Source organism: Athene noctua, chromosome 14 (genome assembly GCF_965140245.1).
Source record: "Athene noctua chromosome 14, bAthNoc1.hap1.1, whole genome shotgun sequence".
Classification (NCBI taxonomy): Eukaryota; Metazoa; Chordata; class Aves; order Strigiformes; family Strigidae; genus Athene; species Athene noctua.
This window is the reverse complement of record NC_134050.1, coordinates 2,557,548-3,134,263: the sequence shown is the minus strand read 5'-3', so window position 1 is coordinate 3,134,263 and position 576,716 is coordinate 2,557,548. Positions and strand designations below refer to the sequence as shown.

Below are 576,716 nucleotides of genomic sequence, written 5' to 3'. Positions count from 1 at the left end.
ATGTCTGCTGTCCACGTTCCTGCCACCGGTGCCTTGGCATCACAGGGGTGCCATGATGCTGTCTAACTCGAGGCCGATGACTTGGGAACATGGAGTTTGGCAATTTCTAGCTTGAAATAGATGCCTGTCAAAGCTTACAAAATTAAGCTAACTGAAAAAAAAAAAAAAATTGAAAATCCATTCTATAATATGGTTTTGATAGCTCACAAAATGCTGTTAACAAAGAAATTACAACTCTGTGTTATTGGACATTCCTCATTGTGTTCTTTGAGGTTTAGAGATCCGATTTCCAAAGTGCTAAGCGTTCCTAGTAGCAACGGAAACTGTGCATCGAACGTTCGATGTGGTGTTTTATAAAATGAGAGTTACTCTGAAAAATCCAATGGGAAGGATTTAAATTGGATCCACAAATTAAAAGGCACTTTTGATCATAACTTCTGCAGGTGTCAGCTCCCCATTTGCAAAATGACTTTACTACCCTCTTACCTCTTAGTAGCTGTGAAACTACATTAGTGTTTGTGAAAAGTATCTTCTAAAATCCCATGAGGAAATGAATAATTTTATCATCGAAGTTTGAATAGTGTTTAGTAAGTAGATTACGGAGCTGTTTAGTAATAAAAAAATACTGAAAATACTTAACGGCTTCTTGCTTAATGAGAACAATCCATCTGTATGTGGAGTTAGCCAATGATTCAGTGGGAAAATGTGATCATAATATTGCAGTACATAAACACAAACAGGTTTTATGCTGGGGCTTGCTAGCTTTTATGTGATTGACGTTTGCCACATTAATATCCTTCTATCATTTTTTTTTTTTTTGAGTGATGATTTGATAACTATCAAAGCAGGACTCTTGACTTTGTATGAGGGCTTGTTCTTGCATATTTATGGAGACACGCTTGCGTATTTGTAAATTTTAATTATTCACTTGAGAAGACTTATGTATATAAATGGTTTGAAAGGCATTGTCCACTAGCAATTTGTTCAAAAGTAATCTACTCTCCTTTCTTAGGAGCTCTGCAAGGAATAATTTTAGGCACGAATATTATTTGTAGTTCAAGAAATTGATGGTTAAAGCCTCTTAACTTTCTGAACTTGTGTTTTCACTCAGAATTTTTAGATGTTGCTAATGATTCCTGACTTCAGTTCTTGATCTTACTGTCACCAGAGCCCTAAACATGTTCCAAAGAATGAAAATGTTTTTTGGAAGCCTTCTCAGTTTCTGCCTTAGCAAACGTAACGGACAGATGATGACAGCCTGTAAATACATTTTGAGCTCCCTTGGTGGCCCAAAGCAGATCTGTCCTGCTGACAGTGTCCTCTGCATACTGATTCCTCTATTGGTAAAAAACAAATTTAAGCAGCTTATTATCCTCTTAGCCACTTTTATGGAGGCCATACATATGTATTATTTCCAGAGAAGGGGATGTGGCAACAGTATTGCAGCACTCTTGGGACCCCCATCTGCTAGAATGCCCCCGATCTCCCCTCCATAAAAATATCACTGCTGTTCAAGTCAGGCACCTCTGTGTGTTTATTACCTTACCAGAATCTTGGAAATTTCTTTAGCTTCTAGTAGAAAAATCACAGTAGGAAAGATAATAGGAGAAGTTATAAATAGAAAAGCAATTCTGAGATAAATTTGAGATTAAAATCATTAATGAAACAGAAAAGTTATTTTCCAAGAGTTTTGATTTCTTCCCTCAGAGGAACTCAGTTTTAATTTTCTCCTATTTTTTTCTGTATTTTGTTTTTCTAAGACGACAATAAACTGAGTGTCTAGGGGAGTTTCTCTTTTCCTTCTTTTCCATTTTAACTTTTCTGAATAGCAACGGTTCAGAAATGTTAGTGATTAAATGTGGAAGATTGATGCTTTTAGACTCCCACTTCTCCTTGGTTTAGAAGGTTTTGAAAAATAAGAGTGAAAAATGAAATTAAGGTGAAAAACAGTGAATGATCTCAAGCAGATATCGCATTTGGTGGCTAAAGAGTAAGAAAGCAGGGACAAATAATTTGAAGTGCTCCTTTTAAAGAGTATCTCTGGGCCTTGAACAAATGGAAGTATTTATACTGAAACAAAGCAAATAGTAGACAAAGACTAAAAAATAATGAGAGCTACTTAAAAACTTTTCCCTGGGTATTTTTAATGAGATCCGGTTGAGGTTTTTTTGAACTAAAAAATACTAAACCATACAGGATAAAAGCTGTGCATGCTTTTTAGCATTTCTAGAACCTAAAGTACAACCTCCGCGTTAGTACAGATGTATTAGAATTTCTGTAAACCCAGATATTTTGGGGTAGGTGCTAAGTGATGCAAATAAAAATGTTTTGGCCGGTAAATTTTATAATCTACTAATTTTTCCTTTGCGGGCGTATTTCAAGGGAAGTGTGGTCATGATGACATTCATCCTTCTTATGCTGCTAGAATTAAACCTGTCCATAAAATAGATGGGAGAGCACACTGAACCATTTCAAAGGATGACAAAGTTCCTGTGATAAATTAATACCCAAGTCAAACCGCCTGCCTTTAAGGACTCTACACTCCGTGACTCCTGTTCACTACCCATTAAATATATATGATGTCTTTAAATGCCCCGATACAGCTATAAACACATTCAGCCGAAATTTATTCTCTTTAATATTTATCTACATCTAGATATTTGTACTGTTATATCCTTCTTTTGTATGAAAGTTTTATATTGTAGATGTGAGGGAATGCCCACTATCATCACACTTATATCAATCCCTTCCAGCTACAATTTATTATTTCTTACCATCTCTGTCACATGGAGCAGTTTCTCATAATTGCAACCTAAATGTTTAATGTGACAGAAGTAGGGATGAATGGGAAAAGATCTAAGTGTGGAGTGTAAATTACCTTGAAAAAAGACGACAATGGTTCTTGCTATGGTCTTTGTATTGCGTAGTCTTGATCTTACAGATAAAATTCTGGGAATACAACAAATTAGGTTTTGTTCTGTTTCCACTTTCCTGTAGGATGTTGGTTTTGTTTTTTTTTTGTTGGTTGGTTTGTTGTTTGGCTGGTTTTTAAGATTAAATGCTATCCATGTAGAATTCAGAAAAATGGACAACTTGTTAATGGTTCTAAGTTATTTAAATAAGCTGGTACAGTTTTTATTTAATTATTTTAAGAAAACCTTTTCTTGCAGGTCAGTAATTACTTCCAAGATGCTCATTTATATTTTCATACAACCCAATTCAGTAATTTTCTGTATAATAAGGTATGATTGTAAGCAAATTGAAACGTTGCTTTTGGGTTTGTTTGTGATGCCACTTGTCATAACCCCCTGATGTATTATGAATGCTGCATTCATAATGAAAACAGCTTTATTACAGTGAGGGTACCACAGTTTCTTTATAATCAACAGTTTCATTTTTTTTCAATTTAAAAATGCAGGTTTCAGACTCCGTTTAAGAAGATGGATACTGCAATGCAGTTCAGTTATGGATTTTGCCTTTATTGGTGAGTGAAAACGACGTTCCTTCTGTGTGTAAGACGGCCTGCTTATAAATTCTCACGCTGGTAACTAAGATACAGTGCTATAATGTGTACATTCCTGTGAAATCACCCATCTATTACAACTGCTTAGGTGTCCATGTAAACATGCAAATGAGAACAATTTGGGAGACTTTTTTATCTAGCTTCTCATCTGTTATTTTGTATTTCTTTTTGCCTTTATTCTGCCAGTATCTCGTGACTGTGTTATTCCTCCGATTTTGGTGGAAACCCTTCTGTTATTATCCTGAGCTAGGGCTCAGGAATACCATATGACCCTAATTTTCTGGCTCTTTGCCGCAGGCCATTACAAGTATTTGTTCAATATACTAGAATAACTGAAGTTCTGGTTTGGGAATGAATGGAAATACTTCCTAAATAGTTGTAGCGGTGTTTTGTTTGTTTGTTTTTTAAACTATTATCCTGCATTTCCTCACTTGTGCCACTTCTGGTTTTCCTTACCTTATAAATAAGGGTGTCTTGCAATTAAATGTTTTCTAAGAAAAATATTTCATGTCATTCTAAACTATCTCACAGTGAAACCATACTAAGTTGTATCAACAGAGTGACTAGATCTGCTTTATTAAAAGAACAGAAGTTGAAAACTCTCTGTATATGAAAATTATTTCCAATATTTTGGAAAATATAGTATAGTTTTATAAAGGCATCTGAAACATCATGAAGATTAAATTTAATGAAACTATTTTTAAAAATTACTTGCTCCTCTCTTGTAATAATAATAACCTTGGAGAGCATGTACTGGTAAAGCTGGGACCTGTAATGATGACCCAAACCAAGACTACTCATATGGGTGTACACAGTGAAGAAACTTCCATTGACAGCAATTGAATACATTAATAGTAGTGACTACTTTGAAATGTTTACCTTTTTTTTTTTTTTCTTCTACTTGTTTTTGATAGCCAAGGTTTCTGACCATGTAGCATCTTCTACAGAAAATAAATAGGTTAAATCAGGGAATGTCTCCTGGTACTGTGCAGTTCTTTACTGTTTTTTCCTTTGTGATCCGACAGAGCAATGTGCTTTATACCATTAAATTACTTCAGATCCAAATAGAAGTTGAAGGTGATCAATATTCTCCTAACTTCTGCACGTGTGACTTTGTTGTTATTAACCCAGCATCATGCTGAAGGTGGTGTCTACATCTAACTACTAATTAAAAGCAAGTCTGCTTCACCTTCACTGTGATAAGTCTATGTTTGACTTGTGTGAGCTCTGCGGTGATTTGTGAATGACACACAAAATGAAAAATCCTTTTCCCAGAGAAAGGGCAGTCAGCACCTCCAGATATTTGCTCAGTTTGTTAGATTTACTTAAATGTGAAATAGCCAGGAAGAATAGCAACTGAGAAATCCTACCTGTTAAAAGAGACTTCAGAAAACATTGAAATAAACGTGCATTTAAAGGCTCTGACTTAGCGCTTGGGGACATGCCCACTCATGATATAGAGATATAAATCTCCTTTCCTGCCCTACAACATCGGTAAAGAATTGCGTAGCAGGTCTGGGGAATTACCTGTATTCATTTAAGTTTCTCCAGGTTTTGCAGTCATGCCAGATTAAATTTCTGTACAAACATGTTCTTATACTAAACAGATCTGGTGTGTGTCTCTTCCAGACACAGTTTGAGATTCACTGAAGTAGTAAATTGGCTTGATGAGCACGTGTGAACAATCCTTTTTTACGTCGTACGCGATACGATGACAAATACCTCAAAAAGAGGTTTGTTACAGTGAATTCATTGCCCAAGGTATTTAGCCAGCCTCTATTTTTTCACCCTACCACTATTTTAAGTGCACAAGCAGCCAGTAAATCCTATCGGAGATCCCCTCTTACGCTGGAAGGAATCATATCCAAGTGATGACTGATATCATCACTGAACTGTTCCACACAAACAAATTTTAGCCAGTCAGCGCCTCATCTGCTGTGCAAGTAGGTCAATATGAAGGTGATTCACCTGCATGGGAAATTCCTTCCTTATCGTGGAGACATTCATGGAAAATCATATCACCATCTGTTCTGTTTGGAGATGACTCAAGAACTTTTTCTCTGTGCTTGAGAAAATGAGGATCTTTTGCTCCAGAGTCAGTCTGTTTCTGGGACCTCTTTCAGGTGTGCTCCTGATTCCATGTCTTTTCTCATCATCTCACTGGGTGCTATAGAAGGTAACAAAGGAAGCATCCGGATTAATTTCATTTGCCCAAGCATCAGTGAAAAATTTCTAACTCGATTAATTGTCGTGGTTAGCTCTTTATCAGGACACCCAGTCTCTTGTTCCTCTTGAGATTTTTGGTAGCCTCCCCCACCCGATTTCTGTGATTTCTTGCACCGTATGTTGTTGTATCCATTGCTTCAAAGAATTTGTGTCTATGCAAGGAAAAAGGTTATCTGAAACTGCGTGGGATGAAGTGCTTTGTATTTTTAATTCATTCATGGACAGATCCATTTTAAAATCTCTCTTAAATCTGAGGAATGCAGATGCCATTTGCAGCCCTATTTGTGTTTGTCTTCCACCTGTAGAAGATGTTTCAGTATTGCCTTGTCCTTCTGGAGTGTTTTTGGGGGCTTCAGTCTTTCCTGCTTGTTCCATCCCCTCAGTGGGATCTTAGTTAAACAGAGGCCACCTCTCCCTGTTATCTTGCTGAGCCTGCAGCCTCGTGTTCTATTTTCCATCTATGGAAATGGCTTTTTGGTGACCCCTGCTTTACCTAAAAGGGTTGGACACTCACTGCTGATCCCTTTTAAACTAGCATTCTCTGAGAAAAGGCTGGACTTCAGATACGTTCTCTACCCAGTTTACTTTTCATTTGTCTGAGAGTGTTGCTCCCAGCCTTTTTCCCCTAACTAATCCAGACCCCAGCAAAGGCACTGCTAAAGGCTCTTGATTTTTTTTTTGTTTGTTTAAATAGAATTTTCCCATTTGAAATCCTCTTGTGTTTTTCTTGTCACAGGAAAAAGTGTTTTGGGGAAATTCTACCTATTTAACACAGTAATGTCTGAGCACTGTCATACCCGGTCATCGAAGAAGCGTGTCATAATTCCAGGTGCAAAGATGTTTAGCTGGGCCAGAAGGATGGGGAAGGTTGAAGTGTTTCCTGTGTAGCATTTTTGAGGACCATTTCTCTTGCAAAATCTTGCCAGTTACCTGTGCCAGGTTCTGTTTGTGCATTCACCAGGAACTGTGCTGTAGCAGAATTGTCGATGACAAACAATATTGTGCAGCCTGTACCAAGAGTTAGGACTTTGGTAAGAGTTGGTTATTACAAGTTTGGAAAGTAAAAAAAACAAACCAAACAAACTTTGCTGGAAACAAACATCAAAATTAGAGTCCTTCCCAGGTGATTTGAGAGTCCTGGCACCTTCCAAGATACTTTAGGAAAAAAAAAAAAAAAAAAAGTTTTTCTTCTTATTTTACAGAGAATTACTCAGAACATTTAGAACCTTTTTTAGGGAGGTATCAAAAGCTGAAATTTAAAATTTAGAAATCAATTAGTTTCGGTTGCAAGTTAAGTCCAGCAGGTCTGTCATTTATAGGAGTAGTAGAGACTTCAGGTGCTGAGGGAGGCTCAGTTGTGGTTGACCAGCTGTGAAGGAGCTTGCATGCTAAAACAATATACGCCATCAGATAATGGCCTGCAAGGCCCTTTTTAGATCAAAATTGGAGGATTTTGATATTTATAAAATGGCTGCTGCTTTCTCCTAACTGCTTATTTACTGGTTATTGCTCAGTAAAGGAATGGCAGATCTGGGTATATAAAAGATGTTACCAGGCTGGAATACCTTTGTCTTCACAAAGCCTCTTTGATTTTCCTGTTTTCATTACAGTGGATAGCGTTGCAAAATGATATTTTTTTTTTTTTTTTAAACAAAATTTAGCTCTTGAACTGAACTTCATCTGATTTTTTTTTTTTTTTTTCAGAGAAATTTCTAGCTTTGCCATTGCACAAAATAGCTTGGAAATTAGAACTTTAAAAGAAAGACGTTGAATATTTTCAAAATTTATTCCACTGTTTTTCTTATTGTGTGACTGATGATTGCTGGAGGTGGCAAGACTTTAAAGCAAAGATATGAATGCAAAGCTCTCAGTTCTCAATGGTGTGTTCGTTGTCATCTGTGGCTTAGCACATTTCTAGCTGACCGACTGAACCTTCCTCTGCAGTATTCTTACAGTTTCATCAGCAGAAGACGTGGATATACCCAGTTCCTCCTTTTATTTCCAGGAGCTCTGACAAAAAGGGGTAAGAGAAAGGAAATGTCGGGAGATAAAGCCTTGGGGGCAGAGGTTTTAAAAGGTGTTTCTGGGAGTTAGTACTCGGTTCTCACAGTTCTATTAGCAAAAATAATTCATTAGCAAATTCTATTAGTCTCTTTTGAAGTTTTGAAGCCAGAGAGATCAAGTGGTTTGACCTAAGGTGACAGCAGAAGTTCAACAGTTGAATCTGAATCTTCTTTACTGTCATCTAGAAGTTGTCATGGAGGAGACAGTATTTATTGTTCAAGCAGATTTAAGGGAAATGTAGAAATTGCAGTTTAAAAACGTAATTCCGAAATGACTGCTTTAAATTATTCTTCCCCTCCATGTAGACTTATATGTTCGGTATTTCATCTTGTATTATCCATATGCTTAATGCAGCTTGTTATTTTTTGCCATAAGAACACTAAACAGGGCTTTTCCCATCAATGTTTTTTTATACCCATTTTATTTTGTGGTACTGTCCTCCTACTGCAGAGTTTAATTTTGGCAATAACTTACTAAAAAAAAAAAAAAAAAGTTGTATTTTATTCCAAAGCGGTTTCATATGAATGTAATCTGAATCCACATTTCAGAGTAATTTCTTCAAATATAATACTTTCCTAGCAATGTGTCAATTAACTTGAAGTTGTCCTTGGAGTTTAATATCCTGCAATATTCTATACTAAAACTGACACGAAGGTTATTTTATTTAGTTTATGTTAAAACTTTGTAGATATTTCTCTTGAGATAATACATGTGGCAAACAATGGCTGACTGGGAATCACATTGATCCCCAGTTGATTCTCAAATGCCATTCAGTTTCTCATTTTGAGTTATAGTTGGGAAAAGAGAGGCTACAAATATATGACCAAGGCATCGTCAAAATAACGCAGCAAATTAGAACAATATAGTGGCAGATCCATATCCTATTGAAAAAAACCCAGCAAAACCAACAACCAAATCCCACTCCTAGGTGTATGAAACGTCTCCGTGTTGTGGGAATATTTCTTTTTCATGAAGCCAGTGAGAACAAAGCCCCCATTTAAGTGAATACTTCAGGTCAAAGCTAGCTTTTGGGTTTTAGAAAGTTAATATTTTTATCATATCAGTATGTTTCCATTACGAACTACTGCATTTTGGCAACTTCCAAGGAGTAAGAGGTGAAGAAATCACCGATCAAATAGCTATTCTGTGTTCAATATCCATTAGTTCAGTATATCATTTCAGATGTTCGTTAGGCTCATGAAGCAGAGACCTTATCTCAGCAGGTTTTATAATTGAAGCTGTCTGTTGGGAGTGAAGGAGAGGGAGACTGCGGAATGTTATATTAGATGGAGAATTGTGGAACGTATCTTAAAGGACTAAGGGTATACTGAGAAGTCCTGTGGTTCTTTTAATTTTGTCTGTATCCCTTTTGAATATAAGGGAACCTCTGTGTGCAATTCACTGTGATCTTACAGATACTCTCTTAAAAAAGTGATTCACAAAGGGAAGAAGAAATGTCTCTTTCTCTTTCTGCTCCTTTTTGATTTATTAATTTTGAGTTGTACTTTTTGTTCCTTCCTGGTATACAAAAGGTCTGAAAAAGCTGAAGATTTTACTGTCTAGAATATAAGGTGCTTGATGTTAGCCTTTTTTTTTTGGAAGCCTTGGTGTCAAAAGACATAATGTGATGAAATTATCAGTGAAACCTTGTCACTGAAACCCAGTTGAGTCAAGAATATCGTTAGTCATAATTTCAAGTAATTATTGTTTGGTTTTGGCTGGTAATTTACTCAGATGAAAAGCAGAAGTCTTTGTCAAAGGTTCCAGACGCCTACTCTTCCACAAATGACTTGGGGCATAGATCTGATTACTTCAGTAACTTTTATTGTGGAAGGAATGAACAAATGACGGTCTTCAGAAATATCTGTATTTTTAAGAAGTACCATCTAAAAAAAAGATTAAATAACTCCCAACACTGTTGCCTTCCATATGTATCAGAATAAACAAGAGAGAGAAAATGCATTTCTTCCATTTTCCTACTAGCAAGTATAAAAGCAATATCCCCCAAGTCTTGCCATCACAAATTCTGATCATGTAGAAAGGCATTTTAGGGTCAAATAGCTGTTCTTGAAAACACTAGTATAGTCTATTGTGTGCCAAAATGTCAAGTTCAGGCAGTATCTTTAGCTTTAAGTGTAGAGGCCCAAATTCTCTTTTGTACTGGATCACACACCCTATTCTGTAAAGTTAGAAACACGAGCATGCTATATAAGCTGTCTCGTGTGCATATCGTGAAGATTCAGACTGATAGAGACTCAGAGCTAAATGTTTTATCACAAATAAGAGAGCAAGAAATGAATAGGAACTCTATCAGGAGTCTATTAAAGCAGTCCCTGTTGCTGCAAGCCAAGCCTGCTCGCCAGTTCATTTGATATAATGATCAATGCAGGATGCAAATATATTTCTCAGACTAGACTGAATTATGAAAGTAAAAAAAAAAAAATAATCTGGTTATATACACTTTCCTCCATATCCACACAAAAATACCCCTGAAACCTCCCAACGTTAACTGTTACGGTAATATTTCTAGATTCTACACCGGTCCCAGGTGATGCTTTTCTTTTAGATAGTCTTGCAGTGACAGCAAACCTTTAACTGAAACACATCTTTTACTGAAGCCTTCCTCATAAAAGGCTGAAAGAAATAACACAGAAAGAAGATGGGCTGTCAGGAAAATTGATGGTGGGAAGGAATCTCTGCTTTTCTATTTCACCAAGAGCAGACGAAGTGCCTGGTCAGTTACTTAAACACTTTCCACCGTTCCAGTGCTCAAAAGTGGTCTGTGCAAAGTAAATCAAATTAATTACATACAACACTTTCCACAGTGAAACGGTAAGACCACTCAAAAAGAACTCAGTGCACAGTGGTGCTGTAGTTGCAGTGTTGTGAGAGGGTGTTCTAAAGTTTGGTTGTGTACAATTGCAAGAAATGTTTGTTGTGGTTTTTTTGTTTTTGTTTTTTTTTCTTCCCATTCACAGGCACAGTGAAGCCAATTATTCAGGATTTCAGCCCAATGAAAATGGCTCATATATAGCTGATGGTTTTAAGGATAGCAGTAGAAGTGACATTGTATGGCACAAGCAAACTGCTGATTTTTGGGAGTGGGGAGGGAGGTGAGAGAAAGAATACAGTGTGATTTTTTTTTTTTTTTTTTTTGGTGTATTTTGTTGTATAGCCTGGATTCTGTGCTGTGTTTTTTGCTTACATATATTTAATTACATATTTAGATTTAGTGCCACTTTTGTGTGACTGACACTGTCCCCTTGTCACTCTCTTCTGAATAGGACTTGAACCCCAGCTGCCCCATGCTGTTGTTAATATTAATGACCACATCCCTCTGTGTGAGCAAAATCAGAATAGCCAAAGTTAACAGGCAGAACGCGTACCAACTGGTCTGAAAAGGCTCCAAATAAAGCTCCCTGCCTCCATTTGTATGTATGTGCATGTGAGTACTCCCTGTTTATTAAAAGCTGCTACTGTTGGAAAGAAAGAAAAATTGAGTCACCCGGGGAAATAATACTGAGAGAAATTTACTTATTTCAGTCATGAGTTCCTGCTTGTTTCGAAGTAAGGTCTCACTTTTCTGATGTACTCTCATACTTTAGAGTTGCCTGTAACAGTTGCCCATGAAACCTTGAGTTCAGTGAGTACTTTCAGGTCAAAGATCAGTGAAGTTGATGGAGAATGTGAATCTGTGCTCTGTCACTGTGCTTTTCAATGCTCCTCGTTTTTCTGTGTGTTTATTGGTCTTCATTGTTCTTCTTGGGCCTTATTTCCTCTCTCATAGCCTCTTGCTAAATTTTCCTCCTTCCGATTTGTGGATTGAGTTTTTTTGAAAATACCTCTCAATAGTCAGAATGTGGGTTTTGATGGTTGTTTCCTTTGGAACAGATTTCAGAGAAAACCTCATCTGCTGTGACTAGGAGATCCAATTCTCACCTTTTCCCCTTCTTAAAGGCTTAGAGTAGTGTCTATAGACCAACCTTGGTAGGAACAATGTTCATCATGAGGAGAGGAGGGCAAGCCCTGTAGAGTTTTGTTTTCTTGTAGTGGATCTCAGCTTCAGCGCTCAGCAAGCTTGAATTGAATAAAATCCCCGTTGGTCAGGTTCTGTGCCACAAATCTTGTAGAAGCCAGGCTGCAGCAGTCACAGCGGGATGGAAAGATTATCCTGATTCCCGTTCCTCTTCCCGCTCCTACTGTCCTACTCAGAACACAGGGAAATTGATTTCCCAGCTTAGTCTCCAAGGAAAGAAACTTCTCTGCACTGATGTCTCCCAAGATAGAACAAATTCAATTGATGAACAGGAACAATCCGCTAGTAAAAGTAGAGCAGATCTAGAACAGATAGCTACAGGCTGGGTGAAAGATATGAAGTTTCTCTTTTCGGGCTCAAACTTCGGAAGCAGGAATATGAGCAGAGTGTGTGTGTAGGCGGAGGAGGTACAGATGGGGCTGCCTGGATGTCATTCAAGCCAAGTGTTTTGTCTCCTGCCTTCTCTGCCTTCCTCTCCCTATTGGGTTTATCTAGTCAGCCCTACCAACTTCAATACGCTGTTTATTTCTAGAAAATATCGCCAGTGTTTTCCTATAAATTTTTTTTTTTTTTTCCTAGTCCAGGCTGTCAGAGGTTTTTCTAGATGACAGCTAGAAGTTTGACATAACTGGAATAACATTTTTTTTATTCTTTACATGAGGAGTAGCTTCCTATTTACTTACTATATATAATTCCTAATCTGGATAGATAAACTGCTAAATTGGGATCTTTTTCAAGAATGGTAACTCATACATTTACAAGTTGTTGTCTTGAGCGTGTATGAGCAGTTTACAGGTGCTTGGGTGAGTAGATTCTCCAGTCAATGTGGAGAGGTTTCTCCAAAGGGCAGAAGATGAATTTTGACACTTGCAGTTTATCTCTGTAGTCTTTCACTCTCCCCTTCGACTAAAAGACAGGCCTAAGGCTAGTAGCCACATACTAAAAAAAGCCTTTTTGAATACAGCTCATCTTTTATATTTTACTGGATGCAGATACATAATTGTTAAAAATTCATATTATCAGTATTTTATCAATTCCTCACCTGAATAGCCAGCGTTCTCACCATTGTGTTTCTATTGGTACAAAAACCTGGTACAATTTTTCGTGCATTTTCTAAGTATTGTTTATTGATTATTCACCACTCACCCTAAACCAAAATCCGCCTTCAGTATACCTAGGGAGAAGCTTAGCTCTGTAGCGCTAAATATATATATGTAAAATACAACTTTATATATATATATTTATATATATCCCACAGGCATGATATGACCTTAAGAAAGAAAATACTGCTTTCCTGCAATATGCTAAATCAAATTTTTCTAGTCTCAGGGGACTGACATCAACAAAAAAATTTATCTGTTATCATTGGATTATATTCAGTTAAGGATTTGAATGTTGAATATTAAATTGTTCTACTTTTTCATAGAATAAATAATACTTGATAAAATATCTTGATATTTAGATCCAATAGTTAAAAGGTAGCAGCCTTTCCTGCCAAAATGATATTATCTTTTTTGTTTGCTTGTCCTTTTGTATGAGGGAAAAGGGGAGTAACCAGACAGCAAATATTGTTCCTTCCCCACTGTATATAAGCTTATCTAAAGATGAAGTCATTCTGTCTAGTTGGAAAAAAAGTGAGTAAAACACAGTTAGAGGATATATTTACAATTTTTTCCATAAAAAATGGATTGTTCCTCTAGATGTTAATTTTGAAAGATTTCTATATGTTTTCCTGTTAGCAGTAGAACAATTTCTGAACCCATATTAAAATCTTAAAGTTTCAGTTTTTTAAGAATAAAAATATCTTTGGTCTTCTTCTAGTCGATACTATCAAAGACTGAAGACATGAGTGTTTTGCTAATCCCAGCTTTCTAAATTATTCTTACCTGCAGCCTGTTGCTAGTGCAATACCTTGCTTTCACTGTGCAAGAGAAAACCTAGTAAGCCAGAATTCTTGTAGTTGCTGTCAGCTTTCTTTAGATATGCTCAGGCTCTGCTTTCCTTGATTGAAGCACACTATTTTAATTGTAGATAAAGAAATTAATGGAGAATTTTGTGGGAAAGATTTCTGTTTAACTCAAATTCTCAAACACCGTTGTCATTTTCGACTCTGTCTCTGTGAAGAACACTTCCTACTTAGTTACTGTGAATATTAATTTTTCTTTTCATTGTGAGGTATGTTCTGTTTCAACAAGCTTTGGTTTATAGTTTAGTATTTCAGAAAGAGAACACTGCTGTCCAAAATGTAGCTTCTCAAATGTACTTGAACTGATTCAATCCAAGTAATAAACCTCAGCCCAACCACTGACCATTGACAGGTTTAACTTGGCTAGTGCAGTGACTTCTGTAGTTACTCACAGTTCCTTTAGCTTAGTTCTGTCTCATGTTTTCATAGTTTACGGAAAATAAGTGATTTATAAACAGAAGATGTGATCTATCTCACAGGTCTACATCCTGTCTCTGCGCTAGGGTTATGCACCTAATGCAAAAGGCACTGACACCCCCTTGCCCTGCCCAGGATGCAATGGGCTGCCCTCTGTAGCAACATGACTTTTACAAGCAAGGGATACATCTTCCTCTACTCTTGTATTTTTTTTGGAAATATTCTCTGAAGTGTGAATATACACAAGTCTTACAGTGTCTTGAATTCAACTTGTAACTCCTTCAACCTTCCCATTTCCTTGCGGGAACTGAGCACAAATGTTCTGAGGTGCAGCTTTTGCTGCTAGACCTACAGCCACTAGAAGTGATTTTCATATTCCTGTGTGGTTGATTTGTATGTAGACATTGTTACTATGCAGCACTGATTTTAGGGAGTGAGGCTTTGTACGTAAGGGCATCAAGGGCAGGAATGAGCGCATTGTACGTAAGCACAGCCCAGCAACTTTAAAATTAGAGCCATGCCTTCTGAACGTAACAGTATTTAGACAATGGCTGATCTGTAAGACCAGGAAGAGAGGTTGTTTTCTTCTATGTCAGAATAGAGAACATCTTTTAACTGGTCAGAACATCTCATAGTGAAATACTGTAGCAAATTCAGCTGTGCATAGCAGTTACACAAGTAGAATGGTGTGGCGGTAATCTGCAGAAATTCAGAATAAGACAGGACAAACATTTTATGCCTAATTATCCTGCTAAATTTACCTATGCAAGAAGACAGAGAAATGAAGTCCTCTTCAGCGCCAAAGAAGACAGAAGTGGTTTCAAAGCCAATAACATTAATGATCTAAAAATACTCATCAGATGGAAATGTCTATAAAGCTGCTTTTTGTGAGTGTTCACAATTATCCAACGCTGCATAAAACAAGAGAAGCTCATTATGTATTATTTTAGCAAGCTATGTTTACAGAACAATTTATCACAATGGTAATTGCCTATTTTAAGATTAACTCATTGCCATATGCTGTTTCACAATTAAAAATTAAACACAACAAATAGAAGGCAACTAGTTGTCTCCGAAACACTGTTAGCGATGTCATCATCTGCAGATAATTTTAAAGAGGATCAGGTATGACTTGTTCTGAACGCTAATTATTCATGTTTGGTCTCCCAAGTTGTTGTTAAAGGGTTGCAGCAAGAATGAGTGCCATCTGAGGAAGGCTAGAAGCATTTTTAACAAGGTAGCTACAGAGGCAATTTTTTCCCTGATTTAACTATTCTTCAGCTGAAGTGATTCCTATTTCTTTCTCCACTGATGAGAAAAAAAACATGTTTTTTTTGATTAAATTTATAAAAGGCAGCAGGAGGATGTGTGAACTGTAATCTCAGCTACAGCAGCATGTAGCCCTTTGAGCCAATTGTTGTGTCCTGAACACGAATGGCTTGCTCTAGCCTTTTATTTTTAGCAACATATTTCACGCGTCTGAAATATTCTGAGGTGGAAGAAACAAAACTGTTCATGCTTTTAGTAGCAGGTAAAAGTTTAATATCTTCTTTTAGTCCCGATTTCCATTTCTAGCTCTCCAGTACTACCTCCTGTGACAGATAATATTAGTGCTCTGTCTTTAGCCTTCTCCAGAGCAGGGCCATGATGCCCGGGCCATTCCCTGTTGCTCGGAACTTCTGCATTTGAGACGGTGAACTCCTGCCTTTCGGTAGGATATTTTTTATGTGGTACAACTGACTATATTATAAAAAAATTCTAAATCAGGATCTCGAGGCCCTGGTTCCGGTGCATAATGCGGAGGTGACAGCCCATGATGTCCCCTCGGGAGCTGGCGGGAGCCCCCGCGGGGCTGCCCCGTGCCAGACATGGCCGTCTCCAGCCTTCCCGCCACAGGGCCTGGGCCGGCCCCTCAGCCCCTGCCTCAGGTGGTGGCACCTCAGGGAAAGCTTGTAAGAAAAGGCAAAACACCGCGTGGCACTGAGGAGTGAGGGAAAAAAAGTGTGAGAAACCGCCCCGCGACACGAAGGCCGGAGGAGACGAAGGGGAGAAGGTGCTCCAGGCGCCTGAGCAGGGGCCAGGCCGCAGCGGGTGTTTCCTGGAGAAGGCAGTGTCCCGAGGGGAGGCCATGCTGCAGAGGGGTCTTCTGGCAGGAGCCGTGGCCTGTGGAGGAGCTGCACTGAGGCAGGTTTATCCTGAAGGACCGCAGCCTGGGTGAAGGGTCACTCTGGAGCACGGGACGACTTTGGATTGACTGCAACCCCCATTCCTCTGCGCTGCCTGGGGAGAGAAGGTAGAGCTGGGAATGAATGGGTGAAACTGAACCCGGGAAAATGGTCAGGGTGGGAGGAAGGGGTCTCGTGTTAGTTTTGTCTTTTGTTCATTTCTTTAATCGGCAATACATTAAATTTCCCTCAAGTCAAGTCTGGTTTGTCCGTGACAGTAATTGGTAAGTGATCTCCCCATCCTTACCGTGACCCACAAGCTTTCACATCTTATTTCCCCCCCTTGTCCAGGGAGACAGGGAGAGTGAGGGAGCAGCTGGGTGGGTGTCTGGCAGCAGGACAATGCCAACCCACCACACGTGTCCAGGTTGAAAATCCTTTTATATGACTAGTCATCCTTTGCTTTGACCTGAGATTGCCCTAGTATTTTTTGACCATTTTAATATTTAACAATACTTCAGGTAAAGCCATCTCACTGCAAATGACTAAACTTTAAAATTTTCCGCGTTAATTGTACTCGATCCTGGGTGCTGAGTGCCTGAACTTAACTGATACCCGCAAAATCTGGCTGAGTGGTGGATGTGGAAGGATGGTCTAAGGGTTTTAGAGTCAGACATTTTCAGGAAATAAAACACAGACAAGTATAAGAACAGCACTAGTTAGTTAAAAAGAGCTTTGAAATTACACAGCAGAGAGAGGGAATAATGGATAAGAATCAAGAAACATATGGTTGGAAAGTGAGAAACTTACACTATGAGGAGCCAATGTGAAAAGTTTCCAGATATCCCTAAATCTTGCTATTGCTGTCATACTTGATGTGTGAGTTTCCAGAACTTCACTGAGAGAATAAATGCTGCAGACAATTGGAAAGCGCTTGTGCCCTGGTTCTTCAATTTTGTATCTTTTTGGACATGACAGATCATATCCGTATGAGTCAGTGAGATAAAGATGTTCCAGCACATCTCCTATAGGCGAACTAGAGAAATAAAACCAACACATCGTTCCAAATAAATTGTCATAGATGATTACTTAGGGGGTGAGAAGAAACAAGTTCATGCTATTTATTAGAGAAATAACAGTGTAAAGGAAAAACACTGAGGGATCATTAGGTTGTGGCATACTGTGAAGGAAAACTAGCAACTGAGTTGTCTTCATATGTTCAGCGTTTGGCAGATAATCGTTCAGTAATTCTGTGGTTCTTAAGACAGCAGAAAAGTCACTGTATCTTGATTCCTTTTCCCTTTTATTTGTATGGATCTCTGCTAAGGAAAACCCTTTAAATCATATTCGTTCAGGAAGCACTTAAGTCCATCGGTCATACAGAGATGGATTTAAACCTCTAATGCAATGTTTTCCCAAACTCAGAACACAGTTTCAAACCACTCTCAAAATGTGGAGTGACAATGTCTGGCAGCAATGCGGTTTTCTTATCCACGTCCTGGATCAGAGTCTGTAACCTGAATTTTCTGGCATTATTTTAAAATCTTAGTCTATTTCCATCATAACTTTAAATATTTTTTCCCCTGCTCAATCCAGATGGCATGAAAAAAATTTTGAACTTTATTATATAAACACAATAATTGCATGGCATGTCATTTGTAAATATTGTCTTCTATGTATACTTCTGCATCTATGTCAGAAAGGTATTTAAAAATAAACACGAATTGTTTATCCCTATTTTTGCAGATGGCATCAAGCATTTATAGAATGAATGTTGCTCATCATTGCTTGCTGATTATGTGGCAGAGCTGGAAGGAGGAAGAACTGAGATACGATTCCTAACCCTGAGCCTGTTCCTAGACCTGTTCTTCTGTAAGTCCAAATCTGCTCTATTTTATACGGTTTATTTTACTTGCAGCAGAGTGGAATTCTTGTTTAAAATATTTTCTCATTATGGATGTTGAGAGGGTGTACAGATGTGCAGGAGAAGAGCATTTGAATGTAAAAATAGTTTTTGCAAACTGGAGTAGTAATTTTAAAATGAGTATGAGGTTTGAGACTAGTATGTGCAAGATGCTGTGAATGGTAGTACTACAGCACAAACAAGGATGGAAAAATAAATTGATTAGTAACAGTTCTTCAGGAAAAGGATATTGGTGTTACAGTGGTTTGTAAATTGAATGTGACTTTACAGTTTTAAATCATGGCAAGAAGGACAGGCTCCATGCTGGGTTGTATTTGCAAGTGACTATAGCTTAGATGATGCGTAAAACAACATCTCTGCTTTGCACAGCATTAGTGAGGCCGCAGTTATGTCAGTTGAGTCTATTTGAAGCAAAATGTGAGCCACCTGAATAAAGAGCAAGCAACAAAAGGTTACAAATCTAGACAAGACATCTTAGACCTTAATGACCTGCGATTATTTAGCAGAAGGACGTAATTTGTTCTCCCCCTGTATGACTGACGGAACAAGTATTATTAAGATTAAATTGCACTGAGACAGATGGAGGTAAATATTAACAACTTTCTAATGGTAAGACAGCAAAGTAGATTTTTGAATTTTAATTCTCAGAGGTTTTAAAGTCAGGTTAGATAAATACCGGTTAGGAAGGACTTGGATATGACCCATATTTGCCTTGAAATGAGGCTGAAGTCGTAAATGACTTCTCAGAAGCTGTTCCAGGCGTATTTTCTATGACTGTAGAATTCAGTGGGAGCTCCACTGAAATGTAGCAGCTAAGCCAGCAACCCCTGAAATGAAAAAGATCCACTGCGTTCTGTTATTTTCACTACCATTGTTACCATACATATGAAACTCCCCAGTCATCTTTTCTTTCCTTCCAGTTTACTGGATGACAGAGAAATAGTTAACTGATAGCCAATAATACTTCAGAGTGACGTAAACCAGCAACAATATTGTGTCTTCTATTGCTAAGATGACTAGACAGCTTGCTTTTCTTCTCAGACAAAACCAAATAGATTTAAGAGATGGCAAACAAGTGTCAAATAAATGTCTCTTATCATTAAACAAAGATTCAAAGAGAACGATATCAATATCAAAACAAAAATTACATTTCATATCCAACTTCTTGCTCTTGAGAGCGTGCTTAATATAGAGTTAACTTAAACTAATTGAAAATAATACAGTATTTGCATAATTGTATTCTGGAGATTATTGTTGCTCGTTCTGTTGAAATCTCCTGGAACACATGAATACAATGCTTTGTGAACCTGCTATTCCCAATTTTACCAATTTCATCTACAGTAAATCTCATTAATACTACGAGTAAGTACTAGAAATATTGTCTGGTTTACTTTCAGATTAATTATGCTTGTGGCAATCTTTTCTTTATAAGAGGAGGTAATTCATTCAAACAATAGCAATTCTTTCTGAATTCACTTCAAATGTCATTCTAATAGAATAGAATTTTGGGAATAATGCAAATGTAAGGTTCAGTAGCTGGAAGCTATTTTTTTTTAATGAGGTATGCTCTAACATATTCTGCAATTTCTACTACTGGCATGGTAAAGTAATACAGAGACAATGAATATGATTAAATTTAGCAGTGGTGTAATTCATCTGAAGCTAAGGCTAAATTTAGGTAGTTGCTGCATTTTATTTGTGCAGATGACGCAAAAATAGATTATTTCTGCCAAATTGTGCCTTATTAAGTTCAGTATCTAGATTTACTTTTGTTCTGTGTATGATCTCTGTACTTATTGTAAATAGGGAGAGCTTTCTGTATTTCAGGAAGGAGAAAGCACAGTTCAATGACACATGTGATCTAAGGCAAAACCTATCTGTCTGCCAGGAGGCTGAAAAAGGAGGAACTGGTAGCCCTACGGATAGCTATAATTTTCTGAAGCATCTTGCCTGTATGCTGGAGTTTTCCCTGTTATGCCCTACTATGGAAGACTAGCACACCCTTCCTCCACACGTAGCGCAATCTTGTTTTTCCTGCTGACTAGGGGATTTATGTGACTATATAAACAGAAGCAAGTTACCTTCATTGTGAATGTGTATTTCACTGGTTTTCAACTGGTAAATCATTCCCAGAGATGCTGTGAGTTGTGGTATTCTAAGCAGGATTCATCTGGGATGGACAGAACTATGTCACGGGTATAGTATGTTGAGTTCTTCTCTGGCATGGCTGTGTCTCTGCTGGGAGGTAGAGGTGTCAGTGGCCTGTTAAGGAGACTACTGGAGAGAAATAATATTGTTGGAGGTTGGGAGGTGGTGGTAGTAAGGCCAGAGACTCATTCAACCTGCTAATGAGGAGTCTGAAGGAAGCGATGAGTTGAGTAGTGCGGAGTTTGTAGTGCAGTCCTGTCATTCAAGTGATGGGGGGGGGGGGAAGAAGAGGAAAAGATACCAAACCAGTAAGAAATAGGTTTAAAAAAAGGACGAATATTTATCAATAACAAATGTCTATAAGAAGAGTAGTTTTCTTTGGCCCCTACAGAGCAATGCTCTGCAATTGAATAGATGCTTGTTCTTACAGGCTCTCTTTTCCACACAGTGTCAGCTTTACAGATAAAACAAGGAAATCAGAAAGACAAGTGTACTTTTTCTCCGAATGGTCTGTTCAATGGAAAATATCAAGACAAGAAGCCATTAAAGTCAAGATATTCCATATTAAGATTCCCAGAGACATCTTCAATGTATAGAATAAAAGCTGTAGAAAAACAGTTGTCATTGAAAAATATTCCTCATCTGAACTTTTCTAAGCACGTTAAAACAAGCAGGACAGGCAAAGAAATACTACTGGAAAAAATCTAGGCCAAATACTTAACCATTGTGAATCTCTGTTTGCTTTTCCTCTCTGTCATCCTGGGATTAGATTTTCACTATGTCCCTTTGGAGAATTCTTTAATGCTTGTCACAAGTTACTCTGGATAAAGTGCTCTGATCTCCTGATACACCTGAAAGACCAACAGGGAGGAGAGGGTACAGAAGGTGATATGTAGCCAGAGTTCATACCACAATCATAAAGGCCGGCTTTAAGGCGCTTTTTTTTTCTTTTTTTTTTTTTTTTTTGCTACATAGTGCTGTGTGATAATTGAGAAATCATCACTAACTACCTGTCTTATATTTTAGAAATGTCTTGACTTTTGCGTGTTTAAACATGTGCCTTCATCTATTACTGTTGATTTATAATTTGTAGTTTATGTTGAGATTTTTATTGATACTGTCTATCAATATAGTAACCACCGAGGCTCAGATTATTAAGTAGATATATCTGTTGACAATCTGAGTTATTTCTTTTGTATCTGAATCTTACTGACATTCAGATAGAACCATGTTGTGACTATGGGTCTTGTGAAAATGTAAATGTTCTATAAGTAGGCACAGTCCAAGAATTTTGTTTTCTGGCAGTATGCTTTATGAAAGAAAAGCCATCTTGTGTTCAAGGAGAAAAAGGTTTCTGAGCTGTAGAGAAACTGGAGAGTTTTCCAGTTGTATGTCTTGGTTTCATAGGGACTACAAACAAGATGCAGAATATGTGTTTTAAGCATCCAGCCAAATAGTGGATTTGTGCTCATTTCCTCTTCTGAAACCTGCCCAAATCCCCTGGAAAAGGATAACTATGTGAGGAATGATGACTGTATCATATAGTTGAAATATATGCTATATATTTAAATTGCTTGTTAACAGACACCGCGGGACCATTTACATCTGGAATACTTTTTAATCTTAGCACTGTTTATCAGAGACCCTGATCTCCAGTCCTGTGTGAACATCGCTCTTAATTTCTCATCTGTGTAGCTGAGCTGGAAGGTAATCCTGTAGGAACAGCTCTTTTAATTTCTGGGTTTGGGGCCCTGGTGTATGACTTCTCTTGTCTGACTCAAGTTCCTCTGAAGTTGAGAGAGAAGGCAGGATAAAGCCAACATAACTGTGATTATTCTGTCCTGAGCAGCTCTGGTTCAACAGCCCCTGGCTATTAGTGCTGCTGCCTGGAAGTTGCCTCTTGCACCTCCTCTGCTTTGGTGGGCATCTGCCAAAATCTGTTTGCCTGGATCCTGCTCTCTCTCTGGGAATAGGGTATGCCTACTCCTCTCTAGTAAAACTACTACCTACTTCCTTGGTAACAGCAGGAAGGAATCTGTCGGAGCCGACAGTGTTCCCTCTCATCCCATCAGACTCTAATTAAATAGCGTACTGTGTCAGATCTGCAGTGGATGTGAAGTGGATTCTCTAACTTGTATTACTGGTGTTTCTCCGACAGCTGAGGCAAATTCTGAAACATCTGGTTTTCATCTCTAAGGTATTTTATATCTTCACCAAAACCAATGAGATTGTTAACCAAGTTTTCTTACCGAGACTGTAACTTGTTTACCAGCATTTAAAAACATCTTTTCTGCATCTGGACCAGGTATGATTAGAGTTAATAAATGACTTCACAATTTACTTGCAACAGATAACTGGTTTGGGCCTCTTAATACACACTGTGTATGTAGTCTTTCTAATTTCTTCTTACTAAACACCTGCATCATCTTTAGTCCAGGTTCAGGATCAAGAGGAAGGGATCCATGTGACTCTTAAACAGCTCACAAAATGTAGCTGCATTATCATGCTGGCTTTTGGGAGCAGCAAATATCAGTTGTTAGGCATGTATTTCATTCAGTCTTCACAGAAATTATCAACAGGATACTGCTATTATGAAATAAATAATGTGGAAATAACAAGCTTGCTCCAGAAGCAGACTCCTCTGAGCGCAGCTGGTGATGGGATGAAGGAAAAAGATGCTATTTATGATTAGCTATTATAAAGTAGCTGTTGTGCTGCTCTAACACCATCAGGTTCCTAGATTTGGTAGAATAAAGTGAAACACTACAATTTGAGGAAGATTCTTTAGTGTAGGTTTGGATCTTTTCTGACTTTAGACTGCAAGAAAAGTTTTACTTCATAATAGGCTGTAAAGCCTATGGGGAGCCATCATTTTGAACATTTATTCAGAACACATTTTTAACCCAGTGCAGTTATCAGCTTCAGGTTTGACTAGAAGAAGTATAAAATGATTGATGCTGCAAGAAAATATGAGGACTTTCTTTCCAGAAGATGCGTTGTTGCACATGTTGGTATGCGTCCTGACACTGAGTGATGAGTTGAAAGCACTGTTGGGCATAAAGACGCAAGGCAAGGGAAAGAGGAAGGAAACTTTTGCATTTGAATAATGTTGAACTACAACAGCTTAACACTAAGGAGGCCTGACTTTTCTGACCGGAAAAAAAAAAAAAAAAAAGTAATGAAAAGACTAAACAGAAGTTTAAGTATTATCAAACTTTCTTCTAAATCCACAGATTTCTTTTGTTTCTTTTAATTCTCAATTTTAAGCGATCTTACTTAGGTTTGGATCCAAAGTGACTGTTAAAAATGAATACCAAAATAGGAAGCACACTTTAAATCTTGGGTTCTGTGGGTGCACTATATCTTCCTCACTGTGTCTCTAATGTCAAGCACTGCATCAGTGAAATCTGGCACCATTTGGAAGTCAATCCTGCTTCCACTGGAACTAAAGACAAATCTCTTCCTTAATGGAAATGAAACTTGATCTTTTCACAGAGTATTTAATTTTCATTCTCAACTTGTAGCTTTTTCTGTTCATTCTTCATTAGCTATCAGTTTCAGCCTGCACTCAGAAACTGCATGAGCTGAAGGAAGCATATGTTTGAGATTATATTTGAGGAAAACTTTTCTGATTTGTCAAATTTCCTTTGAACTAGGTTTCTGGCATGTTCCTCTGTAAATATTTGAACTGGGCTATTTGTGTGCCAAAGAACTGAAGGATTTCAGTTTGCTGTGGAATATGTGAAATGTCTTTTAAATAATTTATGATAAATCAAGATAATTAGAGGTTTATTAAGCTTTGATTTGTCGCTTTAAAATTAAACAACAGGAATGGTGTGGTAAAATGGTTTTAAATCCACATATAGTGGAGGGTATATCAGCTAGCCTATGTAACCTTACCTTGGACCAGGTCAAGTACTGACAGCGGTTTAGTTCTGTAAGCTTGTAGGTCTGCCTATCTTCCTGGTTTTTTTTTTTGTTTTGTTTTTTTTTTTTCCTCTGTACTTCTCTATAATTTCAATTTCAGCTTGAAAATCTCTGTCAGGCATTACCTTGTCGAGTACACATATAATGAAGATCCTGGTAGGGAGTATTCATACCTGTAAGAAGGATTTTCTACAGTAAGCTGGAAGTATCTGAAGCATTTATGGGGGGATATTTTCTTTAAATAAGGCAGAGGCACAGAAGAACTTTTTTGTAGTCCATCATCCTAAACAGGTATCTTCACCCCTCGAAGAAATGTTGCATTTCCAAGAAGCAAACCCATCTATCCAACATGTACAGTTGGCTGTACAGAACCGATGTGATCGGGAAAAATGCGATTCAAATTGCAAATGCAGTCAGACCTGTAGGAACTCCCTGTGTCCATCTAGGATGTGGTGTGGGAACTATCCCTGTCACCTGAGAGGTGTCACACACAAACAGCATGAGATTTTAACTTAGAGTGCTTCGTAACCAGAACAGTGATTTAAATATAAAGATTCATACTCCAAAAACGTTGATGTATGGTCAGAAATGTCTCCACCAATTTGAGATGTCTTAGGTTGTGACAGCAGTCCAGGCAGCAGGTCTCCAGCTTCACGAGGCATAAAATTTCATTGGAAAGTACTTAAGGTGTTGCCTGTTGTCTTGCCCTCCTCCATGTTTCATCAAATTCTCGTTTCTTATGTTTACAACCGCATAGACTGTGTTCTTCCTCAAAAATGTTCCCAGAGGCAACTGGGAAAGCTGGGAAATCAATAGTCAGCAAAATATTTTGAGAGAGCGAGCTCGAAAGCTGCTGGAAGGATTTAGGAGCATAATTCATTTGCACGGGACTTGCTCAGAAATGTAATTTTGTGGATATGTTCTTGAGGACAGTGCTTTCCTGCAGTCACATAGTTACCTTAGACAAAATAAAAAATATTATTCCAAATCTGTGCAAAACCAACTTTATAGAGTAAGAATTGACATTTTTTTTTCCACAGAAGAACAAAATAACATGCTATATATTATAATAGTCCACTCAATTTTTGAATTGGATGGTTGCCGTACTTTCAAAGCCCGGATTTGCCATAACCATTTGTCTGCCTTGCCCTCACACAGATTATCTATATTGTGTCCTGTTTCTAAATGTTTTTCTGTAGCTTCAATATCTCTCTGGTCCAGTGATTCTTTTATGGGTTGTTTTGCTTAGACAGCTGTAGGCTGAACTCAGGTTATAAGGGAGGACACAAAATTGTGAAAATACATGTTTTCAAAATATGGAGGAATAAACACGTTGTCTACCAAAGCAAATAAGCATGTTTTGCACACTTACTATTTCAGGAAAGGATACGGTTATAGAGAAATTAATTACCAATTTATTTCCTATAACAGGGGGGAAAAAAGACTCACAAAAATAATGATTATTAATGCCAGCAGTAAGAGATACCTGATTTCAAAACCAATCTACAACCATGCTACCAGTTGTTTTTGTGAAAGCTAAGAACAAATGGTTCAAACTCAGGTAGCTCGGGCAGTTGGAACAATCCTCTGAATTTTTAAATGCATAGATAATCTTCACTAAATTCCCAGAGCCTTTGAGATTTTCCCATTAGTGGAAAAAAGCCACAGTTCCAAATTACAGCTTCTAAGAAAATGGTATGCTGCCAGAACTTCACACAGGAAAATAACTAGTCCTGGAATTGAAACAGATCTTTTTTTAAACAAGCCTAAAAATCTGAACAAACTGTGCTCATCCACTTTGTGAAGATCCACCCTTGTGACCTAAGCAGGCTCTGCTAGCCATATGCTGATAGATATTATGCAAGTGCTGTATGTGCTCTCATTTGATGACTTGAATGCTTTCAGCTGTGTTTAAGATTTATCTGAAGCTCAAAATAGAGAGCAAATTTGTCTTCTGCTGGCAGAAGTGCTGCACTTGCTTTTGAAACAACATTAATTCTGAGGAGAGACTACCCAACTGAGAACATTTATGAAACTCTCTTTCAAAGGCATGCCTTTAGTTATGCGAGAGGTTGAAGACTGAGACCTGCTGAATCTTTGGTATGCAAAACCTTGAGATGAGAGCAGGTGGGATGACATGCAAGAGTTTGAATGTTAAAAGAGAAAGACCTAAACCTTGATAGAGTCAAGATATCTAGACAGAATTGAAAACAGATTAGCTGTCAAACTGGAAATATGAAGTCTGGTTGTTTCATTCACTGTGTATGCTTCCCACATATTAAGCACTCAGAATTCTGCATTTCAAGGTTGGAATATGAATTGTGCTGATCTACTGTCCTACAGCTTTTCTAAACACTGTCGCTGTTATACGCAATGAACAGAAGGGACAGGAGGTGCTCAGTCCGAGAGGGTACAAGACATACCTCACGCTCCAAGCGCTATCCTCGCCAAAGGCCAAATGAGGTGCTTTTGGGCAGGAAAGTTTAACTTGAGCTCCGAGCTGTATAATTACTTTAGAAATGGTATCCAGATTAAGCAGTTTAAAATGAGTTTGCACATCTCATTATACTTTTGTCCCTCACATTGTATGCAGTATAGACATATTTGTGGTAGCTGGCTGAGGTCATTCATTAAGAAATGCTGATTTTCTTCAGTATTTAAAGTACTTTTTTTTGTTTACAGTTTTCCAGCTCTTGTATTTTAGCAACTCTCAAAGTTACCTTTTATACCTTTAGGCCATGAGATATTTTTTCACCATCTTGATCTGGAATCAGTCATTTTAAATTATCATTTGACTGGAAAGACAAGAACGAAAACACAAATTAAACTTTCCTTTACAGATGATTCAAGGATGAAACACACTTTAACAGAACATCTAAGAGAAAATGAAATTGGATTTGAAGAATATTGACACTTTTTTTCCAAAAGTTTGCGGGCACAGGGTACAAGTGAGATTTGAAGAGAGGCCTAATATTCAGAGACAGGGAGATGCTCAGAAGATTAAGAGAATAACCTCCCTGTATGCAGTATGAAAGTCATGAGCAATATTGAAATTTCTTAGTCTAACTCAGTAAAATAAAATTTTGCACAGACTTCTTTGCCTGATTTTCCCCCAAGCATTTCATATTCTTTGTCTGTTTAGACAAGTTCACGTTTGTCTGATTAGACAAAATCACCTTTCATCCTAGGTGATGCTCCCTTCTAATCTTGCCCACAAAGAAAATTATACATCTATCAGCTATGGTATGAATTTGGAGTTGTATAACTGTGTACTGTTATTCTTCATGCAGACACTGTTAAGAATAACCGTCATTTACGGTTTAAATTTGGTTATCTCATATACAAAGTCAGCTGAACTGGAGAACTACTTTTACTGCAGGAAGTTATACCAAAGTAAATGATAAAGCTTCCCGTTTAGAAACAAGCTTGTATAGAAGGGGCTTGATGGTTTAATGAAGTTTGCAAAGCGTATAAACTACTAATAACCAACAAATTATTAACAACATTCTGCACTTTATGTGCAAACTGAGAGACATTCTCTTTAAAACTGTTGTGGCAGCTTCAAATTTCACTGGAGTAATTATAGAAAAATCAGATAGTAACTTAATACTATCTGGCTATGCATGGAAACTATCTCCTGCAATTTAAATACGTTTGTATTTGAGAATATTGGTGTTGTTAATGCAGCTTTCAGTTCTGATTTTGTACTCTTTAAAAGTTTTTGGTTATTTTCAGTTAGTCTGCTTTGAAATTACAGTTGACAAGAAAGATGGAACAAAGCTCAGCTAAGGAGGAGAAGGTGATTTTTGTGTCTTTGTACACTTGGGGCAAGTCAAAGAAAGTGGAGCAGACGCAGTTTATTTAGAAGCAAAAAGAATAAGTTTATTAAGGAAAGTTTATTCCTTCCAACTCTGTGTAACCCTGAGGAGATTCAGCTGTATGTTGGCCTCGGCATACATATCATCCAACCTTCCGTAGCGTAATGTTGATTAAGAAGTGAAATGTTTTATGAAACTTTTTTTTTTAAAATAAATTGCAGTAGGCAGCTAAAGTAGCTATGAACTCCCCACATTGTCACGAGATAGTTCTCCACAGTGCAACAGCATATATCTGTCTGAAATACGCTGCTCCCCATGCTTTCCATTGGCATATTGACTCCTACGTGTTTGTTTAAAAATAACATATATTAGAATAGCTTCACAGAAATTGTGACTAGCACTACTAGTCAATAACCTCAGAAAAGAAGGGTAAAAGTATGCAAAGTTGACGCTTTTTTTTTACAGTGTACTATAAACACTGGAAATAGTAATTTGCTGCTAAAGTTCTACAGTCTTGGAGAAAACCAATTTAAAAGATATCAGAATGCAGTCATGAGTTGTAAAAAAAACCCAATCTGAAATGAAAAAGAATCCTGTTCTGATCTCTGCTTACCACAGTGACGGTGCAGAACGCCACCAATGAATCGTGAATTGTGACCTGTCAGTGCTATTGCTACTACTGAAGTTGTCAGACTTGCCTGGAAGTGAAGATCTCCAAAATCAGGTAGGAGATAACAACGAAACATGATGTCTCCACTGCTGCCTCCCCTTCATAACAAGTTAACTTCATAAGCAGCAGAACTAGGAAGCTGTATGTCTGGTTGGGGCATAAGTTCTCTTTCCTGGAAATACTCTGTATTTTAAGAAAGCATATGTATACTCCAAAGCCTTTTCTCCCAGTGGGGTATGTAATGTGATTACGTAAAGATCTCTCTCCTCTTCCCATCTGCTTAGTGTCACAAAACCTGTGGGAACATAATATCTCTGAGGCCATATCCCTCTGTCAGATTGTGTTAAAATTGAGGAATGTGTTCCAAAGCTATTGGAGGAGATAAACAGCGTGAAGTTATAACCCACATTTCCTTGGAATTGAGGCAAAAAAAAAAAAAAAAAAAATCAGTGTTCCACATCTCTGTGACAGAAAAACACTTCAACATCATTACAAAATTTCACTGCTAGGTTTGTAGCATCTGTGAATTACGTTACTGCTGGTTTTGTGTAACTGGACTTTTCTGTAGATGGAACATGTAGTATTTGCTACTTGGGCTTCACGGGATACGTGTTTGAGACACTGTGAGTAAAGTACTGTACAGCTCGTCATATTGTTGGAATGAGGAGAAAAAAAAAAGAAAACTTTAGAAACCAAACATTGATTAATACTGAACACTAGTTTGACTTTTCTTTTCTAGTCTCTGATGATTAAACTGGAGATGCCACCGTAAGCATTTATGGGGGAAAAAGTATCACTTATTTGTTTTCTCTTTTCCAGGTACAATATTACATCTGACAATGCAGTCAGTGAGGGGAATCACTCAGTCACAACAGATGCAAAATGTGATGTCTCTCTATTAATTGCTTTTGTGTCTCTCTTTAGTAATTATAGATTTTGATTTCAAACCTAAATTTTTAAAAAATCTTGACCATTAGGAAATTTTCATACCATGAGAATGGGCTAGCTACTGGGAAAAATGAATAAATGGAGATAGTTTAAAAAATGCCATCAATATTCCACTGAACACAATTTCCAGCTTTCGCAATTTTTGCTTAATTCGGTGTAGTTTTGTGGTGCCGTGTCTCAGTTTTACTAAATTTGTGGCAATAGTATCTGTTCTCCGTCAGATGACTGCGTTTTGTTTCTTATGATCTCTCTGCAGTTCAGCCTTTGAGTTACTTTCCTTTCCTGTCCTTGTTTAATCTACCAGGAAGTCCTTCACAAAACTGGATTAGGCAGCTGATGGACTCACAGATTATTTTACTCATTAAATTACACAGAGGACAGGTTTCCTTCTGACCATGAACTCCAACTGCTGATGCATAGCTGCTTTGCCTATGCTAATGAAATACCTAACTTCATTTTATATTGGTGGAAAGGATCCATTGCCGTGTTGTGAGGGTGGAAATGTTTTACCGGATACAATTTTCCTTTTCATACTAAAAAACCAACGATTGCAGTTTAACAATGCAAATGAAGAGCATTAGCATAATGACAGTTCTCTCAATATTTGACAAATTACATATGTTTGACTTTTTAAAATTATAATGAAAGCATTAGTAGAGCTTAATAACACTAAACAACTATTCTTTCTATATTTTCATCCAAAAAACCCACTCAAGTATTTTATAGATTTTTTTTTCTTCTGGATCCTAAATTTCCTAAAGACAATAATTTAAAAGACTGTAGAATCGCAGGCATAAAATTCTTTTTCCCTCTTTCATTGTGTGAGTTCTATGAAAGATGACTAAATAATCTTGGCAGTTGCTTTTGAAACTTAAATTTTGTGAACTATTGTGGCTTAGTGTCAGTCATCCTATAAAGGTTCAGTTTTAGAAAATACTTCAGTGTAAGGTGGTTTTCCTTACATTGGAGGTATATAATGTGTTTTAAATTGATTGCTGTGTGTTCACAGGATCTCTGGACTGAGGACTGATGATGAGTACATTTTGGTTTATCATATTTCTTATACTTAAGGGACAAATCATTTCCAATAGCTAAGCTCTCCTTGCTGTAATTAAAGAACGAATACTTGAAGAACATTAAAGAACAAATCCCCAAAACCACACTCTGAAGTCAAAGCTGACTGTGCATTTAAGGAAATAGTGGTGCATCAGCCACTAATACAAATGTACCGATATATTTATTTAAAAATAAGCTGTGCTAGTCCTTTCCTTGGGGACTAAATGTGGTTTGTATTTTCTTACATTAACTGCTTATATTTGCATAGTAGTGTTCTCAGCAGCACAAAAATGCTTTTGTATCATAAACCATTTTCTCCTTCAAGGAACTGCAATGTTTCTTTTAGCCATTTTATTTTGGGAAGGTGCAAGCGTAAGTCTTTTGTAATGGTTAATTCCAGTTGTTGTTCCAGCTCTTTATTTTGAGATTTGTGGTGGGTTGACTGTGGCTGGATGCTGGTGGACCAGGTGCCCACCAAAACCACTCTGTCACTCCTCCTCCTCAGCTGGACGGGGGAGAGAAAATATAACAAACGGCTTGTGGGTTGCCATAAGGACAGGGAGAGATCACTCACCGATTACTGCCATGGGCAAAACAGACTTGATTTGGGGAAATTAATTTATTTCCAATCAAATCAGAGTAGGATAATGACAAATAAAACCAAATCTTAAAATATATTCCCTCCACCCCTTCTTTCTTCCTGAACTTAACTTCACTCATGATTTTCTCTACCTTCTCCCCACAGTGGCACAGGGAGACGAGGAAAGGACGTTGCGGTCAGTTCATCGCCCGTTGTTTCTGCCGCTCCTTCCTCCTCAGGGAGGACTCCTCACACTCTCGCCCTGCTCCAGCGGGGGTCCCTCCCACGGGAGACAGTCCTCCATGAGCTGCTCCAGCGGGGGTCCCTCCCGGGGGTGCAGCTCTTCCCGCACTGCTCCAGCGGGGGTCCCTCCCGGGGGTGCAGCTCTTCCCGCACTGCTCCAGCGGGGGTCCCTCCCGGGGGTGCAGCTCTTCCCGCACTGCTCCAGCGGGGGTCCCTCCCGGGGGTGCAGCCCTTCAGGCAGAGGCTGCTCCAGCGGGGTCCCCCGCGGGGTCACGGGTGCTGCCGAGAACCTGCTCCAGCCCGGGCTCCTCTCTCCACGGGCCACAGCTCCTGGCAGGAGCCCGCTCAGCGCGGGCTTCCCGCAGGGTCACAGCCTCCTCGGGGCATCCCCCTGCTCCGGCGCGGGGTCCCCCCGGGCTGCAGGTGGGTCTCTGCTCCCCCGTGGGCTCCCTGGGTGCAGGGCACAGCTGCCTCCCCAGGGGCTGCCCCAGGGGCTGCGGGGGAACCTCTGCTCCCGCTCCGGCACCTCCTGCCTCGCCGACCTCGGTGCCTGCGGAGCTGCTGCTCTCCCGTGTTCTCGCTCCTCTCTCCCAGCGGCAGTTGCTGTTGCACAGCGGGTTTTTCCCCCTTTCTTCAGTCCGTGATCCCAGAGGCGCTCCCCCCATCGCTGACGGGCTCGGCCTTGGCCGGCGCTGGGTCCATCCTGGAGCCGGCTGGCGTTGGCTCTGTTGGACATGAGAGAAGCTTCTGGCAGCTTCTCACAGCAGCCACCCCTGTAGCCCCCCTGCTACCAAACCTTGCCACACAAACCCAATACATATTTCCAGAACAGAATTTCCAACTTTTAGGAGCTCTGGCTCAAAAAACTTTCAGTCTTTGCTAGAAAAAAAATATTTAAAATTCTAAGATGTCACATGTTTTGGGTTAGATTCACTTTTTTGGCACTTGGCTGTTCTTTGGAATACACTCTCAAACTCTTTCTTACTTTTTTCACTTCTCTGCCCTATCGAAATCTCACAATCACCTTGAGGATTTGTCACATTTTTAACCCAATAACAAGTGGCCTTTCCCCCATACTGTTAAATTGTATTGGCTCCAGTGAGTTTACCTCATTATAGTATTTGCATACTCTCTAGTAAGTATACTTTTCCTCTGCACATCCGTTCTCTTCCTTATTTATCATCTGCAGTCTGTGACTCCTGTAATCAGGTTTAGCACAGCTTTGGTAATGTGTGAACTTTTACACAACTGATAAAGCTGCAACAGCACTGAGTTGCCGCAGTCAGTGATTTATCTGTGCAGGTGGTGCCAATTTCTCTTGTTTGTACTTGCAAATGATTGGAAATCAATTGCATTTCTTGAACCTTTCGGCGGATAATACTGGTTGTCTTGTCTAATGTTTGCTCCATGTGCTGCTTTTTGTTTGACTCTGCCTTGGAAATATATGGGCCATTCTGTCTCAAATGTTTGGGGTTTTTATTGAGGCATTTTCAATCCTGTTTTCCAGTGCCTGAGGATCCTTTTCCAGAAGTGTAATATCATTACTTTTACTCATTACCTTTTCATCATACTTAACAGAGTACCCAAAAAAGCTAATCTAAAACATCTCTTCTTCTACTCTTTGGTAGGGAAATAATTCGTGCAAAGATTGTAAAACTGACTGTTTAATCTGAGATTAGCCACAAAGTTCTCTTGAATTTCAACTTTGCTTTATGTTTTATCTCATATTTTTTATCAAGGCCAATAGTCCTCAGATTGTTTTCAGTGCAGTCCTAGTTAATTCATCCATTGGAAAATAGCAAAGAAAATGCTTCAGTGTAACAGCTGCTTCTGAATCAGCCCTTGTGAGAAAATGGGTACCAACAGAAAGGTAACCTCTGCAGCTCTACAGAGAAACCATCCTGAAATCTCCTGCAGTTGTTTTCCATACACATGCTTAGTTTTCTCTCTGCTGACACTTTGGATGTGTCCGTTCTTCACCTCAGAGTTTTCTTACTTTTTAAAATAATAAAAAAAAAAAATCAAACGTGGCATTATGGACTACTCCAAAGTAATTTACAGAAATTTGACTGTTCTGTCTCTGGTTCCATTGGGCTGTTCATAGCAGAAAGTTTCACAGCTTTATTCATTCTGCATGAAAATCAGACAAAAGGTGTAAAAAGCAGTGTAAGAGTATGTCTGTGTGTGAGTGAATGTAAGTCTGTGGTGGAGGGTGGGAAGGAAAACGAGTTCTAAATTAAAAAGGCGTTTGCAATTTCAATGCTTATTTCAGATAAGTAGGGTTAACAAAGCTTTGTATGATCCAGCTTTGCGAAGTAACTTTTCATAATATTGAAACGTCCTGGATGTTGATGGATTGATCTGAAGGTGCTGTTTCGCAAAGTGCAGAGCAGAGGGTCCATAGTGTGTGTTCAACTGCAAAAGCTGACAAATTGTTTCTAGTTTGTTTGCTGCTAAGACACGAGACTTTTGCTGCTCGCTTTAAATGGAAAAGCAAACAAGTGGACAGGTTCTCTATTGTACACAGTCAGCATTTAGGGAAGGATGTAGCTCTGGAATTGTATTGGTGGCTATGATTGCGTCCTAGAAAGAAAGATGGAATGTGTTTTAGCTTGCTGTTTAACAGGAACATGAAACCTTGTCTGGGTGAAAAATGTTGATGGCTTTATCGATAGGGCTCAGTAAACTGTAAAGTAGATGCTGCCATCCATTATATATCCTATCAATTCATGCGTTACCTTAATTAGTTTAAAGCTGTGGCACACTCACTTAATTTCATTTTCCCAATCTTGTTTCAGCTAGTTTTAGTTTTTCAGCTAGTCGCTTCCCTCAGATGTTTGTGGCAGTTGAGAGAATTTAAAAATCATTCATGATTTTCGTTTTTGTGACTAGGTTAAGTATTAAAAACCAGCCAGAATCACTGAAGGAATATTATACAAAGATACACTTTCAAAGCAATTTATCTTACATACAGTTTGTGTTGAGAGAGCATGGTCAATGAAACAAAAAGATGCCAGCAAAATCCCAGGCAGTGAATTCAATTGCAATGTAATTGTTGTCTTTGCAACATGACACTGTCGAGATCAAAAGTATCAATGGGTTCAAGAAGGGAATAAGTAAATTAATTAAGGATGGGATTCCTAAACTGTGTCCTGAACTCTGGGAAATAGATTTTGTTTCCATTTCTGACCGTGAATGGTTCTGCGGCTAGAGAAACTCTACACAACCTCTTGGATGTTGTTGAAAATGTGGTAAAATTGGTTTGGACCTGCAAAAATGTAGATAACTGAAGCTGTCAGCAACTGCAGACTCATTTTACTGAAATGGTTTTGTGTCTGACACACCTGACCTTTATTTGTCAGAATATTGACTTGGGTAGAAAAGTTTTTCGAGCTCTGATCAAAAGCTCGATGGGATTTTATTTGATTTTAGAAAAACACAGTGCCTTACCTTGCTTAACTTACATCATCATGTAAGAAAAAATAAACTCATTTTGTCAATAAAAAAATATTTGTCAAAATTTTGTCAAAGAAAAAAATAAACTCATTTTGTCAATAAAGACTTATGATTTTAATTAGAAAGATATTAAATAAACAATATTTAAAATGAGGAAAAGCTAAGCCATCTATTTTAAAGTATTAAAGGTTACTGTAATAGTAAAAGGAAGGAGTAGATAAATAGGTAAAATGAAAACTTTAATAACTTTTTTTAGGTTTTTTTATAGCTTCAAACAGCTTACATATAGAAATTCAGATTTACAGTATAAAAAGGCTTATCACAGTTTGTATAAGAGGGAAATAATAGAACATTATGGACATTTAAACCTAAATCTTTAATCAGCATTGTAATTGTTACCGTTATTAGAATAGTGTTTTATTAAACCTTGTTTCAGGGTTAGATTTACCATGCTTCCTCACTGAAGAAAATTCCTTCAACTGCTGGATTTGGCTGAATAGGTCTAGTGCTTTTTCTAGAATAATTTACCTCAAATTGTCTCTGGAACGTGCTGTAACCCATTTGGCAGGAGATCTCTCTCCCTCTCTTATTGCAGCTGTTCGATTTTGTATAAATAATTAAACATTCATTTGAAAAGGTATTGACACTCAGGTGTTGCCCTGCCAACTGAGTGCCCTAACCCCAAAGCTATAGACTCATTTTCAATGCTCTCTATTTGTTCCAATGAATATTTCAGTGTTTCATGTAAAATTGAACAGCTTGGAGAGGACTAGGACTTAGAGAGATGCAGCATGGTGGTAAAAGCATTCTTCCCGTCATGTAAAAGTGGCGGGATGAAGTTCATCATGGAGACATTAGATATGAGGTGCATTTTAAAAAGAGTCATCTCACACCCTAGACAAGTCATAATTGCTGTAAACTCAGGTGTAAGGGAAAGGACCATTGGTTTCATGCTGCTTTTTTTTTTTTTTTGCAAAGTCCCCTTGAGATTTTTTTTTTTTTTCCCCCAGAAATAGCAAAATGAAATACTTCTTGATTTGTTGCAAACTTGAAAACATTTTAGTACTTATGCAAAAAGGAAGATTTCTTGTTTTGTTTGGAGACTATAGTTCTTACATTATGGATTGATGTGCAGTTGCCTTCTAACCGGCTGTTGAAAAGTGTCCCCAGCCAAGCATCAAGAGCAGGAGAGATGGGAGCTTAACTGTTCACCTCTCCAGTGTAGGAATTCAAAACTTAGGGGGGCTATTCAAGTGCCAAATAATATCTTCCGCGTGTGAAATTAAAAAGGGAAATTAAGTACAAGAAAATATTGTTGAAAGTTTTAAGTGTAATCACAGAAAGATAGAATAAAACATTCAGGTGTTTGTTTTTCAGTAACTTTTTACTTTCCGAGTCTGCCAAAGCTGTCCATAGTGTTTTGTTCCTGTCCTGTGGTACAAGACATTAACAGCTGGAAAAATAAATCAGGTTAGCTGAGTATCAAAAAAAAAACCCAAAACATTTAGGCAAATTGGGCAGATGTTGTTATTCAAATTCTGAATTTTAAAACCTAATCAAATCTTTATGTCATCTAGTTTAACATTAGCTATTTGTGTGTGTGTACCTATAGACAGATATATATACACTGATATCAATAACTCTCTGCATATTTCTTCCTGTTAGTGTCTTGCATTTTGAAAAATCAGTAGTTTTCAGTTTTCAAAGCTTTTTATCTGCTTTTACTTTCAAGTTAGCTGAGTGCATTCTTCTAAGAATAAAGGCAAATTAAAAAAAAAAAAAAAAAATTCTTATTCATAGGAACCAAGAATACCAAGATTATACTTGAAAGTGTATTTTGGATGGGGACTTCATTTCAACAGGATTATTTGCTTCACGAGTGTCTGTTCCCTCTCTTGGCATACGCTAGCACATTTTTTTTGTCTCCTTGTGAGCATTTTCTTAAAGAAGAAATGTCAGAAGATTAAGTACTCTGGTTTTTAGTTTAAAATGTCTCCTGATGCCTCTTTTATGGACTTCTGGGATTGGGAAGACAGGCTCTCTGATACCTTAGAACTTTGCAAAGTGTGAATAAAATAACATGGCTACTTCCAAAGAGTCTGTTTTGATCTGATACCATTTTTCAAAGATGTAAATGATAAAAGATTCAAGGTAATGGAAAATCAGACTCAATATTTGAAACTACTTACATCTTCCCTAGTTTGCCTTTTCTCAGGCGTTTTTAGCTGACCTCATCAAATCTATTGGATGCTTAGCCTTGATGGTAATTTCTTCAGACCAGTAGGGTTGATGCAGCCCCAGTATGGGTGGGAGTGGTACACGAAACTGGGCAGCCCTAATGAGGAGTCACAGTTGTCATCTCTCCTAGCAGACATGTATTGGTCAGCTGCATGTTCCAGACCCAAATGCTGTAGTTTTTCCCTTAAAGCAGAAGACCAGCAAGTACAGTTTCCAGGATCTGTTCTATATTTTACCATATATCCTTGGTGGGCTTCAGTTTATATATTTGCTAATAATTTATACTTATAATGCTGTAAAAGATTTGATGAAGCTTAAACTCAGCACACTGAAGTTAGCAGAGGCAAAGATGTAAATTAGAGTATTGCATTAGTATTGCGAGCTGGAATTATCTTGATTTTAAAATTATCAACGTGTATCTGTCTCCAGATCCTATCTGCAGTCCAGTATGAAAGCTTGCTGACTGCGGTCCCCCAGGCAAGTGAAAACTCCTTGGTTTTTTCTACAGTGAACTCATAAATTCTTGTCTGGCTAAATTTATCTCACTACTTTACCATCTTCCCTGGAGTAATCTGAGGAAGAAAAGTCTATCTTTTTCTCTCTGAAATGCTCCTCCCAACCCTGGTTAACTGGAGGTGAGAAAGTCTGACATCTGAAGTGTTGAGCCTGGTGAAGTTACCATAAACCAGTTTACTTTTACTGAGATATACTGTGTTTAAAATGGACTTCCCAGCTCTTTATGTTCACAAGTCTGCACATACAAAACTCAAAGATGGATTTGTTTCCATTCCTTTGGTCTCCTTGCAGTCCTTTCTGCCTGGTCAGATGGGTATGAAAACCAATGATGACACTTTATGCTTTTTAAAGCAATCACTTCAAACACCATTTGGTGTAATTTTGTGTCTTGAATGTGGAGGCACAATGACAAATTTCTAAGGTGCACATCAGTAAGGTTTAGTTAATTGCTTGATAATGGCTTCTTCAAAGCAATTAGGCCACAGTTTTCTTTAAATATTGCACTGACCTGCCTATGCAAGCTTAAGGTCCATAAATGTATTGGGTAATTATTTTTTTACTAATCAAGGAAAAAGTATTATTATAAAGATTCCAATTTAGAAATATTCATAAATAATTCAGATCTAAGCCAATCAGACTAAATTTCCTTGGGGTATTTTTATGGTTTGTTGCTGTGGTGTTTAATTGAACATAGTCATAGGAGGCTAAACTCCAGACTTCTTTACCTCCCATATAACAAATCTTTGCCTTGCCTTTTAAAAACTGTTACTAAAAAAAGTACAGTCTAAGAATACTAAAGAGGAGGGATAATGGGAATACGAAAAAGTATGTTTGCTTTTTTAAAAATTGAAATGTTTGTGAATGTTAAGGGAGTAAAATTGTCTTTTTACTCTGATGCTCTAATGTTGCTCCTTAGTGTTGGTATCTGTTGAGCACTATCCAATCATCTCTATTTTAGACAAGTTAGTTATCGGAGGACTTGTCCACTTGCATTTACAAACTGCAGGCATGTTAACTCTTTAAGCTAGAAATGCTTTGATCTTGTTGGAAACACATTTTCAGAGGAATGGGAACCCTGTTCAGCAGAGCTGGCTGCAGCGGCTCCTACTTCAAAGTCTAAAAAACCATGAGGTGAAATGTTTTCTGTTCAACAGATTTTTCTGCCTATTAAAAGCCAATTTAGTTGAATCTGCTGTGTGCTACTCGATTGCTAGCTATCAGAACAGCTATCAAAACCTCTTCTTTTAAAGTCTGTTTTCATCTCCTGTGAATGTTTCTCCCATGGGCTTAGGTCTGGAACTTAGTGAGCCCAGCTTTCCCTCAATGTAGTCTTAGATGGTTTCTTTTTAAAGGTGACAACTACACCTATAGAATTACTATTTCATATCCCTTAAAACCTATCCTAATTCAGTTCTGATACACTGGTGCAAGCTACCGTACATCTCATTCTCAAGTGATTGAAAACAGAATTTTGTTCTGTCTGCTATCAGATGGGATATATGCAGTGGTGACAGCTGCAAAATAAATGTCTGCTGTTTCAAAATGATTCAGTTAACTATACTTAGATATTTTCAAATAATCAATAAATCTAATAGTTTACCGTGGTAAAAGTCAACATTTGAACGATTGAATGCTACAGAATTTTGGAAAAGCCCATGTGTAACATAAACCTCCTACAGGTGAGGAGCAGGATGATGTGTAATATCAAATTATTGGTGACTTTCCACATTTCTGCAAGATTTTGCCTACGCAACTGCTTTAAAACTACTCAGTGATATGGCATGCCTCAAGATGCCTGGGTTATTCCTGGATTTAGCCACATCTTCACATGATAGATACTGTGTGGGTTTATGCTAGCATTGACCTCTTACAGGGAATACACACTGAAGTAAACGTCCATCTACTTACCACTTACTAAAATGATAAAATACCCACATTGCGTTCTTGCTATGTGTATTCCAAAGAGGGGACCCGAGTTTGGTAGACCCTAGACTAAGTAACTTTTTTTCCCTTCTATATTTATATACTATGCTAAACCATGTAAATTTTAACTAGATTCATTACCAAGAGTTCAACATTCAAGAGCTGTCAAAATAGCAAAAATACCATGTGCAAAAGAAAAATGAGGAGATGAATTAAGAACATAAATACTGTACGCTAAGATGTGAAACAAAAGAATTGCTTTTCTCTTACTTTATATGCAAGAAATGTAAAGAACAGTCACACTGGTCCTGTTAATTGGCATATTGCATCTTTCTCCGTGTGTGTCTGTAGACAGATGCTATGATTCCTGGTTAGTTGTATCAGGCTCTGAATCGTACAGCACTGTCAATATTACTCTTGCAAATTATAGGAGTAAATAGAAACTTTTCTAGATGCAGCAAAGTTGGGAAACAAAATGACTGTGGCCTGGATATCCACTTCACCTTTCTGCAAAGAGAAAGACAGGGAGAAAATTCTCTCACAATCAAAAATCGCCACTTTGCCTCCCCTCTCATTGACCAAGGCACTCCACCTACCTCTGATTTTTGTCTTTTCTGGGATAAGCAGTGTGATTATACTTTGTTTTCTCCCTGGTTCTTATTTTTGAGCTGGCAAAATTCAGGTTTGCTTGCATTACTGAGAGCCCTTGAACTGGCTCTGAAAATAACATTACTTGATTCCTGTAAAGTCTCAATTGGAGTAAAAACATGATAACGTTTTTCTGTTAAGTATTTATGTATACTAATTTTAAGAATATTATTGCCATCGGTTTGAGGCTTAATACTTATATGAATGTCTTTTTTCCTTCTTTTTGCAAGGTACGTAAAGACTGTCATGATGTATCTATATGCAAAAAAAAAAAAAAAAAAGATACTCTTCTGGTTTTTATTCTGAATTTCACATTTTAAGAGGTTAAACTGTGTTAAGCCTCTGTTCTCTATGTGTCAATATAGGTAATAGTCTAATCAACAGGTATATCTAGAGATTCTTGTTAGGGTCAGTTACGTATTAAGTTAAGAACAAAAAATCTGGCTCAAAAAACCTTGTAGTTATTTAAACAATGCCAGGTGATTAATGCCAGTTCTTTTTCCCTCAATGTTCAGTTTTTCAAGGGTTATTTATGGGATTAATGAAATGAACAATGTACTATTTGCCACGTCTCTCCTATGAAAATAAACTCCTTAAAAATCTCCAGAGATCTCAGAAAGAGCACTGAACGCCTATGGAGAAACCTCAGTCTGAACATACAGATCTTATTTTTGAGTGACCTTTCTGATCTTTTAAAAAGCAACATTACAGCAAGTTCTGTCTTAGTTTCTGTGGTTTGAAAATGAATCAACACATAGTTCAGGGTGTCAGATGAGTCTAAATTAAATCAAGTTGTTCAAACGTTTTCACTGAGAGGAAAATTTAGATTCAAATTAAAGTATATCAACTAACTGGACTCTTCATTTTTCCTGAACGGTACTTCAGATATGTTCAAGCTCTTTTCTTGATAGCATGCTGCAGTGCACTCAATTGAAATGAAAAGCGTTTGTAATTAGTACGGTTACTTTCTTATGCAAAATGTTCCTGACTACCGGAGAAGCTTTAATATTAATATTTTTAGCTTTGTACTTCACATGTTTTAATCTGATAGCAACACATCAACGGAAAGATTTAAGGCTTTGTTAGAGAATCAGGTGTGTCTTCTTTATGAACTGTACGATAAACCTGTGCATACACTGGGGTTTTTTTAAGGCATTCCATAAACAAAGACATCTTTGGTGTATATAAAATCACTCTGAATTTTCATTTCCAAGACCTTCTTTTAAAAAAACGCATTAAGACTATACGCTTTTTATGAGTATCAATTGACAGTGGCATTCTGGCCTGTAAAAGAGGACAGAAACCTGTCACAATCCTGTCATGTGTTGAGATCATGCTTTTATTCTAAAATGGCTTAAATTCTTATACAGAATTATGAGCCTTACTATCAGGATGAATTTATTTTCTCACATCCATTAAGGAGCTAAGGCTCTTGGAAGGTCTTAACAGAATAGCTTGAGCTACTTATCGCTTGAGATACTGATTGTCCAAGCCTTTAGTTCTTCCTTCTTTCATCTTCATGTGATGAGACTCACCATTATTCCTACAGTTTTACCAGACTTTTGGGGACTTAAACTGTATTTGTTCTGTTAGCTTTCTATGATGTAGCTGGGAAAAGGCTTTGTGTGTTGAGCAGAGTAATAAATACATTATATGAAAAGAATAAAGCAGAAGAGCAAAGAATATAATAGATAAGTAGAACAGTGCATGAAATTGTCAGTTGTTAATTCCCCTCATGTGGAGACTGAATGGTACTGAAGGTAAAAATCAGTTAAATGCTTAGTCTGATAAAATGCCCATTAGCAGAATCTCAAAACTCTGCATTGACACGGGTACCAGGCCTTGAAGATAGGGAAAAATGAAGAGAAAGGAAAGGGAAATTCCTTTGGGAAGAGAGCAGCTCCTTGGACTACCCTGATTATTGGTCTGTACTGATGTATTTCTATTTCTTCCTCTTCCTATTGATCCCTGTAAAATCACAGAGGACTCTCATGGGAATTTCTGATGAGGAAAAATTTCTATTTTACTCCATTCTCCAATTTAGGTAGTTTCCTTCCACAAGAAAGCACTTTTATCGGAAACTTGTTTTTGTTTTTACTTCAGCAGTCGTACATGAAGTAAAAGCTGTTTGACAAGAACCATGTTCTTTATATTGTCCCACAGGTGACTGGTAACAGACAAAGAATGACTTTTAGGGGCTCCGACACTTGAAAAAAAGCATTGGTTTTGCTCCTCTGCATCTCACTACTGCTTGGTGTTTCTGCCAGAAACTGGTTTTCTGCTTTTGCCTCTGTAGGATGATAGCCTTCCCAAAATGCTGCTTATCAGAAAATGGCTTTGGGGCTGTCTCAAAGTGTGCTGTCACCCTAACTAACCGTTACAGGGAGTTACCAGTTCCGAGGAGCTCCTGCTGATGGGGCTGAGAGGAGAGAGAGGGGGTGAAATTGGTGGGCAGAACTATTAGCTAACTGCACCTTCCTCCATATATTCAAGAAAGAAAAATTAATTAATCTGAGAAAGAGCTATTGGCGCCAGTGGCTTTTGTATGGAAACTGAGCCACAGGGACATGTAAAATAAAACCAAGAACATGACACAAGCTTCAGAAGATAGTCTTAAGTCCAGAACAAAGCTCCGATCAGCTATTAACACTTTATGTAACTATTCTAAATTCCATGCTTCCAATGTGGGAAAGAAAAGTCTTTTTACTGTCAAAGCCAATGAAATAATGTGTTTAATATGCAAATATGTCTGTTTCCTGTTTCTGTGACTTTCTATTTTTTCAAAAATGTGCATGTGCAAGCAGTGTAAGTCATAGTTTAAGTGGAAGTAAAAATTGCTCTTCTTCCTATAACATTCATTATTACAAAGGTAGATTAATAAAACTATAATAATAAAGTAATCTCTCTTTTAACAGGAAAAATTATTAAACCAATATTTTTCTTCCCTCTGCGTCTTCCCTCGAGTAACATAGCAGATGTCAGAATATGTTGCATTATATAAATTTTTCTTTCATATTTCAGAGCGATTCTCAGGATATATATTTTAAGAAGCATTCATTCTTGATTAATCTGGGAGAAATATGATATTTAAAAATCTTTACCAGCACCTGACCTTAAAAGGAAGGCAGCTGAATCCAGGTTGTGCCATCCCTGGACGGAAGCTGTGGTGGTTTGCCAGATGGAAAAGCTGTCAATAATTTTGGGTGGTTGTTTTTTTTTGGAGGGGGTGGGTAGGGTGTGGGGTTTTTTTTTTTTTGTTCTTCCCCTCCCACCCCAGTGTGCTATTACCTGTCTTTTTCTTTCTCTCTCTCAAAATATACCTCTGAACTCTCAGTTATTCCCTTGCTACAGATGGGTTTGCTCCCAGCAATCCTTTGGTCAGGAGCTGTACAAGTGGGTGGAACACCTTGAGCCAAAAAAGTACAGATTATAACGTTACTATAAAGATATTCTGGCAGGATTAAAGACTTCAGTGGAATTGCTGTAAATTTCCACCAATATAAGTGAGATCAAAATCTTGATCTGAAACTGCTGAGAGGTTCTTTTCCCTAATGTGATGAAAACTGTCAAGTGCAAAGGAAATTCTGTCAATCCAAGGTGTGACTTCAGTGCTGGCTATAGAGTATCAAAACTTGTTTTCCTCAGTTATCAAAATGTTTTCTCATTTTTTGATCTTCAGACAGTAAAATAAATCTTGTCTTCTTCAATAACAAGAAAGAAAACAAGATCTGTCACAAATACTGGTAATGCTTTCATAGTTTGTTCTTCAGCATTTGTGCCAAATAAAAGATTTAAAAGCATGAGAGAAGAAATTAGCAATTGTGTGGCTCAAAACTCTTAGACATTTGGAACTTCCAAAGTTAACAGCATTAAAAATGCCGGTTTATTACTGCCTAGAGCTCGTTTTGTTTTCTAAATAAAGAAGAAGCGGTCATTAGCAGAGTTTATTTCAAGTAGTAACAATTTTCTGTAATCCTTTTTTTCCTGTCACATTACGTAGTAATTAATGGGGTTTGGTTTCTATGTTTTATGTATTCCAGGCTCCTTAACATTTCAAACAATAGAAATTAGATGGATAGACGAAAAGTTAGTGTCACCTGAGACATTTCATCTACTAAATATGTTGGTGAACAAAACTAAAACTCCCTAAAATACCAAATTTCGAAAGAAGAATGAAATATGAAGTAGAAAATATATTCTATGAGTTAGATATTATTTACTTAAAAATTATCCTCCTTCAATCACTAGTTGAAAGCAAAACATTAACTGTTCTGTACAAGCAGTTCAGTGATGTCACAGAAAGAGAAATTATTTTTACGTGATATATATGAATTCCTTTTTTGTTCCGTGATGCAGCTTTATGAAGTATATATTTTTAAAAATGGTGCTGATGGGCAAGTTTGTTAGCCAAAGAGTTATGGACCGAATTAATTTTTTTTGCTCTCAAAATACACTTTTGCGTAGGGGCCTGAAGCACACCTTAGCGATAGCGCAGCGTGGTGTAGCTTGTCTGTTCTGTCAGTACTGGTGATGTATATCAAGAGTTTCAGAGGTGTGTTCCCTGCTGTTCTTCACACACAAAGTGAATTTTCCCGTGCTTGACTGCTGTTTTCTAGCATAATACATTTTCATAGCAGTGAGCAATCTTTCATATGTATTTCTCACTTTTTACAACATTGTATGTGAGAACTTTTTCCATCTGATTTGTGTACGAGGTAAAAGCTTAGAAGACCTTTTCACTTGTAATTTCTGCTGATCATTAACTCATTTTAAAGAGTTATTTTCTAGTAAAGATTTAGCGTTTCCTTCCCTCTTAACATATTTTCATTATTGCATTGTTCCCTACTTTAAGTTCCATACTGTGTCTTCCACAGTTTGCTGAAGTTGTGTGGGCGCTATTTGTTTGTTTGTTTCTCCAAATAAGTAGCTTTTGCCTGGCATTTTTCTAATAAATATTTATTTAAAGGTTTAGCACAGTCTCTTACCAATAGGCTGATCGTGAAGGTAGGTTTCAGTTTATGAAGAGGTAATCTCTTTATTGTCATTCAAGAAACAAAATGACTCATTGTTGTCTCTTAATTATATTAGTTGTCATTTTTCTTCTTCCCATTTTAATGTAAGAGAAGCAGCATTTTCTGGGAAATAAAAGCCCTGTCGGTCAAAGAGAACCCATTGTAGCTGAGCTTCTAGTTCACAAATTTCTTACTAACTATCTACTAATCAGTATTTTTAACTTGCTATTGTTAATTAACAAATTATTCTAACTGACATTTATCTTTCCAGTCCTTGAACGTTTTCAACACCAAAATTCAGAATGATATACCACGCCTTGTGTTGGTTATAGAAACAGATTTTCTTTTTTGTTTCATAATTCACTGATACAGCAGCATGCGTTTATTTTTCTTATAAGGTGTAGGCAACTGTTTTGACTATATTTTCAGTAATTACCTTTTTTTTTTTTTTTTTTTTTTTTTAATTTATTTATTTATTTCCAGAGGCTCCACCTGGGCTTTATCTGCTTTGAGTGAGTGCCAGAATGGTTTAAAGAGCTTCAGGTGGGCTGGGTGAGTTATAGCCTCAACCACTGTGGCAAGAATTCAACTACCCTGGGCTGAGGGCAAAGCAGCTCCTTTCTTTCTGGCAGTGGGTGTATCTTCACTACAAATTCGAAGAAGATAAGTGTGTCTTGAAGAAAGCTAAAAATAAAGGTCAGTCCTAAAGTTGTGTTTTAAAAGTTTGGATAAAACTGTGTGCACTACTGATGTCATGGATTTTTATTGGAGTGCAGGTGCTAAATATCTAAGAATTTGTCTGTACCTGAAGCTTTTTAAATATCCTCTTTCTGTTCATCATATATTTCATATTTGTACTTTTTTTAATGGTCAATGTTTAGAAGTACTTATTATGCTTTCCTTATTACTATTCAAACTGCATAGGAGGGGAATGACAGCAAAGTAGGAAGAGAAGTTTTTGTTTGTCCTGGGGTTATATGTTGAGGTGAACTGAAAAATGTTCTAGTTTCTTTAAACTTGTGTTCCTCCAACTAAGCAGGGTGACTCTTCCATATAAATGGTGCATATATGATTTATTTCTTCAGAGATTATATATTCTGAGGATATTTTTGAGGTATTTGTTACAAATTATATTAGGAGATAATAAAAAAAAATAGTTGTCTTTTGTATGTCTAAGGTTTTTGTGAAGTAGGATAAGTAGGAGCACTGAGAAAACATGATTTCATAAGCTTTTGTGACTTGTAGGGGGGGAGGAGTGCTTGCTTCTTGTCCAGTATCACTCCTGCTTTCTTGCAGCTGATCAATGCAATACAGACATTGTTATATTCAAAACACGGTTGTTATCTATATAAAATTAGCTGAGAATTACTTTGTTTTATTCTGTTGCCAGTGAGAAATGGCAATATCCCTTCTTAGCCTCACCTTTGAATTCCAGTGAAGCCTCGTCTATTAATTTAGTGATGGTGAATCGTATTACTTCATGTGGGCTGATAAAATGCTTTGTCCTGGTAGAATGCCAACACTGACACAGTGTTTTTGCAGTACAGGTGGTGCAGCTTATTCCCGATAAAGCTCTTAAAATGAGACAGGTCAGTTCTGGGAAGTAACCGGGCATCTGGACTTCATTTTGGGTGCAGGCAAAGAACAGGTGGACTATGTTTTTCGTGAATTCAATACAGGCAATATCTGGGTGTTGTGCCTCACTATAAATCATGGAGCCAGGTTTATCGTGAAATAAAGGCACTTCCCTGTCACTTGCAGTTGTTCTGTGCATTTAATATCTGTATTCTAAATATCAGGATGGGAAGCATTGTATGTATTGGGGAAACCAGAGTGGAGGATTTATTGGATGTTGTATCATGTGGGTAGGCGACAGGTACTCTTATTCACATGGTTAAGTAGAGCAGATTTAAATTGCTCTAACGTGCAGAAATACGGTTGAAAATAGGGAGTCAGAGTTGTTTTGCTGCTGCCTTCTTAGAAGAGAAAGCTGAGACACAAATGCTCATGTTGTGCAGTAAAATAAAGCATGTCGAAAGCAATCCATGGTTATGTGGAGAGGGGCATGTTTGATTATTTTGTTGTTGCTTCGTTGGTTTGGGATTGTTTCTTCTTAGTCAGGAAACTGTGAAGTTGCTTGGTGCTGGCTTATTTCTCCCTGCGTGTATTTTTTGGTAATTCTAGGTCTTTTAAGAGTTTTCCATTGAATCTCTTGCAGATGAAATTTATAGCAAGGGATATTCTGGCTATCTATCTGCTTTATGCCTCGTACTGAATTTCTCCGAGCTATGTTTGAGCGACCTTGTGGAAGTGGTGGAGGTTTTTTTTGTTGTTGTTCTTTTATTTTGTTCTTTGCTTTATTGTAGCAAGCAGGATATTATCGGAAGGATTAGCTTTCTTAGACTTTTCTCACCTCTTCAGAGCTTTTTGTATAAATCTAGATTACCTTATGAAATTTCTATTTGAGGGCTTATCTCTCCCTATGAAGAATTATGATTTAAGTGTATTTAAATCATTCTCTCATGTGAAGAGATTGCACTAATATAATTTTTTTACATTTTAAGCTAAAAACATTTTCTTATTATATACAGAACTACAGAAATAACTCTCAGGTTATCAATTACAATAGACAAACAGTAACTCTGCTATTCAGATCATATGTTCAGGTAGGATGTTGAGAGAATTTAACCTAGACCTCCTTGTTCACTGAACAGCCCACCTGCCCTTGATTTTTCTGCTGTCTGTCTGAGGAACAGCACTTTTGAAAGAGTATAGTTCATGCATGTGACAATACAATATGTAGGAGGTCTTCTAGGGCAACGTTACTACAATGAGAATGTGATCATCAGTTTGTCTTATGTACAGTTGCTTTGCTCCACACCAAAGCCTGAACTGATGGAGGAAAAAAAAATAGAGTTTAATTGCTTACAGTTTCCTCATGGTGGGTTTAGGAGCTTATCACCCTCTAATGGGCAAGGCATTAGCAATGGACATTGTGCCACAGGATCGTTACTACAGAGGTTGGGTTCCCCCACTGTCACAGTGTTGGAAGTATGAACTCGAAATAAACGGGCACTGTGAACTGAGAGATATGCGAAGGTGTAAAAGATGTGCTGAGTTATTTAATGAGAAAATAAGAAGCGGGTAATGATGTTGTGCCAATGCTTGTATCCAGATCTGCTCTGTGAGAGCTGTGAGCACGTAAACAGTGCCGTTCCACGGCTAGGGCTTTCAACTAAGCGCCGCAAATTATCAATTTCATATCTGAATTTCTGTGTACCCCCAAATTTTATCTGTTTCTAAACAAATCGCTATATATACTGTGCCATCTTCTGACATTAAACGAGATGATGTGTGGCCTGATGCTAAGTGGTATTCTAGAACTGTTATACCTTGTTACTTTTCTGTAGAAATACTTGCATTCTGGAAGAGCGCTAAACAAGAATAGTGGGGGTGGGGGGGTGGGGTTTCACTTCATTCACACCCAAAAATGACTTAAACTCTCTGCGTAACTAAACTCTCAAATGAAATACAATGAATGGTTTAGGAAAGCATCCAGGAAAGTGCCAGCAACTCGACCGTTATTCACGTTGCGGACTACTAAATGAGTTGTCTGGATCAACTTCTGCCTGTTCTGATCTGCTTTGTGAATACTGAGTTCCTGCCATTGTGTGGTAAATGAAAACCACCACCAACAAGTACCTACCGTTTCCTTTCAAGCAGGTGACCTTCTTCTCTGTTTGAGGGTTTTATATTTTTTTTTTCTTTAAATAATAAGTATTCCTGTTGCATTTCCTGAGAAAATCAAGCTATTTAGTAGTTACTAAGTACAGATCAGCTTCTGTCACTCAAGGTTAATTCACATGCTGATGTCCTCTCTGGATAAGGTTGTTTTTGCTGCATTAGCAAGCTGAATCTGTATATTATCAACAGCTGAATAAATGAGACCTAGAAGTGAATGCTGAATATGTTCAAATCAAACCAATGCACGAAATCACAAGTGAAACACGGTATCTTAAAATTTGTCATTTTCTCTTTGTAATAAATATGGTTTAACTCTATCTTTCGATTTCTTGTGCCAGTGTTTGAAAGGCTGCATTATTGCTTCTAAAATTGCCATACACTGCTTTTGTAATCTTCATATATTATAAATGGGTCATGAAATTCAGTAAGAGAAAACAAAAAAAAGAGGCAATCAGGCTGTGTATGGCAGTGATGGTTATAGATGTATCCGTGAAGAAAAGATAACTCCCCGTCGTTGTAAAATCAGATAATTTTTGTCCTTTCGGTCCCTGACAGTTCCAACAATCTTTCCACTGAATTTAAAGGGATATGGGCAGGGTCCTTCAGATTCTGCTCATTGATCTCTACAAGGGAAGGTGTTAAACCTGAATATGTAGTGTAGGTAACGCTGAGAAATAATCTTTGTAAAAGCCTCAACGGGATTACTTTTTTCACTGTTACATTTAGCAAATATGAAATAAAAACTCCGCTCGTGGCCATAAACTTACAGCTTTGGGCACAGCTATCTTTGTATACCTTACTAAATATTTTCATATTTTCTGTCTTTCATGACAAGAATGTCTTTGCTTTCCTGCTACTCATGGAAAGAAAGGCTTTGGGAGGGGGAATTAGGATTATCCTCTCTTTAATTTATAATTTGATATCACTTTTTGATTAAAGTATTCCTCTATGAGTCAGGTGGTTGAAACTAAACAACTTACAAATAATTTAGACTGATTTGTCTAATTTATTAGCATGAGTAAAGCCTATATGACTCTTAAAGTAACATTTTTAGTTAAAGGAGTAAAGGTGGTTTACACTCTGGTTCTTATAGAAGTAATGCCTAACAGACTGTGCTGGGTGTGTTCTGCTGAACTTTTATTTTAATCTTATATGAAGACTGGAGAAAAAAGCCATGTATGCCTGTTAAGGGTTTCATGTGGGGATTACTACTAGTGGCAATTAGCCAGTAACAGAACATGTTGCGTGCGATGATGACAGAGGGAGATGTAAGAAGAGGGAGAAACAAGCACTCCTTTAATTTTTATTTTGGTGTGGAAATTTGTGTGGTTGTTGTAGAACAGCAAAATATATAGTGAAACAAACCAGCAGGATTGGAAGAGACAGCTTATTTTCCCTTGAGGCCTAGGAGTAGCATTTGTCATAAAATGTAATGTTGATAATGACAAAAAATCCCGCAAAAATCTCAGGGCATTCATTCCTCAAAAGTCTGGGAAAACAGACTTATTTTCAGTGTATGAAGGAGACTGGGGAAAAAAAAAAAAATCTGCATTTCACTGGAGCATGTGTGAATGCCATGCTGACAGCTATCTCTTGTACTGCAGAGTTTCCGGTTCAGATGTTTCCACTCATCTAATTGAGTAGTCTGTTTTGGAAAGAGCAAAGATTAGTCTGATCCTAGGCTAGAGAGGAAAAATTCCCTCTGTCTTTGCCAGGCAGCTCAGCTCTTAAAGTGCTGCCGTCCTGTCTTGCCTAAATGAGGCTTACCTTACTGATCAGGCAGACGCTTTGGAATGGCATCAGTGTGAAGACTTGCGTAGACTCTAATCACAATTGAAAGGGTGACTCGCACTGCTTTGTGTAGGTGAGGGTTACTCAGCAATGACTTGTAAACTCTACTTTAATTTCACTTGAAAATAAAATGGTAATTAAAATATTTTAAAAAATATTTCTAAAAAACCAAAACCAAACAAACCCAAAACCCCTTTATCTTTTGCTTCATTATTTTTTCCTAAGGTACGTGTCAGATTCTGTCTATAGGTGATGCTCTTAGTTTTGTGTGCAGTGTATTTATTTCAGTCCCCGTTCTGTATGCTTATTGACTCATTAGAACAATGTTATCCTCCAGGGAAAAATATTTTACTGATGATTTGCGCCAAAGTGTGTCATTGATACTTTTTGGGGTTTTTTAAGTAACAAAAAAAAAAGGGGGGCAAAGATCCACTTCTGGCTCTTATTACTTAAAGTAGCATACACTTATGGTAAACACTACAGGTTCTGCAGGTGTTTTCAAAACCTAGAAAACGTGTGAAATTACGTGTACATACACAGCTAAATCCTCAATAGTGACTTTTTATTAAATTTTTGAAGACCATTTTGTATGTGTGAGGCTTTCCTTTCAGGGAAGAAAACTTGCTAAGTAGTACGAAATTTATTTCTATGTGTGTTTTAATTTGATTTTGAGATTTCTGTGTTGAGCAGCCTCAGAAAGGTGGACATCAGGCTTTAAAGAACGTTTCAGACTTGTGCAATCAGTAAGTTTGTTTCTTCACTCTCCGTAAGAGGTTCCTTTTAAAGTACTATGACTCTTTTTTTGCCTCTGGTATGTTGAAGAACATTTGTATTAAGTGTAGCTGCTTCATAACATATTTCTTACCCATTTATATGTCCAACAGAAAAGTATGTGCATATACAAACATAGTTTTACTATAAACCCACAGAAACCTCGAGCAAGCAAACTCCAAGACAGAAATCTGTGGGGAAATAACTGTAAGAAGTGTTTTTGTTCTTTGTTATTTCTTATTCAAGTAATATATCTTATAGGTCATATTCATCTCCTAGTAAGTGCAGCAGCAAAACGCACAAGAGTTCGTACCACATGATCTTTTAGGCAAGAAATAATGATTTGCCTTTTTTCCTCCATATGGTGAATGCAGAAAAGCAGGAATAAATTGATTTCAAGACAAACTGGTTAAATAAGCACAAATATGTCTGAAGTAGTGCTTCAAAGCTGGTTTATTTGTTTCTAAAAGTAATGAAAAAGTTCATAGAGTCATAGAATAGTTTGGGCTGGAAGGAACCTTCAAAGAGCATCTAGTCCCACGCCCCCTGCCCCGGGCAGGGCCACCTTCCACCAGCCCAGGTTGCCCAAAGCCCCGTCCAGCTTGGCCTTGAACCCTTCCAGGGAGGGGGCAGCCACAGCTGCTCTGGGCAGCCTGTGCCAGGGCCTCACCCCCCTCACAGGGGAGAATTTCTTACTGTTAAAAAGTGCTCAAAAAAGTTGTGACATTATGGAATGGCAGCATATAACAAACAATTTTTTTTTTCAAATTATTTAGTGAGGTATTTCTTAATCTATGAAAATATTTTGTATTATCAAAGCAGAAAATATGTATTATTATTAATATATTGTTTGAAATATTTGCATCCTCTAGAAATAAAAATGCATACTAAGCACACCTGGCCCTTGATTTGATGAGCACTTAGCTTATGAAAAAATTACAATGGTTTGAGTAATTCTGAAATATTAAGTTCTTCTGGCAGTTAATTGCCAGGATTAAAACATAATCTCTTTTGTGAGGACGGTCTGTTGATTCTTCTCCCCCCAGGAGAACTTAAATCTTCTTCCTGTTCTTCCAAAGCACTTCAGAAAACAGAGACAAATCAGCTTCTCACTATTTCAGATGAGCTGAACGTGAAAGTAATTTTTTTTTTTTTTTAAAAAAAAAAAAGGATGAGTGTTTTATTTGTCTGACCACTTGGGTCTCTTTCTGGGAGAAAGAAAGGAAACTTATGAATTCCTACGTTGTTCCGATGTGTTTTCTGACCAGAAAAGATGATGTGTTTTAAGGGCTTAAAGTACGAGAACAAATAAATGGAATCAAAGGATAAAACAAAGGATACAAAATACGCAGGGCGTATGACATGTATCTATTTTAAACAACAAATATGTGAAACCCAAGTTACTCATATTTATAGGATATGAAAGACCAGGATTTGTTGGATTTTCTCATTAGCTTTTACTGCCTAGATGATATTTTTCAAGGTTACTAAACCAAAACAACAACAGTTTTCAAATAATTTCTAGTATTTCAAATAATGAGCTTATATTTGAACTTTGTCCTAGTGATTCTTATAGTGTAACATTATATGGGGGAGATACTAAAAATGTTACTATCCGGTGCTCAGAAAGTTGCAGTCAAATTGCAACAGGGAAAGTTGTCATCTCATGCGAGGCTGTGGCTTTTTCACTACTTGCTTTATGCCCCATTTTCAGATTACTTTCAGGTGCATTTTCTATCACTTGAATCTGCATAGTCTTAAAAAATAAAATGAAAACTACTGTTGCCCAGGGAATGCAAAGCATGTCTTCTCTGCGATAGAGAGAAATAACAGAGAGAAGCATTGGCACTGAGAAATTAATGGAGATATATTTTCAGTCATTACCAAAAAATTCACCCAGAGGGACTGGCTTATTTCCAGCTAGAAGCCAAATGCGTGTTAAATTGATCATTTATTTATGGAAATTTCCAGTTAACTTTTTTTCATAAGTCATTAAATTTATCGGAAACTATTTCTCTTTTTCCAGACAGAATCCATACACAATAACAATTGTTATGGGTTTTATATGTCTCTTTCTGTCAAAAGATTATTTGTCCACTACACGATGGCAGAGGCAGCTAAAATAATTTACTGTATCATGTTATGCAGTAACTAAACTAATTCAAAATGGAAAAGCTGAGGTGCGCTCTCTAGCTGTTTGTACTCGCCTAATAAAGGCTTTTAATTTTAATTTCATAGAATCATTTAGGTTGAAAAAGACCTTTAAGATCATCAAGTCCAAACGTAAACCAAACATTACCAAGTCCCACTAAACTATGTGTCTAAGTGCCACATCTACACGTCTTTTAAATACCTCCAGGGATGGTGACTCAACCACTTCCCTGGGCAGCCTCTTCCAGTGCTTGACAACTTTTTTGATAAGAAATTTCTCCTAATATCCAGTCTAATTTGTTGTCATTCCAGCCTTTGCAGATTCCATCTATCTGTGTCAAAGGTGGAGGATGAACTTTAAAGTTGAGAATATTTTCTACAGAACAGGTAGTTAATACTTTCCTACTTTTTAATAAAAAGTTATTCCAGTTTAAGAACTTATATTGTACTCCATGTTAATAGCGTGATACAGAATACACGAAGTCCTTGAAACTGTCTCGTTCAAGCCAAAATTACTGAAAATAAATTAAAACCGGTCTATTGCTGATCTGAAGTGTTATTTGGTGGTTAGTTCTTGGCTCCAGAAGGGGGGAAAAAAAAGAAAAGCGGAAGAGGAAAAATAACACCCAAACATATGAGCACTTGCTTTAGGTACATGAACACTTGACACATGATTAATGTTTTATTGAACTAAGCTCTTTTTTCAAGGGCATAAATGAACTATCTTTGTGATCAGATATTGCACAGCTGCTATGTAGCACCATGTCTCATTTGGTAGTAGTTGAGGTGTCCGGGTGTTGTTAAAATTTAATTCCATGTTGAGTGCATTGTTCTGGTTGTCTTTTAAGCCAGAGAGGTAATGACTTTGTAAAACAAAATCCGTCTCTAAGCATCTGCAGTCTTCAAAATGGGTCGAATTTACAGTTTGACATCTAAATTTCTGACTTTTCTCTGAACTTCACTGATTTTGGTGTTGCCTCCGGATATGTTGTTGTTAGTACGGTGCACACGTGATCTTTAGAATGCATCATTTGAAAATATGCACGGTTCTTTAATTTCACTCTAATTATGGCTCCGCTTATTGTGTCATGTTGTAAGCTAATATGTTTTGGTAACTCTGTTTACAACATATCACTCTTTCCGGGACATGGAATAACTTCCGTCTGAGGACATATGATTGTCATCTGTTACATCTTCTTGTTTCTAAAGCATTGCTTTTTCAGTTAAAGAATATTCAGACATGTGTTGTGTAGACATGAATATAATTATTTCATCATCAGATAACATATGTTCGCTAGAACGTATAGTATTGCCTCGTGTGACTCATTGTTAGACATATGCCACAGACTTCTTTTTTTGGCCCTAGTTTGTCAGATATTTTAAAAGACGTATTTGTTTTAATATCTCCACATGCTTAACGTTTAATTTCCTGAAGTTAATACTAAATGAAATGAGGAACCAGAAGTAGCTGGTTTCTGTGCTTTTCTTTTGGATGAACAGTGCAATTGTGGCATCGACATGCTCAGTAGAAAATACTGACTATATCCTCAAGGAATGAATAGGCTGCAGAGATGTGAACTGACATGTGATAGTTACCCAGGAGTTTATGACCAAATATAAAGTAGATTTCCTTATATATTTTGTAGTTTCTTTAGGTATATGATTTTCTTTTTGGTAATGATGTGCTTTGATTACATTACGTGAAGCAACTTAAAAGAATGTCTTTTGAAATAAAAAGTTGGGGTGAGAAAATGCAAAGTAAGAAAATCTTTGTTTAAACATGGAGAGCTTTTTGGCCTCCTCTTAATGAGAAATTATTATCTTTATCAGATTGGTTAGTATCTATGTTATGTAAGGGGTCAGACTACATATTCATAATGACACCTCCCCAGCTTCAAAAATTAAGACTGTGACATGTAGCCATGTTTCTGTTCATCCCTATAATTCTGGTTTCCATTTGGTGATATGGTAACAAGAGTATGTTCATTTTGAGAGCTTCTTTAATTAAAGGGGACATTTTCCTTCTGACCACTGTGAAAATTCAGTGTAGGGTGGGAAGGGGAAAGTAAGGGAGAAGGGAATACTGGAATTTAATGAAGATGTACTTGAAAGGCCATAGAAATTTCGAGGTACTAGTTCCATCATGCGTCTGTGTACAAAGTGTGTGAGAGTATTTAGACATATGAACACGTGGAAACCTCCACAAAATCCTAAGAACCAGAGAACTGTTTCCATGATTCTGTTAGACCAAACCAAATGTAACCTGACCTGTGTAGAGTTTAAAGGGAATACATGATAAAGGGTTTCTCCCAAAGTCTTATTTAAAATAATTTCAAAACATATATGAACCCTATTCCTGATCTAAATTATAATAAAGGGTCTTGTTAATGCTATTTATATTGAAATATTTTCAAATTATACTTTATTAGTTGGCATGCCGGTGTGCTTACTGGCACTGCAAGGCAACACAGTTCTTTCTGCACTGCTATCAGTTATGCTGAGACACTTCCACAAATTAAATACACAAGCAAAGAAACTAATAGCTTTACCAGTGCTTGAAATTGCATGCGCTGTGTTAAGCAAACATTGTAAATTATAAACTAATTATTTCTTCCGAAAAAGGAGACTTTTATTCAAAAACGGATAATGTTTGTAATACTTGAACACCATGAATTCATCAGTGCCAAAGGTATATGCACAGTTAGTGTACTGAAAAAAACACTTGCTATTACATTCAAGGGAACAGGCATTCTGATTGGAACGAGGCATTAATATTTGTTAACGCCACACTCTGGGGAATGTTGTTAAATGTCACCTTTTTCAAAACCAGAGATGTGTTAAGAAGTTAAAAAAAAAAACAAGCTATAAAAATACGCTGTTCTAACTCATATAACGCTCTCGCAAGAAAATCAGCAGCTCCTGTTACTTCATAAAATATAATCACCAATCTTGATGCAGAAGAAAATTAATTTTATATATACACATCTATATATTAGTTGGATATTGAAGAAGTTATGTTAGGTGGGTATGAACTGGAGGAGGATAAGTGTGTTCAGCAGTTTTGAGATCTGAAAGCAAGGAGTTCTGATTAGATTAAGATCTAGTAAGAGGCTATGTACTTCACTTTTTTTTTAGAGAACTTTGCAGCAGGCATACAATATATATATACAAAAGTTTTATGGAAATTATGATTTTTCTTCAGAAGTGTCCCTTAAAATATAATTAAGAGAACTGCATGTGTTACAACCATATTTTTAATCTGTTATTTCCCAATTTCTCAAAACTTTCTCTGAGACCCAGTGAAACTGGGATATGTCTGATGGTCTAATTATCCAGCAGTATAAAGTTTTCTGTAAACTCTTCCTACTGTGGAAATGACAAAGGGGTATTGAAGTTGAGGGGAAGAAAAATAAAATAATCTCATCTTTAAGATGCAATAACAATTTACTAACTTTACCAAAAGCATAAATCTTTTGTGTTGTGCTCAAAAGGCATCAAGCTCTGAAAACTTGTTCTTCTTGTTTTAAAGCTAATGGACGGTGCTTTGTAGTAATTCAACCGTCCATTCTAGTCACAATGCATTTATTTTATAATGGAGAATACTGTGGAATGTAAAGTAGTAGCTTTAATAAAACTGAAATAAAAACTAGCTGATTTTATAAAAAAAGCCAAAATAGAGTTAAAAATAGATTTTTACTGCTTTAGAAAGCATCCTTTGATTTTGGAGACCTATTAGAGTTTGAGAATGCTGCACGTGGTCTGTTTATGGCAAGGTGTAACTAGCATTATTTGCAAATGAGTGGTCACTTGCTGGGATAACCTAGCCAAGCACGAGGGAATTGGAGCAGGAAATAATGAGGAGTATGATGAATCAATGTGAGAAGGCAGCTCGCAGTGTAATCCACGAGAAAACTCGTAGACTTTAAAGCTGTGTTCGCCACAGGGATACTTTAATTGGCTTTGCTTGACAGGTATAAAAATGTATTAGAAGTTTCTCTATTTACTTTAAAATTATTTCACAACTAGTCTCTCATTCTTTTTTTTTTTTTTTTTGCATTTGAGTTTTGCAGAATAGAAATAACATGGACAGTGCTGAAATCATAACTGGAGTTCAGTCTGACAGAAGAAAACACGTACTTTGAAAGCGTTATGTCAAACATGGACAGGGTTAGATCAGTTTCTGTGCTTCTGTGCCAGGTCATTTGCCCAACAACTTTGAGTTTGGTGTGGTTTTTTGGTTTGTTTGGTGTGGGTTTGTTTTTTTTTTAAAAATTAAATAGCTAGTCTAATTTGGGACTTGGGAAGATGGAAATAAAGCCCGAACTAGCTGTGCATATATTACTATCGTGCAACTGTTACCATACCTTCAGTGGGATACATACTACATGCTTTTATACCCACACAAATTTTAATATAATGATACCAAATTATAACTGTGTGGCGTATGGTCTTTGAATTGCTATTTGTCCTTCAGATATTCTGTGAAAGGCACGTAGGCATCAGGTAAACCTTGACGTGCAGTGCGAATGTCATAAACCCGATTCTCTCTGACGTATTTACACTTCAAGTAATTTCAAATCTTGCAGCAGATTTAATTCAGTCATTGAAGGTAGATTTGAACATAATTTTTAAGTTAATTGTTTGTTAAGCTGGTAAGTATAAGTGCAATGGATACATGGCTCTGGCGTTACTGATAGAGGGATGATTACAGTGGTACAGTATGATGCACTGTTGGTATTGTAACACTACCAATCACCATAGATGATACTATTTTTAAGGTAATTTAAGCAACGGCACATTCCAAATGTGAATGCTTATCCTGATGGTTCTAAATATTTGGCTATTAAGCAATCATAAGCAATAAGTCTTCACGAGAGCTACATGGCCAGTGAAAAGAATCATTTTATTTAGAAGAGCAGCTGTGAATAGAGGTTGAATCTGCTTCTTGTGGAGTCTTTTCTGCTAACAAAAAGGTGTTTATTTGAAAAAGCTAACCTCGTTATATGAGATTAAAATAAATAAATGAAGCTGTTTAGAAAGCTTGAATCTTCCTCCTGGCATCTTGAACATCATTCTCTTTGTTTTGGGGAAGACCTGCTGCTCTGGTTTTGATACAGAAGGGAACATTTTATGTTCTTCTATATGACCAGACACTGTGTGAAAAGGTAGAAGTGAGATTACATTCTATTCACTTTTTTAAAAGTGAAGCAAACCAAAACAAAGTATGCTAAGGACCAATATTCTGCTTTAATGCTCTTTCAGGGGGAAAAAAAAAAAAAATAGGGAAGTAGGGGACAATGCAGTCTTGAAAAAGCATGTCTACACATAGACTTGTGGCTAAGGAATTGCCTGAAGAATTGAAAGAAAAAAATTTTTGAAGGACAGCTTTACCTATAACGCCGACCATAATAAATGCTGATTCAGTATGTTCGTAAGCTATTAGCAAGATGGTTGCTGCCTTTTTTGTAACTATTAGAAAGTTAATATTCTGGAATGAATATCTCCTTTGAAGACAAGTAAATAACACTGATGTTTTGTTCTGAAGACATTCACAGGACAGTAGATCGAATGAATGGTAGAAAGAAGAGTACTCAACTAGTGGAAGGAATACTCATCCAAGGTAGTCTTGATTTATTTTTATTTATATATTCTAGAAATGCCAGGCTCAGTTTTTAAAAAGGTTGAAAATCGGTCTGCATGGTGCTCTTGAAAATCAGGAAGCTGAAGCATAAATTTATATTAATCTAACCGCTTTGAATTTGCGTGGCTGCAGCCCTGCCACTATTTCTTTGTTCTGAGCTTGAAAAAATACTTTACTATTTCTCCTAAGGTGGCAGTGCCATAAGGACCTGTGTGGGAGGATGGGAGGAATTTGGGGCCAAGTGTTATGCCCTGTGGTGGCAGGGGTCAGTCCAAAGCAGCAGAAATTTGGACAATTTTCCGATTTTTGTCCGAAGTGCTATGCATCACGCGTTGGTGCCCAGGTCTGGCAGTGTGGGTGTTGCACCGTGTGCCATTTAGCAAACGGATTGCGTTGCTTTGAATCTGGTGTGCTCTATGAGGGTATACAAAGAGGTTAATGTGAGGAAGTCACTGTTGGGTAAATTAATTTCCTACCTCATTACACAATAATTTTTCTGCATAAATGACCGCTGAATTATAGTGGGCTCAACGTATTTCATAATTTTTTTGACCACAGGATTAATAATAGCATTTGACTCACATTATAACCACAGGCCCTATCTATCTCCAATACTTTTGCCACATACCACACATAACTGAAAAAAAATCTGTCATGCCTCTTTCTTAGCAATATACTAATCTTCAGATTTTCCTATTGATGTATATACCCTGCACCTGAATAAATAGGCATCTTGAATTTTTTTTTTCCCATTTTAACCGACTGCTTTTCCTCAACATGAGTGTTAATGGCGATGTCTGAATTTCTATGTAATTCCTAATACCGCTGTGTACATTTAAGATTCATCTCTTAGTTTCAAACCAGAGTCTCAGCTCTTTTTGTCTGTAAAAATCCCTATGAAGCAACAGCAGTGCTTCAAGCAGCATCTTGTTTAGGGCCCTAAAAGCTGTAATTACTGACACATCTTTTTCACTGTTTCAGCAAGAGAAATGTCACAATTTTGCTTTTCACTGACGCTAGATGGTTATCAAAGTTCAGTCAGTCGGCTGTTGGATAAAAATTAAATAGACGTGTTGGTAACAAGTCATGAATGCAATGTGTTCATCACCTTGAATGAGGACAATGAGATTGTCAATGAACTTTTTGATTTGACAAAGGACTCCAATATAACACAGCAGCCTTGTTGAAGAAAACATTCAAATACATAGTTGTTTGATTTGCGTTAAACCATCAGCGTTGCTGAAGCACACTGAGCTAATGTGCTTTCCCGAAAGAGGTGATTTTTTTTAATATTTGCAGAAGAGCAAAATACTGGCAAAAGAAAATGAGGAAAACTTAATTATTTCACACTCATTTACTTATCTTTACAAATTAATGAATTTGGGATCTTTAAGTTACCTATTTCATATATTTACAAGCATGACTATATGAACCAAGAGATTCTTGAACTGCACTAGAAAAAAACTAGTAAGAATGTTCATTATCTTAAGTATCCATCCAAATTATTCTGGACAAGCAAAATCTTGCATACTGCCCAATAAATTATGATAATACTGGTTGCTGCAGCCTTTGAATGTGGGTGGTTTTAATACTATAAAACAAAGCCAAAGCTGTTTTTACTGTAATACAACTAAATTCTTCATACCTTTGAACAAACAGTTAGTGGAAAAGTTCATGATTTTATCTAGGACTGTGTATCTCTCCATTTCCTTCTCCCTCCACAGAGTAACTGTGTGTATTAAAAAAGAGAAACAAAGAGAATAAACTGAATAATATACTTCTGATCCACATGTTCTGTCATAGCTAACATTACTATTCCATTTCCACTACTGAAAAACTACTGCTATCCATTTACAAAGCACCATTTTAGAGGCAGGACAGCAAGTGAGAAATTCAGATATTCACAGTAACGTTCGCGTTTGGTCAGTCTAGCATCTTCTAGTAACGTGTGTACAACCAAGCAGTGAATTCAATCCACTTGTGTCAGTCTCTGGAAATGAATGCCAAGGTGATAATTCCTTTTCCAAAGACCTGGGGATTTCAGTGCCCAGTAGCACCCAAGGAAGTATGTATATGGGACAGGCAAAATGCTGAAATATATTTCCTGTACTAATTTCTCAAAGATCACTGAGCGTTTCTGTTTAAGAGCTTCCTTGCTAGGAAATGGGTGATTTCGCTCATGTTTTTCTTCTCATATATTGTATCCCCTTTATAAGATTGATCTGTGTTTAACATCGGTCCCTTCTAGAGAGGATAAGTGAAGGCTGATGCAGGATAAACGTTCATCACCTCATTAATATATTCCTAATGCACGTTCAGGTGTACTACCATGAGGAGGAGAGCATTAACAACGGATTTTCACAACAGATTAAATCTCCCCCTTTAAATAACAAAAACCTTTTCAAGTCAGCCAAAATCTAAACTCCACTAGAAACAAGAAATCTGGAAGCAAAGCCATTCAAAGATTTGAAATGCAGATTCCTTTTTGATTTACGGCTGCCCTGTCCAAAATAAGATTTGTTAAAACAAATTATTTTGCAAGTATTTTCAACTTTACAGTTTGCGATTTAGCAAGATCAGTCTTAAAAAATACCTCTGTAGATAAGCAGAGGTCATTTGATGAGTGAGAAGATACTTTTTTTCTTTTTTTTTAACAAGATAGAAAACATTCTACCCTCGCTGTGGAATGCATAGATTGGTGAAAGGCAATTCTTTGACTCAGCTTCCAAAATGTTCTAGCTTTTATGTGATTTGTGAGGTACGGCATGAGTAAGTTAGAGGCTTTTCAAACCAATTGCCTTTTCTAAATTATTTTGGAGATTTTAGTTTTGTTTTGCATTTTTTCTGCGTGTAATGTGCTCTGTAATAACTTTGCTTTGCTCGTTCTTGTTTGCATAGCATTAGCATCAAGTAATAAATCCTTCTTTGCTATGTAAGAAACAATAGAAATATTTTCTTCTAATAGTTCTCTCAGGAAGACAAACCCATCTGAACTGATCAGGCCTAAGAAGTGGCCTGTGTGAGAAATGAGTTTTCCCTTATTAAAAACACTATATCTTATTAATAATATTTTAATTGCGACAAATACATTAATGCTTAATGTTCCTTATGTATTTAATAGTCTTGACAGTCCTGGATGGCATGTATCTTCCTCTGACTTCCCATCAAATACCATAATATCACAGAGTAATTGTGTTGGAAAATAATGTAGGTTAGCTTGTGACTAGCATCACTAAAGATCCTCTCCACAGGATTGTCAATAAATTATCTCACCCATCTCAGTACGCTTTCTACTTTGCATCTTTCATACAATTTGTTTCTAAAAACAGCATCCAAAGCTCTTACTTATTTACAAGACCATCTGGATTGTAGATATGTAAAAGAATTTTTAAATTTGTAACCATAAATTAAAGAATAAGTTCTCCTTTATATGATACATAAGGTTTCTTGGTTTTCCTTAAATGAGGCTTTACAACAACCATAGATAATACAGTTAATTTCATAGGTAAATGTGGTTTTTTTTAAAAAAAAACCTTTAAATTATGGTAAATAGGTAACAAAACCTAAATATTCATGAGAAAAAATATTTGAGAATGCTGATCCCTTGTGTGCTTCCATGACCCATCCTATGCTGTTGCTGTCTCATTTTCACATTAGAGGCAATTTTGTGCATTATAGAAGCAAAATTCTTATAATTGATGGTAATTCTAAAAATTTTGATAGTCTGGGAGAAGCAGAGGGAGTAGAAAACAGGAATAAGTAAGGGATGTATATATGGTAGTTGATTTGACTAGGAGGGTATTTAAGAATAGGACTGGTAATGAGCAGGTAATTTTAAGTACTGAATGTCCTGGGGAGATCACTTTACCAGTGCTTGGATAAGGAGAGTGGAACTAAAATGAAAAGAATGAGAGACGGAGAATAAGAAAATGAGATTAGGAAAAAGAACCAAAGAAGAGAGGGAAGTGTATGAAGTACATGTTGGCCGTGAAGACAGAGAAATGGTTGCGCTGGTGTGAAAAACTGTACGTAATAAAGAAAATTTGTTTGAGATCTGGAATAAACCTGAGATTCCTGTATCCTGACTTTCCACTCTTGTCGGGAAATACCTGTGACACTCTCCAGCTAGAATATGCCATTCTTGGCAGGGTAATTCCGGGAGAGAGATGACAACCTACTGCTTTTATTGCATGAGATAAAAATACATCTTTAATGTAACTAGCGGAGTGCTGTCTGGAGCAGCCTTGTTGATGATCTACGTGCATATAGATATGACATGATATAATTAAACTCCTGTTATTCATAGTCTTTAAAACACAGAAAATTATTCACAGGCTTCTCCTTCCCTGTTGTTTGTTCAATGTCAAATTAGTTCCCTTGTCCATATACATATGCATTATGATACTCTCTGTAATTAAAGAAGCATGTACCGTGGTTCCCGTCGAATTCTTGTCTACCGTGGTGCTTTGCAGATCAATCAGGGCTGGGAACATGCCTTGGATTTAAATCAAGAATGGTGAAGCAAAATGTCATTTGTGGAACAATAAAGTTAATGAAGAAGTTGGAAGTATAGTAAATGAAGTAAAGACTTGTGAGATTCACTGTGGCCTGGTGGTAAAATGTGGTGAGATGGATTTTGCCCAGTGATTAAGGCTGGCTTGGGACAGGATGCCAAGCTTAGCCTTTTAATGTTAAGCTTAGATACTAAGACTTTCAAAGACAGGCTGCATAACAAATTGGATTCCGGGCAAAAATTCTAAATTTCCTCAGATTTATTCTTTACCACTATATGGTACCAAACCCACGGTTTTCAGTGAGCCAATAATTGTGTGGTCTTTTCTGCAAACTTATTTGTGACTCTCCAGATCCTTTCTGGACTCACAGCTGTAGCTGCAATAAAATAAATTGCTTCAAACACACAATTCTGTCTCAGTAAGATTGTGTCTTATTGTAATGGGATTAGATATTTCAAGTTATTGATCGTTTTTATTTTAATCTTTCTGTGCATCTGTGAAATACAGGAAGATAAAAATATATTAAAATGTGTAACAGTAATGCTGGAGCAAGGATATCAGTTAAAAACCCGTAAGGAAATCAATTATTCTTTCCAAAATGCGTAAGGTCAAAACGGTGTGAGGTCACAAATGAGGCTAAAACCAAAAAATACAAAACTCGGAATCATGATTCGTTTCATAGGGCGATAGGACAATTCATGTTGGAAGGATCCACTGCTTTAATGGTAAAGTGCTGAAGTGTTTCCTTTTAGCCAGTCTGAGCCCCTTTTGTTTCAACTTGTGCCTGTTATCTGTCCTCATCCCACCATATGCTGATGTGCAGAGGCTGGGCTAGTGTTTGTTGTGGTTTTTTTCCTCTGTCATTGTCTACTGAGCTTCATTTAAGAGGTAGAAGAGTAGGCCCATTTTCTAGGCACGGAACCATGTAAAGAAAATTTTTCTAGGGCTCTGACACTCTAAGAGGCATGGGGACACCCTGGAGGAGAATCTTACACCCTGGAGGAGAATCTTACACCCTGGAGGAGAATCTTACACCCTGGAGGAGAATCTTACACCCTGGAGGAGAATCTTACACCCTGGAGGAGAATCTTACACCCTGGAGGAGAATCTTACACCCTGGAGGAGAATCTTACACCCTGGAGGAGAATCTTACACCCTGGAGGAGAATCTTACACCCTGGAGGAGAATCTTACACCCTGGAGGAGAATCTTACACCCTGGAGGAGAATCTTACACCCTGGAGGAGAATCTTACACCCTGGAGGAGAATCTTACACCCTGGAGGAGAATCTTACACCCTGGAGGAGAATCTTACACCCTGGAGGAGAATCTTACACCCTGGAGGAGAATCTTACACCCTGGAGGAGAATCTTACACCCTGGAGGAGAATCTTACACCCTGGAGGAGAATCTTACACCCTGGAGGAGAATCTTACACCCTGGAGGAGAATCTTACACCCTGGAGGAGAATCTTACACCCTGGAGGAGAATCTTACACCCTGGAGGAGAATCTTACACCCTGGAGGAGAATCTTACACCCTGGAGGAGAATCTTACACCCTGGAGGAGAATCTTACACCCTGGAGGAGAATCTTACACCCTGGAGGAGAATCTTACACCCTGGAGGAGAATCTTACACCCTGGAGGAGAATCTTACACCCTGGAGGAGAATCTTACACCCTGGAGGAGAATCTTACACCCTGGAGGAGAATCTTACACCCTGGAGGAGAATCTTACACCCTGGAGGAGAATCTTACACCCTGGAGGAGAATCTTACACCCTGGAGGAGAATCTTACACCCTGGAGGAGAATCTTACACCCTGGAGGAGAATCTTACACCCTGGAGGAGAATCTTACACCCTGGAGGAGAATCTTACACCCTGGAGGAGAATCTTACACCCTGGAGGAGAATCTTACACCCTGGAGGAGAATCTTACACCCTGGAGGAGAATCTTACACCCTGGAGGAGAATCTTACACCCTGGAGGAGAATCTTACACCCTGGAGGAGAATCTTACACCCTGGAGGAGAATCTTACACCCTGGAGGAGAATCTTACACCCTGGAGGAGAATCTTACACCCTGGAGGAGAATCTTACACCCTGGAGGAGAATCTTACACCCTGGAGGAGAATCTTACACCCTGGAGGAGAATCTTACACCCTGGAGGAGAATCTTACACCCTGGAGGAGAATCTTACACCCTGGAGGAGAATCTTACACCCTGGAGGAGAATCTTACACCCTGGAGGAGAATCTTACACCCTGGAGGAGAATCTTACACCCTGGAGGAGAATCTTACACCCTGGAGGAGAATCTTACACCCTGGAGGAGAATCTTACACCCTGGAGGAGAATCTTACACCCTGGAGGAGAATCTTACACCCTGGAGGAGAATCTTACACCCTGGAGGAGAATCTTACACCCTGGAGGAGAATCTTACACCCTGGAGGAGAATCTTACACCCTGGAGGAGAATCTTACAACCTTTCTAATTGTACTCATAGTAGTCTCAACTACTTACTTTCTGCAAAGAGGAAAACCTGCATTTTACATTAATGTATTCTAAAGGGATGAAAAAGAACCTTAGCTCCTGAGTAGAGGGAATCCTAAATCTTAAATAAGAGCAACAGATGTTCTGTTCTTATGATCTTGTGACCTGCCTCCCCACTCATTCCCATGAGTGCTGCCCTAGTTCTTGTATTGTTAGTTTTAGTGCTTAGACAGTAGCCAGCCCAGCTGCATTATGCAGAAGAACAGGGTTGGTTGTTTTTTTTTTTTTTGTATTTGCAGGAGAATAATCCTAAGAGCTTGAACAACCTGCTTCTTTATTTTTTTTTTTGTTGAAAAACATTTTCTGCAAAGGTCTTTTTTGCCCAGAATGTTATTGACTAAATTTCTGAAACAGCCAAAGTTGATGAAATGCAGCAATTATTGGAATGCTGCATGAAACGGTGAAGACTAATAGCTGTTTCTCTTGAAAAAAAGTTAATGGGAATGTCTGTTCACGGTATAGATTCAGCAGCTTTGAAATCTTACGCTGTGAGTGTTTGTAATGAAAAGTCATTTTTAGTAAAACAATAAAGTTGTTTGCTCATTTGAGGAGGGGGGGAAACTCACCCCTCTTGCCTCAGCCTAGAATTTTACCTTTTCAGTCGGATCAATTTGTTACAACATAGATTTTCAATAATGCACAAGTGCTTTTGCAGAATTAGTGTCGTCTGCAGAGATTTTTCTCATTGTGCCTTGCATGTCGTCTGTGGGTTTTTTTTTCTTGTTTATTCTTTTTTGTTTATTTTCATATCTGGGGGGAACAAGACTTTTTTCCCTTTTCTTCTTCTGCTTTCTTTGCTTCTCTACAATTTCCTGTTGTTGCTTGAGGTTTTCTGAGGACAGAGGATCTCATTCGGAGCCCTCTGAGGTCAGGAGAAGAGCCTTTTCATTTGAAGATGTATTGCATTTGGCCTCAAAATCTTACTTTAAGATGACATGTAAAAAAAAACAAACTGGAATGTTAAGAGTCAGTTACTGGCTTGAAGACTTTTTAATGCAAATTGCCAACAAAAAATAAAGGGGAAGAAAGTATTATACTGTCTACATTTGTAGATTGAAGCCTTGGAGCAAAGTAATCTCTTTAAAATATAATAAACTACGTCCAGCCTAGTTTCAGAAACTTTGACTGAATTTGTGCTTAAGTTGGCCTCATCAAGTGACATAAGCCTGCTGCGTCCGTGTTGGTCTTATGCTGTCTCTCACTCAGAAGAGAAGCGTCTGTGTGTTAGTTCAACAGGAGTAAAGCTGGGTTTGTAGGCCCTACTATCTTTGACAATCGGTTCCTATACCATTTATGGCACCCTTTCCCCCGCGTTCAGCTGTGAAATGTTACGGCATAGTTTTGTGCACCTGGGGAAATCGCCTCTCTGAGCCCCTCGACGTCCACCTTGCACTTCAGTGTGTGTGTGCTTCTCAAAGGAGTTTGCCAAGTCAGGGTCAGAGATACATGAGGAAGTTCTAGTTTTCTCTATATCTGTGTTGATTTTGAATAGGTCTACTTTTTTTTTTTTTAAAGCATCATTTTATCCTTAGTGTCTCCAGGGTACTGGACTGCCACTTAGCTTTTCGTCTTTTTATTCTGTCCTATATTATCCAGGTAGTTAATCTTCTTAGTGTGTACTGATGTGTGAACTGGGGGAGTATGACTTGGACATAAACCCAGGACTAAGCTAATGTTAATCCAGACACAGTCATGGGGAATAGGTTGTTGGGTTTCTGCTGCATGTCTGCCTTTCAAGCTAATCCTACAAATGATTACATGTACCTGCTGAAGCAAGAGAAACGAGTCATGCTTGGGTCTGCATCGCATAGTAGCCTCTAGTTGTCTTTGATTACCTCATGTCTCCGAGAAGCTCTCTCCCAGGTCTTACACCAAGATCACTTAAGTCATCTGGGTGAAACATGGCTCTTCCAATATAAGGCTAGCATATTAAACAAATAATGCAGAATAATTTCTAGGATGCTCTTGAAACAAAGACAAAAGATAAACAGGATAACTCAGTGTTCAAACGATCAATACTCAGTTATGTCCTGAACTATATCAGGAAACAAAGTGTTTTGTTTTCTGTTTGGTAACTTTATTTTTCCCTTAAATTTTAAACCATTGCAGTTGGGATGGCTGGAATTTTCTTTCCATTTCTTCCTTTGCTCTAATAACCATCCAAAACCTGACTGGAGAAGTGGAAATGTTTCTGCCCACCACTAAAGACAGCAAAAGATACGGGAAAGGAAGCTCGCTAAACTTTTTTTCTGGGGGGAAAAAAAAAAAAAAAAGTAGCTGAAGGTTTTTATGGAAGTGGAATAAATTAGAGGTTTCTCTGTGACTACTAATTAATGCTGGAATCGAGCAACAGAGGATCAAGTGGCCGAAATTTGATTTCTGTTCTAACCAGAATTTAGACACAAATAAAAATGTAGCTCTAGGCTTAATTCTCACAAACATCAACAACCCACAAAGGCCTGTTCTGGAAGAAATTTGTTTTCCTTTGTTTTCAATATTTCAACTGCTTTTGAGTTAAGTGATTTATTCCATGTACTTGCATTCTCTCCTTGTCACATATCTTAAGAACTGAGCTTCATCTCAAAATGTGTGTTAATACAATGGGTTGGACAAGCTTGTCTTATTAAACTCTCCGGTGGAACTAAATAATTTATTGGTGCTTGGACTTTCTGTATAGATGTCTATTTAAAAACAAATACTCATGTGGAACCAAGCAAGCTGGTACTAAAGGAACGGAAGCATACAGGATTTGCTTTTTCTATCTTTAAATTGGCCAATGGTGTTAACACTGAAAGTAATAAGGGTCCATATTAAAGCACAAATACTTTTAAAGATAGTATAATAATAAATAGGGAGGAATTGTACTTTTGTGATTATCTTTAGGAGGCAGGAATTTGCCCTGAGTGGAAAATGTGTTGGTGTAAAAACTGGAATAGAGAAACTAGCTTGTTTTCTCTCAGCTCTGTTGGCTCCATGTTGGGAAGAATAAACTACCCGTGTTGTAAATTTGTACAGGATGAAAAATAGTTCATGTACAAAGCTGTGGTTTTTGGAGCATAACTGTCTGTAAATAGCGTTTTGCATTCTGAAGGAGGAGGTAGCATGGACTTCTGGTTCTGAAAGTAGATTGCACTAGGAGATCGTTAGAAAATGATTGCAGCAGACCAAGAAATGACCCTTGATTGGAGGAACCTGAAGATCCTAGATGCCTGATGTGATAGTCCTCATGCCTAACCGTGAAGGGCCTTGGTGTAATAATATCAAAGGAGTGAAAGGCATGATGTTTGAAGTAACTTCTCATGGATTCATTTAGTCATTTAGCACTATTTTAAGAGTAAGGACTCATGCTCTAGTACCCAGTCTAAATTTAGGCATTCTTAAAATTGTTAGCCAGTACTAAGATTATCAGATGTTCTATATAACAAAATTCCCATATTACGCAGTCAAATCCAAGGTCCAGCATGAAAAGCAAATAGAATGTGGTTTTACCTATACTTTTTCCTAACTAGCTCCTTTTCCCACCCATCTTGTTGGAAAACTGCTCTTAAAACACATGCAGATAAATGGCGTTTGTTCAGGGGATCCACTGCACTTCGCCACATGGTTGAGCTGCACGTGCTTGAGTGATGCCCTCCCTCCATTTGTCATGTTGGGGGGCCCTCTGCAAGCGTGGTTTACCTTTCTGGACTTATAGGGGCTCCAAAAAGCGTTGTATCAGGTTTTCTTAAGTCCTGAAGGCAGCCCCTTAAGCAGAGAGTCTGAGTTGTCACTTGTGTCCCAATCTTTTCTGTCATTGTGCCGAGCCCACTTAGCTCAGCGTGGCGGGGTTTGTTTCAAAGAAGCAAGTGAAACTCTCAGCTGATTTGAAATTGCTAGTGTGGGAAAGCACATGGTAACGCTGCGTTTTTAAAGATTAGATATGGAATGATCCATGATGAGAAACCTTAGGTGAAAAGTATAGATCGCCATGAGAAAATATACAATACGCTGTCCAGTATGGGTTTTCTCCACATTTCATCACTGATGGACTTTTCTCTCCTTTTAAAAATTTATTTTATTTTAAAACTGTAGGTGTTGATTTTATTGGAACACAAAAATTCAACCAATCTCATGACAATCTGCACTGTGAACAAAACATTGGCTCATTTGGCTCAATTTTAATTTTTTTTTTTAAAGGAAAATATTTCCATGGGTCTCTATTTTATTCCAGAGACATTTTAAACTGGAAACATTTTTACAGTTCTTTCTGCTACTAGCCACTCCTTAATGCTAATGCATTCCTGTTTCAGAATTATTTGATGTTCCGTGAAAATCCTGTAAGAATCGAGAGTATTCATATAATGTTAGATATTGTCCTTGGTCTTACATCCATGCCATGGTGGATGGAGTTTTTATAAACAGCTAGAAAACATTTAAAAAAACTATTCAAGGCCTGAGACCAGAAACTGTCCAGCTAGAGCTGTGAGTCCTGTAGCTTGGTCAGCTGTCTGTGGGATTTTGATTCTTGTAGCACAGTCTCAGAAGGAGCTTCCTGAAAAATATAGCGATGAATCTCACAGTTAGACAATCTAGCAATGCTGTTAAAAATCAGGAAGCGAAGGTGATCATTTTCTGTTAGTGATTCACTCAAATTGGCCTACACCAATCTTCTTTGGAAACCAAAGATATTTGATGGTTAATGCTGACATTGATGCTTTTTTTTTTTTGCTTTTTTTTTTTTTTTCCCCCTGCCTTTCCTCTTTTGGGGTAGGTAGATGTCTCACACAGTTGGAAGAAAAAGATTGGTTCACAATTCCATATGAAAATTTATCAGGTGTTCCTATACTGGTTTGCTTTAATGTGATGCAGCAGTCAGGAAAAAAAGAGAGGACAATAATTTTAAGTTTACACTTGGAGGCAATTTCCCATATCCATACTCAAACATTTTTAGCTTGTAGTGTTCTGAATAACAGTATTAGATCCACTTTAAAATTATATGACATGAAAAGGAGGCGAGTATTGTTATGATACTACGTAATATAACTGCGACTGCTCTGTGCTCATTTTGGAGTGTGGGGTAGAGATCGTAAGAGAATGGTCTCGTCTACAAGACAAATGTTGAAGTTTGAAGATTTTTCTTTAATATGAACGCTCAAAGCAGATGGGTTGTTGCTTTGAGGTGCCTTTGTATAGAGTGCTGCAGGGAGATATTAACAGCAAATGGAATTTTTTTAAAAAAATATTTTTTCCCAAGAATTAGAAAAATTTCTACGATTACTCCTGTTGCCTTCTAGGTGAGGTTAAGAAGTACAATATTTTCTACAAGCTGAAGTATGACTCCATTTTTGGTCAGGAACATTCTCTGCATGAATTTCCCTAGAGGGTCAAGCACATTGCACACTTGCCACCTATTAGTGTAATTCCGGCACAGTATTTTTTCATATGCTACAGAAGATCAAACATCTAACAACTGGATTGATAAGTAGTTTGTTGCACAAAGATGATTTTCAGAAAATTGTTATAAAAATCACAAGTCAACTAGGCAGCATATAATTTTGAGAAAGCCGTGTTAACCTTGTGTTTTATTGACAAAATGTTAGCTAAGCAGATAAATTATTTTTATTTTTCTGCAGAAAGCTATAATAGCCTATTATAATCAGATTTTATTTTTTTCTGAGAAGATGCTTTCCAAACATGCTGTTCTTTAATTGATTCTCGTCCAACTGAAGACCAGTTTATATGGTAGATGCACTACTGGAACTAGGCACATACTCTGCAGTTGTGTATGTAACTTTTACCATTGTGAAACAAAAAACACCCGTGCAGAGCATGGTCACTGTTCTGACTTTCTTCTGGCATGACTGAACCAATGGTAAGAAGTTTTTCCTTCTCTCTGCTGTTTATTGATGAAGAACAAGATGTAATTTATTTCTGATATGGCTTGCGGTGAGCTAAACAGCGTGACACAGAAAGCATAAATTTCTTCTGGAAAACAGACAATGAGCGTTCTGTATTATATAGATAGAATGTTATCACTTAGATTTCTGGGGTTTGTTTGGTTCTTCATGTTTTTTTGTTTGTTTTTTTTTCTTTGTCTTCTATTTCTTTATTTGACCCCCTTGTCAGTGTTCTCCACCCCTTCTCTCTTTATCTCTGCTATCTCAGAAGCAGCTTGTTGAATTTTGTATAAAACCAGAATTACTGATTTAATAAAAATTGTCAGTGACATCTACACCAAGACACTCTTAAAAAGGTTTAAACACTGTGTTCGCATAATTTTTTTTATGAAGACTTATTTTTAATTAAAATGTGGGAACGTGTCTCTCAATACACCACGTTAAAATACAAGGGAAATAAATCATCTATTCCTGTGAAACTAGAACCAGCTTTGAGAAGCTGACAAGGGAATAAGGTGCTGGAATTGGAAGATTTCTCAGTCTCTTGTGGAAAAATTGCACCTAAGATGTCTCATTCCACTATTTATGTGAAGTTCTTCCATAATTAACTCTGTCCATCTGTTTCTTTTATTACACTACAGCTTGTGGCAGAAATTACTGAATTAAAAAATAGCAAAAGCATTAACTCTCAATATTTTGATGAATGTGCAATTGCCCTTTCCTGTCCCATCTCTGTCAGACTGGGGCTATGTTATATTTTGGGAGAAAGAACACATTCCTGGGTGGACCTGGCTCACTCTAGTAGGCTATATTCAGTCTCTTAAACTGAAGATGACTCTACTTTTTCAGTGCAGTGCAGTTATGTCATGTATGTTGCAGGCTCAGATTTTACTTTTCCTTTCAAAGAATGCTTCTTGACTGGAACTGCTGGCAAAAATAAGCTCTTTACCAGCCATTTAAAAGCAGAAAGGACTCTAAAGGTGATAAAATGTAGCCTGTTTCTTTCCAATTCTTCCTCCTCTATGTTTGACAGGAATGAGTCTCACGCCACCTAACTGGATAGTTGCGATGTCAGACAGCGCGAGTTAGAGGTCACCTCTTATCATTCTAAGTCATCCATTGAAAGCTCAAAAAGGGATGCTGGCAGCATCTTTTTCTTTCTTCTTTATTGCTGAAAATACCTGAAATGGATCATCACAAAGCCACCTAGTATATTAAGGGAAGGTAGGTTGCAAACAGTGTCAGCAAGTGCTGATTCTGGAGTTCCGTAGCTTTTCTTAGGATAGTGATCCTCGTTCATTTATTGTTGAAAGGAGGTGGAGGGATAAATTGCTGTAAATATCTGTAATTTACTACTGTAGTTTGTGGAAAAACAACTTTTTAAAAATTTTTTGTATTTTTTTTTTTACCTGATACCTCAGTCGTATGCAACCCCCAGTGCCAAGTGGGGTACTTAGTGATAGGATGTGGGTTCAAAATGTTGAATAAAAGAACTTTTTTCAGATGCTTCTGTTTGAAGTATGCTTTTCTTAAACCTGAGTTTACAGCAGCCATACCTTAGTCCACGTGTACATTTCATTCATCAAGGTGTGAAGCGAGCAGTAGTTTTGCTTTGGGGCGTTCTTCTGCTAGGAGGTGTAATTCAGAAGCAGAGCGCTTGGCTTCTTTTGAGCACTGACAAAGTACAGATTGTCATCTTAGTAAAGTAAAGGTTTCCTTGAGTTTCATACATAATCTGAGACTGGCTTTATCAGGCATTTATGTTGTGTCAGCACAGTCCTGAGAACCTTAAAACATGAAGCATCTGAAGGACTCTTATCCTGTGGCTGGTGCTAGGATATGTTAGCTTGGGAAATTCTGAGCAGAGGCCAGTGAAACAAGAGCACCTCTCTGCTTATTCGTTCTGCTTTGTAGACAAGCCAGGAGCAGAACTGTTCTGGTTCTTTATCTGTTTTTATACATGAGGCATTTGTTGGAGCCAAATGCTATTAGAAAGCTAAATTGCTTTGGCTAAAGTTAACTTCCACATCTTTGTGCAAAACAGCCGATTGAGGAAGAACGTTTATCCACTTCTCTTTTGGTCGTAAGTGCCCAAAGCCCATACCTGTTTTTTAGGAAAATCAGTACGTTTTATCTTGCAGCCTTAATAAACAAATATTTGGTTTTTTAGAAAACTGTTTTCCTTTGTGTTTTGAGGAGAAAGGAATGAATGGTGTGTACAAAGAGTAGAGCTCTTGTTTGGAAAGAGTCCAAAGCCCTCTAACTCTGGTGTTTCTGTTCAGAAAACTTTACCTCAGCGTTTCCATGGAAGTGATAGTATTCATCTAAGACTTTCAGACAAACAATATCAATCTTATTGAAACTGTAGATGGGGATACTCTCGGAAACTCTTCCTCTCGCTGAGCACAACCTTGCCAGATGCTCAGCAACACGTGAAAGAATCTGGGCTGCTACCGACCTAAGGCAGAGTTGGAGATGCAGGGCGTGTTACAGCACAGGATCTGCAGTCACCCAAGCTGTGAATTCAGCCCGTGTTGCTATCCTAAAATGCATATCAATGAAGCTTCAACAAAGGGGGGGGTGTGAATTGCTCTTCTGAAAGGACTTAGCTGTGTTTTTCTTAGGAAACTTGTCTGTCTGCTTTGATAGATAATTATTGCCAGTATGGAAATAAATCTTTAGGATACCTTTTCTATCAAGAATCACTGCTGTTTAAAAATATGTGGCTTTTAACTGAGAATAAAGGACCTGTATACAGGTAAAGGTTCACAATATACTCTGATTGTCAGCCATGGCAGCTTTACAGATCATCTAAACTGAGAAGAATGTTTAACTGAATTCAGATTTCTGATCAAGTCAAGTCGTTAGGAAAAAGAAATAATGCTTGCTTTTTTTTTTTTTTTTTTTTTTTTTTTTTCTTAAAAGACCAGTCTGCAGGCACAGCCTGCCTGCTGCCTTGACACAGGAACTGAAAACTGGGAAGCCTGAGTTCAGATCCCACTCTTATGGTGATTCCAGCTCTGGCCTTGGCAAGTCACTTCAGTTTGTGTTTGTAAAATACCTCTGTTTACCCAACTTGCATTATTTTTGTGTGGCTTTTTTTTTTTTTTTTCCAAAAAAATAGTAGAAAAATATTAGACTCCTCTTTCTGTTTTGAAAAAAAAAAAAAAATCTTCCTTGAAACTCCTAGAACATTTTGAACCTGAAGAGAGTGCTGTAATTGCTAATTACTGTTGTATGTTAGCAGTGCTAATGAACATGCTTCTTAAGCCTATTACTGCTACTCAAAAGAGCTCCAAGCCAGTAATAATATAACTAAGAATTTAAGTAGACTACTTATGTGTTTATACAACAAAGGTACTTTTGAAATACAAGGCACTATCGTTTCACATCATACACAGCAGCGTAGGAAATTTAATCAAAACAGCAAAATGTCAACAGAACAGCTTACAAGTTTTAAGGTATTCATGCACTTCAAGCATGAAGAGTTTTCAACAGCAGTAGTATCTCACACAAAGATTTATTCCCTCCGAAGACTTTTCCATGGCTCATAAAGAGTGATGGATGAACTTAATTTTTAGTTCAATCTCTTTCTTTTCAGTTCAGTAATTTCTTTGATACTAGCAAAAAATTAGTGAGAATATGGAACCGCTCACCAGTCATTAGCGATTGTGTATGTTACAGGCTATGTGTAGAACACAACAGGTTGCCTGACTCTTTGGTGAGTGGGAAGAAAGTCTTTCAAAAATTTTTAAAGAAGCATTTTAATATTTATTGCGTACAATGTCCGACTACAATTTTCCATTCTTCTAAATAAACCAATTTCAAAGATCTTAATCTTACTCCCAGCTATTATAATCACTTTACTGATCCAGTACCTTGTGCTAATATACAAAAGATTTATTCTCTGACTTTGCGGAGAGTTTGTGTGTACAGGTTGCTGTTGCCTTGAGTGACACCCGATTCCCTGTTCCATAGGCTGAATGCTATCAAGGTTAACTGTAAAGGCTCCATGCTATTGTCTGTGATTAAAATACGCTGAGAAAATAATTGCCTGTTTCTACATATAAAGAATTTTTTTAAAGTAACAAAGAAATGAAACATATCAGAAAGAGAATTGAATAATGTGTGTGAAGGCTTTTGCTGTTTGTTTTTTTGTTTGGTTTTTTTTTTCTAAAAACTGTATTATTCCATCTTTGCTTAGTACATTGCTCTTTCATTATGTTACCATACGTAAGTTTTGGGAATGTCAGTAAATGCTGCCTTCTCACTCAAGTCATATTTCTATATAGCCCAGTGGACACTATTGTGTAGGACCAGGGCCATGGTAGATATTCTAGTCAGCATTTTCCATCCTTCATCTATGGCTGCTTTATATTGGCTCAAGAACTAAAATCAACCATCCTGCTCCTTTAATACATTTGAAAAATGTTCTTGACATCAAGGCTTGCAATCAGTGACATCCAGTGTATTTAGAACTTTAGAACTTTGGTTCTTCCTTTTGAAGGAATCAGCCATTTTAATTAGTTTTCTTATCACAGGAGAGAAAAACAATGTAGAGAAAGAGAGAAGAGATAAATGTGTATGGGATAATTTTGATTCTTTTGAAGAACCACATTGAAAAATTCCCCCTCAAAAAGGCAACAAATAAAACAAAGCAGGAAATTACTTTTAGGCAAAGAGAGTGAAATGGCAGAGTCAACTTCTGATTGTAGAACGAGTACACTGCTTGCTTCAAACCCTGCTTAAGGAGACCGTGGTGAAACCACCCGCTGGACCTTGCCAAAAATTGAGTAGATCTTTCCTACAGTCCATGAACTCATGTGTCATTACCATTGACACCTCTCTCCAGCTTATGTCCCTAAACACTTTAGGATAGTTGTTTCGACAAGGGAGAAAAATGTATAATATTTTTGGGGAAAAAAAACCCGCATGTAAACACTGGGATTGTCTCATTCAGTCTGGGAGATGAGTTATCCTATGATTTCCCTCAGCAGGGATATCCATTTGTTGAACAAGACTGCTGCTATATAAAAGTTAAGAGGAATATCAAAATGTTTCCCAAAGATGATGATGGTGTAGTTACTGGGTTATGCTTGCACGTTGTAAAGGGAACCATAAGAACAGTTCTTTATTTCCTCTAACTTTGTGTTATGCTTAAGGAAAGATACAGGAAACTTCTAATATTTAATCCAAGAAGAGCACTGAGCTGGAGATATGCAAATAAAATCCCTTTGTAACAGCAGAAATATGCAGGGCCTCTAAATTCTTACCAAACAGATATGATACAGCTGTTACAACACCTGTGGTGTAGCATCATGAATTTACTTTTTAACATATGAAATTCTTTTCTCCAGACTTAGTGCCATTCTGTTCACTTTTTCTAAATATGGCTAGAAGTATCAATTTAAAAATAGATCTTAAAGAGTACTTTTTCTTTCTTACCTTTCTGTTTTGTTGTTGTTTGGTTGTTTTTATTTTTTTCCTCTCCCAACACAGTGAAAATCTGCTCTGGGGTAAAATCACCGTCCAGGGTCCTGCAAGAAAAGCAAATAGAATGTGATTTTTATTTTTTTTTAACCTGTATTTTTTCCTAACTAGCTCCTTTTCCCACCCATCTTGTTGGAAAACTGCTCTTAAAACACATGCAGATAAATGGCGTTTGTTCAGGGGATCCACTGCACTTCGCCACATGGTTGAGCTGCACGTGCTTGAGTGATGCCCTCCCTCCATTTGTCATGTTGGGGTGCCCTCTGCAAGCGTGGTTTACCTTTCTGGACTTACAGGGGCTCCAAAAAGCGTTGTATCAGGTTTTCTTAAGTCCTGAAGGCAGCCCCTTAAGCAGAGAGTCTGAGCTGTCACTTGTGTCCCAATCTCTTCTGTCGCTGTGCCGAGCCCACTTAGCTCAGCGTGGTGGGGTTTGTTTCAAAGAAGCAAGTGAAACTCTCAGCTGATTTGAAATTGCTAGTGTGGGGAAGCACATGGTAACACTGCGTTGTAGTGTAGTCCCTGTGTGGATAGATACCTGTTTGATGAGAAGTCTGAATCTGAGGTTTTGAAATGCCGGGGTTTCAACCCCCAGCCCACATGAAGGTTGACATGTGTTTGATTCCCCCAGCCCTTCCCAAAGGGGGGTGAGTTTCCCTTCAGGCTTCCCCCCAGGGTGGGGCGGCCTGGCAGACAGAGCCATTGGGTAAAGGAGCCCCAGGGGTCCCACACGGAGTAACCCAAGGTCAGGTGTCCCCCGTAGGGAGAGCAGCTGGGACCCCTTGCGGGAGCAGCGGAGTGTCTGTGTGTGAGGGGGACGCCCTGGGCAGAGTTCCCTGTTGGGGAAGGACCTCCCGCCCCCCTGGGACTGGGCTCCAGGCAGCTCTGGCTTTGGTAAACGCGGGCTCTGTAGGGATTCAGGATGGGGCTTCCTTGGTCTGATGTGTTGGGCTGTTGCCCTGGTTGTCTCCCGTCCCCTCTCTGGGAGACTCTATTTCACTGTTCATTGCACCGTTGCTGGCCGTGCGGTGTCGTTGTTGGGGTCGTTGGGATTGATGTCCATTAGGCATAACCTGAGTGACTGGTTTGTACCCCAGCGCTCACCCATGGACCGACCCTTTTGTGTCAAGTACAGTCTGGTTACTGGTTCATCTTTAGGCTGGCTGTGTCCTTTATGCTAGCCCTGAAAATTGGCAAAATCGGTTTGCAGACTGGAGCCCATATACAAACTGCTTGAGCAGGCTTTTTTTCTTCTTTTTGTGCCCAGAAGACAGTGCTTTCTGAAAAGGTGCAAGTAATAAATGAGTGATAAGATTACAAGCTGTTGATAATTCAGAAATCAGAGAAGTGTTTTGGAATCTCCATACTCATTTCATTCATGCCCCAACTCTGGCAAGGAGTTAATATATAATACGTGAAGTATGCTAAATTATTAACCAGTTCAAAATATTGAAAAAGCCTGTGTCTTACATAGTTACAACTGATGTCAAATGCTCTATATATTGCTGCATGATTTTTAGTCTTATAGAAAAGTTAAATCACGCTCATATCAACGGGTGTTTTTTCTGTGTGTTTCAGAACAGAACCAGAATTTTTAGTCCAGCTTTAAAGGCTTAAAAGGAGTCCACTAGTAAAGATGAACTTTTGATAATAAACCAGGTTTCAGGGTCCATGTCTGAATTAGAGTCTTTTCTTATTTACTCTTTTCCAAGTTAAAGATACTTTTATGCTGTGATTTTATGTAGAAGAGAAAGGTACGATTTCATACCCTCTGTGTAGGGGAGGAGAGCACAGACAGCACTTGCCAATCATTGCTGTGCCAAATTATAATGTTTAACACAGAGATAACCAGAAGAGCCCATGCAGCCATTAGGTTTAACGCAGAAAAATAAAAATAGTTTCAAGTACTTCACAAGCAAAATAATTTTTTATTTTCCTCCCTCTCTGCTTTTGCTGTCCTATTTCTGACTTGTCTCACCTTGCTCTAAACAGCAGAGGCAAGAGAGAGGCAGTTTGGACAAATGTGTAGAATTTTCTCTAATCTGTCATCAGTGAAAATGTTGGATGACCTTTGTCTCCTTGTGTGATAGAATTTGTTTTGCTGAATCTGGAGGGTTAAACTGTGCTGTTCCTGACTGTCAGAATGTCCCCTGACTCTAGCAGGATCCTGATTTGCCTCAGAGTGTCCTTAAGAGGTCCCTCAAACTACGTATCATTCAGGAATTGGCTATCTTGCCTGTTTGAAGCTCTTATTTAGCTGATTAAGCTATCACATTATCACAATATCACATTAAGAGCTTCAAATAATGTGCATTCCTAGATATGACTATGCACAGCTGCAGGTACTGAGAATAAAAGTTACTAATAAAAATTATTCTTACTGAATTATTGACTTTTTCTTCTTTGAATTACTCCAAATACTGATTCTAATTACTGAATTATTCAAACTGTTCTAACTTTTCTAGTTATTCCAATAAAATCATATACATGAAATCAGAGCTCTGTCTTAGGTTTAATACAATGTTATTTTTACTAATGTCTTAGATTTTAGCTCAAAATGAACATAATAAATAGAAATGGCTTGAAATGAAGTTGAAATTCTGAAAAGACTGCTGCAAAATGCTGCACGTAAGAAACCAAATAGTGATAACTGGCTAGACACCAATTTAGAGATTACGCTAGATCACAGTCAGAATAGATTACCCTAGTTTACTGGCCGAAGTATGAGCTGAGCATACGCTGTAATTGCAAAGAAAGGTAGGTAGTGTTCTGTTCTGTGGTTACAGAAGTTCCAGGAGGAAAGTAAGTTTTCCTTTTAGGCTGTATGCCAGCGAGACCTTATCTGTGCAGGGGCATTCACTTCTAAACGCCTTACTCTAAGAAAGGTGTAAACATCTGAAAAGATTGTTAGGGGAGTGTGCTGGTTTGGGCTGGAGTAGAGTTAACTTTCCTCGTAGTCGGTAGTACAGGGCTACGTTTTGGATTTGTGCTGAAATCAGAGTTGGTAACCCCGGGATGTTTTAGTTAAAGCCGAGCAGCACTTACACAGAGCCAAGGCCTCTCCTGCCTCTCAGCCCACCCCACCAGTGAGGAGCTGGGAGGGACCCAGCTGAGCCCAGGGGTACCCCCAGGGCAGTGGCCTCGTGCTCAGCACATACAGCTGGGGGGGAAGGCAGAAGGGGGGACGTTGGGGGTGATGGAGCCCGGCTGGCCTGGAGATGGCTGAGCACCCGCCTGCCCGCGGGGATGGGGAATGATCCCCTTGGTTTGCTTGTGCACACGACTTTTGCTTCACCAAGTGATTAAACTGCCTTATCTCAGCAAGGGGAGGAGTTTATTGCGATGTTAAACCCTATAACCTGCACCCGGATCTTTTCTATCTGGCAGTACTCTGTCAGGGAAGATGGTTGTACATGCCCTCTTCTACCATCTTTGCATTTTTTAAATTGCCCTGGCAAACTAGTCCTTTGTCGAAGCAGTTAGGAGGAACTTTTGCCCCATCACTTAATATTTCTATGAATGCATGTATATGGGTTACGCATATCAATAAAAAAAGCCTCTTCATAACCGACAATGAAAATAATCACCTGATATAATGAACTGACTTTCAGATCTGAATATCCTTGAAACATCGCCACTGAATCCTTAACTCATTTTCCCATCTTCTCATAGGGTTTATTAAAAAAAATCAGGAGACTGTCTAATGCTTATTGATGCCAGCCTTTTAAGATGTTATTTTTATCCACAAGAACATTTAATTTTTTAAATCTTCTATACTTATATATCTTATATACGATATACTGTAGAAAGGGATAACGATTCTTTGACTGTAGCATTTAAGGACAACAAGGAAAGGTTCAGGTTGCATTTCCCAGAGTAGATAAACTGTTGAAGCAGAGATGTTCTATCATTTGCAAAAAATTTACTTTCATTTAAGAGATATGCTGTTGATTTTGTCAGATGTGTGGATCAAAGAGAGCTAGCACAAGGTTTTTGGATTTGTGTTGATCAGAGAGCTTTGTTATCATCAGGGGTTCACTCAGCATGCACACTGAGGGAGTATTTATCACAGAGCCTTCTGCTAGAGGATTCTGGCTTGGCCCAGCACTGTGAGCTAGAAATGCTTTTCCTTTGTCTGTCTGTCTGTTTTCCCCTTCTCTTTTCCCGTTTCCTCTTATTCTCGACTGAACTTTGAGTTAGGTAATGAGCTGGAACTAACTTTTGATCCTTCCCTCTCACAACACAACAGTAGTCTGGAGAGAAAATTCATTTCTCATCATGGTGAACACTGTAATTAACAAAGTCTCTGCAATTTGAGAAGGCAAGAAAAGGTCTCATCCAGCAAATGGATTATTGTCCATGAGGAAAGGAAACAAAACGGAGAATTAAAACTAAACTCGGTAGTATCCTAGGAAGTAGGGCATTTTTCAAGGCTTTACCATTTGATAATTACACTGATGTTATGATTTTTCCATTCTAAGGAGTCTCTAAGAAAGCTGATGTAAGAGAACTAATAGAGGGTAAAGAAGCAGAAATCCTTTAGCAGTTGCTTTATATGGATTTATGTAACTAATCTCATTTCAGATTAAGTAATTGTTTCTCAGCTCACAGTTTTCAACTACAGCAGCAGATAAGGATTTTTCTTCCGGCTTCATTAAAACCATATGTCTGCCAAATTAACAATTACAATGCTATTCAGCTGACAATATCTTGCATTTAGAATGACATTCCTTTTACGAGGTCTCGTATATGAGATATGTATTTTGTAATAGAACTGGCTACCACTGGTGATTGTCCCTTTTCATCTGTCTCGGTTCATCCTTCGTACTTGCCGCCAAAGTAGGTAGCCTGGAGAAATAAAAGTAAAATATATTTGCTTATATAGCCTAGGTTAACTCTAAGCTGAATAAAAAAGGCCATTTGCTCTTATTGATGTGGCATATAGAAACAGCTCCATAGGTTGATAATATTGATGGTCCTGCACTTAACTGCTGTCACCTCTTTGACACTCTCCCTACAGATCCCACACTGGAAATGGGACTTCTTCCTAATATAGTGAAAGAACAAATCCCCCAATATGCTGTTAAAGAAAGCACGTAACAATTAGATCATTTTAAATGAAGTGGGCTAAGTTAGCGCTCACAAAATACCTTGCGTTGGCAGAACTTTCTACCTGGTAACTATTACCTGATGGGTGAAAGCGTTTGGGGATGTTATCCCAAACGTTCTTCATTTCATCTTGAGCTTGCGTGTTGGAAAGATCTGCTAGGTGATCTGAAAAATGAACACCTAATTTAGTATCACTGCAAGAACGGTCTTTGTTCAGTGGTATGAGAATAATAAATTACTGTGTGTTTTAATTGGACATTATTTGGTATATCAAGTATAAACGGCAAAAAGTATTCAAGAGTAAGTCGTAAATTCTTTGTGTAAAACGCAACAACTTTTAGATGCATTCACACTTTGAATCTTTTTTTTTTTTTCAAGTTTATTTGTCTAGCTGGTATTACTGTGTTTGGTGGGGGTGTGTGTATGAAATCACTGACAACTGTAGTGAAGAAGAGAATATTTCTGTTTACAGGCACTGAAACTTGTTTGTTTTCTCCCTCCTTTTTTTTATTGTGCTGGTTTCTGATCTGCATGTGATCAGAACAGCACTGTCTTATAAAAATGTACGACACAAAAGATGTGCCTGATGATAGATAGGGTCTAACTATAGGAGGTATTAAAGATATATATCTTTAGGTTTTTTTGGCTAAGCAGTCTTTGTTTCCCCACCCCCAATAATAGGTTTACACATGTCAGTTTGACTGGAGTAGGAAGTTAGACATAGGCAGACTTTGAGTAAATGCAGAGTAAAATGACAAGCTAAAAATTCATTATGTAGTTTTGGGTTATTAGATTCAAGCTCAGTAGCTTTTATAGATTTATGGATGTCGCTGTAGACTTACAGCCTGGAAAAGATGATAACAGGGTCCAGAAATCTGATGTTCTGCTGAGGCTTCAATATCTTAAAGGGATTAGCTGTGAGTTCTGGTTTGAACTAATGGAATAAGTTAGATACAAAATTTCTGTTTTATCATTCTGGGTTATTTTATGAAGTGCTACTTGTACAAAAGATATCTGAACTCAATAAAATACATTGCACACCTCATGTATCCAGTGTAGACATATATATATATTTTTAAAATGCATAGTATTTCTACAGAATCTGAGACAGAACATGACCCAAACTGGCTGCCCTGATAATAGTAATCATAAAGCCTACTATGTTATTACTGTCTTTTCCTTTGAGAGGATCCTTAATTTTGAGAGATGTTTGTATAGGAAGTGTGGTTTGGTTTGGTTTTTTTTTTTTATTTAAGGAGGGTGGAGCACAGTCCAGTCACATTGCTTCCACGTGTTCCCACAGAGCTAAGCATCTTTATTGTTTTTAATGAACTTAGGAAAGAAGGTTGTGTAATAGCACTAGATCCCATGATAGCAGATGCTATCGTTTATTAGTTAATGATTTCCTATTGATTTCCAAGGATGACAGGTTTTTTTAAAAGGCTGTTCCTAATCTCATTTCTGTCTGTCATCCTTTGTGACTTGTGTTGACAGTTCCTTTTACAGAATAAAACAGATTCTTTTTGAAATCTGTTCTTTTATACTGAATTCCTCTGCCAGAGGCCTGTCACTCTCTCACTGAGGTAGTTGTTGACATTTACCAAAGCACAACAATGTTTAATTTAATATTTTTGTGCTTTAATGTCACATTCCCAAGACAACGGTTTGTCATTTCTCTCTCCTGATATAGCTAATGACAACTAACTTCAGAAACTCCTTTCATTCTTTAGCATTTGGGCTTAATTGGTGTTATGTTATTTTAGTGCCTGATTTCTAGACCTTTATTTGTGAAGCATTATACTGTGAGCATGCCTTTTGAAATTAGTAGGACTAGGTACACAGTAAGAGATGGTACTTGACAGACGAGGGAGACCTGCAGAGCTGGGCATTTAGGTTACAAGAATAAAAAGATGTATAAGATCACTGTGTGTTTATTAGTGCTGTAACAGCAAGCACATCTATGCATATGTGTACACACGCACGTGTAGATGCTTGGATATACATATGTTTATATACGTTTGTACGTGTGTGTATGCAAACACACATTTTGAGACTTAAAGCAAGCTTGTCCACTTGCTTTTTTAGTATATATAGCTCCAGAAGTTATAAAAAACCCAATAAGGTAGCACAAGTCTCAATAAGTAAAATTGTTTTTCTAAGGTTTCCCCCATTTTGAACTTAGCTTTAATGAGAAGTTAGTTGAACTGAGAGGCCAACATTAGCTTCTAAGACCTGCAGCTGTGCAACAGTCTCCCCTTGAGAAAGCAAAGACACAATATACATGGCCTCATGGTGGTGGTTCAAAACCAGATGGGTCTGTGTTACAGCATCCCTTTGGCCAGCCACGTTTTTGGTAAATGCCATCCTGTGTGTGTTAAAACCCTGCAGAAAAGCGAGTAGCTCTTTTCTGAAAAAAAAAAAAAAAAAAAAAGTGTGGGACAAGGTCTGAGCAGTGTTGGAGAACGATGATAATGAGGGGTGAGCATGGAAATGGCAGGATTTGATCATTCAGGTCTGTAACTCTCTCTGCTGCAAAGGGATCAGGATTACACATAACTTTCAGTCCTTTCTGTGGATGTGAACCCGGCTCTGGAGTGTGGAGTTTGGAAGTAGAGAAGGATGTTCTTGGGCAGGGAGTTTAGTTGAGGATGGATTACAAAGCGCTTGCAAGGTTTTGTTTACAGACTTTAAATGGAAAGTGGATGGAGGCTGGATGGGAGAAGAGTGAAAAGTGGAAAAATTTATTTGTTTATTTATTAAAGGTCCCCTTTAACTTGCAGGAAAGTAGATGGAGACACCCAGAGAGGCTTCTGTTACTTATTTCTGGCTTTCATTCTCCTTTGTTCGTCCTGTAGGGAACATAAAGAAAACCTTAGGCATTAATGTATACATCAGCTGAATAAGTTAGTATCAGCTGGTAGCAAAAAGCTGGGATTTGAACAACTAAAAGAAATGCAGAAATGTACTGACAAAAGAATAAGTTTAAAAATAACAGATCACATGCATCTACTAGATGAAACAAAGGAGGAGCTGGCATTAAGCTCTTCAAAACTCAAATGCCTGGAAAAGAGAGCGAAGACAACCAGAGTGAATGAAGAGAAGAAACTTTGTAGGACACAAAGAAAAGTGGGGAAGTGGGAAGGACTGTTATGCAAGATAAACTAATGAATATCGATGGTTTGGAGAGACAGTCACTATGATGGTGGTTTCCATGGTGTTATCAAGAAAAAAATATAAAGAGAGAAAAAGCCAAGCATGCTAGTATGCACTGAAAGATGTAATGGGAATGTCTTTAAGTGTTTTGTTCTTCCTCCACGCCCCATCCCTCCCCCCACCATGGTTAATGATGCTAGTAATAAAATAAGTAAAGTACTAATACCTTTTTGGAAGTAATAAAGATCTCGAGAAACTGCTGGAAATATAAACTCCTACTGAAAGAAGACAATAAAAACTGAAAATCCTGAGAGCGCTCCCAGTTGGTAGGGAACGTTGTTTCTTTGTGATGATGCTTCAAGGATCCTGACTGTAACAGCTTCTAATGTAAGTCGGATAGAAACGTGCTCTAATTTCACATTCCCAAGACAACAGTTAGTTGTTTCTTTCTCCTGATACAGCGAAGCTTTAGAATAACTTAATGATGTACCCAGTTCCCTATTTTTACACTTAGAATACTTGGGCCTAGAGTTTTGTGATATTAGAGACCTCTGTAAAGTGAGTGAATTAATGGCACTGCTGAGCAATTTACTTATTTCCATCTCTGTGCCTTAAACTGCATAAACATGCCCTGATTACATGGTACCACTATCTCCTGAAATCTGTCCAGATGTTGCAAATGTTCCTTCATTGCCCTTTTTCTGGTGAATATACTTCTTCCAGTATATATGTGTGTGGTGTATATATATATAACATATATTTATTTAATGAATTAGTGATAGTTATCGGTACGAAAAAGAGAAAAAAAAAAAAAGGGGGGGAGGGAATAAAATGATCAGGCAACCACTATTTAGATGCTATTTAGCAATTAAAACTGGAGCCAATAGTAAAGAAAACAGCAATAAAGTTAGGACCAGGTAGAAAGTGGTTTCTTAGCATAAACCTGTGGGACTATTTTGTAAGAAATAGATGTGTCTGATTATATTAAAAAAGAAAAAAAAAAACCCAACAACCCACAAACCCAAACTGTTTAGCAGTGTATAACTGGGCTCTTTAATTAGATTTTACAATTAAAAATGCAATGTATCAAGATCCTCCACCGTAGGAAACTTTTTAAGCTTTTTACTTTGGATTAAAGGAAATAACTTTGTTACCTTGAGAGATCAAATTATTCTGTGTGCTTCTGGGAGGGAGAGATGATTTAAGATTTTTAGAGACAGCGCAGTAGGGAACCACATTCTGACTCAATGAGCCACCACAAGTTAATCAGTACTTTTCACTCTGCATTGTTTTCTCTTGCCTCTGCAAATCTCATGCTGTTCTTAAAATGCTAGGGAATTGAAAGAACCGATTGGCTGTCAGTACTTGGAAAAAAAGATGGTATTTCACAGTGAGAGAAATGTATATATCCTTCTCTTAAAACTTTTTATATTCTTCTTTTAAAACTTTTTTTTTTTTTTTTAATTTAGCTGTTGGGACCCCCAGGAAAGAAAAATGCTCCTTGTGGAAACAAATGTCTTCCTGTCCCCTGCAGAGAAAACTACTAAGAACAAATTTACTCATAAAGTAATAAAACAAATAATAATAATAAAAAAAAATGCCATGAGCAAAAAGTGTTATTAATTTGGACTAACTTCCGGCACAAAGCTGAAATAAAGCATTCTTAATGCTTATGAAAGGCTTAAGACCTGAGATTTTACTCCTACTTTCAAAGGCTCAGAAAATACAGTAAGAACAGTTACAGCTGTGGATATGTATTCTGGATACATCCAGCTGTTTGGAGGTGCTTACTATTAGGAGTTTTGGCTCATTCTTTTCTCCATTCCTCCTAGCTTTCCACACTACCCTTTCCTCCCCAGCCCCCTGCCCCATTCATGCTGACATAAAAAAAGGAGACTGTTCTCAACAGGACTTTTACACATACTTAAAATAATTTAAAAAAAAAAAAAAAAAAAGGTGGGGAAATTCAGAGAATTTTATTTCTTGCAGCCTCTAGTCATATTTTGTAAATTTGGTAAGAGCTGGGAAGTACCTGAACCCATATTCATACCCCAATCTGTAATCATGTAAATCATTATCTGAAGGATTTAAGTGTTTTAATTAAGTTGAAGGAAGGGGGAGAAGAATTCATTTCAGATATATCCATGTGTGGCTATACAATAAAAATGGTTAGGGATGTGAGTTTTTCTTATTTGTATGTCAGTAGGAGTGTGTGCAATGGCACAACAGCAAGACTGGAACTATGGTATTGTTTTCAGGAGACTGGCTGAACAAATATAAAATAGCTTTCAGACAGTTCAAGTTTATGTACAGTCTTTAATTATGTGGTTGGTTTGTTGGTTTTTTTTTTTCACCTGACCCTTACTGCATAACGTAGACTTTGGGATGCACTAAAGAGATCGAACAAGGTGAGTCACGTTAATCCCCGCAGGGTAGGAATACAAGGAGCTCAATTTCTGAAACCTGAGGAAAGAGTACACAAATCAAAACAATCAAACAAAACGTTTGATTCCAGATAATGTGCCCAGTGCCAACTATCTACTGGCGGTAGAAGGTCTTGTGGTTTATATAAAGGAAATCAGGTATGCCTGAGTCTTGACTAATCAAAGAATATAAGAATAAAAATCACTATGTGAAATTCAGGAGGTAGTGATGGCTAAGGCATGTATTTAGCATCAAGCAAAATTTTGAGGGACTTGACATAAAATTGTCTAGCCTGTCATTAAGATGATGGGGTGTAGTAAGCTTTCATTAAAATTTGCACCTAAATATGTCATAAAGGTTCTTCAGTCATTTCCTAGGTCAGTAACTGCTTCAGCAGTTGGTAAACTTAAATTCCTAAGGAAGAAAGAACTTGCAAAACCAAAACCAAACACGCACACACAAGAAATTCTGTGAGATTTCTGGCATCATAATTTTATTTTTGTGTGATTTGATACCGTCACTTTTGATTTGGAAATTCCTCTGGTAATGCGCTCATAGGACTTTTTCTGATTCTTCTGTAATTGTTGCCGATTGTTCAACGTTTGTTTAATGTTTCTGTTTGTGAAAAGAATGTTAATGCGCAATATATGGAAGAATTAGGAAATCTGGGGCCTCAACTCTGATCTCAGTAGGATCTCTTTAAGGCTTACAAATCCCGGGTTCCAGACTGGATTCAGGACTTGAGATTTCTTGGTGGTGGTGCGTGTGAGTGTTGGTTTTGTGGGTTTGGTTTGTATTCTCAGTGCAGAGGGAGAGTTTTGCCATAAATATGCAACCTGGAACAACCACTGATAGGAGGGATATGACTGATTTCCCCACCTGCTTTGCTGCAGATGCGCTCCCACTGATCTGAAAGCAGCTGCATAACCAATTAGAGGGGACCTCAGTGCCACAACCAGGCAACAGCTTGGGGCCAGCACTCCAGTTCACGTTTTTAATGACTCATCTGTCACTACCTCCTCGGAGCTGCATTCATACTACTGATGTGGTAGAAAGGATGTTAAGATTTGTGATGGCTGTTGCTGAATAGAATGAAAATAAGCAGTTTTGTGAGGAGGTAGAAACTATATATGTGTGTGTGTGTATATATATATTTTTTTATATATAACACAGTGCTAGGTCTGTTTTTCTCCTTCAGAAAATCTGCACTGCTTTCACTGATGTCACTCTTCTTTCTGTAGTTTCCCAGAGATAACAATTCGAACCTCCAAAGGCTTGTTTTTCATTTAGTACCATACTGTCTGTTGACAGGAATTTAATCAGGAAAAGAACTTTCTGAAATATAGGGATTTTAATCTGGTCCTACCTCTTCTGAAATGCAAAAGACAGTTATTCATTTATGTAGTACATGCCAAGGTATACAGACCACATAAAGAGGTGTTCTCTCCCTAAAGAGCTTGAAGTCCAAAGAATTTGTTATGCTGATGAAAACCAGGGACATACAGTTTTAGCTGCTATTCAGCAAATAAACAGGATATCATTTAAAAAAAGACGACTTCAGAACTTAAAACGTGGGTATCTCAGCTGCATTCAAGACATGCTGCAGGGTTGTTTGTTTTGTTTTATTTTTCCTGTCATTAGAAAGCCCAAAATGTCAGAAATCTTTTGTCTGGCTACATATCTGCTTGTTACCATCAAAGTGTGTATTAATCTTCCTGTTGGTAAAAATAAACATACTTCTTGTTGTGGTCGTCTCCTGCAAGACAGGTTATTACAGGACTTCTGGCTGTGCCACTGAGGGCAAAGCGCAAATGCTGTGACTTCTCCTCGTGCTTTGTTTTTGCAAAAGAGGAGGAGAGCTTCGATCACTTAAGAAAAAAAAAAAAAAAAGTCATTATATTCAATTCTCTTTAACAGAAAATGTAGTTAACTGTTTACTAGAAACAAAGAAGCGTATCTAGTGACATGCCTGTCTTACTGAGCAGTCAAAACTTCTTTTTCCTTAGGAAAGCAGGTTCAGTTTGTGTTTATTCAGCTCTGCGCAGCTGAGATTCCCAGTGTGTCCGTATTTGAAGTACAGTCACGGTGTAGATATTGACAATTGCTAACCCTAGATGAATATTGTAGACTCCATGATGTATCTGTGCTATAGGTGCCAGAACATCTCTGAGTGTGGAGGCATTTGCATATTTTGTTTCTCCTGTGAATCTACCCAAGATGTTGGAATTTCCAGGCTCCACTTCACTCCTTTGTTCCCGACTCTTCTGCTTCCTCCTCCCCCAACCCCAAGCAATGCTCATGGGATGGGGAATGGAGGTTGCAGTCCATTTATAACACTTCGTCTCTGCTTTTCCTTTCTCACACTTTTCCCCTCCTCCAGTGTTGGCCCTTCCCATGGGCTGCAGTTGTTTAGGAACTGCTTCAGTGTGGATCCTTTTTCACTGGGTACAGTCCTTCAGGAGCTGCTCCTGCGTGGGTCCCCCACAGATCCTGCCAGAAAACCTGCTCCAGCCCGGGCTCCTCTCTCCACGGGCCACAGCTCCTGGCAGGAGCCCGCTCAGCGCGGGCTTCCCGCAGGGTCACAGCCTCCTCGGGGCATCCCCCTGCTCCGGCGCGGGGTCCCCCCGGGCTGCAGGTGGGTCTCTGCTCCCCCGTGGGCTCCCTGGGTGCAGGGCACAGCTGCCTCCCCAGGGGCTGCCCCAGGGGCTGCGGGGGAACCTCTGCTCTGGTGCCTTGAGCACCTCCTCCCCATCCTCCTTCGCTGACTTTGTGTCAGCAGAGTTTTTTCTCTCACGTTTCACATTCCTCTCTCACACCTCTTGCACAGCATTTTTTTACCCTTTCTTAAAGCTGTTATCACAGAGATGCTACCAGTGTCAGTGATGGGCTCAGCTTTGGCCGGTTGAACTGGCTCTGTCCAAGACAGGGACAGCTCCTGGTGTCTTCTCACAGAAGCCACCCCTGCAGCCTCCACTACCCGAGCCTTGTCACATAAACTCAACACACCAAGTCTCTTCAAAATAGTGCAGTTATATTTCTGTAGAAAAAAATTGTCCCTTCCCATCAGCATCAAACTGTTATGCTTTGTCGTTACTATGACAAGACAGGATGGGTTTAGGTCTCTGCGGAGTTGTAAGAAGATGGGTTGTTGCCAGAAACAGTTTCTTCCTTTGAGTAGGACAAAATTTAAAATCGAGCATAAAAAGCAAAGGAATAGCAAGTGGATGACAAAGTGGATAGATGGATTTTAAGGCAGCAGTTTTCCTAGTCTTTTCTGGACTGGGATAAAGACCTTTCTATCGAAAAGAAAGTGCTTGTGGAATGGAAGACCGCAAAACCTAATGCTGTGGTTGTGTGTTGCCTTCCCTTTTATTTGTTTTCTTGGATTTTCTTGTTTCTTATTGGCAAGACATTTTTTGTGCCATTGAATTGTTGATAAGGAAGAATGAGATTGCTTATGCGAGTGGCCAAGGCTTTTTTTTTTTGCACTGCTTTGAGGAGGTTTTGCAGGTAGGAATGACATGTAATTACTTAGACACAGTGGCTGTGTTCAGTGGGATGCTCACTGAGTGCTTTCTTCCTGCTGTAGTTCTTCCTGAAAGAGGTCCACGTTCTGCTGAAAAAATAAATTATCCGTTCTCCTGAGCCTGCAAAAACCCAGTGAAATGAACTGGTTTTACTCCACTGGGCTTACATCCTTTAACTAACATTTATTTTCAAACTGTCATTCATACTAGAAGAAAATGTATTGAATAAAATTTTTCTCACGAGAAAGCTTAGATTTTCATTTCTAGAGTTTAAATAAATGATGCTACAGCTTTTTAGGCCTGTACAAGTCTGCAAGCTATAATGTCAGACTCGCAAATGCCAGAGTTGATTTTGATGCTCTTTCTCCGTGACCTTTTAAATCACAGTACTGCTTAAATACAGTCCTTGAAGTTTTAGTTTGATTGAACCCAAACTGATTCCTAAGACAACTTGATTTGTGGTCCACTTGAGAACAAAATGTAAAAAGATCACATTTAGGCAGAGGATTTTAGTTCAGTTGTAGGAGACAAGGATTTTATTGATAGTTGTGTAGCCGCAGTAAACATAATAGCGCAATCTTTGGGAATAAAACCATTGTAAGTAATGGTTTTGATCTAAAAAGTCACACTTTTTTTATAAGCTGAAATGCCCTTTCATTTCAGTATGATGGGGCAGGATTGTATTGTTTTGGTTTTAATAGGAGCCTTCTCTAGAAGGTTTCTTCTTGCCTGTGATAGCTTGCTGGACCTTTTTAGAAACTGATCTGGCAGAAATCAACTTTGCACTGTACTAATCAACCGCTATTAAATGCGATTCAGAAAAAACACTGTGAGTGATATTGTACAAATCATAGCTGAGTAACAAGAATAACACAAACCCTTGAGAACTTCATAGCAAAGTATGTTCACTAGTTGTCACTATCAGCTGTTGAAAAAGCCTGAGAATAAGCAGAGGGATAAGAGCTGGAAAAAGAAAGATGAAGGAACAGATAGTCCTTTTTCTACAAGTTGATGGCAGATGTGTCAACATTTTTCAGTTTGTATATTCTGAATAGCCACTATTCATGAGAAACATAAATTGATTCCATGCCTCTTTCCAAAGTTAAAAAAAAAAAATGGTGGAATTGTTCACACAGATCGTTGAGCTGAATGAAGAAATAAAGTGCATCTGTGTATCTGGTTTCATCGGTGACATACTCAGGAATGAGCTTAAAATTTATTTCTGTAATAGAAAATGGCAGGGGTTTCATACCTAATCTGGTATGCATATGTATGCACTTATATATAGTAGGTAATATGGAGAAATATTATGGTATTTAACCAAGCAAATAAGTATGAGCAAAAAAAATTTGCCAGTAAAACACTTTTAGTGGCCAAATGGAGGTTACATGAGCAGAAATAGGAACTGGGAAGGGAGTGGAGGATGAAGCAAACATAGGGACAGTTGCATAACTCCCTTCTGTAAACCCTATGACATTTTATATTAGCTGAGGATCTCGAAGCACTTTTATAATCCCAAACTTTTATTTTTTGCCTTTCTATTCAAGTGCATGTGATTTAAATTTCTGTGAAATTCCTTCCAAAGAGTTCTGTTCTTTACAGTTTTTCACTTTTCTGTTTGTCCTCTTTGCAGCATATCCTAGTTTCATCTTCCCTCTGTATTTTGCTGATCTGAGACACATAGCACCTGAATTAAACTGTGCAGCTAGCCCAAAACTCCACATGCTAACTGCTGAGCTCAGAGTAACATACTTCTTCAAGGTTTTGAGTCCAACTTGCTCAAACCAGAGACCTTTATTTACAGCTGTGTATCCACATCAAAGAGGGAGGGCAGGGAATCAAGCCAGGGGAATAGTAACTGGCATTTTTTTTAATCTTAAAATGTGACACCAGTTTCTCCTTGATTTACCTTGTCTGTGTGGCAGGGGTGTTGGCAGTGGAGGAGGGGGCTACAGGGCTACTGTGAGAAACTTCTCGAAAGCTTCCCTGGCTCGAAGTTGGACCCACCTCTGGCCAAGGCTGAGACAATTAGCGATGGCGGCCACGCCTCTGTGATAACGTATTTAAGAAGGAGAACCAGAGTGGAGGAGGAGGTGTGAGGGCGATACCTCTGCAAACACTGAGGTCAGTTGAAGATAGGAGGGGAGTGGGGGGAGAGATGCACTGGAGCAGAGACCCCCCTGCAGCCCGTGGGGAGAGGGCAGGCTGTGCCCTGCACCCACAGAGGTCCCTGGTGGAGCAGATTCCAGCCTGCAGCCTGTGGAGAACCCCACACCAGAGCAGGGGGCTGTGCCCAGAGAAGGCCGGGACTCCGAGGGAAGCCCACGCTGCTCTAGTTCGTCACTGGTAGGACTATGAGACCCATGCTGGAGTGGTTTGTGAAGAGCTGCAGCCCGTGTGAAGGACCCACATGGGAGAAGTTTGTGGAGAACTGCCTGCTGTGGGAGACACCCCACGCTGGAGCAGGGGAAGAGTGTGAGGAGGAAGGAGCTGCAGAAACAACGGGTGATGAACTGACTGTAATCCCCATTCCCTGCCCCACTGTCCTGCTGGCAGGGAGGAGATAGAGAAATTGGGAGCAAAGCTGAGTCTGGGAAGAAGAGAGGGATGGGCAGAAGGTATTTTTAAGATGTATTCTCACTGTCCTGCTCTGTAAATTAGTGGTGGTGGTGGCATTCAAATTAAATTGGTGGGGTTTTTTTCCAAATCGAATCTGTCTTTTTACCTGTGACCATAACTGGTGAGTCATCCTTCTCTGTCCTTATCTTGATCCCAAGCCTTTTGTTATATTTTCTCCTCCTCATCCCACCGGGGAGGAAGGAGTGAGTGAGAAGCTGCGTGGTGCTCAGTTACCCTCTGGGCTTAAACCACGACACCTTGCTAAAGAAATTATGAAACCACAAAAGACCGTAAGTTTCTAACTCAGGAGTTAATATTGAGTAGGATCAAAGTAGAAGTCTTCTTTGAAGGTCCTACGTCTGACCTGACGAGTGCCAGTGGTCTAAACAAGGTGGGTGGAAGATGTGGAAGAGCCAGAGTGCTGGTACATTATGCCCACTGGAAGCCAGGATACAAGCACCACCTCACTAGTTCATCAGTTCTACACTTGGTGTTTCTGCGTGTGTGCATTTTAATGTGGATTCCTGGCTCAAGGCTAATCAGAGCAACAAGTGTTAAAATCCCACCGAGGATAATGCAGACGGCAAGAGAAGGCAGCAGCTGACCCTTGGTCACCTTGCTTGCAAGAGCTGTTCTTCTGAGGGACTCAAGTTGGAGCTCTTTGCTCTTCTGGGCAGATTGAGGGAATCCAGTGCTTTCTGTGGTTTTCTTCTAAACGCATTTGTTATGGCGTTTGTCATCAATTTGAAAAGATTAATATCTCTTATATATTGGATGGCTCTTTGTGATGTAAATCCTTTGCTGTGGGTGCAGCACAACCTACCCTACCCTGCCCTGTTACTCCTCTCGGGTGTCGGCCCCAGGGAAGAGCTGCCACCATCCCTATTTCTTTAGGTCTCCAGGTGTAGTGGATCATGATTGTCTGATACCAAGGGCTCTGTACCCCAGGCAGTCCCCCCTTGTGAGGTTATCATGGATGCTTTCTGTGTCCTCGGTCTCCCTTTCTCTTTTAACTGGGATAGAGGATAAGTAGGCTGATAAAAATTCACTGAATAACGTTTTTATGTTGACCCTGTATTAAACTCAAAGTTCTGTGTAGCTTTTGGCAGAAAGTTATGTGGAGTTTGACATTTTTATTAGCCAAGTTTTCACTGAATTCTTTGGGAACATTTCAGACCTGAAACTCAGAGGTTTAAACTACAGCAATCAGAAGTTTGAGAAGTGTCGAATCTCTGCATGGTCCATAAAATGCAGCTCCGGGTTTCAGCAGTTGGATTCAGTTTTGTATATCACCAAAAAAAAGCGTTTGCCAAATTTACAGCAAATGCAAACCAGTATAGTTCTGTAGACAAGAAGCTTATACTGATTTATTCTAACTTAATAACAGCACCCAGTGTTGTTTATGGGGTATCAGTGGACATAAAACACTTTATGAAGACATTGTTCAAGCTATTAAAATATTCGTTTCGTTCAGACACGGGTATAAACAGAGAGTTTCTGCTGAGGTCTTTTGCATGATATTCTACAGAAATTGGTATATGAGAATGGGGGGGGAAAGTAAATCTAGAAATATGAGGAAAAAAAAATACAGTAAGAATGGAGTCTGTTGCCTACAATAGAATTTATCCCAGTGCAGACAGCTCAATGCTCAAGTAGTATTTAAACTCCAATTTGAGGTCTCACAAGGAAACTAGAAGTGCCTGTAGCTGAATCTCTGCCTTGCTGTTAATTCCTTCCATCAGAGATGAGAAGTGTTGTAGGTTATCATTTTAATCACATTAATCATATTAAGAAATTTAAAAGCAATAATTCAAAATTGGTTTTAAAAATAATCTAATAAAACCTCATTTATAAAAGGACGATAAACTGAGAACTGAATTTTTTTTAAAGAATAGGTTATTATGCTTTGTGGTTTGGTCTTGAAGTAATAAATTAGAATTCTGTTATTAACAGTGTAGTAGGTGCATGAAGGATTTCCTTGAAGCAAAATCTATATGGGAGACCTTAATTAGTAGATGCTTGAAATGACGTAAATGGCTTATTTGTAAAACAGGGCATGGTCATGCAGTTAGAAGTGCAGGCTGCAGTATTGTCCTTCGTATCCATGTGGACTGGTGATTTGTGAAATTAACGTTTGTCTTCCATCTCTGCGGTGAGTGGGAGAAGATAGAACATATACCACTGCTCTGTTCTACTGTGCTTTTTCCTTTCCATTTAAATGTCTGTTGTTTTCAGCTTGAGTAAAATCTTACAGCTTTCCAGTTTACTTTTATGTATCTATCAAAAGGATTTGGAGCAGATCTGATATGAACCAGAAATATTGGAGGCAGACAGGATATCTTCCTCCTTAAAAACCTTGTAACTTAGAAAACAAACCCTATGTTTACATGCAGGCACCTGGAAAGAAGGATTTGGACTATTTTCTGCTGCATATGCCCAATCCACCAATCAAATTGAGACGTTTGTTAACAATCTTTTATTTGAGTATATTTTTCTGAAGACATAGTGAATATTTTTTGAATGGATGAACACACATGTTCATTGGTCTTAAATTTTATAATAAGAGAAAAAAAAATGCTCACATTCTTCCGTTCTTAAAACTTCAATAGCAATTTAGCTAGTCTTTTGCAATTATTTAAAAAACAAAAAAAAAACCCCAAAATATCCTAAAACCAGAATTTAGAAGCAACTCTATCAAAAATGGGCATGAATCCTTTACTTCACCTGTTGAAGGTGGTGTCATTTGTAGAGTCTGAGCACTCAGAGTGCAATGCGAGTTTTGTTTTTCAGTAAATATGAATGAAAACATACAACTTCACGTGGACTTTCTTTCTGCGTGCTTTGCTTGAATTCGCAATTAAAATTCAAGCAATAAAGTATAAATGGTAAAGGTAGAAGATTAATTCTGGTAATTAATTTGATTCAAATTAGAGTCTTGATAAATTTTTATGCTAGGTTTTAATTTGTGTGGTAGTGAAGTGTGATTTTCAGTAGATTTGCAAATGGGCAAATATTATAGATATGAAGACTCAAGTAACCTCTCTTTTATGGGTGGCTTATATAATTCAGTTTCACCGAGGGCAGTAGTTCAGATAACCACAGATCCCTGGGACCAAAGAATAAAACTACCTTAACACCATCTTCACTAGCAGACCAGATGCGTAAATCCACTGACCCACCAGCTACTAGAGAACCGCCTACAGAGGGCAGCTCAGCGGCGCTCTCGTCATCTGTTCGCCTTTTTGCCGAGTTGCTTTGCATCCCTGCAAATGGACCGTATGAGAATTGATGTTTTTATGCCAAATGCGAATTCTTCTAATCTTGCGAGGGGTGTATAAACTTGCTTTAAGCTGATTTACGCTGGCAATATGCTCAAAACAGATGGAGTACATCAGTGCCTTGATATAAAGTCTCTTAATGAACACTGCCAAGCAAAGAACTCCCTGACACAAAACGCTGCAGATACGGGAGTTACACAGAACAGAACACTGAGTGGAGCACATCTGTATAGTGAGCCAGACTTTTTTATCTCCATTATTCTCTTTCCAACTGTTGCAAAACCTGGACATAAGGTTCGCTTTTCCCATGTGTTTTATTGCAGAAACTGTGCTGCTTCAAGGGTATCATCCTTAGTTGACCTGACTCAGAGGGATCCCAGAAAGACTGTCGCTTTGGGGTTGTTCTAGATTAGGCAGACTGGCCTGTCTCTAGGAAGCGCGGGGTAAGATCAGTTGCAGAGCTGTCATTTTCTGATTTATTTTTCTTAATATTGTTACTGCAGTGCATACATATAACCTATCGGGTAATCTAAATAGACATGCATTCCCTCATATATACAGGCAACTAATCATTTGAGACACTTACATTTGATGTTTAATTTCAGAAGTAAACTGCTTTATTTCCTATGACAAGACAACAGGGAGATATTGGTTAATACGATTTTTTTAAAGTAGTTTTCTTATCAAGATGCAGGTAAAAAATATTAAAAATGATAGATTAATAATCCAACATGATTAGTTATCCTGACATTAGGATAGCGTTAGGTGTCCTCTGAAAAGAGAAGAGTCAATTTACCGTTTAAACATGCTTCAGCAGATGTATTACACTTGGAATACCATTTTCATTCTTGTGCTATTTTGCGTTAAGCTATTCGGTGTGCAGGCTTTGAGCTTCCAAAACAATATTGCAAATGAAATTATCCTTTGTGATGTTGATCATTAGCTACAAATTATTAAATTTAAAATGTGGGAGGGGAAGAAATTAGAGGACAATATTGGTTTTTAAATGGTTTTTCCACGCTATTCTTGCACAGGCTATTCCATTGCCTGGCTCCGTTCCTAGTTATTCTTGTTTCACCTTGACAATTTTTAGATGATTATATGCATATATTAGTAAATTTGTATATTACAAGGACACGTGCTTTTACAGTCTCCAGGAATCTAGAAGCTAAAACTTGTTACAGTGCATTTATTTTTTAAAAAAAAAATAAAACAATTACAGCATTGGGGGATTTTTTTTTTTTCTGGTGTTCCTTCCCCCACAAGGAGGATTAGTGTAAGACCTTGAGGACATAGCTTTTTTTTTTTGTAACACAATAGCCTGTTGTTCACATGTAGAAGCGATGCCTGTTAATGACAAGTGGTATATTTGTTTTCCCACCAAGGCTGACACACAGTTTCAAAGGTCAAGCACTGTCTGATACTGCATTTACTGGCTTAAACTTTTCTTTTCCCACACTGGATGAATTGGTATGAGAACTGACCCAGCTGCTTTTCCATTTGCTGGAATGTCTCTCTAGCAGTTCTCCAGCTTCTTTGCTTCTCTCGTTGCTGAACACATCAAAAGTTAGAAGCTAATTAGTCTGTTCTGATAAATAAAGCAGTGCTTTATGGGAGAGTGAGGCAGCCCCGGGTAAGCATAAGCAAACGCCTTGGGTTACAAGTTGATTTTTCAAAGGGCTCAGTGGAGTGTTTTGATCCTCACTTTGATTAACAGGTGAAAACGCAAAATAAGAGCAAGCTGGGGAGTTGCGTGTGATCATTGGTTTTTTTTTCCCCATCTTACATTATGTGAAATATTTCCGTAATCCACAAACGTTTCCAATACACGCTTCAGTTCAAGAACTTCGAGGAAAAGAACTTCACATGAGAGTGGCTGGGGGAGGCTTCCTTATACCAGGAACCAAACTCTGTGCTGTCTTTTGGACTCGTTGCCTCCACAGCATGCATGGGTTGCTGAAAGGAGATTTCTGTTCCTTTTCCCGTTCCCCTCATTAAGCAGCAGGCACCGGTTCTGGCTAAGCACTTTGTACGTCAGTCACATAGGGCCTTTTCCCTTAGCTGTGGCAGGCAGTAAGATAATGTCCTCTTGTATTCAGGCAAGACCAAACTCGGTGAGGCATAAAATCAGTTATTTCCAACCAGCTTACTTTTGATTGAAGGAACAGCTTCCAGCCTCACAGCAAGAGGACTAACTTGTCACTCACTGAAGCAATTTACCTGTTCCAAAAGGAACAGCAATTGTTTCAAAGAATGAAGGCAGCCACTGTTAAAAACAGAAGCTACCAAAATTGTATAGTATTACTTTAAATTAACATTGCTTAGGAACAGATCACCCCTACTATTTGTTTTGAAGCTGGCATTGGTTAGAGTCTTTGTTAAGAAAGCATTTAATCAACAACATAGAGGGGAAAATGAGTTGTGGTTTGGTTTTTCGGTTGGGTTTGGTTTTGTTTTTTTTTTGTAATTTTAAAAAAATATGCTTGTTGATTTGTTATATCTGTATTCCAGAAGTACTTCAGGCAGCTGATGTCATGTCAGTGTGTTCCTTTTTGCTTTTGAACAGTTCTTCAGCCAGGGAGGTGAAATTATTATGCTTTTAAGAAAATTAATTATTTTGAGGTTTGTTTTTTTTTTTTTTTTACTGCACATCTTTTCTCCAGTGAAATGGTGTGTCACTGACCCCCTTTTATAATATCGTTTCTGGTGTTAGCTCAAGTGCAATAATTGCTTTTTCTTGCAGGCTGAGTGAGGCATCGACCTGTGAAGTATGAGTTAAAGTTCAAATTACGCAGCCTTTGTTCTTTGCTTTAGACTACCTGCTCTGAATATATAACACAACCAGTAAGGCATCAAATAAGATGTCTTGAAAACGTATTTTTCAGTTCTGAGGGTAGACCAGTATCTGGTCAGGAGACGAGTGCAGTATGTTTTTCTTGAACACAAGAACTTTACAACGACTGTTAGTACTGTACCCTGCTTTATAGCCCATTACTTCCCATCTCCGTTTAACAGATTAACCTCAGTACTAAACTGTAGTATGTGCAGTTAGAGGTTTGTGTTATAAAAAATATTGTAGCAAAACCCCCTTTAAAGTATCAGTTGATTTATCTGTATACAGGGTGTGAAAGTTCTTTATAGTCAATGGGTATTACATGATATCAAGTAAGACTGTCACAGGTATAAGAATTAACTATCAGATGAAAAGGTCAGCACCGTGTCTAGTATTTTTGCTACTCTTCCATCTTTATGAGTTATATGCTTGTCATTATAGTCAGGCAACAGAGGTTAAACAAATGTATAGCTGAGATCGGAAGTTAGAAAAGGATTAGGAAGAGGGAAAAGACTATTTGTATGTTGGCAATTCATTGCAGCTCTCGTGAACGGTTTGTTAACGTAGGTAGCCTGTCATGTCTGTCTTTCTCCCATTTCCAGTAGATCAGCCTGGCTATTTATTGGAACATTGGAAGAGTGGAGTTCTATTTAAAACACCATAAAATAATCAGATTAAATATTCAGTAACATCTTGATTTCCCTAGACAGCAAAACATTGCCATCTATGGCATATTGATACAACCCACATGTAATCAGATTTGTAGAGTAACATCCTATTCCTCAGAGGCCAAAACTGGCTGCTCTGAAGGCGAGACGGCTGCAACCACTTATGCTCTTGTTAATATGCAAATCCTGTCTACATGGAGTTGGTATTCTGGTCCATTCTTAGCTTCAAGCTTTCCCTGTGCTACTGAGTGAAGATACTATTGCTATACTGTCCAAAGCCTGTCTGCTGGTGAATTCTTCTGTGTCTAGGTAGAAATCTTCACTGCTGTTGAAGATCCTGGGAAATAGAAGGCAAGGCTAAAACCCTTTAATGAAAATTAAGTGACCAAGCAGTGCAATACAGCCCTGTCTCTGTGAGATTGCCAACTTGTGCCAGCTTTGGTCAACATTATTCTTTGCTCAGGTTCTGCAATTAGATCAGATTTTCTAAAACACTTCAGTCTTGTGCATATATAAGAAAGAAAGGAGAGAAAACATTTTTAGATGGTGCTAGTGTGTTGTTATAGTAACTTCAAAAGTCTAGGAATCTGAGGCAAAACACTTTAAACAGTTGGCCTCTTGCAATTTCCCAATAACCAAATGTTCCCATTGTGTTATTTCTACACCACTATCTCCTGTGTCAGTGATTTAGTGATCTCTGCTAGCAAATTCTCTATGCTCTTATGCATACATACTGAATGTAAATTATAAATGGCTGTACTGGTCGGGCCAAAGATCCGTCTCTCCCAGTGTCTTTTATCCAGCAACATCCAAAAGGGGGGGGCTAGGGAAGAATGTAAATGCTGATACTTCACCTAAGTCATTTCCTTGTCTCCCAACCACTTGTGTCTCAGAACCTTCCTTATCCAGAAATGGTTTCTGTGTATTAAGTCATCTGCATTGGATTCTGTTCCAGGAACTTGGTCATTGCTCTCTGAGCCCGTTAACTTTTAATATCTAATATTAGATGACTAAGAGTCAAATCGGCGTAGAGGTTAGAACTGGGGATACTGGATGAAGTAATGTAGTTCTGATCTTGTTTCAACCATTATCTCACTATGAGACTTGGGGAAATCATGTAATCTCTCTAAAGATTTAAAAGCCTTACTTGTAAAATGTGAATAGTACTTACAAATCTTGAAAGCTTTTTCTCACTCTGTACCGTGAGCAAATAAAATATTATCATTTATCATCCTTATCAGTGTCCCCTATATCAAAGACGCTCTGTGTGAGAAGCATAACCATAAAGGGAGAACATTTATTCCATTAGAGAAATTGCTGAAAAACTTGATGCATGAAAAAGTCCTGTGATATGGTAGCCTTTCTCTTGAACTCCGTGTTCGAGTACCTACATAATGCTTCTACCCATACATTTACATCAGGTGTAGCATAAGGCAAAATTATCATTTCTGGATGCTTGTCACAAAGAATCTATAAATTGGTGAAGCTGATCCTTCTTGCTAAGCCTGGAAAAATTTACTTCATCTTGGACCATAGATTCTGAACTATGAACAAAAGTTATTTAAAGCCTGTTTTATGCTAATGGCAATATTTCATAGAATAACTCAAAAAACGCAGAAGCCTTTTGAGAAGGCTGAAATCAGCCCTAGAGTGCCTACTCTGCAAAATCTCTGGAGCAATCATGGCTATGAAGTGAGGCCTCGATAGGAAGCAGCCTGGGTACAACCCACGGTCACTGACACAGAAGGCAGGCAGATATTGAAAATACTGCTCAGCGTGATCCAAAGGCAGCAGAATTTTTTACATCCAGCTTCTTAAGCGTGTGAAGAGCTGTCTCTGTAAGCAGTCCCTTCAACTGATGTGGCTGAACAGCCTCATTCTTGAGTCATGCTTCTGCCCTGTCCAGGCTCTGAAAACTCAGCATTTTTTGTTTATCTATCCTGAATGCCTTTATTTATTAGTTTTATCATGAGCTTTTAAACTAGTGTTTATTTATCATGCAGTGGTAGTTTTCACTTTCTCTTACGAGTTCTCACTGAAGTGGTGACAGCTTTCTGCTGTCTCTCCCTTCTCTCTGAGTGCTGGCATTGGACATCAGGATCTCACTTTTTCACAACGAATATAGTAATGCAAAGAAATGGGTTGTGCAGGGAGGAGGTTGCACGGTCTCCATCCCTGGAGCTTTGCAGGTTCCAACTGGATAAAGCCCGGAGCAGCCTGATGTGATTTCCTAGCTGACCTTATTTTGTGAGGCCTCCTGAGGTTCTTTCTAACCTGACTTATCCTGTGATCCTATTCCACTTGGACAATAGAGACGGCTGGATGCATATCTTCCACATCTTGAATAGTTCCCTACTCTTCGAGCTATTGCATTTAAAACAGAGTCTACAGATTCTCCTCTGGCAATGTTTTTATTAAAAGAGTGACCCTTCTCTCACTTGATGAAAAGAAGGTCTAAGGTGACCAGATGTAGGAGAGATTTCTAGGATGCAATCCCAGAGTGACAGACAGGCCTCTACCATCACTAAGTAAAGTGTCTGAAGAGAGTCAGGATTTCAGAAATACCCTTTTCCTGTGTGTTTTCACAGTAAGACTACATACCTCCTTGCTCAGCATGCTGCCATTAGGAAAATTTCCATTCAGCCTGCTAGTTTTTCTGGATCCTTTTCTGAAAATTTGGAGAAATTTTTCTGGAGTACAGCTGGAACAATTTTTCTTTTCTGCTACTGAGCTGGATGCTGCTCTCTGAGCAGCCAAATTACTGTTAACAGATGGCTTGAATGTTTCTAACCTGTTTGGATTCAAAGACAAAGCAGATGAGCGTGTCATACCTTAAGTGGCAATTTAAAATAACCTGGCTGTCTTCAATGTAATCTCTTGTGGCGGTTTTAACTGCTGGGAGGTTGGTGGGGTCTAACATCTTGATTTGCTGGGGCTATCTCCAAAATAGCTGTCCAGGGGCTCTAGGATTCAGGCTTCTGCCTTAGAGGTTAAATATTGTGCTGCGGTCCTCCCAGCTGCCTCAGCCGAGTTCCTTTTCCTTTTACAAAGTTCCTAGCTACCTTCCTCCTTCTGTTCCTCAGTGAAAATGTGGCTGTTTCTGTCTCTGTTCATTACCAGGTATTTGTGGAGGAGCTCATAACCAGGAGTGCCCCAGCCATCACTGTAGTTTTCTCTCTTAATTTCTGTACTGGTATTTAGAGAGCATTGGCACTGAAATAGCAAGAAATATTGATTTAGACTTGCAGTTCGATGTATCTGTAGAAACTCTCATGAGGGTTCGGAAATAATAGCTGAGCATATTTGCAAAGATGAAAACAAGCTAATTTACATGCCTGCAGCTAGTTGCTTTATTACCTGCAAAGATGTAGCCCTCTTTTTCCTAATATGCATTGAAAAAACCCCATGACGTTGTTTCTGTGTATTCATCCTTAAATATATTACAAAGAGGTAAAAAATAGCAAATATGGTTTATAGGCATAAAAGGCAAGATGCTCTACAAAGAGCTACAAAGCATCTTCCGAAGAGGCAGTGGGGGATGACTTTCAGATTGCACCTTTCTCCATGAGGGAGTTCTTTGTGCAGGGCATATATTTAAGGAACACCCATTAGCATGTGTCTGCAGGGAAAACACATCCCATCAGACAGCACGCTAACGAACCAGTTGCTGAATGTGAATTAGCATTTATTGTAACAGGGAAACAAGTCAGGTTTAAAAGCCTTTGAGATGGTTTTGTGTGTTTTAGTGTAACACACTGCAAATGTGGTTTTAAAATCATAATTGACTTTCCCTGACACAAGAACGTTAATTTAGGGTTAATATGTTTTCTAATACAGTATGTTTTCCTGGAGGCAGAACTTGCTAACCCAAAATCTCTTCGTTTTTGCACTGGTTTTAGCAGAGAACTATTCCAATAAAATATTGCTGACTAAAAGGAGGAGAAACCAGGATGTTCTGTCTTCTGGAATAACCCTGGAATAAATATTCTGAAATATTAGTTGTTAAATGTAGAATTAATACATCTGAATAAGTAAAACTTTTGTTCTCATGATATTTGCTATCTCTGAAAAAATCTATGGGGGAAAAATGTCTGAAATCAGATGTTATAGGAAAGTTTGAAGAGCTAAAATCAGTATTTAACAAATCCTTGATTTTTTGGGAGGGTGTTATATTGTTTGGGGGTTTTTTACCAGTTGAAATTTGAATTTTCAAAACACTTGTCTACAAGAAGAGTTTCTGCTTTGTTTAAATAAACATCTATAGCTGTAAACACTTGATTCTTCAGCTCTTGCTTGCAGGTGATTTACAGGAAAAAAAAAACAGTTCTTTCATGACTTCTTGGAGGGGTTGTTTTTGTTTTGTGTTTTCAAGGAATTTGCTTCAATGTCACTATTTTCTGAATACCTGTTTATGTTCAGAAGTCCTTCTAGGCTGTGAAAAAACTTCATGAGTTGATATTAGAGGCAATTGTACTCTTAAGATACAGAGTTCCCAATGTGGAACAAAAAAAATCAAAACTTCTTAGAAAACATCTTGCTGCTTTTGAACTTTAAATAGTGCTCATGTTCTGATTGCTTTGACAATACCAAGAAAGAGAGTTTGATAACTAAATTAGAAACTGTTAGGTGCGTAAGGGAATAACAGCGATATTAGAATCTCAAAAACTTTTAGTTCAAAAGCACTACTATATGGTTTTGCGACGTTTACTTTTTTTCACGAAACACCCTCACAGCACTGGCTGTTAGTGATTCTGAACCGAAGTTGGCATTTACTTCATATAGAGGCAAGTTACCGCCTCTGCTCTTGTTTTATTTGAATAGGTCACAATGTCCTACTTCTAAAATGTTAAAAAAACCCACAAAAAACCAAAAACAACCCCAAAAAACCCCGGTGTGGGGTTTATTTTTTTTTCCTCCTTGATATCCTACAGAGAATGACTTGTAGTTCAGTGATGTCAAAGAGCATTTGTATACATTTATCTACTTCTTGTCACGTTTTCATCTAGAGGATCCCAGGCAAGGAGGAAAGTTCTCTTGCAGTAGGAACTCTACTTACAATGAAGAGAGTCTGTTTCCCAGGGCACTTTCACACGCAGTATCTGTCTCTGAATGTCTGTCCTTCTCCTTTGTGTTCTTTCCTTTCACAGATGCATATTAGCAAAGAGAATTTGACTGCAGATTAATTGCTTTGCCTTTTCGTACTGTTTTACCCCCTTCGAATAACTTGCCATGTAAAGCGGCCTACGCAGTTAGTGTTAGTTTTGCGTATCTCCAGTGGAATAGATCCCAAGCTCTTTAATCAAAACATCTTCGCTGCCGTTGTGATCACCCTTTAAAAATTACATTTCTCACATAATGCGAGTTATTGATTAAAGGAAAAAAAAGGGAGGGCGGAAGCTGTATTATTTTGCAAATTAGAAAAATATAAAATGAGACGTTTTCCTTCAAAAATGCTTCGTCATTTCCCTGGAATCTTCATAGTAACAGTATTGTTTCAAGTTTTTTAGCATTCTTAAAGTTTGCTACATGACAAATTTAGCTATTATATTCGTGTAACAACACTTTAGAGCTAACATTTAAAAACTAAAAGTTAAAATGCAACTTTGTAGGCAGAAAGTTTGGATTTTTGAACATCGGCGCAAAAGACTTTTCTTTTTTCCAAGCAAGCCTAGTTAGAATAGTGACTTGTCAACAGATCAAGTACATAGCTGAAATAAGCCTTGTTTTAAAACATCTGATCTGAATTAATTATCCATTAAAACACCAAATCAAATGCAAAAGCTCCTGTTATTTTGCCAGAGTCTGTGAAGAATGTAGCACGATTCTTGCCCGGGAAGAGCATAACCTCAGGCTGAAATATGTAAGCCAAAGAACTGACAATGTGCTTTATTTCTTCAATTTGCATTTTATAGCTAAGAAATAAACTCCTGAGGACCATGTTACCACTAAGAGAAATAGTCCAAGCTTTGAGTGTGACTCAGAAGCTTGAAGTTTCCATTGCTGTGTGATACCTTCCTGATCAAGAATTGCATGAGAAGAATGCTTTGTATTTCGTGCATACTGTCATCCCACAGAGCTATATGGAAAATACACTAAGGTACCTAGAAAGTAAGGAGGTGATTGGTGGCAGCCAACATGGCTTCACTAAGGGCAAATCGTGCCTGACAAATTTAGTGGCCTTCTACGACGGGGTTGCAGCATTGGTGGATAAAGGAAGAACAACTGACGTCATCTACCTGGACCTGTGCGAAGCTTTTGTTACTGTCCCGCGGTATGATGATCTTTAAGGTTCCTTCCAACCCAAACCATTCCGTGATTCTATGATGTAGTCAATTAATTAACTAAAATTACATTTGGTTCAGTCATGCAAGCATCACTTCAAGAGAGTTTACTCTGTAATGTGGTTGACATATCCATCGTTTTGCATTGTTTAAAAACAAAAGTAAAACCAAAAAGGACCCTCAACACTGCAGTTATAATGAATGAAAGTGTATGTACTTCTAGTCAGACACCCAGTAAATGAGAATAAAGCCTTATGGTTACTCCATCAGACAGTAGCTTAACAGACACTTTTAGTAGTGGGAAGTAAAGGTTACATGGGCAACTGAATTCCAATTTACATTTTTAGTAAAGGGCTCTGCTTATAAAGGCAGCTGGATTATTTTTTTTCCTCAGAGAATTGGCTTTTTGTCTGAATTATACATAGTGAGGAACGAAGGAAAAATGTTTGTCTCTTCTGGTGACCATCCAAACCTTCAAAGGCTTGTGCATGTGTGTATTGTGTTTGCGTGGCAAGGTTTGGTAGCAGGGGGGCTACAGGGGTGGCTGCTGTGAGAAGCTGCCAGAAGCTTCCCCCACATGTGACAGAGCCAACGCCAGCCGGCTCCAGGATGGACCCAGCGCCGGCCAAGGCCGAGCCCGTCAGCGATGGGGGGAGCGCCTCTGGGATCACGGACTGAAGAAAGGGGGAAAAACCCGCTGTGCAACAGCAACTGCCGCTGGGAGAGAGGAGCGAGAACACGGGAGAGCAGCAGCTCCGCAGGCACCGAGGTCGGCGAGGCAGGAGGTGCCGGAGCGGGAGCAGAGGTTCCCCCGCAGCCCCTGGGGCAGCCCCTGGGGAGGCAGCTGTGCCCTGCACCCAGGGAGCCCACGGGGGAGCAGAGACCCACCTGCAGCCCGGGGGGACCCCGCGCCGGAGCAGGGGGATGCCCCGAGGAGGCTGTGACCCTGCGGGAAGCCCGCGCTGAGCGGGCTCCTGCCAGGAGCTGTGGCCCGTGGAGAGAGGAGCCCGGGCTGGAGCAGGTTCTCGGCAGCACCCGTGACCCCGCGGGGGACCCCGCTGGAGCAGCCTCTGCCTGAAGGGCTGCACCCCCGGGAGGGACCCCCGCTGGAGCAGTGCGGGAAGAGCTGCACCCCCGGGAGGGACCCCCGCTGGAGCAGTGCGGGAAGAGCTGCACCCCCGGGAGGGACCCCCGCTGGAGCAGCTCATGGAGGACTGTCTCCCGTGGGAGGGACCCCCGCTGGAGCAGGGCGAGAGTGTGAGGAGTCCTCCCTGAGGAGGAAGGAGCGGCAGAAACAACGGGCGATGAACTGACCGCAACCTCCATTCCCATCCCTCTTGATTGCTGGAGAGAAAAAGGTAGAGAAAATCAGGAGTGAAATTAAGCCTGCGAAGAAGGGAGTGGTGAGGGGAAGGTGTTTTTTAAGATTTGTTTTTTTCTCATGATCCTACTCTGGCAATCAATTTATTTTTTCCACAAGCCAAGTCTGTTTTGCCCATGAGAGTAATTGCAGAGTGAGCTCTCCCTGTCCTTATCTCAACCAATGAGGTTTTCATTATATTTTCTCTCCCCTGCCCAGCTGAGGAGGGGCAGTGATAGAGCAGCTTTTGGTGGGCACCTGGCATCCAACCAGGGTCAACCCACCACAGCGTGCCTAGCTTTTAGGTACAATTTAATGTTAATGACATTACCTTAAAATGCAATTGCTGGCAATAAAATTAATCATCAGCCTAACTTTCAGGATCGGTGACTCTCGCTTCACGTTGTTGTTAATGGGTTTTGGTGTTAAAATTGTCCCCAGACTGGCAGCTCTTGAGAGTGCCCCCCTCTCTCTGAGCTCGGAGTTAATACAGCTGGGTGCGGCATTCCTACCTCTGCGCCAACTGGGTGCTGCGTTTAGGAGGTGAGAGACAGAGAGACACTGAAATAAAACAGGGCTGTCAGAGTTATCCATTGATCCTTTAGAGCTTTTGGGTTTTGTTTGTTTATTTTAATTGCTGTACACTGTGATAAAAATTATCTTCTGGGTGGGTAAGAATAGATGTTTTGAACTTCAGCCAGCCCTGTCCTAGCTCTGCCTGATATTGATATCAGCGGGAGTTTTAGTATTAAATTCTAAACCAAGACAAATGTAAAGTGCTTTGAAATTCCTTTTAAAGAGTAGTTATGTACGTGTCAACTATAATCTTATATAAAATATTGCTTAAACAGCCTTAGGGAAGCAAACTGACCAAAAGGAGATACTGGCTTCATTTAGTTCTGACATAAAAAGGTTACCAAGTTAAAAAAAGAAAACAGAATCAATAAAACGTAAAATGCTGCTTTTAACTAGAGCTCCCACAGATTCAGAGCGCATTATTCTGAGTGTTGATTAAATTTCCATTTTTAAAAGACATGGTATACGCGTTAAAATTAAGTTGATTCAATAAGGGAGGTTTCATACTTTCTTTTTTCCTTGATGATGCGGTTTTATAGCCTTCCTGTCAAATGTGAACATACTCTTTTGTAAAAGGAACAAGGCTTTTTTTGAAGCACCGCTCCAATAGTACTGCTGGAGTAACAGCAGCAACGTTTTCAAACGATACACGGGACGGACAGCTGAATTAGTCACGCCTCAGGGTAGTGGGCTGATAAGATTATTTTAGGTCACGCATCTGTGCAGGTAGAAAGCTCTCTCACTGTTGCTGTTAGCATTTAAGCTCTCTTCTGCTAACTTTTTTGCTTTTTTTGGATCTGAAGTTCTTTTTTTTTTTTTCTTTTATTCTGAATCAACAAGAGCAATCTGTGGTGGCTGGGCCTTGGCTGGCTGCCAGGCACCCACCCAGCTGCTCTCTCTCACCCTCCTCCTCAACAGAACGGGAGAAGAAAATAAGATGAAGAAGCTTGTGGGTCAAAACAAGGACAGGGAGATAATTTACCAATTACTGTCATGGGCGAAACAGACTTGACTTGTGGAAATTAAATTATTTCCAATTAAAATAGATTTGTGTGGTGAGAAACAAAGACAGATTGAAACAACAACTTCCCCCCCGAGCAGTGAAGAGGAATGGGGCATAGGGTCAGCCCATGGTGGTCCATCTCCACTGCTCCTTCTTCCTCAGCCCTGCTGCAGCGTGGTCTCCTCCCCAGGCACAGGGGGATCCCTGCTCAGGCTCCTGGAGCCCCTCCTCCCCTCTGTCTCCTCTGACCTCGGTGTCACAGGGCGCTTTCTCACGCTTTTCCTCTCAGTGCTGGTTCTTAAATACGTTCTCCCAGAGGCACCGCCATGGCTGAGGGCCGGGCTGTGCCCTGCCGGGACACCAGAACCGATTGGAACTGGCCACATCCCACCCGGGGCAGCCCCGACCTCCCCTCAGAGCTGCCCTGCAGCCCTCCCTGCCAGCGCCTGGGCACCGGTGCCCGGCACACTGCTCTATTGCATGGACTGATGGAAAAACATGGCTGCAAACTCACCCACTCTTCAGTTTTCCAAGAAACGTATGTTATTCTGCAAGAGGGTACACCTGGCATTCCTGGTGCTCTCCCGTGTTTAGAAGTACGTGCTAAAAAACATTGAGTTCTACCCCGGAGGTTCAAAAAAAAAAAAAAAAAATTTAATTTTTTAGGCCTTGTCCTAAAACTGCTAAAATTTATTTCTTCTTTTTCTGTGAAACAGAAAAATCGCTTATACCCTGCTTTCTGTCTGCAGAGGTGATGCTTTGAAACACGCAGTTGTGAAGTCGTGATCTTACGAACTTTGGAATTGCCGTATTTTGCACTGAACCAACGACGCCTTCGCGTGCTTCGCCTCTGCCTCCCTCTGACAGAAACTACATGGGGAGATCTGCGTAAGCCTTGAATCATCAGGGCCTACACCCTTGCTGGGGGGGAAGGCAGTGGCTCTTCTTTCATCTTAAAACAAACAAACAAAAAACCCCAAACAAGCAAACAAAACCCAGAAACAAAAACCTTATTTAAATTTGTATTTTTTTTCCCCATGCAAATTTCGGAAAGTCTTAGCTTTCATATTCCATGGCAAAAAAATTCACTGTTGATCTTCACGTTCTATGAAAATACATTTTCTTTATATTTACTTTATTCAGTTTGAATTTATCAGCTCCATGTTTCAATTAAACAGGCAATTGTAGGAAAAACATTCTGTCTGTTTTTTTTTCCAAAGCAACATTTGCTACTAATTCACTTTATCAAAAAGTTTTTTTTCTTCGTAGTCTCACAGAAAATTCTGTCAACAGGGTGTTTTGTGAAGCAGCATTTTTCCATGAATTGCACTTACAAAATCGATACTTGTTCGAAATGCCTTGCAGATAGCTGCAGCAGTGTCAATCATTTGAAAGTAGGTATCTTTTTATAGAATATTTCTCAGGATGTCTTCTTGAACTTTCCTTTGAATTTTACATAAAATAAATTAGTTCTTCCATCAGCCAGTAAATTAAAAGATTGAAGTGAGTAGCTGTTCAAATCAACATGTTGTTATCATTAGGTACCACAGATCCATATTAAAATATGGATATATTAGCTGTCTTTCCTCGTCGTTCCCTTATACCTAATCATAAGGCTGTCATACATGCCTGATTTGCAGCTGAGCTGTAACACCTTTTCAGAGTGCTCTGAAAGGAGCAGCCTCACTTAGTTACTCTGGCAAGGATGCGATTGAACTTGAAGACGGAAAAAGGCTTAATGAAATAATGTTCTGGTCAGACAAAGCAGTTCAGGAAAAAAGGTGTTTCCTTTTGTTCCGGATGTTGTTTAATCTTCTGCCACTTAGCTTACCTGTAGCTTTGTACAGTTAGCTTTGATCGGCTTCAAATGGGAAAGAAAATCTGTGTGTTGGTTTCATGTCTGTCTCGGTGCTTTCCTGGTGGGCTCGAACTGAAGTGTTCACAACTTCATTTGAATGTGAATTTTCCCTGCGTTTGACAACTACCTATTCTTAACTTTTTATTCTTTGATGCATTTGTATCTGCACATGAAGAACCCCTTCTCTAGCGATATTGCTTGAAGGCAAGGCAAGAGTTCTTATCTATTTTGAACTTGCAAGATTTAACTTTTACGGCTTTGTATCAGCGGTGGTGATTGTCAGTGTGTCCTGGTTTTGGTTAAAAAGTCCCTGTCAACGGGTGTTTGTTGTTGTTTTTTTAACAAGTCCATCATATATATCGATCTTCTCTTGTCTTCATAAATACGATATTACAAAAGTATCTTATTTGATACTTTTTTTGTCTTATGTCCTTGAGCCCAATTAGAAAAAACACCAGATAGGCAAAAAGCCCTGAGTTTCCCATTTGCCAATTGCTCATAGATATTCTGCTCTTGTGCTTCCCTGTCACAGATAGACTTTCTAAAATCCCCAGGACCGAATAACCTTTTCCTGCTATTAAATATTCAGAAAATTTCCAGGAACACTTAGGTGTTAACAGGCATGTCAGAATCGCCATCACAGGTACAGCTGAAATAGTTTTCTGAAGAGGATTGCTCTGTAAGTGCTTTAGGAGCTGTCACACAAATACTCTTGCAAGCCTGTCTGGGTACCAGGGTACAGAGTAATGGATGCTCTTATGCCAGGCAAGACCAGAAAAATGATTTTATTGAAATGAGGTTTGTTTTGCTTGGAGAGAGCAGTTCAGGACAAATAGTGAATCGGGGATATTATCGAGTTCCAAAGTTGGGAGTTTGATTTAATATGTTGTCTTTTCAACTAAAACCACAAAGGGAATATGTGCATTAGAATACATGCATTGCAAAAAGGAAACGCTACAAACTCGGACAGTAGAACTTTAGCAGAAAAGATTTGACTTCATCTGCAATGGCAGTTCACCGAGAGTAGAAGAAGGGTGGCTTCCAGGTAGCCAGAAACGGAGTCAAGAATTTAGTTTACGCATATAATCAAATAGAAAGTCCATCTATTAACATGTGACCGATTTAATTTTAATGTGATTTGTACAATAAAGGTGTTTCATAGGCATCGGTGGATTACTTCTAAAAGAGAGCCTGTTGTTATGTCAGTCAGGGACTTTTCTTCCGGGTTTATGAGCTGCTCAGTGTTTTAGACTGACTCCACTGACTGCAATAAGGGGCGAGCTTGCTAAGGACTTCAAAGAGTCGAGGGTCTATATGGGATCAGAGAAGTGTGATTGGTTTTCCCCGAAGTGTAGGTACAGTTAGTCTCCTTTGTTGAATTGTTACTCTTAAACACAAAGGGTCTTGCTTTCTAGGCTTATGTTAAGCCTCCTGTGATATGCAAGTTTCATTTTCTGCAAGAGAAGCCACAGTCTTTCCACTTTAATAGTAGTATAAGTGGTGGTACGATTGCAAGAGGGAAAAAAGGGTGATGGAGTAGGTAATTCTTAACATATAAATGTGGTGAAAAAGCTGTTGATAAAAACTCATTAAATAAGGTAGAGCAGACAAAAAGAAAATTGTGTTATTTTGTCACCGACTAGAGCTGAATGAGATGTACAGATACTTTAGTCTATCGTCAACATTGAAAGAAATTTATATTGAAACTGAATTGTTGATATAAGAAAGCACTGAAATCAATGTGCTTCCAAAAGAAATTAAAACCACTGATAATGATTCAAAAAAGCACTCTTCACTGAAAAAAAAAAAAAAAAAGCAGCATAATTTTAGTAGCCAGTATTGATTTTTCAAATATTTACAAAAGAAGATTGTATGAAAATACTTTTTTTTTTTTTTTTTCATTCTTCCTGGATGATTGGTACAACGGTGCATGCATGGATGCTGCCTTGAAGCCACTTCAGCTATGTAAGGGAAAATTCTCAGAAGGCAGCAGCAGTATCTTGAAATGATGTAAATCTCTGCGCCACACCGAAAGCAATCTGTGAGGATGTCTGAAGCTGTATGTTAGGATGTACACGGGTCAAATGACTCTTCTATTTCTGTGCCTGTATCCCAGGCTATATTCAGAGCCTTTGGGTCATGGCTTAGGCTTTAGCCTCTCAAGAAGCTGTGGAATGACTGACCAAAAATTGCTGAAGTCACCGAAAAGACTCATATAAATTGTGCTCAAGGGAGCCAGGACTTACAATCTTGAGTTGAAGCTGATGTCTCTCAGCTTAGAAATATGAAATAATTTACAGAAAGCTTTTCAGACTTGCTTGATTTTTAAAAGTGTAATCTAGCCACTAAGCCCTTGGGGTTTTTCTTTTTTTTTTATTTCTTCAAGGTCTTTTCATTCAGAAATGTGTTCCAGAGACTGATTTTAATATGTTCACGTAAGAGAACCAATGCATTGTCTATCTGTAACACAATGATTACCAAAAAAAAAAAAAAAAAAAGAAAGTTAAAATATCTAATAGTAATCTCATTTATCCAGAATTTGGAAAGATTTTAAAGGGGAAATTATTGTCCCAATAACTTCTTATGCTTAGTAGAAAATGAGGAAATATTTATCTAGTCTTTAGGCTCACTTGTGTGTTACTTTTAATAAACATTCAATATCTAAGTTCCATTATTCTGGGAACAACTCGGGAAAGAAGCAACATGCGTGTTCCTCTCGCAGCTTTACAAACGTTTCCCTATCAGTAACACCCACAACACCCCTGGCTCCAGGACCCAGATATATGTGCGTGTGTAGATTAGCTACAAATGACACACGACGTGTGAGGCCCGAGTACTCCAGATGAGTAGTTTATATGCATGTGGGAAGGCAGTAAGTAATGCTGGCTGCAATTCTCCACGTTTGGATGACTGAAGAAGTGTGCTTTGTCTTTCATAAACAGCTGAGTGGGATTACGTGCTTTGTGCTGCTGCTTATTGTGCAACTGTTGAAGTTTGCATGTAAACTCTTACGACCCCTCTTAGAATAAGCAGATTCCTGTAGCCAGAAAGTACCATAATATTTTCTGGAAGAGCAAATATCAGTAAGGAGCTCTCTTCAGCTATTGATAGCCCTGACTAAGAATTTGCTTTTATTTAACCTTTGTGAACCTAGAATGCCAGGAAGCAACATTTCTTTAAAGCTTTTTGATTAAAGAAATTTTGCCTCTAGGGTACAAAATGAAACAGAAAAGTGCTGTTTGTTTACCAGGGTAACACTTGGAATGAAAATCTTGGTTTAACCTGTATTATTTCACAGTTGGTTGAAAGAATACGTTAAGAGAGATTCAAATCAGGAATTGGAGTACTGTGCTGCTTCTAGGGTAGCAGAGATCTAGGTGACTGTATCGGGCAGCTTAAATAACTCTTGCCAAACTTAACTGTTTTCAAGTTGTTACCCGTTACTAGTGTTGTTCAGCTCACGGTGGTTGTGTATGGATACGCAATCAATGGCTTTGCACCAAACCCAGCTTTGATTGAGGCAATCATTGAATAGGGATTCATACTGTTCTGCTACTAGGAATTTTAAAGAGTAAAAAATATTGGTCTATGAACCTATAAAATGCTGTAAACTACAGAAATGACTAGACTGAAATGACAAGTTAGAAGATGTATCTTATGAGGGATAGCCATTATAAATCAGCTAATATTGGAAAAGCATAGTAAAAGTTGTCTGAACTCTGCTCCGTTAAAATTAATGGAAATTCTGTGATCGAATTCAATGAGGTACATGGGTAGACACTCCTGACCGCCCTGTCCCTTTCGGCCAGTTCCTTATCCATTTCGTGTGGTTTAAATCTGTGGGTGTAGTTATGAACTGCCTCAGTAGCTGTGTCTTCTGTTTTAATCTAATACACAATTGGACTGAGACTTTCCAAGCGGTTCATTGATTAAAATTGATGGGAAAAGAGTAGCAAAATTCTCTGCACATTTTGAAAATTTTAGCCTTTGGGTGTTAACTTGCAGACTTTAGTCCGTCCTTAATCAAATCGAACTCTCACTGGGACTTTTGCTTGAATAAAAACTACACAATTTGCTCTTTTGACAAGAAGGTTTTACAGGAAACTGGTTTCTGCAGGCAGAAGAAAATTTATGCAAGAGCGGTTCTGAAGTACATGAGAACAAGAGTCTCTTCCCAATTATAAATAGTTACATGATTTTTATTGGTTGTGGCAGTGGGTTTTGGGTGAGCAAGAGTATACAAACAGGTAATCTGAAATGCAAATAAAAGGGAAATAGTTGCTTCAGCTGACATAATGTTTCCCCCTGGCGTGGGGTCCCCCCGGGCTGCAGGTGGGTCTCTGCTCCCCCGTGGGCTCCCTGGGTGCAGGGCACAGCTGCCTCCCCAGGGGCTGCCCCAGGGGCTGCGGGGGAACCTCTGCTCCCGCTCCGGCACCTCCTGCCTCGCCGACCTCGGTGCCTGCGGAGCTGCTGCTCTCCCGTGTTCTCACTCCTCTCTCCCAGCGGCAGTTGCTGTTGCACAGCGGGTTTTTCCCCCTTTCTTCAGTCCGTGATCCCAGAGGCGCTCCCCCCATCGCTGACGGGCTCGGCCTTGGCCGGCGCTGGGTCCATCCTGGAGCCGGCTGGCGTTGGCTCTGTCACATGTGGGAGAAGCTTCTGGCAGCTTCTCACAGCAGCCACCCCTGTAGCCCCCCTGCTACCAAAACATTCCCACACAAACCCAATACAGCAAGTATCATTTTGACATTTTCTATTTGGTAGTTCAAGTGATCACTTATTTATCTTGTCTTACCTAGTATCTAGACTTTTGTTCTTTAAAGCAATGAGCAAATTACTTTAAAAAAAAAAAAAAAAAAAACCCAAACAAAAAAACCAAAGCAAAACCCCAAACATTGATGAAATTCAAATTCTGCAAAACAACAATTTCCAAGTCCTTTTTTTCAGATGAGTAGTGGTGATAAAGGGCAAAACCCCTCTTTTGAAATATGGAGAAAGCACGTAGGGACACTGCCTTACATAATACAATGACGGACTTAAAATAGATCTAAAAGTTTTGTCATTTAAAGCAAAGTAAAAAGTTTTGTCATTTAGAAGGAAACGCAATCCTATGAATTGCAACACTACAAATTCCAGGGGTGCACTGATTTCCTTACAGCTCCTGTGTACCAATTTTTTTTTTTGCATTGACACTTCTGGGATTGGGCTCTGTTTTTTGTAAATGCTTTGAACTATTGTTAACCTCGCTTCTGTTTGGAACTGATTCTCAGTTAAAGGTATTTCTGAGAAGTAAATCACTTAACAATTCCAAAATGTCCATTGACCTTTTGGATTGCTTTAGAGCATTGAATGAGAAAAATCTCACAGAAGGGTAAAAAAAAAAATAAAATAATAAAGGAGAGCAAGAAACATCTGATTAAACAATGAAGTCTGTTTGGGTAATGTCCTTACAAAACTGTCCTTCCTGCCACCAGTGGATCTTCTATTTGTATAAGAGTTCCTCACAGACACAAATTACTGTGTATAATGAGAATGTTTTCTGTAAATGAAATGAAAAATGGGATTTATTGGGGACCACTGACAGAACCACTAGGTTTGGTTTTAGGCATTTAAAATGAACTTTAAGTTGTAGTAATGTGCCGTGAAGACAAGAGCAAATCAAATATTTTTTAAAAAAAATCAATTAACAGAACTATGAGAACGGAAAAATGTCTGGTATCTTTTCTCTGAAGCTATAATTCACTGTGGAGAAGCCACAGTCCATAATCGTGGCATTTACAATGGGGAACTCCTTTTTATAAAGGAAACCAGAAGTTCAAATTCTCCCAAATTCTAAAGGTGTCAATACCTTTTGTGGAAAAAAGTGAGTTTTCCTCCCAAATTGGAAAAAAATCAAACATGCTAGGCCTCAAATATAAATGACCTTGAGTTCTTGAGGATTATATATATTATGCTGCGTCCACAATTCTTGCAATAATAAATACTTGTGATGTTCTCGGGTTTGGAACTGAGGTGATATTGGTGCAAAAGCATTTGCACACCTCTGTCTTCTCCTGCTCTGAGACTGCAAAGCGCTCCTTGTAAAATGCAGCTGCTGTACTTTAAATCACACCTGCTTGGAGCAAAGCCCCCCGGAGTGTCCGGGCGCTGGGTGCCCTGGCGTTGTCGGAAGCCTGTGTCTGTCCTTTTGCCTTGCTGATCCTCAGACCTCCCTGGTCGACCTAGGATGCTACAGACCCAGCAGCCCCATCCTGCTCCCACTGGCAAAATGCACGGAGCAGGGAGGGCCGGGCTGTACTCAGTTAGCGTGGCTGAGTCTCAGGGCAACAGGTAGAGTAGTTGTTTAATATGCTTTATGTTACCTGGCGTATTTTCAGAAAAATTTTGAAAGCAAGAATAATTGAAGACTTTCATAAAGGAAAGGGCACTAGAAAGCAATGCGTATTTATTACAGTGTAGTTTGTGTAAAACTGACTTGGTGTCTTTCCTAAAAAACGTTCTGAACAAAGGAAATGCGGTGAATGCAGTCAGTTTTTTGTAAAATATTTATTGTTACGTGGAAAGTTATTAGTCAAAATGGTGGTGATTTGGGGAATGGTATGGTGATGAAGAGAAGAATCAGATGGCGTTTGTCATAAGATAGTTTTAAATTTTTCATGTGGAAAACAGCAACGAAGGTGGATATCAGACTTAAAATTTCTAGGGTTCTCCCTGCCTGTGGTATGATCCTGTCAAACTTCTTGTTATGCCTTATGTGGTAAATTGATGATATAATTCTGCCTGAAGATCAAGGCTAGGTTTAGCAGAATTCATTTCCATCTTTACCAAGCATTGAAGTTGAGTCTTGATCAAGAGCTACCGAGGAAACTCATGCATTATTTATGTCTGTCTGTATAGCGAACGATTTTCACGATATATTTGTGTATGGGAACCAAAATGATTAATGGAACGGATCAGTCACCTTATAAGGAAGAGACAAGGCTGGAAAAAAGGCAGCTGGGAGATAATAAGGCTGAGAGTTGATATGATCAATGTTCAGAAAATCATGAAGGTCACGGTTAGAATGAATACAGAGCTGTTATTTCTCAAATCCTACAAGGTTTGAGCTACAGTGTATTGATGAAACTATTAGGAGTTTGGCTGAAAGCATTAGAAGAAAGCGCTTCTTGGACTTCCGAAATTTATTGCCAAAGAAGAATGTGGAGGCAGATTCAAATGAATGGACAACAAGTCCATACAGAGATACCAAGTGAATAGGCAGGGCTGTACTTTCTAACATCCTTCATCTCCCAAGATGCCATGAAGCATGGAAGAAGCTGGGCTTGTGTGATTTCCCCCAGCTAACATCTGCTTGTGCCACCGACGGAGACAAGATGCTGGCCCAGGTGGGACGCTGCTCCAACCCAACAAATTGTGTACCAGTATATGAACTCTAGGATTTGGAAAGAGATTTTAATTTCAACTGGATTAATGCTTTGTCGTTTGATAAGTAAAATAATAGGATAGTCTCTCAAGAGGGATGGTGTCAACCAGGCATGTGCAGCAGAAATCAACCGTTCAATAATTCTTCAGGAGAGTAGATGCAGATCAAGGAAGGCATAACAAGAAATTCTTAGGTAAATTGTGTGAATCTAAATGTGACAATGTGAGGGCAAATCAACAGATATTCTGTTCCCACAGTCCTCCATACAAGCTTGCTGCTCTACTTGTACTGTCCGTAGTACCCCAAAATGGGACACTTGAGTTACAAGGCACATTACAGTTAAGCTAGATGGAATGTTCTGGTAGCTGGTAATATGGAGTATTATTGTGGAAAAGACATTTTCTAGTAATCAAACAAGAGCTAGTGTATATTCGACGTGCAGCAGAACAACAGTGGAGAAGGCATCTCGGTCTCAAAGTGAGTTTGTAAGAAATGCTGAACTCTGTAGGACCGTATGCTGTGGGGTAATCAGCAGGTGGAGAATTTCAGTGTTCTCATATGACAAGTACCGCACAGTATAAAGTATTAAGAGACTAACTGGTGTCTGGGCCCATGGGGATGGTGATACCTCTGAAACAAGTGTTCTGGAGGGGATTCTTAAGCTCTCAAAAATAAGATATTCGGAAGTCTCGTATGTTTCAATGCTAATAGGTAATTTCTGATTTTGTTAATTTTCTGCACAGCGCATCCTTATAGTTTGACATGTGTCCAAGTTTCTGTGGTCTTTTCCTCTCTAACCTTAACCTACGTTCTATAAAAGTGGGGGCCTGTCCAGTCTTGGAAAACTGTAAGCAAATGTGTTCAGCCGATCATACTCATCTGTCTTTGCTGCTTTTATTTGCTGTGCTGCAGCATCATCTGTCCCTAAGGCATACTCATTTGCAACTCCTTTTTACTAGACCAATAAAGAGATTTTGTGCTACAGCTTTGGTTTATTATCTGATGCTCTGAGATGCTGGGTCAGATAGAACAGCGCTGCATCACCTGGAAATTGAATTGCAACAGCGTGGGGTTTTTGGGGGTTTTTTTGTGGTTTTTTGTTTGTTTTTTTTTTCTTGCTGATTTGAGATTTGTCTGATAAATTGAGCAGTTTCTCTTTGTGAACATGCCACGTGGTAAAGTGTGTCTGTTGCAGATAAGGGGAAAGTTCCAGCTTCTTGTCGTTCACTGTATGCCACAGATTTTGGTTTTCTTATTGTTTTCACTTTTTAACAAAAGAAGTGGGTCTTTGTTATTAAAAAGTGTGTTAAGATCAAAAATTCATAATGAAAGAAAAAGCTCGAACTGTGGTTGCAAATATATTTAAATAAGTAGACAGACTTTGATCAATGCGAGTTACAGAGATGATCCTCTGTGGTGGGAGTTTAAGACTTTAATGAATTGTATTTATGGAATAAATAAGCAGCCTGAGGTTTTTTTTCCTTTCCCCACCGTTTTCCCAAAGGGCACAAGACTGTTGATATAGTGGTGTTCAGGTACGCCCAGAATATTTTTCGTCTGTGTTTCAAAGCTGTGATAGAAAGATTTCTGATCTTAAATTGGTGATTCTGGCTCAGGGTAAAACCTGAAAGAACTGCTGGGACCAGAGAACAATTGACACCTGGTAGCACATAACGGAGTTTGGTGAATATTGAATCCCTTCAGGTTAAGATCTCAGGCTGCAGGAAGCAGACAGTCCAGCAGAAGTTTGATTTGGTTTGTTGGGGGGTTTTTTTGTTTTGTTTTGTTTTGTTTTTTTTCCTGGCAAAGGAGTTCTGAGAAAATTGTGGGAAGGTTTTTAGAAAATATGCTAACAGGAACTAAATCCCGTAATAGGGTAATTAATAGGGTAATAAGGGGCTAAATCCTTGGGATGCCTGGTTTTCTTATTAAGAAAAATAATTAATCTTTCTTTCTAAAGAAAAAATTGTTATGGTTTCTAACAAAGAATTGTACAAGTGGTCAGAAATATGAGAGAATTTACGAACTGTATCACAGAACAGAGAAAGGGCATATAACATACTGCCTTGGACACTGGCAAAGACATCTATAGGTCTCCTTAGAAACATCCAAGAACTTAAGACTGTGAGAAGAAATATGTAAGGCAAGCAAACCCAAGAGTGCCTGAAGATCTGTTTTGAGAGCACTGGCAGTCTTTGATTGTCTTTTGTGACATAGTATGGGTGTGTCATTTCTCTGACTATTATATAACATATCTTTTTATAGCATTTTGTAGTTTTCTGTAATTGTGTAATTTTTCTCATCTGATACATGGTGTAATTAAACAGGGGGCTATGAAAAGGTGGGTCACTATAAGGGAGGAGTAGTTACGGAGAGCTTGCTGATCTACACAGAGGAGGTAGGATAGGCACTGGACAGTAGTGGATCCAGGGGGCTAGAAGCCATCCCTAAGCAGCAAAGACAGTTTGTTTGGTTAAAAAAACCCCTTGTTGTCCATGTCACTCAGTCCTTCAAGGAAAAAAAAAAAAAAAAAAAAAAAAAGCAAATGGTTGACAACTGTAGATCCTTATACGTTACACCTATTTCCCGTTAAGAAATGATGTTTCAAATAACCTGCTACTTGAGGCTAGAGTGCCTTGTAAAAGCAGAATTATTTCCTGCAGCTGCATTATGGATGTTGAAAATTATGGGGTTCTGTGACTGCCAGTCCCATTAGAGGCTCTGCAGAGATCAATAATTGGTATGACAAATTATGTTTTCATGCTGAAAAACAGATGCTTCATTGGCAATTAAAAAATAAAAAAAAAAAAAGCTTTTTAGAAATCAGGGAAGATTTATAACCCAAAAGATATTTTTTTACATTTTAATTAAATAATTCATTTAACTCTGTTTTGATTTGTAAACTCTTATCTGTGAGTGCTCTTTAGACAATATTCTTGTTTTGTTCTTTCTGCCTTTCACGTTATTGGGTTGAAGCACTTTTCTGAGCAGTGTCCTGCCAGCAAGGCTTCGTATCAAACTTCCATTTCTATATTAAGGTAATCAGTACATGGGAGGGATTTATGACTGAAGGAAATGAATTTCAGGCGTCGGTGGATTTCCTTTGCGTTATGTTCTGATCTGAATAAAGTAACACTTACCAGTATGAAGGGATTAGGTGTGGTTCCAGAGGGTGGTGTTTTGGCCATTGATTCCAGGAGTAAGGTTGGGATTCCAGATCTTGCTCCAATGTCCCCTTGGAATTTTATTAAATTGTGGTGTAGTACAAACTGCTCATAGGCACTGGAACAAGGAGGAGAGCTGGGCCTGTGCTCTCATGTGACTGGTTTGCTTAGTCCTGTTTAGCCCTTAAGAGCCCAGTAAATGTTTAGCAATTACATGTATGTCAGAGCTATTTTCAAAAGGATTAGGAGCACCAAACCTGTGGTTTGAGGGGGAAAATGTGGGTCTGAATCTCCCACATTGTTCCCCAAAGGAGCTTTAGGGTCTCAAAATTTAATGGGACAAGGCCCTAAGCACGCAGACTTATCCTTGAAATTAGCCCTGTTCTGAGAAGGAGGTTGGGTTAAGGAAAAGCATAAATTACGCCGTGATTTTATAATTTCATCATAATAAAACTCATAGACATCTGTGAGGTTTCTGTTTTCAGCTTTTTTGGAATCCCCTCCATAGGAACTAAAATCCTCCCAGCCTTCATGTTTGTAGACTAAAAATCCAAGTCTGAGGGCTATTCTACTATTCCTGGGACCAAGTACCAAAGTTCTTTTGTGTAACCCAAATGCTTGAACATGTGACTTTTAGGCAAGAAAACAATACTTACGTCCTTTCCCACTATTTCAGGGGAATGGCTTGTATGATTAAAAAGAAATCCTATACCACATGGGCATATTTTCAAAATTAAACAGATTTATGAAAAAAAAAAAGAGACAGGACACCCAGAAAAAAATTAAAGCCCTGGGGCAAAGCAATCCATTATGAAATCCTTCAGTATAAGTATTCCTCTGAAGTTAATTTTTATGGAAATGTTGGTTAAAGTTGCATGTTCTTCCACAGAGTTAGGATATGATTTTATGTTAGTTACTAAACAGGCCATTAATATTTAGTGCCCAAGTCATTATTTTTGCAGAATTACACGCTGTCCAGAGAGGAAAAGTGAGTATGTAGTGCACATGCCGAGAAATACGCATGTTTATCGGGATATCAGGTGTTCCTCAGCGCTGAGAATCCGTCATCCTGAGAATGTTCTATTCTACTGCATTTTAATGAGCACTGCTGAAGCTGTGAATGGTCTGTCAGCACTTTTAGTAGGCATCTTATTATTAGGGAGTTTATAGCTTGGCTGTAAAACCTTGCTGTAGGCTAAAACTAGTTAAATAATACTTTCAGAGCAATGTTTTGTGCCAAAGTTAATTCAGATAGCTTTAGGCATTTTCCCATGTTCGTATCAGAAGGCAATATTCAAGTTCTGATTGAAATCTTTTCAAGTAGGGCAAGGCAAAATACAAACGGCCTAGACCCGAAGCTTTTCTCATAGCAGAGAGTAAGGTGGTCTAGGACTGCAGAATGTTTCATGTAAGAACGATGTAGAGTGGCTGTAGCGGTGGGACCCGGTGTTTCAGGGTGGAAGATAAAGTCCTTATTGAAACAGAATCCTGTTTTGCCTGAGTAGGGTCTTCAGAACTGGAGCTACCCTGAGGCTGGCTGTGAAACCCATAAATGACTAACTCTGATAGAAATAGATGACATTAAAAAACAAACAAAAAAAAAAAAAAAGAAAAAAAAAGAAAAAAGAAAACTCTTAATTTAAATCGCTGCTGTAAAGCCATGTTACTTTTTCCGTGTTGTACCCAGTGAATAGCTCAGCAGAGCAGGGAACTTGCAGGGCGCTCTGTTTTCCTTTTGTTCATGGAACAAATGCTCTCATTTCGTACATGAGCAATCACAGTTTGCTAAAGCTGCTCTACCAATTCAAAGCATATACCTTTCAGGAGGAGGTGACAAAAAGTAGTACATCATTTTATTGTCACTTTGAGACCTTGGACATGGAAGTGTATTACTCTTTAACTTTACAAAGATTGTTGACAGGAAAGTTGCACGAACCCGTAGCTAAAGATTCTAAGCTTGAAAAAAAAAAAAATATTTAAAAAAAAAGCTCAAGTATGATAAACTCTGTGAAAACATACTGAGTGCTTGTTTTATTTCAGTACAACATGAAGAGGGCAGATTGCCACGTGGAGTAATTCTCACAAAGTCTTTCCTCACCTGCCAGTCACAGGCAAGGTCCTGAGGGTGAAAAAATTTCCCATGTTCTTGTCAGTAATGCTATGTCTGGAGAAACTTTTCTGAACTGCTCAGCAATGCCTACCTGAACAAGTGTGCTGAGGAAATCTGTTTGTTTGGATAAAAAAACCCAACCCTTTGTCATGTAGCACTGTCAGTGTGACCATGAGCCCCACGCTGTGTAGTCTGTGGGATGGTCACGGTCACAGCTGTGCTGCGTGGACAGATTTTATCGACTCGGTGCGTTTTGTTTTCTTATGATTTGGTCCTTTAATGTATGGAGCTGAAGGAAGAATGTCAGAGCCAAAGGAGTTCCTCTTTGCACCTCTCTGTCATTTGCTTTCCTTCCCTACTTCAGCTGCACACCGGCTAAGGCAGCTGGTTCGTACTGGTTCTAGTGGCAACCAGATACATGAGTCACCTTGCAAATAGTTTCAGGCAACTTCTCTGGGAATCCAGCTTCCGTGAAACACAAATTATATAATGATCCAACTAATGCAATTTTCTCCCAAAAGGTAATTTGTGAGTTTTTACAGGTTAGATAATTGGTTTTTTTAAATTAGCAGTGAGTGAATATTTAAGGTGGAACCCGAGCACCTCTGAACTCAGTCGAGAGTTTAATTCTGAAAATGTGGATGTGATTAACTACATCAAGCTACTAATGGTGTATTAAGTATTACAGCTGTGCTAAATGTCGGACAGTGTAAGAGTATTTTCACATCATCCACACCATTACAGTGGAGAATCCTCTCTGTGGTGGTTTTCAGTTTGAGCCACAGGTTATTCTGGTTGTTGAGTTTTCAGTAGACTGATGGGAAAAGCGGAATAGGTAAGGGGTTTTGAAAGATTATTTGGTCCTCTTCCTTCTCTGCAAAAATGAGAAAGATGATGTCCAAATTTTGAGAACCTGTCTGAAGTAAAGCAACTGTCACTTACAGTTTAAAATACACCTTTCCCCCTGTCAGGCTGAAAAAACTTGTTTATCAAACATCCATGGCAGCTGCACTTGCCTTCAAGTGTGTGCTTCAGATATTCCTACACTGAAAATCTAATGTATGGAAGCTGAATTGCGTGGTTTGCATCTACAAGATGAAGAGTTTTTACACTATACTGATACGTGGAAACAGGGATTTTTTTTTTTTTTTCCTGCAGAGCTTTATTTTTTTTTCAGTACTTTTTTCATGTAGGTGTATTTCTAGAGAAGAGACAGTTCTAAAATTTGTTTTGTTGGCTGTCCTTGCAGAAGTGCCATGCATAAAGTGAGTTGCTTCTTTTTTTCCTGTACATATTTGTGGTTTCATTTAAATATCTAACAAAACAAACATGAAGATAGCAAAGATAGACTCACTCCACAGACTTTAGATACGGACAACTAGAGGTAAAAGATCCTTGCATCTCAGGAACTAATTTAGTCTACTGCATTAACCGAGGCTTTTATAAAGTTCAAACCCTGCCTCAACACTGGGTTTCTAAGATGTTTTGGCCTGGGTTTTTTACTGAAAGTGATCTGTCGTGTTTATAAGTAGACAAGATTTTGCCTGAGCTAAGTGATGCTGGTCTAATAAGTGTGTCTTTCTAAGCTAGAGCTCTCGGTACCTCTAATCCTTCCAAGAAACCCACACACGTGTCAGTGTGTGCTGCAGCTTTGTGGAAGCTGATTGTCTCCCCAGCTACTGATTAAACAGAGTATAAAAAGTCCAGGTTTCTCTCAGAAGAGCCACTAATTTATTTCTTTTCTCTACCTAGAAAGCAGTTTTTCAGACTTGAGGAAATACTGTTATTTTCGAGCCTTTTAACACTTTTCTATCTTTGAAGGAATCTGGTCAGCAGTTTTGAACGTGCAGGGGCTGGAGGAGGGAGGCCGGCATGCAGGGTGGTTACACTGTCTTTGCTTTCTCCAGCAATCAGGCTAAAAATGGGTGGGGGGATCTATACTAATGTTGAGTTTGATTATTCACAGCCCAACTTTCTGTGGAAGAGCTTTGATGAATTTTTAAACAGTCTTACAGAAATTCGGGAAAAGCATTTGTAGTGTCAGTTACTTCAAAAAAGTAGTTTTTAATTAGTGCCTGGTACTTTTTCTTCCATTAATTGTTCTTACTGGTTGTACTGTAAATCCAAATGCTAATTTTTCAATAATTACACACTTGTTTCCGTCATGATGGCTGAATATAAGAAAATTAAAATAGATGTTTAAAGAATATGTGTATTCAGAGAATATGTATACATCCAGTTAATTGCTTTCAACTTGGTGTTAGTCACTGAAACAAAATAAATTTTGCTGTTAATTTAAGTAAATCACTGAGGTATAGACTGGATATCATCATTGCAGATCCTTACCATGTTTGTCTCGCTTTTATGGGTGTGCAGAAACAAATATTGTGCCTGAGAGAAAATCTTCAGGTGGGGTGATGCAAGGAGGAAAGTAAAAATGATGTTCTGATCAATATACATCCCAGTGGCTGCTAAGGAGTTAGTCAAAGGAAATCTGAAAGAAAGTAAAAAAAGGTGCCAAAGAGGCGTTTTGTGTAAGTGCTGGTTAGACTGTGAGAAAGCTGAAAGAGGAGCCGGGGTTGATGAGCCAAACTCAAGTTTTCCTACTCTCAGGATTCATTTGTAGTTCTAAACTTGTAATATCCTTTAGTGTTAACTTCTGTTGAACCTTTAATACCTGCAGTTATACAGGTATACGCTTTGCTAGTAGTCAGAAATATGTCTGTGCTGCCAAGGTGTTGTTAAATAAACCCTGCGATGATTAGATTATTCCTCTTTTTATCATTCAAAATCAGAAAGGTTTTCTCACACTAGGTTTAATCCAGTGTGATTTTCTACATATCAGAGGCCGTTACATTTCATTCAGATATCCCGCTTTACAGATGCAGATTTCAGTAAACAAGTAAATTAAGCCAATTAATCTGGGAGATTTTACTTTGTACAACACACTGAATAACAGGGATCAAGAAGCATTTACTGTCAAGTATCTGCAGCAGCCAAAAAATGGAGCGAGATGTGCCTAGATGATATGAGTTGCCTTCTGAGGTATATTTCTGTTATCCTTTAATATAGGCTTTTTATTAAAGAGGGTACCTGACCGCTGGAACTCTTCTTATATTTTCATTATGAATAAGGATGTCTTGAAACAATAATGGGAGTCTCCAAAGGGAAGAATAACGAGGATTCTTTGACTCTTTTTATTAGTCTTCTGGCTTGGAGTCTGTGCGTGTCCCTTCAGTTTTTTTAATCAAGAATTTTTGAATTTATTTTAAGTAGTTCTGTACCACTTTCTTGTAACTCCCTTATTCCTTAGGTCTTTAACACAATTGCAACTGGCATTTTCTCCTTGGTCTCAGCTTTTCCTTGTGTTTGCTTTGAGTGAGATGGCGTTACAGTACTTAGCTGCATTCTCTTTGTCTCAGTTCCTCTCCTTCTTCCAGTTTCCCTGACAACTTTCAAAGAAATATCCTGTAGTAAAGCATTTTCTGTGCTTAGTTGTAAGGTATTGTTCTTAGAGGGGAAAAAGCAAACTCTCCAAAAAGAGAAAATAAGAATGCTAAAAATGAATGCAAAATACATCTTAAACCTGTCCTGAATGTTTGACGGGACTATCCGTTGTAGTGGTGGTGCCATGAAACGCTGCAGTCCTGTGAAGGCAGAGCGCAGTACGTGACCATCCGCTGTCATCATAACGCCGAAGATCATCAGGAGAAAAGAAAGATTTCCTGAAGCTGCAGGTTTACATTCAAATCTGCATTTGATTGAGGTTTGGTGACGATAAGAAGTCTCTTGGTTCAATCCTGTTTGTAAGACTTAAAATTTTCTAAGTTATTCTACCTAGTAGTTACATAGAAATTACAACCTGCTGATGTTTGTTGTTCCTGCGTAGGAGGATTATCTTTGTTTCAGCAGAGGCAAGGAAGCTGAGAGAAAACAGTGAATGTCACATAATTAGATTTATGAGAGTTACCTTGTCCGTTTCTGCAGCTTTGTGAAGGCCCATAGCTTAAGCTCTAATTCACTGGTTACACCAAACTTGCATCTCCCTGAGCTACTCTTGGTTTTAGGGAGGAAGGGGACTGGTGTGATAATACAGCTCATCTCTGTGGCATCTCACACTTCATATTTCAGGAACCATCTATGTAATATAATCAGCGCTAACCTTAGTAAATAGTAAATATTAGTAAATATTGACCCATTTCCCTGCACAGTAACAGACAATGAATTATTTTGACCATTTTTTTTCTGTTGGTTCATTAGTAGGATCTTCTCAGTTTGGTGCATACTGCATGAAATTTGGGGATGTAAATGTCTCTCAAACTACCTTAAGTTCATGACTTTAAATATTTTTAATTTTTAAAGACTTGAAAGTGTTTTTGACAACTGACAGCTTTACAATTTACAAGAAGAAAACGTCACATTCTGAGGTAACATTAAAGGGTTTATTTTTTTTTATGTTAAAAATAAGTCCAATTATTATTCTTTTGAATTGCAGCAAGCACTTTACAGAAAAATAATTTGTGAAAATGGAGAAAAATATGCACTTCAAGGGATATATTTTAAATATCAGTATAGCAAGTAGATGTGTATACCATCACTGCATCTATTCTCTTTAGCCGTATGTTTTTATGTCCCCATTCTGTCAGTCTGTAGTTTTAAACAAACAGTTCCAAATGTCACTGATATTTTTGCTTAAAAGACAGAGCCTGTAACCCTTCAGAGATTATATTAATAGCTGCAGCAGTTTGCTATACACAATATTTCAGCATTTTCCTTATACACACATTTTAAGAGCACTAAATCTATTAATCCTTAACCTTCATTTTCTTACTAAAAGGCGTTGTTAAATTAAATGATGCACTATTAATAGTCATTGTTTAAAATGGAACCTAGCAAAGATAATGCTATATATAATCTATTACAAAGAATAAGCTACACTTAATTTCTCTGTCCGTGTTCTGATACTACAGTGCTTCTTTGGTTATTGTTCGCATGATGGATTATTTTAGCTTGATTTTTTTACTATCTGTTTGCTTGTTCCTTTGCCAACATATCCATATGCAAACACACATCCTGCACTGTTGCACCTGAAAGGCCGTGTAAGGCTCTCGGCTTTATTTCTCATTACTGTTCTAAATACCCGCCTAGCTAGGTTTCTTGGTTTTCCACTGGCTTGGGGTAAAAAAAAAAAAAATTTAAAAAAAGTCTTGAATGAGATACAAGTGGGCTAGGGCAGAGGGAGCTGGTGCTTTTGCTTCTTTATTGAAACAGAAACTCATGAGGTGTGCGAGGTTGTGTATCAATACCGTCCAAGATCAGCACCGTGCCTGAGGTCACATTTAACCCAAGGCACATCCATGTCTCCTGGCAGTTAACATATCTGTTTCTTCCCTCTGGTTTCAGTAAGGAGGGACTTCAGCATAAGCATAGAGCAAATTCTTCTCTCTGCATGTGCAGGTTCTGTGATTCTTACTGCTTTTATTAATGTTCTGGACTGGAAGAGTTGGCTATAATGGCTGGATGAGATCCTCAGCTGAATTTTTATCTTAGATTGTCCCAGCTGCTGAGATTAAAAATTTCAATTGTAAGCTAAATGCGGTTTAAATCATCAGAGACAAAAGAGCTCACCATTTATTTTGACAAGAGTAATTGGTTTTATTTCTTAAAGAAATCCAGTAGATATCTTTAGTTTTCAATACATACGTTACAGCATAATAGTCAAGAAAGGTTATCATATTCAAAACCGCATTTCCAATCCCCTATATTTTGGGGAGTTTATTTTGAGGAAGGAACGCTGCGTAAACTTTCCCTTTGCTTTAGTATTGCCTGGATCTTTTTTAGTCACTGCTGGAGCTTTGTGGTGCCAAGCCAGAGGGATCTTTGGCCACTTTATGTCATAGTGTAGAATTTTGAACACAAGTGCTCTATCATCGTGTCAATACTTCAATACAGCAGTCATTAGAGAACACCGTATGTGTAAATCTAAGGTGTTATGAGTTTTGCATCTACTTTCTTCTTTTTATGTTATTGAAACATTGGCATGCACGTTATTTTTTTTAGTTTAGTTTCTTTCAAAAGAGGAATGCTGTCTCTCTAGTGAGATTGTAACCAAAGGGGAACTACAGCAATTTATGCAGCCTCACGGGAATTTGCATTTGGCCTTCACTGATAGTTTTAGTCCTCTTGTAAAGTGATCGGGTTTCATATGACAATAGCGTGTGCAGTAAGGCAGTGAGTATGGTCCTCTGATACATTTGGTGTTCAAATTTATACATTGAATACTCCTGTGTATTTTGTAGACTGATCTGGGCAAATAAGGAAGTTGCTCAATGCCGCAAATGTCTTCTGAATTCACAGAATCACAGAATCATCTGGGTTGGAAAGGACGCTGGAGATCATCTAGTCCAACCCTTCGCCTAGCACAGTGCCTACCTACAGCATATCCTTAAGCTCTAAATCCACCCTACTCTTGAACGCCTCCAGGGATGGGGACTCCACCACCTCCCTGGGCAGCCCATTCCAACGCCCAACAACCCGTTCTGGAAAGAAATGCTTCCTAATATCTAGTCTGAACTTTCCCTGGCGCAGCTTGAGGCCATTCCCTCTTGTCCTGTCGCTTTCTACTAGGCTAAAGAGGCTCAAACCCAGCTCTCTGCAGTTTCCTTTCAGGGAGCTGTAGAGGGTGATGAGGTCTCCCCTCAGCCTCCTCTTCTCCAGACTAAACAACCCCAGTTCCCTCCGCCGCTCCTCACAGGACATGTGTTCCAGACCCTGCACCAGCTCTGCTGCCCTTCTCTGGACACGTTCGAGTAACTCTGTGTCCTTTTTGTAGTGAGGGGCCCAAAACTGAACACAGGAATCAAGGTGCAGCCTCACCAGCACCAAGTACAGGGGCAAGATCCCTTCCCTGTCCCTGCTGGCCACGCTAATCCTGATACAAGCCAGGATGCCATTGGCCTCTTGGCCACCTGGGCACACTGCTGGCTCATATTCAGCCGGCTGTCAATCACCCCCCCAGATCCCTCTCTGACTGGCAGCTCTCCAGCCACTCCTCCCCAAGCCTGTAGCCCTGCTGGGGGTTGTTGTGGCCCAAATTGCACAGGTCCCAAGAGCTAATGGTTTTGCACCTGAGATGGGTCAGTGTTCTCAGTTTTGAAAAGCGTGCTTACCTGGACATTAACCTGTATTTTCAGTTCTCATCTTCCAGAACATATACTATGACTTGCATGTTTTGGACTTAGTCAATGACCATTGCACATAAACAAGAGAACCAAGATGTTGTAAAATAAAGTCAGTTTATCTTGTAAATAAAGCACACTGATGCCTTTGTGGAGATACAGAGGAACAGCATTTTTCCTAAAAAGACAAAAACACCAAAAACATTGTTTGTAAGGCTTTTGTTCTTTTTTGAAAGAACACAACATATGCTTGGGCAGCTTCCAGATAGCTGTCTGGGCGTGTGGGAAGTGTTACATAGCTAAAACAGGATAAAATTTTTTTTCTGTTTAATATTTAAATGTTCAGTGGAAATATAAGATGTGTTGCTATACTCCTTGACTCTTCAATACATGGTTCTGAATCCACATTGGACAGAGTCTCTTTCAGAAACATTTATAAATAGATCAGTGTTTAGTGGTAAAATTGCCGGTGTGGTGATTCAGCCTTACCTTTAGAGCTGTGGCTGGAGGCGACTGATGCTGAGTGCATGGGTACAGTGGTGGGGTAACAATGCCAGCGTTTGGTGTGTAAGGTGCAGAGTTGCAGCGAGTCTGTCGCTCCTGCGTTAGCCCTCACGTGCAGTACCCTGCTGCTGGGGCTCCAGGGAAGGGGACCGTGGGTCCGAGCTTCGTCTGCTGTGATCCGCTCTGGAAAACTGGAGTAGATTTGCTGGTGAGAACAGGATCGGCTCAATATTGGGGGAGGCGCTCTGAATCCATTGCTCTATTCTAGGCATTGGCTTAGTTGGTTGTCTAATGTTAAGCCTGAGTGGAAGGCATTACATTTCAAAATAGGTTACTAAATTACTCCATTTTGGGGGGAAGCTGTTAAGAATCTGCTTCTGTAGTAATGTTTGTATTTTCAATTAGCGAAATTACTGGTGTTCAGGATGATACATGTCTGCCTCCTGATTTCTAAAGAAGTCTTTTCACATGCTTGTGTAATATCTAGCAATAGTAACAGGCTTTATACGTAAGTAAACACAGAGGAACAGACTAAGGCATTTCTATTAGGCTTTAGTTTGGAAATTTTTCTTCTCACCGTCGCATCATGGACTCTGGAGCTGATCAGGAATTTTCTGTTTTTACTGGAAGATGTTGTTTCATTTCAAACAAAGAGAAGTTTGGCATAACTGCAGCCATTTATTCTTGTAAGGCAGAATTTTTAGATCATAATAACTGAAGGTTACCCCACAGAATTTACAGTAGGCTAGGGGCTAATGTGGTTCACTGAAGTCTGGATATTCCAGTAAAAGACCCTGCTTCTTCCTATTCAAAGCACAAATTTAAGATCTTAAGCCTCAGTTTCCTGAGTACTCTAAACAAAATTATCTCAGCTTTGAGAATGTGGGTGGTCATTCTCTTAACAACTTTTGGCCAAAACCCTTAAAAGTATCCACTTGGCTTTAATGTAACATCCCCGATGTTTGCATAAGGCAGGAAAACTATTTCCCTTTCCCTCTCATCCTGCATGTTTCTGTATTATATCTAGCAGCACTTTGCTCTTGATGGCCAGCTGTGCGAGTTTGTTGTTTGAAAGAAGAGACTTTGTATTGAATGATTTGACATTGATCTTTCTAAAAGCGAATTACACGATCATTGTAGCTCTAATCTCTTCTATCTCTGTCAATCAATTCCCTTGATTAAATGACAAATTATTTTCTTTTGTGCTAAGCCATACTTAGTACTTCCATTTTGTACTTCCATATTTCTTTTGGAATCTCTTGGTGCGATGATTAAAGAAGTGATTTTTCTTTTTGCTGCCTTTGAATTTCATTCCTGTACTATTCCTGTTTTCCTCTGTACATGACTGAAAAAAGGCTAGAAGGTTAAGCAGACTCACTCTTCAGTTCTCCTTCCTGAAACGTTATTTTCATGTGACACGTATTCATGTCGTTAGCTAATTGGTGTCAACACCTATCTTTTTCGGAAGGATTATATTTGCTCAAGATCTCGTACCCCATTTCTTCATTTATTATGTACCAATGCACATTTGATAACTTCCAATAAGATGCGGAACCAAGGCGAAGAGTCTATAAAATATACCATTGCTTATACAATGGTACGTGGGAAACAGAATCCATACTTTTTCAGTCTTGTGTTGTTCAGGAGTCAGCTTATGTGTTTTATTTGGACTGAGCTCAAACTGTGGAATCTTTTGAGAACTGTCTTAGACATTGATTTGGAGTGGCTTTCTCATGTTTTTCTGCAGTTGAAAGTGAATTAGAAAAGCAGCTAGAAGGAAACTGGCTCTGTTTTCCAGTCTTTTTCTCAAGTCTTTGTAATGATTGCTGTAGATTTCAAGAATACATAGTCATTAATACATAGAATACATAATTATTAATCAGTGGTCTTTAAAGGACTTACAGTCAGAGATCAATTACTCAAAGGTACGAAAACAAGGCAGTGCCTTAATGAATTTACCTGACTGTTTGACATTTGACTGCTATGAATAGTCTAATTAAATCTTTATATTGGCTCTTTATGCTGCATTAAAAGAACTAATTCTGTTGGGGCTTTGTTGGGGTTTTTTTATTTGTATCTCAAATGGAAATAAAACTACATTCACGTGGCACTCCAACGTTTTAGCAAGTTACATCCTGTGATATATAGAAGTTGTGGAATAAACAATTAAATCTTAGCAAAAAGTTCTGCAGAATTACAGGTGAGTAAGGTAGACACAGAAAATTTGGAAATGTAGAAATACAGATTTGCTAATGTAGGAAACCTTTCCATTGATATTTCTAGGGGCTTCTTGGCAAATGAGATCCAGCTTTATTTGGTTTTTTAATAAAAGGGATTTGTGGCAAAGTTTAAATTTTATGTAGATGATTTGTGCTTTTTTTTTTTTCTCGTGCTTTTTTGGGGAAAAATTCTTACTGTAAAAGCTTCATTTATTTCAAAATATTATTTATTATCAAAGGTGGGGGGTTTTTTTGGGTTTTTTTTGTTTTTTTTTTTTTTTCTGGAGACTAAAATGTAGCATGAAAAGCACTCATTCATTTTTAGGGGAGTAATTCATCATACAAATGATATCAGGACCTGTCTCATCTTTGTTCTCTTACTCCCTCCCTTTAAATAGCTGTCTGCTCCCTAACCTCGATCTCAGTTGACAAAAAAACCTGTCCTGTTCAGCTGTCATCAATGAGCTCTCTGTCACTAGACATTAACCACGGATCTTTCTTTTTAAACATTTTTCTCTTTTTCTTGTATATTTCTTTTTGTCTTTTCCTTAGTGATTGCTTTTATGTATGACTTTAATTTTTACATTTGTTCTTGGTGACTGTTAGAAATTGTTGTCTGTCATCAGACAGCATCAGATTTTAAATATTTAAAAACCACAAAACACTTCTGGTGTAATTATTGTGAAATATTAATTAAAAGTAAAACTATGTGTCCCACTCTGTAATGAATGAAAAGTTGCTCATTCCTTATGTGAGGAACACCCAAGTAAACTCAGCATATTACCGTCTTCAAAAGCAAATGATAGAAAATAATAATTATTCAGCTCTGATGAAATCCACCAAAAAATTTTGGGAAGCTGTGTACCAGGTTAATCCATGGCCCAGGTTAATCTCTGTCAAGGGATGACAACTGCAAGACATCATCTTGCAGGAGGTCTTGCGCATCTTCTCTTTGAAACGTATAGATCCTATGGAGGTGTTTTTGAGGTTGGAATGAGGGAAGAAGCAGGCATAAAAATAAAACATTTTTAGCAGTTCCCAGTATATTGCTCTAGTCACTATTTGCTTTATTTATGAGCCTATAAGACCCAAATGCATACTCACTCTTACCTGAGACAAACTGGCAAGTGGGATATAAAAATGAAAGATTTTTTCCCTTAGCTGGTGGCTAAGGAATCATTGATCTTCCCTAAACTAACATTAATCTTAGAAAGGCATTGAGAGGCTTGTAGGTCTTTCATGGAGGTTGAAGGCGGTAAATTGGAAAAAAAAAAAAAAAAAAAATCATCATCCTTTTGTCCATAATCCTTATTGTTGAGGAATGTTTTATAACACTGTGTTTTCCAGTTGATTATAACTTTTATTTCCTTAAAGTTTCATGCTTAGAGAATGACTCTGCACTCTTTAAAATAATTAGCTGAGGCTGTAGTCTGCATGTATTTGATTAGAAAATACAGTCTAACGTATTTGATTAGAAAACTAGACTTCTTTTGCTGCCTGTGTCATTAATAGAAACACTCTGGTGATGAACTTTTAGAAAATCCTCCGAAATAATGAATACAACAATCTCTAGTGAGAAATTCCAAAGTAGTGATAGACAGTACCTCGTTTTCTTAGCAGATCAGGTAATTTAAAAGAGCACAAAAGTGCATGGAGGCAATTATTTTTTGGCTTTCTGAAATCAAAGTAGCAGGGCTTGGGAGCGTGACACACAGATATTTTGGGAGTAGGGTGTTTTGATTGCCATGTCACCTAAATTCCTCCTTCTGCATTTCCCAGTTCTTTGTTCTGCATGAAAATTTTATATAACCCGTGATGGCTGTTGTTGCGAAGAAGGACGTAGACTGGTAAAACTGGATTTGGACTCCAGTTAGGACACAGTCTCTCTACCTAGGCCATTTGTCTAAAAGATATGCAGAAGATGTTAACGTTTTAAAATGTATAAAATGAGTTTGTACATGGTTGATAATTCCGTTTAACACAGTAAACGCACAGACCTTGCTTTTAACACAAGAAAAATAGAACTTGGCAGCAGCAAATGCAATAATTTTGTAGGCTCTTGCCTCTACAATAAACAAGCTCCCCTCTCCCGCCCCCCACATCTGTCACATGGACATGAACACACTTTTCAGTGTTGTAATTTACTTCTCCCTGGTTAGTAAAATGTGTAGGGAGAAACCTCTTGCTCTTGTGTATCTCGAGAACAACCTCTAAACTCACATTTTTTCTCTCTTGTAGACCAATGTAATGTCTTATTGCAATTTATCCGTGGTTATCTGCCCTCTAATCGTCAGGATAGCTCATGCTAGTGCATGTAAAGGTGGTTATGTGCCATATAGCCATGCTCTTTCATCATTCTGGAAGCATTCAGCTGCCATCTCACAGGCTGTCGTCATTGTTACAGAAGGTAAAGCGCTCCTGAGTAAACTCTGGACGTGCTAGCTGGGTGTCACAAAGAGTGGGAAATGGCTAAGAGTGAACTAAATGCCTTTCACTGTTCATCTTTGGACCTGCTTTTCGGCAATATGTTCATTTGATTGTAGATTTACCTACGTTACTAAAGTCTTCCTGATCTTTTATAAATGCATACTTTTAGTTTTTGAAGTGTTTGAAACTGTCGTTGCTATGAAATGAAAACTGTCACCAGCTGTGAAGGCTCAGCTATCTCTGTATTTTTGAGTATCGCTTAAGAATGGGATTTGGTTTCCTTTGTATGGCAGGTCCTGAGTCGGAGGGAGAGGGTGTCTCAGCCTGAAGCTGAACTGCTTCGAGGTTCTACGATGGCTGATTAAAGAGCCAAAACCTGAACCGTTCCTGAGTTCAGCTTTGCCGACGGAAGCAAGTAGTTTTCAGAAAAGTTAGAGGTCATAATTTACACTGTTTTAACGAGAGAGAAAGCAGACACAGAACCTCATCTTTGAGTGACAGATAAAATTTAACTTCAGGGTTGGCAGATGTTGAATGCTGCTGGTTTGGGGCTGAATCCAGCACCTCAGGAAGAATATCTATGAACAAGTATCTTTAGGTTTGGTTTTTTTTTTTTTTTCCCATTTGAATTTTCCATTTTCCTTATCTCTCAGACTATCCTAGAGATTAAATTGTACACTACAGTGAGTTTAAATTGAAATCATTCACTGTTTACATGATTGCAGTAAGTTATATCTGAATCAATTCAATCTAGAATGTATTTTGTAAGGTGTCGAGTCATGTAATCCTAATTATGAATGTAATATATCTAGCCATACAGTAATGACATTACTAGATAAAGAGAGGAAAGTTTATGATTAGAGCATGCTTATTCGATGATGTGCAGAGGCTCAAATAACTCTGGAAATGTACATTTCAGTAGTTTCCATTGTTTATACGTGAACTAAATATTTTGATACTAGAGGAATTAAATTCTTTTGACTTATTAAATTTGGGACAATTTTTGAGAGTTGATAGTATTTTCTTTCAATTATGAAGCACATATAATGTTCCAAATGTGAACTGTGACTTCTGTAGAGAAAGGAAGATGTGAAGATCAGTCCTGTATGGCTGAAAATACACTTGGTACTAAAAACTTAATGGATGAAGAAATTTATCACAGTATGTTGTCATATCTTTTATTCATATACAGTTTTAACAAATTATTCCCATCAGCCTGCTATTTTCATTTCCTATATATTTGCATATACTCTTTCCCAAATACTGTAAAACTGTGTGGAAAAAAAATTGCTAAATTATTTTCGAGGGATGGAAACTGAAAGAGAAAGAAAAGGGTGATAGAAATTATATCTGCAGTATCAGATCACAATCAAATAAATTAAAAGGTTGTGCTTAGTGTTCCCCTCGGATGGATTTTGTAGTTTAGACAGCTGCATGGCTCAAGACTATATCAACGAGGAAAGCCATAGTGTGTGTCCATAGAGAAAAGGAAAATGTCTACGTAAGGTGCTAACTTGCCACTTATTCCTATTAAAAATATCCATGTGGCTTACAGATCAAACATCTATCTTTTCTAGAAACATCAGAGAAGCCTCCATCCTGATATTTTTCAATAATCTTTCAGTTTTTATTGGAAACACCTCGTCAACTCGCTTTCCTTTCCATCCTGTACTCTGAGAATCCCTCTGTGTTCTCCCTGTTCAGTAAAACCAAGCTCCTGACGTTAAACTGTGATTGGTATTTTGTCTTCCTTGGTATTACTGGAAACTGTATTCTTTTTTTCCACTTGGCTTTTCACTTAGACATTGCCAGGAGTCCTCCATTTTAGTAATTTACATTCCCCTGACTTTATTTTAGGTGACGGAGATTATCAGCAGTTCCTAGAAACACATTCCCCATTGCAAGTGCTTATATTTGAAATTTGTCTATCTTTTTCATAGTTGTTTTGATGACAGTTCATGTTTTTGCCACAAATGAGTATATTGCCTTCATGAAAAATGCATCTTAGCTTTTTCTACATTGCATGAGCTACAGCAGTGCTGGGGTCTATGAAAGTGTTTCTGCTTCTTCAATATGGAACATTCTTCCTTTCTTCCACACGGAGCAGTGTCCTGACTCGGGTTGCTTGTTGTAATGAGTGTCATTCAGGGTGGGGTTTTGCTAAGCTTTGCCTCTAAATTCTCCGTATCTTTTTATTGCAGGTGACCTTTATAGCATCTTTGATTTTCTGTTGGATTAAAAATGGAATCTCACTCCATATACCTCATTACGGACAGATAGTTTCCTATTTCTCCTACGTATTTGAATATTTTGCACTCCCCAGACCATCTGTTAATTAATAAACTGTATGAGAGGAAAACAGTACCTCATGGAAATACAGGCATCAAAGAAAAACATTCAATTATGTTTTCCGTGGTGTGAAAGGTTGTTCGTGGCATTCTTTTGAAAGGAAAGAGAAGCGAAGTTAATTCACTGAATAATACGTTGCAAGTATGAGAGAACAGAACCAATTGTTAAAATGAATTGCACCCATACAGTCGTTTTAAGTGTCTGAGATCCAGCGGTAGGCAAGCTTTGCAAACAGTGATTTGTCATTGTGCAGAGACACAAGCGTACAAGACAAAGAGCAAGCAATAACAGTGAGTGATCTTTGCCTTGAGGCAAAGAATAGCACCTGCATGGCCATCAGATGTTGACTTCGGGTGGGGTAACCCAATGCCAGGTGCTCAGAAAGAGCCCTTGGAATGCTTTTCTTCTCAGAAATAAAATGGTTCTTGGGGTTCCGCAGGCTGCAGTGAACATCCCAAAAGCACCGCCTGGAGAAGAGGGAGGTGTGCGAGTCTGAGAGGGTAACTAAGTGTGAGGCAGGGTTAGTTTGAGGTATTTAAATAACGGGTGAAAGAAATAATACATGGGTGTCGGAGGGGAAGTTTAGCGTATTCAACGATAAGGGTTTAGCAAATTTCTGTATTCAAAAAGCAAGCGTGTTCTGTGGGAGAGGGTTTTTTAACCACCGCTTTTATACCCTAGGGGAAGGGATGAAGATGGTAGGAAATAGGGGCTTATATTTAAATAGGTCTACAATCCCCTAAGAAAATTATGGTCCCTTTGGGCTAGATACTCTCTGCACATACTTGACAGCATTTTAATACCAGAAAGAGTCTGGAGAAAAGGGAGAAACCACTCGATATGCATCTATCAAACAAAGCTGCGTACTTCCCGATGTCAATCATAAATTGAACATGTAAAACATGATGACTTTTTCTTAATGTTAGCTTTTGATTTGGGTACTTCTTGTGCACCACCTTCTAATTTTGTGAGGGAAAAAAAAAAAAAAAAGTCTGGTTATTTATGAGCAGAAAATATTATACTAGAATTAGAGAATGCTTCGTGTTTGGCAGTGTACACAACTCTGAAATTGTTCTGTTAGATATGTCAGTGTGAGAACCACATAATGCAATTAGAGTGAATTTTCATGTCACATCTCAATTTAATTCTCTCTTTTTGGACTGTAGCTGGAATTCTAAATAGGTAGAGATGGTTATTTTGAAACAGTAATTATTTTGTCTGTTTTGGAATACTGTAAATCAAGATTTTCAAGGGGAAAAAAAGGCTTTTTAATTGATGAGTTGTGACACCGTTCCAGATCCACCTGTGTATCTTGAATGTTTCTGAAACAAATTTATAATGGGAGGAATATTTGAGAGAGGGTATGTCAGAATTTACTACTTGTATTGCAATGAGATCCAAAGAGCAGGCTCTTAAGGTGACTTAGGGTGAGTCTGGAAGACAAAACAGTTTTGGCTGCCTTGCTGTGTGATAGCTCTGCCCTTGTCATAGATGAGTTGCTAAAGCAACCTTGAGCTTATTGATGATCTTTAAATGGTCCAGGTCATTAGAGCTCGGCTGGTAGTCCCACTGTTTTTTTGAGTCAAGTACCTTTGGTTGCTTTTTTAAATAGAATGTGTTTCTAAGGTAGGTTTTAAGGTGCTTATTGGTGGCACGTTTTTTAACATGGTAATTTTCCAGGTATATTACTCAGAAATTGATACAAAGATCAGGTTTTGGCCTAAACAAAACATGACAGATCCTTTTACTAAGATTTTAAAAAGAACAAAATCTTTAAAAATCACGGAAAAACAATCCTTTATATAATGTAGTCAGTTAACAGAAAATGAGAGGTTGTTATTAATTATTTCTTTGTAGCATTCTGTGGGACTTCTAATTGCAAAATCTTATGATAAACAATTCCAAGAAATTCATGTAATGAACTACCCTAGTTTGTCTTGGCTTTCTGTAATATTTTTGTAGGAGATTTAAACGGTAATCAAATCCAGCTCTTCTCTGTTTCAGAGAAAATAAAGATTTCTCTTTTAAATTGATGTAATAGTCTTGAGAATTTATTTTCATAGCTGTAATGACATCTAATCATGGGCCAAGCGTTGTGTTATGTGCTATACAGACAGACCAAAGTCTTTATTTCTAAAGACAGAGAGACTGACAGCAAGTGGAAGAGAAATCCATATAAGTAGGACTAATATCACTGGGCAAGTGCAAGGATTAGAGGAGGAGAGCAGCTAAGAAATCTTTCTGTGTGTTACAGGGTGGAAGGAAAAACGTGGGAGAAGAAAGGGGACAGAAGGTGAGTAGAAGTGAAGGAAACCGTTAATACCCAATTAATAATTTATGTCTGGAAGGAAAACACAAAATCCTTTGCAGGGTCATAAGTGGAGGGTACATTTGAATGGTTGGGTTTGGAAGAGAGCTGATGGCTGTGGGGCGTCAGTTTAAATTGGATGAAGTATAACTGCTCCGTACAAATACAACAGACACAAAAGAGAGCGTGTGTTCAAAGGGTGAAGCCAGCTGGACAGCAGGAATTGGGACGGAGATGCTTTGCAGCAGATATTGTTGGGCAGAGACATTCGGTGGTTGATAGATAAGATACTGAGGGCAAAAGAGTTGGGGGGGGGGGGGGGGAAGGACCACATGAACTATGCAACAACACATAAACTCCTCAGGGGAGTAAAGCAGGTGAAAGGTGACTGAAAGTTACAGTGAACCACCTCTGATGAGCACAAGTCATGGAAAATGATTTTGAGAGGTGTGACAGGGAGAGGGAAGGAGCAAATAGGTCACACTGAAATAGTTAAGGAGCTGGTCAGAGTAGAAGCTGAAGTAATTCAAAGCAAATTCTGGAGTAGTAAAGTAAGAATAAGGCGAGACTGATGCTCTGGTGGGACGAGCACGTGGTTGACATTTGGCAGATGCCAAACCTTGATGAGTAGAGGGTATGATAACCTGGCTCAGGACTGCTCTGTCCAGGCTCTCCTGGCTTGCTGTTGGCTTGAAGTACGAGTTTCATGAGCTACCACAGTCTGTCCACCCCATGGAAACTCCCGCAGAGAGTGAGGATGATGGAGAGAGCTGAGTATGTAGTAGTTGACAGCAACACACAGCAAGAATGAGAGCTACAGAACTTCAAACAAGAAAAAAAGGAGAAAAGGAAGATGAAGAACGAACTGAGAATGACACCAGAACTACAGTCTGACCCCCAGGCATGCGGCAAGAGAAAAAGACAATAAATGATGAATTGAGCTAATAATGCATATCAATTAATAAACCTCATAATAGGGGATGAATTTACTTTAGAAATTATTTTTAAAGTAGGTGATCTGATCTGACATGTACAGCTTTGTTTATTCAGTTCTTTTGAATAGCTATCGTCTAGGAAGAACAGGTGTGAATTCTGAATTCCTTTTCTAGATCTTTTTTTTTTTTTTTTTTTTAGGGACAGAGCCGACTGCAAAGGCTTTTGAAAGCCTGGCTTTCTCAACATAGTATTTCAAGTTCCCTGTAATCATTTTGAATGCAAGACCAATTATTGTCCTGCAGTAAAGCATTATATTGATCAGAATTTAATTCTGATATCTTGCTTGTGAACGCTTACACGTAACCAATTTCTCCTCCTAAAAGTTCATACATGATAAAGTATTTCTGACTTCTTTGGGCTTCTAAAGGTGGAGGTCAGCCTGATTGCAGGAATTGGAACAAAGATGCTCTGCAGCCTAACAGCAAAAGCAGCAGTTATCGTAGGGAAAAGACACTCAGTGGCTGAATGGTTGAATTCAGCTGGCAAAAGAGCACATGCTGCACGGGGTGTGAAACAGAATTTTTTAAGAGTATTAACTTCTATCTTGCCATATGCCAACTTCCTAATTCTATTTGTATATCAGAGGAGCTACGCTGTTAGTAATCCTTTCGGTAGGAAAAATCAAGCTACTCTTGTAAAGTCTAAGAAATCTGATCGTTTTCACCATCAGAAGGAATTTCTGGAAGCACCACTGAGTGCTTCCAAATGTTGAAACAAATTCCAAACAAGAAAATCAAATCCAAGTGCTTTTAATTCATTCTCTAAAACACTTAAGGCTATATAATGTATGCACATGTATAAGTAGAGACTTCAGTTTCACATTGGAATGATTAAAAAGTCTCAAAGAGAAAACTAGCGCATAAATCAGTACATCACTGAAACATATGCTTAACATAAACACGCATTATTGTCCTTAAGGAGGTGGCATTTGAGGATCCTAGTACATCTTAAAGCCTGCTCCTGTAGCTTTATTTTTATTTTTTTCTCTCTTTTTTTTTTTTAATCTGAATCTGACACCAGGTTAACAATTGGTTCTTATCACCCTAGCCAAGGTTAAGATTCCACTATACATAATTATATCCCTATTTCTCAGATGAGGAGGTGAATAAAGGGTAAATAAAATTACTTTCCACGTTAGCACTGTGAATTGAACACAAGCTGGATGAAAGCATCTCTCCAGGAAGATGGCAGTGAAAATAACCGCCAAGTTCTCTCTTTTTTTTGTGTGTGTGTTTTGTTTTCCCTTCAGTTATATATAAATAAAATAGGGTAGAGGCTCGAGGTAGTCCACAGAACTGTAACATAATGTTGTTCAAGTCCAAAATGTCCCAGATGGTTTCATTTACTGTTCTAAATAAGAATTAAAACAGTTGCTAGCCCAGAATTTTCAACTTAGAAAGCTCATCTAAAAAGGAAAGTGAGAAGTGAAAAGATGGCAACTTAAGTTAAATTTCTTTGTAGATTTAGCCCAGACAGACTCATTCAGTTTAAGAATAGCTTAGTGACAGCTGCAAATTTATGTTTTAATACAATACAGGCAGACATGCAAACGACAAGAGAGGGATTATTTTTCCTACTGAAATATTGTTTTTATTTTCTAGTGAGAATAGAAATTAAGATATATGCCTTGCATCTTCAGACAATTTCATCATGCTTGCACTTATTAAATGCAAATAATGATACTGTGACAGCTAAAGCAGTTTTAAAAATTGTTTTAGGAGCTGTTGTCTTCGAACAGGATTCTTTTGATTAGCAGTCTAGTTCTGGAATAAATACTAAGTTCGGATTTATTTGGGGGGTGGGGGGGTGGGCAGAGTGTTTGGGAGGTTTGCCAGGATTGTTTGGGGTATGTCTAAATCATGGGACTTGCTTTTAGTTGAACGTGGTGAATGATACTTTTGATTTGAAAGGGTATTTAACTATTGCTGAATATGTTTTTTAGTGTTAGAAAGTTGCAGCCATAGTGGCCTAAGGATATCAGATAAGGTTTGGTATGCAGAGGCAACATCTTCTGTTAGAGCACTGTTGGAAGTGGATAAATCTTTCCCCCTACCCAACGACATGAACCAGCTTATTTGGCTTGTGTTCCGACTTCCTACAGACCTGGTTTACAAAAATATTAATCTGATGTTTCCTACAGGAATCATCTAGATACGGGTGGTTCTTTTTAGATCAGAATCTTCATTTTTTGCTCCTCTTTGGTCCAGCGCCATCGCAGGCATGAGTACCCTGCACATGAATCACCCAGCAGTGGCGTGTTGTGTGGCGGCTCCTCATCAGGAATGGGCAAAAGCATGGGAAGAGGGAGACTGAGGCTAGCTTGGTGCTTTTTGCATTGTGTTGCACTATCCGCCACATAGATACACTATTTACTGTTTTCTTCTGTGGTTTGTGTTGAATGAAGTATTAGGGTTTCCTTGCTTCTGAAACTTCACCAGAGATTTAGGTCCTATTATTTCCACAACTATTATATGTCTTATGTGTGTGACTCATATTCTGAACTTGAGTTCACAATTAATTGAAGATTAATGGATGCCACGTCTTTACCAGAAGCGTAATGATGAATTTTTTTCAGAACAAATTTTAGATTTCATTGTCTTTTGTGTAAAGTGCTGAATACTTGTTTGCAAGTTGTGTTCAAATGTCTGGAACGGAAATTTTCTCTTTCAGAAGGTGTTGCTCTGTGGAATAAAACCGTGTAATGAAGTCTGCTCCCTGATGGGGGAGTCATTGTTCACGTCAAAGAAAGTAAACTTTAAATCTGCGCTTGATGCTATAGGTTCTACAGGGGTGACGAACTGGGACACAAGGCTCTGAATAACTGTAAGCTTAACAGCTGTGAAATTACATGAAAACACATTTATTTGCATATAAAAAAACAGAAGAATTTGGATATGAACGAGATACTTCTGCTACCAAAAGAAATTTCTAGGAAAAAAAAAAAAAAGAAGTAAAAAAACCAGTGAAAGCACTTTTCAGAGACATTTATGAAGACATTGAAAGCGTTATCATACTTATTGGGCTGGATTGTCTCACTTGCTGGTTACTTGATTTACCTGGTAAGGCTAATTGCTGGATTTTATGTAGGAAAACCATCGAGGTTCAATAACACAGTGTCATTTCACTGGCTTCCAAAACAACATTATGTAAATACACAGTAATGAGTTCACACCAGGAGAGAGAATTCAGTGATGTTTTTTCCCTTGATCATTGCGTTGTCTAAATTTGAATTCCAGATCTGTCGTTGGCTTGACATGTTCTTGATAAACAAGTATTGGGACTTAATGAGCAAATATGAAGGGTGTAATATCATAGGAGAAATAACGTAAGAATATCAAAATGATTCTAATGGACAGCGAAGTCTTTGCAGCATAAATTTACTGTCTTCCACAAAGACTCTCTATAGATAGAACAATAATGTTCTTTGATGGTCTAACAGTTTCTCCTCCTCAGGAATACCTAGTAAAGGAATCTTTGAAATGTTTTGTATCAACCTTTTTCCATATCCCTTGTCAGTTTTAGATGGTTCTTTTCTGTTTAGTTAAATGAATTTCACTTTTGACATATACTCTAAAGTGTAGTTCTACTCCATAAAAATGACACTATTGGGTCCTATATTTACTTTACTTCGGCAACTAAATGTCAAGTGTATTTACTGTTGAAAACATTACTTGATAAATCCCATATCTGAAAACTCAGGCTAGATTGTAAGAGCTGCATGGATTTTTGTTCTTTTTTTGTCCGTTTTCACTGATGCAGGAAAAGTTCTACAAGAGAAATTATGCTGCTTGCCTTGCAGAAGTATAGCTGACCAGAACTCATCGGACAGCTGTTTTGGTCATATCCAAGAAGGAAAATAAATCAATTTTTTCTCCCTTATCTGGCGCAACTATATATGGGGGTGTGCCATTTAAGCTGAGATATGGCTGGTTGTCCATAAGGATCGAATCTGGTCTGTAGTTTGTCACAGTCTGTGTTAGAAACCTTGTGGACATGTATTCCTTCAGCTACAGAACGGTGTCCAGCCTTTGGATGTTACTTACTACCGAGGCCAATTGGCTCTAGACAGAAGCCAACTAGATCTCAAACTCTGTGCTGACGCTAAGGTGTATGTCTTCTAACTAGGCTTTCTGAAAGAAGATCTGAACCCTCTAGATCATCGGTCTTGCAGACCCTGTGTCCTGGTTTCGGCCAGGATGGAGTTAAGTTCCCTTGGCCCCTAGGAGGGAGCATAGCTAGAGGGCTGGGTCTGGATGGATCTTTGGAGCATTCCATATCCCGTGACACCATGCTCAGTATATAGGCGGACGTGTGCTCTCTCACACCCCGTTTTCTGTTTCCGTGTCGGCGTGGTGGGATTTTTTGGTGCGGTTGGGGTTGCTGCTGGTGGCGGGCTGTGTACTGGTCACCGCTCATTTTGGACTTACTGCTGCTACTGTTGGTTTGGTTACTATTACTAAATATATTTTTAATTCAACCTACAAATTTCTTCTTTTGTCCCTCCCCTATTTCAGTGGGAAGGGGGGGAAAGTAAACAACTGGCCACACGGCGATTGGCTACTGGCTGCGTTCAAACCACAACACCCAGAAATTTAGGGCACGCGGACTTCAAACATTTTATAAAGCGGTCAAGTTTTAATTGTCGTCAAAGCACAAGATGCACAGAAAAGACAGTTAAGAACAATCAGCACATACATGCAAAACTGTCCCTTTACTATCCATGTTATTTGGAGAAGCCTTTGGGTTTCAGCCATTCCATTTGTGAGACTATTCCCTTCTCTCCTTCTTTACCTCCCCAGCCTTGTCTTCAGGTTCTCATCTCTCCTGAAAACACCGGCCTCTCAAACAAGGGAAGGCCCAGCTATACATGTTAGGTGGCCGCCTTGTTTGGCTTCAAATCCTCTGTGTATGCCTGCTGCTCGTATCACCAGCCCACAATCCAAACTGGGAACACTGGTTCCTGATGGTCCTGGACTGAGACAAACACACTTTCTCTGTGGTGATTCCACGTGGATACATGGCTACTAGGATTAACAATTCTACATCGTTGCCATTCCTTTATCAGGCCAGAACACGCCAGACTAATAGAGACATCAAAAGGTGGAAGTTGAGCGACGGTAAAAATTAAAACAAATGTTGAGAAAGCAAAATCTTGATGTATTTTTAGTTCACTTCAAAGAAAGCTTTTAAAGGAAGTTAAAGTAGCTCAGCTTTCTGTCTGGCTTTTGCATGTAGTTATACAAAATACACTGGAGCTGTGTGGCCACAAGTTCGCTGCTGTAGGTGCTTGCACTGCCTTGGTTAAAGAATAAAACTACTCATAGTAATTAATTAGTCAGCTTTGCAGAAATTATATGTTCAAAGAAATATTTCTAAGCAGGCTACATCTGCTAAGAGTTAAAAAAAATAGGCAATGTTTTGCTTAACAGTTATTATAATGTGTTGTAATAAGAACAGATGTTTTTTAATGAACATACTGTGGTTTAATGTGTTTGAAAAACAAAGCTATGCAACATCCATTTGTACTTGAATGGTTTTTTTTAAAAGGTTATGTTCATTGACATTTTATAGCATATTTCCTACTAGCATGGAAAAGTTTTGTTCAAGTGAGAAGGATAGTTTGGGATTTCCCAACTTTTACTTAATTTCTCAGTAAGAAAGCCCGATTTTTTAAAAAAAAAATCTGCAGTCAGAGCATTCTTGATCTTTTCCTGTGTTTTAAAAGTGTGTGTCCACATACAGCAACCGCTGCTGTACTAGCGTCACTCTGAATAGTACGTAATTGCAAATAAATTTAAAAGCAACAGGTCATCAAAAAATTAATTTTAGATTGTAATCCTTTCCAGAGGATGTGACATTTTAATGCCTTGGTCTTCATCAGACAGATTCGTTTGGTGATTTGTAAAATTAAATTCAAACTCATTCACTTTGTTAGAGACAAGCTATCTTTAAAACGGTCGGATTAAAAAAAAATGGTTCTGACCTAAAATTTAGATTAAAACAAATCAAGTTGTCAGAGGAAAAAGGTCACTGATTTGAGTAAGCTTTCCTGAAATGTGACATGAAAAGAATGTTAGTGGGTTTATTACCTAGGAATAGCAAATTAAAAAAAAAAAAAAAAAAAAAAGGCCAAACTCGAGTGTTTTATCTGAAACCTGGAAAGGTCTATCTGAAAACAATAATAAAGATTTTAATTAGCATCTTAATCTAAGACGATTTATGCTACTTCTCTGGCAAAACCCTTGTGACACACTGATGTGTGACACAACACTTGTGACACACCTGACGGGGAGGGAAGGCCAGGTGGCACTAATTAGCCTTAATGGCCCTGATGAGCCTCACCTGGGTCCTCCCTGCCCTCAAAAGCCATTTCAGGGCAGCTGTGAGGGCACTCACAGCCTTTGTCCTTGTTACACTGAGCTGGGCTCTCACCGCTCTTCCAGAAAACGGCTAGTGAACACACAAAAACGGTGAGTGCTGGGATTTATTCTGATAAATTTCCTGATTTTTTTTTTTAGTGCTCCTCAAGTTAGGCTGATTGCGGTGGAACTGATTCTGGTGTTTCCAAACTCCAGAAGTTGATGGATGCTTCTGCAGCCTCCTGGCAGTTCTGCAGGTTAAGCTTAGCAGAAGATGAGCCTTAGAGAGCAAAATTAAGCGGCTTAGGTGAAAATCTGTTTTGACCAAAAGTCTAAAGCAATAGGAACTTATCCTGAGGGTTGTGGGTTTTTGTTTTTTTTTTTTTTTTTTTTTTTTTTTTGTTTGGTTTTTTTTTTTTTTTGTGTTGGTTATTCAAGTAAAAAATTATAAATATGTACCGGTTTCTGCAGGATCCCTCTTATAACTGGTTATTTGAGATTTTCTAATTTTATCCTTGCTTGGGGTGGAGAGAAGAGGTGGAAAGCTTGTTCAGCAGCTTGTGAAGCTCAATGGTTTTTCTGATCCCACATGCCCTTAGCAAATATCCTGTGAGAGTAATTTGTTGTCTGGCCGGGTAACATAATAAGCTGTTAAAACAGACCGTTAGCTATAGAATAGTTGGGTTGTTAACATTGCCAGGGGCATCCAGAATTTATATTTTTGTGTTCAGAAAGGCAACAAAATTTGTGCTTTATAGTAAAGAATTTCACTTAAGTCCACCAAAAAAATAGTAAGGAATGCTGGTATTTATACAGTTAATTTCTTCCTCCTTCTTTGCTTGGGTTTTCTAGTTCTTTCCCAGATGAAATCCTTTGCGTTCTTGCCAAAATTGTATTAAAAATGTTGTATGCTAAATTTGATAGCAAATATACTTCAGCGAATAGTTGCCAGCAAAGCTGGCATGTAATCAAGATTATTGTGACCCTTCTGCTTTGCAAAAAAAAAAAAAAAAAAAAAAAGCTGTTTCACCTGGCCTAAGAACTGGTAGAGTGAAGTCAGTGAATACAGTGATCTCTGAGTAGATTTTTCCGTCTCGGTGCAAAGTTTCCGTTTAAATGGTGCTGGCTCATTGTATGTATCTCTTTAAGAAGATCTAGAATGATGTAACACTAGATGCTGTGAAGGAAGACACCTACAATATTTGGCAGTGTATTACCTGATTTCTGGCTCTGTGCTCGTTGAAAGGAATCCAAAAATCAGCAGGATTTTTTTTTTTTTTGTGCAGCATGTGGAAAGAGATAGGAGCCTCAATGGGAAGGGTGAGGGGAGGGCTGCTTAGTGACAGAGGAAATACCTAGAGGTGGCCAGAGAGACACTAAATACTTTATTTCTGTCATGGAAATGATTTGGTTGTTATATAGGATTTATACAAACTGCAGACAATCAAACTTGTTGCATTAGAACTGCATACTGCTTGCCACAGAGCTGCAGGGATCACCAAGGTTCTCAGAGGGGAGAGGCTTTTCAGAACAGACCATTCACTTCTCTGAGAGTTCCACCGCTTGTCTGGAGCAGAACTGCCCCATTTTTTTTTTTTTTTTTTTTTTCCCCACCATTCAATCTTGACTGATTGGTGTCAGCTGAACTGAGGCTGCTGCTGCTGCAAACATTTAGTAAGAGGCAGCAAAATCTTCACACCCGAAGATTTATATTGGACATTGAATCTCGTACATAAAGATGCTGAGCTCTGCCAGCATGGAGATCTGTTCTGGAGAGCCAGCAGCCCTCTCCTGTAGTTTATAGCCCTAGTCTTGACTTTCCTAGGTACTCTTTTCTCTTCTTGTTTCTGTTGTTAGCTATAAATTAAGAAAGATTGTACTAAAAAAAAATCATGTAATAGGCAAGAAATACTCTGCAGTGTGTCCAGTCAACGTGTCTGCAGAATCTTGAGCCTTTGAGATATTGCAGATTTGCATCTCAGTCTTCATTAGTGGTTTTGCACTTAATTAAAACAAGAAGTGGCGTGAAAATGGAAATGTAGAGCAGGCTGTGGATTGCTGTGATTAATTTTTTCCCCTCTTTGTCTGTGGAACTCTTTCTTCCAGATTCAGTATTACAGTAAAATAAGTGATTTTTCTCCTGTAGGAACCGTAAATTTCCTTCTGAATAAACATATTCTTAAAGGTCCTGTATGGATAGCAGGTCTTTAACACTTTAGCATCATTAACTGCTTCTTAACTTGCAGTGTTTTGACTAGTTCTGGGTTTGAACTGGACTCTGTAACGTTCACATATTCTGGTGTATATGGAGACTTCGCACAACAGTAAAGTTTTCCCTGGATTTAGTACTTGAAAATCTTAAGAGATTTTTCCTTTAAAACTGAGTTTCCCATATAGATTGTGAATACAGCTACAGGAAACTGTTCTCCAGTTGCTATATAATTGTTGCTACACATAGCTTGTCAGAAGGAGCATACCCCACACAACCCTCTTAAATATTAAATGATCACAACGTGCATAGTAAGCATTTGTGTTTTGGATTCTGTGGTTCCTTTTGGACGGTTCATCCACACAAAGCTTTTTTCTCAATATTCTTTCTGTAAAAAAATATCTGTTTTCTTATAATTATTTGGAATATTTTAAAGTGTCCTCCTGGAAAACTCGTTTTCCCCTTGTAGTCAATGCGTATAAACATTAAGGCTTTCCTCTGTTTTGTGACTGAGGGGGACGTATGGCTTTGTTCCAAAATAATGTATGTTTGTTCAAATATAAACAAGATCAGATTTAGAAGCAGGAGATTGGAAGAATGAGGACACCCTATAATTGAAGGATGTGAAGGTAATAAAACTCTACTTTTTTTTTTTCCCTTTCATGGCATTCTCTAAACCTAATTTACTGTCAAGGTTGCTGAAATACAAAGATTAAACTATATTTCGTATGTGAGGGATCCTCTGACTTTTATACAGAAATATTTTTAGCTAAATGCTGGTGTAACCTTTATGTGAGGGTTCCTCTGAAAACAGGCAGCAGTTCTGTTTCTCTCTTGCTCTTAAAAAAAAAAAAAAGCAAGGTCTCTACTTAGAGCTGATTTAGTTTTTTCAAGTCAGTTAACTGTGATTTATAGCTAAGATATAACTTCTCTAAAGCAACAATATTTATTCATCACTTGGATTGTAGAAAGGTAAAATTTTTGTCGATCAAGTCAATCTCCTCAGGGTGCTTATTTTCAGACACGTTTCTGTAGGGACAAGGCAGACCAGACAGCTTTCTGCCCTATGCTTCTTAAAAGTAGTTTTCTTTGTGATTCATTATTTATTTTTTTTTTTTTTTCTGAAAATACTAAGAGTTGTTAAATTTTAACCTTGGTCACTAGGATGTCCCATGCTGTCTCCTAAACGTACTTCAATTACACAGGATTTTCCTGTTCAGTCCTGGTAGTTTGTTCACCCTTAGGTAGTACAAGGAAGTGTAAATGTGTCATGTTTCTTTGCTAGTAAGAGTAATAGCATTTGCCTCCCTACAGGAAAGAGAAACATGGGAGTTATGTAGTAACCATAAACACATTACAAGATATTTCCACCTTGAACACATTAAGACTGTGCTTCTAGTGGCAGTGTTGCTTTTTGTACTCCTATAGAATTACTTATTCAGTGTTAAGAAGGCAAATGTTGCTGTAATTGTGTAGGTTGTCATTTGAAAATAACAACCATCAGTGTAAAACTCTTAATTCCTTCATGCTGCAGCTCCTTCCCAGGAAATTTTATTGTATGTGAGTTGTGTTCTAGTATGATGTTAAGTGACAGTTTACACACAGTAAAATGATGCGGAGAACAGGCGCTATACCACCCGCAGTTTTAATGCCGTGTAATGAATGACATATTTTTCATGGGGGTGAGGAGGAGAGAGGCCATTTGTTTTAAAGCACCAAATCCTGATCCCATTAAAATCACCAGGAGTCTTGCCATTGCCACTTTGTTCATTCCAAGATTGTGAACTTTAGTAACTATTCAACTATAAAACAATAACAAAATCATTTTCAGAATTAAAAAAAAAACAACAAAACAACAAACTCCCCAACAAACCATCACCATCAAAAAAAAAACCAAACCAAAAGAGACACCCCAAAACCCCTTCAGTAATAATCTTACATATTTATTTTGTTTCTTAACAATATAAATATTTATCGCTTCCCCGCCCAGGATCAAAGCTGAAAATAACGTGTTCAGGGGCTATCCTAATAGATCAATGATATTGTCATTAAATTTGGACAGAAAACAGAACTATCTCATCCTGCAAGCAAGGTGAAGATATCTTTATATAGATGAAATACTGGCTCATCTTCTAAATTAAACAAACAAAAAAAAGTTATAAAGAGTCTTTATGGCCTGTACAGGTGAAGATCAAAGACCCTGCCTAACAAAAGGACTTGAGCTTTAAAGAAACATGAATTTAAACAAATGCAGCTTCCATAAGTAAAAAAATAAGACTAAATACTTGCTTGTGGTAACAACATGCTTGTATACATGTAGTGAGTTACTGTTTCCAATGTAAATGTCTCTTGCAAAAATGTCGTTTTCTTATCAAAATATGTCATTTCCCCCTCTGATTTCATGCCGTTATTTTTATTAATTTTCTCTTACCAATTTTAGTAGATGCAGCTGAGCTCTGCTAGTTTGGAGTAGGGGTAGATTGGTACCAGCTGAAAGAACTTCAAGAACAAATGCTGAATTAATCTGATTCTGTATGTGCCCTATGTGCTTTGGAAAAACAATTATGTTAAAGGTTGTAAGAAAAGGAAAAAAAAAAAAAAATACCAATCCATGAAGGGTTTGAAGGTTAGCAGAATATTTCCATTCTTCACTGTGATTAAAAACTTAGGAGTTCTTTGGGTTTTTAATGTAGAAATGCCCCGATAGTGACTATAAAATTTTCTTCTAATTCAAGGTTGATGTACAGGATGCAGCGTTAGGTTGGTGTTATGAATTTCTTAGTGTACAACTGTTGGGCTGGGAGAGCTCTCTTGAAATGTTTCTACGGTTCCTGAGGCTTTAGACTCCTTTAGTTTCTTAGAAAATTGAAGTTTTGGAAACTTCTAAGTCTGAGCTTCCATGTTGGTTTTTTTTTGTCTTTTGAATTTTTCTAAATTATTTGGTTGTTTACTTCAAAGTAAGCTTTCCTTTTCCTAAATGTTTTTGGTTTTTTTTTTTTTCCCCTGTAACTTTCTGCTTTGTTATTTTTTTTTCCTCCAGAAAGTTAATTTTCTGGAGGACAGAAATAGTGGCTTTCCAGGCAACGCAGATACAGTGCCTCTACTGTAATGTGTAATTTCTAATAATTATAAGCTGTAAAAAAGTGGTAAAAAAGTTTTGGATTAGTTGGTTTGAATTTTTGGGGATTGTGGCTTGTGTTTTTTCGAATTTTGCCAAGATCAGCAAACTTTTTACTTGCCGTTACAATGTGTAGCGTTGTGAAATTAAGAAGATAGTTTCTGTTATTGCTATATTATCGCCAAGACTTTCTCTCTTAAGACTGAAGATTTCATAAACAGATATACTGGTTTGTGTGGAGGAATCTTTCAATGAAAAGTAAATTCCAGCCCATTAAAAGTATGAGATTCTATTTTATGTGGTTCAGAGATTGATGATGGAATTTTTAGGGAAGAGAAATAACCATGAATGTTGAAGTCTGTATTAATTTGTTTGGAATAATTCAGTAATAAGAGGTATGTTTGCTGTAGAACACGTGTAAGTGGAGTTTTACTCCAGAAGGCCTGTAAAAAATATGACTTGATCATAGAGAATTTGCTTCAGAAAGTTTGATATAGATTATTTTCTCTTATCAAATTAACTTTGCGGTTGGCAGGATGAAAATTTTTATAGCTTTGTTTACAAGCACAAGTACGCAGTTACTCCACATACGTGGAATACATATGAGGAAACACATGATATTTATCCATTTTAAGCAATATAGTGGTTTTGTTTCACCATAAAATTCAGAAATGGTGATGAGTACTAACATTGCAATTTACGCTCTATTTGTAGTAGGATTTAATTTGCAGGTGCGTTATCCTTCTGTTGGGTTTTAAAAATCTTTGCTGATTATTTTTCTTGTACAAAGGTCAGCTGTATCAGAAACCCCAAATTAAGAGAAATACAAGAATTAGGGGCATCATATGCATACTGGTTATAAAAATTATTCCAGAGAACTAAGGCATGATGAGCAAAATATGCCGCCTTTATCTGAAATCTCATGGCAAGCCGGTCAACAGCTCAGTTTTAACATAAAATTACAGCGACCTTGTAAGCTGAATAATAGAGGCAGATATGAAAGGTTCTAATATTGGCTGAAAATGTGTGTTTAGTGTCAGTTAAGTTTCAAAACCTTTTCTATTTGGATGAGTAAAAATTGTAAAACAGGAAAAAGTTTTTTAATAAAAGAATTATTTTCTCTAATATAATTTTTGCTTTGTATGAGTAGTTGAGTAACTGTGAGCTCAATTGCTTAAGCAGATCGATGTAAAAGGTAGTTGTGATCTAAGAAAAATGAAATTTGTGTTTTGAATGTGATTTTTGTGCATATTGGTTAGTGTCTTTATTCTGGGACAGTCTAGAAGTGCATCTTGTTCATATACGCATCCCTCACGTGATATGATTAAATGTTTCTATTTCGTGATGTGTTCCTTACCTTCTGTGGACTTTTTTGCTTTACTGCCGTAATTTTCTGACTGTCAAGTTCCTTTGGGAAGATTCTCAGTTTTCTAAGTATGATTCCATAATTTTGTACTTTGGTTTAGACTGATTTTCCTTTCTGCCATAGGTTTTATGCATGAATTTCAGCAAATTCCTTCATAGTTTGTCTTTCCTACAACTTCCTTTCATGCTTTTAAGGAGGTTTTGCTTGGTTTTGTTGTGTATGTTGCAATTCTCTGCTCAGTTCTGTGCCTCTTGTGACAGTCCCTTTGTTTAACTACTTCTAGAACATTCAAGATCATAACAGCCTCTCCTTCTGTGTACCTTTTAACCTATTTGAGCATTATTTATATCATTTAAAATGCAAAGAAATTGGGTTTAGACATAATGCCAGGATGCTGCATGTTTCCAGTTTGTCATCGCAGCAACCACCACGATACCGAAATCCTCTGAATTCCTTCACTACTCAGTACGTAACAGCTTTCTCCCGGTCAGGTGATCAGTAATACCCCGACTTCTGTGTTTTCATTCTTACAGCTTGGGCATCTGCATTTGGGATTTGGATCTAAAATAGCTTGCTTCCCTTTAACAAGCTGTAACAGTAGATACATATTTAAGAACTGCAATTGATTATATTTTTTTTTTCCCCCCAGACTCTTAATTATTTGCATTGCTGAACTACATAATGAAAATTAGAACATTAATGTATTTTCTGTATGTGAACACTGCTTTTCATTAAGCTTTATGGAAATTTAATGCAGCTTACAGACTTTCACATCCAAATTTCAGCGTTGACTTTTTTTTCCCTTTGGTCTTGCGTGCTGCACTTCAAGTACCCAGAAAATATCAAAGACTAGAGATGGATTTCAGAAGGAAACAGAAAAGGTTGGTAGATCTATAAATGTTCATGTGCCACCAGGAACTCCTCTACAGTCGTCAGTATTTATTTCTATTTAGAATGATGACATCATTACCTCCATTGAAGACCCTTTTTGGCAGTGAGAAACCCAAGCTGTTTAGAAATGTAACAATAGCCATTTGAAGATGTGGAAAATACCCACGTGTTCATCTCTCATCAACAATGGAATTTTTTTCTACTACAGTGCTCTAGCAATAGTACACAACGTACGGTCATAGGTCTTGTAAAGCCCTCTGAAATCTACAGTTGCAAATAGCTTGTTTCCCAAACTCTCTATTATTTCATCATTACTACCTGTTATTTTTTCTTTTCAAGGCGTAAAACTCTACAGGATGTTCAGAACATTCTTTAGCAAAATTCCCAATATAATTTGCTTCCATTGTTTCCCATTTCACTAAAAAAAACCCCCAAACCAAAACAAACAAAAAAACTGAACCCAAAACCAAACACAAAACCCCTCCAAAAACCCAAAACAAAAACCTACCACCTCAAAAAAAACCAACTGAAAACTCCCCAGAAGACTTCATTTGGTTCCAAAGATCTTGCCATTATTTCTTGTGCAGTGTTAAACTGGAAGTTTGTTCCACAGATTGTAGTGGCTGCTAAATTTTTCAGGAGTTTAAGATGTGACTGGGCAAATTCATGTGAGGAAGCACTGAAAGAAAAACCTGAGCTAGAATTTGTTTGGAGAACGTATTGCTGGAGTAGTACTAGCATATCCATTCCTTCTTGTTCTGCTCCTTCCGAGGGATCCAGTGTTCGATGCTGGGATAGTTGGTCTCTGGCCTCGCCCAGTTTGGCTTTCCTATGTTAATCTATTGATCCATCCTCCAGCCTTTTCGTGTCCATGCATGTAGAGAGGTGCTGGTGGACCTGCAGCACTGCCTTGCCGCCACCATTGACTTGTTCTTCACATACATACATACTTTAATCACTTTCTCAAATACTAGTCGTAGAATCATAGAATGGTTTGGTTGGAAAAGACTTTCAAACATCTTGTCCAACTCTCCTGCCATGGGCAAGGCACATCTTTCATAAGATCAGGTTGATCAAAGGCCCATCCTTCAGTTCTGTTAATTATCTTCGGCTTCATTTTGTTGCAGGTTTTTTTGTCTCACTGAAAATAAAAAATCAGAAGGAAAGGACTGTATTCTTTTTGCTCTAATATTTTTTCTGCATCATCTTATTTACTGCTAGCAACAGTCTCTCCAAAAAGTGAGAATCCCCTGAGTGGAGGCTATGATTAGTTGTAAGTGTCAGCAGATCTTAGGAACTCTATTAGTTGATTCAACTTCTGAACCATTTCCCAACTTTTTGAGGCTTTTATCAAGCTGCTGTTGTGTTCAGCTGAAAAATCAGGAAAATTAGGTCTTTTAAAAGATGGAGGGCTGAGAAGAAAAGTATTTAAAGATTTACATAAACCCCCTGAGCTCTGTGCATTTAAACCCAAATCCATGGTGTACATTTGGATATTAATACAACAATTCCTAAAAAAAAAAAAAAGATTCATAACATGGTTCTCTGTTATGTTATCTTACTGTTCGCTGTATTATTTGGGGACAGAGCAGGATGTAGCCTTTGAACACACCTGCAGTGTGAACAGGCAGATAAAGTGATGTGGGAAACAGAAAAAGTAGCTCAACTCTTTAAACTCAAATTAATAAGCATGACTTCTGTTGTTTTGGTGTTTTTGTTTTTTTTTTTTTTTTTAGCTGGTGCAGGAAGAAGATGTAGAATCTGAGGGTTTATAGAATGTCTGTCTTCATGGGTATTTTTTATTTCCTTTTCCCCTTCTTCTGAGTATTTGGATTTTGTCACTTCTGGCACTTCCTATAGGTCTGGACCAAGAGACTAATGAACTATTAGTAGAGCTGGTGCCTACACAGCGATGAAAGATGGGTGAGATGTTGCTACAGCAGTAAAAGCAATCCTGCTGAGAACTGTGCTGTTTTGCTGGAGTATTATGGTAACGAGGGTGTATATGAGCATTTGTAGAACGGCCTCAGATAGGAACTTTAAAGGAAAGGGCACCGAGATGGTAGCAAAACTGAGCAATTACCTTTTACAAGCACTATCTTTTTCAATTATTAACCACTGGAATAGAATAATAACCAGTGGCTTCCCCTCAGTTCAGTAGGTGCTTGCTTTTGTGCAAAATAATTTCCGGTTCTTTCTTTCAGGGCTTATTTCTGCATCTTCCACACAAGCAAATACTGGGAAATGCATTCTTTCCGCTGAAGACAGCCTTTCAAATGGCTTACGATCATTATTAGGGAAATGCTAACACTTGCTGTCTAGTTTTTGGTAGATATTTTTCCTCCAAGCACAGACGTTACTTTGTGAATAATAGATTTTAAAATCCTAACTTTTTGGATTGCTGTATTGTGTTTTTCAGAAAGGAATTTTCCACTTATGCTGGTTGATAGGGTGTTCTTACAATAAAATCCTATAATGACCTTTCTTTTCCAACTTCCCTTTCTAGGCTGCATAACTTTTTGACCCTTTGTGTTTATACACCATACTATTACGTAGAAACTTTCATAAGAGTTTTAACATACTGTCTAGAGTTAATGCTTCCTTCCTACGGAATATGGGAAATAAAATAAATGAGGGGCACTAACGTAATTGGTATGATTAAGTTTTAGCGCAAGCTGAAGCTATAAGCTATACTGGTCAACTGCAATTTTTTTTTTATGACCAAGTGACTATAATTGGGGTTGGTTTGTATTATCATTAACGTAATAAGACTGCGTGAGTAAAGCTTTGCTCCTTTAAAGCCGATTAAAAAAGAAAATCTCTGCTGTGTCACAGAAAACGTGTATTGCTTGGAGTAAATTATCTGGATGAACACATATGGACAAAATGAGAATGAAGTCACTCATTTTCTATGCATCTGTTGGGAATAAACTAATCCTAGAGCTTCAAGGCCATTTAGAATTTTTTTTATTGCTTTTTATTTTTTGGTACACTTCTACTTTCAGATTTTGGTTATAGCTGTAAGGATCAAAATCAAGTGACAGGCTTATCTTAATTTTTTTTTCCCCCTTCCAATCAGAAAGACCAAGAAATCTCTTGGATCTTGACAAGAATTTGTAGTAAGGATCTGAAGTGTTGCATGTTGTTTATATGACTGGAACATCCAGACTAAATTCACCAATGAATCAAAGTCATAAGGAACATGAAAATGTTTGGTATACCTTATATTTATTTCTTCCTGTGTGGCTTGAGGCCAGCAGACCAGTCCTAAACACTTACTGGTAAAACTTGCAAGGTTTTTCATACTAGATCATTGTGATCTGTGGTGTCTGCAGATCAGAAATGTAGTAATATATGAAAAGGACTAAGACTACGCTAAGATTTTTCAAGACAATTTTTGTACTTCTTTAGCAACTAAAGTCTTCTGACAATAGTCAAGCTAAGTAAGTAGCATGGACTCAGATAACATGAGGATGCACTTAAGTTTGCTAGAATTCATAAAATCTTGTAAATGGACTAAATAACTGACTACTACTGCATTCCAATAAGGGTTTAGTTGTGGTGCATCCTTTCATACATATTTATATACTTGCATGTTTTTGTTAACCTTGCTCACACTATACCTAAAATTTTGACTGAAGTCTAAGTGTCTTTTTGGGGTGAAAACTGGGGATCTCTTAGCAACATAGAGCAACATAAATAGTCTTGAAGGAGGAAATGAAAGGCTGTATTTGAAAGTGGGGTGGAATAGGAATAGTGAGGAAGCTGTTGACCTGCATTGGATTGGGCTGGTGTTTGCAGCAGTTTAGGGCCTTTTAGGGGTTTTACCAGTCCTGCAAAAGACGTGGCCCACTGATGATGCAGTGATGTGCTGGTTTGGTACAAAGGGAAAGTAATTTTCTGCAGTGTTTTCTTGTTCATCGCTATCTGAATAAGTTGATAAAATCCAGGGACTAGTGGTAGGAGGTTTTGAGGGCTGCAAACCACGCACGTAAGTGGAGAAGTGACTTTTTGTCGCGGATGAAAGTATTGACACGGTAATGATTTAGAAAAATAATCTAGATTTGTTAATAACTAACAACTATTTGCCAATACAAAATAACTCAGAAAAGCGACTTATTCAGGTTCTAAAATGACAATATTCACTCTAACTTAACGGTACGTTGATTTATACGCATATGTACATGCGCATACACAAACCAGACATGTACATACAGGAACAAAGGGGTTTGGGTTCGGTAAAATGAACACAAAAGGGACAAGCACACAGGAACAAGGGTAAGGGTACGTACCCACACACCCACCAATAAACAGGTGAAATAGAAGCGAGCTCAAAGAAAATTTCCCTCTCGAGTTCAGAGCAAATACTCCCAATGCCTTGGCATTCCTCAACGGGCGATAACTGAGACTCGAGCGGGGGGACTTGGCCCTGGCCTTCCGTCTGGAGCAGACGACACCTTAAGGGTTTTGGTACCTGAGAGGCTCCCAGCTCAGGGGAGATGCTGGTCACAGGCCGCTGGGATCCAGGAGAGCTCAAAGGGCCCCTCTGGGGGTCGCAGTTTGTAGGATCCAAGATAATTGACTTTTGTCAAATGCTATCTGGTGCCTTCTGGCAGTTGCACAAGAATTTGAATAACATGCAACCCTGTTATTGTTCCATCTGACCACACCCCAGGCACAGGTGTGTCAGGCCATCAGGGGATAATGGGCCATTATAACCTTTTCCAAGCAACTGGGAGGGGCAGGGGCCAGGCTCCTCAAGGTTATCAGTCCTTATCTCCACAGACTGGTGTATGGCTCGGGGGAATGTGGATGGAATCACACCTGGCACCAAGCAGCCCACCAAGGAGGGCAGGGAGGGGTAAGAATTGCACCACCACACTTTTCCGTCTTTGCAATTAATTTGTATGTGCAAATTTTCCGTCTTTGCAATTAATTTGTATGTGCAAAGTACCTTGGTGATAGGAAGCAACATGGCATCCGTTAGGTATTTAAATCTTACATTTCCAGAGGCAGAAAATCAGAGTCTGAGTGTAATTTTCTGCTCTTTCATTCCCTAATAAATAGGCTTTACAACCAGTTTGTATTATCTGTGTTGATATCAAAAGGCAGCTTGTCTTTTCGTTGCTTATTTGGCCAAGTAGGAAGACAAAGGAATGCAGGCACAGTCTTTCCCCAGATGTATGCAAATGTAAAACTATGTACCTGATCATATACTTGTATATTGATGGAGAGGGCTAGAAAGAAGCAGCACCATCTACTGACTAAAACACATCATTACCAATCCAAATCAAACTGTAGATGCAATCTGTGTGTTCTAACCATGCGGATGTAATTACCAGACCTCCCTGGTTTATTAGCTAACCAAATAACAATAGTAATAGCTTTGGTTATGGGTTCTTATTATTTAATATATCTTCCTTTTTCCTTCTTTATTTTTATTTCTGAGTTACCCTCTCTTGATCTGATACAGCTTTAAAAGCTGGTTTTATCAGCTCTCTGCCAACTCAGTTGGCAGTGAGCACTTTTAAATAGCTACTTGTTGATGTCATGTGTAGCTTCTGGGTTAGTGACATTGTTTGAGGGATGGGTAACCGCTGTAGTACTTTATGGAAATAAGTGTTAGGATGACACGTAGGAACCTGAAGTTTCAGATCCTCAAAGGTATTTAGGTCTCTAATGAATATATTGGAAATAGGAGTTAAATACCTTTGGGGAACTGGCCTTGCACAGGGGAAGTTCTCTTTGGCTTTAATGGAGGGTTTCAGCAATAAGGAGAAAGGATTTGGCTAAATGCTGTCCATGTTGGCTAAATGCTGTCCATTCCAAGCCTGGCATGAGTAGCCAGTAGAGCTGAGTTGTGTAAACTGTCAGAATAAGTTGCCTCCTGTGGAAAGCTTTGTTCTTTTGTGCGTGGACAAAGACGGGTTGACTCTTGTTGAAAATCTTTTAAGGATGTTTCTCTTTAAAGTGTTTTAGAGTTGTAGTATTTGCTTCTGTAGTCCATTGCTACAAGATGTTTACCAAAGGACAAAGACCTGTTGTAATGATTTTGAATTTTCCCCTAATTTCTGCGTCCAGGAAGATAATAAGGATAAGATTTTTTTAATTTTTTTTATTTTATTTTTTTTTAGGGTAAGACTGATAAACATCTCATCTAGTCTACAGGCACAATGTGCTTTAATCCAAGAGGTGACTGAAAAAATTTTGGTAAAAATAGTTTTAGGTGTTTCTTACAAATTACTTCTATCATCTGTTATAGGTCTTCTAACCTTCTTTTTGAAGGTCTTTTATACCAGACACAAAACACTGACCTGCTTTATGCTCAATTTATATCCTTTAGAAAGATAAAGGAATTAATTATTTAGGTTGTTTTGATGACATGGAAATTTTTACTAAGTCTCCCAAATGAATTATATTTAGTTATAAACTGTAATGCTGGAAATTTCTTTAGTCCAGGTTGTTTTATCTACCCCTTAGAAATGTCTGATAATCATTAATTGATATTTTAAAAATAACCCCATATCTGGAGGCAAAGGATGAAAATGGTAGTCAAACTATTTGAAAGCAAGATGAGTCGTACATGGAAACTTGAAATCATGAGAACACTAATGTCTTGCAGTTTTTACCTTAAATGTTAGGATGATTGCTCTGTAAAATATTCCATTTCCAGTACCTGAACTGTAATTCAGCTTTCAATATTTTATGAGCAGATTTGTTGAAACGGTTTCCACTGAGTTGCTTAATTATCTGATTTCATGGGCACAATGTGTTAAGACGGGAAAGTGGGAAAAATTCCAAGTGCGAGTAACTGATTCCTGGTTGTTCCATCGCTAGAAGATTTTTATGTGCGGTGGATTCTCTTCCCTTTTGTCTAGTAGAGAACTGTTTATCTCCGTTAAACTGAAAGTTTGAGCCTCTGGAGACTGCTAAGCTCTGGCACACAATTCTCTAGCCTGAAATAAAGGCTTTGCTTTGCAAGCATTGAGGCTCTCAAGCAGTAGCATTGGTGGGCTTCGTATCTTTCAACAGATTTGAGGCTGGTAGAAGTGTCCCCACTTTACAAGCTAAAATCTTAAAATTTGACAGTCCTTTTTCTATTCTGTTGGGTCCTAACCGATTAAACTGGTGAGTTTCGGTAGTATTTCTCCCTCTTTTTTTTTTTTTTTGTCCCATTCTAAATTTGGGAAAAGAAAAATATTAAAATGAAGTCTGAAATAGATGAAGATCAGATTAAATTAAGTCAGTAATGTCAAATAATATTAGATACGGCTATGGGACTGAGGAGAAAAAAAAAAAAAGTGGTCACAAGTCGGTATCTGTGATATGCCTAAATATCTTTGTGCTGAGATTGAAATAGAAATATGCAAATATTCTGTCAGAAGTGTGTGTGACTTGTTGGTACTTGCTTAAATGTTGTTTTTTTCATACTTTAATGATAACTTTCTATCCCAGTTCCTTAATTCACAGTGAGAGTTTTTCTAAGTCAGTCTGAAAGGCAGTATTACATTTATTCCTGTCCTGAATGTCTGAATCAGAATTTCTGGATCCTTCAGCACTCCCTGGAGAAGCTTTAATTACCCCTGAAGAAACCTTAATGATGATCATCTCCCCACCCTGGGACAAGGGGAAAAAAACTGGTTTGGTGCTTCGTAAACCTCTTAGAAAAGGCAGGCACTAGAACTAATTGTTCATGAAATACCTACTGTGACATTTGCCTAAAAATGCAGATGAAGGCTACCTGCTACATCCTACTTCACAGGTTATTAGCTAAGATTAGAATTCGTTAGGCCTCCGTATTTATTGAGGTCTAGCCGCTGAAACTTTCAGTGTAGTAATTTTTTTATTAAAAGTTGTTTTGGGGAGTTTGTGGGTTTTTTAATCAAATCAGAATTAGCATATATCTCTAAAATTACTTCAGGGAATTAAATTTTCAAGCAATGAGAAATTCTTTGTGTTCAATATCTGTGAGTTGAAATTTGAGCTTGGCTTTTTAAATCTCGGAAGTCTAAAGGGAAAAAAAAAAAAACCAACTAGCATTTGAATGCTTTAGGAACATTTGTGATCTAGAGCTGTACTTGGTCTCTAGAAAGTTATTTGCAAACCCAAATACTGGAAGTTGAAATCCAAACATTTTCCTTGGTTTCTTTGCTCCTTATGCTTTCTTCTTAAAGTGCTAAATAGATTCAGACGTTTCTCAAGCTGCAGCCTAGGCTTTGCTGGAAGCATTGGGAGATTTAACAAACTTTTCAACAGACCAGCCTCCAGCTTTTGGTATGTAAATAAGTTGTGCTTAGTTCTTGTGTTTTACTGTTTTGCTGTAACAATGAAGGAAACATTACTTAACTGCCTCCTGAATAAATGCCTTTAGTAGGATCTGAGAAGGTCAGAGAAGTTAAGTCCTAAGGCAGTAGGCGGTTTATGCTAAACACTGAATCATAAAATCACTGTAGGAATTTAGGTTGTTCCTTGTTCACTAATTGAAAGAAGAACAGCTAGAAGTTAAATGGAGTTAAAGTAGTATTTGCCCTTTGTTATTTCAATATCACTTTGACGATACAAATGTAAGTAATACGATTAATGACATCAAGAAATCTTGAACGATTCCCTAAAAAAATTGTCTCTGAGAATTTTCTCCAAAAGTGGCATCACATGGAATTAGTCAATCCAGGGTTGAGTTGGATTTATTATAATTTTTTAAAATACCTGACACCTATATGCTTCATTGAGATGTGCATGGGAAATACTGTAGACTTAGGAAGAGTGGACTAGTTCTGTTTAGATGGAACTAAACCACTTCTGCTGTTTTCGGAATGATGGACTGTAGAACACAAATTTCCAATAACTGGAAGTGATTATCAGGTCAAGTTTTACTAGCCATTAGAAATTATATTATTCATATAATAATCATTACTAGATACTATGGCAATAGAGCAATGAAGATAATTCACTGTGAACGTGCTATTAACACTTCAGTGAGTAAAGACTTGTAGAGGTGTCCGAGTCTTCCAGAAGCAGACACACATCTTCATTTTGAAGTGAAACATGCCACGTTGTTGAAAATACATATTTGAATTTTAAAATGCCACTACATTTATACTTTAATTCCTTTCCTGACAGTTGGTCAGGTTCTACGGTTCAGTCTGGCAAGAGATTTATCTGAAAAAAAAAAAAAAACTATAGAATTTAGTCTTTTCCCAATACCAGTGCAGGATCTCATTTCTCCAGCTTAAGCGATGTGATCTTTGGTTCTATGAACGGAGCTCTGCTTTCTTTAGGGTCAATAAAAGAATCCTGTTCTATTATGTCAAAAATTGTAGACAAGGACAACTCGTGGAAAGGAGTCAGATTGCATTTAGATCTAAATATTTCAGACAAATGCATGACAAGAAAAAAGAAGTAAAGAATATAAATGGTGTTTGGAGAGAATATAACCTAGTGGGACAAACTCTGATAAAATGTTGCTTTAGTGCATGTTATAAATAAAATTATTCAGTTGATCTTTACAGCATAGGTGGAGATATATATATATATATATATATATATATATATATATATATATATATAAATAACATTGTTAGCTTTATTTTCAAATTGTTGTGGTTTAGGCCCAGGTGGCAACTAAGCACCATGAGGACACTTGCTCCTGGTGAAATGGGGAGGAGAATCGAAAGAAGAAGATGTTAAAAACTTCATGGGTTGAGATAAGGACATTTTAATACGACAATAGGAGAGAAGAAATAATAATACTAACAAAAGAATATACACAGCAAGTGATGCACAATGTAATTGTGCACAGCAACCTGATGCCCAGCCCATTAAACTGCAATTCCTGTGCCCCCCCAACCCCCCCCCCAGTTTACATACTGGGCATGACACCATATGATATGGGATGTCCCCTTGGCTAGTTCAGGCCAGCTGCCCGGGCTGTGTCCCTTCCCAATTTTTTTTGTGAAAATTTACTCCATCCCAGCCGAACCCAGGAGACACTTCAGTTGATCTGTCTCTCTTCCACTTAAACCACGCTTGTTTATGTGATACTCGGTTGATATTTTGAGTCCTTGGGTCCATGATTGCAGTTGCTATTTAATGGACCTATTATAAGGTGTGCTCAGTATGTACCGTGAGCAAAAATTGGAAATCAATACAGTCTATCGTTACTCAGCGTTACAGTGTGTATTAATCTATTAGGCCGGGTTGTATTTGATCACAGATGGCTTCTTACCATCGACCATTCAAATTTCGAACAGTGTTCTGTCTCTAGTTTGCAGGAGTAGTTTCTTTTAAACATTATTCTCACGTCTAAAAATTACTGTGAAATACTGTATTTGAATAACAGACACAGAATATACGTTGCATTACTTTCCTTGTTGACCGAAGCACATAAAAATTTCGGATGAACGCTGTAGAACTCTGCACAATTCCAAGTGCCACTGAGTGTCCCTTTTGTATTAAGGCACCTTTGGAGGGAGAACAAGCAATGAGAAGGGTTTAAAAAAAAAAAAAAAAAGCAGCTAATTTCATTACTGTCTCTGGAATAACTTTAATGAACTCCAGTAGGAGTAAGAGTGGGCTTTGAAGCTGGAGTGCATTTGTCTGAAGACTGAATATTCTGAAAATTGAACAACCATTGCTTTTTCCTGATTATTTCTGCATTGCCCACCTGTGATTGAAAGTACAAATGCTAAAACGCTGTGCTGTGAAAGGAGTTAATTTTGCAGATGTTATGGTCCTGAACAAAAACTAGGATTATTTCAAAGCATATTGGCACAAATGGTATGGTTAAAGACTGAGCTAGATAAGCGTTCTTTATTGTATCTCACTTTCTGTCTCTTGGCGTCATTCCATAATGTTATCTATTTAATGTGTTTTATATTCGTTATCTGAATGAGCCAAGTAACGCTCTTCTCCACCATCTCCCTCTGAGCACAGAGATCCTTACACACCGTGCTGCTACTATCATTTCCCTGAACAGATTTCTGTGCTGGATGTATCGATGCGAAGGGATTCCCAGTTCTCCCTTTCATGATTAAAAAGAATCAGAGCAAAGTGAAAGTACTAAGGTGATAACCTAGGAACTGAGTATTTTTTGCCTTTGATTTCAATGTCCATGCATATAGTTAATATCATAGTTGAAGTGGGTTGGGATTGTCACAGTATATTTGGTGATCAGGAAAAATTAAATTATGTTCTCATAACGTCATATTGAGAAGCAATGCTATTAAAAGTTACGATAAAAGTGAAAAAGAATTATTACTGTTGTAACACCTCCCTTATTTAAAAGTACGCCTACAATCTTTTGTGGAATTACTTTCTTCTGAGACAAATACAATAAAATTGTCATAAAGTGTTTCTAAACTGCTGTATATAAACTAGCTACTTTAATATTACTCCATCTTATTGTTGAAAGAACTGGAACACAGTCTAAGTGATGTCCGTGCTTAAACTGGTATCTTGGAAAAGACTAATACCGGATAGGGGCTTAAAAAACCTTTATATAGCCTAAGTAAATATACAGGTCATAAGGGCAGTCACTTGGCAAAATGAACCGTTTACATAATACTGAACGCTTTGACCTGATCAGATTTAAGATTAGATCTAAAGTTAATTCTGCTGTCTTGAAATTAAAGTACTGCTTCAAACAAATCTTCTGTTTCTCACACTAAGCACAAGCTCCAACTGAGAGTCTGTCAAGAGAAAATCCCATCAAGGTGGCCTATAGCCTGGTTTACCCAAGTACTCCTTTGGGCTGCAGAACTAAAATTTGATTTTCTGCCCAGAGATCATGGATTTAAGCCTGCTGTATCTTATTAGGCGACTCTCTGAAACGAGGTGAATTCTGGAGCGGAAACACAATTTCTAAATGATGTTTTATGAAATTTGTTTTTTCTTGGGGGAAGTGGGAAATGAAATCGGTTACTTTTTCTAAAGGGTCTAATTGACTGAGGCACTTGTAGGTCTAAAACTCAATAAAGGCCAAAGGAGTTAGCACCAAGAATTCATCACTGCTCTAAACGGTTACTTTCAGGATCTTTCAACTTTGCCTAGAAAAGCAGTGTTGTAGGAGGATTTCTGAAAAAGGGAAAGGAACACAAAGCAAAAGACGCAGACTTTGGTTTAGTGTTTTTATATGGAGCACATCCTTACAATCAATATACAACTACGAATACTTCCCTCCATTTGAAAAAAAAAAAATTATTACTGGCAAAACATCTTGGTGGAGACAATTTTAACCATGTTCATGCCTTTTTTTTTTTTTTTTTTTTTTTTTTTTTTTTTGTAAAACCAATGTGTAATACAGATTCATTGGAGTACAAAACCCCCTGTTGTGCTGTGTTAGTCAATTGATGATGCTTGTCATCCGCCCTCCCCAGACTGGACTACTTGAACTACTGTGAGTTTCCGTATACACGCCATCCAATTGGGAGGCTGTTGTCACGTGTTTGACAACGTTTAGAAGAAACATATTTTGATGAAACGCAGATATTTCTAGTGTCTAGTAACTGTGTAAAGCTTGGAGTGTACATGTTCCAGGTTGCTTGAAAGGGAGACGAGTGCCTGCCTTTTTGATTAGGAGCTTTCCTGCATTCATTCCTTCTGGAATTTGTAGTGTTTTAAGAACCCGTTGTGATATTAAGGTGGTTGATTATTCTGTGTTGTTTCTCCTAACTAGACATCTTTAATAATGGAAACTTAAGCATCTGATGGGTGGGTGGCATTGACTGAGGATTTTAAGATTCTGTGTGGTTTTGGCACCAAAGTTACCGTGTGGATTTAGCACTGGTTTTGTATAGGAGCCTAAAGTGACAGAGCCCATAAATAATGTACAAAGCTGTACATTATAATGGAAGAATAAAAAGTTATGCCTCCGGTTAGTATGCATCATTCTTCTGCTTATTAAATAAGACAGACCCACCTAAAAATGTGCAGTCATGAAATTAGAGATCGTCTCACAAATGCCTATGTGTTATTTCTACTTAGCTACCACTTGACGTACACCATCCACAGGAGATACTTAGATATTATTTTTAGGATCTGATGGTAGAGGGTAGACTTTTTTGAATCACTAAATAAGACTCCTCTTAATCTAATGACAGTTGTTATTTGCCCTTGGACTGGAGATGTTTGGGTCTAGTCCAGCTTTCTCTGGTTAGCTCTGCTTACTGCTAAGAACTCGTCAGGCCATTTAAAAGGATCTGCCTTTAACTCCTCTCTTTTCCAGGTGCCATGGCCATCATAACTCTCTAAGCTTTGACTAATGCCTTGTAATACTTTCTATACCCTTTCTATACTGTGTCCTATAAGAGTAACTATGCGTGAGCAGACCAGTCGCTGCTCTCTCATTAGGTGACAGACCTGGAAACTCACGCATTCAGCTCACTGCAATGGGACGAGTAACTTGCTGTTTTGTTTTGGGCTCTCTATCTGTATATTTAGTTGTGTTTCAGTCTGTCACAAAGATGGTCGGAGACACTTATTATTTTTGTAAACCGGAAAGGAGGTGCCTTTGGCCGAAGCACTGGACAGCTTTGAGCCCACGTGTTAGTTTTCCAGGTTACTTTAGCTAAGCACAAAGGAGACTTAAAATGCTGAATAAACCCCTGCTTAGCCTAGCTATGTACATTACTTTTAGTCTGAAGTTTAGTATAAATAGTGGTGTTAGTCTTTTGCACATACCTTTTGGAACAAAAATGTCTCATCCTTTCCAAAATTCTGTTGACTTACTGTTTTCTACAACATTCGGTGTTGTTTTTCACATTCGTTATACATTAAACATTCGGTGTGCACTTCAAGTTCTCTTTGCAATAAGACTAACGGTTTTAAGAACTAATATATGTCATGTAGCATTTGCCTACCATTAAAATCCAAAATAACGCTTCATCCACGTTTGACGGGACATGTGTTTCGTAGGAGGGACAATGGCAAAGACCTAAAGAAATCTAAACAAGAAGTAAAACAAAGGAACACAGTTCATTAATAAAATAAAAAAAACAACACTTGGGGCACCAGTTAGTCTAATTCCCGTCTGCTTTAGACAATTGTAATCCCAGAGGAAGCTTTCCCTGGCAGCATTTCAGGCGAAGGCTCATATTTTCATTATGAAAAAGTTCTCTTGAAAAATATCCTTAATTATGTCAGGGCTGACTAATGCTTCTTTAACACAGACTACAAATGTCTTTTTTGACATCTTTATTCTTGTCAATCTGTTTATTGTAATCAGTTACACAAAATTTAGAAAAATGCTGATAATATACAAGGACTGATGATGAGGAGATGGGTCTCTTACTCCACCAGCTCTACTGAGTCATAATGGGTTTCTGCCCTTTAGTTTTGGTCTTTTCCGAAATAAATTATTTTCCTTGGCTTTGGGAACAGTCAGTAGCACAAGATACATTTTTGTAGCTTAAAAATATGCAAAACTGCAACACTTGAAACATTAGAATCTCTTAAAAAGTGAAGATGGAATTTCTACTGGCCTCGTTTTGATTTGAAAGACCTATGCCTGCAGACTATAGTTGAATTTAAGTATAGTTCTCTTTAAGTATAAATGCTTATCGTTTTGCAAAAAAAAGGTTTTGAGTCTTCTTCCAGAAAGCAAGGAGTAACCAACAACCAGGAAATTTTTAGCCAGAGCAACAGGATGTCTGCCCTTTAAAGTGGGGGAGTGCTGGTGTTACATCTGGTGTGTAAACACTTTCACAGATCAGTCCTTAGCTTCCACCTCTTCACAGACCCAAGCTCTGAAATACAGTTCCTTAAAATGACCCAGGTACGTCTTGATTGATGCAGATTTACTGCCTTTGTGGAGTTAAACTGACCACAGGGGTGTTAAACCTTGTTTATAATGCCAGACATGCTTCCTAGTCAGACAAAAGACTTACGAAAAAGCCTTAAAATCAGTCTTTAAGTTACAAGAGCGGAATGAGATACCCTATATTCATATGAAGGCAGTTTGGCCGTAATCTTAAGAATCATCTTTGGCTGCTCCACTTCCCACCTTGGGACACATCCCAGACAGACATCTGGCACTCCTAAAGGACTCTTTCCCCATGCTGCTCAGATTATTTTATATTTTTAATCTATTTTTCCTCTGAGGGGTGTAGCAGCTTTGAGACCACAATGACCTAAAGACGATCCCAAAGTAACTCCGACACAAGAGCTCACTGTTTTCTGAGAGACTTTTCTCTCTGTACCTCTAATCCCTGGAGCTGGCTCATGTATTTATTCCTTTTGTCTCTCCGGAGCAAGCTGAGCTTAGGTTACAGCAGCATCTTCCGTTGGTTTGTACCCAACTGATCAAAAAGACTGTCACGAACATACAGATACTGAAAATGAGTTCTAGAACTAAATATTCAGGGATACCATTTATTTAGTTTGTTTGCTTTACCTCCCTTGTTATTGGTTCCTCCTCTGTTCAGTCTACGCTTTATTTGGCTTTGGCAAGGACTTCAGCTACAAATATATTGCATCAAGCTCTTGTCCTCGGTGTTTACCATCCTTCTTCAGAACTCACAAGACTAACGGAGAATCACATAGTAACAAGTTACTGCTTAAGGAATATATTTGCCCAACTCCTAAGGGTTTCCAGTTTTTTTTCTGGAGTATTTTCTGGTGGATTTTAATTTAAAACGGTTAATTTGCAGCTGCAGTAGTACCACCCTTTGTTAATTAGCATGTTATTTGTTGTTAAAATCATACAGCATGTGACATTTATTTCTGTCTTTAGGAAAAAAAAAAAAAAGACAAAGCAAAAACATTCCAAGTATTTCTAAATGCTAAATTTATGGATATGTTGGTAATTAAATGAACACTTAGATATTGGTTACCAGCTACTTTGATATCCTGCACTTGCTGTAGTAAATGTGGATGTTTTTACAATAGGCATGTAAAATCCTGTTGTATATTTTCACAAAAGTGTTAAGACTTTGCATGTATAAAACTGCATAATTTAGCATCTGTCTCAGATTAGACAAAGAAAACACTGAAAAGTGAGGTTAGAAAAACGTTCTTAATTCTTTCAGGAGAGCCTACAATGTATTTGCACTCAGGTCTTACCCTGTTATCTCTCACAGTCATGTTACTATGGACAGCCTGTATAAGAATTTGCTTTCCTTTTTATTTTTTATTTTTTTAAACATTCTACTTAAGTATCATTACTGAGCTTTGAAAAGCTGTAACTCTTTAAATAGAATTGTAAAGGTAATTTTGAACCCTAGTTCACTTACGGCCACAAACTCCATCTACACAGATGCAAAGGTAGTTAATGTTAGTTTACAGCTACTTATTTATGATCATCTATTCCCCTAGAAATGGTGAAGTTCTGATTTCCTTTAGTTCTGGAAAAATCTACTTGTATTCATCTCTTCCTCGGTATGTTTCTATAGTTGTAATCCAACTGTCTATTTTCTATGTTTTTCCTATATGTCCTCATACGTTGCATAAATTAACTAAATTACAAGAACTTGTATGTTATTATAAATTCTTGCAATCGGTACAGCAAAGGAGTATTTTAAGAAATTTCCAGGCTGTAACTTCATGTCTAGTTTTACAGAAAATCATTTATAACTGCCCCATTTTGCCTCCAGCTGTTCCCCATGATACAAGACACCTAGTTTTACAAAATGCCTCATGAGCAATGTCTTTGAAAGAAGATTTTTTGAAATGATCCACAATCATTTTTTTTTTTCAAAAAATGTTAATCAAATGAAATATTATTCAGATTTTCCCTGTGCACAATATCTTTCCGCTTCAATAACGTCGTCGTCTTTTTAAAGACAGCTTTCTGTGAGAAGTGAGAGAATACATAAGACGCGGGAGTGTTGTCATACTTTCAATTAGGATAGAACCGGCCCAATCAAACAAATCTCAGGGTCCTTTTATCAATGTTCTCACTTCCCAGTATGCATGAAGAAGCCTGGACAAGGGTAAGGAACTCACACAGCACGCATGGCTCTGACCCTTCAGCTGAGATTTAAGGAAGTTAGAACTACTAAGTCAGAAAGTCTTTTGACTCCCCGAAGGGTCCCCCATAGGGTAACCTTCTGCAGGGTGTAAGTTAGTTTTTTCTTCAGAGGTTTTTTCAACTCTCTGGGTCTTTGTACTTTACTGGGGATTGATTATGGATAGACTTCATACATGGTGACACTGGTCCTTTGATGAAATAATCAGGTACTAGAAAAAAAAAAATAAAATATATATCTTCAAGTAAGAAAATAGCTTACTGCATTAAAGGATTATTTTCCTTGCTATTTCAATGTGATCAGGCTATGGCCTTTTTTAAAAAAAAGAAAAAAATGCTGTTTCCATAATTGCAAAGTTAAATCACGTTTGATGCCATTACCCTTGCGTACACATCTACAAAAATACCTTAAACAGTTTCAAATTTCAAATAATTTCTCTCAGGACAAGCTAAAAAATATTTGCTTTTCCAATTGCTGTATAGTTTTTCAAGAGCTCTCGCCTGTCTGCCTGGAATTTATATTCTTAAACTGTGTATTTTTTCCTTATCAAACAGTAGAAGGCAATAATGTAGCACTAAGCTAGTTGGGATTTAGTCAGTGATAAACCAACAGAAGTACTTCTGTATGTCATTATATACCTTAACACTTTTTTAAAAACCTGTTGAAAGTTTTATGGCCTACGCAGTGCATTCTTTGCTATAAAGTTTCATGGGATTGTTCCAGTGATTAAATCTCAGTCATAAAGAACACATTTGTCAATAGTTGTATTGTGGCTAAAATTTCATAAATGGGGTCCGCTGTGGAACTAAGTGAGTAGTAACATGCTGCATTTCAATAAGTGAAAGAACATAAAGACTTCCTTATTACAAAACGCTAAAAACCTTCACTTTACAGCTCCTAGAATAAAGTCTCAGGTCATTCATTGTATACACAAGAAGGAGAGGATAATTATGAGTTCTCAATGATGGATCTAATTTTCAGTGGACATGAAAATAGGAATAGAGATGTGTTTATGTACCTCTACGTGCTGTTAAAAGATAACAAATTAAACTCTTCAGCGTGAAAATTACACCCCCCCTCCCCCCAATGTTCTACTAATAAAATCGTTTAACTGTAGATGTACTTATTCCTCATAACAATATCATAGTTTGTGGAACCTTTGTGTTAAAGTCAATTCAGGATTTTCAAGGCCTTCATTCAAATAATTTGGGCATGTGTTATTTTACGAAGTTTATTTTAGTACGATTCACTTGATGTGTAGGTTTGGATCAGATTCCAAACAATTACCAGGACTTTGAAAGTGCAGTCTCTACAATAACTCCTTTAGGTCCATTTCCATTAAATTTTTTCAGACCAAAATTCTAAAATGAACAAACTGATCGGAACCTCTGTTAGTTTTAGTCTTACTGCAGTCATGCTGAAAACATTCAGGTGGATGTTTCTTGGTGGAGGGAAGTCTATTCTATCCTGAAATGTTAAAAATTATTGCAATGCATTAGTAATGTCATAACACTTTTTTAAATTAAAAAAAAAAAGTTCTGCAGGTCTCAAAGTGAATGAGGTAGAAATTAATATTTCATATGTCCCACTGATTGTGCTTTTCAGAAGTTACTCTGCAGTACTCTTAAAACGCTTCCCTCATTCATTTTTCAAGTCAAATTTTCAAGAAATAGTGTCGTTCTGATTTTGGTCAACAGTGGTCCAAAAATAATTTATTCAATTGAAACGCATCTGATCTATTTGAATTGCTGTGGAAGTGACAACATTGAGTGAAACATAAATTGTAGGTGAGGCTGGATTTAAAACTGAAGAACATTTGAGACTCATGTCCAGGAAAACACTTTTTTCAGTCTGATATGAATTTTAAATGGAGATATGTAGTCTGTGCATACATGCACACCTAGGTTTATATTAAATTCTGTAATTTTTAAAAATATACAGAGCGCAACTACAACAGATCGTGTTTACGTAAATAGTATGTACTCTATTAGAATGATAAGACATCATCAATGTTTGGATGTTTTTTCACAGATAACACAGTATCCATACAGTACAAGTTTTTCACGACTGGAATTGGATATTTGTCTATTTTTTAAAACTAAGTTTGCGTTGAATCAACTGAAATAAAAATATTTTGGACTGCTGAGCTTCTTCTGATAAGCTTAGTTCCACAATTTAATTACCTCATATGCTTATGTGTAAGAGTAATGGACTACTACTCATAGACTCTTTCAACATAACCTCCTTGTGGAATTGTTTTACTGGAAGAAAACTGTTGACTTTTAAAAAAAAAAAAAAAAAAAAGGAGGGGGAGTATTTTTATTTGTTCATAATGGAGAATACAGTGCTTATGAAGTGTATCCATTAACATTATTTGAAAGAGATTACAAGTAAAATGAAACTGAATATTTTGAAAAATAAGCAGCAAATTAAGTGAAATATCAGACCATTCCTAGATTAGAATTTTTCTCTGAACTAATGCCTGCCTGCCTCCAAATCTAGATCCTAGCTGGGATGAGTAGTTAGACTATATAGTAGGTTTCTGCAAGAGGGAAATTGGTTTTCAATTAGTTTGGCTACGTGACCTATCTGACAGCATCCTATACCTGTTTTTTCACACAACAACAAAAGGAAGAGACATAGGGGAACTGCATTATTTTAAAATACTTTATGTTCAGGGTGAGCAGTCTTAATTACCTCATTTGAGCATGTTCAGTTGCAAATGTTTATTGGTCATGTGAGTGTTCTTTAGGAAAGCTGTGTTAATGGATGATAGAACCAATATAGGGTAGAAACTCATGTTAAACTCCCAAGTTCGGTATAGAAATATAGTACATCAGGAGAGTTAAATGTCTCAAAATACATTTTGAAATAAGGTGACAGGAAGCAAAATAAATGCCCTTTATTAAAATGTGAAAATAATCATAGGAGTAGAGAAGTGAATTCAGGCTTCCGTGCTCTCAGCTAGGTTTATTGACTCCAGAATCCAGAGTTATTTCTTTTCTCCCTCATTGAGCTTTTTTTTTTTTTTTCTGCACCGTAGGACAGCAAGCAAGGTGGTGAGGGGAGGGTATAGAAGTCACTATCTGTGAGGGCTAAATACAAGGGAGCGGTAATTTTTGCCAACTGTCCCACTGTAAACTGGTCTGCTGTTCAGGCCCAAATTCATTCTCTCTGTCAACGTTTATTTTTTTGCAGTTTGGGTTATTCAGCTATTTTATGACAGGCTTCAATAGTGCTTCAAGGGATCGGATTCATTTCCACGTGCTTCTCGCATGTCTAGCTTTCCCAACAGTATGCAGTACCCTTAAATATAATTTTTTGCGTCCAAACGTCTTTGGAAGATGTCAATGAAATTGTTGTAAGCACTTTCTTTTTAGTGTTTTTTACCTACTTGTTAAATATATTAAACTTTAATGCAAACTTACTAATTCTGGCCAATGATGTTTACACGTGGACAATTTTGATTTTTATTGACTGTGGCTTTTCCGTTCTTTTTGGTCATCATATTTTCACAGTTCTTGAAGACTTTGTAAGGACTGAACATGTTCTAAGTGTCTAACAGCGGCAGTACTAGCTGCAGCTTTTACAAGGAGGTCATACGTTGAATTTTATGTTACTGTAAACTCCGTTACCTCACAAATTCTGTGTATGGTCGTCTGTGCTTTCTTTTCTTGTTTTATGTAGACATAAGATAACCTTGACATAAATATTTCTGAATTTTACAGTCCTCTACTGTGTTGTGATCTATGTTTTCCATTGTTTTCTGTCCCAGTACAAAATTTTACCAACTGGAAGTCTTGTGAGCCACCATTACATTCTTCAAGAATAAGCGTTAATTACTTTTACAGTAACATCTGAAATGACCAAACTTACACATTTTAGAGGTTAGCATAAGAGGGTTTGCAACCGCAGTAGTAGTGAAAAGGAGAACTTGTATCGATAGATTTATGTTATCCAAATAAATTGGAGAAGTGATACGAAGTAGAACGTAAATGTGTAAGGATGAATGAAGCATGTGACAGATAGGAAGAATCAGCTGTACAACTAAAAGATGGGGAGTGACCAGCAAGGCTGCATACTTCTGAAGGAGGATAAGATGGGTATGATGAACGCAGGACAAAAATTTAACTCTTTTCAAAGTAGCAGACACTTTCCTGCATATAAGGATATGAATTGTTCAGGAATAGTTTTAAAAATTATAATCCTGCTTTGGTATGTTTTGAAGACCCTTTCAGGTCTGTTTTCTATTCTTTCTAATGTTTTATTTCAAAAATGTCACAAGGCGATATGAACTCTCCTTTGTACTGCAAATGCACTTTCACAGAGTATCCACGACCTGACAGCAACCAGGTCAGTAAACCGAATCGACTTCTGATCCTTCTTCCCCCATATGCCTTGCTTATTTGTGCTACAATGATTTCAAACGGCACGTTCATCTTAACCGAAAGCTTCTCAAATTTATTACGTTTGTCTCAGTGTTATGATTGAAATTGGAAAATTTCTGATCAGAAAGAAATACGCTCCGAGTCAGATCGACAGGAACTGCAGGATGCTCTCATTTTAAAGTTTGTCCCAAAATACTGGAGAATGTTTTTTGGCTTTTAATGTTTGTCTAAGTGATGAAATAGAACTTTTTGAGCTGTTTGGTACTAAAAGCATCATTGCCTTTTTACCTAAAATTAGAGGGGACTGAACTTAATGATCAAGTAATTCTCTCTAGTTATATGTCCTTCTCCCGGCACAGCTCATCAGGTTTATGGCTTTGCATTATTCACAGTTTGTGGCGTTAATTATTTTTTGTCAAAGAAATGAAGAGTGATTTCCTCAAGTATTCCTGAAGCTCTTGAGTGCGTAGCCAATTTAAAAGCTTAATCAGTCATGTTTTGAGTTTGCTTGTGGGAACTGGAACTTTTCCAAGGGTACATTACTGTGTCCAGATACCTTTGTGTTTCCATGCTTTATCCAGTTTATGCATTGCGGTCATTAAGGCTTCATCTCATGTGCTTTTTATATTTGGGGTTTATGAAAATCATCACAAACCTCCTTTCTACACTACTAGTCTTTTGAGATCACTATAATCTCTAGAGCACATTCCATCGTTCTTACTTGCAGCACCTAGAACTACCATTTCGGGAGTTCTTTCTCCAAGTCTTTCTCTGTTTAATCTCAGACTCATATTCTTTATCGCATGCATCTTCATTACAGCATTTTTTGGTTCCTTTCTTATGTTTTGGGGGTTTTTACACAATTTTCAAGTTTTCTAGTGCTCTAAAAATATCTTAAAAGACAATAATGATCCCGGTTGCATTTGGGGTTATTGAGAACACAAGGTGTGTGAAAGTCTGCTAGCTCAGATCCCAAAGGCAACTGGGAAGAAGAAATATCTCATTTCCAGACTCTAGCTGTGCTCAGGTCTAGGTGCAGAGACTAAGATCTTTGTGAGGATCTCTTCAGCCTTGACAAGGCTGATGCAATATCTGGGCCTGTTATGGGACTTTAAAAAGCTCAACCAAGCAAGGTATCTAGGAAGACAATTGTGACGGCGCAAATCCAAGTCTCCCAGAAGTCCTGTTGTGGACCAGCGAGATTTTCATTGAAACTAGATGTTACAGATATGCCTGTATTACAGATTTTGTTATGATTACAAGAAATTCCCAGTCTATGAAAGTCATCTTTAGGAATTGAAGAAAAAAATTTAAAAGTACTATTTGGTTTAAATTTTATGGTGATATTTTATAGTGCTATAATAGTATTTCTATTTTATAGACTATTCCTAAGACTGTGTAGTAGCTAGAGTAGCATAGCAGGGTCACTTAGCTACCTGTGTGTGTGTATATTTTTTTTTTTTTTTTTTTTCCTTAGGAAAAGAGGAAGCTTTAGAGTCACTGACAAGTTGATATTTGCATTTCTATTATGTACCAAGTACTGGTACCTCTAACTGACAGTAGTGGAATTACATGACATCCCCATTTAAAAACAACCACCACCCTCGGGCTCCCACGCCCCCAAACCACAAACCCTTGTATAGCATTGTCTTCCTGTCACGCTGAAATGCCGGGGCACATATCTTTATTTCATGGATTATTATAAATCAAAGGCTTTATTATAGATAGTTATTCTGGACTGAAAAAAAAAATAAATATATTTGTTAGGAGGGAGAACGACAGTTTAGCTCTGTGTCGTGAGGATATAAGTTGAAAAAATAATGAATTACTCAATGTTTTCCCCAAAGAAACAATCCCAAAAATAATAATATTATCTACAGTGTCAGGTTTTTTTGTATTATGATTGATATATATCTATGTATATAATCAAATTTCTTTTTTTTGTGCTGCTGTGTTATCACAAGAGTGACTAATATGGTACTCCATCAGTTGTCTAAGAATTAATGAATGTAAATAATTACTGTAATTATTTAAACTCCACTAACTTCATTTATTCATCTTTTTCTGTACCTTGATACATCTTTGATTATGATATATATACAAAATGATTATTTAATCAGATAAAACCCACTAGTACTGCCTGCCTTTTGTTGTAGTTGTGGCAAGAACTTTGGCTCTTTTCCCTGCGTGACTACGGAAATGCTACACATAATCTAAAGGCCTTTGTTAATTTGCCATCAATACTGCAAGTAATTTTTAGCAATATTTGAATAATGGGTGTTTAAAAAGAAGTATATTTTACAAAAAGCAGAAACTTTTTTGTGTGTGTAGAAAAAGCATTGATATAAACCCATTATTTTTGGATACTTGTGGTCTGCCCTTGATTTTCCTATTTGGCAGAGCAAAGTAATGGTGAAAAAATCGCAGCTTAAGGGGATTGATCAAATATTTTATTACATAACATTTGGACAGGAGAAGGCAGGACACTTAACAGTTCAAACAATCCATTTCACTTCACTGCTCCTGTGATTTAATTTAAAAAAAGAGACACAGGCATATATTTCATAATATTGGATTCTAGGCTTTTTGAGGATGGGGTCAGAGGAGTGTCCGTATTTCAGTGCCTGGAATTTCTCTTCATAATTCTTCTGATTTATCTAGAAATATTCCAAGTGAATTTCTGTCAGTGTGCAGAACTAAGTCTGGAGGTTGTCAGACTTCATTGGCTGCTCAAGCAAAAGATGTGACTTGTGAAACTGATAGTAAAAAAAAAAACCCAGACTCATCTGTTGACAAATTGTCAGCCAGCGTTGTCCTTGGAGTTACTAATGGATTGCGTCTCAAAGTGGCATTGTTTTGCCAATTATCAGGCCTAGCATAAAGGACACAGCCAGCATAAAGATGAACCAATAACCAAATTGTATTTGGTACAAAAGGGTCAGTCCATGGGTGAGCGCTGGGGGTACAAACAAGTCAGATTATACATAATTGACATCAATCCCAACAACAACACCGCATGACCAACAGTGGGTGGAATAAATGGTGAAATAGAGTCTCCCAGAGAGGGGACGGGAGACAACCAGGGCAACAGCCCAACACATCAGACCAAGGAAGCCCCATCCTGAATCCCTACAGAGCCCGCGTTTACCAAAGCCAGAGCTGCCTGGAGCCCAGTCCCAGGGGGGCGGGAGGTCCTTCCCCAACAGGGAACTCTGCCCAGGGCGTCCCCCTCACACACAGACACTCCGCTGCTCCCGCAAGGGGTCCCAGCTGCTCTCCCTACGGGGGACACCTGACCTTGGGTTACTCCGTGTGGGACCCCTGGGGCTCCTTTACCCAATGGCTCTGTCTGCCAGGCCGCCCCACCCTGGGGGGAAGCCTGAAGGGAAACTCACCCCCCTTTGGGAAGGGCTGGGGGAACCAAACACATGTCAACCTTCATGTGGGCTGGGGGTTGAAACCCCGGCATTTCAGGCATTCACTCCCAGTTCACCAGATGAACCTCTCTGGGGAGATCTATAAAGCACAAAACACCCAGCTGCCATTTCCAAATATTTCCCAGAAAACTGTCTCTGTCTCCAATGTCTCTGTTCTCATCGAGGTAAACTTGCAAAACACTTTCCCAAGTTGAGCCTGCAAACTGAAACGTAGAGCAATACGGGACACCAAAACCCAGGATCGCGGTAGAGATTGTGGTTTATGGCACACTCTGGTGTCCCTCTCCAACGCTAACTTCTGTTTATTCTGTAGGCTATAAAATAACTCTCTCTTTCACCTACTTACCGCTCTCCACCTCTCTTTCTGACACCTGTCTCCTTCCTTCCCTTTAACATTCCCTTTACTTCACAGGCACCAATTACCTTTCTTCACAGAGAGAGTCTAATGAATGTGTAGCTAACTAAACTCGGAGAAATTGTTGTGAAGGTGCATTTAACTTTGTAAAATAGCGCTGTTTTTCCTACTTGCGGGAGGGCTGGTGTGTTTTAAAAGCTTGTCCATTTTTTTCCAGCTATACCAGCTGGTTTGGGAAAAGATATTTTCTCCTCTCACAAATCCTGTTTTGCATGACTAGCTTGCAATTTTAACCTTCTATGAAGCTAATTAAAGTAAGATGATGTGTCCACAGAACTTGCAATGAGGTATGTTGTTAGCATAGTACCTTTGCCTATATAGTCTTCTGTCTGTTTACTAAGCAAGAAATATTAACTTTTAACATGTGATTTTTTTTTTCCCAATGTATATGAATATACATATTTGAAAGTTTTTCAATATGTGGGTTTTTTTTACTCATTTGCTGTCAGAGAACTTAGATTCCTTTATAACTGCAGCCACAAAACTTCCTTTGATATGAAAAAGAAATGGGTCTGTAAATCTTTGAAAGATTTCCCAAAGCTCCTTTAATATTTGGACTGGGAATCTGAGATTTAAGAAACTTTGTTGGAGAACTATTGTGAGTTTGTTTTTCTGACATCTCCAAATGCAGAATTCTTCTGCGGAGATTCTGTGGATAGTGACTCTCTGTTCTTCATCCGTGCCCCTAGCAACACTTGGCATCCCTCTGAGTTGCACAAATACACTGAAAGAAGAAGTTTCTAAAAATCTTTCAGTGCTCAAAACCTGCTTTGAAACCATGTTCGGATACTTGTAGGGTTTTAACGATTGCATGCAGTAATAATACATAGGTATTAGCTGTTCTTAGGTTATGTGTTTTATCTGTAGATCTCGGCGCTTTACAAAGATATTATGCTCCCGTGTCTAATTGGGAACTGAGCTACAGAAACACGTGAGCTCAGGTTGTGCCCAACTCCTCAGTGACAGAATGAATTCTGAAAAGCAAGTCTCTTAGTCCTGCACTCTCAACCTGGCCAAGCTCTCCTCAGAAGTGTGCAGCTGATGTCAGATGAAACACACAAACATCACTGCACACCCTCCCCTTAGAATTCATTGTCCTTCCAAATATTTAATTTGCATTGGGTTGAAGATGGAAGTAGCTGATTTAGATTCCCAGGGATAATGGGTCTATATTGGAAGTGTCAAGTCTATAAGCTACAGAAGTTCTGCAGTCGACATCCGAGGATCAAATAAACTTGCCATCCAGTGATTTATGAGGAAAAAAAAAAGATGTATCGGTCCAACATATTACAGTAAGTCTTTTCTTTAAAAGGGAGAAGGGCTACTGAATCCAACAGGAGAACATGGACAAAATAAATTCATAATGCACTGTTGTAAAAAGCTTGCTTTGGAAGATGGTTCTGTCCTGCAAACAGCGTGCTTGAATTATAGTTCCAGTTTACAAATGTGTCGGTGAGTTGGTATCACCTTCTATTTATGCTTTCTTCTGGCTTGATTTCATGGTCAGTGCCAGAAATCCTAAAGAATTTTTCATCCTTCCCCTGTCTGTTTGGTTGGGGTTTTTTGTTGGTTTAGGGGGTCGACTTCTGTCTTTAAAAATGAAGTAATTCTGGGGTTTGGGTCTTTTGTGTTGGTAGGATGTGTTACTTCACAAGGAGCGTTTTCTTTCCACATTTACGATTTAATTGCTACTGTAATCTGGGCATGTATTTATGTAATTAAGTCCTATTCTTATCAGAGTTGGTTGAGATTTTAATTACTATATTGCTATAAAAATGCTTTTTAAAAAAGAGGATGGATTGATTGAATAATTAATAGGCATTTATAGAGCTTGGTGAATGTTTTTATAAATGATGTGTCCAGATATAAACCAATATTTATTTTTTTTTTTTACTTGATAAGTTGTCTTTTATAGTCTTCCTGGGAAAATGTCCAGTAAAAAAAGGAGCTCTTCTGTATGGAAAAATTGAATTAATGTTTGCCTTGACTTTTTATCCTGGCCATTCTGAAAGCTCCTTAAAACTTTCAGAGTTCAGATACTGAAAAAACCAGGAGCTTTATCACGTAACACGTGTCTTAAAGGAATAAAAGTGCAGGGTGAGCAGGTCAAAGCAACAACCAATTTACAGGTGTTGAGTCATTCAAGAACTAAGATACTGTGATAAGAAAATGCTGAAAAGCTAACTCTAATTAGCAAAGATGCTGAAAAGCTAAAATCAGTTTGGTTATTGTTCATTAGTATTGTAGCCAGATTTGGTCAAGTTAGAGGCAGCGAGGTCAAAGCTGATGCAAGAGAACCAGTAAAATAAGTGAGAGGTGATTGAATAAATTACCAAGATGCTGAAATTTGGGTTGGAATTAAGCTTTTAAATTAATACAAACTGTTGCGGACTTATGGTGGTGTGGTTTAGTTTGGAAGGAGCATAGATGAACTTACTGGGGTAGGGGTTTTTTGGTTGCTTGGGGGTTTTTTTAGAGCTGAACTTTGTGGTAAATGGTTACAGCCAAGGTGACCGTGGACAATGGTGGTGGTGGGACTGTGGCAGGGCAGCAGTGGTGGGCACCTGGGTGAGGTTCAGCAGAAGGGCTGGCACAGGCACTAGAGGGGAGCACCAGGGAACACGTTCCTTCCTCCCCTGCTACGGAAATTGGGATGATCCTAAAGGCAGGGACTGGTGAGGGAAACAATCGGGTGTCATTGGAGGAGATCTGACCTAGAAACTGCTGGTGCTCCAGGTGTGGGGCAATGGATTTCCTTAGGGGTAAGTGAAGCCTGGTGCTGGGCTTGGAGAAGCTGACTGGTTCTGTTTAATCTTTGCAGTGTTCAGGGATTCGCACGATGGGTCTTGAGTTGTTGTGTGGAATAAAGGGAGAGATCTTTTAAGAACATATTTACTCACTGGTATTGGAAGGAATCCTGAGTTTAAACATTCCAAGAAGACCGGGTCTTTCCTTAGTCTGTTTTTGCAGCAGAGGGTTGCTGAGTGTGGAAGATGAATTTCTGTCAACATTTGATCTTAAAAGATCCATTCAGGAGGAGCCTTAGTTTAAATCCTGTTTTGCCTGTGTTACCCAGGGTGCTGGCAAAACTCTTCTAAATCTTTTGCAGCCTCTGTGCTGTTTCAAACATACATCTTGTCCCATGGTTTTTCAGCTTCATTCAGTTTTTCCCCCAGTTAAGCCCAAAAGGAACCTTAACAGAGCTCCTCTTTCTCCCTCTGTTTCTCTCAGCATTGCAGTGTTTCTCTAATAATACGTATGATGCTATTCTCATCATGTCAGGAACCGAATATTTCTATAATATATTAGAAATGAAAACTCTCTGTATTGTCAGTGTAAAAATATGCCAAAGACGTGCATGACCGAACAGGCAAAAGTAATTGAGCTACTGGGAAGTTTAATACTGGAGATGCATTGTGTTGACTGACAAGTCGTATAAATGGTGAACAGACCTCTGCAAACATTTACTGTCATTACTCTTCGCTACTTAGATTCCTAAGAGAAAGGAAGTTAAGAACAGTGCTACAGAGCCATAAGAAATCATCTTCAGTGGCTCCCAAGCCCTTTCCTTTGTCTAATAGGACAACAGATATCTCCAGTTCTTTTTCTAAACAGGCTTGAAAGACATCATGGACTAATCTGTGTTAGAAAAGCCACCTTCTTACTGTAGATAGAGGGGAATTTTAGTAGTGATAGGGTTATTATTCTATCTAAATCAGTACAGGAAGTTTCTGTCTTGTTTAAGAAAAAACGACTGCTGGGGGAGTGGGAAAGGAGTTAAGAAGTGCAAATCAGACTAATAGCTAGATCTATAGTAAGACATAGAGGTTGAAAAAATGGGATAAAAAATGGGATTTGAAAATTCGCTGCTTACCCTCCCAGTCACCAAAGGTTTTATTGCAGATTAGTTTGCAGTGTTATTTGACAGTCTTCCTTGGCCCAAACAGCAGTATCCTCTGTCTTGGTGGTGATGAGCAACTAAATACTCAGATCTTTTGGGGACTTGCCTCAACCTACATCTCTTAATTTGGTAGTGGTATTCAGAATGCACTTACTGTAAACTTCTAGCGTTAGGTCATCACCTGAACCCCGAAGAGCTATTGATCCCGGCACAATTAATGTCTTCTGAGGAAGAAAAGGCACCGTAGATCTCAGTCTCCAGAAAATGCATCCTAATTAGATAGAACACCCTCATTTTCCTTTCTCTACGGCTACTCATTTGAGCTTCAGCTCAATTTTAGAAGTCCTACATTTCCATGAGGGACTGAAGGTGCTTCCAGAAGACTTAGAGCTTCATGGTTAGAAGCTTCCTGAGAAGTGGGAGATGAGGATTTAACCACTGACAGACAAAGCAAGGAAATGAAACCCACGTCTCTCTGACATCCTAAATGAATACTTTAATCACCAGCTCTTGTGTAAAAGAGTGGGCATCATTCTTGCCAGTCATATTTTGAAAGAGATTTATTTCCCTGTTGTTGTTATTTTATATAGTATTTTAAAGCTGGGCTTAGGCTTCCAGCTCCTGGGTTTGGCAAGGTGAATCCTACAGCCCGGTAAAGTTATCAAGCACTTGATGGCCATGAGATTTAGGGCACCTGTCATCTTCATGTTTCTTATTGACTAGTTTTGTTGGCCTCTGCTTTGTGAACTGACTCTCCTAAGGGCTCTAATAACCTTGTAATCTGTAGACACTTACCTAAGACACTGGTTTACTTTGAGGTCTAGGGGCCTTAAAAATCAGGAGTTGCATAGCCAAGCATTGCATTGCATTGCACACATCACCCTGTAGATAATTCCCAAGACTTCGAGTAGCTATTTGAAATCATAGAAGCAGAAGGAAAGAAAAACTTTAAACTGCCACCTACAATATCTTCCAGTCAATGCAGGGATATTTTAGAAGACTGCACTAACCACTGCAGAATGCCGTTTAAAAGTGAGCTCCTTACTGGAAAAGCAAAAAGTGAGAAAGACTGTAGATCTTGTGAAATGCTTTTGTTTGTTAGGAAAGCCCACTTTGTGGGGGCGAGGGGGAGGGAAGAGAGTTTCCTCCAACCATTACAGCTCCATCAAATGCAATATTACCCCAGTAATGATTGTTATGCCTAATAGTCATGGACAGCAACTTTATTCATCCCAGAAAGTACACAAAGAAAAGCAGCGCTGCAGTCTCTAAGATACGAAGCTTTCTCTGTTAAATTTGCCATGGATGGTTGGATTCATCAGTTTGCATGCGTCTTTGACTGATACATCATGCTGGATGCTTTAGGCAAACACACACTAATTAGTAGAACAAATAGAAAACCCTGAGGATGCCCATGCTTAATGACATTGCCCATATTCTAAACTGTCTCTACAACAAATTACTCATTTCATGGCTGTAGGCAGTGCAAGTTAATTTATCTGTATCAGTTGCTGAGTTGAAGCATTCACTTTTAACAAGACACATTGTATTATACCTTTCTAGGAAACTTTCCAACACTTTAGCTTTTAAACAAAAAAGAAACGAGAAGTAGCAGGCCAGGCCAATTCAAGGACAAAAAAGAGCTATAGAGAATCTGTTGTAAATATAAAGAGTTAATAGGTGCTGATGAATTAGTTAACTTTTAATTAATTTGTTGCCATATAAAACCCCAAAAATTGTGAAGAGGACTTGAAATGAAATCCTCGGAGGAGCATTGAGTTAGAACGCGGAACAAAGGTGGGTTGTGCAGAAGCATGTGCGGTTCCCGCTGTGAATTCTTCAGTCAGGTAATTGCCTTTCAGTCAGTCTCAGCAAAAGAAACTAAGTCAAGTATGGAGGATGAAGCAAATTCACAGGCATCTTACACCAGTATGGCTACAGTTGTCATTTTCAGTTGTGCATTGGTTGGCTTTTCTTCACTGATAAAATTGACTGAAGAACCTGGGTAAAATGGAGGAGGTGAACATAGTGGTCAAATGATACCCAAGAGTCTGTGCCATCGCCGAACTGTAGTCACTTAATCACCCAGATGAACATGGGTCTTCAGAAGCGTGCAACCAACTATCCTGTCTAACCAAGCCAACTCAAAGCTTCAGTCGCAAAAGCGGACTGAATACTGTTGCCCTAAAGACAATGGGTCGAGTTGCCCTTGTACTGACAAGTTGGATGCGAGGGGAATGGCGAAGGGAGTGGATTGAGGGGAGGCAGATGACCTGTCAGATTACACTGGTAAATCAGGATTGTTCTTTCTGCCTCATTCAGCAGGATGAGAGCAGCAGAAAAAGCAACCCGTGCCAGAAAGACCATTTATCCTCCTGTAGTCAACCCCTTTTCTCAGCAGTGGAAGTCTGTACAGTCAGCCTGGCTCCCCAGGTGCTCTGGCAGAAGCGGTGTAGCTGGTACCACGGCTGATGTTGCAGGTGCCCAAGCAGGCATTGGATGCTACCATCCAGCGTGGTTACAAAAGCTTTGACTGCCACCTCTTCACAAGCATACGGATGGACACTGTCTGTCAATAACTCCATGTTTGCAGTGAAAGCTAAAATTTCATCCAACTGTGAACGTCTTTACTGAACGTGTATTTTGAGGCTGTGCTGATTTATGTTCTTTATAAACATGTAACACGGAGACTGAAATACAGGCAAGCTTAGAGTAGCGCAGCTCTTGGCAAGTAACCTTGCAGAAAGTAAAAGGTTCGGCATCCTCACAGAGACCTTGAAGCAACACCTTTCTCTGGCACACAACACTAGGTTGTTGCTAAACCGCTTCCAAAGGTAAATTTGAAACCCCCAAATCTGCTTTGCAAACGCCGTAGTAGGTACCAGAAGATTTTCAAGCTGCTTGCTATCTTCCCATACTTCCTTGGAAGAAGCTGTGCATCAAGGCTGTTGTATTCATCAATCTGCTACAGTCTTGTCCCAGAGAAAGTGGTTAGAAAAGGGGTTTGTGCCCTCTTGTACATCTGGCATCCTGAAAGCACCCAGGTCCTGGCCGAGGACCTACCCGTCTGACCTCCCGCCCCGCTTACAAAGCAGCGGAGGGCGGGAGAGAAGAGCAGCTCTGGGGATCGAAACACTGGGTTTAAGCACCCCAGGGGTCTTGGGTTCACTTTCTTTCACTGCTGTAATCTTCTTTTGTGGATTTAGAGAAGTCATTTGGTGTCACTGCGCCTCAGCGTGCCGCGTAAAGAGAGGAGAAATAACGAGACCCGCTTCCTCCTGTCTGCATCTGCTCGGATTTTTCTGGGTGCCGGAGCAGACCTCCCGTGCTCGCTGGGTGACTAAGTGTGTCGGTGGCTGTCGTGTACACGGGCTGTGCTGGCGGGGAGCCTGACACAGCCTGCATCTCCCCTGGGCGCAGTTGCAGGCTGTTGTAGACAGGAATCGCGCGTTTCTGGCACATCCAGCTCTCGGCATCTCTCTGCTCTGTGGTACTCGAGATGTTACACCCGAGAAGCTGCAGCCGATGCTCCTTGCCTGGCAAGGGCGAGGGGAGCGGGGGGGTCTCTCGGTCCCGCTGTGCTGAGTTGATGGTGTTTACCGTGTCTGCTGGTTTGGAGAAAGACGGGGGGGTGGGCGTTGGGGGGTGTATGTGTGTGTGTGTGGAGGGGTGTCGGGAAATTCTTTGAGCCTTGTTATCCCTACAGTAACTATAGACTTTGGCAGGAATGCGGGTGATGAATTTCAGGTCTGGGGGCTCAGCCCGGGTGGCTGGGAGCCAGCGGCCCCTCTCCCCCCCCCCGCGGAGGCGGCTCGGCTGAGCAAACACCGCGGAGCTGCTAATCACTCGCGCTGAAACAAAACAGCACTTCGCTTCGGGATCTGGGCAAGATCAGACTTCCCTCCCTCCATCCCTCCCTCCCTGCCTGCCTGCCTCTCTCCCCTCCCCTCCCTCTCTGCCCCCTCCCTGCTTTTCCCCTCCCTCTCCCCGGCAGCCGCCGAGCCGGTCCCTCCGCCCTGGCAGCCTCATGCTGGGGGCCGCCGCCGGCCGGGGCTGACCGGACCGAGCCCTCCGTGCCCTGCCCTGCCCGCACCGACCCCCCCGGCACCCCTCGCCGCCGGGCTCCCGGGCACCGCCGCCGCCCCGACCAGAAAAAGTTGCGCGGAGCCCGAGGATGGGAGCGCATCTGCAGCCGCTAGCCCTGCGGCTTCTGGCGTTGACTTTCCCCTTGGTGGCGAAGGGTTTTTCGGACGAAACCTTGGAGAAAGCCGCGAAATCCGAGGGATATTGCAGTCGGATCCTGCGAGCGCAAGGCACCCGGAGGGAAGGGTACAATGAATTCAGCCTGAGGGTGGAGGGCGATCCAGAATTTTACAAGCCTGGAAACAGTTACCGGGGTAAGTTGGCCATCCCCTACATCCCATCCTAACGGCAATGGTCAGGACAAGTGTCTCTGAAACTATAAGGCGTCTCTGCCTGTCATCTCCGCATCCCTTCTGGCGTGTGTGTGTGTGACTGTGTGGGTTAAGACAGGGTAATACACTCCCCCGCATTACTTTATCGGGGATGCTTTCATGACAAGTGAGAGGGAGTTGGATTTCACAGTATCACTTTATTCCCAAACGTTAACTCGGTATTAAGAGGAATTTCCTTTATGAATCCTCTCTACCGGCTCAGCGCTAGCACAAGATCACAAGTTGGTGCAATACAAAACACACTGTTCCCCCGTTTACCTACTTGTGCAGGATTTTTTTCCTATCCCTTTAAATATACCAGGGAATAGAAGAAGCTTCAATATTCAGCAGGAGGGAGAGGAAACTCAGAGCTAATTGTTCTTGCCCTGAAATATGAATGTTAATATAATGAGTTAGCATATGGGCAAACAGTGATGCAGCACGCTGCCAACTTCCCACATTTTCCACTTATGTTTATCCCACCCCCCTCTTTCTTCTTTTTTTTTTTTTTTTTTTTTTTTTTCCTGGGGAAATGAACAGATGGTTCAAACAGGAAAGAGGCAGAGATGGTGCTAATGACCACTGTAAATAAGAGATGGAGGCATTGGTGGTTCTTTCCTGAGCACTTCACATCCAATCGTTAAATTAACTTCCAAAGCACATTTCAGCGGATTTCTCTAATGAATAGGCAAAGGTTTTGGTCACTTGTCCTGTCTCACCATATAATAATGCCTTCGGAAACAAACCTTTGTGGAGTATAATGTTAACTTTGTATTTTAAAAACACTAAAAAAGAATTTGGCCACTTTAGGTACGATAGCTAATATACTTTATAGGCATCACTTAGAAGAAACTCTCAAAATTTGTTTTTCAAAGTGTTTCTCCCGACCTTCCTTAGATTCAGTGTAACGAGCAATGCTTTCCCACTGCATGAACATGGGAATCTTAGTACGGACAGGGAGAAAAAAGTGGGCATGTAGCATAAACCTGTTCCCTTAAAGGCTGAAAAATACATTTTCAGCAGGGATTAACCTGTTTTGAGCATCAGCCGGTAACTTTGCATGATTGCTGATAATTTCTTATTTTTTTTTTTCTCAAGAATTGATTTATTTTAATGTGCTGTGAGGAAATTTACATTTTCTCCAGGCGGTTAACTGTTCCAGACATCAGGATTAGTACCCTGAGTCTGAAAGATTTCATGTTGCACATCAGTTTGATACGTTTACTAAGCAGGGTAGAGATAAGTGTCATGTTCTTTGACAGTGACAAATGTGACTGTTCTTAAAAAGTTTAAGAATTTACTTCTGTAGAAGTATTATTGGATATTTTCAGTCATCTATCAAAGAAATTTCTATTGCATGGAAATGTAGGGGGGAAAGTACTTAGTTATGTGCCACCTGAATACTTCAGTCTTATCTAGATAGTCCTTTAAGGACACTTTCTGAATGGTTGGAAGAGCATAAGTAAATGTACTGTAACATAAACTATTACCATAGATAAAATATAATATCATTACAGAAAGTTTCAAGAGCTCATTTTCAAAGGAATTTCTGCAGTACAACTGGAACTTTATTTCTGTTATACAGAAATTATGTGTTACTCTGTCATACAAAGGGTAGAAAATCCAACCAATAATTAAGAAATGAAGGATTATGGCATATCTGTGGTTTTTGGTTTTTTTTTTTTTTATCTGTAGATTACTGGATGTGCAAATCTTCTGCAGTGTTGTACAACCTCCATTGAGTTGGAGCCAAATGTGCTTGTTTCCATGGCCCGTGCTTGATTTAATGCAATCTGGATCCTTGGCACGTTCCCTAGTGGGCTCCTGGAATAAACTAGTATTTATGCAAGGTGGATAACACAGGAATTAACTGTACATACAAATGCTGTCCTCCACTAAATTGGTGATATGGAGGCACCCATTCATGTTCGTGACTCGGTCGTTGGTTGATGTGCACACATGGAAGACCCTTGAGCTGTGTTGACTGGAGGAAGCCTCACAGCAGTCTTGCAGAGTGGGAATCAACCAGGATCTGTTTGCCCTAAAGGGAAATCCTGGGTGGGTCTGTGTGTATGGGAGCCTTGGTTTTGCTCTTCTCTGGAGCTGTGCTAGAGGAAAATGACCCTGAGCACTAAATAATCTATTTCACTGTGTATGCACCTCCTCTGGTCTGCAAACACTGGTGTCGGTAAATAAAAACACGTTCTCCTGTCTCAGACACTTAAAAATGAGGTAGCAGCAGGGCTGAAGGAGCCACCTTCCTTTCCTCCCGCACACCTAACAAAGCAACAGCGGCTACGGGCTTCGTGGTGTCCCACAGAGAAGGTGACGTGACAGATTTCTAACATTTTCTTTGGGACTTCTGATGCTGTAGCCTGCGAGCGTTTTTCATCTGCCTGGTCTTTCAGGCTGCAATCCTGTTGCCTCTTCCCTTGTGGAGCAGGTAGCCAACGCATGTGGTGGGCAGGTCCTCCCAGAGTATGGGGTTTGTGGGCACACAGTCCTGAGGTTGATGTCCTCTCCTACCTGCTGCTTCACTTAGACCTTGATGTAGCTGCTTTTGCTTCCACCGAAGGTCAAAGTTCCCGTTGCATTCAAAGGGCACAAATGAGCCTTAAGTTTAGATGGTGTTACAGGGTAATGATCCTTGAAAATACTCAGCCCTAGCTTTATTGATCTGTAGAGTTAGATTAATGATTACAAGAGATTTCCATGAAGAATGATCTAAGTTTCATCCTATTAAAAATATAAATCAAATTGCTTCTAAAAAAAGGCAGCAGTACGGTCTTTTCATGTGCTAACGTGCAATAGATGTAGTTTCCTCCATAATATCAGCAGATTGTTACTCAGATAAAGAAGGTGAAGGTTTGACTAATACAGCCCTTAGATATACCTTCTGTGTGGATGCTGTTTCCATTTTCAACAGAATTTCCACTTGTAGGTCTGTTCACCTTCTCAGTTTTCAAGGAAAAGCTCCTTTAATGTTAGTTGCTCTGTTGCGTTGGCTTGGGGACTTCTAAGGAATGTTGTATCTTTTCTATTTCTTTCTTCCTCCCCCGACACGCAAACACTTTTATATACTTCACAAACAAACAAACCCTCATTCTGTAAATATTTCAGAGGTTCTGGTGTTTCGCAAATTATGGATAAAAGTACGTAGCAGAAGCGTATTCGTTGGTACTTGTGCGAGGTACAACACAAGGTGTGCTGTAGCGTGGGATGCGGAAAGTCAGATTTCCTGCCCGAAACCAAAGGAGCAGTGGCTTTGATCAGCCCACCTTTAGCTGGGGACTCTGCGGAAAGAGGAGCCTTGAAGGTGTGTGCCAAAGCGCAACTTGTAAGGTAACTAGAGATTTGCCAGAGGGGATGGAAACAGACAAAAGTAACTGTTGATATATAATCTTCTCTTGGAAATAAAATCCTTAACTTCGAGACTTGCACTGAGATTTGACTGATCTTTACAGGAAGTTCGTATTGTTCAGTGAATGTTAATTAGTGCGGCCGCAGTGTGAGCAATGCTGAGCTGTTGTTTAAAATGGCAGAGCTTAGCCCAAGAACAACTCGACTCTTATGCAATGAGGAGCTGCTATCGCTTGTGAAAACCAGATGTAGTCTGACAGCTTCCCACTGCTGCCTGTGCAATGCAAGCTGCCTCCTGTGCTGAAACAATCAGTCCAGAGCCAGCGGCTGCAGAACCGTCCCCATAACACGGCTCTGGGTTTAGGAGAGCTTCAAACAAAGCCTTGCGCTGCAGCGGTACCTTGGCACACCGGGGAGTTCAGAGAACCCACAGAGATCTTTTCAGCTCGCGTTCTGGCCTAGCTCGGGGTGACCAAAGCACATAATCATTCTGGTATCCTTGAGCTGAGGTTGCAGGGCTCCTAAAATCCCACAGATCCACTCTGCTCCTGCGGGTCATCGCCCTCCCGGCCCCTGGCCCGTACCGGGGCTGGCCCCGCCGCTGGCAGGACTGCTCCTGGGGACTGCGCCCAGCTGAACTCTCTGCTTGGGGGGGTTTGTTTTGTTTTACTCTTCAACTGGATGTGTTCCCTGCTTCGGCTGACAGCACAGCTGCTGTAGGAGCAGCGCGGGGAGGGGGAGGGCAGGAGCGCTCATGTTGGAGGAAGCATGGATTTATTCTGGGTTTAAATGACTCCGCAACCACAGCATGAGTATTGCTAACCCCAGGCATTCAAAAACTATGAGTCAGGCTTTGGAATTACCTTCCACTTTTCTTTTCTTTTTTTTTTTTTCTCCCTGATGGCTTTTGTAGCATCTCAGATGTCCTCTATTTTATAGGTAGGTATTTGTTTAGAATTTCAAACTCTTTGAACTGTAAATTTCTGAGGAAAAGGATGAAAACTGTTGAGTCAGTTCACAGCTGGATTCTCTATTTTCTTGCCTAAGTATCGAAGTATTTCTGGTGTAACCTTTTACTCACGGTGATTCAGAGTTTTGAATTACATATAATATATGGAAAAATTTGTTGCACGTAAAAGACCTTTATGGCAATTAGTTTCTAAGAATCCGTTCAAGCAAGTGTAATGCATTCATCCGTTGAGTTCAGCAGCGTGCCGTTCTCAATTACGGCAACTGAGAGGCCGGCTGTGGATTTTCATTTGGATAACGCTGCAAAAGCTTGCAAAATAGGGCTAATAACACTAATTACTGGGCAGATAATGAATTAATGAATTGGAGCAATACTTAATAGCATTAAAGCTTCTGATTACATTTTTATGCTACTGCTCGGTTCCTGTATATAAAATGTGACAGGTTTTTTCTCCTCAAAAATGATGAGGTTTAACCTCATAATAAGATTCCATGCAATGGAAAGCGTGCTGGAAATCTTGAGAGTTGGGGGACTTGTTATTATGCTGATCACCGCTCTAGATCTGTACAGGTGTTTGCAGGTGTTCAGGTCTAAACATGGCACTTTCATTTCAATTTTTAACCTTCTGTGTATCTCTCCAATACTTCTTTTTTTTCGCATATAGTCAAAGTTATGTCTTTCTACAAACATCATGGTTTTTAGACCCCCAATACTGCTGCATAATTCTAGAAATCTTTAAAAAAATCCTATTTTTTATTTTTTCACGACTGAATTTCTAGACCAAAGAGCTCTCCATATGTTCCAAATGAATTCTGGACATATTTTGAAATTCATCTTTTAAGGGCAATCTATCGTTTTTAGTTATGTGATTCAACCCCTCACAGCCTAGTTGTGTGAGAGGGAGTCTCTTCTATGAAGCAGCATTGGTAGCTGCAATTTGCTCATGAAAACCCTGGGTGGTCTTCAGTTTTTATTGTGCCAGTCAGGGTTTGAGAGTGTGACAATAGTGTGTACTATGAGCATCGCTGTCTGCATTATGCTTGAAGTAAAAGCTACTTAAAAGTATTACTAATCTAGTTTTCTTTCTCTCTTCCTTTAATTAAAAAAACCCTTTTCCCCTAAAATTTAAGTCTACTTCAGTAAAGGATTCCTGTAAGGTGTTGAAAAGGGTTCAGTAATTTTAAAACTCCCCCCAAAAGTTCTGCCTCAAAACTTTGCCTCATTCCAGCTTTTTGATAGTGTTCAAAAGAACCACCTGACTGTGGTGCTGGGTGGTGCTTAGGAACTGATGATAACAAATAGAAAAAAAAAAAAAAAAAAATCATATAGAGGTATCGTGCACTAGCAGAAAATGAGGGGTGTAATTCTGACTCTAAGCATGGTAAAATCAGATCAGTCGGCATTCCGTTATTTGTTCTATGCTGGTGGATCCAACGGCACCTTCCTGGTCAGGACTGGTGTGTGAAGAAGGGTGTCTTGCTGATGTGGGGGATGCTTTGGCGTTCAGAGCTGGCAGCACAAGCTTTAGAGGCCAGCTTTAGCCGTGAGCTTAACTTTGTGTCCTGTTCTGACCTGAAGTTAAAGGAAAGGAAGTTTTAGAGCAACCATCTCCACCAGCTGGAGTACTGTGTTGAGAGTAGCTGAGCTGGAGCTGGCAGTATTGTCATCATGCTTTACAGTTAAAGAGACTTTCTGTGTACTAAAATGCCTAGATACATGTCTATGCTCAGAACAGGACAAAAGCTGAAGCCAAATATTCAAGAAATGTTAAAAAAACCAACCAACCAAAACCCAAACCCAAACAAAAAACACCATCACCCCCCCAAAAACAAACAAAAGAAAATAAAACCACACACATGTCCCCACCCTCAAAACAATGACCTAAAAAAAAAAAAAATAGCCCTCTTGCAGATCTGAGCAGACTCGCAATCTGCTTTAAAAGAAAAAAAAAAAAAAAAAAAAGTTCGTGTGGGGTAAAAACAATAGCTGAGGTATTTCACATCATGCCAGTGTTTTTCAGTTTATGTGGAAACTTGGACTATGACTGTTTTTTGTATTCTGGCTGGCTCTGCTCCATGTTGTGAGCGCTCTAGCTTTTGTTAATACCAATTTACAACACACACCTTTCTCAAGTCGAACCGTGACATGATGTGCAAGTAACCGATTCCACAATTAATACTATGTTTTCCTTATTTCTCTGTTCGTTATATCTCAGTGACGCTTTCTGCTGCCACTCCTGCTTACTTCCGAGGATTCACACTGATCGCTCTCAAGGAAGGGAAAGAAGGTGACAAAGAAGAAGATCATGCAGGAACTTTTCAGGTGAGAGAACTTTCTCTGAGCTGTACCTCTAGGAGTCTTCCTTACTGTGTGCTTGGCTCAAAGGGAGAATTTCTACGCACAGCAGAATGCAGACTATGCTTCACTAAGAATAAATATTTGTGGATGTTGACATAAAACAAACACAGACTAATTTATATTCCATGCAACCTCTTCAAGAGGTCAAGGCTTTTGTACCTTGACTTCAGCTTGGCGTCCCACGTTCTTCCAGCTAAACATGGGCATCAATTATTTGAACCTGGAGCCTAGGACACACTTGAATTTGTTATCCAAAGTGAATATGAAAATTGTTTTATTCACGTTCTATTTTCTGTATTTCTTTGCCTAGATATTTTTGTCCATTTGGGTGTAGATTATGACTAAGAATTGTTTGCCACAGCTGTAATGACTGTTTTATCAGCCATCAATTAGGTTCTGCTGTGTTATTGACGCTCAGTAGTACTTCACTTAACGAACACATTCAGCGGGATGAAATGTTGTTTACCATTTTTAAAAAAGGATCAGAATCCAGAGTGATGATTCACAAAATAGTATTTCCAGCTATTTCAAGATCATATTGCATGAAAGGAATTCTGGAAATTGAGAATACACATCATATTTATGAAAGTAGGTAGGAATTATGTAGGTTTGTTGATTCTCAGATGGGATAGTTTGCTATTTGATATTTCACACTTAGAAATATTGTTGAGTGATGCTGATTATAAATTACAGGATGGGTAATAATATTGATACTCATTTTAATAATCAACTTAACCCCAGCATCCCTTCCTGAAGCATCTTCCGGTTTTTGTAAATAACAAATATGATGTGCAATCTCAATAAGCATTTGCCCTGTTTTCCTATTGAGTTTGCTTAGAGGCCTCTTTCTGGTTTTCATACATCCAGAAAATCTAGAGCAAGTGAGAATTTATTTGATGGCGGAATAACTCCATCTTCCTTAAAATTTAACCATTTCCTAAGATTAATTGGGAGAAATCTGTTGAATATGGACAGTTTGGGGTATTTTTAAGAATAATCGAGCATTGAAGCATCAGCTGCTGTTAATAAGTAGAAATGGTGGTGCTTCATCTCTTTTAAAAGAAACTTAGCACCGTTTAATTTTGTATTTCAGTTGTTAATGTTTCTATAGCTGTGACTAATGAGCAAGATCTGGCCTGAGTTTTGCCTTTATGGCCAGGTGTAAGTGTAACTCACAGTGTAGTGAGAAGCTCGCTAAGCTTTGCTGAAGTACAGAGGAATTTTGAAGTCAGCAGAGTGAGATACAAACGGCAATTCTACGTAGATCCAAAAAAAAAAAAAAAAAAAAAAAATCCCAGTGGATCTCAGTGCAGAGGATTGTTTAATTTTACTGTATGGATTGCAATCTGAAATCGGTATTCTAATCGGCAGATGAGTTTCAAATTTTATGCATAACTAAATTTGGTATTTCTGTGGCACAGCCAGTACTCACTGTGCTCATCCCACATTAGCACAATTAACTGAAGTTCATTCAGATAGCGCCTGCCAGTTCTGCCTGTGCTGATACAGCTTTCAGATTCTCATTTAGGTATCCAATGAATGCTTCCAGTGATAAATAACTGTGTCTCGTGTCGTGGCTAGGTGCTAGTAACTAGAGGAGGAAAGAAGCTGTTAAGTTCAAGGGTTTGCACTGTATTTTTGTTAAACTGTGAAGATCCTAATGGCCTCTAAACAGCTGTGCAGAGTAAGAAAAAACTGTACAATGACTTACAGGCCACTCACAGCTACGTATTTCATGTGCTCGATGGAGAATATCTTATTCGGTGAATTATCTAGTGGACTAAACTCAATGAAAATTCCTTAATAGTGGCAAGACACAAAATGCTACTTCTGGGTTACTGCCATAAGCTTCTGCCTCCTTGAGGAGACATATAATGATCTGTTCAAATAACAGTCGAAACGAAGCACGTGAATGCGTTGCATGAAGCAAAGTGCTTCGTTCGTATCAGCAAGACTTTGCAGTGCAGCCAGGATAGAAAGAATGAAAGTTGACCAAGTAAGACACATGCTTTCCCCCTGTGCCTCAGAGACTGTAAAACACTGTGTTTGCGAGCCTGTGAGTGCTGCTTTCAAATTGCATTGGGTTGCAATGTCTTTCACGGGGAAAACCTGAATCCCTACTTTAGACTCAGGTTAAGATCCCATCAGGCCCGTGGCTTTTGTTTTGCACAGCTGTTGAGTGTTAAAACTGATCAACAGGTGTAATGCCTCAAAGTACTGCAGGGGGCATGTGCTAGAGGAGCAAGGTGTTAAATGAGGAGAAACGTCTCGGTGACCGTATGGATGTGGCACGCTTAGGCTGGGAAGACACGGCTTTCCGTGGTCACGTTCATGCTGCAGCAGGTTGAGTTGCAAAGGATGAACGTGCAGTGAGCGGCTGCCATGAGTTTGCTTTGCTCTGCCTTTTACAACCTCTTCATGGCTCATTTACTCTTGTCTGACTCTGCAAGTCAGCAGGTATGGTCAATCTTCATTAATCATTAAGCTGCTGGGTCCTCATCCTGTAAATAGCACGACTTAAAATTCTTGGTTTGACAGGTATTTTTTTCCTGTACTTTTTTTTGTGGTTACTTTGCCATGGAGTAGAGACCTCTAGAGAAGTGTAGCTTGAACTCCACCGTTTTGAATCTCTTTTCCTCTGAGAAAACTGAGACTTTTAAATCTGATTTTACCGTTGTTTGTTTGTTTAATGCAGTCAAACTTCCTTTTCTTTGTCTTTGTATCACACCCAGGGCACGATTTGGCTTTAAAATAAACAAATCGCATTGTCTCCCATAAACATGCAAACATACTTTAAATAGCTAAATTAAATATGGTTGGGGAATTAGATGCCAAATTCAGGCGTTGAAGTTTGGGGATATAATAATGCAGCTCTAACTTACACCAGTAGTAATTGTGCAACTCGGGGCACATTGGAGCTCTCTGAGAGCTTTGGATATCGTGTCCCGTTGGCCTCTTTACACAGGCCATTCCCAACTGTTGTCATGCAGACTGCTGATCTTTCTCTTTTGAAATGTTTAGCAACACTCTGCAAATTGTTTGAAGGCAAATTAGACTCGAGGGTAACAATCAAGCACTGATTGACTATAGAACAGTATCTATACAGGCCATTTTAATCAACGTGTGTGCAATGTAATAGATTTAGTCTGGTAAATAATGTAGAATAATATAAATTTAGTGCTGAGCCTCATCTATCTCATTCTCTGAGGAAGAATAAATGCTCCAAGAACATTCTTGGTGGAAGTTTTCTGAATCTGTTTTGATACGTACAACAACAAAAAACCCATCTCTGAGTGGCCTGTTCAAACACTTTGGTATTTTTTATTTTATAGACAATTTAAGGAAAACACTCTAGAGCTTTTCCTAATGTCTAGACTGAGTCTTTACTAATAGTGATTAAATTGCTCTCTCATCAGATTATCTTCCTTAATTAAGAATTTTCTTGATATTTTGAGACAGTGAATCTGAAGTTTTTGTTATACTCTTTTTCATTCCACACACTCGCTACCTGTCTCTTACTAAAATTTTCATCTTTTCATTCTAGGGCATCTTTTTTCAATTTGCCATTTCTGCAGTCAAGCTGAGGGTTCAGTCTCACTTAGATTCCCCAGAATTGTGCACAGTATTCTATCTGGACCCTAAGCATAAAACCATACCGAATTTACATACAGTAATCCTCTGGAGTATCATAATTGCTACCCTAGTCTTCATGCAGAATTCTCAAAGTAGATGCAACTTGCATTTATCACAGGAGCATCTCACTATTTGACGGCAGCTCCATGCTAAAGTCTGAAATCCTATCCTGCACGTCCTATTGCTGCATACAATATGATTCCTCGTTTTCTCTCTGTGCATTTTATTTCTTCTAAGTGTAGAGCTTTGTTCAATATATCACGAAAGTTCTGAACTACGATCCTATCCTTCAAAGTGCTCATGATTCCTCCAAAAATCGGCGCTGTTTATGGACTTTAACTGTCAAACATGTATTTATAAACAGTCACTATAAAATATTGCGTGCCAACATGACCTGTGTTTCTCATGCACAGTGATAAACCAAGTCTAAAGACTCAAAATGTCACTTCCCTGTATTGTTTTGGCGTAATCAGGTGTTAGATTGTTACATCCGCTATTTTTGTGATAGTTAAATGCACTAGTTAAACACATTCGTCATAGTCGTGTTCCTGGACGTGTCCTTTTGACTGTCTTTGCTCTAGATTGAATGGAGAAATTCTTAGTTTAGTTCACTGGAATTAACGACCCACCAATGTAAGAAGACAAACAGGCACAGCAGTAGCAAGAGTGAAGGTTTTATTAAAAGTATGGCATTTATAAAAGCTGGGGATGTATGCTGAAGAAGAAAACATTTAAGGAAAATTGGAGCAGTCATCAGCTAAGTGGTCCTTTATTCTAAGTCCTCCTTCTCTAGGTTTACCCTGAAACGATAGCCGCAAACATTGCCTTTATTTTTGAAGACATGCTGACCAGTTCTTTTGATGCCGTTTAGCTGACTGATGTGCTTACCAAAGCTTTTAGATTAAAAGGTATTTTTACAAGCTCTGAGAAAAGCCGTTCCTCAATTGCCGTGTTCCAGCATTTTATAGGAATCTTATATCTTTTTAAGCAGTTGATATACTGCGTTTTGAAAGAAACAGCCTTAAAAGGCTTTTAGCCATGTCTCCTGATTTATTAGTTCTTGTATTTATAAGCAAAGTTTGTTTATAGGTTTTTTAAATAATTAATGACTGCAATTATTTATTAAGCGTTTTTTATATTAAAGATTAATCTTTGCTTACTCAATCTTGGTGTTGTACTCAACTTGTATATTTTTTTATTTAACTTTTTACCCCAATATAAGCGCATCAGACTACTTAGTAAATGGCTGATTCTGAGACATACGAAGTAATGTAGTTTTGTTGGACACGTGTTCAGAACTCTCAAGTATTTTGCTCCTGTTTTCATTCTCTACATTCCCTTCCCCAGCATCTTATTACTGAAACTGGGTCTGTCATCTTCCTCCCTGTAATCATACAGAAGTAACGCATTTTCACTCTGATTCGTTGTGAAACGTTCCATCACCGGTGGTTTGCGAACTGGGGGGATGAGTTTCCATTTCCTAGAGCAAACACAAAGTTTAGGTTTCTTAGTAAAGCTTCCTCAGACTAGTGAATGAAAACAGTACTTCTATCTAATTTTTAAATTTTTCAGGGTTTTCATGAGTGAGGGCTGAGACATTACAGTTAGGAGAATATAATCCTATGTGAGATAGGATTATATATATTTAAAAATATATTTAAATATATATTATATTTAAATATATTTTTAAAATATATTTAAATATGTATTTTTTTAAAAAAAGGATGCTTTTTACTTGTGTCTTTAAACCTGTTAATTATGTGGCCATGATGTCATATACCTACTTTTCATTTATCAAACGGGAAAGAATACAAAGCTGTCTGTGTTTGTTTCAGAGATAGATGCTGTATCCCCAAAAAGAGGAGGAATGCAGTTGCATCCAAACCCCTAAACAAAAATTCTGTGTGAAGTATTGATCAGCAGTTCTACTATCAGCAGGAGATAAATCAATGTGAAATAGTTGTAAACTATTAAATTCATGATCCAAAGCTATAATTACAGGACTATGTTAAATATGAAAGAATCAGAATAAGCCAGGTTGATGATTTTGGGACCGAGAAGGTAGAGATGGATTCCGAGTTTGTAAAATTTAAGTCTCCTGGTCTTTTGTATTTGCAAGAGTATTAATGAATTTTCTTTCCGTAAGAATCACTATTGTATATATTATTCTAGGCAGGAAAAAAAAATAATTTCGAAATGGTAAAAACAAGCTCTAGTTCACAGTTCCTGGGGGCGGGGGGGGATTGATTGTCCTTGATGAAAACTTCCACATAATTTTCTAGAACTCTCCAACTTCCATATCCCTATACATGGGAATTAAATATGAGCCTGAAAAAAGAAAAAAAAAAAAAAATGCATCTGCCACAGCCAGTTAGCATTGACTGGAAAATGTGAACACTTTAAGTTTGAATACAAAAATCTCTGGTACACTAGAGAAACCTTAACCACTTATTGGCAATGTTTTGGTTAAAAATGGTCTTGGGGAGATAGTTATGCCTTGCTTCGTATAGTAAAAGACACTAAGAGTGATGAGCAACAGGAACTTGCAGAAAAGAAACACCTCTGTGATAGTGATCGTTTGCTGTTGATGAGGCTGTAGAAAAAGCAAGTTAGATTCCAACCACGTAGGAGTTTTTGCATCCTTCCTTTATATTTATTTTTTTATTCTTCTGTTTTGGACTTGTCTTGAATAAGGTAAAAATTTTCACATTGTAAGGTTTCTTTTTTGCTATACTAAGTGTTGGCTTGTTATACCTTCAGAACTCCCTCAACTCATTGTATACGTAGTTGCTGTGTCTTTTAGAATTAATTATTGAAACTAGAAAATTGCACAGCCAAAATCAGAAAATAGAAGAAATTTCTGAATACTGTTTTATTATGTGTTTTAGTACAGTAGATCTTTTGAAGTACTAGCTAACACACATTTATGAAGAGGAAGTAAATATGAACCTGTACTTGCATGCAGTGTAACTTTGTTCACTACTGGACAAAACTGGGTTTAATTTCTTAGCACAGGCTGTTACTTCCATTGACGACTTGCTTATCTCAACCCTGCGCGGTTTCACGTAGCTTCCTGGTTTATTGTGTCGTAGGGAAAGAGCTAAGAGGCTTTCTGTGAAAGCCCTCTGAGATTTTTGTGGCCCAGACTCTTCCACCGTGGTTGCCAGGAGAGTGAGAGTCAACAGGTACAAGTAGAAACAAGAAGTGGTAAGACCAGATATAAGGAAGATCTTTTTCTCTACGAGGATGGTGAGGCAGTGGCAGAGGTTGCCCACTCTGCAGTTTCCAGTCTTGAAGGTTTTGAAGACTTGCTTGGATAAAAGTATTTCTATTTCTAGCAGTGTATTTTGGTCACTGGAGTGATGGCCAGGTGCCAGCATATAGAGCACCGCCCAGTCTCTGGTACAGACACGCTCCAGTACAGTTATACTCGGTCTGTAGTGCGAGATGTGTGCCAACTTTCTTTTACACAGGCATTTGAATCAATCTCTACAAGTTCACGACCATTGATTTCATATTGAAAAACTTGCCTATATGTACCTTTCTGTTAAATGTTCCTACCTTCAGCACTCAAAGCAGAGACCTCGTCCCCCCAGCCCTGCTTTGACAGGGCATATCACACTGAGGGAAGATTGATTTAACGCTGCCTCCCTCTCAGCCAGCCTAATTTTAACTATGCTGGAGTGCCTTTTGTTAAGGGTTTTCTTGCTATGTCATTAGCATCACTTTTAGAAATTTATATTCTATGTCATTTTATTTGACTTCAGATTTTCTGCCTCTTTTTTTAAAATTTTTTCGCCATTTTCCTGTCTCTGCTTAATTATGGAAAATATCATCTAGCTTCTGACCATGTAGTTTTTAGTCCTCTTTCTTTGTTTGTTCTAATTTTATTTATACTTTTTTCTTTCTTTATATCTTTTCTTTTGGGGAAATGCTCTTTCTTGAGAGTGATTTCAACTGATGGTTGTGTCACAGTAAGAGCATATGGTTTTTTGGAAAGGGTTATGCCTAAACAAATATTTGTTGATGTTTCAAGTTCTGCTTTCAAAAAAACCCCCAAACTCCCCACCCCCCAAAAAAATCCCCCTAGAAACCCTAAAATGAAATACAGGAAGCATGCCTCAAAACTCCAGAGTCCTCTTCAGATCCAAGGCTTAACACTCGGGTTACCTCAAGTCTAACTTCTTCCCTGCCTTGCAGCCTGCCAGTGCACGCAGCCTACCTATGCAGTGCCAGACTGACATTGCAAGACATCAGAATGGCCTAATTACATCTACTGTTTAAAAAAAAAAAAAAAATCTACTAGTTCATTCTGTTCCTTGGATTAGGACTAAACTGCAAGACTTCTTAAGAGGCTCCTGAAGAGGCTTATTAGAGAATTGTTTCCTAGAATTTGGCACTGAGGCTTAAGGAGTCAGCTCCCCTCTGTGGGAAGCAGTAAAGCGAGGAAATGGCACTGGGAGCACTGTCCCTTCCTTCCTTGGGGACTTCAGTCTGCAGTTCAGACACCTCAGTGTTGGGACCTCCCTTCTGCACCTTTTGGGGTTTGGGGACCACTTGATGCCTTACGAAGGTTCTCTGTTCAGGTCTCGCTTCCAGGCTCGAGGCCAGTTTTGTATTGCAATTATTTAATTCAGAACTAAGTCTAGTTCTGGGAGTGCAGATCCCACTAGTCTCTTTTGTCAATGAGTAGAACCTGTATGTTGTTCCCCTGGGCAGTATTTAAGAGGGCACACATTCCGTTAGAGTCACTAAGATAGATATTTCAAATATCCCTTTTATCCAGCCCACGCAATCTACCTAAGTCATCGTTATTCCAGTGTCAGATAGCCTGCCTTCAGATGGTGACTCACCTGGGGCGCGTGAAATTTTAGGGAAGACGTTTAACCATCTGGCAACAGCCAGATGCTTTACAGTTGCCATAGGGTAACTGCCGTGGGTTATAGCTCTAGATGTATGTAGGCTCCAGGTTCATTGAAACGTCTATTCAGCATCTCTTTCTTCATTCATAATGTTACCGTCGGGCTTTACTTTGTAGATTTCCCTTTTGGTCTCCTCATTATTTACCAGCTTCATCTAAGGCAGTCAGCAATTATTCTAGATTCTTTGTGTCTCTACTGAGAAAGATCAGCGCTCTTATCTCATTAGTTCCTATTATCCTTCTTTAATACTCCAAGAATTACCTCTGATGTAGTTATTTACCATTCTGCAGCATCAGAAAAACCTTCAGCGTGTCAGTTCCAATCAACAGGACCTTAGAGCAAGTGTCTGTTCTTTGCATTTCCACTTTACATCAGGTTACAAAGCTTTTATCAGGTATTCCCTACGGATCTGGACTTCTTCAGCTGTCACTGCCTGTAATCCTGACTAGGATAGCTACGGATCTGGACATCCGTGCTACCCCCATAATGACACGGGGCTTTACAAAGGAAGGTTATGCTGGGGAAATGTGCTTATTCTGACAGTTCTCTCCAAATGAGCACCGCCAGCTACCCGACTACAATGACTACACTATGGAAGTACAGAATTATGTCTGTACTTTAAAGTTGGTTTTTGTTTTTTTTTTTTCTCAGAATGTTCTTTCTTTTCTCTTTCAGTGATTTCAAGGGTGGTGGTGGGGAAAGGGTGGGTGAAGGTGATCATAAAGGCTGAGACTGAACTTAACACTGTCTCTAGGCTCTGTGGACATTTCTACTACTTTAAGAAAATACTGCTGTCAGTCCTCTAGATTTTCGAGGACTTAGAAAGTCTCCCAATTAAATTTAAATGGTTTCACATTTTTATTTTTCCCCCTCCACTGTCTTCAGAAGAGTTCTGATGACTTAGAAATGTAATGGCTCTTTTAAATTCAGGAATTTACCTTCATGACTTGTTCATGAATGGCTGTTGTAGGGAAAATCCTTCCCCCAGGTTTCATAGTCAAGTGAGGCAAGTCAGTTCTCACGACTCACTGCTGAATTAATTGCTACCAGACTAAATGTACTGCTTACTATGCCAGTTGTCCTGAGAACTCATTTCTGAATTCAGAAGGCAATTTTGCATTACCCAAGTGACAATATATTTCGCTTTCATCATTCTAGACTGCATGTGTACTCTTCTCAGACCTAGATGTGGTCTACCCTGACGGTGGTCCTCCCTTGCAGCTGTTCCCTTTCTAATGATGGTAGGGACCTCTCGGTGTTTGCAAAGGAATACTGTTTCAACTTGCATTGCTGTCCTCAACAGCTGTAATTGATTATTCTCTTTGCTGTCATAGCTCTTTCTCATGACCTAACAACCCCGGATCATTAGTCATCAGATCAGTGTATTTATTCTGCATCGGAGTGATGCAAGGTCTCGCAGGAAGACACCAGAGAACAGTCATAAATAGATACGATCCCACCACAGACCACTTCTGAGTCGGGTTATTTCTCAAGCCATGGGTTGGATGTTTCCGTCCTAGATAGCATCAGGACACGTCCTTACTTATAGGGGCTTGACTTACTAATCAAGCACTACAAATTCAAGGATAAATCTAGAAATACTGTACCAGCTGCCTATATAGTTATGTAGTTTTGTTTTCTGAAACGATTCTTGGCTCCTGCTCCAAGTAATTGTGCTTGTGGAAGGATCTGTTGCTGGAAATTGCCCACGGTGGAAATCGATACATCAACAATCATTGAAAGGGGGCAGAAAAGTTCCTTGTGAGTAACTACGTTCCTCAGAAGCGGGTTGCATTTTTTTTAAACTATTTATCTCCGCTCATTCCCCCCCCCCCCCCCACTTCTGCTCTGTTTTGTCTCCCTTCTAAGTTGCTGTGAGAAAAACTGAAAATCACGTGTTCTACTTCACTTTTCTCGTGGCTGTATAAGGGGCAGGATATGAATGTACCCTACATGTACTGCAAAATCAGAATTTTTTGGCTTAGGTGCTTTGATTTCAATTGCCTAGATAGGCAAGATGTTTTTAAGAAGCCGTAATTACTGATAACCTGTTGAACTTTCCCTACAAATGATTTTTATTTTACCAAATTAATTCCCAAGCTGGACAATATTTTTTTTATTTTTTATGCAGAGTTACTTTTGATTAAAACAGCATCCTATTAAAATTAATTTTCACAGGAAAATAAATCCAGAATAGCAAAGAAATTCCTGATCCGGTTGCACAAAAGCTAATGTTTGGCTCTTGAGAATGCTTTTCATAGCACTTGGTGATTAGAAAGGGAAATTCCCTCCTGGTATAGAGCTACCATTTTGTTCCCCGTTCCCTGCATTGTCACTGTGGGTAGGGTTATTATGCAATCTCTGGCAAGCTCATCCTACCAGACTGCTTACTAATTTGTAGGCTGTAGGTGTAAATTGAAAAGCCTTCATCCTGCTTCTGTTTACTTCGCAGATTGAACTGGGCTCCAATTATTCTCATCGATGTGAATTGAGGCACTGTTGTTGCTCTTGCTGCTTTTTTTGTTTTTTTTTTCTTTTTCCTTGTGGGTGGGCACAGCTCATTTGGACCTGCGTTTCTTTTCAAAAGAAAGATTTAAAAGAATGAATATGTAAGAAGTAGTTTTAGTACTTACTGTTCTATAATTCTAATGATTATATATTTCAGTACAGTCAGTGGTGTAGTAGAGGTTCCTTAAGGCGTTGCCAGTGTTTATTCATGATTGGTCAGGCACACATCAGGGTTTTGTTCTCTCGGAACTAATTTAATTTTTTAATTCCAATTGTAAAGCTGACTCTGCTTGTATGGGAGGCTTAATTATACCTGATGTTGCTTGATTTAGCCTGTTTGTCACAAACTTGTTTTAGCTGAATTACTGCTTTTTTCTGTTTTCCTCCTCTTTAAAAGGGAGAGAGAGGGAACATAAAGTAGCAAACAAATGCTGAAAAAGGAGAAATACTCCATACTGCAGCCTCTCTTCAGCAACAGGTCACTTTCATAGGAAAACTAGCTACCTATTTTATACCGTTAATAGAAGAATGTTTTCTGGGAGCTTGAGGGAGGTATTTTAAATGGTTGCCAAGGCAGCAGTTTGCCTCTTATTGGTGGTCCTTTTGCCCTGGCCTCCCTGTACATGATAATGTGGGAATCCCAGATGTAGGAATAAAGCAAGAATCTGCAGTTAGTAAATGACCCCCCGTGCTAATCCTACCTGTTAGGAAAATCTGCCTACACATTGTGATAAATCCCAGTATTATTAAGATAATCATAAAGGTTTTCTGTATTTGCTGCATGCATAGGACCAGCGGTGTTCTTTGTCTATGCAGTTTCTTGGCTTCCTTTGAGAATCTTTCAGTAACCTAGTTTTATTATCCATAAATGTTATACAAAGTACTTATATGAATTAGAATTGGGTTATGATATATTTAGACGGTGGGATTATATAATAGCCTGAGCTTCAAATACTGTGTGTTGCAAACAATAATTGGGAACTCCTTCTTAGAGAGGTCATTTAAGATTTCTATAAAGAATGAAAAAGACCTGTGTGCTACTGACTCAAAAATTCTCTGTATATTAATCTTTTAGTTAATCTGATAGGCATCGGTTTATCTGATTACATTAGTTGCAAAATGTATTAAACCCACATAATACACAACCAGCTTTGTTTGTGGTGCAGATGTTACGCAACTGCCAGCTTCCCCCGAAAGAACGTGGTGGATGTCACAACGTGTTCTCAGGTTTCTGAACCCACTCGCCTCGAACTGCTGACTAGGAAAGAGATTTGACATTTCTTTAGGGGAATAACAAACTTGATCCAACCTATGTGAAAGCTGTTCTTGGAGTAAGACCATTTCTGTTCGTATTTTTACATCTATAATGCATCATGTACAAAAAAAAAAAAGTCAGTTTATTCCTGAGCCAAATAAGCCAGAATGACATAAATATGAGAAGGAACATCGCAAGATGAAAAATATGGTAAATATCAAGACAGAATAAAATGCTGTTAAGATACTTGACTCTTGATACATACCTCTTGTATGGATTTAGAGAAATCATGACTAAATTTTTTTCCAATTAACTTTGCTGAATCTTGTCCTAATGATTTTCTGTTGTCAGCGCTACCAGATTTGCCTTTACATTTCTGGATATAATACAGCTTTTAAATGTGCTTTTATATTGCCTTTCTGTTGAAGACTTAAAAGTTTTTGCATAAATTAAGTTCCAGGAACATTTTTGAGCAATGTGGATTTATCACATCCACTTTATAGAAGAATAAATGTTGAAACAACTTACTCAAGATCACCCTTGAGCCACGATTAAACTTCAGGAGTTCTGCTCTTTGCATATGATGTTTGCCTTCCAAGTCAGGAATGTTTAAACAGCCATCTGTCTCCTTGCATGCAAATACTGTCCATGCAAAAACCAATCAGTGTTTGTAAAATGTAATATTCCAACCGCGAGTGTAAAATATGGGGATTTTAAAATATGAGAACGCAGTCTAAGTCTGTCTATACGGTGGGGTCCCTAAAAACAATTGCAGTAACGGTAGCTGTTGTGCAGGTACGTATCAGAAAGATAAGCAAGTCCTTCCTACTACAGGATTAAAATGACAAAACTGCTCCAAATACTTTTTTAACACTCCAGGCTTAGCCACTTAAAGACCAGTAAAAGGCTTTGGATCCGTATTATGTTTTAGTCCTTCCTGTTGTTGGCACAGAATCAGAAACAGCAGCATTAACATGTATTTGGGATTAGTAAACTGGATGGTGTAATACCTGTTGAGCTCTGTGTGATATAGAAGTATTGTTTATTCTTTAAAAAAAAATCAAAAGTTAAAATACTTGCTGAAGTAATAACCATCAGATCTATTAAATATGATTCCTGGCCTTTAATTTTAATACTCCTCTAATTACACGGTTCATATTCTGGAGATAAGCTGTCATTTATCACATGTTGGGATCTCCTGCAAATTTATTTTTCCTTTATATATATAATTCCTGTATGCTGCCACTTAAACTCTGTAGAATTACTGTTCTTCCGTGTCCATTCCCGTGGAAGCATCTGAATCTTTAGCTCTTTGAACGAGAGCACACGTAGGTGAAGTTTCGCTGCTTGGGACCTCAGTTCTGTCAATCTTTTTAGAAGTGCAGTAGGAGGGTGTCATCCGTTTGATTTTTGATGGAAAACTGATCATTTCCGAAAAGGAAAGTGAAAACTTTATGCTTTGTGCATCACACCTTTGTTGCTGCCTTTTGCCTCATAATAATTGGCCATCTCGTCGTATTTGAACGACCGGGTAATGGGGGAGCTGGACGCAAGGAATAAGGTTTCAAGATTTCTCAGAATCATGTGTAATGTAAATCTAGAGATAAATAGGTGTATATCTTTTGGCTACCTGACTATCAGTAGCCCACGAACAACAGATCTGTAAGTCTATTGAAGACAGTTTTGATCAGCAGAAGGTGTAGGCAACTTTCCCTGCTTTGTCACTGTTTTTTTTTCTGTTGCTACTTGAGGCAAGGCACACCTGAGCAATAGAGAAGGACATTTAATTTCCCTAATTAGGGCCAGTAGTAAAAAGGGATACACAGAAGGGTCTTTGAACAACATAAGAAAACAAACAAACAAACAAAAAAAAACCACAAAAAAAAAAACCCAAAACCAAACAACAAAAAACCTGGTTGAAATAAGAATTTTTCCCTGTGCAGTATGCTACAGTGCAAACTAGTTAGACAATTAAACCCTCTGGAAATTTCCAATAGAAAGGTCATCAGCACTTTATATGCAGATAAAACTGAAATCTTCTTTTTATTACATTTTTTACAATAGATAAATAATAAAATGTTGAAGCAACAATACTTGAGATGATGAAGAATCAAAATATTTATATTCAGAATGGTTTTGAACACATTTAAATTTTTCCGGATGCTTTAAAATGATATTTGAATAAAATCACAGATTTCCAGGAAAAAAAAAATAGTTTCGACAAAATTATGTTTCGAAACTGGAAAATTGTGTAAAATAATGTTTTTCCTACTACTTGTAGTTCGTAGTGGTAGGAGTTCTAAATTTCAGTGTAGCAAGAAATGCTACCAAGCCAATTAGAAACATAATTTAAAAGATACCTTTGAAATAATGGTATGTCTGGGTTGTGGGGGTTTTTTTTAATCTATTCTATTTGAAATTGGTTTGCTAAGGTCATGAAGGAAAGCGTTGGAAACAGAGCCAGCATCAATACAGTTTTTCCTCATTTAATTCACATTATCATTTATTCTGTTCTTCGTGTTCTCGATTCCATATATATTTGCCTGTTTTGTAGTGATGGGCTATTACCGAAAAGGTGGTTGATGCTAGAGATCTGAAACTTTAAATTTTCTTTGTTTATTTGTCAAATTGATTTGGAAATGGATTTTTCTAGTTTCTTAATGAATATTGCAAAAATCTGGGTGTTTTTCCCCAAAGATGTACTTGTCTCTCTCTCGGTCTATGACTGTATATATTGAATTTCTACTTGCCCTAATGAAATCTGAAGTGAAACAGCTTGATAGTCGTGAAGTACATACTCACCAGAATTAAATCCCTTTGAAACTGAGGCGAAGTTGTGTTTTTTTTCTAAAGGTAATTTGTGTTGTCATCTGCATGTATGGTAAGATGAGAGTACAATTTTTTTAATTAGAAAGTCTATTTCCAGCCAGAAAGGTGACACACATAAAGACTTGTACTTCAAAACAAAACACGTCAGACGATCAGGAGATGAAAACTTTGCCTAATGCACATCTATAGGGTTGCTCGGAAAGCTGCTTGCAGCTTTAGGTTTCCTGTGACAGCGCAGTAAACCTTAATTTTTGTAATTTGCATGCAGCTTGGCAGTGTCAAGGCAAGAGATGTAGGCAGGTTGTGTCCCAGTTTCTTCCTCAGACTCCCGATTGCTCCTCCTGCTCCTTCTGCGCTGGACCGTGACCAGCCCGGGGCAGTGGCCGGGGCACGGAATGCAAGTGTCTGGGCTCCTGTTTGCCCCCCTCCTGGCAGGATCTGCTTTCACATAGGTCCTCCTCACCTCTGTCTTACCCTGCTTCTGTTCTTTAGAAATTTGCTGTCCCCCACGCAGTTTTTCATGGAAACGCGCTTAGAACGTCCAAATAATTTTGGAGACGGATTTATCAAAATCACTGCCTTTCGTAATTTGGTTTTAAAAAAACGGTGCGTTAAGCACTTGACAAAATTCATGGTCCGTGAGTTAATGCGGGAGTACAACTAAGTGAACATTTTATTCAATTTATCACTTGAAGCAAAATGGAATCGGCGTATCCACCGAGAATTCTGAAGAGCTACCGTACTCACGTGAGGTGGGAGCACTATTTCACGTACTAATGCAACAGCAGAGATGGAGCTCTTTACGTTTTGCAAATGTTTTGTGGCTCTTTGAAATTAAACAGACAGTGATGTCTGCACAACAAGATGCCACTTATTTTCTTAGCTTGATTTGTCTAATCATAATGGTGTAAAACTTGAGCCATCTGCACAGGAGGAAGCTTCTTTCTTGAGGTGTGCTGACTGTCAGGCCATGTTTAGTGACGGAGAGCTGCATTGAACGAGCCACATCTTTACCACTGCACCCACCTGGAATTAATATGAAAGCAAGATACCACTATATATATACATATATTACTTATTTTTCTTTTTAAACCTGGCAAAAGTTGTTAGTCCTTTCAGTGTTAATCTGTGTACAATTTGATACAGTTCCATTTCAGTTTACAGCTCTCTTTTTTAGAGTGCTTCAATTTACAGAGCTGTGAAGAATTTTATTATAAGCTTTTACCAAAGTTCTTTGTTGTTCTGTTTTTGTTTTTTTTTTTTCTTCAGAATCCATTTCTGCATGTTAATTTTCCTTAAGGTTGTACAACTCTCCAGTAGACATTTTATACCAAGATGAAATATACTGCTATATTCAAGATAATTTAGAACTTTTGGGGAAAAAACAACACACACAACCCTTGAAGTTTTAAATTACTTTTCTTTCCAGATACTCGTGTCGTTGTTCCCATAATGAAAATTTGGGCAAGACAGTGTTCAGAAAAAGTGCCCAAACCGTGTTTTAATACAGATGCAGTTTTAATATTTGGTGGTGTGAGGCTTTTGTTTCATCACAAGCACTTAATCCGCTTGGTCTTCAGTCAGTGTTTGAAGAGAACCCACCAAACTCTGGAAAAGAAATCTGAAGCCTGCCCACGAGACTCTCCTTTTTGCCAGTGTGTGGCTTCGCTGTTGACTGAGAGCAGCATGTCTTTCTGAAGCAGAATCCTCTCGCACGGGGAGGGAGAAAGCATAACTTTTTGCTTCCCTTGAAACTCTCAGCAAGCAGGTTGAATTTACCAGAAGGCTACTCTAGGTAATGTGAAATTAGGCTTTATAGAAAACCTTGGACACGGAGGCAGGCAGGGGGATTGTTCGTGAATAGACTGTGCAATCTGTGATGCCCTCCGAAAGAATTTGAGAATCTGTGCATTAGTACTTCACCGGCATATCAACAGTATGAGGAGCTATAGCCTGGATTATTATCTCTTGATTCTGCCTGATGTGCAGGCACACATACACACACGGAGAACGTGGGGGCTTTCTAAGTGCTCACAACTACTCCGTGTTGCCACAAACCCTTCCTGCCTTTCCGCAGCTCTTCTGTGCGAACAGAATTCCTGGTCTGACAGTTGATGTAAATTGTGAGGCAAAAGGTTTGAGAGCTCTTTTAAGGAGGTAAATGCCTTCTTAAATTTATCTGCAGAATTTCTGTAGTTCCAGATCACCAGTGGTTTTGCTCTAAATGTGGTTTTAGCGGTGGATCAAATCTCTCTGAAATAGATTGTGTTCTGTACAGAGCCATCTGAAGGCTATGGGAATTTGTGTAGAATCTGCTGGAACTAGGTTGTGATTTATATTTTGGCATTGAGACATTCATGAGGAACGTGAATAACGCATGTGCCAGAGCTGCTGATGCTTCAGAACTCCAACACCAAGCAGGACAATAATGCTATTAAAAATATGTATTTTCTGTAATCCTTAAATCCTTCTTAACTTAAATGAGGAGCTCCGAGTGAGGTAGTTATTCTTGGCAGCATATTCATAATGCTGAGTAGAGTAGTATTTTTCTAAAATGTTCAGGCTTTTCATTTATCCTTCAGACTAAGCAACTGAGAAATGCTGATCCAGTAAAATGTGCGGACTCACATTTTCCTGTGTATTTTAAGTTACTCTCATCAGTTCTGGGGTACCTAATAACAGAAGAGGCATTTTCTTTGTACGTTACATCAAATGTTATGTTGTATTCTAGAAAAGTGTCACCTCTATGATATTATTATTATTGACTATATTAGGAAGGAAGCCACATCTAGGTTTAAGACTATATTTCAATTTGTACTCCGCAGAGTCATAGTTACAAAAGGTTCCTTTGGCTGACAATGAATACTCAGAAAAATGTGAGAGAGAGGAAGGCTGCGGAGGCTGTTACCATCATTCTGCGAGGAGAACCTGAGATGTAGGAACGTGGCTTCAGTAGAAGAGCTTTGTGTGTCATTGGGCCAGGCACTATGAAATTTCTTCCTTATCTGATTTTTAAGGTGTCTCCTCAAATTTAACATTAATTTTCCTTTGACTGACTGGTCCTTCAGCGCTGTTCTTATCTGAGATATTGTTCCTGAAATAAAAAAGGCAATTCCTGAGTTTTAAATTGAACTGACAATGAACCTGGAGTTCCTTGCCCCAGAAATGTAAATGATAAGTGCCAGTGTGAGCGGAAGATAAGGGCCGTGACTTCTGTGTGAGCCCACAGCAAATATTTCCCTTGCACTCAGGTTACCTGTGCGTTGCTGCTTATGATGCTAAATATATTGACGATATGAAGAATGATAATCTTATCAAAAGCTAATCACGTAATTAATTTTGAAGGGAAGAGCTCTGACTCAGCAGTGTCATTAACACCAACTGTACTGGACTACTGACATGCGGCGATTTTGACTCTCAACCCGGTCCATGTGGGTTGTTCCGATATGAAAGTTCTATTTTCCTGACTGCTTTTAGTTAAGCTTTCTAGAACTGATGATAAGGACGGTGAATTTAGGACTAGGTCATGCTTTGTGGGTTTTTTTATCATGAACATGGGAACGTCAGTTTTTTAGTTATTTACGTTTCTCAACTGTTTGAGTGCTTAAAGCTTATTCTTATGGTGAACAGTAGTTCTGGACCTCTGAATTTAAAATATGTTATTGACCGGACTCGAATGATGACTTGAGGTCCTTACTAATGAAATCTCTATTAGTCGCAGTGAAGGCATATCCTTTCAAACGTTTCTAAAATGGTATTTTTGTGCAAAGAATTATGTGCATTGACAGAAGCAAAGGCACACGGGCTTAGGCAGGTCAAGACATTTGCTGCAGAAAGGAAAATCCTAGTACTAGTACCAACAGTTTCATGTAGTTTTGACAAATTATTAATGTGCTGAAAATATTGATTTGCATATAGCAAAAGTACAAATGCTGATTTCTTTTTTTTTTTTAGCTAAAGTATGTCCTCACAGCAATCAGATAGTCCTTCGGCCTTCTACAAGCATGTCTGTAAACGTAACTTTAATTTATCCTGGATTTAGTCCTGCAAGGTACCGAGCTTCTGACTTTTTAGTGACCTTCAATTGCATGCTTAGCATAAGACCTAAAAGTTGTTTTAGGTGGGTATTCATAAATGTTTGTTTAGTGCCGAGAAAGGATCTGAATGAATTCTTTACTATACGGGTTTGTAAAATGTGGGGAATATTTTTAATGTATTGTGAGAGGCTGGTTAACGTGTATGTGCTTCTGCATGCATGAGTGGCCCTCTGTGACAACCAAGGATTAATCTTTTATTCACAAAATAAGCTGTCTGTGAATTTTTGGCCCTGCCAGATGCAGTAACACGGCCAGTGTGCCCATGCTACTTAAACATCAACTCTTGATGGAGATGTGCTATCCAGTGATGAGCCCTAGTGCAGGACTACGTACAAGGCCAAGTCTGGGGAGGAAGCTCAGAGGTCTGTCTGCTGTATCCCTTTTCAAGCAAGGGCATTTGTCTGTAAGCATTAGAAATAAATGCAGAAGGAGTTTTGTAATTTGTTTTTAATTGAATATTTAAAAAAATTCTAAGTTGGCACTCTTAGAACTGATGTGATCTCAGTCCTGGACTAGCAAACCAATGTCAGAAGGGATTCTCAGTATTTTGGGGAAATGCTTTGGTTTCTTGTCTCTTCAGAAAGAAACACCAGTATAGTGATCCTTTTAATGGAATATATACATTTTTCACCTTTTTTTTGTTTGTTTGTTTGTTTGTTGGGGTTTTTTTGGTTGTTGTTGGGAGAACTTTCATCCAGATATGATTTCCAGTCAAAAGAGGTCCATCACAAGCATCAAAGGGTTTTCAGTCTGTTTGGAGAGAAGGTTCAAGTGTCTGAGTCATTAGAACAGGGATTGCACCGTGGAGTTTTGCAGCCCTAAAGAGTGTTCCTCCACGCAGCAACGTTCTATTTCAGGATTGATTTCTCCCGGTCTCTTCCTCTTGGATCCTTCTGCTTTGTAAAACACTTCACTAGGCCAGCAGGGAAGAGTCTGGCTTTGCAACTTGGAGGGAAGGTCATCAAAATAAACAGAGCAGAGATTTGAAGACAGATCAGCGCTTTCATTGCCTGACTTCAAGCCAGTTTTTCCCTTTGGCTCAGTGGGTTTATATGTGAGGTAGAATGGATCGGAAAAGAGACTGGTTGAAGGTTACTCCTTTTGTTAAAACTCACACTGACAGTGAATTGTCTGATTCAGAATGGCTGTATGAATCTGCACCTTTCAGATCAGGAAGTAGAGTCTTGGATGTTAGTCCCAGGCCATGCTTTACTAGACTGTCTCTGAGCTTTTGCAAGATAAATAAGTAAATAAATTTGTCTTCTAATCCCAGTGTGCAGCCAAATGAAAATATAAACGTTTTTCGCAAAACAAGGTTCTTATTTTTTTTAGAAATATTTAAGTTTCCATTTTAAATTAGCTGTGCTACAATCCCTCGATGCGCTGAAAAAGCACTCTCGTGTAAAAGATGCAGTTGTCGAACTGGAGCTCTGCCAGGTTTGCTTTTGTTCTGCTTACTGGCTTCTGTGGGCATCAGTGCACCAGGCTGGGAGATCTTTGACACAATTTGGCTGTTCTTTTTACAAAATTGAGATGAAGGGTTTGGTACACAGGGGGCCACCCCAACTTTATGGCTTCCATGGATTTCCCTGACTTGAATTTCTAGTTGACTCTCTAAGCCGCTTTTCCATCTAATTTGAACTATTGGCACATCACGGAGCAGGCTGGAGATCTGGCATCTCGTATTTCATCTCCTCCCAAAGAACTCTTGTTTATGAAGTCGGAGAGCAATCTGAGACATAACAAGTTGTTAAAGATAAAAATAGGTATGTTTTTTACAGCATTTAATATATCGTTCTGAAAAAAAGAGCTCAATGTCTATATCCTCACTTCACAATTGAGAAAGAGACTGCACTAAAGTGATTTGAGAAATTTGTTCAGCAGTAGAAGTCATTTTACTTCTAGTCAAGTGTTGTATCCACGCTGCCTTATTTTATATCACTTTCTTTTATGAAGCTGTGAAAAAATTTGTTTCTTTACACAACCTTCCAATGGCTTTATCCATCTAGGAAATCAGATTAAAATGGACTCTTAACTATGGGGAAGATAATTGCATTATATATAATTAAATAAAAGGGCAGGAGATATATTTAGGAGAGATGACAACAGGGTTTTTTCTTTTCAGAAAAATGTGTGCATTATAGGCTTAAATGGGGGGCCTTAACTGTAGTGACTGCACAAGAAATATAAAAAAATCTTTAAGATTTTACTGCTGTAACAAGTGATTGTTGAGCAACATTTCTCCCAGGCTGAAGGCACTTGAGACATCACCTATCAAAAGTTATTTTTTCCCCCTGTGAAAATTTGGTATCAGATTGAAATAGTGGTTATTTTTTGCTAAATGAATGATCTTCATACTGAAATAGTTTGACAAAATAACATCAGGGTATAAATAATCCTTCTGCAAGAGTATTACACAACGAATCCTGCACGTATCTTTGAAGTTTATTGTGGTTATAGTCTTACCTGAAATGAGTATGTTAGTTTTGTGATCTTGGACGAATCGTTTGCACTCTGATCTTCCAGTTACACAGAGGAGAGAAAGTAGAAATCCGTGAGAGCCAGTGAGAAGCCTAAGTGGTTGTGCTTTTTTTTTTTTTTTTTTTTTTTTTTTAATTTTGGAATGATTTTCTACAGCTGCTATTTTGGGTTGGCCTTGGCCCAGGTGGAGGGAACTGCAGCTAGAGGACTCCTCTGATTAATGCTGACTCTTTTCCTGGGGGCCAGCAAAAGATGGCCAGGGCAGAGCCTTGCTCGGTGTCCCCATCATCCTCACAGGCTATTCTGGTTTAGGGCTGCGATAGGTCAGTTCTGCTTCTTAATCCTTGCAACAGACTGTTGAAAGTAATATTTCTTAATTTTCGTTTGACTAAGTGTTCATAAAATGTGCCCTTTTTTCATCTGCTTGTGTCACGCTTCCAAATGTAAACTATATTTAGACCATAAAGGAACCCTGATTTCATTGAAAAGCAAGTCCAGGCTTTTAACTACTGCCTGAACGGAGAAAAAAAAAAAAACAAAAACCAAACCCTAGCCCACAAGTGAATGTGAGTTGTTCAGCATAGAGTCTGACCTCAGTAAATTTACTCTAGATTTAGGTCTAACTTGATTAAATTATACATCAAGGTGAGCCAAAAGTCCTGTTTCTCTGAAACTTAAATTTTCAATCTTGCCCAGAATCCTCATGCATCATTTCAAATGTTGTGAAAGGAGCGGTGTGGACTGAACACAAAGCATGAAGAATAAAGTCAAGGCATTTGTCATGCAAGGCACAGAGTGACTCATTGCTTTTGTGCAGAAGTTCACAAGACGTTCCTTCACACAATTTACTCCTGCTGACGTTCCTAATGCTGCGACTAATTTGTATGCTCTGATGCTTATGCCAGGGCACTCTCTTTGGCAAGAGTCAACTGGTGAACTTTAAATCTTTCTGCCAAGGTGTGAAAAGTAAGTTCAGTCTTCAAAAGAATTCCCCATTTCTGATGAGGACTGTTGGATAGTATTGGATGTGTTAAGAAACTAGTCTGTCAGGGGATTTTATACTATTTAAAAAGAATTTGCCCTTGCTGGAATTCAATATTTATTAACATGAAATCAGAGGATTTTTCTTAATCAAAATAGCTACTGAGTTATGGATGGAAGTCAATCAGTTTTACATCTATGAGAATCACAACAGCTTTCTGTGCCTAATATAGTTTCTCTGTTAGAGATGATAAAACTAATATGTTATCTGGGAAAAGCTGAATTAGCTGTCAAAACTCATAGTAATATAGTCTGATAAAATAGCTTAAATCATTTTACCCAACTATTTTTTTTTTTTTCATAGATGTTGATGTTACAGTCAAGGAGAAAAATTTATAGGAAACAGGGATTAAAGTTTGGACCTTAAATCCATGCTTAGTGACTACTTAAAATTGTCTCAATTTATAACAGTCTGCGCTCATTCATCTGTTGAGTTTCATGAAGAACTTTTACTTAATTGGCCATTTTAAATTTACAAACATGTCTTCAGCATAATCCTTACAATTCAACATGTTACACCATTGATTGAGAGTGGTTCAAACTCAAGAAAAAATGTACAGTATAACACTTTACGTTCAGTAAATGCTGTCAGGTTATTGTTATCTGTCAATATACATCTTGTCTTTTTGTATATATTGAATTAAGTAAAGAAATTGCAGTTTTTGTTAAGCTTTCCATAGAGAGTCTCTCAGGCAGGAAAGGTTGTTTCATGTAAAATTTGACAGGGTAGTGCTTTCTCTTTAATGCATTTCAGGTTCTTGTCACATTGAACGGTTTTCTTCCTCCTTTTGTTTGAATTGTGCCTGGAATAGACCTAGCTCCTGCCCTGTGGTAGGTGTAATATAGCTGTTAGGTCTGATTAGACTGAAAAGCAACATGTAGTACAGTGTGACTATATGATTCTTAGAGCAGAAATTTTTGGGACACTTCAAGGCATGAGTCTCGTACAGGATTCAGGGTTGGCTCAGTAGCTTGTTTTTCCTTTTGATCATCCAATACAGGCTTTTTTTTTTTTTTTCCCAACAGACACACTATTCAAATGGTTTGTTTTAAAAAAGAGAAAGACAGTTGGACAGAACTCAAATACTTTTCCTTAGAACAGCTCACACACTAATGTTTGGTTTGTTGGGTTTGTTTGGGTTTTTGGTTTTTGGTTTTTTTTTTTTTTTTTTAAATTATATGTCTTGGAAGATGATTTATACACCCCAGACTTGATCTCACTGCCTGGCATCATACTTATTTGTAGAACAGGAAGGGTCCTTACCCCATCATCCCCCCTCCCCTCTGTGATTCCAACTACATGATCTTTGGGATGAAAAATGAGCAGGTAGATGGACACACGAAGACAGGTGGGTAGAGAGGCATGTAACTTGTGTTGTTACTGCTTTCACGCAACTTAGCATCGTGTCATCTAATACATTTCTTCTTCATTTGATAAAGTTTGTGCTCAGGTAATGATTACAGAACTACATTTGATTCCCAGTTCCAATATTGTAGGATATCTATGTAAAATGTGCGCTAGAAGTGACTGGAACATTGTGATAATCTACGAGTGTATTTTATCGGTGCCTTTCTTCAATAGCTTTGCACACCTTTCTCCAGTCCTCCAAGGTGTGGCCAGTTATCAGAAAACTCCAGTCTTCTGGTGCAGTGCTAGAGATCTTACTGGGAGTCCAGCAGGGCTCGGAAGTGCTACACAGCTTTGAATCATAGTCTGCATCAAGATTGATTACTGACATTTCATGAGAAGTCCCACTTCTGATTCTTCTAAGGACTGACACTAAAGAACATACTGTGTCCTTTAGTCAAAGAAATTGGATATGTGAAGCATATCTTTGAGGTAGACTTTTTAAAACTAACTTTATACGTCATTAGTTTTCCATTCCACATAATAAGTTCTGTTCTAGATTAATCCCTAAAGGCCAAATATTATTACCATTATGTAGACTCAATGTTCTTTTCATAATGGGAAAGTTTCCTCAAGAAGAAGATAATTTTGCAACATTATGGGAGTTAGATTCCTTTTTAGCTTTTCCAAAGAAGAAAACTGCCCACAAAAATGCTTATCTTGTGAACTTTGTCTGGTGGTTTGGGTGTTTTTTTAATTTTTTTTTTTTTTTTTTAAACTCAGTTGTTCAGTAGAACAGCTGTTTCAGTGGGTGGAAAGTGATGATGTGTCCACAGAACAAGAAACGGTGCTGAAGATCATAGCCAGTGGCTTAGACTAAGGAACTGGACACGAGCCAGTAGAGGATTTATGTAACTTCATCTCCTTTTGTACTTGATGCTAATTCGTTTCTTTGTGGTATATTAGCATTTTGACATTGTTAAAAAAAATAAAATACTGATATAAATTAAACTATAGAGAGGACAGCTGCCTGGTTTTGTTTATTTGACGAACAGTTTATAGAAATCAGAACCAGACAGCAAGCTCTGTCAGTCAGCATGAAATGTTCCAGTTCTGAGAAAAGAAAACCACTCATTCATCTGTTTAACAACTAAGCAGTTATCCAGTCCTGCTTTTCAGGAACACCCAACACTCGTCCTCAACCTCATCAATGTTTAGAATATGCAAAGAATGTAGGACTAAGTCTGGATCTGGTAAATTCTCCCTTTTAATATCCTTACTTCTGTGTTTGTAGATTTACCTAAGATCAATTAAATTCTGCTTTCTGTGACACTCGTTCAAATCCAGGTTAACTCCAAGAGTCTTGTTCAAGATTTACACTAGTTTCCCTGAAGGAATAAATTGGTCAAATAACACTATAATCATAATGAAAGAAAATGAAAACAACCAAACAACAAAAAAAAAAACCAAACCCCAACCCCAAACCAACACACTCTACACCACAAACTAAGCAGAACAAAAAGACATAACGTCATTGCGTTTGTGGATTCAAAAGAATTAGTCACATAGAGATCCACCCCCTCTCTGATATCTCAGATTCTTTGGCTAAGTGTTTGTTTTAGTTTTTAGGATTTTTGTCCAACGTGTAGTTAATTTACTGGCCCATTCCTGAAAATGAAAGGATTACCATTACAGATAACCTGGGGTTTAGAAACCGTGATTTTGCAAATGCTACGTTTTAATCTGCATGCCTTTTCCCTGCCGGTTTTCTTTCACGCCTATGTGGTCTGACTTGATTCCAGAAGAAAAATCAGTGTTGTATTATTTTCAGAGTTGGTGTCTTTTTCTTCTCCCCAAAGTTGGCCAGGACGCTATTACTTTCTCCTGTGATATGTGCGATTGCAATAACCTCATCCACCACCCTAAAATATCACGTCATTTGGAATCCTGTTGTATAAATAGTGAACCCTCTCTGTACTGCCCCTAAGAACTTTTCCATGTCCATGGACGCTTGTTTCTTTACAAAAAAAACCCAACATCTTTTTAACAAATGTTTTTGAGATGTGTTTATATTTATCCGAAGTCCTAGAATCTGGATAATTCTTTTGAGTTTTATAGAATGTCTTAATATAACTTTAATTCTTTCAGATGAACTGTCATTGGAGCATTTCCAGCTAGTTTGAGTTTTTTACTGTATTGTGTAAACATTAGGAATGTTTATTAAGAAAGCTTCTGTCTTAATTTTTCTTCAAAGGAACTCTTCTTGGAGGACCTTATTATTTTATGGTCAGTTTTTCCAAGCGACACTTATTGCATAAGTCTCCTTGCTTTGATGGTTAGGGATGCAGGAAATTGTGATATAGCCCTGAGGTTCAACCACTTCCTGTTCTTCCAGGATTATGTTCTAAAATGCAACCAGAACTTGAAAGTCATTATAGGCATCTGTATTTCTTGAGAAAATTCATAACTTGCTAGGTTGCAGGAACTGGGTAGGACATAGAAGTGCAAAATGTGTCTGCATCTCCGTGTTCGTTTGTTGCTACTGGAAAAGGGCGTGGATGTGCTCCAACCCAACGAGTGTCTAGACTTCAAACAAATATTTCAAGTTCTTGTTTTGTGGTAGCCAAAAATTTGACTTGTAATAGCTACTCATAGTTGCTCACAACTTCTTTCTTAAGTATTAGTTGTTAGATTTGGTTTTGTTGTTCCTGGTGATTCCATTCATTGTTGGGGGGAAAAGCAGGATTGAATCACCTGGAGACCAGAATTTACTTAACATGCAAATGCATCACAGATGGGTCTACAATGATGACTGCTGGAGGAATGATATTTAGGGATATGAAAGCAGCTGAATTCTTGTTAACTGGAAATAGCAGTTCTGTACTTTGAGAACACAAGTTCATTTCGGTTGGGCTTCTTAAGAAACATTCATTGATGAAGTGTGTGTCAGACAAGAACTAAACTAGGTTTGGAAAAATCGACATGTGTGAAAGGTTCATTGATCATTGAATAGCTTTTTTATGGTCAGTCTATTTAGGCTTTGTAATAACTTAACGTTTCTTGACCTGAATTGAACATATTTTTAAAGCTTTTATCCAAGAATGTGAGTTGTTATACCACAGCAGCAGTTTGCACCTGAAAAGAGAATACGGAGCTAGGGTAACTTTTACAGTAATTTGCAATAGTTCTGTTTTTCTGGGAAAACTATCCTTTTAAGAACTTTCAGATGACCTCTTAAGAGCCGTTTCAATAGGAATTATCCTGCTTTTATATAATGTATAGTATTTATATTATTTTGTACGTGATAGTATAAAATCACCCATTCTTCACTCAAAGCTTCCCCCAAAATTGAGTTTTGATTGAGAATGAATTACTGTGAGATATGCACAAAAGGTCAATTGATACGGTCCTGAATCATTGAGACAGCCTTTCTGAGAGAGAAGTAAACAGTTTTAATTCTTTATTTAACTGTTTCAGGAATAAGACAGAATAAATACAGGTGATGGCCACGACAGGATTGTAAATAAGGGATTTCTTGATGCTTAAGTGAAGTGCATTAAAATGTATCAAGTGGAAGTAGAAACCGTGCAGTGCCAGCTTAAGCCTACGCTAGATCCCATGCTTCTCAATACTTCATGTTAATTAAAACCTAACAAAGTAGTAGCTGTACACGTTGTGTTTAGTTACACAGATTCTACAAAGTGTTAAAAAAGTTGAAGAGTATCAATGGCTTTAGGTTTAGAACTCATTAACCATTACCCTACTGACCAGCTAAATAGAGTTTCTCAGCACTCCTTTGTGCCAGTGCCTCTTCATTCTGCCATGGAAAACCAGAAATGGTTGCTGGCTCAGCTGAAAATGTTTGGGAATGCGGGCAGTATCAATGTAGATGCCCGCTCTCTAAAGCAGATCTGGCCAAACTAGATACTGCCACTTCTTCAGAACGTTAAATAGCAATTTTTCTGTCAAAATACTTGTTTAAAGTTATGTTTACTGTCAAAAGCCTTTTTTAAAAACTATAATCTGGTAAAAGCGTATGTGTTATTAGAACGATAGTTCTGAGAAAACTCCTTCAGAGTTGAGTTTTGTTATAATTTGATAAATATAGTTTGTTTCTCAAAACGGTAAGGTTTGTAATTCATTGCCTAAATCTTGACCCAATGTAGCGTGAATTGTGGCTTCATTGAATGAAAGTGGACCACTGAATGGTTTTGAAGATAAATTTTGCAATATACCAGCATTGCCTGTTTCCAAATACAGCTTGGCAGCTTCTGACGAATTTTCTTTGAGATCTGATGAACAGAAGGCTTAAAGTACAATCCATGAAGTACATATGTAGCAAGAAAACTATTTTGTCACAGACACCTTGGAGTAAAATCCTTAGAACACCAGTTCTAAATCAACCTCTCTGGTTTTGTGTTGACTTATCCCATTTAAACCTCAAACACTGAGGTTAAACATCAATCCATCAAAAAAAGCAAAAATGGGTGCAGGTTGGACTAAATAATGATTTCCTATTTGTAATATGTGAATCATAACAATTTCTTTGTTTTTACGTGGAGATTCTTTTGAAACCTTAAGAACCTTACTGTTTAAACAAACATTCATTTAAAAAGCAAATAAAAATTAAACAAACCAAAGCCCTTTATTCTCTAGCATGTTCCATCTGTCCTAACCAGTTGCCATATTAACAACAAAAATGAAGTGATGCATCTTTTATGATTTTCAGTTCTTGAACATTTTCAGGAAACTCCAGTAATCAGAATCTACAAAAAGGGTTATTTGCTGCCACGCTCAGAAAGGACTAACTTCTGTTCACTTAGAACTGATTTATTCTTCTGTCTTTATTTTGTGAGCTTTTTGTTTTCATTTCAGTGAGCGATCTGCATGATATAAATAAATTTAGCATAGTGCTGAGCTAAGCAAAGCGCGTTAGCAATGATCCCACCGAAGGACAGCACGAACTGACGAAACATACTCGAGGGACATCGGCTATGTTTGTCCTCATCTTTTCGTGTTCTTCTCTTTGTATTTCCTTAGATCATAGATGAAGAAGAAACACAATTCATGAGTAATTGTCCTGTTGCTGTTACTGAGAGCACACCTAGAAGGAGAACACGCATTCAAGTGTTTTGGACGGCTCCTCCTACCGGTACAGGCTGTGTAATTCTGAAGTAAGTGTTTTAAGGCATATTAAATGAACTATTAAAGTAAAATTCAGTTAATAATAGATGCAATATTTATTAGACCTGCTGGAGTTCTTAGATAATTTTTTTCTCCTTTGACACACTTGGCCAAGGATAGTTCTACTTGCACAGTTCAATGTTAGCAACTTAAAGCCCCCAGGTATTCAAAAGTTACTCCAAGCCTTCAGTAACCATTGAATTGGTAACCCTAATTAAACCTGGTAGGCTCTCAGCCATTTATTTCACCTAAAAATCTTAAAATTCTGAACTTGTAAGATCAAATACATCCATCTGGTTGAGATTCAGGTAAAAAATGAGATAAATGAAAGGAAGATTACGTAGATTCAGGATTTTGTAAATGGACCTTCACCAGCAAAACCAGATTGATTTGTTTAGAGGTAAACGCTTTCGTTTTAGAGCTTGTGATCCCTTACTGATGTTTTCCTAAAATGTATTTTAATTCTTGGCGTATTCCTATTCCTAATGTATTTCTAAAGCATGTGTAGTTGTGCTTTTTAAAGTATAGACAATGGTGACTACATAGATGCACTTTGGGTCACTCATTTGTCTGTAGAAACTTTAAGTCACTTCTTAATATGAAGGGTATCAAAGGAAACTGCCCGAGAAACATTGTCCTGTCTCTTTTGCTCATCATATTTAATAGGACAGATTGGTCAAATATGCACGGACAACTGGGATTTCATTGCTTGCTTTGAACCCCTGTCTGGAATTTGCAATTGCTAAGATGTGCCCTGCAGTAGACCAAAGAATTTCAGAGCCTTAGCAGTACTGGGGATGCCTTTAGAGACACAAAACACCTCTAGGCTTTCAAGGAGATGCTAGCACAAAAGTTGGGCTCAAGATAGTTCAGGCAAATTCAGGAAAATGTGTTATTGAAATTGCAACTGATTTCTGTACAGGCTGCAAAATTGCCACCAGCACACCAGGTCCATAGCTGCTCTCCTCTCACCCCACGCTACATTTCCTTCCCTTCCGTATCTGGGCGGGGGATCTACCCCCAGTCCTGACACTAGCTGTGAAACAGTCTCAAATCTTTGGCAGCGTGCTTCTACCTGCTGTTTCTCGATATCAGTAAAAGAATTTTGTTTAAGATCATGTCACTTAACGTGCACCGAAGCAGTTCAAGAATACACTTACAGTCTTAAGCTCGGGTCAGACAAGTGTACGTTGGACTGCGGTGAAACTGAAACCCGCTGCTTGCTAAATGGTGAGACAGGTCTTGTGTTAAAGTTTATCTATGGAATTTTTCGAGAGTTCCTTCAGCGATCAAGAAGATTCTTTTGGTGTTGCTGAGCTGTCTGTCAGTAAAGCTATTTGCTTTTCCCATCAGGACTGCCTCCCTCTTAGCTGCGTAACAAATATTGCTTGAGGCACTTACTCCTTGAGTAGGGTAATAATAAGGTCATGACCTTTTGTACATCCTTTTAAAGAGACAAAATTTGAACTTTAATCCAATAATGATATGCAACAACAGAAGTTGGTGGATTTTTTTGTTTTGTTTTCATTACCGTCCTAAGCAGAATTGCCGTTATATAAAAAAAAAAAACAAACAACAAAATAAAACCTATACTTTTCTCACTGAAACACATCTGTGGCTGAAGTTGGTTCAGGGGGCTGCCTGGGTCTTGTCAGCAAAGGAATGTGGTAAAGTACCACCAACTGCAGGAACTTTGATAAATGTTTCTTCTTTCTCTTCTCTGATGGTCAAGTCATACTGGATGTTCAACCCTCCCCGATTTTGTACACTGTGAAGTATTTGCATTATTGCAGGAAAGTCAAGGGAGCCTCCAAAAATTAACAGTCAGAACTGCAATTCTGATGTTAAACAGACAAAAGTATGAAACCGTCCCTGCTTTGAAGAATGTACAGAGTAAATCTGTGGCATGCAACCTTCTCGGACTGCTGGATGTACATCAGTAGTGCCAACAAAATAATGAAGTGCCACCATGGTTGGGTTAGCTGACTGGTACCAGTTCCCATAATCTGTTTAGGCAGCTAAAAGAACATCTTAGAAATCGAACTTCATGGGGAAAGGAAAAATTTTTGTTGTTATGACCAGCTCTTTACAGTGACCGTGGTGATCTTAGGTGTGTACGTGCTGGTGAAAGGAAGTTGTTAGGTACTTCCTAGTAAAAATTATGTTAAAAATACAGGCTTGCTCCCAGTGGTTGCTTTATTGACCTTAGAAGATAAGTAACTGCTTCATTCTTGCGGATAGTTCAAAGAAAGAATGAAACAGTCACCATGATTACAAGTTTCGGGTGCCAGGAATTAACATCGTAATGTGGCATTTGTTTGCACTGCAGTGCAGTCCTCGGTGGTACCGCAGGCAGCAATCACTGAGGTGGTTTTGGCATTAACAGCATTTACATCTTTTCTTTTGTATGTAAAGCTCTGACCACATCTGAATTAAAATTTACAGTCAGCAGTCTTTATAAACCTTCCTCGTGGTCAGCTCCCATAGAACAGCATAGAAACGCTGGATGCAGTTTTCAGACTTCTTCAGTCATTTGTGAGAGTTTTAAAGATATCAAACCAAAAGTCTAAAAGTGGTTATTTAAAGTAATTAAATCCAAATTCATGATGGAAAAATTCTTAAGCCTTGAACAGTAGAGGAAGCAAAAGTCCTCAGTATTTTTCTTTTTTTTCTGTGTATGATGGAGTGCAAACACTTTTTTATTATCAATATGTATCCGTTTCAATCCTTGGAGACTACGTGATCATTTTCTTTTAGAATTTCCCAAACAGAATGGCAGCATTTTGGAATCTGAATCATAAGGATACACTTTGTCCTTTTCACTATGCCCTGGTCTACTGACTTCAATATATAGAAAAGTTAAGTGTTAAACACAGCTGATCCATAAAAACTTGTTACAGTTTTACTGCCAGATATTGGTTTGATTTTTTTTTTTTACATTTCATGGTATAATTAAGTATGGAGGCTTCCAGGAAGTTTTTCCCGGACCAGTACTGAGGTTTGGGAATTTTTTGTTGTTGTTTGTAAAGTCTGATACCTTTGATGGAAACACTGGGTTGCCTACATTTGGCTACTCGTCTTCTCAGTGCTTTCTAGGTATAGTGCACGTGACCAGGTTGGTTGTGACAAGCATACGAAGACACAGACAAATGGTAATCTGTAGTTCTAGGGTTCAGCAGGGGATACTAAATCTTTTGGCCTGAGCACATAGGCGTGTAATGCTAGCTTTCTGGATGGCTGCAAAATATAATGTTTAGGAGAATAAACATGTATTTGAATTTGACTTATCACTGCTTTCTAAAATATTTTTCTGCGTGAAAACTTAGAAAAAAAGAGAGTAATAGATTAACGTATGATGTTGCACTGTAATTGCTTAGTCAGAACAATTCACCCATTCTCTCCATTCCCAGTAAGTGATGACAGTGAAACAGCCTTAAAAGTTCAAATCCTTCCAGCCTCTTTGTTGAAACTGGCAGTGTACTCGGTGTACTTCTGGGATGCGAACAATAGCTGAGGTTTTACTTGTCCAAATGTTTAAGCCCATGCTTGAGTCTCACCGAAGACACGAGATGGAAGGCTTTGCTTAGATATTACACCCTGCTTGGGAGACCCTCCAGTTTAAGCCCTCTTTCTACTTGCCTCGTGTAGGGTAGGAATATCGTGCAGCTAAATCCAGTTATAGGAAGGTACACAGACTCCAGCATACCAGCTCTTAAAATGATTTCTGCACCTGGATGACATGGAGAAACAACATAGCACTTTGGGGATGGCCCCAGGCACTGCCAGACAGTTTTAAGCACCTTGATTTTTAGGCTGATCTAATGGAAACGGAATGCGTTTTCAGCCATCAGATAGTGTAGTGAGCCTCATCACAGCGCTACGTCCTCGAATAGAAAGTTTTTCTATGTGGAACAAAGTTACTATAGCCAGATAAATCGACAGAATGCGCTCGGATCTTAGTAACAAGGATTCACTTGGCTGCCTCAGCATCCGTGCTAGCTTCAGAAGCGCCTCCAATTATAAGCATAAGCAGGAAAGTGCTTAAAACAGTATCTATCTTGTTTCTGTCGTTAAAGATATATATCTATTTGGAGCATTCTGAGGTGTGATGCTGTGCACAGTCTACTTGTTTTCACGTTCACAATACAACATTTAATCTTTCTATCCCTATTTACTTTTCCCTATTTCTTGAGGCTGATCGGACATGAAGGTGGCATGTGACAATATGGGAGGACCAGGTCATTTCCTTCATCTTCTGAAAAAAGTTTTTTGTTCTAAAGCTTATTTCCTAATTTCCGAGCTCTTCAGAATGCGCTTGCTTTCTAGCATCTTTAAAAACCTACTCTTAAAACTTTCTTGAGAGGTATTTACAATTATCTTTTCCATGTGCAATTTATATGAAAACTAATTGTATAGAAACTTGAGCAGTGGCAGAGCCTGGTGGTACTTATGTCATCCCATGGAAGTGGAGAAATTTTCCAGTGTTTGAGCCCTGACTTGGGCAATCTGTTTGAATAATTTGTTTAATTGAGTCCAAAAACTGCTTTATCTTTTTAAAATAAAAAAAAATTCTGCATGTAGACTGTTATACTTAATAGGTTCTAGTTTTCAGCAGAAGTAGAACAGCACATGTGCATTTTTTTAATATCTGACTACTAATATTCAGAGACTGTGCTTAATTCTGTAAAAAACCCCAACCAGCTAACAGAGATTTATCTAGTTTAAGAAGGAAAGTCTTAAATATGGATTTCAATTAGTGATTTACACCATTGATCAATAAAAGACAATGAATGTTTGTTTAAAAGTTTCTTGGTAGTGATGGAGAATCACTTCTTTAAAGTCACTTTTAGCCCCAGATTCCTAGATTTGACTGGTTAGTTGTATTTCTCAAGACAAAGTGTCTCAGTTCAGTGTGGTATTGGACAGGTAGGTAAAGGTCTGACCTGTGTAATTGTTAGAAAATATAGGGAAAAAAATAGCTTTCTGCAAATATTTTTATAATTCTGTAATATAGAACAAGAGTGAAAAAATTTTGTAAATAGTCTTGGCTTGTCACATATTCAAATTTCATGGTAGGGAGAATCTTGTTAATATCCAAACTGATTAAATTTGTCAGCTGGACGAGATCTCATGAAGAGTCAAGTATTGCTAGATGGTAATTATCTTTTCCTCCTAGCATTTAGTGATTTTTGCTGAGTCTGAGATTAATTGTTAATACGGTAAATGATGGCCACATGCAGATAAATTATATTCAGTTTACCATTTAGAAAAGAAACCACAGTTCCCTGGCTTTATGGAATAATTGAGTTTTCAGGCAATGGATGTGACTTGTATGGTAATTCTAACAAAAATTCTTGCTGACAAGTTATTTCTGCTATATGTATCATGCTTAAACAGCCAACAAATTAAAATACAGTATCTGTAAATAGTGTTTATTACCATTACTACTTGCAGAAATCCACTGTATTCATCATAATGTCTCTGCTGTTTGTTTCTGGAAATGTTTTCTGAGCCACATCCAGGGAAACGTTTTATAATTTTTGAGGAACGGTGTGAAACTTACTGTATTTCTATATATGTAACTATCTTCATGATTTTAATCATATTGGGGTTCGTTTGTATGTAGTTAGAGAGTAGAGGAATTTTAAATAATTGCGGTCTTCCAAATGAAAACTATGATGTATTTAGTATATCACGTACGTATTGGCAAAATCTTTCAGGTGGTTGGGCTATTGTAGCAAAGCTGTCATGAGGACAATTTCAATTCTAGCCCGTGGGTCTGTGCCGTGGATATAATTCTGTTTCCAACCTCTGTGTGGGTTCTGGCAGTCCTCTTGCTCTTGAGCCTTCAAAGCTCTGGGGGCGAATAACTCCTGCTGGAGCTTTTAGAATGTGTACTTCTTGACTTCTTGTAACTTCAAGGATGATTTTCATTCAGGTCACTTGACAACCCTGAGTAAACACTACACTGAAATTGGAAAGACTAAAAGAAGACGCAAATGCAAAGGAACCAAAAGTCACAAACCCCGTGAGTTCATAACTAGATACTGAATAGTTCATAACACAGATACTGAAACTGTCTTGATATACAGCCAGATCTCTTCACTACTCCCAAAACTCGTGATGAGATCCATCCAGGGAATCCTCGTGCAACAGAGCACGAGGCACCGGGGGAAAACCCACAAACCACGAGAGCAGCTCTGTGGTCTGTAAATTAGCAGCCCACCAGTAACACTCCATTAAGTGTTTATCAGAAATGCCAAACTGAAATGGTCAGAATTAATCTCTCTTAATACAACTGTTGATATTATGATTCTCTATCACAAAAGCAAGTTGCACAAATTTACTCCTACCAGAAAGAAGTTTCAGTCGTTGGTGAGCTACAGAGTGGGCCTGCATCAGTCTTGACTCCTTTAAATGGGTGGAAGCTACAGTGACGCTTCTGTCATTATCGCCAGTCATATAAAAGCAGCATCTGATAGATGATCACAGAATTGAACTTAAAAAACAATAAAGAAAAAAGGATGATGTACGGTTATAGATGACAAATTTGTCTGTTACTTTTCAGGCTTGTCCTAAATCCCCCATTAGTATCTATGAAGTGGGGCAAGATTTTTAAGTTATTCAGGTTATTAGACTAAGGTGATTAAGCAGTAGAAGTAGATTCTTTGCTCCTCTCTGCTCTCACCACTAAAACATTTTTGTTTGTTTGTTTGCCAGACTGTACTTACCCCAATAAGTGCAAATTTCCTTGATTTTTAAGGATTCTTGAAAGAGTAATACTAGCTCAGGTCTTTTTCCACAATCTTAATTGATCGTTTCTTTAAATGCTTTACATGGGATCTATCCTTTGAATGCATACAATTTGTTACAAAAGGTGAAATATGATGATTTTACCTGCTCTTTTAGGATTCCTGAATACTTGTGGTTGGTATTTCCTGAAAAAGATTTGTGGATTTGTACGTACTGAAAAAATCACAGTTTATTTTGAAGCAGATGAGCTACTAGTACGTAGTTGAAGAGCTATGAGGAGTTCACTATAAAATGATGCCTCTAAATATTCAAAGTGTAAAAATAAAAAAAAAAAAACAACCCTGCTTGTTTGAATTATTAATATTAAGCTTGTTATTCAGTCTTTTTCATTTCTCCTTTCAGTTTTCCTGTGTGATTGTCCAGACACATGCCAGCAATTTTACCTGTTCATTAGAAATACTATTACTGTAGCAATTGAGCAGAGTTATAAAGCGTTTACAGAAAGCTTTCCATTATGACTAAATATAATAGCCAAGGAAAAAAAAAAAAACGGAGAACAATCTGCATTCCTTGCCTACCAAGAGCTCTTAGTAACAATTATAGGCTGTTTATGGAACAATAGAAGATAAGTTCTCACATTATAAATAGCTATATTGATCTTCCCAGTAGAATTAATGAGGCTTCTGCATGCAGAGAAACGATCAAAATTCCTGTGCTGATAGTCTAAAACCCCCCAAATCTGTATCTTCCAGTTAACTACCACGTGACAACAGCAGTAGCTTCTGAACTTCATTTTTGATAGAGATAATAGCACTGTAGCTTAATATTTATTTGTGTGTGGCTTAAAAGATTTTATGTAGACGTTTTACGTATTTCTGCACAACTAAGCCAGCAGCCGAAGGGATCTCCATACATCCTAATAGTCCTTAGAGCAAACACAACCTTTGATAGCTAGAACGTGTATTAATCTTCCGTTACGCGATTCTTCTGACCTGCTTTTGTTTTTCTCCATTCTTCACTTTTGGAAGCTGATGTAACCAAAATGCGTGCTGCTTTAAACGGCTAGGGACACAGACTGGGAGCGAGCAGGTTGGGATCTGTTCCTATCTTTCACACGGGGTTATCTTGTGCAGCTCAACTCATTTTTCACTGCCTCTCTTGTCTGAAAAGCAGCTAGAGGCCAGTGACTCTCTTATAAAACACCTCAAGGTAGAAAAGATTGTATGTTACTATTGCACTTTTCTAATTCCTTAAAAAGAACTTAAATGTTTTGCTCATCCTGCTTTTTTTTTTTTACAAAACGAACAGGGCAAAAATGTAAACTTTGCAACGTAGCTAACTTGCAGCCCGATATTTAATTTTTTAAGCTAAACACACACAAAGAGTTTGCTTGTATTAGGAAGGAAGAATAACCTTCTGCATTTCTATACAGCTTCTATATTTATAGCAGCTCTAATATTAGATTGTAAAAATGCATATTTGCATTTTAATATATACAATAGCAACCCTCTGGATCTACTGACTGAACACATCTGCATTCGAAACAAAAATCTGTTTCTTTTTCTCGCAGATTTAATATCGTTTAACTTCTCAATGGGAGCACGTGGATTTGGAAAGTGTTGTAAATTGATTTTCTTGTAATTATGTGTTCTTCCCAAGAAATTTTTTTGGAGTAGTACAATTAATATAGTAATCCTATAAAATCTAGCTAGATTCATTCATATTCTGTTTTGTTTGCAAAAGCATGGTGTTGCAAAGCACTTAAAAGTTAAAAGATGGGTTTGATTCGTTGAGGAGTGTAAAACAATAGAAAAACAATTGGGAGGGGGAAGAGGAGGGAGATGATTATGGTCTTTCCTCTAGTGGTAGGGGGAATATAGTTATGGCTTTATTAAAATGCCCATGAAAATTTAATACTAAAAAATATATCAGCGTTATGGCACGCTTTGTGGTAAATAGAAGTAATGTGCAATTACTCTCATTGGTCCTTATGATTCTTACTTTGCACGGATATTTGTATTTTTGTAAAACACGCTGTTTAACAAAAAATTTTAAAAGTGTCCTTTGACGTGCCGTGGGGTAGGAATGCAGGCGTTAGAAATCTAGAAGATACTTTATGCTAAGATTCTGTTTGATCATCGTTACATTTTCTCCAAACTTGCTGGGGGAACACTGCAATTAAGATTATTCATTAAGGTTAAAAGTTGACACATACATTTGACTCCTGATTAGCTCTGTGTTTACTTGTTTGATACCTAGCCAAGATATATGGGATATTTAAAACTATTTTTTTTTTTTTGATTTCTTAACAATTATACATGCTGAATTTCTTGGTCTTTTAAGACTCTCAACGTTGTTCTGAGGATGCTTACTATGTGTTTAAATTATGCACTTGGAAAAACCGTACGATGTAGCAGGTCGGGTATAGTGCCTTCTAGCAATTCTACTTTCTGATTCCAAACTTGAAGGTAAATAGGGAAGCCATAGCAAATGATATTAGAAGGGACTTTGGTGAAATACCCAAGTCTTTTGTTGTCTGACAACAATGTGACAGTAGGATGACCTATGACTGAGTTGCCCCTGTCCACCTCTGCTCTTAAAGGCGGACCCTTGGCAGTCCACATAGGGAAGTGGTGTCAATACTTACCTGTCACTGCTGGAGTTTTGCTAAATTATTCTGCGATGCCCCTTAATCTCAGGTGCTGTGACCCTCTTTCCAACCCATGCCTTCCTTCAGTCGTTCTTTTCTCTAGGCTCTCAACCTCAGCTCCTTCAATCTTTTCCCCTTCTAGATATTGGCTTGCTCTCCCTAGTCTTGTCTGAACTTCCTCCATATGATCCGTATCCTTGAGTTGTGGTACCCAAAACTGGGCATTGTAATCCTACAGATACCTTGCATGATTCCACATGCTCTTAGAGAAAATGCTTGTACCTGTGGTGTTTGCTGATTCTTGGGTTTTTTGAGTTTGGTTTTTTTTAAGAGAACAACATTTACTTGTGTTCAACTTCTGATCCATCAGACTTCCTTCATCCTACTATCCAATAGTTCTTTCCCTGGCTTTTTCCCTTCTGCTTTGTGCAAGCAATTACTCTTATCTAAAACTAGGACTTTGTGTTTAACATTATTTAATTACAGCTTGATACTGTCTGCAGTCAGTAACTTGTTCTCTATTCCATCATTTAAGTTATTAATGAAAATACTGATGTATACGTAACCACACTGAACTTGAAACCCTTCAGTGAGTTCCAGCTGAGTTATAAACATGAAAAAGCAAATTCATGTTTTAAACATATGAACATTGCTGTCTAAAAAAATGCTGCCATCTAATTCTGATATAATTAATAGGTAAGCATTTAGAAGGAAAAAAAAAAAAATCTGCTAGTTGGATGTGTCTGTGTATTTAAAAATCTAAAAAGATGTCTAAAAAAAAAAATCGAGAAAATGTTTTTTTATACAATAGTATTTTTCATTGGCAGAATTTGTGGTGGAGAAGAATAAATCCTCCAAGAATTATTACATCTATTTAAATATCCTGGAGCGGAAATACAAAAGGATTTAAGACATGTAAGGAGGGAAGTTTTCTGTAGTATCTTGTACTGAAATCTGATTTTGTTTGAATTTCACTTCCAATAAGTGAGGAAATAAAACAGTAAATTCTGATTTCTTTCTGGCTAAGTCTCTGCCAGAGTCTGTATTTTCATAAATTTTGAGTAGTGGGATGAAAAAAGAAAACACTCCATAATTTTCTTGTTGTTTGCTGTTTGTAAATGAATATCATTGTTAATTTAGGAGCCTGACAGCTGTAGAACATTTGCCATTCGGCAGCAGCTGTCAGTAGCACTCCCATTTATTTTACAAACAGATGTTTAATTTGACTTCAAAGCCATTGTCAATTTTTGAGGGGAAACAAAGAGAGGAAAAGAACAGAAATAATCCTGATAGTCATAATTCAATTTCCTCTCAAAACATAAAGCAGAGTCACTACTGATGACATCAAAAGTGTTTTTTATTACTGGATGTTTTAAATTAGGTTTTTATAACTTCATGAACTGAAATTAAGCTTTGTCAGTGTATGGTCACTCCTGTTAAGGAAGGGATTTGTCTTACGTCAGAAACTGAAGGCATTGTTTTCACGTAGCATGCTACGTTTTTAAAATATGTATTTTATTTATGAATCAAAATGTCATACTATTTCTACAGTTTCCAGATAAAGAGATTTTTTTTGCCTCTATATTAAAACCAGGGGCACCGGTGGACCCGCTGTCACACAAAGATAATGTTGTCTACTGTAGTATAATAGTATTCTCAATTCACATCAACAAAAGCGAAGGGCAAATTGGGTCTAGTAAGGATGAAACGAGATAATGAAAAAGCTAAGTCATGTGGCTCACTTTTAATTTTAGTAAACAATGATTTTATCCAGTGTGTGCTCGGTGACTAGGAAGCTTTAATAAAATGTGCTGTTAGAATATCTTGGCAAGATCTACCATTATTCAAAATGTCTATAGACCCAGACCAGAGACTTGAAATTAAGAGTGTATGGTCTCAATCCTACAACACCTGCTAATTCTTAGAAGTTGCAAAGTCTAGTTTAAATTAATCACAGAGATAGCACATCTTTACTGGTCTTTTACTCCTTCGTAATACAATCTCTTCAGGTATTTCAAGACTTTGTGTTTCAATGAGGGTGTATGAGTAAACCTGCAGTTAAATTTAAGAAGCTATCTTGGGTGTGCTGTTTTGTATGAAAATTTCTATGTTAGCAAAATTTTTCTAGCATGCTGAGTTCAATATTTGCTGAACTGTCTGCGTGCCCACAAAAATTTAGAACAGCTCTGCGTAGCACATTTTACAGTTAAAATTTCAGGCACAGCTATATTTCGGTATGAAAGGTAAATGGCTGAATTAACCAAGTGTCGGATTCTGCCGTTCTTACTTACTTTGAATAGTATTTAAATTCTTACGTGGACTTAAACATATTAACTGGAGACTCTCTAAGAGTGACGTATTAGATGAATAACGGTCTCAGATGCTGAACATGGTATTTATCTTGATTCTTTTTTTTCATGTGAAGCACGACAGAATCAATTCTGTTTTGTTTCCTTAAAGGAGGAGGTATTATTGCAGTTCTTCAGAAATTATGAAAGGAAAAAACCACCTAGCAAAGGAATCGTTCTTTATGCAAACTGATGAATTGATTCTTGTTGTCTTTCTACTTATCTGGTTTGACAGTTTTTTTTGAAGGGATTTGTGAAAGGGCTGAAATATTAAATTCATTCAATAAATGGGTGGGCCATTCCTTTCTTTTTCTTGCAGTAATTAGGTATCCACTTTTTCTATCTTTTCTACTTCATTAGACAAGCATTAAATATTTTTGCTATCTGAACAGCAGCAGTCGAAATGGGTTTTTTTGCACTGCTTTCCTGAAGAAATGGATTTGTTGCTTAGTCAGGTCACTACTTCAGCAGAAAGTCCAGGTAGATGACGTAAGTTGTTCTTCCCTTATCCACCATTGCTATAACCCCATCATAGAAGGCCACCACATTTGTCGGGCACAGTTTGTCCTTAGCGAAGCCGTGTTTGCTCAATATCCAGGTGGAACTTAGGGTGTCCTCACTAGTTCTGGCAAAACCTGTTTTGTTAAACTGTAACTCTAATATTGTACTTAATGGTTTTGATGTAAGCTTAAACAATGTCATAGGAACAATTCTTATAGATCTTCTTTATTACTTCTTTTGTCACATCGTTACACCCACAGAGGCAATTTAAAGTAAGAGTATTTCTGTTGATGTTAGGATTTGACAAAACAGGTAAGGAAGATGATAGAAAGCTTTTTTAATGGAAGAAAGAATCCAGCTCTGATTCGGGTGTGACTTGGAGCATTCCTAAGGCTGCTCTGAATGGTTATGGTTTATGTCGTTGCCTGTTTTGTTAATATCCCAAATGCAATTTCTGTGACTTTGATAGATCGTTACATAGCAGGACGGTACAATCGTTGTGGAACCTTGCTGGAGAAGGAACCTTCTTATTCTAGGGAAGTCTTTCAGGGCAGATCTTGCTCCCCTTATGCTCAGATGTGGTCTGACCAAAGCTGGACAAGGGCAGAGACTCTGCCCTGCTTGTGTCCAATCTACAACATTCTGAAGTAGCATTGCCAAAACAAGTATCACAGAACCTATCAGATTTTGCTGAGAGCGCTACAAAACAACTAAGTAGTAACATTTTTAGGAGGTTTGGGGGCTTTTTTCCTAATAAAAAGAGCTGCTGCTAGCTGTATATATGCCTGTAACATAAGGTTTTGCTCCTTAGTTTGGCCATGGAAAAGCTTTAACACAAATCCAGAAGCATCACTTTGAAGATAATGGAAAACAAACAGATTTTTTGACTCATGTTTGTTTCCTTTGTCTTTATTATTCCACGGTATGCTGACAGTCAAAGGGAGCAATAAGCCAATTAATGATCCATTTAAATCTGTTAATATTTATGGGAAAGCAGTCAGACCTCGCCTTCCCGTAAAGTTCAGACAACACTGGATGTTGGAAGTGGTGGAAAGGATTTATGCAGACTAAGCAGATGTGTACCTTGTGTAAATTCTTAAAAGCTTTCTGACTTCTCTGTGAAAGTTAGCCATTCCATTTTAGAGCTGTTTTTTTGTAATCCGCAAAACCAAAGGAAAGAATCTTTAGTCCAGATCAGAATTTTTATGGAGGAATAAATGACATTAAAAAAAAAAAATCATAGTGATAAAAACTAGGCTGATGAGAAAAGGCTGATTATTTAAACAATGAATGTTTAAAAATCAGTTTAATATTGTTTCTTGTAAACTTGTGTCCCTGCCTTTTGGGAATATGCAGCCATCTAATGTACCAATCTAGTCGCACTTGGAATCAGACTCCCATTATTGGCTCCATATATAATTTCAAACACGGCTAAAGGGACAATGACTCAGAAAGCTGTGAAGGTTTTGTTGTTAGAAAAGGAACTGTTCCCTTGACATTTCACAGTGACAAGCTAACTGTAGCAAAAAGAATAATAGAAGTACACCTCGGGCTTCAAACAATCTTTCTAGAGTTGATTTCTAAAATAACTGCTTCTGAAATTAAATACTTGTATTTGTTGTCTGCAGGTTTGGGAGCTCCTTTATCAAGCATCTGATTTCTTGTTTGTTTGGACTGATGAAGTTTTGTTTGTTTGTTTGTTTGTTTTCTTTTTTGGGTAAGCTTTGGAAAACCTGTTCTTTAAAATAGTATTTAAAGAATAGGATCATAGAATAATTTAGTTGGAAGTGACCTCTGGAATCCATTTAATCCACCTGCTTGCCTGAAGTAGGTGTTGTTACATCATCAGGTGGGTTGGGTAGGTTGCTCAAGGGTGTGCGTGATCAAGGTTTGAATATCTCTAGGGGTAGAGATGGCACAGGTTGTCTAGGCAGCCTGTTCCAGTGTTTGATCACTTAGACCATCCTTGTGGTGAGAAAGGTATTCCTGGTATCCACGTGGCATTTCTCGTGTTTTCATTTGCCTGTTGCCTTGCATCCTACCACCATGCACTTCTGAGAAGCGTCTGGCTCTAACTCTTCTGTATCTTTCTGATAGGTGTTTGAATACAACAAGCAGTAAGATCCTTCCTTTGCATTTTCTTCTTTACACTGAGTGAAGCCAGTTCTCTCAGCCTCTCTTCAGACATCATGGGCTCTATTCCTCTCATCATCTTGATGGCCCATCACTGGGCTTTTATCTCATAATGAGATGTCTTTCTCGAACTGGACAACCCCAAACTGTCTCTAATACTCCAGATGTGGTCTCCCAAGTACCACGTGGAGGGGAGGAGATGACGTTCCTTTACCAGATGGCTATACTTTTGCTGAAGGCACTCAGGAAGCGGGTGGCTGCCTCGGCTGTAATGGCATGCTGCTGGCTCATGGCCACCTTGCCCACCAGGACCCCCAAGGCCTTTCCTGCAGAGGTGCTCTCTGGCTAGCAGGTGCCCTGTCCTGTAACAGCGTTATTCCATCCTACGTACAAGACTTTGCCTTTGACTTCCCTCAGGGTTTATGCCAAACCGTTTCTCATGTTTGTCAGGATCTGCATGTCTAAATAGTAGTCTTACTCTTCAGCATGTCAACTGCTTCCCCAATTTAGTATCCTCATCGAACTTGTTGACGTTGCATTCCACACCCTCATCCAGGATATCAGTGAAGATGCTATTGGACCAGTTTCAATCCTGGAAGATGGCTGCTGGTAACTGGCCAGTGTATAAGAAATTAAAGCATCTTGACAACACACGAGTTGTGATAATGCATGCACACTTCAGCTCAGGTTGCTCTTACTTTACATTTTATTAATCATCCTACGTGACTCTTTTCCAGTTTTATGGTACAGTGTGTGAAGAACCATGACTGGTTATGTATCAAAAATTGTATGCGTTTCATGGAATTGTGTAAGAGTATTGGTTCTCAGTTGCAGTGTAACATCTAAAAAGTCTTTAAAGTTGTCTTTGGGTTTGAATGCAAAGGCTGGAGAAACTAAGGGAGCGTGCCACTGTTACAGGCTGGCCATTGAGCTCATATTCTTGCTAGTAGTTGTTTTGGTGGTTTTGTTTGGGGGTTTTTTGTGGGTTGTTGGGTTTGGGTTTTTTTTCCCTTCATTTTTGGTTAGAAACGCTGAAAAAGAATTCTCAGAAAGCTTTTATTCTGCTTCTCGTATGCTTGGTCAGTCTCTTCTGGCACCATTTGAATTGTCCCGTGACGATTCTCATATTGATAAAAGACAGATTTAACTAACTCTAGGTTTCGTTCGCTTTGTTATTTGTTACAGTCTCATATTTCCCTAGTGTAAACACTCCTTTTCAAAGCCGAGGCCTAGGAGTTCCCCTTCACCAAATACTGGCAGATCAAGCCCTTGCTTTTTGTAAAAGTCAGTCTTGCTCTTCTGTTTCATGCTGTTTTTTCACAGCCTTGGTTGGTTGCCTGTATTGTCCTTCACCACATCTTCCTTTAGAAGACGTCAGCTGTATTAAGGGTGAGAACAAGCTGTAGTTTCTGCACCCTTTCCAGTTTTGATCTAGCTTTGAGGTTTACAAAACCCAGTTAATCCTCCTGGCTGCTTCCTAATGTGAAACAAAGGATTCCTTCCTATCCTAATCTGACCTCGTATGTTGGCAAAGAAAACACAGTAAAATTGCATCTTATTTTGGATAATTCTGTGCGGTGGGACATTGTTAAGGAAAGGCTTACATCACTACAACAACACTTCTAAGCATAAATATTTTAATGTTTCTTCTCACTTCAACTGGTATGAGTGAGGAATAACTCTAGTGAGATCAAGATAATTATTTAACTGCAAAATTGAGGTAAAACAATAATTTGGCCTTTGGTATTTATAGTTTTAAATACAAGTGATGATACAAAATGTTGCTAGAATGTGCTCCCTTACTGACAAACAAAGAAGAGTGCCAGCTCCCACAGCACGTTCCCCTCAGAAAACTCTCTGTCCAAATAATGAATTTAACCAAATTCTGTTTTCTTATAGAAAGAAGGTAACATTTACATGTGAATCAAATTTTTACAGTTAAAAAAAGGATCAAAGAAGCTAGTTAAGTTTATTTAGGACTGGAGGGGGCCACTGAGCTATTTGAATATATTTTCCAGTCGATTATTGGTTTTGGCATTTAGCATATGGTGCTTAGGATACAAATGTGCAAGAAGAACTTGGGCTTGGTGCTTTGCTGACTTGAAAATCTTTGACGTGAAATTCAATTTATGGTCTCTCAGATGGGAGGCTAAAAATCAGCTGAATTTCAGCTGTGCAGTTCCAGCTGTAAAAAATAAAATTGCACCGTAACTCTGGTTTTCCCTGAAGTTTTAAGATTCAACTTCCCTATCCTCCACTAAAGTGAGGCTTATAAACTTAGATTTTGTTTGAACTATAGGTATTAATAAAATATACTAGAGTTAATTAATTTTCAAGTGGTTTGTCCTTTGGAACCTTTGAATTGCTTTTAAAGACTTGAGCTTATGCTAGCTCTTTTTCTAACTTCTGTTTTACATGGTATTTCCACTGAATTGCAGTCATAGATTAGAAGTATTTATGTCTTCAGAATGCCATGTAATTTTTACAAAGAGCTGCTTGCTTTAGCTGTGCTATTTTTCTGAAAGTGAATATAATTTCAGTATTTTAAGATTTGATTATTTGATTGAAATATTGAATATTCGGTTGACTGTTATGCGTTTGAAGAACACAGATCCTCACCGTGTGATTATGATCACTTCTCTAAAAGTAATAATGTTCAAAGTTTCTATAAACAGTAATGAAATTAAGATACAAGTTGAAATAAAAATGTCTTATCTGTAGTCTTGTATTGTGTATATGTATTGTCAGAAGGAAATATGCCTAGGTTTTAGCAGTCAACTTCTGTCCTTTTGCTACTTTACCGTGCATTTTTTTTCTTCCTTTAAGGAATAAATGTATTTTTAACTTTTTTTTTTTTTTTTTCTCCCCCCCCTCTTTATAGAGCTAGTATTGTGCAGAAGCGCATAATTTATTTTCAAGATGAGGGTTCTCTCACCAAAAAAATTTGTGAACAAGGTAAGGTAAAGTAAACCACCTTCTGGCCTTTCTGGTCATGTTCTACTTATTTTTCTTAACTCATTATATCAAACTAAAATTCTGAGGCCTTGAACAGCTTCATCCAATTTAAAATTTGGGATCTTCTATTATGTTCTTGCTTAGCACTTATGAGGGTCCTCATACAAACTTCCTTGCCTTCCCCTAGATGTGATATTTGCACCCTTTTACCTGTTCTTCACGTGAAACTCGTTTGTCTCCAGAGCACTTTGTTTATTGAATTTGAGGCTATTTCTTCTTTTCCTAAACCTAAGAACTGCAGTAGGTTGTTACATCCCTCTGGAGAATTTATATGCTTTGGTTGTCCAGAAATTTCAAGCCTATTGTGTTTTGAGATCAATTGAGGTTTTGTCCATGTCAGATAAGAACCAGAAATAAACCCATTTTGAATCTGAAGATGACTGAAGTAGTGGTGTCTCCTTATATAAAAATGTAGACTTAAAACCCTTATATCCACTTAGAAATATGATTCAGTTATTTCAGGGTTCTGGTTTAGTCTAGTGTAGTCCAACTTAAAAATAAACAAACAAAAAAAGGGGGTTTAATTCAGATTTATTTACTGGAGTATTTATTATGGGAACTTTGCTGTCATCAGGTGATTTTGAGTTGTAACGGTTGTCAATAGGTACTTTGCTGCCTTTTCAGATTCAGCCTCAGAAGGTGTGACTGACAAACCAATCTTAGATTGTTGTGCCTGTGGAACTGCCAAATACAGGCTCACTTTTTATGGAAACTGGTCAGAAAAAACACATCCCAAAGATTTTCCACGTGAGTATCGTTCTTTCGTTATTGTACTGTATAGGGACTGTGAAGAGAACTGGAGCTTGTTGTATGACACGTCACTTATTTACAGCTCAGCAGTGTAAATTATGATGTGTGTGCAATGCTGTTAACGTTCGGTATTGAAAATCCATGGATCTCTCTGTGAATGCTATACATAACAAATGAATTCTATTGAACTGACTGACATTTTGAACTGAGGTGTGTATGAGATCACATTTTCAAGATTCCTTTGTGTGAGAAAGGTTACTCTGTGAGAAAGGTTACTTTTTTTAAAAAACAAACAAACAAAAAGTTAGACTGACTTACAATGTACAGCTAGGAAATGAAATTTTAAGAAAAGGGCCGCAAAGGATGGGCAACACACTAAAATTTTGAGTTTACAACCGTGCCAATCTAGCCAGTATGTTTTCTTTCAAAGTCTTTTAAAAGATTCCAGTCAATTTTTGTGAGTCCCTAATCTTGCTGCCCAAGGACATTAGTTACATAGATTTTAGAATGTCCTGTCTTCTTTGTCTTTGTTGGTTCAATAGCCAGATAAAATACACATTCTGAGCTTTACCTGTCTGGGTTTTTAAAGTTTCTGAACTACAGAATCAGTGTCCTTGTTGCAACACAATCTTGTTCCGAGTGTGCCAACCACAGAGTGAACGGAGCGAGGTGTACTGCAGCTGTAGAGAGGATTAAAAAACCTGCTTCTTAAAACAATTTTGCTTTAATGGATCTCAGACAGACCGAATAAAAGAAAATTAAACTGGTTTGCAAACTGAGGGTTGAAAAAAAGCAAACAATTTTGCAAGTTATCAGAAGTCCTGATGGTAGAGGACTACTGGAAGCGAAGGTTGTTTTTTTTTTTTTTTTGTTATTAAATCTGGCTCAAGGGGAACTATTACATTTCCTATCACATTTTGCCCATCAGAAAGATTTGTACTTACGTATGCCCTGTGGCTTAAAAGCATTTATTCTGCCTGGGCATCACCACTATATGGTAACAGGAATATATATATGCTCTCCATCTTGATTTGATATGGCACATCTATGAAATATGTCAGAGGATACATTCTCATGTTGTGATGATACCACGGTCTTCATGCAAAAAAACACATATAAGTGTGTAAATTGAGACATTTTATTCGTTCATGTAAAATTATAATTGTTCATATAAAAAGGAACTGAAGTAACACCATTGGAAAGCTGTCAGTATGTCGTTTGCTGGCTTAGGAACTGGATTGTGACTCTGGACTGGCAATACAAAACAGCCCTGGCCTGTTCTGCTCAGACGATTACATGTAGAGAAGTTGCTTTGATGGTTAGAATAAAAGCTTTGAGAAACTATATTGAGTTGTCTCTTTGCTCTCATCAAAAATGGGAGCCTCGAGGTGAGGAGTGAAACATTTGCAGATGTACCGATTTTGTAAAAGTTTTAGGGTAGATGTAGTACACTTCAAACAGCTTATTTAGGCAAGCAGGTGGGCCAGCTCCTTTCTCTGCAGAGCCAATATCTTTAGGGGAAGGTGTTTAGGAGTGGAAGAGGTTGGGCTCTGGTTGCAAAGTTCATCAGATGTTCTTGATTCGTTGAGGATAGGGAGCGTGAGAAGCTTTGGAGCACATGGAACCAATCAGTATCCATTTTACTGAAGACTTAAAAGCACACGGGTTCCTCTCTGTGGTGATACGTTTTTCTTTTGTAGGGACTACATGGAACCTTCTCTTCCTATAAATTTCATTAAGTGCCACTTACTGTGTTTCAGGGAGAGCTGCTGTCTATGACTTGTGAGATAGACCGGTGTGCTAGGAAGAAAGAGTGGGCAAAACTGGTTGGTCCCATCACTGGAGCTGAGTGACAGTATCTCTGTGGCTTGGCAAGGTGCTAGCGTGTATTTAAGGAATGGTCACTAGGTCTTAAATCAAGGAACCATCTCCTGACACTGTAATCTCTTAGCTATTACCTGGGTGGAGAGGAGGCTTAGTTTTGTTTTTTCTCCATTTGGGGCTCGATTACTGACTGGCTTTAATGGACTCCGAAAAACCTCAAGCCTAATGTAATTCAGAGCTCGGTTGGTCCAAGCTTAGCACTAGGGAAGCTATGGAGGCTTTGTTTGCTGTGTTGCTAGCTCATCTCCCTCACCTATCTATTCTGCTTGCTACACTTTTCTAGCTTTTTTCCCCCCTATCGCTGGAGTCCATTTTTTATTTCTAATCTATTTTCTATTCTCTTGTGATTAGGCTCCTGCATCTGACTTTATCTATTCAATTCTCTACACTGTCTTTTTCAATTTCATTGTCCCACCTTTCACATCTTAAATTTGCATTCCTTTTGTTTACTTCATTATTCATTTCTCATTCATTTATTCTAGTTTTCAGTTGTTTTTACTGCTACTTTCTACCTTTTGCATTGCAAAGAAAAATGTTAAATATTGTCTCGTTCCATCATTCTGTCTCCCTCATCTCCTACAGTCTTTGCAGTGTTACCAGACTGTCTGCTTATGTGAACAGTTCATTTTCTCTTCCTTTTCCTTTAAGCCTGTATCTTTGCAGAGTGTTATTTGACACTTAAGTGAATTCATTTTTGTTCCCAGTACTGTGGGACTTCTGTGACTCCTTATTTCTCCTCAATTCTCTTTACAATTCCATCAGACTTCTCTATGATTTTCTTCTTTAAACTTTAAATTTTTTATATTTTTTTTTTGTTCAAGAAGACAAGGAACAAGAACAGAAATCCTTTTGTCTAGCTGTACGACTCTTACACTGAGCAAGCAAACTCAGCGAATATTGAAGCACCAAAATTCAGTTCTTTGCTCCCTTGTTAAATGAGAGAGAACCCCTACTAACGGTTGGGGTGAGGGTTGGGGAAGGAGACGTAGATGTAAGTGTATAATTTAAGTATGCAGAAGCCGAAAACCCAACTATGTCAGTGCCAATAAGAGCAGTTCTTGGCCAGTATTTCAGAAGTTTCCTGGAAGAAGTGTTGGACACTATTTGCCCACAGAAAGCAAATGTTTCAGCAGGAAGCCACTGGGGGAGGTTTCTGGCCATGGAGGTTCCTAGCCGGTAGCTAAAGGGCAGAGGTAAGCCCTTTATAGTTCTGTGCCAGGTAACGTTTGGGCACAAAGCTATAAAATGAAAATCTGTAACGTTTAATGATAGTGCAACCATGCCTATATCTACCTTTTGCTGGTAACCTGCTGCCACCGCTCAAACACAAATCTAGTGGACTCTTAGAAACCAGTACCTCAGTAATGAAGTGACTTGCTGTTAAATCTTCGAGTGACCACTGAAGTCTTCCCCTTGCACGTTTCATCCTCAAAAACATTTTGCATAGAAACCTAAAATTAAAGGATTCTTAAACTTCCTGAAGAAGTGAAGTCTTTGGTGAAGAAAAAATACACTCAGCCTATCTGTTTGGGGAGGGGCTGCTTCATTAGCTGGAATACAATCTTTCCATTTCTGTCTGTGTTGTTATATTCAATAATTACTGACACCTCATGCTATAATTTTGTAGTTCTCAATATACTTGTTCTTATCACTCTAAAGATAAGCTGTATTGACATAGTGCGAACTGACAGCGTGCAACGCATGCAAAAGCTTGGTACTGGTGAAGACTGAGTGCTTCAAAACTTTAATAGAAATTAGGAAACATGCTTTGAGGCTGTCTTATGGTTGATCTATATATATATTTTTTTTTTTCTCCCTCCTGAAAGGACGCACCAACCACTGGTCTGCGATCATTGGTAGTTCCCACTCGAAGAACTACATCCTTTGGGAGTATGGAGGATACGCTAGCGAAGGTGTCAAACAAGTCGCAGAGTTGGGGTCCCCAGTAAAGATGGAAGAAGAAATTCGACAGCAAGTAGGTGTAATTTTGTTCATACTTTAAAAAAACTGCATCCTAGCTTGGCCTGTGAATGATTTCTCACTGACAGTGTCTGTGAATTTAATTTTGCTGGTTAATTTTCAGCTAAACAGATCAGGAGTTCTTACTCTGGCAAAAGTTTTTGTCTGTGAAAGGACGAATAAGTTGTGTTATTCTGAGCTTGAAAAATTTGTGTGTCGTGCAAGACATAAATCAGAGGTAGAAAAGTAAACTTCATCTTTCTGCTTAATGATGAAGACACTTAGAGTTTATTAAAGGAATACCGTGAAGATGGCAAGCAGTATACATTATTCCTTTCTGAAGTGGTGATTTTTAGTTTATAGTATATTGTAGGGTTTTGTTTGTTTGTTTGTTTGTTTTTTCCTGGTAAGCACCTTATTTGGAATTTTCTGCAGATTCATTCATCTTGGAAGTGCTCTTACAGGCGAGTGAGCTGGATTTTGTTGCTGAGTAGGAAGGCTTTGCACAACGGCACTGAAAAAATTTGATGAATTTGGATTATGGTTTAAGGGCAAAGGAGCCTTTACAATATGTCATTTTACAGGGGATTGATTCAACTGAACAGAAATCAATCTTTCAAATAGTTTATAGATTATTTTCTTTTTGTTAGATCAAGTAACAAGCAACCAAACAAAATATACCAGGGCATGGTGGTGATTATTATTAGGACATTTACCTTCATGAAATTTAAGGACTCACTGGAAATAAAGTTCAGTTATAAGACAGAAAAAATGTAAATATTACATAAAATAGAACTATACCTCCAATTTAGGGAGATGTATGTTTGTGGGTGAGTGCGTATATAATATACAATTATGGTTGCTCCACAGGGGAGAGAAAGCAGAAATTGTCCCCAAGAGTTTATCAACATGTACATGCAGGACAGGAGCGGAGAGAAACCGCATTTGGCAAAAAAAAAGTTAAAGGCAGAAAAGTTAAAGACAGATCTGGTTTACTGGAATCTCTTTCTGATTCCACTTTCCTGATTTTTCCTCTCAAATTGATAAAGCGATACAAGCCCGAGGCAGAACAGTCAGGTGGGGTAGCAGGGACACGCTGCAAGGGCCAGCAAAATGGGGGCCAAAGGGCTTGTTTGGGCATTTCATGTGCCTGCTTTGCTATGCCAGCCTTTAGCATGCCGGGAGCGGTGTGACAATATTTAATTCATGTGCAGTATTTTTAATGTGTTCCTGGGACACTTTCTGCTTCCACCAAATGTGATGAGAATTAAAGAATTCAAACCAGCTGGAATTTTCTGGACGTATTGGTGTTTCAATTAATCGACGCCCCTTCTTTTTATAAAGTAAAAATATTAACAAAGAGAATGGAAAATAATAGTACTTCACACTTCAGTAATGAATGAAGAAGTCTTTCCCTAATAATCATTATTTATGTATCACAAGCATGCTTTCCTTAATTATGGTTTTCTCTGAAAAACAGACACGTATTCCTTAATTTTGAACACATATAAGAAACTCTCTGAACCTACAGTCATTTTTGCTACATTTATGTGGATCTTTCCTATATTTGACACTTCTGAATATGAAGTTAGCAAAACTAATAGCAGTATTTAAGAAGACAATGTTGATTAATAATATTCACTTTTGGTAACCGCTGGGTGTTAGAGAGAGTATTTCGAGAACTCCTGTATAATGCTTAGATTATACACAGAGTTGTACAGAGAGATAAAGACTAGATTCAGTTATATTTATACAGACAATGTTGAACAACCTCAAAGACTGTTTTACTCACCAGAAAACTTGTATAGCAAAAATCTTTACATTCTATATTTCATTTTCTCTTTTGTGATGCTTCAGTGTGTATAATCACGGTACAAGAACAGCTAGTGTGTTTGATAAGAAACCCCCAAACCAAGACAAATTAAAATAAAACTAGATTATAATTTAATATCTTAAAGGGATGCATAAGGAATATGAAAGGGAGGAGCATGTTGAATATGGGGGATGATGTGACGATGGTACGTTATTTTCTTTATCCTATAATAAACCTTTGGTGTACCTGGGAATAGAAAGAAGGCCTTGATCCTAGATAACTTGCCTTTGCATATTTGCTGAAAAATGGCTGGATTTTATATATTTATTTTATATTTCTCTATATATTTACTATATAAAGCCAGATGGATGAAAATTATAGCAGATTATTCCATATACCGCATGTAATTTATCATTTTTGTTGCTTACTTGGGAAATCAAGATTTCATCGTAGTTAGGTCCGCATGAAATGAAGAAAGGCAGCTTAATTAGTATCTTATACAAAAAAAAAAAAAAAAGAGAGAATTTCTTCACACATTCTTCACAAATACTTTAGAAATAAGGGTTTGGCACATCTGAATGGTAATTAGACAATTAGGTCTGGTCCAGAAGCAGCAGGGACGTGGGGAGAGTATGGGATGAAGCGCAGCTAGAGGTGCAGTTGTGAAGGTCATAGCAACCGTTGGTGGAAGAGGCAGTGAATTGGAAGGGAATATGGAAAAGGATGAAAATCGTGAGCGCCTGCTTTCCAAATTTTGGGTTCTTTGTCATTATGCGCCATGTATTTGCGAAAAGGAGATGTATTTATACGTTGGAATCAAATCGGAGGTGATTGTGACTTTCGGAGAACATAAAATAGCTACCTGGATACAATTCCCAGGGCTGCCAAAATCGCTCGTGAAATTAATGAAAGTCACAGTCCATTTTAACATCAGGTTTGTCCGATTGCGTCACACCCGCAGGAATTGCCCCGATTGTCCCCAATTCAGTCTAATCCAAGCAATGAATTGGGTTTATAGCTGGATATTGCCTACAACAATGCAGCATATCAACAAATGCCACGACATTTTCATCGAGTTTATTTGACTTTTTGTTTCTTTTTATCAAGTGTTTAAGCTGTGCGAATACTTCCGAGATATACTGAGGTGAAGTTCTCCAACCAAGGCAGAAAAGCTAGTAATGCCAGGAGCTAATTTGCTGACATTTCATTCAGGCTTTTTTTGTTGTTGTTGTTGCACTTTCTCTCTTCCAATATCCCTGCCTGCTTTGAAATTTGGTAGCACTGTTTCCTTCCCCATACTTTCCAGTCAACCTCAGGATCTATTTTTCCCTTTTCCTTATTTTACCTGCATTTCCCCTATCTGTCATCCTCCCAGCCTTCTGTTGTGGGGTGGGGGAGGATGCAGTTCATTCAGATCACCCTCCCAAAATGCGGTTGAGGTTTTTAGAAACAGAAGAAAGAAAATTTTTGTGTTTAATTCTGGCGCCTGGACCCAGACGTGTGTGCTGCAGCCACAGGACTTGCTTGCAGCATGCCCACAGCAGGTAATGCACTTCTTCCAAGGCCAGCCTTGGATTTGGAAATCTGCTGTCTGCTGTATTTTGTGTGCAGTTTCTCAGGTGAATGCATGGACACATAGTTATGTCGCTGGAATCCATGCCATTGACACTATCTCAGGTTTTATTACCAAAAAACCCCCCAAAAAACCTATCTAATGTTTTTAATGAATCATTACTAAAAATTTACTGTCCACGCACAAAGCAAAGAAAAAAGGCTTTCTTTAATCAGAGCTTTGTTAAGAAGTGTCCTGACAAGTATGTGTTGTTAACTAAAGATTCTCAAGCGTGAACATTTCTGCTCCCCCTTTGACAGACTGCTGAATCATCATCAGCTTTTCTTCTTGACTGAGCGCCTTCGAATGCTCTGGTTTGTGTTGTTACTGTAAAGAGCCTGGGTGATATTTTTTGCATGGATGGTCTTGGGTACTGTAAACTTGCTTTGTAGTTTGTTTATCTGGTAGAACTTAAAGGAACCTAATCAGCCTTTTTGTTGAACTTTTCCTGGCAGCCTGGAAGGAAAGGCACAGCACATGAATTTTTACTAAAACAATCTGTCAAGTGGTTGATGTGTACAATAGGATAATTCATGCATTATACCTCAGGGGTTATAAATGAACAAAGGATGGAAAAGGAATTATGTGAGCAAAAGAATTTTCACTGACCTCGTGTATCTCTGAAATATATTCACTCTTTCACTTGGTTATCAGAAAGTCTGATTTGTTCAGAACCTATTATTTGATAAACAGCCTGGACAGAAACAAATACAGAATTTGAAAAGCGGAATTCTGCATCCATATTGCGATCGCTCTATTTAAACAAACAAGCAGGATGGTTAAAACATCAAACAAAAAGACTAAAGTTCTAAATGTCACATCCTAAGCGGATGAAACAAGATTAAAATAGAGACGTCGTCATTGCTTTTTGATTTAAATGTCTCGCACCTTGGGAGAACTCGTCCTAAAATAATTAGACAAAACCAAACAAATACCAAGTCATTTTGCCATCAGTTTTCTTGAAACCGGGATAAGTAATATTCTGTACCTTGCTGCTATCTCCAGGAAATGCAGTTTTTACTTTCTGCTTATTCCCTATGGACACATAGATGACACTCTTCTGGGTTTGATTTAACACTCTCTGAAATGTCAGTAAGTAGGATGACTTTTTGCCTTGTCTTCAGTGGCTTCAGATTAGAGCTGCCTATACCTTTGAGAAGAGCAATTCCTGCTTTCCAGTAAGATGCTTGTAAATTTTTTGACACATGATAATTTACGTGAAGACAATCTAGTAATTGAAGATGAAACCTGAAAAATCTGAAACTTTTTCGACAGAATAAAAATATGCAATTGTTATGACTATCCAAATGTTTATTTTTAAAGACTAGTCTGGTTTGGATTATTTTAATATAGCCATATAATAATAATAAAAATAAATAGAGAGAAGGGAGTCAAAATTAAAGTAATATCATTATTGGATTGATCCTGATTTTTTTCTTTTTTGAGAGATAATTTCAGTATTTCAGCTGAGTAGTTACCATTTCATTACCTGTTTTGTAACAGAGTACTGTGTTCTTCCATGGAAAAATGTAGTCATTAGAATTTTCTGACTGAGGCTGGTAAATCACCTGAAATACAAAGAGCAATCTGCAGTATATTGATTACTTTTTGATACAGTGCTAGGCGAATTATTATCATGGTTACTGAAACAGGCTCAAAATTTTGCTTTTGGAATTATCCATTACCGTGTACTTACAGAAGTTAAAATCGGCAAACCAACCAGGGAGGTTCAGCTGAGTTGCGCTTGACAGAACGGGTAAAAATTCTCCCCGAACGCTGAAGCTTCAGAGCCCCACGCTACACCTAACGTGGTTTGAGAATAAGGCTGCTGTATGCTTGAAAGCTGCGATTGCTGCAGAAGTAGTTTGGTCTGTGCTTGTAGCTAAAAAATAAGTGAAAACAGGACAGCTTGGCTTTTGTTGCAGGTGGAGACTAAAACATATACAGGATTTTAGATTACTTTGCCACATACTGCTATTGATATTTCTGTTACCGTTGTTACTCACGATAACGAGAAGAAATTGGCCAATGGGGAGATCTACCTTTGCTTAAACAAACCTTCAGCAAATAGCACCCACTGGGCTCCCTCCTCCTCAGTCCCTGGCAGGGATTTGGGTTCTCATCCCGTTTTCAGAGGCACCAGCCTCTCTCTGTTGGGAAGACAGGAGCACTTAGGAAATATCGGTACGGCCGTAACGTCTAATAGAAAAAGTACAATCGCTGTTCCTACAAATAGTCCGAAAGCCCTTCAGATTTCTGTGCAAAGCCCTTAGAAATTTCCAGTAGATTTTGGACTTAGTCTAACAGCGAAATAGTATACACTGTCCCGGCGTGCTTTCTACTTCAGTTACAGCCCGACTGCATGGTTTTAATGCTGTATTTAATCTAATTCTCGGCAGATCAAGCTGCTTGGTTGTAAATTTGTATGGGACTTCTGTTTGCTTGGTTAGTCTCCTCTACTACTCTGTGCACATGCCTCTGTTGTGAGTTGTGGTGCTCTTGATGCCTTTTAAAAAGGTTAAGTGGTACATTTTCCATCCTTTCCTTTTGGAAGGTACCTTATATACTAATTTAAAATCTCTGGCATGTTGGTAATTAAAAGTTTTGAAGTGCCTGTTTATTATGCTAAATTTCTGCCAAAAAGTTGCCTGTCTATGTCATAAAGGGAAGCTTTAATCTACCAGTAAATAACTCATGCGACAAGGCTCAGAACACCTCTTCTAGGGTGGCTTCCATCTTTTAATAAACTTCTGTTGGAAACTGTAATTAGGACGATTCATAGTTTGTGTTGCTTTCTTTAAAAAAAAAAAAAAAAAAAGGCAAAACCTCTTCAGCACAATTGCATTCTTTTTTTAGTACTTGATAACAATAAAGATATGTTTCTCTAATAGGAAATAAAACTGATGTTGAATGCTGTGCCATTTGCTCTTTGTGCTCATATGATTAATTACTGTGAGCGTGATACTAATGTAAGTCAAAATACAGCATTCATTCTGAAGATGCATATTTTAAAGGTGCTGTTTTTTCCTGGCAACTACTGAAATACAAAAAAAAAACCCCACCAACCCACCTTTAAAAATAAGAGTTATTTTTCTTTTATATCTTACTAGTGACTTATAGGACAGATACTCACTTTAAAAGGAAAGCCAGAAAGAGATCAACTTTTTTTCTGACACAACAGTAAATAAATTGTGTTTCTACAAATCCTTATTCTTCTGAAGAAAGTGTGGAAATCTCCAAATTTACATTTCTTCAGTGAGTTTTATTTCTGTAGGCTTACATAAACAACAGAGTGACTGTATGTTCCCAGCAGTAAGCTGTTATTTGGTTTCAGTAGTTTCTGTAGTCTGTAACTGGAATTACATTGCAAAAGCTTTGATTGCTTGTGCAACTGTTAATCATATTTTGGCTTTAAAAGCAACTAACCGTGTGGAATGTTCGCTTTGAGATAGAGATACCAAAAAGAAAAGAACATTCAACTATGAAGGTATATATAAAAACATGTCTTTTTACTAAAAACTTTGCTTCTATTCGAGTCAGAAAAAGCGTTGTGTTGTTGGTGAAAACAGTCCCTGCAAACAGTGGAAAATACACACCATGTTTACTAAATCTGAATAGTACAAAGCACCTTCAGTTAGTCTAATAGCTATTGAAGTTAATCACTCTTTTACAAAATCAGGCTCTGATGAATAAATATTAAGTGGTGTATTCTTTCCCGGGCCAAAACATGAAAGATTCAACATACTTTTAATAGTTCATGCAGTCAGCCAATAAAACTGAATAGGAAAATCTGTGCTTATATGAGTACTCTGAAAATATCATTGTTCTGTGGATAAGCTCTTAATCATTAGAGCACAGTCCTTATGCCACAGTCACACCATGTGTGGTTCTTCTATTTGAGGATTTTGAGAGCTGGCAGATATTGAATACATTTTGTGCAAAACACCCTTTTTATGCTTGTGGTAAGGCCCCTCGTTTAGAAGACCAGACAAAATATAATTTTGAAATTGTGTTTATCCTTGGGTCTGAACTTTAACAAACTAGCAGCTTGGTTAAATCTGCTTTTTCAAGTTTTGTCAAGTTGCTTTTCGCCAGGTTTAGTAACAAGAGCGGGAAAATGCTGTAAAATTACTGGAAACTCACCCTGTCAGTAGAGTTGTAAATCTTAGCGAAGCATTCTGGTTACCATTGTTCATTTGGGTTTGTGGTGCGTTTAATCCACTCGTACTAGTTATGTGCATTGCTAGGCCAGGTCCCTTGTCACAGAGGAATGAAGGCCCTTGCTGCCGTTAAAGATCTGTGAAAATTGGACAGAGAATTTTTGCACTTGCGATTAAGGAACTGTTAAACCACTGTAGTTTTGCTCTGTGATGGATGGGTGTTCCTCTTGTAAGAAACAGCCTTTGGGATTTAACGTGACTGCTGCAGTCATGCCATGGAGAAGATGACAGACGTGCGCTGTCGTTGTTGCAAAAATTCTGTCTCGGTATACCGGAGTGTATGATGCATTGCAGAAAACGTCTTCGTCTGCTTAGAAAATGCTTTTGGAAATTGTCAACACTGCACAGACTTCTGTCAGGACGTTGTTTTCACACAAGATGTTCTCGTGTTGGCTTGTGTGCGCTGCATGTTGCCGTGCAAATGGAGTGTCAAAAGCACTCCCCCTCCCTACATTGAACACCTGGCCGGTGCTCTGTCCGTGAACCCACCTCTAGTCTGCTCAAAAATGTGGGATTTTCTCTCCCGGTAAAGTGGCCTCCAGTCCAACACTTCCATTCTAAAAGACAAATAACTTTAAGGAGTGGCACCATGTCAGTACTGGGGACACTGGCCCCTTCTCGGTGCTCCCGGGCGTCCCGGGTTGTTGGGGGTGAGCAGGGATTCACCCTGGGAGATGCTCCAGGGGTTGTTGGCCAAGGCCGCCTTAACCCCTTTTGTCAGAAGTTACCGACAATTCCTATCTTCCCTCATGCCTTTTCAGCTGAGGACTGCTGATTGGTCTGGGAATAGACAAGTAGTGATGTTACGGGGGAAAAATAAATCCTTATGATTTTTTTTTTTACGTTTTCTGTGCTTTCAACAGCAGTTACTATTTGATGATAAATAAGGCAGCTTGATTTTTAAAGCTCCATGTTGCAAGCTCTCACCTTGCATAATGAATTGCAGAGGTTTCACACCTCTAACTTGTATGGGAGTCTTTGAAGTTTTTTCCCTCTGAATAATTACTCAGTTATTGATATGAAACAATTTCCATAACCCAGCAATGAGTTAAGGTTTTTTCAGTTAGTTCAACTTTCAGTTACCTTAAATTGCCTTGCTGGTGATTTTCTTCCAATTATCACAGACCCTCAATTTCTAATATAAACACAACTTTTCAGTAAACCCCAATAATCATGCTCTCTTAAAGAAAATCCTTCAACCAAGGTAGAATTCTTTTTGCAGAAGACAGACCTTCACAAAAAAAAAAAAAAAAAAAAAAAAAGTTTTAACTCAAAGACTAGCCTTTCCTCAGTGAATTCTGATGATAAATCTTTCAGAAATGATACCAACAAAAATTCTTACCCTTTTTTAATGCCTATAATAGATGAGAGGCCCATCAAAGCTTACAAAGATTTTCTCTGTGCCTTCGATAACTGCCTGGGTCGCAGTAAAGCGGTGCTAGAGGAGGGAAACGGTTGCAGTCATTTTAGCTCTCCAGCACACGGACATAAAAGTCACTAGGAAGTGTCGTCTGTTCAAGACAATATGATCGTTTTGCTAGACATGATTTGCTAATTTTATAATCTTTTAAAATGTCTTGCCTTTTCATTTCCTGCAGTTAGATTTTTATCGTTCCGTTTGGCTGTCACAAAGTTATTACGACCCTGTAGCAGATTCATCCAGTGGAAACGTGCGATGAAATGACTTTCAAATAGTTTTCTTCCAGTCTACCGCTGTAGTATTTTTGGACATTTCGGATGCATTGGTGGTTCTTGTGCTGCTAATACTGAGGGACAAAGTCCATCTGATAGCAGACGTTCAGCACTCCTACCGCCAGACTTTGGTCAGAGAAATCGGTCTGATCTGGATTTATTCCTTGCAACTCCTCTGCTTTGGAATGGCAGCTCCAGGTCCTAACAAGGCGCCACAGATGCATTTGAGGGGCAACTCTAAGGCACTCAGGAACTGTCTTACAGCCACACAAGCAGAATGTTAAGTGAGGTGAACGGTAGAAGAGCTAACACCAATAATCTCGAACTGTTTGATGGGCACGTACAGCAGATGCTTAGGCTCCTCCTCCCCTGGGAGACATTGCCTCAACTCCTGCTGACTTTTAGCGAAGTCTGTTTTTCAAGGGTCAGAGTACCACTAAAAATTAGAAAAGAGTTTACTTCTCTCTGAATACTTTAATCTGCAGTGGCTTAACCTGTGATTAAAATGCAGTGGCTGCAGAGCCAGTGACATTCAGCTGCCTATTACGGAGGTGTTGCAAACACTAAAGAAATGCCTGAACTCTCATTAGCGCGGCATTTGTCAGGAACCACAGGATCTTCCCCTGTTTTCTCTCTCGGTGCATTGTAAATATTGTTCAAAGGAACAGCATGATATAACAGCTGAAGCTGAAGAGTCCTACTAGCTTATTTGACTTGCAAATGCTTAATTATTCAGATAATTTTTCAGTTTAAACAAAAACTAAGGAAAAAACAACCCCCACAGTGTCAAGTTTGTCATTCTGGCATTAGCTTTTTTAGGGTTTTGTTTGTTTGTTTAGGAACCTCAGTTCGGAACTCCGTTGTTGTGATTATAGCAAATGCTTATTTCCACTAGTTCCAGCAGAACGCTCAGAAAAATACCACGTACAAACGTCACGCAACTTTCAAAAACAAATATGGATGCAAATATATGAACGGTCCTTGGCCTGTGTCCTTCTCTAAGGCAGGTCCTCTCAGTTAAATATCTAGATCACAGATACTGATTTCAAATCTGTATATTGGATTTAATGTGCAATAAATAGGTGTAGTCGGGTATTATACTTCATATGTATTAATATGTAATGAATCAACCGGGCAAAGGCACTGAAAAGGGAGGTTATTCATCAGTCTTTATTTCAACTTTCAACTTCAGTTTTTAGATTGCTTTTCCAGTCCGAATTTGAAAAGACTCCAGTGTGTTGTAGTTTCCTTCAGTCAAAAACAGAAGCAGGACTACTTATTTTTTCGTTGGAGGAAGTTAATGCTGTTGATTAGTCTTTAGCTCACGAAATAATGACACGCTTGTAGATGGTCTGTTTCTTTGAAGTTTGCCAAACATGGACATAAAATAACATAGGAATGAATTGAGGAACTGTAATATATGCTGCATCCTGAAACAGATTCAAGAGTAACACAGGGCTCAGACGAAAATACGTTGCTATCGTTATTTCTGATTACAAACTCTGTGTATTCCTTTTAAAAAGAAGTTTTTGCATTTTCTGCCAGTCAGCTCTCTCCTTTAAACGTCGCTGAACTCATTCATTATATTCTTGCTTCAGTCAGTGATATCTTCAAATAAATAACATTACTTATATTGTGGGCTATATTCTGCTATTCCAAGAACATTCTGTGGAAAAAAGTTATACAGAAGTTACTGGAAACGAGATAATCAAGAGTAGAGTGGAGTATTTGTTACCTGCATTGACATTCACCAAGATTTGATGGCAATATTGTAGTAAATTATATAAAATATTGGGCTCAAAAGAGGGTATGTTGATAACTAAAAATATTCTATAGAAAATGTATTTTCACATAATAATTTGGAAATTGATGCGAGGTATTAACCTGTATCACAACATGTACGTTGATGATTTGCTAGGATAAACACTGAGTACCTCAAAGGCTTATTTACTACTTAAAGAGTGAAAAAAGGCCAACACTGTACCTGGAGTGGTCTAGGAGGTGCTTAAATACCTGATACCTTACCTATATTGCTAGTCATCTAATTTGGAGAAGTCAGTTTATTCCTCTTAGCAAATTTAATTTTATACAATGCTAGTCAGTCTTGGGAAAGGAAAAACCTAAAATGAGCCAAGTGGCTGGATAAATGATTTTATTTCCAGAAATGGAATGCATCTTAAAATTATTATCTGTGCTATGTTCTCTATGAGTTGGTAATACTAATTTAGCTGTTAAGGATGCAGTGATTTTTGTCCCTCTTCCCTTATTTAATAGCTGACATTTTGAATGCTTTCAATACTTTTAATACATTAAACAGTTGAAAAATGTCTTATGTAATAATAAATATTATTATTTATATTTGTATTATTATTTATATTTAGAAATATCTGTTTATATTTATGAATAAACAGAACTCTTTCAAATAACCTCTAGATTTAAATTCCATTGAAATATGAAAGTAGAAAGAGTTTACGAATATTATTTTATTACGGACCAAAAAGATACTTGGACTACATAGTTCATAAAGTTATTTTGATACACCAGATAAATTATTGATACTAGTTGCAGGTTTGGGATTGGTTATTGAATATCTGACAGACAGACGTGCCTATGAACCAAGCAAGGATTAAGTAAGTGTGAGTGCATTGGTGCCTTATGACATTTTAAATGACATGATACGAGATGGGATTTATTGATCCCATTTGGATATAAATTCCTATATTAGTCAAGAGTGGAGTGAGAGTGGAAGAGAATGGATGATTTCTTGAAGACTATCATTTCCAGCATACAGAAATCAAATTGCAACTTTTCGTTTCAAATATCCCCATTAATCTATTTACCTACTCTTTTTCAGTTAGAGAGAGGAATCTTAATATGAGGGTTAGGGGAGCAAAGAGAGGGGAAACGAACCGTCAGTGGTTTTGCCCACCGAGGCATAAATTATAACTTTGCTAATTTTTTTATTTATAATGAATGTAACTTGGCTTTGTAGTCATGGACGTTGGGGTCTACAAAACGGTGTTTCATGATTGATGTTCAGGTTGCTAGGAGAAAGCAGCTGTGCTTTGGGGCTGGGCGGGAGGTTGAAGACACTAACATGAGCAACGTTGCCTTCTAGCTAAAATTCTGTAAATATATCGAGTCACGTATGAACCTAATAAAATACTGATTAATATCTACAGACTCTTTCCAGTGGGCTTTTTCTTGTTCCCTACATTCATGCTCCAAAACATCAACATGCAGCATTTGCTTTTAGTGCTCTTCCAAAACAATTAGGTCAGTTCAAATGCTCAGCTGAATCACCACGGTTATTTCATCCTCACAGCTTCGGTTTCTCACAATAATTTTTAGAACTCCGTTGGTTAAGATGTATGATTGGGTGGTTTGTTTTTTTTTTTTTGCTTGCATTTCTCTTACAGCTGAGAACAAGCTTCTAAATGTAGTTTTCCATGACTGCATGTAGTGCATTCTGCTGGCGACTTCTCTGTCTGACTTTTGTGCTTTTAAAATAAAAACCAAAGGAGTAAATAGATCTTTGTCATCATTAGTTTTAAAGTCATATATACAGACATACACACGTGTGTGTGTGTATAGAAATGTGTATAATATACAAAGACATGTATGGTCATATAATATATATAGTTTAATGTTTAGATATGCGAGAAGGCTTTTGCTAATAGTTTTCTTAACCATGTAAACTACATCAAAAGTCTATAGCTAGGCACACACACGTAATAAGAGATATATCCCCTATCTAAAATCTGCTTGAGCATCACAAGCTTTTCCTCTTGACACATTTTATCAAGGGGCTAAGCTGACGTTGACTAATATACAGCCATGAATAATAACATTCTGTGTTCTTAAAGCACAAGATGCGTGCATCCCCCTAATCTTTAGATTAAGAAAGGGATCCAGAAGTTCTTAAAACCAATTTGCAACCAACGTCTGTTGCTATCTCTTTGTCCTTGGCTTAGAAAATGACACAGTACTGCAAATAAATGAAATTTCTTGGTCATTTAAACTGTATGACAGGAATATGTGCTGTAATACTCACAAAACACCTTGTGCCGATGGGAAATTGAAAATGGACGTTTTCTTTTTAAGTATAGGAGTTTGAATCCCACACAGAGACCTTAGAAGTGCAGTCGAGTTTTTTTCTTTTCAGTTTGCAAATGGAAATACAATCTTTCTACATTCCAGATAAATCCACTTTAATAATCGCCTCTAAAATTAAAGTTTAGAAATTTGCTCTGTCATTAGTCAAATAAAAATGTCTCATTTGAGTTATATAGGTGTCTACACACAGTAGTTATCTAAGAGATAAAAGCTGGGGGTAAATTACCTGTCAGCTGCCACTTTGGATATTTCCTGCCTTTTTTTTTTTTTTTTTTTCTTTTCACAAAAGCTTGGGTAGACTGTTGTGCTTTTTCTCCCTCCCTGTCTTTTGCTCTGTCCTTTTCATATACGCTCAGAGATGAAGGAGAAAGAGAGACTGAGGAAAAGTACAAACAACCTTCATCACTTTTCCTGCAGAAGTGTTAAACGCTAGAATATCATCTAATGGTATTTATCTAAGAATCTTTAACTGATTTAATTTACATAACTTGCAGTGTGGAAGACTGTGTTTCACTGCACCGATATCGAGTGTGCGCTCGCCACTCTGATATTTCAGCCCTGTATTCCCACCCAGGTTTTCAATGGCTCTGTCACCTCCAGCTTTTGCTGCCAGTAGCAGCAGTGTTGCCCCAAAGCTGTGTTTGATGTTCAGAATGGTTTTGATCGGACACAAGCAGTGCAGTGAGTTCAGAAAATGCAAGACCGGTGTCCTTTTGAAGTTGGCATTTTTATAGATTGCTGCCTGTATTTTGTGCACGTGAATGTCCGTAGGTGAATACACTCGGTTCATTCTGAATTTTACATGGGGGCAGCAATGTTAAGGATGTGGAAGACCGGTTACTCCTTGACTATTAATATAATATGATATTCATGTTTTTTAATTCAGACAGAAGCCTGCCTATGTGAAAGTCAGTGCCTCTCTGCACACTTAGGGCTCATCTGCTTGGGGCAACTTTTGGTTGTAAGGAGTGGTTTGACAGACAATACTTATGCTGCATTAACTCCCTAGGTGGAAACTGTTCTGGAGAGGTGGCTTTCTTGCATTTTAGCTGAGTAATGTTCCAACGCGCTGAGAGAAATCTAAACAAAGGAAGAAAACTGTACAAAAAAAAAATCCTAGGACAAAATAACAGTCCTCATAGGTCATCTGTTCTGTGGTAGCTCATTGAGGCTTTTGTGGCATACCTCTGGGAAGGGAAGAATCCAGAGTATCCTGTCTGGAGAGTTACTGGGTAGAGGCATCTTTCCTTGAAATTACTGCATATAGTATCAATGCTCATTAGATTCAATAGAATCAAATGTTCCTCATTGCATCCTCACAGACGGAGTCCTTACTTGGCGGTAGTTCCAGTGATTTCACTAGGAAAATTCCGTAAACTTCTTGGAGTTAAGTGTTGAATGGGTTTGAGGCATACAGATCTTTTTGGATGTGTCATCTTATGCCCCATACCGGATAGAGATCTAAATTTAAAAAAAAAAAAAAAAAAAAAAAAAAAAGAAGTAGTAAAAACCCTTTTACGTAAAATTCAGATCTGCATCACAGAGTGAAATGCCAGGAGAAACAAGTGCCTGTTTTCATATGGGACAGATTGCATGTTTGCAGTTAAGCAGGAGCAGAGTTTATTTATACGTCTGTCTTACCTTGTGCCTTTGATCAAAAATTAGTGTCTATTTTGTTTGTAGAATTGTGTTTATACTTTTGCAATACCTTCAGAAGAAGTGCCACTCAGTCTCAGCATTTCTGCAACGATGTTAAGGAGCAGATGGAATAAATCATTTTCACTGAACAAATCAAGGAGAAAGCCTGCTGTGTTCCATAGGTACATAGTTATTTTAAATGCTTTCCTTTTCAAAAGTTAATTATGTGATTCCTGCATGACTTAAGAGCTGAGAAGAACATACCTATAAGGAGCAGAATCTGAATAGATTTTTAGTGCATCTTTTTTAGCTCTCCCTGTGGCTAGGAGTGCTTATTGAGATCTTCATTTACAATAGATTACTGCTACTTTTTTAAAAGTACTTTCCCACTCTCCGTAATTGATGTATTAGTATATCCCCTAAGCATATTGCCTTGTTCGTCTTTACTCCATTAAGATTAAACAGAATGGTCATTAGATCATAAAGAAATAAAATATTCACTTTGCTACTTACTGCAAAAAAGCTGTTATTATCTGTCAAATATAAAGATTAACTTTGCCTTCAGGTACATTTTTAATGGCCTTTTAAATATAGCCCTGAACTGCTGTAACACACAGCAATAGATTAAGAACTTTCTTCATCGGGGGAAATATATCTTAATTAGTTGTCAGCCCCAGATATTTTTTTTTTTACTCAGCTCATCCTCTTAGCTGTGAAAGATTTTTATCCGCGGTTATCTGAATTCATGACACAGTTGCAACACAGGTTAAAATTAGGGAGACAATTTGTACTTTATTACTTGCTATAGACATCTTAAAAGGTTTTAATTAAAATGTCAGAGATCATATTCTGTATATATTTCATGTTCAAAAAGCAGCGGAGAATGAGTTTGTGAAGGTATGAAATAATCCAGTTTTCGTGGTGGAAGCATAAATCGTATTTGCAAACAGGTGTTCAATCGTGAAACAAACCCAGAATTTCCTCCCTAGAAATTTAGGCTTGCGGAACGCTCTGTGCTTCCCTTATCCACTGTTGTCTCCACTTCACTTTTCCTCTAAGGGAGAAAAAGAGAACGTTTCAAATGGTGAAAGTAATTTTCAGAGGGCATTGGGGAACGTAGAGGACACTTCTATTTCATGATTGAGTACAAAAATACATAAAATATATGCAGCAGCGTAACAGCAAAGCTATTGGTGTCGGTAACGGTCATGTTTACCATCCATCAACCTAGATAAACTTCGCAAAAGAAATATGGTATTAATGACTGATTAATTTTATCAGGAGCAATTGCAGTCAGATGTATTTTATTGATTAGTTCATTATTAATGCTGATATGGCTCCAAAGTCACAACTTTCACGGACAACCAGAGAAGTATAAATATTTAGTAGTTTTGATTGTTACTGACAGCGAGATCTCTCCATCGGTGCCTGGTTCTGGGGCACTTTTCTGACTGCCCTGATACGACTGAAATCCTCTAAGATTTGGCTGTCATTCAGAATTGTAATGATAAGCTTTGGGATATTCTTGGTTAGGGTTTTTTATCAGCTTTTTTTAATGATGTTGCTGATTTCTTTAACATTAAGGTCTTCCAAGGGAAAAGTTATTTTCCAAAGAAGGGCGCTGTGCTATAATGGCATTCTGTGATTTTATTCCCAGGAATTAGCAAAATGACATGATATTTCAACCATTTTAAAAGAACTAGCTTTCAGCAAAGAGTTCCCGGAAAGATTAAAGTAAATGATCGTTTTGGTTTTATAAATTAAATTCTAGTCAGCGTATGTAAGATACCTTATTTCCATACCAAGTATGTGTTTGGTTAGTTAGATTAAGGCTTTCATTTTTTTTTTCTAAGTCAGAAACAGCCTTTAAGGCAACAAACGTTTGGCATCAAAGCCACCGTTTTCTTTCAGTAGTGCTTTAGTTTTTGGAGCTGCAAATACCTTCCTGAGTGCCGCCGGGTCTCCAGGGCTGGCTCAACCACCCGTACCAGGAGCTCAGCTCAGGTGGGGATGGGAGCTCAGCACTGCTGGAAGCAACGTGCTCTTGTCTGTTGACTCCGTGTTGTGATACATCTCTCTGAAGTGTGGTCTGCCTTGTCATCTGATTGGGAGCGCAGCCCTTGTGACGCTTATAGGAAAGTTTATTTCTCCTTTTTATCAGTTTTCCTTGAGTGAAAACATTCTTACTGACATGTCCCTCACTCATTATGTAAAGCAGGTAATTAGCTGATTACTTGTGCTCCACTTAGCAGCATGATTGGATATGTGTCACTCTTGGCAATGTTGTAGAATAATCTTCAGAAGCGGGTAGTTTACTCAGAAGATGCTCCTCCTGTGTCACCTTCAGCATCCTGGAAGCCCTTCTCGCTCTCTGCTGGACTCGTGTGGGTCCCACATCACTGACTGGCTCTTCTGATTGTGGCGTGGACCGTTACATCTGCCTGACCTAAGCCTGTTGCTGTGCCCCTGCCTCTAACAGAGCTGCAGTAAGTGCCCTTGATTGCCTCAGCGGTGTCAAACTGGAGACAAGGGCTGGAATTAAATGAGCAATAAATAATCAATATCATTTTGATCCTTTGACACTCATCTGTAAATGTTTTCTGCCAGCTTAAATGCAATAGCAGTGCCATTTCTTGTGCATTTGTTGTGCAGAGTAGAGGAAATGCGTTCCTTACATGTTCAGTCTTGCCTTTACATCTCATCTTCCCTTCTAATCTTCCCGTAACTGCACTGAAAGGCATTTTAGTAAACGTATATCGTTGTCTGAAATAGCTTCCCAGGCTTCTCTTACAGAATACCTATGTTCCAACCTCTCCCAGTCTGTATGCCACTATTCAGTCCATTCTTCTGTACTTAATTTTAGGACTTTCCAGAGTTTATGGAGTATATATTCTTTCCTTAAATAGCTGTTCAAATTAAGTGAAGGAATTCAGTTGCAGACCATTTATTCATCCATAATGTTAAATGAGAAAAATTTTCACCCTCTTTTTTTTTTTTTTTTTTTTTTTTTTTTTCCCCTGTGGAAGGTATAATGAACTAGCTTGTAAGTCCCTTGTAATTTTTTGTTTCTGACTTCATGTGTTTTTAACATCTGTTTCAGGAAGACCAGGCTTTGTTTCAATACCAGTATTGTTTTGGCCAGCATATGCTGAAAAAAACTGTGAAGCATTGCTAAATTTACAAGTAAATTATACAAATTCCTACGTACTCTTAATATGTTTGGGCTGTCCAGATGTTAAACCCCTAACCTTTCCCATGTGCTGGTTGTTTCTCTTTAAAAACAGAAATACAAAAAATTCCTCCACAAATAACAGGTTGCTTTTCGTAGCTATATGCCATTGGTCTATTTATTATCTTTTTGATAAAGCAGGAAAAACTATCTTGCTCTTTACAGAAAACATTAGAGCTTTGTGATCCTGTAAAATTTGATTTTTTAGTAGCAGAAGAGTTTGGGCCTTGTCCACCTAATACAGTGCTGCCTTTGTGCTTGAAGCACCCAGGCAGATTTCAACCGAAGAGAAGAATCTCTGGAAGAAGGATGATTGAGAGGAGCCAATAGCCTTCTCATCTGAACGTTTCTAGCCAAAGATCTTTTTGGACTTCTTAGCCTTCTGTTGCTGGCATGTAATAATGTGAATTCTCATGGTTATATGAGCTAGACAGTAGGCCTCATTACTATCTGGTGTTCTCATCTTGGATGAGCTTGCTACTTTTTCATTAGACCTAGTGGAGACGCAAGTTGTTTTAAAGGATGTAGAAGAAAGAGCTAAAAATATAGGGGAAAAAAAAAAAAAAAGGGAAAAGAATGATGGCCAGTTTGGGCCTGAGTCACCACCGAGCTTGACGTTGCTTTTTCCTTGGGACAGTCTCATATGTCCCCAGAATCTTAGATACCTTTTGGAAAAAGGAGTTTATTAGTACTCTCTTTTGTCGTTATGATGTTAGGAGAATAAATTAAAATGTATTCATTTAGTACATGTCGGTGAAGCGTATAAAAATGCAGGTGGAGGGATGGGCTTATAATTTTTTTATACATTTCACTTAACTGATGACATACTTCCTCAATGTCATGGTTAAGACAAGAATTCTTTTCCCACAGTGACGTCCAGGAATATTTTCTGTTCACAACACATTCATCTAACAGTTCCAGAGTACTTTAAAAGTATTTAATAACAGAAACTTCCTAATACTCAGACAAGTTGGATAGAGTTTTTATCAGTGTTAAATGCCTTGCATATGTTATAAATCAGTGACTAAGCTGGGATTTAACATTTGGACCAATTTAAGGACAAATATATTTGTCAAACTTTTCCTGGTTGCTGTGTAGAAATTCCATCAATAAGTATTTTTATGTTGATGTCTCTCAGTTGTGTGTTATCTCTAGTCTGAATTATGAAATAGGCGGATTGTGTTCCAGTTTGAAACAAAAGCAAAGTCGAAGGGTCTTTTCTTTGGCCAGTGCCTTTGGATAGCGATTTTGACTGTTCACGACTTTCAGTGTTGCTTCAAACTAAGCTCTTTAATTCTGAGATGGTGCTGAAAGAGCTATATTCAAAGCTTAATTTGCACAGGAACTTGTTGCTTAAGAGTTAGTGAGAATATTACCTAATAAGATAGGAGGGATAAAGTAGAATATGTTTTGTTACCTTTTTTTTTTTTTTAATTAGGTCACAAAAAAGGTGTCTTGACGATGGTCTAAGGCAGAAAACTAGGAATTGGGATTTCCTGGCTCTAGTGGTGCTGTTGCATCCTGTGGTTTGGGGCACTTCAGTCTGTTTTTTGATGCCTCTGACAGTCTGTGAATGGTCTGTAATGTTAAGCAGAACGTGTATATGCTGTGGCAATTAATGCTGTACGTGCTTTTCCAAAGCACTTGTAAAATCTTGTCAAGTGCTTTAGATTTTCAAGAAAGGGACCATTTGTACTCTTAATACCACAACCCCATGCAGGAGGAGGCTGGCAGTGAAGGAGAGATGGGAAGGAGTGGATCATTTGAATGTTTCTAAGGTAAAAAGGCAAATCATTTGATCATGGTTTGAGGAGAAAGTGGAGATTCTGTTCAAATTAATTAGAATTTTTTAAACAATTTTACCCTTCTGCAAGTGCGGATGAAAGGAATTTGGACCTGCTCTTTATACGATAGCTAAGACTTGATGATACTGCCTTCATTTCTCTCAGTTTGTGAGCCATGAGAAAATAAGATGGGTTCCAAGCAGTGGGATAATTCTATTTTCTTCACAGTTTATGCGAAGAGAAAGGCTGCCATGTGTTGATGAGATCATCGCTTTAATAGCAGCCATTTATCTCGGAATGCTCTCTGGAGGTAAACACAATGATCACTTTTAAAGTTAAAAGCGTAATTCAGCCTGGCTATTCTCTTTATCCTGTTCTTAGTGAGGTGGCTTAGTTCCGCTGATCTATTTAAATAGTGAAGAATGCAGAAGAACATTTTTTCAAGAATGCCTTTTAGACTTGCTTTAGCTTGATTTAGGATTCAATCACAAATGAAAAGAAAAAAAAATCTCTTTTTAAGCAAAAAGGCTGATTGGGCTGGGTGGAAATATACTGAAAAAACTTCGCTCTTTAAGCTGCGCTTGGGAAATGCAAAGCTGTCAAAAAGTTATTTTGCAAATTCTAGAAAAACTGTAAGTTCTCATCAGGAACAACACAGATCACTGCAATCGGTTTTGGTGCTAGAAATAGTGCTGCTTTATACACAGAGTAAACTGGTTGCTAAGGAATAGGTAGGCTGAGCCTTTTCATGTTAAAGCATAGACAAATACCTGTGGGATATTCTGATTAGAAGCTGGTTATAGATGAATTAAAATGAATTTAGAGAGAAAATGTTTAGAAACAGGCAATATCACCAAACTCAAGTATACAGTGGTCTTACAAGGACTCAATTCAACAGTCCATCTGATAAAAGGACTGATCGTGAATTTTTCTACAGCTGCTTTGGTTGCTGGTAGAAGGGAACCTCCTGCTTCTGCAGCCCCACGTTCAGTTTTGTACTTGTGAGGGTGCGTGTTTTTAATACTACAGCTTTTGTTTCCCTTCCCAATGAGACTTTATACTTTACCCTAGTGTAGCAGCAAGAGGCCACCTTGTTTCATTCTCTTCTGAGTGAAGAACAGAGCTGTTGTTCCCTTTCTTTCCCCTTTTCTGGGTACTCAGCGTATACAGAGCAAGATCTTAGAATGAGAACCAGGGTGTCTTGCTGCCGGTTTTGTGGATGTGGGTGTCTGGATGTTGACTCATAAGAACGCTTTCATTGAGTCCACAGAACCAAAAAAGTGCACGCTAGTCCTCTCAGCGCTAAATGAAAGAGTTTCTCTCTTCAGGTATATTTATCAAAAAAATAATTGTTTTAAAAAGACACTTTGCCATATAGAAAACACTTTCCCAGTCATGTAGGTTTGTAAATTCTTGTCCAAAATTCAGAGAAAGTTTCCAATAGATCCATCAGAACATTCACCTGGTAGCAGTTTAGGTTTTCTTATACACATTTTCACAAATTGTACCTGCGAGTTTTGCAAATGAGAGAGTATTTCTCAGAAAACTTTCAATTAATTACTCATCCATTTGTAGATTATTTCCATATTCATTTCCTAACATTCTTCTTCTCAATGTATCACTCTAGAAGTTGGAGCTGTTAAAGTTTTTGCCTCTGAAATAAAAATACTATTTTAAAAAGGGAAAAGATCCCTTGTACGTAATTGGTTACTTATCATAGGCATTTCCTTTAAGTTTTCACATTTACTTGACTTGAGTTACTGAGTTTAATAATGGTCAAGAAGCAAGTATAGACACGAAAAAAAAAAAAAAAAAGGAATAGTTAACATTGAGGAGAAATGTATTGATTTAATTAAATTTCTGTCATATGCCCTAGAAAGAAATGTCAAATTAAGGCCAGTTATATTGGTTAGATATTTCAGATCTGACACAAATGAAGTCTCTATTAATTCCTTGATTCCGAACTGTTTTACTTGCATCGCAGCACACCATAGCTCTTTGATACGGTTCTGCTCTTGCTCTCATTGTAAGAAGAGAGGAATTCAAGCCTGTGTCCCTAATTGCTTAGTTTCTTTTAATATCCATATATTACCTGCAGGATTTATTTGAAGACTACTGCTACTGCTGTTAACTGAAGACTTAGCTCACAATCTCTTTTATCTTATGGCGCTTCTTGAAGACTGGGACATGCTCTTTTTCCCAGTGTATATATGATGAATTGAGCGCAGATAAAGTGGTTTGACGAAATAGTATGGGAAGTCTTTGGTGGAACAGAACGTTACTCCATTGCTTGCCATCTAAGGCTACCTCTGAGAATTTGAGAATTTCCAGAGGAAAAGCCAGTAAAAGCCCAGACACCTCAGCTGCAGGACTTAGGTCTTGCCCTGTGCAGGTGTAACTCCATCTCTGTCTTATTTGTCTCTTCTCTTTCTCCTTCTTGACTCCCTTCAAGAGTCCTTTTTCTTCTCCAGTACTTTCTGTAAAGATTTTCAGTAAAAAAAAAAAAAAGTGGTTTGTAATGAATATGAGCAAAATCTTAATTCTGTAATTTTATGTGCAGAAAAATTCTTAAACTAATTCATCCTTGGTTATTCAGAAGGTTTCATTTCGGTAAAACAGGTTGTTGCTGCTTTTTGTGGTTTTTTAATGGTTTTGCTATTACATTCTACGTTATGTGGTTATCAAAGGAGCATCTGAACATGTAGCATCAGGACTATGTGATGAAGTAATATATACATCTAGTGATTTCAGACAAACAAAAGACCCCACTTCCAATTCTGAACATAAATATTCTAAAAAATTCAAATATGATAATTTACATAGGTTCTTATTTTCCTCCTAAATTAATTTTTGGCTAAACAGACATTTTTGTTAGGATTGGACTAGAAAAATCTATTTTGTACATTGAAATGACCGACAGAAAAAAATATGAATTAAAAATGTCACGCCCACTCTATATGACCGACACTGGGAATCCAAACAGTTAATATGAGATAAAAGAGGAACCAAACCAATTTAGCTACTGGTACAAAATCTATCCTAAGAAAGATGATCTCCTCCTGGCAGATGAGGGAAGACAATTAAGGACAAGTCTATTTCTGCTGAAGCAGCGTACTGCTAGAATCATGTCACATTATAATTTTGTTTCTCGTTAAAGGCAAACAACGTATTTCCCATCTTTGCAGAGGGAACTAATTTTGAGTTTTGACAGGCAGGATTCCCCCAAGCGAATATCCTGATTCACAGAAGATCGGCCTCTGCCAACAGTATTGACGCTCCCAAATCAAAGCCAATAGATCATTCCTCTCTTACCTTGGAAGTTTTCTTCCCTTCTTTTTCCAATGCATACATTCTTTCAAATCACAGTTTGAAACTCAGGAGAAAACAGTGAAAAGAGTCTCATAAACACCAGAGAAACTTGGTTAGTCAAATGCTTTTGTTTCAGAAAAGAAACAACTACAGTGCTGGACACACTTTTAGATTCAGATCTTTTAAAATGTCTATAATAGATTTTTTTGGTTTGACTCTCCTGTGAGAGTGTTTCAGACCTGATGATCCCTGATAATTTGAGCCAATAAAATTTTTTTTAAACTCTTCTATCTTTCATATAGTTTGTTTTTCTTTCTTTAATTTCGTAGGTTGAAAGAATGTTAACTGTTCTTAGCTGCAGTGGTTGCACAGAGAAATTTTCTGCGCACGTTTTTTCCCCCATCGTCGGGATTTTTAGCTTTTTGAGTTGACCTAGTAGTTGTACCACTCTCGCTGCTCCTTATCAACCAGAGAGTTGAGGCCAGTGCTGAGCTCTGCTTTTCTCAGCATCAGAGGAAAAGGTGTATAGTGGTTCTGCCGATATAACCCGCGGCTGACTGCAGCCTCGCAGCGTGTGCAGCTCCGATCGCTACAGCGATACGGAGCTGTAATCACAACATGGCAACCTGTTGTCAGACCTGTATCATCTCACATTACAGCCAGAAGAGTGTTTTATTTTTCTGTGCAGGAGTTATTAGTGCATATATGCTTCCATACGAGCACTGATTTTGATCCTCAGAACATTTGGCTTCCTGTGAAATTAGACTTTTGTTTCAATGTCGATAACATTTGAGTGGTTTAATGCCATTGGCACCTGCTTTCAGATGCAAAATTGTGTCAATATCGTGGAAATAAATTTAATAGGCTTAATGGCACCTTCAGAGTTAAAGTAGCTTGTCTGTGACTTTCCGAGTCATTAAGGTGTTTGCAAAAAAATGCACTCTAATAGCAGTATGACTTTAATACTACTGTGAGGTCTTAATTTTAAAAGGCTTCAGCACATTTTTGTGCCTTTACCCATCCCCATTCTGTCTGCCTGCTAGAACCTGTCTGGACTCCAAATACCTTACTTCCTCCTTGAGAAGGAATTTCTAAACATACATAAACCTGTGGACCTTATTGACATTGAGTATTTTTCCAAACGTGTTTCCCAGGCAACGGTCTGAACCGTAAAAAGTCCAAACAATTAAAAACACCGTAACTGTGAAGTTGAGGTATTTATACAGCCTACACGTCCAGTCTTTTCTTTAGATTTTGCTTTAGCCATCTTCTTTTTGAAACAATTATGATTTTGAATATAAAAATAATGATTGACTAGACTGAAGTTTAATCACCCATTTCTTCTGAGACAACTCCTGCATTATCTCAAAATGAAGCGTGCCTTGATGCAGCAATGGAGGTACATTGCTTGTGCTGAAATTCAGTGCCTTGCGTTATTAATATCCAACACAACTTTTGTTTCATGGCTAAAGTAGATAAATAAGACAGTGTAGTAGGCCTTATAGAGCTTTGGGCGTCTCAGAGTCACGTATGGATGAATTGGAAATGTGTGAGATTGACTTAAGGCATTTGCACGTGAAATGGGACCTACTGGTGTACATCAGCTTTTGTACTGGTTTCATCTTTGAATGGTGGGAAGTGCAGTAAAGACGGTAATTTGCTAGAGAAAATTGTAAAATTGATTGAGAGTGAATATCAGGGAATGATAGTCTTGTCATGTCACACTTCTCGCTGTAGTAACAGTTTGGAATAATTGTAGCAAGACTGAAATAGTGTCTTAGGTAAACCTTAAGATCTATTAATTTTATAAAAAGTAGAATAAAAGTGACAATTACAAGAAAAATCTAGCACAGTGTGATAAACCGCTCACTTCTCCCTGATTTATCAAAATCCATTAAGATAGTTTAAAAAATAAAAAAGGTAACTATAAGAATTTGCTTGAAATAGTACTTGCAATTCCCATATTCTAGTTGAATGGGAGTATTAGCAGCACTGTTCAGGGAAATGCTTGTTACCTTCTATTTTCCTCGAGAACTGCATCTTGTATTTCAGGAGTTTTCAGGATTTTTACGTTGTCTTTTTTTTTTTTTTTTTTTTTCCTGGCGCTACAACTAGAATTAATGTTATTCCTTTTTTTCTATCCGTGACCCCATGTTTCAGGAAAACACAACATTGCCATTAACATTGACTATGAGGTGACACACGAATGTTCGACGCTGAAGTGTACCTCATTAAAAAAAAAAAAAAAAAAATTTTACAAGTGTTTTCTACAGATTTCTTGAAGTTTTAGGTAAAACTTTGAATGTTGTAATAGTTTTGATAAAACGGCAAGATTTTCAACTGCATATAACTTTCCATCTGTCCCTATTTTAAATCCTTCTTTACTCTCTAAGCTAGTCTCTAAACCCAAGACTAATCCTTGTATTCATCACAAAGTATTTTAGGGTAAAATATGACTAGAAAGCATCTTGCCTTCTGCTGGCTCCAATATTATATCTATCTTCATTGCATTGTGGCCCCTGCCTTATATTTATTGAATTTTATATTCCCTGCAGTGTGTATACTACTGTGTATTACTGAAGCAATGCTGATTTAAACCAGCCCAGGATTTGCTTCTGTGGTTAAATATAAAATGTTGATGGTAATTAAAATTAGGCCTGTTGATTCTAAATGCATTATAATCTCATTTTCTCAACTTTCTTCATATTTCTTTATTAGTCATTAAAATTAATGTAGATCTTCAGGTTCTGTCTTCTCTTCTGTAGGTATACCTGAAGTTATGTCACTCTTGGTATTGGGTCTTTTTTTCTTCCTTTATGGTCAAAGAAACAAAAACTTTGTCGTGCTATCGTTATTGCCATTCAAATCAGGGATTCCTTGAGAATGCGTATAATATATTTTCTTACCATCATCACCTTGTAAAGGCTTTAAAAATTTGTTTTCAAATAGTCGTTTCATAGCCTAGTTGTGCCCTAGAGAGTGCAGGACACCTTCAAACACCAAATTTGCCAGCGTAGCTTTTAATATCCATAAACTCCGTATCAATCCTTTTTTTTTTTTTTTTTCTTCACATTCTGCCCTTCAACAAATGCTGTTTTCTTCTTTATTCTTTTACCTACCCCAACGTTAATAGGAATATAAACTATCTTGTTCCTGGTTTTGTCTATTGTTTTTTATATGAATTGTTCCATTTTGTTCTATATCACACAGAATCTTTAATTCTTTATGAAATAATTGACAAAAGCTCTTTTGTGTAATACTCTTCATAATTCTTTTGGCATACCTCCCATGACATATATATACACACACACATATGGCAATAATAACCATTCTTAAGACAACATGCATTTATAGTCTTAGATTAAATTATCTACCAGAAAAAAGGTGTTTTTTCTATGAATGCTTTCCTAAAGGTGGCAGTCATCATGTTTCTCTAGAAGAGAGAACAACTACCTTGAAATGCTTCTTTGCCTTGCAGCTGGTATGTGTATTTTTACCTTTCCAAAATACTACTAGACTACAGAAGTAGGATCACTACTTTTTGTATTCTAGCCTTAGTCTTTTTTTTTTTTTTTTATTTGAATGACCTTAATAGGATTAGTCTAAGTGCCAAAAATTACTTGTCTTTCTGTTGAGTGCTGTGGACTACAGGACTGATGTTCAGTGCATTGAGCATACTACAGTTTTATTCAGGTTTCCTGCAAAACCACTGACAGAAATAAATATTTGAGGCCTGCTTTTCTTTCTCAGTTTCTTTCAAACAGGTCTGAACAGTAGATCTAAAAAGACAAGGAGAATCTCGCACACTGGACTTGTGGAAGAGAGTACATGGGGGAGCAGTACTAAGTTAAGAAACCCAAGTTTAACTTCTCTAATTTATATTGTGGCCAAATAATTTAGTTCCCCGATTTTGTTTCCCTTCTGTAAGGTGGTGGTGACCATAGAAATCACATAGATTAATTCGCTGAAGATCTCAATACAGTCATATATGGTATGATTGCAGATATATGAGTTATTTTCATGGCAAGAAATAGTCAAACCAATGTAGAAGTTGCAATGTCATAAATTAGGCATAGTAGAAATCCTCGTGGGATTTCTTCATTCTTTTGCAAATGTAGCATGAAGAATTGTCATTTCTTCCTGGTTTCTTGGTGCATGTAGAATCATAGAATCTTTTAGGTTGGAAAAGGCCTTTAAGATCGAATCCAAACATCTTTATCATGAATCAATTTAATCAATTAAATAATTGTGGAAAAAAAAAATCAAAACTTTATTAAGGCTTCACCAAATTATATTTCTAAAAACAGTCCGTAGAACTCACCAGCTGAATAAAATATAAAGCTTCAATTGCAATAAGCTGGAGAAAAAAATTGCTAATGATTCTGTTTTAGGGATTCTTATTATGGGCTGAAGAATCCATTGATCAGTAAAACTGCTGTGTGTAAAATATCCTTAAGCAAATATTCAGAAAATAATATAGTTGGATGCTACTGATAGGCTCTGCGATAAAAGAATTAATATATTTAGGTCAAATGTTTAGCGTGGTAATTCATAAGGACTTAAAAATATTGGATTAAATAGAATTAATTACAGTTTTACAATGCAGTGACAACTGTGCTATTATGGCCAAATAATAAACACAGAATCAATGAGATTTTATGGCATCTGTCAGGGAATATACTAAGCAACCTGGAAATTGATTTCTTTCTGTATTATGAAGAAAGAAATCCTGATAAAATTTTACAGTCATAAGACAAACACTCTGCCTAATATAATGAGCAACTGAATTTCTAAGAGCAAAGCTCCTTAGTCCTGTAAATGCAATATGTAGCAAAGCTGGTGGTTTATTATGTTAGTATTAGTGACAAATTATTTTAGGGCTGAGGCAAAAATAACTGAGCAACACATTTTCTTTATTCTTCAAATTGAATGTAACATTTTTAAATATCGAGAAAAGCTTAATAAAAAGGGAACATGCAAATCTGAAAAGAGAGAGGAGAATCTTGCAGCGGTAGATCTGATGTTGTAGTCCATTTTATCTTGCTATGCAACTGCAATTTTTATAATTTAAAAATTATTTAAAAACACAACAAAGCAAATTTTAAACATTTACTATAGTGTATAAGAGATGTTCATAAGAGGGACAAAACCTTTTAATTTTACTGTTTCATTCAAGGAATTTCTAGTTTTTTGAATTTTGATAAAGGTACAGTGTCCTATTATTAAAATTAAAAACCAGCCTGGTGACCAATAGGTCTGTTCGTAAGTAGCTGAGAAGAACATTTCCGGATCATAACAGGGAGAGTTTTACGTCTTGTTCAACAATGTCTGCTTCTTCAACAGCTTCCTTTCAGTGAATGATAGCCCTAATCCTTGAGATAAAGATTTTTCTTTAGCCCGAGTGCAGGAAGCTTGGTTGAAGAGCTTTATCTCATCAGAGGTATCTTAACCGAACGGGTTTTTTTCTACTGTATCCTATTGTTGTGTATTAGCACCAAGGAAGCTTCCCTGAATTTTCATGAAGAAAAATGGCAGCAGTGGCATAGAACAGCTCAAATGTGCCTAACACCTTTTGACAGAACAAAGACATTTTAAACCCTGCACGCTATTGAAAACATGGTATCTCTGGCTTTTTGGGGGGCTCCTGCACTGCCTAGAGTCTGATAGCTCATTCCGTGAGATTCCCATGCCTCTTCCCTAGTCTGTTCTCATCTCAGTCAATTCTGCATCCCAACATTTTAGCAATTAATTTTCATTCTCGGTAATCCTCCTATCTGCTCCAGAGCACACCACCTCTCTTCCTACAGCAGCTCAGCAAGGAGATCACCACTCGGGGTGAGGAGGGACGCAGATCCGGCATGGCTGCCTGATGCGGATTACCTCAGAGGGAGGACAGGAAAGAGGACAAACGGGACCAAAATGGTACGAAATAGCAATTGCTGGGGTAGATGCAACTCCAAGGCCCCCAGTGTGCACCTACCAGGAGTAAGGGAAAATCTGTAGAGTTGAGTAGAAAAGCTAATTGAATATTTCCAAAAGGAAAGTGTTGCACGGAGACTCTGAGCAGAAGAATGAGTGCTGGGTCATCCTGTCCATGTGTGGTTGGACCTGCCCTGCAGATTTATGTAACCTAAAGTTACAGTCCACTCTTCTTCACCTTTTCCTCTACAAGGAAATTTTCCTGGTGGTTGGTCTCTAAAGTCGGATCTGATAGGGAGCACCCAAATTTCCCTCTCCCTACCCAAAATTAAAAAAAAAACCGCTGTGATTTATTTCAGGAGAATTTAGGAGAGCTCTGCATGTGAGATGCAGTAGCTCTCACAAGGACTGCAGCAAATGCGGATGAGCAAGTGTCCTGATCTAAAGTCCAAAGAGCAAGATTAAGACACAAACAAGGTCAAATGCCAGTTTTTATGATTAAAAGTGAAGAGTGGTAGCGATAGGACAGAATGAAAGGAAAAGACAGACATCAAGCATGTGGAATAGTCGTGAGAATAGTCACCACCATGGATACAGCAGCGTCTCATTGGTCCTCAGTCTTCTGTTCTTTGGTGGTGGGTGCACACACAGCAAAGTGTTCTGTTGCCTTTTAAGTTCATAGTTTCAGCTGATGAGCGTATCTGTCCACCTTTAGTTGTTTTTTCCCCTCTGGTCCCACAGCTTTTTGCTGCATCTGGCTTCTGGGGGAGAAACGCTCACCTCTGATCAGTTCATTAGCAACGCATGAGTGTCTGGCGGCAATAATAGAGTTAGAAATGGCTACAGCATGGAGCCAGTGATAAAAGTTTGGGTTTACTCAGTCCATGTCTCGCCCTTTGAGGTTTATCTTATGAGTCTGGCAATGCAACGGCAAGGGAGTGGGGGGTGCATCCTTCAGTACACTCCTGCTTCCTTGGGTCACGTTCCTTAGACTAATTCAAAGGCCGCAGCTTGTCGTTGAGGTTTGCACAGACACAAGCAAGCTCTGAGACACGCATTTCACATTTCAGTCTCACACAGCGAGTACGCAGAGTTTCATCCGTCCCTAGAGGAGTTGAAAATCGCAGAGGAGAATGGGTCGATATACAGTGAAATGTACCACCTTGACATCCTGTGTAGAGGGCATCTAGTGAACATTGTCTATTGCTGCTGCTCTTCTGCTATTCCTCCTTGAAATGCCGGGGTTTCAACCCCCAGCCCACATGAAGGTTGACATGTGTTTGGTTCCCCCAGCCCTTCCCAAAGGGGGGTGAGTTTCCCTTCAGGCTTCCCCCCAGGGTGGGGCGGCCTGGCAGGCAGAGCCATTGGGTAAAGGAGCCCCAGGGGTCCCACACGGAGTAACCCAAGGTCAGGTGTCCCCCGTAGGGAGAGCAGCTGGGACCCCTTGCGGGAGCAGCGGAGTGTCTGTCTGTGAGGGGGACGCCCTGGGCAGAGTTCCCTGTTGGGGAAGGACCTCCCGCCCCCCTGGGACTGGGCTCCAGGCAGCTCTGGCTTTGGTAAACGCGGGCTCTGTAGGGATTCAGGATGGGGCTTCCTTGGTCTGATGTGTTGGGCTGTTGCCCTGGTTGTCTCCCGTCCCCTCTCTGGGAGACTCTATTTCACTGTTCATTGCGCCGTTGCTGGCCGTGCGGTGTCGTTGTTGGGGTCGTTGGGATTGATGTCCATTAGGCATAACCTGAGTGACTGGTTTGTACCCCAGCGCTCACCCATGGACCGACCCTTTTGTGTCACGTACAGTCTGGTTATTGGTTCATCCTTAGGCTGGCTGTGTCCTTTATGCTAGCCCTGATAATTGGCAAAACACTCATTGTCTAAAAAAAAATAAAATGTATAAAGCAAAATTTTATGTTTTATCCTTGTGTGTGGAAAAAAGTTTTGTGGGGTTTTTTTCTGTCATGATGGATTTCTGCTCAAGACCAAAGCTTGAGGGCGTAAGTTCACCAGGAATTACAATGAAGAAAGAAAATCCAATCTTATCTCTGTGACAGGTTCTTTGAGGCCTGCTCATTTCAGAAGGCAGCGCTATTTTGAGGGTACCCTATGCCAGCTTGCAGACAGCACTGAAGAGTTTTCAATGAGCTGTGCTGCAAAGCTCTGTCTTCTCAGGGGCCTGCTGGGCTTTCTTCTGTGCGTGGTTTTGTCTGTGGATCTGCCCACTCAAAACTCTAAAACCCTTGCTTGATAGGTGCCGTTAGGGACCAAGTGATGCTTCCATCTTCAAATGAGCTTTGAAATTATCAATTTGCTCATTCTTTTTAAACAGGGCAATCTCTGTGGAACAGTCCTGTACAACTTCACATGAGCAAACCATGCCAAACTTTCAAACAAAACAGCACAGGCTCACAAGGGAACAGTTTCCCAGTGACACCCAGTCCGCTAGGTGTAACCAGTGAGCACAAATACCCAGATCTTAAGCTCTTTGAAAGTGCTACACGCTGCTGTAAGTTTTGCCCGAGTCCACCGTTTTTTGCGCTGCTTTGTGGGTGTGTTTTCCAGTCAGAGAGGTTAATGCAGATTTTCTTGATGACCCTTTATGATTTGTTGCATTTTCTTGTGCCCTTCTCAAGAAGGTAGCGCATCTTCATTCCTGTGACAGCCAGCACTGGGTATTGCAAGTGCCAGCTGAATGGGAACAGAGCTCGTGCTTATCTGGTGATACCTTGGGGGGAAGAGAGCATTTGTGAAAATTTTTCTGGGTTGTCAGAGGATTCAAGGCATTTTCCTCCTCTCAATTCGCTTTTCAATCTCAATAGCTTATTGGAATGACAGGGTATCAAAACATCTGGAAAGCTAATACCATACATCAAGCACCTGTGTCTTGCAGAGGTCTGACAGTGCTAACAGAATAGATGGATTTTATATAATCTCTGTCTCCTGAAAAGAATGAAAGAAAAATATTATAGACTTGACCTGTGATCTCATAGAAATAGTCTGAGTTTTTTCTGGGTGGCTTGGCAGAATTGGATGCACTGAATACTGTTCCACTTGGTATTTAATAAGCAGAAATGCCCCGTGTAGAAGAGTAGTTGTGACTGTTCTGGGAAACATAGAGGAACTCCTCAGAGCATTGCACCCATTTCTTAGAACTGGTGTTGATTCCAACTGCTGATCTTGTTTCAGGAATTCGAGTTTCATTGCCACAGTACCCCTGACATGTTGATAACCTGGGCTTCTGAAAGAATCAATATAACATCCCTCACCTCCCAGTTTTCACGGAGACTCAAGAGTTCCCCTTGTTTGCTATTTTCTGTTTTCAATTGTTATCTGCTGTTTCTTTGACTCCATCCACCAACTCAAAACCTCCAGGCAACATGACAATGTGTAATATACGTGCTGCCCGCCGAATGCTGGGATGCTGCCCAGAAATCCTCTCTCCAGGCAGCTCTTGGAGTGGAAAAGCAGCAGCCCCGCAGGGTGTCTCAGGGACTGTGGGCTTCTGGAGAGCCGGTGGCTGCAGCAGGAACAGAGACACCAGGGTGCTGAGTGGGAACACCCCTGTGGAACAGAGCAGCGTGTAGGAACTAGAGGCAGAGATGGTGTTGAGAGCTGGAATTGACACTGGTGCCTTTCAGAATTCATAAAATATTTTCGTTTCTGGTTGCCCCCGCTACATGCATTATTTTGGGGGGAACACAAAGGGAAAAACGAGTCCTAGCGGTCATGGACTCAAAGGAGCTTGCTGTCTGTCTGCCTGCCTCTCCTCTGCTGCTTCTCTGCACTAACCAGTTTCTCCCATCAGTAATGGCAAGACTGAACGTTGAGCTTTTCCCTCGAGGGCTAGAGATGAGGGTACTTTTTCAGGAGAACCAAGTTGTTCAATCACATTTTCCTTTCACATAACACAGCTTCCACTACTGGGGGAAAGACCAACTTGGTGCGAGATTGTTTCAGTATTGATTCACTGTACGGGTAGCTGGGAGTTCCAAACTGCAAGTGGGAAGGACAGATCACCTAAATCATCCTAAGAAAACATCCAAAGAAAAGTGAGTGCTGAAAATGTCTATAAAAGAGTTGTATGTGTAAGTTTGCAGGAGTAACACACTTGTCTATCAACAATCCTTGTGGTGTTGAATTGAAGCAGAAACATATGTAATGTGGCTGTGAGCAAGGAAGTTTGGGGAGCTGTTGAATTATGCATTTTCTGGTTAAGTTGCTACTTAGTGCTAGAGCCTGGTTTATGAAAGATGCAAATGTGTAGATGTCTCTGTAAAATTGACGATGGAGGAAGCATGATGTGACGTGCAGGGCACGTGTTAGAAATGAATATTTACTCTTGCAGTGTAAAAATTCAAGTGATGCACAACCCTCGTTTATCAAAATAGATTTTTCTACTTACTGCTAAGAAAGCTTGTTGCTAACTTGGTTGTAGAGCCATGTTTAGGAAATAGGACCATGAGAGATTTGATGGCATTGATGTTGTTAAGAGTTTACTACGCAAAGTACCAGTCACAAAGAGATGGAAAATGCTATTAGGAAAAAAATGTTTCTTAATCACTTGAGCACAGAGAACAAAAAAGCATTATTTTTGAAGGAAGAAGCCAGGGAGAATTTTTCTGTCTGATCTTTTGCCCTTAGGATGTTTTGTGCAGCCTGGCTTTATTTCATATCCAAGTGCCGTTCATCACCTACTCTGGGTGGCACAGCACTCGGTTCTGGTAAGCTAGCTTTACTTGTTATGTTTTTCTCAAGTCTGGACCATTACCAGCGTTGCTGTTGAAACAATATTTGGAAAGGCATGAACAAATTAAGGGTGTAGTAAAATCAAAAGCAGTGATTTCTCCTCACAGACAATTAAAACATCATAAATAATCATGTGAGGATTTGCTTAGGGTGAAAAACATTGGCACCTCTTAATAATTTGTTTCTTTGTTTCAGTTACCACAAGCATTCAAGGACTGGCATTAATTAAAGCACTTCTAAATGGGATATTACTACTGAGCACAGTACTAATAGGCTTATTTTTCTGCACTGCTGTTCCATTTATCCTATACGGGCTTTGCCTTTTATGAGCTAATTTGATGTATATTGCTCCTTTACTATATCTATAACTCCTTAAATGATTTACATAACAGTACAAACAATTTACCCGGTGTGTGTGTTGCCTGAAGTATTGTACATAAACGTAATAGGAAGATGGAAATACAGTATCTTATATAGGAATGTATCATCATAATGGGATTCCTTGAGATGTCAGAATTAATATTGCAAGGTTGTTTACATTTATTGCTTTAAAAAAAAAAAAAAAAAAAAATCTGCAGGAGGTGCCAGACTGAGCAATACAACTTTTTCTTGCATCCCACCAAATTCACGAGTGGTCTGTTCTGTGCTTGAGGTTTCTCTGAGCTCTCAGTTAAACTAAGGCCTTTCCTAATCCTAAACAAATGCTGTGATTGACTCGATTTGCTTCATTCCTCTGAAAGAACAATAAAAAATGGGGAAGGGAAAGGGAGAGAATTTAGATGTCTTCTCTTGTCAGGGCCACACGCTGATTTGCTAATGTTTTATATAGTTGCTCATCTAACTAGCTATTATTTCCAAGTACATCTCATTCTTGCTGCGCACTTGTAGCTATTTAGGTTTTGTTTTTATCTTGGGGGGATCAGGGGGAGGGTTCTGCATGTGGAGCCTGGAGCTGGTTCAATACAAGAATTTAACAATGCCAATATAAAATGAGCTTACTGTAGCCAGACAGGACCCTCAGAGCCAGAGGAGAATTTCTGTGGTCCCTAACTAAACCAAGTCGCTTACAACGAGCAGACCGTTGGAGCTCCCCCAGGGAGGCAGGATTTTCTTACAGCACAGTAGAAATGTATCTACGTCTATATGAACACAGACATATACATACTTATAGAGGAGAAGCAAATAACCTCCCATTTGTTTGGAATTCATGGCTTCCTAATTACAGATGCAGGGACACTGTAATTTACTACGTTCTTACTTCATAGCACACTAAGTTGTATTTATATAATGTTTGGATGGAGAAATCCTAGCTCTTAGCAACCAGTTTGATGGAACAGCTGAACTAGTTTATACTGTAAAGAATCAAAAACATAGTGCTTTACCGATGGATCATTTTTTCCAATATCGAAAAAATTTGAACAAGCAGGAAAAAAAATTGTAATAATCTTTTATTCCTTTTTAATTCAGAAGTATCTGGCTTTAATATAAGCTTTTCCTACAGCTATATTTTTAAGGTTAGAGAAAATAGGTTTTGATATTATAAAACTAAGTGTTTTTAAAACTTAAATAATGTTATTTAGGTAATGAGTCTCTATTCCAACCACCTTTAAACAGAAAGTAATATGGTATTTACTAAGAAACTGTTAATGAAGTGAAAGTCGGAATCTACTTGTGGTTCAGTTTTACTGATTTAAGGATTTCTGAGCAGTATCTCATGTGTCTGGCAGACTTTCTGATTCATATTTTTCAGTGCAACATGTTGCAGTTGATAGAGGAAACATCAGTCTCTAGTGAGCAAACCAACAGTGATTTAGTAAGGTTTTGAAAGTATTTTGGAATAAAACAAGAATTTCCTGTGGTAGACAAGAGACTGAGTTAAAGGAGCACTAAATCTTTAAGTCCTTTACAACAAGGTTTAGAGAAAAAAATATATGGTGGGGTTTTTTTTCCAACGGTTTATGCTTATGATTATCATTTTTATGATATAAAAAAAACATGATTATTTTTTGCAGGGATTTATGGTATACAATACATAGAGACATTATGGAAAAATATTATCAAATCAGAATTCTGAAATTTCGTCTTTACCTTTGAAAAATTAAATACCCGCTAATGAAACTGGATAAAAAACTAAGCAATTTGTACAGCAGTTGCACTTCTTTTATTGGCAAACACATTCACATCCACCTAGAAACACACGCACACAATTTTCTAAACTTCTAACACCAAGCCCGAAATATCAGTTGAGGCTCAATCAGACTGTGAGTATCATCACTTAGGCCATCATGTGCAAAATGGCCTCAGTAGAGAACTTTACTAAGAACTGTATTGATACGTGTGATAAATTAAAATCTGTCTCATTTTCTAAAGTAGCTTTGCAGTGTTAACAGCAAGGAGAAGCAATAAAAAGTAGTTTATTGCACGAATGCCCCTTTGAACACATCCAGTAGAAGTGCAAAGGAAAAATGTACCTTTTTTATATATATAAAAAATTCCCATCGTAACTACACATAAAAAAGTTATACTGGCTCATGTAGCCCTTTGTCTTTCCTGGTAAAACCTTAACTTTTTGATCATTCTAGATTCAATCAGTATTCTTTCAACTGCTCTCCTATTTTTTGACATAAAGATTTCAAAAGAGGAAACCCAACTTGCAGGAACCTTTTTTATTCCCCTGCTTGTTTAAATCTTTCCAGTATTGTTTGAACCCTACCCTATTGATTCAATATTGGTGACAAAGATTCAAATTAAAGAATGAAGGAAAAATTATTGCGATATCCACTGTCTTCACCAAGTTTGCCCCGTTTCCTTTAACATTTATAAAGATTTGCATAAACTTGCGTTATTTTGAATCTTTGTTACACGTCATTTTCTTAAAATAAGCAGTGAGGTAATTGGTCTATACCCCTAAACTAAATACCTAAATCTATTTTGATTCCCAAACCTGAAAATACACTATGCTGTTTACTTAAAAGTGCTGGGTTTAGCTTTCAATTTGCATAAAAATGTTTTCAGAATTGGCATCGTTTGCTTCTGCTATATATCTTTCTTGTACTCTCTGTTTTATACGCCTACTGAGATCCTGTACTGCAATTACTGCCATATGGAAAAGCAAGTTTAATTTTACAGTGGAAATCCAGCGCTGGGTAATCACATTATCCGTCTAGAAACAGATACGCATTAAGAGTAAAAATCATCCTGTTAGATCTATCAAGCAAATCTCAGGTAAATAGCGAAGACTACAGAAATATTAGTGTTATCCTCTAGATTCTTTTATGCCCGATATGTCTCTCTGAATTTCCCATCCTTTCTGGCTTGGGACCAGTGAATTGTGAGGAAAGGGCGAGTCGGGGAATGAGGTATTTTAGACCTTCTTGCATCTATCCAGTTTCAACTTTTCCATTCTGAAACTGGGTGAAACTAGGGTCAGGTCTGGCTCAAATGGGAGGTGGCTGGTTCTAAGCCCAGCTTTTGGTTCAGATAAGGAATAACGTCTGTGTCGTTGGTGCGGGAGGGCCAGCTGCCGGGCCCTGGGGGAGCCCAGGCTGCTGCATCTCCACGTACTGCAGGGAGCAGCGCCTGGTCTCACCAGCTGGAGTGAGGCGTGGGTCTGCTGGCGGCGGATGGCCAGCAATCTGTTAGTGCGACCCGACACCCTGTGCACGTGTCCTCTGTAGTGTGGCGATCACACAATAAACACGAGCGCTGCAGGAGATCCCCTGAATGCTCCCTGCAGAATTCATCTGCTATCTTCTCAAAATCAACACGGCAACTTGTGACAGGTACAGTCTAACAGCCATATGTTTCTTGCCTAATTACAGGAAAAGTTGCCCACATGCTTAAAATTAGTCAGAGAAATAAACTCTCGACATGGGGATGCTCAGCAGCGCAGAAGTAAAATACTGATGAAGCAGAGCAAGCAGTCCTTTAATTAGTGTTGCATGAAATGTGTGAGCGCCTGCGGTACCTGTCAATGAGGCAGGACTACAAAAGCGTTCCTTTGCAGAACTAAGGAGCTTGTCCACATGAGTTAATGTCCAGCAGCTTTGCTCGAACACTTGGAAGCGTTCTCTCCTGGGTGCCTTCACGCTGACTGTGCGTACTCTTTGCACATACCTGGGGTGGAAGTGGGTTTACACGTCTGAAAGCACAGTGAGCATCTCTGGCAATGCTCCAGCCCTTGGTACTCACTCAGAAATGTGGGGGGCTGCTCTAAGTAGATAAGCTGTTGATCAAATACTAACAGCTTAAAGTAATTCTTCATAACTAAACTGCTACCCAGTGGAGGCAGACATTCAGAGAGGCTTTAAAATAGTTTTTTTTTTTTGGTTTTCCCTTATAATACACACAACTGCAAGGAGCTTTGTATATCTTCACTTTTTCTGGAATTGTTTACATCCAGGCAAGCAGCAGGTCTTGCATATGTAACTATGCTTAGATGGGAATAGTTTAAAATATTTTTTTTCCCTTTTTTAAAGTGTTTTAATAAACTGACTTAAATGTTAACAGTATTCAGGAGTTCAGAAGAGGCCTAAAGGTCTTCTGCAGATATATGCCTCGATTTACCACTGTCAAATCTGGAGAACCAAGGATCTTTATATGAGAATAGCTCCAGTTGTGGTGGATGAAGTATTTCATTGAGCTTTTGCCTCCAAAGCCGCTAGCCCAAAATCTTAGTCAAACCAGAAGCGGTCTTATCCTCGAGGAGTTTTGAAACCAGCTGCCCTTTTGACCATGTTGGCAGCCTCTAGACTGCCAACAGCTACAGCAGTGCTATAGAGCTGGAGTTGTTGGAGCAACCAACCGTGCTGTGCTAGTTTAGCATTAACCTCTGGTTTTCAGAACATTCATGCTGGTTTGGAAAACCGACATGTATCGTAGCCTGAAAGAAAGAAGACGTAACTTGAAAAATGAGCTTTGAATGCTCTTAGTGCAGCTCAGAAAAGTGGCTTCATGTCTGTTTAATGCATTTCTTCAACTGTAGAGAGGAAATGTTAAGGGTGAGAGAGGCTTTTTTTTAAGGGTCTCAGACTTCTGAAGGACGTAATCAAAGCTAGATAATGTTTTCTGCGTTATTGAAGAACAGAGATAAATTTTTCCTAATTGGGTCCATATTCTTTCTGCCTATTTTTAAGCACATCACTAAGACATGCAAGTGTGGAGAGACATTTCTGATGCCCTGTACAATACCATTAGATAACAGACATCTCCACAGGATCAATTCATATTTTAAATGGGAAAGGACAGCTTGAGGAAATTTACAGTTTAAAATATTTTTTTTTTTTCTTTATAAGAAAATACAAGATAGATCATGAAAAATGCTGAGCTATGGCTTCTCTGTGAGGAAAGCTCTTGAAGTATTATCTTGTGTCACCTGAGAAGAAAAATGTAACTTGTTTCTTAGAGCGTTTAACATTCTTTTTTTACATTTTTCTGCATAGTGTAGGTATATAGCCACAGAGCACTTGTGCAAACACCTATATAATCATGTAATACCGCAGTTTGAACGAATTTTATTGCTTAACAGGACAGATGCCAAAGAAGCTCACCAATTAGCTTTTACTTAGTTTTAAAGCAATTCTGCAATTTTCAATAGCCAAAGATGGCACAGTAAAAGCTTTTATTGCCTGAAAATAAAATAAAAATCTAGAATCTGCTACTGTTCTGCAAACTTTTTTTTAAAATAAATAATCTTACTAGCAAGTTCCAAGTTACCTACCAGCTGTTAACTTCCACACAAAAGAGAATCAGTTCTCTTCGTTCCTTTCCTCTGTAACCTGTTTATAATTTTAAACTTTTGGATGAATTTTAACACATAGTGTCCCAGTTCTTTTGGAAATCATTTGCAAATTACTAAAAACTGTAAATATATTGCATTGTAGGCACAGGAAGTTGAGTGGGAGAGCTGCAGAGTACTTGCCGAGTACAGACAATATTTCAGCAACGTTGTCACTGAAAGTCAGACTGTTTTCTGCCATTTCTGATGATGATGCCTTCCATTTCTAAAATATTCTGGTTTTCGGGGGTTTTTTTTCCAATTTTACCCAATTGTTGGGTTTTTTTCTTTGGGGATTTTTGTCTTAAGTTTGCATACAAAGAGGAATTGAGATTGTAAATTTTGTTTTCCATTTAGATGGAGCATTCATCCTTTTACTAGATCGGAATCTGGCAGTTTCTGATCAGGAACAAGTGTTCTTCAGCCCTTTAGCATCATTCAACAATCTGTTTTGTACCTCTTGGGCTGTGACAGCAATGCTGCCTCAGCAAGAGAGGGGCAGATAAAGGCTGGGAGTGGCACAGAGACTATTAGGGTCTTGGATTTGGGACAAGGTGCTACAGGTTGGAGCTCATTCTCACTGAAATGAAGAGTTTTTCCTGACCTGTTTGTGGAAGGATTCCTTGATCCATTGCAGAATTGCCCAGATGAAGTCTGAGTGATGCATGGCTTTGACTGGCAGCATTGCAGTCAAAACTGTAAGTTTGAGAGTCAAGCTGGGTGACACCTATAACGTTGAAGGGCCATTCTCTTACAAACCCAAGTATATTTGATTCTTCTACATTTAGAATTGTAGCATATAGGAAATTAAAAAGTTTGGTGCCAAAGATATAATATTGCCAGGCACCATACCTTTTGAAAATGTATAGTACTTGAGTTTACCTTGTTGCTTGTTTTGAAAGTAACGGGGTTTTATTCATATTAAAGGCAGCGGGTTAGGCATTGCTCTGTGTGAATAACAAGGGTAAAATGTGGTCTGTAAGGTTTTAGGACTAATTTTCCTCTACTGGTTTTCCTCTCTATTACATTTTAGCTGTTGAGACTTACGCTATCAAGTAAAAAGCCCTGCAGGAGAGTGAATCATGCACAAACTTTTATACAACTTTCTGTTTGAACCTGATGGGTTTTTTTTTTCCTTTCTCGTCAGAATGGTCAATGTTTTACTGAAATGTTGGTGGATGGGGAGCAGGAAGGGTGCCAACTGATGCTAAACTTTCAACAACAACAGGAGAAGAAAAAAAAAAAAGAAAGAAAAGTGGAAAGGGTACTGTTTTTCTGGAATAATGGCCTTTCTCGAAGCGCTTGGTTCTCCTTGAGCCGTGGCTGCTTCCAGTCATTCCTTAATGTGTAAGCACAGGCAGGCTTGAAACTCTTTTAGGCTTCAGATTCCAACTGTTCCATTTATCTCCAACTTGACAAGGTAGCATGGTAACCATTATATTAAGCCACAAAAGGAAACGTCATGAGATAAATTGTGGCTTTTCCCTCTGTTCTTTATTCTTGTTTTTCTGTAACCATGTAGAGCAGACACTGTACAAAGTTTGTTGAAGTGAGTAATTCTCAGCATATAAGCATGAAGGAGTGATGAGAGTTACGGTTTGTTGTGAGAAATCTTTTATATTAGGGCAGTTTTATCATTTATCCCTGCAGCTCATAATAAGCAATAATACAAATATTAAAATAATGTTCATGACTTGCAATAAGCAGACTGAAGTTTCAGGCTGCGCAACGCTATGTAGAGGCTGAGAAGAGTGTTGGTGATGCTGCTTCCCTTACTGGACCTGTTTTAAGATTATACTCTCTGGATGCCTTCCCCCTTAATAAAAAAAAGGGCAACGGAGCTGGGGCAGGGTCTGGAGCACAGGTCTGCTGGGGAGCGGCTGGGGGAACTGGGGGGGTTCAGTCTGGAGCAGAGGAGGCTGAGGGGAGACCTCCTGGCCCTCTGCAACTCCCTGACAGGAGGGGGCAGAGAGGGGGGATGAGTCTCTGGAGCCAAGGCCCCAGCGCCAGGCCCCGAGGGAATGGCCTCAAGCTGCCCAGGGCAGGGTCAGGCTGGCTCTGAGGAAGGATTTCTGTGCAGAAGGGGCTGTTGGGCGTTGGAATGGGCTGCCCAGGGCAGGGGGGAGGCTCCGGGATCCCTGGAGGGGTTGAGGAGTCGGGTTGAGCCAGCGCTGAGGGATCTGGTGTAGCTGGGAACGGTCAGGGGGAGGGTCATGGGTGGACTGGAAGCTTCAAGGGCTTTTCCAACCTAGACGACTCTGTGATTCTGTGAAACCTCACTCCATATTTTTCCTTTATTTGTCATGAAGTCCGTTACCTGCTGAGCACATTCAGAGTTATACATTTTGAACTAAGGTCACTCAAAAAACCCAACCTGCTTAAAAGAAGAAAGTCTAAGCTGGTGGTATATGACAAAGATAATTCCTGCTATGTTTATCGCAACAGCATATCTTTTTAAATGATTCTTGCATTTTTCAGTCATTGAATTTCTGGTCTCCAGATAGATGAAGTTATAATTTTTTGGTTTGGGCTTGGTTTTGTTTGTTTTTCTTGATAGATGTGCAATTCTGTACTATTGCAAGTAAATCTGATTTATTCATATTTAACTGTTGCAGACTAAAGCCTGAATTTGATATGGATATTGGGCTGAGTTTTATGATAAGCTTTTTTTTTTTTTTATATTGAGTGATGTGTAATGATGTGTGAATGTGTGCATAAACATTACAGTTAAGAAATCAGGATAGAAACAATGTCTGTTTTATCTGTCTGATTCTGAGTAAGGTTGAACAAAGTTTGCTTCCTGCTCTTTGTAAATTTGTTCAAATGTTCTGCTCTGTTTCTCCAGTGAGGATATTTCTAATTTGTTCTTGGGTCATGTTGCTCCTTTCAAAATTAAAAATGTTAAAAGTCTATCAGTCTAAATTTTCCAATCTAAATGTAGGAGACTTCCATCAGCATTGTAATTAGAAACTAATCAGGTATTTATGTAGTGAGCAGCTAACAAGTTAAGTAAGTATATACTTTTTTTTTTAAAAAAAAAAAAAAAAGGGGGCAGGGTATGCTGTATTCCTTATTGGCTTATCCTTAAAATATCTTTAAAGATTTGACCATTTATAGGAAGATTCGGGAAATGTACCTCTTCTGTAGCACCTGTGTACTATCAAGGACAATATTATGCAAATCTTACACGAGCAAATTTCCAGTTATATGGGAATTTTGAGTGATAAGCATAGAATGAGAAGGGGTCCACCTATAAAGAACTGACTGATAAAAAGGGGAGAAAGCCTGTCCATATTCCATTAACAGATTCATGGTAGAGTTGAGTCTTGCAGATCCTTCCACTGTGTAAGTCTCTACATTTACCCACTTTTACACTGAGATCAGTAACTTCTGCTTGACTAGAACATAGTCTCTCTTTGACTAAGTTAGATCTTCTGGAAAAAAGTCCAGGCTTAACTTTAAGACATGGGGAACCTGCTGTGTGTCATGGTAGGTATCTTCAGTGATTAACCACTGATAGACTTTTAAAAATGTGAGCAGGTTTCTCCAAGTATCCTGAACGAACTACACCTAAAGAGACAGCAATACTTGATGGTATTAGTAAATCAGACCTGATAGGTCATGAACATGCTCAAGTTACTATTTCAAGATCAGGCATAAATGATACTTTAAATTACAGTGTCAGATTTTATTTAAAACTATTTAGAATTCTCCACTAAATCCCTGCTACTGTTCCAACAGATTAAATTTGAAAAATTTGGTTGTAACACCCAATTTTTTTCATACTCTATCTGAAAGGTTTTCTTCCAAAGTAATTTTGAAAACATGTTTGCACTCTAATGTTTTCTTTCAACAAGAACTAAGTTTACCCCCAGCAGAAAGGAATGGAAAGGTCAAGTTTGGTTAAATAATGACGTGCAGTTCTTAAAGAGTTTAAATGAACCAAAACGATTTAAAAAAGAAGAAAGAAGAATGTCTGTCCATGGAAACATTAACTGAGGCAAATGAAACATGCAACAAATTAAGGGGACTAAAAAGGGAATTTTACAAACTACTAAAACACATTGAAAAAAAGAAAGGTAAATACACGTTTCTGTTAAAAGAAACCTTTGACTATTAATAGTTAAACAGTGAGGGAACCAAATTTCTTGACTGGTAGTCACTACAGGCAAGATGAACAGGTATCTGACATATTCTTTATGAGTATTTTAAGTGAAACCTTGATATATTAAGTATTGTGTCACGGAGAGATTAGATTGATAAGTCTAAAGTACAATAAGTCGGTCATGCCTGAGTATAGTAATTTATAACTGAGGAAGGCTACAAACGAAGTCACAAGGATGTTAACAAAACGGTATGAGCCGTCATTGAAATCAGTTATCTTTTTGGAAGATGAACACTGAAATGGTCATGTTTATACATAATGTAACACTTGTTAATTTGAGTAGTTAATCTGTTAATGAGCGATATTTAAGAAAGCCCCTAAGTAATGTCAAAAATACGTCATGGGGCTTATGCGGACATTGTATTTTTGTAGTGAAAACTCAGCTCAGATGATTAGAACATGGAAGCATCAGCATTATGAGAGATAGAGACGGGCAGACCGTGGTCAGAGGGGTTCTGTTTGAGGCAAGGTTTCACCATACATACTGTAAAAAAACCTGAGAGGTAACAGTACGAGAAGAAAATTGAACTACTGATGAACAGTTATGGTAGGAAACACATAAGAAATCATTTGGCTTGTATACAGCTTCATGAAATTACAGATAGTCAAAAGAGCGAGCTAAGATACTAAGATGCATTCTACTATTTTCTAAGTGGAAAGTAATAGTCACCACTTCAGAATATCATCTAAAACAAAATTCACTTTGTTAATTTATGTGTCTGTTCAAAAAATATCGAGAGCAGTTACACATAGTGTAAAAAAAAAAAAATAAAATAGTGAAGTACAATTTTTACAAGTCTTTCAGGAGTGAATGAGTGAGTTTGCTTTCTGTGCAAGCTATAGGCAACAAGTGAAACACCTTGGTGTTTTGGTCCGAATAAAGTAAAAAAAAAAAAATCAACTTTACTAAACATTAGTGTGACTAAAAGGAAAAGCAGAACTCTGGCAAAACTTCTTCACTTTCTTTTAAATTTAACTGTAGCACTGAGTACTGAAGGGCCTAATTTTTGTGACAATTTATTCTGGCAGCACTTAGTTTCTTACAGTCCTTTTTTATCCTTCAGCTACTGTTAGGGTCTCTCAGCCTTAACTGCCTCTTAAATGTTGTTGTTTTTTTTTTCTGTGGGGAGTATAAAATAAAGGATAGTATATAAATGTTATTCAAGAGTTCCTACTTACTTTTATTCTCAGAATATATGAATAATAGATTAAATTAAAAGGCTTAAAATACAAAATGGATAAGTAGTAATGTTTATTCCATGTAGTTTTGGCTATGGAATTCATTGTTATGACTCCTAAGTCCTATTCTAAACATTTATTTTAAAAGCAGTGGTTAATATCTATTTTATATACACATTTGGCACAACTAAACCGTATAGAATAAATTAAGGATAATGAGATTTGAACCCTAATTGCCCGAGTTTATGAAGAAAAGTTGTCTCATAGAGACTGCGTAATTATCCTTCCGGTGTGTGTGATATATTTTTGTGAAGGAACACAATCTCAGCCCACGGGTCCGTGTATCCTGAAACCTGTATTACAGTGATCTTGGCAGTAATTACTTAGAGACACTGAAAGACTTCATAGTTTCATAAAGTATGAGGCCATTTTGGCATTAGCACTAGCGGTGAATAGTGACAAGCCAAATGACTGAAATTTGCGTTTGTTTTTTTGTGATCAGCATGAAGCTTCTGAAACGTAGGCAGGTTTTTTTTTTCTTGATGCCCTATCTAACATGCAAGAGCTGTTTATCTGTGCACACTTACTATCTTTTTCCTTTTGTTACGATTCATTTTTCTGGCTTATGTCCATCTTTTCCATAAGACTGACAATTTTCAACTTCATTTTGAACATCTGTATTCAAATGCAGATTTTTGTCTTTGTAGCTGGGATGAAGTAGAAGGCATCTTTGAAGAAATGCTAATAAGAGTGCTGCGATAAGGCACTGCTCCTTAGACGTACCTTCCTTCTTAAGAACATTTCTTTGAAATCTAGACTAAAAAAATAAATCATTTTGCTCTTATCAACGTTGCTTTAATGTGCTCAGAATAGTGCATCTATATAAAAACAGAAAAGCTGATGGGTGATAGTGAGCTATTCATTTACTGTGCTGAATGTGGGAAGGTCTGTTTTATTCCAATCCATAAAGGGATTTTGAAGGAAACAGCTATTTATGTTCCTTTTCTTTTTCTTTATGATTTAGCTGGTTACCAGCCTGTATTTACTGAAATGACACGCCGGCCCTGGGCACGTGATAAACAAGGCTGGAACCTGGTTTAGCGTCTGCAACATAGAGATGCAGAATATGCATCAAAGAAATTACTTGGATGGGAAATGCTATCAGGGTAGCTGGAAACCTATTGTAGAGAAACTTCTTTAAAAAAAAAAAGAAAAAAAAAAAAGGATAAAAGAATGCAAATCCTGTAAATGACACTCTTGTGTGAAATTTGAGAGAATCTGCAAAACTGCAGAATCTGAAAGGTTCAGTCTCTGCAAGACTGGGAGAAAACCTTCAGTGAGAAAAGATCACTGAAGAGAAAAATGTCACGCACAGGTCTACTCACAAGATACTGTGTGATTTGTTGCATTTATCGAGTTACACAATCATACTCAACAATCGCAAAGCTTTAAGGTTAAAAAAAAAATCCTAATAACTTTATTGTTGTCTTTTAAAAGCAGGTGAAGTCCGTTTAACTGCATTGAGTATCATTTTTTTCATACGGACCCATTAGAGTTAAATTAATGTAGAGATAACTCAGTCATCCCAAATTACTTTTCTGTCTCATGTTCAAGGCTTTGATAGCGTACTTCGTGTTTGAATTGAATTTTGGAGAGACACTAAGCATATTAATTAGATTCTCTTTGTGCTCTAAGAGGGAGAAAAAGCAGAAGGGATGATTTTTAGCATTTCGGTTGAGTACTGTTTGCAGTGCACATGTCTCTTTCCTACAATATCACATGCAATTAGAAGTAGACATTTCCAGCACTGACATGTTCACTATCTAATCTGAATTTGCTAAAGGTATACGTGGCCTGCGGATAATATGCATATAGTACAAAATAATTTTTTTTTTAAATTAAATTTTAAAAAGTATTATCCTGAGTATCTTATTGAAATGCTAATATATTCTGTTACAACACTGTTTTATAACACTGGAACTGCACAGATACTTGACTAGAAGGAAAGTATGGCACACATCAGCTAAACAGGGAAAATATTTATGTGAGCTGATCCTTGTTTGCACAACCATGACACTTTTTTTTTAAATTTTTTTTTTTTTTTTTTTTTTTTTTTACAAATGGAGCAACAGCATCAGAGGTCTCAGTACTGACAAGGAGAGGAGGCAAAGGGCTTTGCCCGCTGTACTCACAGTCACTGGAGCACGCTGGCAGGGCCAGGTTCCAGGAGACATCATTGCCTGTCAGCATCTGCCAGTGCCTGTGTTGGCACTCCTCTGATTTAGAGCAGCGCTAGGTGCACTAGTAGATGCACCTGAGGAAATGAGGACAAACATTCTCCTCTACAAACATGTTCCCATGGCCGAGGAATTGTCAGTAATCTGCAAATATCAATTATCTACAATTACCCATTAGCTACAAACATCTTCCTATTATCCTGCACCTCCTTGTTCGTGCTCCTAATTCTGCTGCCCGGAGGGGTCTGGCTGTGGAGTTTGGCCCAGGCACTGCCTGGAGCATCTCTGTCCCCGATGCCTCGGGGCCAGCTAAGCAGCCAGCCAGAGCAGCCAGCTGCTTCCCAGATCCAGAGCCCACCCTGTAAGCAACAGCTGTTCAATACTCCCCGTTTAATCTGACATGGGGACTCGCAGACTGAGGTCTCCAGAGAAGGTGGTGGCAGAAAGTTAAGGGATAGCAAAAACGTTAGCTATACACATAAAAACACCCTGAAAGGGAGAAAAGGAAAACCTAGTGAAGGAGAGAATGAAGTAATGCAAATAACAACTGTACCGGTGAGTGAAGATGTGACACCAGAAGTAGGAAATTAGGTGGAACAAAACAAATTTCATAATTATTGATCTAAAGAAAATTGAAATGCAGCCTGTGAATGAACAAAAGTGAGATTTTTTGTCATGCTCATAAAGGCCAACAAGCTTCATTTGCAGTTGTTGGGAAAATTTTAAGGTATTATAAAAGAAGCATAGGTAGAAAATAGAGAGAAAGTTACAGCCTTTGTCACTCTCCCACACTGGCAGTGTTTGGAAATAAGGAGTGAGGTGAAGGAGGCGGCACAGCGAAGTAGGGGCTTCCTGGAGAGCTGCCTTCTAGCAGGCAGCACATCAAGGTGGGGAGTCCAGGCACTGGCCACCAACAGAAAGATTATGGATCTGCTGGAGAGAAGGGATCTGACAGCTGTGAGAAGATCTGGCAGTAGGGAGACATAGAAAAATGAAGCCCCAGACAAGAGAGAATTGAGGTCAAAACAAGAACAGATGTGCACTAAAAATAGAAGGACAAGAAAAAGATAGATGCAAAGGTCCTTGCAAATAGACAGATACCAGGGAAGAGGGAGAGACATCTTATTAAAGGAGAGATGGAAAAGCAATGATAACACAAAAGGAAGAAAAAAATTGCAGCGCAAATTAAGAAGCCTCTTCCCTCTCTTTCAATTCGAGTCATTCTTATTTAGCTCTGACTGAATCATCCCTTGGATCCTCAGCCTGTGTTATTACTTGGAAAAGAAATGAACCTTATGTAAAGGGCACCAGGGTAGACGTTACTGGATACCTCTGCAAAAATGAGATAATGACATTAAGGGAATTTGTAGAGTTAAAGTACAGTCTGTGTTTAGTTCTAATTAGAGAAAAGTTAGCAGCCAAATTGCTACGTAAAATTTAGGTAGGGAATTCAAGCAAGCTACGGAAATTGTGGAAATATGTAACTTCTGGGTTTAGTAAGATTCCCTCGTTTCTCCCGGACGTGTCTGCTCTATTCTGCTGTTTGTTCCAAATAATTTCACATTGGTGTGGGGAACCAGACCCTTTCCTGGCGACAGGCCAGAGCCTCGCCTCAGTCATACCTGCAGCCGAGCCCCCAGCAAGTACCTGGCTGACAGTTTTCACGTGACGTTCCTGGAAGTATGAGCTTGGCTCTGGCAGGGGGACAGGGAATGAGAGTGAAGCTTGCTTCCAATAGAAACAGAAAGAAAGAACTATAACCAGCCCTGTCAAACTTCTTTAGCCTTTCTCTCCCACAAACACCAAACTGTGCAGGAGGGAAAGTATCAGTTCAGCAGTTCATCCACTCTCTTTTCCCCGTTTTCCGCAACATTTCGAAGGAAGATAGTCCTGAGTTATCGTAACTACTTAGGCTGCTCTTTGAAAGAGAAAACAGTGAGAAAAAAAATTGGAGTTAGAAATCTTATTTCCTGAGAATGGATCCTGGGAGAGCATCAGAGCCAAACTGGCGAAGTGTATGGAGAATCAGGACATTTACCTTTCATGTTGTGAAGTAAATGTACTCAACAACCTGGTTGTTAAACTTCCAAGTATCAGTATGTGGTAACCAGGGATTATCACAAAATGTTTATTTTAGCATTTCCAATTAATTCCTCAAAAATAGTCTTGTGATTCCCAGCTATATAATTTTCTTGCTTCACTCAGATTGGTATTTAAACCAGACCTACTTGCCCCTGAGTTACAACCCCAAGAGCATTCCTACAGTGCTGAGTAACAGCAACAAACTGACCCTGTGAATAGCTTTGGGTTGGTTGGTGAAGTACAGCAGCTTGAAATCATGCTGTGCATACGAATAGATGAGCCTTCTGTAATAGCAGGGGAAAAAAAATTATGTTTTTCTCTCTGTCTTAATGAAAGATTGTAAAGGATTCATTTATTTTATTTTTGTTACTACCATTAATAGCTTTATGCCATACGTGAATTTTGAAAGAACCAGCTGAAAGTAGTTTTACATGATTTCTTATGTTTTCTTTCCATTATTTTCTCATGTTTACAGCAGGCTTTCTCTCGCTTTTCCTTCTAGCAGTTTTGTTATTATTCTGCTTTTAAATTCCTTCAGGTGATTTTCACTAAGCTCTACGTGTAGCCTTTCATCAGGTGGAGAAATGACAGCTGGCAGGTTCTCTACATGTCAAAATAGCCTTTTGTTTTTATGACAGCGCTATAAAAGAATTGCTCCCAATTAACAAAGTTACACCGGTAATTAGCTCACCCAAACAGTCGGTCTACATATATAGATTCTTCATTTTGCATGGGAAGGTCTTCCTCATTAACTCCTCTAGATTTGTAGCAATCCATTAGCAGATAATCCATAAGCAGTCTTATCCATTTCATGGACCTCATCTTAAGGAGAGGAGGGAGGCCGTAAAAAAAAAGGCTGGTTTATGACTTATCTCTGCCCTTCTGCCTGAATTTATAACGCCCTTTTGACTTGTCTCCGAGCCCACACGTCATTTCCCCTATATTTATGACAGCATAACTTCTTTTAGCAGCTACAGTATTGTTTCTATGGAAAAATATGCGTGGGTGTAATTATAGGCAGCTCTCAAAAATGTTTAGCGCAAAAATTTGGGATTTTTTTTTTTTTTTCCAGCTTTGTTACTTCCTGTAAGAGGCTACACCTGTCCATAAACAGTGTGCTGATTATGGAGGTGGAAGGAGGGGGGTAAGGCTTCAACTTTGGGACTATGATAGAGGGAGGATACAGACCGTTCTCTGCCAGAAAAATGCACGATGTGTGCAGCACAGCCTCGGTGCTTCCCGCTTCTATTTTGTAAGGCAGCTCAACAGATGACAAACAAATAGAAGTTGTCTTTTGTGGCAGAGGACGATGTAATGAAGCTAGTAAGGAGAGTCAGAGGGAAGAGCCCCAGTTTCCTTCCAGCAGCTTGCACATAGAGGAAGAGTAAAAATAGTACCAAGGAGGAGGAAGTATGAAACCTTGACAGTTCTCTTCTCCAAGATTTTAGTAGCAACGGAACAGATGCCTTTGCTAAGGGGTGTTCCAAAAGGAAGTAAAACAGGGGTGAGGGAAAATCCAAAACAAGAAACACTGGTAGAGCACTTGTGTGCAGTGGAAGGAGAGGACAAGGGAACGATTCACAGACATCAAAAGGATGCTGTTGTGCTTAGGGACATTGCAGAGCATAGCAACGTTTTCCGCGTAGACTAAAAATGCGTGTAATTGCACTTTGATCAAATATAGGTAGCAAGATAAAACATACACCAAAATAACATCCCTGAGCAGAAGACTGCATTATGGTCCCATTACTAATTCACAGAATTTACTGTTCATACGCAAACGTTCCATTAAGGCGTCCTGACAAAACTTTCCATAACCATATTTGTGGCTTATTAATCTGGGACTTGTTATTTCTTGACAGACATCTATGAGCTACACTAAAACTGCATGGGTTGTTCCCTGTCACTGGGTTGAGTGCACGGTCTGAGCACAGCGGCTGTGTAAACAAGTTTTTTCTTTGCGTAGTCTATATCATCACAGCTCCCATGTCACGTTGTCGGATCCGCAGAAGCCCGTACTCCATACTGACATTTGTAGGCATTTCTAGAGCCTACAACTTTGCATACGTGATGCTTGAAGCTGCCGATACACCTTTTCTCTTTTTTTGTCGCCTAATACATGTAGAAATAAACTAGAGCCATGTAATCTAAAAGCAGCTTTGTCTCCAGACATTTCATGAACTGCCCATCCTGCAGCGCTACCAGATTTTCATCGCTGAAAAGGAAGTTATGTTTTCAGTCAAGCTAGTGAGACAAATAGGAGGAAGGGCATTGACCTAGGACTCTTTCCATTCCCTCACCCCTCCCATGCTTATTAACTTCTGAAAGATTTGGTGGACTAAAGAGTCATTTGCAAACTGAGTAAAGATGTCGAGTTTTTCTTTAAAGTTTGTGACATCACCATTAGATATGTTTATATGATGCGTAAACCTGAGCTGGAGTCTAGTTTTGAGCTTTACTTTGCTTCTAGTTCAGATGGTTGAAATACTGAGGTATCCAGGCACTCCAGTGTCTTCTGCTCTAGAGAAACTAATTCTCCTCTAACTCAAGTTAATTCACCCCATATATGTGAGAAGTCAGAAAAGAGCCGAGAGGCGTTTGAAGGAGCTCTGCTCAGGCACTTGGGGGAGGCATAGGGCAAAGCAGCACGCTCAGCCCCAGGGCAGGGATCCTGCAATCCCATGGGGAGCCAAGGACAGCCACCGCCGTTGTGCCCCTGTTCCCCAAGCTGAGCAAAGAGCCACCAGCACAGCACAACCCTCCTCGGCCAGTTCTGGGAACAACCTCTCAGGAGTCATCCAATCCTGTTTGGGGCAATCTGAAACTTATTGTGTATTTTTTAGGTAGCTCTGAGTGGACCGAAGAGCAAGTCTGGTCCCAATTCCAGAAATGTAGAGCGTTGAATTTAATTTTATAGTAAGTACCACTGAGCAACCTGCCTCACTGCTGAGTAAACACTCTAGGACTCATATTACCTCTTCTTGAAGATAGGAACAAAAGCTACTGATTAGGAAGAAATGTCTGCTGAAGTGGCTTAACTTCTTCCTCCCCACTGATTTTTAGGTCCTAAACTACCTAAACGACCCGATGCTGGGCCAATTTCAGTGCACAGCCAAAACTGCCTCAGGGAAGGGTTGTATTTAGTGTTATTTATGTTCATTTTTAGACAATTGTGCTATAATGGTAGTATAGTATAGCTATAGTATAGCCAGTATTCAGTACCGTATAGTATACAGATAGCACATGTAGCCAGTGGAGTTCCTCACCTGAAGAGTGCTTGTGCTGACCTATTCCTTAAAGAAGCTGTTTCAGCCTTTGGAGAAAGGTTCAGTGCTGAAGTTTTCTGTTTTCCTTGTGTAAGTCTTAATTCTATCTCTTGGTAGTGAGATATTCTTCATGTCTTTCAAAAGCATCCTATATCCTTCACTGGCAGTGTATGGTGTGGGGAAATTTCGATGGATTTCAGTGGAAAATGTCAGTGGACTTGAGAAACAGTCTGAAGTGTGAGGAAAGGGAGTTTAGGATTAGCATGGCATACTCAGGAAACAAAGCTTCTGTGAGAGCTGTAAATGTAGGAAATGTATCTAGATAAGAAAACTTGTCTTAAAAGATAGTTAAGGTATAGAAAAGCATCAGAAATTCGTAGCTCACATAATATATGGCTATAGCCGGTAGTTCTCACAGATCTATTGGTAGTTTTCAGACTTTGGAGTTTGCCACCCATCTGCTACGGAAGGTTTTCTAAAAGAAATGTCCTTTAAAATGCAGTCATGTTCTGAAATACGGGCTAGTGGAGTTCTGGACTCATTCAGGGATTTGTGTGTTCAGTAGGTGTTAACTGCAAACATTCCTTCCGTTTGCTCTACCTGCAGTTTGCATGGTCTCACAGGTCTAACACCTATATTCTCCTATACTAAATAAGATTAGCCGTAACACCTGAGCAATCTTGATTTTTTTTTTCTAAATTATGGCCCTGATTTCATTGATCTAAACCTGTTGTTGGTTTGGCCGCACTCGGTATCTAACAAGAAATTTGTAAACGTTCCCATTAATAAGAAACAGATATATGTAAGTGTCCTCAGACCACTTTAACGGAAATAACAGAAATGATGAGCAAAACGCAGTCTTAATTCTTCAATCAGAAAATCAGACTATATGCACCACAGGGAACTGGACCCACTGAGTGAAGCTGTCTAATATTTAGTGTGCTTTTTGAGAACGGAGGCATATATAATTGAAATTATGTTTCAAGGGGACCTGTCATATTATTTTTGGCATATGGCATAATATCCACTTAGTGAACAATTTGAAACCACTCTCTCTTTCATCCCATTAAACATCCAGATGTTCTACATGTTTGTGTTCTTATTTGTGAAGCAGAGAAACACCGCTGCCATTGCAGAATAATGTATGGAAATGGAAATGAGTTTATTTGCTGCCTGCATGCCAAGTATTTGCTGCCTATTTGTGGCGAGATGGCAAGGCAAATATTTGCAAGCTGTCATGTGGGGAGATTTACTTGCTATAAAATTTTTAGATTTGTCTGTATCAGATTATTCTAATTATCTGGTTTTCCATTGAATTTTATTTCCATCTAGAATATATAATACGTGTAAATAATGTGTGTAAATTGTACAGAAGTTACACAACGTATTACAACATGTGACCTCAAATTAAATGACAAATCTCTTATTAGGGTGATGGGTATCTTGGGTGACTGGAATAAACCAGCAAGTGCCACTGATAGGCATAGTTCCAGCTGGAATTCAGCCAAGGCAGCAGTGCTGGGAAATGGTGTATCATGAAATGGAAGGTGATGGCTATCTGAGAAACAAGTTTTGTTATCCTCAAATTCCCAAGCCATCTTCCCCAGCTTTACAACTGGTGCCTGCGGTAGCATCTCAGAGAATATGACAGTGTTTGTAAAGATGCTGGTGATACAAAGGAGGCAAGTGTAAAAAGTTAAGATGGAAAAGCTGGATTGCATAGGAGAAACATAAAATCCTCAGCTCAGGTGGCCTTTTTCTGAGAATAAATTTGGTGGCAGAGGAGCAGTGAGAATCAGATTTTAGGACTGGAAGGTCCCCATCTTTCACAGGCAAAAATAATATATAATACGTATAATATGATATGTATAATATAATATTATGTGTATAATTAATATAATGTAATATAATTAGTATAATATAGAATGAATTTTATACTTAGGTATAAAAATGTCAGTTAATTGGATCTGTAGAGTGCACAGTTTTCTGAAGTGAAAATTCTGCTTCTGTTTTTTTTCCAAAGCTCAGTAGAGCAAAAGGCTTAGAGCTTTTTGGCACATGGATGACAACAGAAGGTTTGATGCAAGGGAGTTCTAAATACATGGAATAAATACAGCTGAAATAATCTAACAGTGGAGTAGGAGGCTCTAGTTCCACATTTGTTGTTCTTATTTCACCAGAAGCAGCCCTTCCCGGCACAGTTTCTACCATATCAAATAACTTGACATTCGTTCAGAGGCTCTGACTAGAAAGGAGCAAATCTATTTTCCAGTTTTATATCTGTCAGCACAGCCTATAGAATTTTACCAGACCCTCAATTTTACATATGTATTTTGAACTGTATATTGTCATACCCTGAATACTTAGTCCAATAAAACTGCCAGATAAGAGATATATCATGTTTAATAATCTTCTTGGTAGAAATTTGCATCTTAATTTAGAGTTGGATTTCTCCCACGACAGCCTTTGGACACTGGATATTCTTAAATCTTTCTTTGCTAGATTGGATAAGCAACATTTTTGGACTTTTTTTTTGCGTGTCCGCAATCTATCTGTCTGTGCTGTTCGGAAACGCTGAACCAATCGTGTCCTCTTCTGAGGAAGCTGTTCCGTTTCTCAGCATGTATAAACTACTGGGGGGGATTTCCATCGATCTCCTGCTGCAGTGCAGCTCCTCTCGTCGGATGGGGCAAGAGCCTGAGGCTGAGGGTGCTTTGGCGTTTGCTGCAATCAGGCTTTTGTAAAGAACGGGAATCACCTCTGCCAGAAAGATGGGGTTCGTTTCCTGGCACAGACCTAAATGTGCCCAAGTACTCTTCTTGCATAAAGACGACGACTTCTGCCAATCCTCTCTCTGGTGGTGGGTAAGGGCTTTTTACTTTCCAGTTCCTTCTCAGATATAATTTTTCAAAGATCTTGCTTGCCAAAGAGGTGATGCGTCCTGGCGGGGTCAGCGGTATCAAGGCTGACATCATGCAGGTGAATGAGTCTGTTTCTGGAGGGCAGACACTTGTCGAGGGCTTTGGCAGAAATCCCTGCCGGAGGGGAAAGCGGGTCTGTGCTGCCATTCCCGAGGTGCTCCAGGAGCGGCAGGGGAGCAGCCAGGGGCTCACTGGGGGTGCAGCTGCCTGCAGGCATGTTGGACACTGGGCTCCCAGAAACAGCTGACAGTGTGACCCTCTGCTCCTCCTTTACGTCCGCTGGTCAAAACTCTTTAGGATGCTTGTGGCTGGCTGAAGTTCTTAGGGCAGGGGCTCTCAACCTTTCCTTCACCACGAACCCCATTTAAATAACTTTTGTGGCCATGGACCACCAAGACTTGATTCCAGATTTAAAGCACTAAACTGCATCAAATATTTATTCCAATTTTCTCATCAATGGTCTTCAAATTTGGAGAGAAGGGGAAATAAGTTAATCGGTTAACACACACACTCCTATTACAATATCTTTATTGCAATGATTCCATATGAATTTAAAACAATAGGATCAACGCTCGTCTTGCTCAAATGGCCCATTTTATGATATTTTAACATGATAATTCTGAATGTGATGGCAATTTTTACCTCAAAATTTGATGAAAAGTTTTTACAATTCTTCTCACCTCCCCCCTTATTTGTCTGTGTTCAGTCAACTTCCATTTTTGTTTATGAGTCCAGGGCCACCACTTGGAGGAACAGACTTCAGCCCTGTTGTGGTCCTAAAGAGGGAGTATGAGGGGAGGTGACTCTGGGAAAAGGAGGTGCGGTGCTTGCCGCAGGCCAGACCAACTGTTTCTGGGCTGGATGTTCCCCACCCCTGTTTTAAGCCTTCACAGACCCCCTGTAACAACATTGCAGCCCCCCAGGGGTCTGTGCACCACAGGTTGAGAACCACTGTCTTAGAGAATTAGGACAATCAAACCGTTCTATCCAGTGTTATCAAGCTCAGAAGACGATTTTGAGTTCAAAACATAAATGAGTCTTCTGTGAAAAGTTATCTTTCTCGAAGAAAAAGCTGAATTTTAATCCCTGTAGACCTCATGTATTTAGAAAGAAGAATGCTAATGAGAAAATAATATTTTCTACTTGGTACTAATCGATAGATGTAGTATAGAAACCTGACTAATGTTGTTTGTATTAGTTGTATAAAACCAAGTATTAAGACAAAATTATACTTTGTAGTCCCTAGTAGTTAAATCTCTTCAGTTAGAAGTGCCCAGTACATTCTTGCTGCCTGGTAAACAGGGGTGATAGATAAACTATCAGAATCGAGTTTCAAAGCGATATCAATTTAAGGCAAGCTAGCAAAGGAAAGGATTTTAGGTGCTTCTTTTCTTTCTTGCCAGAGATTAAATAGGGCAATAATCTTGATTTAAACTTTGAATTACCTAGGTGAAAATGCAGGATTTTTAGAAAAAAGTATCTACAGGATTTGTGTGTATCTAGAAAACAGAAAATCATTTAAGAAATAGTTCTTAGATTTCTCAGATATACTGCTGGGCACTTTCAAGATATGTTAGAAATAGCACCAAAAGCAAGATCCTGATTTCGTTCACTTCCTCTTACACTAGAACACAATTTACCGAGTTTCTGCAGACATGTTTTACTGTAGCATCAGTTATGCCAGAAATTCTAACTTATTGGAACTCAGCGATTTCATGCTCAAATGATTCCTGGAACAGCAGGGAGATTTTCATAAATACATGATGGGGCAGATGCTGGACTAATATCTGCTCAGTGAAAACGGGTTCCCAGTTTGGTTCCCTATCTCTGCCTGTTTGAGATAATCACGGGGAAAGCGAGCGGCGCTGACATGCCATTAAGCCTGGTACTGCCACACGCTGAGGATCTTTATCTCCTGCTATATTTTTTTTAATGCTATAAACTCAGAATGAATTCAGGGGCGCACTGTCTGCAACAGTTTGAAAACAGTCTATATTTCTGAGCTACTAGTGTGTTTCATAAAGAAACGTGGCAGTGGTCCATGGCAAATCCTATTATCGGAATAATGATGTGATACAGTCTGTTTGGTCGTGCTTAAGTACTGATAAATAAACATATACTTTTTATTCCCTCTGCTTTCCCAGCTCTGCTATGAGGTTCATTATTCAGGGTACTCACATGTCCAGCTTTATATACTGTGGGTCTAAACAGGTTTACATAAACCAAACTGAACGTAGAAAAACAGCAGAGTAAGCTTATGGTAAAAAAAAAAAAAAAAAAAAAAAAAAAAAGATTAAGAACAAGAAATCTGTTACTAGAAGGAAATACTCCTGTAGAAAACATAATAGGATTCAAAACAATTTTGACTTTGTTGCCCAAGTTTGTGCACATAACTCAGAGGAAGGTCATGCCTGACTTTTCTCCAGTGAAGTCTGAGTAGGGAGAAATGTGCTTGTCCCCTTCTGTATGAAGCTCACCAGTGACTTAAGTGTTACATTACTTTGAAGAGGTGATTTCCTCCAGAGGAGCATCCTCCCTGCTCCCCAGAGACATGTCTGAGAAGCAGAGGAGACAGGTAGGTCCCACCACACGTGCACGCCTGCAGCCCTCTACGTAGGTCAAGGCAGGTGGTCACGGATCTCTGAGTCTTTGAAAGCAGGAGCTGACATTTTCTGTCCACCTATGTAGGAAGGTTTGGGATTTTTGTTCTCCTTTCCTTGCTTCTGTTCAACAAGGGAAAATGATCCTTAATCAAGTCATGTGAGAGTGGGTGCTCATTTGAGTCTTAATCTTATTTTTGGCTCTTCTTCGTAGACCTAGAAATGAAGAACACCCATCTCTTCTTGGGATGCTCATTCTGCAAGGGCAAGAGCTTTGCTTCCCTCCTCTCCTTCCATTCCTTCCTTTTATCTCTTTTGTTCTCTCCCTCTTTTGAAGAGCAAGAACAAGCAAAAACCCCTTTAGAGAGTTAAAAATACTTACAGTGATAAAACAGCATTTATAAGGAAAATTTGGAGCAGATAATTCTTCGTTCTTCGCCCTTTAATAACTGGAAAAAGAAAAGAACTGATATTCCAGAATCTTACCATGTCACTGGCTGGGCATCTCTCTGTAAAACTCAAACACAAGCCTTCATGTCAGACAGTATTTTGGGATTTGAAAGATAGTCACTTCAAAAACTGAGACATATTGATTTTGGTCTGCTTGTCATCTGCTTGCTTAGAAGCTACTTTACTTTCAGAAGTGACTTGTTTAGAAGTTATCTTCAGCAAATTAATGAAGGTAGTCATAAGAAGGCCTATTTCTGGAAAAGTTTGATTGCTTGTGCACTTTTCAGATAAAATTGTGTCAGCTTCATGGATAATTTTTTACAGCATATAATGAAAATCTGGGATATTTTTGGCTTAATAGAGTTGACACAGATCTGAATTTGTTTAGTACTCAAGTAGTAAGTGGGTCACCTCCTTATCTCCAAGCTGAATAGACTCTGAGATACGTAATCTCCCTTGTTTATTGGTTTTGCTGGACTATTGTGAGTGTGATGTTTTACAGTTGAATCTTGCTCTCTTGGTTAAAGATCTTGCCATCGTCAGTAGGCTGCCTGACCCACTGCTACAGAAAATAGCGCGTCGTAAAGGCATATTTGCTTATCCTCAGGTTCTTAACGTGCAAATAATATACTTGCTTAAAATGCACATGAAGATGAGCTTGTGACAAGGTTTCAAACTAAGAAGGGCCACACTTTAAAAGCTGAATAAAACTTTCAGGTCAAACTTAGATCCAAAAGTCAGACATTTAGCAAATTTGTGTTCTGGTGACTCAGATTTGTATAGCCCAGAATTATTTCTGTAAAGATTTGCTCGCATGAAAAAAAGCAGGACAAGGTCACAAGTACCGCAGTACTAGCAAAAAAATTAAATCGGATTTTTGTTGATATCAGTGGCAACCAGAGAATTTGTCTGGCCCTTTAAACAGACTTAAGCTTCTTGAATCACAGAAATAATGTTGGATGAGACACGGGCAGAAGTAAGGAATTCAAGGTCAAGAAGGATTATATTTTATTCCGTCAAAAGGCAAAAATGAAGTAATTTAATTGTTTTTTATTTTAAAAAAATGAAAATAATAATTTGTCCATTTAGAGAATGAAATTAATGGAAGACTAGTGAAAATCTTATAAACGTGTTTGCTGAACATAAATATTTTCTTGATGCTAGCAGAAATGACGGGAAGTTCTAAATGCTACTTTGACTGTGCTGTCCGATAGGCCCGTATCCCCAGGTCGTGTAGTATTTATTGTTAATCTTCCATGTTTTTTTCTTTTGTGTAATTTTTAAATGTTTGGTGCATAGATATGCTGAGGAAATTAGTACAGCCAACCACATGACATCTTAAAAAGCAAAATTATCTTCCTCTTTTTGCAAACTTCCAAAATATTTTCCTAAAAGAAAGGTTTTTAATGCCATTGGCTATGAACTTATTAGTCAGAAAGTCTCTCTTAAAGCATTAAAAAACACTTTGTGAGTTTTTATCAAGCTTTTGTTATTACTTCTTACCCATTTTATAAGGTTTTAGATGGTGTATTTATTCCTGACTACTGACCAGTATTGGCGTAAACCTGTTGATGTTCCTCTTATAAATCACGCTGTTGTTAAATAGCAAAACTCGATACTAATAAAACATTCTTCACTTTTAAAACAATAAAATTCTAAGACAGTATCAAGGAACCCAGACAGAGTGACAGCAATCAAGATTTGTCTTCATTAATAACATTTGTCTTCGTTAATATCTAATGCTAAAAAACTGGTTCCTGGGAAAACAGCAAAGTTGCCAAAACTCAGAATTATGAGGCCGATGAAAAAAATAGATTTTCTTCATATCTTGGGCTCATTTTCAGTCAATTAGCCTGCAGGTACATTCATTTGGTTGGGAACATTTTACTTTAAAATTCTGAATTTGATGAGCTATTTATTAAAGTCACTCTTTCTAACTGGCAATATAATTATGCGAGGGATTATTGTCTCTTCATTTATTTTTCTGGAGTGATTAGCTTGTGATGCTATAAAACTCATTTATGAGAATGACTTATATTTATAATGTTTTAATTAAAATTGGATTGGGAAGCAAATGGGAAAATTTACATTCAACATATACGCTTGCATCAAACACGTTCGACAGCAGTTGTCTTTTTATTACCTTGGGATAATTAATTGGGGTATTTATGTACTAATATTACCTAATTAACTCAGCAGTGATGGAATTAATTTAGTTAACAGTTGTCCAAGTTTTAAAAAAAGTGTAGTAGTATGGCCAGCTGCTTTTGTTTCACTGTATTCTTCATGGTTAAACGATTTTTTTTTCAGATTGGTTTTGTCTTTTAGAAGGATTTGGAGAACATATCTCTTTTATTGGAGGAGGCAGTTGTTGCATTTTACCCATAGAAAAACGAGTGTAAATTGTGCAGGGAGATAGCAGAGCGGTTGGATGCTCTTCACTTTCAAAGATGCTGTTAGATAAGATACACCATCCATCAAGAGCAGCTGCTGGTAATCCTTTGCTTTTTAATTCAAAATGCATATTTCTGTTAAAACATACTTTGTTATAACATTACTGTATGAGAACTAGGTAGAAATGTGGGACACTGGGGAGATATAGAACTAAAACAAAAAAAAAAATAATTATGCTCTCCTTCATGTGTATGCAAAACTTTGGATGAAAGAAAAGTTTGGTTCAGCCTTTCTAAGAGATGATTTTAGGATGAAACATGGAGAATTATGTGCAAGATACCTCATTTATAAGCATTCTGCCTTGCTTTCTACATACCGAGTAGAGCTTGCTGCTGGTTTAATGATGTACAAGGTGTCTGGGAACTCTCTGTGTTCATATTTCTGCCCGTGCATACCCGTGCTATAATGTGGGTGCTAAAGCTGCCCCTGAAAACCCCCCACTATTTACTTGCAAAATATGCATGTTTCATCACGTTATTTCCGCTGGAAAGATGGAGTTTAGCAACGCTTGGGGAAGGACCATTCTTGGAGTCTCGGTATCCAGCAGACTCACTGGGTTACAAAATAGTGGTTAAGTCAAGTTGGGAGTGGTGGCAGCGATGGACCACAGCCGGTGGGGTCAGAGCACACCCAGCCAGCTGCACTGGGGGAGACCAAAGGTCCACCAGTGGCAGTGTCCCCTCTGTCCCCTCCTGCCATAGGCCTGGCCTGCACGGCAAGGGACAGTCACAAATAGCCCCCCGTGCGGCAGGAGGACTGGGCTTGGCTGTGATTCCTCCTCCTGATGCTCTCGCAGCCTCTAGGTGTTCTTAGCTCAACGACTTCCCAAGCTACATATGGTTTCTCATTAGTTACCCCCATTAATTCCATCTCCACAGGCTTGTCCTCTCTCCCCTTGAACGGTTTAGCAGTGAAATGCCGGGGTTTCAACCCCCAGCCCACATGAAGGTTGACATGTGTTTGGTTCCCCCAGCCCTTCCCAAAGGGGGGGTGAGTTTCCCTTCAGGCTTCCCCCCAGGGTGGGGCGGCCTGGCAGACAGAGCCATTGGGTAAAGGAGCCCCAGGGGTCCCACACGGAGTAACCCAAGGTCAGGTGTCCCCCGTAGGGAGAGCAGCTGGGACCCCTTGCGGGAGCAGCGGAGTGTCTGTGTGTGAGGGGGACGCCCTGGGCAGAGTTCCCTGTTGGGGAAGGACCTCCCGCCCCCCTGGGACTGGGCTCCAGGCAGCTCTGGCTTTGGTAAACGCGGGCTCTGTAGGGATTCAGGATGGGGCTTCCTTGGTCTGATGTGTTGGGCTGTTGCCCTGGTTGTCTCCCGTCCCCTCTCTGGGAGACTCTATTTCACTGTTCCTTGCGCCGTTGCTGGCCGTGCGGTGTCGTTGTTGGGGTCGTTGGGATTGATGTCCATTAGGCATAACCTGAGTGACTGGTTTGTACCCCAGCGCTCACCCATGGACCGACCCTTTTGTGTCAAGTACAGTCTGGTTATTGGTTCATCCTTAGGCTGGCTGTGTCCTTTATGCTAGGCCTGAAAATTGGCAAAACAAGCAGGTCCTGTGATGCCTGTGACACTAGCCATACATTTAATGTCCTTCAGGTGACACGTCACTTCCTTTTGTCAGCGAAGACCACGAGCTTTGTTTTACTCCCCTTGATTCTCGGAGAAGCTGATTTCCATCCCCAGACTAGAGTTCAAGGGCTTCGTACGTGATTGCTGCACTAATCTGTTCCCACAAAACTTCATGTCCGTGTTTTCCTCAAGTGGGTTTCTCCCAGTTCACTTGCCTCTTTTTAAAGAGCGTTGGGATTTTTTTCCTCTTCTAACAAGCATGCCTAAATTTATGTCACATCAGTTCTATGCTTTAAGCTTTACTCGCATTAGTCATGTAAGTAGACACAGTGGGACGTAAAAATGGAGTGATTTGGAAAAGAAGCGTACTCAAATGCCTCAAGTGCTTGAAATAACAAAGAGCATTGAACTCTGAAAAATGGTTTTGTGAGAAGGATGCTGGCATCTCTGACTCACAAGGACATCTGGTCTTTTTTTTTTTTTTTTTTTTTTTTTGCAAGGGGGAAGAAATATCCAGTCAAATGGTTTATTGACTTTATAGACCAAAAGATCAGGTCAGAAACCTGCAGACTGCCCACTTAGACCTAAGTAGCTCCCTACAGATCCCTACTATTTTTCTATGCCCTTTCTACTTTCTAGCATTCGGTTCCTGTACGTGTGTGAAAACTTTGCTTTACCTTTGAGCATATTATAAATCCTGTTGATTGAATAAGCCTACTTTTTTGCCAACTTTGAAAAAGTTACTGTCTTAATGGAGCTCTCACCTCCATACTTCTAAACATTTCCATGACCTCTTTCATACTTTTCCTCGCAGATTTTTTTTTTTTATTTACTCTGCTGAGTGATACACAGCACAGACCATCTTGTTCTTTGCAGCTGTTTTAAATTTCATCCTGTAAGCAAACCATGTGCTATTATTTATCTTTCATACTTTACTGTTATCAGAAAAACATTCTATTATGCTTTTTTATTTGTAGCTAGCTAGTCCCAAATGAGACGTATGTCATAATAATTCATGAACCATCATGTCTCAGTGCCTAATTAAAAAATTGATGCCTTAAATTCATCAATGTTCAGGCATTCCCTCGATTATCCTCTTACTTTTTGTAATAACTGAGAAGTTCCTTGATTGATTCATAAACCTACTCCTAATCTAACGAGAAATGAGAAATCAAATGAGAAAGTTGCAGTCCTAATTTATTTACAAAGGGTAGTAGAGGTGGAGAGGTTGTTTCAGAATGGCAAGGGTAATACTTGGGTTTTCGAACTTGAGCATTTGGATCTTGGTTTTTGTTGCGTGCGGATTTGAGAACTAGCTACTACTGAAGTATATTCACAGTTAAGGTGTAAAAGACAGGAATCAAGTAATTTCTTAACATTTCTGTAAATAAGTTTAATAAATCGGATGTTCGAAGTGTCTCATTTAAAGTCTGTTTTTCCATATCCAGATATTTTTGCATTTTTAAAAGCCTCTTCTCTTCCTCATTTTTTTAAGTTTGTTTTTCTGTGTGTGAAAGCCAGTAATAATATTTGTCCACATAATGTGGTGACAAATACTCCAGTTTCCCTTCTCCTACTTGTTAGTTACCTGATCATACATAAAAATCTGATTTTGTGTTCTTCATGGTTCATCTTACTTGATTAGCCACAGGTTCCTAAGCCATTTCCAGGCTGAGTTTTCTAGGCTCTTGTTCCTTTTATTATATATTCTATACGCTTTGTTCCTAACCTGCAGGTTTTGTATTTAAATGTATTTATAAACCTGTGTGGTGAATGAATCCAACTTACCAAGTGACCCCTGCGGTACAGTTGATCTGTTCTTAACTTCCTGAAACATGTGACCAGATTTTGCATCATATGAATTTTTTTAGCAAGGGTTCCATATATCTTTTCCAAATTATTGGATAAAATTATTGGATAAGGTTATACATAGCTGTGTGCTGAGGACACATTCTTGTGGTACCCTCTAAATATGGCTCCGTCGTTGATGATTGCATGTTATGTTTTGAAATGTTCATGATAAGGAAAAAATCTGCGGAATAGAGCATTCTATCTGGGCAAATAAACATTTTTTGGCTTTTTGTAGTATTAAGTTTGAGAATATATAATTTTTATTAACTTTAATAATAATGTCATCAAAGAAACTACATATTATTATTTATAATCTTCTAAAGCGCTTATCATTATAGTATTCAATTATCTTTCATATCAATTTTTTAATGAATTGCCATATTCATTATTATTATTAGGAAAGTACCATTATCCCTACTTTATTAGTTTGCTGAATATTTCAGTGACGGCACATAGCACATGTTTTGTACTGCCACTGAAGCAGAATTTGTAGGATGTGATCTTCAATAAGTGGTAGCTCCAGGCATGGGTGGCGTCTCAAAATTTCTCGTATTTTCCCGTGCACATTGCAGAAGTGTCTTCATCAATGAGGTCATGGGTTGTTTAGAAAGAATATATCTCAGAAATACATTCTCCCATAACAGAAAGGCTAGAAAATAAGAATGACATAGCAAATGTTTTGAATATCCACCTACAAAATAACGGATACATTCTTGTGTAGCCTTTAAATAACGCTTTTGTTCGGTATCCCCATCTCCAACATGTGTCTAATCATGCCAGAGGAGCATTGCTCTGCATCTCTTTTACAAAAGAGAACCTGAGCAGTCTCCTGCCTAACCCTGCTGGACAGCCAAAGGACAAAAGTGCAAATAGAGTAGCATGATTTTTATTTTTTTTTTTAAGTCATCTTGTGGCTGGAGTGGGCCTGGGGTGGGTAGAGCAGGGGTTGTATTTTTAAATAGCAGTAGTTGGCACCTCCTTTAAATGCTTCCAGTAGCCCTAGCACATGCACACAGTGACTAACAGTGCCTGACAATTTCAGTTTTACCGCAGTTATTGCTTTGACAGGCCTTGACTTTCTGCCAATTCAGTTGGAAAGAGGCTTTACATCCCTTTTGCCTCACTGGCCTTACAGATTCTCTCTCTCTCTTTTTTTTTTTTTTTTTTCCTAAGCACACATTTTCTTTCCTCTCACAACTCTGATTTCTCTGGAGTAATGGCCACAGTCACCCCTTTCCCCTGCCCCGCGGCCACCTGTGCTGTCGCTGCTGTTAAATCATTAAGGCACATACACACATTCTGAGAAAACAGGAAAGAGATAATTGCAACATTAATTGATCTTTTGCCTCATTAATTTATTCATAAAAATGTCTGACTTGAATGGGAGCTGCAACTGCTTGGTACTTCTAAACATTTAGTGTAGAGTCAGCCTGTTCATTAACAGCCTCCGCCCTGACCGTGACCCTCTGACCTGTCCCATGGATGTAGTTTTTATATCGGCTTTTTTGGACTACATATGAGCTCCCAGTGAACAGCTGGAGATGCCGTGTGATGAACGGTACAGATGTACTGTTTTACCGGTTCCTGGCACCAGGCAAAGCTATATGAAATTAGATTGAAAGGAACACACTTTATCAAGAAAATAAACAGTCAAGGACCAAGATCAAGGTCAAGGTTCTCACTAGTTCATCATATCTTCTTTTCAACTTTAAGATCATTACTGTCTATAAATATCTATAATTGTTAGTTACTGAGAGGAAATAAGGTTACTGAAGTGAGTCACGTCCTCAGAGTACTTAAGCTCACGGGTCTCAACTCAACGCAAGCCAGACAGGCATCTATTAGGAATTGTAACTATCTACAAGTTGGGCTAAAATGTGCTGTTGGTGTCAGCTCATTTTTAAATGGTCGTATACGCACAACACGAAATCTCATTGTCTTTTCTGATCTGCTTTCTGGGACTGCAAAGACTGCCGTGGCACTGGGGAACGCATTACCCCTTCACTCTGAACGGTGCTGCCAGGTCAAGGCTGACGATGTACTGGGTGTTAGGAAAATGATGCCACCTTGTCATGTTTTCCAGCTTCTTGATGGCTTAGAATAACTCGGTGTCCATCATCATCTCTCTACTGGAGATGGAGTTCACTACCAAAACAAAAGTTTAACAGAAGAAAGATATTTTTTTATCTCCTTATTGTTGTCTGAGAGTCACCTACTGGTAGAACATTTGTGAGAAATCTATTTTGTTCACAGGTAGATAAATTAATAGCACAGAGTTTATTTATTTTTTTTGTCCACATGCATCAGTACTTCATTGTTAAGGAATAGATAAAGATTGGACATAGAATCATAGAACAAAACAAAGGAACCGACAGGAAAAAAAAACCCACAGATTACACTCATTTCAGAGTTTTCATAGTTTCTTTTAAGTCAACAGAATGATTTTTACTTATGTCAAAGATATAGTTGTCAATATGAATATTTTCTAGAGGAAGTTTTTTAAACTGTGAGTAGAATCCACAACAGCCAATCATAGCATGAGTGGTCAGTTATAAAAACTTGTCATTTTCCATTGACAACCAAATACCTTCTGTAATGGAAGGTCTTCTGTAATGAAAGAATGGAGAATACCTAGAGACCCTATCTAAGAGAAAATGAGTGCGTATTGCAGAGGGAAGTTTTAGAGTAAAAAATATATATTAACTATTGGTTGTGCAATAACCTAAAAACTACCATCTGGCACAAAGAATAATGAATACAAACAATATGTTCATACTCACAAAGTTTCTTAGTATCACTCTGGTGAAATGGCTGGAAGTGGCTTCCTATTTGCTATATTTTTTAAAATGATCTGCTTTCCAGCAGCAGTTATAAAACGATTCAGTAATTTAAAGATAAAACAAGCTCATACTATTGTTAACAAGATATTTCTCAGAAGAAATCTGCTGCGTGTGCTAAGATATTTTGGGCGACATACTCAAAACAACTGTCTAGATTCTGGTTTAGCATTTCCCGTCACTGAGGGACACCTACACCATGTATCCACTCATGCCTTGCTACTCTCAGCAGATTTTCATCCACACAGGACATTCTGAGAAGGATGGATGCAGTACTAGAATTTTTTTGGCTGGGCCCAAGTGAGATTCAAATTCCATTATCTGGAGATTGACAATCTGAGCTAGACTTTAAGCACGTGTTCCCTTGACTGTCTGCACTTTATTAACAGACATTTAAATATATGTGACATTCTGACAGTGGCCTTTAAACATATTTGGCTACGTGAAGACTTGAATATGAATTTCACGTTTGTACACACTTCTCTCTGGTACTGCAGCTGTTCTCCAGTTTGGAAGTACATTTCTGATGTTAGTCTGCATCAGTGCAGAATTGTACTTTACAGCTCTTTGATTTTGAAATCTAAGATAAGGCTTTTCTGAATGAATATATTGGATATTCATTCATATTCATTCATATCAAACTTTACATTTCAAGCCGAGTTTTATGTGGAGTAATAACAGAGAATTTATTGACTTTAAAATGAAAAACACCAAATATTTTATTGACCTGGGCGCTCAGATCAGTTCAGTTTCCTTTTGATGAGTTTTCTAGCCCATTAAAGATGTAATTGGTTAGGCATAATTAATACTCTTCTACTTATAATTTCTATACAAGCTATACTATATATTAAATTGAAATAAAATCTCTTAAGTAAATGCAATGAAATGTCACCTCAAAAACTCTGATTATAAACCAAACCCCTATCTTTTGTTATTAAATTGAGATGAATTGAAACAGCCGTCTTCAGGTACCTACAATTCATGTCTCAGTCATAGAGCCACAAAATTACAAATTGCTATAAAATTTAGTTGGCTAGAAATATTTCCTATGTTAGTTTTTTCAATGTAAATAAAATCAAGTAAGAGCCAGCTGACAGTAGTCATTCTTGGATCTTCTGGAATTCATTCCAGTAAAATCATTGTGGGTTTGACGTTTTCCATGTTCAGAATACATACATTTTTCTGTGCAAACCTTTACCCGTAGTTAGAACAACACTGTTGTTTTGAACTAATGTTCAAAAATAATTAAGGGTTACACTAGACTGATTTTTTCCGGCCATTTGTTATATTTTGGTAGTCTGAAGAAACAGGGGGATAAAGTTCATTCACAGATTTTCAATTTATCAACTTTTTATACAAGCTAAAATAGATTGCTGAGTGCAAGTTCCTCGGCGCATCGTTACTGAGATCAAATAAAGACTTCTTTGTACTGTCACAGAAGTACCAAGATGCATTGTTGTAACCATACTGTAAATAATAACCATCAGGCTACTTGTGCTTTATGTCCACGTGGTGTGGGAAAAAGAAATTCAGAAACATTAGAGTTAAAAAGCACCAGGAGATTTATTTTCAGTTATATATGACGCAAAATATTATCTTCAATAGAATGGCGATAGCTTTTTTCTATGAGATGTTTTGTGCACTAAATGGAATCCTAGAGAAGGCTGACAGAAATATATTCAAGTTAACATTTGATGGTAACTGTAAATGAAATATTTAATTATGAGCATAAGACAACAACTCTATAACCCTTTTTCAGCTCCGTTGGTATCACTTTTTCCATCTTTGACAAGAAAATTAATTGTGTTGCTGAAGTGTGAAGTTAAAGCCTTTGAGCGTCCTTTGGTTTTTATCAGCACAAATTTATATTCAACTTTTGAATACACTTGGATGAAATTTTCTAGACTTCTGAGAAATGTTTTCCATTATTTTTTCCTGCGTCAGCACATAGAAACGGGTCACCTACTAGCAGAGAGGGCTTTTCTGTGAGAGACACGGGAGAATCACAGCATTGAGGTTGGAAGGGACCTTGGAGATCGTCTAACCCGACCCTCTGCTCAAAGCAGGGTCAATCAAAGCAGGTTTCTCAGGGACGTGTCCAGTCAGCTTTTAAGAATCTCCAAAGAGAAAGACTCTACAACCTCTCTGGGCAAGTGGTGCCAGTTTTGGTCTTGACTGCTCTGTTTTTTATAATGTCTTAGGTTGCTAGTACCTCAGAACTCAAAAGCAGTGCAAATTATGTGTATGTACACACATGAGAGCAGTTATCAAACTGCAAGCGTATCAGGTGAGAGACTGATTTCCTCAAAGAATACTTTTAGAAGGATCTGGTTTTATTCTTCCACTTTCATCTCACGCTCTCCAGAGGATGAAAAAGAGAATATTCTGGTTTATGGCTCATTCCAAAAGGAGAGAAATTTATTACAAACAGGGTTGCTGTTCATAAAGGAAAATACTCCTTAGTTCCCAGAGAGAGGGTGGTCATACACCAACATGAGAGCTATTTCAAACCGACTCATGTCCTTATCTGGCTTAAGATAACCAAGGAGGGCACTTTCAGAAGTAAGCTGTAGAGAAGATAGGTAGTTTTCTTTGAATGTACAATATAGATACATTCAGTAGGTGATTAAAAAGTCCATTAAAAAGTTCTTCCACCTGCAAATAGCTGTCTTGTGTACAAGAGCACACAGAAGCTTTGTGCTTAATGTTACGTCATTATGAGGTAAAAGCAAACCTCGACCCACCCGCTCCTTGGAAAAATCGTGCTGTCTTGTAGCTAGAATATACTCTATAGGTCAGTACGATTAAACAACAACAAAAGGCCATCAAAATCCCCAAAGCCCAATTTCGCCATCTAGTCAGTGTTTTCGGGGAAGTGTTTCTTACTGACAGAGACCCGAGAGACGAGCAACGACTTCAGGCAAAAACTGCCAAACCTGTTCGCTCCTTGAAATTGCTTAAAGAGCTCTGGCATCCTTAGAAAGGGCCGTGTGGGGGCGTATGAGAATACGGCAATTCCCAGATTTTAGCAAATTACCTGGTGCCACCTGCAGTGCAGAATAACGGGAAAACCTCGCACATCAGTCAGCTTTTCTGCAAAGGCTACCAACATTTTTTTGCCATCACTCCCGTGTATAAGTTTATCATGAAGTGTTGTTTGTAAGTGGTATCTCACTCCAGTATAGCTACATATTAACGCACGGCATCTTCCTTCGGTACTTTTACTGTTGAAAGGGAACCTTAGTTCATTGTGGTGTTATAAATGCTGTAACAAACATTAATGGACTGTAATATATCCTCTAATATAACGTAACAATATAACAGTAAAAATAACAGATATAATTAACAATAATATAATATTGTTAATATATATAACATACACAATTAACAATATAACATCATGATGGCTAAGGAGCTAATGCACTAGTGATTCACTGCCAATGACGAAAAAAAAATGTCCAGAAATGAAGAAATTGCTAAAAAAATAAGAAAAACCTCCATAAAACCTATTTAAGGTTAAATAAAATTCAACTCGACCTCAAAACCTTCTTACTCTTTCAGTGTTTTGTTTTAGGACTTGTTCTGAGTGTGCAGTCAAGCGCATTCAAACATGAAAATGAGAATAAATGTGAGAAAGAGAACTTTGGGGTACGTGTGCCTTCTTGCAGTCTCAGATCTGCCAGGGCTCAGGCTGGTGACCACTTAGGTACGGTCAGATGACTTGTGCAAAGTCACAGAAGCTGCCGATGAATCTGATATATTCTGTCAGCATATGGCTGATTGGTTTGTTGGGGTTTTTTTCTGCTCCATTGTTTTTTTATGATGTTTGGTTTTCTACTTTTTGTTTAATTGCCAGTTTAATTTAGTTTATATGTATGGCTCATCGCTAATGTGTTTTAATGTTTACTGCATCATCTGGGAAAAATAGAATATTAAAAGCTACATAATCTGTTTATAAACATGTTACCGAGTATAGCTCTTTGCCAGGGAAAAGCATCCAAGATGTTTTAATTGACAGTTTGGTTCAAGCACATGCATCTCATTTGTGAGTATCTCCACGTACGAACAACGCTCACGTTTACCCATTTGCAGCCACATCTTCACTGAATCCATTTGCAACATTATAAATTAGCATGCACGTGGGCGATAGGTACAGTAAGCTTAGCAGTGCGAGCGTGTCCATAAGCAAAGTGCACAGCAATAATCAATGTTCATTTTCCTGAGCGGTGTACAATCTAATAAGTCACGGTGCAGAACAAAGAGGAGGTTATATTGTGTTACTCAGTGAATGACCAGCTGTGAAAAATTGAATTTTCAGTGGATTTACAAAAGGTCAAAGTAAGGGAGTATTAAGTTGAAGCGTTCAATTTTTTTTTTTTTTTTTTTTTTTTTCCTCAGACTGACAGAGTTGCAAGCTAAGACTTTTCTCTCTCTTCGGAGAGCAGAATGGTTTTGAATCAAATGAGGGAATTAAATATTTAAGGACTTGTCAACAAAGCACATCTGTACGCATATACGCATTTGTTAGAAACTATAACTCATTTTCTATTCAGCATTCTACCTGATTTTTACTCTTGAGATGGTTTTATGCCTAAACAGGTTTTACATGTTGAGATGGTTTTATGCCTAAATAAACTCTAAGAGTTTGGGCCAACGGGGTAGAAATGCATCGTTCTTTCACAGCCGAGTGCTGCATTACAATCTTTTCCAAAATGAAAATTGTGCAATACTGTTTTCAGTCAGATTTTTACTCACAGGAAATCTGTGTTCCCAAGTGCAGCGCACACATATATTTCGTTAACTAGTACATGCTCTAAGGGCCAGATTTTCAAATAGACTTCCATATGTGTACGTATAAGCTGACTGTGCAAATAATTTTATTTAGCTGTCCGTAAACTCCCCATTACCGCAAACTTACATTAAGAAAATGAAATATGTGGGTTTAAGAACTGCAAGTATTATTTTACACCAGCAGAAGACAAGAACAGTTGAACTTCTTTTGACAAGTAGAGGATACTCAAAACCCTCGGTCGGAAATTTGGTTGGCAAGTTGGTGGCACTTCATCCACGTGACGTTTTGCCGGGGGGTTGTTGGCAGGTTGCACCCTCACACAAGGCAGACCCACGTGCTTCTCAAAAAGCCCTCGGAGGATCCAAGCCAAGACCTCTCTCGCATGTTCTTCTTGCAGCTCTTTCTAACAGTGTCTGCCCACAGGATGGGGTTTAGATGTACAAGGAGGCGGAACTGGAGTTTACTTTTCAGTCATGGATAACGTAGATAATAATCCTGCCTCCCACATCTCTTTCGCATCCTGTTTAAATGAGAATACTGCCTACTTTTTTGTTCATTTTATGCCCAAGTATCTAGTACTTAATAGCAGCTGTTGGTCTTTAAAATGTACTTAGAAATCCAGTTTAGGATGCTAATTTGCTTCAGGATGGAACAGAACTACTTTTGCTCCTTGATAAAAGCTCTTTCTGCGTGTTAATCTCCTAATCAACAGTAATAGGCTATGGAAATAGAGAAGCAGGGTAGCTTTTTTTAAGAGGGACATTCCTAAGTACTCATACGTGATTTTACAAAAGGTATGAAGCATTTTAAGATGCTCTTCCAGCATCCCAAGCATTTCAGTTTATCCAGTCAAAAAGCCCAACTCACTTTGACATCTGTGAGCAATTGGAATAATGACTGAACTCAAAGAGTGGTCTAAAATAAATATGCAGCCTGAGACAGCTACAGAAGCTCTTCATAGCTGTTCAGTAGCACAATATTTGCTTTTCTAGTGAACTGGAATATTTTTTTTTTTTCTAGTTCTGTTTGGCTGGTTTGTGTTGGGGGTTTTTGTTTGTATATTTGTTTTCCAAAAGTGAGACAGTACTGGCTGTCTTCAACTCTCAGAAAATTGGCCAGGGTTACGGAAGAGCCTTAAATTCAGGCAAGTCTCCCAGCATTACAAGAAGCCTACGATTCCCCAGCTCGCTTGTCTGGGCAGCTGTTGCAGCAGACATAGCAGGCAGGTTGGAAACCCAGAGCTGCAGCAGGGAGAATCAGCCTCATTTCCACTCCATGGCAGAGAACCAAAAAACCCTAAAAGTCATGGCTTGAGCAAAAAGCTGAGTCCCGTTTAGAAACATATGCAGCGTGCTCCTGGATTTGTGAGACTTTTAAGTACCAGTCATTAACAAATGAGATCCCAGGCTCCCAAGCAGCTTGCTAGATGGGAAACCAAGTGCATTCCCAGCAGAAAGCTGCCCAAACTTAGAAGGAATTCTTCAAAACAAATAGGTATTTCAGCAGTCTTTTTCTCCCTCAGAAAATTAGCGTTATTTCACTGAAAAAATGTCATCCAGCTGTAATAATATTGATTTACATAGTATCGTGCACATTTCAGAACAGCCTTCCTCTTCTGCAATGAATCCCACCTGAGAAGGTGCGATAGGGTGCCCTAACAAAAGGATAACATATAAAATATCGCTTTAAGTTGTGCTTTAACATATTCCCTTAATCAAAATGCCATCTCTTCTTCCCCCTCCTTTCTCATTCTCCTGTTTCTTTCCCTGCCTGTCATCCTGGGATAAGAACATGTTACCTCCCAACAGCAGCATGTGACTGTGGCTTTAGATGAGATGGCAAAAATCTTGTGTTTACTCTGAGAATGACTCGTCCTTTCTGCCAGAGTTTTGGTTTCTGGTATTTAACAGCACAATAGCTGCTTTGATGGATTAGATAAGACTGAAAGTCCTTCTTCCTTCTAGCCGCTGTCGTACCGCTGATCAGTCACTGGAGGGAATGTGTGGGAATTGGGCACAGAGATGTTTCCTCTGAAAGTGTAGTGGCTTTGGCACACTGTGGTCAGTGTGCAATGACCTGGGGTGACTTCAAAACAGCAGGAGTTTAACCAGATAGACCTGTGTACCCCACAAAGAGGAGTACTGGGCAGTGAACCTTACCTGTCTGTGTCTACCCTACGGCGCAATGATTGTAGCGTAGGGCAGAAATATCCAAACTGGCTTTAAACTAGGCTAGCTATGGCAACAAAGAGATCCGCACAAGCTAATTGATCCTACAGAGAGCAACCATCATCTGTCCCTCAGTGTAAATCCTTTTGGACAATCAGCAAGGACAAGGGAAGGGAATTTAGGAAGGGACTCTGTTGCCATACCTACAAAGCCATTAATTCCTAAATGGTTTCACATATAACAACCTTCTTTCGTTTCTGCTATACCAAGTATTATTGATTTTTTTTGCTGCTGCAGCAGTGCCTTAAAGACCTGACCAGTGCCTATAGGCGTAGATGTGTTATATTTTTATAGGTAAGACAGAGATAATCCATGCCCTAGGCAGCTATCAAGTCAAAAGACAACAGGACGTTAAAAATATATGGACAGAAAAGGGGAGTAGCGAGATAGTTAAAACTGTACGTGAACCAGTAGACAAGAATACTGACACAGGAAGATGAATTTGCATTACTATTTCTCCCATAACGTGTGTGAAAATTAATGAATGTTAATCACCGCAGCATTACAGGATGAAGCAGTGATTTTAGTGCTTACGATGTGAATGGGTTTATTAACAAAACACTTGCTTGTTCTTGCAACAGGCATACACGGAATACCATCTTGTTAGTGCATCAACACTGGTGTGCTTTCATCATGATTTGTGACATTAATTAGCTGAGACAAGGTAGCGGACATAGCATTTTTAATGCTGCTGAAAGTATCTAAAACAAAAAAAGCAAGGAGTCCCATTTCATTCTGCATCACGGCACGTTTTCGTGGCTGGAAGGGCTGCAAAGATGACTGCTTGAAATGAGCCTTCACAGGGGAAGGTAGTGCACTCTAGCAGGGTTAATTTCAGCTAACAAGTAGTATTTTGATAACTGCCACATGTCTCATGCTTACACAAGGTCAAATTCACTTCTGGAAATCCGTGTTCCAGATGTCTTTGATTAGCAATAGGGAGAAATCTGCACCCTGTGAACTTCTGTTCTTACTCTGCCTTAGACCACCGGAATATTGATTTTCCTCTTTGCTTCTCCTTTATTCGGTTAGCGTAATTGCACGTGAGCGTTTCTTCTTTGTCTTCCTTTTTCTGCTTGTAGTATTCTCACAGCTCAGTCAGTAGCGTTGACCTTCACGGGCAGCGCCGGGGAGGTGTCTGAGCTTGAGCATCATGACAGCACAACCCCACGCGGGTCAGGACGATCAGTGAGTTGAGTCGCTGGTGGCGTGTTCCCGCTGAAGCAGGCATTCCCCAGACTTAGACTGTCATCCCAGAAAAATGCTGTCAAGAGAGATGAGTCTATTTATAAGCCTCAGTTATCAGTCTTGTGTCTAGTCTGAATGTATTTTTTCACTTCTATCTGACGCGGAGTTTATCTGTGGATTTAGGATATGTTAGAAACGAGATTAGGACTTGCAGATTTGAAGTGTATATACACAAGCTGCACCTTTATAGATTATAGTAGCAAATAATTTTGATTTTCACTGATTTAGTGTTTATTGAATTAATATCTTCTCTTTATTTCTTTAAAAATACCTTCCCCCTCATTGACTAGGTCTTCAGATTTTAAGGCATGCTGTGTGCCAATCTTTGTTTTCCATGTTCCCATGGCAAAAGGAGCAATCATTTATTAAAGTTTGCAACAAAAACGTACTGCATTATATAAGAAAGTCAAATACTTGAATGAAGATGTTTATGCTACACTTCCATGAGCTACAGTAGAAAAGAAACCAATCATTTTCTATTCATTGTTGTTTAAAATACCACCGTTTATGTGTAATCAGAGGGTTTCAGAATCCTATTTATACAAACAAAATAATAAAAGCATTCATATGCTGTAATTGGTGCGTGATAAAATTATGTATTTAAGGTGCATTTTATATTGGCTGAATGCAGGTAAGAAATTACAGCACTTCAACTGCAGGTTGAAATGTATCGCTGAAAAGCTGATTTTATGTTTTATATTTTATATATAAAGTAGCAGAATTATAACTAATGCTAACTTTAGCGCTATTATTTCAATAAATAGAGATCTGGTTCTTCTAAAATAATTTCTCAAGCTATTGGCATGATTATTTTCTTTTTAAGGCAGTGCATTAGAAGTACTGTATTCTACATTAGTCTGCACAAAAGTAGCTGTAATTCGAGAGTCAGTTCTCCATTCATTGGACAATAAGAACTTTATGACAAGAACTTTGCCTACAAGATACGTGTGTACAGTGAATAAATGGGTAATTATTAGCAGAGAGCAATATTATATTCTTCATTGTGCTGGGACCCTCACAAAACAGCCTAGAAATATCAAATATTTTGATATATAAGCTCTTACTGAATTTTAGTTCTCTCAAATCCTGCATACATTAATGAGAATAAGTCCTTTACTGCCATCAGATAAAATATGGATCACCCCTCAGGCACATGTTAAAGAAGAAATGCGTGGATAAGAAGAAAAGACTGAAAAAGGTGTTAACCACTGTCATGGTAATTGATCAGTTGACAGTGTTGAGAAGATTGTTCTACAGACCCAGACATCAGCTGCCTGCTGATCTCGATGGAAATCAGTATAATGACCGTGGTAGGGGAATTGTTTCAGGCATTCTGTTTAACAATAAGTCCTTAAATTATAATGTATTCTAGAGAAATGATGCTTCAAAGATGAATAAGCAATTCATTATTTTCACTTATTTTAAGAAAAGCCATCTTCTACTAAAATGGAAAATTCCCATCTTCCGGCTTTGCAAACTAGTAACAGTCTTGGATTTTCTTCAATCACACCTTAACAATAACCTGTGGTAATTTTAAAAACTAGATTTTCCGAAGCCAGATTCCTTGTAACGCATTCCAATTTCACAGCCTAGAATAAAAGCCTAAGGTTTTTTTGAAAAATACACTAAAAACTAGGTGTTCTATAAGCAAGAGAGACCTCTTGCTTCTCAAGAGAGTGCAGATTCATCCAAGGGGCCTTATGTTAAAATTCAAACAAACACGGTTTCCTAAAGGGCTATAACAGTGTGTTCCAAGTGATTCCTGTTAGATGCATCTTCTGGAAATTTATTTGTCTTCCGTGAAATCGGGAAGTTAGATTTCTCCATCTTTGTAGCAGCTGACAGCATGTCCCACTGCAACTGGCTCTCCAGTTGTGAGGCTGAAGGTGATTATTTTCCCGATCTCTTTCTAGAATGGTCCATCGTGACTCATGGAAATCCTTAGCAATGTATTTACAGGTTTCACTTTGAGATAAACGAATCCACTGTTTCCCTGCCTTTAAAATTTTCTGAGACAGATGTCAGCAACAACCTTAATAGTTCTCTGAATCGTTTTCTTTTTCTTCTTTTTCTCTCTGAGTGAATCAAGGTGAAATAGTTTTAGAAGCTGTTCAGAATATCCAAATGTAGTATAATAAAAGGGAGAAGAAGATACGATCTTGAAGGATCTGTCATAGATCTTTTAACCGTGATGACTGCAATTCACGTGTCTAGCCAGGTGGTTCTTTGCACTTGGAACGTGTGAGTGTCTGCCGTGTGACACCTGCCCACATAAAGACCTGAAAGGTACAAACACCCTGAGCTGCTGAGCGCATCCATTTTATTTTACTAGTTTTAGAGCCCAAAATACTCCAGGTACCTTCCCAACACAGAGATGGCTCTTGTCTTTGACTTTCTCTCATTACAAAGAAAAAAAATCCATGATATTTTGTTGGCGAGTTTGTCTCACTTCACAGAACCAGGTATTATGGTGCTCAACATAAATCTACGTGACTGAAGTTGTGTATTCGCTGAAGTCCATACAAAGCTCTTTGTTCACCTTCAATGTGTTGTTCTGGCATAAAAGTTTTTGCATGTGGACATGAAAACTTGCTGAATATTCTTTTTTTTTTCTTTTTTTTTTTTTCCTAGAATGTTAATGAAATAGAATGTGAAATTGACGTTTAAATTTATTTTCTTAATGATTATGCTTCAAGTAATTAATTCGTAAGTCAATTCTAGGCCCTAGAGACTTCTGTGACACATCAGAGGTAATGTTGTTGTAAAGGTAATATAATTAAGTGGCATGTAGGTGGTATAGATTCTGAAATCCTGGCGCTGTGCATTCATGAAGCCTTCTGTGGGCTGCAGAATTATGGAGCTCCTAAATATATTTTGGCTTCTTTGCCTAGGTAAGCAAACAGATGAAAAAACAAAATGTGCAGAGCTAATGAATACAGTAAGAGTTCCCTGCTCTAATACTAGCAAGAGATCGCAGGAGGAAAAAATGCTGAACCTCTTGTTTTTAATAACAAAAGTTAGATTCTATCCTCAGAAATACCCGTAAAGCTTTCAGTTTCAGCAGATAAATATATCCAAAAAGAAGAGTTTAGACCTGAGATCGAATTGACTGCATGTTTAGCATTTATCTGTGGCTTTTTTTCTACATTCAGTCCAGAGCTGAAGAGCGTACGTGTGCCCTTTGAAAACAGACACAAAACATTTAAAACCAGATTATTGCTGTTCTGAACGTGGCTACAGGGAGAGCAGGAGGGCACCTACAGTTTGAACATCTCCAGAATAGTAAGGAGATGACTGTCACAGCTCAGTTCCAACCAGAGCTGTGTCTGGTTAATGGGTAAATGGAGACACTAGTTATTTTGGGGTGATCTCGCAGGGTTTACCGCTTTGGCTTCTTTCTGGACCTGCTTCTTTAGAGTTCAGTGGCGTAGGAGGACAATGGTTGCAAACTGCGCCTTGCAAAATAATCTCAGCCAGTTGTTACATGTTTTTCAGCAACCAAACACATTTCTAGTACCGAATAAACAAGGCCCACATTCAAAGTAATGTTAAGGGCCCCCATGGCAACTACTTTGTTGGGTTTTGCTCATTAGCCTGAAAGATCTGCTCCTTCCCTTTCTCCCCTCCTCTCTGTTCTTTTGAAGGCGATTGCCGCAAGGAACAGAAAATGACCTTCAGACAGTAACTGGGAAAAAAAAAAATAGAAAAAAGTCACACCTCACTATGAAGTTACGCTTGCACTGCATGGGGTTTTTTTGACAGACACACAGAATCAGACGGAATTGCGGGCCACAAATATCATTTTGGCTACTTCTCAATTCTGCATATCCCATACAAAAATAGTGTTACAAAAATGTACAATTCCCCATCGTTCATTCAGCCAGATTAATAGGATAGAAATTGGAAGCGATCGCTTGATCTGAAACCACTGGACATATTTAATGTTTGTGGTCACAGGGTTTCAGTGTAATGAAAGTGCATAATAATATTTAATAAGATTACACGAATATTTTTAATATCTGATACTTCGTTCATGTGTCAAAGAAACAATAAGCAGTGAACTCCCAGGACATTTTTTCAAGAAATATTGGTTAAAATCAAGTCATCAGAACATGGATAAACCTGTACCTTCCACATTCACAAATGTTTTCTTGTTTCCCATTTCCACTGCAGAGAGTACATTTTTGCAATGGATTGTGATGGTTTTGTTTGTACTGATTATAATCTCTCCCTGGAGAAATAGCAGCTTACCTATACACTCGATTTTGCCCCAGATACAGCATAAATGTGCCCCTGCAGACAAGAGAAATTACATACACATATCACAGGACAAAAATGGACCTTCTACTAAGACCAAATCCCCAGTCTTTAATTTTGGTGAGCATTGGATTCAAAAATTGTCTTTGCAGCTGAAACAGAAAACGGGTAAAACAGTCTCTCGGGCTTTTGGAAGAGAGACAGAAATAATCTTATCTCTGTACTGTCCCTGCTGGTCTTTTTAGGAAGAATTTCCCAAGAATGCTCACACAGAAGATAAGACAAGGAAATGACTCCCTTAATCATCACACTGAAATGTAAAAGATTTGGGAAGTGTGGTGATATTTTCACTGAGAACGTTATTGTAGGAAATTCTTTCGTTAAGGAATTGTGAATTAACTTGGTTTTCCTTGCTCAGATGCTGAGGTTTCATTTATTTGAGCACTACCTTTAAAGCAGCTGTTAAGAAAACAATAGGACCACTCATCTGAAATAATGTAATTAAAAAGTAAATCACCGCTGACACCAAAAGTGTATTTAAAAGCAGCTGCGGTCAATAAGATGGCTGGATTTTACTTCACAAAAATGAAAGGCATGCAGCCACACGGGACCAATAATGCTGGATGATTTATTGTAGAAAAAATATGCAGAACAAAGCAGTAGAAATGTAGGCCTGAAAGCAGAAAAAAGAAACTGTGAATGTTTAAGGCTTTTTGTAAGTTCTTGTGGAGCCGTAGGAAGTAGTGATTAAGAGAACAGTCTCCCAGAAGGGCTGATACAATCAGGGCTGTATTCCTGATCGGGGAGAGGGAGATAAAGGTTAAAAAGTTAAATTCAGATTCACCTGGCCACACTTATAGTAAGTAGTACCTTCCTTCAAGCGTTGTAACTTCTGTGTAATTCAGTTATTTGAGAAGTAAACTAACATTATTTGTGAATAATAGCTGCACTTGCAAATGTTCTTGCCTGTTGTGTAGAGCAACTCTGACTCAGAAAATGAATAACTGTTAACATGTAAGCCTACGAGCAATTGAGACCTTTTCAGATCTTTGTTTTAGAAAGAGGGTTGTTTTCATCTCTACGATGAGCAGAACATTTTGGAGACATTGAAGCTGGGTTGTTAACAGCATTAAGCCTCAGCTCAGGAGTGCTGGGTTTTGATCCCGGTGTTTTCACGAATGTTTGAAAGAGAGGAAGGTTTTTCAGGAAGAGATAATGCTCAAAACTTAAGCTAATTCTAAAGCTTGAACTTTAACTATGTTTAATTAATTAGACGGCTGGGTGTTGGGGAGGAGAAAGACCATGTAAGACAGCAGGAACTGTTCATAAGCAGAGAGTACTGGATCTGAGTTCCAAGGCTTTGTAAATACTTGGTAGACCATCAGAATATATCTTATTGGAGATTGGATTTCCCTTTTTCTTGACTGTGTGATTTCTTTCTAGGGCATCGTATATTTTCTTTTTTATTTCATTTGTATAGTTCCCACGAAATGTTACGATTTGTTTGGGTTTTGGCCCAGCCAAGCAGCATTGGACAAAGTCCGCTGGTGCACAGAAAACTTAGTTTTGACATTACAATTGTCACGACTGGCTGACGTGGCAAAAGGTCACTTGGTTTCTGACTGGGGTAGAGACAGATGAGGCTGAACTAGTAGATTTCAAAAAAATAGAATTTTTTTGAGGGTTGATTTTTTTTTTTTTTTTTTTTTTTTCCAAGCATAGATTTATAATGCAGTGATTCCAGAACAGGATGAGATATAATAAGCTTCCAGCTTTGTAGATGATATTGGGGGAAAAGGATTGTTTAAAATTCTCATCTGTCTTCCTTGGACAAGTGTTCTCATTTATAAACCCATTATAGTCAGGTGTATATTAGAAAGACACACATTTGTTCTTCAAAAGCCAACTGCACTCCTGCTAAGGGTCTGGTTTATAACGTGCCTTTTAGGGTGCTTTTATGTGGGTTTTGGGTTTGTGCAAGATGTGGTGTGGGCCATAGATTATCTGTTTGATAGTTAATACAAAGTTAATGTAGTTAATGTATTTCAGAGAGCTTCATTGTGCTTGCTGAATTAAGTAATATTTTAACCACAAATTCAAATTGACAGTCCAGGCTGTAGATGGTGCCACGTTAGTATGTAATTACTTTAGATTTAATCAGAAGGTGGATCATCAAGTCGTTCAGTGTTGTAGAGAAATCTTGGCGTCCCCACCTTTACTTGTGGATTAGCAGGTGTCACTTCGTTAGAGCTATAGATAAGACCAGTGGAGCTATGATTGTCAGTCCTATTTCTTGCAAGGCATGTTGCTGTATCATCGTAGTGCTGGAAGTCAGTAAACATGCTTAGAAAAAATTTTCCTGAGCTGTAAGTGTTTTATTCGGTCTGCTGACTTTGCCGTAGTTTCTGTGTCTGTATGACGGTGCACACAATTTACAGGACAGCTCTAGCACTTAATTATTGTTTAAAAGCATTTTTAAATTCCTGGAGTCAAGGTGCCATGAAAATACAAAGTGCTGTTAACTAGCTCATCAGACTTTAGAGAATGCCTCAGGAATTGTATATTTAACAGTCTTTCAGTGGTTACTGTCATGCAACAACTCGGGAATTCTGTTGTAAGTAAACATTTCCATGTTTCTGTCAGTGTACAATTGCAGTGTCAGAAGACAAGATGGAACGACCCTGTGAATTTTGCATGCTTTTGCATTAGAAACATGAACCCTAAAAACGTTCACCCCGATTAGCCAAAGGATGACGTATCTTTAAAGTTCCTCCAGTGAAGAGAGGCCAAGCACTGGCTTTGTAATGAGACATGGCATTTACCGTGCTTCATGCTCTGACTATTAACCACTTTGGAAGTTTGCCCTGCAATAATGGAGCGGTTCTAATCTCTTTAGAGATTAGTAACGGGAAAACAACTTAATTTTATTTTAAGGGAAAGTAAATGATTTAAATAAAGTTACTTTAAGACCTGGAGTTAGGATTTCAGTGAAGGTCGGTCTGGCCTGCTGCTTTTGTACGATGTTTGTGCTCAGTGTTCTGGAAATCCCACCCCAGGAGTCTGGTGGAAGAGGGGACTCGAGGGAGAGAAAAAAATAAATATCCGTACACAGTATCCCTGATTTAAAAGAACTGAGCATAATTCTAATGCTGTACAATTCTGATTACGTTATTATAGATGCCTAAAGGAATAGAAACGAGGTGATCACAATGGAAGTACGTGCTTTACTACTGGAATGAGATGTGTGCTGGTTTTGGCTCTGAACATGTCATGGAATATTCAAAACGCCTGTTTCATGGCATAATAATGCATCGTGTCATTTCATGATAACACGACTAACAGCTAAAGTCTAAAGTTTAAATCTGACTCCAGCACATCGGATTTAGAGATAAGCATATAAATAGGTCCGTGTACATATATTTTAAAAACGGCCGTGGGAAATAGCAGGGCATGGACATGACAGTAAGCGTTTTTAGCAGTACGATTGGGTAGAAAGCTTTAAGGTGTGTCCCTGCCAGTTAGCGGTATTTTACAGCTAAAATGAAAATACTTACCTTTATCCTGACCTCCCTGCACTGATTGTTTCTGGCTGTTTTCTTAGTTGTAGAATTAATATTGCGGCATGTTGAGTACAGTGCAATATGGTGAATGCCTTCTTTTAGAGTGCAAGCCTCTGTTTATGTCCCTTAATTTAGAACTATTCTGACCATAAAATAACTACATGAATGCTACACTCAGCAGTTTGATGTCCTAGGGATTTTCCAGAGTACTTTAGAGACGTTCCTTAAGTCAAACACATTTCTTCGTGTCTGGCTTATTACAGAAACGTCACCCATTTCTCTCCGATTACTGTAGGATGACATGCAGCACTGTGGCTACAGGGTTTAATTCTTATTTCTCTGTTCTGTTTTCGCTGTTCTAAGTAAGCAACTAGAAACCAAACCAGTACTTTCTACAGTGGAATTAACAGCTCTTCACCGGTATGTTAATTATATCAATTGCAGATGTCACTCTAATAGCATCTCCTACTGTTTTTAAAGCTGTAAGTCTTGTACAATTCCTCTTTTAGCATTAATTCTGCTCAGTGGTGCATGTAAAGTATAGCCACATTAACTGATCTAAAAATACCTGAGGCTCTTTGAGCAACAAGTACTGTGGGCACCAGGTAGGGAGATAACCTTCATCCGACCTCCCACGATGTTCTGAGGGAACAGTTAGTGCTAAATAGCTTACAGGGGGAAAAAAAAAAAAAAAAAAAAAAACAAAAAACCACAACAAAAAAACCAAACAAACCAACATCATAGTACCATTTCCCAGATATCTAACTGCTGGAGAGCCAGAGCAAACCATCAAAGATGGGGGACAATGTTACCTAGCTCAGGCCCCTGAAATTTCTAAGAAGCAGCAAGGAAACTTTTCTGGGTCAGTCTCTGTTTCTGAATTTGCCTCCGTGTAATACCTACCTAAACAAGACCTTTCTAAATGTACACAAACCCACACTGGGGAACTGGAGAGGAGAGTTCCTCGTCTGAGAAAACACGAAGCTGTGCACTCCCCTAAAAGCGAATCCTGCCCTCAGGATGGGTGGTGCAGCCGGTCTCCTCGTCTGGCCGCGTCCTGACTGAGAGGGGTGAGAAGCAAAGACGAGGCAAAATTAAAGTCCACAAGCAGAATCAGGGATGTCAGACGGGAGCCACTACCCGTTGAGGACTATGGAAATAGTCCCACAGTGCAGACTGAGTTGTTTTTCAAAGGGAAGGGAGTGACAAGAAAAGGAGATGTTAAGGCAGCCCCATGGGATAAATGGCAACATCTCCGTTCCGTGAAGAAATCTCTGACATTCCTCTTAAAACCCAGCTCCTGTAAGTCCTGTCAGAGATTGAGATGACTGTTCAAAATCTGAGACATGTGTGTTTTGATCATTAAGTTCTGAGACAGATTAATGTCAAAGCATAAACCATGAGAGTATGCAGTGCCGGAGAAATGGTCCGTAAGGGCAGCAACCTGTTTGTCACGGGAACGGCTGGAAGTGTACGGGGGGAGGAAGAAATGTGAAATGAATTCCTCTAAAAGAGCACTCACTTCCAGCGTACAGAAAATACGATTCACGATAGGAACCTCAATTTCTTAATTTGTTTAAAGGCTACATTTTTGGCTGAGTTTTTTTGGTGGGGTTTTTTGGTTTGGGATTCTTTTTGAGGAATAGTACAGGGTGCCTTACACACAGTATCTTTACTGCAGGGAAATTAAGTTGTTGTGATTGCGTCTGCGCAGCAGTTAAAGCACATTTAGAATATTTATATTGTACAGTCTGAATGGGAAAAAAAAAAATCAAACCACATTGATTTGTCAAAATGCTCTCAAGGGTCAGGAAAGCTCACATCCTGAGCTATTTTGCTGGTCTTATTTAAAATCACTTGCTATTATCCAAATAATTGTTTCATCCTCTGTTCAAACTACTACATTTGGCTGATGTCTGAGAGAAGCCGCAGAATGAACGATCATGATAGCTGGAGCCTCACTGCTGAAGTGACAGAAGACAGAGTTTTTCTCTGTCCCCGTTCTCTGGGCTGTTTCTCAGGGCAGACCCAGCCTTCTCCTGAGGTTTCCTACTGATATTTAAGCAGTTGAAACTCATTCATAGCATGCCCGAGAACCTGACTCAGTGCTTTCATCCCTGTTTTGAAACTATTTGAAGGAATCGGAGCAAAAAAATGCTGTAGTGCCTCGAATATGAATCTGATGAGTGACCCGAGTGCTTTAAAACACTTTTATCATTATCTCCAGTGAACGCAGTTTTTGTCTTGCTGCTTGCCTGTTGCCACTCAGTTGCGTACATCTGCTTTATTGTATTGCAGAATGTCTTGGTGTGTTGGATTGGTTTTTGTCCCCCCCCATTCTCCCTACCCCGTTTCCTGGTGTGCTCACTGCTTCCAAACCATTCCTGAGTTTAGAATAACAGTAGCTTTATAGAAATTAGTTTAAAGGCTAGTTTAGTCTAAGGATTGATGAAATTGGGAAAGTAAGGCAGAAGGAGGATAAAAGGGTATGTATTGGATAAACCTATTACGCAGAGGGTGGGAGTTACACCACTTATCAAAGCTTATCAGCTTCAAAACCTGGTTTAATCCCCTACTGTGAAAAGCAGACGTTCCTAAGTGTAGTGAAAAGATCTTTCCTTGGGGTTTTTTTTTTAGTAATTTAGGATCCAAAAATGTTTCTGCAGTTCTAAAGACAGCAAAGCACGTTATGTAGAATGAAGCAAAACATGCAGTAGAAAATCAACATGCAATCAAGAAGTAGATTAACAGGGGAGACCCTTTTCCTACAGCATCTGCTCAGCCACAGAAAATGAGAACTCAGAGCACACCTAGGGTCATCAGCACAGAGCGCTGAGCTCTGTACTATGCAACAATGAATTATGGCTTCACTGGGACACCCTAGATTATGTAACTGCACCTTAACGGAAATGAAATAGAGCATATGATTTTCAGGGTTGCCATTAGCAACAGTTCTGTTATTAATTTCAGCCTACGTTCCCCTCCTGAAACAACCACTTCATTGAAAGAAAACCCTGTGGGACGGGTGACGCAGCAGGTTGTTAATGCAAAGCGGGTCAGTGCTTTTGGGATATGTACTACCAATGAACATACCCGGGTTTGCATCCCATCTTAGTCAATTTTAACAAAATCAAGAATTATAATTCCGATAATTCCCTTGTGGTTGTGGTTTTGTTTGTTTTTGGTTTTTTTTTTTTTTAAATATGCATTGCCAGCGATCATCTATGCAGTTACCATCCGGAAATTGTAGCTTAAACACGTATTTCCATATTCTCTGGAAGTTATCAACAATATCCACATTTTGGGAAAATTCTCCACCCGATTATCTAACGGAGAGGTTTTTCTTTGTAAAAGTGAATACCAAGTTGCTAAGTATCCCATTCAGGAAAGCTTTCCTGTACAGCAGAGGGTTAAACTGGGACTCCTGAAGCTCTGCATTACTTGCTCTCCTGAAACGGGACCTGTTCAGACGGTAACAATCCAGGACTGGATTTCCATTCTCATCTTCCCTTCCATTTTTCTTTAGGTGCACCCCAACAGTATTTCTTTATCTCTCTCAACCCCAAAATTGTGCTTATGTAATTGAGGGGATAATTAATTAAAAGCCTGGAAATTCCCACAGACTTTCATATTTGGTGAAAAATACAGATGTTATATTCCCTGAAATGTCTTTAGCTATTCTTGAAGAAAACAAATACGACTTTTTAATTAAAGAAATTGCTGTTTTTACAGGGAAATATTGAATTTGTATGTACTATGATCAGATAATGAATTCCATTCAGGCGTGTTTATGTATCTTATGATACGTGTGGGTTTATTAGCTGCCACAAAATCACTATCATAAACATAGAGAAGTCAAAGGAACGCAGGCACACAATCCTGGTATAATTCCACGGACTGAAGCCGCCTATTGGTGCTACTGGCTTTAGGTATAATCTGCCTGAATCTAAGTCAGCCATAGAATTAGACAGAATTTAGTTGTCATCAAATGGTCTTTGTCTTTAATTATGGGCCTTTTTTTCCTTCCAGGTGAGGTAATTTGTGACTAAAAGCTTAACCTTTTCAAAAATGTTCTTTTTTTATGAACTGGGAAATAACAGCGTCTGTGCCTTTTTCATAAAGAAATCTCTGTATGTTAAAAAGAATTGCATCTCAGCACTGAGGCTCAGGGCAACTTCAGCAACCGCCTTGACTGCATCTCAAGAAAAATATTATATCAAACATGCCCATCCAGAGTGCATTACAGGAGGTCACATTCACACTTACTGTAAAGCCAACGTGTATATTTGCATGAAGATGAACTCCAGAGCAAACAAAGCTGTATGAAGCTGCTTTTATCCCAGAAATACCATCATCAAGTAGGCAGCTACTTCCTTTTTCTTTTAAAGTTTCTACAGCTTTCAGTAACGTGCCTATATCAGTGTCCCCTTTTCATTCAAATACATCTGTAAAACTGAGGTAGACAAAATGTCTACAAATATTATCAGCCGGGAGAAAACATGCCATATTTCAGCTAATATCTGTGGAAGTCCATAATGTGTTGAGCATTAATTAGCCAGGTATTTTGTGTTAATGCTTTAAAGACAAGATGGGTCTTTATTTTTCTGTCAACCTGGAGAGCAAGTGTGCATTTGTATTGGGGTAAAATAGTGCCTTTTTTTTTTTTTTTCCCTCTGGTCTTGTAATGTGCCTTCTGGCACATCTATTGCTGCAGTAAAATTCTTCATATATGAGTATCAAGCAATTCTACTGAAAGCTGTGCTACTGAATGATAGCAATCCTACGGCATCAGAGAAGGTCCTCCTCACTCCTAACTTCTGTAGAATTTAAATACATGTGCTTAAAATTACAGTCATTTCCCTCTTGCCCGATAACATCTTTATAGTATTAAGTGGTTATTAGATAAAAAAAAAATCATAGTCCAGAGCTCAGAACTCTTCCTTCTTCAGCGAGTAGCCTAGTCATCATGAGTCTTGCACTCTGGCCCCAAAACTGAAGCTTTTTTTCAGGCTGTAGTTTCATCAGTAGCCCAGATAGCAATGTCTGTCTAAATAGTCTTTCACTCGGCCGTGGGGACAGTTGTAAGACGGCTGTAAATGTAAAGCCCTTGATAGAAAATTGTACCTATGCAAAGGTATAAACACTGGCAGAGCATCATAGCAAAGCCTGTCCCCATTCCTAGTTTAGAAGAAAGGGGTGCGCTTTCAGAAGCGATCTTCACGCTGTCAGGCCGAGGTAAGCACGGCCTTTCAGCAATGGGCGAGGTACCTGAGCCCACAGAGGAAGAGCGATAGCATCCTCTTGTCTTCAGTGCTGTGTCTTCAGGCTTCCTTGGGTAGGCTACCTGGCTGCTCAGGGCATGCAAGCAGATGTTTGTATCATCTCTTAAATGTTTCCTCCTAACGCTGCTCTGTAACAAGACATCTAACTATACAGGGTAGGTAGCAACAAAGAGCCAAAATTCGAGGTTTTGAAGACTTTCCGATAGCCTGAAACTATTTGCGTGAGCTGAAGACATCTTAGGGATGCTGAACACACACTTTTCACATCCTAAAGTGATTTCTGTGTGTCTGCATAGGGTGGGGATGGAATAAGGTCTATTTATACTAATCATAGAAGACTGATAGGCTTTTAAGAGCACCCAGCTCTCCCTCCAAAGCACTATATCATTCCCATTTTCATAGCATTTGATTCCCCGCAGAAGATATACCGTCCATTACACTTTTTCATTCTCCCCTTATCTCTTTCTCTTTGAATAACAAATCATTTTTTGAGGGAAAGGGATAATCCTGCAGCGGAGATGCTATCTTAAAACTCAGTTATGTAGGTTTGTTTCCAGAAGACATTCTATTCATCACCTGTGAATTGAGGATAATGTTGCTTTTTCGACTTTCTAAGAATCTTGTGAAAATGAGTCCGCTGTGGATAGAAAGGCATTCAGATATTACGAGGATGAGTGTTGTGGAAGGAATTAAGTGTTCTCTGTTCTCAAACAAATGAACGAATGCCAAGCAGTGGTGGTGTGAAATGAGTGAAATTAAGTTCTGTCTCTAAACAGGTGTTTTTCATTCCCACAGTCCATTGAATCTGACTGTGATTTTGAGGTCGGATAATACACACACTGTCATTTGTTTAGCTGAACTGAATCAAATCATTATTATGAAGTGCTAAGTGATCTGCACAGTAACATTTTCTGATGTTACTTGGCACACATAAAATAAAAATAGTAATAAATTTACTCAGAAAAATAACCTCCAGTACAGAAAGGATACTTATAATGTTGCTTACCAAAAAGCAGCAGGAGCACATGAAATAGTTTACATGGCCTTCCAGATCCTACTAATCTCTCTTTTATTCCAAAGGTATTCAGATGATACTTAAAAACTTTTGCTGAAAGCTTTCATTACGTTTTAATGGATGTTACCCTTTAAACAAGTTGTTTGAAATCCCCTTGATTGAGAAAGACTTCCAAGCAAATTCTATTTTCAGTGCTGCTTTTTTGAGCTGTGTCCCACTTTCTGTTCTTGAAGATGAGGAAATGTTTTTAATCTTTGGTAAAGTGGACAGCCGAACAGTCTAATTTAGCAGTGGTTTCATACCGTGGGGTTCTATTTGTTGCCATTTAATAATAACTTTATTCTGCGTGCGCCTTCATTTGTACATTGCAGGAACGAATGGACGTAAGTTTTTACCAACTTCAGAATGTAGGAAAGACTGTCTGTGTTAGAACGACGCGGCCAATTTTTAAAAATCGTGCTGTCGGGACTTCTTGGAGGATAGGACTTCCACAGGGAAGCACTATTGAGTCGACCACCCACCTCCAGCTTGAAACGCAAACGTAGAAAGCGGACATTGAGAAAAGGATAATTGTTTGCTACTTTTGCATGTTTTAATTTAGGCCACAATCCCAAAAGTCCTGAAGTCAATCTAGAAACTACTGCGGCTCCACCAGGCTTTTTGAGCAACATTTAACGGCGTAGAGAAGGGGTCATTCTCTTTCAACTGGAAACCAAAACCCTATAACTGAACTAATAACTACAATTGAAGAAGAGGCTCCAGTAGGCTCTGCAATGATTTTATACCAAGTTGTGTAAGTGATTATGACTAACCACACTTTTCAGAGGGATTTACCACGAAGACTCCTGGGAGCTTATACAAATTTGATTATTAAATCATTACTTCCTACTTAGAGGAGTAGCAGAGGTGCTGCATCAACAGTAGGAAGCTCTCACAGCCGAGGGGGCACAGGGACTGTGGCGCAGGCAGGCTGGCGAGGAGCGGGGCGCCATGCTCCCGGGAGAGGCTGCCTGCCCACGGCGGTCGCTCCCCTCGCAAGGAGAAGTTCATACGTGTGCTCTGCTGCGTGATACCGATATGCTCAAAAACCTGAGCAAAAACTCAACTGCAGCTTCCCTAAGTGTCAACTCTGTGATTTGTACTCAAGGAGGAAACCCCCTTAAATGGGAGAGGGAAAGAGGGGAGCAACTTCCCTCCTGCATATCTCTAACAACTGACGGGCAGTCCCAGATTCACTCCTCAGCAGCTTCCACATGCACAGAGGCATAACACAGGTTTGACAATTTTCTTCCCTTTTTTTTTTTTTTTTTTTCTTTTCCTATTATTCTTGGAAGAGGTGTGTATCTGACTTGACCTAAGGGATTTTTAGCAGCTCCAAGCAAGATCATTGGTGCCCTGCCCTTTAACTTGTTCTGACCTTGTAACATTTTGACATTTCATCATTTTGCAAATGATCTTGTTTTCTTTTTCAGAAACTAACAGTTTCATTACTTGGGAATCATCGCTTCCCAGCCAAATACATAAATGATGGCAAGGCAACTTGCAACACACAATAGGGAAATATAATAGTCCTTTTTGCAATATTTTGATGTGAAATTGGGAGTTTGTTTGCCTAAAAAATCCAAGCAAAAGTTTGGGAATATGAAGAGGAGAGAAAAATGGGTACAAATGTAATACAGCAAGTCATATGGAAATGATGAAAAATTAACTGGATGGATGTGCTTTATGCCTCTACTGTAAAGCTGTGCATTTGGGTTATTCAAGGCAGTTGGGTTATATCAACTAGTTGTATATTACTAATTCGTGAGTTTCTCTTCGGGCATTTCGTATCCTCTCAGCTTCTACCATCTGCCAATAAATTATAGCTAATGAGTTCGAGTTTGGCCAGCAAATCCAAACCCTGTATCTTTTCTCTAGATTGCTCTCTATCTGTAGGTTGTTCACAAGGCTGTTTGAGTTTATCACCTTCCCTTAACAACGTGGAGGTCAGCTGGAGAGGCTGGGGGCAGAGGAAGGTCACAGCCCGAGCGGGAGGCTGGGGAGGTGCAGGCTGGTGGCACCTCCAGCGGTGGGTGGAGGTGGGTGCCCCAGCTGACACAAAGCCTGGCAGCCAGAGCTCACACGGCAACAGCCTCACAGACCCAAGGAGCCAGCAAGCAGAGTTTACTCTGTTGTTTCCCAGGATTTCATCTTCTTGACATAAACACTTGTCCAAGGAATACTCTTTAGTGTAAAAAATACCTACTTGGGTATCTGTCTGTCTATCAGTGCATGTAGGGTAAATATACACTGGCATTAGTAGCAGTGTAGCTGTTACTTTTTTTTAAAAAAAAAAAAAAACCTAGAGAGATTACAAATCTGCATGATAGACACGACTGCACAATTACAATATCAGTCTGGAAGAACAATGATTTAATTCAAGTCCTAGCTTAATCCCATGTAACTGTCAAGGGGCTCTAGATACTAAACCCAGGTATTTTTATTCCAGGCCCAACAGAATGCTGGATTTTGCATCTTCTATTCAGGAAGTTGCCATGAATTCAGCTCTTGCATCTCAGTTTTCACCTCCCTTCAAAATCTGGGGATTTCTGAATGCACCATTCCCTTCCCTCTGCACTCACTGCTAAGCTATTAATCATAGCTCATCCATTCTTGGTATCCATTTTTAATTTGAATAGCACGTGTTAAAATGCTTTCAGACATGAGTGATTTGGATGTAACTGACATAATTGCTGGCTCCTATTAGATAAGCAGTGTATTATTTTAATAAATGTAACCGTCTATGTTCATAATGAACTTTCTTTAGGATGTACAATACACAGTTAATAATTTTGAATGCAAATGTGTTCTCAAGGCAAGTAAATGAAGATATGCCTGGCTGGAGAGTCTTAGGATGTTGAAACAAGAAAAATTAAAAATTAAGGCAATTTCCATTGGCAGAGAAAGACAATTAATGACTTTTAACTTCAGACTTTTTTTTTTTTTTTTTCATTTAATGAATTTCCTTTTAAGTCACTTTGAGGGGAAAGCTGTGCCTTCCACTTTTGAAGACATGGAGGTGGGAAGAAGGTTGCCATAGGTGACTCTTGATGTGATGCATATCTCCTGCGCAGAGCGTATCTCTGCTCGGTTCTGCCCAGCGGGGCAGCGGGGAGAGGGTTGTGTGGGCAGCTCAGCCTGCTGCTGCTCGCCCAGGGCCTGCCCTTGGCTGGAATAGTCTGCTGTTGATATGGTATAGGCTTTGGCCAAGCATCTGTATTTATCAAAAGAATTGTTAAGAAGTAGCTTATCCATCCACTTGGGTTGAGGGAGAGATTATCTCACATATGTATTCCTGAGGCTGAAAACCTTGTGTGGTGCAGAGAGGGCCCATCAGCACTGTAATTACCTTGCTTTGGTAAATAGAGGCAGTCAGAAAATACTAAGAGTGGTAGAAACAAGGAGTAAAAATAGTTTTCTTTAAACAGGGTGTATATGGACTAGAGCTAGTCTGAGAACTATTGCTATCAAGCAGGAATTGGCACTATTCTCACCAACTGAAAGGTCAGCTCTGTTGGAAGTGCCAATTACTGGTAATGTATGAGGTGGGTTTCTTAGTCTAATTGGGAAATATTTTTAGAAGACAGTAGAAAATCATGTGAGCGAGTTGTGAACTTTATGTTACTCTAGGCAAATTACCGGGGTGGATTCCAAAGGGACGTGGGGAAAACGCTTCTAAAAAAAGTGTGATAGATGTCTTTTGGGCATCGGAGCCTTGTTCATGTTCTCCTGCCTTTGTCCTGGGTTTATTGTACCAATATAAAGTTTAAAACTGCTGATGCAGGAATTCATCCAGAGTAGTAAATAACCTTTGTACAATGTTTTGATGCTGTGTGGGCTTCCACCAGCGTCTGTTATATTTTAAAGTTACAATTTTCACGTGCGTAAACGGAGAGCAAAGAGGAAGTGCTATCAACGCCTCTACCTGCATCCACCATGGACTCTACATCCTTACGTATATGAGAATAATAAATAATATATCATACATGCTCACAGGCTGTGTTAGATTGCCTAGAGCAGCAGCCTCTAGTTTTTGTCTGCCTCTTGGCCCGTAGATCTGTAACGTATTAAAATCAATTTTTCTGTCCTTGCTTTTTTTAACCTGGTAAATTCCTCTGGCCACAAGGATCGTCAGAGCATCACAAATTCAACAGCCCGAGATACACATTTTGCCAATAAACTGCTGTTGGCAAATAAATTACTATGTGTGGAGTAACAGCCCAGGATACAGCAGAGTTGCCTTTCTGTGACAGTGTTACCAGAACAAACTCAGCTTGGTCATATTGGTTTAGGGGTATTTCCCCAATGCAGGTATCTTCTCCTTAATTACACCTGTCATCACTGTGCACCACTGAAAGCTTTCCCTTCAGCTCACGAAGCAAAAATCACGCGGGAGTGTGAGCCCTGCACAGCTGTGGGAGATGCAGTGTGTTACTGGTAGATGATAAGAGGCAGGTGGGCATTGCTGTCAGCCCTGCACAGCTGTGGGAGATTCAGTGCCGAAGAGCCAAACCCCCATGGGCTGGTGGGCTCTGCTCGGGAGCTCCGTCCTGCTCAGGCTCAGAGAAGGGCTGGTCAGTCCTGCACTGCCTCAGAGAAGCAGCAAGGCTTTGAGGAGAAACCAGCCTTGGAAGAAAGGTAAGTCAGCTCTGCGCAGGCCCAGAGAAGGAGAAATATTTTGAGGAGAAACAGGCCTTGGAAGAGAGATAAGAAACTGCCTGGCTGTGCTAAGGTGGATGGAACTGTTTGTGGGAAGGAGGGTTGATGGCTGTCTGGTTGTTGCTGATTTGCTTATTATGAAGTAAGAGCTTGAATGAGAGTATATGTGTTATTGTATGAGTATGCATTAATGTAAGAAGAAAACAAGTATTTAAGGAAAATAAACAGCCCCCGCTCTGCAGAAAGAAAGAACAACACTGGTGTGAATTATTTTGGCCGCTACAACTTAGTACAACGTAATACAACTTATTGCCACTTAATACAGCTTACTAATATTTATTACAAAATAACATGGTCTTTGCACTGCTGCTGGTGTTTTAAGCTCACTTCAGTTCCTGCAGAAGAGAAAGACTGTGCCCAAGGTTTGCCTTTGTTAGCTGCTCTTGCCTCCTGCCTTCAGGGATGCTCCTTGATACCTCTGAACCCTGTGAGGACACGAGGTGCCCAGATAACAGAAAGGACAAAGCATATTTCTCACAATCAGGATTTGGAGGCAGTTTGATCCAGTTACTCTTATTTTTTTTCTGTAAATCATATTACTCTCATTTTGTAAAATTGTGCCAATCACCTTCTTGTTTTGTCTGTTTTCACAGAGCGATGAGGTTTTAACAGTCATCAAGGCAAAAGCACAGTGGCCTGCCTGGCAACCTCTAAATGTGTAAGTAAGTAGGGAACAGGACATCTCAATAGCCTTGTGTTGAGGGTTGGCTGATGGGCTACTCTAAACTCTTTGTCTCATATAATTATTCACGCTTGTAAAGCAATAATCTAAAAATATTTTGATAGATGAGTTTTTAATATTTTCCCCTGGTTTTCCCTTTAGCATCTCTTAATTTTTTACATGCTTTGTGTCACTGTTACAGCAGAAGGATTGTCCCGTGGAGTTTGTGCCTTTATTGAACAACGATGTTTATTCAATGTTTGCTCAAATATATGTTGTACTATTTGGCATGTTTTAGCATCCTGTGTCACGCACTGTGACAATTCACCGTGTCAATACAGCAAATCCTCAGTCTACCAGCAGAAATCTCTTAGAGGACTAATTCTTTGAAATGCTTATATGAAACACTCTATGATAGCATCATGATCCTGACGGTAGTATAACCATGGTTGTTTTATCAAGTGAGACAGCAAACTAGATTCCCAGGATCCTAACTCTGGGCTCTCTGGCACTTAGCAGAAAAGAGAACAAAAACTCAAATTTACTGGTAGCCTTTTGAGGGGAGTGGGGGGTCTTGGGGGAGCTGGTTCCTGCATAGCTTATCTGTGCTTGGCCCAAAGTTCATACTAATTATCCAAGCCCAAACAAGTGAGACTTACAAGAAGTGACTAAAGATGAGAACCCTGTATAAAGGGTCACACCATTAGCTGAGAGTCAAATTAAGTCCTTGGAGAAGCAGGGCAATTTGTCTACTAAGACTGTAGAGACGGCATAGTCCTGTTTCCTCTGTAAAGAGTATAAGGGAAGCAGTTAATGGAACGGTGTGTCTGGTTTGTCTGTATTTCAGAAAGTACGTGGAAAATTTGGAGGTTAGTCAGAAAAAAGCTGCGAAAGCGTTCAGTTTTCAGAAAACATCCCCTTCTGTAAGAGGCTTAGAAACTCTTAAGCAGCTTAGGACTTAAGCTATTCAGTTTATCTCCTCCCCCCCCTGGAAAAAAAAAAAAAAAAGGTTAGGAGGTGAGCACAGCTTAAATAGTGAAAAGATTTCTGATAGCTGATCCCTCTTTAATCTAGAAAAAAAACCCCACGAAATCCCTCGTAGCATGGAAGCTAAGGAACTTTGTGACAAGGCAATTCTCACTAAAGGTATGGGAAAGGGCTTTAACAGTGTGACTAACCTTCAGGGCAGCTTACCTGAACATGAGATGGATTTTCTGTCACTCGGATATATTTTAACCCTGCGACAGAGTTGTAGGCTCTGCACAGGAATTGTGGGTTAGGCTTTTTTTTTTTTTTTGGCTGGTGTAATGCAAGTGGTCAGTCAAGGTGACAGTAATGGCATTCTTTATTTATGGCCTCGTTCTCTGAAATTTTCAGTATTTGGATTTGGTACTGTTTGCTATGTAGTAGGTGTGGATGGCATCTTTCTCCCTGCTGCCTTTTTTTTTTTTTTTTTTTTTTCCTATTCACTCCAGATTAGCACTTTAAAATGGAAACTTTTCTCCACTTCTCCGCTCTGCTACAGCGAGGTCTCTGAAGCAAGTCATTTATTTTTTCATTCCAATTACAGTTACTTTTCTAAAGCAACATTTACGTATGATGTTTCTGCATCAAAGTGAACAATATTACTAGGAAATGACTGCTCTGGGTGCTTGGAAGGCTTTGGCATTGACAGGAGAGTGGGTTTGTACTTTGTTCACAGAAAGATGGAGACAGAATCTCCCGCTCTAGTCCCAATCCATCATCTCTCAAATACACTGAATACATTACATACCAAAAATCAAAGCTAATTAATGTATGTTGCCCCTGGTCATAATAGCTGGTTTAATACAGCACTGAGAAACTTCACACAAAATGAACAACTTCAGATACTTTCTAGGCATATTCTTTCACAGAATATGGTTTTGCAACATCCTCCAGATGTTCTTCCAGTCAATTCTTACCTTTTCTGTGTGGTGATCCTTCCCTTTCAGTAACATCCAAAGGAACAAATCTCAGTATTTGTGCTTTCAAATGCTGCGCAAGGGTTACCCTACAAACGTTCCTTCACTTTACAGGTGGTGTTAGACTTTTGTATTTTAAAATAATATTTTATCATATTTTGCCGTGACATCCTTCTTTTTGATTCCCTTTAAAAATATGATCTAAACTTCAGAAGACGACAAAATTTTCAATAGCCATTAACTTCTGGTGCTGATTTCCTCTTTGCTGTTATGGATAGTCCTTCTCAGAATTTAGATTAGAGTTGTGCAAGTATTGGATAATGACTCCTCAGGATAAACATTTGGTCTATTATTATGCATAACGCAACCATCTTACTAATCAAGAATTGACTAAAAGTCAGGAATAACCTTTTTTTGCATAATCATTAGTTAGATATCTGATGTATAATACGGCGTGGTAGTGGTGCCGAAGTGGCATCATAATAAGCAGAGCCTAAGCACCTCCCTGAATGTGTTGTGGTTTACAACAATTATAAAATGCAGAATACTAGCGACCCAACTTATGAGTCCTGAAGTGTGAAAAGCTGGCAAATTCAGCCCGCTTCAAAGTCTTATCTCCCGATTCCGTAGAATGATTTTTATTGCTCGCCCTATTCGAGTTGCAGTAGCAAGTTAGTTACGGCAATTACACTTAGGAGGGGAACAATTACCTCCAAAACTTGTGAGACTCTTCATCTATGTGCATGGTGGTGTGGACACCAGGCCGCCAGCCCAGGTGAATGTGGTATCTGAGTAACCACCCCCAGCTACCGGGGCTGGCCCAGGGACATTCACAGCGGTGGGGACACGTCACGAAGGGGACGCTTAGAAGCTCGGTGTTGGCTCATTGCAGGCAGACCCAGCCCCTTCAGGGAAAACCTGAGAGAAAAGCAAACAGGTGGGAGCACGGGCCGAGGCTCAGCACAGCCCTGGGCACCAGCCCTGCTGCCTGCTGCGGCCCCGGCTCCTCTCCCACCTCTCCAGAGGGAGACAGCAGCACCCCCTCTCCTTACAGAGAGGCTGTAGCAAGGCAAGCCACGCTGCTAATCCTTGCCCACGTCTTGAGCAGTCGGTGAGCCCTTGCATTTCCACTCTGGTCACCTGTAATAACGTGTGAGACGAAGGTCTTGGCCGGGCATCTCTCACAGAGTCATCCCGGAGTGAAATGGCTTTTCTTCTTCTCTGTCGATGCCGGTCAATGAGGCTGTGGCTCCTGAGGCCAGCCATACCTCATTAAGTAATGTTTCAAGCTCTGTATAGACTGAGGGCATGATGTGTGGAAGTCTGTGTCTAAATCTGACAGCGATGCTGAAAGCCTTTGCTTTGTGACACCAGAGATAAGAAGGGAAATATAACTGGGAGCTTTTCTTCTGCCTAGGGACAAGAAAATAGAGACTTCTCAGTGCGGATCCAGTGGGCACAAAGTGCCTCCCCAGGGAGAGTTCTTTGGCCTCAGATGTGAGTTCAGATACCAGAAATTACAGTGGGGGCTGAGACAAGTTGCCAGCCCTAAGTGGGGAAGGATACAATGACAATAAGTAATTTTCTGAATTGCTTTCTGTTAATTACAATAAAAGCTAATACACTTTAACATATTGTCATCTTCCAGTACAATATAATGCTGAGGAAACCATACCCTGCCCTACTTCGCCGTTTTTTATCATTCCTCTCTTCAGTTCCTATATGTGCCCACTCTTTGTCACTGTTGTTTTGTGTTGTTTTTTTTTTTTTTTCCTTCTTCCTATCCCTCATCTTCATTATCTCCCATTCAATTTCTTATCCAGGGCATCAGCATGCAAAAAACTCTCTTGAGTTGTTGCATGCAGGAGACAGTTTTGGGTGATCTTTGTAAACTAGTTTTATGGTTGCCCAGCTGAGAGCGCAATACTGGTAGCATGAGTGCCAGACCACGTAATAAAACATTTTACTGTTGCTTATGTTTGTATTACCAAGTTGTGTATCTGAAATTCTGACTTTAAAGTGCTCGCAGGGAATGCATTCTTCCTCGAGTATAATGGTATCAGCATGCAGCATGCTGTCAAATGAGAGTAGTTTTTCTTATCTTGCTTGTATAAACAAGAGCACAGCTCATTGCTCCCTTCCTCTCAGCTGTGTTTCAAGCAGAATCAAATTTTACTTTCAAACTCATCTGCAAATCGTTGGCCTTTGGCAGTTTGGAGGATAAAATACAGCAAACGCAGATAGTGCAACTGGTATCCAAATCTGCATATCCAGCACCTGTAAAATAATCAAGCCATGACAGAAGAATTTGGGGATAAAGAAGGCGAGACTTCTAAAGATAGTATGCATCAAGTTCCACAAGAGCTAATACCCTGAAAAATCTTGAATTTCCTTCCCCCAAATATTTGCCTTTTTTTTTTTCCTCTGTTAATTATGCTTTTATTTAAAATCCAGACATCCCTATTGTGACAACGCCCTTTCCATTCAACAAGCGCTTTAATCTAAGTAAGAGCTTCCCAGGATAATCAACCACAAGAAAATAAACACAAATCCTGATGAATTAGTCCCAGTCTATGAGTTAGAGAGTCAGTCACAAGAAGAAAAATGGGACCCTTTGGGGAGGTGGAGGGAGGATCAGCTGCTGGGCGCAGAAGAAGCTGTCACTTCCACATCGTGGCATGAGCTGGATGGTCATTAACGTGGTGAGATCCAGGCCAGGCAGGATTGTCGGGGCACTTGCTGTTTTCACAGCTGCCTGGTTTTTCACAGTCATTACGTCCTCTGTGACTCCTCACCATCAGGGAAAGGCATTATCCTGCCCGTCTCTTTCTTTTGTATAACACCATGTTTGTCAGGATGGTTGGGGAGTAGGAGAGAGCAAATTCTTCAGGTGGATCTCTGATTTTTCAAAATGGCAGGACTTCCAAGCCAGGATACCGCATCGGAACAAGGAATTGTTTCACCATATACTTCTTAGATCTCTGGAAAAAAAAAAAAAAAGAGTGGAATTAAAAATGGATAGCTGGACAGGAGTGACACGTTAATCAAGATCTCTGTGGGTAGTTTCTGACATTTCAAAAATATGTCCAGTATAAACATACAGCTCGCTCTTAATATAAGCAAGAGGAGAAGTATTTGAATGGTAACTCTTGTGTCTAATCACTTTTTTGTAGTTCCTGTGAAGCAGGAAAGCATTGGGCCATGTGCAACACCGTGGAACGTGGACTTCCGTGTACACGTAGCCCAACACTGATAAATACAAACCTGGGTCAGAGATAGGATGGAAATTATTCTCCAGGATGTCACATATTCCATTATTAAACACTTAGACTTTATAAAGAATTAAATACCAGTACAGATAGTGTGTCTTCCCAAATACTTTAATGTGTTCATTCTGGCTTTTCCTGATATATAAAAAGGCAATATTGATGTTGGGGAGAAAAAAAATAATTGAAAAAGTAGCTTTAACTTTCTGTCCTAAAATCTGTTAGATTCTAAAAAACTGGCAAGACGTCCTCACTTCTCTGCAGCCCTAGTTAGAAGAAAGAGTATGGACAGGGCTCTCCAGAAGTATGATTGTAATTACTACTATGCACATCATGTGTTTTCTAATTTTATTTTTTTTTTTTCATTATTTTAGGTTTAGTAGGTCAACCTATAGACTATGTATTTCAATGAAAAAACTCAAGATATTTTATCTAGGAAAGCATAGTGAGAGTATCTGACATTAAAATGGTTTTGAAATATTCGCAAACATTACTTTTCATATTCCTCTCAATTTTATTTTTTTTTTGTTTTTAGACAAACACATCACTGCTTTCCAACCTTTTTACCTTCTCAGTACGTTCTTAGTTACAACCAATGCACATCGAAGTGCTAGGCATTTTTATTTATTACAATTCTCGACCATTTGAAGTTTGGAAAATTATCCTTTCCTTCCTTATGTCTCTTCTGTTTCCATTTCATCCCGTGCCATTTGTGTGAGCAGTCACGGTCCTGTGGTTCTCCTGTGCCTCTTGAATGTGTGCAGAGCTTACTCTTCTTGTCCATTTAAGCAACTCTTCTCCATTTATTTGGAGATTACCTGAAAACACTCCAGTATGCACCTGAAAGTGAAGCTTAGCAGAAAAGGAGGCCTATTCCTTTTTATTTCAGATTAATAGAACTATTTAGTCCAAGTAGTTTATAAGTTAGTGTGGTTACCTCATTGTCCCCTTCAAATTATCCCATCAATCGCCTTCCATTTCAAGTCTTACATATCTTTGATATCTTTTCTCTGACTACAGGCTGTTTTTCCTGGCTTGCAAGGAGGATATCAGAAAATGCAACAGGATATTCCAAAGTATGGTTTTCAGCATTGAGATAGATAATATGACTAAACTGGGTGACGAAGTAAACTGTTCCAGAAATCAGGCGAAGAGTATTCTGTAGAAAGGTGATGGGAAATGCAAAAATGCTCTGATCCAAAATATGTTTGAGCTGATGGAGCATGCTAGCTGGAGAAAAAGGAAAAAAAATGCTGACGTAGTCTTTTGCGTCTTCCTTTATTCTTGAGTGAAAGCTCGTTCAGTCTTTGCTTTCTTCCAGGATTCTTCTACAACAATTTGAGCAAAACCCATTTGTTGTATATTTTCACCCTGCAGTGAATTTGCTGTGATCAGTGAGTCCTTCATTACAGCATTTGGGAATAGAAAGCCAAGCCACAGATGATGAGTACGGAATTCCATCTATTTGGCGTTTCAGTGTTTTGTTTGTTTCTCTTTGATTTACCTGTTTTGCTTACATTTTTTACTTTTTGCTTTTTCTTTGCTTTACTAATCTTCTGCTATTCTTGTGCCCACAAAACTTCTCTTCCTTAAAGTAGCCTCCATATTTAGATCACTGAATGATTATTATATGTTGTTAGTTGGAGCAGGACTTTGGTATTCTGAAATGTAACATAACTCCCTCTTCTTATTTTATGCCTCATTGTTAAAGAACTCAATTTATCATGTCTGATATTTCACTCTTTACAACTCACAGTCTTAATGTGTTTTCTCACTGATAAATATCCTCGTGTAAAACTACCCAAGGTTATGTATACAGCTGCATAGTTAAAAGAAGTCTTCAGCAGGGAAAACAGCTTTAATGACGATTTGTGACTCCATTAATGTTACTGGCATTATCTAATCAATTCCATCAGATGGCAGTGAGCTGAAACATAAACATTATCCCTGTAAACATGATGTGTTACTGAGCCTCTCGGGTGACCTTCTCACGTGTCGCAACTTTTGTGAGCTTCACAGAGAGGGTAATTTATGAAAGGACTTTGGAAGGCATTTAGGCAACCATTTGCTGTGAGCACCTAATTCCCCAACTTTCAATTCCTGAAGTGTTTACATAGTGAAATAGCTATCAGTGACTTCACTAAATGCATACAAATAAAACCAACTTTCAGTGCTCCCAAGGGTGAGGGCACCTCTGTTAGGCAACAGATCACAAGTAAACCGTATCACGTTGTCCTGCCTGTTTTATCAGTGAGGGCCTGACCTTCAGGTATAACTTTTAAGTCAGCCACACACCCACACGGCCAGCAAAACAAAGGGTATTCCCCAGTATGGAGAAGACTCTCCCAGTACCTAAGGTCTAGGTTTAATTCCCCTTTGCTCCTGATGAGATTTGAATGGTAACACCTACCTCTGACTGTAAAATTCAAATAGCAACCTACACAGTGAGAGCCCTTCACTACCACGTACCATGTTCTCCTAGCTCAAGCCTTGCTGTTTTCCATGGAATAATTAACTAATTATTAGCCTGAGAAAGAAAGCAATCACTAGGATTTCCTCCTCAAGAAAAGGGAGAAGAGGCAGAAGAGTTCTCTGAAGGAGATGAATCTCTAAAATGTTTGGTAAACAGTGAGTTAACCAGCTTTGTAAGTTGGGGAAGGGGTATGTGTGGAATAAGTACAGATCAGCTGCATGTTCTCATTAATTAAAAATCACTCTGTCTTTCTTTTGTGGCCCTTATGCAATGACGATAGCTTTTTGAGTTCCCTGGCTGCCTTGGGAGAAGGACTGTTTCTGGCCAACAAAAATATTTTGTTCGACTTCCAGGTTTTTAGCGCTTTTGTTTTTTGGTTTGTTTTTTTTTTTTTGAAACACCTTCACGTTACTTAAATCAGAATGCATGACGTGGGTAATTTTTGAAAACAGATTTGTCTTTTTTTTTTAACGATAATTACTGAATTCAGTTTAAGAAACAATATTTCCGTTCACTCAAAAATGCCCTTTTAAATAAATGGTAATTTATTTAGATCTAGTTGAAATTGATTTTCATTACTTGCTAAATTTCTCTGTGCTGGAAATAGGACAAAATTACACACGTTTGCGTTGCATTCGTAATAAATGGCTAGTTTTTTTAGAATGACGACTTCAAGTAGATATTTCCTTTTGTGTTGCCCTATAAAACTAATGTGTTATTTGAGGAATCTTTTTGAGATTTTTCTGAAAATGTTTCAGAAGTAATCTTTTTTAGGATTTATGTAATTGATCTTTATAGCTAGCTATCTAGAGAATTTGAGAAACTAATTTACCTACTCATCTGTGTGAGTTATCTATTTCTGAGCTGCATATGTGGATAAAAAGCACGTGTGCGTGTGCCACAAATAATGCTGGCGCTTTTCCTTTAATAAAACCTATATTAAAAATATTTATAGGCTATATTCAAAACGCGTACTTTGTGCTGCCTACATTTGGAGTAATTTCTTTTGGAGAGCTTAATGCAGAGACTGTTGGAAGAAAAAGAAACAGATGTGCAGTGAGCTCCATGGCCTAGATCAGTGATCTTACTTGTTGCCTCTGATTTTGGTAAAAACAAGTGTCAACAACTTGATCATGTTTTAATTTTAGGATGGTTCACTGCAGTGAATTATTAGAAATAATAATTATTATTTATTATTAATAATTATTAATATTATTATAATTATTTATTATTATTTATAATAATTATTATTTACATTAAAATAATTAAGCAGTATATACCAGCTACATTTTTTAAGGCGTTTGAGAGCGGGTTGGTATGTGCTAGAATCCTGTGTGACAGCAGCACGGGTGTGAACCGGCCAGAACAAAAAGAGCAGCCAAGCTGTGGCTGTGCAGCCTTCAGACAAGGTGAGCCCCCCAACGTGTGTCCAGACTCCCCAACACAAACTCACACTTTGTTGCCAAGTCTTGCATCAGCTGCTGCTCGAATGCAGCCCAACAAACCCACCTCATTCACCCATAAGCCATAATTGCACCTTAAATGTTTGCATTGTCTGTAGGGAACGCTACACTTTTGTTAGGGTCACAAAGTACATGACTCGTTCCAAGCCAATGGTGTTTGTTTAACTGTTTAGGAACTCCACATCGCCAAAATATGGTCCATTTAGTCGTGTGGTTATGAAGTTAAGCCCCTGTTTGCGCAGCTGTTACCCCGGGGATGCTCTGGGCTCATTAATGTGCTGCCACCACCCCGCTGAGGGTGGACACCCCCACGCACCAAAGCCCAGCAGAAATCCTCGCGGTCGCGTTTCCTTTGGAGCCAGATGTTTCCTGGGTCTAACTCAGAACCCCGATAGCAGCACCGAACCCTGCGATCTACTAAATCTGTACTGCTCAGCACGGAGAGGGGAAGATTCAAATCCATGCGCCTTTCGGCTTTGCTAAGAGAGAGGATTTAGATAAAAAAATAATGAAATGCCCAGAGCCCTAGTGACTACAGACCTGACAATGTCTGTAAGTTGATTTTGTGAACTAGTCTTCCTGAAGCATCTTATTAAGCGTTGATAGAATTATTTACAAGCACCCCACCAAACTTCTCACAGCATACAAACTCAAATTCATTCAATGTGCCTATTAATTTTCTTTAATCGACTTTAATAGAGAAGGGTTTGAATTTTGCAGTCTTTGCAGTTCCTATTCATCCATTTAAAACATTTGATGCGAAATGAAGCTTCTAGCTCTTTAAAAATATTACGTATTCACAAAAGTTTTGGTTTGAGTGATGTCTAGGTGAGTACATGCTGAGATCAGTTGCTCATTTTCAGTTGATGTAACTCTCGCTGTCCCATTAAGAATGCCGAAAAGATTTCCTGTTCTACCATGCAATGCGCTGCCCATAAATAGCTGATATTGGTATTAGAATGTAGTTTATAAAAATATACATTAGAAATTACCAAATTCAGTTGCCTAATTAATCAAGTCCTCAGACTACCCAGCTGAGAATTAAAAACCAGACGTTTTTGAACGCACATACTTGTATTTGGGTTTAACTGGCATTCTGAACTGCAATTAACCAGCTGTAATGGGCATAGTTTAAATTTTATTTGTTGTCTTCTCCAAAGTCATAAGAAAAGCTCATATCATAGTTCTTTAATCATCTAGCCACTGTATATCATTAACATTTGATTATACAAATTGCTTATAAACACTGTTCCACCTAATGATTTGTAAAATACATCACGCATGTATAATTTCACCTGGTGTGACTAAGAGTCAGCAGAGGGTTATATAAAAATAAGGAAGCTTATTATTTGTTGCTACTTTTTATATTCCCTATAATGCTAATTTTTCCTGCATACTTGTTAGACATTTCCTCCTAATTATACTTTTCAGAAAGTGAGGTTCAGAGATTGTCTCACTCAACAAGTTTCCATACCCTTCCGTGGCTGCAGTTAACCCACTGAACACCTTATGAGGCACATGTGGTTGCATTAAGTTTCTTTTAACAGAGAAAAGTGAGTGTAATTAACTCTCTTGGTATAAAAGTGTACTTTAAAGCCAAGCAGCTGTTAAATCTTTTGGTGAGGAAAGGGTGAAGACATAGGAAGATTGGGACATTATTTAAATTAAAAGAAAATAATGTAGGTCACATGGGCAACTATTTGCTATGCTGTGGGTGCAACCCAGTGACTTCAGAGCGTTTATGATATGGTGGAACTTCGGTGACTCCGTGTTTAGGGAGCTGGGGTGTGAAAAGCACACACGGAGGAAGGAACTCACAGTCCTGATCTAAAAAAAAAAAGTTATTTTGGACACCCGTAATGTCTTAATGTTACAACAGATTTTTGAAAGACATTTTCTTTCCTTTATTACAGTAGCGGGACTGTGAATAGTGTGGCCCTTGCAGAATATATTTCATGTTGTATCATTATATAGAATACTTGATAAAATTAATAGCAGTACTACTGCAGAAAACACAAAGCAGTACCGCAAGGCTGCACAGAGACATGATCGTTACTCAAAGTTCATTATTCCTCCAATTTTAATTATTTTCTTTAAAATAATCAATATTTATACTATAGATAAATTCTGTCAGTGTGCATCATAATGCCATTAATGGTAGCTGATTTACTCCAAAGCTAAGGTGCAAATAATCTCACTGGTGTGTAACTATCCATTTAGCATACAGGACAATTTCATACGTTTGACTTTCCTCATGTGAGTAGTTACACAAATATGATTTGTGAGAGTACAGTCTCACTCCGTACACTGGGTAGCACAAACAGTTCAAAAGAATAACGGATTAAAACCAAAATTTAAATAACTATTGTGCTAGGACAGTGTCATTAGTTACCTGAAGCAAGCCTTAATGACCATTTTAGGGATTCTTGGGCAGAAAAATAGGTTACAATATCAACAGATCTTTGACCACACTGGTGTGAACATGACTTAGCCATCACACAGGTGGAAAGTCGGCCATAAAAACCAGTCAGTGCCATTATAACATGAACATTACTGGACCTGAAGTACACGGAGTTCACCATAACGTGATTTTTCCGTCAATAACAGCTGCATCCAGGAAAATAAAACTTCCAGCAAAGACATAATTAAATTTCCTATCTCATTGATAACAAGTCATCATGAACAACTGAAAATAAAAGGCTATAAAATTGCTAGTAGCTAAAGCATGAAGAATTGGAACAAGGAATAGGCTGATGAACTGTCTGAGTTACAAATTTATTCTCAGTGACTTGCCGTTGTAATGAAGTGGGATGAGTGAAATGTGGTTGTATTTGACATCTCACTGGGTCTATGTTATCCTAAAAGAAACTGAGTTTTTTTGCTGAAGAATTATGATGTGCTTTTCTCTTGACAAATGTTTTGATTTAAATTTTGAGATGCTTGAAAGTATTTTCTAAATCCCTAAGTGGCTCTCTCCAAGTACAGATAGACTTCTGTCAGAACAAAAGTTCTAATGTTGTTATTTTGCCCATATTTTGCCTTAAATAGAGACCCTGGGAATATTTTTAAAGGGTTTTGTGTGAGGTATGTCTTGTCCAAACTTAAAACCCTACCTTAATTCTATGGTGAAAGCATTACGGTCTCTCTATAGCGTATGTATTTATAACCATGAAGAGTCCTCATAACGAATAGGTACCCAAGCCGTCTACATCTGTAAGAAATGCGCTGCAGTAGGAGCAGGTCTGTAGTGTGAAACAGTGCTGAGGAAGTGGTGAATGGGGGGGATGGACATGGCTCTGGACGGCTGCTGTGCTGGCCCCACGGAGGGTGGTTGCCTGCTGGCACCCGGAGCGCTGGGGAAAAGCTCCAGGCGAGATTGATCGGAAAGAAATCGGGTCTGCACTGTGAGATTGCTCTGGGATACGAACCAAAGCACAGTGGGAAATTCCCCTCGGAAGCGCACGCCCCATCTCAGCTAAAACACCCACGTATACCTGTCCCCCTGCGCTCATACGGACGCTGCGCAGTGTCATTGCACATTAAAATTCATCGCTGGCACAGAATAGTAGAAAGTGATTTCAGGGTTTGCCTGAACAGAGGGAAATAGCATGCTCAATTATTTTCTTGTCTGAGTGAATTTGACCCATGGATTCATTTTTCGAACAAATGCAAAATGCAGGAAACATGACGTGTCAATTACGCTTCACCTCGTAGGTGAAGACACACACCTACAACACCTTGTTTTCTATTGGTTTAATTTCACCATGTTAAATAATGAAATTTTCATGCCGAGTTAGAGGAAAATACAATGTTTTACTTATGTTTGGAATGTTATATGAGCTGTTTAACTACGATGGTCTTCTATTGCCATCTTTTGGAAAAATGACTCGACGATCGGTGAGTTGAAAAACTCGTTTGTGTCTGACCAAGTTTAATGAATGTACAGAGATCTCGGTATTCCTGCGATCACTTGTTAACATCTGGTAGCTCATTATTTCCTCAGAAACTGACCTTATTTGAGACGCCATGTAAAGCATAAAAGGATGAGCAAAAATTTTGCGAGAGCTGTAGTGGAAGCCAGTGAAATGCAGTGAGATGGAAATCTGAATGCAGAGCTCAGACTAATGCGGGAAATATTTTTGGACTGAAGCCTTTTGGAATGCAAAACAATTTTTAATAGTTAAAAGTGAGGTATTTTGGTGAAACTGCAGGAAGAAGTGGAGGAAAGCAGCACATAGGGATTGGCAGTTGCGCGCTATATCGTGGCCAACAGTAATATTCTTTGTCAGAAGTAATCAGGACCTGAGTTTATATAACACGATATATTATAAATATGAAACATTCATTCTTTAGCGATTCCATGGTAAACGATATTTTCCTTAAATTAATTACAAGCAAAAAAAAAAAAAATTATCTTGAAGTCCTGAAACACCTAAAAATGATCAAATCGCATCCTATTTTCTTAGAAACTAACTTCTTTACAATAAAAGCTTTCACAGGAAGTATAACAGAAGCAAAAGGAAGCCATCTCTCAGAGGAAAAATGCATTATCTGTAGGAGAAATGCAAGCACGTCAGTTAAATACCTTCGTTGGATTTATGTGCTCCGTTTTTTGGATGAGATCTCTTGTCATAGTCCAATATGGAAAAAATGCCTCCTCACAGAGCATTTGTTATGCAGTGATGATGAAAACGTTTTCTCGTTAAAAATCTGGGGTTTCATGGTCAACTGCTCATAAGGCAACAGGTATGTAGTTTTAATATTTCTGGGTTTAGATTTTTAAAGAATTCTAGTTAGTCATAAGCTGTGGTAGTAACAATAAATTCTTGCAGAATGTTCTAGGCGTTCTTTGGTATCTTCTACTGCAAAGAGATATAGCCATAAAACATGAGAAAATGCCACGCTCTGGTAGCTCTGTGCTTTTTAAGTGTAATATTTTACTAGCACGGAAGGACTATTTGAGTCTTACAGTTAAAAGACATATTAACTTCAGTAGTCTGATGACATGCATCCCAGGAATAGAATATGATGATAGCCTGCAAAGATTTCTGTTGCTTCCACCCACCCCCAAATAGAGTGTTCTGTAGAGTATATATTTTTATTCTTGCATGGCAACACTTTATTTCGATAATGCCACTACAGAATGTGTGTCTTTACTTACTATTTCTGTAAATCTCTGGAGTGGTTTCCCCCCTCCCCCTCCCCCAAATCCTTATCTCTCTTGTTGTCTCCCACTGTCACATTGTGCTGTCTATTTTAAAATGGGATAAAAGCCAATATCTGTCAATCCAGATGTAAATGAAGTTTCCTTCCACAAAATGACAGTATAGTACTAGGAAACATTTTCAAAGTTTGGAGAAGGCCAGACAGACTCTCTTGTTTCTATGGCAACACAATGGTGTGTGTCTAGTTCAGCTATTTTCTCCTTTTATGATTTTATAGATAGCTGGGATTAATCCAGCGAAGTTTAGTATTGTCAAACATAGAAGAATTCCAACCCCCGGTCTAATCAGAAATAGTAACGTGTAAAGGACAATCTGATATACAAAAAAAAAAAAAAAAAAAAATATATATATAGGGGGAAAAATTCAGTTGTGACTTTTGATAACGTGAAGACAAATACATAAATCTCTCTGCAGGTAAGAAACAATTCTGAGTGTTCCAGCTTTGTGCTGGGCTAATGGTTAAACTATATTTTAGGTCAGAAAACTCCCTGCGGTATCTCCTTCCTCCCTGCGGTATCTCCTTCCTCCCTGCGGTATCTCCTTCCTCCCTGCGGTATCTCCTTCCTCCCTGCGGTATCTCCTTCCTCCCTGCGGTATCTCCTTCCTCCCTGCGGTATCTCCTTCCTCCCTGCGGTATCTCCTTCCTCCACACTGCTGATGTGCTGCCTTAAGGACCACCATTTTCCCTAAACCGTGAGCTGACCCCCGCTTGTATCCCTTGAAATACTTTGGAAGTTTCACAGAAGTGTCAGTAAACTCCCGACAGCTGTACGCAGGAGTAATTTATGTCGAATGAGCCGTTTATGCATCAGCAGAGCTAATCAAAACACTTTTGTTAAAAGGCATTGACTTTATAATTAAAGCCTTCACCTAAGAATTGGATCTAAATGGTAAATTTATGGTTTCACACTGAACCAGAAAATCTTCACAGTGTTTTTAGATTTATTTTTTAAATATAAATTCTAAATTTTATCCAAAAGGCAGAAATATTTCTCCAAAAGCCAAAAAAACTACTTGAAGTAAATCTCAGGCAAAACACATTGTTAAAATCCGTATAAAATAACTGGCATTTTTACCAGTTTTTTATAATTCATCTAGATTTGAGATTGGATGTGATGGAGGTCAAAATGCATGTATATATTTGGGTAATTAATATAAAAGCTTTCATCACATCAATTTCCATTTTACGAATATTTTAAGAACTTAACAAAAATGAGTAAACCCAACACCATACCGTGCCCTCACAACTTACTTAGTCTATTTTAATGGCTCTGCAGAGTTCCAGTTACATGAGAAAATAACGTAGCTTCTTATTTTTCACAGCAAAAGGACTAAATAATGCTGAATGCTGGGCTGTATACTAGCAGCACGAGGCTGCAAGTTTCTACCTCTCCTAGCATGAAGTCACATGCTGTTGTAAAGCATTGTGTTTACTCAAGTCTTTGCATTTATAGTTATAGGCATTTATTAAGTGTTGACAAAAAAAAAAAAAAAACAAACCCTAATCACAAAACTACCTCATGCTTATAAAAAGAATTAAAGTCTTAAGTGTTATTTGTATTATCAAGACTTAGGGAAACTTCATTGTTTGACAGATGGTTTGACACCCACATTAAGAAACTCATAATTCACTATAAAAAAAAAAAAAAAAAAAAAAAGGAAGAACATATGTGTTTGTTGGAAAAGAAAAAAAAAATTTCTATCGATCATTTTTTTTTGTCAGAGCAAGCACATATGGCAGTTCCATTTTCTATCACTTACCATTTACTTTGTGTTTAAAATTCAAATGTCACTAGGCAAGGAAAAAAGTTGGGTATTAAAACTAAGAACAATCACTGCAAGAACTTTATACTGATTGTTCATGGAAATTAATGACCATCCAATTAAACCAAACTTAGTCATCCCCCTCTATCCTTGCTTTTGTTTTCTTTACATGTTCCTCCCATTGGTAGTTACTGTTTTATGATTATTTCCCAACCATCTGTTGACTTTCCTTGAGCCAAAATAATTTCCCTTTATAATTTTGTGAGTAATCATGTATGCAGTATTTTCATGCAATTATATGTCTACTTGCTAATCCTAACTCCTCATTCATGTGTAAATACTCACTGAGTAACTGGAACAATTTGCCATTTAAATTTCTAGCGAACAGGAATCTATATACAAAATGTAAAACTTCCAATTGTTATCTCTTCGTGTTACTAGGAATGTAATGAGAATTGAACATTTACATCTCCAGACACCAAAAGGCACCTGTAGGTTAGGTGGATATAGATGCTGCAGGAAGCGGAATGTCTGTTGTATTTGCAAAGGTGGTGAGATGTTGGACACCTTCAGAGATTATACTGAGACCGAGGAAATGTAAAACGCAATTCCAAGCTTTTGACACTTGCAAAACCAATGGTTTTGACATGCATGACAATACTGTTTTAAATTCTTTGACGTTAATTTGAAGGAATATCTACATTTTGTAGATATTCCAATAGCCTCATAGTAATTATTTTTGTTAAAGGATGGTATTTGCTGTAATCTAATATTCAGGATAAATTAAATCGGTAGCAAACCACAGTTCATTGCTAGAACAGACTCATAAATAAGTCTATAATGTTTTATCTGATATTGTTAATGGGAGAGGATCAGAAATCTGGCTGTGATGGTTCTTATCCTGGGTGAAAGAACTGATCTCTTATCGCTGTTTCTCAGGACAAACAGGGCATGGTCAGGGCTATGTAGATTAGCCAGGTGAAAAGGAGGTACAAAGCAACAGTGCTCTTACAACATCCCATAGGATTTTCTTTGTAAATATACCTGTAATTACTCCGGGCAAACAACGTGTAGCCCCAAAGCTCCTAGGAAGTGAAAAAGAGAGGAGTTTCCTGAGTTTGTACAATTCGAGTCCTTTGGCTTCGCAGTCAGCCCGGCCTGGATAAATGCGGTAATGCCGTGTATTGCGAAAGGATTCCTGAGGCATGGTTTGACTTTATATGCACAGTACGTGATCTAAGAAGTGACGTGAGGTTATTCTAAACAGGAGCAAGTGTTGACAGCACTATGGAGGATAAACCCACTGAACTGGTTTGTGACAACCTGCGAAGGACTCGCACAATAAGCAGCAGTTTTCAGAAATCCTAATCCTAACTTGAGAGATCTGAGAATTTTCTGGCAGTGAGGAAAGCCTGTTCACATTTGTTAACTGTGTCGTTAAGGTACACCCCTTCTGAAGGTATTAAACCAAATAGCTGGTATATTAATGAATAATACATCATTATTACCTAAAGTAGCAATCCAGGTGCGTTTAGCTGACAACGTCTGAAGGATGCGCTGCACAAAGTCCTTTTGTAATGCTTTATAATAATACTTCGATTAATGACATTTTAGAGCAGCATTTGTTCTGATTAGCGGTTTTAACGTCAGCGGTCAGGACGTAATACCTTAGTGGTGTATGCCAGTACATATCGATCTCTTTTAGCTGATTATAGGCACCGTTCTCATTTCAAGAGCTTACGTACAGCGAAGTAAGAGGTTGTACACGCAGGTCTTTTTGTAGTCCAAAAGCTAAATGCATAGGAATTTTTTGTGGAGAAAACAACAAAGCATTCAAGGCCTTAATTGTACGTGCCTGTCACATCACAAGAATAACAGGTGACAAAAATTTTCCCTTACTACGTGTCTAAAGTAGCCAAGTGATTTCCAACCCTCTGCCTTTAAATGGTGTGATCGTGTCTGCCTCTCTTCCCTTTTCCGAGAGCGTGTGTGCACAGGGGATGGAGATGATACCAGCTTAGTATCAGCTTGGGTGCGAGACGCGGTAGCGAGCGGCTCCGCACTGCCCTTGCTTTTGCCTTGCAAGAGCCAACACGTGTGTCTCATCTGCAATGTCCACATTAGACATACTCTTGATGTAAAGATTAGGTATACAGACATACATCTCTTATTTTTACTGTGAACTGTTTCAACTTCTGCTTACTGTTTTAAATATAAAATTCCTATAGGGAATTCTCAGAAACCCTTATAATGCAGTAAATCCTCTAGTTAATTGAAGTCAGTTAGCAGGCTTTTTGAGACTAATCACTGCTACGTACTTGACAAATATATCAGGATACTGTATTCACAGAGTGAAGCTGATACCGTCGTTCATTATTTTATAACTGTACATTAGACAAATTGTTCCATTGAAATCAGAGTTCTATCTGTCATGGAAAAAAAAAAAAAGTCATTTGCATCTCTTTGCTGTAAAGGCAGGATTAATGTCATCAAACAGTTAGAAACTCTCCCACTCAGAGTCTTTAATTCAATGTAAGATAATTTACACAGTAAGAAACAACTTCTAAAGGCTCTGGAATAGAAGTGGCCAGAACATTTCAGCCACTAGCAAATGCTTACTTGTGCAACTTGCCTCTTGAAGGTGAACTAGATAGAATAATTTTTAGGCCTCCTACATTTGAAACTGAGTGCTAACTACTCTGGGCTGTTCTGTATTTAATAATGTGCTAAAAGTGCTATGAGCCAGAAAAAATAAACAAATGAAATATTTCCACAGCGATGCAAGCATTTATAGGAAGAATACATGCCTTATGACTAGAGAAGAACAACGTGCATTATATATATAAAGCTACCTGACAAAAAGCAAAGATGAATAACTTAAAAAAATTAAAATAATAATAAACACTCATGAGGCAGTGTGTTTTGGCATAAAACTGAAAAACCACCCTACGTGACTCTGTATTGACCCAAGTCTTGTAACTGAAGAAAACTTGGGTTGCCCCGAGACTGGTATTTGGTAGAGCAGAATTGCCAAAATCACATTTTAAATAACTTTGCATTTGTCGTTGCTCGTGAGATAAAAGCCATGGAGAGGTCCAGCTTTCATCTGTGAACAGAAACCTCCAGTTCAGGCCTGATTTTGTTTGTCATTTGCATCGGAACGTGATAGTTGCTCGTCGGCATTGCAGGGCCCTGCGTGATTCAGCATGATTTCTTCCTAAGGGAACGGCTGACAGAGGCTGCATCCGTGGAGGCATTTTCACATACACTGGCAGAAACCTGCAGAAATCTTGGCTGAACTCTCTAGGGCTGGCAACGGCCATTACTCTTTCACCTACATGAGCACTAAAACTCTATTAAAGAGTGGGTTTTTTTGTGCGCACACACAGAGCGGCACTTCCAAGCACTTTTGTCATTGGAGTCTGTATTATCTTTTGGGGGGGTAAAAAGTATCCCAGCAATCAAAGCCCCGGGGTATTTCTCTGCTATTTTACTTCAAATTTTCCTAAGTGTCATGACAGATTTTTTTTTTAATTGTTATTAGATGACTACATTATATATATATATATATATAAAAATATATATATATATATATAAGCATGCTGTTGCAGCTCTTCATTGCTAGATCCCTCTCACCCATTAAAACTGTACACCTCCTTGAAGGATGTTAAAGCTGTTTTTCAGGTGGAACAGAGACTGAAACTAGAGAGTGCTGACCAGCAGTCCTCTCCCCGTCCTGCTTCTCCATCTCTACCTACCAGACACAGCATCGTGCCAGCGTTCAGTATTTCCCAGCCTGAAGCACCAGCTTTATTGCCCTCTAGCAGCAAACTAAAATTCAGTTGTTAATAGTCTTCCTATGGCAAATTTGCAGGAGAGCTGCTCCCTCTGCTGAGTTTTCTGTTGATCGCCACCGGCACCTGATGTCCTTCCTCACCATGCTGGGCCCCAGCCCCGACTGGAACGTGGGTCTGTCTGCCGAAGACCTCTGTACCAAGGACTGTGGCTGGGTTCAGAAAGTCGTTCAGGATTTAATACCCTGGGATGCTGGCACAGACAGTGGTGTTACCTACGAGGTATGTGGACTGTTTGTAATATAGTCAAAACAAAGTTTATCTTAAAGCGGTGAAGAATGAAAGCTATTTGATCCGTAGTGATGCCACATACGCCTTTATACTACGCTCCTAATGAATTAAAAGGCATTTAGACTGATGCTAGCTACAGTTGCTGTTGGTCATTGGGGCTGAATGTTGTGTCTGAATTCCCTGAGCATTATTATTAGTGGGATAATATTACATTCACCTGGGATGATATTATATTCACCTATTGAATAAATGGAGGACTTGTTTTTGCTCAAAACTAAGCATTACGGTGTCCCACCCCTTTGATACAGATCTGTGTGCAGCCACAGCAACCTGAGTTTTCTACTGTTTCAACCCAATGCCAACTATTCTGTTTGACACAGAAAACTTAACTGTGCCTGAGAACAGGGACTGAAACCCTGAACTTCTCATCTCTACGAGACTCTAAAACCATCCATTTTCTCTGTCTCCGTTACTCCCTAGGAAGATAGTCACATCATCCTCAGGTAAAGTCCTGGTTTGACCAAACGAGTTATGCCAAGTTAAGGAACTGGTTAGATCTCCATAGGTGACAAGCGTACCTACACTACATTTCTATACAGACAGTAAAGACATCTGAAGTGAGACAAGATTTGTCACCTCCTCAAAAACCACGCATATTCCCTTTTCAGATGACAGAAGATGGTTGTTATTTTCTGTCAGACCTGGTCTCTTTAGAACCTAAGGAATTTCTCCAGTTACAATGCAGCTCTGGATGCATACTGAATAATATTTTTTTTATTAGTATAGTCACCTAACCACACAACAGGGCATATAATTTATTGTGAACCCAGCTTCAGGACTGAATCCTGAAGTGTTAGAGAAGTGCTTCCTGACACACAAAAAAACCCAAACAAACAAAACCAAAAAAACCCCACCAAAAAAAATCCCAACACCTTGCCACTACGTATGAATGTGCCAAGCTCATCTCGTATTGGAATTTCCCAGCTTATCATTTCAGAGAAGTTTTCACTTCTGCGGATGATCTGTATTAATAATAATAATTACTAGTTTCTTTTTTAACTTTTTTTTTTTTCTTCCAGTCTCCTAACAAACCTACAGTGCCTCAAGAAAAGATCCGACCACTTACAAGCTTAGATCATCCTCAAAGTCCATTTTATGATCCAGAAGGAGGATCTATCAAGCTGGTAGCCAGAGTTGTCATTGAGAGAATTGCACGCAAGGTATATTATACAGATAAGATTCTCAAGCAAGTAAAAAAAACCCTTCATAAACAAAAAAACCCTAATGATCTTCTCCCCTCCATCCAAATCTATACTCTTTAACCTACCCACCACAAAGATAATGGCAGAAAAGAACTAAAACTGTCTTAAGGTATGACTTCTCCTACCTTTGGGAATTACTGTAGCTGCTCAATTGAGGATTATTTTTATGTATGCATAGGAATTAGGAGAGAAAAAAGTGCTGTATATGTAATAGTGTCTCACAGTATACTATTTTAAACCCTCTTGCTGCGTCCACATACGAGTTTCCTGTATCCAAACTCCACAATAATTTCTTTGCAGGGGGAGCAATGCAACATCGTACCTGATAACATAGATGATATTGTGGCAGATCTAGCACCAGAGGAAAAGGAAGAAGGTACATTTTAAATTAGTTTGTGCTGTACTACTTTATATTTTGTTCCATTCTCCACTGTCGTTTCTTGATAAAGTACAAAACTGCCTTCAGAGCAAAAGTCCCACTCAGTGCCAACGAGTGATTCAGGTTTTTATCTTTTCTGGTATCTACTATTAGCCTTCCTTTATGCAGCAAAGAAATTGCATGTATACCTGGAAGGTGACAATAACAATAAAAGTGAGAAGCCTTTGGGCGTTCAAATAAATTATTTATTTTTTTTTAAGTTGGCAGTTAGTCTTTTTCTTTTGGGCTAAAATGAAGAAGATAAAATGCATGAGGGAAGAATGTCTCCTGTTAGCATCTAACGTAATGACCAGCCGCGTAAAGAGAAGCAAATGAAAGACTGTTTTTAACATTCACCCCCTTTTCTTATTTTTTAGATGATACCCCTGAGACCTGCATATATTCAAACTGGTCCCCATGGTCAGCCTGCAGCTCCTCTACCTGTGAAAAGGGCAAGAGGATGAGGCAGAGAATGCTTAAAGCTCAGCTGGACCTCAGCGTGCCCTGTCCGGACACCCAGGATTTTCAGCCATGCATGGGTCCAGGCTGCAGTGATGAAGGTAATCAAGAGGAAAGGGTGGAGAACAACTCCCTTAAGGGTTTACTCTTCAAGTTCTTGAAGCTGTTGGTCGCTGCAGTATGGCTTAGGTTATGACAAAGGGAGGAATAATTGCGGAACACAAATTGAAGCCGTCTCTGGTTATTTCTTTTTATCCAAGTCGGTGAATGGGTGATACAGAAGTATAAAGGGAAGGAGTAAATAAGCAATAGAGAAAAGGACAGAAAGTGAGAAGCAGCGTAAAAGTGATACTGTACACAAAGGGACAGCTACAGATTGATCAGCAGTTCTGCTAATATTAGCAATTGAAATGGTTCTCTGTATTTTAGATGGTTCCACTTGCATGATGTCTGACTGGATTACATGGTCCCCCTGTAGTGTTTCCTGTGGGATGGGAACGCGATCTAGAGAGAGATATGTAAAACAGTTCCCTGAAGACGGCTCTATGTGCAAGGTGCCTACCGAAGAGACAGAGAAATGTATTGTAAATGAGGAATGTTGTAAGTATTTTCTGTAGCTTTGTAAAATCCAGCCCACAGCAGAAGCACTGCCCAAACCTTTTTTATTATATGAGCCGTACTCATGAACGGTTTTCTCTGTCCGTTTTGACTAGCCCCTAGCAGCTGCCTGGTCACTGAATGGGGAGAGTGGGATGAATGCAGTGCTAGCTGTGGCACGGGGATGAAGAGACGACACAGAATGATCAAGATGACTCCCGCTGATGGATCCATGTGCAAGGCAGAAACTACAGAGGCAGAGAAATGCATGATGCCTGAATGCCGTACGTGTCCGTGAGTTTATCCTGTCTATGACAAAAACAAGCATCATTTCTGATGTGTTGCTCCACCACATAAAGATTATAACTAACCCAGAAGCAATGTTGCTTTTTCTTGTTCTCCTTAAAATTAGATCCCTCGGGGAATGTGCATTAAGTACCACATTCGCCATCAAGATGAGAGCATCCGTAAAAAATACTCAGTGGTATCTTATTACTGTATGACCCATACAGTGATGCGTGTATTAGCAAGCCATACCCAAGCAACTCTGATTTAGGGAATACAAGGTATATTTAGGCTAGAATTAAACAGTGCCCTCTCCTTGTAGCCCATGAACAGTTCAGAAATTGGGTCAAGTCTTTTGTGCAGTCAGCCAGCCTCACCCTTACTGTGACTATTAATATTGTTTTTAATTTCTTAACGAAACGTTAAGATTTTCACCAGAGGCAGAATTAAGTTTAAAAAGATTTTTGGTAGATAAAATGTGGCCGCATCACATTTTACACTCTATCGATTTGACTTCCAGTGCTGTCCGTTGCAACGATCCAGGGTTTTTTACTGGAGTTACGATCGAAACGTACCTCCTTAAACTATTTATTCCCTGAAAGCACGGGGACTATGCAGATACAAACAAGCTATAGAAAAGGTATTAAAACCAAAGAAACCTTCCAATTTAATAGTCTTTTCTGAGCTGCTCCAGCAATGTCATTCAGCTTGTGATTCACTTTGTCCAAACTGACAACAAAGTATAATTGGTTAATGACAGATAAAACATAGTCCATTTTCCACCTGTATTCTTTACAAAACGTATTTCTTTGTGATTTACGTATAACGAGAACTCATTACCTTCTTTATTTTCTCATTAGATACCATCCCCTGTCTCCTCTCTTCTTGGTCTGAATGGAGTGACTGCAGCGTAACGTGTGGGAAGGGGATGCGAACCCGGCAAAGGATGCTGAAATCTGCGGCCGAGCTTGGGGACTGCAACGAGGAACTGGAACAAGCAGAGAAATGCATGCTGCCCGAGTGCCGTGAGTGCGGGGAACTCGGGGGAGGAGGAGGTTAATTCTGCCTGGTACAGTCTGTGGGCCACAACGCCCCCCCCAGTTCTCAGCGTTGCTTCTTAGATGCTCACAACAGCTCCTTTTTCGAAGAAAAGTTATTACGTAGACAACTATTTCCTGCTTGGCTTTGGTTATGGAACAGAATTTGACAATTTTAGAGAAATGTTTTTTGAAATTAGGAATGCCACGGACTGCTTTCTGTTTCTGCTTTAGAGGGGGGGTCTACAGCTGGCAAGAGTAGTCCTTGCCTCCTGAACTCTGTAAACAAGTGACCCGGTACTCTCTTCTGATTCGTGCTTTCCATCCACGTTTCACTCCTAAACTACCTACAGGAGAATCAGTAGTATGGGAGTTTTATCATCTGTGGATTTTTTTTTAATGATTGTATTTTATTACTGTTGTGTACTTTTGGCTATTGAGAGCTGGAATATGATCACGGCTTCATTGCAGCTTGCCTTACTCTATACTGCTGACCAATATTGCTTTGGGTATATGGCTCCTCCGTGTTTAACACAGCACTCTAAAGTTTTAGACAACAGTTTATGCACTTCTCAATCGTAAATAAGTCAGCTTTATATATAAATTTTTTTACTCAAATGCAGAATGGGTGATTGGGAGGAAGGACTGAAACAAGGAAGGATTAAAATCACCCGTGTGATTGTTTTAGCTCACAGAGGCTCCATCTCTGACCTGTATCATCACCTTGTTACGGATCCACATCCTTTTGCCACCTGGAATATCTTTTTTTTTTTACCTTACTCCTCTAAAAACCCCCACTTCTTGGACGGTGCAAGTTTCTAGTTGCTTTGCCGTCTTTACGAAGCACGGTAGCCTAAGGCACCGCTGGATAAGAGAGGCTTGCTTTTAGTGTCCTCTTGCCAGCTGGTTTATGAGGCTTTAGAACTAATTACATTATTTTTCACAGTAAGTATTGGCTAAAAAAGGCTTTTACGCTGTAATTTGCTAATTGAGCTTTTTAAAAATAATGTGAAATATCATTTTGATTAGTATTTACTGGGGCTGTGAGTTTTAAGCAGCGCTGAAAAGATGAAAACTCTTAAGACATAACGGTGTTGGTGCATCTTGTTTAGTAAGGCTGAGATTGCGGGGGTATCGGATTCTTTGTGAATATAACTCTTGTTTTTAACAGCTTTTCCTTATAAACTAGACATATGTGTAGAGACTGGAAAATTGAGGAAGGCACAGGAGAACTCTGTATAGGTTTTCTGTCATTTTAATGATCTGGCAGCACCACTCCTGAAGGAGAAATGGAGCAAAGTGTCAAATCAAAGTTCTGCCAGAAATGGGCTCTGAAAATGTTGATACGTGACCTCACAAAACTGGCAGAGAAGACGGGAGGTGTCAGCTGCGCTCATGTATTCAGGCAGTAAAGACGGGTGGGGTCCATCTGTGTGTTTCTGCTTGGTCTGATGGTTTCTGTGTCCCCCTTCTGCGCAGCCATCGACTGCGAGCTGACGGAGTGGTCGCAGTGGTCGGAGTGCAACACCTCCTGCGGGAAGGGCCACAGCATCCGCACCAGAATGATCAAAACCGAGCCCCAGTTCGGGGGAACGGCCTGCCCAGAGACGGTCCAGCGCACAAAATGCCGAGTGAGGAAATGCCTGAGGGGCCCAGGGATGGAAAAACGGCGCTGGAAAGAGGCGCGGGAGAAAAGGCGAAGTGAACAAGCCAAAAAAAATCTGGAGAGCGAGCAGTACCCAGGTGAGGGGGAAGGCAGGGCGGCGCTGCACGAGGGGAGCGGCTCTGCGCCCGGAGGGACAACACGCGGGGCAGGGCAAGGCAGCCCCCCACAAACCCCCACCCCACGGCTCGCATGCTCTGAACTCTCTGCACTCTTCACATTCCTCGCATTCTTCTCATTCTTTACATATTCTGCATTCCTCGAATTCTTTGCATTCTTTATATTTCTTCCATTTTACAAATACTTTACATTCTTCGAATTATTCTTATTCTTCGAACTCCTCACATACTTCGCATTCCTTGAAATATCTGCATATTTCGCATTCTTCTAATTCCTTGCATTCTTTGAATTCTTCGCGTTCTTCGAGTCCCTCGCGTTCTTTACATTCCTCCCAGTCTTTGAATTCTTCTCATTCTTCGAATTCCTCACATTCTTCACATAGCTTGCATTCTTTGAATTATCTGCATTCTCCGCATTCCTCGCATTCTTCGAATTCCTCGAATTCCTCGCATTCTTCGAAATCTTTGCATATTTTGCATTCTCCGAATTCCTCTCATTCTTCGAATTCCTCGCATTCTTCGAATTCCTCTCATTCTTCGAAATCTTTGCATACTTCGCATTCTTCGAATTCCTCGCATTCTTCGAATTCTTTGCATATTTCGCATTCTCCGAATTCCTCGCATTCTTCGAATTCCTCGCAATCTCTGCATATTTCGCATTCTCCGGATTCTTCGCATTCTCCGAATTCCTCGCATTCTTCGAAATCTTTGCATATTTCGCATTCTTCGAATTCCTCTCATTCCTCAAATTCCTCGCATTCTTCGAAATCTTTGCATATTTCGCATTCTCCGAATTCCTCGCATTCTTCGAATTCCTCGCAATCTCTGCATATTTCGCATTCTTCGAATTCCTCGCATTCTCCGAATTCTTTGCAATCTCTGCACATTTCGCATTCTTCGAATTCCTTGCATTCTTCGAATTCCTTGCATTCTTCGAATTCCTCGAATTCTTCGAATTCTTTGCATATTTCGCATTCTCCGAATTCCTCGCATTCTTCGAATTCCTCGCAATCTCTGCATATTTCGCATTCTCAGGATTCTTCGCATTCTTCGGATTCCTCGCATTCTCCGAATTCCTCGCAATCTCTGCATATTTCGCATTCTCAGGATTCTTCGCATTCTTCGGATTCCTCGCATTCTCCGAATTCCTCGCATTCTTCGAATTTCTCGCATTCTTTGGACTCTTCGCATTCTTCGAATTCCTCGCATTCTTCGAATTCCTCTCATTCTTCGAAATATTTGCATATTTCGCATTCTTCGAATTCCTCGCATTCTTCGAAATCTTTGCATATTTCGCATTCTCCGAATTCCTCGCATTCTTCGAATTCCTCACAATCTCTGCATATTTCGCATTCTCCGAATTCCTCGCATTCTTCGAATTCTTTGCAATCTCTGCATATTTTGCATTCTTCGAATTCCTTGCATTCTTCGAATTCCACGCATTCTCCGAATTCTTTGCAATCTCTGCATATTCTGCATTCTTCGAATTCCTTGCATTCTTCGAATTCTTCGAATTCTTTGCATATTTCGCATTCTCCGAATTCCTCGCATTCTTCGAATTCCTCGCAATCTCTGCATATTTCGCATTCTCCGAATTCCTCGCATTCTCCGAATTCTCCGAATTCTTTGCATTCTCCGAATTCTTTGCATTCTCCGAATTCCTCGCATTCTCCGAATTCTTCGAATTCTTTGCATTCTTTGCATTCTCCGAATTCCTCGCATTCTTCGAACTCCTCGCATTCTTCGAATTCCTCGCATTCTCCGAATTCCTCGAATTCTTCGAATTCTCTGCATATTTCGCATTCTCCGAATTCCTCGCATTCTTTGAATTCCTCGCAATCTCTGCATATTTCGCATTCTCCGGATTCTTCGCATTCTCCGAATTCCTCGCATTCTTCGAATTCCTCTCATTCTTCGAATTCCCCGCATTCTTTGGATTCTTCGCATTCCTCACATTCTCCGAATTCTTCGCATTCTTCGAATTCCTCGCATTCTTCGAATTCCTCTCATTCTCCGAATTCCTTGCATTCTTCGAATTCCTCGCATTCTCCAAATTCCTCGCAATCTCTGCATATTTCGCAATCTCTGCATATTTCGCATTCTCCGGATTCTTCGCATTCTTCGGATTCCTCGCATTCTCCGAATTCCTCGCATTCTTCGAATCCCTCACAATCTCTGCATATTTCGCATTCTCCGAATTCCTCGCATTCTTCGAATTCTTTGCAATCTCTGCATATTCTGCATTCTTCGAATTCCTTGCATTCTTCGAATTCTTCGAATTCTTTGCATATTTCGCATTCTCCGAATTCCTCGCATTCTTCGAATTCCTCGCAATCTCTGCATATTTCGCATTCTCCGAATTCCTCGCATTCTCCGAATTCTTCGAATTCTTTGCATTCTTTGCATTCTCCGAATTCCTCGCATTCTCCGAATTCCTCGCATTCTTCGAATTCCTCACAATCTCTGCATATTTCGCATTCTCCGAATTCCTCGCATTCTTCGAATTCTTTGCAATCTCTGCATATTCTGCATTCTTCGAATTCCTTGCATTCTTCGAATTCTTCGAATTCTTTGCATATTTCGCATTCTCCGAATTCCTCGCATTCTTCGAATTCCTCGCAATCTCTGCATATTTCGCATTCTCCGAATTCCTCGCATTCTCCGAATTCTTCGAATTCTTTGCATTCTTTGCATTCTCCGAATTCCTCGCATTCTTCGAATTCCTCGCATTCTTCGAATTCCTCGCATTCTCCGAATTCTTTGCAATCTCTGCATATTTTTGCATTCTTCGAATTCCTTGCATTCTTCGAATTCCTCGAATTCTTCGAATTCTTTGCATATTTCGCATTCTCCGAATTCCTCGCATTCTTTGAATTCCTCGCAATCTCTGCATATTTCGCATTCTCCGGATTCTTCGCATTCTTCGGATTCCTCGCATTCTCCGAATTCCTCGCATTCTTCGAATTCCTCTCATTCTTCGAATTCCCCGCATTCTTTGGATTCTTCGCATTCCTCACATTCTCCGAATTCTTCGCATTCTTCGAATTCCTCGCATTCTTCGAATTCCTCTCATTCTCCGAATTCCTTGCATTCTTCGAATTCCTCGCATTCTCCGCATTCTTTGCATTCTCTGAATTCCTCGCATTCTTCGAATTCCTCGCATTCTCTGAATTCTTCGAATTCCTTGCAATCTTTGCACATTCTTCGAATTCCTCGCATTCTTCGAATTCCTCAAATGCGTCACATTCCTTGAAATCTTTGCATATTTCGCATTCCTCGAAGTCTTCGAATTCTTTGAATTCCTCGAATTCTTCGAATTCCTTGAAATCTTTGCATGTTTCGCATTCTTTGAATTCCGCGCATTCTCCGAATTCTTCACATTCCTCGCATTCTTCGAATTCCTCGCATTCTTTGGGCTCTTCGCATTCTTCGGATTCTTCGCATTCTTCGAATTCCTCGCATTCTCCGAATTCCTCGCATTCTCCGAATTCCTCGCATTCTCCGAATTCCTCGCATTCTCCGAATTCCTCGCATTCTCCGAAGTCTTTGCATTCTCCGAATTCCTCGCATTCTCCGGATTCTTCGCATTCCTCACATTCTCCGAATTCCTCGCATTCTTCGAATTCCTCGCAATCTCCGCATATTTCGCATTTTTCGAATTCCTCGCATTCTCTGAATTCTTCGAATTCCTTGCAATCTTTGCACATTCCGCATTCTTCAAATTCCTCGCATTCTTCGAATTCCCCGGATTCTTCGCATTCTTCAAATTCTTCGCATTCTCCGAATTCCTCGCATTCTTCGGGCTCCTCGCATTCTTCGAATTCTTCGCAATCTCTGCATATTTCGCATTCTCCCAATTCTTTGCATTCTCCGAAGTCCTCGCATTCTCCGAATTCTTCGCAATCTCTGCATATTTCGCATTCTCCCAATTCCTCGCATTCTTCGGGTTCTCCCAATTCCTCAAATGCTTCACATTCCTTGAAATCTTTGCATATTTCGAATTCTTCGAATTCCTTGAAATCTTTGCATGTTTCGCATTCTTTGAATTCCTCATTCTTTTAATTCTTTGCATTCCTCCCATTCTTTTCATATTTTGAATTCTTTGCATTCTTCATGTTTTGAATTTTTTGAATCCTTCGCATAGCTATCATGCTTCACATTTGTTGAATTCTTTACTTTTTTTCACATTCCCCAATTCTTTGATAGCTGCATTCTTCATATCTTTCCACTTTACACATTCTTTTCTTTATTCAAAGTCTTTGTCTTCTTTGTATTCTTTGCATTTTTCCCATTCTTCAGCTTCCACACATTTTTTACATTTTTTGCCCTTTTTTATTTTCCTGTTTATTAAGAATTTTGTCCTGGCAATGTCCAGCGTGCTCTTCCTACAGCACTGGATTATAATCTTCACATCCCGTTCCCTCCAACTTTTACATGTGTTTGGTTCCTGGCTCTAATACTCTATTTCCCCAACTCTGTTAATTTTACCCAGCATCAGCTGCTTTTTTCACTACAGAACCCTCTTACCATCCACTTCTCATCCATTTTATTTAATACCTTGTGTTACAGTTTGTTATCTAAGTATGAATTGCTGCTAAGTTGTGGTTCATATTTTCCCCTCACTTAATTTCTTCATTTTAGCTATCTTTTCTAATGTAAGCCGTGTTTAGATTTAATATATTTTATTTTTTTTTCAGTGTTTGATAAATGCCCCTTGATTTTACTTAACTGGGGTTTCTCACTTCTCTAATACCCTGCGCTATCTTAGATTCAAAAGCTCTATATGTGCACACATGCATACTGGTATACACTTTAAGACTTGTAGGTTAAGCTGAAAGACTAAGAACTTAATCGAGTTACTTACTTTTTCAGTTTGTAGGCTGAAACCATGGACTGCTTGGACAGAATGTTCTACACTTTGTGGTGGTGGAATTCAGGAACGCTACATGATGGTGAAGAAGAGGTCCAAAAGTACTCAGTTTACTAGCTGCAAAGACAAAAAGGAGTTAAGAGCATGTAATGTTCATCCTTGTTAACAAAACACAAGGCTTCCAAGTGATGCACTCTGAGCTAAATGGAAAGTCAACCTTGGTTTGATTTTTAAAACAAGAAAAACATGAAGTGTATGTTACTTTTCATTTTTGCAGTGTGGTTTGCTTTTTAGTCTTGCTGGTGCAAGAAATATATTTTATAAATATTGCCTCACAGATTTATGCTGAGAGTAAATCTTTGCTACTCCAGCCAGCCCTTAATGCATAAAAATACTAAGTCATTCTGAGTCATTGAACTAAAATACACACATACCTGTGGACATGGAATAGCCATATAGAAATACTACTTGTAAAGATATGGGATGCATGCATATTACCATCACTAAGTTGAAGTGACATGTTTCATATGTGGGAGGATTTCTCTCTCCATTTGATTTTAAAAATCCAAAGCAGTGCCTATGTGATAACACAACTATGCCAAGGAGTAATTTCAGTAATGCTGGTTCAATAATATTAAAGGTGCATGTTTATCTTTTTACACTATTGGGTTAAGCTGACAGTTCTAGTAATTATCCTGTACACACTTTTCTTCACACGGATGCTATGGTCCATGAAAAATGGTGTTTGTTTCTTTAAACTTTAGAAAGGAAATAATTTGTGCAGCTCAATAGTGATGTCCTGCCCATTACACAGTCAGTCAAAACAGCACACCAAGAAAACCAGTGAATGTCATACTCTATATTTAGATGCCATATTCTCTTTTTGGGTCTATATACTGCCTCTCAAAATGGGTACAGACCTAATAGAAATGGGTCCAAACACAGAGTTGCAACTGCTGTGTCACAGAAGGACTTCCACCTGAGACACACTAGAAGATTAGATTCAGTTTCATGAGGATGTTAATCACAAGCTAAGGGATAAAGAGATTTATAATGTAATAAAAATGGTAGAGAAAAGGTGAGCCAGGTTCTCATGCATCTCTTATAACAAAGGAAGGGGACATCTCTTATAATCAACAAACATTCTCTCTGAAATCAAACCTTGACAGCCTCTTAAAATATTGATTGCAGATTGACACAAAAATATATTCACAGCAGTGTCGTTTATAGGGTTTTTTTTTAACTCAGAGTATAAAAGGTTCTAAAAACTACTAAATTCATGGAAATTATTAATTTATAGCTATTCTAGCTAGGATAAATGTCTTCCCTGACCACTTCAGCAATCGACAAACCATCTGAGATATTATAAAACAGCATCTCACCCTTCTAATTGCTGTTTTACAGTGACTTCTGCAGAGCTTAGCTCTCATCCCTACACATAACCAGGTGTAGGACCAGCAAGAGCTTGGGCTTCACTTGCTACTGGAATATAACACTGTCCTGTACATTTTAGAATCTGACATTAAAGTTGAGATGAAAGCAATGGGTTATCTTTTGGTCCAGGGAAGGCAGCATACACCTATGTCTCTACATCAGTAATAGCAATGCACTGAAAATCAAGACTGTTGATGCTGACCTCTTAAAACAAGCTGGAGAGAAGTGAATAGAGAAAAAAATGATTTTATCATCTCTTTAAACCAACCTTAAGTAATTATACTCACTCCCTTAACACTTGGTCATAATCCTGAGAACATGACACCCAAGGGTTTTTGCTGTGAACCACAACTGGGGATCCTCAGCCCCCCCCCCTCTGTACCCAAACGGCCTACGCGGGCTGGCTTAGGGCTTGTCATCAGCACTTCCCCACTGAACACCGCAAGGGCTGCTCAGGACTTCCACAGCTGTCCCATCCCACCTTCTCAAGGTATTTTACTGCTTTTTTTTTTAGATCTGGAATAAAGGGAGGGCCAGGGACATAATGGAACCAACTACAGTGTTAAGCCTCTCCTACTGCTGCTAAATGAAATGGGTGCAAGCCCACAGTGAACCAAACCAGGAGGAAAAAAAAAAGTATACAACAAGATTTAATGCTAAAACCAAACATTTTACGTTTTGCACAGCTTGGCTCATTTAATAATATTAATTCAGATAGTGTGCCTGTTGAAAATTCTGCAGTTCATGTCTCTAGCACTGTCATTACAGTGTAGCAGCAAGACCGTCCCTAATATATTTATGACCTTACCTTGCACATTAACCTTTTTATGACCAAAAAAACCCAACCCAACAAAAAAACCAACAAACAGTGAAATGTTATAGACACTGGAGGAGTGCCCAGCTGAGCATATTTCAGGTGAAGAAGCAGATGGCTGCAGAGAAGGAGCTCAGCCAGGCGGAACTACACATGCAATCACGATCCACACAGCACCTACCTTCGTGAGCTGCCCTTAGATAGAGGCTATCCCAGCTGAGGCTAGTCATTCCGAAAAATAATCTTTGCCTATGAGATGTGTGACACTGGTTTTTGTAGGCTTGGATCTGTGAGAGCTTGGGGCAGAGGGACCAGCAGCAGAAAGTTTCTCCTGAAAGGAAAGAGAAATGCCATGAGTTTATAGACTATATTTTATCTCATCAAGGCTTCCCATTTGTTCAAGCTAATCTTGCAAACCTGTGCCTATTTCTGCAAATAATTAAAACCAATGTCCTAGTTTCACTTTCATGTTTGTTCCAGTTCATCAAGCTGTTTTGTCTTTTAATTACTCCCTTTGCCAAAGGCTACGTAGTCCAAATACACATTTAGGTATATAGGAAACATAAAACATCCTGCTGAATATGCCCACAAAATTGTCCATTAAAACAATCTGGCATTCCTTTCACTGTGGTTCTTACTAATTTGATTCTCCATATACTTTTTTTTTCTTCTCTTAGGAGGCTGTTCAGTGTGATTTCCAGTCATTTCTCTTAGGCTCATTAAAGTTATGAATGTTGAAATTATTATTTTTTTCCCCACCTTGTTAATACTTTCAGCGACAACGTAGATTGCACTGGGTCAGAAATGTATGATCGTTCTTGCTTAGGTTCAGCTATTCACACTGTTTTTCTGTTGACACATTTTACACATCACTTGTCTTCTAACTTGATACAGAAGAAATATTTAAGCTTGTTACATTTTGTAAAAAAAAAACACAAATGAAGAAAAAATGAGGTTGATTTTCTATTGAGAATAAAAGCTCTGATATACAATATGTAGAAGTATTACGTTGTTACTGTAAACTTTCTAGTAGTGTAATAGCCACTGATTATCAGTCAATAAAAATGAGAACTGTTATCTCTATCTCCTGAAGAATACTGCTGAACTGAAAGCACAGATGTCACTCCAGTTTTGTAGACCTCAACTATCAGATCTTAGCATTGTGTGTAGCCTTTTTTTTTTCTAACATACAAGCTGTAGAAGATTTACACATAATAAAAAAAGAGACCTTTAGGGGCTTAACAAATGTACAGTAGGACTCTGTGTGCAGCATATGATTTAAACAAAATTTTGTTTGATTGCGTTTTTAGATTTCCTTTGTTGTTTTTGTTTGCTGTGGAATTATGAAAAAGCTACCATGACTATTTCTTACCAAAGTCTTGTGTAGATGTTTTGTAGCTGTCTGGCTAACACATTATTATTATTATTATTTTGGAATAAAGACATCTTTACTATGATTTTTATGCTTGTATGTGACTCTGTTCAACTAATATGATTATGTGCACCAACACACCCCCACACTTACCAATATAAGGAGTCACTTTTATTTACATTTTACTCCTCTTCAAGCTAACAGGATATCAGGAGTGAGCTGGGGTTTAGTAGAGCCAGTCATTCTTTCCACTTGGAAGTTATTTGCATGAAGGATTTTGTCATATAGTTTGTTGTTCTTTCGAAATCACAGGGTAACTCAGGATCCTTATTCAAATTACCCTGTATTACTCCCAGGCAAGTTTTGTTGCTGCTCTTGGTTTCTAATAAAAGAGAATCTATTTAAAAGAAAGCACCAGTACCTCAACCACAGTTGGTCTGCCAGTACTGTCTGTAAAACTAGGCTGGGCAGGAATAGCACTAAGGTTAGCAGAATAAAAAAGTCCCAGAGCTGCCTCTCTTGCAGCACCGTCCAGCTTTGGGGAGGTGGTGAGCACCACCTGGGGAGAGCCAGTGGTTCATCCCTGCGGCTGAACAGTTTAGTGCTCGGGCCAGCAGAACAACGGGTCCCAAAAAGCATCATCTGGTTCTTGGGGAAGTAGAGGGAGGACAATACCTAAGAGTAGCCAGTGGCACATCCACAAAGCCTCCTTAAGGAACACCCCAGATGGGACTAGTGAGCTTAGTGTTAGGATTTCGATTTTTGTTGTATCAGTATAAGCACTGAGTCAAGGGAATTGGGCCAACAGCTGAAAAAAAAAATGTAGACAACAGCTCTCATGCTTCACCCATAAACTCAAGGTATTCCATAGCATTTTCCCACAAAACTTCATCAACATAAATCAAAAAGAACAACAAAGAAGGCTTTTACTTACACAATCCTTCAATGCACTTGAGCAGTGAGGGAACCAAACCATCAGCTAGAAAACAAAGGGTCTAGATTAGAATTTTAGAAGGTGAAAGTGGTCTAATAGCATGAGTTCAAAATGCATAACGCGTTATGAATGGGAGAATCTAATTTTTATATCACTTACATAAATACATAGAGAACAATATGTACAGGAACAGCATTTCCAAGTGCAAACAAGCAGCTCTAACTATTTAGAAAGGTTAAGACATTTACATTCTACCCCAGAAGTTTCCATTAAGGGAAAAGATGAGCATTTGTCTTACTGGCTATTTGCAAACACGTAGTTCTGCTTCTTTTTCTATGACATGTTTCAGCTTCTACCTTAAATACCGGGAACGAGCATAAGTATCTGTAAATGGATCATTCCTGAAGGGCTCAGAAGTGTACAGAAGTAATGTTAATACAGGCTTGAAATGTCTTTACTGGAACCTGACCTACCCGAGAAATCAAATCACATCCCACTAGATGGCACTGGAAGCCAACACACAGCTGAGTGCTTGGGGAAGGGGAAAAAAAAAAAAAAACAACAACAAACAAAACCAGACAACAACCCACAAAAAAACCCCGACCCTAAGCAACAGCGTCTCTAGGCACAGCACCACTGATTGCAAGGATCTGCACTGGGTAGAAGTCAGCAATTTTCTCTCTGTATCTGCCAGCTCACAACTGCTGACAGCGAGACCCTTACCACTGCAGCCGTGCCAGGTACCTCGCGGGGAGGCATGGATCTTATCCCAACTTCCTTTAATTAGCTGCACAAATGCTAATGGATGCAAATCGGATGAGAAGGGGATGAGAGGAATGTAATGAAACGAGCCAACATTTATTTTCTGCCCATGAAGGCACATACACCTGTGGACTGCTCTTCCAGCAGGGCATCCGTACCTTCCCCTGGAGAAAAAAGCGTTTTTACGAATCTTCAGAAGCAGCTCCACTGCAGAAATCCTACAGCCCTAGCAGTAAACCACTCAGCTAGGAGGCAGGAATCCTAAAAGGGAGGGCAAAGGAGGTGAGGTTTAAAGCCAGCCTCCGCCCTGAGCTGTACTGGGGTGCGGGGGCTGGTGCCCGAGCTGAGCTTCCCAAGTCACCCACGGGGCTGGATGGAGGAAAACGCATTGGCTGAAGCCAGGGTTAGAACAACACACGGGGTTTTAAGGCTGGTGTGACTCAAAAGTCATTTTGGTGCCTAGTTTCTTCTTGAGTCAGATTTTCTGTACTCAAAGCACCCGTTATAGCTGTGGTGGCATCATTTTATTCACCACTATAACGTGAAGATAATCATTTTTCATGTGAAAATGGTTTAGAACTATCAAGAAATCCGAATGACTTATTACAGAACAGCAACCTCACCTGGTTGATTTGAGTGCAAATGGGCAGCTACACCACACAGCACTCCTACCTACATAAAACCTTTTCTGTGCTCATATTAAGCGTAGCTTACAGGACCGGAAAGCTTTTCTCTTCTTGGAAAGCACTGTCCTTGTGAAAAGCCATCCAAGAAGAATTACTGTGTTATGTGCAATGATCCCCACAACATTAACAAACGGCCAAGTACTCTTCACCATTTAACATAGATAATGCAAACAAGAAAATCAGTAATACTTATCTCGTACAACTTTTAAAGTCATGTCCAGAGCCATGTCCAGCTTCATGCTTCCAGACAGCATCACTTCCCTGCCCTCCCGTAAGCAGGACCTGCCGCAGGCACCACGCTGTGTGTTCCATCAAACACGTTCCAGCCAATAATAAGCCACGCTAGAGCGAAGGCAGCGCTGTGCCCAGCAGGATTTCAAGCCTAGGACAGGAGCTCCTACAGGGAAGCTCCTTCAGTGCCCCCCGAACACTGCTGACAATAGAGCCGGGTGGGCTAAGGGGAGCGACGGGCACGGCGCACGCTTACCAGGATGCTGAGAAACTCCTTTCCTCTGGGAATTCTTGGTCCCTCTCCGCTGTACGCCGCGGCTGAACAGCTTAACACGTTTGTCTTGTTTCACACCCAGCCCTTTACCGTACCCGGCTGCTCCCCCTGTGAGAAACCCAGAGAAATATCAAGTGAACTCATGAAGAGCAGGGACCAGAAAGGGACCAAGGGCTGGCCAGCGTGGGCAGGACAGCAGGGCAAACACACCACTTAGGCACGGCGGTAGGTTTGTCCTTTTCTGTTCAAAATCCCATCACATAAAGCCATTTGCTGTGTCATCTAAGAGAGATCGATGATCTAAGAGATCGAAACACACCTTAAACATTTTGGGTTCAGCGGGTTTCAAGAACAAGGAGGTCCCAGGTTCAAAATGCTTTTTGCCTTTCTTGGAAAAATAAATCCAAACATTAGCTTATGCCACCAGTTCAGTACAATAAATAAAGTTTTTTTGGCTCAGAATCAGAAAAGGGAAAACAAATCTGAAAAAATAAATTTTGGGGGATCAAACAGAATTTTTAAAGCTTCATATGCAAGTACTTATTTAGGAACATTTTAGCTGCAGTTGAAATTAAAATATTTTAAATGTTTTGTTTAATTTCACATGAGCTATTTCAAAAGAGCTTTTTCTCCTTTTTCATGTTAAAGTAAATTCTAAAATTAAACCAAGTGCAAGTCAAGTAGTCAGTGGCCTGGTCTATTTTGAGGTAATTTAGGAAATGTTTTTCGTGTGAATCACTTAGAACATTTCAAATTCTTTATAAAAAATATTGTTTTCCTATTTTTATCAATTAGAAAAAAAAAAAGAATCAAAATTTCAATTATCAATATAAACAACAGGTATGCTTATTATTCCAGGTAACAGTTACCAAACTAATTCTCACTTACAGTAGGTGCCGCTCTACTAGTTATGGTACAAATTTTACACTGCTGATTAGAATACAAAATATACAAGGAGCACTCCTTACATTTTTATTTCATGAACTATAAAAAAAGCTTATTGAGTCATTTTAGAATTCTGAACGTAAAATATAACTGCAAGCAAACGTACTATTCCTTTAAAATACTAGATTTCACACTGAGGTTCCTCTTTTCAGTTTGTACTCTGACCCTTAAGTGAAAATTTATGGCCTGCACTGGCTTCGAGAGCATCCTGCCTGCAAGGTTTCAGACGGGAAAAGCTGTAGAAGGAGCAGTTTGTGAGCGGAGCTGAACTTCCACACAGTCCGCTCTGACCACAGGGCTAACAGGGCACATGGGGAATAGGTTTACCCTTTTTTTGTATTGCTAGAGGCTGAAGTGCAGCATTTGTTTTAAATATATAAAAAAACCCACCCCACGCCTGGAGCTTGGAATGTCTATCTTCTATATGTACATTTATAATATGTTTAAATACATGCACAATTAATAATTTGCCTTTAGAGCTTTTCATTTCTATGGTGACGAAACCAGACTAGCTCCTCTAACTGGGGATAACTCTTATTTCTGTCCTGCTGCAGTCATCTTTTTGCTTTCTATTTACAATTAAAGAGAAAAATTACAGTAAAAGAGAACAGAGCTGATCATACAGAACACACCTCTAAAATGGGGCAGAGGGTTTTTATTTTTGTGTTTCGTTAATTCTAGGAAAATTAATTTCAATTAGTGCCTTGAGTTTCTTCAATTAATTGCTTGAAGCTACTTCCAAAAGAAAGAAACTGGCAGAAAGAAACCCTCCCCGAGGCCCCTGCACCGCGTCTGCAGGCGGCAGCACGGGAGCAGGTTTCAGACCCGGGACCCTCGGCTCTCCCCAAGCTCCCCCGAAGGGCTCCAGCACGGAGCTGGGCGAGGGCACCGGGTGATGGACAGGAGCAAGCAGAGCTCCCTGTAAATCAGCAGAGTGCTTTTGCCTTTCAGAGAGCTGGGAAATGCTGTCAGGCTCACCTGCACAAATCCAGGGCCACCAAGCACCAGCAGACAACAGCGAGCGGGTCGGGCAGTGCCTGTAAAAGATGACTGGCTGCTGCAACCCAGCGGGGTTCTAGGAAATCAGGTCAGTTCTTCATGTACCAATTGAACACAAGGTTCAACTCTGAACAGAGTCCATGTGCTCTCAAAAAAAAAAAAATTTAAAAAAATCATCATCTTCTGAGAGCAAGATTTCTCTTTTAATTAAGACAGTAATTTGGAGCAAAATCACTTCGGCACAGATGTAAAAAAGAACTCATTGTTAAAATCAGCATTACAATACTTAAGCTTTGTGTATATGACTCACAGAACATAGCTGCAACCACAATTTAGGCATCTGACCTCCTCTGCATGTTTTGGAGAAGCCAGGCCCTTCAGAATTGATCCCGTAAATAAGAGCAGGGAAGCGACTGCCAGCCGCCATTTGGACTGTTCCTGTAGATCAGCTCTTTCCCGAGCTACTTCTGCTGGCATGAGGTGTTGATGTTAAAGCCACTGGACACTGGGTGGGTATGGCCACAGAACGAAGCAGTCCCAGCAGACCAAACTTTGCTTGTGAAACAACAAAATCTGTTCCCTCTTCCCTCCCCTCAAATCCCTAAGGACCAGAGCCTTACGAAAGCAAGAACCAGGTTGCTATGACTACTATAAATTAACATCAACATCTTCTCTTTAACGCTTTCCTTCTTAAAAATCTAGTTTTTACTCATATATTTTGAGTCTTGATCTAAAATTTTTCACATCATGCTTCTGATACAGTGTTTGCTAAAATTGTCCAGCTATTTCAATAACTCATTTAGGAGAACGTGTCCTGCTTTGGCCACGGTTAATTCTTACAGCCCGCCACGAATCATAGCGGAGGCTTATCATTTGGCTGGAGGGATGTCCTCTGATTGTTAGTGAGAGGAAGACACTCGTGTTTCCATCTTCACAAAGAACTACACATGGATAAACTAGACAGTTTTATAACCAACCTCAGTACACACCAACAGGCTCTAATTGCCCTGATGAGCCTCCCTTGGGGCGCCCAGGTGTACCCACCCCTAGAAGTGGCCGATGGCTCGTGGGCCAGCTCAGTCCCTGCCCGAGCTCCGCTGTGGCTGCCCTGGCACCACGCTGGCCCCGGAGCTGCCCTGTGGTGACATCCGACCTCGGGCAGCTCTGCTGTAACTCAGAAAACGCCAAGCCCTGAGCACAGGGCGAGTACGAAGCAGCACACGTGACAAGACGGAGAGCTGGAGGTGGGCTGGTGTGACACACAGCGCACAGGTCCGGGGAGAGGCACGATGCCACCACAGCGCTACTGCCTGCACACGTGCTGTGTCCCACGGGGCCACCTGCTTCCAACTACAGCCCACCTGCTCTAGGAGGGCAGACAGGAGACCAAAGTTGGGTTGCAGAGCCAAAACCACTTTGTGGGACCAGCTCTCTATGCCTCCATGCTTCATTTGTAAAGGAGAATTGAGAACAATTTCTTGTCCAACTTTTTTGCCTGCTTAGATTGGGCAGTGAGTTAGATCAGGCGTTGTTTTATAGTATGTTGTTTAGTGCAACGGGTCTTTACACCTCTCTCATTCGCTAAGTACTGCTTCAATGTAGTGATAAAAATAATATCTGAAAACCTGATCTCTGCAAAAACAATCCTTCCCTGCAGAAAAAAGGACTGACAAAGTGAATTGATCATACCTCCTTCCCAAAACAGGGTTAAGGTTGTGCATGTTTTGAATCCTATTAGTAAATTACATTACACAAGCCAACATCTCTGTTTGCTACAGTGAAATTGCAAATTAACCCCCTTTAAAAGTGGGTCAGCTCACATCACCTAAAAGATCAGTACTGTGTGATCAATCTTAATATCGTTATCGAGTAATCTGTAGAAAACTGTTTGGCAGACAATGCTCTTTGACTCCATGCCCAGGGCTTCTGCTTTGTGATTAATGGTTGTGCTATTCCCCATTTGTCCCCTGATAAGTTACACCTGTCCAGCACTTAAGCAGACTTCATCTGAAATTCATGGAAGCATTAAAAAAAAAAAAAAATCACCAAAAGGGAAAGAACAAAAGATGAAAAATGTTGTTCTCGGCGTTTAAGGGAAAAGTTACTGGAAGTTCATATTTCAGATTCACCCCTTGACAATCACACTTTTCAGAGTGCTTCTGACTTAACGCTTTTCAGATATATACAATACTTTTTACATGTAAAATTCTGAACACGTACTTACCCTTACAGATTTTTCCCATGACGTTATTATCCAACCCACCAAAGGAACAGAATCTATTGTCTGCAGCTCAGACTAAACTGGGCTGGAGTCCTCTGAGTGCCAGCTGGCAAACCTGTGTAACGTATGGATAGTTGATATTTGTGTTATGCCGTTTACTGAAACTATATACTTCTGTCCCTCAGTATTTTCTTAAAAGGTTATTGACTGCATCATGGCTGACTGATTTACTGCCACATGCGAGCCATCTCTCCCAGCTCCTGCCAGTGCTGCAGTTCCTCTAGACGCAGGAGGCCAGCAGAAGGCTCTTAGCTGCTCAAACTCTATGTCTGCCCTTCAAGTGGGGCTTATACATGTGTTTTGCCAATTTTCAGGCCTAGCATAAAGGACACAGCCAGCCTAAGGATGAACCAATAACCAGACTGTACTTGACACAAAAGGGTCGGTCCATGGGTGAGCGCTGGGGTACAAACCAGTCACTCAGGTTATGCCTAATGGACATCAATCCCAACGACCCCAACAACGACACCGCACGGCCAGCAACGGCGCAAGGAACAGTGAAATAGAGTCTCCCAGAGAGGGGACGGGAGACAACCAGGGCAACAGCCCAACACATCAGACCAAGGAAGCCCCATCCTGAATCCCTACAGAGCCCGCGTTTACCAAAGCCAGACCTGCCTGGAGCCCAGTCCCAGGGGGGCGGGAGGTCCTTCCCCAACAGGGAACTCTGCCCAGGGCGTCCCCCTCACAGACAGACACTCCGCTGCTCCTGCAAGGGTGTCGCGGATGAAAGTATTGACACGGTAATGATTTAGAAAAATAACCTAGATTTATTAATAACTAACAACTATTTGCCAATACAAAATAACTCAGAAAGAAAAGCGACTTATTCAGGTTCTAAAATGACAATATTCACTCTAACTTACTTAACGGTACCTTAATTTATACACATATGTACATGCGCATACACAAACCAGACATGTACATACAGGAACAAAGGGGTTTGGGTTCGGTAAAATGAACACAAAAGGGACAAGCACACAGGAACAAGGGTAAGGGTACGTACCCACACACACACCAATGAACAGGTGAAATAGAAGCGAGCTCAAAGAAAATTTCCCTCTCGAGTTCAGAGCAAATACTCCCAATGCCTTGGCATTCCTCAACGGGCGATAACTGAGACTCGAGCGGGGGGACTTGGCCCTGGCCTTCCGTCTGGAGCAGACGACACCTTAAGGGTTTTGGTACCTGAGAGGCTCCCAGCTCAGGGGAGATGCTGGTCACAGGCCGCTGGGATCCAGGAGAGCTCAAAGGGCCCCTCTGGGGGTCGCAGTTTGTAGGATCCAAGATAATTGACTTTTGTCAAATGCTATCTGGTGCCTTCTGGCAGTTGCACAAGAATTTGAATAACATGCAACCCTGTTATTGTTCCATCTGACCACACCCCAGGCACAGGTGTGTCAGGCCATCAGGGGATAATGGGCCATTATAACCTTTTCCAAGCAACTGGGAGGGGCAGGGGCCAGGCTCCTCAAGGTTATCAGTCCTTATCTCCACAGACTGGTGTATGGCTCGGGGGAATGTGGATGGAATCACACCTGGCACCAAGCAGCCCAACAAGGAGGGCAGGGAGGGGTAAGAATGGCACCACCAGAAAGGGGTCCCAGCTGCTCTCCCTACGGGGGACACCTGACCTTGGGTTACTCCGTGTGGGACCCCTGGGGCTCCTTTACCCAATGGCTCTGTCTGCCAGGCCACCCCACCCTGGGGGGAAGCCTGAAGGGAAACTCACCCCCTTTGGGAAGGGCTGGGGGAATCAAACACATGTCAACCTTCATGTGGGCTGGGGGTTGAAACCCCGGCGTTCCAGAGGGGCACTAGTTCGAGGGGAACTATTTCAGAGGGTGAGTTATTATGAGAGGGAGTACTTCAGGGAGACTCTCTTGAAGGCACTATTGGGGGGGGGGAGCATTTCAGGGGGGATTATTTTGCAAGGAACTGCTTCAAGGGAGGGGCTATTTCAAGGGGAGGGAATGTTGCAGGAGAGACTATTTGGGGAGAGTCTTTCGGGGGCAATATTTGCAGGGGCCCCAAAATGTAGTGGGAGGCTGCAGGAAAATAAGAGGCCACAGGGGAAATACAGGCCAGAAAAAAGTAGATGCCGGAAGGGGGGGGGGGGGGGGGGGGGGGGGGGCGAGTTCTAGTGGGCATTAGAGTTTGAAAAGTGCTGGGAAGTCAAAAAGGGGTGGGAAGCTGAAAAGAGGTGGGAGGCCAGGGGGAAACAGAAGCCAAAAAAAGCAGAAGCCAAAAAAAAAGTGGGAGGCTGAAAAGAGGTGGGAGGCCAGGGGGAGGTAGAGGCCAGAAAAAAGTGGAGGCTGAAAAAAGGTGGGAGGCTGAAAAGAGGTGGGAGGCCAGAGGGAGGTAGAGGCCAGAAAAAAGTGGAGGCTGAAAAAAGGTGGGAGGCTGAAAAAAAGGTGGGAGGCCAAGGGGAGGTAGAGGCCAGCAAAATTGGAGGCTGAACAAGGGACAGGGCTTGGGGAAGTAGAGAGCAGGAAAAATTGGAAGCCAAATCGTGGTGGAAGGACCAAAAGGGGCGGGAGGCCACAGGAACGTAGACCTTAGATGAAAGGGGAGTGTATTGGGTGGGAACTATTTGGGGGCAGACTGTTTCAGGGGGACTGTTTTGGGGGCTATTTTGTGGGGGACAGTGATACAGGAGGGTCTATTTCAGGGGGCTATTTGGGGGAACTCCTTCGGGGGAGTATTTCGGAGGAATATTTAAGGGGCCGCCGTTTCACAGGGGAGTATCTAAGGCGCAACTATTTAATGGGGGAGCATTTTGGAGGTGGAGCATTTCAGGGGGGATCATTTCCAGGGGGATTCTTTCGAGGGGTCTATTTCGGGGGACAGTGTTTGAGGGGGAATTATTTTAGGATAAGTATTTGGGGGGGACCATTTCTGGAAGGAGCATGGGGGGGGGCAGACTTTCTAGGGGGTGTATTTTGGGTCGGGAGAGTTACGGGAGGTACTACTTCTGGGGGACTATTTGACAGGGAAATTCTTTCAGGGGCACTATGTCATGGGGGGGACTATTTCAGGAGGACATATTTTGGGGGGGACCATTTCAGGAGGGGAGGGTTTACGCCCCCACCCTGGGGGGAAGCCTAAAGGGAAACTCACCCCACTTTGAGAAGGGCTGGGGAATCACCCACATGTCAACCTTCATGTGGGCTGGGGGTTGAAACCCCGGCATTTCAGCACAGTATGGACTTCATTTGGGGTTAAATACTACTGTGAATATCATTAATGATTAATATAATTATGAGACACTTCCTCAGCTTGTTGTTTCATACCATGAAACATTGGGTAGCTAAAAGGCTTTAGTCGGCTAAAAAAAGTGAAAAGCACTTTCCCCCACTGCTTGCTTTTGACTAACTACTGGTCCGTGCCCCCAGTTGTGCTGGTGCAACTATCTGTGGGGTTGAACTGTGCTCAAGGTTCTATTCCGGCTTAAAATGAAAGAAGAAACTGAGGGGCTGCACGCTCCTGCAGTGGGACAGAGTCAAACTGAGGGTGGTACAAAGAGTCTCAAAGTGAGATTATCCCAAGACACTTTGTCGTGTCTTCAACAGACACCTGGTACAAAGCACCCAACCGTGCAGAGTAAGAGTTAGGTAAACGCCAAATCTAAGCCGCATATTAACAAACACCCGTAGCTGTTTGCTTTGTTTCCTCCAGCATCTGTAATAACAATAGCATTTGAATACTGCAAGGGCAGGAACAGGATTTTAATCTTGTATTTCAGTTCTGAGACAGCATTATCATGTTATTCACAGCTGCATTTTGTTTCGTTTGTTTTTCCGGACAGAATATTTCCTGTTAGTTTTTTCCAAACAGCTTGGCAAAAGATGGTGCCATCTACCGGCGTTTTATAACTGAGGCCAGCTCAGCCACGCCGTGAGCAGGAGAGCCTACACCTACCCCACCCTCCAAAAAAACCCCCAACCTTACAAAATAAAGAACTTGGCTGTTGAGATAGAAAAATATTTCCTCCAAAATCTTACCAAGAAAAATAATGGGTGGGTGCTTTCAAGGTAATCTTGATGTTTTCTCATGCAAAACTTGGGCTCGGAACCTAGTTCAGTACATCTCCTCACGAGTCTATGGAATACAAACTGCCCAATGATTTCAACAAGATTTCAGTGTGCCAAAGAGGAAATAAAACTTGAACAGCATTTCTTGGAACTTCTTTGCTCTTTTAGAAACTCCTCATTTACCCTCTTGCATTCTTTGATTTAATATTTAAAGAAATATTAATCGATCTCTTTAGGAGCCCTATAAAGCTAAGTGCATCTCTGCCTTGCAATAAAGCCAGCAGAAACTGTATCGAAACATAGCATTCACGTGGCTGATGCTGAACTGCTCAACAAATTCGTAATTCTTTGTATCTCCTAGTTACACATTTTCTGCAGCCAAGAGATGACTAAAATGATTTAAGTGAATTTCACAACTTTGTAGATAATAACTGAGAACAGCCGGCAAAACTGCAGCAAAAGCGCAAACATCCTTCCTCCCCTCCTCAACAGGCCTCTGTTTCAGTGGATTGCTTCACAAAATAAACAACCTCCCTAGTACAAAAAGCAGTACAGTTCCTGAGATTTTAAATTAAGGTATGTGAGGGTTGGTGGCTTTTTTTTTAAAAAATCCACATCATAAACCAATATTTTTTTATGAAACACAATTTGTCCCATGTGAAGTTCTCCCTGCAGCCTTGAATGGACCTTGCCTTGTATGTACCAGAAAAGGTGGGATATGAACGTACAGGTACCTTCCTCTGCCGGAGGACTGAGCCTGCAAGCTTTATTCACAAGTATCTGATAGTAAAACAGAGAAATACAGTCCCCATCACCCCTTCTCCTGACATTAAGAGGTTCTTCTTACCATTTCCCTAGTGGAAGGGCGGGAGATGATGTATGTTGGACCGGCATAAGCAGAGAGGCAGTTTCCTTTCCAAGGACGGAAAACCCACCTGAGGAAACTCACCTTCCCATGCTGCTCTCCCCAGGACTGAGGAAAAGGGCTGGCCAGATGGAAGATGCAGCTTCCACAGAGCGGCTTTGCAAATGCTCTGTCACCCAAGAGCAAGAACTCCTCATCTCAGACCTCTCCGTGTACTGAACCCGAGATTTTAACTGTCTGCGCTAGATCTCCACAGTAATAATCTCATCTTTCGTTGGCCATAAAGTAGGAACAATAAAAAGAGATAAAATGTAAAAAAAAAAACCACAAAGAAGTGACAAAGCAAATTAAACAGATGAAGAAAACAGAGCAAATGCATTATAAATATAATCATTAACATCCTCCGTGTGCCAGTAATTTGACAAGCAAAACCAAGGATGACTTGGATATTTTCAAAAGTTTTTAAAACTGGAGCTGTTATTTACAAATCTGACCTGATTTTTTTTTTTTTTTTCCTAGAGATCCTTTTGTTATGTTGGGTCCACACTTCAATCAGTGATGGCTTTAGGTTACACACAAAGAGAAAACCAAGAGTCAAGCCTTGCTGGTCTCAGAGACCCAACAGTTTTAAAGGCAGTGCTATGATTTACCATGAACGGCTTCTACACCATGAGTAGTTCTGTGGGTACAAAAAAAGAAAGGGGGGGTGGGATTAGGCCCCATTCAAGCGACCTTTGTTCATATGTATTTGGAAACCCCTTCAACAAGTGGTGGCTAGAGGACATGATATTAGCACTCCATGGCAGTAGAACAGGGGTTAGTCTATTCCTCTTTTTATTCCAAATAATCACTATTATTTTTTATGTGTTATTATTACGTTGCTTGTCTTTTCTAGGCTCATTATTTTACATAACAGCTGAAAAACTAACAGCCTTATGATGCTGAGCCCTCGCTCTATGTTTCTACAGCAGACAGGTTCACAGGAAAACCCTCAGATCAAGGAGCATTACACTTACTAGTTGAATCAGGACCTCTGCTTTTTTCCTGTATGAGATACGGATCCAACTGCATCCACGCAGTATTTTACCATTATAGTATCAGCACCCTCAGGAATAACGAACACTTTGAAATACTAAGATCAGATGGCTTTCCACCTCAGCAATGTCTGCTTTCAGGACGTGTTAACAATCCCTTTTGTATGCATTTAACCTCGTCTGCCACGTAGGCCACCTACTTTGAGAAGTCACGGTCATACGAACCACGAGGAGCAGAGCCCCGTCTTCCTGTAGCTAGTGTTTGGAAGGAACTGCTTCTGCTGACTTCAGTCGCCTGTTTTTCTGAATTGGACCATGTGCCTCTGCTACTATTCATGGTGCCAAAATTCCCAGCCTACTGCTGTTTGCCCCCTTCCACCCGTTTGCTCCTGCCTACAGAAGAGGTTTCCAAAATGAAACTTGGTCCTAAAAGGGTTGGCAATGAAGTTTAAGCCTTCAATTTAAGTCTGCAATTAAGTCTTTAAACTGATATTCAGATTCTAAGCCAGTTAATTGAATAAACAGCTAAACTAGAAGAGTTTTCCTACTATACCCTTGAATTTGTAGATAACTGGGGGGGTTGGGGGGATAAAAAGGTTATTTCTTTGGGTTGTTTTTTGTTTGTTTTTTTGTTTTTTTTTCTTTCTTCTCTCCTTTCAGAGAGGTGGGGCAGGAGAGTATATTACACTCCCCCCCTCCCCTGGACATTTTATTGTCAATGTTGCACATCTGATTTTTTTTTTTTTTTTTTTTGGCTTGATAGTTTAAAGGCTCCTTACCTTTAACATCCCAATGAGTTAAAATAAAGTTTTGGCCTCAGTTCATTCATGACATAACTCCATTGACCGTGGAAAAACAAAGATCAATTTGTTCTACAGCATTCTTTAAAAAAAAGTCATTAAAATACCACATAAGCTTTTAATGAGTTGTAAAACCAAACTATTGCTCACCGATAAAGAACAAGCAAATTATAAAAGGAGGAATCACGTAAAGCCTCATGAATCTTGATTCAGGCCCTAATTCCTAGGTGGTTCAAAGTACAGGGGTTTTTTTCCTGAGATTTCAGAAATCCTATTTTCATTTGGATCACTCCAAGGTCACAGAAATATTTTTTTCTTCTCTGGTTAAATTATTTATCCTTGTCTCACTTCCCAGAGCCACAAAGTGCATGGCAAAAACTGCATCTTATTCATTAAAGAGAAAGAAAAAAATCATTTCCAAAATATGCTGCTTTTCCCTCAGAATACAACCAGAAAGTGTCGCTACTTCATGTTAGCTGATACATACAACTGATGCACCCCACCCATTTCTGTCTTTTGCCAGCTCTGTTCAGTCTATATTTTGGCCCTGCATATGTTGCAATCACGCTAAACTGTGAGCAAACATGAATGCTTTAATGGCAAAATACTACAAAATCAAGCATTTAAAAAAAAAAGTGAGGTGGAAAGAGGAAGCTCATCCATCATAGTAAGTACTAGAGAGGTGAGAGTCTGTAGCAGGAGGTGGTGGAGATGTTCTGCTTTAGACAACAGAACCACCACAAAAAGGCAGCAGTTCAGTCACCTACTCCAACATCAGCCTACACTTAGGCTAGGCAAAATTTTTAAGCTGTCCTAGAGTGCAACGTCATGCAATAATCAAACCACTGTAAATACGGTGCTCGTCAGCATCAGTCAAACAAAATTAGTTTTTATACCAAACTTTTACCCCACCCTGTGATGTGATCAGAGGGAAAAGGGCTTCAAACAAGGAAAGAATAATCTTGTACTCTTCAAATGCAACACGGGCTTAAATGTCTTCAAAACAGAACCACAGCTTACACTTCTCTAAAAGAAGAGTTGGCAGAAAGGAGAATTGTTTTCACAGAACAATATCAGCACGGAGACAGTGCAATCCTAAAAAAGATAGTAGGGAAGAACCACTAGTCCTGTCCAGTAAAAGGCCATGATGGGGTGTGGCAGATAAGATATTCTGCTGGTATCTTAAATCCTAGATAAAAATCTGATTCTGTACATACGACTCCTGGCATATTGAGGTAGGAGGGGGTCCATCTACTTTGCTTTCCATTGCTCACAGCAGAATTGTCTACTATTGCAGCCTCTGAATTCTTTGCAAAGGCAGGGGAAGAGAAGGAAAGAATTATGCTAAAAGGAATAGACGGACCTATAAAGATTTTTTTTTCATATCAATACAAGAACATATCAAAACCATTGGAAAATAGCAGAAACTGAATCACAGCTTCTTTATATACCTTCTGGTGTTGTTTCTCCTATAAGAATGGTCCTGATGTATTCCTCATCCAATTTTAATCTATCAAAGCATTCACACATTTAAGACTTATCTATATGCAGCCTCTGCCAAATTACGTATCTTCACATACACTCCCATATGTTTTGTTCAGTCTGTTATTAAATTAATCAAACATGGCAGCTACTACTAATGGCTTGCTTTAATAGGCTGCATCCATCACCGCACAGACAGGGTTTGTGTATGCTGCCACAGCCACATACGCTGAGCTCAGCTGTGGGCATGTTCACACTGCCCTCCTGTACAGCTCACATCTATTCTCTCGTGCCACTTGTCAACGTCCCATAGTTATCACCGGCGGGAAATGCAGATGCAGGCAGTGCTAGACTGACATACTGACTTGCCAGATTTGGTGCCAAAACAATGGCAGAAATCTCACATTTTCTAAATCCAAAACGTGGATTTTGCAGCTTTCAAAAAACCACCCAAGTAACTCCGTCGTGTTTTCCCAACTGTTCAGAGGCAGTTACATTTTCTCCCTAACACTGAAACGGCTCTTTCAGGGCTACAGAAAAGCATGCTTGTAAGATTATTTTCGTATTTTCAAGCACACGGTAACAGACTAACTCTCACATTCTCCACATTTCCCCTGTTTTCAGTGTGATTTGATTTTGGTTGGCAATTCATGTAACAGTGGCTTCAGCTTAACCCTTCCGAGTGCATCCACCGTTCTGGTCAGGATCATAAGTAACAGTGCTCTCTCAAAAACCAAGTAACATACTTGACTGAAATATTCACCTGTTATATACGTATTTTCCACTCAGATAGCTTCAACTATTAACTTATGAAAGCCTTTAGTGCATGGAAGTGATGAGATTAAACAATACCTTTTGATATACTTCTTCCCTTTGATCTCAGAAGAAGAGTATTAGCTAAAGCCATTCATTTTATCTACAGGGATCTCTATAATGCTTTATCTGCTAAACAATTTCATTAAATTCTCCATCCCTAGTAGAAATAAGGTGCAATTTCAAACAGCCAGGGATTTTAGCTGACTTTATCACTCCTGAGACGCAGTAAATCCGTATTTATTCAGTCAAAATAAACCAGATGATCCATATGTTAAAATACCTCCCAAGATGTAACTAGCTGCTCATGAGGTTGGACTCATGAAGAACAAAATGGCCTTCTCTCACCACTGCCATTTGTCACGGCATCCGTGAAGTGCTAGATACCAGAGAAATACTGACCAACATAGCAATAATTACGATTGCATAAATGGAAGAGAGTTTCGAAACAGCAGGCCCGTATCAGCACCAGATCTCAAGCCCCGTAACACGCTTCTCCCTTTAACAGACATTGGTTTCCTAAAACTGAAAAAGAGATGAGGCAGCTTGCATAGCACCAAGCAAATTAGGGAATATTTCTCCTGCCAAACTGAGAAAGTGGAGGTGGAAATCTCTCTGCTGTGGTACGAACATCCATAATTCTGGCATTACCTAAATTTTCAGGGTTGACTGGCTTTGAAAACATATGCTGCAGCGTTGTGTAAAGAAGGTTCAGGAGGTACTAGCTGATGGTTTGGAAGATAGACAGTGTTAAATATTATGCCTTCTATAGAAAACATAGGAGGCAGAACTAACTATCTACTCTTCAACAATTTAAAACGATGATGTGCTGTGCACTCATCAGAAGTAAAATTTTACTTGACTGTGAAGGAACTGCATCCTTCAGCTCATAAACCAGTAGGAAATAATGGAAAAAACATTTGTGGGAAATCCAACTGTCTGGTTTTCATAAAATCAGTTCAGCATACACACACTTATGAGTACCACAACGAGATTACATAGAACAGAGGTATTTTTAGAATCCAGAAAGACAGTTCACACCCTGCGGCCCCTTGTGGCAACACAATCCCACATCCAGGCCTTTTATCCAGCTTATTCTCGGGGTGCTTTGCATGCATGAGCTAGGGAGGCAGACGGGGGCTGAGTGAGCTCCAGCTTCCCTCGGAGGAGGTTATCTGACAAGGAGACCTCATGCACACAGAGAAGCTATTGATCCGAGGGGGGAAAAAAGGATTATGCCCCCTAGTTATAATCCCCTGTGGGGTCTAGGGCTGTTAAAGTTCTCATCTCATTGCCTCAGGGCAATGTGTGATTTTTTTTTTTTTTTTAACTTTTTCGGGGTCTTTTCTTTCTTTCTGTAAATCAAACACATGATTTTGTTTCTTCTACCAGTCTCATGTACACAGAAAGTTTTCATGATGCCCACACAAGTGTTTTCATACTGAATATTTAAATGCAATAACAGTATTCACTTCAGTTATTACAGCAAATCATAACCTCATGAGGATGCACAACCCTTCTTAGGATCTAGCAAACAAAGTTTTAGTCAAGTGAAGTTTTATAAAGAATGTAAATACCACCCTTAGAACAAGTTGTCATTTTATTCTGACAAGTGCTCTTAGCAGCAGGATTTAACCAACCCCTGTATCAGTCAGCCTTCAAGGAAAGCATCCTCATCTCCAGCAGCACACTGACTTCCCCTCCACCCATAGATGAAAAGTTCATTGACTTGAAATGAATGAATATAACTGAGCACTAATGACCCCTGAAAGCTTTTGAAGGAGCTGCAAGTAAATGATATTGAACAGAGATTAGCAATGGAAGCTTCTGTACTTTACTGAGTAGCTGAGTGCAGCTGACAACAGTAGAGTAAGGAAGTCTTTTCCAAAATCTAGTTAGAGACGAAGATTGAAATATAACAGCTGGGTTCAAGGAAATGAGAACAGAAAGCAAAGTACTATTCATCTGCACATACCCTTGTTTTTTTGAAACCCTTATTCTGGAGAAAAAAACCCTGCTCTCCAAAGATAGTGTTCACCATGGCTCCTGGGCTGGTTTGTAAGATGCTGGCTGGAGGTCAGCACTAAGCGTGGCACCCTGGCACCCACACCTCCAGCCAAAAGACCTCTACAACTTAGATGATTCGAAATTTTTTGTTTTATGCAACGTTTAATATATGATCATATAATTTTCTGAAACACTTCTGAAACATTATTTGACATAATTCCCCTGTATTTATTATCTGTCTAGGATGGCTCTTCTCTTTCCTCATACACATATCATCTTGCATAATGAGTTTAAGAATCAAATTCTGACCTCAATATGAGTATATTATTACTCTGTGTAGAACAGAGATGTCTGAGAATAAAAGATATAGGCTAATAAAGTAGTTGTACAAGGTCTTTTATATCTTTCAGTCTGAAAAATAAAAGATTTTTTTTTTTTAGATGCTCTTCAGCTGCTGATATCCTGACAAACCTGTGAACAGGACATTTATTTCCCCCAGGTCCCATATTCTGTGAAGCAAACCTGTTTGAGAGGCATTACATTGTAAAAGCACACCTCTGACACGAGGATGAACCCACAATACACATGGTATCTCCAGCCCAACGTTTGCCTTCCTAACTCTGCATTAGGGAATAAGGGCTGCACAAAGCTCTTCCACTCACCAATGTTTTATCTATTGGAGCTGCAAGCATGAAGCTTTCAGATCCACATTCATTCCACCTAGCCCCAGGCACCAAACCTTACCTGTCTGAGAAGTCACAGGCTGTATGAACAGCCAGCCAAGACAGACAGGGCACGATTCAGATCTTCCTATTGATGACACCTCCGTCTGTAAAAGGTGCCCAAGCTGGCTCTTCTCAATTGAGTATCTGAAGTTAGCTGGGACAAATCCAAGCCTCATCTTGAGATATTGAGAGAGGAACAGACTTGCACTGCACCAGTTAATTCATGTTCTGAAACGCCCAGCTGGAGCTGGAACTGCCCGGGACAGGGAAAGGATCTGCCGAAGGTCACGGAGCCACTGGAGATGCCCCCTTGCTGCCTGCATCCCTCCGCCCAGCTCATCACCGAATTTCCTCTTCTGCTCTTCTTGCATCTAACCTGTTCTTGCCTTTGACCGTTTCCTACTTTATTTTATCGGCCATCCTTTTTCATTCCCCATGGTTTCTGTACCTAAATGGATGCAGCTGAAGGGTAAAAGCACTCCAAAACGATCAGGATCTTACACCGTAAGTCAGGACCACCTTTGCGTTCCTGTCTTCCAATTTGTCTGCTCTATTGTCCCGTGCCAGGTTTAGTTACATACACAAGAACATACTGTTACATGGGTTTAATGCAGTAATAAAACTCTTGCCTCCTGTATTATTCCCATCTCCTACATTCGTGTCCCTTTCTCTCACTCCTTCTTTCTGCTTTGCTTCCCATTCCGCATTCCCTCCAGGTGGAAGAAGGAAACCGGTTTGATTATTTTTTTCCACTTTAGGAAAGATAGATTCCACCTGCATAACGTTACCTTTCATGTTTGGACAGACATTGAAGATAGCAGAATTTAGCTCAGTCAAAATTTCACTGTAATTCTAATTTGTGTATGTGAAAATACCATATAAATGGAAATCTATCACGTAAGTCTTTGACGCAGTAGGAATTCCTACATTTTAAACACTAAATATTTTCTGAAATGGAAAAGCTTTCCTCTTCATGATCTGAACTCAACAGTAATTGCTGAAGCTACATCAACGAAGCACGGAGCCACTAAAATGCTTAATTATGCCTTCTGAGCACTGCTCAAATACCAGTATTTACCTCTGAGGCTGCAACAAAATTGCATGTTTCTGGTCTGGCAGAAAGAGCCTTCCAGAGTCAATATTCATATTGCTGTGGGGAAACATATCTAATCTCTACATAATCTCTATATAATTTTTATTATTATTATTTATAAGACAATATAGTGGGTAAATAACAGCAGCTCCATCTGCATGCAGCATTAATGAGAAGCTGATTTCAGAGAGCAGCAATTCGTAAGTCAGACTCCTTAAAATGAAAGAGTGAACACAACGGCCTCCCACCACACTAAGCAGAGCAAGATCTGCAAAGCTCGTGAAAAGTACTCTTTGAACTCTTCCCTAGGTTAAACACACGCCTGTGGGCTTAGCACCGAGTTGCTCCTTCTCTCCAGTTCATATACATCATTTTTTACTGAATAAAACATTATCCCCAGACAAGATCAGGAGGGTTTTCTACTTTAAGCACTGCACAAACACATCCCTGGAACAAAATTATACTCCACCAAAAGGTTCTTATTTAGACCAACAAGCTAGGAAAAGAATTGGAGGGAAGATCGGGCAATGCGATGCATTCACACAAGTGTTAATAGCTTTAAATAGACTTCTTAACTCTTAGCAGAAAACAATATTTAATCTTTCTGTAGCTTCAGTAACATTAAAAAGTATTAATTTTTCATTAAAGAAAAATCTGAACCTGAACAAATGCACAGACCCAAGATATTTAATGAAGAACAGCAAGGTAACAAGTTATCTAAATAAGTATTTATGATAAAGCCAAACAAAATGTTAAACATTTTCTACCAATCGTTCTGAAAAACCCTTACAGCAGCTCCATCAATTCCAGTGAGATCAGTCTCATCATTAAAAGTACACACTGGCATGGAGATGGCTTTGGCAATAATTTCATTTAAGCTAAGTTCTTGGGTTGTTTGGGGTTTTTTGTTAGGTTTTTGGGGGTTTTTTTGTTGTTTTGTTTTTTTTTTTTCCCCGATGGGATGGCCAAACTGAGGATTGTGATTGCTCTGTGAACATTAGCAAAACTAACGTCACACCCCAGCTAATCAAGATAAAAGGTAAAGCATTTTCCTGCTTTACTGATGGGGGACCTCAGTGACAGAAACATGAAGGTTATAACCCCACAAAAATTTCACTTCTGGGTAGTGACCTCTAAACTGCCCTTCGGCTGTTATCAGAACAGGCTGATGACTGACATTGTGCACGTGTCTGTGTGCAGGAGCGGGACCTCCATCCCACGTTACCGAGCATTCGTGCAGTCTGTACAATGGAAAAATCTGCTTGCAGTAACGCTCTCAAAAATCCACTAGGCATTTTTCAACAAAAATATGATTTCACCTCAGATCTGACTTCTAGCCCTAATCTTATGACTAGCCCTGATGTGATATTATATTAATATTCTTTTTGTCCAAGTAATCATTTTATATTTCAATAACACTGTAATCATCATTTAAAAAAAAAAAAAGATGGATGGAGCATTAACACTGCTCAGAATGTAAAGATAAGCATTCATTATAGCAATTTTACATAATGGGAATTATTAATTTGGCAATACAATTGCTCAGGGGTTATGTCATTAATAATCATGTGATTATAATAAATTGCAGTTGTGGAGAGTGGCAATAAAACAGCCTTACAGTGAAAAAATACAGCTACAGTGTTTGTGCTTTTTAAAAATTTGTTATAAAGTCAGTTTATAGACTAAATTTTGTTAGCGATTTCTTTTATATCTGTATCATATGTGCCTGTGTTCTCTTTTTATTACTACTGTTGAAACTACGTTATAAAAAGGACCGAGGAGAAATAAAACTGGCAAATTTGATGCAACTATAAATGATATATTGAAAGCAAAAATATCTTACCCTCTTAAAAATTATAGCTTCCACATTAAACTAGTCGTGGTCTGTCACTGCTCTGCCTTAGAATAATAAAAATATGCAGCAGAACGCATATCTGCATAATTATCATCGCTTCCATAAACACACACCCGCTTAATTTAAAGACCAGTAAAACTTCAGCAGCATTATTCTCCATACTTAGAGGCATGCAAGGGATTTTTTGCAGGTGTAGGGTCTCAGAACATAATCCTCCAACCAATGAGGGCATTCTTTTGCTTACATACGAGCACACCCCCGTGCGTGCACACAGACGGTAGAAGTGTAACAGGCTGACTGTGTATGACCGCAGTACCTAGAGCCCCCTACTCCTCCTGTCCAAGCATCTTTTCCCACTTTCTAGGTGTTCTACTTCTTTTGGAGACTGTTCTTTTCTTTCTTAGATATGAGGAAAACATTGAAATCCCCACAGCTTCAATACATCTTTCAACTATACCAGATGGTATAATAAAACCAACTACCTATCCCTACAGTCCTCCCTGGTCCTAGATCCTTATATGATAGTTGCTACAGAAATACACTCAGTTCAGATACTCCACGGTTTTATTCTCTACAGATACGCTGAAGGAACAGGAATACACTTTCAAATTCCAGTTTACCTCCCAGGCACAGTGGTTTTTTAGGGATGACTTTTTACAGGACAGTAAGACAGCCCATTAAAGTTAAAATGAAAGAAGTCTGAAACCAGCAGCTGTTTTCTCACGTATACAAGGGATTTCAAAAATACCCAAACACGAGAAGCCGAAAGAGCAGGTGCTCTGAGCAAAAAGCGATGACTGATGTGGAAGATTGACAGAGAAAGACAGAGCTTGCCAGGCATGGGCACTGTTTCATGGTTCTCTCCTTACCACACTTCAGTCACATTAAAGTGTTACAGGGACTCTAAGCAGCCTGCTGGACAGAAAAATTCATTTTTCTAGCAGTAGACCAGCAGAAATTTGAAATGCTGTACCATTAGCCTATGAGCACATCAGATTACATAACGGATGTCAAAAACCATTATATTAAAAATTATCTATGTTGTTATAACAATTACAATCTCCGCCTAGCTAACATTTGGAACAAAAGTATGAAAAGCAAATACATTTATGATCGTTTAGATCACTATTGTCTGCTTCTTTTCTTATGGAATAGGGAAATATTAATCCCATTTGTAAGAGATGACTTGTAAAAACAGGTCCTGAAAGAAACAGGCCTGCGAGAAACAAGGACTGAGAAAAACAGCCCGAGAAGGAGATGAAGGTTACTGGGGAGTGGAGGCTCTCTGAGCTGAGCAATGCCTCACACACTCCCAAGTAAGGAAACTCTCGTCATGGGGTGGGTAGTGCGGAGGTCGAAGCCGAGCTGGCTGCCCCAATAACCCAGGGGGCAGGTGGAGGGGGCAGCCCTGTGGAGACAGGACGGTTCTGCTCCGGGGCACCTGGGCAGATTTCAAGGGGCATCCGTCCAGCGAGTGACCTTTGCTTCATTATCCACCATAAAGTCAACACCCCTGGATACGCTAACGAAGGCTAACACGATCATGCTAATTACACCATCCCATGAAACACCTCACCCCTCCCCATCCATGGGATATGCAGGTGTGTGGGTCGGCCGAGGGGACGGACGGGGGGGGCAGAGAGTGAAGCGCAGGAGGCCGATGCCTCCAGGAGCCCAGACCTGTGATCTCTATTCCTCTCTTCTCTCCATCTCCTTCCTTTCCTTTTTCCCCTTTTCCTTCACTGCCATTAAGAAACGCAAGGCACACTGTATTGCTTGCCACAACTCATTATAGACTTAACCAACTATCGTGTATCCGGTTAGTACATTGTGGGAAGTTAATAAATGCTGTCTCACCATTGTCCACTCCATTGGGGATTTATGAATCCGAGTCACTTGTCTCCCTCATCTGAGCAGGACGTGATGCTATTTTACAAATGGCAAACTTCAATGAAAAATACTTCATGATGAAAGAGTAGATCTCCTGAATTCCTGACTCTTAATTAAGCCCATATCTACTGGGAAAAGAAGAGACAGAACGAGTCCCTCTGCTACAATGGCAATACCACTCTGAAGTAGCAGTCATCTTCTTAGGGTTGATACTTCTCTTTATGAATAGATATAACAAACAGTCTTGCAATTTTGAATGCTCAGCAGAAATTAAACTTCTCTATGAATATAAACGATTTTGATCATAGCTCCAGACTTTGGCCAAAAGATAAATGAACCAGTTTCCGCAGACCGGAACAAGTGGAGGAAAACATATATGCTGAACGATCACTGAGGAAATGGAAGCTCAACTCAGATCGCTTCAAACAATTTTCTGAAAGGTTTCAGCAAAGGTTATACAGGATTTCAAACACAGAAAGTAAACAGGACAAGAACTGGCATTATTGCTGGCATTTCCAGCGTTTACTAATTTGAGTGCCTAAATACTGAGAAATGTCTGCATAATTTCACTATTTAAATCCATTGATGGAAGGTGCATTGACATTTCAGGTCAGTCAATTTGCTTTTAGTTCAGAAATAAGTTTTCAAATTCTGCTAAGAGAACAGCGAGAAAAAAAAATCAGGAAGAACAGATGATTCGTGATTTTGCCTTCTGTTCAAGCAGGGTAGGGTTTTGGTGGTTTTTTTTCATACTCCATCGAGGAAAAAGAGAGTATAATGGTTAGAGCATACAGCAGTGACATGGTGCCTAGGGTGGGCTTTTTGACCTTGAACAGATCATAATTTCAGTATAGCTCAGATTCTCTTTCTTCCCATTTGAGGTTTGGAAGGACTTCAGTAGGGCACACAAATATAAGAGAACTCTTGGAACGAGAGCTCTGAAAACGAGAAGAAATCCCCCATTATTTGTAAAGGTGACAGCTCACAATGAAAACAAAGCTAAATGAAAACTCTCCTTGATAAGGAAAAAATGCAATACTCTTAATTTATAAAAAATCCAAATCAAACTATTGCTCATACAGCATGAGGCAAATTTTATAAAGCTTGGAGATCAGCTCTATCAGTAGCACATCGAGCACGTAGTTTAAAAAGATCATTTATATGATTTTCTTTGATTGTCGGTCTTTTTATCAAAGCCTACTGGAAATTTTGCCAATGAGATAATTGCAAAATTAATAGATTCAACATGAAACTTGATTAAGAACAGGCCACTTGATTTCAGTTGTGTTGCTGGAATTCATGTGATTTTGGGAGGAATATTTTGTGTAAGCAGAGTATCTGCTGGACTGATGAAATTCTCTTAGGTTGACAAATTTCCTTCTGATGAACCCATGAGAGACTGGACTAGGAAAAAGCACCAAAAAGGTCATCTAGGAAAATACTGTTCGCAGTCTTTTTCTTAGCACCCAGACCACCCTGCAACTGTGCATTTAGAAAGCACAGAACTAACAGTGCAGTTTTGTTTCCGAAAGGAAAAAAAAATAAAATTAAAAAGTTGAAGTGATGTCCAGCACTTCCAGTTCAATTTGCCAGATGATCTTGGCTCAGAGTAGATAAGTCATGGCCCAAAAACTCTTTTTCACTTAAGATCCCTCCTCTGAAGAGTTCTTTCCTTCTGATTAAAGACTTGAAACTTTAAATTGCCCCGATTACAAGCTGCCGGACTACTTGCAGACCTAACCAAAGCATTTTTGAGAGCTTCGTTAGCACAGCATACAGCACAAATACAAACCCTGTAGTAGCCTCCAAGACATAAACACCCGGGGGCAGGGAGGCTGCCAGTAAAACAGGTGATTGGGCTGCGACCAGTGCCTGTTTGTCCTGCCAGTGACAACACCTTCAGTTCAGAGAGCATTTATAGCCATAGAGCAAGTTCACTTTTAGCTTTAAGTCATTGTTTTGCCAATTTACAGGCCTAGCATAAAGGACACAGCCAGCCTAAGGATGAACCAATAACCAGACTGTACTTGACACAAAAGGGTCGGTCCATGGGTGAGCGCTGGGGTACAAACCAGTCACTCAGGTTATGCCTAATGGACATCAATCCCAACGACCCCAACAACGACACCGCACGGCCAGCAACGGCGCAAGGAACAGTGAAATAGAGTCTCCCAGAGAGGGGACGGGAGACAACCAGGGCAACAGCCCAACACATCAGACCAAGGAAGCCCCATCCTGAATCCCTACAGAGCCCGCGTTTACCAAAGCCAGAGCTGCCTGGAGCCCAGTCCCAGGGGGGCGGGAGGTCCTTCCCCAACAGGGAACTCTGCCCAGGGCGTCCCCCTCACAGACAGACACTCCGCTGCTCCCGCAAGGGGTCCCAGCTGCTCTCCCTACGGGGGACACCTGACCTTGGGTTACTCCGTGTGGGACCCCTGGGGCTCCTTTACCCAATGGCTCTGTCTGCCAGGCCGCCCCACCCTGGGGGGAAGCCTGAAGGGAAACTCACCCCCCTTTGGGAAGGGCTGGGGGAACCAAACACATGTCAACCTTCATGTGGGCTGGGGGTTGAAACCCCGGCATTTCAGTCATAGAACCTTTTCTTTGATGAGGTGAACTCGTCCCTGCGCCATCGCTGGTGTGTGTTGTGCAAGCTGTGTTTTGTGAGAGGCATGTCTGACACTGATACCAGCAAAGACAATAAATCCATCTTTCTTCAAACAGCATTTTTGAATAAATTAAGACAGTTTCTGCTGGCTGAAGACTCCTGTCCTAACGCACGGCCTAAGCTTTTCCAGTCAGCTGGCTGTTTAGCAGCAGGAGGCAATGCGAGCAGGAATCACACTGCAAACTCACAGTCCGACTGCTGCAAGTCTACTTTACACATTTATCTAAAAAAATACAAATTAGCCTGTGATTCTTCTATATATAATAGAAGCCAATTGCCTGGAAGAAATCCTGCAGTTACCCACTTCACAATTTATTCAAGACAAACATTTATTTCCAGTCAGGAACAACACAGTAATTTTTTGACAAAGGCGAATGTGAGCTGCCTAAGTCTGAGGCAAGGCTGTTTTGCTGGGTACCAATAAAAATAAAAATGCGTTTACAGAAGGGAATCTGGTGCATGGGGTGTATTTTACCACTACGTAAATTATGGAGTCTCTGTGTCTGGGTTTTAGCTATTATAATGCTTTTGACATTCGCCACTGTAACACTTAGACACCCTCTTTTATTAAAAAAAAACTATTTTTCAGTCCCTGAAACAAATAGAATTAAAACCTGATCCCAAGCAAACTGGGGGTCCTCCCACTTTGTCCTCCTCTGAACAAGGAGGAGGACAAAAGACTCCATGAACTCCCTCAAATATTCTGTTTCTACCACTGATTTATATGAAAGGCCCTCAGACACCCCATCCAGGCACATGTATCAGAGTGGACGTAAAACAAAGACTGAGGAGACACCGGTGAGGATGCTCCCAGCCCTGCAGCAGGAAAACCACTACATAGCTGTGACACTGCATATGCAGACACACACACACTGCCTTGCACATCTAATTTTTCATCAACTAAATTTACTCTGTGTTTAGACCATGAGCCACACATAAAATTAAGCAGAAAATAAGTATAATAAAATTTAAAAAATTAAGAACCACCCACTCAAGCCTATTTTATATCTTGAAATACGACAATTAATAAATACATTTTTAATGGGACAACTGGAGTAAATACTACCAACCTTTAGGTCTATATACTCTGATTTATATACTCTTTTTTTACAAGTAATTTCAGTGTAGAGCTATAAGGGATAATCAGTAGTAACTATGATTTATTATACTGAAGAGGAAAAAGGGATTACATTTTACCATCACATCTGCAATCATATCGGCACAAGCACGTTAGAAAAACTGTGCTCTGTGAGATCCTAAATCCATCTCCTCCTGTCTTCTGCCTCCAGCAGTGGGTAAGCTGGAATGGGAATCATGTTTGGGCAAACACGCTGTGCTACTTTCTCCAGCATACTCTACCAGCCTTGCCTATGTGGTGATGAAAATAACAATGAGATAACTGGGCTTTCTTCACACTGACAAGTGGCATCTTGGGTTTTCAGATGCTGCAGAATATTATCCCCGGGCTATAACACTCGATGCTTTTTGCATTTCACACATCCAACTTCCCATACACACGCTTAGAGCGGGAACCCAGAGAGATGTGAACTGTGTGTTGTTAAAACAGAATCCAAACAGCATCCAAACTAAATCTAATTTTGGGGTGAAGGTCAACGACCTCTTACAGGCTGTGTCTCAGCTCAAGATACAAAAACACTTAAAATACCCAGCTGATCAGCAAGGCTTCTATCAGTCTCAGGGCTGAGAACAAAGTTCAGTATGGTAACAGGGACCAATGATATGACAGAAAAGCTGAAATCCTCTCACAAACAAAACACCAGTGTCACTAAAGCATGAAAAATCCCACCTCTCCCATTGCTGAATTCACTTTGGTTTCTTTTTAGTTTAAGGCACTGTGAAATATACATCAGTCACATCACTTCATCTAAGGGAACCTGAGAGGAAGAGTGAGCCTTCGGAAGCGTACGCATCTACTCGTGTCTCTATAAAGACTCTGTGATATCTATAAATCAGTGCCCAGAAGCTGTACACTGATGGTCACAAGCAGACTGGCTAATTATTTTTTTTTGTCTTCTGTGCAATAATCCAATGGAAATCTCTCCAACAAATTGCAGGCAGGAACTCGGATATACACTGGCAAGCAAAAGGCTGGAACCTTAAAAACCAATGTAACAACAGCTTCTAAACGTGCCTGATCAGCAACAACAGTCAGCAGTATGGTCCAGCTGCAAATTGTGTCCTCCGCTGCCGTGGCTTTGAGGGGAACAGACATCTCTGCACAGCCTGTGAAAGGGTTTCTACATTTCTGCCTGTTGAATGAGCCAACAGTCTATCCAGGACTGCTGCTCACAATCCTCAGCTGTTATATCTCAAATTAGTTTGAAGTCAGGTTCATTAAATTCAGAAAGGAGCCACAAAGATGTTTTTAAAAAGGATGAGTGAGCCAATTTTTAATTACTTCGCAAGGAGGTGTTTGCAGGAGAGGTCTTCTTCACAACTACGCAAAGCAATAAATACAACACATTTACAGCTGTTTTCATCTTCGTGACAAACACCCAGAATTTGAAGGGAGTACTTTGACCAATATTTATGTAATATTCTGTCTTCCAGCAGAGAGAGAAAAAAAAGCACAAACATAATATTCTGTTCTGCTTAAAAGGAAATAATCCACGTATTTACATTCAAGCAAAAATAATGAGACCTTCTGTTCAAGTCATTTTAAAACTTCCTTATATCCAACCACACAAAGATACACTTTGCTCAAAATCTGGCATTTGTACAGCAAGCTCAACTGCTGGAAGATTCTGCAGGTTATTACTTGTAGCTCTCCTCGCTCATTCGCACATTAAATTTGGCTGCATTGATCCAATGAAAGGAAATCAATAGCGACAAAGTGATTTGCTGAAATTATTGCTCACGCCAGTGTATTTTATGGTACCGAGTGCATTAGGCCCTGGCTTCCTTTGGATCTGGAGCCTACCCCGGGTGGGTGCTGGCACCCCGCAGGGCTGCTCTGGCTGCCCCAGCGCTGGGCATCGTTCCCGAGGCCGGAGGAGCAGACACCCACCCACCGGCGGGGAATTTCAGGGCATGACTTCCTTCCCCCAGCACTTTTCGGTAATCCCTCCCCTTTTCTGCCATGGGTAATCCAGAAATCCTTTACCCAGCACCTAGCATCAATTTTAACATGTGCAGAAGCTTTTTCTTTTAAGCGAACGTGTGTCAAAATACTGTGCCATAAGCAAAGTACCGCCCTGTGCCTCATCTCACCACAGGGGCACGCTCCCTCATCCCACCTCTCTGATCAGTCCTGGATGGCTTTTGAGCTCCACCACCCCTGTAACCCCAGGAACCACCAGCACTGAGCTCTGTGCAAGACAGAATAAAATGTGTCTACCATGGAATAGCACCGGGTGGTCCCTTCCAGCAGATGACAGGGGGTTTTAATTTCCAAAATAACAGAAAATGGAGATTTTGAGCCTCAGAGAAAGCATGTTAAAATGAGAACCTTTTGCTTCAGAATAATCCTTTAGTCTAAAATTAGATTAGCCTCAATAAGAAATTATCAGGAAAAGAGATTTCCAGTAACCTAGGAAAGATGTGACATGACACTCTAGCATAGAGAAGGAACCGATCTGTGACATAACAATGGAGGATGGAATATTATACATTATCACATGCCATTATATCACAAGTTATATTCAACATTATTATACTATTACTCAGCTGAGTTCCCTGATTACACCGAACTCTGGAGTTTAACCCTGACTTTCACTGGACAGATTCGATCCTTCCCTCACCTTCTCTCTTTTTAACACCCAAACAGTTGCTATTCTTCCAGAGCAGGAAATCTGGATAAATGTGCTAGAACTCAGCAGAGAGACTGGAGAACGTATCAGTACATAAAACATTGAATTCCACATTTGTGAAGCATTCTTAAATAATTTGAAGCGCATTTCAATGACAGGCTGTCTTAGCAAGGCCAAAACCAGTTTTGTTTATTTTCAATACATATTTCCCCAGTACTCAAAAGATTTCAAATTCTGACAACGTGTTATTGAGAAGTAGATCCTTACTAATAAGATCAAAAACTTTCATTTTAGAATACTTTCTATATTACTAAAACTTAAAGTATCAAGAACAAAAAGTTCCAATTAATTTTATCCCCAGTTTAAGATTTCACATTTTCAGTTTTTCTACCCTGAAGCAGAAATGTGAAAAAATAGTTAACTATCAGACCTTCAGCTTTAAACACAGTTCCAAATATCACAACAATCTACAACAGCACCGTGGTTTGGTAAATGTGATCTATCGATAAACTTCTATTTTACAAAGTTGCCTTGTCTGAAAAAAAAAAAAATCATGGAGTGATTAATTTAAAAAGTATCAATAAATAAGAGATGCTCATGTAAAAACTAAGTACTGACCATATTGCCCCTTTTGACTAGACATTCTGAAGCAGCTGAATTCTATTTCTAATCCCAAATCCACCAAGATATTTGGGTCCTTCACTGTTTGGACACCTCACTTCAACTCAGTGGCACTCAGTGACATCAGTATGTTCACTCAACAGGCCCATATTAAGTTTCTTCACATGAATATTCAGTATCTCTCACATGCAGGGCTTGCTGCACATCTCCTTATAGCGGGAAGTTGTATATATGGAATATTCCTGACCTTTGAACACTCATAACTCATTCAGAGCAACTTGCTACGTTCATGAAATTCTTAGCATACCTATACACAGCTCATATATATATGTATTTGTTGGGTATGTAGGTCCACACACAGAGCACACACTTCACAACCACTGCACCCCAGTGATGCAGAGCACTTTGGATATCACAGCATTTGTGCAGAATCTATTTATTAAGTTTCGGCTCGGAAGCCTTACTAGAGGGAAAAGCAAAGTCATACCAGGATGTGGTTGGTTTGGTAAATAATGGAAGGAGATTTCGTAACACAGAAGCCTATTATCCCTTCAGCATAAAATGCAAGGGAGGAGGAAAGCTAATAACAAAGTGGCATAAATTTCTCCTAATGGAGAGGCAGGCAGACTCTTCCCTCAAGGGGAACGGGATTAGGGTTTATACAAAATGAGGCAGGACTAACAGCTATTAGTTACTCCAGCTTTAGCAGTCAGCAGAAAGCACAGCCTGCCTCCACGGTTCGCTCTGCGGGACGGTGCGAGGAACAGGCAGAAGGGGCAGCACGGGGACCGGGCAGCTGCCCGAGCCACCCAGACACCAGAAACTCTCTCATCAGGCTGCTTGGCAACCCCCTGGCCAACTCCACACTGCTAACAAGTGATGACATAGTGCACAACTTGTCATGATTTAATTTAAAAACTAAATCAATAAATAGAATTAAATTATTCTTCTTCAGGATTGAAAACCCCTCCAAGTTTTTGCTGTTTTCAGAACACCATGCTGCTAGGCAGAGTTGAAGAAAATACAGGTGTTTGAGAGAGTTAAATGCATTTAAGATTTTAAAACACCCTACTTCAGTCTGTACTTCTGTTTTCTTAACCTGCTGGTTAAGCCATCGTGTATTTTGTCAATTCTCCCTCTTCAACCGTATATCACTGCCACCAACTTCATTTCTGACTGGGGGATGGGGGGGGTGTGATGTAATCATGCGATACAGTAGTTTGACCAATTCCGTGTTATCTGGGTACCCCTTTGCCATCTATCATCTAGAATTTGATACTGCTTTCCAGATCACCCAAAGGAATTAAAGCTCTCTAGGATGTAATTTCTTTCCCTGGAAAAAAATCAGAAAGAGAAGTTCATTCCAAAAAGTATTAGACGACACAATCATGCTCAGACAGCTGTACGTATGGGCGCCTGACTCCATACATCTTCATTTTCTTTTCCTGAAAACAAGAGCAATCACTGCGTGGACACTGCATACGAGTAGGTTGAAACCGAGCCTCGTCTCAGCTGAAGCAGAGATCATTTCCTTTTGATGCAATACAACACAATCAACATCTGTGGGAAACAAAAAGCTTCACATCAGGGCTTACAGAGCACAAACAAAAGAGCGACCCAGGGGGCAGATAATCAGTTTACGCAGAACTCGCTGTACCCACGTTATCAAGATGGAAAACAGCAGCAGAAATTAGTCTGAAGAGAAATTTCATTTCAGTATTGTTCAGTATGTGACCGAAGAGACGAGGCTGCACTGAGAATCACTGCCCTTAGAAGGTTGGTGGTGAACGCTGCTGACACTTCTCATCTCCGCACAGAAAGGGAGGTTAACTCTGCACACAAACTGAGCAGGTATTTTCACCTTCAGTTTTACAGTTTTTCCTGTCACTGAAGGCGAACAAAGTCCTCGAACTGTTACTGCTCTTTCAAATTCCCCCAGGAGAAGTGAGAAGCAGATAAAAGGAGCTAGAGGATTAAGCATGTTTGAAATAGCCTCCACAGTGTAATTTGAAACACTCAAACTGCCATCTCCTGCCATCGCCTCCGCAGCTGCCTCTGTCCCCATCGCCAACCTCTCCCCCGTGACACGGTGTCACTGGAACAGCAGCGCTGGAAAACCCGCCAGCGGCGAGCCCAGCAACCACGGGGAAGGCGTCAGGAGCGCGTGGGGCCACCGTGGGTCGTGGGAGAGGGACACTCAGGTAGGACAAGCTCCTCAACGCGCATCAGCCAAAAACCAGGAGGGGTGGAGTAACTACAGGCTGGCCCAGGGTTGTGGTTTTGCGGAAACGCCGCTTTGCAGTTATTTGGCCAATGACAAAATGGGGACAAATTTCAACCTAGAACAAAAAAACCCCCATCCTGTTTATTCCAAAAAGAAAGCATTTTTCCATCTGAAATGTAGTATTTGGCTCCAAAATTACATTTCATTTAATTAATCAATCTTTTCATACTTGAAACTTAATTTTGGGAGTTTAAAAGTGAAGCACATCGCACAAGTGAACAGTTTTGCATATTTGACCCACATCTGTGAATCAATGCAGTTCAATAAAAATGGTCTTTGGTTAGTCACCTGTGCATCCTGTGGTTAATTAACTATTTCTCCAAAATAGTTGGGTCTAACCATGGCCTGGGGGGCTATCTGCTTCTATACAATGAAAAGCTCTCACGTACTGTCCCCTGCCTGTCCCAGTAGCAACACAAAACTTTCTAGTAGTTTTTCAGGACTGTCTAGTAGCCAGGGTTTAACGGTATGAAGTATCTCTACTTGTATCAGTCATAAAAGAGCTCAGACATTTGTAATAGATTGCATGTTACTAATCTAGTCTGACATCAGAGGTCTGAGGTCTAAAATGCTTTCTCAGAGGAACAAATGTCTGTAATTAACTGTATTGTGTTAAAAGGTCTGAGAGTAGCCATTTTATCTCTAGGATCTGTCCAGTGCCTGCCTTAAAAACGCTCCCCTGTAAAGAGACTTCAGGCATTTTGTTTATTGCGTTAGCATGGAAAGACATTTTTATCCCACAGTAACTACTGTCTGGAGACATTTGCTTGGAATACTTTCATTTTTTTTTAAAAAAAGGCACCGTAAGAGAAATAACCCCATTATATTTCAGAAACAATTCAGTCATAATTTTCCTGCTACTTTACGGGTATTCCCTGTTATTCTTTGTATTAACAGGAATTGGACTTCCATCGCATTCAGGTGGTGTCACGGGCCAGCAGGCGCTATTCTGAGCAAGAACTGACAAAACACAGGTTGCTATTTCACCCTCACAGCATCCTCACTCCCCATGCTCTATATTCTCTATTGCTATCACCAAAGTACTGAAGAATCCGACATGAAAGGTGGTAAAAAAAAAATCAGTATCATTGCTAGGAATTCTTCTGTTCCAGCTGCTTGCTCCCCACTTGAAATTACAATCCTCTGCATCGCCACAATATCATAAATGATTGCATCAGACGTGATTAAGTTGTTACACAAAAATGAAGGATTATCAAACTGAAGGAATCCTGGCTGGAGCACAGATGAACAGATGAGGAAGTCTGATCCAGTATGTAAAATAAAGAAGTAAAAATACATGTTCAACAAAATAAACTACCAGCTGTGACACAAATGAGTATTCCTCCTTTGACTTTTCTGGAGCTATGCTGACTTACATCAGGTGCAGACCTGCTCCACGGTTTAGCCTTGTCACGTACCATCAGTAAATTCTTGGCAAATTATTGTGTGGGGATATTCTTTTCTACGTTGTTACAATGGTCTCTTCATCACAGCATCAGCAACACTCTCCAACGTATACACAGCCTCCTCCCTGACGCCTTAAATTTCAGCCTTATACTATAGAGACTGTCACACAGGACACTCCTCCTTCAAAAGTGAATCACGTCTAAAACAAACATCATTTAGAGCTCCACCAGTTATTCACCAAGGATCCGACATATATGCTTACAATAACTGTTCTTCCCCTTCTAAACAGTTATCACGTTCACCAAGCAACACATTCTCCAAATTCTTAGACTAGAGTTGTAGCTCTTTTACCACCCTGTGTCTCCCGTTTAATGCTTCCATATAATGAGGCTAAGTGGAAATGTTTTCTCACAGGCAATGCTCTGAACAGCAAACAAAAGCTTTTCAGCTCTTTCATACAGCTAGCAGCCTTCAGTTCGCTGGCAAAAAACGACTGCACAACTCATTTACCACAAGCATTGAGCCTATGACTTTGTATTTTTCTCTCCAGGTTGACTGGAGAAACAGCAAGCCAGATGAAAAAAAGAGGATGCAAGAAACTGTGTGTACTCATTTAGTCTTCTTTAGTGCAACAGCAACTACCCTGCAAACTAGCATCACTCAAATTTATGAAGTTAATTCTCCACGATCCAGCAAACATGAAAGCTTCCACTCAAATTTCTTACAGCAAAGTCCAAAATCTCAATATTAAGTCAATACCTTTCAGGAAGTGCCCATTCTTTATTGTAAAACAGAGATGTTCAAACAATGTCATCCCTGAAAAAGACGACTGCTAGGCGAAAAGGAAATGACTCAAGTCAAAATCTGTAGCAGTTAACGCGGTCCTTTTTGCCAACAAAATGTGACAGTAGGTGGGTATTTTTTTTTTTATATTTACAGCATCATGACTAGTAACGTGACACAAACACGGACATCAACTGGTCGTCAAGTCCAATTCTCTGCTTTCTCAGGCAGGCACATTGTATAAACCTTATATGATTTTCCCCCCCACTAATAACCCCTAGATAATCTTTTGCTTTATATAAGACTTAAGACTGAGTATAAAAAACTATCAGGTGTGACAGCTGATGCTTTAACAAGTTGCAGCTCTGTCATACGTGCCACTACATCACACTAACAGAGATGCTACAAGGTAATAAACCAAAAGGGTTTAGTTAAATCTTTGAGACCAGTGTCACCCCCTGTTTAATTTGTATGTTATTCATACGTATCCATAGGTATTCATATTCTAATTTGCTAAGTAGCTATTTGCACACATGACCTTCTCGGGGGATGACACTGCTAAAAATGAGCTAAATTGCACATGCTGAAGACACACAGCTGCCTTGCCAGCTGTATATATAACTGCCATAAAAGGCATGAAACAAACAATTCTGGTCATCTATCGGCTAGAATTACTCCTTGTACATTTTTTAGAACATGCTTCCTTTCCTTCATCAAAATGGTGCCAGAATCATACAAATGAAAAAACTCCCCCCGCCCTCATGAACCTCGATATGAAAGGTATGCAACAGGATGAGAAGGCACACAAAAGCGTGTCACTATGGTTATACTGGACTCATTTTCAATAGATTTAATGAAAAAAGTATGAGGCAGTGCTTGGATTCTTCCCTGCTTTACAGCACAGAGATGTACGCTGAGCTTTATTGCTTCTGAAAGCATCCTTGCAGCCATTCAATAAGACTTAAGAGTCTTCCAGTGATGCAATCCTTATTGCACGTTACGTTATTGAAGTCTCTCAGGCATACTTGGGCCTAGCTTAAGCAACGTTAAAAGTGTCTCCAAAATGTTACTATGCCGATGGCAATACTATTCACATCAGAACTGTACCAAGAGACCCTTCCCGAGGCCGGAGCCACGCTGAGCTAGACACTGGATGTGCCGATAGCAACAATTTGTGCCTGGCCTCAGGGGCATCCCACACTGACTGACCGTGCAGAAAAAATGGAAGAGAAAAATGAAGTTACAAAGACTTGCTCAAAATTCATTGCCAAGCCAGGATTAGAAATCCCATCTTTTGAATCAACGGCCAGTACCATTTACAAAACCCAGTCCTTCTGCCTGCACCATGCACGGGGCAGCGAGACACACCACAGACACGGTAACACCACCTTAAACCCCATCTCAAAGATTTCTCTAGTGCCTGAGGACTCCCAGAGACAGTTTTTGTGATGCATCCACCATTTCCAGGCCTCACTAGCGACAGGTTCTCCAGACGGGAAAACGCTGAGGTGCAACTCATCTCCTAGTCCCACTCTGAACAGAAAGAAGCGTGGAGCCTGCACAATTCCCCCTGCTCCTGCTTGCTGACAATCTTGCTTTCAGACGCAAAATGGAAAGCAGGGGAAACTGAAGTCCCACTCTTCCTTTCTTTTTTAAAACATGAGGACCTGAGGAAGTTAAACTATCTGCATTGGGGTAAAACCATTCACTCCATCGTATCACGTGACATTTCATCCACCTTTCTGTTTCTAAGGGCAACAAAATCCCATGATGGGAGAAACAAATAGGTACCCATAGGGACTGACTGAAACAAATACGGAGAAAATTGCCTATATAACACCAGAGAAAGCCGAATCCCACTACAAAGCTAGCATTAAATTTGCTTCCTCACTACCTAAACCCCAGAACCCCCTAGAAAGAAATAATGAAAGCCATTTAAAGGTATGCTATTTAGTAACCTACTGTGCAAGGGATACCACAGTAAATATGATGATACCAAAGTAAATATGATGAACCCTACCCTGAAAATAGTTTTTCCCCTTTTTTTCAGAATGGATTGAGGTAAATGAGGCTGTTTTAACTCATTCAGAGCTAAAATAGCTTGTCTCAACAGTTCCTTCAGAAATATCTTTCTTTTCTCTATTACCTTCACCTGTAGCACGGTTGCCCTCGTACTTATGCACATTTGCAAGGGAAATTAGGCATGTTACTGTGGTTAGCGACACAATTCTACAACATTATCACCCGTTTCAACCTACGCTTTGAGGGATTGCAAGTTTCTTCACCACTGAGCACACAGCTCATATCACGTGCAACATGCACATTTCAAGGCTACCATCTCAGACTCAGAGCATTTACTTGGCTTTTATTTCCCGTTTTAAAGGTCTTCAACCCCCTACTCGTTCGTTTCCCAGCATCTGAATAGCTAAACGCACCACAGTTCATCTTAATTGTCACTTGTCTTCACCAACAAGCTCCTCCTGCCGATTCACAGGTTTAAACCTCAATAACCACCACTGGTTTTATAGTTTCTGAAACAATCTAATAAAGGGAGTCATGACATGAAAAAAAATGTACTTCCTATGAATAATAAACAAGGTTATTCGAAGATACATAAATACAAACTGGAAGAGGCAGAAAATTAATTTCTGATATGTGCACAGTTGACCTAAGCTGCAGGACGACAATTTACACTTGTACAAGATCGGACATTCACCCATTATTTCTGTTGCTCCCACCGACTGACAGTTTCCCAGGCAGCCTGTGCTGCTGGTATCCATGGCAGCCGCGCATCCCGCCGGGGCCTGACGAAAACACCCTCCGAGTGGGGACACAAAGAGAGGAAAAATAACAACAGTTACAGGCTTCTGAAGTCAAAAAAGAGTTGCACCTCGATATTTAATTAGAAGCAGCATGTTAATTAGAGTTTACTGAAAGTGAAACAGGTCAGAAGACAAAGATATAAGTGATAATTAATGTATCATTAAAATAAATGCTATAAGCCAAAACCAAAACAGCCCCCTAAGGAGTAATTCTCTCAATAACGAGTAGTGAATCATACACACTTTTTATGCCTTTTTGCTTATGCTCTCCTCACATACAGACAATTGCGTTTTTAAGAGCCAGCAGAGAGGACATTTCAGCATCGGCACCCAGAGGGCAGGGGAGAAGGGAGGATCTCCAGGGACGACTCCTTCCTTATTTCTAGCCACTATTATCTTCTCCTGAATACAACTCAGTCAGTCATACAGAGGGAACAAAAACTTGGCAAAAATGTCACATTAGGATTCTGATAGCGAAGAAAATAATTTAAAATTCAACATTTCAGCTAGCAGACGCAAGGGACACAGGGGTCAGAGGTGGCCAGTATCACAGAAGTGAAACCCAGTCTGCCTCCACCACAACCTGCCAGACTTTGAGCATCACGAGTTTGAGGATCTCTTTAGGCTAGGACACCGCTAGCACAGGCAACCAAAACATTTACAAATAGCATCTATCTCCTCCCTGAACAGGGAGTACTGCAGTATATGCCAGGCCTGTAAATCTCTCAGTGGCATTTCTAGTACAACTCGAAGCAAGGCAATTCATCTTTCATTACATTATCACATGAAAACTTGTGCTGTTTATGCTTAATAACAATAATCATCTTTCTCCCAAGGCTTGGTCACTAAACACTGTTCTCCTGAACTTCCTGTTTAGTAAAATCTAGTGGAAGATGTGAAAATAAATGTCTGACAAAATAGCCATATAATAAGAGGTCATGTTAAACCCTGACTAGTCAATAGAGACCTACTGATTACAATACACAATGGAACAAGGCCTAAAATAATGCCTTACAAGGCTATTTGTCAGACTTATTTATTAAGTCTTCCACTAGAATAAACTACAACAGAAAAATTCAAGTTCTGTATTTCATATACGAGGTAATTGAGGACTATCATGTTCAACCAACAAAATCCTTGAAAACCACTGAAAACTTTTCACCAACTGCAAACTTTTGAGATAATAAAACTGGGTAGAGCAATTACTATTACCACTACTAAGAGATAAAACAGGAATTTCATTGAGAGTATTAACAACAAAGTCAAAACGTAAGCATGTTATCAGAATGTTCGAGGAGGTGGATTTCTCTCAACTATCATTTCTATTAATAGACAAAAACGGGGAGAAAAATACTGTGTGTGAGAAATGATCCTGATCGTCTAGGTACTTTCAGTATGCAAAGAAAAATACCACTGCAGTGCTTCAGACGAACACTCACTAATATTCTGCAGCAAACCTCAACGCATCTACAGGATCCAACAGCAATTTGAACCTTGCTAGCTGAGGCCGATTGTAAACCCTTGGCAGATCCTTTTCTACCACAGAAAGAAAACCTGGCACCTGTACATCCTACAGTCTCGCGTGCCACCACATCTACCCAGAGATGAGAACCAACACAGTCCCAAGGACGATGAGTCCTGGAGTCATGAGCATCCTTCCAAGGTGCTCATTAGAAAACGCTGATCCTACCTATGGGTAGGTACCAAAGTAAAAGTGGAGCCATTACTTTGCTGCTTTCATCAGCTTTACTAGTAATTTCTGCATTCCCTTTCCTCCTCTTATTTTTATCTGTTTGGAATTCCCCATGATCAAATCAGTAAAAAAAAAAAACAACTTAAAGTGAGTTACAGAAAAAAAAAAGACAAAAACAATTACAAAATAACAAAAACTTTAGTCCCACTGATAACTTGAGGAATACAGTTATGATTAGCCATTAATTATCCATTAGTAACAAAATTTTTTAATCAACTTAAAAGGGCTGGGTGTTTAAATTTAGGAAAAGTCATCTTTTGGGATTAGCACTTTATTGACAGAAAGTTTGGGTTTGGTTTTCTTTCAGGACTCAATTTGCAATTGATAATCTATAAAATCAAGGCTGGCATTTTCTGCTCACAAAATATGACAAAAAAAGATTTTTTTCATTATTTCATAATTTGAAATTGTCTAGCAAATAAAGATTCCCCTTCAATATTTGACTGTGTAGGGCTTTGGCCTGGTTGGAGGGCAAGCCAATCAACAGTAATGGGTTGGCACCTTAGCTAGAAAAGACATTCCACAGTGAAGTCTTACAGAAATGTCAGCATAAAGCAAATTTTTAGATCACCCCCATCAGATCTGAATGTACAAGCTAGAAAAATTATCTTCTATGAGCTTTTCTGGCACCAAAATATTCAATAAACCTGGAACATTGACAGATAAGAATTTGATTGAAACCAATTTATTTCCATTTCAAATGTGTGAACAAAATACTGTGCATTGTATGTATTTTTTTTCCATAAAAAGTTCAAGTCTCCTAGGCAATTTTGATATTGTATATTAGAATCCATAGAAAACTGGGGCTTGAACTCAAATCTCTCTCTCATTCAAATGGAAAAAAAACCGATAAGAGCCCAAGCCTTACATTTTAAATCTCCTAGTCTCTCTCTTGAAACCGGAGGACAGCTAAGATCACCTCCTAAGCCTGAACAGGAGGAAAACTCCTTCAGGCAGAGAGTGTGTTTAAGAAACTGCTCCCAAGTCCCCCTCGAGCTGTTCCCCCAGCTCCCTTCTGCCCCACACCCGTGGTGCGTGAGCTCCCCGCTAACCCTTCTCCGACCGCAGCGCTGATCTAGCGAAAGACACTTCATCAGCCTTCCTTCACCTCACTGTACCAAAACGTGGTCCTTCTGACCTTCTCAAAGGTCTCGCTCAAGTCCTGAACAAATTCTGAAAATTCTTAATCTATGGTTGTAACAAACCCTGAATGATGTGAACTGCTGGGGTTGAATCTGAGGATCTTTCCAGTTTCACTGGGCTTCCATTTCTGCTTTTTCCTGCCTGCAGACAGAGCACCGTACTTCCCACATCTATGGGAAGTTTAATCAATTAAGCTCAAGTACTTCACGTCTTTAAAGCGTCTCGAGATTATTGTACAACAAGCAGTTTAGAGCTGCATCAGTAGGTTAGGCGATTTAAATTAAATTTACCTGGGACTAACTAATGGGAGATCAAGGATTTGAACACAAAAATGTGTGAAAGTGTTAAACAAGCCTCCATTTAAACACTAAAAAGCAGAGCAGTTATCAGTTACCTCAGGCTATATTAACCCCAAACAATCAGTATTCCACCTGAACATATATTCTGTGGTAGAATTACTGAAATTACAAAACCCGATATTATTCTTTCGAGATAAATTAAATGCTAGGGAAAGCTCTCTTTTACATAAGCACTGTTTTGCCTACGAAGTTAGCGCAAACACCCTGCTCAAACACATAACCAATTATTTTAATCAGATACTCAAGCAAAACCCCCACAGCCACGTACGTTGTGTTCAGTGACGGCACGGATAAGCTCTTGTCACAAAATGTTAATTGCATTCCATTAAAAATATTCAAACAGCCCATATGATTTCAAATATGGTGTGCCAGTTCTCACTAATTGGTCCAAAGAAATATTTTCCTTTACCTTTCACTTTCAAGTGAAATTCAAAACCGTTCTGAAACTTGATGAAGACAAACACTTTGATGTTCCTTTGCGTTAGGAAAAATCTTTACCCAATAAATTACAATTATGTAAATATTAGCCCCCCTGGGGTATAAGTGCCTCTTTGAGGCATAAGATGATTAGAGCAGAAAAATTATTTGATTTGTCCATGACCACGCTATACTTTCCTTCCTCAGGAAATTCTGTTATCAGAGTTTAATCCTATTCCAACTGAAACAAGTAAATTTGGCCACTGTGTTAAATGGAAAGAGAATTCATTTCATCCATTCAGGCAGTACCCTAAAAGCCCAGACGATAGCAACATCCCCGGTATGAATATTTAGTTACAGTTTTTAACGCTGTCCTTTCATAATCGCGAACGCTTTTATTATTCACATTCCCTTTCTACTGACACGAAATCTCAAGCTTTTCTGACAAACTACAAAACGTTCCTAGAGGCAGATAACAGCTGGACAGCAGGCACGTGTGCCCGTAATCACATCTTGTGGTTAGTGCAGTGGGATTGCCTGGTGACGGGGCAGCACGCAATCACGTTGCTTTTGACATTAATTCCCAGCGGATGATGGCTTGATCGGATGCTTGCAAGGCTACGACAATGATTACAGGATTTGCGCGAGGCAGGCAACTGCGGCTGTGAGAAGAAGAATGCATGTGAAAAGCATGTTGGTTTTTGTGACCCTGATTACATCACCAAAACCTTCCTGTCCCCCTCACAAAAGGCACAGTTTGTACTCTGCTCCCGGAGGCTTTATATTAGGCTTAGGAATCTGTTTGAGGTAGTAAGTAGCAAGCAGTTTCCCCTGTTCCATCCTTTGCTTATATGATTATAAAAGGCTCCAACAGAGCTTAACCTCCCTTCCCTAGGAGCAGACCAGCTGGTTTGTGATTTGGTGTAGCTGTTTCCTTATGGGTTTGCTCATTGTCAAAAGCCACCAGACAGACTGAATTCCCAAGGAACACAAAGAAAGACTGTGCCTCTTAACAGCAACAGCACAGCAATGGCAGAGTGGATTTGAGCCTGCTTGTACACATACGAGGTTTTGATGAGGAAAGGATGAAACAAACATTAAGGATAAAGCCTTAATCTTCAGATAAAGGCTGAGGCCAAAGAGGGTAGACTCTCCTGAATAATTTACACATACACGTTCTGAAACACATTTAGGAGAATTAGTGTATTTTTTAAGAATCTTTTTTCTTGCATCCATACAATAAAATGAAAAGCGAATGGTGTTACATGTTCATGTTCTAATCCAGAGGATATTCCCGGTTCAAAGGGATATTGGTACCTTAGCTGTCCAGCACAGAAACAGGACAACGTGCCAGATTCAAAATGTGTTGCGAAGCTTTGCAAGTCTGAACCATTTTGCATAAGGGAGATGATCAGGTTCAAAGTTCTGTCACATGCTTTCAACCCACCACATCTGCTCAAATTATTTGTTGTACATACATGCTCACACAAACCGAACATCTTCCTTTAGAAGCACAACAATAACTACCAAGAACATCGGGCAGTGTCTCTATATTTTTGAAGACCTGACTCTGCAGGTGGTTTAGGGCTTGGAATATGTAGTAGCAGATTCTGAACTTCAGTGAGGTTCTGGGTAGGGCTCATTGAAGTGGTCAGCAGACATTTTAGTTGCCTCATTGTCCTAAAAGTAGCTCACGCCAGATTTGCTTGATAACTCACACGTTGAATCCGTGAGGTTGTGTGTCTACACTGGAGGTGAAGAGGGACAAAACCTACACCTTGAAGTGAGGGCTCTGCTCCAGGTTCTGATAGGACGCTGGTTCCCCCCGCTGAAGGGTCTATAAAATGGGAACAAGAAGTTGCTTTTAAGGAGCAGTGAACTATATACTGTCACTCAGCTTCTTGATGAGATGCTTTATGACTTGAATTCAATTAAGAACCCAAGATCACTCACGCTTTTGTGCTGGAGCATCAAGGTCAGCAGTGGCCCTGATGGTCCTGGGCTGACACCAACCTGAAGGGACTAGAAAAGTCATGGGACTGTTACAGGAGTATCCGACAGCCATACTGACAGGTGGGGACTCTTGCCAGCCTGTGGAGTGCAAGTTTCACTTTTTTCCATCACACTTAGTTACACACACTTACATGTATATGTGTGTGCTTATTACATAAGAGATTAATCCTGTTTTCCTCCCCTTCATATTTTATACAGAATTGATACGGATGAGAGTAGCTTTCTAGAGTTCACCAGTACTCAGACGAAGAGATTAAGACAGTGGTGTCTGCTGATTTTAATAGCAACTCCTGGACACCTGAACCTAGAATCTACCATTTCTGGAAGTATTACCTTAGTATCTGCAGTAAGTTACAAATTTTGCCCCAGTTTTCTGGGGCAAAATCCCTTGCAGCAGAGAGGGATACTTGAACTCCTAAGTAGAAAAGCACTGACACGAACTCTGAAACCCAGGAACCTGCTGCCAGTGATGGGAGGGTCTGGCTCTGCCCCAGCCCACAAGCCTGATGAAGTACTTACAGTAACAGATCCATTCACTTGCATACAAAGGAGATCAAGTTATCTTTCTGGCACACTGAATGTGACTAAGTCACAAACAACAAAACAAACAGGGTTTTTTTTTTTAATAAAAAGTTTTGTAGAGAAAGAGCACAAAAAGTTCTGCCAATCACCTTTGCTTTATCTTATCCCATAACCTACTTCATACAAGAAAAGCTCCAAAATACTCTTTTCAGTTTGTTTATGGAACTGCAGGTAAACCCCATACTATTTTGATAATCTAAAAGAATATCACAAGAATGTCTTTGGAAAGCATTGTTAAAGAACTCCAATAAGTTTTCGCAGTGGTCTGTGAGCACTTTCATTTCATAGGTGATTTTAGAATGACAAATACACTAAAAGAAATTATTTTGACAGCCTTCCTCAGGTATCACCTCTATACTCCTGACAGCCCTGTGGCTGCAAAGTAAGGCACTACCGAAAATAACACTTCTAATCTGACCTTGAGAAACACTGCTATCCGTTCTTAGAAAAGGAATTATCCTCCTTTGTAGAGATGACTGTAGGTACATTCAGTATTTGTACATTATTCAAATAGAAAATGTTTTTCAATCTTTATTATTTAGTGATAGAGTTGACTAAGATTAAAGCTATGGACTTTGACCCAATCGGTCTACCATAGTGGATTTTCAGAGGTAGATATTACATGTGCTAAAATAAACTCCACACTGCTATTACTGCTGCTAGTAAGTTGCTTCTTAAAGCCATTCTTACCATGCTAACTGAGTAGTATATTATTCTGTAAGTGATTTTCAATAATTTCAGCGTGCCTAGTGTAGGATAAGGCACAATTCAACGGGGTTAGGGAAAGAAAAATCTACTTATTTTGTGCTCTGTTAGCATTTCAAAGAGAAACAATGCAAAACAGCAGCTTTAGCAAGATAAAGTATTTGAAAGTATGCTTTTATTTTTTCCAGATCTTCAGCTTGATGGGGATCTGCCAGCCAGCACTTTACACAATAGCTACTCACACATGGCCTCTGTTAACAAACTGCTATTAATTTAAACTTTTTCAGCAATAGGATCACATGTTTTAATCACTTTGGAGACTCTCTAACCAATCTGAATGTCATCTGATCTTAATCAACATTCCTCATCCTTTTTCAAAAAGTCAATATTGCACAACATACAAATCTGCAAACGTTGCGGCAGCTTACCGGACTGTTACAAGGAAGGATAAAATAAATTTCACCAGCACATATTTCTAATACGTGGTCTTCATCAAATCATGATTAAAAATGTTAGTACAAAAATAATTTTTAAAAAAATCTTTTCTGGCTGTTCATAATTTTTGAGAAGTTACCTCCTCACTTAGAAGGCTTGGGAGCTACTTTCCAAGTGTCAAGGCAGTTCCTCTGTAACTTCTCTTTCAGCAGCGCAGTGTTTCCTCTGCTGGTGATTTTCAGGTTGAGCAAAAATTCAAAATTACAAATTGAGAAGAGATGGTTTGGACTCCATTCTCCCTTTTCCTCTTTACAGACAGCCAGAGAAGTGAAGGCTTCCAGAGGATTTTCTCTGTGCTCATATACCCGATACGTTTCTTCGAATAAACCAGTATTATGCGATCTTTGTTACTATAATTATCACAAACTGAAAAGACAGTAGACCAGTGTAAGTGTAATGGAAGAAGTAATATAAGATCCTGCTTCAAGCAGACTAAACTAGATTCCCCAGTGTAAGCAGGTAGCTAAAAACATGATAAATTACTACGGTGTGATATATGTTTCTCAAAATTGGGAGAGAATGGACCAAAACCAGCACTAAGGGCTGTTGTGATGCATGAGCTGAAAGAAGAAATAACTACAGTAGAAGTGTTCCAGATTCCTTTCAGCAGTGAAATTAATGGAACATTGTCAATTAGCCTGAAACCCTTAGCATAATGTATTTGGAATTTGCATGATGGGAGGTTTACGTAACCCCATAACAAAGGTCAGCGCAAGAAAATTGGTTTCTTCAACCTCTGTGAAGTGACCTGCAAGTTTTTGATAATGACCCAAATACAAACACCTCAAATAGCAGAGGGTTGGTTTTGTTGGGGTGGGGTGGGGGTGTTTTGGTTTTTTTGTCTTGGTGTTTGTTTGTTTGGGGCTGATTGGGGTAGGGGGGGGGATGTTTAAGATACAGGGAACTATAAAGAAATCCCAAGTCATTGTACCTTCTTTAGGCTAACAATACCAGTGTATTCCCTTGATGCAGATTCAGCCACCTGTCAGACTCCTTATGAAGCAAGAAGTCAAATACATAATACATTTTAAAAGTATAAAATATTCAGCAACAGGCAAGACCTCCCTCTGGTTGCTCTTTAATAAGCCACATAGCAGTACAATTATACAGTTGTAAGTGCATGTCTTGCCTTCACTTTTCCATTATTTGCTTTAGCAAAAGATGGAATTGAAGCAAAATTACATTCTTCCACTTACACCTTTCAATTAAAAAGAAGTCTTCTTCTCTGACCTAAACTTTATGAAGGCCCCTAACAAAGCCTTTATCACATAAAACTTCTGACTGAACATGAATTCTTTAGTGGTTGTCACCAATATAGCTCTTCCCTTCTTCATTAAATTAGTGTTATTAAGCATAAAATGAATGCTGTGCCGCTTCTTCGGGGTAGTTTTTGGAGGGGGAGGTCTATCCGTGGCCCAGAAAATATTCAAAAATCTAGCGGGACACACAGATGGTACTTGTGGGGCAGTCTGATATGTTTAAGATAATCCTCCTCCCATTACAAGAGGCAAATAAAGACAGCGAAAGCATCAGACCCCACTGCAAATATCAGAACCGCATGCTTAGTTTGTCACTTTTAATCGTACAATTAGCACTGCCTCCTCTCTGCTTTCCCCACAACAAAGGTATTCCTCCAGTGGGTGAAGAACCTTCCTAGGAACCCTTCATGCTTGCCCAGTGCTGGAGTGGAGACCCCAGCACAGAGAGGCAAGAGAAAGAGGGGGTGGAAGCAGCTCAACTAACATGTAAACTCAAGGGATAGAACCAGTCTGAGGCTGGGACTGAGAACATGGGGGATAAATCGCCAAGGGAAATGAGGACACTGCTAGAATTTCAGGTGGAGAGAAGACAGGGTGGTCCAAGCAGAAGGCGGGTACCCGAGGTAGCTTGAGTGTACCTTGGCAGGGACTCTGCAGGGCTGGGGAAGGAGGAGCTAGTGCAAAGGAGGTAAACGCTGTGATTGCATTTGAAGCTAGATAGATATGAAAGAGATTAGATAAAAACAGAGGATTATTTAGTTACCGGTATATAATTAAAACAGAAATCATCTCACTTCCAATCAGGGAACGTCAGAATTATAAATGACTCCGGACAGGAGACCTGCTTCACAAAATATTTGGATTTACTAAAATTCAGTACCAAGGCTACAGTCGCTGAAAAATTTCTTTAAAAATTTCACTCCATAGGAAACATTCTTAAAGTACTCTGTTCACATGGACCTGAAGATGATGAAATTACTGTTTTCTTAGCTAGTTTTGAATTTCATAATTAATAGTGGCATTTATTAACTATTCATTTGAAAATGCATAATTTATACCCATGGTTAGCACAGGTTAATAGTTCTGTCACTCATGACCTCTGGCTCAAGCCCTTATCACCATTCATACTTAGTCAAGGGAAAGCTTAATTTTATAATTCTGTTACACCCAAGCTAACCAACCCATCTGGCATCCACCCCCATTAGTTACCCACCCATGGGCACCCCCCTGACCGTGCCTGGACGCTGCCGAGAGCCCAGGGCAGAGGGAAGCCAGTCTCCCACGTGCTTGGGCTCCCTCCCATTTACATCTCTGGAGACTGAACAGAGCAATAGAAAGACCTGCAGAAAGTCACGGCTGATTGGTGACGAGGACAGTTTCTATAACTGTGTTAAGCAGAACCCGATTTTGTGAAGGCTCCCAGTGCGTTTCTGTGCTGAGACAGGCCAGGCTGAACCACCTTTAGCAGTGATTTGTATTCATGTATTTGACACTGCATCGAAACCGACTGTCACTGATCACCCAGACAGTAACCAGAGCTCAGATGAGACAGTAACTAACAGCTGAGTTGAAAGAATAGTTTTAGTAGAGACATTTTTTTCTTATCAATTTGCAGTTGCTGAGGTGTAGAAGACAATATGGGACAAGGATTTTAGAAAGAAATTACCAATAGGTGAACGCATAAGAAGCGGCTGGTGTAAAGGCACTTATTGAGCTGCAGACGTGCATCGGTGAGTCTCCAATATTAACTTGAACAAAGCAAGAAAAATATCTACAGGTTGTCTGGTTGGTGGCCCTGGCTCAAACCTACGGGGCCAACACAATCTGCACAACGCAGGAAATCCCCTGCCCTGCACAGATACCTACATCACGTCGAGGGTTTGTGCCTTAGGTCCTTCTGCACTTCAGTAGGCTATTTGCAACACGGAGAATAATATTATTACACTAGCGGGTGATGCAGGACACTCATATTGGATTAAGTATTGAAGTCACTGTGAATCAACAATCTCCACTACATATTTCATAGGGTCAGATACCCTGAGCAAATTAAATGGGTATTAAAATCTTATCTTTAGTCCTGGATACGTATAAGCGCATAACTAAAAAATAATAATTCACTATCAGTTGCTTGTAACTGTTGCCTCCTGCTTATGCAGCTCAAATAGCAGAAGACAACTATCAAATGAACAGATTAAAATTGTGCACTTTCCTTTAGTCCTTTTCCTACAACAATCAAGGCAAACATTAGGAAAAAAGGCCAACAGCACTTTCACTTACAGTTCCCAGCCTTCAACCTGTGATAGCATAGACACATAACAAGCTTCAAAAAAGGCCTGCCTTATAATAAATTGTTTAGTATTAACATTTCAAATATTGCCATCTCTCAATTGCAAGGTAATTCTAAAAGACAACTGAGAATATCTTTGAAATTTTGTAAGCAGTTACACTAAAAAGTGATCGACACAGTGCCAATCAATTAAGTTGGACTGGCATGAAGTTGGGGGAGAATCACAGTATCAATGGGTGAAAGCTAGCAAGAGGGTATGTCTTACTCAGCAAATATCAAGTACTACCTTAAACCTGTTCTCATTTTTTTCAATTTTAGAAACACTGTGACAAATGGCAAATGGTCAGCTCCAAATGCTTCATGCACAAGAAGCTGAACAGTTCAATTCCAATAACCTGCTTGCTTCAAAATTAACAAAGAACATTAATCATTTGTCCTTATCTTAAACCTTCTATAAAAATCCTTGTAACATCCACATCAAATCATCACCCTAGGGTTGGCAAGATTTACTGGTGATTTAACAGTCACCTGCTGAATGTTGAAATTGGACAATCACCAGTAGTACCTATCTTTTATTTCTGCCTATAAAAATTTCCACCAATACTGGATTGAGACAATAATTTAAATATAACCATAATTAACCATCAACTAGATGAAAAATGCAAGTGAATACACAAGATGACAGAAAATACTTTCTTTTAAAAAAATTTTTTTTCCCCCTAGAGCAAATTTTGAAAGTATCTGAACATATTCACTTAATTCTTCACTTAATTCCTATTAAGCCCTCTCTAAAGCATCACAAATCTGAACTTCTGGCCCATAGATTTTGGCTTGAGCATCGAACATCTCTTTCAGACCTTCACATCCCATCCATCCTCCAGGGAGATAACATCCAATAGAAAAACAGTTTCTATTCCTTAAACTAAAATCTGGGTTAAATCAGCCCCAGTCACAAGACGACTGACCACACAGCACTTTTGGATCCCCGCCCTGAGAGGTCTCCCTGCCTGAAGACAAGGAAATATCCTCTCCAACCCCATGCCCAGTTGCTTGTGTTGCTCGTCTCTTCCTTTTTATAAGGGATTGCTGCCAGCCCACGGGCGAGAAGCACCTCTGCCACCCGGACACAATAGCTGTTGATCCTGGGGTTATCTACGCCTGCGGAATCACGAAGCTGCAGTCTCCTCATCCCAAGGGTGGTGCTCACGCTGATAGGCAAAATTTAAATTAGATCACAAGACAGCCCAAGCGATGCTACAGGACTATGAAGAGAGACCAACAACCACCTGGCCTATTTATACGAGAGCTAAGGTGACAGAGTTCAGCATTCTCCTCGCTTCTGTACCGTCCATTACCAAGACACAAATAGGAAAATTAAATATTTTTCTGTATGGTATGCAGCAAGCAGAAAAGGGTCCACCATCCCTAACATGCTTTGGTCACTGCCTTCTACAAAGCTTGTAATCCAAGACAAGATACATAATAAGCAAATATAATGAGTGACAGAGTAAGGGAATAGTTACCAGATTTTAGTTTAGATAACGTGTATTCAAAATCCCTAAACAGAATAATCCTGGTGTTGAGTAGTACAATATTTATTTGGAAATAAAGGCAGTATTATTTTAGTCTTGAATAAAAGCAGCTTATTCAGTCTCTAACTTCTCCTACAGCAGCCTAAAATGACTAACACATAGGTAAGTTCTAGGAAACAACAGTCAGTTGATATGCAATCTGTCCTAAAAAGAGGAAAGCGTGGTAACTTATTGCAGTATAAGTGACAAAGTGAAATATTGTAGGGAAAGAAGAATCTCAGGTTTTATACCAGACTTTTCTACTAATTTATCAATAAACTAGATTCAGGTCACTTTTTCTAGCTCTGTTAGGCCATATATAACACTGCCATAACCCAGTTTGACCCCAGCCAACAGGAGAAGTGGTCGTTTTCCCATAGGTGGCCAGGTGATGGGTGATCCAGCCCCCGGGCAGTCAGCGACCCCTCTCCTCCCATGGGCAATGAGCAGGAGCTGCACCCGTGAAAGGTCAGTGCTGTGCCCTTCCTACCCACAGGTACAGAAGGAAAGCATGGCCAGCCCAGAGATCCAGCCAGCCTGGAGTCTATACCCAACAAAAAGCCACTTGCAGGGGTTTTTTTTTTTTTTTCAGGTTTTTAGAAAATTGACTGAGAACTGAACATCGTGGACTTCCTCTGGGGGCTGGCACGAGGCCAAAAACAATCCCTGTTTTCTGAGCTGCTGCCCTTGCAGTGTTACTATGACCCTCCTGTTGCATCCCTCCCTACCCCGGAGCACTTGCTGCCACCGTGGCAGTACCACAGCAGCCCGAAGACACGCTTGTGAGAAGAGTACGGAGTCTACTCTATCACTGGCACTTCAAACCCTGACCCTGTCCCAGCCTTCTGAGATCCTGCCGTAGCCAAGTCCCTTGGTAAAGCTCTGCAGTGCTCTGGGGAAAGGGAGAGGAGAACAGGGCAGTAAGATGATGTCAGGGAATACGTTAAGAGAAGTAACGAACAGCGCTGCGCTCCGCTGCCAGCATCCTGTGACGTGTGGTTCAGGCAACTTTTGAGATGGAACATGTTTGTATTTAGCCCTCAGTAAGTTCCTCTTCCATTAATTTCTTTGATCTGCTCTTGAAAGCTGTGTAATCTTTCAGAATTTATGTCATCTTCTTGCAAAGGCTTCCACAGCCTGATTACAGTGGGTAAAGAACACAGAAGTAAAAATGAAGATTAATTTTCTCCTGTGGGCTTATTTTCTGAGTGCTCCTTCTACACCTTGATCATCTATCAGCCTTACCCTCTAGCTTCCTGATTCGGATTTTTTTTTTGTTTAAATGCTTTAACATTTATCTTTATTCTGTAAGGTGTTCCTCTTTTTTTTCTTTTCCTCCCCTGTCTTGTGCTATTAACATTTATCCTGCCAGTGTCTGTCAGCTACTGGATATTTCCCATTTGAACACAGATTCACCTCTCGGAAGGATGTTTTCTTGCTTCTTAAAGTCTCCTTATTCTGATCTTTAACAACGCCACTTACTTTCTGGTTTTGTTTTCCAACACATTTGGATAAGTATGTTCTGGTTTTCTGATACGGTGTCCCTGAATACTTCCCATTCCCACCTGTTAGAAGTTTACTTTGGTTTAGAAACAATTCTATATCCTTTCAAACGTTAAGTGCCAGCATTTTAATCATTTATTTGTTCGGATAAGCCTGTCCCTCCTGTGCAGGCTTCTACTACTCCAGACACTGCCCTAACCCTGAAGAAGCTGTTCCCCTCATGCTGGGGGGCTCTCACCCCCATACCCCCAGCTGCACATGGGCACTTAACCTCTCCATCTCCTCACCCGTGCTCACCTGCAAGCGGAGCCGGGGCAGAAGACTGCAGAAGAGAGCCAAGTACAGTATGAATCTCATTTCAACCCTCAAGCAGCCCGCCATTGTACTAGATATTTCCATTATCCCAGGTTAACTACACAGAATCAGCATAACTTGGGGAGACTCTTAACCAAGTAGGTTATTCCCCGACTTAAACTGTTCCAGTGGAGCACTTGTCCTACGTGAAGCACTCAGTGGAGTGATCCAGGAGGTGCAGCACACTGTATTTCTCGTTTTCAGTAGGCAATGTTAGCAATGTTTTTGCACTTGCTGACTTCAGTTCGGAGAGCACAATTGCTGTCATTGCTGCTTTGGGGGGGGGGCAGAACCAAACAGTGTCCAGGGAAATGTTGTAAGAGTTGACAACTGCAGAAGTAGGACTTAATTTCCTTTGCAATGCAAAAAAATTGTCCAAGTCATGACACTACTACAGAGACAGAAATAAGGAAATATCACGTACCAGGTGAGAACAAAATAGTAATCTTTGATCTATTAACCCGGTTGCCTTCATGGTAAGTCTTCAGGGGAAAAAAGAAAAAAAAACAACAAAAACCACAAGAAAGCAGAAAAGTTCCATCCCCCCAATAAATAAGTCAAAGACTTCTGAGTCTGCTTTAATTCAGAACGTATTTTGCCTAATTTTTAATTCACAAATAAACAACTTGTTTTCATGATGTGTGCTAACAGCAGCCCCCATTAACAGTCTTTTACAAGCAAAATACAACTATGCTGCCATTCAATATTACTTATTCATTTTACCTCTATGAATAATGAATATAGCTTACCAAATATTAAAGAACTTTAAAATGCTGTATTATTTTAAGATCTTTGCAACGCACTTAGGAAAAATCAGAGGGGTGGGTGGTTTTTAAATAAAAACATAATGCTTGTTTAAAATCAAAGGGTTTTTTAAAATAGATATAAAACCATGATGCTCATTGAAGTATACATTTCTATTTAACATTGCTAATATTGGTCCTTAATTCTTCTAGCGACAGAAGTCCGTGATTATTTAATGACCGATACCTCACAAAACCAAAGCATGGTTATGATAGAACCCTATGTTATGCTGAGGAGACAGTTAAAAAATGGTGCCTCTTACTTGCCATAATTATGGCTATTCAGTCATACCTGTATGTATTTTATTTATTTATTTTTAGAAAACATCAACATCTAGTGGTATTCCAGACAAAATGCAGGTACGGGAGGGTGAGACTAGATGAATTTTACAAGAGAGTTCTAAGGATGATGCAAAGGAAAGAACAGCCTCTGTTACTTAGGCCAAGCTAAGTGAAGGCACCGGGTTTAGTGCAGGGCTACCTGATAGATTGTTTTTCACTTATGGCTGGGCCTACAGTGGAAAAATCCCAGTGTCATTTCTGGAGCCTAAACTTGAGTTTAGAAGGATTGGCAAACAGAATATTTACCATGCATTCACACACAGAACGTGTCTGGCCTGACCTTTCCCTAAACTTGGGGCTATCATGCAAGGTGATGCTCCATTCAAGGAGATAACGATAAGCAATCACAAGGTTAAAACATCCCCAACCCCAAACACTCATGAGAACACAAGCCCTTTGGAGATACTTAAAATTATAATAGAATCCCACAGTAAAAAGCCTGTTTGTGTTGCACATGACTCTGCTGGAGTCCAGCTACTTCTCCCAGAGGAACTGATGATGTTTCTTCTCTTTCTATCTTACAGAAAGATCAATAGTAAGATTCCTCCTGGAGCTTTACCTTCTCCCACTTTATCTGTCCAACTCCATGTGATTTTAATATTAGGTTATTTTCACAGTTTATACCACAAATGCAGGTTTAAATATTTTTCCCCACAAACATTAAGAAAGCTAAATAGCATGCGAACAGAAGGTTGAACCATTCGTGGAAGACATAACTAATATTTCTGAAGATTGCAAGTATCTGAGACATAGCTATGTCTCATATCTGCTTCAAGTTAAAACTAAAGGAACCAGATGTCTCTGAGATTATTACAGATATTCACTGCCAGTAACAATTAAGCCACAGTAGGGAACTTATGGGGAAGGAGAAAAACGTAAAATTCAGTTTAAAGTGCATACAAACTAATCATACATTTAAAGTATATTCCACCAATATCATGTTGTAGTTATTGCTCTGCCATATATGTGTATTTCCTTTAAAAATATAATATCTGATGAAGAGAAAAAAATAAGAAAAATCTTGGCAAGACACCAAGGCTTAATCCTTCAAAAGGGTATTCTTTAAAAACTCAATCCCAGGCTGACACTGCAGAAGCAAGAGACAACCATGCAAAGCTCTTTTTAGGAAGATTCAGATAACATATGGGCAAAACTATGGGGATTTTTAAAAAGCCCAAAGAAAAGATACGCTGTTTATCAAAGAGCAGCAGTCAGCAGTTTTCAGATTCAGAGCCCATTCAACTATTCTAAGTTTAGAGACCAGTCTTTGCTTTGACAATCAATGCAAGCAGGCAAAGATTCAGTAATCTAATTACAGAGCATGCATCCCTCCTCTAGCCAAATCCTCCAGGCACCCTCCCCTGGCAGGGGTCCGACTCCACATTCACAGCCCGAGAGATGGAGCTCAGAGCACAACTGTCAGTGGTCCTTCACTAACATTTCCCAACTGCTCTAGACCCGTCTCCAGTTACCAAAGTTCACCGGGCTTCTGTACAGGATTCGACAGAACTATGTCCTCAGATGGTTTTGCCATTTTTGCCAGAGGCTGGGGCCGTATTAAGAGACAGGTTTCTTCTATTGTAACGGTTTTTCAGCAATGGAATTATTCTGCCTGTTACCATTAACTAAAAAAAAAAAAAAAAAAAGAGGCAGAAACAGCCTTCTATAAACCCAGAATTTTAAGGATCACAAAGCCATACAGCACTTCCATCAGAAATCTACAGGAATTCTTTTTAGAAGAGAGATGATTTAGCGCTTTTATTTACAGTCTTTACAAGCACAGGAATTGGAATAGTTTTATTACACTAACTTCCCATTCGGGCTACCATTATTACAGAGAAAATTGTCTCAGGAAGAACTAATTCTCTATCATATTTAAAATAGAAATTCACAAAATTTCCATATAAGCTTTAATGATAAAGCTAATAAGCTTTAATGATATTCCTAAAAGGATTCTGTAACTACCTAAAAGCAATCTTCTCCCAGTGACCACTCTCACTAAATATATGAAGAGCAATAAATAAGGTGTCGTTGCTCGGATTAGAGTCATGCTCAGCACAAAACAACACAACTCTCTCCAACTCTTCTTCGGCATATACCTGTCTGTACCTTCATAACATACTGATCAACACAGTGACTGGTTTTATATTTCGGAATAAAGAAATTTTTACTTCTGAATTTGTACAAACCTTTGGATAACTTTAAACAAGCGAGGCTCTACATCAGCAGTGGTATTTGTTGCAGTAACAATAATTTCTACTGCTATTTAAATTAATCGGGCTCAGCTGGTACTTTGCTGTTACAAAAAGGAATCTTTTTCCCCATTTAACTTTCTCCTCTTAAGGGATAGGCAAAATTTATTTCTTAGCCCGATCTCCTAAGGAAATCAGATTTATGCACTGCAACTGCCTAACTTCAATGACTTGTAAATCCTCTGCAAATTTCAGTTAAATGAAATGGGGAAGTAAAAAAAAAAATAAATCACAAGGCATTGAAAATGCTTATAAGCTTCATAACATGTTCAGGGAAAGTGACCCTTGTAGTTCCCACGGCTGGCAAGGAAGGCTGCAGATTTAACTGACTCCCCAAGAGCTGAAAAATTAATTTAGTTTTCAGGCATAAATTCAAGCTGTTAGGGAGTGAGTTGTGTTTTTAAACTTTGACTGCTCCTAAAAGTTTTCATCATCAGATGAGTACTTAAGTAACATCACATAGTCACTGCTTAGCCAGCAACTGAAATACAGCCTTCATCACTAACCCCACTAACCGAAAGCCATTCCTGAGAGGTTCTGGCTGGCTACCTGAGCAGTGCTCATGTGTTCAGTTCAGTTCTTGGCTGTCACATTTCTGGTTCTAATCGAATGCGAAATCTCAAAAAATTTCCCTATAAAGGCTACCTGCTGACTGAGTGCAAAGATGAATCCAAATGAGCTATCACTTCTACTAAGCTCTCCAGATCAAAATTTTACGTGGACCATCAGGAGCTTTGACTGCTTCCACCACGTGCTCTCTGGATAAGCAGAGGATTTCTGCCTCCAAAGCTCCGTAACCAACCCCATCCACAAGCACTCAGTGTTCCTCTGAAACAGCATGAAACCCCTGCATCTTTGCCAACGGGCCTAGCTAATGCTGGAACCAAAGAGCAGCACTGACATCTGATGTCATTTCATCACAAGGAAGAAAATGTACGCTTAGATCAATGAGGTATCCAGGGAACCTGTTCAATTCCAAAGCCATCCCTAGAAAAATATTCGAGCGTATTTCATAAGCAGCTGGATACGCTTTTCAAAGAACTCCTTTGCTATTAAAAAAAACCCATAACTGAAAGAATAGGGTTTTGCCAAATTTGAGAAGAGTGAACAAATGCTGTCACAGACTAATACGACCAAAATCCCTCCAGATTATCCTCAAACCCTCAGAAATACACTCTCACATACATGCACATCCTACCAACACAAAGTAGGCAAATGAAGCCAAAACTTTATCAAAACTGATGGAAGCAGTTACTTTAATGGGAGGGCATGCTGACTCGCGGATGGTTACTAGATGAGATGCCCAGTTCAGATTAGCCTCTCAGAATCTACAGATCTGAATCTAAACATAAGGCTTCTTACTCTGATACCTGCTACCTAATCTTCTCTGCTGCAGACAGCAGCCCTAATTCAAAGGCAGCAGCAAAGCGATATCTAGCATGGTTCTTTTTCACAAGAGGAAAGGCTGTCCCAAGCTGCAGTGTCTTTGGAAACTAATTTAGTAAACATCCCTATTGAGATTTTCAAAGTGCTGTTTCCATTTCAACCAGTAAAGATTTGACTCCAGAGAAAACAGTTCTAGCTGTGAGCATAATTAGGCCGGTAAGAATCACACTTGTTATAATATTCCTATAGAAGGTCTAATATTCTAATAGAGACTAAAATTGTACTACCACTTAGTTTCAGGAGACATCTGCCTCCACTCAAAGGTGCCTTCTAGACCTATTAGTATCAATAGTCAAGTGATTAGTAATGTTCAGAAACATCTGCTGACTTCTATTAACTGCCAAAGAGCACTTGCAATGTCAACTGGTCATCTGCAGTTTTTGGTTACAGTATACTCAGCTCTACACCGAGCAGATATGCCTCTGCTGCAAACCGCATCCTGGGGTAAAGATCTCCAAACTAGTTTGTGTATTCAAGTAGTCTGGCAGAGCAGTGGAGAAATACCAAGGCATTAACTTCAAACGCTTAAAAGGTTGGCCTGTGCAAGCAGCAGTTCTAATAGCTAACCAATATTTAGTCAACAAAACTTAGGGATCATCTCTAAAATAGGACTACAAATGAGAAAGTGCAAGTTTAATTGGTTATCATTTTATACAAACTGATTACGTTGAAATAAGTCACATGATTTTTACAAAGACAACACAAAAATGTTCATCAGCAGACAAGAGTCAATGGCTTAATATAGAAAAATAAAAGACCACTGTATCTGAAGCAAAAAAAGATTTACTGCACAGTTATTTAGAATCCAAAAGAAAAAAACGATTCCTAAAAAACATTCCTTTAGACTAGCCACTACATTCTGCTCACTCGTACTCCTACACAATTAACCTAAGAAACATTAGTGGTTTTCTAAGTCTCAATGGTTTCTTGATGTACCAATATATTTCTTACTATTGACAGCATGTCAGGCCAGTAATGGGTGTTCAAGGGAATAAAAGCTATATTTAGAAGACAAAAAGAACAAACCGGCAAGGGGAAAAACTGCAGCTACACAGAACTTTGAAGAATATATACAAAGATGTAACAAAAGAGGTCATCCCGCTTGCAATGAATTGTAAACACGACGGCATTAAGCTAAGAGCTTACAGGAAAGCGTGAGCAATGAGGTCACTAGTTCAAGAAAACACGCAGACTCAACTATAAGGTATCCATTTTTCACTTTTCATAGCATTATAAAACTTTACTATCAGGTGTTTAATAGTTTTAATTCCTTTATTTTAAAGGCTAAATTTATGCACCCAGGTTCCTACAGCTCATTTTGATGCCTACTACGGTATCACCTTTTAGTTTTCTTCTCCCAGTTTTCAGGCGATTTCTTTCAAAATCCTTCATTTGATCTGATTTCATTTCATTTGTTTGCCATTCTCTTCATTTTCACCCTAATATCACATCCCCGTATTTATTCTTCTCCCAGATGCCTACATTATCTCCTTTATCATGGAATTTAGCTTTTCATCCTTAAATCTACTGATTTGCTCTTTAATTCCTTTTTGTTTTCTGTGATGCAGCCTGACCCTTTTATCAGCTATCCCATCACTTCTCTGGCTGTCTTCTCTCTCAAACAACCTGAGAGACTCTGGAGACCTGCAGAGCTGAAGCAGAGATTCCCCTGAAGATCACCAGTATCTAGAGGAGAGAAATAATAGTTCTTGACATTTAAAAAAGAACCCGTTTCATGGCTCTTCCCTTTTACAGAACCAGACATTTTACAGTACCAGCGTACTCTCTAGCTGCAGTTGCATTCGATATTCTTTCAGGGAATCTCAGGACTTTAAAAACCCATTGTGACTTGGAAATCTAAGTAACTGCATGATGACAGGTGAATTATTAGCCTCTCACAGCACAAAAGAGAATCACAGGAGGCTGGAAGACTAAGGAACAACTGAAAGAAACAATGCTTGTCTACCAGTCCTCAAAAACCAGACTACGTGGACGTACGAAAGCCTGACAGTCAACTAGGTATGAGGATTTTTATAAAATAACCAGAGGATAGAATTTCACTGTGCAGTCATGTGAAATGTGGTCCCAGCTATAATAAAGCCAAAGTTCAGTAATAAGTCTCAGAAGTATCTTTAAATACAGTATATAATTGAGATTGCAGGGATTTATGGCTATATCAGGGGAGATTATCTTTGGATAATTTACGCATCAAATTATAAATTTACAGATGTTAATGAATATTTTCAGAAAATACACTTAATATCCATCAAGCCAGTGCTGCAATTCTGAAGAGACATTGTTTTTCAACACTGAGAACAAAATCACCCTTAATCCTTGCCACAGCTTTAATAACTCAGCTATTAATCACAGTGTTGTGACATACATTTCCCTCTATAAAAGGCTGAAGTAACAAAATGAAAAAAATAAAAGTCATAGTTAAACACAGAGCTGATCAGAGAACTGATGGTTTTAAACATCCCTACTTGAGGTCTAAACATGACTGCACTTGTCAGTTAGCCCACCCCCATTTCATGACACATAATAGGTAAGAATTAAAGCCTTAAATGTTATCATCTGGCCATGCACCGTATAATCTATATGCAACAGTAATCTTTTTAAAAGTCACCCATACTAAACTAGAGACACGTGGATAACATTTATTACAGGACCCTAAATGCCATTTGGTTAGTTTCTACTTCAAAAAGAGAAAAGCAGACCCACGTGGGGCATCATGAACACTCGCCAAAAGTTTAGATACCATCGTTACGTTTTATAAAACCAAGTAACCTAAACCCCACTAAAAATATAATAAAATGTCCACCCTGTCACTACCAGCAGACACGTGCTGGGAGAAAACACGGCTCTTTCAGTGTGACCCACAGCTTCCCAAGGAAGCTGTTTGCCTCCCACCAAAGCAGAAGGATGTAACAGAGGACCTTACCAGCGCAGCCTTGCCCTCGGTTTTACATCATGCACTCTGATACAGAGGAAAGAAAAAAAAGACAATTCCTCAGAGAGGCTCAACGAACAACACTTGCAGTTCCACGGTCAGAAACGCATTAAGTCTACCCCAAAAGCAACAGAAAGAGCATGAATTTTAATGATGCTCATACACACACACACCCCTCTTCTTCACCACATTTAACAGCCTTAAAATAAAACACCATTAAAACTGGTTTCTCTAATCCACTTATAAGAAACAATTACTAACACTTATCCTATAAACATCATCCTTAGTATCTTCATCCTTCAAAGATGGACAGACCTGTCAGGTTATATCGCAGTGGAATAAGGAAAACCATGCGTTCCAAATTATGTTAACCTAATAAAGTTATCAATGTTAAATACTGACCACTGACGTTATGCTGTTGGTCATAAAAATATTAATTCTTAAATAAAAAATGCATGGATTTAATAACAGATGATAAATATTTACTTTAAATAAACATTTTAGAATCAAGTATTTCAGAAAATGAAAACGTGCAATTTCAATCTAACATAATGAGGAGTATTTTCAGATATAGGATCAACATCTTGCCAAGAAAAAAACCACAATGCTTATCTCAGGAAGTAGCTGTAACTTCTGTCCCCGGGATCCACACCGTGATTCTGATTTTGTCTCCTTTTTAAGGATTTTTAAATATTCTACAAATTGACAGAAATGCTTTTCTTTTAATGTTGTTTCAAAAAGATTTTAAAAAAATCATGCTATAGAACAATTTGTGGTCTATGAAGAGTTATCCACAACACTCCCAAGGGATCAAGTATTCTATACTAACCAACAAATTACATCTACTCACTAATATTAAGATCATAGGTTGATTTTCCTATTAACTGAAATGATATAGTAAAGTGTTGGGATAGAGAATGAAGTAGAATAATGTGGAGAAAAACATACTCCCTCCACAATATTGACTTCCTCATTTGTTCTTTGTTTACTTATTCAAATATTCTACATCCTGTAGCTATTTTTCTACAAAAATTTCTTGCAGGTGAGCAATTACAATCCTTTAATTTATATCTATAAATTTATTAGGTATTAAGACAAATTATCTTGTGACATCTTGATGCAGTTTCCCCACTGTGCAAACAATCTTCACATGCTTTCAGCTAAGCATCACTTCTGTTGTGGACTTCTACTTTACCACCTGCTAAACCAGGAAAGCGGTTATTAATGTAAAAAATTTCCTTGAACTTTAATGATGAGTAAGAGAAAAATCACACTTTTTTTCTCCTATTTACAGTCAAATTCCATTAAGTATGATGTTTTCAAGAGGCTTTTAACCTTCAGTTAAATCTTCAGTTGGGGTTCATTGTTACTGCTGTCAGCTGGATTTTTTAATTCTCTGAAAATATTCTATTTACTGTAAACATTATCACCTCCTGCAAATGCATGCAGCACGGTCCTGACCAAGTGATCAAATACACCATAGCAGGAAGGACAGCTAAAATTCCATGTAAGACTTTCTAATCACTGTACTATCTCCTGAAAATTAATAAATATTCCCTTTCAGCTGGAGGAATAGGATCTGTTGCTATTGCAAAGGCTGAAGCTACTCTAGACAACAACCAAGTGACAAGAGGAAGAAGTTACACATGATCTTTGCAAGGTTAACAACACGATAAAGACAGCAGTCAATATGATCTCAAATTGAAACCATTGCATTAATCTCTGGAACACCGCAAGATTTGAGTAGTTTCTAGTTACAAACTGCTTAGGGTGCCAACTGTTCCACCAGCAGGACTTTACTCCTACCAGGTAACTGCAGACTTCCACACTGACAGCGAATGTCCCGCTTGTGCAGGCAACCCACCTGATGGCAGATCTCCCTCCTGGAGGAATACACCCAAGCATAACCTTGTGGTGATACCAAACAGTAACAGAGGTCATTTAGGGTGCAGCATTTAAAAAAATAAAAACATCTTTCTGCTAAAGCAAATATGAAACTGGAAAAGTTAAGGGTAGATGCTATTGATCAATATAGAAAAGACTAATGGTTTCTTCATCCATAGCAAATCACTTCCTCGAGCGAAGAGAGTTGGCAGAGGAGCCCCGAGATCAGACATGTCGGCAAGCTAAATGGGATTTTTTTTTTTCCCCAAATGTCAGAAGGAGAATATAAAATGTTCTACTTATTACCACTTGTTGCTCATCACCCTTAATCTTCTTAGTTTATCTTAGTTTTTCTTCATTTCATGTAAAAGTATACATGAACTGTAACTGAAAACTAACTTATAGGACATGTCTGTAACAGAACAGCCGGGGTCTTCAAAACCAATAAATGGTAAACTTAATTCAAGGGAAGTCACAATGGAGTTTTTCCTTTATGAAAAAAAATGATGAAAGTTAAGCTCAGATGTTTTATAGAATGTGTTTAGTTACATGGTGTAGCCACAAGAGGGAAGCTCAACCCACTTAACTCTTTTTAAACTCGTTCCTTGAAGTCCAAAACCACTCACAGGCTAGGTTCTTCAATTTACAACAAAATCTTAAACTCATGACTTAAAATTCAGAATGTTAGTCTAAACCGGTGTCAAAACTTACTGTATAAAGACATTGGAAGAGAAGGAACATGCGTAGGACTACATGCAAGCTGCCCAACCGTGAAAATGAAGATACCAGAGCAAATGAAGAGTCCTCTCATTAAGAACTCAAATTACATCCAAACAAACTGCTAAATAGATGGTTTCTGGGCTTTAAGGCAAGCAATGCTGCCAGGGAAGGACCAGGCTGAGGCAGAGGAGCAGCTGGTTATTTAGCTAAGAACGGAGCAAGTGCCCTTTGCTGGAGCAAGGGGACCCACGGCAGGAGCCAGCAGCTCTCACGCCTGCGCCGACGGCGAATTCATCCACCAGCTGAAATACAAGAGATGCTGCAAACACGGAGTTCCCAAAGACCAAGCTCCATCTGTTGATGTGGGTGAAGTGGAGGGATGACAAGTACACTGTCGGTTGTTTTCACCTCTGAACTACCAGCAACAGTTCTGCTGAGGAAAGGGCACATTCAGGAATACCACAGAGCAAAATCCCCACGGAGGGACAGCTCAACGCTGCTCTGGGAAATGGCACTTGTGGTGGGTACTGCACACTGGAGAACAAGCAGGTGTCCTTCTGCACGAAGTAAAAATACTTCTGAAAACAGGGATGCTTGCCAAAAAGTCAGTGTGACTTGCTGTATCAGACAAGAAGGTACCTAGGCTTACACACCCAGAAAGGACCACGTATCCACTTGACTTTGATACTATCCCTCTTTATAATGCTTCTCAAAATAGGGAGATGAGTAAAAGTAAACTAGCAATTCTGAAATAAATGTAATTTTCCCTGAAAGTTCGCTTCCTGTAGATTCCACGTTTAACAAAAATTACATGCCGAAAAATAGAATTTGTCATTTAACATCAAAAAAAGTTGAGTCTACGACCAGCCACTGTTTTTTATGATGTAAGACACGGGATTCCACAGCCAGAAACACGTCATCACATAGTGCTAAACTTAATGCACAAAAATCTTTCTTCCTCCGGAATCACTGGTCACACATTCAGAGCTGAAATACACCTTTTTCTAGTTTGATCATGCCATCTGGATAACCTTTACAGAAAACTGCACATCCCAAACTGCCACGTGGTGAGGATATACGCAGTAGTGGTTTTACTGGTGCTAATTTTTCTTCCTTTCAGAACAACGTCAGATACCAATTAGATCTCTTTTTTCCAAGACAGGAGCTATTTCCCAAAGCTTATACCTTGACTCTCAGCACAGCCTGACAGGAAATAATTAACTATTAAAATATAAGTTATTTTACCTGTATTCTTTCTTGCCTATAGCACTAAACTGCTTATCTAGTATAAAAACCATGATGCAGCTTAGCATATTTTTTCTATTTGTGTATATCAATCTCCTAAAGAATCGTAGCCTAAAAAAAAAAAAGAAAACATAAAAGTAGTCTTTGTACTACCATAAATACAGAAAGGAACACTCGCTACCGCTGGGAGTGCCAAGAGATTTCAGACATGTGGTACTACTTTCACAACATCAAACCGAAGTATTTTATAGCATTATCTGGCTTTACAGTGTCTCTTAAATATTTATAAGTTTTAGTATGCTTTCCAACTGCCAAATGACAGCTTAGCAGGTGATTACCTCTTCTTCTCTCTGCTTGTTGTTTCTCATTCTTACACCAAGGACTGCTACTTTCAGAGTGCCGGTAGCACTGTGTAAACATTACCGATTCCTTTATGTCGTCGCAGTATCATATAGGAGTCCCAGCTCTGGAAATTGTGACCAGATATTCCTACTGAAGGATTCCCTAAGGGCTGGCCACAGCAGCCTCGCTCAGACAGTAAGATGAGGCATTAGACAAAGCACACACTCTTCTGCACAGCATGGAAAGGGAGCCAGCTCCACAGCACATTTTTCACCAGTGAATCTCACTAAGCAGTGCCTTCGCATCACAGAGCGGCTTAAAAAAAAAAAAAAATAACACACACACACCACCAAGAGGACTATCTTGCATGACACAATGGCTCATGACAGCCCTCCTGGACTCAACTGACAGAGAAATTAGTGCAATGCAGACTAATGCAAAGAGCTTCATGACCGCTTCTATCCTGAAACAAAGAGCTTAATTTCTAAGCAGCCCTATCTGACTGCTGGATGGATGAGCCTTCATGAGTAGCTTCATCTGGACACTCCCAGGCAGTGCAATGCAGTAGAGATGGGGCTGCAGAGTTCTGTAGAGATGCCCATAATTAAGCAAGCAAGTGATCTGATAAGATGATCTGTGGCAGAACTGGTTTGATTGTATTTTGAACTGGCTTTAGAATTCTCAAAGTATTTGGCATTAGTGTGTTAAAGGCCTTGATAAGTAATCTTTGCTTGTTGATAGATGTTTGATGCCTCTCAAAGCACGGAACAAGTCCCTGAAATGCTGCAGAGAGCCTGTGGATGCACAGATTGTTACAGCCAGCATGTCTTTCAGTTAATGTACCCAACCAACAGGCAAAATCACAGAATGATTTTCAGGTTGAAAGGGACCTTTGGAATTAATCTGATCCAACCCCTTACTTTAAGCAAGATTAACTTGTATACATTTTCTTCTTTTTCGTTACTCAGCATCTAACAAGAGAACATTCAGCGTATTGAACGGTACCGGTACAAGCGCCTGGGTGCTTAGCAAGGGCTAAAGAACTTCGCAAGTGACAAAAGTCAATATTTAGTCACAAACCTTACTGGAATTTAATGCTTTTTTTAACTTATAAAAACTGGCTTAATGCACATGCCTCATTTTTATCTGAGCCAGTGGCTTCCTTCTCTCCTAGAAGCACTAAGCAGCCCCCACCAGAAGGCACCAGGCTCAGCAGGGCCAGCAGGAACAGAGATCCTGTGGAGACACAGATGAAGGTGGTGAAACTTCAGAAATACTGCAATGGGTTTTCTTACCAGGAAAAAAAAAAACCTAACAAACACACCACCACAAACAAGCCCCCCCAAAATCCAGCAACTTAAAGAATCCTTGATTTTAAAACTTCATGTTGCAATCTGTACCACACGGGTAAAGTAAACGGATTTGAACAAAGATTTGCCAGTTGGGACCCTAGCACCAGACAGCAGTAATTTCAGTCTAACTAGATCTCTTGCAGGACTGAAAACGATGTGCACAAGTCTCAAACATGGGTTTAAAGTCAGGAGATTTTTAGAGACAAAAGTGGGCTCATTTTATATGGCATTAGTCATCAGTTCTAGCCCTTGCAACCATTGCCAAATGGGATATAGAAAACTACTGACATTTTACTCCCACAGAATGTATCAGTTAGGAGTTCTAAAAATCTAGAATATCACTAATCTGAAGTGCCCCAACAGTACCTTGTGGTGGCAAGGGTTCAGCTCCCCAGGCTCCCCTTTTCCTCGGAGGGTGACATTTCCCTCAGTCCTTTCTCCCTCAGTGAGCACATCCTACGCTGCAGGAACCGCATCCCCGCGCATCAGCTGATGGGCTCTGACCCAGAATGAAGGAAGTGCCGGATAAAATAAGCCGTATCTGTCCTGAGTTAAATACCGAGGCAACTACAGTGAACTTGTAGCACATCCAGCAATAACAGTCTCCATTTTTTTTGATAATTTATTTTTGTAAAGGATTTCCACAGTAAACAAACACCCTTGATGGACACTGTTTGAACAGTACTGTTCAAAAATGTTGAGCCACACATCCTGACCACATTCAGTCTTATTATTATTTTCTGCTCACAAAAAAAAGCTGATATGATTTGTTTGCCATCTGATTATCACCTCTGTGTTAATTCTTCCTTATTGTCTGGCTTAGTTTTAAAGTCTTTATTAAAACCTATTCTATGTGAAAGCATTGTCCTTTGAATAATTATAATCATGAGACAGTGTATAAAATTTTCTTTCTTCTAGCATCTATCTTTCCCATCCATATGCTCATGAGCAGGCTTTCCTTGCATTGGAATATTCATATAGTATAAATAATTTAAAAAGCATGAAAGCCACTAAAGTGTAGGTAGAAAAATCTCCCTCCTTGCTAGTTCTTAACTTTCAGTTCACTTTCTTGCAACTGTACAATAACTTGAAGCAATGTCTGTCCTTTGAGAGAAACCGCTAAGCAACATTTCCAGTTAACAAAGTACTCCATCTTTTAGGTATACACACTGTCACAGGATATTCATGTCACAGTCCCCATCTCTGGTAACATAACGGTGCTGGTTATTAAGAGCAGGACCTGGGTTGGTTAAAGAGATTCTTGCAAAACTAAGTAAAGGAAAATTTCTGTGCTTAAGCAGATCTGCAGGAAGTTTTAAAAACAAACTTATTTTCCAGTCTTTCCCAGGTCAGTTCTCTCCCCACCAAATACAGCCCCTTTTCCAAAAGGTTGTTTTCATCTACTTCTCATGAATTGGGTAGTTTACCAGAACCTTTTTACCTTTCCTTTGAGCCTCTACGGATATGCATTTAGTAGATTAATTCTTGAGTTTAAAAAAAGCCCCACAACAGTAAAAAGTTAATATTTATGTTCTGAAAATTCCGGCCTATTAGACAGTATTTTCCCCCAAACTGTTGGGTTTTTTTAGTAACTAATCAGCAAACATATATTGCCTTATAAACCATTACTATGGTATCTGCATAATTAAGACTATATTAGGAGTCTTGAAAGAGTACAACCCGAGGTAAATTTACTAATATTTTGCGAGCCGTTTAAGGGCTAAACCTTTGAGTATACTGTAGTGTGGGTATGCTATTTATAGGAACATGAATTGAAATAACACAGCTTTGTTCTCAGCTTAACGGCCACGTCTCCTTTGCTAACGCCAGAATTTTCAGAGAAGCTAGCAAGCACTTACAGGAAGGTTTGGAAGAATTAGAGTATTTCAAAACTCTATATCTCATTTTGCTTTATGAAACTTTGATACGGTATTGCAGGTTTTTTCCGATTTCTTTTGGTTGCCTTTTTAAGATACCTATCAAAACACAACGGACCCTCTCCTAAGTCCCAGAGCCTATCTGCCAGCAGTAGCTGTCAGCAATCTAGTGACATTAATTTTATTGTAGATAAACTTTCTAGGAGATGTTAGATGTTCACTATTCATCTAGTTCTTAAAACTTCTGTAAGACTGCTGGTGAGCATTTTTGCTGTTTGACTCTTCTCTGGTAGAGCTAGCACAACAATACATGCTATTAAATGTTTGTCATCCTGAACATCTCGGCCTTTTTAGAGCACAGAACATTAAGCCGAACTAAGCTTGCACCAAAAAAGCCATCAGTTTCACCAAGAGTTTTACAAGACGCAGTCGATATTTTCCGTTATTCGTCCTTTCTTCAGCTCATGTCTTTTGATGTTATAATATATTGCTACAACAGAATCCGTCACCCACATCTATTTTTAAGCTATCCAGGTTTAGAATCAGATGATCCTTCTGTTACTATAAATCAGACTCTTTAAACACAGCAACAAGCAACTGTATTATTAATTCATTCTAATAAGACAAATCAGCTTTCAATGCAGTGACCTTGGTGAATTGGGTAAATAGAAGAGAAGGGTAAAAAAAAAAAGAACCACTGAAGAGATTTGCAACGGGTGTTGTGATTTCTTCCAAGTGATTTGGACCAGCCATGAGGCCTTGGCTGTCCCAGCTCAGCTTGGGGCAATGCATAGTCAGATACGGCTGTTCGGGGAGCTGGGGGGCCTGTGGCCTGAAAGATGCCCTCATCTGTGAGCAGGAGGAGGGTTGGGGGCCCTGAGGGTCCCTTTCCCAGGGATTGCTCCCCTGAGCCCTTCTGCTGCCCCTTGGGCACAGGGACTGCCCTCCACCTTCCCCTGTGTGCCTGGGCTCCAGCCCCAAACTGGATAACGCACTCCACGTGTCTTACAAGCACTGACCAGAGGGGAAGGGTGGGAAGAGTGCCAGCTTTAGGCTTATTAATACAGCCCAGGATCCACTTCCCCAACAGAAAGATGAGGACATATATCCTACATTTGCACAGCATTACAAACAGACGAATTGTTGCATTATTTGAAATATAGCTACAGGTTACAATTAATATTAGCAATTAATATTAATAAAAATACATACAAGTAACTTAATAAAATCCAACAGACAAAAGATTGAGAAGCATTTTCCCCTTGGGCATAGTCTTTAGTAAAAAATTCAGTCAAACATTCTCTGAAAATGTGCCATCAGGACAAACAGAACATTTAACCAGGAAATATTATAGCGATAGAGTCTTGAAATCAAAGAAAATAGCATTTCCAAAGCATTCATCTCTATCCAGCACTTAACAGATGCCTTTAAGTTTTGAGAGAACCAGAATCAAGGACTGGAACAAGATGCTCTGTTCATTATTCTCTCATCTTCCCTGTTGAAATTCCTGCCTGCGTTAACATTGGTAGCAGCTTCTGTGTTCTTACTAGCATCACTGATTCTAAGGGGTTTGAAACACCATTACAGTTTTCACAATAGTTATCCAACGTAAGTGGGAATTCACACACGCCTCAGATGTTTTACTACCTTAAGACAGAAGCAGCTTAAAACACGTTTAACACCACTTAGTATTTGCTGACCGTAATTCTTTTTTTTCCCCAAAAAAACACGACATTTTAGAGACATGGGCCCAGCGTCTTCACCAGTTTCAGTGTTTCAAAGCAAGCTGCATACGAGCCAAGGAAAGATGTACAGAGAATATGGATTACTAAATTATTCCTAGCCAGATGGCATCGCATCGCTCACCTGGAAGCACGTTTTGATGGCTTTTGTTAGTCCAGCAGATAGTCGTCTCTGAACTCTAAAGACAGGCACTGAAGATTCCTGAGCAAGTCAGCCTCAAAGGTAAAAATATCCTAAATCTTTCTCACACATGCAGCATAGGAAGAGAAAGTGGTTTCAGAAGCGTAGGGTAAGACAAGAAAGAAGCTGACAACATAGAATAGAAGAAAAGCAGCAGTTTTCTCCTAACAGGACTCTATTACCTATATTATTTTTGAGCAAATATAATTAGAAGTATTTATATTCAGGGTGATAATAAAATTACATAGGCAGTATGCTTCGCAAGATATGTTTCCATAGCTATTTCAATGCTCTTTCAGAAGATTAATTACTGACATCAGTATTACTGCATTTTTGAAGGCAGGGGTGCAGAATCATGAATTAACTGCTGACACTATGGAAATGCTGTGCTTCTTTGCAAGCAACAGCCTTAAAATGGTAGTGAACAAGCAACGCTGCCTCATGTTTGCAGTTTAAGAGTTATGCATTACCCGCTCAAGGAGGAACGACGCATGATTTTACTTCTAACCCAGATAATTCAAATTTTTGATGCAAAATACTGTCATAGCAGATCATACAGAACTTCCCTTGCCAAAATTATTCAGCAAATATTATATAAATAATTTTGAAAAGCATCTGGCTCAGAGCTACCAAGTTTTGTACACGGATGTCACTTTATGCAAATCATCTCGTAAACACATCAGTATGTTTCAAAATAAGACATATCAATGGACAAACTGTTCTAACTTCAACAGTTGTGGCAGATGGCAGGACGTGGAATGTCTGGAGCCTGCCAGATAGATGGCTGCAGCTAGAGAGGATAGCCTCAGAAGGCGTGGCACAAAGGATGCTGATGACCGTTATCTCCTCCCCTCACCATATTTTTCTGTTTGTACCTTCGACATCCAAATCCAGTAGATTCAAGTCTCAAATTTGCTGCTGGAAAGAGAATATTCAGACCTACCCTGACATCCCAGCTGAGACTGGACATAGTGTTTTGGTGATTAGGGATACCAATTCAACTCAGACACCAGAGTGAAAAGAGCAGGTGTGTTTTACTAGCAATAACTAAATAATATAACAGAATAATACAGAAAACGTACAGTGAGAAAAGAAAGAATAGTGCACTTAAATAGGAAAACACTGGGTAATGCATCAAATCATGACTACCCTGAGAGAGAATAGTGATTAAAAAAAGATCCCTCGCCACTTGCACCCGCTGCCATCCCCCAGCCCCGCAGGCAGCCCCGGTCACAGCGAGGGTTTGGAGAACCTTTCCCTGCAAGTGGGAAATCCTACGCGGTGCCTCCACCCATAGCTGAGGCTCCAAAGTCGCTGTGAGCGGGTCCAGCCTTATATACCCCAAAATCAGCAAGCCAGAAGAGCTGGCACTTTTAAGTGGAAATATTTGGTTTCAGTCTCACATTAGGTTCCCCCCAGAGCCTGGCCAGGGCTCAGGGAAGAAGCTCAGGGAGTTCCTCTGATTATCTGATGTGAGACCTTGTGCATAATCCCATCAGGTCTGGGGACAGATACCCGCCTTGTGACTCTGTTGTTCTATTCACGTACAAAGGAAGGGAAGGATACATTGCAGATAGCTACACCCTCCACACATATTTCATTAAGGATTACACACTGAATTAACAGTTTCAGTTCAGGGCCTCTTGCCCAGGCTTCAACACTTTCACCTTTTACAACAGGACAGGTGGTTTATTATAACTTTGTATATACCTGTTGGCACAATGGTTATCAGTTATAAAATATACAGGACTCATCTATAGGTCAGCTCTGGCTTGCGCCTATTGTCCAAGCCTTAGCACTTCACATCAGAACAGATAAATGCCTCAGCACAGACATAGAGCTATTTTTATCAGCTGCTCTCTGACTGAGACCAAGATTATCTTTGGGGGAAAAAAAAGTACAAGAAACAAGGTAGGTCCTTCTGGTGTATCCTACTTGCTTCTGGAAATCTGCTCTTTGGAAGCTCTTGAGCCTCAGATGACCAGGCTACTAGACACCCCAGTTCTGGGGTTGGTTTTTTTTTTTTCCCCTCCATAAACATATCAAGTTCCTTTCTGAACTCTTAGGTTTGCCCTCTGTTGCATCCTGCAACACTAAATCCCATGATTTAACTACTTGAAAGGAAAACCTTACCAAACCAACCCTAAAAGCTCCACACCTTTGTCTAACAGTATTGCTCAGAACCTTTGTATCAAATCCCCAGGAAAAGCAGCAATGCCAAAGAGAACAAAGATCACAAACAGAAGTTATAGAATATCTCAAGCTGGAAAGGACTGTAACTCCAACTCCGTGCTCCTCACAGGACTGCCTAAAACCAAACCACACAAGTAGAAGTGTCATTCAGATGCTCCTTGAACTCTGACAGGCTTATGTTCCACATTAATACTGCACATCTATATAATTCAGTTTCAGCATAGCCTTATGCAGAAGACAAACAGCACTGGATGTATTTAGTCAAACCAACTATCAAAAGAAAAATCCAGTTTCCAACCCAGCACGTTTCCTCCAGTCTAGAGAGACCCAAATGTGAAAGTCTTAGCCACTTCTCTCGTGCAGGTAACAAGAGGAAAGCAGTATCTGTCAGCTTTCCTCTGCGCACTGTTGATACCTGTTGAGCTCTTCTCCTCCCACAGCTTAACAGAACTTTATTCCTCTCCCAGATGGTCTTAACCACAAAATCATAAACAGTCCTGTGCCACTCACTCCCCAGTTTCAGCCTTCCCATTCAATTACTAGTAGCATCATCTCCTCAGTATCGTACCTGTGCTGAATCTCACTATTAGACCTGAACAAGGAAAAAGCATGCAGCGATTGCTTTCCATGGTGACACACCTTAAGATGAGCGTTTTAAGAAATATAATGTATTGGCTGTTCCCACTCGGCACTTGCCTGACTGAGTGCACATGTGGAAAGCAGTGGCTACACAACTCTTTGCTGAGGAGGGGGTGAGGAACGGGAGCAAACATGGCTAAGCACGCAGGAGAAATTTTATGGCACTTAGGAAGTTACCCCTTTTATCTCACAGCAACGATACTCAACACAGGAGCTACGGAGGAAAGAAGAGTTTGTGTCCTGGAGGAACAGCCTCCTCTCAGACCTCTTGGAAGGGAAAAGCATCTCAAACTGCGATGAAGTCAAAAGGCTCCATCCTGCCCTAAATAAATTACTTCAGATAGAAAGTTTGTAGCTAGGGCCCAAAAGTTCTACTCCTCTTAAATTTTAATGCTAACACAATTTCTTGCTCACATGCACTCCAATTATGTATGCTCTTAAAATACAGAAGTGTCCAGCACAGCACTGCTTTAATCAAAAAACCCCGACACACTTAGAAACTAATTGTTAAGGTTTTCTAACAGAGTGAGCCTTTCTGCTCATTGCGATTCAATGTTGTAGGACTGATCGCAAAGGATAGAATTGATAGCAATATGAAGAAACAGAAAACTCAGTTAGCACAAACTCTAGCATCTGAGTCCTTACCTCCCAGCAGAGTGTTACAACTCATATCCCACACAGCTGCTGCCAGCAGCTCCGAAGGGAATTAGGGAAGAAGTTTTTCCAAGGACTTCCTGTACTTTGAAGCCAACATAGCTATCATATGCTATTTCTTAAATTCTGCTCTCTGAATGTCTGAGAAGCCATTTTTGTTTGGCTCAAAAATTGCCTTAAAGAAAAAAAAGACTAATTTCCTTGTAATGGAGAGGAGCACTTTAATCTGATGACTCTCAGCTATTGCTACCAATTTACTGCACGTTGCATCCGACTGCCTGCATAGGAAGGTTTCCTTTTGATATATAGCATACCTTAAAGTAATGAAGGTCCTTTTTTCTTCATCAAAAAACATCATTACAGGAAATTATCCAAGCCTTTAAGATCTTTTCCCTGACTGTTCAGCAAAGGCTCTAATATTTGATTACTTTTTATATTTATCAGATGTTGATTTATACACCTATAAGAGCACTACTAGATGTCTGCTATCTTATTTCAGGAATGCTCTACTTAGATTTGGTGTAAGTAAAATCCAAGTAACATTTCTTACCTAATAATTTCTGATTAGTCATGATAAATTATAGGAAGTCACAAGCATACTCCATGAGATTGGAGATACATGGCCAAAATAATATCAGTTGTTACCACATTTATTTCCATGTGGCAAGGCAAAAGAAGTTGGGTATGTTAGAACGCTGGCTGTTTCCCAACATCCTCTTGAACACATCTGTTGTATCTCTTCCCTGAAAAAAAAAAATACTCACACAAGTAGAATCAGCACTTCCATTGCTTCTTACATTGCAACTTAATCTAGCACTTTTGTTATTGCCCAAAAGTGGATTCTAGCAAACAGCCTCAATACCTAACACAGCAAACATACCATCCTTACTTCTCTTTTTAAACCGAGCAAGGTCAATCTAATATTTTCAAGAAATTCAAAAGTTCAGTGTTCTCCTTTAGCCTTAGAGTGCACTGCACTGAATATGTTTGACAAATCGTCTCTGCTTCAGTTTCTGTAAAATCGGGACAGGTCAATAGGATACGTAGCAGTTGGTAAATTGTCTTCTTGTCATACTATAGCAGCAACAACAAATTGCAAGAATTACAAAATTAGTTGCTTACTTTGAAAAAGCACCCCGAGAGGGTTCTACTTCCCCAGTGAACAAAATATTAATCTGAACACACTGTTTTAAAAAATAAAAAAAAAATCAGAACTGATCAGTTTAGAATTTGACATTTAGTTTGCATCACTTGATGCTGTACTAACAGGTGATGGCTGAAAAACAAATGTCTCTTTCAGACACTATTAAAACCATGCATATAGATCCCTTAGGACCGGATTTAAAATACCCATATGCTCAGGAGCCCTTTAATCTATGAATTATCACAGTTACCAAGTTATAGCCAGAGTAAAAACCTTTCCACAGAACAAGGACTTCCCAATCTGCCTTTCCTACACATTTATATCTATTACACAGGAAACAGGGGAAGTCCTGCATCAAATTTTATATTTTAATTAACTTCAACCGTATTCACCTTGAGCATTTTGGATATTAAGTTCACTTGCATTCTCCTGGGAAAGTTTTTTTTGAGATAGTGTTTGCAAAAGATCTCAAAACCTAAGTGTTAGGCTAATCTAATAAAACACCCAAAGCATCTCAATTAAAAAAAAAACTTTCATGTTGCAAATGCCACCTTGGTGATAAGTAGCTTCACGCAACCTTGACTCATGTAAGTAACGCAGTGTTATGCAGTAAATAGTTCCAGGGTTTTTTACAAACTCTTTAAGAGAACTAAGCATAGTTATTAGAACAAAACACATGCATTTGCTCTTATTTTCCAGCTTCTTTTCCCAGTTGCCTCTTGGTGGAATAAAAATATTTTAGGCCAAGCTGCAGTTCGTAACTAATACAACTATGCATACTAAAGAAAAACATATTCATTAAAATACATCTAGCTGTAGAGATCCTCTAAGAAGCAAAGTTCTATCACAAGTAAAGTGCTGACTACAAATACTTACCTTAAAAGAGAAAGTTTGTGTAATGCAGCTCTAGTTCAACTGAAATTCAAACTATTATTTCAATGTATTTCTAACACTTTTTAATTCTATTATTAATTCTGCTTTCTTTGGGCTGTTAAATACTCATACCAGTGCCACAGACACAAACTGAAAGTGGGTATAAATCTTGGATGCATACAGGTGAAGTGGGGTTTTATCTGGAAATGGAGGAGCAACAGGCTATCCACAGCCAGCAGGGCTTTGTTATGCAACCTCAGCTCCCCTCAGCACACTCAGTCAGGTTTGATGATTATTCCTAATAGGTCTAAAAACCTGACAGTATTAGTCAGAAAAATTAAATTAGTCTTTACCAAACCACTTTGATATTAGTTATTCCAGGGAGGGCTCATTAGATCAATCCTGAATGATTAAAATGCTTTAGCAGTAACTGGGAAAGGGTGAGACAATTCACATTTTATTTCAGTGGAAGCTGAATTAAATTACATGTAATTATACATCTGACTCGGAAAGGGCAACAACAAGTCAATGTTGTGTGCTTTTTAAAGAAAAAAAAAATCTCTCATCTCCAACAATCTTTAATTTCCATAGAGAAAAAAAATCTAATTGATACAAGCATGTAAGTGCCTTTATAGTAGTTTGTAGAGAAACTCCTATTTTTCACAGCATACTTGCCTAACAATAAAAAAAAAATGTTCTGGGCTTTTGTTCTTTCTTTCCAGCTAGGCCTAAAAAGAGAAGACTCTAGTCCGGGCCCTGTAAATTTTGTACGTAAGACTTTGTCTATGGCAACTCGAGCTTTATTTAGACCATACGCTATTTCCATGCAGACTTTTGCTTATTATTGCATTGTCTTCATAAGCCTTTTTCTTCAGCTGTGCAATTGGCTGCCTTTGGATTTGTTACTCTCGCAAATATCTCCATGACATTTCCTTAGAGATGAGTGCCAAAATATCATCTATGGATTTATAAATACCGACGGTTTCCTAAGAGCTACAAGATATAAACTAAACAGTCCCCGCTACAAACCAATTCTGGTAGGTTTTGATATCTTTGCCACTGACACCGTATATATCCCAATTAAGGGTTTCCTTTCTATTACTCTTCCGTGAATAAAATAAGCATCAAGAGACTCTTGAGTTTTTTCATGTCCGCAGGTAATATGGACATATATGCCCCGTGAGTCGCTTGATCAAATTCAAAGAGCAAAACCCACAGGTTAATTCCCAGCATCATTCACCGAGCTATACAGACCCTTAACACTGGCTACAAGGACACAACAGTAAGCATCTCCAGACAACTATGGCACGTGCTCCTAACATTGGCCATTTACCGATGCCTCATTTAGTTAATAAAATTACGCTGCTCAAATTTTGTTAGTTTTCATCCAGACATGACAACATCTTCTGGTAGGAATTCTGGAGTTTTTTGGAAAACAACTTAAACTTTCAAATATGTGTCTTATTTTTCTGCTTCTAGATAGCTTCATTTGCTTTTCGGAGTGTGTTGTGCTATACATCAAAGTTTTAGTGGAGTTTTCCTATAAAAATACTTGCAGTAGTTAAATACAGACCAGTTTACAGAATAACTAAACAAACAAAATCCAAAACAACTAAAAATCTCAGATTATATTAACAAGGTATGGAACAAAGGTCTAATGACAGTCTACCTATTATTTTTCATCCAAGTTTACCCATATAAGTAGACTTTATTTTACCACACTAAACAAATTAGCCAATGGAAGACGCTTATCAAAGCTTCATCATGAATGTACACTCTGATTAATTCTCCAGAAATGAAAGAATTCTCATCTGGGTGATTCTGTTCACTATTTCCGTTTTGCTCATCCAATATACTACTATACTTGTCATTAATTCACTAAAAGTCAAATACACATGTTTCAGAGGTTTACACAGTGATGTATTTAAGATTCTTTGTACCACAGCAGCCAACAGAGCGTAATTCTCTAAAAGGGTTCATCGTGTTTTGCATTTTGGACTGTATTGGGTCTGGCTGAACTGGAATCGGTTTTCCCCTATAGCAGCCCTCACGGTGCTGTGGTTTATGCTGGGAGCTGCAGGGTGTTGATAGCACCCTGGTGTTGTGGCTGCTGCTGAGCAGTGCTTACACAGCACCAAGGCTCTTTCTGATATTTCCCCCAGTGGGACGGGGTGGGCAAGATCTTGGGAGGGGACACAGCTAGGACAGCTGACCCAAACCGACCAAAGGGATATTCCATACCATATGACGTCTGCTCAGTATAAAGCTGGGAGAAAGGAGGAAGGGGGTGGGGTCACCCTTGGTCCTCCGAGGCAACTACTACGCGTATTGGAGCCCTGCTTCCTGAGAAGGCCCGACATCGCCTCTTCATGGGAAGTAGAGAATAAATCTGTTTGCTTTTGCTTCCGCGCGCGGACTTTTGCTTTGCTTTGCTTATATTAAAACTGCTTTTGTTTCACCCACAAGGGTTAGTTTATCTTCTTTCCCCTCTTTACCCTGTTGAGAAAACAAAGGGAAGGGGGGGGGGAAGTGATAGAGCGACTTGGTGGATACCTGGCATTTAGCCAGAGTCAAACCATCACAGTCTATTCTGGCGCCCAACGTGGGGCAAAACAACGGCAGTTTTATATTAAATGTGCTGTAGCTATAGTAGTTATTAAGCAACAAGCTCTTGTGCTGGTCACGGGCTTGTTTATTGCGCTGCTTATCTTTATTTTGTTAAGCTCGGGAACATGCTGCAAGGAATCGGGAACATCATGAGTGGTTTTATTTTGCAGGCTCCCGAGGTACTTAGTCATCCTTATGTTAGTGCATTGATACTCTTTATTAATGCTGTTCGCCTGTTGTGGGTTGTGTGGAGCTCGGTATGCTCTTGGTGTAAGAGAACGCAAATTTTGAGTGAATCGGTGCCAAAATGTGCTCTGAGGCGGCCTGTTCCTGGGTGGCAGGGAGAGTGGAAGGAGTTGGGCAGATTCCTAGGACGGTTATCACCTCCTGTAGCCTGGGATCTCACCCCTGAACAGGCAAGCAACCCCACAAAATTGACACATCACCTGATAGAGGGGTGCCTTGCCTATCCCAATGAGAATCAACAACTTCTAGCACTTTACTGGGGCCTGGCCTGTGCTTATCGAGCTGCAGTTCAGCACTCTCAAAGGGCTGTGGTTGACATGGGAACTCAAACAATAACAACAACAGAGATTGCCCCAGTAGTAAAAAAGAAACAATGGACAAGGAGAACAACAGGCCCATACCCTCGATTAATAAGGGAGGAGAAAGAGGAGGAAGAAGCTGGTCCTTCAGCAAAGGTATCAGAAGAGGGAATAACAGAACTGAAACAGGAGGCAGAAACTACCCGGTCCCTGACGTCATCAGAACTGCGAGATCTGCGGAAAGACTACTGCCGCCAGCCGGGTGAGCGGATCGCTGCCTGGCTGCTGCGATGCTGGGATAATGGGGCAGATGCTCAACAGCTAGAAGGTAAGGAAGCCCAACAGCTGGGTTCCCTTGCTAGAAATCGAGGAATTGAAAGGGGAATTGGAAAGGAGACAGCAATTTGCAGTCTGTGGAGACGGCTCCTTTCAAGTGTTAAAGCAAGGTATCCTTTTAAGGAAGATCTTATGGACCACACCCCAGGGAAGTGGGCTACTGCAGATGAAGGTGTCCAGTACCTGAGAGAATTAGCAGTGATGGAAGTCATCTATGGTGATCCAGATAATGATGAAGCCCCTAAAAATCCAGAGGATGTCCCATGCACACGGGCCATGTGGAGGAAGGTGATTAAAGGTGCGCCATCCTCGTATTCTGCCGGCTTGGCCGCAATGTACTACCCAGAAATGGATGCAGGAGAAGGACTAAGATGTACGCCAACTGTGGAGGCAGTCTCTTCCTGGCTTCAGAACTTTGAAGAGAGTCTTGGTACCTCCTCATCTCTACGGGCGAGTGCCCTGGATGTTAGGAGCTCCCCAAGAAATCATTTCTCTTCTGTCCCAGTCAGGGGGAAAGGAAAGCCAAGGCGCATGACACGTGGCGAACTCTGGTTCTTCCTGCGCGACCAGGGGGAGGACATGAGGAAGTGGGATGGTCAACCCACCTTTAAGTTGGAAGCACGTGTACATGGAGCCTCTGGCAGAAGATACCAGGTGAAACTCGAGGTCGACCATTAGGATTTTGGAGCCGGGGATATCGAGGATCAGAAGCCCACTACACTCCGACTGAAAAGGAGATACTGGCAGCATATGAGGGGGTTCGAGCTGCTTCAGAAGTTGTTGGTACAGAAGCACAGCTCCTCTTGGCACCACGGCTGCCTGTATTACATTGGATGTTCAAAGGAAACATCCCTGCCACACACCATGCAACCAGTGCTACCTGGAGTAAATGGGTCGCGTTAATCACGCAACGGGCTCGACTGGGGAAACCCAACCATCCAGGGATCCTGGAAGAGATCATGGACTGGCCAGAAGGTAGAGATTTTGGAGTGCAGCCTGAGGAGGTGGCTCGTGCCCAAGAGGCACCGCCATATAACGAGTTACCAGAAGATGAGAGGCGTTATGCTCTCTTTACTGATGGATCCTGTCGTGTGGTAGGAAGCCATCGGAAGTGGAAAGCTGCTGTGTGGAGTCCCACAAGACAAGTCGTTGAGGCCACTGAAGGAGAAGGAGAGTCAAGTCAGTTCGCAGAAGTAAAAGCGATCCAACTTGCCCTAAAGATTGCTGAACGGGAAAAGTGGCCAGTATTATATCTCTACACGGACTCCTGGATGGTGGCTAACGCCCTGTGGGGGTGGCTACAGGAGTGGAAGAAGACCAATTGGCAGCGCAGAGGTAAACCCATCTGGGCTGCTGCATTGTGGCAGGACATCGCTGCCCGAGTGGAAAACGTGGCTCTAAAGGTGCGTCATGTAGATGCTCATGTGCCCAAAAGGCGTGCCACTGAAGAACACCAAAACAATGAGCAAGCAGACAAAGCTGCCAAAATTGAAGTAGCTCGGCTGGACCTGGACTGGGAGCGTAAGGGTGAGCTGTTTGTAGCTCGATGGGCCCATGAAACATCAGGGCATCTTGGCAGAGATGCAACGTACAGATGGGCTCGTGATCGAGGGGTGGACCTGACCATGGAGGCCATCTCACAGGTCACTCACGAATGTGAAACATGTGCTGCAATCAAGCGAGCCACACGAGTAAAGTCTCCCTGGAACAGAGGGCGATGGCTGAGTTTTCAATACGGTGAGGCCTGGCAGATTGACTATATTGGACCACTGCCACGAACACGCCAAGGCAAGCGCTACATACTCACCATGGTAGAAGCAACTACGGGTTGGCTAGAAACGTACCCTGTAAATCATGCCACTGCCCGAAATACCATCTTGGGTCTTGAAAGGCAAATTTTATGGCGACATGGTACTCCTGAAAGAATCGAGTCAGACAACGGGACCCATTTTCGAAATAATCTTATAAACTCCTGGGCAAAGAAACACGGCATTGAGTGGGTGTATCACATCCCTTATTACCCACAAGCGTCTGGAAAGATTGAAAGATATAACGGACTGTTGAAGACTATGTTGAAAGCATTGGACAATGGGGGATGGAAGCATTGGGATATAAATTTAGCAGAAGCCACTTGGCTAATTAATACCAGAGGATCTGTTAACCGTCCTGGACCTGCCCAAACAAACCCCCTTCATACTGTGGGAGGAGATAAGGTCCCTGTAGTACACACAGGGAGGTGGCTGGGGAAGGCAGTGTGGATTGCTCCTCCCTTGGGAAAAGGCAAGCCCACTCGTGGGATTGTCTTTGCTCAGGGACCTGGATGTACTTGGTGGGTAATGCGGGAGGATGGGACTACTCAGTGTGTGCCTCAAGAACATTTAACCTTGGGGGGAAAGTAATCTGTGGGATGAGTTGTATGTTGCAGGAAGTGATGGAGGAAGTAGGAACGATGAAGAGTGAACCAGACACGTGCAATGACGACCCAAACCTAGCCGGTGCTGGAGTCCAACGGTCAAGCATACTTCTGTCCTGAGCATCTATCTTGACAGATGGAAGCCAAGACACTGAACATCTGAAGAAGTGAAGAAAGCTTATGGAATAGATAAATGAATATTATGTGGGACCTGGGCATAACGTAAATGGTATGGAATAAGGGGTGGAGACTGTATTGGGTCTGGCTGAACTGGAATCGGTTTTCCCCTATAGCAGCCCTCACGGTGCTGTGGTTTGTGCTGGGAGCTGCAGGGTGTTGATAGCACCCTGGTGTTGTGGCTGCTGCTGAGCAGTGCTTACACAGCACCAAGGCTCTTTCTGATATTTTCCCCAGTGGGACGGGGTGGGCAAGATCTTGGGAGGGGACACAGCCAGGACAGCTGACCCAAACCGACCAAAGGGATATTCCATACCATATGACGTCTGCTCAGTATAAAGCTGGGAGAAAGGAGGAAGGGGGTGGGGTCACCCTTGGTCCTCCGAGGCAACTACTACGCGTATTGGAGCCCTGCTTCCTGAGAAGGCCCGACATCGCCTCTTCATGGGAAGTAGAGAATAAATCTGTTTGCTTTTGCTTCCGCGCGCGGACTTTTGCTTTGCTTTGCTTATATTAAAACTGCTTTTGTTTCACCCACAAGGGTTAGTTTATCTTCTTTCCCCTCTTTACCCTGTTGAGAAAACAAAGGGAAGGGGGGGGGGAAGTGATAGAGCGACTTGGTGGATACCTGGCATTTAGCCAGAGTCAAACCATCACATGGACTTACTGCCAGCTAGTGATGTTACAATGTGATATTAAGTCTGTAATATAAATTACAAATATTAAGATGTGTGAGCCCTTGTACAGAGGTTAAGTGGTTTTTGCTTTGACGACTGTTACAAACTTGTGATATAGTCAGGAAAACTAAATGAATGGGAAATGCAATATAGACAATGAGTATTGTTTGGAGATATCTCCTGCAATCATTCATAACTCAGGATCATTTTACTTTCTTGAGAAGGTTCTCCATCCCAGTAAAATTGTTAAATCTGTCACATTCTTCCAAAACACTCAGGACCTCCAGACTCCTTTAGAATCTTAAAGCTTTTCTTTTAGCTAAAGAAATTAAGCTGGACACTGACACTATTACCAGGACTGCTACCTTACACCTGAGCTTCCCCTTTGTTGCCTCACCCCTGTGTTTCCAGCAGTCATGTTTTAATTAAAAATCCTAGATTCCTAGCACAAAACCCAGTAAAACAAAGAACACAAGAGGTTTTAATGTCAGAGCCCACCAAGAAAAAAAATCTCCTAGTAATATGAGGCTAAAAAAATAAAAATAAGTGTTTTAGGCACATTTTTTTCTATTAGTGCTACACAATTTGTTCTTCCTTGTTATTATCCCACGCAGGAGAAATTAACAGTAGCAACTTTTTCATGGAAGTGATAAGAGGCCTCCACTGTGCACAATTTAATCATGCACATTCCTGCCACTTTCAAAGTTACTAACGGTTAACCACAGGGAAACCCTGCAGCACACTGAATGCTAGTAGGGACTAGTGTCCGTTTCTCCATGGATAACTTCATTTGAACACCTAGAAACCCGTTAACAAGCTTTGCACTGACACCAAATAGTTTATTTCCTATTTTCGCTCCCGATCACAATAAGCTTCCCTTCAGGAGTATCGTGGTGTTGAAACCTAAGCCCCAGGCAGTGTTTATCAGGACATACAAACATGAAAGTCACCAAAAATCAGGTCCTGAGCTGGAAAGTCACAGAAACACGCAAACTATTCCAGTGTTACTATAATTTCTTGCCACCTGCCCTACAACTCAAACACTCAACTTTAATTTCAGAACCCCCGACTGTTTTCAGTCAGTTCTAGCTCTACACCAACCTGCTTAAAGCAGAACCCAACAGTGCAAAATCTGAACTTCCAAAATCATCATTCATGGACGCAGTCACAAGAACTTTGATGAGGAACTGCAGTCAGCTGACATGGTGATAAGAGAAAGTCTGCTGAGCAGGAAAAAATCCAGAGAGTCAGAACGCTGCTGGAAGCACGTGCTCCAACTCCATCACCACCAACAGCCTCCGAGAGCCCAATAAAAACTAGGGCACACAACAAGGAGTCACAAGGAAACACACATTTTACCAGCAGGGCAATACTTCTTAATTTTTTAGTAGCTCAGCAATTTAACAGAATCTAGCAGCCTTGGAGAGCGCATTTTCCACAAGAGACAATGTCACACTATACTAACTACAAAATTAACAGTACTAGAGAGTGATCTGCCAGTTGGACAGCCTCAGCCCACAATAAAATGAGATGTGTGAAAAAGTCAGCTCTAGAGACACATGGGACAGCATAAACACGGCCACTGTTCTAGAACAGTGCAACACACTGTAGAACTAGCAATTTTTTTTTTGGAAGAAAAAACAACATACATCCTCCTCCACAGAGATACAGGCATTCAGTGCCAGTGTGCTCAGTGTGCTCAACAAGAGGACTTTCAGACTTCTTAGCACGCGATTCCTCTGATCAGCTTTAACTGATATCAGAATTTTGTTCACCTGGAATTTTCTCAAAACCCACACCAATACCCTGCTCTGTTGAGTCACGGACGTGGATTTGTCCTATTGCTCTTAAAGCCTGGCACTGAAGCAAACCCTGTGGTTTCCTTCTAGAAGCAAAGGATGGTATAATGGACATCGGGAGTTAAGGAGCTCCAAGCTTTGCTGCTACCTATGTGACAAGTCATAAATAGCATCTGGAGAGGAATCAAAGAGTGACCAAAGGATGAAATAACGAGTTTTTCTACCACACAGGAACAATTCCATGATCTTAGAGTACATATATTACACTGTACGTATATGTAAATATTATACTGGAGAACGTTCCGATTACACTATCATCTTTTTAATCCCTAAAAGCAAGTCAGGAGATCAATAGTCATAATACTGATCAGACCCGAGCAGGCTCACCGCAGCTGGTAATTTTTTCATGTTAAACACTGCAGTGTACAAGAAGTAAATAAAGATGCTTAGAGACCAAAAACTCCCAAGACAGCACCTGTCTAGTTGCTGCTTTTACCACAACATTATTAGTAAATATTACCTGTCACACCAGATCTATCTTTTAAAGAGAACATAGTTTTTCTTTTACATCTACTAAAGTGTTTCTGACCTACAGCTACCACACTCTTAGCACCTTCCCATGTTCATTCGCCTTGCAGTGTAGCATTAGTATCTCCATGGGAATAACATCTACCTCAGTGACATACATTATAAATGAGCTCTTTACCATCAGCAGCCTAAGTTTTATAGAACGAACATATTCTACGAGGCTTTTATTTAAAATATTTGCATAGGAACAACCTTGCACTGAAAAGAAGGCTGGACAAAAGGCAGAGAAACTCCACAAACTATCAGGAGTATGAGGCGAAGGGAACACTTTGTAATGCTTTGATTTCTAATTAGAATGCAAGATGCTCGAGGCAGACAGTGTATCTGAGCTGGTCAATTAAGAGTGCTGCTATTTTTCTTCCACTGTAAGACCTCCCCTTGCCTTAGCAGAAGACAGAAAATCATTACAAAATGCTTAATGCCTCAGTGTCTAGGAAGCTATCCTTTGGGAAACAAAAAAATTATTTATATCAATACAGGCAACAGATACAACTAGAGTAATTTTATCTTCTGGTTTCCAAGGAGACAAGTGACCTCTACATGCTTCTCCTAACAAGTGTATCAAAGTCGTATCACAGCAAGTAAAGCCATAAAAACCATAAGAAAGTAGCTCAACGCTACAGAGACAATCAGCTCCTCAAAACTGAAGTTAGACCAAAACATAACAACTTGGGTAGTTTGTTTACCAATATAGCTTCACTACTGCTGTCAGTTCACAAGCTTCCTTTTAACGGAGCAATTAACTGTAATAGATATTGCCAATCTTTATTTTAAAGAAAGGAAAAATGTAGGCAAGAAAGGCTCCCAGAAGGAAACAGATAGTACACTACAACTAACAAACAATCAGGGCAGTAATCTAACTGTAGCACACATGGGGCAAAACTTCCTGTGATCTGAAATCCATCCTTTCACAGTCCATCAGCAATTTTTTTTGAAGCAAACGTTTACGTTGTATCAGCAGTTCTCTATTTTAGGCTTCCAGAACCTCGGGAGGATTCTGCTTTCTTCCTCAGCCAAGCTCAGGAAACCTACTGGAGCCCGCAGTACATATAATCATATTTTCAATGCCCTCCTAATCTACAAAAAGCAGATTTGTTCTGGCAAAGCACACAATTAAAGAGATTCTCTGCCTTCCCCCACTTCCCCATCAAGCACCACTCACACATTTTCAACATCCTAGGTAGAAGCTGAACTAGTTTTTTCTTGGAGAAACTGAGGCTTCTCCAGTGCAAGTTTACTATCCCTTCCCAGGCATCTGCACACATTTCGACTTCCTTGTGTCCCTTACCCTCATTTTCCTGCTGTCTTTCATCCAGGTATTCCTTTCAAGCAGAATGCCACAATAATAGAGATGGAGATGATGAGCTGCAGGACTCCAGTGTGCTGCTGTGAGCAAACAGCATGCAAATAGGAAACCTGGGGTAAGTTAGGACTAATTTCAGCCTGGCTAATCTATCTCAGCTGAGAGTAATAAAAGAAAACCAAGAGATCATCAAAATATATGAAAGCCCTAGGTACCAGTTCTACTTTGTCACTGCGTAGTAGGTGAACAGGTTCTTTGTGGTGTTTCCAAGATCAGCTTTAGAGCTCTGTACTACTTGTGTTGTAGGAATAGGAAAGCGGCTTTAAAAAATTTGCAACTGTTGGTAAGTCCCTGCACCCTAAACATGTATCTAGGCACAGGCCAAGCAAAAAAAATTCATGAAGAGTGCTGAGAAAAAGTTTTGCTTCAGGAGACAGGAAAAAAAAAAAAGCTGGAAGAGAGTGTTATTTTGGACCTGACTAATAAAGCATTTGAGAATATAAATGTGTGAAGGTGTTTTGAATGAGATCGTGAGAGACAGAGCCCATGATTCTGAGGAAAATGAGAAGTGAGAGAAGCTAAACAGCAACAACAGCGCTATAGGTCAAACTCACAGATGCATTAAATTAAGTGCAATGCTAACAAACACATAAAAAAAAAAACCATCAGCATGTAACACCAAAACCGGGGGTTGTAGTGCAAAATGGATTAGCAAAAAGACATACCAGCAATAAAAAACAAGACCTAGAAAAATTCAAGTCCAGGACTTCCCCAAGAAAACAAATCACAAATGCAAAAACCCCAAACACATTCAATGCTTGTTTCGTTTAATGTTCAAAGATGGCTAAGAGAGCAAATATTATGTACAGTCAGTACGAAGAGAAAATGGAATACAGTTAAAAAAAAAAAAAGCCCAAAAACCAGTCACTGCACAAAACCCCAACACACAGAGATATCTGGTCATGCTATTGCCCTTGCTCGTGCAGCTGACAAAACACACACAAGGGAAAGCAACAGAACCCCCTCCACTGAAGGGGCCCAACGGGCGCTCACAGTGCCCCCGCCCCTGCGCGTCCATCCGCTGCGCGCTCAACAGCGCAACCATCACTCGGGGTTTTTTACTCACCATCTCCTCGGATCCTACGCTTCCCGCTATCCATGATGGGTTTTGCAGACAGACAGCTGTAATCAGACTTCTTTCCTCTATAGAATTCTGCATTTTTACACCCTTTGGTTGACATATACTACTGGCTATATCCTCTGCTATCTTTTGACCACTCTGGCACGCTTTACACTCTTATTTGGTTTGTAATTCTCTCCTTTCCAACTGTTTGCATAGAGAAAAGTTTTTCATTTCATATAAGACAAAAATCACTACTCACAGAAATGTTGAGAAAAAGTTACCACTTTTGTATTTCCCTATCCTGAAGGCTGAGAAATTTATATAGCTTATTCATATAGCATGGCCCTGCTACTCGTTACACAGGCAGAAAGAAACTAAAGCAACTCAGAAGTGAAGTGTTGAGCACTCGCAACCCTCTGCTCACTCTTAATTATACTTGGAAGCACAGCCTCACCTAATTATGAGATTCTTAGCACTCACAGCTGTGTGGTACAACCTGACACAGGTGTGCTGCATCATTACAGAAACAGAGTTCTTGCATTGTTACCTCTGTGACAGAGCATTTTCCAGAATTCCTGTGCTGATAAGCATTTGATGATACAGAAGGTTACATAAATAGGCAGATAGACAAGCTAGATAAGAAAAGATGTGACACCTACTGACAAACCTATTTTGGGGTACAAATCTTATAGCACAGTCATCAGAAAGCTCAAGGCAAAATGGTATTTTATTAAGGTAAAATCACATGGCATGAAGCAAGGCTAAGCAAGGTTATCAATCTTTTTCATCTCATAAAAAAATTAAAAAAAAAAAAAAAAGACAGACTGCCGCATACAGTTTAAAGAAAGGTCAGACTACTACGAACCTTAGCCAAGGAATTCTCACTAAACCTGCTTTTACAAAAGGCTCTTCTTCTCTCTCTTTCCTACTGGCAAGCAACAAAGCATCTGCCTGTGTTCAAAAGTCCTCAAACTAAAAGCACAGTAACAGATTCAAAACCACAAGTATGCCATAAAGCTATACATCAAAAAGCTGCAGTATGATTTGCCTAAGAGTAAGGTCTTTTTTCTTGACTATAATCAAAGCTCTTTACATCCATGCCCTTCACAATTACCAATAAACAGGTGAGATATATTTGCAGCTGCATGTCGATCTCAATCCAAGGGAAGTAAAGGACTTTATTTACCCGTAGTGGTGAACTGTGCTATGGAATTTGCTATGTTATCTCTAATTTATCCCAGGATAGCACAGGATGCCTTCAGGGATTCACAGCTGCTGGGTGCAACTCCTTATCTTACCATCGCTGAACATCATTGTCTTCAGCCACCGCCTGGTCATTTTTTAAGGCAGCAGGATGCTGGCAAGGCCTCAGCACTGAGAACATCTGTAGCACTCCAGGAAACTTAGGTGTTTCCAGTCTCCTTTCATGGTTCTCATCATCCCCTTTAGAAAAGGGTTAAAAGCTGACAATAACCACGTGCATGCAGTGAGTCAAGTCTATGCCACTATGCATGTACTGAAATCTCTTCATAAAACGAATCTAATCTAACAGTAGGTCCTCAGAGCTCATGCAGCCTGAAAATTCAAGATCTGAAAACAGATTTTATCTGGACTTGTCCAAACGTTTGACACTGTCCCACATGACATCCTTGTCTGTAAAGTGGAGACACCTGAATGTGATGGATGGACCACTCGGTGGATAAGGAATTGGTGGGATGGTCGCACTCCAAGAGCTGTGGTCAGCGGCTCAATGTCCCAGTGGAGAGCAGTGAGGAGAGCTGTTCCTCAGGGGTTGGTGTTGGGGCCGGCGCAGTTTAACATCTTTGTTGGTGACATGGACAGTGGGATCGAGGCACCCTCAGCAAGTTCATGACAACACCGAGCTGTGTGGTGTGGCTAACAGGCTGGAGGGAAGGGATGCGCCATCCAGAGGGACCTGGACAGGCTGGAGAGGGGGGACAATGCAAGCCTCAAAGTTCAACAAGGCCAAGGGCAAGGTCCTGCACATGGTCGGGGCAATCCCAAGCACAAATAGAGGCTGGGTGATGAGTGGATGGAGAGCAGGACTTGGGGGTATCAGTGGATGGAAAACTGCCTGCGAGCCAGCAATGTGTGCTTGCAGCCCAGAAAGCCACCCGTGTGCTGGGCTGCACCCAGAGCCGTGTGGGCAGCGGGGCGAGGGAGGGGATTCAGACACTCTGCTTCGCTCTGGTGAGCTCCCCCTGCAGGGCTGGGTCCAGCTCTGGGGCCCCAACATCACAAGGACATGGACCTGCTTGAGTGGGTCCTGAGGAGGCCACGAAGATGGTCATGGGGCTGGAGCACCCCCCTGTGAGGGCAGGCTGAGAGAGTTGGGGGGGGTTCAGCACTGGAGAAGAAAAGGCTCCGGGGAGACCTTACAGCGGCCTTCCAGTACTGAAAGGGGCTACAGGAAAGCTGGGGAGGGACTCTGTATCAGGGGGTGTAGGGATAGGACAAGGGTTAACAGTTTTAAACTGACAGAGGGGAGATTTAGATTAGATCTAAGGCAGAAATTCTTCCCTGTGAGGGGGGTGAGGCCCTGGCACAGGCTGCCCAGAGAAGCTGTGGCTGCCCCCTCCCTGGAAGGGTTCAAGGCCAGGTTGGACGGGGCTTTGGGCAACCTGGGCTGGTGGAAGGTGGCCCTGCCCATGGCAGGGGGGTTGGAACTAGAGGACCTTTAGGTCCCTTCCAACCCAAACCATTCTGTGATATGATATGATACGATATGATATGATATGATATTACAGAAGTTGTATTACCAACTGTGTATATAAATTTTAATCTGAGGTTTATGTTCCCAGTCTACTCTGAGAACATTAACCTTCCCAGCTAAATTCTACTATTTACAGCTAGAATATTGCACTTAATTCACAGTGAATCTTTTGCAAAATTAGTAATCTTAGTTTTTGAAAGATGGCATATACTTTATATTCCATATATACTTCATCATCAAAAGGGTTAAATATTTTAAAAATTGTACCATTGAGATGGTTGAAGAAACATATTTGAGCAGCTGCCTAGAAACATCCCTTCTTGAGAAGTATTTCTGAATGCATCAGTGGAAATGTGCTTAGACTGAATTTAATTTATATGAAAAATCACAGTATGTACACAGCTTTTTTAATAAACTCATCATGTGTCCACTGAGGAAGGCTGTACTACATACATATATGCTGGCTCACTTGGATTAAAGCCAGATTTTTGAAGAGATCAGCTGCCATGTAGAGATCATAGCAGGTTGACATATTTTTCAAGAGCACAGCACACAAAGTACTCCCTGTGCTCATCTTAAAGAGAGAAGCTTCTTGGAAAAATCTAAGGGAAGGGAGGGGGTGGAGGGATCGAGCCTTTTTCCTCATGCTCTGAAAATGTCATGTAGTTGCGCAGGGATAGGCTACGCACAAAAAAATACTTCTTTTTATTAGTCCTATTAGTATATATGATAGCTTTCTGTAAAAAAGTCATCTCTGAGCGTAAAAATGTGTGCATATATATTGAGCTGCATATGTAAATACACTGTTTCTGCCTGCTTTTCAGTTAAAATTGGAGTTATGATTTGTTCTGCTTAGTTATAAACACAATTTATTTATTTACCAAAGTAAACACAGTGTCAAAAGTAACAGTTACATATTGCTAGGCTAGGTAGTCAAGGAAAAGGTTTGAGTTCCAGAAAACATAGTCAAGAGCTGAATTCAGTACTCCACACACAACTGCCTTGAGGTTAGGAAGAGGACAGGAGCAGCTGGACTGTTTAGTACTAAGGTTATGGATCAGCATAGGAGGGGCTGTAAACCTCGAATTATTATTGGATCAGTCCTCTATTTTGGATAAAAATTACTTGCCTGGCTACCTAGAGAATCAGGTTGGTATCATTGGGCTAGGTTTATTACTTGAAATAAGGCTCAGACCAAACTACAACCAGGAAAACAAGGGCTAAAGACCTGAAATGATGATGGATGCTAGCAAGGATAAATGAGAAAAAAGCCATCTTTGTATAGGAATTTGTAGCACCTTTAATCTATGCTCAATGCTGCAGCTGGACACCTTCCAGAGAACAACATTCCAAAATGTGACTCTAATTCCAGTTCCAACCTAAGCGATACAGCTTTCTTCCATCTGATACATTATAGTGAAAGCACAAGTTAATGATTTATAATTTAAATGGGAAGTGCGAGTCTTATGGTCAGGGATAAAGGGAAAAAAGTCTTTAGCACTAGATCTTTAAAAGAGTTTCTAGCATGGGAAGACAAATAACGGCCCAATGGTCATGGCTTAGACTGTAGTTAGGGACTGCTCAAGAAAGGAGAGCCTATGAAGTGGGCGTTAGATCGCTGAAGACAAGTGAGATCACAAGTAAAAAGATGATAAAAATGTATTAATGAGGTTAGAAGCTACACCAGACATACGACTTATACCTGCCCCATTTTAGCCCCGTAGGTCCTCAAAAATCCATCACGTATTTTACCCTCTCCGGCATCCCGCAGACTGGGCTGTACCTTCCTCTCCTGTCCCTAGCACTCCCCTCAGCCCTACCAGCCCTTCAAGACTCAGCACTACCTCCAGCTCTGCAGATGCTCCCAAAATGAGAGCTGGAGGAAGCCAGGCTAAAAGAGCTGTCAGTTAAGGCAAGTACTAACTAGCCATACAGCTACATTCAGTTAGCTTTCAGGAAAGGAGAGAAGCAGGAATGAGATGAATGCTGCCGGTTGAGAGCCTGCAGGGTGGTGTGAGGACTGTGGGACAGAGGTTGAAACGTGCTCCCACCAGTTGTAAGACATGTCAAATCCCACTGCATTGCTGAAAGATGGGAGCTAGGTTAAGGAAAAGGAGAGCTTATGCAGTCGAGTGATCTCGACATGTGCACGCAGCTAAAATAAGAGCTTGAACAGAAGAAACGTAATGTCACTCCTAAAGCAGGTATGAGACTCACAGGTACAGCTTAGGCTGTGACTGGTCAGGAAAAGAGAAACTCTAGAGGTGAAACTAGTCGTGGATCATGAACAATTTAAAATGAAGAGCCACGGAAGAAACCGTGAAGGAGTTACTACTCCTGCTAAAGCAGGTACAGAGCCTCTGGCAGCAATCCAGAGGAGAGGTTAGGCTGGTTTAAGGTTGGGAATGGATCGCTGGAAAGCTGAAGTTAATGGTGACTCTTTAAAACCTCACAGGGATAAAATGAGGGCTGGAAGAGGCAGAGGGAATTAAGCTACCACTCTCTTTCAGACAGATACTAGTTTATGCAAGGGATAAGACTGGATTTAGAGTAGGATTAAATCTTAGGAAAAAAGAGCCCACAGAGGGCTGGTATCGCTCCTCGAGTGCTAAGCAGGTGCAGGGCCTGTTTGGTCAGCGTTTATCTAAGAGCATAGGCTCTGCCTTCTCAAAGATCAGCTAGGCTGGGAAAGGTCTGAAGGCCTGGTAGAAACATCTGCCATAAAAGACTGAAACTTTAGACTCAAGTAATGCTGTACATGAAAACACACATAAAAACATCAGTGCTTCAGAAAGCAAGGAATCATCGATAGCCTTCAATAAAGTGCTCTTGCTTTTACCATTTAACAGACATCTCAGTACATTTTACATGGGATAGATGGTAGAAAAAATACTGGCTTCAGATTTCAGGGTACTATCCCTCTACAATTTGTAATCATTCTTGAAAAGCTGACTTTGTGAGGTTGAAATAGTTACAGACTTGTGCTAAGAAAGAAGAAGGGCAAGTCTTGCCTTAGAAGGTAGAAAAAAACCTCCATCCTCTCCCACAACAGCTTTGAACGATTTTTCCTTTTAGGCAGAGGACACTGCCAAAAGACGCCTGGCATTAAGATCTGCAGATGGTTACACAATACGTGAGAATTGCCTGTAATCTGAGGATTCTGTGAACTCAAAGCTGACTGTTGAATGCTTTTGTTCAGGTAGAAACTGCAGAGTAAGTTAGCTTTAATTTGGCTAATATCAGGTTAGTGGTTATGGTTACATCCCTCATGATTTAGTAAAGTGAATAGTAAGAAAACATACTATAAAGACCCAGCTGTTCTTTAAAAATGCATTGTAGACCTTTTTTGTGCCTTTTAATCAGAAAAAAAAAAAACAAACCTAAAACCATAGCATTTATGGCACCTTATATCTCAGCAGGAAAATTTCTATTATTATTAGTGGGAAAAAATAGGAGTTAAAGAATCTCCTTAAGAAGTGTACATTAAGAATTCTTTCAGAATCCATTAGATTTCCACATACAGAAGCAGAGACACAGATGACAATTCCCGTCCCAAAGTTTCACTCTTATCTGACCCCACATGAGGATATTACAGTATTATGATGGTTTAGTCTTTTTGCTTGGCAATTACAGTTCTGATCTACCCACCTCCTCCACCCCGAAGCCTCTAGGTACCAGTGCTCACATGGTTTACAATGCAATTTACTGCAGTGTAGTTATACACATCTCACTGGTTTTAATTTCATAAGGGTTTATTTTGTACTACGAACGCTTTTAGACTTACCGTACTCCCTCTGCATCGCGTTGTGTTGCCCTGCATCATCTCTGTTCTTTATTCAGAGTTGACACTCAGCATCTTTCAGAACTTAATCTTATTTTATAGACGTAGGCTCTATTACTTCCTTAGGGCCTGTCTGGTTATTGCTGTGTTCCTTGCTTGAGATGAACATACAGTGTTCAAAAAGTCAATGACGTGGCACCACGGAGTCTCTCCAGCAGCAGCTGTAGTCAGTAGCTAGGATGGATGTAGCTGTGACAGTAACTGAAGGAGAAGCAGCTTGTCACCCCCTTTACCCTGTGATACAGAACATCTGCTGAATTTGCTGAACTGGACATTAACGGGAATTAGCCCCTCAGCACCTCCTGAAGGACACTACAAGTCTTAGAGCTTAACTATGCTTCCAGTTATCTTAGGTGTGTCCAAAGGAGAACTAATTCACCCCAGATGGCCCAGACTCTTGAGTTCAGGTCGTCCTGAGTTTAGGAACCTCTCCCACTTTTGCAAATACAACCTTTTCCAAGACAGCTAGAGTACCGTTTTTCCTCACCTCTATTCATTAAGGTGCTTTGGACCACTGTGAGGGCTATCGGAGATGGCTTTCCAAGAATAAATACCAACGTTAAGGGAAGGATTGTGCAGACCTGAGATGGAGAAGCACAAGAACAAGAAGCTTTGTGAACAAGAACTACATTGCATAGTCTTGCTATGGAGTATTCTCTCAGGTAAGTCTGCAACATCATCTGGCTGGGAAAAGAGAAGTCTGTACACTATTCAAGGAAAGTGAGATATATCGGCATTGTTATGCTCCCAACAGAACTATAAGTAAACTGCTTTATGACTGTCCATAGGCAAGCATAAAATGCATGAGTAAGCCTGGAAACCTTACAAAATGTGAACAATGAAAGACAAAATACTGTATCTAAATTCAACTCTAAAAGCCGCCCATTTCCTGAGGCCGTATAAAAGTGTTATGAACCATATAAAGAATGCTAGAAACTATAAAAAAGGGAGGAAACAGATATTTGAAACTGCTTTGTGTGCAACCATGCACCCTTATGAAATTTTTTTTTTTCCACGACATAAATAAATATTATCACACTTAAGGTCTTCAGTTTAAAGCAAACAAACAAACTAAAACCTGCAAACTGCACAATATTTACTATGTTGTCTTAGATCGACAATGTATATCAAAAAGCCACAAATTCCACAAGGAAATTAAAGTTTAGCTGAGAGGAACAGCAAGCGAGATGTACGCTGAACTGAATCCTCATTACTATTTGCTAAAGTAAAAGAAGGTGCATTGGGAGAGGCCTGCCTCTTCTGTTTTACTCCTTCCCCTGACAAAAGTAACGAAGGTGTTACTCTGCACACTTATGAGATTATAAAGAATTGGTCTGGCTGGTGTTTTAGAATATTTAATCCCTTTACATCAGCAAAGGGATTCATCAGCAAAGAAAGCAGGCAGCAGAGTCAATGCTGTAATCTTTTTCTTTAAAAACGCAGTTGGCACAGAAATTGTCCATTTTACTCAGGAGGATGCAATTACATTTCAGCTTTCATGTAAAGCTGGCTTTGTGAAATTGAAAAGCCCGTGTATGAACAGAAACATAACAGCAGGGAAAAAACAAAGACTATAGCTGGCTATGGATCATTTCTCCTTCTCCACATGGTTTGAGGGAAAAATAGCTGGATGCACTGGGTGAAGCCAATCTGCAGTAAGCAAGCTCGTATCGGCCCCGCTGACCTAATGGCAACAAGGAATCTAGGATGGAAGAGTTCAGACTCCCGGGGAAAGCAGATAATCAACCCCTCAGGTCTTTAAGTAAAGATTTTATGAGCTGCACAAGAGAGAAAAATAAAAAACACTCCCCCCCCCCAAAAAAAACCAAAAAAAACCAACAAACAAACAAACAAAAAACCACAAAAAAAGCCCACAACAACAAAAAAGAGAAATGGGAAGTCATCTTATGTCTCAAGGGAGGAAGAAGAACCTTGCTAGTCAACCCAAATCCAGCAGCTGGGGCTAGAATAGAGAAGCCCCACTCACCCCTTACTCTGCCAAAGCCTCTCAGAGAATGCAACACAAATTGCCAGGAAGGATTTAACTGAACAAGTTTCTGTAAGGAAATGCCAATCTGTGGGTTTGGTTTAGGAATGCTAATAAGAAAAATAAACTTTCTGAGAGAGGAGGGAAGAAAGAAAATTTAAAAGTAGATCTTTCTTCCTTCCTCTCACCTGGATGGAAACTCACGTAGAAGGAGGTATCAGGCAATTGATTTGGGGTGCTCTCTTCTCAAGGTGTCTTCCAACTGCCAAAATCTTTGGCTAAATGAAGACAGTCTCATTTTTATTATCAAAGAACAAAAAAACCCCACAAAACACTCTGAAAAAAAGCATGTTTTCTGTCCACACTGGAACAGAAGTAATCGTGAAATTCCTCAAAATTTCAAAAAATACAAAGACAGTTCTCATTTAACTCTGGTTGTACCATAATAAACAGAAGGAAAGTTTGGATTCAGATCCAAACTATAAATACAACTTCAAGGTCAGAAACCGTCAGCTTAAGAAGTTACACTCCGATCACGTAAGGTTACGGTAAATTCGGTGACATTCATTAAGCAATGTTACCTCCCTGCGTGCGAAGCAGCAAATTGAGTCAGAAGACTATTTCTACATTCACACAAATACAGACATAACCGAATACAAATCCTGACCTGTTAATTTTTGAGGTCTTTGCCGTACGGTTTTAGATACTTTGATCAACTGTTAAAGAACTCCTGTGACAGACAGATGCACACTTGGAAAAAGCACGTCACTTACTTTTCATCAGAATTTCTCCTTGTTTTATGACTATCAAGTGGTTGGCCAGAAGAAAAAGTTCAAAGATCCTTTGGATGAATATCTTAAAAATGTCTTGTTGCTATCAATCATGATTAAATTTCCGTACCCTTGAGATTGGGCATGTCTGTCAAGAAAAAGCAAAGTTATTACCAATAACCTCTTTGTTAAGTAGAGAAATTTAAATCACCTTTAAAAGTTCAGTGAGGAGAACTACCAATACAAAAAATCACATCACACATTCCTTAGTTTGCTCACATTTATACTGTGATAAAGCATACACTGAAAAGCAGGCACATCTGCCTGCTTTAATAATTCTGTATTTTTGAAGTAAACACAAAAGAAAAAGTGTGGTAAGACGTTCCGCTGTGTGATTCAGAAGAAGGAACTGTAAAGGTTTCATCTCCTAATCCCTGGGTTCAATGCAACAGTGCAGTTCTGAGGTGAATCCCCTCATTACCCATGTTTACTGTACACTAGGAGAGTTCAAAGTTGACGCGAATGAAATAAATTTGTTTCTGAGGGAAGTGAAATATGCTCCAGCCACCCACTAAATGCTCTCCAACCCCAGTGGGCGTTGGAAACCAGGAGAGTTTCAGTGGTCAGCTTTGAACTGCATTTATAAATGAAAACCTGCGGCACAGGGGACTCGATGAGATCCATCTTGAACTGAAATCTGCAGACCACACACAGACAAACAAATCTCAGAACCAACTGCTGCAATCGACTGAAATGTTCCTATGACACACATCAAATACAGGCACACGTAGAGATGACTTTGCTTTTACCCAATTTTATGAGTAAAGGCTGTAAGGCAGCGTAAAGATATTCACCATAGTCTTTGCAATTAATTTGGTGGGAACTGCACTGGATGTTAAAGTCTGAGATGGGCTGCTTTTGAAACAAATAAGCTTTTATGTTTTGTCTAAGGTTAATGTATATTCAAGAGCAACTGCAAATGTATGATTATTTACAAAAAAAAAAAAAACAAAAAAAACCAAAATAAATTTTTGCTACACTAAACCACTTTTAAGCCATCAAGACAAAATGCTTTCACATAATTTGCATTAAAGACAAAATTTTCTCCCTTACCCAGTTGGATAGCCTTCTATTGCATAGAAAATTCCATTTTCTTTAGCATTTGTTGAGTTGATTATATTTTGTCCCATTTCTCTATGTAATCATCTTCTATTTAAAGAAGCCAGTAAACCTAGCAAACTTTTCCATGGTCAAAAGATCATTCTCTTTCTTTAGAAAAGCTTATAAAAGCTCCTATTTCTTTTAGCATTTGCTCACAAGTCATGCTTACAAAACATTGTTTTCTCAGACCTTCTTTTTCTCTTTTCTGGAGACTCTTCAGCTTGTCTAGATATGAAACTGCAGTATCCAAAACTCGAATTAGATGAAGCCTCGGCAATTTCAGATCAGGACAATTATGTCCCTTGTCTTCCATGGAATATTCCTGGTCATAAACTGCAGAATCACATTTGCCTCTTTTTGCAATAGCTTCACACCGTTGACTAACTCTGTTTTTCCCTATGATCCTATGTTTGTTTTCCAAGTCCTGCTCTAGTCAGTTATTCCAAACAGCACAAGTACAGGGTGGATAATACATTCCTTACCATCCACTTTCTCATACGGGGGAAAGGAGCCATCTACTTTCACACATAATCCATGGGGAAAGGCACATGCCTCGGTAAAATTCAAAATAGCTCAGTTACCGGCCAAGGAGCTTGCTGGAGTCAGCCCATTGCAAGTACCACCGCAGAGACATCCCAGGGGAATGCTGGGACCACCACAATATTTTATTTTCCCCCTTTTGGACCCCATCATCCACCTGGCATAACATCTAGAATCCTCTCCCAAAGACAGACACTTTTCCAGGAGGATAAAATCAAAACCCATAGTAGACAAAACGACAGAACGTCAGTATAACAGCATCTCACTTAGATCACATTCCAAAGTGGCAAGACTAGGAGACAATTCTTCGCAGAAAAGATTTTTGCCCACAGGTTCTGGCTCACAGACAACAGCCCACTTACAGACACCCCGTGTCCTCCGCCTTGCTAAAGCAACCTTAACCCTTCTGGCTGAAAAGATATTGCTCTCTTGAAAAGAACTGAAAGCTCACAGTGCCTGAAGAAGAATGAACACGGCTCTTAGGCTAACGGTAGCTGACATATGATGGGGAACATTTCTGTGACAGCTTCAATACTTAACAAGAAAAGGATGAAACAATGAATCTCAACTGCCTCTGTAGTGGTCTAGTGTCGATTTTTCTTCCTGCACTAATTAAGAGCAAGAGAAAACCCTTCTCACAGCAAACTAGGTGCTTACCACCCTTTGTTTCTTAGCAAAAAACCCATATGTTTTCCAGACGCTGATCATTTTTAAGAGTCTATTTTTAACATAAATTCTGGTATAATATGCAAGTTCAGCCGCGACCAATTGCCAGTCTTCCCTAGATTTAGGCAACAATGTATTTTGGGAGTATGACTCAAGAAAACATTCACATGAGCAAGTAAAGCAGGTGGCCAGGACCTACCACATAGCATCAGCTTCCTCAGAACATCCTCAGAGAAGGAAAAATAGCTCTTAACTGTTTGGGGAGATGATCAGAGGGTGGAAGAAAAACTGTTCTAAGCTATATGTTGTAATTATTACAACCAGTAAAGCACACTGCAGTCTATTGCCTCAGCATCACAAAGAGATACATAAAAAAATCCCTCACCACTACTCTTCCGATCAAAACGTTTATCACTGTGTTGCCAGAGAGTCTCAAAGAAACTCATTTACATATGGGGCCTCAGTCATAAGTTTAAGTTACGCCTGTGCCAAAGAAACAGCTTACCTGGTTTTCCCTCAAAAGTATCTCATACAGCAGCACAGCTCATTTATTCACCCGACGTTTCAACTGCAATAGAAGAAAGTTGTTCGTTAGTCTGTTGGGAAGGGAGATGTCCAAGCTACCCATAAAACTCTCGCTCTCTGACACAGATTTATGCCAAGCACTGGGTCCTGCGATTGCACAGACACAGAAGGCCAACAGCGAGTGCACTGAGGTACCACTGCGGCCAAAACGTCACGTTCAGCTGGGATTCCTTAATCTCCTTCTTCAAGTGCGTTAAGCAAAAGAGAAGAGGAAATTGAACAATGCTATTTCTGTCACTTGTTTGCTCAGTAACAAGGCTTTGACCAAGTTAGCTCTTAAAAAAGCTGGGTAGTTTCAGGATAAAGGTTTTGTCTTTAGCCAGGGATTTGAGGAATGGATCCTACCATCCTTACTCCAACAAACAGTCCAGGAGCATTACTGTAGGCAGTCCTGATTCAGAGTGATACTTGGGAAGCATCTAATTTTAGGGACACGGATTGTCCCATTTAATTAAAAACCCAAAGTATTTTGGTGCTTGAAGCAATGCATGTGCTTCAACTCTCATTTGAATTCACACTTGTGGAAAAAGCGATTACACACCCAAACTCTACCTTGAGCCCAGAACGGTGATGGATGTGACACACACTCCAGAGGTATTACAAAAGAGTCAAGCCAACGAAACTTCCAAAAAGAAGAAAACTGGATGTGTAAGACAAAACCTGTTCTAAAATTCAGCATAATGTTGCGTCAAAAGTGAAAACACACACTGCCAGCTCATGGGCCACACACATTTTGAAAAGGGTCATTGAATACTCAGGAAAAAAGGAGAAGTTTAACAAAATACTGTCCCTTACAGTCACAATTTAATAACCCACATGCTTATGTTATACACACGGGGAGAGCGGCAGTATGTTCCCCCACCCTGACCAAGAGACTGTTGCATGTTCAGGAGTCAGTGACCCACCGAAGAGTTAACGGGAGCATGCCCAGGCTGGTGCCCTTCTTAGGTATGTCCAATAAAATATAAAAAAAAGCAAATGCATGTCAAAAAAATTAACAACTCCAATGAAACTGAAAATAAATCATCATAAAGTTTTCCTGCTTACAATAAAGCGACAGGAACAACTCCAGCATGAAAATGCTGCTCTTCAACAGACCCGAAGAGGAACGGACCAACACCCCACCTCTCCCTAGCCTTGTACTTTCTTTACCAGAGACAACATCAATCCACCACTGCTCCTCAGTGTGTTAGCTAGAGACCGAAACAAAACATCCTAAATGAGGCCACCTGGACTTTTCAGATTTTTCTAATATAAAAGTTGACATTTTTGTATAAGTGAATCCTCAAAACCACATTAATTAATTTATTCTATTGTTTCAGTTACTGCTTCTACACTCCCTGCTTCAAGAACACCTAGCAGAAAGCATATTCTTGAGGCAATTAATTGACTATTTTTAACCAATACTGCCTTCTAGATGGACTCTATCTTATCTGATTATATGTTAACCAGAACTAAAGTTACATCTAAAAGGAATAAAACTTTTCATCAATCCGCAAAGGGACTTGTGGACGTATTTTACTTGCCAGCAGATTCCATCTGATCTATCACTTAATTAAAAATATTTTCTAAATCTAACTACCTTTCAAAGAAGGCCATGACTACAGAAACATTAGTGATATCTATAATTTACAAAGCGTTCAACTACTAGATATCCAAAAAGGGTTCTCTTTTGGGTGTTTGGCTTGTTTTTCCCTTCCTGTTTAGTCGAAGGTTCTGTAACCTTTCAAGGTTCAAAGGTAAGGGACTACATCCTCCTCACCCAAAGCTACTTGGCATTCTCTTACAAATTCATCAAGCTATAAGCCATAAAACCACAAAATATTTTTATTCCTTCTTTTGGTTAGGAAATAGTAACATGCAGCTGTAAGCAGCTGAGTGGAAATACATTAGCAGAGCTTTCCTGTAGTCCACGTTATGATTGAGCTCTTATATATTTACTCATATGAACTGTACCACTGAGTGAGACCATCAATAAGAGTTAATTATATAAAGGTTCTACTAGACAGTGTGATACCAATTTTCAGACTAATTTTTGTCGCAGATGATTCTGCTTCTCCAACTAGGAAAAAAAAAAAAAATGCTTTAGAGGTAATAATGTTTACTTTATTAAGTGGCTTTAAGGTTAGCTAAGCCTGGTTCAGGTTTTATATATAGACCTGAATATTAGCTAGAATTTTTTTTTCTGTACAAGCTACGTTCAGTGACATTTATCACAACATCATTCCACCTTGCAGAAAAAAGACTCTATTTTTTATGCATTTACAAATACTCAAATAATATACGTATTCTTTTTATTTCTTGACCACCAATGCATAAAGTACAGGACCAACCCCTACCTTGTTATCGTCTGGCGCCCATCAGCGCGTTAATATAAATAACAAACTTCATGGGTATATCTGGAATGAGTAAGATACCCCATTTCAGGAGATTCTTTGCAGATATCAAGCTTTCATCTTCCCTAAGGATTTGGATGCTTCAGCACATGAGGGGAGGACACTAGGAGCAGTGCCTCAGAAAAGAACAGTGCCATGGTTGTCCAGGTTAACATAGAACTCTTTTCAGGATATTCCCTTTTTCTAAACAATGCTCCAGCAAGCAATGTAAAGGTCAGAAAGGTCAGCACTTTTGCTCTTTATCCGAGAATAACTCCAGCTATTAGAGAGCCAGATGGCAATGTGCCTCCAACCTAGCTGCAGCTACAGTGCAGTTTAGGGAACACGCTTTAGCAGTAAAAGAAACACATCATCATGGGTTATGATTTGGTTATTGGATCATCCTTTACTTGCGAGGTAAAACTCAGATGTTTGTTTGATCATTTATGTCTGGGATATCGGTCTCCTTCTTTCACACCCTGCCTTCATCTATTATATTTGGAATAAAAGCAGCATCAATTAATGGGTAAGCATTAAGGAAAAGTCTCAAGAATAATACCCCATAGAACAGGAAAAAAACATCCGACCTTAGAAGTCAGAAAAGATGGCTTCATACTCAGTGTGCTGACTCCATGAACTTTTATTGGACTCTCTTCAACATTCAGGTCCAGGGTCAAATTCGGATTTATAGTCACATAGATATACGCAGAACTTCAGCTACAAAGGAGCTCGGTGTAGCACACTAGCTCTGGCTCCCCTTGGTAGCAGGAAGGCCCTTTGAAGGTTCTTCATATGTTTATTCACTAGATCAGAGACCTGGCATTAAGGGACAGAAAGCTAGACAAAATTGCAGCATCCAGAAGGGAGATAAAAAACACTGACTGTGGAGAGAGGATTTTAAATCCATGTGAGCAGTCAATAACAAAAACCGCAGACCACAGACTTGGGAATTCAACAGTTCTCCTCAAGCTCAATTCACTCTCAAGATTGAATTATTCAGTAAACTTTTTTTTTTTTTTTCCCCCAGTAGAAAAAAAAATCTTTGAAAAGACTGTCAAATTAGAATTAAAGTCAAATCAGAAGAGAAGATGTGCTTTCCTCCCTCTTTCTCTAGTTTTGAGGAAGCTTTCTTAAAATAGATGAAAGTAGCAGATGACAAGCTACAGCACCCAGAGTCCCCTCTATTAACAATGTGAGGGGTATGAAAATCAAGAAAAAAACGGTTATCTGCTATAAAAGGTCGTGAAAGTTGAAAGTGATCCATCACCTGAAATAGCTTGTATTCATGTAACACTGTTTACAGTCTTCTGGGCACGTCTTTTGGAACGGGCACGTCTTTCTCTTCCCTAGGCAGTAAAGCAACATGGAGAAAAAAAAAGCTCCCCAAAAAATCCCACTGGTGAGCTACAGTAGACTTAAAGCAGCTGTCTTGCTTTTTCTCACAACCTTCTTTCAGACGACTCGCTCATTACCTACACCCCTTCAACTCACTCCATAAAACGTAGCTGGGCCCCAGTTCCATCAGGACATTGGCTGTCGGGTGCATACTGCTAATCCTCTAACACAGCACGTCTTCTAGGGATGCTTGATGGTATCGAAGACATTTGACATACTTATTTTCTGCTTAATGCTGGATAGACATTTTGCTCTTCCTTTAGGACCTGCTGTGAGTAAGCAACCTACCTACCATCATTCAGAAAACTCCATAATGGCATTTTACTAATTCTGACGCAGGAACAGCTTACAGGCCTCCTGCAGAGGAAAGAACAAAGCTTCGGACGATCCAGTGTTCAACACCAGTTTTACGCATTATGTTTTAAAAATCTGAACAGATGTCAGCGAATGACATGTGGTTCCACATAAAAAGCCTTAAGTTTTTATAAATACCATGATGTAAACACACCACCATCCCTTCTCACGGTCCTTCATCACAGTAGTTAATATGGATCTCAAAGCCTTTAAACATCTCCATGTTATTAGCTGTAGCCAAGAACAGCCACTGAAGTTCTACAAGACGTTCTCCAAGCGATGACACCAGCTTCTCTTTAGTTGTAGCTAACCTGTTTCCGTATGACCTCTAGCATTCAACGATGAGTAAAAAACCCGGATGGGGGCACGCCTCTTTCCTAACTGCCCTCCCCCTAAAAGCATTCCTAAGGCCGCCTGTGAAGAATACTAATGCATCTCCAGAATGAAGCTGCCCAGAAAAGCACATCTCACAAAAAGCTCGGTTACCCACGTTCCTATTTCTTATATGTTCACCTAAGTATTTTCTGCTCTTCAGTAGCATAAACAGAAATATCCATTAAGAACAGAAGATAAAGAGTATATGCATACATGAGGGAGAGTGAGGCAGAAAGTCTGGTACAGGCAATAACAGAAAGGCTTAATAGATGCATCAATCGTTGATCTTACAATGACATTTTCTTTCTCCAGGCTGGACTTCAGGTGACTGCCATGAGCAATGTCCTCCCTGATCTCTGCCTTTTCGTCCTACTCCTTAATCACATAGTTCATCCACTTTGACTTTTGGAAAAAAAAAAAAAAGCAGCCAACACTAAAAAAACGCCCCTGTTTGTCATGTTGCTTTTAGTAACTTTTCTGCTCTACGTTTCCTTGATTTCGTGACATACACACAGCTTCTTTCTTCCCTTTTCTTAAAGAAAAAAGGATTCACATGGTGAGCTAGGTACACCTATTTGTGGTCAAATGTCAAACAATTATAAACGCTTGATACAAATATTTGATGAGTTCTTGCTGCAGCATAGCCATAATAAGGATTCTGATGCAAGTTGCCTTAGTTTCTTCCAGAAAGGCGTTCGTTTCATGAACGCCTTAGCTTTGAAGATGATTTCATTGCCAAGCAACCCTTGTGTTACTGCCAGAACACTGGGGAAAAGCTTTATTTCAAGAAAAGAAAGGAGAACATGTCAATTGATGATGACAGAACTGTTGTAGGTCAAACAGTTAAACTTATTCTGACTCTGCGTGTAGCAGGCTTGGGGATTTTTTTTCCTTACTTCTGAGTACATTGTAGTGTGTGAGGGCAGCTCTAAGCTAAACAGAAAAAAAATAAGACTTATGGTCAGTACAAGTTGTAACTCTCAGGAGAAGGTTAACGGGAGCGTCCCACTGCATCACGCAATGCCCTTCCAGACCAACGTTAATTAGTACAGCATTCAGGAGGGATCTCCAACATAACGCAACCCCCCGAACGGCCAAAATCCGCTGCAGGTGACACAAGAGTCAACTCAGCACAACTAGAGGTGCCTGCAAGAACAGCAACGTGCAGCTGATGACGACAAAATGACAGACATAATCCAGTTTTCACAAACAACCACGGGAAGGAAAAGTTGCGTTTGCTTTGAGACACAGCAGATTACATTTCCTGCTGTTAACTCCAGAAAGAGACACGGGCATTTGCTTATGCAGTGCACTTAGTACTTGCTCAGAGCTTTTGAGAATAGATGCCTTTGTTTACTAGCAGTGATGTCCAAACAATTTCATGGTCTTTCCTCCACCAGACTGAAAAATTTCCAGCCCTCACCATCTGCATTACAAACATCTCAGCACCTTCAAAGGGCTGCTATTTAAAAAATGAAGCAAGATTTTTTTAGTTATAGGAGAAAGGTAAAGAAATTACCAGTTCATCAGTTCATCACCAGGCTGTCACTCTGGGGCAAGCTAGAATCCCAGGCCAGCGATGGGCTTGTGGTCCCACAGGATAAAAACCACACTCTAGTAAATGCATTAATATCACTTTGCAGTTGATAGATTTGTCGATCCTGGACAGAGTACAAGCTATAGAACAGCACGGCCATCCAGGTCAGGGCCAAACTACCAAAACACAGCCAAATAATCTGCCTAAATGAGTCACAACGCACAAATCGCACAGTAATTCAGAATCTTGTCACACATGATCGCTGGACTACTTGGACTGCACTGACGTCTCTCGGTGGTCTGAGATCGCTCCTCCGTCTTTCCCTCTCTTTATTACAAATTGTCAGCACTGGCCAGGACTTGATTTTGTTTTACAGATGAAAAAGTTTCTACCCCTAGAGAGCTTACGTACATATGAATAATTCGCTAGTCCTCCTGAAGATCTTTTTCCCCAAAAGGGATTCTGGTATCTCTGGTTCTACCAGGTTCTTTACATTTTACCTGTTCTTTGCAGAAGTAGGAAGAGCAGCAGGACAGCGAAAGCCTAGTCCTTCGTTTCAGAGGAAGAGCTGTGACTGACAGTACCTCTTTAGAACTGTCTCTCTTCACCCCCTCCCTGCATGCCTGGGGAAACAAGCCCATCACGTTGGTATTTCCAGCACCAAGATGAATATTTGTGCGGCATTTATTGAGACTAGCCAGAAGTTTCCCTATGCTTAGACGTGAAAACATATACTTACATCACAGAAAACTCTCGGCTTCAAAGCTACGACCTCAACAACTGTAAGAGCTACGCACCATCTCATTATCTGTTATTAATTCTTAATAACAAGCCAGCATGAAAGAGTTGCTTGTTTACTGATGGAATTATACCTGGGTTAAACAGTCATGTTTTACAGACATAATTTTTCTTATAAAAGTGAGGAAAAAAAAATAATAATGCCTTTGAGACATCAGCAACGCTGCCAAAGCACTAGGAGAGAACAAAGTTATACCAGTAAACAACTTTTGTTGCTAACATCCACTCCATTCGCAGAATCAATCTTATTTCGGCGATACACTAGTTTCCCTAAAAAAGCAAGCCAGCTTCTACTCGAAGATGCTGCTGTCTACGCTATTTCTAGAACCGTTATCCCCAGTCTCTAACCAGTTGGCTGAACAGCCACACTCTGAACTTTCCAAGCTCATCACGGCCTCTGATATTTGCTTAAACTATTATAAAAGGAAGAGAGAGAGAGAGAGAAAATTAAGTGAAACGGAGCAGCCAGTTCTCAGCTTTTCCCCTCATGACACCCACCAGCCTCCCGGCCTACAAATCCAGAAAGCGAAGCGGCACCTGACAGATCTCCTCCTCGTCAGGATAAACATGTTTAATGGCAGACGGCTCTGCGGCCTCCCCCTCCTCCAGCGGGGGGCTCCCGCCTTCCCCTCCCGCTGTGGCCGGTTCTCGGGTGCCTCAGACTTCTCATCCCCGCTTTAACCCCTTCGAACCCACCGCCCAGGCCGAGGGAATGACCCCGCTGGGGAGCGCCGGGGTGACTCCCGACCGTTGTGCCCCCGCCCGGTTCGCGGTGAGGAGGCGCGTTACTGACGGGGAGCGGTTCCAGGCCATCCGCGGGGCGGAGGGAGCGATGTCGGGAGAGGAGCCGGCACCGGGGCACCTGCTGCTCCCCGGGGACACTCGGGGCGGAGGATGGGGCCCGGGCACTGATGGAGGGGGGGGGGGGGGGGGCGCGGAGCGGAGCTGCCCTCCCCCGCCGGACCCAGCCCCTCCGCTCCCCGGCGTTGTCCCCCCGCTCCCCTTCTCGGGCTCGGCCGCGGAGCGGGACGCGGACCGGGGGGGGGGCACGCGGCGGGGCAGAGCTGCGCCAGCGCGGCTGGGCGGGCGCGGCGCCGGCCCTCCCCGCCCTCGCGTTCAACTGGTGGGACCCCCCCCGCCCCCGGCAGCGCCGCGCAGCAGGCGGCGGGACGACGCGGGCAGCGGCGGGGAGCGGCGGAGCGGCGGCGGGGGGGGAGCGGCGGGCGGCCCGGCCCGGCCCGTGGGGGGGGGGGGGGGGGGGGGGATGCGGGCGGCGGCCCGGCGGCTGCAGGCGGGCGGCGGGCAGCGGCGCGGCGCCTGACCGCAGGGCTCCGCTCCCGAGGATGCTGCGGGGCGATGCCCGGCGCCAGGGAGGACGAGATCTGCCAGAAAGCGCTGCAGCTCCTGGCCGAGCTGTGCTCCGTCGGGGCGGTGGAGAACGAGAACTGCCGGGATTTCATCTACTACCTGCGGGACAGAGCCCGGCCCCGCCTCACCGACTCAGGTACGGCCGCCGCTGCCGTCAGGGCTGCGGGGCTGGGCGACCGCACCGGCGCGCCCCCCCCCCCGCCTCCCCCTGACCCCCGGCTACGGGAGGAGGGCGGACGTCCCCGAGCGTCCCTCGGAGGCCGGGGACCGCGGGGCGAGGCCTGCCGGGACGCGAGCGGCCGGGGACGGAGGATTTGGGGGGCGGGGGGGGGGTGGCGGGGATGTGTGCTCCCGGGATTTGTCCCGGGTTTGCCCCGGGCTGGCCGCGGGAGGACGCTGCTCCGGGCTCGGCTGCGCCCGGCGGTGCCGGGGCCCCGTTGCAGGCGGGCCCCGCGCGGGGCAGCTCTCCCCGCCGAGCCGGGGGCCGGGCGGGCAACTTTCTTACCTCGGCCGGCCGGTGCGTGTGTGTGTCCTCCCCTCCGCCTGCCTCGGCCCCGGGGCGGGTCGGAGCCCCCCGGCCCGGCGGTGCCTCCCCCGGAGCGAGCTGCAGTGTCACACGCCCGGGGGCTCCCCGGGGTGCCCCCCCCGGCCCCCGCCGCCAGTCCGGCTTTCAGTGTCAAAACGGGGAGGGGGGTAGCTCCGTTTAAACACAATTTAACCTAACTTGGCACTCCCGTGGTTGGCGAGCTCAGACGGCTGCTCCTCGCCTTTCCGTGCAGCTGCGGGCTTGTAGGTCTGACAGCGCGTCCTCTGCTTGCGTGGGGCTGAGTCTGCGTGTCCGGACTGTGGTCGCCTGTTCGTATTTTAGGATAACACTCCGAGTTAAAAACTTTAACTTGAGGAAGCTTTTTAATAAGGGAGCTGAGCTCCGGCTGCGCAAAGATGTTGGCAGGTTGATGATGCTCTCTGGGTGGAAGGGAAGGGCAACTTGCAGTGTGAGCTAGGAGTTTATGATATTTATTTCTTTTTACACCATCGAGTTGAGTTTGCTCGCTGTGAGGAGAAATTTAGAGAGTTAGAAGTTGATAAATGTTTGAAGTATTGGAAAGCCTGGCTGTTAGATCAGCTGATCAGCACCGCACGGTGTGAATTTCTTTCATATTCTCTGAAATAAATGAGTTCCTTTAGCATAGGGCACTCTAATGACACTCTATTCTTAAAGATTTTCCTGTAATTTGGTGAGTCTGAAGTAACACTCGGAGTGCAACTTACTGACAGATGCTTGGATATGCTGTAAAGGCCTGGAGGGAACAAGTAAAACTAAGGAAAAAAAAAAATGGGGGTAAAAAAAGATCTGCTATCACAATAAATGAATAAGGAATTTTCTGACATTTGCTTCCAAAGCTATTTGCAGCCATTCTGTCTTTTCACTCACTTAAAAATCTTCAAATGAAAGTGATTCGTGCAATGTTTGATAAGGATTCTTTAAAATTAGGCAAATTTAATTGTTTTCTTCATATAGGCAGACTTCATTGCTTTGTTCATATAAGCAGGAATTTTTGTGACAGACACCTGTGATTTTCTGTAATTTTCATTTACCAAGGGATCAGTCACATTATTTGTATATCAGGTGATGATTCCAAAAACGTCTACTTAAACCAGTGCTCACTTTGAATACTAAATTCCTTGAAATGCATATGGAGGATTTAACCTCAGCTACTTGGGTAACAGCTTTTCCGATTTCTTTCAGAAGCTACCTGCTTCTTTTCTATCAGCCTTGGGCATAAAGAGTACCTGGCATCTGTCTGGGAGCTTTTTTAAAACGTGGTACTCTCAGTAAAAATTGATCACCTCTACCTAAAGATTTTAAAAAAAAAAAAAAAAAAAAAAAAAGCTGTATTTATTTCTAGCTGATTTGGTTAAACCATTATTATACAACAGCCTTCCAGTATTGTTGCAAACCTGCTCAGTTCCACAGAGCAGCGGTCCCTAACCTTCGCCAGCCAATGTGCAGCAACAGTGAGCAATTATGCTGCAGGCAGCGTCTTCTTCCTATTGGCCTCGATTTTAACGTTTTTATTTTTTGCAGCTGCAGCCAGTCTCAGAGGGTCTATCAAGCAACATGTTATCCATAAGCCCTGACTTGGAAACCACTTTGGTAGGGTAGCAGTGTCAGGAATTTATTCATTTACTTTGTCTTATATTTCTTTGATTAAAGTATAGATCTTGTCCCAGTAAACTGGCTGCCTCTGTGGTTTGTTTAGCTGGCCCTTGGATGCGATGGTGTGGGCTGTAAGAGAGCATCCATGGCTTCCAAAAAGAAGTAATACAGTTCCTAGTCAAAGGGTAGTCCAGAACCAAATCCAGCGTGGTTTACATCGTGAGTTTCATTGACCTAACAATGGGAAAATGCCATTAAAAAGCCCTGATTGCTGATCCATTCACTTTTCAGCCACTAGTGGTTTAAACATAGGGGGCGTGAAGAAAACTTGTGCTGAAAGACAGCATCTTCTTGGCAGAACTAGGCAAGAGATGAAGGGATCCTTGTTCTAACTTGCCCTGCTGTGCGAAGGTGATGCGCGTTGGCCAAACTGAGTATCTTCCTTTTAGGCCAGCCAAAAGAGCTCTCTGCAAATGTGTGCAACTGTGGGGGAGCTGAGAAAAGTGCAGCTAGAAAACATACTCGATTAGCTTTTGTACGGGAATTAAAGCAGTGCCCCATGCTTATAGAAGTTTTTCTGCAATAAAGTGGCTACTTGCCTAAACCCAAATACCTGGTGGTTACAGGTGATTTTTCGGCACGTTTGGTTTGTGTCTGTTGGTGCTGTCACGTGGTGGTAGGGTGGCTGTACGGGCACCACGTATTGGAAGAAGGAAACCCTAATTGAGGGAGGGAGGGAGCTGAGGGGTTGCTGAGCCTGATATACCAGTGTTTGTCTACAAGCTCAACGCCCCGGTGCCCCTCAGTCCTGGCACTGAGCAGCCACATCCCTGGTGACCCACTCGTTTCTTGCCCTGCCATCCGACGCAGCTGGCTGCGTGGCTCCCCGACGTCTGAGTATTTGGTGTGTGGCTCAGAGCGGGAGGGCAGGAGGGAGGGGGACAGGAGGGCACTGGATGCTTGCGGCATGCACAGCATCTTTATTTTTCATGTAATTTGTCCTATCATGGGAAGTACCGCACAGCGCTTAGAGCGTAAGTTTAAGGGGTAATGAGTTTCAGGTTTAACGTGTTGGTCCACTGGATTTAAAGGGTGACGTGGGTGAGTCAGATTTTAAAGGTTTTCCGAAAACTAAAAATGCAAATTAGGCATTTACTGAAAAAAATCTTCAAGTAGTTCAATAACAGTTACATGTCAGAGCACCCTTGAAAATCCCAATAGGCATCCTTAAGCATTTAGCTACCTTAATAAGCTGGATCTTTGTTCCGTTCCTCCATTCCCTATTTGTAAAATGTTGATAACACTTCTATATCATAGAAGGGTTTTATGAGGGTAATTTACTAAGTCTAAGCACACTAAGTATGTAATACATTCATAAGGGAGAATCATATGGGCCTCTTAGGCATATGGGCATTTGGAAACAGTCACTCAAAATCGTGTAATATCACCCCACGACACCAGATAAAACAAATATTGTAGATGAGGGATGGAAGTTGCTTGACTAGAAGAATTATACTGATGTGTAAAAAAAAAAAAAAAAATCCACCACCAAAAAACCCCACAAAATTTCATGAAGGCAGAACAACTTAATGGAGAGATTGACTATTAAAAGAGGAATTAAGACCAAAAAAAGTTGCATTTTTGTGTGGTCCATTTCTCGAATAGATTTACCTTGCAACTTCTTAACTGAAAACCTTGGTGTGGCATGAATCAAACCCGCCAGAAAGGGTGTGTATGTTTTTGTACAGTGTGACTTCGGGCTTTTAAAAAGATGGACACTTGGCGGGGGTGGAGGGATCAAGATGAAGAGTTATTTTGATCTAGAATAGTTCAGAGTTTGGCACAGAAGAGAGGAAGAAAGTCTTTTGGTGGCTGGAGCTAGGGCCCGGTTCTAGTCTGCCTGGTACGCGACTCTGAATTCCACTTCCGTTGCGGCTGATTTGACGCTTCAGAGCTGCATTTCAGACGTTTCAGAAATCGACCTTAAAGATTTTGCCACTAGTTATTGTTGTAGTTGTTGGGTGTAGGTGATTCTGGGTCTTACTGGATTGGTTTACTTTGTTTTGTTCTGTAGTGAACCTTCGTTTTTAAAAGCAAGAGCTTCCCAGAGATGGCAATGGTAGGCTGCCATTGCTCATTGTAGACCAGATGGATTTCTGCACTGCCTTTTGTTGTAGTGTTTTGCCAACGTTGCAGCCACTTGTGCTGCCTGCATACTTTCCCAGTGACTGCTAGATAGAGCAACAAAGTGCTTAATGCATAGTTCTGTGTTTCCTGGCATTTGCTGAATATCAGTAAAATTAAGTTATATAAAGAGTTGCACGCTGAGATTGTCTTACACAAAACGTCATCTGCTTAGCACATTCTACAGACTGAATTTTTCTTCCTTCAGTTAAAAAGTAGCCAACCCTTAAAAACTTGGAATGAAATATTTAAAAAGGTCAGAGGAAGCTGTTGTGAACCTGAGGACTGAATAAAAAAAAGATGCTTACAAAGATGAAGGATATAAAAAAACCTCTAGGTCATTAATCATAATGAATTACATTAATTTCGTAGTGGAAAAATGAACGGAAATAAAAAGTAAAGTTTGCTGTCCTTTTCTGTTGTGTTGGAGTGCACATCTTGAGGATGAGCCAGTAAGGTCCTAAAATATTCTTAATTACGTGCTTTAAAATTGACTAATAGATGCTAAAACAGACTGACTACATGGTGAATTTTGTGGGTATAGTGATGGCCATTAGGCATAAAGTATGCTACAGGTCATAAGGATGAGATCAGTGACAGAAAGTTAGATTTTAGTACTTAGTGGAGGTAAATAAAGGTAGTTGATAGTCAAGAAACTAAAAAATGTGGGCATGGAAATGTGATGGATGACACGAAGTATAAGAAGGTGCAGTTAATGATCTTGCAGTAGAATTTAAGAATCTTATGAATCAGTACTTTATTTTTTGATGTATACTTTCAATTTCAGGAGAGAGAAAAGCACCAAGAAACAAAATGGGCTGATGTAGATGTGGCCTCCCAGCCCCCAGGTGGAATGTGAGCGCCAGGGTTTTTGTGGAGAGCATCGTTCCCATAGGCGGGTCATTCCCTAGGAAGCTAATACTTGCAATTAAATAGTATCCCAGCAAGCTTCCCTTTAATTCAGAACTGAGTTTAAAAACAAAACCTGTCTTCAGAAAGTGGTTTAATTTCTTAAGAGGGTATTTTTAAATTTTTGTAACTCAAAGGACTGATTGATTTATCCACCACATCCCCCCCACAAACACTCAGGAATATATCAAGCCGCAGAGTTTCATCAAGATGCTAAGTACGTCTGGATTTATCTAGATAAATGCAAAAAGCATTTACAAGTTATAAAGACATGAAAAAGATCTGAGTGGGTGAAATAACTGTCAGTATGTTTTTTTATTTTTATTTTCCTCAATATGAGCCATTGCTTTCTGTATTTTTAATTTCACTTTCCCCCTACAAGATGACTGTAAGATGCTGCCACTCCGAATCGATAGTATTCTGTATGTCATGCTAGAGCAAAACTCTCTGCGAGACAGAGAACAAGAATATGAATCATATTCACTGACATGATGTCAGATGAATGAAGCGTGAGGCCCAAGTTTCTTTGGCTTTCAAGAACCAAAGTGTCGTTTCAAGAGTTTAAAAAAAAAAAATACAGTGATGTTGTGTATTTTAGATTAAAAATACTTTTTTTTTTTTTTTTTTCTCTTTTGAAAAGTCAGGAACAAGTTTGCAGACGGTAAAAACAATTTTTTGTGTTGCTTGTATTCGAAGATGTTCTGCTGGTTTAATTCCCTCTAAACAAATAGGCTCTCAGAGATTTTCCTGTCATACTGAAAGAGTTTAGTATTGGATTTTCCTTGGAAATCTGTTTTAAACAGACAACTAAACTTTGAAACAAAGTGTAGAAAAGAGCAAATTATGTTCAAAGGACTACCTGTGTGCTTAATAATGGTTTGGAGCCGTAATTAAAGTAAATTAAATATTTTAATATATCTGCAAGTAACTTTTTCCTAGAATAGTTTTTCGTTCTCTCTACAGGTAACCTAAAGATGTATAGATGTTTAAGTTATAATCTTACACTTCAGAACCAGAGAAAAGGAAGACTACAGAGACCATTCTTATAATAAAACCAATCTTGAGCTTTGATCAGGTTGGAGCACAGTCATATTAAATGTTCAAACATGAAAAGGACAGATCCTTGCACTGCTGAAATCACTTTACATTTTTCAGCGGAGCAAAGCAACTTCCGCGTAGCAACACTTTCCTGTAACTTGGGCAGACAAACGTGAGGAGGTTTTCTGTAGCCCCTCCGACCAAGACTCACGCCACTGCTGCCCCGGGGCTGCTCCGGGATGCTGGGGGGAGGACAGCAAGTTTAACTTGGAGAAAAAGGCAAGAGGAAGGTGGCTTCCAGCCCTTCTCAGCCTCTGCATAGATATTCAGTATCGGTGTGGAAAGCAAGAGCTTTCTGGGGCTTCCATGTCCATTTTGGTTTTACTTCTAGCTTATATGGGAATTTTACCAAATGTCCGTTTTTTACAGTATGCACTTAGGCACTGAAACGATAGCATGACATTGTGTTATGTTTGTGTTAAACAGACCGATGCCAACTACATCCCTTCGTATTTAATGGGAAAAAAAAAAAGTAAATCATATATTGTTTACTCGTATATTCATTGTATATATAAAAATAAGATTTACTGAAGTCATCGCAAGCAGATTTGTGAAGTATTCCTAAAAATTAGAATAACATACCCGTTGAGTTAGAAGTCAGTTATCTCTACAGTCATCCCACAGTTTATGCAAGTCTTTTCCAAATGTGTGGTGAACATTAAAGAAAATTGTGATTTTGAACTCTGAGTAACAAAAATACATATCACTAAAAATAGATAAAGAGTAATGACAAAAACATCAACCTTTTAAAAATTAGCATGGCTAAACAGCATACAGTTTTCCTTACACCTGAATTCCTGTCTTAAATGCCTGTATTGCTGATGAAAAACACTAGGATAAATTTAGCCCTTGTACGTACGGCTGTAGTTGCCACTAAAAGTTTATCACTGCATTTGTCATAACTCTCATTTCAATGGGATCTGCACATTCCTCCTAGACAGGGGGGAGAGGGGACAGAATTTGCTAATTATAGTTTCCTGAGAAATATCCAATTTTCTGCAGGTAACAGTTTACATTTGGAGACACAAAGCTCTGATCTCAAGTAGAGTTGTTGCTGCGGGTTACAATAACACCATTTTTCAATGCCCCATACATTTAGTGACCCAAGTACAAATGATCGGCCACATATCCCCGCAGATATTCCAAATTTGTGAGAGTTTAATTACACCAACAGTTCAGAGACCTGGAAATGTTAAGTCCAGAATTCCTGCTGCCGTAACAGCAGATCTGGTTAAATTCAGTCCTGAGGCTGGTCAGCACTACAGCACCTTGGGCGTGTAGTAAGTAGAGGTTGGACATAAACTGTAATTTATGTATTTATGTTTGAAACCACACTTCTAGGTTTTAGTTCTTCCCCCAGTAAAAATAATGATCGTTGTTGATTTAGTGCAAAGCTGTACTTAAGAACATTGTATGGTGCATCTTTTGCTACATTTTGTCATTAATTTAAGCTCTTTTCTGGCTTTATTTAGACCAAAGAGATAAAGAGAGATTATTTTGGTCTAAAGCTTTATGTCCCTTTCATATTGCTAACAAAATTTTAGTTCAAGGGATAAGAATTTAGAATAATTAATTACAGATGGAAGGATTTTTCATAAAAATGCTGTCAGTTGCAACTTCTAAAATCTGTAATTCCTAAAGTTCATCATCTTACAGGATAAATCTTTTTTTGCACGTTCGGTAGTACTGTTAAGTAGTGAATACTTGATCCATTTATCTGGAGAGTACAGTAAAAATTCTGTCACAGAAAGAAAATGTTACATATATAACAGCTGGTGGTTTGCACCTTTGTTACGTTAGCTATTGTAATCACACCGAATCTTGTGTGCTTTAAATTGCTTGGTATGTTCAGCTGCATTTTTTGGGAATTTTAGATATTCATCAGCCAAATAAAATCGGTTTGGTTTCCTTTGGCAGACATGTCGGCTACAGGATTTTATCTTGTATCCTTCCTGTAGCTGGAATTCAGAAATGCAGTGGATGCGATCGAAACTGGCACATACGTCTGTATGTCTTGAGCCAATTCACAGTTGATGTGTGTCTACCAAAGATAAACGTTGGAAGGGTCCAAGAATACAGAATCTGTCAGAATAAGCTTGTAGATTATTGATGTAAATCCACAACGCTAACAAAAAAAAGTCAGGCACCTAATGATTTTGGAGTTAAAACTTTCAAAGGGCATGTAAAATATTAAGAAATGGGATTTGAAATAGGATCATTCGTCCCAGTATACCTTCTCACTTTTTTCTTTTCTAGCTTAGTTTTACACGCACACAAAAAGAACAACTTACTGACTTCCCTTGGAAATATGTTTCCTCAGTTTGCTAAACTTCCATCAGAAAGTTTGTTCAAAATGTCTTAATTCTATCTTATTGTCTGTGAAGCACCCCGAGTATTTCCCTTCCCTATGGGATGGATGGGTTTTGTGTGTATACGAAACACTAAAGATTTGAATTTTAAAATTTCTTCTTGCAGACCAGTCATCATCATTCCCGCCCGGGTTACTTTGTGTCTGGTTTCTCTGTTGGTTTTCAGGATTGTGTGTTTATATACCTGCGGTTCAGGTGTTTTTTCATCTGGGTGCTCCCACTCCATTTCTCAAGCAGCATCCCATGCTATTTACTGCCCATATTTCTAATACCTTTAATTCATCTGTGTTTTAAGTCTCTGACCTCAACACTACAGTTTGTTTTCTCCTTGCATTTAGTGTCCTTTCAGAATGTAATTATATTGCTGTTTCATCAATCAATTATAACGTTTGACCCATTTTACACACAGATTATCTCATTGGGCATCTGGCCACAGCTGCATAAAGTTCTCTTTAGGGTTCCATTTTAAAACTTTCTACTTAGTAATTTGCAAAAAGGTTCATGTCTATGGAGTTAATGGTTTCACAAACACATATTAAGACCCTACAAAAGGTGTTTCTCACATCTATCAAATTATATAAATAATCAGATGTTGTAATTCGGATAGAATTATCCTACTCTAATATACAGAATGTACAACGCTAATTGGAAAATGATGAGACCAACAGCCTTACAATCTTCTGTGCCCATCTGTAGCAGACATTTTACCCATTTAAAAGGGAATTTTTTTTTTTTTCCCTTAATATTATTTTTTCCCCCTAAAGGAGTTCAACAGATAAAATTAAGGCCTAGTTAGCCTATCTCTTTTAGGGAAGCCTGCCATCAATAGGGTGATCTCGGGTATTCATTGTGCTGAGGTCTCTCTGCGCAGCGTAACGGAAGAGGGTGTTTCCTGAGCCTGGCAAGAGGGAAATGAAGCAGGGATTGGGTTTGTTCTCGCTGAGTGCTATTCCCCATAGTAAAGCTGATGTAGGATATGTAGCAGTGGCATTATGGCAATTCTTACCTGCTGAAAAGAGCTTTTAGGTCCATTAGCAACCAAATACAAGAGAAAACAGATCTGGTATTACTTAAAAAAATACAGAAATCTCTGAACAGAAAATTCTCTTATCAGTACTATTTTTTTTTAACTTTTACCAATTTGCTTGGGGTAATATAAGATACAAATCTAAACTAATAGCTGCAATTTTCTTTAACTCAATGATTGTCCTCTCTTCTGCAGTAGATCATGCTATCAGGAAAGGCTCCTATTTCTGCAAATGCCACTAAGGCATCCCAAGTAACAAAAGCCTAACTTAAACATTTTTTTTTTTTTTTTAATTGACTAGTATTAATGATGACTGATGAGTCAAAAAAACAAATATAGAGACCAGAAATGAAGCCTAGCTGGTAAACAGAAAGGTGAGGCCTTGACTTTTTTTTTTTTGGTTTTGTTTATTCTAAATTTATAGCTGTTCCACAAAGAAAGAGGGGTGAAACCTCCTGGGGCAGGAGGTATGAGTATGAAGCCTGTCGCATGTGCTGCTCAGGAGCTGGACATGAGGAAGAGGACAGGCAGCCAGACCTCTGAAGGGAGAGACATCACTTGTGTTCCTAAGGGACCAAAGAGCACCAAGCAGATTTCCACTTGGAAATCAGTGTTAATGAAGCCTGGGATTTTGAGGACCTGCCTACAGGGACATAGCAGACAGGAAAAGTTGTGGATATACCTTGTTATACCTCTGTTGTAAGAATTTATATTTGTTTTATATTGCACTAATATTTGCCTTTTTCCTGGATTTAAAAGCCTTTTGAGCCTCTTTGGAGAGTTCACTGTAGAAAAAGATAAAAGCGGATCTTTCCAAATTGCTTTGCGTGTCATGGGGTCTGATTAGATCCTCACTGGGTTTTGGGGTTTGGGGGTTTTTTTTTGAGGGTTCAGGGTTTGGGAAGGCTGTCTGAGAACGCCTGATTTGACACTGACACTAGGGCTGTGGCTAAGCAGGAAAGAGAAAGCTTGGCCGTTGTGGCTTCACCTCATAAAGAAAACCTGTCACCTGGGCTCGTTCCTGTGCAGCAGCATCACGGCTCCTGCCAGCTTCTGTTAACTGCAGAAGGTGTAACGTTTTTATATCTGCTCTCATTCTCAAGGTAATGTCTTGTTCCTGCCTACCTTATTCATTCCCTACCTGCCTCTTGTTCTGTTGTCGTTATGTTATAAAGAGTGATTTGAGGAGTCAAGATGATTTCTTTTATACTGCTGCTATGAGCCAGTGACGATAAAATAACTAAAAGCAGTGCCCAGAATAGCTGTGCACAGGTATGGGTTTGCCAGAGCAATTTGATAGTAATTACTGTAGCTGTCCTTCTGTGGTATGGTGTTACAAGTGAGACCCAGCACTGTGAACAAAACCGGCTCTTTCTTCCTTTGATGTATTTTTCTTCCTTCTTTTCTGTTTTTCTTGGGAGCTGGAAACTAGAACAGACCTTAATAGCAACAGATCCAGCAACACCTTCAGCCACCTCAACCTGTTTTCCTTCCCAAATTGGGAAGAAGCAATTTTTCACCTTCAGGAACATCTAAAATTCAATTTCCAGATTCACTTCTCATCCTAAAGACTCTGTGCACCCGAGAGAAGAAGGAACAGAAATTTGTCAAAATGGAAGTCTTGGGAGTTGAAGTTTTCAGTGGGTTGGCTGGTTTACCTCCTTTTTTTCTGTACCCCTCTTTACGAAGGAGATTTCTAGTGGTAGTTTTGGCCGTGGTACTAAGCAGGACGAGGTGTCTGCTCCAATCTTAAAACTATATTTATGGTCGTATCAAGAAAAACTTATCTCTTCTGACAAGCCCAGCTTGTTACGCAGAACTAATACAGCACCGCTTCTCTTATTCGAAAGCGGAGAGAGGCTCTTCAAGTCATTCCCTGTGTGTCAAGGCAAATGTGAGCTTCAGCAGTGCTTGAAAAGCCTTAGATTTAGCTCTGTCCTTCCACTCCCTCGTTAGCTGTTCAAATGAACAACCGCTTCACGCCCTGCCGAGCAGCTGATTGGCCTTGGAGGGAAGAAGCATCTGAAGCAGTATTAATGTTTCATTCAAAATCATGAGAGCCAGGGAGGAGGGGAGGGGAATTAGGGAATTCTAAACTCTGAATCGGTACTGCCTTTTATTTCACCAGGCCCTTTTTTCTTGAGCAGCATCCCTAATTGTCTCCCACACTGGATTTTCTCTCAGGACAATCTTGCTGACTTTGTGAGATGTTTTTGCCAAGAGTAAATTTAAGAGTGTACAGAAAGGAGTTCAGCCCTCTCCCCTTCACTTTCTCTCTTTGTTCCTTCTCCCCACCCTGTTAACACTATCTAGTATGACGTATGCTCTATAGTAGATGGAAGAGCAAAGAAATTGTGCAGTCCCTCCACCCTCTGCTATTTCCCTTTCTCGAATCATCACTGCTGCATCAAGACCTAGTACATTTACCATGTAAAAAATCCCTTTTTATTTTCTAAGTAAGCAAAGCAGACTAAAAAGCTGTAAAATTAGTGCCTTAAAATGCTATCTCAAAGATACATGAGCAAACTAGATGTGATAAAGCAATCAGTAAAGAAATGTAGTGGAGTGGATGACAGCAAGAACAGGCAGCCGCATCTGGGAAATACACAAGTCCTTGGCCTCCCAACAGTATAAAACGTCCAAAGCTGTAAAAGAGGAACAATTCTTACTTTTCTGTAGCAGACCCAGCAGTTTGAAACATGGTTGGCAGCCATTCCAATGTATTTACTGCAACCGTAACATCATTGATGTTAAAAGCAACATCACCTCAACATGCATCTTCACCTGAGATCTTGGATTCCTTGTAAATGAATAGCACGTGCCAGGGTTATTAAATCTGGAAGTGTTGCTAATAAATAAAAATAGTTTTCTTGGGACAGGAGTCGAAAAAATGTTAAGATAGAGAAGTGTTGCATAACTATCCCTCGATTAATAAGGAAGGAGCCCTTTTACAGTGTTTCAAGCAGTACTGTTCCCAAGAAATGACAGTGAATGGCTGCTAAGTCCTTAAGTACTTCTGAGATAATATAGCTGAGTTTAAAACCCCTAATGTTGTTTATTCTTTTACATATTAGTCTTTGGGAAAGAAAAAAGAAAAAAAGCGCAAGCTTTTACACAGAATTTCCTGACTCAGCGATTCAAAGTACGAACGATGCTGACACGCTTGGTTCAAGGTCATGGGAGGCCTTGGCCCCAGCTAAGGGCGACTGTGAACACACAAACCAGCACAGGAGCCTGGCCCTAAATCCTGCGAATCGAATGTTAAATATCTGCAATATGTGAATATAAACTTGTTTGATCCAGGGGTGTTGTTCAGAGACAGCAGTCTGCTTTAGTTGACTGGAATAGATTACTAGTTGGGAACTCTGAAAACTAATGCTCTTGCTTCGCTGTGCCAGTCACTCGGGGTGTTATCTTGGAGAAATCTCGCCGTGCTGCTTTTCCCCTGCCCTTTCAGTTGCCTTTTCAGTACTGATAGCAGTTAAAATTCCAGCTAATCCCCCTGTCCATAATCAGCAGAGAAAGCAGGGCATGTCTCGAGCATGATGTCAGTAAAGCACTGAGCAGAAAGCTGCCTAAAAAACAGCCAAGAGAAGACGGAGGGCCCAGGGCCTTAAGTGGAAAACAGTCTTCTTGAATATGGTGCTCTCTGTTCTCACAGTGATCAGGCAACAAGAGCCTCTGCTTTGTTGGGGCCTCTCAGCACTTTACTCTTATAAATAATAAACGGAATATATTTTCCTCCTGTGTAGGTTAGCAAATAGAAATGTGCCTCTGTTATCAGCAAGGAAGCCATCATCGAGAGGCAGAGATTTGGTAGCGTACACATTCAAATGGGAATAAATAAAAGCATAAGGAGGATTTCAAAACATCTATTTCTGTGCTGGGCTTAATCTGAATGTTTAGCTCTGGAATTTATTCATGATATCTGTTTGCAAGCTTAAATTTATGTTTTCAAACCTAAATCCCATCCCATGCTCTAGCCTGCATCTGACTGTGCAACAGTACCAACAGGGTGACTTTGAGTTATCTTTTGCCTATCCCTGCACTTTGCCATTTATTGGAGTTTTTTGCCATTTAAGAGTTTCAAACATTTACTTTCACGGCCTGGGTCGGACTACAAATGCACATCTCTCAGCACGGAACCGTTTGAGGCTGAAACTGAAAGGATAATCCTATTCATGTTATTGCAGCAGAAATGCACAATACAACATATTTTTCTTGGAGAGAGAGGCCTTTTTAACGTGCCCCCATCCTTCAGTTCCCACCCTCCACCCCCTCCCATGCTTGGGATTAAACAGTGTATTGTTCCTGACTCAATTTACTTGTTATTAAGGGTATATGTTCCTTTATTAATTTCAGAATACCTCAAAGTGCTTGTTTTGCTCATATTTAGGAAACTTAGAAAACAAATCACTCATCCCCTACCTGAAAGTCCTCTAGAGAAATTGTTTAACAGTGGGGTAACTCTGCTCAGCAACCCACTAGCCGCCCGACTTTCACAAGCCTGAAATCTTGGAACTGCAGCTCTTTCACGTGTATGGGCCTCTTCCCTTCTTCCTTTCCCCCTTCCCTTTTTATTTCCTTTTTGTCAGTTCTTTTCTTAAGTAAATATAATCTTATCCTTACAAGTTAAATGTTTTCTGTTTTCTTAACATTCACATTTTAATCGTTAAAAAAATTATCTCTTTTTCCTACATTTTTTTGAGTTTCTATAATTTGGGGGCAAAACGTAATCCTACTCTCAGTCAGATTTCAAAATGGGCTAAACCAGAGCCACTAAATCTGACTTTATGACTTCTGTAGTACTACTTTCACTCAAAATAATCTCAGAGTAAAATTTTCAAAGCAGCACACATGGGTGAAACTACTCATACCCTACTCAAACTGAGTGCGAATTTGATATCTAAGCCCTTCACATATTTTTACCATTCAAGCTTGTAGTTTGTGATTGTATAAAATAAGAAATGACTGTTTCTGTCCAAAATACTTATCCCAGTGTTACAGTGATCCATCCTGAATTATTTCATCTCATTTATTCCATTTTGTCTTACTTGAAGAATAAACGTATGCTATAACATGCATAATTACAAGAATTAACAAATTCTTCCTTAAGAACGTGACCAATTTTCCCCTCAATTCTCTGCACGGTCAACAAAAGTTAGAAATTTACAGTGTGAAAGGTAATTTTGCTAACTGAGGCAAATACAGGTTGTTTAATGTCAACCCAATGGTGGGAATAGTGTTAATTTAAAGGAAACAGGATCACAGACATTTCCTGAGAGAAGAACGTATACAAGCACCTGATTCTAACGAGATTTAAAATAATGTTAAATTTAAAATAATGTTAAATTTAAAATAATAATAACGTAATACAGTTTTAGGTATGTTTTTTCATAATACAGTCAAACCGTCATGTGTGATTTATTTTTTTATTCTCATTGATTTCTTTTTTTAATCTCATTTTCTTTCTTTATCTGGGGAACCGTGTGGGACCAGGATAAGCAGTGAAAATTGGTGGGTGCCTTATCTACCTAAGGATGTTGGATAACAAAGAAAAAGAAGTACCGAGTGTTCAAAAAATTATCCTAAAATCATTCAGCTGAAGTAGCTGAAAAATTAGCACATCCCATCAGTGCATTCCAGTCAGCAAGGAAAGTGGGTTGTAGCTGTCTCTGGGGAGCTGAGAAGAAACCCCAATAACTATTTTTAGTCGCATTTTTTTTTCTGGCCAGGAATAAAAACTGTAGAGGCTAGAAGATGGAAAAACAGTGGCTAGAAATTTACCATCAGTTGACTCTGTTATGAATGTTTGGTTTTCCCTTGGAAGTAGCAGAATTCTTGGGAGTTGTTCAAAACCCAAGGAATTCCCCAGACCTGAGAGCAATTCAGCTGAGCAATTCTTGGGGGAGGAGAGAAGACATGAAAGCTGTGCCTTCGTGTTTCCACACTGTTTTCTTAAGTATCCCACTGCTGTGGTATTATGGATTCTGGGAGCAAGGGGCTGCTGCCAACATTTTCCTCTTTACACTCTCTTCGTAATTGTGAGCGGGAGGTAAGGAGAGCAGTTGTTGTCCCCTTGGAACAGGCCTGAGGAAGAGCAGGCAGGAGTCTGCAGAGTTGATGGTCTGTTCTCTACATGCCGTTTGTGTATGTACACCCACCTGAGGGGACATACAACATGGAGTATAGCATGGATTATATCACTGATCATCACTGAACTAGTCTTAAAAAAACCTATGTCATGTACCATGATGATAATTTCTCTCTCTGGTAAGGTTGTTTATCCTCTTTTTCTTATTTATTGCTTGAGTGAACCTGATACATTTGGAATTATGTTTTAGAAGTAAGATGCTGTGCAACTGGTGGTATTTCACTGCAGAATAACCCTTGAAGGGATTTGTAATCCCCTGGGACTAACATCATCTCATAGTGAGCCAGACTGAATAATAAGCTCAGTGCTATAAACACAGCTTCGTATTCAGCCTCATTCTGGGTTAGTTAGCATTGCCTAGTAATTCATTATTATTCCATATTGATGCTCTCGGTGACATCCAGAGGCTGGCCTAAACACGCTCAAGCTGCTGGCGGTGGCAGCAGCAGTCTACATAAATGTGGATGTTTTGTTTTCCCTCTGTAAATGTCTGCTGGAGAATGTCTCTTAAAAGATTTGTTAGCAAGTCTTCCCTGTAGCTAAACACGAGACAGTAACGTACTGGACATCAGTCAAAGACGCACAGTGACACAGAGCTTACTAATTACTATTAATGTTTACAGGATTTGGAATGTCCTAATTGATTTTGGCACGGAAAGTGTAGTGTAGTAAATTGCTTGTCACCTTTGTTTCATCCTGGGTCTCATTGAGAATCTCATATGCAATTAACTGTAATTGCTATACTGTATTTATTCTAAAGTGCACAATACATTACTCTTTTGTTGTTTGGATCTCAAAATTGGGGAGTTAATTGCTTACAAAAATACAATTCAAAACAAGGGGATCTTTGTGGTGAGGGATTATTTTTTTTTTTTTCAGAATAGAAAAAGATGATGATTTTTAACATAATTCATGTTCCAAATTTCTAGTCCTGCTGTACCTGAAATCTTACTAACTTCAAGGAGAGTAACTTGTGCGTAAAGACACAAGTAAATCTACATGACCAGCTTGCGTGGCACGAGAGGAGTTTAGTTTGACTCGCTGCACACCAGTCTAGTTACAGGACCGAATGTCCCCGCTGTGCTGCTACCAGGAGTGAAACTTGAGACAAACTGGAGGCAGTTGCCAGTTCAAGGCACGGCTCAGGTGGGCTGAGGGCACTAACTGCAGGAGGACCCTGCATCCACATCGCAAACCCTGGAGGTTAGCTTCAACCTTGGCTTCACCAGGAGGCAAACTGCTTCAAACGCACCCGCCAGTGGTGTGTCTCGCTCAAGTGAGTACTGCCAGGCTCCAAGTACAGACCCGAGGCAAAGCTGCAGCAAAAAGCATCCTCCCCCTCCCTCTTCAGTGTTAAATCACTCACGTGGACACGTCCTGTGTTATTTAGGAAGACTCTGACTAAAGGTGCTGAAACAAATTGTTATGCTCTCTGTAAGCCTGGGCATTTGTTTTCTGCATATGGAACTGTACAGTGATTCTTGAATATATTTCCTGCTCATATTCTAGGTTCCAAGGTAGAAGCACTGCTCACATGAATTCATCTGCCAGTTTAGCCTGGCAGTATTTTCTATTTAAAGAGCCAAAGCTCCACAATTAACACGGACTGTCTAGAAACCTAAAAAAAACCAAACCCAACAAAAAAAAGAGCGAGCTTTGCCAAGAAGCAGTCTAGGGCAGCAAAAAAAAAAAAAGTGAAGCCCTCGGTACAGATAAAGGACAGCAGTCTGCAAAATTTTCCTCAGAGGAATGGAAAGCTGCATTGTCCCCTGATGTCACCCAGGGTTTGGATGTTGGAGCACTGGTCTCTTTTTCAAGCACCTGCTCTTTTCATTTCCTAATGGACTGTTCAAGGAACAGCTCATCTTAAGTGTCCTTGCTGTCCTTGTTAAAACAGAGGATGCTACTGAGTTCCTCATATTAAGAAACCAGCTGTTCTAATTTTTCGGGAGAAAATAATTTCAGGAGATAAGATACAGATCTAGCTAAATTAACTTAATTAAAGAAAATGCAAATCCGGTAGAATGAGAGTGTAGATTCTTACTTGCAGCAAGGGCAAAATCTCCCCAAGAGTCTGGATGTCAAATAATGACAATAATTGTACATGTAAAATATTAGAAATATCTTCTGTCAGAGTGCAGGATAAAAACAGAGACTATTTGATTTGCATTTGTTTTATCTACTGCAAGTGAAAGGACAAGCCTAAATATCACGGACTGATTTCCAGCGCATTCAGACTATCTTGGAGCTTACTTTTAATCCAGTTAATTATTTTGCTATTCTCCATTCAATTAATTGTCAGATTAAAGTTCTTATATAATATGTAAAAATGGTGTTTAGATAATAAAAGATTATAAGAGAAGTACTGCAGAGGTTGCCTTAGAAGAAAGCGTAGCAAGATTGAAATCTGCAGCATTCCAAGTTAAAAGAGGCTATTAATATTAACTTGGATAGCAATTACATGTATACACCACCAGAAGATGGGATATGTTACATGGGGTGTGGAAGACTACTACAAATCTTTCCTGTAGTGATTGGTTAGGATGGTACATAAACACCACTGCTTGGATTTTCTACTTAGATCTTCCAGCGTTGTGACATTTATCAAAATCTATGTTTAATTTTATTATCGATGTTGATCGTAATTGCTTTTTGTGGCATTTCAGGCTTCCTAGGATCTAATGTGAAAAAAAAAAAAAAAATAAATTATTTTGTTTTGCAACCCAGGAATTGATGCCTAGCAGTCCCTTTCTGCTGCGGAGTACGGTGACACAGCTTTGCAGTTGTCTGTACCACTTTCTTTCTGCAAATGGCTGTTCATTGTGTCAGTTGGTGCTTTCCATGTTGGCAATACGCCTCCTGTCCCACAGAAAGCAGGTGCGTTTGGAGGGATGACAGCTTTCTCAGAACTCATTTAATTAACTCATTTATAACTAGATCCTTTGAAGAAGCCATACCATCTGTTTAGTGGTCAGAATCTTGCTTGTGTGCTAAGCAATGCTGATTAAACTCCCTGCATCCCTTCTATTTAGTTGCATGCTGTTTCACTAGAAGCAACTGGAAAGTTGCTAGAGTCGAAATCAGAAGTGAGAAGAACCAGGTTCCATTTTTAACTTTTCGACTGATTTACTTAATTTCACCTTGAGCAACTGTGCTGCATCTTGGTTTCTGTCGCCTATTTGTAAAAAGTCATTTAAATAACTTTGACATTTATAAAAGGAGAGAAAAAGCTACTTAGAGACAAACATTTTAATAATCGTGATAATTTAACGGCTTTGTTCTACAAGCTACTTGATAGTGCGGATAGAAAAACACTACAAACAGTTCTTCAAATATCCATTTCTAAACACGTGTGTTGCACTGTTTACATTCCATTAACAGTTGACAGATCCAGATTTACTCCCAATGCTTCTAACTGTGCATGCCCAGACCCTGGGAGAGAACCCGTGCAAAATTTTAATGCTTTCTAGCAGCTTTCATAAATAAACCTTGATTTAAAAAAAAAATAAATTTACTCATCCTATCAACAGTGGCAACATTACTAATTAGTTAAATAGAGACAGAAGGCTGTCATTTATGTCCCAGAGGGCACTAAACTGTTAATAAAAGACAAAAATCTAAAAAAAGATAGCTTGCAAATTTCTCTTAAAAATCTTCTAAATAACATATTTCTCTTAAAAATCTGGATTTGTATTTCCTTTCCCATTCATATATTTGAAAGAACTAGAGGGAGATATTTCTTTTGAATGGACCTTCTCGTTGTCCTCCAAGAGGGTGGGGGGCATCCTGTGAGATGAGGGACGATAATGATGAATGCATCCTGCATCAGAGAGGTAGCTTGAAAACTCTGACAAGAAGGGTTTCAGAGAACCCCTTATCTTAATCCCTTCTGAACAGTTACACTCCTGGGCATACACTAAGCCTGTATCTACGTGCTAGTAAAGATCAGGGTATCATAGGTGCACAGAGAATTTATCTTTGTAATGCTGAGGTCAGTGTGATGAGTCATCAACTGATGACATTTTCATAAAATCATTTAGGTTGGAAAAGACCCTTAAGATCGTCGAGTCCAACTGTAAACCTAACAGTGCCAAGTCCACCGCTAAACCATGTCCCTAAGCTCCACATCTACACGTACCTCCAGGGGTGGGGACTCAGTACCTGCGGGATCAGGGAGGGAAGCTTGCGTTTGGCAATGCTTTTTCACACAACCCGTCAAAACGGAGTGAGGTCCCTACAGGGAAATGTGGCTCCAGCCTTACACATCTGAGAGTTTTTTTCCTCCTTAATATCTTTTTACTCATGAGAACTTAAGTAATTTTTGGAAACACCAAAGCCCTAGAGGCACCATCATTTATTAAGCTTATGTCAGTGGTCACTTTCTATGAATTTAATATGTACTTCAGAATCTTAATATGTACTTCAGAATCTTAGCTTTCCACACGCGCTGATACATCTTAGATTTGGGATGTACACGTGCGTATGTGTATGGGAGGGGAGTGATGGAGTGAGGGGGAAGAACAGAAAGCAAAGGAAAAACCTTTGAACCTACAAACCAATGCAAATCAGCGTGGAGCCATCTGCCTGAGTCTGCAGGGTTTGACAAATGGAGTGTATGAACTCCTCCTGTTCATTAGCGTTGAGGGAAGTAGATCAACACCTTAAGGAGACTTTTAAAATATTAACTGTTAATTTTTTAATCGCTGAACCTTTTTAGATGCATTGAAGTAACACACTTCTTCACAGTAGTTGATACTGGTAGATAGGGTTCCGCAGGCAGTCACTGCTATAAATAACTACTTGTATGAAATACAGGAGCTTCGGAGACCTCAGAGTCTCTGGTGCTCACAAGTGGATGTTTCATTATTGGTGCAAAAAGGCTCACAGTGTTTCTTAAATATCTAAAATAAAAACATACTTCCTACTTTTCTGAGGTGCAAAATGCACCATGAGGCCCCTTGCAACTTTCGAAACCTCCAGACAGATGCAAAGCTAATGTATTCAATTAAGTTACTATCAGCCTTAGAACCCTGAAATGCTGAAGCGTTAGTATCTTGACCTTTATTTCAAGATGAATGAAAAACAAATTAACTTCTGACTCAGCAAGCCTTCCTGAAGGATTGTGTTTGTTAGAAAATGTCTCTTTTTACAAATAGGTGTAAGGGCAAAAATAAGCTGTTTTCCATAAAAGCCAATACATCTCAATCTCAACAGTTGCCAGGATTTCTAGCCTTAATGCACTAGTTATTGATACTGTTCTTTGGCATTTGTATTTTATTGTCATCTGATTGTTCCTATAGTACACAGCTGTGGGTATTGTGGACAGGAAGGTACGAGAGGGACTGGCAAATTTAGAAGTTAGCAGCACGTAGGGTTATATCAAGCTTCCATCTTTGTCCCTTGTCCCCCACCTGTCTCCTTGTAGAGCTTTGCTTTCCCGACGAATCCCAGGTTCTCCGAAACTCCTGACCTTTCACAGTGACTGATCTGCCGAGTATGCCCCTTTGACCACGTGGTAGGGACACATTTCTCCGGGTCTAACTGCCCAATTTTCCTGCAGGAATTGAAGGGCACGTTCATGCATTGATCTTCACCAGACCCTGACAACAGTTCACTGTACGTCTGTGAACTCTGACATCTAGATTTTGGAGAATAGCAATCCCATGGTTACTTCACTGATGCCAAACTGCACTGTTCTGTTCTATTATCTTCTTGATTTTTTTTTTTCTTTTTTAAATCTATTATAGCTCAATAAGAGTGCTTAGATCAGCAACTGTACAAAAGCCCTAAATTTATCCCTACAGTCAAGTGTATCACAGCAAGCTGCCTGCCAGATCGCTGTTCAGTGAGAAAGCCACAAATTTCAGTGCCTGCTGCATGACAGGAGGTAAGAATACTGACAACCCTCAGAAAGGAACTGTTGGGCATGAAGACTATTGCCATCCTTCTCGATATCAAAACTTCAGCGCCTTCATTTCTGTAACCCAGTGCACAGTTTGGGCACTCCCACGGGAACAACAGGATCAGACTCTACTGCTTTCTTCTGGGTGACAAATACTGCTCTGGGTGGGTCCATTAATCTGGGGTGGGTGGGCGTCTGTCACTGCTACCTGGTGTTTAATATTTGCTTTGTTGGTCATAATTACAGCATATCAGCTTTTCTCTCCATAAAACTAGCCAAGCACAAGAAGAAAAACCCCTCAAGCTGTCTGGTTTCAATTTCACATTCACAACCAAGTACAAAATGAAATTGTGTAGTTCGTAAGAAAACTTCAAAGAGTTGTTGCTAGCAGTTCTTTTTACAGATTCTTTCAAATATAAGGAATGTCTTGCATGACTGTACAGTTACACCCAGGAAAGCAGGAATGCAGATATGTTCAATTCTTACTCAAAGTATACATTATTGAGCGTATGTTTGACAAAAAGAAGCAAGTCCAAGTTCTCCTTTGTATCTGGATTTGCCAAAATTAGGAAGGCTTCCAAAAGCATCTCAGCTTTAAAATAATCACTTACTAGGAATAAAAAAGCAGAAGAGCAGTCTGAATGCTAATTTTTTTTATCAAATCTGTTTCTCAGTTCTATTCCTTAGCTGTTACATTAAGCTGGTTTACTTCAGCTTTCTCTTGATTTTCTGCTCTTAGTTTCTCTGTTTTCATATCTGTTCTACAGTTTTTTCTTAGACAGTATTTTAGACAGACAGGATTTCCAGAATTACTCACTCACAAGTCTGTAGAAGCCTCGAACATGTTTCTTTTTCTCTCTGGAGATGCAGAGGTGTGTGTGAATGGGGAGAAGTATTCTGTATATTTTTTCTAACAGTGCATTCAGAGTAAAGTTCATCTGATTGTATATCACTAATTCATTACCTTTCCTAGCTGTAAATATCCCTGTCAGTAAGGCTTCCATCACACCCTAATACATATGGATCAGACCAAAAAGCTTTATTTTATAAAATGGGAGCCCTAAGTTCACAAAGAACAACAGATACATAATACATTTACTGTGACTGATTTTCTGAAATACTTTCATTAAAAAGGTTGGTGTGAGCATTGCAGTGCTTCTGGCCCCTCGTCTAAGAAGGATAAATGCTTTCAAATCTGTCTTTATTTCCCTTTACGCTCCCTCCCAAAAGAAAAATCAGACTACTTGATCAGTTTAAGATGCTAGTGGTTTGTGATAGTTTACTTTTCAGGAAGAATAATGTGCAGTGAGTCCAGGACAATCAGTTAATGTGAAGAAGTCCTACCAGAGCACTTTGAGAATATTGTAAAGATATTTTTAGATATTACGTAGGAATTAGAGTGCAGTCATTCAGGGGGGAAAAAAAAAAAAAAAAAAAAAAAGACCAGCCAAACTGAAAAACAGATATAAACATCTCATTAGGTTCATGAAGGTCAAATAAGCAATAAAGTTCCTCTTTATCCCTATCAACTCTCCTGAAGTCCCTTGTGAGGTTTCAAGACTTGTGGCAACCTTTTTATGATCTGCCAGTATACAGAAAGCAAATGAATTTTGGCTCTTCTGTAAATGTAAAGCAAGGATTGTAAATATTGAACCACTGTGATGTGCCAAGCTCCCATAATATAGGCTTAGAGCACTTGATTCTGAAAAGGAAGCTAATGAAATAATTGACCTCATTTCCATTCCAAGCAATCTGACTTTAAAGAGAAGCTTGCACTTTTATTCTACATAAATTGCCCAGAAGAGCAATACTGTCTTCTTATTTCTTACATTTATTTCCTAAAAAAAAAAAAAAAAAAAAAAAACAAAACCTAAAATTAAGGAAGTAAGGTTCAAAATTGATAATCTTTTAGATTATTCAAAATTACAAAGGCTGATGGTTTCCACTGGTCTTAATAAAATTAAAAGGACAAGTAGCCAACTGTAGATGATGAAATTCGGTACTTCCAGTAGAAAAGAAAGTAGAACTTTGAAAGAAAAATGTTATATAGATTTGTTCTGGAACTGTATGAGCGACGCAACTCCTATTAATCATTATGGCTAGTTCTGTGAAAATATTTTTTCATCATATCGATACGTTATAGATGTGTGTCTATATATATATTTACATATACAGGTCTTTAGATACGAATGTGAAACTTAAATTTTGCTAAAGCTCAAACAGCCCTTTCAACACTTCAGTGGTCTGTCCATGTCTCCCACGGTCCTTTAAAGTAAATTTAATTTCACAAATTTGCCCCCCAAAATAGTCATTCAATAAAACATTTGGTAAGTGCTTTGATTTTTATTTCTTTTTGTTTTCCCCTGGGAAGATTGTGCCCTAAAGGGGATCAAAATTTAAAGGGATTTGTTTAAAAAATGCAGAAAATATTGGTACTTCATTATTATTTTGTATAACATCTCTATAACTATTGTTTTGAGCACTTTGCTACAACATTACTGCACAGTTTTATACAAGTGGGAAATGAAATGCTTCTCTGTCATTTCTTTTAGTGCTCTCAAACACTTCTTTACAATTTATTGCAACTTACTGGGCTTTCAAGAACTATAATGGAATTTAAAGCTTACTGGCGTGGTTCAAATAAGCTTTTTGCTCTTCTTCCATAACCTGGGGACTTCCTGCTACCGGCTGTATATTGCAGAAATAAATGGCAATTTCTCTTCATTATTATTCATGGGGTCATAACATTTAAGATCAATGCATGCTCTGATGGCTTATTCATGAAAATGTTCACAAGTCTTGAAAGTTTCATACTTTTTAACACACACAATTTGTCCAGAAATTCCTGCTAGAAAGCATACTTGGTCTATATTCGTTCTTCAGCATTTTTTTTCTCTATTGAAACCTTGCATTCTGCCAGTGAGGGAACATACACAGCATTTGCCAAACGTGACTAGTCACTTTCTACGACTAGATGAGAAGTTAAATTCTTCAGTAACCCTATGAACTCCTATTTTCCATCCCCTAGAAAACCCAGGATAAACATTTGCAAATTATTAATTAGCAACTCAGTTCACTTTGTGAATGATCCTACGAGAAGAAGTCTTAAGTGTATCGTATTATTTATTCCAAGCAAATAATTAATTTGATTCTATTTAACATATCCCAAGACGTAGCTGAGAAAGTAGGTGGGTGGAAATATTAACTACAGTCGTGGGAACTGTACCTCTTACAAAGCACAGCTACTCCGGGTTTGCACTGTGAAGGACCTAGCAGTCCCGACGGTCATATGAATTTGCAGTATAAATGTATACCCCCAAAATTTCTTTCCCACTCAGCATACCACCAGCTTGCCCTTTTAGCTAACAAGCCACAAGCGTGTCTCGAGTGCCAAAGGGCTTTTAGAAGGTTTTATATTCATTTTCTCCAGCTAATGTCCTGTCCTGCAGATGGAGCACCCACTCTGATTCTGCCTAACCAGATGAAATGGAGCCATTTAAGCTAGCCCCATGCCATGTTACACAGAGTACTTGACAGCCTGGCATGATATATTTAAAATTTGTGTCCTCTCTACTGTTATATTATTATTTATGTCTTTTTTTTTTTTTTTTCCTGGATTATACTGTATAATACTTTTCACTGGATATTAGAAGACCAAATGTATGCATTAGTTTTCCACATTTTATCAGCTGTGTGAAGTATGTATTCAAAGAGAATATGGTAATGACCAAAAAGAACCCAGTCTGAGCCATGAGAACCTGAATAAATCTTATTACAGTTGTGTATATGCGGTCACGACAGACAAATTGTATTTTCTACTATGCTTTGTTAGCATCCATGTTGCTTGTGAAACAGAGGCTTTAGGTTTTGCAAGAGGAACAATTTAATTCTTTGTCAGTAGACGCTACTGCAAGATGTCAGAAACAAAAACGCAAGCCCTTGAACATACGACTCCTCTCAACTGTGTCTTTAAGAATCCCTGCTCATTCAGCCTGATTAGTCTGATCAGTAAAGACATTTTTTTGTCACTTACAAACTCTAGCAGAATATTACATGTCAGCTAAGTTGTCAAGAAAATTTGCATTAATCTAGACTAAATATATTAAGAGGAAATAGATGTACAAACAAGAATAAATTCTTCTTCGAATGAGTTTACTGGATTACAGATGTTGAGCTTTGTCACGGAGACTGATTCATTTTCTTCAGCAAGTATACTTTTGAGTGTTGTGTTCACATGCAGTTTATTAATTGCAATCAAAATTAATCTCAGGATGAAATCACCTTACCTGAATTACAAACAAAACAGTCTGCTTACATAAATTTTATTCTTAATAAGCAAAACTGCTGCTACAAAATTAAAAAAAAAAAAAAAAGTTTAAAGTCCTTTTTTCCTGTTTATGAATGTCCATGAACAATTTGCTTTCATTTATTTTTGTTTAAAGCTCTAGTTTTGTGATTTTACCAATAGACTGTGCCCCCAATCTTGTGTCAGTTACGAATTATATCACAGCAATTGCTGTTTGCTCAGATATTCTGAGCAAACAAATCTCTATTGATCGTGCACTTTTTGTTGTATTTTGTATGGCCATTTAGTAATACTGATTTAATAATGAAATTATGCTGTGGAATTTATGTGCATTTGAACTAATTGGTAATTGATAATTATTGTATTTCGTTGATCTAGTTCATTTATGAAACTTAGTTAATTTTAAGCAGTACCTGGAAAAAACATTACAAAAATTTGTAACCCAAGCAAAGCGAATGAAGAGAAAGCATACACTGATAAACTGGAATTGTAACTATTTAGGAATAAAAGTTCCTAACTGTTCCTAACTATTTAGGAATAAAAGTATAGGCAAGTCACTCAGAGGATCAGAAGAGTGTCTTCTAGCTATAAAATGTAAACACATAGCTTGAAAAAAAGTCACTAAAAGCTAACAACAGCCTCAACTACTAGTGAAGCCCAGTTACAAACACATTTTTTAGATCACGGAAAATGTTATATGAAATCCTGACGCTGCTCTCACTTAGGCCTGTTTTGTTGGTCCCCGTGCATGAATTCCAGGACAGAGAGCTGGAGTATGTATGTGTAATAAAATGAATATAAGACAAGATTCATTCCTTTGGGTTTCAGCTGCCTTACCTTAAAGAATTTCCCAGAAAGTTTCTAAACACGGTATTAAGGATAATTAACTGTGTTCAGGATTAGTTCAGAGAAGAATATATAAAGCTGAGGGTTATTCCTTTGTCTCAGGATTCTTTGCAAAGAAGCACTTTTCATCTGGAAAAAAGTACCAGCTATGCTAATTAAGAAAAACTTCTGAAGCACAAACAAAACTACACTGCAGTATTAGGTTAAGACTGCTTCAGTACTTCAGATACTTCATCCTAGCAACACTTCTCTGGAAAAAGTAGGGTCTTCGGCTTCTAGGGTTAAAAAAAAAAGTTGCTTTTACAGAACAACTACTGAGCTGACTTACGGCTTACCCTCCACAGGTGTATTTGCATGAAAGACAATTAGGTTTTCAAAAGCACAGCTAGGATTTAAGCAATAGGCACTGACGTTTCCATTGTTTTTCAAGAATTTAGCTGCCTAACCGCTTCTTTAAAATCTCCCCCTAAGCAACAAAACTTAATGAAAGGAGGAACATTTTATTTCAGCTTGAAATTGCCGTTGAATTTGGACAGAATCATATTCACAAAGATTGATCTGCCCCAATACACCCTAAAGTTTAATAACATGATTACTCAGAACAAGTTAAATTTATCATTTTAATTGAATGCCTTTTGAAATTTGTTGGGTTTTTAAAATCAGAAGAGATGACTTGTATTGGACTAAAAATATCTGTATTGCAAGATTTATATTGCTGAGATTTATTTCACTTCTTGCTAGCCAAACTTCACGTAATAGATCTGTGTGTACATTACAATAACGCTGGGATATCCGAATACTCATTTTAATAAGGAGAGTAGATAAACATAGAGAGGAAAGCTTGTTTTATTTTAGTCAGAACCTGTTAAAAGAGCTCTCCCAGTTAAGATTTCCAGTAAAACTCTTTCAGCTTCAAGTGAGACCAGATTACAGACAGTTTGGTGGAAAAGGAGATCACTTGATACACCACCAATCCCATCCAGGCAACCAACAACTTCATTAGCCAAATAATTATATTATTGATCAGCAGTTCCTGTGATCAAGTGTCCTGTCTATGCCTGGTTGATCAGAAATTCCTGGCTGTTTTTCCTTCTTCATATGTTTGTTCTTATTTACATCTACATTTAGAGTCAGATGATTGGGAACAGTTTAATTTGTGGCTTTTGACTCTGTAACTCCAATTGCATCTCTGGACACATACATCGATTACGTTGGCTATTGATCTCTCCCGTTGTTGGCTAATTTATATATTTGATTTTGTATAATATTTAGCAATCCAAATGGTAACTTAATGAAAGCAAGAAGGAAAAAAAAAATTTATTGCGTTCCTTGTTTCACACATGAACAGACAAACCCACCCCTATTATTTCTGTATTTCACGTGTAATTTTTTGGTAAGTTTTTTCAACATCAGTTTTAGAGGGTAAGGCACAACCATTTATGCCAGAAAAAAACAAGTCGCGGGCCTGCAGTTTCGTACTGTCAGAATTTGAATGGAACCATTATATATTTATCTCTGGTCTTACAGCCTTCAGTACCGACCAAGAAACATGCTATATGTATAAATTCAACACTAACTCAAATGATTTTGGAACGATTTGATTTCATTCAAAGTCAGTATAAAAGCTTATGTTCAGTAGATAGATGCTAAAAACCTGTGCAATATAGAGGCACAATTTTATTGCTTTTTTTTACTAGATAATCTACAAAGTGCAGTTAGAGCTTTATTGATATTGTGATCAAAAAAAAAAAAAAAAAAAAAAGTTACCCACTTAGTATCTTATTCGTACCAAAATAAAATTATGTTACTGTCCTATTTGAGTGTGGTCAAACACTGGGACAGGCTGCCCACAGAGGCTGTGGAGTCTCCATCTTTGGAGAAGCTTTGTCTGGCCACGATGCTGAGCAGCCTACTGTAGGTGACCTTGCCTGAGCAGGGTGTTAAACGAGATGATCTGGAGGGTCCTTTCCATAACAATTTGGTGATTCTTTTTAATAGAATTTAACAGACAAGAGAATTTATATTCCTTTGATACATTCTCTTGACATAGAGTGGGATTTATCTTTTTTGTATAACAGATCCACTTTAAAATGTAAGTTGAAAATTTTAAAAAGATCTAGCAATGACTCCATAACCAAAGTGAGTCTTTTTGATAAAGCTGTCATAGAACTGATTGTAATAAAATCTGTCACAGAGAGGAAACCCATGCTCATTCCTCCAGTCTGTGATAATAACTGATGATCTCCTCCATAGGTAGAAAATTCTGTTTCACTTGCTATTTCTGCATTGTTTTTAAGACCTGGTGACTGCTACCAAAAAATGAACAACTGTGCTAATTATGCTGATAAGCATAGCAGATAGTTAAGAAATTGAAAGTCAGTAGAGTAAAAAGGATTCAAACATGAATACCTGGTCAAAAAATTGATTACTACATCAAAATACCTATAAGACATGCCATGAGCAAGATATTTAGAAAGCCTGTGTGTCCGTGGCCTTACTGCACGACAGCTGAGCACCTGAGTTGTTATAACTGCATGGAAATCACGTCAGTGACTTCCAAGTTATCTAACAATGATGTTACAGTCTTAACAGGCAAAAAAATTAGATGAAGCTCGCTAGGCTTGGGTGTTTAATCTGGGGCCACCCTGAAGATCAGTCTTCTTATTTTGTCTGTCAAAATGTGTCCTTTTACTGGTGTATGAAAGCACACTGCAGATAAAAATTAACTGTATGTATATGCAGTTGCATCGATTTTAAAAGTACATGGTTTTAATTAAAAAAAAATCTAGGCTTACTTTCTATGGGACACATTACCCGCTATCACCATGCTATAAGACCATCCAGGTATTCTGACCTGCTGGGATTTGTGAGCTCAGGTCACACTGCAGCCGTGATCAAGAAGCTCTAGTTATGAAATCTTGACTTGGATTCACAGCAACACCTCAGGACATCTTGGGTGGCATCGTGGTGGCACCAAGAGATCAGGACAAGTACCTGTGGCACAGGGGCCTGATGGGACTCCCCACTGCAGAGCATCGCAAGAGTAGATACATCAGTTCCTAACAGAACTGGCCAAATGCTAAAGGTGAGCGCAGGTGATCATCAAAAACACGGCAAAAACGTGCCCACTGAATTTATGTGTTGCAATGCTACTCAAAAAATCTGTTCCTTCTGGAATGGTCAGTGCCTTTCCTCGCTGCTCCAGAGCCAGTGCCTGCCTGGGACCGGCTCAGCCTTGCCTGGAGCGCTGGCCTGCACTTCGAGTCACAGGTGGAGTTTAGACTTAGGTTAGATACTGCTCTGGAAAACACCTGCTCTGATTCTTGTGAAAGCAGAGTGAATGGAGAAGCAGCTGGATTTTTGAGGAACGCTCTCTGTGCTGCAGATCTCTGTTTTTTTCTAAGGACAAACAAGTCAAGATTTGCCCTGCTCTCATTACAAAGCAGAGGAAATCGCTGGCATCAGATGAGTACTGCTACCACATGGGAACGCGGATAAACAGGCTTAGAAAAACGGAGACATCTGGAAAGATGGAATAAAAAATTATACAGAAAACACAGTATGTAACAGTACAAACGGTTAATATAAAAGCAGCTTCAGGATGCAGCCAAAAATCTCTTCACTTGGGACTGTCCTCCCCCCAGCTATTCACGTGGATCTGCCCAGTTGCTGAAAATTGCCAGCCAGGCGAGTCCTGTATGAAAACTACTGTCAGTGGAAGGTCACAGGTTGGACCACCGCTCTTGAGCCCCACTGTCTTTCATAGAAGTAAGACAGATGCACGATTCTCCTTTTTTCCACCCACAGAAACAAAAATTTCACACATAAATGGTTCCTGAGGAGTCAGAAAGAAGTAAACCAAGGTGATGAAAAATAATCCCTTCTTATTCTGCGACTTGGCAAGTTCCCTGAACTGTTTATCACGCGGCTTCTCTGGCAGTGAGCGGTGAGATAAGGGTTCTCAGGGCTGTGTCAGTAAACGCAGAGGTACATTATGAAAGCCCTTCAAACTCTCCAAATTAAAAGTCGTTCATACTGCTCTCATGTATTTTTTTCTCATTATGTCAGTTCTCTAGATGACTCTGTCCTCTGCTAAAGACACTCTCAAGGTAGGGAACTGTTGATCTACCTTTCAATTTGTTCCTCACCTTCACTCATCCTTGGCATTGGGCAGTCTCCAGCTCTCACCTTGTAATCTTCTGGCTGGTTCTGACAGCTCTCAGTTCCTCATTTCTTTCAGTGCTGGATCATTTACTTGAGTCGGTTCTTTGAAAAAGTGACCCTTTTGCAGACCTCTGATGATTTCTTTCCTTCTCCTCCACGAAATCCAAGACAAGTTGCTTTATTCTAATGGTCTTCTTTCACTACTGCATCCCAGTTCCTCTGCTTTTTAATCAGATAGTGAGGTTGTTCTCTGCCTCCCCTTCCAGACTTGTTTACCAGTAAATATTCCAAAAATATCCAGAACCACCATTCTATTTTCTCCCAAATTGCCTTTTATGCACAGGAGGAATTTCTTTAATTAATTTCACCTCTGAAACTCTTTGCTATAATTCCAAACAGCTGCTGTGCCGTCCCCACTGTTAATGAGCTTCGCCTTCATATGACTGGGAGAAAGACAGAAAGGGCCATGATGACTGAAATTGTTTAAAATTGGTTTTCAGCATGCAAAATAAACTGGACAGCTCCTGCGTGAAACTGATTGTAGTGTCACTCCCCCCTCTGTGGAAATTTAATCTGTCTGGCTAGTGAGAATGAGACTCACAGCAGGGGTAGAAGGGATTGACTTTTCCACATTTTTAAAAAATACCTTTTTTTTTTTTTTTTTTTTCAGATTGACTGAGGCTGTTTCATCTGAATTCTCATTCTTAAATAATTGTCCTAGTAGGAGCAGTACGTTTCAACCTCATGGCATCCTTTGAAAATTTAGGCTAGCTGTTAGCTAGAGAGATGCTGCCTGACGTTCTGAACCTATACGCAGTGTGAAAAATTGCTTTGATCAGGTTGTGGTTATAATTTGAAGCAGTAAAATAGAATTTTTACTAATTGTGTTTAAGGCGTGATGGTGGTGTATAATCCACAGAGAAACTCGTTCCAAAAACAGTGTAACCATAAAAACAGCTGCTCCACTGAGTCATTTTCCCAACGTGCAACGTAAAACAAAGCAAAACAGAGAAAAAGCCTCTCCCAGTTGTAACTTATTTGTGTTGATATGATTATGGAGTAGGATAATGATAGGAATGTGGGGAAAGACAACCAAAAACTCAACTCCATATTCCTTTTTAGAGTAGAAGTTTGAAAACAGAAAAAAAGCCTTTGGAGTTAAATAATAGAAAAATCTCAGTTTCAAAGAGATACTGGTATCTAAACTCTAAAATTATGAATAGCAAGCCTTGTATTGAGAGTCCAAAATAATTTGCAGAGATAAGAATGAGTCTTAAGATTAGAAAAAAGGGAATTAAAATAATGAAACTAGATACTTCAGTTGAATACATTAAAAAAATTCCTATCACGTATATGCATGTGTGCATATTTTCATGGTGTTTAAGTATAATACACTCTCTGGAAGGAGAGACAGTAAGATCTGGTAAAGGAGGTGGAGGACACTTCACTACATGAAAGGAGAATAAAGAAAAGACAAAACATACTGCAGACACCGCTCTTTTGTCAGTAGAAAGTTGAGTAAACGGGTGAACGAGCCCTTTTCATATTTAGAATGGCCCTTCATCCCACCCACGGAGGGAAAATCTAAACTAAGTTCTATGAAGATAAGCCTTATACTGAATTCCAAACAAGATTAAATATTTTTCTTGAGGGGGGGGGGGGGAATATGTTTTCTTTATATGACTGGTGTCAGTCACGTATATGTATTATATCACGTATATGTTGTCATTGTATGTAGTTGTTCTGGGTCCAGAATTTAATTTTTGTAGCTCTCGATGCAGAGGTATCTACTTCCCATACCGTATGCCCTGGAGGTGCAGAGCTCCAAGGAGCACAGAGATGTGACCTGCGTGTTTTTTTCTTGTTTGCAGATATCTCCATAAGCTTGCTGTCCTTAGTTGTCACAGCCTGTGGTCTTGCTCTGTTTGGTGTCTCTCTGTTCGTATCCTGGAAGCTTTGTTGGATCCCTTGGCGAGAGCGTGGTCTGCCATTTGGGAGCAAAGACAACAAACAAGAATCACTGAACTACACAGATACAGAGACCAATGACCATGACTACAGTGAGGATTATCTGGGTCAGCCTACAGCCTATCCAGAGTCCTCCATGAAGATCAGCCACACCTCCCCTGATATTCCATTAGATGCTCAGGCGGGAACGAAGGAGAACTGCGTACACAATGTGCGAATGCATCGTCAGATCACTGAACCAACTTCTTCTGCTCGGTCAGTAACTCCAATTTCTCTCTGGTATTAATGAATACAGATACAGTCAAAAGAGCACAGCTTGATTATCCAGTACACTGAGCTATTAAAAATGCATAATTTACTTGCCACATTCTTTTAAAAAAAAAAAAAAAATCACACAGAAGTTATTCTTTGAGCTGCACAAACCTCTTTGGTTAAAAGGATCACAATGCTATTACACTCTTCTATCAAGTACTGTCTCATTTGTGTCTCTCCCTCAGAGGCTGGACAAGGCAGAGTGCTCTGTGTCGCTTAAAGCACCAGAACAGCCTGGATTTAGCTTGTAAAGCATATCCATTTGTACTTAGCACTGATGCTGAACACTCAGTAATATCTCCTCAAAGATTTTTAAAACAGCCAAAGAAGAAAAGTAGGGCAAGCTAATGAAACACTTGCAAGAGTTAGAAATAGGATTAAAAAATCATAGATTTTAGCCACGGTCATGACTGTGAGGGGAGAAGTGATTGAACAAGAGTCAGTGAGGTCTCCAGGGGAACTGGAGAATCAGTACAGGAGGGAAGAGGAAAGAGGGAGTGTGAGAGTGCGCTGGGACAGGCGATAAAAGGATCCGCACGTGAAGAGCCAGTAAATTTCTGAGTCAAAGCAGAAGCACTTCAGCTGCAGAAGGTCAGCACTAGTCCGATCGCTCTTCACTAACCTCACTTCTGACCATCTGGGAGAGCAAGTGAAGCCAAGCCTCTTGGCTTCAGGCACACCCGAACATGGGTAAGATGACAGCAGCTAGCAGCCAGGTCAGTAATTGTCAGTTGTCCAAAACGTCTCGGAAAGAATTTGAGAAGTCCTCAGTATATCATGAGCAGTATGCAGCATAAACTCCAGGTGCCCTTCCTCCTTGGATTAGGATGAGACTGGTTTTATATTGTAGGAATCTATGGGGAGGTCAAAGCCATAATTATAGATACTGAAGCTTGCACCCTACCACGTGCAAGGTAGAATTCCGAGTAAGGACTAATAGCCCGGAATACAGCACAGGGCTGGTGCTGCTGTGCTTTCAGACTGCTGGGAAATAGGCGTGTCGTGAGATTAGCAACAGAAGATTCATATCTGACATCTAACGCCAAGAGCTCTCACGTGCCTTCAATACTGTGAAAGTATTGAGTCACATACAGGCTTTCTCTGCTGTAAGAGGGCAGCAGTTCTGATAATCAAACGACAACTGCACAGTATCACCGCAGCACAGTCATCTCACAAGCAGCACCACAAATCCCAATGGCTAAAAAAATTTGCCTCAGCATCCCGAGTGCGTCTGGCAGCTGTCCCGGTGCGGCTCCCTTCAGCAAGTGTAACACTGGCTCTGTCCGTGAGGGCAGGACGTGCCCAGGTCCCTCCCCTGTGCCATGGGTGACAGAGCCTTTGCTCCGTACTCCTCTCTTGCATTGCCCCTGACTTCTGCCTGCAGCTTCTCCAAAGGACTCTTTCACTGAGCAGGAGGGGCCCATCTTCCTTGCACTGCATCCTCTGTTCACTTCGTCTCTGGTGCTTGCTGCCGTGACGGGGTGGCCAGCTCTGGCTTTCCTCTGTGGCCACAGAGACCAGGCACCCACCCCGCTACAACCCTTGACAAGCTGACTCCCCAGCGCCCTCCTTTTTATTCCTCCCCAGGGTATTCTGCACCTCTCACTGTGATAAGGAGCTTAAGGGCTGAACAATAAAAATTTTTTGTGACCTAATATTTTATCATGGAAATGACTAATGTATACCTATAAAATTATGTATTTGTTATGCAACAAGAGGGAAAAAAAAGGATAGTATATAAGAGAATATAAGTATGTTCAACCACAGCTCGTGGCACTCTAATACACTGAATGATTGCTGTATGTGAATAGGACAAAAAAGTGGAATCCAAGTCACACAAGATTAGGATTTTACCTAATCCAACTTTCACATCCCACTATCCCGACAGGTTTTGCAAATTTGATTTCTGTTACCGTCTCGTGAAGTGGAAATTTCAATCACAATAACTGAGTGACTCCAGGTAATAAATATCACTGGACCAAAGCTAAAAGCAACTTTCTTTCCTTGGAGTAATGAAACTAAAGGAGCTTTTCAGCCAAAGTAAACAGCGTTTATTACATCGGGTATGAGAGAAAACCACAATTTTGGGTTTGGTCAACAAACCATTTCAGATCAGAACAGCTGACTTGTAAATAAAGTAGTTGTAGAGATCAACAAGTAATTAAAACGCAGAGATGTCAGTATGTACCCTCCTTTGTCCAGCTTTACCTTAGAATCCTCAACCAGCAAGCTCAGCTGGCATAATAGGCCAGATCCTGCTGCTATTTACACAATATAATTTCCCAGGCTGAAATCCAAAGGATTCAGTTGAAAATGGTAACTGGTAAGAACAGCTACAGTTCTTACCATATCACATGATGCTTGCTAATAAGGCAGACCCTTTGGATTTGCAATGGCCATGAATTTGCATTTCTTAAGCCAGGTTTTGAGTGCGCACACCACCAGCTTGGGACATAAGAACAGGAAATGATGTGATAGTAGCAGCCTAATGCTTAAGGTGAGCTCTTAAAGCTGATGGGTATCTGCTTTATCACTTTACACGAGTAGAAGCCTGACCCTATTTTACATTACAAAAATCAGTCAAATGAGAACGCAATCTTTAGCGTGTGTGACCAGATTCTTATCATCTTCAACACCGTTTGTTTCAATTCTTTTGTTTTGACTTAAGGCATAATTCAATACGAAGACAGCTCAACCTCTCCAACCCCGACTTCAACATCCAGCAGGTTCAGAAACAGGAGCAACTGACGGGGATTGGCCGCATCAAGCCAGAGCTGTATAAACAAAGATCAGTGGACACAGACGATGGCCGGAGGAGTAATAGCAAGGCATGTGGAAAACTGAACTTTATTCTCAAATATGATTGTGATTTAGAACAGCTGATAGTGAAGATACACAAGGCCATCAACCTGCCAGCAAAGGACTTCTCTGGAACTTCAGATCCTTACGTGAAGATATATCTACTTCCCGATAGGAAAACAAAACACCAGACTAAAGTGCACAGAAAAACCCTAAACCCAGTATTTGATGAAGTTTTTTTATTTACTGTCCCATACAATGATCTGAACGCAAGGAAACTCCATTTCTCTGTGTATGACTTTGACAGATTCTCCAGGCATGACTTGATTGGCCAAGTGATAGTGGATAATTTTTTAGATTTGGCAGATTTTCCCAGGGAATGTAATATTTGGAAGGATATTGAATATGTCACCAATGTAAGTATTCTGATTTTTCTTTCTGAAGTTTTTTTGATTCAGATTTTATTTCCTTAATTTGATTATAACTGAAATTGACTGACAAATTTATGAAGGAAAATATTCTCTTTCTTTCTCAAGATTTGACCTTAATCCAAGGAAATTGACAGTACATTTTCAGTCCTAATTTCTTGTTCTTTAGATAAATTAAAGAATGTCTTACGTAGGAGATAGTGGGTTTAGTCGTTGCCCTGCTGGTAGGGTAGAAAAGCTGGAGAATGTTTTTCTCTTAATCTTGCTTAATCTAAAATTTACTTAAGGAAATACTATTTTTTCTTATTTTGCCCGTCTTTCTGTGTTTTGCATGATCTGCTACATAAATTACAGCATACTAATCAGCCAGAACTGCAGATTCAAGATTTCCTATATAGTGATCTTCAGTCCTTCGAAAGACTATATTCTCATAAAGTGAGATAACACCACATATATAATTAATCCAGGCAGACAGAATTTGGGCAGTGCTGTTCCATAAAAGCAATGAAACATGCTTAATCGTTTTAACTCTTTGTTTGGCATCACTTTGTTACACAGGGAAATGGAAAACTTATAAGTCTGTATCTCCATTATCCCCAAGTGTCTGGTAGGAAATTCTATGCAGGAATCCAATTAGTGATTAGGTACAACACCACAAAAATTACTTTTAGAAAAGAAAGAACTTCTCAAAGCATGAGCTAACGTCCTTGTAATGCTATTAGACATGAATCACGCACGTCCCATGGAGAACAGACCTTCAATGAGAATGGTACATTACAGAAATCCACAAAGGTGACGGTGCCAAGAGTCAGTAAATATTTCATTTGCTGTGTCAAACCATACTCAAATGGAATGCATATTTTAGAGTCAAACAGACCAAACATTATTAACAGTAAGATCAAAGTGCAAGTTTGTTAGATCTCAGTTCAGGAAAGTATTTAAGCGTATGCTGATTGTGAGCAGCTGTTGAGAAGTAAAGGATGTTCTGAGACAAATACTTATCTGCATTCAGACTCTCACCTTATCCCTCTCTGGTCAGGCAGCATGCCCATGTTACAGACCAAATTGATTAAATCCATTTTTTTTGTTGGGAATTTTTTTTTTTTTGCAAATTGATACTCTCCTTGTTTTAAGGTGGTTTCTCAGCGTTCCAAGTCAGCGCTACATACTGGTGTGTGGAACGTGCTGGAGCTGCAGCAGCAGCACTAGCAGTTACCTCCCTCAAGGTGCAGGCAGGGGCACGGACACTCAGTGTCAGAGAAGGATGAACCTGGCTTCTCTGTGATAAGTTACTGCTCTTCAACCGCGAGGGAAAAGTAAGAATCTGACAGAGCAGATGACAGTGATTCCACGTGAAAGCCTGTCTTCGTACAGCATTAAGCATCCCAAGCTCAACTTTTCAGTTTTAGAATCAACTGAAAGTTGAATGCACATGCACACTGGTTATGTACTAGTCCTTTCTCCATGCTTTAATTTAAGCAAAAGATTGGCTCTGGTACATTCTTTTTAATCACTTCCCCTTCCAAACTTCAAAAGCGATGTGGCATTTAGTTTGTATTTAGATTTTCTGTAATCGCTGAAATTAATTTCCAGACTGAGTAACATGAGTCATTTATTAATTTCTACTAATACCTGTGTGAAGCGTAACCCTGTTTATCCAAACAGAACACATGACCTGCCATCTAGACTCGTCACTAGGTTTTCAGCTAACAGAGATCTTTTCAAAGCAAATGACTCAGTACATAGAAGCCACAATCCAATTTTGGCTGATGTGAGTCCTGAGATAAGAGTATCAGATAAATGAGAGTGTGGAGTAACTCAGCTTACTAATTAGTATTTCCAGAATTTCAAAGGTTAGAGCATACTCCAGAAAGTTATGAGAAACCCTCCAAGCATCATTTAAGAAACCAAACTTCAGCCCATTTGCTGGTCTGTGTGGTTTAGAGATCTTGCAGACTGACAGCAGAAGCTGAATCCTACGGGCTACCGGGTGAAGCTACTGAACACCCCTGTGCCTGCGCTCCGAACCAGGCCATGAAACAACTTTTAGCAAAGTTTTGAGCACTGTTGGTCAGTCAGTTCATGGTTGCAGAAACTCTATGAACTGCAGCAGGCTTTCAATCATTTTATCTTTGAATGTCCCGTTAATGTCCAAATCATAATAATTATAAACCAGACAAATGCTGGGAGAACTTACTGAAGGAAAAAACACTCGGTGCAGATCAACAGAGAGTGCAGCACAGGAGGGACAGAGCAAGGAAACTAGAAACAGGAAAGGTCCACACAACTACACATGACAAGTTTGTCTTACTTCTGAAGAGTACATTCATTTTTAATTCCTTGTGCATCTTACTACACTGCATAACCAGCAGTCCCAAAGGCTTTTATTTTACATTCTCCATTTTATTTCGTTCTAATCCAATTTGACACAGTAATTTAAAAGAAAATATCAAATCCTCCTCTGCCCCGCAAAATGGCCTACTTCAAGTGAGCAATGGAGATTGTGCCCGAAATGTCAGCTTTTCTGCAGACAATGCCATCGAATTAACCTATTATGCTGTGTGCTTTCTTCTGTTTTCTAATAACACTGGAAGATTTTTTTTATTTTTATTTTTTATCCAAAACCAACATTTTGATTCCGTGGCCTATAACATCTGCTACCATCCCAGAGTCTGGAATTATTTCATAACACAGATGCATGTCAGCATAAAAATTTTCTCCACGCTCAGAAGTAATCTGCCTCCAAACATAGATCTCCAATATAAAAATGATTGTTCTTCTAATCCCAGGTCCTCTGAGCAGAAAATCTCTCTCCTGTAACACTGACACTTTTTCCAACCAGAAAAAAAGCAGCAGTGGGCTGTTTAATGGAAGAAATAATTGAGTAGATCAGCTTTAGATGAACATGAAATGAACCAGATAAGCTTTTTGTATATCTACCAGACAGATTACACTGGTTTCTGGCTCATCAAGAAAAAAAAGATGCTCTTTATTTTTAGACTGTTTTAGTAGTTGGTGTGTTTTGTTTAGTAGCCTCTAAAACATTCAGGGTTTGGGGTGGGGTTCTTTTGCTTGTTTTTGTAATGTTCATAGACCGATGGCATGTTTTGAAGAGAAAAGAGTTGTTAATATTTCCTTGCTTGCCGTGTTCAAACTCAAATGTGATCAGGCAAAGATATATGGCTTTGTCACAAAATAAAATAACTGTGATGGACAGGAAGCTGTCAGTCCATTTCAGATAAAGGAGAACCTTCTCTTTCAGAAGATGCTGAGTATCCACTTGCATAACTTGCTGGTACCCAGAAAGGAGATACCTCATTAAGTGTTTGTTAAACATCACCAGGCAGCTACAGGGCAGGGAGAAGGACTTCTGTGAACTGGAGATCTAGCTCTGGTTCATACTGGCTGTTTGGATTCTCAGAATGCTCAGCCTTTGCCACTTGCTAAGCAGGTGATTTTTTTCTAGACAAAAGGAGTATTTGAAAGTCGCCTTCAATTATAGCAGGGGGATAATTGGAATAAGAAAGAACAATGCAAATTTCCGTTCTTAGCTGAGCCAGCATTTTCCAAAATGACTACTCATTTCAGGAGGCAAATTGGGGACTTTGGTCTTATATATATAGCCTTTGACACTGATGCTATCTTTTCAGTTGTCAGATATAGTTATACTTGAGATCTAGGCATGGTACAATGAAAACTGTTCTTTTTCTGAAAGTCTAAGCTTATATTTACACGTTTAAAAAAAATAATCTTATTCATAACACCCCATTGGCACTTTTCTCTCATCTCACCCTGGCTGAGCATCCCAGACTAAACTGTTTTTGTGAATCTTGCCATTACATTCTATTCTCAGAGGATATTTACAACAATATTTGCGGTGATTGTGCACCTTATATTCTATAAATTGTAGCTACCATATTGACTGCTACCGTTATCTTGCGGTTCCTTTGAGGCTCTACCTCCTTCAAAGGCGTGAAGGAAATTGAACCCCTGATAAAGGTGAAAGCAGTTGGTCAGATTCAAACCATGGTTTATTCTTTGTCTGCAATCAGAGTACTAGAAAGGATTGAAACAGGTTTCTCTGCTTTGAATGTGGCTATTTTGAACTACTTCTGCTTTTGCTTCTAGCTGAGCATTGAAGAGTGTAGCATCCAGCCCCCAGAGTTATAAAACAATATATCAGAGTACTAAAGGAGAGTGAAAATATAAAAGAATATTTCTGAAAGAAAGAGAGATTACAGAAAGAAGTTGTCAGAGACTTTAGAGAATGTATATGGTTTCCTGAAAATCCAAAAGATAGTTATGGATAGTTCAAAGCTATCAAGAAACACAAGCTATACGTCGAGTTGTTTACTCTGACATCCAGAACAAGCCAGCACATGCTGGAAGTTGCAAAGCAGAGTCTTTGAGCTCTTTCAGAGTGTATGTAGTAGTCAAGAATACAACAGTGTGTCAGATAATGCTGAAGTCCTTTTTGCACAGAAGCAGTAAAGAAAATTGTATTTTTTTTAAAAAATAATGAATTTAACTTGGATGCTGGTATACATGCTAGTGTTTTGACAAAGAGAGAGTTAAAAAGTAGGACAGTTACAAGTATTTGAAATTCTGTAATCCAGAATTGCTAATGGTTCACTGCTGTTGTTCTCAAGTTTGCCCAAGAAAGAAAGATTTGAGAATTCATATTTTTAGGCATTTATGTTGTATAACTGAGATGCAACTGGAATCGTAACATCACCAGAAGGAAGTTTCAAGTTCCCCGTTTCAGAGATGTTAATGCCAACGCAGTACGTGAGGAAGAGAGACAAAAAGAGACTAAATTATTTCAGTCAGTTGTTTATGGAAAGCATAAAAGTCTTGAAATTTTGAAACTTGACCACATCTTCCAGATTTTTTGCAGTTCCAAACTACTCTGTCCTCAAACTGAAAACAAGTCCCTCAAAGGATACATTGCTCAGAACCATTCCTGCCAAAAGCACATGCAGGTCATAATCCTTAGGGTTTACATCCTCAAAATTTAAAGAAAATAAAACTTCCTTCTTTGACAGAAGTAGGTAAATACTGTCCCTAAACACTGGGCAGTGGAACAGACTTGGACAAAAAGGATGTGACTTGCTCGAGACATGATGCTACTTAATAGCAGAAGTGAGACCAGGTCCAGAATCTGCAGATTCCTGGCACCAGCCTGAATCCACTCTGTGCAGCACTGCTTATCTTCTTCGACAGCGTACAGATACTGTAGCTGGCAGTAAGTCAACTCAGTCCACCTACTCCCCTTTTAAAAAATGTTTAGCTTGTCAAGATGTTTTAGCTAGTATTTCTGAAATTCCTGTTCTGGCAAGTTGCTGGGTTTCGGAGAGAGATGGCATTGAGCGAGATCTCAGAAAAGCATTGAAAATGTTTACAATGGTTAACAAAAATTTTTTTGAGTCAACACTTTGAGAAGGAACAGAAATAAACCAAATCTCTGGGTCTGTGTATGAATTGGAATCCAAACCATCAGTGTTCAGTGGCATGTCTACTTTTTAGGACTGTAGCAGTTAATGGGAAACACTAGTTGATTTTTTTTGTAATACAGAAAACATGTCTGGTATTAACTTGATGTTCCATTTGTTTAAAACGAGTAGGCTTTGCAATCAGGGAGACAACTGGTTGTCGATGTGGATATGTACTTAGTTAATTGATTTGCATATGCAAGTGTCTCTAGAAGAGAGAGATTTGCAAACGCATGTGTCTTGAAGAGCAACAACAATTATTTCATGGCTAGACAAACCAAGGCAGTAAACATGAGAGTCAAGGCTCATCTCACTTAAATTTTAGACATATTTCAAAGAAACAAAAACCCACAACCAAACCCAGAAGTACTCAAAAAATACAGAAAGCATAATTGCCTTCAAGAGGCAGATCAGTGGATGTTCATCTCCGAAGTCACAAAGGTCACTCTTCTTACTTAATCAAATGTACAGAAAAACAAGAGTCCATGTGAATCATTTCATAGCCAAAAGATGCCAAAAAGTCATAGATATTTAATCCTTAGATTTCTAAGGATCACCACAGTAAGGATGAAAAAGAAATTAGCCTTTTGCAGCAGCACAACAGGTATAGTAGTCATTGTACAGTGGAGAATGGCTGCACACTGTTTTTCTGACAGTTTTTACATTTTTTAATAACCACATATTTAAATGGATTAATTTTCAAAATTGGGCTTTTCCTTTTGTCTTTTTGTGTTTTCTTTTTTAGTTTAATGATTTTGCTAATTACTTTCTAGGAGAAGATTTGCCAGAAACCACGTGTTTAAATGATTAGGTGACAGCACTCGGCATGGCTAACCAAAGGAGAGATAGTTATGTACAGTTATATAGGGCAGAGATAAAATATTCACATGGTTTCAGAACATTTAAAGACACAAGATGCCTAATTCTGGAGCAGTCGGTAACTGTGAGAATATTAAATAGAACTTGGGAAGGGTCTGAAGTAAAACCAAGCCAAATGCCTTGAAGAGCAATGGTTTGAGCTGCAGCTAGGCTGGTCCCAAGTCCAGTCCAAGTACAAACACTCCAAACTTGGCTGAAAAATAATGGTGACTAGTCACTGAAAAAGTTATTTCCTAACAGCCTGTAGCTCCGCAGGCATGGTCAGAAACAGGATGGATCTTGTAATATCACAGAAGCCTCAGCTAACATTTATTGGGATTTGGGGACTAGTTTAAGAAAATGATAATTCAGAGGATTGTGTATATGTGTATTTTCCACTTGAAGTTTACAGAACTTGGAGTATGGCCATCAGAGTTTTCAAGGGAGCTTTTCAGTCTGGATATTTCTCTACAAAAAAACATACATACAAGCAAACAAATAAAAGAAACAAGGTCAAAGCTAAAGCAGACCAAAAAAAAAAAAAAAAAGTAGCAGAAATGGGACCATTTCACTTAAAGAATTTTTAAAAAAAAAAATTAAGTCAACATTTTGAGAAGACTGAAATTTCAGAAAAAGATGTTTGATTTCTCATTTGGAATGCCTTTCTGTTGCAATATTTTAAAATATTTTGATAGTTGAATTAGGAACAAAAATCCTGGGTTTTATCAAAGCAAAACGCTTCAAGTCAAGTCAGGGATAGTCTGCTTCAAAATGGAAAGAACTCAAAATTCCTTCTGAAATCAAAACGCTGCTTTCCACACTGGTTCTTCCCCTGCCGCCAATGCTGCATATTCTTGAGCTTTGTCTTTCTGTCATCCCTGTTTCCCAGCAGCCCCAGAACAGCAATAGTGTGTGAAGAACATTTTCCTCCACACATCAGCCGCATGCTAAAGAAGGTTAGACCCAGTCTTACATTCCTGTTTTTCTAGATTAGTGGAAGAGTCTGTAACTATCCCTGTTCTACACATCCCCCTTCTCCTTTCTTCTCACCCTCCTCTGCCAAGTGGTTTTTTTTTTCCAGAATCCTCTCTCTAAACAAGGCTCTGGGAAACGGCCTTCAGTGAACCAGCTCACAATAACATACACACTGTGCACAAAGAACGGCGAAAATGTGATCCTGGGCAGCCAAGCCCGTCCTTCAATTGTACTATCCAAAATTGTTAGTGGTAGCCACAAACACAAAAAAAAAAAAAAAAAATTGCTCTAGTATTTTACAATTCATAGGCAGCAATTCTTCAAGATGAGCAAAGAGCACTCACACAGCGTTAAGGCTAAAATAGCTGTATTAAGGTGATCTTGGCCGTAACCATTCTGCACATAATTCAAGATTAGACTGTGCCACAGCTTTTTTTTCTACAGGGTTATATAACTTTCAATTTAAACATGTATTTAGCCAGGCAGGGGGAAAAAAAAAAAAATACTTCAAACATTCATTTAATTATCGAATGGTTTTGGGAATGCTTATTTTGTTTGGGTTGGTTTTTTTTTTTCTAGCAGAGGTCACAAAGTATTTCAATAGCTTATGGATTCATCAAAATTTCTGAAAAATCCTACTCTTTAAATTTAGTTTCAATATTTGGAGCCAAACTTGAAAGTATTCTTCCCTCTGAACATACTGTGCTTTTGTGAAAAGCCTCAAGACATTTTTAGTCTTTAATCCCCACAAGATATCACAGCCATCAGGCATCCTTCTCCACTAAACAGAGTATTTCAGAGTTTTACAATTTTCCTCGGTGTACAGTCTGTTTACTTAGTTCTCATGTTATTTTCCTATGGTCTTATATTTAAGCAGTAAGTGGACTTTTTTGTTATTATGTACTATTTATTTAGGGATTAACAGGAACTGTGCTCCGAACTCTTACCAAGACATACTGGGTATTTGTGCAGGGGATAGCCTAGCTGCTTGGGAAGTACCTCCTACACACCATACCCAACACTACCTAAAATGTGTGCTTGCTGGGGTACAGTCTTCAATTCATCTTTTCTAGGACACCTGTGTCCCAGCTAAATAGGTAGAAAAGAAAGTGTCACTACACACAGGCTCTGCTTCTCACCAAGTGTCTGTCCCCTTTCAAGTTCTTGTCAGGGGATGTAACCTGTCTCACACTTGAACCAGTCAGGATTCCAGGATCTTTCCAGAGTCCTGTCACAGAGGACAAAACATCATCTGTATGGAAGGAAGAAATTACTGGATCATAACTGTAGTGCTTTGGAGGCGTTTTTTGTGCTTACAGGCTGAATTACAGAGCGTACCAAAATTAAGATAAGGCCATACCGTTTGCTAAATAATCATGAGGGCTCTTCTTAGACCTCCCCACTGCCTTTGGAGCGGGGGAAACTTTACAAATTGCAGCTGAAGTTTACCGGTGGAGAAGGACATACTGCAGAACACTATATCCTACACAGGTATCTATAGCTTTTCTCCTGCTCTAGGAGACTTTTAGCAGCTCATCACGTCGTTTGAAAGAAATAAAAGCTGAAACAACTGAACTGACATTTATAAATGAGAGTAGAAACTTTAAGACACACCATACGTTTTGCTAAGCTTTGGTTATATGGTCAGCAAGTACAATTGCAGATACTGTAAAGGCCCTAATTGTCCTTGGGAAGCTTGAGAGATGCATGTGACAGCTTTTCTCTCTTCAGTCTCCAGCCCTTCAGAGCATGAGGGGCCACTTGTGAGGCTCTGTAGAGAACCTTGCTCAGATCATTGCAGAAAGATAGCCGTGCCCTTCCATTCTTTCACGTTGTAAAAAATAGATTACTTGGCAGCCAAACTATCTGAGGGAATAGGGATACAAAGGCATCACTTTTTCATGGTAAGTGAGCTATTTTTCTGGCAGCTGAGCTAAAGAAACAATAGCTAAAACTGAGAGCTTATAACCTGAAAAAGCTTTTTCATCAAGATTTATCAGTCCTGAATTTGCTACCGTTTTACAGAAGAGATCTTCAGTTTATATCACTCGTTCATTTAATTTCTCCTCATGCATACACATTTCTCTGAACATTCAGAAAGGTATACAACATTATGCATCATACAATATATGTGCATCATACAACATTAGGAAGTATAGTATTTCCTTAAAAAAATCCAACAGGCTACTGCAACATCACTCTGTGCTTGCCTGGGTAGGATTAAATGACAAACACATGCAAACCTCTCCGTTCTCCACCAGTCCTTCCAAACCCTGAAAGGCAGTTTGCAATGCACACTCAAATTCTGGAATTACGGATTGAGTAAGGTCTGTAATTAGTTTCACCGAAGTCACGGGAGGTATTCACAGGGGTAAATGAAGCGTACAGCCTTTTGTAGTGTCTGAGCCTTCCTGTGGCTCCCGAGCAGAAAATTAGAGTGAGTATTTCCCACCATGTACTTTGGGGAAGTGACAGGCTCAAATGACACAACTGCATTAGGAATGTCTGTGGTATTGTGACATTTGAGGTTTGTATAGCTACATGGTTCTGGCACTTCATGGCTTGATTAAACACCTTGCTCTATTTACTCAAGAAAACAGTAGTCACAAGCTACAGCTCACCTTAGTGAGTGCTTAATCATTCACTACTCCTCTCATCAGACCAACTCAGAATTAAAGCTACATACACCATCTGGAAGAAGATTTCTGACTAGTGATGGCATCTCGCTTGTGATGGGCAGGGAGGCAGAACACAACTGACAGCTGGAGGTTTTCACAGTTGACGATATGAACTATTGGGATAAAATTCCCCACTCAGATTCTTGGGCCAAATCTGGGATCTTAAAAATAACAGTTTATCATAACATCAGAAAACATAACCTTGCTTGCCAGGCAACCAATTACTAACAGCAACAGTACGAGTGGCTTAAATCCACCCCTCCTCCTACCTAACATTTCCTCTTCCATTTCCCGCAGCAAAATCATTTTAAAGGGAGCAGCGAATAGGAGATTAGCCATATCATCCAATATCTAATCTTTTCTATTCGTATCAAAACCCCTAGCCAAACACTATCAAAGTTAAGACAGAAGAGCAAAAGAACAATTACCCATTCTGTATTTTTCATATTTGTTTTCAGGATTCATAGAACTTTGTGTTTTCTTTTTAAAAGCATGCTGGGGTTTTAGAAATACTTTTAAAAGCCAGCTGTGGTTTAATCAACCATCTGATCTACATTAGGATGACTCTTCTCCACAACCCCAACAATGAAATAAATATGTATGCAGTAAAGGGAAAAGTGTGTACAAAAAAAAATGGGAAGAAAAGAGCAGACTTTGGTTTCAAGCCCCCTAGAGAGTTATTTATGATCATCCGGAAGAAAGGAATCACTTTAAAATAATGAAAACCTTTCAATGTCTGTATTTACTGAGCACAGAATCTTACAGTAAATGCTAATCTAACAATAAACTTCACTCTGTTGGGACTGCAATGTTTTATGCAGGTAGAAATGAGCAGTACTCAGGATGATCTACTGTGAAGCCAGGGAAAGAATTCCCACTGAAGCTCCGATTTCAGGCATATCCTCTTGCTGCAGATTGGAAACGGCATCTTGTAAACAATATAAAAAGCCACATGAAATAATGGAAACAAGTAACTTGAGATGTACATCAGAAAATTCACTAGAAGAGCAGAACAAGCAAGTTACCATATTTTGTTCCTCGCTGCAAAATAAATACATGACAGTCACCTGCTCGACAAAGTTCGGAATCTTCTCCTCTCCCTCCCCCAAAATGTGATGGCTAAAATATGAGCGAGCTATCAGATCTGGTGCTGGAGAAGGCAGACAGAAATCTCTCCATCAGAAATGATCCGAGTTCTACATCCACATCTTCCAACCTTTGACGGGCTGCAGCAGTCCTAATAGAATGAAACCAGAATAGATTCATTTCCCTCAAGGTTTCTGCAGGGAGGACTCCTGACCCCTTGCTTTCAGTAGCCCAGTAGCATTCCTCATTTGCCAGCTCCTTTTCCAAATTCTTCGCTATACTCAGTATATAGTGTCAGCATTCTTGGGAAAGCCATGACAAACACTTAATTCAACGCAAGGCTTTTATTATAAAACAACATATAAAAAGCTTTTCATCCTATCTATAACCGTAATTCTTTTTTCATCGAAATATAGTTACTTTTTTAAAAACAAACCACTAGATATAGCAGAAGATGCTCACTCTCTTCACCCCCATCCAGCCACTCTCGTTCTTCTCAAAAATCATTTATTTCAGGGAGCCTTTTAGTGCTAAAGCAGCACAAAATAAAAGGATACTATCCTTCTTTTCAGACAGTCTTGCTCCAAAAGTTATGAGTCAGGATGGGCAGAGATAACTACACTAAATTCTTTCAGAATCATACTTTCTTCCAAGAAACTGAAGCCAGACCCGTTTAAGGTGTCCAGTTGAGTAGTCAGAAGCACTGATCATTCTCAACGTAACAAAGAGTTCTAAAGTGAACTCACCATTTAGGACATCAACTCACAACTTGGATCTCATTGCAAAACTATGAAATTATTTACATTATAAGCAACTCAACTGAAAATTTGAGAACGCATCTAAGTGACTGTGAGGTAGTGTTTACTAAATCACTCACAGTCTTTCTAAAAATGCTTTTTTTTCCTCCCAGAGGCTAGTATGTACTTAATAAAACTAGTTATTCAGAATATAAACATAACAAGGTAAAAGCCCGGGCAGCTCACCAGACTCCCCTCACACAAATGCACGGGATGCCATGAGGAAGGGACTAAAACAAGCCACAGGACAAAATAATTTTCCTCTCTAGGTACATTTCACATGTAGCATGTGTAAAGTAAAACAAGTTAGAAGAAAAGTCGTCTAAGAGGAGGAAGTTCTTGTATGGACTTAAAGCACTAAGGCACTTCTATATTTAGTGCTGTCTTTATCCTGCATCTTACACTACCCTCTGTGCATTCTTTAATAGAGAAAACGCTCACTAAAGTGGTCCTAAAATTGCCCGCAGTACACCTCTAAATATAATCGGGAGGCACAAGCCTATCTGATAGAGAACAAGTATTACAGAAAAAGAACTGTTATCACACTCTACACAATCACATCTTCCCCTGCTCATGCTGTAGACACCTGGATGATACACTTGATTTCAGAGTCTGCATTTTCTAAAATGGATTTCTGTCTTCTTCCTTCCCCTTCCTTCAGCTTCCTTACAGTCTTTAGTTTTATTTTAAAGCTGTAATTTTATTTTAAAGCTTTTTTTTTTCCTGTACAGCTCCTAAGGAGATGTAGTATTGGATTGGTAGACTGCCTAACAGCTTCAAGATTAAAATATTCTATTTATTTCCAAGGTAGGTGAATGATACACAGCAACAACATAAATCCTCCTTCACCAGATCCTGCCTAGCCTAAGTGTGCTAATGGGGATAGTCCAGAACTGATTCCGCCACAGACTCCACAGCATTGATTCAGGAGGTGCAAGGGAGGTTTGCCCTGAGAGTGTTAGATACCAACAGCGTATCAGCATGGTATGTGGTTGGAAAATTTTACATAGCGGTCTGTTATGAAAATTGTCAGTAGCATCTCTGGGAGGAAACAGAAGAACCTACTTTCTCTGCCATGTCTCCCCCTCACACCCTTGAAAATGAGCCACCAAAACCCCAACTTCTCTCCTGATTCAAATGTGAAGTTTTCTTTGTAGCATGGTTTGAGAAATAAAGGATGAAAGCAATCTTCCTTTTCTGGAACGATGCTGTCTTGTTATCATTAATTTTATTGTCATGCTCATTCTTCCTTCTTCCCTCTTTTATTTTAATTTCTTTTGTATTTGAAAACCTGAGAGATTCTAAAGTAGAAAATAGGATTTAGGGGGTTTGTCTATTTTGACGTATTTGATACCTATGTTTTGTTGGATTAACCTTAGCATCCATGATTATATTCTTCCATTTAACTTGCAATTAAAATGGAATTGCTGTGCAAGGACAGTCAAGGCAGTACAATTGCACACCTTTTCATCCAGTCCATTAACAGAATATTGCTTATCACTGAAGTAGTCTCTTTACCTTGGCTGCTTTCTTTTGAAATTTGCAGTGATTTTCTTTCCTATATGACCCATTTAAATAATTTACTAAGAAGTAAATGAAACTTCTATGGAAATTGCTTTTCTAATGTTAAAAGCGGGTAATTTTATAGAGAAGCGTTACGAGTAAAATGCATGTTGCGAAATGTAGTTGTGCATTCAGTCTAATGGAAGGTTACGTGGAAAGCTCTCAGACATGTTTTTAAGACGTAATGATCCCTTTTTACAATTTCTCTTATATTGATACTTTCTGTGGATGGTGCATTTGAGTCTGGCAGGGCACCGGTGTTATTGTTTATACAGGTGACAGATCACAAGCCCACTTTTGTATTTAGTTCCACCATTTAATAATAATGATCAAGTCAACTTCAAAGGTAATAGGACTTCAACCCTGTGGAGTTCTAGAAAAAAAAAAAAAAAAGTTACAAGAAAACATGAAGTATTCTCAGTGGTTCTGGACCTGAGGTACATCCCATGACACAACACAACATAATTATCTCTAGAGAAACAAAACATGTGGAGAAACTTCAGTAGAAAAATACTTGATCCTTGGCTTTAAAAATCACAAGGAAAGGTACCCATCCGAAAGAAAAAATAACCTTAATCTAAATCAGGGTGAAGAAAATCTCTGTGCAAATCATAGAAGAAAACAGGAGAAATAGATTGATAAAACCATGCGTCTTTCCCTTCCTGCTACACGGGCACTGAACTTAAAGGGAACTGCACATAGAAAATACTGCTTTGGAAAAGTCTGCCTTCGATATAACTTATTAACAGAGGGAGTAATCCTTTTATTGCTTTTTAGTAGGATGAGAAGCCAAAAAAGATCAGAAAGAGAGAGAGAAAGGGCACATGAGGGATTTCATTGAACTTGGATTTGATTTCCAGATATCACAAGAATTTTTAAATTATTAGAGTTTAGATGAATGGCAGTACACTGTTCACTAATAGTTATTTTAGCAGTCTGTGAAAGGAGCTTATTATATTCAAGTGGTCAAAACCTAGGGGCAGAGTGCTTCTTTGCTGTCTGTTTACAATGACCAGTGCACATGTGCTTCTCCAGCTTCTGCGTGCGTTATGCTAGAGCCCCGAACCCCCCCGGCCTTCCCAGGGCACGTACACAGGTGCATGGACAGCAGACCACCAGATCTCCTCTATTTAAATTAGATATGGGATGAAGTTGTGGAGCAGATCCACCAAGAGATATCTGATTTTTAAAAAACCAAACAATTGGACATATCTCAGATAAAAGCTCTGGAATGGTAAGAAAGACACGCTACTGCAACATAGAGTTTGACTTTTCTATTTTTCGAGTACATTATTATTTGGACCATTCTCTTTTTCATATCAACTTCTTCAAAACCAAAATTGTAGAGCTAACTTTTACTTAGACTAAAAGCAGATTCAGATTTATGGCCTTTGTTACCCATTTTGTGCATAACCCGTGCTAAGCCCGAGTAGCGAGGAAGTCACTACAGAACACCTAATGCAAGTATAACGAATACATCCACAGAACGCTACAGGTGCTTATGCAGATGGGAAAGCACACAATTTTTTCCTGATACTGTGACTCTTCATCTTTTTTCAGCACTACTCAGATACTCAGTGTCTCTCCTTTTCAGAATGGTATGCTCAGAATGCACAGCGTAAGAGATGGGTGCTGTACACAACACAAAACGCCTGCACTGAGAATGTCATTCAGTGCTCAGGAGAGGTGAGGACCTGTTAGTAGTGTCCAGAGCTTTAATATCATCTCATTTCAGCAGCAGGTCTATATTAGCTATTTTTATACCCAATGGCCACTCTGTGAGACTTTATCCTTAATCAAGGCTGTGTCAGCAGGGCACCAGGGCTGGCAGCTCCCCACGGGCTGGGACGCCGGGAGCAGCGGGGGACCCTGGTGGTGCTGGGCAGGACCTCACCAGGCTGGTCCCATCCCACCACCCCAGGCAGGGATGGGGGCAGCCCCCAGCATCAGCCAGCTCCCTGGGGATGGGGCAAGCCAGGCCGGGACGTGGGCCCGTGGCAGGGCCTGGCACAGTGGGGCCCATGGCCGGGCAGGGCAGGAGACCAGCGTCCTACAGTGTCGCTGGGGCAGAGAGCAACAGCCCCGGGCCGGGCTGGAAAGGGGACAAGCCCTGGGGGTGGTCAGGGCCAGCAAGGCCTGTTAATGCCCTTGGAGCCCTGACATACCGATTGCTTCCAGTCCCTGTGCACAACCGGAGTTGAGTGGGGTTCGGAGATGGAGTATGTTTCTCTATTTCAGTGGAGCTGTAAGTTCACAGGCAGCCATTGTAACTCAAGGTAGAGTAAAAGGCCAATCCATTAATTTGCATACAGATTTAGTTTAAATTGACATTTCCATTTTAACACTAGGAAAAAAGAAAATTAACAGGCAAGACATTTTGGATTAAAATATTTTGATTAGTTAACTTATTGTTTAAAACCAACTTCCTCCCTTGCAATTTTTCTTGGATGTATTTGAGATTTTCATTATTAGTGGGATATTGAGATAATTAAGCATTACTTTCAACTTATGTCAGAATGGAAGAAAGAAGTAACTGGCAAATAATTCATGGTAGAAATAATGTTATGCATTAGAATGTATTTGCTGCTTCATTTTCTTCAAGCTCACTTTTGCTTAGAGATAGTGAACACTAAACACGTAATTTAGCCTCCCCTTCTTACAACAAGCTAGCATTTAGCCTTGAAACCATGAGGGTTTATTTTCTCATCTCTTTCTAGCTGCGTGACCTTCACCAAGAGTTTTAAGTCCGAAAGGTTGGTCACCCAAATTAGCTTGTATGGTAAGATACTGAACCCTATAACGTCATTAACCTCTGTTCTTTATTTTTTCAATCTCAGTATTTCACAAAAAATTGAAGTCTACTCCAAATTGATTACAACCTGCTGAAAAATAATTGGATTTAATATGACAGATATTGATGGACATTCGTTAAAAGTTTTGGTCCTCACTTTGGGAAACTACTGTTCATTTTTCCAGATTAGATTGTTTTGTGAATCTGCCTTCTGTGAGGCATCCCCTGTCTGTCTGACCTGCTCATCCTTACATTTTTACTGTCTCTACTCAACATCAAAACTTTGTTTCCCAGCTGAAGCTCTCCCTTACATTTCCTTTCAAGGAAACAGTTGCCCTCCAAATGACCATTCCTGCATAGAAAAATTTACAATTCATGGTTGTTCCCAAGATTGTCAACACTTCTAAAGCACCGCTGCCTTCTCTGCAGAGAGAAAGGTTTGAGTCAGCTCTCTGCTAAAGTACTCTCCTTTAAACCTTTAGCACTGGGAAATCAAACCCACCTTCCCTTTCAAAAGGCATTTGAAGCACAAGACCAAAGGTGGCAACCCGCAAACACTGGCAAGGTGGGATCGACTGAAGTGGGATATACCGGAAGAAAAGTGTGTCCACAGCACCTTGCTTGTAAAGGTTATGGCGTTTTAATTTTTAAATACTAGATCAGGAAGATGCAATTCTTTTTTCTAGCTCTCAAGCATCCCCTATCCTACACACACACGCACCCCCTGCCTTCCAGTGACAATCTAAATGATGAAAGGCAGCCTGCAATGCTTCTGCATTGCAAAGACAAAGTCAGCGCCGACATTTTTGTATTATTAACTCTATACTGAACTTTACATTTATAGAAAGCAACAAGTCATAGAAGAATTGCAAAAAGCAGTAACAATTCATGAAAACAAAATAGTTTTCAGAGGAACAGTTTAACTTGCAAGAGGAAGATGAAACTTTAATTAACTCCTTTCTCTGACCAACAATGCCATAGAGCAAGCCTTCAGAAACAACTCTGTACACACTCTTTTCCCCTCTTAATAACTGATGAGGAAGTTAAAAATTATTTACATTAACTTTCTACAGAAGTTTCATTTTCGGAATGCCTCATTTCTGTGTTCATGTGGCCACACACACATAAACGAGTACTCCAGCTTTTCCAGTCATGTCTCTACTAATTTCCATTAGCTCAGTGCAGACTATCTCCCCAGTTCATCAATTTAGTTTGGAACAAATTAAGACATTATCTCTATCTTGATAGCTACAGGATAATTCATTAGATTCACCCTTAGGCCCAGATTCAGCAAAACACTTTAGTTGTTGGGAATTGAAAATCTATGTAAAGGATTCAAAGCCAGTAAAATCCGTATGATTTAGGCACGTTTATAAATAAGTATGTGTTAGGAGTTTACTGAATGGAAGTTTTTTTTAAAGTAAGGATCTTATTACAGAATAATTTATCAATAAAGTCTTAAATGACTCAGGAAGAATAAATATATTCTGTAAATGCATTCATATAACTGAGGACAATCTAACCAGTTACAAAGGCAGTTTCAGTTAATCACTGCCATCCTATTTATAGCACATAAATTATGACAGTGGGGATGTTATGTCTTTAGAGAGGTAAGTACAGTGGCTGCCTACAGGAAAAGGCCTCTGTCCGTGACTTACTAAGGACATTGAGGCAGGAGGAAGTTACGTGTGTGTTCTTCTCAAAGACATTAACTGGATTTGTTCTGAAACATCTGAAGGCAAAAGGCTTGACTCCAGCTACCCACATTCCAAGGTATCTTGACTGACTGGCACAACACAAAGTCATGTCTGGAGGATCCTCCTTATGTGGACTACAGTAATGTGTCCTAAAGAAAAGTACTCACGACACAAGGATGATAGAAACAGGAAAGGAAAAAAACTGTATCAAAAGATCTTCAGGCTCTGAAGTGGAAACAGAGGAGATGCTATCTGCTGAATGCTTTACTTTTAAGTTGCCAAGATGCTAGGCAAAACTATGAGTAAGTGAAGATAAGAAGTACTCATTACAGAGTACAACTACAAATACAACAGTTAAGAACTTACAACCGTGTGTGATTGGTAGATATTGTACATATCTTTGTTAGTCAATGTAAGTAACACCCAATTTGATATATTCTAATTATCGACTCCCTGATACACACACTCTCCAGAGTGACTCTGTACAACCCAGTCTGCAGGAAGGGTTCCTACTTCTTTCAGTCCCTGCAAAGTACAGCACAGAGTTGTGGTATTCAGAGTTGGTCTGTGGGGCAAGATGTCTGACTATAAGGCACTCCAGAATTCCTCAGAGAAATGGTTGTAGAAACTGTATCATCTTGGCATGATATATATATAAATAATATAAATCTTAAATATATATAATATATTTATATTTATATAATATAAATCTTAATAGAGAAAGAAAAATCAAGCTACATACTTGGTTAAGCAGCAAAGTTGAAGTTGAATTTAGCTGTCAGAGGATTTATTTTTGTTTGAAATTAGAACACGCAACACTTTCCGTTGGTCTGGCTCACCTAAGTGCTTGCTTTCCCCCTTGTAAGGGTTTTTTGCTTGGGTTCTTTAGCTGATGATACTTTTCACTGGATTAGTCATGCAAGAATCTCTCAGGGCCAGCATTTTTATCAATGATCAATGTGTGCTAAGTTGCAAATGCTGTGCCACAAACAAGCCCCCGGAGAGAGCACGAGGGATTCAAAGGTGCACTTTCTGATCCTGCCTTTTCGTGCATCCCATCAGACTAGCTTCTATAGATACACCTTGTATAGTTGGATAGGCAGAAAAGCTGATAGCCAGTCTGTGACTTGACATGAAAATCATGCTGTGTACCCAAAGCAGTATAAAATCCAGAATGGACTACATGCAAGCAGATTTGGGTTTTTTAATGTTCTTTCCTAATAGTTGAAATCAGACTCATTTTTGCATACCAAGCTCTAAAAGCTTCTGTACTTATTCGCTTTCATTTTTTAAGAAAACCATGAATAAAAGAAATAAAGACAATGAAATGCAAAAAATGAGTCACACTGAGAAAATATCACAATTTGCAAATTAACTTAAAACATGAAATATAGCCTGACATTGATGTATCAAAAGAATAATTGTAAAAAAATAAGCCATTCCCATTTACCACAAACTTTACTTATTCACATCTCTGTAGATAGTTTGATTGAGGCATTAATAAATACCTACTTTACTAGAGTTTACTTCTTTGATTTAAGATGTCAGGAAAATAGAATTTTCCAGTCATATCTTCGCTCTTCATCTTAAAATGTGCAATGAGAAAGCAGCTGGCACTCTATAGTCACGTGCAAATTCAATTAAACATTTCTAAAGAGTTTTTCTCGATACACATTTCTCATAGATATAACTCAAAATAATTCTCTGATGAAATAATCAAAAATCTAGAGCTAACTTCATTAATTCATCATGTTTGATACTTTAGATTTGCTATCATTCCCAAACAGTCTTAGATTAGTCTCAAATCAATCCCAAACAGATTAGTCTCAAATTGTTTAGTTGGTATTTGTATAATATTTGTGTCTTGGACACATACCTGAACTGAATTATCTTAGCTCACTCAGATCTGAATCCAGACTTCTCAACAGAAATGAACAATTTCATAAAAGTATATCCCAAAAAGCAGTTACCACTTCTTAAAGTATTTTTAATTCATTTAGACTTAACACATATACCTAGTATACTTAAATTATCCTGATCTTAGCAGAGTAAACCTCCTGTAAAATAAATCCTTGCAAAATTCAAAACCCCACATTATCAAATATTAGAATGATGTCCCGTGAAATTTGCCTTGCGTTACAGAAGTGTAATTCCATTAATTCCAGGAAAGACTATTAAATAACTAGGAAGATTTTTAGTTTTATGGTTTAAAATACAACTTATACTCCTCAGCTAGAAGGGGAGGAAAAAATAGAGAATTGAATTAAATACTGATAATCAATCCTTTCTGTGTTTTAAAAGCTCAAATTAAATAATGTCATTTTATGCAATTTGTGCTAATTTTCAGTTTTCCTGTGACCTTTATAGACATGTAAAACTGCTAAAGGAGGAGAGTATGCAAAGTTACCATTGCCTGAGCTTAACAGCTGGGACATAGCAGTTTTTAGAATTTTATAAATCTCTAAAATCAATAGTGCCTTGAAAACCTTTTTCAGCAGTTAGCAACTTTAAAAGAAATAAGCTAGGGCATCGCTGCCTGTAAGTGCTCCCAGTATTGGTAAGTTGATGAGATGCATAATATTACCTCTTAGCACCTTACAACCCATAATTAGCGTTATTTTTGCAAAATAGCAGAAAAGTAAAAAAACACTGTCTGTCTTTTTATAGGTGGGGAACTGAGCAACCTGTTATAATCGAGACATATGCTTTAATTAGAGTGGCACGGGCACTCTGATAGAGGGCCTAGCACAGCTTATCTGCTCCAGAAATACAAAATGCCAGTTTCAGAAGAAATGGGCATAAAACTTCTGACTGCCTAACTCAAGGACAGCGTCTCTTCTAGACCAGAGGCAAGAGCTGAAGTTCTAAACTAGAATTTGTCTTGTTTCCTTCCATCTCTTCCTGCCTGTTTGGCACGTTGTTACATACCCATTCCCCGCACCCAAATGTATTTATGAGAAAGGAGAGGAGAAATCTGACCCCAAATGTCATCCCGATTTGGCAGAAACTCACTAACCAGGTAACTTAGAGGTTTCTCTGAGAAAGTTTGATCCAGCCTGAACTTTTTAACGCACCCTCCAAGGAATCAAAGCTGAAGCTGTTTAAGGGCCCATTGTCACAGGCCTCTAAGATCACACATCTGCCTCTTTAATACGCTGGATTACGTGGAGCAACATCATGGAGTGCTGACACAGTACTAGGGAGTGATTTATCCTGCAGGCTAACCTCCAACAGAATGAATAATACTAAACCTGTTAATACTGTGTGACTATAGACTAACAAGCTATTAACATTAGGATGGGAATTCAGCATTTTAAAAGATAATATTATGTTAATTTTACAGGGGGGAAACCAGAAAAGTTCTCTGGGAAAAGCAGGAACAATAAACCTTTCGGTAGAAGCCACTGAAAATTAATTCAAATAATACGATTTTTTTTTAATATATCAAGTATTTCCACAACAGAACAAGGAGGAAGCATAATGTGATGGAGTTTGTATCTCCATGCTCCTAACAGCAATTAAAGGGTCTTGTCTTGAGGTTCCAAGTAAGGGATTCATTCCCTTTGTGAATACTTCCCATTCCCTTTCAGGCAAACACTGTGATTTACACCCCTGGTTTGAACTCTCCAGCTGACTGCTTACGCAGTACTGAATGCATCTAACTCCCCCAGGTAACACTGGGAAATTTAAGGAAGAAACTTCATGCTCTTGCCTTGTTGAATAAAGGACAGGACAAGGGCTCAGAGACAAGTCTCGGCAGGATGATCAGGAACAGCCGGGTTGTGCGGCTCACTGTAGGGCACAGCCAACATCAAGGCCCTCGGCCATCACCCCAAGCCTGAAGCTGAAGCCTGGGACACTGGAAAAGCAAAGCAGACCCCAATCTTGTTCTACCTTTTTTAGAATACAGGAATAAGTAGGTTACAGATTAAAAATGGAGGCAGTGCTTTCTTCCTCTGAATGTGGGAGCATATTTGTTCAGTTCTTACAATATGCTTCCTGCTGAACAGAACCAAAAGAAAAATAATATAGGCTATACTCATATAAATAAGTTACTATTGTCTTTTAACCATCTTCTGAATATTTTCTTGTAAGTTATTAATACTATTAACCAGCCTTTTGGTCTGGTTATGTTAAGGTTGTCCTGGTTGAACTGTTAACATGCACAGCATGGTGTTACTATCACACTAAATAGACACAAATTTGGAGTGTACAAAATGCATGACCTGATAACCTACAATATTATGAAATCTTTCCTAAGCAGGAATTTCAAAATGTCTCTGGCAGTGTCATATTTATATTGTCACATTTTGTCAAGCATACATAGTAAGGCATGAGTACTCAATTCAAACAGAAGCATAATCCTTGCAGATCTTACCCTCTACGCTTGTTAATTATGGTCCTTAGAGCTATTTCTTGATAATACAGCACACCTTTAGTGAGAAGCCATGGCTTAAGCCATGTAGCTCAGGGATTTTAAACCAGTGAAGATGTGCAATAATCTCTGTTACATAGACCTTGGTTCTGTTAAGAAACTGAATTTACAGTAAGGCCCTGTGTTTTCTGGACGGGATGGTCATGCCTGGGACACCAGTGATTCCCAGTCAGAGCACGTTGCCTGTTCCACTGCAGTCACCCAGAGATGCACACACATGCAAACTCTCTGTCACTCATGGTTTGTGGTACTCTTTGAAGAGAATTCCTCCATTAAATTGAACCTTGAAGCCACAGCAGCAAAATGTATGTGTTTGGAACAGTTAAAAATATTGCCCTTTGATTAGAGAAAATAGGGGTAAGCAGGGTGGCATAGGCAGGGCACTGGGAAAGTCTCACTCTTAGATAATCCAGCTTTTCAAAATTAAGAAAACATTTACAAGTAACCGGCATTATGGAGTAGAAGTTAATTCCCTACAAATCAAAACAAAAGTGAGAAGACAGGCCTTCTTTTTCAGACCAAGAGAAGGATTTGCATGCCAAAAAGTTTCTCCTTCCTGCTGCTGCCTGGAAGCTTTCCTTCAGTTACATTCCGAGACTGCCACGGTTAGATTACTACTAGTACTGGCTTACAAACAGGCTGAATCTCACAGTCATCTGTGATGTATTGCTACAACACCTACAACTTCTACAACTGGCAAAGACTGAAGAAATTACAGGCTCTGTTTCCAGTTTAACGATGTTTTTCCTGTTTAATACCCAGTGCAATTTTTGAAAAACCATTGACAAAGTATTACTGTCATTGCAGCATTCACTAAAAAATACATCATGGTGTAGGCGACGATTATTTTTCAGATGTAAGGCAAAGCTTGTGGATAAATATATTATGGCTTAATTCCTAACACGGCATTCAACACATGGGATCCATTCTTTCCTAACCAGTTATGCAGAGGGTCAACATTTTTATTGGCATTTGTATCTAAAAAAAATTGTATAATAATTCATTTACCTATGAACTTCTTGATAAGAATTGATAAAAGGTTTTAACTGTTCATTCAGGGTGATCAAGTCTGGAACGGAAACTCTTGTATTTGGTAGTAAGAGTAAAGCATTTACTGTATCCCATAATGAATTACCTACTCAGCACGTGGAGCACGGGAGCTGAATACAGAACGACTTTGCCACGGTTGACAGTATCTAATACCAAGATACACAGTTAAAACAACAGGCGCCTGATGGGCTTCTTTATGGTCAGAGAAAACACAAGGGATTCAACAATGGTATCTCCTCCTAAAAGTTCGTGACCAATTCATGAAAAATAACCTCTTTATCAAAATTTGCCAGACTGACAAATTCCCCAAATTGCCAAAAGGTGGCTTCACTCAACAACTTCTTTAAATGGCTTAAGAAACTCTGCTCCCTTCAGAGTTGCAGCATGAGAGAGAATTCTACAGCTACAAATACCAGCACCTCAGAGCTGGGGAAGCACATTTAAATGCTGGAAGATGTTCTTCCTCACTATGGGAAGGACAAGGGAAATCTTTGCTTCCTGCTGCCCAGGTTACAGGTATCAAGGTCTAGCTGACCACCGGGAAAATTTCAGAGATCAGTTATCCTTCCTGTAACGTGAAGTGCAGGCCGTTAGTCAAATTTCTCCTGTATGTGCTGACATCACTTTAGCCTGTAGGACTTCTTACAGCATCACCTTCCCAAACAGCACTTTGATCCTCCCACAGCCAAAGTGAGTCAAAGTGACACAGAGTTTGTTGCAGCAGGTCTGCCTCTAAGTATGAGCCATCAAGGGACACTGAACGGGGTGAGTCATATCAGCCATCGTGATGTTGTCACAACCTTTATTAGCTTTACAGCTGCTGGGAAACACTGATCTTTAGAATGGAAAAGATAATAGTTGGTGAAGTCAAGTCAGGGTTAAAAGCTAGTTATTACTGACAAAGGCCCATAATATCACCTTTTTCCTTTGACAGCATCTTTCTCCAATAACTGCACAAGGACAGGACCTATTTCTGAATGAACGTACATGGTTGGGTTTGTTTGCTTTTTTTCATGAGCTGAGAACTAAAGCGAAGATGCCTCTCCTGAGCAAGGGGTTGGATCAAGTGACCTCTAGCAAACCCTTTTGACATAACTTTTTTTCTACAGCTCCATGACAGCATTTCCTTCTGTCCTGCACATCTTCCCTGCTAACTCGTGAAGCTGTGTAAAAGGACTGCATAGGTTCTGGGCATTGGTCTACTCATAGACACACACTAATCTCTTAGGTGCTGTTTCAAGGTATTTTCACTCACCTATTGTCATGCACCACCCTTGATTTTCTGGTGGGTGACATGGAAGTAGACAACCTGGGAAAGGAGAGAAGCTGTTGCACAAAAGCGGGCAAGATACCTGTGTTCCACATCAGCTGTATTTCCCTTTCCTATAAAACCTTGAACTTAGCTTTGAATTTACTCGCCAGGATAATTTTTTTCAGTCAAGAATTAAATACTAGGTTACAGGAGATAGATCTATGAAACTACCAGGTCACTGCTCAGTCAAAAAAAATGCAACTCAGATCCCAGAAATCATTTAATAAGATACTTATTCACCTTATTTTTCATAAAAGAGCTGGATTTCCTAAAAAAAAATCTTAAAATACCAATGCTTTAGAACATTAAAGAGGGTTTGCTCATTTTCTACTACTTTTCTGAAACCCTGATGCCATTGACACAGGAAGGGGTTGCAAATCATTCTATCAATGAAGCAGGTGGATAAGCTTACTTGAGTGATGCTCAATGCACAGGAAGGAGTGTCCTTCCTCTGCTTCTAGTGGAGACTCTCCCATTACTGTCGTGACCACACCTATCACACCTGAGTTTATGCAAGCTTGAGAGTTGCATAAAACTTTATCCCGCACAACCAGTGTTTTTTTCTGTGAAACTCTCTATGGGTATACTTCTGCAGACCAGAAGGAAAGGCACAGAGGTCTGTTGCAGCTTGTCAATGATACACAGAAATCACTACAAAACATAAAATAGAACAAAGGCATATCAGTGTCTCATGCCGTACCTCATCACGTGAATGTGTTTTATCTCTCTTTTGCCAATTATCAGGCCTAGCATAAAGGACACAGCCAGCCTAAGGATGAACCAATAACCAGACTGTACTTGACACAAAAGGGTCGGTCCATGGGTGAGCGCTGGGGTACAAACCAGTCACTCAGGTTATGCCTAATGGACATCAATCCCAACGACCCCAACAACGACACCGCACGGCCAGCAACGGCGCAATGAACAGTGAAATAGAGTCTCCCAGAGAGGGGACGGGAGACAACCAGGGCAACAGCCCAACACATCAGACCAAGGAAGCCCCATCCTGAATCCCTACAGAGCCCGCGTTTACCAAAGCCAGAGCTGCCTGGAGCCCAGTCCCAGGGGGGCGGGAGGTCCTTCCCCAACAGGGAACTCTGCCCAGGGCGTCCCCCTCACAGACAGACACTCCGCTGCTCCCGCAAGGGGTCCCAGCTGCTCTCCCTACGGGGGACACCTGACCTTGGGTTACTCCGTGTGGGACCCCTGGGGCTCCTTTACCCAATGGCTCTGTCTGCCAGGCCGCCCCACCCTGGGGGGAAGCCTGAAGGGAAACTCACCCCCTTTGGGAAGGGCTGGGGGAACCAAACACATGTCAACCTTAATTTGGCATTAAAACTCCAGCATTTCAATCTCCAAGGACTGAGTTCTAGAAACTATAACCACATTTACAGCTGAGAACTTTGGTGGTCTAACAACAGAAGTAGCAACTTGATTCTTCCATCCAGATGGATGTCTGTTTTTTCAGATACGTTTCAGAATGATAATTCAGCTTTTGCTTGTATAACTGTAGATCCCCAAAGGTATATTTTTATCTTTAGCTCCTGTTACAGGTAGGGAAAATTGTTATTATCACTTCACGTTACCTCTCTTTCCTTGGAACAGGATAACGTCGATCTTGGTGACCTGATGTTTTCACTCTGCTACCTTCCAACAGCTGGTAGACTAACTATTACAATAATAAAGGCAAGAAATTTAAAGGCAATGGATATCACAGGAGCATCAGGTAGGAATGAATTTAATGCTCAGTGTGGATTTCTGTCCCATTTCCCTCCTGAGACACAGAATTCAGCACTGTCAAATCCCAGACTGATTTTTGAGAAGAGGGTTCTTATACTGCGAGTTCTTGAGTACAGGAGTTTCTGAGAAATAAATAATATATTTTAGTTTGCTCGGTTACAACCAACAGTATAAAATAATCTGCTCTTAAAAAGACTGCAAGATTATTATTTGTAAAGCCACCGTGATTCAGAATAGCATGAGTTGGCCAAACTGCGTTCGTAACACTGGGAATTTGTTTGTACAGCAGACTATTTGTTACAGCTATGGCAGAGGCAGACTGACCCTCTCTGACACTCTCCAAGAGCCTCTGAGCCAGTTCTGCTGCTGTTGGCATATGGACAAAACAGTGATCATCCCAGACTCCTTCCAGCAACCTTTTCAAAATTTGATGATGAAAACAAAAAACTAATTTAAATAGGAGTTCATAGACAGATCTAAGTGCTAGCAGGGAGTTACAGAGCTCCCAGGAATGAACTACAAAGAAAGAGGGTTTTTTACTACACTCAGGAGTGCAAAAATAATTAGAGTTCTCTTGAGAAGTATAAGCCACTAATTGTTACACTTTGAATTATATTTAACCATACATCAGTAAATTCCACTATGTAAAATATTGTTGTCTTCTGTCTGTCCTACAAATCTGTACGAGTAATTAGGCTGTTATAAATAGGCTGATACACAGGTTGCTGTATAAAACAGTCATGTATAACACGGTTCAGTGGATATTTTAATACCCTTTGAGAAGTTGGTACACAGCAAGGAGCTTCTTGAACCTAAATTGTTCATTGTAAGCAGTGAACCAGGTAAAGCTTTCAAAGGTCCACTGCCTCCCGGGCATTCCGTGGTAATAAAGAAGCTCAAATTCCAGTCAGGTCCGAGTGACTAATGCCACCAGCAGGTATGGGCATACAAGAAGGCTGCTCCCTTCACTTTCTATTTATGTTTGCTTAAAAACAACAAAAGAAAACCAACCTTGTTCTTGTGATTCACACAGATCCCTACGTGAAGGTTTCTTTAATGTGTGAAGGAAGGCGACTAAAGAAAAGAAAAACTTCCACCAAGAGGAATACCCTTAATCCCGTTTACAATGAAGCCATAGTCTTTGACGTCCCTCCAGAAAACATTGACCAAATTAACTTGTCGATAGCTGTTATGGATTATGACCGGTGAGATACCTGTAGCTGTAAAATAACGTCATCTATTGGCTTATAAAATCTTGCACAGTAGATTTGCATCCAGAAACAACGTTACCTTTTTTTTCCCCAATGAATGGGAAATTAATGTCATGTTGACTTTGGTAGAAAGCTAAAATTTCTGGTATCGTCAGGCAGAATTTCCTTTCTAAATTTTAAAATCTAGATTTGCATCCATAACTGACATAACTAAGCCGCATATATATTTGTCAGAACTGAAGTAACTGAACATATAATCAGCCAGTCCACGCACTGATGTTCTGCTTGTGCACGATTACGCTAACCCCTTAGACACATGCCTCTGCTGCTAAAATGATGGCTTAGTGTTTACCTGTATTTGCAACTAATTACAGAACACGGGCAAAGAACTTTTTACATTCTTCATGCAAAAATAAAAAACAAATGCCCACAGACACACAGTGTATGCTGTAATGGGGAAAATATGGAATCATTCTGATTAGTGGGAAATGCAAAGAGTAAACCTATGTATTTTATAGTTCGGTATATTTTTCAGGCAAGAATCAATTCTAAAAATCCATGATTGATGTTTCAAATGAAATATATAAATGGTGTGGTTCTAAAGGTAAAATTTTAAGAAAAAAATATGGAACATTTTCACAGTGTAGGTCACAATGAGGTCATTGGAGTATGTCAAGTAGGCAACGATGCAGAAAGTCTAGGTCGAGACCACTGGAACGAAATGCTCTCATACCCTCGGAAACCCATTGCTCACTGGCATCCTCTTGCAGAGGTAAGACTTTCATTTCTTGCTTCCCTGTTACTGTAATTGTGAATATTCCTCCATATGGCATTAGAAGTTGGATAACATTTTATGAACAAAACCAGGATCCACGTGCATGCACTAAATCCTAGCAAAGGGCTCGGAAACACTGATACTAAAAGTCAAATATAACATGCAAGTTAAGTCTGCTCCTTCCAATTTTAGGGAGACAGAAAATTATTAATGTCTTTAATATATACATGAAAACACCAAACGTTATACACTGAACTAAAGGTTTGGTTTTGTTTTTTAAATAAGATCTTGGGTAACTTTCACTGATAATTGATATAAAGAAACGGATCTTGTTTCAGAACAACCAAGACCTATTTTTTTTATATATAGCAACTAAATTTTACTTCTTCTCTTGTAACAATATATCATCCATGCCACATCTCAAAGGATGCCAAACCACACTGAAAAAAAAAAATGTTTAAGTGTTTCTGGAGATCTGAGGCGCTGATAAGAAGCGACACAATCCGAAAAGCTTTTCAAGGTTCCTATGTTTTTTTTGTTTTGTTTTGTTTTGTTTTTTGTCTTTAGGGCCCTATTCAGCAGAAATGTTATGCAGGTCTTCTGCGCTTGGATGGCTGCCGAAGAGGCTTCCTCACCCTTTTAACCTATTCAGCAGAAATTTGGCATTCCTGTTGAACTCTTTCTTAGCCATATCCTCAGGGGCTATTCCACAGAGTCCAGTGGGGTAAAGATGTCCTTTTAATCCCTCTGTCTAATCCTCTCCCCAATACAGGGAATACTAATCCTGAGTCATGAGACACAAAAATTCATCAAAGACCTAACTAAATTGCTTCCTAAGAGTTACGATGACTGACTTTTATTGTTGCTGTCACTGGCTAAAGTCAGGCAGTAATCCCAGTGAAAAGGAACTACTATGAACAGCCACGATGTTACTCCCAGTGCTGAAGGACAGGAAAGACCATAGTACTCATAACAAGCCACGAGCGATGCCGTAAGCACTTAACATACCGAGGCAGGCAGTTTGTAGCCTCTCTGAGTATACTTTATGCATCAGAGTGCAGCCGGGTTATCAGAATGCAACTGAGGACTCTTCCTACTTGGTTGTAAAGCGCTAACCCTAGGTAATTCCATAAATAATTGTCAGGCAATAGGAAGATGCTCAAAACGGCAAAAATACCACAGTCTTGACCTGTGTCCATTTACTGGTGCCCGGGGACCACAGCAGCGCAGTTGCAGCAGGGAGACCTTGGAGTGCTCGCAGGCTCTGTTGCGGTGGGAAGGGAAGGCACCATGTCTTTTCAGAGCATGGGCACTGCCAACATGCAAGTAGGCTGTGAAAGAAGATCGAGTTAAGTGGGGGAGCTCTGCCTATATGTTTGTGCCCTCAATGACATTAGCTACTGCCCGAAGTGCCACCCTTGAAATGCCTAGCTGGGCATTTGGGAGCTGGGTGTAGAAAACACATCGCCAGGCTCTCCGCTGTAGCCAAGCACTGATAGGAATGACAATGCACGTGAGGAGTAGTGTAACGGTGACCATTCCCCTGAATACGAGAAGTGTCTCTTAGCAGAAGTTGTCTACATCCTTATATCCAACCTGTCTTCCCTCTTTGATAGATTTTATTGCAGCCAGAGCCCACAATTAGGTTTTGACAGCTCTTCCCTTTTTACAGGCATCCTGTTCTTTTCATACATGCCTGGCTAACTTCTTTAGATTTCATTACTGTGGATTGCTTTTCATGTCACCGAGCTAAACAGAGACATATTTTTTTCCTTCCCAGGAATCAAGTGGGGGAGGGTGTCCAGCGCATCCAGGCTGTGCAGAGAAATATATACACAGCATATCATTTTGGTTCCTGAATCAGGATTAGACTCAGCGAGAGCTTCTGGAACCTCTGTGGCCACATCCATAGGACCCTGAATATTTGCTGAATAGGACCCTCAGTCTTCTACTCTGTGAAGAGCTATTGGTTTCAAGTAGCGTAATGTTATCCACTTGTGGCATTAATTCTCCAGCTGACTATTGCTACTGATAGATTATTTGTATGGTCGTAAGCATTACCCAAATTCAAGTCGTATTTTCTGTTTGTTAGAATAACCCAGGTTTTACAAGCAGTGTGATGGCAGTGAAAACCAACAAATATGAGAGGCAACAAATACAGTTCTTGTATTTGCAAAAAAAGGCACGGTATTTTGAATGGATAGCTTTCTAAATCTTTTTTTTTTTTTTCAAGAATGATTGTCATCAGACATTTCTTTTTTTGATGACAGGTTGTGTCCTCAGTCTCAGTTGGTGCCTCCTTATACCTTACATGATAAATTAATATGGTTCTCTGCAGAAATCCTTCAAATCTGAAAAAATTAAAAAAAGTTCTGTTGGGTGAGAACAAGATGCATATGGTATTTGTAATGACAGTATGTTCTGTTAGAAAGAAGATAACCATCTGTATAACATGGAGGCTGTTAGTCCTCAACCTTTGAGGATGATTTTCCAGTCAACGTTTCTTAGTTGTGTCCATGATGCCGCAAAAAGTTGAAAGCCTATCACAGGTGGCTACGCTTTATCATACAAACAGGCACTCACATGTGCATGCATGTGCACACATACACAGTGTCATTGTAAAATGCTGTTCCTAATTTATAGTGCCTGTGAAAACTTCCTTTCTTACTTGCAGTAGAATTAACAGGGCTATTTTACATGATGGTATATTGTAAATGCTGAACAATTCTGACCATTAAAAAAAAGAAAAAAATCAAAACACCGAACTCTTTCACGTTATAAACTCTATGCCCCAGAACAAGAGCCCCTGGGATAAATTTTTGCCACTTATTTAGCCATGTATGGAGTTCTCTCTTCCTTCACACTTTTCTAGAGAGAATTTGATTGAAGTTTTTACACCGGGATTTTTATTTAAAAAAACACAAATCCAAAATATGGGTATTTTACACAATCTAGTTGCCTGCTATGTACTTACAGATAGGGAGCCCTGGTCTTTATATATAGTTCAGATAAGTTTATGTGCACACACATCACTTCATCTCTTGCGTGTGTTGAATTCTCACCAAGCATCTGGGATTTCCAATTTTGCTGACACAAATATGCATTCACAGATTGGAGAAAATATTTAACATTTTGATCCAAAATCTGAAAAAGTTCATTTTACAACCTCTATCAATGAGGATTTTCCAGAAAATCAGAATTGCTAGTGGGTAAAGTGCAGCTTGGCACTTGCAGGAAATCTTGGATCTGTTGTAAATGTGTGCTGCAGCTATGAAGCACAAGTCCTGTAAAGTACAGTAGATTTCAAAAATTTCATGCCATGCCATGGAGAATACAGCTACCATACACAAGGCAAACTAAACAACTCTTCAAAACCTGCCCAAGCAACATTTCAGATGGTAACTGCACGTTTCCAGAAAAATGAAAAATACAAAGTTGCCCTGGCAAAACTAGTTCACTACACTTTGAATCGAAGCTTTCTATCAGCAGGCCAGTGACACCGTACCATGTTCATATCTGTTCATGCATGATCCTCACTTCAGGCAAAATCCTGCACTCTTTACCCAAGCTCATCTCCCAGGAGTCAACATGGGGAGATGAGCATGAGCAGAGAAGGAGAACCTCTTCCTCTGGAGTCGAGTTCTTTGATTTCCAGGACAAATCGTTCCACGTGCATCCCTGCCTGGAGAGCAGGGCGGGCAGCTGCAGGCTCTCCCACCGCAGTGTCAGCAGCAGAAACTGCTGCAAAAAGGAAAACCTCTTCAGCAGCCTCATGCTGTGTCCATGGAAGAGTGCAGAAGCCTTTCCAAGATTTGACTCTAGCAACTCAAAGGGACATCAACTGAAAGGTGGTATCATAATGGCCAGTGGATTTTTATTTTATTACCGTGCTCGGTGTATTTAATGCTTAAGGGTCTGGCATCAAGAGAATGATTTTGAACACAGCTCTATAACAAAAAAAAAAAAAAAAAATCTTTGTTCAGTGAGCATTTAAAGTGGAATCCAGCACACCTCAAAGGCTTAGGGATGAGGAAGAAAACCTAATTTTTTATTAAATTCCCCTAATTCTTGCTGAGTCATGACTTGCAAACTGTTATTATGTGCTTTTTACAAATACCTGCCTTATCATAGCAGTGCATATATGGAATGACAGCTATTTGCTATATGTGGATGCTTCACTCTTCACCTTTATACTCCACTTAACCAATGTCATCCCCTAGACCTGAAATATTTTCACATTATGGTTTTGGTGGACCAGTAGACCGCTGCTGTCTTTGGACTGCGGTACAATACAACACTGGAAGGGACAGAGGACATACTGCTACAAAATCACCTGGAAACCCAGAGAAAACTGTAATCCCAATACTGTTCCATCTTTCTTTTCTGAACTGATTCTCAGAGGTAAATTAGTAGAAGGCTCACAAGAATAATTTCAAAGCTGCAGCCCTCATTTGTTTTCTTATTCCCTGTGAATGCATAATTATGCTGTACGACAAGTATCATAATTCTAAAATAGAAAAGGCAATCCCTTAGAAATGCGTCTCAGCAAGGTTTGAATCCCACTCCACTCATTAACAATGTGCTATTAAAATGTTACTTTTAGTTTTCCGCAACAAGTCACCATTTCAGATGTCGTGCTATGAAAAAGCAGGGAGTGTCAGTGGCAAAGCCTTCCAAACTACTGCCACCGAGGCAGAGTACGACGGGCAGTTGTGTGATATTCCCATGCCAAAAGACTCACAGCACAACCTTTTTGCAGTTGAGTGCTCAAATATTTCTTTATCTGTTTCCACTGAAATCACAAAAACATTAAAAGCGTTTCTGTTCTCTTTTTGTTTCATTTTTCCCTGTAAATAATCCTGGCAGTGGACAAACAGACATGCATCTCAATCAATTCTGCCATCCCTGGGGAAGCAGGGACCACAAGAACGGAAAGAAAACATGTAATGTAAAAGACCCAGTGCTCAAACTGTTCCTACCAGTCAATGCACATTTCAGCTTTCTATGCCAGTGGATCCATAAAACACCAAAGCAGTACACATGAGAAACTTGTTATAAAGAGGCTCAATTTAACTACCAGTAGGGGAACTGCTGGTTCAATACAAAGTGAAACAACAGCAAAGGGCAATGCAAAAGAATTAAAAATAAGAGTTTATGTTAGTCCACCCTTCTTGGCTTGAGGGAAAGATTGTTGGAGGAGGGGTTTTTTTGGTTGATTTTGTTCTTGGTGGGGTTTTTTTTGTTTGGTTGGTTTGGTTTAATTTGCTTGTTTTTAAGCACCAAACCTGACATGTAGCTCTATTAACATGAGCACCCAAAGTCAGGGGTACAAAAGACATATTTACATGCTTATCACTTGGCAACATTCGAGCACTGAGGGGACCTATTTGCCATTGAAAAAAAAATTAGCTGCAGACCCTCTTTTAGTTTAAAAGTAGCACACAGTAGTTGGAAAGGGAGAAAGAGACTGGAAATTCAGTTGAAAAATCTGTTTGACCCAGTTCGAAATCTATCTGAAATTACTATTAATGCATTTTGTTTGAAGAGAAAGAAGTAAAAAAACATAGACTAGGTGACTCAGTCTGAAGTGTCGTCAATTCAATGCTTTCTTCCCTTTAGAACAGTGCATTGTCAAATGATTACATCTCGGTACCAAGTGAGAATACAATGGCTTTGTTATCTAGAAGGAAAAAAAAGATGCGAAGAAAGTAATCCACAATACTGCAGAATACAATAGAAGCTCTCTGTGCTGGGGGAAATGGCAGCGGGACACACTTCATAACAGTGTCACCTTGAATCTTGCTGTAATTAGCGCAAGGCCTTGCTTGCAACCGTAATTCTGTTCTGAAGTGACAGCCTTACACCGCGTGAACCGAGCTGTGCAAGGTGTGAATTATCCTCTAAGGGCACTGCACGTTCAAGGCTGAGTAGTTTCAAGAGCTGCGCTTACAGGTAATTTCTGAAACAGTGGGCTGGGCAAGGAACTACAGCTGCAAGTTCTGCAGGCTCCGGCGGTTCTCCGAGAGGACCTGCATCTCCTCCAAGGTCCTAAAGGGTGCTGAGGCAGAGGCAGCGATGGACACGATTCGGGGAAGGTATCGCCAGGGCTTTCCTCACCTCCTGACGGAACACAGCGCGTGCGGCACAGAGGGGACGGTGACACGAGGGCTTGTAAGCATCTGGGCTGTTCTTTTGTATGTTCGTTTTGTCTGGGGTTTTTTAGTTCCTCCTTCTTTTGCTCAAAGGTAGACATTGTAAAACTGGAATGTTTGATTCAGTTGCATGCCGGCCAGCTGTCATTTTTAATACCCATTGCAAAGGTGTGTGAAGAGAGGTGTGTTGTTTTGGTATACTTTTGGTTTTAATAACACATGGACATTGTACTATATTATTTCTTGTTCAATAAATAGTCCTGGTAATCTCTATGTTTCATGTCTAATTTTGGAGAGTAGAGCCATACCTGTATCAAGGCTCTCTCAATTAGGTGGGCATTTTGTTCATTTAGTAGAAATAATGCATGATTCCTTTTGCAGTGATGGTTTGAGGGACAAAAAAATTTCTTAATTTTATAATATGTATTACAACCTTCTGAACACGAGTAAAAATGTACTGTGATTTATTTATATAAATCTAGTCTGAACAAATCAGTTTTGATCTTAATAAAAACTCTGTAAGAAACTGTGCAATTATAATTTATTACTATTTTGTATTTAATATATTAAAGTTCAATTCATTATCCGGAAAGTCAGCAAACACTTTGGAAATGTTTAAACTCAATTTTTCTCCATAGATGTTGTGTTTTGGTAAAATAAATGAAACCAGAGAGACAAAGCATGACAGTTACTTTCCAACACTCAAACATAATTGGGGGGGACTGGATACTGAAAACTCCTTGTTTCATCCCATGGCCACAGTCATCATTACAGAAAGATTTTTAGAGCTATCAAACACTAATCTCATATATATTTAATATTAAGAAGAAAATCAAGAAGCTACAGAAGTGCTTCTACCAAGTGACAGTGTGTTACATTACCAAAATTTAGCAAGGCGGGCTAGCAAAATTAGCAATCCTTCTGTCAACACCTGACACATGGCTCAGGGGAATTCCCAGGGGACCCCTGGCAGAGCCCAGAAACAAATGGAAAAGAAAGCACAGATGTATCTGGTATGACCGCACAAACTGCACCTAAAAAGGCAATACTCTTGTCCTTTTTTTCTTGCCTTTTTTCACACCTACTGAAATTACGTATCTGTCAGCCAGGGTTCTACGTGTGCATGACATCTAATTAAGTAAGAGTTTCTCAGTCTCTTCAGGGATAAGTTCAGTCTCATGTGGAAGATCTAGCCTACTTGCACATACCACATTAAGGGTTGCTGACATACAAAATGGGGCACAAAACAATTAATTTCATGCAACTAGGAAAGAATTTAATATAGTTCTGTTTTCTTCTTGGGACTATTTGATATCACAGATGCATGGAAAAGAAACAAGATCAGGGCTGTAGTTTTGAAATCGATATTGTCTTTAAGTGTTAACACCTTTAGGCCCTGTGTAGACTCCTGGTTTTCTGCATCACATACAGGTCCCTGTAAATGGTGCTCCGGACAGCTGGTGTGCTACGATAACAAGAGATGGAAAATGAACAAACACACAGATAGGCATTTTACCCCTGGCAATGAATGTAGTGCTAATTATCCCTTTCTGTCACATAAATCACTATAAACTATACTACAGCAGAGGAGGTGTATGAACTTCAAAACTGGTTTTAATGTCTTTCAGAAATACTGTATTGCATGTTTCTGTTTCTTTATTAAAAAGCGAGCAAAAGCCTTTTCCTCTGTCAAAACAGGCCCACACATCTCTCCTTTCAAGACACTTTTCCAGCAGAATCACCCTTTAAGTCTTAATACGTAGCCTACAGACTTGAAACAAGACTCCATTAAGACTGGGACAGCTGTAAGACTGATTGCAGAAGCCTGTTAATAAACTGAAATTGGGAAGCCAAAGGTTGAGAATCCTCACTGAAAAAGTCTCACCAATAGCAAATAAAACATCCCACGTAACATTAAACCTGAGGAGCCTACTGATCCTCACAGCTACTATCTGGTGAGATGAAAATGAAGGGAGATACCTTGCTAATAGCAAGCTTTACTAGCAGCTATGGCTCTCCCCCGGGGAATGCCTCGTGAGGACACACAACTGTCTAAAAGGCGCCTGAAGTGACAGGAGGGCGAGCGCAGAGTGATTCCCTAAAGAGCTGAAGACACGGGCTGTTACAGTAAGAAATCAGTAAGTCAGAAAGGAGCAGAGATGCAGAACAGGGACTAACCCCGGCGTCTAAAGAGACGATCGGGTTGGCAAACTTTATAACTCCAAAAGTCTCCATTCCCGGGAGGAAATCACGTAGTGTTTTGTACTGCAAACCGATTCCGTTCGTGTCTGACAATATTGTCACTTAAATTTGTCATGGTGGGTCCTAATAGAGGTTTCTAATATAAACAACATGCAAATTTTTATAAGGCCTGTAGTGTAAATTCTAAAAAAAATTAAAAATCTACCTCTCTGCCTTGAACTAGAAATCGGTGGATGGATTGGGGTTGAGCTCTTCCCCTGCGCTGGTTGTGCAAACAGGGAGTTCCAGCACTCGGCACTGAGAGCCAGAATGGTCCCTTTATAGTGCAAGAACAAAGCCTGTTTCAAGCCACTGTTCTTATCACCCTGGATGGTGTTCCAATATTGCCATTTAAACAGCATCAAATAATTTGCTGGCTATACTTATGCATCTAGATGGATGTCTAATAGATTTTCATTTTAATTGTCTACTGGTTTTACTTTTTTTTTTTTTCACTTCTGATATCTGCCTTTACTTCTTCTCTTATTCTTTCCTCAGAATTATTTCCCCATCATCTTCCCCTCAGTGATTTTTAGTAGACAGACGGCTTCAATCATTCTCAATCTTCTCATGTATAAGAAAACTTTCCTGAACACATTCATTTTTCCTGCAGTTTTACCAGTGAGACCAGGTCCAACAGACCAGCCTGGAAATGAGCTGTTTCATCCTTTACTCATGTTTCATCTGCTATTACCTCACAGCAGTAGCATTTTCATTAGAAAGGTGTGTATTTTGTCTTCAGGTAACAGGCAAAAAGTGTAGGGACATAGGGGCTGCTACGGACTGCAATTTAATGAGTTAATAGTAATAGCCAGGCCTGAAACACTTTTGATGAATGCCGCAAAATCCGAGGTGACAACAAATCACAAAATCAATAGCTACTCATGTCTGTTCCTAAAGACATCAAACATTTGTCAATACATGTGCAGTCTGAAAAAGTGCATTAATAAAATGTTTCAGGGAATATCATAGCCTGAAATGTCAGAGCATTCTGCCGCTTGTCCAGAAGTGATGTTCAGGAACACAGAGAGCAAACGGACAGGCAAGAGAGCTGTGTCGAGAAAAGGTTTCACCATAGGATTCGGGTGAACTGACAGTACTCTATCCAACTGCACAAATAACAAGGATTCATTAAGAAACACCTTCTGGAAGTTTTATTTAAACCAAAGGCACAGCAAACTTCTAATGTTACTGTCCTTAAGAGAAAGGACCTCTAAAGAAAGGAGATTTGGATTTACTGCTCTATATTAAGTTCCTTTCCACTTTGCCACATCCTGCACCTTCTATGAACTGTTTCAAAAAAGGTAATAACATGAGCCAAAGATAAAAAAAAAAAAAAAAAACAAAAAAAAAAACCACAAAAAACTGAAATCTCTAAAGCATGATTTGTTTGGGATGTTGGAGTAAAAAGTGCATTTCAGGGGGTAAGAGGAGTCAGCAGCCCTTCAATATGTGAGGAATGCAAAACATCATGCATTTGGTCCTAATGATTCTAGCTGCTCACGGAACTAGAAGAATTAGCTCATTTTCTCTTCTGCTGTCAAGATCCCATCACACATCCTTTTAGGTAAACCCTTCTGAATAACTTCTTGAAAACACACATGGAAACAGCATACGTAGAGGATGCATGTTCATATGCCATACAAAGAGAACACCCCATCTGTACATCGGAGAAATATTTGGATGCATAGTGAGCCATGGAAAACAGAACCAGGGAAATCCCAAGTCAGGAAGGCCGAGTCTATGTGATTAGGACACAACTATAGCTCCTGTGTAATAATGGAAACATTAAACCACCTTACAGTCACCCTTCGCTCCTACATTGGTTTCTTGTAGGAACATAAATATAGTATCAGACCTTTGCTCACATCTCCTGTCATTTAGTCCTCTGTTTTACAGATAGAAACATATTACTATAAAGAAAAATGCATCTTGGTAGTTTCTTTCTACAACATTCAGAGCAGATGACAGTGAAGCCAGACACAGGAGTGAAAGAAAATCTTCGTATCTCCTCAGCAGCTGGCATGTTGGATTAGCTTCCCCTCACTTCTGCCCCATGTAGAGGAAGCCAATAGAGGGAAAGACATCTAAAGCCAGTCCCACACGAGCTGACTCTATGATCAGCCTCAACAGCACAGAAACAATCTGCCTTTTAAGTTCGTAACAAATTTCTGTAGCACATTCTGAGAGAATTCTCCTACGTGACTCTCCATAGCACAGGTTTCACTTTACTTGTCCTGTACTCAAAGCAATAGGTACAAAGTGATCTGCTGTAAAGGAAGGATGAAAGCACCTTGATACATCATCTGTTTTATATATGGAGTGCAGGAGCACAGAGAAAATAATATTAACATATTCATCCAGGTGCCAATTCAGAAACTATGGGTGTGGGTTTGCAATAATAAGCATCGTGGAGCAGGTTATTTCCTCAAAATAGAGTTCAAACAAGCCCAGATGCTGTGTTAAGAGTTCACTATCCTCCCTCTAAAGAAATTACTCTGGACACAGATACGAGGTGTGAGGAATCATGAAATCTGCAACATAAATATACATAAATATAGAAACTCTTTGGGAAAAGCGGGCACAGAGCACCCAAGTTACGACCTGCAGCCAGAAGCCCCTCCTTTCTCTTTGAGGAATTCCCAGCCTGATATACCATGGCCTTCCCGTTGCCTCAACGCACAAGGCAGCATTCCAATACACAACTGATCACCACACATCCCTCATTATCCCAGAGAATGCAGGCTGCTTTGAAAATGGCAGGAGTGTGGAGAACAGAGGTAGAATATGACATTTTGTCCCTAAACTGCACTATGTCTCTTACCCAGACTCTCCCAACATACTGTTACAGGGATGGCTTTCACACTGTGTCAGTTTTTATCAGGAAACAATTCACCCTGACTCTTCCGAGCCCCCAAATACCGACACACGGTGATTTTTATGCAACAGAGTCTGCAAACGAAACCTGAGCTTTTTGACCCATGAGATTCAAGACAAAACTTTGAAAAAATAATTCCACCAAAACCACTATCATACTCATGACCGTGAACCCAAATAAAGATTATTATAATACATCCAGTACTCTTAGAGCAATTCGTGTATCTGTGCATGATGCCACGTTACCTTACGTGACTTTAATTCACCTTTCTGCCTTAAGTGCTCCAACAGTGCCTTTGTGTTTGTTTTGAATTTCAAAATAAGTACCATGGGTGTACTGCAGACTGTGCCTAAAATAGCATCTGGTTTGCAATTACTGTCTGAGACCTAAATTGCAAAAACCTGTCACTCCATGCAAAGATATAATTACTGAAAAGATCTTGTATGCATAGTTTGTCCGCAGGCTCAACCATCAATTAAATCATTACCATCTAATCCTGCTCGTACACAGAATTTCACAGATTTCCAAATTCCTGAACCTACACAAATTTGTTTCCAAGTGAAAAATTACCACATTTATTGAATGACTTAAGAAAAGTATACTTCTGGGGAGATCAGGGCTGCAAGGACAGTCTTTTATCTCTTTTTCTCAATGAAAGGACATACAGTTGCTAATTGAGGGGTAAAATCAAGTACTGTTTATCCACTTCAGGTAGGTGGGATAAAGGCCAATTCAACCCAAACCTGTGCGCAATGTTGAGTTTTGTAGGGTACCACAACAATCCCATCTGTGTCTGCCAATAAAACTTCAGTCTGTCAGCAGAGCTTTTTTACTCCAGAATTTTTCCCAGGCTTCTCCGTTTCTACCTTCATTAATGTCAATCTTTTTTTCCTGCAGCTAACCACACGTATCTGACACTCATTAAACTTTTGAGACCAATTCCTCATTCTGATATGCTTACCAAAGGAAAAGGACAGTAGAACAGTAGCAGAAACACACATCAACTTTGCGCTGCCCAGGGCTGTGTGTCAGACAAACTCAGAGGGCTGGTACATATTCGAAGAGCCTAAAAAATATGCTTGGTCTCTTCTTGAGCTCCTTCCACCTACTGACACAATTTCTATGCCAAATGTGACAGCTCAAAAGCAGCATCATGCCAGGGATGCTCTGCAGGGAGTCAGCAGAGAACTCAGTGTTCCCTTTTGGAGAACTCGTGGAAGGAACCACCAGACTAGAGTAGGTGGAGGAGGCATTTATCTTTCTCTCATGAGCCTTTAAAGCCTTCACAACACTCTCAGTGCCTCGAAGCTGCTGGGAAAGCTGTGTGAGACTTCTTTTTTTCCAATTTTTTTCCCTTATGTTGCAATGTCTTAAATACAGATTGTCTTTGACACCAAGATTTTATTTTTTCTCCAATGTAAAGAATTCTTCGTCCCTTTACTGATGGCCAAACGAAGGTATCTAGAAAGAAAACTCCTATCCAATTTCCCTTAGTGTCATTCTGCTTACTCCAGTTTTGCTGCAATTAGATTGTGGAAAGAAACCTGTCAAAAAAATTCAGCTGTGCAGGCATTTTATTAATTCACTTAAGATAAACCTAGCTACTTTGTTTACTTTTCAACAGCATGAAAAAGAGAGCCTGGGAAGTCAGCCAGCCAACTGGTCTGGGCTTTCACCTACCTGACCCATGGTGTACAGCTAAGGAAGAAGAATAATTATAAAGAATAGCATTGTTGAAGTCGCTAAATTTCTTTTGTCTGTAAACTGGCAAAACTGCTTTATTGTCACAAAGCTACTTCAACAGAAACCGGGGACTGCGTATCGGTCTTTGAAGAAACGTTACTCTGATCCGTTTTACTACTTACATCAGATGTTCTCCAGTCATCTGCATAGAGACTTGAAAAGCACACCTCTCAACAACAGAAATGTGAACAGAAATCTGATTTAATTCTAAAAACAGCAGTTAACTAATGCTCACTTGCTATGTATAGCCTGGCCCGTGCTCAAAAGAACTGACAATTTCATTTACAGCTGTGTCCTCATTTAGTAAGAGATCAGAAAGCTTCAGGATATTTCTAACTTCACATGATTATTATTATTTTTATTCAGTGCTTATGTTCTGGTAACTCTGAGAGGCCTACTCTGTTAGGCATTACAAAAATGCCTGACTTCTTTTCAGAGCACTAGCTCTGAAAACATCTGGAAAGTCAGTGAGAGAATGAGGTTTGGATAACACATACAGGAAGAGACACTGCACATGGAGAAAGGACTTAGACCGTGATTTTTAACTTTTATGGTATGGCCAAGAACCACCTAACTCTGGATCATTTTTCAGGGGATCAGCCTGCACCATCAGTGGCCATTAATAGTCATGAACCATGGTTCCAAGACGCCTAGTCCTTTTAATCTGAGTCACTCTGAGATACTCACCCAAAACCCAATGAAGTGGCCAGGGTTATGGGAGGCTGAGGGTTTTTTTTTAAAAGTACATCCATCTCTTCTACTGTACATGGGTGTTTTGTTTTATTTTACTTTTATTTTTCCTCTAGATCTACAAATAGAACGTTTCAGCTTGCTACAGTTCTGTTTACATCAGGATTTCCTGTACGCTGGGACAAAGATCGCTGAATAAGAACCCACTGTGAAGACTCCAAAGCTCTCAGAACATCAGCAGACTTCGGTCTATCTTTAACTATTAATCATAACCTTTATTTACTAGCTAATCCTAGAAACAAGTTCTCTTTAATGTTCTTTTTTAATTACATCAGTTATAAAATCCATTTTCAACCTCTTGGCATCATTAGTGATGGACACTGCTACTGATTATGTAGAGGATACTGGACAAATCAAGTCAGGCAAGGTGACCTACTTGCGTCATGCATCCTCATGTCATTCACCATGGCTCTGAAAAAAGCCTTGTACTACATCTCTGAACGACAAAGATTTGGGTGGATGAATTCCAGCATCACTTCAGGCAAATAAATACAATCTGATACGAGGATCATGCTTTTGGTCCCTGACATTTTCTTTTGCGCTACCTGCTCTGGGCATTCCTCTTCTGCGCCAGGATTTTTTATTCTGGAAATAAAAGCTAAATTTATTTCCCTTAAGCCAATAAAATGAAAACCACAGGACATAACCTGTGAAATACTAAGATAACTCCTGTGTAGGTCTATTTCTCATCTTTAAAATAACCTTACTACATTCATCCTTTTACAGGTAATTTCATCCTTTGCCTTCCCGTAACCCCTCTGACTGCACACACACAGAAGGTTTTCTCCAGGTACGTGTGTTTTCATTAGCGACACAAAACATCACAATTTTTTCATCAGTGTTACATGTTCAGCATTTTTCCTTAAAAACAAGGTAGAACCAAGATACTGAATGAATATCTTGGCTTTCACTTACTTTCTGAGAAGGTATCTAGAGAAATCTGTGTGTTTGGAAACCGGAGGGTAATAATTTAATACACATTCATATTAGTCGCTTCTAGACTTCAAGTGATTTTCATGTGATATGCACATGACCCATGATTTTTGAATTTGTGACTGTCTAATAGTTAGGCTTTTCTGTTTGCATAGTTTTAAGTATCCAGTGGGTGTGGAGCTCTCACAGTGGATTCCGTGGTGCTCTCAGGCTGTGCTGTAACCTCGTCACAGTCATAACTGAAACGGCAAGTCTGAAATGGCAGAATCAGAGCTCTTCTTTCTTAGTTTTTGGACACCTTCTGACCACCTGCTGAGAACCTGAAAAACCACAAACTACTGACTCCATCTAGTTTCTGACAGAAGCTTTCCATTATCTTTGCTGGAAGGCCTTTAATCTAGATTAACATGGAGTCTTTGTCTTTCAAACAACTGTTGACGCTTCCTAACTGAGTGAACAGTCCCTGTTAGAGATTTACATCCTATTTCAGAGCATTGAGTTTGAATGATACAGCCCTTCATTTTGCATATAATCTAACAGATGAAGGCATTAGTACAGTCCCTCCGTGACTCATTAAAACATTTTAGTCAAGTTTTAATGCATTTTTCATGCAAACAATGACTGTATGTTCCTCTCATAAAAGAAATAACCAAGCCAAACCACATAAAAAAAAAAAACCAAAACCACAAAAAACCCAAACACAATTTTTTAAAATAGGCTCCAACTTCTTGGAAGAATAATCTATTGTACCCTCATTTAACTCATGTGAAAACAGCTCTCTGGCTTATTCTTGCACTCACTAACACTACTGGGAATATTGCCATTGACTACAGTGAGAAAAAAGAATACCTAGGTTAATATAGACTTCAGTTTATAAAATACTAAGTCAACAATTTGCTTAACATGGTGCATATCTGTTCCCTTATTTTTATACATAAAATACAAGGACTCAAACAGTATAAAAAAAAAAAAGAAATCCTTTAAAGATATTTTAATTCGGTGTTATTAATTTGGTAGTGTGCAAGCCGTCCTTTTTGGAGGGATATGTTGCACTCATGGATGTCAGAATAGAAGTGGAATGACTAGATGGAAGCAAAGTATTAATAGTCTCAGATCCATCATGAACCACAGGCAATTCTTGCCACCTCACATTTTTAACCATTCAACATCTATATTCTGTTGCCTCAGGCCATCAGAGACTGGAATGACGGCGTTCAACAACAAATTAACAACTTTCCCACAGGCTTAGCATTCCTGAGTTAGGAAATGTTCCTTATCGTGCAATCTAATGAAAACAGCTCTGTTACTATTAAGCGGTCATCCTACAATTCACTCACTTGTGTTTTCAGACACACTGCAATCATATGGAGACAATACTGCAGAACCTTCTTGCCCATTTATCCCATGATAACACATTGTTAAATTAAACATTTTGCCCATATCCTGCCAAGCCAGTGCACGGACACCACAGAAGGAGCAGTAATTAATACCGCTAACGATTCTTCTTACTAGTCTTGTTCTCTCATTATAAACCCCCTATCTTCTTGACCTTTCTGCATCAGAAGCCCCCAGGTGAAGAGGATGAGAATTCTATCAGAATTCCTTTTAAAGCAAAATTAATAGTTTTTACTGATTCAGTGTGCTTCCATTTTTGGTGCCCAGCTGGGAATATACTTTGGAGAAGAGATAAATATAATTTGCAGCAAGGGCTTAGCAAATGTCCTTTGCAACACAGGAACATAGACACTCAAGGTTACTCATCACTTCTGAAAATCTTGTCCCATCTAAGTGCAATAATTTCAGGGGCATTATTTTTAAACAGCTCCTGTTGCTCGAGACATTTTAAATCTGTCTATATTGTACAAAACCAGTATCTATTTGGTATATTTCCCAGTTATTCAAGAGATCACGAGTAAAAATATCTGTGTTGCGCTTCTGCAACACATGCCATAATACACCCCCAGCTTTAAGCCTTGTTTATTTTTACAAGGCTTTGCTATTAAGGGATTTTATTTTGTTCCAGCGTGCTTTCTCCTCATATCAAATTCAGAATGGTCTTACCACTTATCTTTTCGTTCCTACATTACTGACAGTCTTTGAAATTTTGAACAACGTTATCAGAGTAGTAATCAATGTTCTGCTGAAACTCCAGGGATTCAACAGATACTCTTGTACCACATTACTCAGAAGCTCCTGCCCACAATTTAGAATAAATGTCTGTATTTGAAGAAAGCACATATCATGTAAATCATGTCTCTGATTCTTCATTATATATAGAAAAAAATTACTACCAATAATGAATCAGAAAGCAAAGCATCAAGAGAGCTGGAAAAGAAAAAAAAAAAAAATACAACAGCGAGAGAGACAGAGAGGAGAGGAGGATATGATGGAAAAAAATGAGACAGGACTAGAATTAAAGGCAATGATGTAGAAAAAATCCTGACAACTTTAATGGGTCGTCAAAGAAGATTGCCAAAGGCTCCAGAACAAATGAAACAAAAAAGCAGAGCCATACAAATATATATAGAAAGGAAAATGGAGCAAAGTATCTCATCTGTTATTTCACGATGCCAAAATCAAACTATTCTACCTAATAAACTAAAAATGGTGTTTCTGAAATGCTCCTTTGGGTTCTCACATCTGCAGTCTGTGTTGGTTCTAAAGATGAACCTGCATCAAAATTTCTCCAGTCTGGTTTCTCCTGGAATATTTTCTTAGCTTCCATGGTCTCTGATGCTAAGAAACCATAATAATGTTAGACTTCCCATCTTTCTTGGATACAATCGAGTTGATTAATTACTCCATGTGACTGCAATACCTACAGTAAGCGTGCGTACATGTGAGTGCCTGCGCACGTGTGGCTTATTCCCACGCTGGTGAGCGGAAGGAATGTTTTCTTAATATCATCAGTTGTAATCAATATATCTAGGATACCAAAGAACGTATCAGAAGTGAAAAGTGCAAATCGTGTGTTGAGGACTCTGCTGTGGTCCTCGAACCCTGACCCACGTCAGGATGATGCAGTCCCATCAAAGGAATGTGGGATTGACTGGGTCTGATCCTTCATTACATCCCCAGTCGTATCAGAAGGAATAGGATTCTTTCTTTACCCAAGAGGAACGTGCTTATTTCTCTGATAATCCCATCTGCTTTTACGTGCCTCTATGCTACAGAATAACAACCATGTAGACTGAAATTAGCAGATGATATTTGTAAGTAATTAAAAAACAATACAGGTTATTTTCCATTACTTTTCCAAAGAAATTTAGCTTTAAAAGATGAGATCAGATAAAGTTTAAATAGGAATTAATATATGTACTAAACAACTGAATCCATGCTCAAAATCTTTCAATATTAGTGTTGTATCTATGTATATTTGTACTCACACACAGACTGTACCGTACTCAATACTGGGGGGAAAAAAAAAAAAAAAGTATTAGAAAAGCTCTTTTTTCACAGTAATTGTCACCCTTGAAAAGTGCTAAAAATACAGCCATAAAAAGCAATCTGTTTCTGTGAGTTCTGTGTTTCCTTTCCTCCCCCTTCCCTACTCTTTTTTTTTTTTTTTAATTAAGGTCTTTTTATGGAAACTAGATTTTTTTTCTACGAGTTCATCTATTCCTGCTGTTCATTCCTTATCTTTGGTTGCAATCCCTGCTCCATGGTATTTCTGCACCCATTAATTATACGGGGTAGAAGCAATTCGGATGTGTCTTCCATAAACTTCCTCTTATACCTAACATTAACAAGTCTCTTTATTGTAAAGTTTTTAGGGAATTAATGGCAATGATACAAATTATCTCATCATTTTAGTACACGGACAAAAAGAATGGAGAACTAATAACATGATGAAGAAAATAAATTGTACCCCTTTGTTTCTCCATTTTCTGTATTTTCCTTTGTTTCCATCTTTTAAAACCCTCCCACAATTACTACCCCAAAATTTAGTGCTGTACCAATAAATCAGGTCAATATAATGAAGTAGATACTGCATTGAGATCTACTATTTTGATGTTTGTGCCAGCAAAACTTTCTGATTGTTGTTTATATTCAAGCTCTGTAAAAAAACAAACCCACCAACCTATGTTAGACATTACTGACAACGTGGTTCTATGGTTTTTGGCTTTTTTTTTTTTAAACTGACTTTGAGACTTTTAACAGTTAAGGGCACCTGGGGCCATAAACAAATTCTGCAAAGACCTCCAGATGATGACTATTACCAAATGAATGCTAATTAACTCTTTATTTGTTTGTTTCTATTCCACATAAGGTTTTGCTTAGGAAAAAAAAAAGGAGGTTATATTCTTATTTAGGATCTTTTTAATTTATTCAGTATGTCTAACCCCAATCCCATCATTTTATGTTTACATTATTAGTCAATGACCATTGCTGCTTGTGCCCTGCCTATTTATGTTTTAATTGGTATCTAAATTCTTCATTTGAAACTTCCTAGCTGATACAAATATTACTTAAGAACGAGAGATTTCCACTGACTATTCAACTTCTATTCATTTCAAATTAAGCCTAGAGGGCTCAACACAATGTAAGAGCCATGCTCAAAATTCTTACTGAAGTCGATGTCTGTGTTTCTGAGACTGGACTTTCGCCAAAGGAGTTAAAATTGCTATTAGGAGAGGATTATGCATTCTTGGATGCTTTTCATTTTAATTTCTCTTTCATTTTTCTTTCTTTTTGGAAATATCCTGTATATATTATATATATAAGGGCCAAACCCCAACCTTTCTATAGATGTAGACTCCATTAGGATTGCTAAAAATACCTAAAATGGGTATTACTATTCATTCTGAAGGCAGATTCTCTTGTGCCATAGGAGCACTGAGAATGCACCAGAAAGCAGCCAGATTTTTTTTCTACCAGGTTTTCTGTCTGCAGAGATGAGTCTTCAGGAGGTGTATAGTTAGTAACATAATTTCTACAGTTATCCATCTGACAAATAATGTGCAATTCCTCTGTTCTCTTTGGGCTGCTTTAGGAGGCCCAAAAGCTCCGACAAAAGCTGAAGCCTTAGCACAGAATGCTCCTGATCTAGAGGAAGACTTCAGAGATGAAGATGTTAAAATATAAGAAAAATCACTTGTATTAAATAAGGCATGTGAACAAATCATGATTAGATTTAATAGATCATCTGAGAGTCTCAAGCGGGGACTGGTTTTTATTACCTAATTGTAATAATCCTAGAACATTAGAGCTAATTTTTGGTGCTATTAAATGCAAACATTAAGTAAATACCACCCAGGCTATTGCTACTAGGTTTTAGAAAAAGCAATGCCATTATGAATGGCACATTCACTCCATAGCGTGTTCTTGCTTATTACTGCTATTAGAAATACAAATCAAAAAAGACTACAGTAAACATGTTTTAAGCCAATACTTTTCTCTCCTGCCAACTCTTTAACAGCTAGTTAGTGCTGAGTTTCACAGAAGTGTACACATTTATAACTGTGCTATATGTGCAAATAAAAACCACGAGCAAGTTGTTTAGCTGCTTTAATGGAAGTACTGTAATCAAGTGGCATTCGGGCATACACAATGCATATCTAATCCTGATTTCTGCTAAACTTCTCTAGGACTAGCACAGGAGACTGAAGTTTCTTATTAGTACAAGCTAGAATACAGAATGGCAGTTTGTTATTATCAAGCTGCTACTGATAAATTAATTATTACCATGGCAGTTGGAAGAAGGGTGTTGTTTGTATATTTTCCATAAAAACAAATTAGAAATTCTTTATATATGTGATCATTACTGGATGATTACTTTGGGCCAACAATTTATACTCTCTAAGCTGTTTGGGAACTGCTTCCTCTATATTGGGTATCTCAAGTGTGTTATTTTTGGTCAAGGTCACACAGTAGTTTTGCTGTTCCCTGATTTATTAAAGATTAATTCAAACAATAGGAAATGTTCTTAAAAATATTCCTCACTGATGCATTTAAACACTACCACAATAGCAGCAGGATTAGTCATCACCGTGCTGGTCTCACATTTCTCAGGAGAGGGTGAAGAAGGCAGAATGGGACACTGAGAGGATAGGCTCCAATTTGATAAAGCATCTAAATAAGTGCTTACATTTAAGCCTGCCATTAAGTGGAGTTATACTCACAGCAAATTTAAACTCAAATCACTCAAAAAAAAAAAAACCCTCTCAGCAAATACTAAAGCAAGAATTTTAAAAATGAAAAAAAAAAATTATACCTTATTGAAAAGTACGGTAAAAACTGTAGAAATATGTGTGGAGGGGACCCCAACAAGTCAGAGATCTCTTGCCCATCCTCATTTATACAAGAGAATCAACCATCTCTCAAACATCCTTGACAGATGTTTGCCCAGAACTGCTCACAGGTCTCACTCCCACTGCTTCCCCAAACTGATTTTTGAATTCAGTTGAGTCCTGGTAGGCGCTCCAGAACCATTACAAGACCGGGAGTCACTCTCAGTTATCCCTCTTTATTCAGTTCATGGACCCTTCTAGAGGACCCCACACAGAAGGTAGAATCCTTCTCAATACTTTAAGCCCACATGATACGAGCTATGTTGGCATAAATTTTATCTGTGAAGTAAAAGTACCGGTAGTAAGAGCTAGCCAAAAACTCTCCAACCACGACTTTATCAAATACGAAGGAATACCATTAGGTAAAAGAACTGTGTTGGCAAAATTGAGCAGGAAGCCAGAACTCAAATTGCTGAGTAGCTCTCTAGAATGACTGCAACTACAAAAGCTCTGCAGGTGACTGAAATGGCCACAGAGTCCTGTTACCATTAATATAAATAAACACTAATGGGCAAGAACTGACAATGGCAAAATATCTCCAGAAAGCAAGTTGGTTAACACTGACTGAGTGAAAAGCTTCGAGGTGTAATTAATCTCTTTTCAAAAGTGCAGATGTTGCAGTGTTTTGAAAAAACAAATCATTAATACCACCTGCAGCTGCAGGAACTGAGTTACAGAGGTGAAATAAGTTGTCTGTAGTCATTTAGCGAGTTCATTTTGGAAGGCAAATATACTCTAGGTGCTCATCTCCTGAACACGCCAGCCCGAACATCGGACAGAGATTTCGCAGGTTCCTTTTCACTCTCAGTAATTTGGGCTCCTTTTTCAATGTCCGTGTATTGTAATTCCGCACCAGTTCATAGCCAGTAAAATAGCCAGGTACTAATCATACGGTGTGGACTGAAAAAAACAAAAAATCTGGTCCATCATGCTCAGATCTGGTACTATCACAGCTGTGATACCTCTGCTAAATTCACATGAAAATGGAACACAAATACATGGCAGTTAGAATCTGCTGTAATGTAAGAAAATATGACATTCTCTTTGTTATCAAATAAGTATTTTGCAGTGTCATCAAGTGATCACTTGTTTATAAAAATCTAGTTAAGATCAGAAACACAACTGTGATATCTGCACTAAGAGAAATACTGCAAAAGGAAAAGCTGCTGACTGTTAAACTTCCCCAGTATCAGGTTTTCTTTATACCCAATAATATGTGAAGTATGAAGCATAAACACTTTTCTAAATAAAAAAGTAAAGAGCAGTTGCCATGGAGACATCATGAGTCGCCTTGGGGCTTGAGGAAACACAATTAGCCTACAGGAAGGCTTTCAAACACTTTAATTTGAACCTTTTGGAGTTTCAGTAATGTAGTGATCTGCTGAAATAATTATTTGTGCTCTCTGTATTTTTTCAGCCAATATATATTACTGAGTGTTCAAAAGTAATGATTATGGAGGAATGCCTTTCATTCTGATATTTTAAATTGAATTTATAGAAGGGAAACCTTCGGGTTTGACTTTTTAACACTAGATTAAAAAATAGAACTAGTTAGCACGGAAATCATCTTTTTTCTCTTCAAGCCTTTCTGATTTTGCAACCATGTAAATTATTTTTTCTTTGACATAGATCGCTCCTAGCAAAAAAAAAAAAAAAGTTTTCCACACTGACTCAAATACTACCTGAAAAATTGCTGCTTGCTAACTTTCAGTCTGCGAATCACAACCCTTGTTCAACGGGATGCAACAAAGGGCAACAGAAAAACATGAGTTCTGTGAAAGTGTCTGTAAATTCCACGTTCTAAAGACTTTATTCTTTGGAAATGTTTGCAACTTTCACATCTGTAAAACTTAGTAACTTTGTTTTTTAAAAAATAGAGATGGGAGTAGATGATCTCAGGAGGTCCTTTCCAACCTCAGTGACTCTGTGATTCTAAGACACGCAATGTAAATAATCTAGTTGGGATTTCTGACACCATGTCACCTTCACCTAAATTCAGCAAGTACACAAGCACGTGTGCATATAAGAGGAGGTGAAAAATAGAGAGTTTGAACCAGTACTCACTAACAAGTCGTATTATCAGACTAACCTTGAAAGTTATGGATGTGCTTTTCTCAGATCTTCTGACACCTGCAAATCTATCTGTGAAGACATTTACTCACCTACTAAAATTCTGGGCTTTCAACATTCCAGCATAATTCTCCCACCCATCACCTTGTTTACGCCATACCTCCTGGTAAATTCTTGTCCCTTGCTCTGGCCTCTCTAAGGTGTGTAAAAGGACAATAACTCTCAAAGCTCAGCACCCGGCTGTAGAGGACTATCACAGCAGAAGAGCTGATGGTATTTCTGAGGGTGCACAAGAGGACAGTGACTTTGCAGGGCCTTCACATATGAAGGTGCTGTAGAGTAACAGTAGGATGAAGATGCTATAGAGATAGCAGTACTAGTTCTAGGACTGCTCAAGAGAGTTAACTTGTATAACAAACTGAGCCAACGTCCTAAGCTCACCAGGACATTGTACATGGAGACCAATGGACAAAACTATCAGGCATCTCATTATTTGAAACTGAGTGAGCCAGGGAGAGACAATTTCTAGTTTATGAGGCTTCGGAGGATACAACCTGGCTCATCAAGGTTGTTCTGGTTATGGGCTGGCAATGAAAAGCTGTCCCTGGTCACATTTCCTCACAGCTCTGCCAAGGCCCAAGTCATTCATAATTCATTGCTTTAGAAGAAAGGGATTTTGTAAGCACGGGTCCTTCGGTATGCAGAGCATTAGCGAGGCTCCATAGGAGCAGCTCTGTCGAGCAAAAGGCTCCTGCCGAGGTCCCGACACCTACACTCTTTGACAGGCATTTGAGTTCTGCTCTTCCTGATATGTTTGATACATACATGCACGGTTTAAGTTCCCTTTGCCCCTGCATAATACCAGCACGTAAAAAGTACCATAGCACATTCTTGTCATAAGGTGCTATGAAGTGTAAAATTACGTTCAATCGTATTCCTAGCTAGCTTCCATTTTTGCAGAGGAGACCATCAGCTGATTTAGATGGCAGCCTAAAAAACCCAATCAAACCAGCAACTAATTTAAAAAGTCTGATCAATGAAATCATCTGTAAAAAATGTTAGGTACAAAAGAAGTGTACGTTTGGCAAAGCATCAATAGGAACTGTGAAAGCAGCACTACGCTGGGTATCAGTGGAAGACGTGGATGATATATATTAACAGAAGGCAAAGCAGACAAATAGAAGCAGCAGTAATACTCCTGTGTAGAAAGACCAATAGACTTAAACATCCTGCTCTTTTATTATATTAAGCCCTATATTCATTTAAAGCACCTTATAAATAACCTTTTTTCGGATAATTTTCTCATTTTTACAGAAAGCCATTAGAAAAATACACTTTTAAAGTGATTGAAACATGGTATTCATTTAAATAATTATTTTAGACTACCTCTGTGTTTTCATTATAGGAAAGCAAGCAGGTGCAGAACACCAAGATCTTAGGTGAATCCCACATGATTTTAAATTACATTTTTTAATATGGTAACTGTGCCTCCGTTGTTATCACGCAGGGGCTCTCGGCATGCTGATTTCAGCCTTCCACAGATGATGCCTATGAACTTAGCCCTTGCTAAATGTCCAGCATCAAACAGCAGATGTTCACATCCACACGGAGCTCACGGCAAGATCATATTCTCCCACAAACATCCTTGGTAGCGAAACGTAAGGCATCAGAAAGGACCACCATAAATGGATTTGACCTAAGACATTTACTTCTTTTATTTAAACTTTCAGTGAAGAAAACAGGGGTTTTTTCCCAGCTCTCATTAGAAAAGAGTAATCAACGATCTGTGGAGAAGAGTATGTTTCTGGCAGATAAACACTGGTTTTGATTTGACAGTAGTTTCTTCATGATTATACAGACTGAAGCTGAATTCTGTAGCCTTCAGCACATCTATGCACCTTCCCTTCATTAAGGGGTGCATGGAAGTAATTCAAATAACTTTTTAACCTGCATCTCTGCGTTGAGATGCAGATCTAATGACACATTATTATTAGCGAGGTCTTTTGGAAAGAATATATTCTTCCAAACAGAAACCTCAAGAGAATAATCACTCCGGTTAAAAGCTGTTATGTGCTTTTAACACTTCAGATGAAATGAGTTCTTCCTGGCTGTTAGATCTACCTAAAATCTTTGGTTTTTTAATAATTTACACCTTCCTTTAATCGTCTGAACCTATTTCTCAAAGGAAGCCAATTAGCTTCAATATATCTTCACATATCATTTAATATAAATAAAAGAAGATCTATAGAGTATTATCATAGGACTGCCCTGAGTATGACAAAGCAGTCTGCTATAATTTAAACATGCCAGGGCTACTCGGAGAGGAACAAGCTGGCAGCATACACCAACATAAGTATTTGTCTCAGAGCAGCATTGCCATCAGCTTCAGTTTCTTTGAAAATTCTGGTTCAATATTCTTTCAAACATTCTGTTCTATCAGCAGAAAATGCTAACGGAACAAATGAAGGTTAAAGACTCAAAATACACTTAAACCCAAGAAATTGTCTTTATATGAACTACAGAAAAGTTACAAAATTTGATGGAAACTGATGCATTTATCGAAACAAGCACATATGATGAACCTTTGTGACTCAGGGAGTCCAATGGCATCTCCACCTCTTTCATACTCACCAGGTTGTGCATCTACTTATCAGAAACCTGAAAACGGCACAAACCAATGGCTACATACTAACATTTCTTC

General features: G+C 39.3%; 2 protein-coding genes and 2 long non-coding RNA genes across 10 annotated transcripts; 2 read left to right on the top strand and 2 right to left on the bottom strand.

The window, feature by feature from the left end:
* Positions 1-190,432: 190,432 nt before the first annotated feature.
* SPON1 (spondin 1) lies at positions 190,433-378,757 on the top strand. Its single transcript, XM_074918292.1, has 16 exons — positions 190,433-190,828; positions 197,431-197,537; positions 226,728-226,861; positions 244,138-244,211; positions 244,896-245,018; positions 248,732-248,880; positions 344,056-344,120; positions 364,132-364,333; positions 365,422-365,562; positions 365,905-365,980; positions 366,400-366,582; positions 366,911-367,081; positions 367,195-367,362; positions 368,224-368,388; positions 369,880-370,143; positions 375,055-378,757. The coding sequence occupies exons 1-16, from the start codon at positions 190,606-190,608 to the stop codon at positions 375,216-375,218; spliced, it is 2,409 nt and encodes an 802-aa protein (XP_074774393.1). The 5' UTR covers positions 190,433-190,605; the 3' UTR covers positions 375,219-378,757.
* An 851-nt stretch (positions 378,758-379,608) lies between these two features.
* LOC141966122 (uncharacterized) lies at positions 379,609-383,647 on the bottom strand. Of its 2 annotated transcripts, none has more exons than XR_012634547.1 (3): positions 383,483-383,647; positions 381,542-381,667; positions 379,609-379,651 (listed from the first exon to the last, which is right to left on the bottom strand). It is a non-coding gene; the product is annotated as an uncharacterized LOC141966122 (long non-coding RNA). The 2 variants fall into 2 exon arrangements; XR_012634546.1 differs by lacking the exon at positions 379,609-379,651 and adding an exon at positions 379,864-380,629.
* A 1,861-nt stretch (positions 383,648-385,508) lies between these two features.
* Positions 385,509-477,654, bottom strand: LOC141965832 (uncharacterized). The gene is made up of 3 exons (XR_012634518.1): positions 477,590-477,654; positions 474,721-474,865; positions 385,509-385,839 (listed from the first exon to the last, which is right to left on the bottom strand). It is a non-coding gene; the product is annotated as an uncharacterized LOC141965832 (long non-coding RNA).
* An 8,115-nt stretch (positions 477,655-485,769) lies between these two features.
* SYT9 (synaptotagmin 9) lies at positions 485,770-557,660 on the top strand. 6 transcript variants are annotated; one of them, XM_074917911.1, is made up of 8 exons: positions 485,770-486,007; positions 518,863-519,214; positions 521,940-522,486; positions 548,838-548,958; positions 550,006-550,177; positions 550,826-550,955; positions 551,526-551,682; positions 552,739-554,938. In XM_074917911.1, the coding sequence occupies exons 1-7, from the start codon at positions 485,860-485,862 to the stop codon at positions 551,631-551,633; spliced, it is 1,578 nt and encodes a 525-aa protein (XP_074774012.1). In that variant the 5' UTR covers positions 485,770-485,859; the 3' UTR covers positions 551,634-551,682; positions 552,739-554,938. The 6 variants fall into 6 exon arrangements, with proteins under 6 accessions (XP_074774012.1, XP_074774013.1, XP_074774015.1 ...); XM_074917912.1 differs by lacking the exons at positions 551,526-551,682; positions 552,739-554,938 and adding an exon at positions 556,578-557,660; XM_074917914.1 differs by lacking the exons at positions 551,526-551,682; positions 552,739-554,938 and adding an exon at positions 555,825-557,660.
* The last annotated feature ends 19,056 nt before the right edge of the window (positions 557,661-576,716 follow it).

Bases quoted from the DNA above. Each gene is read 5' to 3' on its own strand.
- SPON1 (XM_074918292.1), top strand. From the start codon at position 190,606: ATGGGAGCGCATCTGCAGCCGCTAGCCCTGCGGCTTCTGGCGTTGACT. The intron at 368,389-369,879 runs GTGAGTGCGGGG...CCTTCTGCGCAG, and splicing joins ATGCATGCTGCCCGAGTGCC to CCATCGACTGCGAGCTGACG. The intron at 370,144-375,054 runs GTGAGGGGGAAG...TTACTTTTTCAG, and splicing joins GGAGAGCGAGCAGTACCCAG to TTTGTAGGCTGAAACCATGG.
- SYT9 (XM_074917911.1), top strand. From the start codon at position 485,860: ATGCCCGGCGCCAGGGAGGACGAGATCTGCCAGAAAGCGCTGCAGCTC. The intron at 548,959-550,005 runs GTAGGAATGAAT...TGATTCACACAG, and splicing joins GGATATCACAGGAGCATCAG to ATCCCTACGTGAAGGTTTCT. The intron at 550,178-550,825 runs GTGAGATACCTG...ACATTTTCACAG, and splicing joins GCTGTTATGGATTATGACCG to TGTAGGTCACAATGAGGTCA.